General features: G+C 45.3%; 14 protein-coding genes and 1 long non-coding RNA gene across 32 annotated transcripts in view; 7 read left to right on the plus strand and 8 right to left on the minus strand.

Annotated features, from left to right (window-relative positions):
• The first annotated feature begins 11,943 nt into the window (after window positions 1-11,943).
• LOC142469859 (uncharacterized) lies at window positions 11,944-17,655 on the plus strand. The gene is made up of 3 exons (XR_012789111.1): window positions 11,944-13,213; window positions 14,823-14,973; window positions 15,798-17,655. It is a non-coding gene; the product is annotated as an uncharacterized LOC142469859 (long non-coding RNA).
• GINS3 (GINS complex subunit 3) lies at window positions 15,204-20,955 on the minus strand. The gene is made up of 3 exons (XM_075576557.1): window positions 20,732-20,955; window positions 19,254-19,487; window positions 15,204-15,991 (listed from the first exon to the last, which is right to left on the minus strand). The coding sequence occupies exons 1-3, from the start codon at window positions 20,897-20,899 to the stop codon at window positions 15,761-15,763; spliced, it is 633 nt and encodes a 210-aa protein (XP_075432672.1). The 5' UTR covers window positions 20,900-20,955; the 3' UTR covers window positions 15,204-15,760.
• On the plus strand, window positions 18,572-51,311 carry LOC142469856 (diacylglycerol O-acyltransferase 1-like). Of its 5 annotated transcripts, none has more exons than XM_075576553.1 (19): window positions 18,572-18,694; window positions 25,396-25,562; window positions 30,566-30,686; window positions 32,566-32,653; window positions 35,199-35,239; window positions 35,369-35,454; window positions 35,835-35,887; window positions 36,915-37,020; window positions 37,168-37,293; window positions 39,345-39,425; window positions 40,359-40,462; window positions 41,712-41,750; window positions 42,531-42,572; window positions 44,727-44,771; window positions 46,270-46,382; window positions 47,672-47,737; window positions 48,188-48,275; window positions 49,049-49,111; window positions 51,063-51,311. In XM_075576553.1, exons 2-19 carry the CDS (start codon window positions 25,490-25,492, stop codon window positions 51,222-51,224), a joined length of 1,497 nt encoding a protein of 498 aa, XP_075432668.1. In that variant the 5' UTR covers window positions 18,572-18,694; window positions 25,396-25,489; the 3' UTR covers window positions 51,225-51,311. The 5 variants fall into 5 exon arrangements, with proteins under 5 accessions (XP_075432668.1, XP_075432671.1, XP_075432670.1 ...); XM_075576552.1 differs by lacking the exon at window positions 18,572-18,694 and adding an exon at window positions 21,045-21,202; XM_075576554.1 differs by lacking the exon at window positions 18,572-18,694 and adding an exon at window positions 21,045-21,202 and having other exon boundaries at window positions 30,566-30,659.
• A 4,288-nt stretch (window positions 51,312-55,599) lies between these two features.
• PRSS54 (serine protease 54) lies at window positions 55,600-65,425 on the plus strand. Of its 2 annotated transcripts, none has more exons than XR_012789233.1 (6): window positions 55,600-55,727; window positions 57,280-57,338; window positions 59,990-60,161; window positions 61,417-61,679; window positions 63,786-63,914; window positions 64,967-65,088. XR_012789233.1 is itself a non-coding variant. In XM_075577184.1 (6 exons), the coding sequence occupies exons 1-6, from the start codon at window positions 55,705-55,707 to the stop codon at window positions 65,288-65,290; spliced, it is 966 nt and encodes a 321-aa protein (XP_075433299.1). In that variant the 5' UTR covers window positions 55,602-55,704; the 3' UTR covers window positions 65,291-65,425. The 2 variants fall into 2 exon arrangements, 1 of the variants encoding a protein (XP_075433299.1); XM_075577184.1 differs by having other exon boundaries at window positions 55,602-55,727; window positions 63,790-63,914; window positions 64,967-65,425.
• Window positions 65,426-66,642: 1,217 nt separating this feature from the next.
• On the minus strand, window positions 66,643-82,609 carry CFAP263 (cilia and flagella associated protein 263). Its single transcript, XM_075576558.1, has 9 exons — window positions 82,467-82,609; window positions 79,308-79,434; window positions 78,126-78,290; window positions 77,514-77,672; window positions 75,144-75,224; window positions 73,757-73,912; window positions 71,878-71,985; window positions 70,436-70,591; window positions 66,643-66,879 (listed from the first exon to the last, which is right to left on the minus strand). Exons 1-9 carry the CDS (start codon window positions 82,580-82,582, stop codon window positions 66,787-66,789), a joined length of 1,161 nt encoding a protein of 386 aa, XP_075432673.1. The 5' UTR covers window positions 82,583-82,609; the 3' UTR covers window positions 66,643-66,786.
• Window positions 82,610-90,909: 8,300 nt separating this feature from the next.
• On the plus strand, window positions 90,910-104,241 carry CSNK2A2 (casein kinase 2 alpha 2). 2 transcript variants are annotated; one of them, XM_075576560.1, is made up of 12 exons: window positions 90,910-91,186; window positions 94,565-94,676; window positions 95,456-95,557; window positions 98,953-99,003; window positions 99,482-99,538; window positions 99,629-99,712; window positions 100,036-100,146; window positions 100,437-100,538; window positions 101,414-101,514; window positions 102,381-102,529; window positions 102,942-103,031; window positions 103,583-104,241. In XM_075576560.1, exons 1-11 carry the CDS (start codon window positions 91,083-91,085, stop codon window positions 103,013-103,015), a joined length of 1,047 nt encoding a protein of 348 aa, XP_075432675.1. In that variant the 5' UTR covers window positions 90,910-91,082; the 3' UTR covers window positions 103,016-103,031; window positions 103,583-104,241. The 2 variants fall into 2 exon arrangements, with proteins under 2 accessions (XP_075432675.1, XP_075432674.1); XM_075576559.1 differs by having other exon boundaries at window positions 90,912-91,186; window positions 99,479-99,538.
• A 35,258-nt stretch (window positions 104,242-139,499) lies between these two features.
• MMP15 (matrix metallopeptidase 15) lies at window positions 139,500-163,760 on the minus strand. The gene is made up of 10 exons (XM_075576567.1): window positions 163,206-163,760; window positions 159,145-159,293; window positions 158,263-158,385; window positions 155,297-155,601; window positions 152,297-152,458; window positions 151,201-151,457; window positions 150,333-150,471; window positions 146,972-147,122; window positions 143,808-143,923; window positions 139,500-141,297 (listed from the first exon to the last, which is right to left on the minus strand). The coding sequence occupies exons 1-10, from the start codon at window positions 163,347-163,349 to the stop codon at window positions 140,861-140,863; spliced, it is 1,983 nt and encodes a 660-aa protein (XP_075432682.1). The 5' UTR covers window positions 163,350-163,760; the 3' UTR covers window positions 139,500-140,860.
• Window positions 163,761-167,252: 3,492 nt separating this feature from the next.
• CNOT1 (CCR4-NOT transcription complex subunit 1) lies at window positions 167,253-215,411 on the minus strand. 6 transcript variants are annotated; one of them, XM_075576562.1, is made up of 50 exons: window positions 215,096-215,411; window positions 212,332-212,423; window positions 209,122-209,380; window positions 207,955-208,062; window positions 207,197-207,295; window positions 207,042-207,110; window positions 206,911-206,965; window positions 205,988-206,191; window positions 205,429-205,597; window positions 202,692-202,818; window positions 202,483-202,593; window positions 201,656-201,826; window positions 201,375-201,502; window positions 200,102-200,342; window positions 199,511-199,630; window positions 198,522-198,644; window positions 198,168-198,319; window positions 197,681-197,831; window positions 195,644-195,845; window positions 195,018-195,146; window positions 192,998-193,122; window positions 190,975-191,261; window positions 189,723-189,801; window positions 188,665-188,898; window positions 188,002-188,142; window positions 187,324-187,503; window positions 185,364-185,480; window positions 183,137-183,247; window positions 182,964-183,041; window positions 182,355-182,604; window positions 181,607-181,737; window positions 180,380-180,676; window positions 179,691-179,831; window positions 179,181-179,285; window positions 178,688-178,807; window positions 178,328-178,522; window positions 177,617-177,759; window positions 177,052-177,175; window positions 176,425-176,594; window positions 175,671-175,926; window positions 174,649-174,897; window positions 174,354-174,517; window positions 174,051-174,168; window positions 173,867-173,968; window positions 173,168-173,341; window positions 172,471-172,620; window positions 172,113-172,293; window positions 171,700-171,832; window positions 170,218-170,352; window positions 167,253-168,661 (listed from the first exon to the last, which is right to left on the minus strand). In XM_075576562.1, the coding sequence occupies exons 3-50, from the start codon at window positions 209,221-209,223 to the stop codon at window positions 168,583-168,585; spliced, it is 7,230 nt and encodes a 2,409-aa protein (XP_075432677.1). In that variant the 5' UTR covers window positions 209,224-209,380; window positions 212,332-212,423; window positions 215,096-215,411; the 3' UTR covers window positions 167,253-168,582. The 6 variants fall into 6 exon arrangements, with proteins under 6 accessions (XP_075432677.1, XP_075432681.1, XP_075432679.1 ...); XM_075576566.1 differs by lacking the exon at window positions 212,332-212,423 and having other exon boundaries at window positions 175,671-175,902; window positions 177,067-177,175; window positions 215,096-215,410; XM_075576564.1 differs by lacking the exon at window positions 212,332-212,423 and having other exon boundaries at window positions 177,067-177,175; window positions 215,096-215,410.
• An 8,670-nt stretch (window positions 215,412-224,081) lies between these two features.
• On the minus strand, window positions 224,082-243,225 carry SLC38A7 (solute carrier family 38 member 7). 2 transcript variants are annotated; one of them, XM_075576568.1, is made up of 11 exons: window positions 243,147-243,225; window positions 238,497-238,813; window positions 237,794-237,992; window positions 235,527-235,668; window positions 235,058-235,156; window positions 233,474-233,531; window positions 232,601-232,715; window positions 231,961-232,108; window positions 228,932-229,131; window positions 227,991-228,045; window positions 224,082-227,063 (listed from the first exon to the last, which is right to left on the minus strand). In XM_075576568.1, the coding sequence occupies exons 2-11, from the start codon at window positions 238,734-238,736 to the stop codon at window positions 226,961-226,963; spliced, it is 1,359 nt and encodes a 452-aa protein (XP_075432683.1). In that variant the 5' UTR covers window positions 238,737-238,813; window positions 243,147-243,225; the 3' UTR covers window positions 224,082-226,960. The 2 variants fall into 2 exon arrangements, with proteins under 2 accessions (XP_075432683.1, XP_075432684.1); XM_075576569.1 differs by lacking the exon at window positions 243,147-243,225 and adding an exon at window positions 238,948-238,969.
• A 3,824-nt stretch (window positions 243,226-247,049) lies between these two features.
• On the minus strand, window positions 247,050-267,454 carry GOT2 (glutamic-oxaloacetic transaminase 2). The gene is made up of 10 exons (XM_075576570.1): window positions 267,276-267,454; window positions 261,972-262,128; window positions 259,065-259,193; window positions 257,441-257,500; window positions 256,262-256,423; window positions 254,017-254,121; window positions 252,116-252,266; window positions 251,390-251,555; window positions 248,743-248,893; window positions 247,050-247,834 (listed from the first exon to the last, which is right to left on the minus strand). The coding sequence occupies exons 1-10, from the start codon at window positions 267,353-267,355 to the stop codon at window positions 247,712-247,714; spliced, it is 1,284 nt and encodes a 427-aa protein (XP_075432685.1). The 5' UTR covers window positions 267,356-267,454; the 3' UTR covers window positions 247,050-247,711.
• A 1,386-nt stretch (window positions 267,455-268,840) lies between these two features.
• Window positions 268,841-338,531, plus strand: CMTR2 (cap methyltransferase 2). The gene is made up of 2 exons (XM_075576573.1): window positions 268,841-268,926; window positions 335,176-338,531. Exons 1-2 carry the CDS (start codon window positions 268,855-268,857, stop codon window positions 337,420-337,422), a joined length of 2,319 nt encoding a protein of 772 aa, XP_075432688.1. The 5' UTR covers window positions 268,841-268,854; the 3' UTR covers window positions 337,423-338,531.
• Window positions 274,285-300,276, minus strand: CALB2 (calbindin 2). Its single transcript, XM_075576574.1, has 11 exons — window positions 300,117-300,276; window positions 284,989-285,065; window positions 282,415-282,504; window positions 282,251-282,331; window positions 279,742-279,798; window positions 279,241-279,318; window positions 278,938-278,993; window positions 277,625-277,664; window positions 276,583-276,636; window positions 275,904-275,975; window positions 274,285-274,535 (listed from the first exon to the last, which is right to left on the minus strand). Exons 1-11 carry the CDS (start codon window positions 300,205-300,207, stop codon window positions 274,413-274,415), a joined length of 819 nt encoding a protein of 272 aa, XP_075432689.1. The 5' UTR covers window positions 300,208-300,276; the 3' UTR covers window positions 274,285-274,412.
• On the minus strand, window positions 306,863-319,685 carry LOC142469868 (purine nucleoside phosphorylase-like). The gene is made up of 6 exons (XM_075576571.1): window positions 319,308-319,685; window positions 315,588-315,757; window positions 313,983-314,086; window positions 311,878-312,053; window positions 309,673-309,863; window positions 306,863-307,507 (listed from the first exon to the last, which is right to left on the minus strand). Exons 1-6 carry the CDS (start codon window positions 319,328-319,330, stop codon window positions 307,293-307,295), a joined length of 879 nt encoding a protein of 292 aa, XP_075432686.1. The 5' UTR covers window positions 319,331-319,685; the 3' UTR covers window positions 306,863-307,292.
• A 26,534-nt stretch (window positions 338,532-365,065) lies between the features above and the next one.
• HYDIN (HYDIN axonemal central pair apparatus protein) lies at window positions 365,066-530,820 on the plus strand. 4 transcript variants are annotated; one of them, XM_075576577.1, is made up of 87 exons: window positions 365,127-365,185; window positions 365,301-365,429; window positions 380,793-380,950; window positions 385,265-385,390; window positions 387,539-387,658; window positions 390,113-390,247; window positions 402,278-402,477; window positions 403,662-403,786; window positions 408,004-408,205; window positions 412,226-412,409; window positions 415,196-415,295; window positions 415,622-415,740; window positions 418,579-418,802; window positions 419,775-419,842; window positions 420,445-420,680; window positions 421,906-422,006; window positions 422,885-423,020; window positions 425,603-425,767; window positions 426,586-426,738; window positions 433,642-433,880; window positions 437,278-437,518; window positions 437,839-437,982; window positions 438,724-438,861; window positions 439,922-440,238; window positions 440,608-440,718; window positions 441,571-441,685; window positions 442,068-442,190; window positions 442,681-442,890; window positions 443,395-443,526; window positions 444,119-444,296; window positions 444,878-445,008; window positions 445,237-445,355; window positions 448,048-448,184; window positions 448,403-448,530; window positions 448,743-448,934; window positions 450,730-450,879; window positions 451,337-451,576; window positions 452,038-452,200; window positions 452,858-453,022; window positions 453,377-453,550; window positions 455,167-455,343; window positions 458,324-458,547; window positions 458,823-458,960; window positions 460,087-460,270; window positions 461,161-461,302; window positions 462,260-462,428; window positions 463,541-464,200; window positions 465,582-465,806; window positions 467,597-467,808; window positions 468,847-469,029; window positions 469,457-469,576; window positions 472,436-472,595; window positions 474,199-474,371; window positions 475,390-475,588; window positions 477,430-477,529; window positions 478,039-478,138; window positions 478,919-479,087; window positions 486,669-486,910; window positions 487,527-487,647; window positions 488,335-488,539; window positions 490,604-490,839; window positions 491,808-491,959; window positions 493,519-493,708; window positions 494,136-494,250; window positions 495,446-495,700; window positions 496,715-496,857; window positions 498,110-498,328; window positions 499,521-499,681; window positions 499,781-499,890; window positions 501,309-501,519; window positions 503,260-503,484; window positions 503,867-504,005; window positions 505,013-505,178; window positions 506,136-506,283; window positions 507,438-507,645; window positions 509,480-509,701; window positions 513,176-513,345; window positions 513,799-513,997; window positions 514,409-514,567; window positions 515,519-515,799; window positions 515,966-516,185; window positions 520,956-521,168; window positions 522,141-522,304; window positions 523,270-523,420; window positions 523,940-524,170; window positions 525,653-525,877; window positions 528,761-530,820. In XM_075576577.1, exons 3-87 carry the CDS (start codon window positions 380,816-380,818, stop codon window positions 529,247-529,249), a joined length of 15,381 nt encoding a protein of 5,126 aa, XP_075432692.1. In that variant the 5' UTR covers window positions 365,127-365,185; window positions 365,301-365,429; window positions 380,793-380,815; the 3' UTR covers window positions 529,250-530,820. The 4 variants fall into 4 exon arrangements, with proteins under 4 accessions (XP_075432693.1, XP_075432692.1, XP_075432690.1 ...); XM_075576578.1 differs by lacking the exon at window positions 365,301-365,429 and having other exon boundaries at window positions 365,066-365,185; XM_075576575.1 differs by lacking the exons at window positions 365,127-365,185; window positions 365,301-365,429 and adding an exon at window positions 370,507-370,651.
• Window positions 530,821-532,798: 1,978 nt separating this feature from the next.
• Window positions 532,799-576,716, plus strand: part of VAC14 (VAC14 component of PIKFYVE complex) — a 76,163-nt gene continuing 32,245 nt past the window's right edge. For all 3 annotated transcript variants that reach the window (XM_075576579.1, XM_075576581.1, XM_075576580.1), the window contains exons 1-12: window positions 532,799-533,010; window positions 534,895-535,045; window positions 537,973-538,140; window positions 541,577-541,639; window positions 542,804-542,911; window positions 546,024-546,133; window positions 547,948-548,054; window positions 550,009-550,143; window positions 551,853-552,011; window positions 559,336-559,390; window positions 566,121-566,265; window positions 568,899-568,964. In XM_075576579.1, coding sequence (XP_075432694.1) covers window positions 532,907-533,010; window positions 534,895-535,045; window positions 537,973-538,140; window positions 541,577-541,639; window positions 542,804-542,911; window positions 546,024-546,133; window positions 547,948-548,054; window positions 550,009-550,143; window positions 551,853-552,011; window positions 559,336-559,390; window positions 566,121-566,265; window positions 568,899-568,964 — 1,371 coding nt within the window. In that variant the 5' untranslated portion in view covers window positions 532,799-532,906. The remainder of the gene's footprint in view (window positions 533,011-534,894; window positions 535,046-537,972; window positions 538,141-541,576; window positions 541,640-542,803; window positions 542,912-546,023; window positions 546,134-547,947; window positions 548,055-550,008; window positions 550,144-551,852; window positions 552,012-559,335; window positions 559,391-566,120; window positions 566,266-568,898; window positions 568,965-576,716) is intronic.

The following is a 576,716-nucleotide window of genomic DNA, read 5'->3' on the forward strand; positions in this document are numbered from 1 at the left end:
CAGAGTTCTCACACCTGTTATCCCCCTCCTCCCCCCCCTTTTTTGTTGTTGTTGTCTTTTGTTTTGTTTTGTGCTTGTTTACAAACAGATAACATGTTACAATTTTGTTAAGAATATTTTTTTATTCCACGTTTGAAAGTTCTAAATATGCAATGTTTTATTTGATATGAAAAATATTCAATAAAAATTTGAAGTTGGAAAAAATAAATGAATTGATTTTCTCTAAAATGTGGAGTGGCTGGAGGGGTCCTAGGTCCTAAAAAATGGTTTGCCAACTACGCTAGTGTAATGTTAACACTGAGACAGAACTTGCCCTATTATTAGTTGAAGCAATGTCCCTATTACAGAGGTACTGTAGGTGGTTAAATGTGATTTGAACCCAGCTGGGTTCAGTAATTAGTCTGATGTACCTCTCCTGTTAAACAAGCTTTGAACCAACTGGAGTGGAATGTGAGTGCTGCTGCCAATTAGCAACAACTGCGGAGATATATGGGGCCATGGAAGGGGGAATGGGATTCTAGCAAGAGGTCCCATGTCTGAAGCCTTAAAACACTACTTTAGATGTTAACACAGGAGGAATTCTAACACGGCTAGTATTAATTGGAGAAAAGTGCATAGGGAGCCCAACCAGTACAGTATGTAAAGATCATGACCCTCTTCAACTGGACTTTGAGGTTCACATAATGACTGGTGTGCACTTTGTCATATAATTACAATTCATTGGTTGGACAATTGCCACAGAAAGTGATGTGCTGGGACAAAAAGTGAGAGGACAAAGTCATAAGACAGAGGAAGAGTATTTTTCTTTGAAGAGCCCAAGAAAGATAAATGAGGGTTGTAGAGCTAAAACGAGAGAGAGAGAAGAGAGAGAAGAGAGAGAGAAGAGAGAGAGAAGAGAGAGAGAGGAGAGAGGAGAGAGAGAGGAGAGAGAGAGGAGAGAGAGAGGAGAGAGAGAGGAGAGAGAGAGAGAAGAGAGAGAGAGTAGAGAGTAGAGAGGAGAGAGAGAGAGGAGAAAAAGGGGAGAGAAAGGGGAGAGAAAGGGGAGAGAAAGGAGAGAGAAGACAGAGAAGAGAGGAGAGTCTATGTCATCTTCATTCTACCAGTATATGTAAACATGGACTTTCTTTGTAGAGTTGCTGGACTGCTTCATTTTTATCTTTGTCAATGTCATTACTTTTCAATAGCCCTGTATGCAGAGCATCAGCTTTGCTGCAGCTACTTCTGGCAATGAAGGTGTTAATTCCCTTCCATACTTTAATCTGTACTACATTCGTTTCAAAGGGGCCTCAGACCTGAATAGGATTTTGGAATAATCCATCAATTTTGCAAAGCACGCGCAAATAAATATAATATTTGTCTGTTATCCTAAAAGATTTTTCACAGCAACAAAGGAAAGGGATCTTTACAGTAAGGGCAGTTACAATGTGGAATTCATTACCCATGGAGACTGTGATGGAAGATACAATAGATTTGTTCAAAAAAGGTTTAACATCTTTTTAAAAAGGAAAGTTATACCAAATAAGTAAACATGGGAAGGATGTTGATCCAGGGAGTAATCCAATTGCCAATTCTTGGAGTCAGGAAGGAATTAATTTTTCCCCTTATGAGATATTATATAATATTTCACTGGGGTTTTTTGTTTGCCTTACTCTGGATCAATAAGTAAGTATAGATATAGGATAAAGTATCTGTTGTCTAAATTTAGCATAGGTTGAACTTGATGGATGTACGTATTTTTTCAACCTCATCTACTATGTAACTGTGATGATCTGACTTGGGATGCCATGGACAGTAATGGAAACACCTGATTAAAACACATCCATAGTTAAGGGTTGCATGCATTGCAGATGAAGGGTTAACAGGCTCTTTTCTTGGCAGAGAGAGCGGCAGCCGAGTAACTTTTTTCTGCAACAGAAAGCTGCTAATCTTGGCGCTGTGTGCAACGGTCCGTTACATTAATGAGGTGTTTGGCTCTTTTATTTCCTTGACGTTTTTTTGTTCTGCAGCCGTCACCTGTAACTTTCCGCAGCAAGAGGCAATTGTGGATGTGGAGGGGGCTGGTAATTTTGTCAAAGGCAACCATGAGCTGTTTTATTCTTTGGTATAATCAAGGAACATGACGTTCAGTGACAGAGCTGGTGAAGAATGCAAGACATCAAGTATTTACAGGGGATGGAAAACAAAGCATGAGGCCATTAGGGCTGGGTATATCAGGCACACACAGGCAAACAAGTCTAAGTGCCAAGTCATATATAGAATCTTAGCCCTAGACAAACAGAGCAGCATCTTTATGGCTAAACAGCCACAAAACAGAGGGACATGACAATGTACACAGCTCAGAGGCAAGGAGCAGACTAGTCAACATTGAAGTGACTACAGAAAACATGATGACCCATCCATGGACAGGCTCAATGGGTTGCCGACCTCTCTGGCAGCGAAGGGGTTAAACTCCGCCCAACTGCATTTTCCAGCACGTATTTACGCCTGGCATCCCGTTCATTGTTTTGCTGATAAGCAAAGTGCTGCACTTCTCTCCCCCTCCCCCCCCCCCCCAAACCCGCTCCCCCTCCCGTAGCCGCTGACAGAACAAGCGTTTGTGTTACGTGTTTAAATGATCCATAAATACATAGCAGGTCAGAGGGAAAAATATGTTGGGGTCATGGAAGATAACAATGTCAAGCAGGGCAGCCAGAATATTGGCGTGCAGGAGAAAATCCAGGGGCCGCCCTCCCTATACATAGCTTTAATATAGAAAGACCCTGGAGTATGGTGTCTACTACTAGTAGTGTGTGTGACTACTACTACTATTACTACTACGTGTTTGCGTAGTATATAGTATATTAACAGAAGATAGCCGGCACTTCGTAGAACAATATTTATTGTGACGTGGATCAACATTTCGGCCACCCTTGGGTAGTTTGTCAAGTTAGCTAGTGCAATATACCACATACCCTTATCTACCCTAAGTAAGCAACGGTGCCAGAAACAAAAATTGGCATCAAGCAGAAAACCAACCAGTCAATCTGGCAGTACTGCTTACTTTGAAACAAATGTAGTATATATCGCTATAAGAGTATGGCATGATATAAATATATCACAACGGTATCAGCACTATGTCAGTGGATACAGCAAGAAAAAAAACTATGACAAACAACTGTAACATATGAGAATACACAATATATGTCTGGTACAGGTATTTTAGACCTATATATATATAGCAACGCATGTTGAAGAAGAGTGGCACTTGCGCTGGTAGGTTCAACCATACTATGAAAGCTTAAACAATATTCTGGAGGCCAGGGTCATGTGTAAGATGATTAGCCCAGATAGTTTCAACTCGGTCCTCTTTTCAAAGCACAAGTTCTGTTTCTTTTCTTTACTTTACTTGGGAAAAGCAGCATAAAGACAGGCACTTGTGAAGAGATGTTGGTGTTTAGATAATGTCTCCCTGTGGGTGCTTTGTAGTTAAGGACAGGTGAAAAGGGTAATCCTGCCACTAGAGCAGTTACAGCAGGGTAGTCACTCAGCCGGTGGTGAAGGTGGAAAAGGAAATCCCAATGTATGCTGGGTAGCAAGATAGCCTGGGGACAGACCATCTGTGGGCAGAGCAGAGGGGGAGAAAGCAGACTTGCTCATTTGAGAGAAAGGCAGGGGCTGCTATAGCAACTCACTGAAATGTCTAAGGGAGCCACAACATGTAGCAATAATGTTGCATTTTCTCACACAGCAAGCTGCTGGGACAGGGGAAAATGACAGGCAACTGAACAAGGGAGAAATGAATCCCATAACTAAGGGGGAAGACAGAGGAATATGGAATCTAGTTCCAGGACAAACAATATACCTGGCTAAGGTGGGAAAGGAACTTGCCAACATGCAAGTAAGGTCTCACCCCCCCAAACATGCAAGTAAGGCTTCGACCTCCAAATATGGAAGACACCAAAAAGCATTGGCTCTCATCACCCAGAGGACACATTGTGTCCCTGACAGCGTTCAGGAAGAAGACTTGAAAAGATTAAATAGGATGAAGGCCTCGGCTCAAAAGGAGACACGTTTTATATTACAGAGGTACATAAAATTGAATAATAAGCGGAGTAGGCTTTATTGTTAATTATTAACAAGAGATGAAGTAACATAGTGGAGAATTAAAGCTCCTCTGAAAGAGCAGACAGAATTGTCATTTCAGTTGACAGAGATACAGGCTTCAAATAAATTGTATATGTCCCACCATCAAGTCACACAGACAATGAAGTGGAAGACTTCTACATGAAATCAACCAACTTAACAACAAAGGTCACTGTGGGAAATTCCAATGCAAGATTGGTGCCCAGCAGAAAGACAAAGCATCAGTCTGTAAGTATAGTTACGGCAACAGGAATGAATGTGGACACAGATTGGGAGGATTTGCAAAATATGAAAACTTCTACATCATGAATTATTTTTTCAAGAGGAATCCAAATAGAAAATGGACATGGAGTGGACCAAGTGAAATAAAGAATGAAGTTGACTATATCGTAGCACACAAGAAACACATGACTGAAGACTGCACAGTCCTTGCTCGTTTTGACAGGAGTGGTCACCGATTGGTTATAGATGTAGAGCGTGGTAAGAGTGCTCTAGTACAAGGCAATTATTAAACAATTAGATCCAGATTATTGGAAAAATGGGTGAATCTATAATGAAATTGGAAGTAGAATGAGTATATCCATGAAGTGCTTTCAATGACAGATAGTCCTTGAAAACATGGGACAAGTGAAAAAATCCCACATCTTCTATTTCATTGGGAATGTCCAATTTAAATGGAAAATATTGTACTCGCAATCACCCACTTCCTATACTGGAACAGACGTGCAGCTGCTGATGTGAAGTCTAGGAGTTGAAGAATAGGGAGTTGTGCACAGCCAAAAAAGCGAAGGAGAAGGATCCATATAATGCAAATATTGAATTTATTGGAATAACAAAAACATAGGGGGAAAGCCTCCTACGCGTTTCGTACCTTAAGTACTTTATCAAGGAGTTTAGAAATGAATTAAAAAACAAAAACAATCAACATCAGGAACCTCAAGAATAACGCAGAGAATTTCACCTAGAGGTGAAAAATTGCTTCAGCTTCCTCAAAATGCTTGGGGACACTTTAGCAAAAAATTATGAAGAACTTATGTACCACAAGATTGCTATAAAGCAGACGTGGTGTCTATATTTAAAAAGGGAGCTAGATCACTACCGGGGAATTACAGACCTGTAAGCCTGACATCAGTAGTGGGGAAGCTACTTGAAGGTTTAGTGTGGGATAATATTCAGGAATACCTACTGGAAAACAACATTAGTAGTAATAGTCAGCATGAATTTATGAAGGATAGGTCGTGCCAAACTAACCTTATTAGTTTCTTTGAGGAGGCAAGTAGGAATTTAGCGGGGTAATGCAGTTGATGTGGCCTACTTAGATTTTGCAAAGGCTTTTGATACGGTTCCACACAAGAGTTTGGTGTAAAAAATAAAGCAAATTAGACTTGGTAAAAATATTTGCACCTGAATTGAAAATTGGTTGAAGGATAGACAACCGAGAATTGTCATAAATTTAACTTTTTCAGGTTGGGCTAAAGTTATGAGTGGTGTACCTCATGGATCAGTACTGGGACCCCTCCCTATTAACTTGTTTATTAATGACCTTGAGGTTGGCTAAAGAGCAAAATCTCCATCTTTGCTGATGACACTAAATTGTGTAAGGTAGTAGAATCAGCGCAGGATGTTATGTCTCTCCAGAAGGACTTGAATAGACTGGAAATTTGGACATTACAATCATTGGACAAAGATGGTACTCAACTAGATTCCTAGGGATATCAAAACACCAAGAGGATGACCAAAAGTAAGATGGGAGGATGAGTTCATAAAATGTGTTTGGAGCAACCTGGTGAAGGAAAGCTTGCAACCTCAGCACTCGGAATATCATTGGGGAGGCCAACATAAACATTAAAAACACCAAGCTCTTGGAATCAAAGAATCAATCCACATTGATAGCTAAATTATATATTTGATTAACTACAAGGGAACGGTGGATGGTAATTGTGGAACACATGCGTAATAAGATTGCATGAGTATGTGAAGAGAAAATGACACAGCTTATTTAACTGAAACTACTGTATGAGTTATGGTCCATAATTTCAGTATCTGCAATTCAAAACTATCCTAGCTAGTATGTAAATCACAGCAAAGATTAAAAAATACTTTAAACCAACTATTTTCAGCTTAAGAGATCCCCACAGTGCACAGGAAGTTTACCAGTGAAGTAACCAATATTACTTTCTGGTTTTTTTTTTTAATGGGAATTCAAATGGATGTCCAATAGGGAGCCTGAGCCAATGATGTTGAGGCATCAAATCGGACAGAAATTTGGCAGCCATTTTGTTTCCCCTTGGAGGGAAATTTAAACCGGGTAACTTCACTGGAGGGTCCCGGGAGCTTAAAATAGCAAGGTCCAGCTCTGGATATCACCGAGTTCCCATCTTATAAAAAATAAATAAATAGATGGGGGGGGGGGGCAAAAAATGAGTAGGGGGTTTGCTGCTTTATGTACTCCCCCATAAAGCTTCTTTTTCCTGCTTGCCTTTATACAAAGACTAATCAGGCTTACAGGGGATAATGCTGTGGTCAACACATATGTACAGTAAATGGAGCAAACCAATTACACATTATTAGTACTGAATTGAAATACATGAACAACAAAATCTAATACTTAAGAAAATGTCCCGATAGGTGACAACAATTGGCGTGTTTTATCTTTATAGTAAATCAGATGATGTACATGGCTTCAAAGAGAAAGATAAACTGCAAAGTTAGTAAAGAAATTACCATTTGGAAATGCAAAGTATTTAACTTAAAGGCACATCACACATCTCTTTTAACCCCTTTGAAATATGTAGTTGTCTCACAATATTGTACTTGTACAATAGTATAACATGCAGAAAGAAATCCAGAAATCCAAGAGGACTGACTCGAGGCTATTTCCGTCATTTTTAGAAGGCTGACATGCATTGAGATTCATTGTTAATCCCTCTGGCGTCTGCTTCTTCTACAGAAGCACAAACCTGTCCAGTTTCCCCTTTTTTCCCCTAAAGCTGTAAGGAAATTGGCAGGCCTGTGCTGTTCAAGAAGCAGAACCCAGATAGCATGACCCTGTGCCACACACACAGGAAGATAAGTGCACCACGTGGGTATCTGAGATAAATATGTCAAGTCAAGTATGACCACATAAAAATTAAAAAAAATCAATCGATATTGATTTTAAAAAAAAGTCCAGTAATCCTCTGTATGTCTTAAAGTAGAGGTAATTAGTCCCAATGGAGCAGTGCAGCTTGATTGAAATTGTCCTTTCACCATATGAATTATCAACAGTCCTAAAAAATAATCTCTGAAGATGCATCCAATGGCATAGAATTCTTCAATGCACATCCAATACTGTAGCAAATACTGCCTGTCTTTCTCCCTCCCCCCCCCCCCCCCCCCCCCCCCGAGACAATGAAAGAGAGAAGCAGGAGGAATACAGCTCACATCGATCTGAGCAAGTTGCCCCTGCTCGCGTCACACAGCCGCCGCTTCTGAGATCCCGTGGCGACGAAGACGTCGGTAGGAGATTACAGGGTGCAGCCCACCTTGGTCAGAGATAGGAGTATGGAATGGAGGGAGGGGGGGGGGGTGTTAGACCGACAGCATTTGCTACAATGCCGGATGTGCTTGAGCAAGACTTAAGCCGAGCTTATAGTGGAGGAGTTGCGTGCGCGCTCGTCAAGCACACATCAGTAATTGGCTACAGCAGTTAGCCAAGTGCCTGCAGGCGAAGGCGTTGATGCGGTAGCGTTTTGAGGAGACAATACATTTTGTCTCCTCAGGCGGCTGCCGCGTGACCTCAGCGTCACGTGAGCTTGTTCAGCCAATGAGGGCAAACCAGTTTCGTGACGCCCCCAGCACTATGAGCAGGGATCGCTTCTGCTTCAATTGCGCAGCAAGGTAAGAGCTCGCACTCTCGCACGCAAGCGGAGTGTATGAGCTTAGCCTTACACGTGAGTATTTGAATCTTCAATGATTTCATACTTTTAATTATTAAAGCGGTGTTTTATGCCAGTGGAAGCACCATTTGTGCTTGTTTTTGAGGACTATTGACAATTGATTTTATATATATATATATATATATTTTTTTTTATATTAAAATCAATTGTCAATAGTCCTCAAAAACATATATATTCTGTATATATATATATATATATATATATATATTCAAGTTTTAAGTTTTTACCAAAGAAGTCTGGAAAAAGACCACTGACCAATCATCTTACACTTCCGGTTAAACCTATAAAATATATATCAAGGATCATTTCCAGATGAAAGCACTCGAATTACATGTAAAATTGACACAAAGTCCCTATAGGTCCAGAAAAATTGCACCGATAAACACCGAATTGAAATACATCCCATAATTTCCAATGATTAACACGGATAAACCTATTTTGTAAGGAAAACGTTGGGGGGAAAAGCAAACACTGAAAACTGGAATATCCATGTACGAATGTTATACAGATGTAATCATTTCCAACGAAAATTCATTTCAGTTAGAGAGAAGAATGTGAGAAAGGCCTTATAACTAATCACTAGGAGTTCAAAAATGCTTGGGGTAGACAGGTCGTTAGGAGATATCAAATTGGTTCTACGAGTATGAGACGAGTATATGTGCTAATTTGATGTAAATTGTGCAAGCGAAGAGCAAATCATAAACTCTGACACTCAAACACTCATCTAATCCAGTGGTGCTCAGCTTCAGTCCTCAAAGGCCACCAACAGGTCAGGTTTTCAGGATATCCCTGCTTCAACACAGGTGGCTCAATCAATGGCTCAGTGAAAGACTGAGTCACGTATTAAGTCACCTGTGCTGAAGCAGGGATATCCTGAAAACCTAACTTGTTTGGGGGGTCTTGAGGACTGGGGTTGAGCACCCCTGATCTAATCTACTATTTTTTTACATCTATACCAGTTTGAGCTTCTGAAACCAGGGCTTCGTCATACAAGTGCTTATATACCGTTTTAAACGCTGTCTTTCACTGACCCTGTGCTCTTGTAATACCTTTCAACACCATGATTGTTACAAAATTATCCTAAAAGCTTAAATGTACCATTCTGACAAAGGACAGAATTTCCTAGTATTGCATATCTTTAATTCTCACAAAGAGCAGCACCAGAGTACAATAGAATGTTTTATGCAGGTAAAAGTGCTGTCAAGAACATACTAAAACTACTAGCTACAAGATCCCAATCATCTATTACCAAACAGTTTGTTCTAGTTTGTACCGCAAAGCATATTCTGCTTTTCCTTGTACTGTCTATGTGTAGCTCGTGTGTGGGTGTTATCTTTTTATAGAACTAAATATGCTTAATTGCGCTGTCATGGCTTACCAAGAACTCTTAGCTTTGAAATGGCCTGATGCAATTGGAAATGCTCCAACTGGCTTGAAATGGTAATTGCCTTGTTCCCGAGCAAAGTTAATGTTAAATGCGCAATCATGTTACATATATATTACATAAATATGACTCTAACATAAATACAGTATATAGATACATAGCATATGCAAACACACACTATATATATTCAAAAAGGTCTCCAGCGTTAACGTACGCAATGGGACCGGAGCATGTATGTAAAGCGAAAATGTACTTAAAGTGAAGCACTGCCTTTTTTGCACTTATCGATGCATGTATTGTACTGCAATAGTCATATACGTGCATAACTGATGTAAATAACACATGTGTAACAGGCTCTATAGTCTCCCCGCTTGCGCACAGCTTCGGTACAGGTAGGGAGCCGGTATTGCTGTTCAGGACATGCTGACAGGCGCATGCGTGAGCTGCCGTTTGCCTATTGGGCGATATGTCCTTACTCGCGAGTGTATTTAAAGTGAGTGTCCTTAAACCGGGGTATGCCTGTATATCTTATACTATATTAGTGAAAGCACTGTATGCCTGTCTGGATGTCCGGTGTCCCTAGGGGAAATCTCATTGGTCCCTTGGGCCGCCTGACCCCGCACAGCAGCTTGCAGGGAAACCTGGGGGCGGCCAGAGCTGTGCACGGGCGCTCCGTGCTGCTGCTGCTTCTATGTCTGTGTCTTGCAGAGGGGGCGGGGCCAGAAGCTCCGTGCTGCTGCTTCTATGTCTGTGTCTTGCAGAGGGGGCGGGGCCAGAAGCTCCGTGCTGCTGCTTCTATGTCTGTGTCTTGCAGAGGGGGCGGGGCCAGAAGCTCCATGCTGCTGCTTCTATGTCTGTGTCTTGCAGAGGGGGCGGGGCCAGAAGATCCGTGCTGCTGCTTCTATGTCTGTGTCTTGCAGAGGGGGCGGGGCCAGAAGCTCCGTGCTGCTGCTTCTATGTCTGTGTCTTGCAGAGGGGGCGGGGCCAGAAGCTCCATGCTGCTGCTTCTATGTCTGTGTCTTGCAGAGGGGGCGGGGCCAGAAGCTCCGTGCTGCTGCTTCTGTCTGTGTCTTGCAGAGGGGGCGGGGCCAGAAGCTGCGTGCTGCTGCTTCTATGTCTGTGTCTTGCAGAGGGGGCGGGGCCAGAAGCTCCGTGCTGCTGCTTCTGTCTGTGTCTTGCAGAGGGGGCGGGGCCAGAAGCTGCGTGCTGCTGCTTCTATGTCTGTGTCTTGCAGAGGGGGCGGGGCCAGAAGCTCCGTGCTGCTGCTTCTATGTCTGTGTCTTGCAGAGGGGGCGGGGCCAGAAGCTCCGTGCTGCTGCTTCTATGTCTGTGTCTTGCAGAGGGGGCGGGGCCAGAAGATCCGTGCTGCTGCTTCTATGTCTGTGTCTTGCAGAGGGGGCGGGGCCAGAAGCTGCGTGCTGCTGCTTCTATGTCTGTGTCTTGCAGAGGGGGCGGGGCCAGAAGCTCCGTGCTGCTGCTTCTATGTCTGTGTCTTGCAGAGGGGGCGGGGCCAGAAGATCCGTGCTGCTGCTTCTGTCTGTGTCTTGCAGAGGGGGCGGGGCTTCTCTCTGCACACAGACAAGCCCTCCTCTTCCTGTCTGCTTCCCGTTTTCAGCAGCATGGGGGGTTGGGGGATCGGAGCATGTCGCCCCCCCAGGTGAAATTGTGGACTGATTAAGTGTGTGTGTGGTGGTGGTGGGGGAGTGATTGAGTGTGTGTGTGTGGGGGGATTGAGTGGGGGGGTGGGGGGGATTGAGTGTGTGTGTGGGGGGTGGGGGGATTGAGTGTGTGTGTGTGGGGGGGGGGATTGTGTGTGGGGGGGATTGTGTGTGTGGGGGGGGGATTGTGTGTGTGTGGGGGGGGGGGATTGTGTGTGTGTGTGTGGGGATTGTGTGTGTGTGTGGGGGGGGGGGATTGAGTCCCCCCCTCCCTGCCCTTTGCCCCCCCCTTCCACTCCATGCCACCTGCCCTTCCACGCCCAGGCAACGCCGGGTATATCAGCTAGTGTATATATATAGATATAGTGTTCGACAAACCTATACATTTGCTCGCCCCGGGCTAGTGGATTTAACCCCCGGGCGAGTAAATATTGGCCCAAGCAGCACACGTTTGGTACTAGGTGGCGAGTAGATTTTTTGATGATTTGTCAACCACTATATATATATATATATATATATATATATATATATATATATATATATATATATAGTGGTTGACAAATCACCAAAAAATCTACTCGCCACCTAGTACCAAACGTGTGCTGCTTGGGCCAATATTTACTCGCCCGGGGGTTAAATCCACTCGCCCGGGGCGAGCAAATGTATAGGTTTGTCGAACACTGTATATATATGTCTGTGAGGATCCCTAGAGAGCCAATATACCGGCACAGCACAAGAGATCACATAAGAGTTGTTTATTGGGTCAAAAATACACACATATGCGCCAATATGTGGGGTATGTGTGTGCATTCTGGACCCAATAAACCACTCTTATGTGATAATCTCTGGTGCTGTGCCGGTATATTGTCTCTCTAGGGATCTTCACAGACTAACACTATTAACCCTTAACAGTGCACGACTTGACTCTACTGAGGCTTTTTTTCAGTGTGTGCTGTCGCTGTCTCTCTCATTGCTAAGTTAAAGATCAATGTTTAATTTAATAGTTGATTATTGATTAATATGTGATCTTCTCATAAATATTGCACATGCGGCATAAGTAATACTTGTATATATTGATTGAATGATAACAATCATAAATGTGACAGTGGATCTTTACTAGTAATCAGTGATGAGTATAAAATTAGGCCAACTCAAAGGATATTGATGGAGACGTAGCCATGGTAACATTTAGGAAATAAGACTACGTCATCTTCTGTTGGACATACCCCTGAGGAAGAAGTAGCGGGTACAGTGGCCTGTACTCCAAAGAAAATTCACTTAAATGCACACTACCTAAATTTAAAATTTAACCTTTATATCAAATACTTAAAACATATATTACCAAAGTGACAATGTGATAACGTTTAAAAAATAAATTAAATAAAGTAACTCGTGCAAACAGGCAGTCTCTAATGTACAAATGCTCCAGTATATCATTAAAAACTGGAGAATAAGAGGCTGCTAGAGTGCAAACAGCCAAAGTGAGCAAAAAAGCCCACCACTTCACTGATTAGCCTAGTGAAATAATGAATATCGTAGGGGCTAGTGATATCATTTGTTGTAACTGGATACTGGCAGTATAACCTCCTAATCAGGTCTTAACCTACTCCAGGGATCCTTGCCTAGCCACTACCCTAATTTTTATATATTGGCTAATCTTGTGAACGGCTGACAAATACTGTATTAAAATAGCCCCATGAAGGGGGCTGACATCATCAACACGCGTCCCTGAGGAAGTCGCAGATTTGTGATGAAACGCGTCTGGATAATCTCGTCATCTTTTACCTGTCAACTCTGGCCCACCAGCCCTTCTCCATACGGGAAATCGAGAGTTGGCGTTTTGAGGCAGCGACGGGTTTATATCACTGGTGGCGCTGAGGAGGAAGCGGCGATTAAACCGTGTCCAGATATTCCAATTTTGCCCCCGGCCAAGCCATTTCTGGGAGAACTCTCTCCTTTTGTAATGATACTACGGAGCGGTACATTGTTCTATTCAGCGCCAATTGCTTCACATCTTGGCGGCTCTTTGGGACGTGACGGAGGACATCCAGGAGAGCTGGGCTTACAGCTGTGACTGTACATCCCCGTGACCCAAGGCGAGATCAAGTGTGGTAAGTTTTAGCAATATGTTCTAAAGAATGTTTGTGAGTGTATTTATGCGATATAAAATCATTGTTTTTATTATAAAATTGATCTGTGCTATGGAGCATACGCTTCTTTTTTCATGTGTATAAACACACACACACACACAAAATATATATGTATATATTAGAAAGTAATAACAGCCACCCCAGGACTTATGCAGTGTGTGTGTGTGTGTGTGTCTCCACCATGTATATACATTACTCAACCTTTCTGCAACCTTGTGATACTGTGGACCACACTTTTCTCCCTCACATTCTAACATACTCTTGGTATCCGTAACAGACTATCCTGGATTTCTTTCTACCTCTCTAATCGTACTTACAGTGTCTCGTTCGCCAACACCACCACCTGTCAATCTCTCTGTATGTGTACCTCAGGGGTCTGTCCTTGGACCTTACGGCTGCTATATAGACCAAAATCTCTGACTGGCCCTCCGCCAACTCAAACATGACAGACGGAGCTCCACATAAGGCTCCCAGGCCTTGTCCTACTGCCCCTATCTCCAATACTGCCGACAGAACCATCATACACCCAGAACCACAAGCACGTTGCCTAGGTATCACATTTGACTTATTCTTCACATTAACAATGTAGCTAAAACCTGTCGATTTTCCCCTTTCCTCTGTCGCTCTACTGTACTGTTAAAACTCTAAACACAGGCCTTCATTTTCTCCTGTCTGGACTATTGCCAACTTCCTGCCTCATGTCTCTCCCAACAATCTACCCTAAACACTGCTGCTAGAATCGCTTTGCTCTCTCCTAAATATGTCTCAGTGTCTCTCCTGTTGAAATCCCTCTCCTGGCTTCATATTAAATCACATATTACTTTCAAAATCCTAGCTCTCTCTTTTAAGGCAATACACTCATCTGGAGGGCGGCGAGAGACCAGCTGGGGGAAAGACAGATAAGGGTTAAAAAAAACAAAAAAAGAAAGATACTGGGGAAGGAAAAGGAGTGAAGGGGGGAGAAGAGAAATACATAAGGGGACAACAGAGCTACAAGAAGAAAATATGGAATTACAAGACGGGTGTGCGAGAGACAATATATGGGAGATGAGGGTAGGGGGAAATAATGACACATGACTGGGCAAAGTACACCTAAATATAATTGTCGTAACTGTTGACATGCAAAGAATGGGAACCACATGCTTCAAATTTGTCTTGAGCTCAAAAAAAAATGTTTTTTTGCAGTTACGACAGGATGAAATCTGAACAGACACTGTTCTAAAACACAGTTTTAAAATAAAGGAGCAGGAAAAAGGTGGAAACATATACCCTTTGTGCAGTATGTTGTAAGAAAACGTAGTGGGAACTACCTTAAAATCCCCTTTACTCAATAGACACTGTGTTAAAAGTAGCCCTATGGGTAAAAAAAAAAAAAAAAAAAAAAAGGTCCCTTACAAGATTTCAATATCAATGGCAGGTATAAAAAAATCATGTAGATCGAAACTATATTTAGGCTACTGAACATGCCACAGACACCATTTCCCCCAGAGTTGAGCATGCTTACCACGAAGCAGCAGTTTGGTCTGTTATTGGACAAAAAACCCTATGAAAATTATTGTGTCTTTTTCAGCCAAAAACTGCTCGAACTGCAGTTTTGGAGTATATCTATTTACCTCCTTAATCTCTGACGGGTACCTAAATAGCAGCACTTCTTATTGCCTGTCGGGAAGAGCAGAAGTTAGCCATCCTATGCTGGAATAGCAATCTCCGAAAAGACCCAGGTATGTAAGGTTAGGAGCGCTTTCCTAAATCAAAAATGAATATAAAAGCAGAGGATGATGATGCTTCATTGGATAATACTGTAACCCACAGAGAAGGCATTTGTAAAATCTCTAGTTCACAACACAAGCTTCCATGTCCCCTTTTTCAGAGGTGATTATAAATCGTTCTGGCATTACTGAGGTTAGGGAATATTCATTCTTATGTTAAAAAAAATATATATAAAAAAGGATGAAGATAGAAAATTGTTCAGTTTATAATGTACAAAAACAAAAATATACATAAAACAGAAACGCCAGGTACAATGCCAGTGCTTTCCATATGAGCCTTAGTGGTTATTCAGTATATTACATCAATACTGCTGAACTTTTGTCCCCAGGCTGAGTCTTTTGTACAGATATGTCTCCACTGAAGAGGCTTAAAGTAGGCATTTAAAAACTGGAAGCATTTTGGGTAATTAAAGCTGTGCAGCAAAAGGACAGGCTGCACCACATGGCAGCCTACGGCTTTCCCCCTGTGAACAGACGTACAATGCTCTCTCACAGAGCATGTGAACAGCAGAACTGCCGCTCGTGCAAAGTGTATCAGCAGGAGTATAGTTTAACTCAAAGATTAAGCAATTACACTACTGCAAACACGATGAGGCAGTAGTGTCAAAACCACCAATACAAGTTTGGCCCAAGTATTCCCAATCTTAAGAACGCTAGATGGATAAAATATGTCCATGTACCCTTTCAAACAAAGGCGAGGGGAAAGCCACTTATTCCCCACTGATAATTAGTCTGCTCCTCATACATCCGCCTCATTAAACTTCCTCTTCTTATAGTTCTGCACCAGGTTGGAGGCTTTGATCTGGGCTGCTTGCCCTCTTTCCCAACTCTGGAATGCATTCAGCCCTTTCTGGCCAGCCCGAAACAAACCACGTTCCAGTTCATCCAGACGCTCCACTAAACCCGAGGTGTCCTCATTGTAAGCATTTTGGGAAGAGTCCATAATGCGACGGAAACGCCCAACGAAGGTCTGAGGAAGAACACAATGTATTACTGGAGGATAAGTGATGTTTACACAAACAAAAACATTTAAAGCAAGAAATTATATTTAAAAATATATCGCAAGGCTCATTTTCAGTCTACATTATTTCCAAGAGTCACTTCCTTTACATAACTGGGGGATTTCATTTTTATCAGCGGAAACATTTTACAGATACAATATTTAGGAAACCAGACTCTAGAACCAAATGCAGCCTGGGAAAGCATTTAAGAGCTTGCTCTACCTCCACAGGAAAGCCCCCCCATACATCCATCTCAATGTTTAAAATATAGTGAACTCAGGAAGAGTCTCTGCAAATGATCTAGAGCAGTGCTGTACAAAGTGGGGGGCACAAGATTTTCTGGGGAGGGCGCAGCTGTTACAGAGGCCCCACGCTTCCCCGAAGGCATTTAATATAAATGCCGGGGAAGGCGTGAGGCCTCTAACTTTTTACTTACCTCGGTTCCAGCGACACATCTCCATGGCAACCGGCAGCAAATTACATCACGGGGTCATGTGACCCCACGGCGTCATTTGACGCCGGAGCCGTGCAGATGGGGGGGCGCGAGCCGGAGGGGAGAGAAGACAAGGGGCGCATTAAGGTAAGTTTGTGCGCCTCTGATCTAGAGGATATAGATCTATTAGAGCCACGTATTATACAAAAAACAATACAAAGAAATGCTTAACCCCAAAAAAGACAGCAGCACTGCAGAAAATGTGACCAAATAAATATGTTGTCCATAAAACAAAAACAAATGTTTTAGTCCACTATGGGACCTTCATCAGGGGGTAATTCAGAATACATGTCTTATCTTGCCCCAATTATAGGTGTTGTACATTCTTTTATTTCCCCACAACTACTGTATTGTATATGTTAAAATATAGATCTTTATTTCTGCCACAATTTATGTATTAAAAAAAAAACAAAAAAAACACAATGCTGCAAAGAATAAAAACTGCTCTTAAATTATCCATCTCTTTATTGAAACGACTGCCAGTGAGATTTGTAGAAACAACTTCAGATTAATGCCCAATAATATAGCAACTGTATTAGAGCTTCAGTAATATACCGATATTCCACACACATCTCCCATCTTGTAGTAAGGACCAAAATGAAAGGACTGTCCACTAACATTCATTTTGAGGATTAGGATACAGTTTACAATTCCATGTATTTCCTGGATCCTGCTTAAATATGCAGTGAAGCCGCCATCACTGTTACTTCTGGCCACGCAAAACGCTTGTTCTCGTGACTCGTTGGTACTCTAATTCTAAACCCCGATTGACTTCATCTCCATACCTTCCAAATGAATTTGTAGATTTAAAATCCCTAGGTAATTGTTGTACAGATGACATCTACATTGGTTCCGCCCGTATCATTTACCCAGCTATCACTGCATCTGCTGTAAAAGCTCAGGCATAGAGGCAGCAGAAGCTGGTGCCCTGCAAACACATTCCGATACTCCGTCCACTCTCAGGAATATAGGACGGGCATTGGGCAATATTGGCCCTGGCAGACTGAAGGCACAGCACCTCTCTCTGGAACAGACCCATACCAAGTCTATAAGATAAAACAGCTTCCTTCCGTGACACCATAAGGCCACGATTCTTACTCACTTGCTGCAACCTGTTGAATGTTTTTTGGTTGCTGGGAAAAAAAACAAAAAAAAAAAACTGCCTGAACAAACTCTCAAAACAAAATCTTGTATAAGTTGGTGCACTTACCACTGGGTATTTGCATATTTACCCACAGCCACAGACAATAACTGCAACTTTTCTGCAACTTTTATTGCATAAAGCTGTTGCAAAAGTGTTCATCATTGAAGTAATTGCTGTATAAGGTCGCGCTTATAGTGCCGGCGACCGCGGCAAAACAAATGCTTTGCCGCCGTCGCGTGCGCTTATTGTAAGCGCGGCATCTTGGTCGCGATCGCTGGAAGTCATCCCAATTTTATTTTTCCAGCAACTGCAGCCTGACGTCAGCGTCGCGTCGCCAGCACTATAAGCGTAGCCTTACACTTCACATTTTAGGAGGAACACAAGATCTCAGCACTCTTAAAGCAGCAAAAAAAAAAAAAAAAACACAGGGTTTTTCAATTTAATCAGTTCTGTAGTATTAGATAATACGGTCTGCGTTTTTTTTATTTTTATTGTATCCTTTGGTTGCTACAGCAAAGTCATATCCACTTCCTCTTTTGAAACAGGCTGACACCTTTTTGAGCCCTGCCCTTTGGAAACAAAGTATCACAAACAAATCTGTTGCTGTGTTCCAAACAGCAGACTGTCATTTGCTCTGAATTCTATAACAATAATGTGCTACACTTAGTAATATACAGTAATGTTACAGATCAGCTACTGCAGCACACAGTTAGAAGGCAGCCATATCGTTAGGCACACAACCAGGATTTTGACTGATTTATAACAGGAGCATCAAACGATTGCCAGCTTAGGTAAAAAAAATAAAACGTAGAATTATACATTTTCACATGCTTTATATATAAAAGAAAATTAAAAAAGGGGGTGGGGGGGTGTAGTATTTCTGCTTTAATTTGAGTCTGATCACATCTACAGAATCCAGCTTCTACCAATACCCTCTTCATACTCTATGCCAGCTATCCCGACGCACGATCACGCTGCAGACCGAGGCTCAGTGAATTTACCAAGATCTACCTTATTCAAAGTCTCAAAGTCCAGGTAACATATTGGTCAGCATTGCCTACTTTGAGGCTGTTTAAAGTGGGCGGTGAATAAAAACAGATGCTATTTTTATGAGCTTCTCTCATCAGCTTACTCTTAGTTTTAGGGTTTGTTTACATTTCGCATATTCTGGTAATGGCGGCCAGGGGTCCCATCTGCAAACTGGAAGACCCAAAACTGCTGCAGGGTGAGGGCTTATTCCAGCGGCTAACAGAAATACCTCAACATCATCAGGTGACATTGCAGCTTTCTATTGGTGACCATGTACACTAGTATGTGGTCAGGCAGCCATATTTGTAGTGTGTCAAAAACGGCACACAAAAACAAAAAACGCCAAATATTTCAGTACCACCGGTCACCTCGGGGAGAACCCCTGGCACAGAAAGGGTTGCAGTTAGAGATTTCTGCTTTAATTTTAATATGAAATACTGCAGCTCGGCTGAATGGAAGTAAAAGGGTTACACCACATGTTACCGTTTCAGGCCAAATCCAATGAGTTATCCAATCAGAAGTAGATTTGGGGCAAGAGAAGTCAATGCCAATGTGGTATGATTACCTGCAGTATGGACTTTGCAATCTCGGTGTTCTCTGGACTATCAAAGTTCAGAAGCTGGGAGCCAAACCCATAGTAATGCGGCCCCATCTTGTGCAGGTCCACCACATTGGCATCGGCGCTGAAAACGGTACGCCAGCCCTCCCGGTACATTTTCGGCAGCTCCACGGAGATGATTCGACGCTTGTTGTCATACAGACCTTTTACAAGCCAGAGGGGGAGCTCTAGCTTGCTGCCCTGAGAGAGAGAAATAATTAAAGTTATATTCTTATTTACAATTATTATTCCGACAAATTAGTTACAGAACATATTCCCACTTCAATCGCCTTATGTCCACCACAGCGCAATCTTATGTAACCTGCCAAAAAAACAAAAAAATGTCACAATCTAATTGGTTGTGTGGTTTTCATCGTGCCCCCATAGATAGTGGGGGAGAAGGGCACACACAAAAAAAACCCATTAAGTTTGAAAGAGAGAAAGCAGCTGAACATGTCACACTAACAAAATGTCACCAATTCAATGTTATGGGGGGATTGCAGCTCTAATGGGAATTCTGGTCTGTGGGGGGTGCCCTCCTAGTTCAATCCTACCGCATTATCATTACATATGCAGCGTACCATATACAAAACACCATCTTCCAATAAAACCAGTGGTCCCAGTGTGATTGTGCTGCGGGTGCATGCAGTGCCACTATCCGTGAAACCACAAAGTTGTGTAAATACAAGAGAAAAGAATAGCCGGCCAACTGAGGAGGGTTCCAGAGGGCCCGAAACGTGGAATAGAGCGTGTGTGTGTGTGTGTGTATATATATATATATATATATATATATATACACACACACATGTATACATATTCACACACATCTCCAGCCTGCACTTATAAATCAGACTGGGTAAAGTACAATAAACTAGGTGTATTTATTATACAGTAGTCAGTGTGATAAGAGTATCGCTCATTTTATTAAGATTATTCCCAGTTAGAGAAGTCATTGCTTTAGCAAGCCTCTTCAAAACGTCTGCTTTGCAAGCACAAATACTGTAGTAAATATGGTCTGAAAAGTTAACTGGGTGTTACATTTAGATTACTACCCATCCCCCCCCCCACCCCCCCCCCCCCCCACACACACACACACACACAAATCAGAGTACCACAACTTGTAAGTCACAGGTAATGAGGATTTCACTTCTCTCTGACATGAAGGGGCCGTGAGGGTTATTATTCTGACATGTTATTACCCCAGGGGGACACTATTAGATTACTACTTGTTATTGTTACCATACTTATTATCATTAGTTTAATTGCTAACATATCATTGTTGTGATTATTTTATTAGTATTATGATCCTTGTTAATAATATTATTAGTATTATAAATATCACCCTTGTATAGTTATCCGCATTTGTATTATAAGGACAGTAATATTGTCATTATATAATTGTAGTTATTATTGGCGGGGAGGATATCTCGGTGAGGGGGAGCCACCTCAGGGATGCTGTCGTTGTCTCCCCCTTTCTCCAAGAAGCCGAGTCGGGGGAGGCCGCTCTGTACACAGCAGGGCAGCTTCTCGTGGGACATGAGGAGATCCTCCAGGGACAGAAAATTCTCCTCCCGGCCCAAACCGGCCTGCACGGGCAGGTACGGCTCCCACATCCCGTCAGCGAGTCCAAAACAAAATGGTAGCTGCCTTCTGACTGGAATCTCCCGCGCTCCCGCCGCCCCGCCCACTCCAGAGCCAGCCGCTTGCGTTCCAAGCCTCGCTCTTGCCATCTGTTTTAAAGCGACGTCAGAGCGTTGCCATGGTGATCGTAAAAGGAGAGAGCAGTTGCCACGGTGATATGAGAGGGGAGAGGTTTCCATGGTGACGGTGTTTTTTGTTGTTGTTGTTTCCAAATGGACCATTAAGTGGTGCCCTCTACCGGAGACACTGGCTCCCCTGACAAAGACGCATACATGGCAAGTCTCACTGATTTATCCCATTGTATGTCTTTATTTATGTAGCGCTAAAAGTGTACTCAGCGCTTCACAAAGAATACAGCACAGGGAATTATAATAATACATTAAGCGCAGCGAAATCAGACAATAGGAAAGGAAATCCCTGCCCCGAAGAGCTTACAATCTAAGGCTCCGCTTATACTGCCGGCAACGGCGACCGATGACGTCACGCGTCGCCGTCGCGATAGTTGTGATGTAAGTTTAGGCGACGTCGCTGGCTACAAGGCCAGTGACGTCAGGAAGGGGGAGGGCAGAGGGACGGAGAAGCTCTCTGATTGGCCGCAAGGGGAGACCGTCGCTGAAAAAAAATCAAATAACAGTGACTACCAATTTTTTTGGTAGCGCTGTCGCGCCATCACGTGCACTATAAGCGCCGACGACGGCGACAATGCATTTGTTTTGACGCGCCGTCGCATCGTCGTCACTATAAGCGCAGCCTAAGGGTTAAGCACAACATTAAGTATCAGGTTGTGTTCTGACCTCATTTTATTTTTTTGGGGGGGGATTGGTGCGCTTAAGATGTTCAAGGAACATTATATGAATGTTGCCAAGGAGGGGGTGAATCTTATTGGAAACTAAGTGGGCATCACTGGGAACTTTGCCGAAATTGCATGACTGGTAGCTCAAGCGGTCGTGCGGTCGTGATCCCGGAAAGACTGACGGCACCTCTTTAAAGCACCTTTACCCTTGAAAAGAAATGTGTTCCCCCCGCTTGGTGGGAAGCAGTGTGTCTCCGGAGCTGCACGGCGTTGATTCCAGCTCTGAGGACCCCTTTCTCTGCCAAGATACATCAGAAGGTGATACCGTGTCTCACTGCAGTTTAAAGGTCCAGCTATCACACGAGCCAATAGGAAGCCGGAAGGGATGACGTTGCCACTTCCTATTAGCGACCTTCAAACAGACATTTTCTGTGCCAAGCTGGGGCTGCTACTGACATCACCGTCCGATGTAAGGCCGAGTACATAGAAGGACAGGCCGCGCTGAGCCCCTGCATCCTCAATGAGGATGCCTTGAGAGGGGGCTCACGCGAGCGTCCGCAGGCGTGCGGAGGCGCTGGATTTTTCAGCCGACAGCCAAGCTGTTTTTCAGCGCGCTGTCGGCTGAAAACATCCAATGAGGGTGGAGCAGCGTCAACGTCACGGCGCCGTGACGTCGACGTCGGTTCGTCGCGGCGATTTGCCCAGCGACGTCACTGCCCTGCCTCCCTCAGTCTCCCCCCGCTTCCGATCGCGCCCGCTGGCTCGCCTGCATGGGCATGACATCGCGCAGCTTTCAGCAGGCGAGCGTCAGCGCGGCTCGGAACTCCTCACCCCTCTATGGCCCCAGCCTAAGGCTGAGGACCCGCTGCGGGTGGCCGCGCGCATGGCTGTGTGTGCCCCCGGGCCACCAGCCCCTTACCTCATGTCTGACTGTCCCCGCTGTCTCCTTCCGACGAGGCTCACTACGCGCTGTTACGCGTCAGCCGCCAGGGGATGCAAGACGACTGCGAGTCCATAGGGACTTCAGCTGTTCGGAGGCGCGCGGAGGCTGAGGGAAAGCCGTCCGGGGGCGTGTCTGGGGGCGGGCCAGTGATGTCACGGAGCTGGTTCGCCCTCATTGGGTGAACCGCTCACGTGACCGACCCTCCGCTCCCCTCAGCGAGCAAATTTAAATCTGACTGTCTTCGCCTCCGCACACCTGCGGAAGCGTGCGCGAGCCCCTGCTAAAGCCGCTCTCATTGTGGCTGCAGGGGCTCACTGGTAAGCGTGAGCGCGGGTCAGCGGGTAAGTGCTGACCATGCCCTCGGCCTTAGGCCTGGGACATAGTCATTTAAAACAGTGCGGAGGCGCGCTGAGGCTCAGGGAAAGCGGTGCTTTCCCTGGCCTTACACAGCGCGCCGTCCTTGGGCGTGTCGGGGGCGGGCCAATGACGTCACGGAGCTGGTTCGCCCTCATTGGGCGAACCGCTCACGTGACCGGCCCTGCGCTCCGGCAAGCAGGAAAATCTTAAAACTTGGTGAGACACACGCTTCCGCAGGCGTGCGGAAGCGTGCGTGAGCCCCTGCTAAAGCTGCTCTCATTGCGGCTGCAGGGGCTCAGTGCCGTGTGTGAGTGCGGCTCAGCACGGCTCAGCCTTGCTCACACCACTATGTCCCAGGCCTAAGTCTCTTAACAACATACACATTCTGAATTGTCTATCCTTGTCTACTCAATGTATTGTAGGTCCAGCGATAGAACAACATATGACTGTATCTCGTTGTTGTTACTCCTGCAGGGTTGGACTATATTTGTTGCAACATTGAGACAGGGTGCAACTATGTTTCATAACAGTGCTATGCACCATGAAGTGTCTATCTTTGTCTATTAGGTTTGTTATAGTTTCAGAGACAACGTATTTATTCAACAATAGACCATGGGATCCATACATACCATACATCCCATACATCCCATACATCCCTCTATCACATACTGTACATTTCTGATGGTAGAGTTTCCTGATCTAGTATTTTTGTTTCTTTATTGTCAAAGCGTAGAAATAAAATCAATGAGTCAAGGGTTCAAAGTAACAACATGAGTTTATCTGTACCAAGGCACACTTGAGAGAAAAGAATTCCAACAAGGAACTCAGGCCTCTGCCAACACATTTGGATCACTCTGCTTGGATCACATTTTTATACATTTCAAAATGAGTAATACACCCCTTAAGGGGGCTGGCTTAGAGATAAATAATAATATGATGACATACAAAAAATACATATTGGTTGATACATAAATATGCTGCATACGCTATATTCTTATCGATAATTTACCATAATGTGGGCCTCTTAACCTTGTGACATAAGGGAGTTACTCTGTCCAGCCCTGTGTGTGTACTGTAGTTGTCAGATAACAGATCCTACGGTCAGCAGAAATATCTAATGCAGGAGAAATCGCTTACGAATGCTATTTCAATTTATTACATGTCTCGTAGGAATTACACAAGGGTGGGTTACAAGCGATACTCTGCAGAATCAAACATTCACAGTTCATTCATTCACGAATGAAACAAATAAACATTCATATAAGCAAACACTCAAAATGGTGGTTTAGGCCAAAATGGAGGTGATGATAGCCACACACATTATCTCAATCTTCACATTATATAATAAACTCTAGAGCAGGGGTGGCCAACTCCGGGTCCTCAAGGGCTACCAACAGGTCAGATGTTTCAGGATATCCCTGCTTCAGCACAGATGGCTTGATCAGTGGCTCAGTTAGAATGACTGAGCCACCCGTGCTGAAGCAGGGATATGCCTAATACCTGGCCTGTTGGTGGTTCTTGAGGACTGGAGTTGGCCACCCCACCCCTGCCCTAGACCATTGTTACAGTACGTGCAGTACATAGGATAAGGGGTCTGGAGTTATACAAAGTCAGTAGAGATTTGGAGTGGTACAGGCACACAGACTTACTGATTAGCAAGCCCCTGTGCCTGTCACACTCCAAATCTCTACTGCTGATTTCTCTGGGAACTCAGGATATCCTTCTGATATGGAGCATCGGCTGATTAGTATCATTTGATTTTCTACAGAGTGCCTGCATTACCCTTCTTATGGTTATACAAAGTCAGAACATATTTCTTACAGGATCCACTGAGTTCCAATTGTTTTAAAAAGGTTAGAAAACACTGATCTATAAAACCTTAACCCATTCAGAGCCACAGGGGCCAACAACACATTACGAAGGGGTTAAATCCTACTTTTTTTTTTTTTGCCTTTTTGCTCCCTATGTAATCAAATCTTTATTTTTTTATATGCTAACAGATAATTGGATTAGCCAACACGGAATATGGAACTTGATTCAGAACAACAGGAGTAAAAAGTAATTGATACAAAATAGTGTCAGATGTTATAAAAGGGCAGTCCTTTCGAGGGTCAAAGTGAGCTAAGGACTGTAGCATGGTATTGTACTGACACTGGTATTGTGTATCAGGGCCTGCGCCCAGGACTGTAAGCTCTGTAAGGACTGTAGCATGCTTAATAGGTTCATAGTAGAGTTGAGTTCTGGACGAGTCTCACATGGCAGTCTGAATGTGAATGGGGCTGTAGAGAGAGTCAGACTATTCTGCCACAAGTCATTTCTTTCACCCCACCCCCAGCATGGCAATCATTTATTTTATCCATCCTACTTTATTACAGGACTCACTATCGTCTGAACAGCTATTGTAGCTGTGTCCACACGGGGGGGGCCCTTGCATGATTTGTGATGGTGGAAGCACTTTATTAGATTCAAATGCAGCGACGTTCATATTCGCGCGATTGCCTCACCGAGACGGGGCATTTTCCACAGCAAGAACGGTCACCAGGTAATTCTCTTTGGCCTTTATTCAATATAGTGAATAGCAGGGTACCACACAGTAATGACGCATCATCTTCAATTCAAGTGAATAGGAATTGGTGTAATAATGACGGATGTATATGTTCGTAACACAGCAATCAATATAGTACAGATGCATATTCCCATGGCACACAATGCCCTTGGTAGTTAAAATTGCAATTTGGCTTCAGATAAAAAGGACAACTTAATTTGGTACAGTTAATAATAATAATAATAATAATAATAATGATAATAATTAATATTATGATGTAGTTCAAAGTTCTAGTAGTAGCCATATTGGTCCTGCAGAAATGTAGATTTATTATAGGTTCTGAGACATTGTATAGGACCAAAGTAAGCATTCTTCATAGAAGCCTTTGGGGATATGTATATATTTATATACTTCTGTAACCGCCTGTGTGGTGAGATCCACACACTCACACTGCCCCCTGGCAGGTTCCTCTCCAATGTCCTCTGGACATGTAACTAATAGGACATAAGAGCAATACTAACGGCTGTGGAAGAGGAGGGACTAAGAGGGAGAGGAGCCTTTAAAAAGGGGGGCGGTCATGTTGAGAGGAGATCAGCTTGGACCTGAGGGCTAGCAGGTTCTTCGAGGATTCCAGAGTGGGCCCGAGAACACGAGACGACAGGAGTAGCGGGTTACAATCCAGACGTGATAGAGAGATCCAGCGCTGTCGGAGTGGACCCTCAACGGCTATAACGCAAAGCGGTACTGAAGCACCCTTTTTGAAGTGCAGGTCTGCAACAGTTAGTACACAACGAGCTCCCATGGTGTGCGGCTCCATCACAAGCCAACATACCCAGGATTGGGTGGCTACACACCACTGACACCTATTTCACACCTCCGCAGCATCATTGGGGATTGTGTTAAAGTGCATATTGCCTGTAGTGCTCCTCGGCTCAGAATCACAGGTTACCGTAGTTATTAGTGGTTAAGTGTAATGCGTAGCTCACCACAAACGAAGCGCGACCGCGGTGCTGAGGTAGGGAATTGAGTAACGCCAACCCACAGCCACGCGGGCGCGCCTAGAATGTAGATTGGCCGTGCAAGCCAGGTCAGGAGTATAGATGTGAGAGTAGTAGAGGGTACTTGCTGGATCAGGATTGGAAAGTAGCGGATCGTCGGGGTGCGTAGCCAGGTTCAGGATTGGAGAGTAGCGGATCGTCGGGGTGCGTAGCCAGGTTCAGGATTGGAGAGTAGCGGATCGTCGGGGTGCGTAGCCAGGTTCAGGATTGGAGAGTAGCGGATCGTCGGGGTGCGTAGCCAGGTTCAGGATTGGAGAATAGCGGATCGTCGGGGTGCGTAGCCAGGTTCAGGATTGGAGAATAGCGGATCGTCGGGGTGCGTAGCCAGGTTCAGGAATGGAGAGTAGCGGATCGTCGGGGTGCGTAGCCAGGTTCAGGATTGGAGAGTAGCGGATCGTCGGGGTGCGTAGCCAGGTTCAGGAATGGAGAGTAGCGGATCGTCGGGGTGCGTAGCCAGGTTCAGGAATGGAGAGTAGCGGATCGTCGGGGTGCGTAGCCAGGTTCAGGATTGGAGAGTAGCGGATCGTCGGGGTGCGTAGCCAGGTTCAGGATTGGAGAGTAGCGGATCGTCGGGGTGCGTAGCCAGGTTCAGGAATGGAGAGTAGCGGATCGTCGGGGTGCGTAGCCAGGTTCAGGATAGGAGAGTATCGGATCGTCGGGGTGCGTAGCCAGGTTCAGGATTGGAGAGTAGCGGATCGTCGGGGTGCGTAGCCAGGTTCAGGATTGGAGAGTAGCGGATCGTCGGGGTGCGTAGCCAGGTTCAGGAATGGAGAGTAGCGGATCGTCGGGGTGCGTAGCCAGGTTCAGGATTGGAGAGTAGCGGATCGTCGGGGTGCGTAGCCAGGTTCAGGATAGGAGAGTAGCGGGTCGTCGGGGTGCGTAGCCAGGTTCAGGATAGGAGAGTAGCGGATCGTCGGGGCACGTAGCCAGGTTCAGGATTGAAGAGTAGCGGATCGTCGGGGTGCGTAGCCAGGTTCAGGATAGGAGAGTAGCGGATCGTCGGGGTGCGTAGCCAGGTTCAGGATAGGAGAGTAGCGGATCGTCGGGGTGCGTAGCCAGGTTCAGGAATGGAGAGTAGCGGATCGTCGGGGTGCGTAGCCAGGTTCAGGATTGGAGAGTAGCGGATCGTCGGGGTGCGTAGCCAGGTTCAGGATAGGAGAGTAGCGGATCGTCGGGGTGCGTAGCCAGGTTCAGGAATGGAGAGTAGCGGATCGTCGGGGTGCGTAGCCAGGTTCAGGATTGGAGAGTAGCGGATCGTCGGGGTGCGTAGCCAGGTTCAGGATAGGAGAGTAGCGGATCGTCGGGGTGCGTAGCCAGGTTCAGGATTGGAGAGTAGCGGATCGTCGGGGTGCGTAGCCAGGTTCAGGAATGGAGAGTAGCGGATCGTCGGGGTGCGTAGCCAGGTTCAGGAATGGAGAGTAGCGGATCGTCGGGGTGCGTAGCCAGGTTCAGGAATGGAGAGTAGCGGGTCGTCGGGGTACGTAGCCAGGTTCAGGAATGGAGAGTAGCGGGTCGTCGGGGTACGTAGCCAGGTTCAGGAATGGAGAGTAGTGGGTCGTCGGGGTACGTAGCCAGGTTCAGGAGTAGAGAGGTGCGGAGTCCAAGGTATGTAGCAGGGTCAGGCAGCGGCAGGATCAACAGACAAGGCAGGAGATGCAGGAACTGAATGCCGCAAGGCCCGGCGTCACACAACACTATGCTCAGCAATGAGTGTCTGGAGCAAGAGGTTATATAAAGGAAGATCCTCCAATGGGGAGCCGGGGCGGAACCAGAAAACCGAATCCTATAGGCTGCTGGTGCACACAGGTGTGTCCTATGATGCAGCCGAATCAGGACCGGAGGTGGGACCGAGCGCGCGCTGACCTGCGCGCGTCACAGAGGTCATGGGCCGAAGACTGGAGCGCACGTCACTCCCACGTCTGTCCTGTCCATCACCAGGGCGGGGGGACGGAGACTGGGGCGTGAGTCAGAGGGGAGGCTGGATGAGCGCACCCGTCACGCGCCGGAGCAGGAGGTGGAGATGGAGTCCGCGTGTGGGTAGACAGGCCGCGCAAGATCCGCGCGCGCGTAACGGGGCCATGAGACGGCGCCTGCTGAGTGTCCGTTACGACAGGAGCTTTGGAGTGAGGAGACGGTCTCCAGCCGCCAGGATGGCGAATCCTCACATTAAGCAAATCTGTTGTATCATCCGTATACGTGTCTTTATCATTCCCGCGATCTGAACGTAGGCAAGTAAGTTGTCAATAGGAACTGAGGCCCCCGCCTCAGCAATAGTCGTAAGTCTAAGAACTAAAAGTAGAGGTGGTCCACTTCCTTCTTGCCGTGCTGCCACAGTACACTCGAAAAAGAAACCCTATTAGGTTTGGAAAGCTCTACATTAATTTAATCTATGAAGAACTGTAATCTTGGTCCCTTGAAAGATGTCACAACCTACAACAAACCTTTATATTATGATGGAGGATTTAAAGGACATTTGCCTTCAAAGAAAAAAAAACCATCTCCTCTCTCAGATTTGAAGCAGAGGGTCTTCGGAGCTGAACCATGTACGTTTGAACTTCTGGGGCCCCCTAATCCCTGAGATATTTACATCGGAAGGTGATGTCAGTTTCTCACGCCTGTTTAAATATCCCGCGGCATGCGGGTCAATAGGAAGCCGCAAAAGATGATGTTGCAGCTTCCTATTTGTCCGTGAGACCTTAAAACGGCCATTTTCTGTGCCCAGTCGGGGTTGCTACCTTCCGCGTTAAGTATCTCAGGAAGCAGAGGGTCCCCGGAACGGAAATCAACACTTTTCAGATCCAGCTTCCCACCTAGTTAAACAAATACAAATAAATCCCCCCTCACCCAGAGGTTATAGCCACTAAAGGAGCTGGCAGAGGTTTTCATATTAATTTAAATGGTGGTTCCAAGGAAAGATTCAGCTGATTTAGGCTTTTACATGTTCCATCCTATAAAAGAAGTTCACTGACATTTCAATCTTGAACAAATAAAAAGATACTGTACTGTAGGGCTGTACACTTTCTAGTGTGGAAAAGTACACGTGATTCTGCAGTTATATTGTTGAGGACAAACATAACACTTCCCTTAGTCAGAATTAAATCAGTGTTTATCTTAATTGCTAACTCATATAGAGCATGGCAGTCTTGGGATTCATCTGTGATGCACCTTAGCAAATGCTGCATATTAACCTGTAATTAATTCATATCACTTGGAAGGAGAGTGGTACATAGATAGAAACATGAAGCAAGTGAAGGGCAGCCAAAGGGTGTGAGCCATTTGCTGCCGTTCGCTGATGTTCGGTGATGTTAAAGCTGCTCTATTACAATCTGAAACTCATAAGCCCTTTATCCCCTGTACCCAATTTTCCAACTCTCTATCTGTGCATGAAATGTCTGTGAATTCACTGTATAACCCTGTTCATTTAATGTAACCATGTATTTTTTTTATAACTCTGTGCCCAGGACATACTAGAAAACGAGAGGTAACTCTCAATGTATTACTTCCTGGTAACACATTTTATAAATAAATAAATATATATTTTTTAAAGTAATCTTCTAATGGGATCTGAATATGTACAACTCTGTGCCAGGTTTTTAAAACCCAGTTGAAATGGGCTAAATCTTCACTTTGCATATAGAGCTCCAATGGCATTTTCCAACTTTGACAACAACCACCCCAAATTTCAAATCCTAGCCTGGATTGGCAACTATGGGAGATCAGGAGCCAATGGGCAAATGTTATTAACCTTTTTGCTACCAGGGAGAACTCTAGGGCAAAAGGAGGCATTTTAATGTTGGATTTCAATTTGTGCCACATATATGAAATTTGGCTAACAAGCTAACAATCTCTGTCCCGTAGCATTGTTGTAGCAGGACTACTTTCCTTGCCATGATTATAGCCGAGTGTGAAAGTCAGTAATTAAACTGTCTGGCCATCCCACAGGGCGAAGGAAAAAGTCTCCACAAAGGAAGCAGCGGAGAGTCACCTACAACACAGGAACATCAGCGATCCCGACACCAGACAAGGAGCAAGAAAGGTGGCTCCATGATGCAGAGAAGCTTACGTACATGTTATTTTTTAAATCATATATGACATAATAACCTTAACATGCAAAACTTGGGAATTAAAGGGTTATACTATAGGTGGGAGGGTTTATCTATTAAAAATGTTATGTACCGCTCTGCCTACCATATATATATATTTTATATATATAAAATACAAACAAAAAGTAGCGCTAGGTCAGTGTAACTACTAACACTATGTGACAATATGAAATTAGATATAAATATAAACCATATTAATCAATTGCCAATTAGAGGCTAAATAAATACAATTAAAATGTAAATACAATTAGATAGTTACTTAAATCACAACAAACACAACCAGTTACCACAGAATAGTAATAAACAGAGAGGAAAGTCTGGTGTAATTAGTCCAAACAGCTGATCACTTGGAGCCGAAACTGCAGCTTCTTATGTGGTTTAGCCAACCACAAAAATACCTACAGAAAAAAAAAAGAAGCGCAAGCTCGATAGCATAAATCTGTGATATAATAGGGGATTTATTAAAAGGGAGAATGCCCAATCGATAGGACATGCACTTACAACACGGTTATAACATAAAGGCATGTAGAGTTAACACTGAGTGCTGGAGACGTTTACCACGGGAGCGGGAGGACTGGAGTCTTTGTAGCCGAATATCACCAGAATCGTGGGCTCTTGTCAGCGGTGTAGCAACCTCACTATGTGAAGCTGTTCCCTCAGCCTCGCGGCGCACAGCTTGCTGCAAATCAGCTGTATGCCTGCGATCAGCTTGGAGACATGTCGGAACACCTCCGTCGCCTTCCGTAGCTCCTCAGCTTAGTGACGTCACATCAGCAACTCATGTCCCAACGCGTTTCGTCACGATCACGTGACTTCATCGGGACCAACGTTTTTTTCCTGTATATATGTATAAATATTGTGGGACGCTGGGAAAGCCGCCAAGTTCCATTCCCATCACGTTCATAACTCACTGAGAGCTGCAAACGTCGTCTTCCCTAGAGAGCAAAATATTATGACATTAACTAAACATCTCAAGGGCCATCAGTAGCCAGGCCTTATGATGGCTAGTGGACCTTATTAGGGGACCCTAATTGCTAAACATTAATCATCTTGAGGACAGGTGTAATCTGTAGGTAACAGGCATTTATAAGCAGTGCCATCAAATATAGTTAGGTGCCCTGACCTCACAACCATGGATTGTGGTGATGTCACACTAGGCTTTCTGCCTTCCCATGCTTAAGTGATATACTATAAGCCAAGGGCAGATTAGGCAAAACACAGAGAGAGATGCTTTCAACAAAATGCCATCATCCCCAACATTCCCCAATGGCGAGATCCTTCAAAGTGACAAGGACAAGGCGTGTGCATCTCAGACATCTTGGAACCAGGTCCTTCACTGTCACCGTCTTATCTTTACATCAATTAAATCCAGCATGTCTGAGATGTAACTTCTGCACCTAAGAGACTGTTTTTGAATGCAAGATATTTGAAGCCCTCTTAAATTTGAAGCCAGTGAAAATTAATGCAATACACCATATCAGGTTGCAAGTGTCAGCTGTTTGATACATAGTGCCACATTTAATATGACTATTCCATAGGACACCTTCCGTGCCAGACGTAACTTGAATGAGTAGTAAAGTGCCATATTTACTATGCCATGCTGGAAGGAGTCTTATGTAATATAACTTCTTAGATATACCAAACAAATCTAATACTATCAATTTACCTGCAGAACGGAGGATACTGGAGCTTGATACGGTATATACAGTTGCACCCAGAACTACACAAGCTTACATTTCACAAACATTTTCAATGAAAGGCTTAATCACAATGCCTTTTTGTCAAAACATGTTCATGCCAGACACATTCTGTAATTAATCACCACCCCTTTATTTCCAGTTGCCATACGTTTAATGTATCTCTGTTCAGCTCCGATACTGGATTCGGCAACTATCAAGGTGTCTTCTGTTGGTCACTCATCATCTTGGTAAGTGAAAGGTGTTTAATTAATAGGTCAAAGCACTTCAACAAAGTTTGGTAGATACCATAATGCAGAGGTAATTATTAAGTGGAGCGAAACTTGGCTGAAGGTATTACAATGAGTTGTGTTAGTATATCTTCATGTCATTTTCATCTCCTCATTGACTCAGCATGTCAGCAGACATCTACTCTTTAAAGAACAAAGATTGATTTGCTAAAACATCACTACTAGCTCAAAAACATAAATAAATCTTCTTTATTTAATTAAACATGAAGTTATTCTGTGTTAACATATCAGAGAAAATGCAAGCCTACCCAATCTTCAACAACAAATGCTATCTTTAAATGAAATTAACCTGGACCACTCAGTATCTCAGTAGCAAGTATTTTAGAGAAAGAATCAAGGGACATTTCCTTTTTCCTGGCACTCTACTGTCTGTGTGTGTATGTATACGTATTGAGTATTTCAGTATTGGGTGATACATTTTTTGTTTGGACTAACAATTGATATTATAAGACAAGCTTTCGAGAGTTCTTTCTTCCTCAGATCACAAATACTGTTTTACAAAGAAAGATCAATAGATATATCTTTATCATCACCATCAAAGGGGCTCCTTTCCTGGCACTCTGTTGTTTACAGATATATAGATATAAATCGCTTTATACAGTATGTGTGTGTGTGTTTGGTAAAGACAGATAGCTAAGTCATCATTATCATCAGCCCCTGTTGATTCCCTGCTGGATGAAGCTTCCCCAATGGCCTTCCAGGTACTGCGGTTACAAGCCTCTCTCTCTTCTCCATGTTATTCCAATATATTTTCCGATTTCATCCTTTCATCTTACTTTTGGCTGTCTTCTTGGTCTTTTGTTATATGTTGGAATCCAGTTGAGTACTATCTTTGCCGAACGATGGTAAATACTTCTTGCGATATGTCTATTCCACTGCCATTTTATATTTCTTCACTCATGGGATGATGTCACAGACTTTTGTTTGCTTCTGAAACATTTAACGTATTTTTCCTGTCTTCTGTTAATGCTCAGCATATTCTGATTCATCTTTGCATTTAGGGTTCAAGTTTCACATTTGTACATGAGAACAAGTATGAAACACGGGTCGAACACTTTCCTTTTGAGGCGAAGGTTCCCTTAAAATATAGTTTTGTTTTCTTCCATATGTGCTCCAGCCCATCTTCATTCTCCTGTTGATTTAATTTGAAAGGTTCCCATCCATTGCTGGTCAAGGTACACAGAGTCTTCAATTTCTACCAGTCCAATTCCATTTATTTTGATCTTTGTAGAGCTGGCATATTTCTTGAACATCACTTTGGTCTTTCTGAGATTCATATTGAAGCCGGCCTTCTTACTTGCTTCGGCGAGTTCTCTGATTTGTCGCTGGAGATCTTCTGGACTTGTGACAAAAATAACAATGTCACCTGCAGACCGTAGGTGACTCAAGTATTTACTGTTTATTTTGATTCCTTTTACGTCCCAATTCAATGTCTTCAACAATTCTTCTGTGAAAAGCGTTGGGGCCATTTTGTCTCCTCCTTATCTTGCTTGTGTCTTCTAAGGGTTGATATGGCATTCTCGTAAATGCTCCTTATTATATCAATATACAGTTCAACATGTTGTCTTCTTAATGCATTTAAAATGGCTGAGGCATAGACAGAATCAAATTATTTTACATAATCTATGAATCCTAAAATGAGTGTTAGATAGAGATATGTGTGAGTGTTAATATATTTATATACATGTGTGTGTGTGTGCATGTATTTCAGATACTTATCATTCATCACATATACTGCACTACACAATTTGCTGATGAAATACACCACTGTGATGGGAGTTGTTAGACAGGAGTGTGTCAGGGAACTCTAGGTGCAGAATTGGACCTCAGTGGCCAGAACAGCAGGCAATAAGCAAAGGTGTAGTCGGGGTCACAGGCAGGGGTCCAGGGCAGGTGGCAATGTATTATAGTCGGGTCACGAGCAAGCAAACGGCAACGTACCATCGTCGAGGGTCACAGGTTGGGGTCAGCAAAAAGGAATCCACAGGCACAGAAACTGGACAAGCTGAATTACTGGCAAGGACATGTAATACATGAACTAGGGCTCAACACAAACAAAGAACAGGCACTATGGCAGAAACCGGCTATGGCAGGGTGAGTCTCAGAACATACAAAACAAAGGCAAAGGTAATCAGAAGACAGGAAAGTATAAGAGAACCAAGAGAAGACAGCAGAGGAAATCCCAGAGAAGACAGAGGAAGCAGCACACCAGATGGACCACAAGGGAACTGTGAGAGAGACAACTAGATATGTGTGTCAAAGATTTTCCTGGTAGATGGGCATTAAGTCCCTCTGTTTCACACAGTTACTATATGTTGGGAGGACTAGTATTTATTCATATCCTGAAATGGAAGCATATAATTGAAGGGCGATGGGTTAATCTCTGAATCACTGCGATACTATATATTATTGTATTACTGGGTCGTCAGATGTGTGGGGACTAGAAGCTTCTACTCACAGTGACGGTTATATTTTTTCCCTCTAGTTCCTTACTCATGTCCTTATGAACCTGGAGAACTTTACCAAGTAAGTGTTCCTCTGAATGAGAGAGTACTGCTGATATACACAAGGAAAGGATTAAGGAAACGGTTGGTTGGTTGCGTTTTCAGAAATGGAAGACCTGTAAACTTCTAACTCTTCTTGTTTCTCCCCCAGATATGGGCTACTTGTGGACCCTTTTCAAATTGTCTCTTACGTCCGGCAGGATCCATACAACTGGCCAGCTACTTATCTAATTTTAGGTATGTGATCACTTACCATGGATAGTTTCAGTGTGACTATGGAGGGGGATATTAGGTTTGCACGGCATCTATCCGTGCTTTACCTGATCTTTGTCTGATGGTAAGGTTTAGCAGAATGGCAAGGTGTGTGTGAAAATAAGATCTAGGCTTGCACTGGTGCTGCTTGCTGTCTTTATTGTAGGGTGATGTGAATGTGGGGGATAGGGGAGTCTTTAATTTCTGTGTGATGAAATTTCCACTAGTGCTGCATTATTTGTAAATGGAGCAAATTACAGGGCATAATGTATATGTGTGAGAGGATCCTGGCATTTAATCTACCAGAGCTCAGCCCTCTTGTTCTTTGAGGGTAATTACAAATCTCTCTCCTTTCTACTCCACAGTCTCTCATGTGATTGCTGCTCCTGCTGTGTTTCTTGAAAAATTCATGACCAAGGTAGGAGTTCATCCACTTTTACTGACGTTGTGCCCCATACCAACTTATCTCCTTCCTGTAATGAGACTAAAACAACCTAATGTTCATTGGAGTCACATTACAGGGAAGTGAGAGGCCGAACACCAATCTCAAGTAGAACCAACAAGAATGGTTTATTTTCTTAAGAAAAGAAATAGCAAAGAAAATACACATAAAGGATTAGTCTGGTAACTCGGGGAGGCCTATTACATCATAATCGCCTGACCCAGTAACAGGATTTGCACTCCTGGAGAGAGAGAAAGATTTCCTCTGTCAGTTCCTGTCTTGCCCGTTATAAAATAACATTTGAATACTTAATGTTGCTTGATTTCCTCGCTTACTAATTCAATTTGCATGTCGCATGAACTTTTTAACGCCAAATGAAATCGCTACCTACATATCACTTTACGCACGGTTTCAACGGGAGAGTTCTCGTTAATGAATATGGCAAAATGACTGAGCGATGTTACCATTTACTGCGCTTGAAAAGTCTATTTTTGCACTTTAATGAATAGCTGCCTTATTGTCAATTGCCATTTTTGGAGTTTGATAAACAAACATCGCGGGAAGGTGCATCAACTTAGTGAAAGTGCAAAATAGAAGTCCGCTTTGACGCTCGTGTCAAATGTAAGAGAGAGTTCGGTACTTTGTGATGCTAATTGTTACCCGGAAAAGCTTACCGCATTTCAGAGCTGGCGGATTTTTTAAAAACGCAATTACAAGATACAAAAAAAAGTGATGCAGGGAGATGCAGAGTTTTATACATCTCATTATAATCTGTGCATCATGTAACTGCTCCCTAACTTCTCCTATTGAGTCACCCTAAACTGATGCACAAGGCCCAAAATGCAAAGACCACCCATACATTCATGCAAAGTGACACAATTTGCATCAATGTTGCAACACGTTTGTCAATCAATAAAAATGCCTGCCTGTGTGTGTGTCAGTAGCGTGATCGGTTACTGCTCCTTCATGTGAGGTCTAATCACCTTTCACATTGTCTTTGTAGAGCCGCAATCATGAAATACTTGGCACGGTGCTTCAGTGCATTTATTTGCCTTCACTGATTGTGTTTCCAGCGCTGATGGTCTTCAGGCTCAAATCCATTACACCAGGTCAGATTGCCACTCTTCAACGTGTCTCTCCTTCTGTGTCTGTCCGATCAGGCAGAGAAAGGGTTAGTGGTTGAAGCATTACTGTAATGACAGGTCCAGTCTTAAACTCCTTCAGGGTTCTCACAAGTTGCACTTCTGTTTTCTCAGTGGGATCAATTCTGACTCTTCTGGTGTACACCATCTTGTGCCTAAAACTTTACTCCTACCATGATGTCAACCGGTGGTATCGTGAGAAACATCCCAAGAATGCCCGAGGTGGACTGAAAAGAATAGGTAGGGAACAGCTGCACGAGCGATGCCAAACGTCGCCATACACCACTCTTAGTGATCAGTGGTCTCAGTGTGATGCTGCTAGGATGTATGGAGAGCACTACTTCTTATATTTACAATCTTCCAATCCAATTTCATCTTGTGTTTAAAGAATAATGGATTTAGTCTAGGAATCTACTTTTACAGCTTTAACCTTTCTAAAATTCAGTCCAATGTGTCTTCCTTTAAATTTGGCACAGTACCACCAATGTAACCGCTGGGATCTATGTGATCATTGTATTCATATTTGGCCCCAGTACCCAACTGTACAGGAAACTGTGGCATATCTTTAGTATAAAACAAAAAAAAGAAGTTGCAAAACAACATTTTTAAATAAAGAATTGAAGCAGAGGGTCTCTGGAGCTGAACCCCGTTAATTTCAGCCCCAGTGACCCCTTACTTATGGAGATGCTTATCTCTGAAGTAGGTGCTCTGTCTCAGGAAGCAGTGCTTTCAGGTTTGAAGCTCTTGCATCACATGGAAGCCACATCGATGACGTCACGGCTTCCTATTGGCCCGCAGGCCGGGAAATATCTGAACAGCAGATATATTGTGAACCCTGCTTGCCGAGGAGAGCTGCTCCTGGCACCTAATTCGCAGGTTAGTATCTCTGGAAGCAGGGGGTCCCTGGATTGGAAATTAACGGGGGTTCAGCTCCGGTCACCCCCTGCTTCAACCCTATATAAAAAATGTAGTTCACAAAAAAAAATACGCCCCCCTTACATTACATTGCATCTAAATACAAATATATTAAGAAAATAAATATATATATAAAAAATATATATAAAATACAATATAATATACAAAATAGCAAACATGATGGTGCACAGACTGCAACAAAGTTAATCCTTGCACAAGGTATAGAAACATTAAATCTGAAGTTTAATATCATCTGATACAATAATATAATATCATCTGCATTATTCCACTGCAGCAAGGGATTCTGGGAAATGACATGCAAATGAGCACACAATGTCACTTTTTGCCTCAATAACCATTTTTAACATGGTTCCCTATAGGCTTAAGCTTGCTGCATGGTCACAGCTTTGAGCACAGCCAGGGTTAAGGTGCATACCCAGAAAACCACCCACAGACAGCTGTTTCGACCTTGATGGGTCTCATCAGTGTGGGGTTGATTTTACTGGGAATGCAAGAGAGGCTATGGGATAGGCTAAACCATAATACTGAGTTAAGTTATGGTGAGTAAAAAAAGTGACAAAAACCCTCCACAGGAAAGCAAATATGCAAATATAACTGTATGCTCATCTGCATGTCTTAGGCAGGTCTGCAACCCCGCCTTTCCCCATTATCACCCAGCATACAGCACTTCCACTGCAGCAAGGGATTCTGGGAAATGACATGCAAATGAGCACACAGTGTCACTTTTTGCCTCAATAACCATTTTTAACATGGTTCCCTATAGGCTTAAGCTTGCTGCATGGTCACAGCTTTGAGCACAGCCAGGGTTAAGGTGCATACCCAGAAAACCACCCACACACAGACAGCTGTTTCGACCTTGATGGGTCTCATCAGTGTGGGGTTGATTTTACTGGGAATGCAAGAGAGGCTATGGGATAGGCTAAACCATAATACTGAGTTAAGTTATGGTGAGTAAAAAAAGTGACAAAAACCCTCCACAGGAAAGCAAAAGTGACACTGTGTGCTCATTTGCATGTCATTTCCCAGAATCCCTTGCTGCAGTGGAAGTGCTGTATGCTGGGTGATAATGGGGAAAGGCGGGGTTGCAGACCTGCCTAAGACATGCAGATGAGCATACAGTTATATTTGCATATTTGCTTTCCTGTGGAGGGTTTTTGTCACTTTTTTTACTCACCATAACTTAACTCAGTATTATATATATATATATATATATATATATATATATATATATATATATATATATGTATAAAAAAATATATATATATATAAAAGCTATACATACATACAATAACAAATGAGTGTGAAAGAGTTAATGTTTCCTGCCACCTCCTCAAAACCTCTCTTTGAAATTTTAGCAAGGGCAGAAGAGGAGAAGAGGAGAAGAGAAAGAGGGAAAGACAAGATGGTCATGTATCCACTAAACCTCACACTACCAGGTAACATTACCCATTGAGCGTCCTGGGAAACCAGGGACAGGGGGCTCTTGCAGACAAATATATTAAGATCACAGAGATAACTTAGCTCGTTTTCAGTCTTCATTCGCTGCAGGGGGCGGCTTTGTGTTAATTCCTATGCTACAATCCTCTGCAATGCTTTACTGACCCCTATGATAGCAAAAGGGTTAAGCTTTAGTGTGTCCTCGATTCAGGACCTAACCATCGTGACGTCATCAATCACGACGGTGATGTCCTGAAGCGAGGCGCCGCCATCTTGGTGCAGCAGCGGACACCTAGAAGGCTTGTATCGCGGTTTTCTTTTGGCTCATTATACTTACCTATTGTAAGTGTTTCACAGAACACAAGTTGAGGACCGCTGGTCTACAAGATAGTGGGGAATGCATGACCGTAAAGAGTTTGTCAGGTCGGAGCTGAACCACGGCACACCAAGCCATGGGGAACCCCAGCTGACTGAATTCTGGCGGCCAATAGAAACTGGTGACAGCATTGAGAGATAACATTGCAGCTTTAAAAGCGATATTTATTTTTTCTTTGCTGGTACTGGCAAAAGTAAACAAATTAATAAGAAAATTAAATATCTGCCATCAGGGTGTCCTTGGGCCTTGAGTGCTGCATTTCAGCTTCGAAGGACCCCCTGGTTTATATAAGGCAAAAACAAAATCGTAATTTCGGGGAGATTGCTGCATGGAATCCCATTATTATAAATGTGTTGCTTAACTTCCAGCAAACCTCCACCCCCCACCTCCCAATTAATCCTCTTTAAATCACTTGCTGATACACATAGTGCAGAACTGGATCAAAGTACCTTGATACAATGACACTACGAGACACGAGACGAAAATGACGCTATTTGCAGTGATTTTGCTCTGTAATTACCCACATAAATCACCAACCGGGAATTGTTGTTCTCAGACTTGTTTTATTTCCTGCTTGCCCCAACTCTCTGCTACGAGCTGAACTTCCCCAGCACCCGAGAACTGCGCATCAAGTTCCTGCTTTGCAGACTTCTGGAGATGGTAAGTTCTTCTTTGCAAAAGAAATAAGGTCAATCTATCGTGCACCTCAAATATAATCTCAGTGTTGCCACTCTTACTCTATAATTCGAGGTGGCCAACTCCAGTCCTCAAGGGCCACCAACAAATCAGTGGCTCAGTCATAATGACTGAGCCACTCATCGAGCCACCTGTGCTGAAACAGGGATATCCTGAAAACCCCTGCACTATATCATTATGAAATTTCAAGCCAGTATTCTTCCCTGTTGTGACAGGGTGAATGAACGTCACCAGCCATATACCTGGCAAACATATGTCTAAGTTTGCAGTGCAGCAGTGACGAGGTTAACTTTCAGTGGAGAAGGGCTGCTTAATGAGTCTGACCCCAGCTGCATAATCAAGGTGTTTAAAAACCCCAGGCTACACACACATGTGAGCTAGCTGGTCAGGAGACAGGACTGAAAATACTGAAGAGATTACTGCTATGAGGTCTGTGTTGCAAAGTACATATGTTATGAACTGTCTGTGTCCTGCATGCAAAAGAGAAGCTGCCTTGTTTTCTAAGCTGAAGAGAAGCTATTTTGTTTTGTCTGCTAAAGAGAAGCTATTTTGTTTTGTCTGCTAAGAAGAAGCTATTTTCTTTTTGTCTGCTGACGAGAAGCTATTTTGTTTTTTGTGTGCTGTATGTTTTAAGGCTCAATAAATAAGCCTTATCAAGAGAACCCGCGTGTGTGGTTGCATGTACCCTGCAACACCAGTGCATTCCTTTTTCCTTTGGAAAAATTGAGTAACAGGAATAATGATAGTATTGAGGTAGGTTGGCAACACTGCAGTCCTAACTAGGGTTGCCAGTTGCCACTAAATTCTGATCACAGATAAACTGGGACCAAGGGGATGAGGTTTAAACAATTGAGTGCCAGAGGCGCTGCCAAGGGATTACCTTTTCAATGTGTTGATAGCTCCTCTGGCAATTGAGGGACTAATATGGATCCTATGCATGTAGGTGGTAAAAATAGTGATATTACATACAAGTTCATTAGATGGATTTAGGGCTGCGTTTGGCTTGTTATATCTAATAACACTGCACCTTCAATATGCCCAAAACACATGCTCCAGCCATACGGGGTTGAGAAGACTTTTCCTGGGTCTCTGCTTACCTATGTAACCACAGATCAGATGGGGTGACCAATGCAGAGGAGAAGCCTCATCACTTCCCACCCTAATTCTACCACCAATAACGCCTTCCTACTTGTCTTCTCCTCTTTGTTCTCAGGTCATCTTGTTTCAGCTCATGCTCGGAATCGTGCAGCAGGTACGTCGTATACAGAACCCATAGTACAAGATCGACTTCACGGTGACACTGACACATCTGAATGTGGCGTCAGGGGGGCTGTCCAATTTTGGATTCTAAGGCGGCGTCCATGCTGGCGAGGACAGCGCGGTGGTGTGGGCGCGGGGCGCGACCACATTGCATTAAGGCATTGATCGCGCCCATAGAGGTGTGCGCGTGTGGCGTGATCATATTGCCTTAAGGCACAATGCCAGCTAGCTGAGCCGGATCGTCCACTGGCACCCCCTATGGAGGTATCTATCTCCAATAGCAGGGGTCCCCAGAGCTGAAAATATTGGGGTTCAGCTCCTGAGACCCCCTGCTTCAATCATGTGTAAAAAAAAAATGTTAAAAAACAAAAAGAGCACTTGGATTGCCACTTTATGGATTGATTGAAGCTGAAGGCAGCTATTACGTGAACCTGGGGAAGCAGGATCTTTGCCGATCGATCACAGGATAACGAATCGATCGGTAATTAATTTTCATTAAAGGTAATCAAATGCTGCATATATTAAAACAAAAGTAAATAAATAAATGTGAGTTTAACTCCGTTGCTACTATGATTGATATCTAAGGACCCTCATGCTACTAATAGGGCTAAATTAAATATTGCTCAGATAAAATGGTCTCAGTGTAATTCACCATTCAAGTGACTGGGTTGAAAGGTGTCTTCTGGGACTGGAAGTTGTCTTATGGAATAGCACCGCTTAGTAAATATGGGCCACTATGTTTACCTACTGTATTCTGTGCTCTTTCCCATAGTGGATTGTGCCTGTCATCAAGACAACCATGAAGCCCATTTGTGTAAGTACCAGAGGCCCACACTGCCGGCACTTACAGTACTGCTGCCATGTGTGTAAGTACCAGAGGACCACACTGCCGGCACTTACAGTACTGCTGCCATGTGTGTAAGTACCAGAGGCCCACACTGCCGGCACTTACAGTACTGCTGCCATGTGTGTAAGTACCAGAGGCCCATACTGCCGGCACTTACAGTACTGCTGCCATGTGTGTAAGTACCAGAGGCCCACACTGCCGGCACTTACAGTACTGCTGCCATGTGTGTAAGTACCAGAGGCCCACACTGCCGGCACTTACAGTACTGCTGCCATGTGTGTAAGTACCAGAGGCCCACACTGCCGGCACTTACAGTACTGCTGCCATGTGTGTAAGTACCAGAGGCCCATACTGCCGGCACTTACAGTACTGCTGCCATGTGTGTAAGTACCAGAGGCCCATACTGCCGGCACTTACAGTACTGCTGCCATGTGTGTAAGTACCAGAGGCCCATACTGCCGGCACTTACAGTACTGCTGCCATGTGTGTAAGTACCAGAGGCCCACACTGCCGGCACTTACAGTACTGCTGCCATGTGTGTAAACGGTACTATGACATTACAATTTTGAGCACAGTGCCAACCGCATAAAACATGTGATGCCAATATGTAAACAGAAATACAGATGATTTCGCGGCATTCCCCTATTCGTATATGGAAATAATACCGTATTTATTAAACAAACATTTAGGATCTTAATTGTTTGTTTAATAAACACAGTATTATTTCTATACAAGACCAGTGGAGTGCCGCTCAATCCTTATTTCAGCCGTTTCTACCCCAGCACGTTGGGGCGACGTGCACCCCGTGGCAGGATACACGAGTCCGTGTTAGTGCTTCTTTCTTTGATACTTCTCAATATATACACAGAGAGCCAGAATGTATGGATGGTCTTGTATGTTTGTGTGTGTGGCTGCTTGTCTGTGTGCTGCCATTGAGCTTCAGGGCAGGTGATGGAAGACCAGTGTCCAGACTACACAACTCACACTTCTTGCATTGTTTCACATTACGTAGAGATGATTGCTCGCAATGAAAAGCAAACTTCCAAGATGGAAACTAGAGAGAGAGAGAGAGAGAGAGCGACTGTCTCCAGGGGGGGGGGGGTGATGTGTAAAGGCAAATTTGGAAGAAAATTGGCACAAATTGCATGATTTTCATTGTATGTCTGTTTGCATCACTGTATCAGTGTCCTTGGTCCAAATTTTGCATCATGTGTCAAATTACGATTTGGGACATGTCAATAGGGGGATTTACACGTTGCACAGATTATAATGAGATGTATCAAAGTCTGCGTCCACGCGCCTCACTTTTTTTTATCTTGTATTTGCGTCAGAGAAATCTGCCCGGTCTGCGGTGGCGTAAACATTTCTGGCCAACAGTTTGCATCAGTTGTAAGAAAGTCTTTCTTACATTTGACACAAAGGCAAACAGAAAAATGGAGCAACACATCAAAACAAACTTCTATTTGCACGTTTTTATGTTAATTTATCTTCCCCCACCTATCATGGTAAAAGTGGTGCACTTTTGGTGCACAAAAATGCTCCACCTCTACAGAGAAATAAAACCCCATACTGTACATCTGATGTATTTTTTTTTCTCCAAATTTGACATATATTCACTAACGTCTCCCACCTGCAAGCGAGTGCAGCAGCACAATATTTATAAAAGAAAATGGATCCCACTCAAAGCAGTTTTTAAGTTGATTAATTGGGTGCAATTAATTTGCTCTGGTTTTGCCAAATTTGCAGCCGGGACCCTTTAGCAAATAACCTCCATAGCACCCCATGGGGTTTATGCATAAAAATCAGCTGACTTAAATATTCGCGTAAAACTAGAGCAAAAACAGTGCAGGAGATTTATTACAGAAAAACACCCCACGGGATGCAATGTGATTTTTTTTTTGCCTTGATAAATATAGGGCAGTTCGCTCTTCCCCCCCCCCCCCCCCCAACCTCCCCATGCCAGATGATACCAACTTCAAGGTACAGTCTGCTTCTCATAAAGGAAATGGTTACTGGATACAAATTGGATATTGCCATATAAATGAGATATAAATCGAACAGCCAGCGATGAGTTTAGTGATACACCTGCCTGATCTCTGTCCTTTTGTCTCTTTTATGCAGGAAGTGCAAACAAATTCCATTGTTGAGCATATACTAAAGCTTGCGGTAAGACCAGGTGCACATCGTGTATGAGAGACAGAGAGAGCCAGAGAGAGACAGAGAGAGCGAGACAGAGAGAGCCAGAGAGAGACAGAGAGAGCGAGACAGAGAGAGAGAGAGAGAGAGAGAGAGAGCCAGAGAGAGAGAGCCAGAGAGAGAGAGAGCCATAGAGAGAAAGCCAGAGAGAGAGAGACAGAGAGAGAGAGAGAGAGAGCCAGAGAGAGAGCCAGAGAGAGAGAGCCAGAGATAGAGAGACATAGAGAGAGAGCCAGAGAGAGAGAGCCAGAGAGAGAAAGCCAGAGAGAGAGAGACAGAGAGAGAGAGAGAGCCAGAGAGAGAGCCAGAGAGAGAGAGCCAGAGATAGAGAGAGAGAGACAGAGAGAGAGAGAGAGAGAGAGAGAGAGAGACACAGAGAGTCACACAGAGAGAGAGAGAGAGAGAGAGAGAGACACAGAGAGTCACACAGAGAGAGAGAGAGAGAGAGAGAGAGAGAGAGACAGAGAGAGAGAGACACACAGAGAGACAGAGAGAGAGACACAGAGAGAGAGAGAGACACAGAGAGAGACACACAGAGAGACAGAGAGAGAGACACAGAGAGACACACACTCTTGTTAATTATAAAAAAAATCTTAAAAGAACCTCCGTTAAGAATACTTGTATCAAAATATCAAAATACTGCTTGAACACTAAAAATAGTCTGTCAGTAGCATACTGTAGCTAGACAAAATAGATGCCATGACCATGTGCCATGTGTATGTATATAGTATATATACCACAGAGCCGGAATCTGTTTTTTGACATCTCATTTTTTATTTTCCGTCACGGACACAGCCCCCGAAACAGACTCGACCCCCCCCCCTGCCGCGCGTGCAACAGCACATTTCTACATGGCCAGGAATCGCTCCAGCTTCATCAGCGCGTGACGTCACGGCGCTCGAACGCGCACGCATTCAGCATGGACGAGGCCTTACACAGACCTATAGACCTATTGGCCCACATGGGGGGATTTCAAAAGCCATCCAGAAGTACCGGTGCTAGCGTTATCAGTATGAATCTCGGGGCCCAGGTGTTCCCCGGAGATGGAATAACCGCGGTTCAGCTGTGGGGAGCCATTGCTTCCTATCTGTAAAAAAGAGGGAGCCTGGGGGGAGTAACAGCTGCTTTAGTATATAAAGGCCTCTCTGTGGCCCTTGGATTAGATTAGCTTTTCTTCCAGTGCCCTACAGATGTAGTCGGATTTACTGTTTTTGGCACCGGGGCAAGTTACGGTCCACGTAACCACGGTGGTCCTGGCACCAGAGCCACGTAACCACGGTGGTCCCGGCGCCAGAGGACTTTTTCTTTTTCAGCTGCATCTTCAGAGACAGTAAGTCTCGCTACATCTGCATATACATACCTTTGATGTCCACAAGTCCAGGAGTGCCACAATGTCTCTGTCATTGCTTTCTGCCTGGGTGATGATCGGTACTTTATGACCTGGATTTAATTATGTATTTCCCTGCAGATTCTTAACCATTTCGTCTGGATCTTCTTTTTTTATTTCTTCTTCCATTCGTGTCTCAATTTCACTGGAGAGCTGCTGGGCTTTGGAGACAGGGAGTTTTACCTGGACTGGTGGTGAGAAGCTGTGTGTGTGTTTCAAAAGATGCCATCCAGGGATTGAATACATACGCTGTACTGTAGAACACTGAAACACAAGCTTGTCCAGCAAATAAGGGCCTCTTGTCCCACATGAGCTTCCGATTTTTCTAACATTCTACAGTGAAGGATGCAGTGTGTACATACAGTATGCGTGTCTTTATTTATATAGCGCCATTAATGTACATAGCGCTTCACAGCATTAATACACACGACAATCATATACATAACAAATAATATAAATAACACATAATGGGAAGAAGTGCTTCAGACATAAAAGTAACATTTAGGAAAAGGAGTCCCTGCTCCGAAGAGCTTACAATCTAAGTGGTAGGTAGGAAGAACGTACAGTAGGAGGGCGTTCTGGTAAGTGCGACTGCAAGGTGCCAACCTTTATGTATCAGGTGTATAGTGTTAGCCACGGAGCTACTCATATGCTCCGTTAAGCAGGTGTGTTTTAAGGTGGGTCTTTAAGGTGGATAGAGAGGGTGGTAGTCGGGTATTGAGGGGAAGGGCATTCCAGAGGTGTGGGGCAGTCAGTGAGAAAGGTTTAAGGCGGGAGAGGGCTTTTGCTACAAATGGGGTAGAGAGAAAACATCCTTGAGCGGAACGTAAGAGTCGGGATGGTGCATGGTGAAAAGTCATGTTCTTTGCACGCAGTTGTTGGCAGATTAGTGCCTATTTGATGCAATATCACCTGGAAAGTCACAAGCCGTAATCTCGCCTCTCCAAGCTAAGCGAATGTGGGCATTTACTAGTGAGGAGAGAGGGAGAGAGACCAATTTAGAATTAGGCTCATTTTCTTATATACCATTTGAATCATTTTAAAATATTTTGTATTTGCTTTTTTTCCCAGGTATCATTTGTCTTACCATGTGGAGTATATATTAACTGGTTTGTCCATTTTCGCATTGACTAGCCATCGTCCCAGTTGATTAAATAGGTCGTATGTTATAGATACCACACACTATAACATGGGAGTGTGTATGTTTCTGAGTTCTCATACAATAACACACATGGCTCTGATTCACAATATTAAATGCCTATGATGTAGAAATTAAACACAACAACACATTGAGATCTATCAAACAATTAAACGCTCAAATACAGAAACACAAAGACCCTCGCCTCTGTTATACAATAACATACAGGACTTTGAAACTCAATGTCACATGGAACTGTGACGCACAGAGACACATGGCTCTGATTATACACAGTGACACAAGATTATGATACCTTTTTAAACAGTGGATATTTTGTGCTTTCAGGAACGCAGAATCCATTCCCCAGTTCTGGTCTTGGTGGAACCGACCAGCCCACAAGTGGCTAGTGAGGTAGGAGCAGAAACTGTATTATGATTCATGGGATGTACTGTACAGTACCACTGCCAATACCAGTAACACAATTGGAGGGGGGGCATTATTTATTGGAAGCCTTGAAAATATAGTTGTGCTAACACACTCCCTAAAGGTGTGCTTCAGTGCTGGACAGAGACCACGATTTGCTCTAAAACAGAGCAAAACATTTGCACTGGCACCAATTTGCACCAGTTTGCACCAGCCACATATGTATGAAGCGTGTTAATCTAGCTTCTTAAATTTAGCGCAGATCTCTCAGAAGCAGAGGTTAAAGCCATGTAAATATGTTGGATTTATTTGACATCGAGAGAAAAGAAGCCTACACCAATTATGTGCCCAAATTCTAATAACGAACCTCTGTGGATCTAGGCCTGTGTGTTTTCTGTCCTGACTGGGCCCTGCTCTCTGTATGTCTCCCATTCATAGGCACGTATATAAACCTTTGCGTCTTCATGGTTTTGAGAAGCTGCAAGCCCAGGTGGTCGTCTTCACGCTGTCATCACTCTTCTATGAGGTCAGTCAAGTTTGGAGCGAACCAAATAGCCACAACCCATTCAAATGTACCCAGAGATGTAACCTGGCTTATGTAACCCAGAGCCGCAGGAATAAATGTCCCACAGCTGCATGGAAGTTGAATCCACGGCTACTTCATTCTCTGTAGCGGGCATCTTTCCCCGCATCTGGAGATCTCCATGGTCGTTTTTTCCACCAGCTACAGGGAAAGTTACTGGGACAACATCTGTACAATGTCACTTAAGAATCCAATATTCCACGCATTAGAACACTTAATGGATTTGTAAGCACTCTTGGTATATCTGAACTCTAACTGGGTTCTTTTCATCTCCTGATATCACCTTTTCAAAGTATATTCTCTTATTTCCCAATATCATTTCCATTCAAACTTTAATGGGACATGCCCACATAAAGGGGAAAAAAAGTAATTGGCTTCCTTATAAATTTTCCTTCAGGTCCATTTAACTCTAACCTTATCAAGAAATTAATTACCTTGATCTCTTTGGTTATTGATTGTGACATGATTAGCCTAAACCAAATAACAAAGGGGGGAAAGTGTGGGTCAACAATACACTTGTTTTTACCACGGTGTACAAATAGATTAGATATTAGTTAAATATGGTAAAACACTCCGAAGCATTTCGTTAAAAAAAAAAACGTTTTATAACGTGTTCAGAAATCTCTTTCTTATTGCTGTGTTACAGTTCATAATTAAATCTTCAGGATAACTTCACATCATACTGAACAGGGTCTTTGTCTCTCATATTTTTGCAGTACCTCATCAGTGTCCCACTTAAAATGTTCCGCTTCTGGATATTTTTCTCCATGTTGGCTCAGGTATGTTCTAGGTCAGGGGGGTAGCCAACTCCAGTCCTCAAGAGCTACCAACAGGTCAGGTTTTCAGGATACCCGTGCTTCAGCACAGGTGGCTCAATCAATGGCTCAGTCTTTGACTGAGCCACTGATTGAGCCACCAGTGCTGATGCACGGGTATCCTGAAAACCTGACCTGTTGGTAGCTCTTGAGGACTGGAGTTGGCCACTCCTGTTCTAAGTGCTCCTACTTACCTCCAAAAATGTAGCCTACATTAACTCCGTCAGTGCCAGGGCGGCCATGCAACACATTCAACCTTACTTGTGCCTCCTATATTACAATGTTAGTCTCATCCACAATTAAAATGATAAAAGTATCTCTTACTTATTCCTAAGGTTTCCGTGCCAGTGATATTATGGAATGCGAATTACATTTGGTACTTTTATTCTATTTATATTTTACGGTTTTATATTCTTTAACACACATATTCTGGCAACTTGCTGAATGGACAGGACTCACTGCAGTTCCTTCCCCTCATACAGAGGTAACAGGAAGGGTTCACAGTTTTAGTGTTAGGACCTGCATTTTTGGTTTACCTTGACATTGGTATGCAGGCTTACGACGCTTTGGCCAAAGGGTTTAACTAAAAAAAACAAGTAATTACTATTATTATTCAAGTATTTAAACTTTATACTCATTACCATATATGTTTTGTCAAATTGATGTAGCATTGGGCACTCGTGTCTTCTGTTGTTTTATATTCTTGTAATGTTTTATTTATTCTTCCATCTCATCGCTCTCATCTCTTCTTCTTTAATCTTTAGCTCTTAAGTCAGTATTTGTTTCTTCATTGATTTTTCTAGGATGTCTTGCAGTCTATACTTTATTTTCCTATATTTTACACATTCAGTTTCAGACTCTGGTATTAAAAGTCCCCGGTGGGGAAACAGATCATGAGTGCTCCTACAGGGCATAATTGGTTTTGTACTTATGCGTGCGTACAGTACACAGACTCAGGCATTCATTAGTTTGTGCATATATATGTACATACATATATAGATGCATACAGTTGCAAACATTCATAGACACAGAGAAGACAGACTCTCCCTCATACATCGACTGCCATAGGAGTCTTCTGCTTCTACCCAAGATTCCATTAGTCTCCCATTCATTCCAGGAGGCTTGGCCAGATTGAACCTTGATGCTCCATTTGATGCCAGGGTCCCTCAAGGGATTTCCCCTGGTGCTATGTGATCCAGTCCAAGCCTGTAACACATTTGGGCCTATATTTACTAAGCTGTCTTCTACCATAAGGCACCTTTTGGGGCCGGAAGACTTGAATGAGCTGTGAGGTGTCTTCCAGTGCCGGAGAACGTCTTATGGCAGAAGATTGGCCCCATCTTCCGTTGTCATTTATAATTTACAATCAGTTTGATCTTTCTTTCTTGGAGAAGAGGTTGATGTAATCTTACATATTTAGTTTGAAAGTGTCTGGACATGAAAGGTTTCAGGCTACACCGAGTCCTTTTTCAAGCCTGAAACATGCAGATGCTTTTCAAATAAATATGTAAGATTCCATCGACCATTTCTCCAAGCGTTTTCGAAGCAAGAATTGCAAAATAGGAGTCTGGGAAACAGTGGTTTAACCGATACTCTGTAGCATCACATATTGCTTTCCCTGCTAAATACATATTCAGAAGATGGCCTAACCCATCTCCTGCTAGAAACCTGCAAGCTATAGTCTTCCTTTGAGATAGTCAACCAGTAGAATATAACTAGACACTGCAGAGCTAGAGGGATCCTACAGCACTGTCAGGTTAATAATTGCTCTAGAATTACATTGTATTGCTATGTAAGAAGGAATAAGGTTGCAACCTAAGGTTTAAAGTATGCTACTCCAATCTCCCCTTCCCCCTTTTCCATTTGTTTTCTCCATTTTCTGACCGCCCACTGTCCTACACATTTTCTCCCACAGATCCCTCTGTCATGGACCATTGACCGATTTTTCGGGGGGAAATATGGAAACGTCTTCATGTGGCTGAGTGTAATGCTGGGTACCCCTTTGATTGTGCTTTTCTATTTGCACGACTATTACGTGCAACACCAGTTTAGCAACTCACGCTGGGGCTTATTCTGACTCTGAAAGACTCTAGATTGACTATTCAATACTTGTTCCTCATGGGGGTTGGTACATTATGTTTGAATAAATCACTTATTAAAATCAGCGTATATAAATGACTACTTTCCAATCTGTGCTGAGATCTCTATTTATGAGAGCACCACAACACCAAAAGATGCTTAATGTTCTCTCAGGGAAGTGCCTTCAAAGTGGTATACATAGTCAGAGATGTTTTACTCATATTTGATCCTACTAAAGAAAGAAGGTCCAAGCAGAGGTTGTGGTTAGGATGCATACTCCATTGACTTCAAACGCATAAAGAATGACTACAAAGTTAGAGAAATGCCCCCAAAGCTCTGTCCTCTTAGGAGACACTATTGGGTTCTAAACGCAAATCAAGAACCCAGTGAGGAAGAATCCAGTGGCCAGAAAAGCACGAGGACAGAGGTGAAGAATGTGTTCAACATGTCTGGTATGGCCATAGTAATAGTTTTAGTAATGGTCATTGGAATTAGCATAAAAGATTTAGGGGCCTATTCTATATCTGCGGACGTGGCTGACGTGACTTCAATGGGCAATTTCAGCCCAAAATGGCACAATCTTTGGTGGACATAGAATAAGCCCAGTATGCAATTAAGCATCATTGTAAAGGATGCAGGCCTGCAAATATCTACATCTTTTTACTTGGCAGTCAGTGGGAGCTGTGTATAAAATCCATTTTTTGAGCAGAGAAAGTACAGTACGTGGTTTGATGCATTGCACTGTTTTATGGAGCACAGTTTTGCCACCTGTTGGAAGCCGTTTCTTACATCTGGTGCAGATTATTATAAGTAGAAAGGTATACGTGCACTCCCCAGAATGTAATCAGCTGCCGTCGCTGTGCAGCAATCAGCCCAATGCGGGGAGATGTTTATGGCTTATGCGTCCTCACACTCGAAGAAGGAACCAGCTTTCAAAGGGTCTTGCGACAAAAGTGTCATCTGAGCACAATATTGAACCCGTGACATTGAACAGAATATTCAATAGACAGGCAGAATCTAAGGCTGCGGCCATGGTCGGGGAGACGGCACGGAGGCATACGCGGCGCGATCACAATGCCTTAAGGCAATGATCAGAGCCATGAACCGCATGTGCGACAGTGCGAGGGGTCCGCGGTGCGCGAGGAATCAGTTCAATTTGATTTCACGGCACGACGGCCAGGTCACGTGAGCGGTTCGCCCAATGAGGGTGAACCAGCTCCATGACATCACGGCCACACACCCTGACACGCCCCCTGACATGCCTGCCCATCGTGTCTACCCAGGCCACAGATCGCTAGAGCTAAAAAGCGGGTGATGTCACGCGCACGCACGCAAGTGCGCGGTCACCATGGCCCCAGCCTTAGTCTAGTAAGTGAGGTTCAGTGCTCTAACATTGCGTACATAAATATTTCCAACTTTTGTAGCAAATTCCTTTCATCGTAGGAGACAGAGTTTGTTGCCTTATAAGTTACCACTTTTCAATCAAGCACTTCAATGACAGTTTGCTATTTTGGATACTGGCGGCCCAGTTAAAGGTTTCTTTACTTTAATTACATTATATTAGATATTTTAAGCACATAAGTTATTGGAACATAAACATGGTCGTCACCCGAGTATTTTATGCGTTAGCTTATATATTTGTCTAGATAATGATTTTCACAGTGTGTTAAATCCTGAATTGTATGCATTTATCCACGTCTGATAGTCTGGAGATGTTCAATCACTTGAATGTATGTATGCATATCTTTATATAGCGCCATTAATGTACATAGCACTTCACAGCAGAAACACATGTGACATAATAATATAAATAACAAATAATACAAATGGGAAGAAGCGCTTCAGATATAAAAGTAACATTTAGGAAAAGGAGTCCCTGCCACGAAGAACTTACAATCTAATTTTTTGTATATATTGAAAAATACATAATCTATGTATCTTTGCCATAGCACCAGGTTTGCACCAAGCTCACTGGTGGACCAGATGGAGAAGTCCTCCCATTGCCCCATTAATAAATTGGCATAGCTCAGCGCAAACCTGGTGCCCATGGTAGTACCCCTGGTCTGGAGGTCATGCTGACCCTCAAATAAGAAATAAGAAGAAGAATCCACCGCTTTTGAGAAAATATTCTGGGGCTTGACAACCTTGTTGGTGGTCGATAACGGTGTACAGGGATGACACATCGCTGATAACCATAATATATCCCTCCCTCCATATAATACTATGTAAAATGTTCAATACTTGTATGGTGTCCTGAGTGTATTATCTTAAGTTCTTAACATAACTTTGCAGAAACGTAGCCACATATTTGGAAATATTGGAGGTGAGGAAATTGATGCCAGAAATGATCAGGCGTCCCGGTGATTCCTTTAGATCTTTGTGAATTTGTGCATCAGGCTTAAATGAGACACAGGTGTAGCAGACTTCATTGTATCCTCTGGTGCATTAAAATGAGATATGTTGTGATATTCTGTCACTTAATCCTACGGAAAGTGCAATTCTGCGTTATAACAAAATGTAATACATTGTATTATCTGGGGGAGCAATGTCACGCATTACATCTGTAAAGGGCCATATCCAATAAGACACCTTCCCTGATAAAAGATACCTTACATCCCATTCACTTGAATAGGCCGTATCTTATGAAGTAGCACTGCGTAGTAAATATGGCCCAAAGTCTAATCTTGCTGAACTGCTTCTAATTACAACTAATTAGCATTGCTCCCTTCCAAGCAGTAAAGATTTTCTCCCTTAGATCTCCACTATGGATGAGCAGCTCGATTTGTTAGAGACGAGCAAACCTCTGAAGTCTGCTTCTAATACAAGTTAATAAGGTCAGCAGCTCATTCCTGTTATGTGATAAGAAGTCGCCTGAACACAGGATTTCTGGAAATGAGAAGACCAAAGTGAATATCCATATACATGCCAAACCCTTATATAAGATATTGACTCCATTAAAAGTGTAGTCCCTTAGGCAGTATGTGACCGGGGAAGGCATCCCTGCCGCTGGCTGTGTTTGACGTACAGATGTCGGTATGTACTAAAAAATAATGTTTCTGTGTGCCAAAAAAAAGGAGAAAGATGCGTGAAAATTGTCTACCTACTGTATGTAGTTCAACTTTGCATAAATTCTAAAAACACTGTTAATAGTGTTGCTATGTATCAGCTCAAGAATGGATTTGACACAGCTCAGATGTTTCATTAAGTTAACAAAATGTATTATTTTCACAGTATGGCTATGTAACAGGGACTTAACCCTATCTAAAGGAAGCTTCAATAGAAAGCATGTATTGGTCTGAGGAATCCAGCAGGAAGCTGGTTAATTGCAGCTGAAGACAATTAACCTGTCTCCACCTGGCTAATCAGACATGTAGAAAATCTCCTGCTGGAAACTGCAGTGAGATCTCTTGAGCACAGGGAACTGTGATGAATGAAAGAGACATTGTCTTGAGCACAGGACTGTGCTGCCCAAAAGACACCAGGACTCAGCCCCCTATTCCAGGACACAGTGGACCCTGGAGGCTGGCCCCTCAACGGACACCAACCCAGACCCAGAGACTGACACAAAGTACAGGTACCTCTTTAGACTTTGGGGTTATAGGTTGGTAAGAGGCTTATCCTCCCAGCCCTGCAGGTAGGGACTGGGAAAGTGAGTTAGCCCTTACACATGGGTAGGATGTTTATTTATGGTGTTTCCTGCCATGTTTAAAGTGACGGCTGAATAAAAGCAATGATTTAATTCGCCCAAATCTGTCTCCCTGGTTGCACCTCTGCACATGTCTCTTACAGGCTATTATAAATTATATGACACTAATAATTGATATCTACTAATACTAGTTAGACTGTAAATAAAATACACGCTTAATTCTGTTTTATTTTAAATTGTATGAATATGACGCAGTGCATCATAAATCATTGAAATCAACACATGATGTGCCATATATAGGAACAATACGCAAAGGCGTTTCGCCAGTTTCCGGAAGTGACGTCAGACACCGGGAGAAAGCCGGTCTCTCGGGGTCTGATCGGGGAGGCGGCCGATGCTGTTGCAGGACAGTCGCATTATTGGACAATGCTTCTTGAAAACTTGACAAATGTGAGTGAGATAACCTTGGAAATCATATGTAGGAAGTCTCCATACATCTGACGCAAATTCTATGGCGTTAATGGCTCATATTTACTAAGTGGTGTTATGCCGTAAAACACCTTCACTTGAATCACCTGTAAGGTGTCTTATGACATAACACTGTTTAGTAAATACGGGCCAATGCGTCTTTATCACAGAGAGCTCCCCAGTGCCACATGTATCCCTAGGCTATCAGGGTGGAGCAATGAAAGGCCATACTTGTTCTTACTGAGTAAATGCCCTTCATTCATAGACAAAGACTTCCATGACATCATGAAAACAGTGATGTCACAAAGAGCAGATGGGTGCACCGGATGGGGCAGGTAAATAGGACTGCACAGGATGGGACAGCATGAGATTGTTTCATCAGTTGAGGTGAGTGTGAGCTCAGAGACAGAAGCAATATGAATCGGAGGCACTGTAATGTATCAGTTGGATAGAGCAGACACCACACACCATTAAAAGAGATATGTGGGATACTGCAATACTCCATGGATAGACAAGCGAGTACAAATAGTAGAGAGAAGGGACTTATGATCAAGTCAAGGAAGTGAAGCTCTTCATGTGAAAGTAAAAAGTAAATATGGGATAGTGAATGTAAGCATGAAAGAGGGCTGGGATAATTCCCAATAATTAAATTATATAGGGCATACAGTATATAGTATAGTGAAGAATACAAAGTATACTGTGGCAACAACACAGGAATCTATGCTATACAGTATAAGGATGAGTATCATTTTCATCTTGATGGTGATACATTTTATTGGATCAGCAAAATAGTTATTTACAGGTGTGTTTGTACATCAGATTTCAAGACTGCACACAAGTCTCTTCTTCAGGTGTACTGTAGCCTTATATCATGTGGGTCTATTAAAGGCATCACAACCTACAGTCCAACTAACCACATTTGTACTGGACCGATATGGGTTATATAACTATATACTGTACTAAATAAAGCATGCTGGGTAGAAATTACCCTTATGCTGATTTTAACCACTAAGCATCTGAACAACCCAAATAATGTTTTTGTTTTTTAATTATTCTGGTGGTACTCAATGTAACAGGTAATGCAGATTCAAGGGAGTACATGCACTCTATATAACTCCCTAGGGGTATACAAGTGCTATGTACAACACTGCATACACTGGCAGAGCTAGGTAATCATGATTATTATTTTAAGGTTTGTATATGGCCATGTAGGTACACTGTAAATGTATAAGGTGGGTATGGGATGGCACAGGTACACTGTAAATGTATGAGGTGGTTATGGGATGGCACAGGTACACTGTAAATGTATAAGGCGGGTATAGGATGGCACAGGTACACTAAATGTATAAGGTGGGTATTGGATGTGACAAGTACACTGTAAATGTATATGGTGGATATAGGATGGCACAGGTACACTGTAAATGTATATGGTGGATATAGGATGACACAGGTACACTGTAAATGTATATGGTAGATATAGGATGGCACAGGTACACTGTAAATGTATAAGGTGGGTATAGGATGGCACAGGTACACTGTAAATGTATAAGGTGGGTATGGGATGGCACAGGTACACTGTAAATGTATAATGTGGTTATGGGATGGCACAGGTACACTGTAAATGTATAAGGTGGGTATGGGATGGCACAGGTACACTGTAAACATATACGGTGGGTATAGGATGGCACAGGTACACTCTAAAAGTATAAAGTGGGTATTGGATGGCACAGGTACACTGTAAAAGTATATGTGGGTATAGGATAGTGCAGACACAATATATACACTGTAAAAGTATATGTGGGTATAGGATAGTGCAGACACAATATATAAAAGCATAACATTGGGTAACTACAGAATGCAGTAGTGAAGATGAGTTACATAGAATGATCACTGTAAGAGTAAACTGGATGGGGTGAGCCTCTCTTGGTATATTTTTTAGGACCATTGTGATGTTCTGGTGCATCCTGCTCTTCATTCTCACCTCCCGCTGCTCTGCCAGTGAGTATCGTTCATTAGCAATGCATTATACAAACCTCAAGCACCCCTGTAATGCGTTGCAACAAACACCTGTCTCACGCAGCACTGAAAGCATGTATCATTTTGTTACAGTATGTGATAAAGTCAGTCACTCCTTTTAACCTCCATTTTGATTTCTGTCTCTCGGAAGTTTCTTAAATGTGATGTTAATAGACAGAATAGCAAATCGCTGATTTTGCTGCACATCCCAAGGGACCCTAATCTCTGAGTGGTCTGTGTCAAGGCAATTTTAATGCAAAATCAGGACATTTTCATTCTGCAACTATGTACTCTGTATCAAAGCATTTTTCTCCAATTTTGCTTCATCTGCCTCTGGCCTGCACCTTGGGGAGAGTCAGTAGGAGTGGGGGGAGTTACATTGTGCACAGATTATAATGAGATGTATCACATTCTGCGTCTCTGCCCCAGCCTGCACCTTGGGGAGAGTCAGTAGGAGTGGGGGGAGTTACATTGTGCACAGATTATAATGAGATGTATCACATTCTGCGTCTCTGCCCCAGCATGCACCTTGGGGAGAGTCAGTAGGAGGAGTTGGGGGAGAGTTCCATGGTGCACAGATTATAATGAGATGTATCACATTCTGCGTCTCTGCCCCAGCATGCACCTTGGGGAGAGTCAGTAGGAGGAGTTGGGGGGAGTTACATTGTGCACAGATTATAATGAGATGTATCACATTCTGCGTCTCTGTCCCAGCTTGCACCTTGGGGAGAGTCAGTAGGAGGAGTTGGGGGGAGTTCCATGGTGCACAGATTATAATGAGATGTATCACATTCTGCGTCTCTGCCCCATCATGCACCTTGGGGAGAGTCAGTAGGAGGAGTTGGGGGGAGTTCCATGGTGCACAGATTATAATGAGATGTATCACATTCTGCGTCTCTGTCCCAGCCTGCACCTTGGGGAGAGTCAGTAGGAGGAGTTGGGGGGAGTTACATTGTGCACAGATTATAATGAGATGTATCACATTCTGCGTCTCTGCCCCAGCATGCACCTTGGGGAGAGTCAGTAGGAGGAGTTGGGGGAGAGTTCCATGGTGCACAGATTATAATGAGATGTATCACATTCTGCGTCTCTGCCCCAGCATGCACCTTGGGGAGAGTCAGTAGGAGGAGTTGGGGGGAGTTACATTGTGCACAGATTATAATGAGATGTATCACATTCTGCGTCTCTGTCCCAGCTTGCACCTTGGGGAGAGTCAGTAGGAGGAGTTGGGGGGAGTTCCATGGTGCACAGATTATAATGAGATGTATCACATTCTGCGTCTCTGCCCCATCATGCACCTTGGGGAGAGTCAGTAGGAGGAGTTGGGGGGAGTTCCATGGTGCACAGATTATAATGAGATGTATCACATTCTGCGTCTCTGTCCCAGCTTGCACCTTGGGGAGAGTCAGTAGGAGGAGTTGGGGGGAGTTACATGGTGCACAGATTATAATGAGATGTATCACATTCTGTGTCTCTGTCCCAGCTTGCACCTTGGGGAGAGTCAGTAGGAGGAGTTGGGGGGGAGTTACATGGAGCACGGATTATAATGAGATGTATCACATTCTGCATCTCTGCCCCAGCTTGCACCTTGGGGAGAGTCAGTAGGAGGAGTTAGGGAGAGTTACATGGTGCACAGATTATAATGAGATGTATCCCATTCTGCGTCTCTGTCCCAGCTTGCACCTTGGGGAGAGTCAGTAGGAGGAGTTGGGCGGAGTTACATGGTGCACAGATTATAATGAGATGTATCACATTCTGCGTCTCTGCTCAGCTTGCACCTTGGGGAGAGTCAGTAGGAGGAGTTGGGAGGAGTTACATGGTGCACGGATTATAATGAGATGTATCACATTCTGCGTCTCTGCCCCAGTTTGCACCTTGGGGAGAGTCAGTAGGAGGAGTTAGGGGAGTTACATGGGGCACAGATTATAATGAGATGTATCACATTCTGCGTCTCTGCCCCAGCTTGCACATTGGTGAGAGTCAGTAGGAGGAGTTGGGGGGTGTTACATGGTGCACAGATTATAATGAGATGTATCACATTCTGCGTCTCTGCCCCAGCTTGCACCTTGGGGAGAGTCAGTAGGAGGAGTTGGGGGAGGAGTTACATGGTGCACAGATTATAATGAGATGTATCACATTCTGCGTCTCTGCCCCAGCTTGCACCTTGGGGAGAGTCAGTAGGAGGAGTTGGGGGGAGTTACATGGTGCACAGATTATAATGAAATATATCACAGTCTGCGTCTTTTTTCCCTGTTTTTATTTGACAAAAAAATCCTCTATTCAATTAAAAAAACCTGTTTAACATCGATGTTCCCGTGCCCGCGCTCTCCTACACCGTCAATGTTTTCTCACGTGTAAGTAAGCGATATTGTTTTTATTTGGTGATAATACACCATACTTATACAGGCGGTGCTTGTCTGTTTCCTTCTTTTCAAATCTATCAGAGAGCTTTGGGATGAGAGAACTTTTATTAGTGAGAAAGTAAAATCATTTTCAGGGATCCTACCTTATTAATAGGTAGAGTTGGCCAGAATACCCAGGTCATTTCCTCTTTGCCTCCACCGCCAGTCCACCCTATTTAAGTCCCTTTTGTGGGTCACAGCTGGATACTCTCTGTCATTTTTTTCTCCCAGGTTGTGGGACGTCTGAAGGCTTCGTAGCAGATGTTCTTAATACCAAGTTGGACGAAATCACTGAGTTCCCTTGGCTGGCTTCCGTGCAGGACGACAGTGGGTCCCATCTTGTTGTAGGAACCATCATCAGCGACTCATGGATAGTGACGGCTCCATCCGGCTTAAAGATCAGGTATGAGACTCCGGTCTATGCCTGTTGTTGAGAACTATTGTTTAGAGAGACTCCTTGTTCCAATAAGTACCTCTATATAACACGTGGAGATATACCTGGTAACACACCTGAAGTACCAGACTCGTTTGCATATGCAAAATATATATAAATATTAAAAATTGTAATAAAAAGCTATACAAACCTCCATTAAATGTGCATTAATATGTATGAATGCCATTATGTAGCTTCATCCATAGGGTGCCTAGTTCATAGTTTGAAATTAATTTTGACGCTTTGACTCATGTTGAATACCTGATTGTTACAATTGTAATTAAAACAGACTTCTGTGTATTTTATTTATAACTAGTCTACCTCAATTTTAATTATTAGAGTAATATTATTTAATGAAACATTGTGCATCAGATACATTTTTGGTTGATACATAGCAACCTAATTCTGCGCTAATAGTCTTTTTAGGGTTTTTATGCTAGGTTCAATTTTGACTCGCTGTCTCCTTTTTTTTTGGTTCACAGAAATATTTTTTTTAATACATGACATTTCCATCTGCGGTCTATTTGTGCGCCAAAAAAAAAGGAAAACATTTCTGACGGTGATGACGCAGATTAAACATTTTTACGGTATGTACCGTAGGTGCACACAAGGGCAGTTTAAAATTAGATTTTCCTATGCCAATTTTCAGGGCCGCCAACAGGGGGGGATGGCCGGTGTTGGCGTCCCGGGCCCCGTGAGTCATGGGGCCCGGCCGCCCTGCTCCTTTCATTTGTCCTGGGCGCCATGTTTTTTGTTGGCGGCCCTGCCAATTTTGCATCCAAAGAAAAACTGGCTACGCTTAGATTATAGACCCCGTAGACTTCCAAGCTGTTAAAATCATGGGAATCGAGGCATAAACTGGGAACAAGAGCTACTGGAGGCAGGGTGCAGTCACATAGGATTCGGAATGTAATTTAAGATAGGATTCATTACCAATTGTCCCAGCTCCTGCTTCTCCTAGAACAGCACATGTCTGTCCACATACACCTTCCTTCTGCATCTAGTATTTTACACGGCAGTTCAAAGGTCAAGGTTAGGTCTGTGCTGGAAGACCACTTAAAAAAAAGGTCAATTACAATTATTGTACACAGCAAAGTTTGGGGGGGCGGGGGGGATTTTATTCGACTGCTTTCTCTGATTTGAATTGGTGTCGTACTTTGCAGCCAATGACAATTCTCTGTCTCTTCCGTGCCCCACTCTTAACCCTTTAATTTGTCTCCCTTAGGAAAAATCTAGTAGGTGTGGTGGGCGTCACAGAGCTGGGAGCCCAGGAAGTGGCCAAGAATAAATACTATCCCATCCGCAAGGTGGTTGTCCACGAGAGGTTTGACGAGGTGCTGCTCGGGAATGATGTGATGCTGCTAATGACAGAGCACAAGATCACGTTCGGGCAGTGGGTGCAGCCAGTCTGTTTCCCTAAGCGGGATCCTGACAACTCTGCGTACAGCAACTGCCAGGTGTCCGGCTGGAGCGGCGCTGCTGCAGAAGGTTAGAGGAGATGAAACCAAGAGTAGGACCCTGGGGTAGAGGGGGATGAATATAGAAGCCAGAGGACCATATGTGTCAAGAGCTGCTCGCAAACCTTAGCGTCCATGTTTAGTGCTTGCGGGCGGAGGCGCGCTTACGCTCGGCACTGAGCCCCTACAGCCGCAATGAGAGCGGCTTTAGTAGGGGCTCGCCGACACTTCTGCAAGAGCGCGGAAGCGCAGGTCTTAGGCCTCGTTCAGGGTGCCGGAGGCAGGAGTTGGAGGGAGGGCGTTCGGGAGGGAGGGCGGCAGTCTGCTGGGCGATGTGTGTTCATCCCCAGCAGACGTTTTCAGGAGTTGAGGAGGGGGCGGGGAGGGGGCGGGGCTACAGAGGGGGAGGGGGAGGGTGCGGGGCTACAGAGGGGGAGGGGGCGGGGATCCAAGTTGCAGTCATGAAATCATTCTCAAGAATGATTTCATTGGCTGCCGAGGTCCCAGTGACGCTGCTGCAGCTTCAAAAAACGATTTTTTCGTTTATTGAAACTGTAGCCAGCGTCAACTCCGTACTTTGGAGACAGGGCAGCTGCTACCCTGACAACCAGTATTCAATTTGAATACTTTGTGTCCCACGGCAGCTCGCACGCAACACGCCTCCCTCCGAAGCCTGCACCCTGAACGAGGCCCTAGGAAAATTTTACATTTTCCCGCTTGCTGGAGCGCAGGGCCGGTCACATGAGCGGTTCGCCCAATGAGGGCGAACCAGCTCCGTGACGTCACTGGCCCGCCCGCCGACACGCCCCCGACACGCCCCCGGACGGCGCGCTGTCTAAGGCCAGGGAAAGGCCTCAGCGCGCCTCTGCCCGCAAGCAGTAGTATCCATGGACGAAGCCTTAAAATATCTCCAGAAAGCAACTGCAGGATTTTGACTCTGCATCACTTTGTGTTAATGCCTGAAGGTGTTTGCAGTGATTTTTCCTAATTGGGGGACCCCTATCCCACCCCAATGCAAAGTAGTTTAAAAAAAAAATTTTTTAAGTGTATCTTTTTTCTTTTACCTGTGCAGCCACAGTATGCTGGGGTTGTTTCTTTTATCTGGGGACTAATGGCAACCCAAAATTTCTTCCGATCACCCAGCAAAAGTCTATGGGGGATATTAATCAAGTGTAGAAATCTGTCGCAGTGCACGAAAAACAAGTGCAAATTGCACTGTTCTGAATATGCATCACTTTGCACCAATGGATTAAGATATTTTGCTCCGATTTTGCTCCACTTCCATCAGTAAGTGATTGGGGTTACAGGGAGATTTTCGGGGAGAAGAGAGCGCAATATTATAATGAGATATATCAAAATCAGTGCTTCAAACTGGTGCAGTTTTCCTTTTTTTTTTTTTGCTTCCAACAATTCCCCCTGGTGAGCTGGGCACGTTTGATGAGAAATCTGCATCAAATGTAAGATTCAAGAGTAACAAGCTTCAGACATCTACTGCTGTAGCAAAGTGACGCAGATCCGTTTGTTTGCACCATGTTTTGAAACAGATTGCACCATCCTGATACAAATCCTCCAATGCATGGTCGGAGGACACAACGAGAATTATACTCCACATATCCATGACATTTAACGCTGCAGACCAAGCAATATCCTACATGTGTGGGTTTGTTTTTAATAAATCCGTGCTGTACTATGAGAAAATACTTGTAGCATTTTTTTTTTTAAAAAACAACTCTGAATGACCTTTTTAATGTATTATAACCTAACAATAATTTTTTGTTTCTATAGCAACCATTTACAAAGTCACATCCCCTTCCTCTTCTGAAACAGGCTGTGGCCAAGGGCGTAGCTATAGCCCAGGGGGCCCGCGCTCTTGGCTCTCTAGTGTGAACAACGCATATTTTTGCTGCTGCGCACACTCTTTCGTGCTTGCCAACTGCGCGCGCGTGACATTTGTCCCGGTTTTTGCAGGACACACTAATAACGCCCAAGTGTTAAAAGTCAATGGAGGTTAAAGGTCAGCCAATTAGACAACTGAACAGCTGAGCTAAGCCTCGTGCCTGATAAAGAGGTGGCTGGTTATTAAGAAGAAGAATAAGACCATGTAAGGGGCGGATCTCAGTGGCTCTCTCTTGTTCAGACAGGAAGCAGTGGTTCGGAGGCCTGGCGCAGACTATCGGTGGAGAACATTGACACGTGTCCCCTGCAGCGGACCATGGCCACCGAGTGCTGCAGCCACCATGGGGCTGGCAACAGCTCCACCTCTATGGTGAGAAGGGAAGTGGGTGGGGGGTGGGGGGTGGCGGGGGGGGGGGGGGGAAGGGCTAAAAGAAGCAAGAGCCTTTTAATGCAGCCAATGCCACTATGTTTTCTAATGTCGGCCTTTGTCCTACATTCCACCGAGTGCTATGTGATGCATTCAAACTCCTATCCAAAGCAAGACTGGAAAATCCATTGGAGTCAATGGGGAATTTCGGCTGGAAATGACCCAACTGGCCGCTTCGGCTGATATAGCATAAGCCCCTTCAGAGGGCTATTCATTAAACTGAGAAAGTGCCAGTAGGGGGCGATATCCCATGGAATATTCTGTCGACTTGAATGGCAGTTCCTGTGTGACAGTGCCCTGATCGGCACTATTGCAGTTTAATGAATAACCACCCAAGGGTCTATTCATTAAAATGTGAGAATGGACGTCTCAAGTAAATAAATGGCTATATTTGCTCAAAAAGACGTCTCTGTGTTCTTCAAAAAGAACTCGCAAGTCTAATCCGCGGGGAAAAGTAGAGTTTGTTTGGCGTTTCAAAATCTATGCAATATGCAACTTTACTATGTAAATGAGGACATTTAGCAGAAGGAAATCAGCGATTTCATCTATAGTGTACAGAGCTTTAAAAATCTCAGAGGTCTCTTCTTGAAGTGTCAGACTTGTGAGTTTTAGAAAAAACTCCGAACTCTACAATTTCATCTATTAAGAACACTCATGTTGGCCCTGTAAAAAAAGGTATTACAGTCTGCAATGACCCTACATTACACTGAAGCCAATATGGCTGTTAGAGGTTTGAACTGGAGTAGATTAAGGGCCATATTTACTAAGCCATGCTACTCCATAACACGCCTTCGTAAATACGACCCTTTACAACCCATTCAAATGAATGTGCTGTAAAGTGTCTTCTATGATGAAAGGTGTCTTATGGAATTACACGCTTCGTAAATATGGCCCTCAATGTATATATTGTATACGTGTTTTCATGGTTATACGTGTATATGCGTTTATATTACAGGATGTATATATTGAATGTACGTTGCCTGTCTCCCCCTCAGGGTAAGGAAGGGAATCCCGTGTCATGTCTGGCAGGTGACAATAATCAGTGGATGCTGGCGGGGGTGCTGACCGGCGGCGGCATGATGTCATACGGCCCTTTCCTGTATACGCGCACGTCCTACTACAGTGACTGGGTTGCGGCTCGCACTGCTGAGGCGGGGGAGCTCTTCCAACCATCCATCATCCTTAACCCCGTCGTGTACTCCGCCTCGGAGGCACCTCCGGGTCACTTCCAAGTGAGAATGGCGCCCAGGGAAATGGATATTGAAATGCGATCCAAGGAGGAAGAGTCTCTTTTCTATGACTATTATAATGGGAACTAACCTCCGAAAACCCACGGACACAAAACGCAGCCTTTCGTTTCTGTGACCACCTGTGCGTTAACCCTTACCCTGCTTCACTGCTGAGCCAAACATGGCCCAAAACATATTGTGTCTGTTCAAGAAGTATTACAACCCACCGAGCATGATTCCGACCAGTGATTACCAACAGGGGGTTCGTGAGGTGCCTCCAAGGTTTTTGCCAAAAATAAATCTGTAATGGGAGATCCCAGGCAGTATAGCGGATTCCTGAGCTGGTGTGGGGACGTCGCACTTAGTAAGGCCCCGAACTGCACCTTCGAGTGGGTGGTATAGCTCACCGTCGCTTACAGCAGGAGCTTCCAAAGTTGCTCCCCACAATGCTTTGCATCTACAGCGGCAAGGCATTGTGTGGCGGGACTTTGGAAGCTCCCGCAGTGATTGACAGCTATACCACCCATGCTGTCTACACAAACAGGTGCAATGTGGGGCCTTATTAAGGGTGTGTACCCCCCACAAGCTCAGGACACTATCCTGCCTGGTATCAGTCACACAGTTTTGTTAGCGGCAGTCTGATGAGTAGGCAATAAGATTAATGATCGTGAATCTCTGAACTCTTTTGTGGTTAAAGTCAAATCAGTCAGTCCCATCCCTGGTAGTGACCAATCGTTTCTTTGCTCAAGCAAGGTGAAGATATTTGATTGACCACAGAATTTCTATAAAACATGTTTTTAAGGCAAGAAGCAACTCTGCCTGTTTAAAGTGCTGCAGAGAATGATCCTTTCCTGCAAGGGGAATTGGCAGTGCATTGCAAAGAAGTGAAGGGGTTAATCTTACCCTGCATGAAAAGGTTTTAAAGCTGCAGTTCAGTCTTTTTTTTTTTTTTTTACTTTAATAGTTTCATGTGGGCAATCTCTAATTACCTTAAGAACTGTATAGCTGCAGGTCAATTCGTTCTCCGTGTATTGATAGGCGAAATTTGGTGACATAATTAGAGCTGGCATATGTTTATATTCTGCCTCTGTCACTCAGTGGAAGCTCATGAATATTCATGAGCACTCCTGCACTGACATGTGCTAGAGGGAGGGCAGGGCTGACAAAGGGGTGTGCCAGGGCTTGTGACAGGACATGCAGGGGCGGTGCCTTAGCAAATGGCTGTTAAAATAGAATACAAGAAAATTGGTCTTTCATAGTTGTTTTTTTAAAAACAGAAAATGCTAAAAGTATTTTTTCTTACACCAGAACTGATTTATTAAAAAAAACACACATGCAGGATATTGACTGAACTGCAGCTTTAATTTGTGGTCAGATAACTGCTCACTCCACCTCTATCCCTGAATAGTGATGCATCCCACACAGTTCACAAGACAACCATCATGATAGGATTATGTCTTTTTATTGTCCTGTATTAGATTATTGTGCTTGTCTTCCCGGATAATGTGGGAGCGAAGGGGAAGGTGCATACATGTGACCGAAGCAGGAACCCGGATTCTCAGAAGTTTGAGGGGGCTTTCTGGCACTCACTGGGCCCCGTACAGCTGCCTGTAGGCCTGTGTCTTGGTCCTGACGGCCTTCAGCCGCTCCCACGCTTTGCGATAGGTCTTCAAGGAAAGCTGCAGAGAGAAGGGAAGAGGTGTAAAAGAAAAGCATACCTCTTATACGCAGGCATTTAAAGATACCGGACCAAATTTAACTTATGACAGCGAGATATTTTTGTAAAACCGTTGCATTACATCCCAAGCATAGTCTGTGGCATAACAGAGTAAAATATAGTAACCTATATACAGCATTCTTGTTAGGTTGAGGGGTGATGGGGAAGGGGGAGAGAGGGGAGGGAGTAGATCATAAGAATCCTGGCTGTGGCCTATTGCACCACTGTTAAGTGGTACCTAATAACCTATAAACATATATAGTATTGTATTAAAGTTTCTCTACATCATGGTCTTAGTTTATTGCGTAGCTGAGAGTAACATTCAATAACAGATATACATCGTTCTTGTCATGTTTAAGGGGCGAGGGGGGAAGGGAGAAAGGTGCAGGGAATAGGTGGGTGGGGAGGGGGGAGGTTTGGCCTCGTGATATTTCATTATATTTATGTAAATTAGAGCAGAGATACCCCAATGTAGGTCTACAATGCAAATTCTAGAGAATACAGTGATCCTCAAACATATATATTTTATAGAGCAGGTCAGGGCATCCCGATCAAATTCTATAACACGATTCTGGCTAAGGTATGGTCACATGTATACATCTTTTGTATCTTTCTTATTGAATTTGTGGGGTTATGGGGAAGGTAGGGAGAGAGGGTGGGAGACGGGGTAATAGAAAGGGGGGGGAGAAGGAATGGGGAAACAGCATACAGTGGCGACCAACTTTATTCTAACTCGGCTAGCTCCGCGAATTTCAGAATATCCCGGTGATGTGCGGTTTTGTATGGTTTTCGCCCGGAGTGTATTGCGTTATTTTCATCGGCACATTAAAAATTATTTAAAATACATTTTTATTCATAGTGTAGATGTGCAGGGGGTCTCCGGAGCTGAACCGCATTGGTTTCAGGTCCGGGGACCCCCTGCTTCCCGAGATACAGGCCCCTTTATGAGGTGCCGGTATCCCTCTGCATTTAAAGGTCCCGATCACGTGACCGCGGAATGTAAATAAAGCAGAGAGATACCGGCACCCCATAAAGGGGCCTGTATCTCGGGAAGCAGGGGGGTCCCCGGACCTGAAACCAATGCGGTTTACGTACACTGTTTACGTACAGTTTAAATACACTGTATATATACTGCATTACAATTCATGAATTTATGCCATCTGGCGGACACGCGAAGCATTGCAGCCTATTAAATCCTGAACCATTATCAATTAACACATCAACCGCACGTCAGCCGGGCATGACCCGTGGCTGGGAACGCGGCATGCTCCGGGTGAACAGCGTCGCATTCCAGGAACAAGCCAGGGACAAACCGGTGATTTGTTAGAATAAAGTCTGCCGCAGCAGTACATTAAAACTTACCGCTCTCTATTGATTAATATCTAGTAACTAGCAATTATGATCTAGAACTCTCAAAGATCTACTTCGCTTAGCAAATCTATATAATAACGTGGCGGGTATCAGTCAGTGTAACAGGCACAGTTCAGTATAGCAAACTTTAAAAGGGGGGGGGGGGGAATGCTCGACTTAACCTGTCAAACTTAGATTATACTGTTAAGCAAGACATTAAGGCTCTAGATCCCTGGAGTTTCTTTAGCCTCCTGGCCTCTGACAACCTAGAACTTAAGATACATTTTGTTCAACCTGATCAGCTGGGAGCCGAGAACAGAGCGGCTCCTCTCATCTGGACCACAAACCAGATAATAACACAGTCATCCTCTGGGCTATACTGAGGCGGCGGTATGTCCCGATCGGCCTGGCCTCGGACCGATGGGAAGAGGAAACTATATAGGGGAAGCTGCCCCAGAACCCCCCCCCCCCCAACGTTGGCGACGCCTGAGCGACGTCCCTCTGGGACAAACGACCTGCAAGGGGGGGGGGGGGAGGGAGGCGCCACATAAACAGTGGGAGGTGCCCCAGATCGACCAGCAACTCGAAAAAGGCCTTCCCGGGCCTGTGGACCATGCCAGATCTCGTCTTCCAAATTGAGGGACAGGCCCCTCCTCGCGTAGCCATCGGCAGGAAGGGGGAAAAACCGGACTCTGTATTCCCCGGGAGTGACCCCTGTATTCCCCGGGAGTGCCCCTGTAGAGAGAACAGTGCTTCGGGTAATAGCTTTCGTAGGATCGTCGTTGCTTGATCCTCAACAGCTGAGTAGCTTTCTCCACACCGTCTGTTGTCTGGGTTGATTGTTGAGCGGGGAGACATGGTCACAGATGGGCAGGTAAATGGTAAGACTTCTCTCTAGATTTTGATTCAAGTGATATATCGGACGATGGACAAGTTTACGGTAGGATGATCAATACTCTGGGGCATTCCTTATTCTCAGGTTCTGTCGACAAGCACTCCTAAACCATTCTCCATCAAAGATTCTCCTAATGTAACCCCATTTCATTTGTATGTTGCCTGTTTATTCGTTTCCCAAATGCATAACCTTACATTTATCTGTATTAAACCTCACCTGCCATTTACCAGCCTAAGTTTCCAGTCTCTCCAAGTCCAAGAAATTACATCCTGCTCTGATTTTACTACCTTACACAATTTAGTGTCATCAGCAAAGAGGGAGACTTTGCTCTCTATGCCAACCTCAAGGTCATTAATAAACAAGTTAAAAAGCAGGGGTCCCAGTACCGATCCCTGAGGTACTCCACTCACGACTTTAGCCCAACCTGAAAAAGTTCCATTTATGACAACCCTCTATTATCTATCCTTCAACCAGTTTTCAATCCAGATGCATATATTTTTACCGAGTACAATTTGCTTTATTTTGTACACTAACCTTGTGTGGAACCGTATCAAAAGCCTTTGCAAAATCCAAGTAGACCACATCAACTGCATTACCCTGGTCTAAATTCCTACTTACCTCAAAGAAACCAATAAGGTTAGTTTGGCACGACCGATCCTTCATAAATCCATGCTGACTATTACTAACAATTTTGTTTTCCATTAGGTATTCCTGAATATTATCCCGTACTAAACCTTCAAGTAGCTTCCTCACTACTGATGCCAGGCTTACTGTTACCTATCAAAACCCGTATGAGTGATTCCTGCTTTTTACTAGATGATCCCATTGATGTCTTGTGGGGGCGAATGATCATACTATTTATATATTTCTGGGTAAATGTTGTGTAAGAATGTGACACTATTTCATTTTTTTCAGATGTGTTCAAAAAGTTAAAGGGCCATATTTACTAAGAAATGTTACTACAAAAGACCCATTCTGTGCAGAAAGACACCTTGCATTTGAAGGACTTGAAAAGGGCCATGTTTACTAAGCCATGCTGGAATGTGTCTTATGCACTGCTTAGTTAATATGAGCCTAACTGTCCTAAAAAAGGAGAACCTGGGAGCTGTTTAGTGTATAAAACTTTATATGACGCCATAGTTACTCACCATATACTAAATATTTATTTACCCCTCAGTGATCCTTTCATCCCTGACATGTTTGTACCTCAGTGCCAATGTCCAATAGAGTGCAACTATTGCCCACTGGACTAGGTGGGATCCTTCTGTGTTACCTCTGCGATCTCCACTTTCCTCTCCCAGGTTTGGATGCTTTTCTCTAGTTCCTCTTGCTCCACCTTCTCATGAACATACTGCAGAACCTCGGGCACGCGGTAATCACTCAGCTGTTTTCTTAGCATCTTGTTCAGACTCTCGGCTTTCTCCCGCTCCTTTGCAAAATACAAAAACATTGCGATGGGGACGACGACTCACAAGTGTAAAAAGATAAACAGTACAGTAGTGACTATTACATAGTTCAGCATCAAAGGCCGTGCATTCTTCCGCACCGTTAATGTTGCTCAACTCTGCCACTACACATCAATCCAGCATTAACTAAGCTTCTGGTGTTCCAGTTCTCACCTCATATCAAATCCCTTGTATCCTTCTGACAGCCTCACACACACACCTCTCTGTTACAGACACTCAGGGCAATATTAAATGACCAAACAAACAGAAGATACCTCCTTGAATGCACTCAGAGTGGCTAAATTGGTGATGTGGTAATTATAGTTAAAAACCTTTTAATCACATAAGAAAGTTAAAACCTATTTGTATAGAGGGGTTTGGTAAAATAGTCCAGGACCAGCCCCTTATAAACAAACCAACAGAATCTTCAACATAAGTAGGAAGATAGTAACAGTACACCGCCCTAAAGTGGGCTTTATAAGGGGCTGGTCCTGGACTATTTTACCACACCCCTCTATACAAATAGGTTTTAACTTTCTTATGTGATTAAAAGGTTTTTAACTATAATTACCACATCACCAATTTAGCCACTCTGAGTGCATTCAACGAGGTATCTTCTGTTTGTTTGTTTATTAGTATCCCTATCCTCTTTTGCACCAGTAACTGGCACTATTCACTTATCACCACTATTGCAACTTTTGCTGATGCGGGAGCATCCCCCACCCATCTTTTCCCCCCCCCTTTTTGATATAGCCAATATTAAATGACATCAGCAGTACTAAACCATTCGAGTGAATAGACCAGCGGTGCGCAAACTAGGGAGACACGAGACTTTATTGGGGGATGCGCGGCGGTTATAGAGGCCCCACACTAAGAGCACGAGGCCTCTGTAAATGTACTCACCAGCTTCTTGTCCTCGCGACTCCATGGCAACGCGGCGTCAAATGATGCCCGTTGCCATGGAGACGTGAAGTCAAATGACGCCGCGGGTCACGTGGCGTGATGTCACATGACCCAGCAGCATCATTTGACGCTTCGTTGAAGGTAAGGGGGGGCGCAATCGAGCAGGCAGGGGGAGGCGCAGCGCAAGGTTTGCGCACCCCTGGGATAGACCCTACGGTAGCATGTGGCTTAGCCCCACTTAGTAAATATGGCTTTGATTGCCCCTCATATGTCATATTGTTATTACATATTGACTATAGCACATCCTGCTGTTCTGCCAATGAACCATACACAGCCAGCCCTGCTTCCTACACTCTCTCGCTGGTACCTGCTCCACCAGCTGTGTCTCAGCCTCGATTCTCTGCAGCATCTCGTGTCTTATGAAGATCTCCTTATCTAGACGAGTTGACTCAGTTGTTGTGTTCTGTAGCTTCTTCTGTTGTCCCAGGGGTCAAAGTAGGAAATGTGCATCATTATTCCCACTACAAACTGCTGTAACATCACTGATACTGCAAGCAATGTGAGATACTCTTGCGTTCTTCTCAAGGATGTCTTCTTTCTACCCCCTTTGTATCTAAAGCCCTCTCCCGCCTTAAACCTTTCTCACTGACTGCCCCACACCTCTGGAATGCCCTTCCCCGCAGTACCCGACTAGCACCCTCTCTATCCACCTTTAAGACCCACCTTAAGACACACTTGCTTAAAGAAGCATATGAATAGCACTGAGGATAATCATGGACACGATACATAAAGCTTGGCCGCCTGCAGACGCACGTACTAGAATTCCCTCGTACGTTCTCCCTACCTACCAATTAGATTGTAAGATCCTCGGAGCAGGGACTCCTCTTCCTTAATGTTACTTTTAAGTCTGAAGCACTTATTCCCATGTTCTGTTATTTATATTATTTGTTATTTATATGATATGTATTACTACTGTGAAGCGCTATGTACATTTATGGCGCTATATAAATAAAGACATACAATACAATTTTGCCCAAACATTGAGGCATCCTAAAAATGTGTCTGTTATCGTCACTGTATCAAGCAATTCTGGCTCTTGCTTGCACTGCTAATGTCACATTGCAATTTTGAGATGGATTATACTACTTGGCAGTAGTTTCTCAAACTTTCCTCAGGGTGGAAAATAGTTTTTCCAAGTGTGAGGTGGAAGTCACTTCTGAGGTTTACAGATCTGCATCAAATGCAATAACCACGATGAACAAGTTAATGCCGAAAATAACGTTGCATAGGCATCAAGGCAAACTTCTTGGATGCTTCATATAATTCCCTCCATACGCAAGGAGTGAGTGAGTATATGTACACCCACACACACTGTGGCATTTGCACAGGGCGGCAGGGGGCCGCTAAAGTGCCTGGCCAAGCGAGAGAAAAAAAAAAAAATGGGGCAAATCACATCATATCAGAATTATAAGGAATGTAACAAAAATTGCAAAAGGGCAATCAGATTAGCGAAAATGGAAAATGGAAAAAAAGGATTGCAATAGAAAGTAAGATCAACCCTAAAAAGTTTGTTTAAGTATCTTAATAACTAAAATAATGAGAAAAGAAAATATAGGACCCTTTCGGTGATAGATGGGTAGGCAGATTATTGGAGATAAGGAAAAAGCAGAGGTATTAAACACATTCTTTGCCTCTGTATTTACCAGGGAAGAATCAATTGCAATAGTAGCGCCACAGGAGGAAGCCACAACCTCTATACTAACAAACGATTGGATAACCGAGGAAAAAGTTCATAGGCGGCTTGATAAAATTAAAGTAAATATGGCCCCTGGCCCCGATGGCATACATCCAAGAGTTTAAGGGGTTAGGTTCAGTAATAGCCAAATCATTACATTTAATATTCAAGGACTATATTTAAAAAGGGAGCTTGATCACAACCGGGGAATTACAGACCTGTAAGCCTGACATCAGTAGCGGGGAAGCTACTTGACGGTTTAGTACGGGATAATATTCATGAATACATAATGGAAACAAAATTATTAATAATAGTCAGCATGGATTTATGAAGGATCGGTCGTGCCAAACTAACCTTATTAGTTTCTTTGAGGAGGTAAGTAGGAATTTAGACCGGGGTAATGCAGTTGATGTGGTCTACTTAGATTTTGCAAAGGGTTTTCATACGGTTCTACTCATGGACATGTTGCATTGTGTTAATATACACAATACCTCTATCTTTCTCCTCTCACCTTGTAGGAGTTTAAGACCTGAAGAGTGTCTCCCGTAGTCAGTTTTAGCTGTAACAGGTCCTGGTTCCGTTCATCAATTCGTTCCAAAAACTGTGCATTTTCGATCTTCAGTTGCTGGAAATCCACCTCATGTAGAACCTCTCCCATCTCCTCCTTCTGTATGTGCATTGGGTCAATATTCAGTGCATCATTTCTTTCCGGTATTAGATCTCATCTTTACCTCTCACTACTTCTTGTGTGATATAGAGCCTCTCAACCCTGCGTGTGCCCCGCTATACTGTATGTACTCTATCGTGCGTGTGCCCCGCTATACTGTATGTACTCTATCCTGCGTGTGCCCCGCTATACTGTATGTACTGTATCCTGCGTGTGCCCCGCTATACTGTATGTACTCTATCCTGCGTGTGCCCCGCTATACTGTATGTACTCTATCCTGCGTGTGCCCCGCTATACTGTATGTACTCTATCCTGCGTGTGCCCCGCTATACTGTATGTACTGTATCCTGCGTGTGACCCGCTATACTGTATGTACTCTATCGTGCGTGTGCCCCGCTATACTGTATGTACTCTATCCTGCGTGTGCCCCGCTATACTGTATGTACTCAATCGTGCGTGTGCCCCGCTATACTGTATGTACTGTATCCTGCGTGTGCCCCGCTATACTGTATGTACTGTATCCTGCGTGTGCCCCGCTATACTGTATGTACTCTATCCTGCGTGTGCCCCGCTATACTGTATGTACTCTATCCTGCGTGTGCCCCGCTATACTGTATGTACTCTATCCTGCGTGTGCCCCGCTATACTGTATGTACTCTATCCTGCGTGTGCCCCGCTATACTGTATGTACTCTATCCTGCGTGTGCCCCGCTATACTGTATGTACTCAATCGTGCGTGTGCCCCGCTATACTGTATGTACTCTATCCTGCGTGTGCCCCGCTATACTGTATGTACTCTATCCTGCGTGTGCCCCGCTATACTGTATGTACTCTATCCTGCGTGTGCCCCGCTAACTGTATGTACTCTATCCTGCGTGTGCCCCGCTAACTGTATGTACTCTATCCTGCGTGTGCCCCGCTATACTGTATGTACTGTATCCTGCGTATGCCCCGCTATACTGTATGTACTGTATCCTGCGTGTGCCCTGCTATACTGTATGTACTCTATCCTGCGTGTGCCCCGCTATACTGTATGTACTCTATCCTGCGTGTGCCCCGCTATACTGTATGTACTCTATCCTGCGTGTGCCCCGCTAACTGTATGTACTCTATCCTGCGTGTGCCCCGCTATAATGTATGTACTCTATCCTGCGTGTGCCCCGCTATACTGTATGTACTGTATCCTGCGTGTGCCCCGCTATACTGTATGTACTCTATTCTAAACACTAACCTGTTTTAGCTGCATCTGCATTTTTCTCTTCTGGACCTTTAAGGATGCGTTCCTCAGCCGGAGCTTGTCTGCCAAACTGTCCTGCCAAGCAAGGAATAAATAGTCACACGTCTTTCAGGGAGCTAAATGTCCATCTGTACAGCCTGTATATATGTGTGTACAAAGCCCAATATTTACATGTATATAGTACTTTCAGTGTACATGGTCCTGCAATTGCATTTATATAGTAATAGTGCGCACACACGTTTATACAGATACCCTTATGTATACATTTACAATCAATGCTCATAATTGCATATCATTTCTGCATGGTATTTTTCAATACTTTACAAGACTGTACATATTACCGCGCTCCTCCCTATAGAAGTTTGCTGCAGGTAAAAAGATCGGCCTTACATAGAGAGATACAAAAAGAACGATTCCTGCGCTCCTACCAATTTGGCCAAGATAAAATAGTGATCTCATGAATAAAGGTTATTTTGTTAAGCCCTTTGGCCAAAGTGTTATAAGCCTGCAAGTCACGTCAAGGCATAACCGAATGTTGCAGGTACCTACACTGAATATATGTAATTATTGTCCCATGAGCTAGTGAAAAATGTGAGAAAGCCCTGAAGGGGTTAAATAAAGTAACTTTTGTGAGTAGTGCACGTCATCACGTTTTGGAAGTCCGAGACTCCCCCTGCATGTCAGCAGCTGATCACGGATGCCGGGCTGCCCTATGCTTAGAGTTTGCTACAGGAAGGAGTGAGCCGTCCATACAGCCAACGAGCTGCTTGGAAGGCATATCAATCTAAGGCTGAAACTAACGGATGATACCAGCCAGTCTTCTGAAGTGCCCAGTTGTTGCGGTTTTGGATCGTGACTACCTCCGGGTGACGTACCTTCTGAGAGATTGTCTCTTTTATATTTCCAATCCCCACCTCCTTGTTGGACTCTCATACATACCCTGATGCCAGGATTTTCGATCATTGTCCCCCCTTATGGAGCGGTTTAAGCCCCAGATGAGTACTATCCTGTTGAGATGATACATCTCTAAATGGGCTAATTCTAGCTACACTTGTGAGTGCGCCTTTTTTTATAGATTCAATTTTTAAAATAAATGTCAACACAGATAAACGCTATGTGGCACGCGCTTCTTTCTTACAGTATATAAAGTGTGTGTCTGTGTGTGTACGCGTGTTTATATATATATATATATATATATATATATATATATATATCAAATGGAAATATTACTGTATGCTCATTTGCATGTCTTAGACAGGTCTGCAACCCTGCCTTTCACCATTATCACCCAGCACACAGCACTTCCACTGCAGCAAGGGATTCTGGGAAATGACATGCAAATGAGCACACAGTGCCACCTTTTGCTTCAAAACCATTTAACATGGTCCCCTATAAGCTTAAGCTTGCTGCATTTTACAGATTTGAGCACAGCCTGGGTTAAGATGCAAAGCCAGTAAACCCACCCACAGACAGCTGTTTTTCGACCTTAATGGGTCTCCTCAGTGTGGGGTTGGTTATACTGACTTTGCAAAATGAAACATGGGATAGATTTCACCACACAAAGTTATGGTGGGTAAAAAAAAAGTGACAAAAATCCTCCACAGTAAAGCATATAGAAAATGGAAATATTACTGTATGCTCATTTGCATGTCTTAGGCAGGTTGCAACCCTGTCTTTCACCATTATCACCCAGCACTTCCACTGCAGCAAGGGATTCTGGGAAATGACATGCAAATGGACACACAGTGCCACCCTTTGCTTCAAAACCATTTAAATATTATATATACACACACATATACACATATATATATAAATATATATATATATATATAGTGTGACGAAACGCGTAGGGCTGTGACGTCATCGCGTTCGTGTTGGTGTACTTGGAGTCCCTGGCTTCCCTGCGCTCCGGCTGGCGGCAAATTTGAGTGCTGGCAACCACCATATGAGGGAGAAAAGGACGCGCAGGCATCGGATGCCTCTCTACCTTGCTGCCAACTCGAGATAGGAGTTCGTGGTGATCCTGGGCTGTTTACATCCACCCTGCTAATCCGGGACTCCCCCCACCATCGCAGATGACCACAAGAGATTTCTCTCCCATGAATGGTTCTATTTTAAATCCTGTAAGTGCACATTCTTATGGGTTGCTGATTTTTTAAATAAATGTACCTTATTTTTTATTCAGTTACGTGCTATGGAGCTTGCGCTTTTGTTTGTTTTTTGTCTCATATATATATATATATATATATATATACACACACACACACACACACACACACACACACACACACACTTATGGCAATGTGCGTGCCGATTATAGTTATAGGCATATAGTCGTCCCAGTGCATGTTGCCCATGACTTACTCTGGCCCTGGTCTTCTCCTCCATGTAACGGATAACCTTCTCAGAGGTGACGGCTCCACCCTTCTTCCTGCCCGTCGCAGTGCTGCCAACGTCCCGCTCAAACTCATACTTGGCTTTCTTGATCTCCGTGCTGCGAATCTCTGCCTCCTCCATTGTGGCCTGGGTGGGCACAGATCATAGACCAATGGAAGCAGGTGCATGTGGGATTACCCATGCAATGCAATGCTGGTTTCTCTGGCACTCAAGGCGGTGGTCTCTCCTGCTGGAGAGACAAGGACACGCAAGAGCCAAAAAGCCAGAACATACATATTTACTAAGCAGTCTTATCTTTAATGGGCTGTAGGATGTCTTGCGTTACAAGACTACTTAGTAAATATGGCCCTCAATATCTACAAGAAAAACTATTGTTGGTATATTTGATTTGTATACAATCAATCCCTTATTTTCTTCCCCTTTCAAATCCATTTGTATAGGCGATGTGTCTGGCTGTATTTGGCAGAATGTGGAGGACACCAGCCATCTTGAAGGTTATTTTTTGTCCAGCTAAGTGGGCTTGCACCTTGAATTGCTTGAAGGAGAAGTTACAGGACCCCCTGTGAGTGGCTCTGTCACCTTGTAGCTCTGCAGGATTCGCTCCTTGTTCTCGTGATCTCGCTGCACTTCCTCCTTCATCACCTCCAACTCTCGCTGCACCAGCTCACATTTCTGCTCCAAGGTCAGACTCAGCAAACGCTCCAAGATCGCGCCGCGGGACTTAGACCTGCGCCGGCTCCGCATCTACAACAAGGGTTGACACGGGGAAAAATAAAAAAGTAAAAAAGGTGCGGCGAAAGTGACGGGACCCTAGTAAGAGCGGCGCTGTGAAAACAAAGCGCCAGTCTGTGCTCTTAATGAGCACTTCAAATAGTAATAGATTGTCTACTGCAGCGGCGGTCAAACCAAGTCCTCAAGCACCCCCACCAGGTCAGGTTTTAAGGATATCCCTGCTTCAGCACAGGTAGTGCGGGCAAAATCAGTGAGCCAGTGATTGAATCCCTGTGTTGTAGCCGCAATATCCTTAAAACCTGACCAGGCGGCTCTTGAGGCCCGAGTTTGGCGACCCCTGGTTTACTGCATGGTCTTAATGAACTATAACCCTATTTAAAAGGGTTATCTAAAAAACAAAGTGTCCAACAAGCTTTCATGCCTTTTTAAGGGTGCAGTTCGACATACTGTAGTACCAGAATGCAATAAAAGCAGGTCTTATGGTGATGAATACCTTCATATCAGACCTGGCACAGGGCAATGACAGGCTAACTATGGTCACCTGCAGGCTGCCACTGCTTACTGCACCATAGTGTATGTTAGCATTCATACAGCATTATTATACTCTTTCAACCTCATTGTAATGTGCTGTGGAATATCTGGGCACTTTATTAATAAATGATAATAATTATAATAATAGGACACTTTCCAGGCAGACCTTTCATCTGAATGGGAGAAGGACCGTAGTGACTACGCGGTGTTGGAAGTATGGAGTACCTCTGCTTAGTAAACATGACAGTGTTTTCTATTTTCACATTGCTAATAGGCTGCTGCAATTTTTGCAAGACCTGCATTATGATTCATTAGTCTACCACAGTATCCCTTAGAAGGGAAGTTCTTTGGAGCTTTTGTATATGTTCAGTTCCAGTACATGCCTTCTGCTCTTGCAATGTGTCAGCATTTCCCTGTATTTCATCTGCTAATGCAGCAAAGCAATGTGCTTTGAGCTACATCAAAATGAATTATTAATAACAGCACAAATATGAATACCTGGCTGAAGTCCAGGGCCGAAGCTCCCACTTCTGTAGCAGGCAAGGGTGCCAAGTCTTTGGGATCCAGGCGTTTATAGAATTTCTCAAACATTTCTGTTTCTGCTTTAAGTACAGAGACTGCATTGCTGCAAGAGACAGGATCAAGCATGGGCTCACGAGGTCAAAGGAGAGAGCTTCATCAGGACTAGTCCTCGTGAAGCGGTTTACAGTGAAACGTTGATGAATAAAAGTTATACTTAAGCTTTAACTCTATTACAGTCTGGTATGCCACTCTACACTTGTACCCAGGGCGTTTGCAGTTTCTGCATTTGAATGCAGCACCAAGCACTAATATTTCTTGCAGAAAGTTGTGCATCTCTCTACACCAGTGTTTTTCAACCAGGGTTTCTAAGAATTGTGCTAAAAAATGAAAAAAACTAAACATATACTAAGCGCTCAACCTATTACCAAATCTAAACTATACAATACAAAATAATGAATGAAAGTAAACGTGAACTGAATATATCTTAAATGAAAGGTATACCAGGTGTGCAAGGGATCCCACAAATGCCTAATAGTGAATGAGGGAGTGGCTGCCTAAGGATTAACAACAAACCTATCCATAAGGTTAGTACAAATGGTAACAGAAAAGAAAAAAAGTCCTTGGCGCACTATCAGGTATGGAAATCTGATACAATAAAAGTTCCCAATTCTCTGAATGTAATGTTTGAAACGCAGGACCTTACCTCCATATGCGCCGCTTTTCTATCCTCTCAAGCTAGCGGACGGCACATTGTATCCTGTCCATAGGGCTGGTCAGCATGTGAGTGTACTGCTGTGAGTCCTTATTGTTTTATTACATTTTATATGGTATCATACCATTGGTTTTTCTATTCTATTCCATTTTATGCATGTATTCGCTACTGTGTGGAGAGGGTTAATACCAGAGGGTTAATACCATCTGGTAATCCACTGATATCCAGCCTGCACACCGGAGCACAAGTTAAAGATACCTTGCAAGGCCCTTTATCTTCTACTTTTAAGTAAGTAGCTAGCAGCGGTGTGGGTGTGAACGAATAATCAGAGGTTACTGCGCAATGGTCGTTTTGTTTTGTGTAATTGCAGATTCAGAACTACCATCCAAGAGACTCTGAGATATCCAATTCCGGACCCACGAACTGCTCCTACATTCAGAGAATTGGGAACTTTTATTGTATCGGGTTTCCATACCTGCGCCAAGGACTTTTTTTCCTTTTCTTTTCTGTTAGGGTTTCTAAGAACACTGGGGTTCCCCAGACATCTCTGTAACCTGTATACTGTGTGTGGTGATCCTCGGCTGAGGATCACGAGGTATCAGAGTTTAGCAAGGTATAAGTAAACAAGTTGCACCCCCCCATACTTTGTCTGTATTCTTCCGGTCATCAGACCGTAGGCCACGTGTGGCCCAGTAAGCTATTGACAGGGACTCCATATCCCATGATGAAGATTTATATCTTTAATAAATTTTATGACATAACAAAAATATTAAATATTACAATAATAGAGACCATCAAAAATATTACATTGACAGTGGTCTATAGAAAAAAAAAAAAAAGTAGAGGAGTTTCAGGATATCGAATAAATTGCCCTTGCTAGTTCGTTCTTTATATTGATAGGTTTATCGTATATAAATTGAGATTTTTATTTGCCTATCAGCTTCTTGAAATATAATCATTGCAATGTTGTCCATCAAGGAAGAAATCGGCCTATGTTTTTAAAATATATATTTTTTTTTAACAATTTTTGTACTAATATTTGTAGTGCATAAATCTTAGTTTATTTTGTTGTTGTACAGATTTATGCTGGGGAGGTCGCCACTCGTCAGTTGCTTCACATATCCCGTCTTCATGATATAGTTGTTGGCTGAAAAACGATGTGGCGACGATTCCTCTGATATAGATTTAAATATACATATATGCATCTACATACATATTTCTATGATTCAGTACATTGTTTGATGTTGTTGATTTGTTGATGTAATGTGGATTCCCACCAGAGGGACCGCCACTCGACCTTCCACACACCAGAATGACCGTCAACCATGGCGGTTTTGGTGTGAGAGGAACAGCTTTGAGGAGCACGAGGGCGGACCTTCCAGTATGGATCCTTATTTAATGTGTTCACAGGTCAGAGATACCACGCTTTGACAAAGTGCACACATGCGCAAAACACATCAGAGGTTCTCTCTGCCTGCTCTCCTTACCTGATTTTATAATGTTGCGAGTAGACCAATAAATAACTTTTTAACTTTTTTTGAGCGATCCAGCCTCCATCTTTTAATCAATAGCAGTGCACCACTTTTTCTTCCACCACAGGATTGCACTTCCGATATGTCTCAAGTGTTGCAAACTGGACCATTGCTCCAAAAACAGACGCTAATTACGTCATTTTTACTCAATTTGCTTTGATGTATCAAGATGCTTTGCTCCCATTTTGCTCAGTGAGCATTTTGGGGAGTGGTTATAGAAGGAGTTGGGGGAGGAGAGAGTCAGCGCAATATTAAAAAATGCATCTATAACTGGTGCAGTTTTCCTTTTACGTTGCGTCTTTTTCATAGGCAGCGCCAGACTCTGCTCCTGAGACAAATACAAGAAACAAGCTTTCTACATCTGACGCAGATGAGAATTGTTGTTGTTTTGGAGGAAATTTCACCATGTTGATACATATCCCCCCAAATTTTTACATAGTGGATATTTTTAATCCAGTTTGTGTAAAATCTTAAAGGTTATTAATTATTACTTTGTTTTCACCCCATGCTTTTATGCAGAGTGACGGTAACCGTGACGGTAACCGTGACTTCAGGGTACGGTTGCTGGAAAAATCAAATTGAGATGACTTCCAGTGATCGCGACCAAGCCGTCGCGTCGCGCTTACTATAAGCGCACACGACGGTGGCAATGCATTTGTTTTGACGCGATGTTGCCGGCACTATAAGCGCAGCCTAAACGTCACAAGTGTGTCAGTAAAATCCCGGGTAATTATCATTGGGCAAGAAGGCTGCATATTGACATACACACGGTCACGTGACGTGTGTTGTCCAATCACCAGCCAGCTTCTCCAGGTACATTGCAGTTGTCGGTGCAATGAATGGGAGATACCGCAGCGGCGGTTTTTGGGTGGGGGGGCACCCGTGAAGTACCTGATATCCCCGATCACGGCTGCCAGCTGCTCGTTGTTGAATTCGGACAGCTGCTGTAACGGGTCCTCCCCGGCCTGGGACTCGGTCTTCACGCTCTCCGCGTCCGTATCCGCCATGGTTTCTAAGGTAAACACAAGGTGTGCGCGTCGCCCAGGGTATGACGTAGGTGCGAGCGCGGCAGCGTCACTGTCGCCATGGAAACGGCCTGGACACCGTTTTGGCCCACCAGTTTTAACCTCCTCGTTGCTGGAAAAATCTTACTCTGCAGCCCATTACTCTTTGCAGTCGAATAAATTCGTTTTTAGCCTCGAATTAATGGAGTTTAATCCTTTGACGTCAATAGTTTTTCATGAAAATGCAATTGTTGTGGTTCAGAGATCTCCAGCTCTCACTCATTGTGTGACCTAGCCTGAAACAACTGCCCCTCCCAAAGGGCATCAAGGCAAACACGGTGCCATTGTGTGACCTAGCCTGAAACAACTGCCCCTCCCAAGGGGCATCAAGGCAAACACGGTGCCATTGTGTGATCAAGCCTGAAACAACTGCCCCTCCCAAGGGGCACCAAGGCAAACACGGTGCCATTGTGTGATCAAGCCTGAAACAACTGCCCCTCCCAAGGGGCATCAAGGCAAACACGGTGCCATTGTGTGACCTAGCCTGAAACAACTGCCCCTCCCAAGGGGCATCAAGGCAAACACGGTGCCATTGTGTGACCTAGCCTGAAACAACTGCCCCTCCCAAGGGGCATCACGGCAAACACGGTGCCATTGTGTGTCCTAGCTTGAAACAACTGCCCCTCCCAAGGGGCATCAAGGCAAAAATGTGCCATTGTGTGACCTAGCCTGAAACAACTGCCCCGCCCAAGGGGCATCAAGGCAAACACGGTGCCATTGTGTGACCTAGCCTGAAACAACTGCCCCTCCCAAGGGGCATCAAGGCAAACAATGTGCCATTGTGTGTCCTAGCTTGAAACAACTGCCCCTCCCTTGGGGCATCAAGGCAAATACAGTGCCATTGTGAGGCAAAGCCAACTGCACCAGGCCTATCACAGAAACAATCCTACCGATTTCAATGGGATTTTTGTCATGGTTACATATAAAGCGGCTGTTTGCCTAGAATTGCATCACGGTCGCCTTGATACAAATGCCCATTTCCCCCGCTACTTTAGTGCAGGGTATAGGAGCTTCCCAGCAAGTGACAGGATTCACAGCAACACGTGATTTATTGTATGCAAATAAAATGTGTACTTTGGCCTTTATTTGTGTACAGTATACTTATATACACATACAACAGAAGTGGGGTGAAATCCCCCTAACTAGTTGATCATTATCGGTTCAGTCATCAGTCTGCCAGCTGTTTTTATTAGTTGAAGGTTCGGAGCTTCAACCCCTGGCAAATAGGTGCATCTGTTTTTAATAAGTACATGACAGATCAGGTACTGTCCCTGCTAAGAGAGAATGAAAGTTACACTGGGCGCTCTACACCCAATCAATGTGCTTTACAAATCAGTGCAAGAACCTACAGAGGTTTAAAGAACCTATAGCAGTGATAGGACTTTGCATTGGTGAAGAAATCCTAACGTGAAGAATAAAGTACATATGACAATTTTAGATAACACTTGTGCACATACACAAGAAATATAACATATACACACGTGATTAAAGTAAAAAATTAAAACGTGAATAAAGTGCTAATCGTCAATAAAACAACCGTTGATTGCAGCTCAACCCTTCGTGTGAATTGCTTTCTCTATACTGTCCCTGCTAAATAAGTACAGTTGCGTGATATGCTCTCACATGACAATAAATATAGTTAATCAGATGCTATAAAAACTGTTGTCCCTCTGCTGTTGTGCTCAGCCTGGAACTACGCCTTACATATTAACAGCCTCACGTACACAAGCGAGAAACTTCTTCTTGTCTACTAATTCCACTAATGGCCTCACACTCCCCCCCCCCCCCCCAGTCTGCAACTGTCCCTTAGGGCTGTTATATACTGTGTGCGGGCGTGAGCGCGCATGTGCCTGTGCAAAGGTGCGTGCACGTGCCGCACACGTTGTGTGTGTATACTGTGCGCGAGTGTATGACTGTATGTATGTGTATGTGTGTATATGTGTGTGTGTATGTATGTGTAATTTATTATTTATTTTAAAAAAAACACATTGGTAAAAATAAAATATTTATTAACATTGTGCAGACACACACATACATATACACACACACACACACACACACACACACATATACATGCATACATATATACACATACACACATATACATATACGTTTCAGCACCGGTAGCGGCGCAAAATCATTGTATTCCCTGTCTTCCCCGCTGTCGGCCGGATGCACGCTCACTGCCGTGCGCACGCGCGGCCCCTGTATAAAAGGGCTGACTAACCTCAGCCAATTATAAGTGCCGCGCGCGCACGGCCACTATATAACACGCCTGCCATACTCCAGACAGAAATTGCCCTTTTCTGATTGTTATACCGTACACACACACACACACACACACACACACACACACACACACACACACACACACACACACACACACACACACACACACACACACACACACACACACACACACACACACACACACACACGTTTCCAGGTGTAAAATATTGAAACAAACTGTCTTGTATTTGGACACTGTCCAGTAAAACATTAGAGGTAATACTGGACATGCCGGAAGCCGGGCCCAACTTCTGTGTCAGGATCCCCCGGGCGGGCTACCTTCAGCACCGTCACCACCCCACTGGTAGGGAAGAGGCCCCACACTCACAGTTTGCACAGAGCCCGGGATTTTGCAAGCTGGTCCTGCTTATATGCATATCAAAATATTGTTATTATATTGTTACTGTAACCTTATGTAACATATATCGAGGGGGGGGGGGGATTACGCTCAGTTATTCTTTGTCAGTGTTTTTCAACCAGAGTTCCTAGGAACCCTTGGGTCCCCCGGGCATCCCTAAAGGGTTTCCTGCAATATTCTGGTCATTTGAAAATTGCATCAAATAAGAAGAATGTACAATGCATCTGATCTCAGACGCGCTATTAGAGAGGGTCGGGGTTCCTTACAATGCATCTGATCTCAGACGCGCTATTAGAGAGGGTTGGGGTTCCTTACAATGCATCTGATCTCAGAAGTGCTATTAGAGAGGGTTGGGGTTCCTTACAATGCATCTGATCTCAGACGCACTATTAGAGAGGGTTGGGGTTCCTTACAATGCATCTGATCTCAGACGCGCTATTAGAGAGGGTTGGGGTTACTTACAATGCATCTGATCACAGACGCGCTTTTAGAGAGGGTTGGGGTTCCTTACAATGCATCTGATCTCAGACGCGCTATTAGAGAGGGTTGGGGTTCCTTACAATGCATCTGATCTCAGAAGCGCTATTAGAGAGGGTTGGGGTTCCTTACAATGCATCTGATCTCAGACGCGCTATTAGAGAGGGTTGGGGTTCCTTACAATGCATCTGATCTCAGAAGCGCTATTAGAGAGGGTTGGGTTCCTTACAATGCATCTGATCTCAGACGCGCTATTAGAGAGGGTTGGGGTTACTTACAATGCATCTGATCTCAGAAGCGCTATTAGAGAGGGTTGGGGTTCCTTACAATGCATCTGATCTCAGACGCGCTATTAGAGAGGGTTGGGTTAATTACAATGCATCTGATCTCAGACGCGCTATTAGAGAGGGTTGGGGTTCCTTACAATGCATCTGATCTCAGAAGCGCTATTAGAGAGGGTTGGGGTTCCTTACAATGCATCTGATCTCAGACGCACTATTAGAGAGGGTTGGGGTTCCTTACAATGCATCTGATCTCAGACGCGCTATTAGAGAGGGTTGGGGTTACTTACAATGCATCTGATCACAGACGCGCTTTTAGAGAGGGTTGGGGTTCCTTACAATGCATCTGATCTCAGACGCGCTATTAGAGAGGGTTGGGGTTCCTTACAATGCATCTGATCTCAGAAGCGCTATTAGAGAGGGTTGGGGTTCCTTACAATGCATCTGATCTCAGACGCGCTATTAGAGAGGGTTGGGGTTCCTTACAATGCATCTGATCTCAGAAGCGCTATTAGAGAGGGTTGGGTTCCTTACAATGCATCTGATCTCAGACGCGCTATTAGAGAGGGTTGGGGTTACTTACAATGCATCTGATCACAGACGCGCTTTTAGAGAGGGTTGGGGTTCCTTACAATGCATCTGATCTCAGACGCGCTATTAGAGAGGGTTGGGGTTCCTTACAATGCATCTGATCTCAGACGCGCTATTAGAGAGGGTTGGGGTTCCTTACAATGCATCTGATCTCAAAAGCGCTATTAGAGAGGGTTGGGGTTCCTTACAATGCATCTGATCTCAGAAGCGCTATTAGAGAGGGTTGGGGTTCCTTACAATGCATCTGATCTCAGACGCACTATTAGAGATGGTTGGGGTTCTTTACAATGCATCTGATCTCAGACGTGCTATTAGAGAGGGTTGGGGTTCCTTACAATGCATCTGATCTCAGACGCGCTATTAGAGAGGGTTGGGGTTCCTTACAATGCATCTGATCTCAGACGTGCTATTAGAGAGGGTTGGGGTTCCTTACAATGCATCTGATCTCAGAAATGCTATTAGAGAGGGTTGGGGTTCCTTACAATGCATCTGATCTCAGACACGTTATTAGAGAGGGTTGGGGTTCCTTACAATGCATCTGATCTCAGACGCGCTATTAGAGAGGGTTGGGGGTTCCTTACAATGCATCTGATCTCAGACGCGCTATTAGAGAGGGTTGGGGGTTCCTTACAATGCATCTGATCTCAGACGTGCTATTAGAGAGGGTTGGGGGTCCCTCAGAATTGCACTTAGGGCTCCTTAACCAAAAAAAAGTTGGAAACCACTGTTCTATGTAATAAAGTGAAAAAAGAGAATGTGAAAGGCACTAACAAATCTATTACTAAAGTGACTTAAATAGTGGGGTGGGAAATAGGTGAAAAAGCCTAAATTAGGTGTATTAGGATGTATACAATGAACACATCTTGCAAGATTTAAAGGATTTTAATCGCAACGGCAGAAGGAAGCGTGGAGGACCCACAACCAGCAATCAGCCTTACCCCGCATAAACACCAAGAGGCATGTTTGTGAGTGAGATAATCCTTCATTTCAATTATTTTAAATAAAAACAGTGGTAACCCCCTAAGTGATGCAAGAAACCCACTCACACTGCCCCGTCAGGTTCCTCTCCAGTGTCCAAAGGACATGTGACTTATGATGGACATAGGATCAGCGCTATGGCGTGCACTGCAGCGACAAGAACCCCTCAATGGGGCCGGGCCCACTACCAGGGCTGGCCACCGCGCTGCGCGGCCAGATTTTTCTGAAGGCTATAAAACTGTCTTCAGAACTGGCGATGGAGCGCTGGCCACGCCCCCCGGCGGTTCAGCCAAAGAGGACGAACCTGCCGGGTGACGTCATGGCCGTGCTCCCTACCACGTCCCCCCCCTTCCCCGCCTCCACCCCACAGTCTTTCCCCCTGCAACTCTGCACAGACCGGGGAACAGAGCTGCACGCGCCGCCAGCCTGGAAGGCGCACGTGCAGAGCAGACAGCGGGGCCGTAGCCTTAGGCTGCTGTGCGCTCAGTGCTTACCGCTTTTTCTTCTTGTACTTGTAATGTTGAGCGCGGTCAGCGCCAGCGGGGACGCAGCCTTAGGCTGTGGAGGAGGCAGGATTTATGGGAATGGAGCCTTTAAGAGGGGTTGGCTGGGCACCTGAGACCAGATCTGCAAGCAGGGCCGCTTTATAGGCTGGGGCCTACGATATTTCACTTGAAAAAATACCTAAACAAAAAAAATCACAAAGTAAGAGAAAACAGCAAATTTTAATTTAGAATGCCTTCGAAGTATCGATACCTTTAAATATCGAAACAAAAGTATCGATGCCAAATATCGCTAGTATCGAAAGAAACAAGCAAACGATGAAACTAGCATAAAAATGAGTAAAAATATCAGACACACAGGCCTCTAGAAATAAAAGTGCCTCGGGCCTACGAAGGTCTTAAAACGGCCCTGTCTGCAAGAGCCTGAATGAGATCAGGATTGATCGAGTGTGACCCAGGGTCAGTCTGTGTCCTGAGAGCGCGGACATTTACTGGAGGGCAGTGGCGGATTTACAATTTTGCCAACCTTAGGCCCATACCTTTTCAATGCCCCTAAATTTTTCGCCTCTCCTCAATACACCAAATGTAATCACCCCCCCTCCCTGTAGCACACACAGTGTAGTACCGCCTGCAGCAGACACAAAATGGAATCTCCCCGCCCGCACTGCACACACAATATAGCGCCCCCCCTCATGCAGCACACACAGACGACACCCCCCGCACAGCCCACACAAACATGGTTCCCCCCGCGCAGCTCTTCCCCCTTATCAGCGACCCTGCATGGCACTATCACACAGAAACCTCCATTAACCTGAATGGGAGTTTCCGTGCCATAGTGCCCTGATCTGCACTTTCGCTGTTTAATGGATAATCCCCACTCTTTTGTTGATGTTGTGTTGCTGTGTTAGTCTGGATTGTGATGTCATTGTAGTGTTTTTGTGCTGGTTTACAATGTGCAGTTGTGACTGTGTTGTCCTGTGTTAGTTCTGGTTGTGATTCTTTCCTGGCTCTGTTTGTGTATGTGATCATTGTCCTTTGGTGATTCAGCCTGTGATGTTGTCGTGTTGTGGTTGCATGATCCTGTGCTGGTTCTAAGTGTGTTGTTGAGGTTGTTATCCTGCATTGTTCTGACTGTGCTGGTTCACATTGTCTTGTGGTTGTGTTGCTAAACTAGTGTTTTGTTGCATTGTCTTGTACTGGTTTTGATTGTGTTGTTATAATATTCTGTCGTATTGTTAAGGTTGCTGCACATTGTGTTGTTTTATTGCACTGTGCTTGTCACATTGTGTTGTTGGTTTGCCTTAGTGACATTGTAATAATCTCTGCTGGCTCTGGCTATATTATTGTGTTATCCTGTTGTTTCGAACTGGTCACATTGTATTGTGGTGTACCCCTATGCTGCTTCACATTGTGTTGTTGTGGTGATGCTCAGGTCACATAGTGCTGTAGTTGTTGTGTTGCCCGGGTTACACTGTGTTGTCCTCTGCTGATATTGAACGTCACTGCGTTATCTCTTTGTGTTGCCTCGACCCATTGTGTAGTTGTTCCGTTACACTGGTGTGTTGTTATGTTTCTCTAGCCACATTCTGTACTTGGTGTGTTGCTCGGGTCAGTATGTAGTTGGAGTGTTGCTGTGGTCACATTATGTTTGTTGTGTTGCTCTAATCACATTGTGTTTGTTGTGTTGCTCTGGTCACATTGTGTTTGTGGCGTTACTGTGGTCACAGTATGTTGCAGTTGGTGTGTTGCTTTAGTCATATTATGCTGTTGTGTTGCAGTAGGGTTGCCAGACGTTCCATATATACGGGATTTCCCCCCTTATTTCATTGACTTGTCCCGTTGTGCCGGAATGGTCTGTCGGGACGCATAACTATCCCGTATTTTATCACCTTGAGTGAAATGCCTGAACTTCAAATTACTGTAATGAAATCAGTCATAAAAATGTAATATAGACGTCATCTTGAGTGACCTTTTCTGATAGATGTCGCCTTACTAAATATGTATAGTAGCACTGCTGTAGTAGATGTGTGTAGCTGTCACACTGTGTCAGTATCAGTACTGTGTAGTAGATGTGTGTAGCTGTCACACTGTATAGTATCAGTGCTGTGTAGTAGATGTGTGTAGCTGTCACACTGTATAGTAGCAGTGCTGTGTAGTAGATGTGTGTGGCTGTCACACTGTATCAGTGGATGTGTGTGTAGCTATCACACTCTATCAGTAGATGTGTGTAGCTGTCACACTGTATCAGTAGATGTGTGTAGCTGTCACACTGTATCAGTTGATGTGTGTAGCTGTCACACTGTATCAGTGCTGTAGTAGTAGATGTGTGTAGCTGTCACACTGTTGCAGTGCTGTGTAGTAGATGTGTGTAGCTGTCACACTGTAGCAGTACTGTGTAGTAGATGTGTGTAGCTGTCACACTGTATCAGTGCTGTGTAGTAGATGTGTGTAGCTGTCACACTGTATCAGTAGATGTGTGTAGCTGTCACACTGTATCAGTAGGTGTGTGTAGCTGTCACACTGTATCAGTAGATGTGTGTAGCTGTCACACTGTATCAGTGCTGTGTAGTAGATGTGTGTAGCTGTCGCACTGTATCAGTAGATGTGTGTAGCTGTCACACTGTATCAGTAGATGTGTGTAGCTGTCACACTGTATCAGTAGGTGTGTGTAGCTGTCACGCTGTAGCAGTGCTGTAGTTGCTGCGCTCCCCCGCCGGGCCGGCAGGTGGCGCTGTCCGTTTCTCCCTCACCTCCCTGCCCCTGCCTCTCTCTCAGTCCCGGCCGCCGCTGATCCGGAAGCCGCGCGGTCCGAGCGCCCGCCCCCCTTCCCCCGGCCCGGCCTGGCTGTGCTGTGTGCGGCCGCCCGCCCCCTTCTCCTGCGCGCGGCCTCCCGCCGCCTCCCAACCCCGGGGCTGCGGGGCCTACCCCCGGCCTCCCCACCGCTGCCGTCGTCCCCCCCGGGAGCCATGCCGGGCCCGCAGGCCGGGAGCAGAGCCCGGGTGTACGCCGACGTGAACAGCCTGAGGAGCCGCGAGTACTGGGACTACGAGGCGCACGTCCCCAACTGGGGGTGAGAGGGGGATGTCCGGGTTTAGTAAAGGGAGTAACATTACATGGGGGTAACATTACAGGGGGGTAACGGGCTGGGGGGGCAGTAAATGGGGGGGGGGGAAGGGAGGGGTGACAAAGGGTAGAGGGGGTATCACGGTGGGTGGGGGTACATTAAAAAAATGGGGTACAATGGTAGGGGGTATTTTGGGTGGCGTAGTAAAGAGGAAGGGGTTGTAAAGGGAGGATGGGGTCACGTGCTGGTATGGGCAGTAAATGGGGGGAAAAGGGAGGGGTGACAAAGGGTAGAGGAGGTATCACGGTGGGTGGGGTGGTACATTTTAAAAAATGGGGTACCATGGTGGGTGGTAAAAAAAAAGGGGGGGCAGGTATTTTGGGTGGCGTAGTAAAGAGGAAGGGATAAACATGGTTAGAGAGGTTGTAAAAGGAGGAAGGGGTCACGTGCTGGTATGGGCAGTAAAAGGGAGAGGACATCATGCTGGGTGAAGGGGGGTAAAATAGGGCAGTATAGGGAAGAGGGGTGGTAAAGGGGGTATGCTGGGAGCTGCAGCAAATGGAAGAGGGTTATCATAGTGGGTAGAGCGGTAAAAGGAAGGGGTAACATGGGTGAATAGGGTAGTAAAGGGGAGAGGTGGCCATCATAGTGGGGCATAAGGAGGGTGGTATAACTTTGTACAGGTGTCAGGCAGGGAGGAGGTAACAGTAATGATCATGAAGAGAATATAGGGAGTAAACGTGGTGATGGTTTGAAGAGAGAATGTTGGAGTGGCAAAAAGTGGAGTTGATAGGGTGGCAAGAGAAGACGTAACATTTTGGGCTTCCTAAGTCATGCCCCACAATGCCTTGCCGCTGTGGATGCAGCGCACTTTGGGCAGCCATGCTACCCACACAAGGTGCAAGGGGATAAGAATAGCAGCTTGTTATTTGAAGGCGTTGGCGAAGAAGTCATTGGGATTATGCACAGGTAATGTGCGGATGGAAATGATTCAATATACATCTAAAATACTTCACCCAAAACCAATAACAGAGTGACAGCCAATGGCTGCCGCTTTTGCTGCGACTTGGGTGTTATCTGAGGTAAAGGACCCGCCATTGCATTCAATTTAAATTTTTGGGCGAACCTCACAAACCCCCTGATGGAAATCACTGGTTTTCATCTCTCCACCTTCTCATGACTTCCTCTCACTCCCGCCTTCAAGACTTCTCCCATGCTGCACCCGCAAATCTGGAATTCTCTACCATGCACAAAAAAAATACAGCACAGTATGTGTGAGAAGGGGGATTTTTATATGTATGGTATGGCAGATTCTCCCCTACCATACATATACAAATCCCTCCTTTTACACATACAGACATACCCCGCTTTAAGGACACTCACTTTAAGTACACTCGCGAGTAAGTACATATCGCCCAATAGGCAAATGGCAGCTCACGCATGCTCCTGTCATCACGTCCTGAACAGCAATACCAGCTCCCTACCAGCTGTGCGCAAGCGGGGAGACTATTGATACTGTTTCAAATGCGTTATTTACATCAGTTATGCACAGACATTATGATTGCAGTACAGTACATGCATCGATAAGTGGGAAAAAGGGAGTGCTTCACTTTAAGTACATTTTCGCTTTACATACATGCTCCGGTCCCATTGCGAACGTTAATGCGGGGTATGCCTGTACTGCATTTTCTTTGTCTCCACTCCCCACATTTTTTGATTGTAAGCTCCATGGAGCAGGTACGTCCTGATTGTTTTTGTGTTAATGTGTACGTACACGTTATGTAATGTTCTTTCCCTCCCTCCCATATTGAATATTTGTTGGTGCCGTGCAAATAAAAGGTAACAAATGTATTCAGTAGTCCGCCATTGCTAAACATGCCAAATGCATCTTCATTTCGGTTTATAGCAAATGACCACATATTGTAATAAGTGGTCATTTGGTTAATTGCTATAAAGTAGCTTAAATCAGCAGCTCGCCCACCAGACCCCCTCCCTCTCCCCTTTTCCGTCACCGTGTTGGGGGTCTCGGGAGCTAAACCACGTTTTCTCTGAAGAACCTCTTTTTCGGATAGTTACCGATAAAGACACCACTGGTGCTTCCTGTTTTTTTTAAATCTCCCTCACACCACCACACGCATCACGCTGGCCAATAGGAAGAGACAACGGTGCCGTTGCGGCGTCCTGTTTGGCCTGCGTGACGCAGAAAATTTAAACCAGGGGGTCCCGGAGCAGAGGAGCAAATTTCAGCTCGGGGTACCCCCTGCTTCCCTTTCCTATCTTTTTTTTTTTTTAAGGGGGATATATTTTTTTTTTTAATGGAAACGGCTGCTTCATGAGTCATATGATGTGCGCAAGAGGCGGAGTCTAACATTAAAGGGGCAGCCTTACCTAGGAGAAAAGTAAATAAAGACCATGACTTGTTGAATCGGTTAAATGTAGCTTATTGATTCTTTGGAGAAGGGGGAACAGACATGTAAAAGTATTTCTGAATATTTGTTGTTTACACAGGGGTTTTACAATATCTGGCAGTCACCAAAATACGTTAGTTTGTAATCAGAATTGTTTGGTTGGCTCTGCCGCCTTCTTTGCATCATTAGTTAAGTAAATACAGTATACATAAGCAGCTGAATCCAGTCTCCCTAACAAAAACCTATACATACTTATCCATAGAAATAAGCAAGACCATTATTTTAAGGCACCATTTCCCTTTACCAGTCCCCTCCTACCCCCATTTAAAAAAAAATTATTACTATTATTGTTGTTTTCAACTCTGGGGAACCCCACTGTTCCCGAGATTCTTAGCAGCGATGGTACTGTAGATATACGTCCTAGTTTTTCAATCCTCTGCTTAACGCAGGCCTATATGATGCCTCAACGGATGACATTGTGGCTATCTCAAGGACAAGGGGGTCCCAGGTTCTAATAACACGTTTCAGCACTGGCGCACCCTCGCCCCCCCACCCCCCACCCTCTTGGATTTGCACCAAAGGGGTTAGAGAAAAAAGGAACAAGGGGAGCTGCTGCTTTAAGAGGTTAATTCTACTGAAGCCTATGCGGACAGCCAATAAGTATGAATATGATGATAATATTGGTCAAATCCTAAAAGTTAGGGTGAGTTGAATAAAAGAGGGGGGGTTTTATGAGGATCGTTTTAATGGGTGAAACGGCATAATAAGTGTATATTGAGGGGTCACATGGGGGGAAGCTGTGGTAAAACAGTAGTAAGTGCAAACTTTAAGATGAGAAAGTAAGGGCCTATGGTACAGAGAGAGGGGAGGAGGGGTCTTGTTGGGAATATTACCTGCTGGAAGTCCTGTGTGTTAATCAGAGTTGCGCAGGTGTAGTACGGGCTGATTCTCCATCTGCTTTTCCTCCCCCCCACAGAAATCAGGAAGACTATCAGTTGGTCAGGAAGCTGGGACGCGGCAAATACAGCGAGGTGTTCGAAGCCATAAACGTCACGAACAACGAGAGGGTCGTTGTCAAGATTCTCAAGGTCAGCTCCATACAGACAGTGGGGCCTTCCCATTAAAGGGCAACAGAAGGGTATCCGCCGAAAATATTTAATGTAATCTCCCAGTATTCATTAAACAGTATGTGTACGTCCAAACCGTGCAGTGAGGACTGTCTCTGCAGCCATTTCCTTTTTCTTCTGTAGCTCTGGCTGATCACACAGAGCCGTACATAGATTTTTTTTTTTTTATTGCATGCACATGGTATAGCTGCCCCATAGAGCTTACAGTCTAATCTTGATGGCTGGAACAGGGAGATAGGAGAGATGCAATGCGATTCGAATCTCGGTGTCACGGTAGTCAATACCAGTCGGGCTCCCCCTCCATCCTGTGCAACCTGCTGGTCTTTTTTTGATGGTTTGCCTTTATATAATAGGAGGACATTGCATGGAAGGGGTTAAAGGTGCAGTGCAATATATGAAGACAACACACCAGGGATTTGCTTATAGGTTCAAACTAGGTGAATGATCATATTAAGATGCTTTTTACCTTTTTTTTATTTTCTAAAGTAACACTTTGTTGTTATTAGTTAAACCATTATGAACTGTATGAAAAATCTGGTTGCGATTGGTGTCCGCATTTATTACCAGTTTATATCGCACAGTTTGCAACTACAAATGCGTGTATTAATGAATATGCTGCAGTGTCTCTTACAGAACTGACCCCCCCAGCCCCTCCTTCAGCTCTGAAAAGGTTTTACCCGTTACTTCCCCTCTCGCTGCCAGGGAAAGGGGGTTTAAGATTATATTTTTGCATTCTGCAGCCTGTGAAAAAGAAAAAGATAAAGCGAGAGGTGAAAATTCTGGAGAACCTTCGCGGTGGCACCAACGTTATCCGGCTGCTGGACACAATCAAGGACCCTGTGGTATGTACTGACCGGTCAGAGCCTTGGGTAACTTGAGTCCAGACTTGCACGGCCCCGGGAACTGTGCTAACCTGAGGGGCTAAGGGGGTGCCCCAAGGGGGATCCAATGACTGGAGGTTGCCCCAAGGACTAGGAGGGTTCCCCAAGAGGGATCCAAGGTCGGGGGGTGTCCCAATGGGGATCCTAGGGTTGGGGGGTGCCCCATGGGCTAGGAGGATGCCCCAAGGGGGATCCAAAGGCTGGGGGGGTACCCGAAGGGCTAGGAGGATGCTCAAGGGGGAACCAAGGTCTGGGGGATGGGTGCCCCAAGGGAGATCCAAGGGCTAGGGGGTTACTCCAAAGGGGATCCAAGGGCTAGGGGGCGCCTCATGCAGGATCCGAGTTGTTACTAAGCCACTGAGGTGCTCCCATTGTTAATTAGCGTCCCAAGCATTGCTGACCTTGCTGCGAGGGCCTATGGTCTCCCCCCTTGTAATTGAAGCATAGCCACATGCTCCCTTGTCACTGATGTGAGGAGCTGGCTGGGAGAAGCTGACCATTCTAATGCCAGCATCACATAATAATGTGACATTTAGGGTTTTAATTTGAATGGTATTGAGCAGTATTACTTTCAATCCTCAATCCTAAGATTTATTTATTTTTAAATATAAGATTTCAATAAGAGCTCTTTAACTGCTATATTAACATGAATATACCAAAAATATTGAACAAATTGCATTTGAAGATCATTATTCCATGATATTTTTAAAAAGGACCGTTACTTTTCCACCGCACTTTCAGGCTATGTATTATGCGCACTTTCACCATAATATGCTGAGAGGGATCCAGTAACATTGAAGGGATGAAATCTCAAAGTCCTGTGTGTGGGGTGTGTTGCTTTCCCCAAGACACCCCAGTAGCAACTTTACTCTTGGAAGTAATGGCGGGTCTTTGAATGACAGAAAATGCCCCTTTATCAGTCTCCTGTATCCATACACTCACAGGTGTAGAGGTGTACCTGTGAGATCCTGTCAAAGTGAACTTCTTTAACACAGACTGTTCTGAAAAGTTGTGCAATACGGCAGGCATAAGCTTAGAGGGGTCCGTGTTAAAATGGATAAGAAGTGACAGTGTGCTCATTTGCATATTATGACCCAGAATCCCTGGCTGCACTGGATGCTGTGTTTGCTAAGCGATGATGGGGAAAGACCGGGTTGCAGACCTGTCTGAGACGTGCAAATGCACCACAAGTGGGATTTTTATTTACTGTCAACGTTACCAAACAGACATTTTGACCCCATCTTTCTCTATGCGGTTATTCTTGTAATTTTGCTTTCTGCAAATAGTTTTCCTTCACGTAGCCTGGTTCGTACTGCTTTGTACTTGTGTGGATGCAAAGGGGCTTAGTCATTAAACTGCAAAAGTACCGGCTGCGGCACTATCTCACGGAAACGAGACGTGCAATACTAGTCCAGAACGGCACGATCGCAGTTTATGAATAACCCCATAATGTCAGTTCCTGAGATGAGCCTAAAATGAACATGGTGAAGATCCCACTATTGATGTTACAGGATACTGTAGTAACTTAATCATCGTGGGCTTTACAGGAGATGCCAAAAAGTAAATCTGGTGTGAGCGGCATATTGGTTCCCTGAGGACTCTCTGTCGGGGATGGTTCATAGGGACCATAAGGTTTAATGGAGGACCATCTTCCTCCTCATGAACTTTTCACAGAGGATGACAGAGGCCCTTCTTCCCTTTCCTCCCCCTTAGTTAAGTGGGGGAAGGGTTCATCGCTCCATGTAAAACCCCAAATATTCCAGAATATTTACATCCGACTCTTGATCTTGGTGGTTTGTGTGCCCCCAACACTAAACCAGAGGTGGGCAACTCCAGTCTTCAAAAGCCAACAACAGGTCTGTTTTTAAGGATATTCCTGCTTCAGCCCAGGTGGCTCAATCAGTAGCTCAGTCAAAGACTGACCCACCTGTGCTGACGCTGGAATAGCCTGAAAACCTGACCTGTTGGTGGCTCTGGAGGGCTGGAGTTGTCCACCCTTGCACTAAACAGAACAAAATATTTCCCAACTCCTACTCCCTGGACATCAATGAAATCAGATTCCACGCTCTGTGCTGGAGAGGGTAGCAGATCAGAGCCTCAAAGGGGCGGTAGGTTTTGTATTTATGGCTTTTCCTACTGCAATAATTCAAACCCCTTTCAGCTGTTGTAGTTCCTTTTGCGCTTCAGAATTCCCTAGAAGTTTCAATGAGCTAATTGTGCTGATGGAAGCAGCATCCGAATCCCACGGGTTCTACTTAAGAGCAATGTGTGCGCGCTGTTCTGGAAAGAACGTGCACCTGCGCTGGGGCGTTCAGGGGGCTCATTTAGCCGCCCACGGCTGTCATTCGTCTTCTTTATTTTCTGGCCAAAAAAAAAATGCCAGGTCTGAGGCCATTTGTCTAGGAAACAGATCTGCATCAAATACAAGGAACTTGATGAACAAGATGCATATGGTGTAAAAGAAAGAAAAGGGTTAATGTGTCCAGAATCACTTTTCAGAAGTTGTGTTAACATAACATATTAATATCGATCAAAAATAATAATCTATTTTGCTCTGTTTTGAGCACCTGTTCTTGCTGTCAATGCGTTCTTCCATAACACTGTTATCTGGCTTTGAGCCTCGTTCTCCATTAAACCATACGGTCCCAAGGAACCATCCCTGATAAAGGGGCCCCCAGGGAATCGAAATGCCGCTCACATCGGATTTACATTTTGTCATCTTCTGTAAAGCCCACGATGATGGAGTACTACAGTATCCTCTAATATCAGTAGTGGCGGTCTAGGATGTTTGGTCACGGCCGTTTCACCGCGGCCAAATGATCCCCGGCGTTTAACCGCAGGTCACCTCGCCACAGGGACTCTAAGGTAAGGTAAGTCCCTAACCTTAGCCCTTACCCTAAAAAAACCCTAATACTGACGCTACCCCCTACCCTAAAAATTAACCCGTTACCCTTAAACCTCTTGCCCTAACCACTTATACCCCCTAAGTTAACTCCCACCCTAACTGCTAAAACCCCTAAGACTTGCCTTATCGTAGAAGCGGGCGGCGGCTCCATGTCCAGCGGTGAAGGGTCAGTCGGCGGCCATGCTCCTGCGGAGACGTGGTCGCGGCGAGACGCCCGCATCCAAATGTCCCACTTCGCCATAGTGGGATCTTCACTGTGCTCATTTCAGGTCTTTCTCCCCATTTCTTTTTCCTTCCTTTTGCCCCATAGTTCACCCCTCTTCTACCCCTTCAATTACGTTACACTTTTTACGGTAATGTATATTTTATGCTTTTTGTAAAATAAGGTTGTTGTGTTAACCTTGTATTTCCAGTTAAAACCCCAAATCAATGTGTTGCTTCTCTCCCACAGTCCAAGACCCCAGCACTAGTGTTTGAATACATCAATAACACAGACTTTAAGGTATGTGAACACATTCTCGGCTGCTCATTGCCTTATTAAATAATGCATGTTTTGACCCGGCCTCTCTGTGCAGAGAGACTGCACAGTTCTCGATACACGGGAGTTTAACACAATGGGATTCTCGGTCGCAAAACGGCCACTTTGGAATGCACAGAATTTAACCCTTAAACGGACACCTCTGCGGCACTGTCTCCTTTCTTCCAATGTCTACTTTTATGTTTCACGCAAGTCTTACATTTTCACCAAAGGACTGCAGGCGTTTTTGTCCTATTTAGCCTTGATATTTACCTTCTTTATGCCACCTCTCTTATTACACTTCCTCTCTCATCACTTTAATCTCGCCTGTCTCCCATATTCTGTCCCTGTGTCTTTCATTCCACCCTGTCTGTCATATTCGCGCCTTCCCCCCGTCTCTCATTAGTAACCATTCTTTCATTTCTCCTCCTTTTTTTTTCCCCTTGTATCTCCCATGTAGCAGTTGTATCAGATCCTGACGGACTATGATATTCGCTTTTACATGTACGAGCTGCTGAAGGTGAGCGTCCGTGCCAGGGCTCGTTTCTAGGGTTCTTACTAGGCTTGTGTAATGTATGTATCTCTAAAATACCCCTCTCCCTTTTGATAGGCCCTTGATTACTGCCACAGCCAAGGGGTAATGCACAGAGACGTGAAACCACACAACGTCATGATTGATCACCAGCAGAAAAAGGTACGTGCTGGAGTGTGTGGGGATCCGCCGAACACTCTATCCTGCGTCGCACCTTCTCTCTCTACTCTCCTTTTTATCATCAATTCCTCTCTTGTTCTCACTATCCGGCCAGTTCTCACCCTCCACCTTGTCTTTCTCTCACCCTTGCTTCCCTATGTGGCTGTACACTGTTTTATTGCTGTCTTTCTTACTGTATTCTGCTCTCCTGGCTTTTTTGTTTCCCACTCACTTCCCCCCCCCCCCCCCCCTCCACACCCCGACTTGCTGATTATCTCCCTTCCATCCTTTCTCTATTTTCTCCTAACACCTTCTTTCTCTCTCAGCTCCGGTTGATAGACTGGGGTTTGGCAGAGTTTTATCACCCAGCACAGGAGTATAATGTGCGTGTAGCCTCACGATACTTCAAGGGCCCTGAGCTGCTGGTGGATTACCAGGTAAGTGATGGGTTCCATTGGGAACTGCATGGTACATCATTGGGCTAGCTGCCCTTCTAGGCTCAGTGATGGAATGGTCAAGGACAGAAATGAACGCCAGATTAAGTTGGCGTGCACCATGCAGCTCAAGGTTGTGATTGATCCTATTAGAACATGTGTGAAAAGAATTGAGTGGCTGTGAGCAGCACTGGGTGGAGAGGTGGAAAGTGGTTTGATACCCAGTGCGTGTGGCAGCGTTGAAAGTAGAGTTCTAAAGCACGAAGTTGGAGCTTGTCATCTTTATTCCACAGATGTATGATTACAGCCTGGACATGTGGAGCCTGGGCTGTATGTTGGCCAGTATGATCTTCAGGAAGGAGCCGTTTTTCCACGGTCAGGACAACTATGACCAGGTGACTACTTGTCTGTAAATGCAGTGATCGAAATATGATGATACCACTGCGCTTTTATTTACAGGTTGACAGTACCACTACTTTTTTGTTCCACTTTTTATTGCAAGAAAAAGGTGTGTTTCAGGAAGTCTCTTTCTGAAATATTACCCAGATTTTATTATTTTTTTCCAATGTAGAAAAAACGTACTTTATTAACTCTTTTACGCAATATGGGCCACAGTTTTTCTTTGGAGGGGGTGGGGGACGCGGCTGTACGTCTGTTGTGTGTAGGAAGAGGGAGGGCAGGGGATAATTGCGCATGAAGAGAAGGCAGAGACACTTGACATGGAGAGAGGTGACCAGGTTATGGAGAGTTGTGACCAGGTTATGGAGAGTTGTGACCAGGTTATGGAGAGTTGTGACCAGGTTATGGAGAGTTGTGACCAGTTTATGGAGAGTTGTGACCAGTTTATGGAGCGTTGTGACCAGGTTATGGAGAGTTGTGACCAGGTTATGGAGCGTTGTGACCAGTTTATGGAGAGTTGTGACCAGGTTATGGAGAGTTGTGACCAGGTTATGGAGAGTTGTGACCAGGTTATGGAGAGTTGTGACCAGGTTATGGAGAGTTGTGACCAGGTTATGGTGAAAGAGAGGGAAAAGGGATAGAGTAGAACGGCATGGGGAGAACATAGCCGAGCGCTCGGAGAGAGGGGGTTGGGAGTAACAGAACAGAGAGTAGCAGTGTGTGGGAAAAGGAAGGCAGAGGTTGTGTGGAAGAGCAGTACAGAAGAAAGTAGCATGACACAGATGAGGCAATGCTGGACACAAGGACTGTGAATGTACAATAGGTGTTGAACAAGCTTCACATTTCACCTTCTCCCTCCTCCTGGCTGCAGCTGGTCCGGATCGCTAAAGTTCTGGGCACCGATGAGCTGTTTGGATACCTAAAGAAATATCATATAGAGCTGGATCCTCACTTCAATGACATCCTAGGACAGTGAGTAATCATCTGACAAAACAGAGCCGCTTCCGGACTCTACAGCGTTGCCTCAGGGAGCCGCCTGCAAATACAAAAATAGCTGTGCCAGGCAAAGCTCAGATGAGAACATATATTTTACATTTCCTAAACTGCTCTAAATTCATATATACGTTCCATATTAAAGGAGTAGTTCTCCTTATTCTGTTTTTGAAGTGAAACTTCTTTGCACACAGTGGCACCTAAAAACATCTTATAGGGTAAAATAGCCTTGGTGGGGAGAGAACTTGAGACGGAAGAACCATACTGCGCATGTGTAGTATCAGGCTGTGCGTATGCGCTGAAATCTGTGACTGAAGTGCCGTCAGTGCCGGGTGTTAACGACGCGTGCGCAAAATTGTGGCCGTCTTACTGCGCATGCGCTGACTGGCCATTGCCAGGCGAATGCACGGCCGTCGCCTCGCAGACGCAGTCGTCATCGCGTGCATGCGCTGCCGTGCAGACGCGCCAGCTATTGTCCACGCATGCGCAGGGAACAGATTTACACGCATTCACAGAGAAGAAAGGAACTTTAATCATAGCCTGCGCATGCGTAGAGGTCACCGGCACATCCTGCACATTTTCAGAGCCGGCTAGTCCCGGATTTCAGCTCTGGGAACCCACTGCTTTTCGAGATAGTGGGGAGGAAGATACCGCCGGGGAAACAAAATGGAGGTTTAAAAATCTCCCGCGTGACACAGAGGATTTAAACCTCCACGAAGTACTCTGTGTCCAATCCAGGCATTGTTGATCTTTCCTAGTACTGCAAGTACCATTTGGGTAGTGGAATACCTACTGGAGAACCCCACTGCCGGCTTGTGCTGTGACCTCTGACCTTTTCCCCTTAGGCACTCGCGGAGGCGCTGGGAGAATTTTCTGCACAGTGAGAACAGGCATCTGGTGAGCGCTGAGGCTCTGGACATGCTGGATAAGCTGCTGCGCTACGACCATCAGCAGAGGCTGACGGCGCGCGAGGCCATGGAGCACCCCTACTTCTGTGAGTAGGAAGGGAGAGCAGCACCCCCCCTTTTTGGGAGTCTGGGGAGGAGCCGGGAGCCGCGTGACTAAATGTGAAGACTCCCTATTCCAGGGGTGACCAACTCCAGTCCTCAAGGGCCACCAACAGGTCAGGTTTTCAGGATATCCCTACTTCAGCACAGGTGATACAGTTGACGACTGAGCCACTGGTTGGTTGAGCCACCTGTGCTGAAGCAGGGATATCCTGAAAACCTGACCTGTTGGTGACCCTTGAGGACTGCAGTTAGCCAACACTGCCCTATTCTACGGCAGGGAACTTTCCCTTCTCATTCTAAAGAGAGTGGGATTCTACAACAGTTGTGAGGTAGACGTATGGGGCACACTTTTTTGGTTTTCTTCGGTCTGCTCACTGTCCTTTTGTCCCTCATCAGATCCTGTAGTGAAGGAGCAGCAGGCTCAGACAGACAGCACTCTGCTGCCCAGCAGCCTGTCAGCAGCACGATGAGGGCTGGGAATTGCGGGTAAGTGCACCTTCCTACTGGGGAAAATACTTCTTAAATACTGCGCTGGGACAGAGGCATGTCAGCACTGTCCCAAGTTCTCCTCACTTCTCCCCTCAACGCCCCTTCTTCCTTCCCCAACCCCTTCTTTTTTTCTTCCCCTCATTCCTTCTACCCCTTCTCATTTTTCCCTTGACCTTTTTCTCCATCTCACTGGTCCCCTCTCTCCTCACTCAGCATCCATTTGGTCTCTTTCCCCTTCACAATGATTTAAAAAATATATATATTAATAATATATTAACTTCCCTTTGCTTCTCACACTTGCCTCCAGTTATTTTCTGCCGTTGTTGTGGATTGCCTACTCTCTGATACGGTGTACCAGAGCTCACCCCGGCATTAGCTGCCATTCAAGTCACTGGCACTTAACACCGGCGTTCCCGTTTAGATACTATGTCCTGTGGAATCGGCTTAAATATCCATTGATCTATTTTCCATTGTATTAGTCTGTGCCCTTTTTTCCCCCTCTCACCCCACAGTCTTCCTCTGACCCCGTCTTCCTCTCTCCACCTCAGGACACCGCTGCTGATCTCACCACATTTCCGTGAGCAGAACCAGAGTACGCACTGGAGCAAATCCTGGTATCGGCCGCAGTGAGCGCGGGGACAGTTGAATCTGTTTTAGTCCCAGCGACACCGAAACCCAGAACCTCTCTCTTTACTAACCCAGACACCGCGACGGACAGACTGCCTCTGCCAGAAACCCCCCACAGGGGGAAGGACAGCAACCAACAGCACCCGCGCACTCACATTGGACTAAGGGGCCCAAAAACCCCAGACCTCCTCCCCCCCCCCCCTCCCCCCTTTACCTCCGAGGGCAGGAAGATTCTTAACCTGCTTATATATACCTTGGTTAACCCTTTGCCTTCTGGACAGAGCTTCCTTGTAGGGGTGTAAAGTATTTCCAAACAGGTCTCTAGCAAGGATGGGCTGATCCCCCTTTGAAGCTAAAAGGGGGGCAGAAATACATTGCAGAGGATTTAAGGGGAGCGAAATGATCGGTTCATTGGTTTTACGGTTAGCGGCTTGTATGAAACGGGGCTGTTTGTTACAGGGTAATGATGTGTGAAGCGGAAAAGCCATCTTCTCGGCCTCTTTTAAAGCAGCAAATTCCCCGATGCTATGTGTTTGTTTGTTTTTTTTTTCTCCCACTAATAAACAGGGAATGTCTGGATTATGAGGCTATGGTTCATTACTGTGGGAGCCCTCTGCTTCCAGTCTTGGTAATCTTCAATCTTTCCGGTGGGGGGGGGAACACATATAAAAATGGCAGTCGGCAAAAAGCCAGTGCGTGACGGTGATATTGCTACAAGGCGACTGACGTCACCATAGATGATTGGCTTAAAACGAGGGGCTCTCAGAGTAATGGCTGGTACTCTCATACGCCGAGACCACCCCCAATTCAGATAATGGTAAGGGAGATTGCCTATTTTAAGTGGTTGTATATGTGGCGCTATAGAAGGCCCACACGAGGGCTTAAAAGAATTCTGCTGGCGTCCCAACCCGACTGGTAGAACCTGGCTCTCTGAGCTCTTCCTGCTGGTAGTGGAGAGATGGTGACTTCAGCCCACACCTCACAGGATGGGGCTTTTCGGGGACAATGATTACCGTCCTGATTCAGGTGACTATGTCTTTGTCACTTATTTAAAGACGGGCACTGAATGTGCTTTTGTGCCTCCACACACACCTGTAGTGTTGCTTAACCCCTTCCCTGTACGCGCTAATCACCTTAACACCTCGCCGTGTCGCTAAAACTCACCTGCGTCACTGAACTCCTTCCTGGCTGGAAAACCTGTAGCTGCTTTTTAACCCCTTCCTTGCCGAGAGCCTGCACGACATCCCACAAACCCCCACGCAGGGTCGTCGCGTAAACCTTTCCTTGCTGGAGACCTGCAAGGACGTCATTTAACCCCTTTCCTCTCCATCACTGGGCTATTGAAGTGATGCCCCCTTAGGTGCTAGCGTTGACATCGCGCTTGTTACGAGCTAATCCGATAATGGGTGTGACATCACGGCTCCGCCCCCTGCTCTGTCGCTCTGACCCAGTTTGGTTTCACCCCATTCTCCCATCACACCGTTAACGTGTGTTCTAAAGCTACCTCGGTGACCAGGCTCTGGTGCAGGTTGGGATCCGCCGCCTGTGCAATGCATTCTGGGCTTCGTAGTCCAGGGCTGCAGCCATGTCATAGAATTCTTGGGGGGGGGGGAAGCAAGTTAATGTTAAAATGTTTTGTTTTTTATCTTGAGCGAGCCAATGGGGTCATTAAGTGTGCTGTGCTAGTGCTAAGCAGCTTTCTACTGCAAATCTAGAATTCATATGCACTGCGGTCTCCGTGCTGCTTTAACTGTACAATCTGGTGTCCCTTTTGCTGTCAATGGCCCCTCTGTCTCTGTAAATTGGGGAGATATTTTGCTGTAGAGACCTGCTCATCTTAAACCCAGTAAATGCTGGGGAGTCTTGCAAACCAGAATATTGCAGGTCGTTCCAGCACAGCTGGGCAAGCAGCGCTCCCCTGAGGTGTGAAAAAAAAAAAAGAGGGGCCTTGGTTTTCTAACCTTTACCCCTTCAGCTTTAGAGGGGCCTGCAATGCATCACTCGGCAAAGCAATGTGTCGCCAGCCTCTCTGGTGCTGAAGACTTTACATGGCCTCCCTAGTGTCTGTAAAGAAATGGGAATATCCCCCCCTAATATCTTCCCCTTGTGGTTGCACCTCAGTTGTAGCAGCTATTGTGGGTGGGTTTATTTTTGCCAGATCTCAGGTGGGTAGGGGGCCCTCCCCTCCAACTCCCCTGGATTCGCAGCACGTGGGGGCAATGAAGGACCCGCCTGTACAAGGTGTTAGTTGCAGACTGCCCCCTCGGCTGTAGGCCCCCCATCCCCCCACACACGGAATCCCATCTATAAATACCTCTGCTCAGCACCCCGGTCTCCGCACCTTCTTATGTGCGTATACATACGTCTGTGTATATATGCGCTGGTGTGTGTATGGTTGCCTGTGTGTATTTGTACGAAGGATGGGCAAGTTTGCAGGTTCGATACCCGCACTTCGCAATTAACGACCTTTGATTTGAATTCCGGGTCTAGCAGGTTGAGAATTGGTTAATGGAATACACCTTCCAATTCCAGCGAAAATGGAGAGCACAACCTCCCCCCCCCCCCCCCCCCAAAGGCTCATCCTCTATTTTTAATTTTAGACTGGTAGAAGATCTTTAAATAAAAACAAACAAAACTGCAACTGTTTCTTTCTTGCCCACCATTAAAAAAAACCTCTAAAAAATAAATAAAATCGTTTGGGCAAAACGTGAAAATGTTGTAAAACCAAAACATTTTTAGAAATAAAACCACTGAAAGTGCCCACCCTTAGCTGGTGTTCGTATATTAGGTATAGATTTGTGTGCTGTGTGCCTAGATAGATGTGCGTGTCTGGGTTGGTTCAGGGCACCCATTTATGATGGTTTAGAAGGCAGTCCCACATAGCAGTCAGCAATATATACATTTTCTGCATAGCGGTGGTATTGGATTCCACAGAAATCCCCCTTTAAAGTAACCGTCTTATTTGTATTTTGTGAAAATAAATGTTTTGCCTTTGGCCAGGAACACGGCATATGAGCATAATGGCTACTTCTGTTTGACCAATGATGGCATCATAATTACTGTTGCAGACAAAGTAAAGAAAAAAAGAGCCATTTACTTGTGGTGTTGAGGGCGGACCTCCTTATCACCAGAAGACGTTAGAAATTGTTACTGCCTTCCAAGGCCTTGAAAATATCAAAAGTTTAACATTTAAAAATACTTCTACGTTCCAATATGTGCCAACCTGTTTTATTTAAAACAGCGGTCTGTGCTGATGGGAAAAATGTTTTAAATTGACTTTTTATTATTTCAAAAGATCTTTTTGCCGTTTCCAAAGCTTCTTTTGTTTATATTTTACATTTTAATGGACCTTTTTGGGAGATATAAGCGGTTGAGTATATAAAGTGCCCGAGAGGTTAAAATGGAGCCCATCGAAGTAAAGGTTATCGTGCTCATCGCAGAAGCTAGAGATTATGAAAATCATGATTTTTAACACACACAAAAAAATAAATCTGGGAGCATGTCGTTAACTTTGAATTTAACCCAAATAGGGTTGGGGGGCGGGGGGAGAATAGCTGTTTTAGCCTATTAAACATGTCACAATCCTTTAACTTGTATCCTAAGAGCGACTTCCCCTTTCAAAATAAAACCCAAGCGTGTATCTGCACATGTACCACAAGCCCCCTAAACGGCACCATTTATGGTCACGTCTGACAGTGGTTAAAAAGCAGACAAGGATTCTGGGTAATGTCAAGCAAAAGAGCACACACTTGTGTCCAGCTGTACTGGAACATGCATGGCTGTTGAGATTAACCAGTATTTCAACACTGGCTCCTGCGCTTTACAGAACAGACAGAACCCGCAGACTTATTATACAATACAGGGTAAATGCACCAAACATACATGGTAAAATAAGGGGGGGGGGGAGATAATTGGTTTCCCAAAGAGCGTATGTATGTATAGTTTTATTTAAATAGTGCCAACCATGTACGTAGCAAAATGTACAATACATGGGCAATACTTTACAAATAACGGATAAGTGCAACAGGTAAATAACAGACGGCACAGGGAGACTGCCCCGAAAAACTGCATATAATCTTACTTTGAAAAATATGGGCGGTGTGTCTAGTGCAAAAACATAGCATAGAATATTATTAGATTGCTTTGAACTGCGTTTTGCAAACGTGATAAACCTTTTTGCTAGTGGTTACGGCATAACCCGTTAGTACGCATGCGTTGTTCAGAATTGGCACGTAAAAATACCACATTCACATCTCAGACAGGTCAACCAACCTGATTATTACCATTACCATTATCTATTAGAATACAATGCTTTACTGCAGCCAGGGATTCTGGGTAATGACATGCAACTGAGCACTGTGCCTCACTACTTATTCAGAGTACAGAGCCAGTAAACCTATTCGCAGCCAGCTAAGTTGTTAGTTTTTCTAAAAACCCGGGCAGTGAGGTGTCCCACTTTATTAAACCATGCTCGGGTCCATTATGTGGTACCAGCTGCACGCCACTTGTGACAGCCCTTTTCCGCAGACCAGTCCTTTATCTTTGTCTCTTCGGCCAGAAAGCCATGATGGTTCCTGACGTTACCGGTGACGTCTGCCTCCGAAGATTCAGATGTCCTCTTCCTGTTCCCTCCTTGGCCAGAAGGGCCTAAGTCCTGGTGGGGTTCAGCCCGCGTGCTTACTAAACCAAACGTGGTAATTTCTCTCGTGAGAGGGAGGGGCGACCACAGACCTGCCACATAGTCTTTCTCTGCAGAAAGGTGGGGGGACAATCCTACTGCCAAACAAACAAATCCATGGTGTGAGTGCTTCAGTGTGCCGTATGATGCACTGTAGAAGTGCTCTAAAAATGTGCATGAGTAAGTACCAAAATATCCCGCTACCTCCCAGCCAGAGAGGTGCCAGTGCGGGGAAACCTAACCGCCTGCAAAAATATTCCGTGCAGGTGCCGAGTGCTCTAGTGATGGAGACTAACATCCCAACCCGAAGGTGCAGCCCCGTGGGACCCCCAGGGTGCCGAGAGCTGGTGTGCTAGAGTAAAATGCCGGGCCTGTCTTGTATCCGCATTCTCAGCCAGGTCAGCGGATCAAGTGCATCCTGTGAAACCCGCCCTTCACAGGGCAGGTGCTGCACTTGATCTTGGCCAAACGTCCGAGAAGCAACAGCTGTTTTGGGTCTCATCGTTGTGTGGGGAGGGTTACTGGCTGCCCAATGCGAAGCTGCTAATGGCTCCAACCGGACACAAAGTCATTTATGGCAAGTAAAAAAAAAAAAAGATGTGGCAAAAAACCTTCACCGTGCAGCAAATAAGTAAATATGAAATCATGTCAATAGGAAATTCTACAGCAGGTGGAGCTGGTGTGTAAGAAGTGTGTGCCACGTGCTTTATGCGTGTCATTGTGAACGTGCATAGTGTCAGCCAGTACTAAGACAGCAGTGGGGCATGGCTATTTTTGTATAGGAACTGAGTTCCAACACATTGTTTTAGGATCAACCTTAGGCTGCGGCCATACTTAGCGCAAACCAAAGGCCGTGCCTCTAGGAGGCAGGCCACAGAGCGCGCGATCACGCGACAACGTTTTTTTGCTGAGCAGTATTGGGGTGCAGAGGCAGGACTGTGTAAGGAGGTTAGTATAGAAATAACGGGGTGCTGGACAGTATTGGGGTGCAGCGGCAGGGCTGTATAAGGAGGTTAGTATAGGAATAATGGGGTGCTGAGCAGTATTGGGGTGCAGCGGCAGGGCTGTATAAGGAGGTTAGTATAGGAATAACGGTGCTGAGCTGTATTGGGGTGCAGCGGCAGGGCTGTATAAGGAGGTTAGTATAGGAATAACGGGGTGCTGAGCAGTATCGGGGAGCAGCGGCAGGGCTGTATAAGGAGGTTAGTATAGGAATAACAGGGTGCTGGGCAGTATCGGGGTGCAGCGGCAGGGCTGTATAAGGAGGTTAGTATAGGAATAACGGGGTGCTGGGCAGTATAGGGGTGCAGCGGCAGGGCTGTATAAGGAGGTTAGTATAGGAATAACGGGGTGCTGAGCAGTATTGGGGTGCAGCGGCATGGCTGTATAGGGAGGTTAGTATGGGAATAACAGGGTGCTGAGCAGTATTGGGGAGCAGCGGCAGGGCTGTATAAGGAGGTTAGTGTAGGAATAACCGGGTGCTGAGCAGTATTGGGGTGCAGCGGCCGGGCTGTGTAAGGAGGTTAGAATAGGAATAACGGGGTGCTGAGCAGTATTGGGGTGCAGCGGCCGGGCTGTGTAAGGAGGTTAGTATAGGAATAACGGGGTGCTGAGCAGTATTGGGGTGCAGCGGCAGGGCTGTATAAGGAGGTTAGTATAGGAATAACGGGGTGCTGAGCAGTATTGGGGTGCAGCGGCATGGCTGTATAGGGAGGTTAGTATGGGAATAACAGGGTGCTGAGCAGTATTGGGGTGCAGCGGCATGGCTGTATAGGGAGGTTAGTATGGGAATAACAGGGTGCTGAGCAGTATTGGGGTGCAGCTGCATGGCTGTGTAAGGAGGTTAGTATAGGAATAACGGGGTGCTGAGCAGTATTGGGGTGCAGCGGCAGGGCTGTGTAAGGAGGTTAGTATAGGAATAACGGGGTGCTGGGCAGTATCGGGGTGCAGCGGCAGGGCTGTATAAGGAGGTTAGTATAGGAATAACGGGGTGCTGGGCAGTATCGGGGTGCAGCGGCAGGGCTGTATAAGGAGGTTAGTATAGGAATAACGGGGTGCTGGGCAGTATCGGGGTGCAGCGGCAGGGCTGTATAAGGAGGTTAGTATAGGAATAACGGGGTGCTGAGCAGTATCGGGGTGCAGCGGCAGGGCTGTATAAGGAGGTTAGTATAGGAATAACGGGGTGCTGAGCAGTATCGGGGTGCAGCGGCAGGGCTGTATAAGGAGGTTAGTATGGGAATAACGGGGTGCTGAGCAGTATTGGGGTGCAGCGGACGGGCTGTGTAAGGAGGTTAGTATGGGAATAACGGGGTGCTGGGCAGTATTGGGGTGCAGCGGCAGGGCTGTATAAGGAGGTTAGTATAGGAATAATGGGGTGCTGAGCAGTATTGGGGTGCAGCAGCATGGCTGTATAGGGAGGTTAGTATGGGAATAACAGGGTGCTGAGCAGTATTGGGGTGCAGCGGCAGGGCTGTATAAGGAGGTTAGTATAGGATTAACGGGGTGCTGGGCAGTATTGGGGTGCAGCGGCAGGGCTGTATAAGGAGGTTAGTATAGGAATAACGGGGTGCTGGGCAGTATTGGGGTGCAGCGGCCGGGCTGTATAAGGAGGTTAGTATAGGAATAACGGGCTGCTGGGCAGTATTGGGGTGCAGTGGCAGGGCTGTATAAGGAGGTTAATATAGGAATAACGGGGTGCAGCGGCAGGGCTGTATTGTGTGTGTGTGTGTGTGTGTGTGTGTGTGTGTGTGTGTGTGTGTGTGTGTGTGTGTGTGTGTGTGTGTGTGTGTGTGTGTGTGTGTGTGTGTGTGTGTGTGTGTGTGTGTGTGTGTGTGTGTGTGTGTGTGTGTGTGTGTGTGTGTCCCTTCTTGCCCACAGCTGCTGTCAGCAGAGGAGTGAAAAGTGATGAGTGCAACAGCTGCAAGAAACCCAGCCCCAGCCCGGCCCTGGGAAGAGAGCCGCAGCATAACCGCGAATCTGCAGCGCAGAGCATCGCTTAACCCCTTGTCAGCCGCAGACCCGCAGAGCGTCACTTCAGACCTGCAGGGCTATAAAAGGCTGCAGAATATGCTTTAATCCTTCTAGTGTCGCAATGACCCGCGGGTGGGGATTCTGCAGAGCGTTGCTTAAACCCCCTCACCGTTACGCCGACCACGCTTAACCCCAACACGCCTGGGTAGATCTCTGCTCCTGACCGCTACTTGATCCCGCCATTTTTAGAGCATTGCTAATCCACCGTCCCCTGCTTCAGAGACCAGCAGAGGCGACATTTAACCCTTTCCCTGCTGGAGGGACCTACATGTTATTATTAGCCGTGTTATCGCTCAGCATCATACATTTGCCGAGCGCGTCTGTTTTTAACCCTTTCCCGCGTTAAGAGAGAGCCCGCGGACTTGCATCGGTTAACCCCTTCTCCTCCAGAGATGATGTAACCCCCCCCATTCTTTTCTCCGCCGCCCCCCCTTGGCACACAAGTGCGCCCGCTGGTCTCGATCTGTTGCTGCGAAACTTAGCGTTGTCTCTTTAAAAGGCTTGGTGCCAGCTTGTAGACAGAGGCTCATTCAGGGGTATAACGGGGTCTGTGGGACCCTTTGATAAGATTCCCCCTCTGCCTGCAGGGAAGAAAAGATTTTTAGCATCTGTTTTGTGTGGGGAAATAATGCTCACTCTGTGTCTGAGAGAGAGAGGGAGACGAGAGAGAGAGAGAGAGAGAGAGAGAGGGGGGGGGGGGGAGAGAGAGAGACAGAGAGGGAGAGAGAGAGACAGAGAGAGAGAGGGAGGGAGGGTGAGAGAGGGAGGGTGAGAGACACACAGAGAGAGAGAGAGACAGAGAGAGAGACAGAGAGAGAGAGGGAGGGTGAGAGAGGGAGGGAGGGTGAGAGAGGGAGAGATAGGGAAGGGGGAGAGAGAGAGACAGAGGGGGAGAGAGGGGGGAGAGAGGGTGAGAGAGGGAGCGGGAAGAGTCCGCTGTCTGCGTCTGCAGGCAGAATTGTGCCCGGTAATATTGCATTTTAATCATATGCAAATTATTGAGTATTACATTAGTTATTTACAGCAGAATAATTATTTAAGAGGGAGGATTGGCTAAAATATGCACGGAATCGAGTTAATCCCTTTAACCAAATTCAGGCGTTTATCTTCTAACTACTTATTGATATCACCCGGTAAAATAGCATATGTTTATTTTCCTTTATATCTATAATGGCGTGTATAGAGGCAGGGCCCCCCAAATACAAAATGCTAAATAAATCTAGATTCTACCGGAGCCCCCCTCTCTTTCTCTTACACCTCCCCCACCCCCTCTCCCCCGTCACACACCTACTCACTCTTTCCTCACCCCTCTCTATTTCACTCCTCACATTTCTCCCCCTCTCTCACTCCCCCACCTCTCCACCCTCCCTCTTACACCCCCTCTCTCTCACTCAATGCCCTCCCTCTGTCTCTCCCCTCCTCACACGCAATCCCCTCTCACACTTATTCAATCCCCCCTCCCCCCCATCACAATCATTCCACCCACCCTCTCAGAATGTTACCTTGGGGTGGGGTGGGGTGGGGTGATGAAGAGGGCGGCTCCCGACGCCGCCAACCAGGTAGACCGGCAGAGGGGGGGAGACAGCACTGTTGGGGCCTCTGCTTCCTGCCAGACCGGCAGCCGGATGAGGGAGTCGCCGGCCGGGCCCCCCGCTCTCTCGGGCCGCCCATGAATTGGGGGATCCGGGGGAACGCATCTCCAAAAATACTGGACACAATGGTGAAAGGTGCGACACGCTTGAGACACACACAGCCCTCTCACCTCTCTCTGCTCCATGCTGTTTCCTCCTCTCCCTGGCTCCACCCCCAGGCTCCTAAAACTTCCTCCTGATTGGCTGATGCTGGGTTATGCAGTCAATCAGGATGGAGGAAGCTGCCCAGACCACTAGCAACAGCGCTGCTCTCTCCCTGCTCGGGGAAATCCCGCGGCCTCCCAAGCCGGTCAGGTCACTATGTCCAGAGAGGTGATACCGGTATACACATACATGTCCAGAGAGGTAACACCGGTATACACATACATGTCCAGAGAGGTAACACCGGTATACACATACACGCCCAGAGAGGTAATACCGGTATACACATACACGCCCAGAGAGGTAATACCGGTATACACATACACACCCAGAGAGGTAATACCGGTATACACATACACGCCCAGAGAGGTAATACCGGTATACACATACACGCCCAGAGAGGTAATACCGGTATACACATACACGCCCAGAGAGGTAATACCGGTATACACATACACGCCCAGAGAGGTAATACCGGTATACACATACATGTCCAGAGGTAATACCGGTATACACATACATGTCCAGAGGTAATACCGGTATACACATACACGCCCAGAGAGGTAATACCGGTATACACATACAGGTCCAGAGAGGTAATACCGGTATACACATACACGCCCAGAGAGGTAATACCGGTATACACAGACACGCCCAGAGAGGTAATACCGGTATACACATACACGCCCAGAGAGGTAATACCGGTATACACATACAGGTCCAGAGAGGTAATACCGGTATACACATACATGTCCAGAGAGGTAATACCGGTATACACATACATGTCCAGAGAGGTAACACCGGTATACATATACATGTCCAGAGAGGTAATACCGGTATACACATACACACCCAGAAAGGTAATACCGGTATACACATACACGCCCAGAGAGGTAATACCGGTATACACTTACACGCCCAGAGAGGTAATACCGGTATACACATACACGCCCAGAGAGGTAATACCGGTATACACATACACGCCCAGAGAGGTAATACCGGTATACACATACATGTCCAGTATTACCTCTAACGTTTTACTGGACAGTGTCCAAATACAGGACAGTCCGGTTCAATACTGGGAACCCTGAGTATAAATGCGTCTGGATGTATCTGTATATATTGTGTACGTGTATATCTATAAACAAGGGTCTGTATGGGGGACATATTTATTTATTTTTTACCCTTCAAATTGTTTATTACGTTTTGTAAAGAAACAGAAAAGCAAAGGAACAACATTAATGTAAAAATATTACGGGGAGATAAAGGCGAAGCCGGGGAGGGGGAAATTGACCAAAATTGAGCAATTACCTTAAAACTAATCACAGCATTATGTTCTCATTTACTTATCCAGGTTCATCTCTTCTTGTCTTTCAGGCCAGGGGGGCTCAGCTCCAGTCCTCAAGCCCCCGCCCAACAGGTTAGGTTTTCAGGATATCCCTGCTTCAGCGCAGGTGGCTCAATCAGTCGTGCTTCAGCACAGGTGGCTCAATCAGAGGCTCAGTCTTTGACTGAGCCTCTGATTGAGCCACCTGTGCTGCAGCACGACTGATGGAGCCCCCTGTCCTGAAGCAGGGATATCCTGAAAACCTTGACCTGTTGAGGCAGCTTGAGGACTGGAGCTGAGCCCCCTGGGTTGGGTCCCTCCAATGGGGATATAGTGGAACCTTCCTCCGCTTTGGATTCTTTTGGGACCTCCGTGGCTTTAAGGTCGTTCATACGTTCCCATCACCTATGGGTTACCCATGGATTTGTAACATTTCTGCCCAGTGTTCCTTAAGAACGATGTTATTCTTTCCACCCGCATCACCTCCTCGATTATATTGAAGGAGCCGTGGTCTCTTTCCACGGGGCTGCCACGGAGCATCTTGCTGCAGTTAAAACATGTGTAATTAGTTTATGGACGGCCAGGTTTAAATGCACACACGTGCCATATCCATGGGGGACATTTCTAACCATTTCCCGGCTGCTAAAATAGGGGCAGCACAAATGTATCAAGAAATAAAATATACATATATGTATTTTTGATGACAGTTTTGCATTGTGTATGGGACAGAAAGGGGCCCAGGGATCGGTATAATAAAGGATAAGCCCCCGGAGGCACGTCTGGCCACCAGATCCCGGAGCGACCTTGTTTTTAGGGGCCCCGGTAGCCCCTTGCATCCCATGTAAATCCCTTGAAAAAGAACGCTGCGATGTTCGAAATGCATTGGATGGGTCTTTTGCCACATTAAAGTGCCCTTTTAATCATTTTTTTGTCCTGGGTTCTTCCTGCTCCGTTTGTGCTGGTGCGCTTTTTGGTCTCCCTTTTCCCTGTATTGCATTGAGTAGCTGCACAGCCTGCCTGCCTGCCCTACCAGGATGTGAGTACTTGTATATTTTTCAGGGGAACCTGCCAATGAGACTGATGGTGAGTGGGTTGCACCACACACCACCTGTCTTCAGGAGGATAGTACCCATTATATGACACAATAGGTACTATATCAATTGTTAGTAGCCTGGTACAGTGGTTTGGCTTATTATCATTTTGAGATATACCTGCATTTGAGCGCTTCAGCTATTTTCCATATCCCATGTAAACTGTATTCTTTATTCCTGAGGTATATAAACTGTACTGAGTGTAAAACGGCACGATTTAAAGCAGAGCCGAGGTCTCTGGGCACGCGGGGCTGAGAAACCCTTTGTGCCGCCCGCATGTCCAGAGAAAATGGCTGGGGCTGGTGGGGGAGGGCAGGTGAAGGGACGAAGGAGAGAATGGGCGGGAGGGGGGGGGGGCGAAGATAGGGCCAGAGGACCATCTGCCCGAAAAGCAGCACATTTGGTTGCTTCCCCAGCCAGAGCGGCGCCAGCCTAGCAGGGGGATATCCTGCCAGCCGGGGAAGCCGTTGCCGAGCTCCTGCTGGTGGGCGCTGCTCCCATTGGTCCGTTTCTATTTCCCTCCAAAGCCCTTTAACTCTCTCAGCCCCGCCCCCAGCCCTGATTAGCCAATGGAGGTGAGCCCCCGTGTCCTGATTGGTTCCTGAGCAGCATCTGCACTGCGATTGGTCGCTGGCCCTTCTACCATGATTCCTATGGTAGCGGGGAATCTATTTAAGGAGAACCCGAATAGCGTTCCGGAGCTCGTTCTGATCCCGACGTGGAGGTGAGTTAAGCGGTGCGCTCCCAGGCTGTGTCGGAGACAACGAGGCTGTGAGCCTAACCACGCAGGAAATGTGAAAGTGCTGTTGCGTTACGGACTGTGTGTTGCCAGAGAAGTGGAGAGCAGGACTTTTAAGTTGGAGATTTGGAAGTGCTCCGCTGAGAAGAGCAGCAGAGAGGTCAGGATAGTCCCTACCCCCACAGGAGTGTGAAAGCAAACCCTTCGTAAACCTTCAATGTGGTGCTCAGCACCTAGCCAGCTAGGGTTCCCCCCGTATGCCCCTATTTTAGTGAGTATAGCTCTGATCTGTGTGTAACCCTCTTTATTTAACCTCAGATTATATGGCCTACCACTGAGGTGGGAGTCTGAGTCCTATGGGTTACTGTTTAATTCTTATAGTGTGTGGTACATGTTGTGTGAGACTGTAGTGACAAGACACAACACAGTGGTAATGAATTATAACAAGCTTTATGTACTCGTAGCTATAATTTGTTACGTTACATATCTCATATAAATCAGTACGGTGACTCTTAATCTCAGAATCACTCTACACACATATATACTTAAACAAACTATACCAACGGTGCGAACGCTGCGCAAACAAATAATAACTTTTATCTCTGTCCGGCCTCCCAATCATGGGGTACTGGCCTGTAGATCCTGGTGTGCTAGCACAATTGTTGCAGCTCATAAACTGGGTGTGTGTTGCAGGCCTGGTGCTTCACAAAGATCAAACTGTGATGGCAATATAACTGCAGTTTATATCCTTTGTGGGTTAGCTCACCCACTCTAACCTGGTAATTCCTGCACAGCTGGGCTCCCTAATCTCTCCCTGTAGTAGCCTCCATCTGCCTGCTTCCCTCTGCATTGTCAGGTACTGGTCTCTGCTGGGCCCTGCAGCATGTACTGGTCCAGTGGGGCAACTCTATCTCTCTCTCTGTGCAGTTCCCTCTCTCTTAGGGATCCTGCATGGACTCTCTGTGCAGGATGGGCCTGCACACCCTCGCTCCCTCAGCTCCCTTTCCAACTGTCACCAACTGTCATACCACTGGCTAAGCACAGTCACATGGTCCAGTGGAATGTAATTCTTAAAGGGGCCCTGCCCTGTGCTGATAGCAGACACACAGGGGGCTACATTTGTTTTTGTGCAGTGTTTGCTGGCTCCAGCTGGAATAAATACTCTTTATTGAACTGCTTTGTTGTGTCTGGTGCCTCTATCCCGGGGTTAAGTTTTGCTCTTCTGTGACAGACTTTATATCCATAAATGTGTCTCCATGGCACTTATTCAATAGGCTGTGAAGCCCCATCCCTGTGCCCGGGAGGATTTGAATCCTATTCATTTGAGTAGAGCTGAAATATTCTCCAGAACTGGGAAGTATCGTGTGTGTGTTTATATTTACTAAGCAGTGCTACTCTACAACTTCTGCCACCGTAAGACACTTTATGCTCCACTCAGGTGACATACATATATAGATATCAAGTACGTCCTCCTATTGTCCCACATAACGCCTCCTCAACCACTTACACACTAACGCAGCCAAGCTTGGCAGACCATGGCCCATATTTTCTAAGTGGTTCTATTCCCCAGGACCCCTCCCAGTGCCAGAAGTCACATTATGACTTATTCAAGGGAATGGGTCTTCTGCTGCAAGAAGGTGTCTTACGGAATAGCATTATTAACTAAATAAGGGCCAATATAGCTTGACATAGCCGCAGCTTCAAAAAGGGAGCAGGAAGCTCCACCAAATGAGCTAAAATGAAACATTCCCATTAAAGCCAATGGGACTGTTTTCCTGTAATAAATCCGACGCAGAATTTTTGCCCCCGTTTTGCAGACGAGAGACTTGTCAGTTGCCTTCAGTGGGATTCCTTTTGGTTTGTAAGTATGGTGCTGGTGTCGGCACTGGGTTTTGCAGCGATGTTAAGCTGGTATTCAGGACTCTCATCCAATGGCACAGTGGGGGAGAGGTGACCAATAAGGAGAGATAGAGAGACTACATAGCATAGATCAGTTATAGAGAGACTACATAGCATAGATCAGTTATAGAGAGACTACATAGCATAGATCAGTTATAGAGAGACTACATAGCATAGATCAGTTATAGAGAGACTACATAGCATAGATCAGTTACAGAGAGACTACATAGCATAGATCAGTTATAGAGACTACATAGCATAGATCAGTTACAGAGAGACTACATAGCATAGATCAGTTATAGAGAGACTACATAGCATAGATCAGTTATAGAGAGACTATAAAGCATAGATCAGTTATAGAGAGACTACATAGCATAAATCAGTTATAGAGAGACTACATAGCATAGATCAGTTATAGAGAGACTACATAGCATAGATCAGTTACAGAGAGACTACATAGCATAGATCAGTTATAGAGAGACTACATAGCATAGATCAGTTATAGAGAGACTACATAGCATAGATCAGTTATAGAGAGACTACATAGCATAGATCAGTTATAGAGAGACTACATAGCATAGATCAGTTATAGAGAGACTACATACTGTAGCATAGATCAGTTATAGAGAGACTACATAGCATAGATCAGTTATAGAGAGACTACATAGCATAGATCAGTTATAGAGAGACTACATAGCATAGATCAGTTATAGAGAGACTACATAGCATAGATCAGTTATAGAGAGACTACATAGCATAGATCAGTTATAGAGAGACTACATAGCATAGATCAGTTACAGAGAGACTACATAGCATAGATCAGTTATAGAGACTACATAGCATAGATCAGTTACAGAGAGACTACATAGCATAGATCAGTTATAGAGAGACTACATAGCATAGATCAGTTATAGAGAGACTATAAAGCATAGATCAGTTATAGAGAGACTACATAGCATAGATCAGTTATAGAGAGACTACATAGCATAGATCAGTTATAGAGAGACTACATAGCATAGATCAGTTACAGAGAGACTACATAGCATAGATCAGTTATAGAGAGACTACATAGCATAGATCAGTTATAGAGAGACTACATAGCATAGATCAGTTATAGAGAGACTACATAGCATAGATCAGTTATAGAGAGACTACATAGCATAGATCAGTTATAGAGAGACTACATACTGTAGCATAGATCAGTTATAGAGAGACTACATAGCATAGATCAGTTATAGAGAGACTACATAGCATAGATCAGTAATAGAGAGAATACATAGCATAGATCAGTTATAGAGAGACTACATAGCATAGATCAGTTATAGAGAGACTACATAGCATATATCAGTTATAGAGAGACTACATAGCATAGATCAGTTATAGAGAGACTACATAGCATAGATCAGTTATAGAGAGACTACATCGCATAGATCAGTTATAGAGAGACTACATAGCATAGATCAGTTATAGAGAGACTACATAGCATAGATCAGTTATAGAGAGACTACATAGCATAGATCAGTTATAGAGAGACTACATAGCATAGATCAGTTATAGAGAGACTACATAGCATAGATCAGTTATAGAGAGACTACATAGCATAGATCAGTTATAGAGAGACTACATAGCATAGATCAGTTACAGAGAGACTACATAGCATAGATCAGTTACAGAGAGACTACATAGCATAGATCAGTTACAGAGAGACTACATAGCATAGATCAGTTACAGAGAGACTACATAGCATAGATCAGTTACAGAGAGACTACATAGCATAGATCAGTTACAGAGAGACTACATAGCATAGATCAGTTACAGAGAGACTACATAGCATAGATCAGTTACAGAGAGACTACATAGCATAGATCAGTTACAGAGAGACTACATAGCATAGATCAGTTACAGAGAGACTACATAGCATAGATCAGTTACAGAGAGACTACATTGCATAGATCAGTTATAGAGAGACTACATTGCATAGATCAGTTATAGAGAGACTACATAGCATAGATCAGTTATAGAGAGACTACATAGCATAGATCAGTTATAGAGAGACTACATAGCATAGATCAGTTATAGAGAGACTACATAGCATAGATCAGTTATAGAGAGACTACATAGCATAGATCAGTTATAGAGAGACTACATAGCATAGATCAGTTATAGAGAGACTACATAGCATAGATCAGTTATAGAGAGACTACATAGCATAGATCAGTTACAGAGAGACTACATAGCATAGATCAGTTACAGAGAGACTACATAGCATAGATCAGTTATGTAAATGAAATTCTTTATGTATAAAATATAAAATGCACACTCACAATCGTGCATATAAAAAGAGCATGTATCACTCAATAGTGCATCACACAGTCACCGCGCCACGATGTCTCTCACCGCCTCTTTGAACCGGTGCCTCTAGCTGGCGATGGAGCCTTCTGCGCAGACTGTGTCTTTACTCCATCGCGTCCAGTAGCGCTGCTGACATCACCCTTGTTGTTACTCCCACAATGCGGGGCGGTCTGGTACGGATCGTCTGTGTGGCCAAACTTGACAGAGAATCCTCCACTCTACGCGTTTCGCCCATAATCAAAAATAACAATAATTGTTCATTAGGTTTTGTTAATTGATTATTAATTAGAGGGGGTATATATATGTGGCATGATGACAGCAACTCTACACTCCTGACGAAGCCGCAACAGTCTGACTGGGCGAAACGCGTAGAGTGGAGGATTCTCTGTCACGTTTGGCCACACAGACGGTCCGTACCAGATTGTGATATGTAGTCTATCTCTCCTTATTGGTCATCTGTCCTCCACTGTGCCATTGGATGAGAGTCCTGATCAACACATACCAGCTTAACATCATGGCAAATAGCCCCCTGTGCAAGTGCCTTTATATCTCTTGTATCCTGTGCGTAGGCTGCACATAGAGCCAAGATTAGGACCATGTATACTTCTACAGATGCCCCACACATCTGCACTTATACTGTTTGTGCTGTTTGTCTTTTTTTTTCCCCCATATGCTCCGCCTGGATTGTTTGAGAAAACGGGGGGAACCAGAACAGCACGAGATTAACACAAATACAAAATCCCCTTGTTTTAATGTGAGTTTCTTGTTTGATAAACGTGTAGCTCTCTTTGCTCCTGTGTTGTAACCAGGAGATTGCAATAGGACCCCGAACACCGAGATGGAGGGAGATGCCGGCAGAGTAGTGCTTGAGAGTACGTGCGTGAGAGGTAGCTGGCACTTGTTATGTGTGCCTTGGCGATATTCTTAGAGGTAATGCATGTGTGTGTATTGGCAGTAGTCCTAGAGGTGATAATGTGTGTGTTGGCAGCGGTCCTAGAGGTGACACCGGGTGCTCACAGCTGTTTCCGGAGCCTGTGAATTCTCTCTCGGAGTGCTTCCTGTCGGCCTCAGGAGGGGTCTTCATGCTGTGGGATATTATAGATCCCAGAGAAAGGGCGAGTGCGCGGGAGAGAGGGGCAGACACAGCGTAATGGGACAGAAATACAACCCACAATCAACAGGACACAGGGGCCGCTGCTCTTAGGGTAGAGGGGGAGCCACTGTCCTTAATCAGCAGAGCAGAGGAGCGGCACTTATCTAGTGGAACAGATAAGCAACTTCTATTGAATGAGGTAGAGAGGACCAAGCACTTATCTCTGAAGACACATATTGGGATTGTCATTATGTGTCAGTTTTTTTACCGCTAATAAGTAGTACAAACCGTTAATAAACAGTGCGTAGTATTTATGAAGGTCGTTGTGTGGCTTTATACATGACACACTTTGTTGTTTGAAATACATTTGTACGCATTGCGTCATGTTGAATACAGTTTCAATAAAAACAGAATATTGTAGTCTTTTTAAATTATTATTATTATTATAGCAACCCCGTTATAACGCTGTGCTTGGGGTCCAAAGAATCACATCGCTATAAGCGGATCGCGTTAGAAATAATGTACAATTGTATGCATTGTATAATAAAGTATTTAAGATACCAATAATCGTGTTGTAAAGAATTCATAACTACGAAAATTGGGAGCCACGCTTAACATCGCGTAATAAGCAGATTCGCGTTGTAACGGATCGCGTTATAACGGGGTTGAGCTGTATTAGTAAATATAAATGATTGGTGTCATATTATTTATAATAGCCGTATCGTGAAAATAATACATTCTGTTAACCTATATAATTAAACACCCGTGCTGCGTCTAATATATTTTTGGTTGATACATAGCAACCTGTACTTACAATGCGCAGACTTTTTAGGGTTTACGTCAACTTCAATTTGCCGGACGATTTTGTTGCAGGTTCTACTTTTTTTGGCACACAGAGACATTTTTTTTAAGTACACACTATTAACATCTGTGTGCCAAGCAATTTCCATTCCTCTGCGCCAAAATATTTGACCAAAAAAAACATTTTGGACGCTTAGGGCGCAAACTGAGAAAATAAGGTTAATACACAGGTACACACAAGTGCATGTTATGCCAAAAATGCAATTTGCCATGTCTAGTACGCAGGCTAATTCCCTATTTCCTGGACAGAGGGACAGCTAGGATTTAAACGAGATGTACACATAGGAATACAGTGAACTATAGGTTTTAAGTAATTTATATAGTAAAAAATAAAGCAGATTTGTACAAGTATTTTTAATGTATCCATAGTAACCAGTTGTTTTGCGTGGGGGTTTATGATCTTTACCTAATCTCTTTAGTAATAAGGCTGCATGTAGACTCTGATATACAGGCAAAGTGATAGTCCACATGTTTTTCTCCTCTGCTGTCATTGTTAGCCACAGAGATAAGGGAGGAACAATGATTATTAGTGTAAATTTGAATTACACAGACCAGAGGGAACTAGAAAGTACAGTAGTTTATTTTTTTGATGAAGCATATAAGTAAAACTGTTACTTTAAAGCAGCGGTCAAGCTGCTGTTTTTTTTATTTTTTCCATTTAATATTTGCATCAATACAATCCACACAATGAGAAGTAATTACCTAAGTTGTCGATCGATCCGTTCTCCTGTGATCGATCGGCGAAGATTCGGCTCAGGGGTTCACTAAATGGCTGTGAGTGCAGCAGAAGAGGACCAAAGATGCAAAGTTCTGTGGGGAAGATCATGTGACCAGGCGGTCGCTAGATACAATTGGTGCACTGCTAGAGAGGGGGCAGGGGTGTGCCCTCAAAAAGTGGTGTGCCAGAGCCTGTTTTAGAAGAGGAAGGGGATGTGACTTTGTAAATGGTTGCTATAGAAACAACAAATGTTATACATTATAATACATTAAAAATGTAATTCAGAGTTGTTTTTTTGGTTGTTTTTTTAATGCTACAAGTATTTTCTCATAGTACAGAACTGATCTATTAAAAAAAAATACACACATGTAGGATAATGCTTCGGCCGCAGCTTTAAGGGGGACTGAATCTTGTGAAAGGAACAATCCCTGTGTCTGATTATCAATTTTAATTAAAATCTGACAGCTATTTGTAATCATTATAAAATCATATTTTCAAGTTAGTTTGTAAACATCAAACTAAACCAAATTAAATATGACCAGCTCAAGACAGTGATGTGAACTATCCCAAGATAAAGAACAAAGCTGAACGTATTGCTGAATAAATAATGTATTGTTGATAGTATAATGAATTTTAAAATAAAATCGTTATATGTACAGTAGAGTCTCGGGCATAATACCGACTTTCGGTTAACCGACACTCCGTTTTATCCGACATCTTCGCCCCCCCCCCCCCCCCAATCTTCTCACCGGCGGCTGAAGAGGACTGAAGGCCATGGACGCGTAGCGGCACAGGAGGAAGACAGCTGGCGGCGGGAGAAGCGGACCATGTCAGCGGAGCAAAGGAGTTAAGACAGCGGGCGGCGGCAGGAGAAGACCGTGTGAGCGGAGCGGGAGAGCGGCCGGTGAGGAGTGCGCCGTAACAGCGCCAGACACCTGACTTCCGGTGTCTGCCGCCGTTACAGCACGTTCCTCCCCGGCCTTTCTCCCGCGCCGCTCTGCTCCTGCTCCACTCACGTGGTCTTCTGCTGCCTACGCCGCCTTCCCCCTGTGCTGCTCCGCTCCTGTGGTCTTCCGTCCTCCTCTCCTGACGCCACCGGTAAGTGAGAAGATGGTGGGGGGAAGGTCCGAAGATGTCAGATAATACTTTCCGTATTATCCCTAATGTTCGATTATCCGACACGGTATTTATTGGTCCCGGTTTAGGTCGGATAGCCGAGACTCCGCTCTATTTACTATTTGTTTTTAATATTGGATTAAAATGCCAGAAAGAAAGATAAGATTTTTTTTTTTTAATTGATAATTTTTTTTGATAAACCGAATCGAAATAACCCTAACTCTAGCGCTTAACCTATAATGTGTGATTACACGTGCAACAAATAAAACAATAATTGTGTAAACCAATTGTGATAACAAGAGGCCGGAGCTGCCAAAGGCTTCCCACAATGCAAATTATCTCCAACCTGCATACAGTAATACGATGAATGAAAAAAGGATACTGGCACTTTAAAATTACAATGGACACAATGTCATTTTAAAGCGCCAGGTATCCTTTTTTCATTCATCGATAATTGTTTTTGCTTTGTCTTATTTCTTTTTATACCCGTCTCTTTTTATCCTGGTGGCACTCATGTTGAGCTGATATTTGGGAGGGGTTTCGTTTCCTCTTGCTGCTCCCCTTTGTCTGATGTCACTGAATTAGACAAAGCCCCCTGTCCCCTTATCTTTAGTGTTCTCTGATAAGGACAGGGTGGGACAATGATAAAGAAAACACTTGATTGACAAACACTTCCCCATTCAGAGGCCCCTTAGAGATGTAATTTGTAATTCATTTCCTGGAGAAACAAAGATTTGCTTTTTGCATGGTTCTATTAGTTTAAGGAAGTGGCAACTTAGGTAGCTAACTTTTTTACAGCAAATACTATGCTTGTGAGCATAGTTACATGTCTGCTTCTCACCATTATCTCTTAGGCCCGGGCCATAGAGGTGTGGGGAGAGCGGAGGCGCGCTAACGCTGAGGCTCGCCTGCTTCAGTCAGCGCGATTGCACGGACTTGCAGACGAGCCAGCGTGCGCGGGGGGAGCCGGGGGGAGGTGGTTGGAGGCGGGGCAGTGACGTCGCTGGGCCAATCGCCCGCGACGCACTGACGTCAACTGACGTTGACGCTGCTGTGCTGTGATTGGAGGTTTTCAGCCGACTGCGCGCTGAAAAACAGCTTGCCGCTCGGCTGAAACCTCCAACTCCTCAGCACGCCTGCGGACGCTCGCGTGAGCCCCCTCTCAAGGCTTCCTCAGTGAGGATGCAGGGGCTCAGCGCGGAGCGTCCGCACGCCTCAGCACGGCTGGTCCATCTATGGACGCAGCCTTAGGCCTCGGGCATGGTCAGCACTTAGGCGCTGACCCGTGCTGAGGCGCGCTGCTGCTCGGCAGTGAGCCCCTGCAGCCGCAATGAGAGCGCTTTTAGCAGGGGCTCGCGCACGCTTCCGCAAGCGTGCGGAAGCGTGTGTCTTATTACATTTTTAGATTTGGCGCTCACGAGAGCGCAGGGCCTGTCACGTGAGCGGTTCGCCCAATGAGGGCGAACCAGCTCCGTGATGTCACTAACCCCCCCCCCCACCCCCGACACGCCCCCGGACGGCGCGCGGACCAAGGCCAGGGAAAGCACCCGCTTTCCCTCAGCCTGCGTAAGCACGGCTGCAGTCCTATGGACGCAGCCCCAGCATGCAATGCACTGCAGCCAGGGATTCTGGGAAATGACATGCAAATTAGCACTCAGTGTGTCACCTTTTACTTCGTTTACATTTTAACACAGACCCCCCCCTCGCCCCCCGCTGCATTACACAGATTTTCAGAACAGCCTGGGTTAAAGAAGTGCAGAGCCAGTAACCCTACCCACAGCCAGCTGTTTCAGCCTTTTGGATATCTGCAGTATGAGGCTGGTAATTTGTTTACAAATGGTTGTTTTTTGGTCGGCTACATGGGATTGTACCTTGAAGGAAGCTAGTTACATTAATAGGTTGTTTAAAAAAATAAATAAATAAACACCTCTCTTGGCCTGCAATGGGCAGGGGGGCGTCCAGTCAATGGTGCAGGGGATCAGGGCAGAGCTGCGAGGGAGAGGTGCAAGGGGTTTAGCCTATTTGAGGTACGCAGTGACCGCTGTGTGGTGTGAATGACTGCGGTGCAGCGCTACAGTATATGTCACTGCCTGCAACGATGCTGCGTGAGCTCGTGTTCATACAGTTCTGGTTTATGTCATCTTCTGCATCCTGGTCCCTGACCAGTGCAGCCTGGGAAATGAGTGACGAGATCGCAGGCTTTGTGCGTGTGATTGGGGCGGCTGGTTCATAGCTTCCTCCTCTCACAGTGGGAAATTGGCTACAAAATCCTGGGTGTCTAGGGATTTTTCCTCTGCATTTTCTTTCTTTGATAAATCCTGTTTCTCTCTCCCCTTCCCCACCCACCAACCCCAACCCCCCCCCCCCCTTCCCTAGTTCTGTGGCTGGGAGACTTCTCCTGACTTTGAAATGCCAAATTCTTTACAAGTCCTGTAGAATTAACCACAAGGAGGGAAAGGGGACCACGTCCTCCATTTATTTTACACTTTGATGCTCAATAATGAGTGCAGCTGTAAGCAGCTTCCGGCTGTAATACGGGGTTAAAGGTGCAAGTTCTGCGTTTCATTTTCTCCGTGCTTTCTACGTCAATAAAAACGCCCGTCCGCAGTGACGGAGACACCGGCGTAACATGTAAGAACGCGGGCTCGTACATTTGCCGTGGCCACTAATCAATAGGCGCGTGTGACAGAAAGGTTTTGGCTTGAAGCGTAGCGATAATAGATTCATATACAGCACCATTTACTCTCTCCCAACCTGGCTCTGCTCACACCTCTGCTGCTCTAAGGAACCCAGTCACTGAACCCCCCATACCGACAATGGGAAATCGCCTGAAAATGACATATCCCTCTCTCCCCTCTCTCATTCCTCGCCTTGTGCGGCATGCTTTCTCTCTCCCATATCTCTCTTTTTAAGTCCCGTTCTGCTCCTCTCTCTCCCCCTCCCTGCCTCTGTTTTATTTTCATTAATGAATGAGTCACATTCACTGATGGACCATTAAGCTGATGAACTCCAGGAGGAGGGAGGAGGGTAATTTAATTAACTAGAGAGTATTTTTCTCTCTCTCTCCACTCCAAACCCCCCGACTTGTACATTTTCTAGAGCTGGCCTTTGTATGGTACACACACATATCGCAAAAAAAAAAAAAAAAACCTTCCACTGCAATTGAAAGGCAGACACATTAAGGCCTTTCACAGCTAATGCAGTGGGGGGTTTCTGCCATTCGTTACCCATCATGACCTTACTCTGTCTGGTTTCCAGCCTGATTCCTGATTCACCGAAAAGAATCAATGGTACAAGGTCAGGCACCAAGGTCACCAACAGTTGTACTCAACCTTCTGTTCGTATGATGCACTGGTACTGTATCAATAAGGTTTATTAATAGTCCAGTCCATTAAACGTCCTATAAAATGCCTCGTGGAAAACCCTTGGCCAATAGACAAGGAGGGCTGTTGGGATATTACTGTTCTCCTGCAGTGATGCATTTTGGAGGCCACACTCCATAGCCGCATTATTGGGAAGTGTGGGGTGTCTTGGGAGTCTGGCTACGGGACCAGTGCCTGTCCCTGGACGGGCTCCTACCAGGGCTACTGTTGTATTTTGGAACACTTGCCGATTGCGTTGACCGTTGCTGGAAAACGGCAGCAATGGAAAGCTCTTGCACGGGCGCCAAAGTGGTAGAGACGGGTGTAACCCCGACACAAGTCCGCCAAGTTGGCGACTTCTGGACATTCGCGGCTAGCAAAAAAATTGCGCAGAGATATTAAACTTTCCCGGACGTTTACAAATATCAGCACCCGGATAGCAACCTTGGTGAAAACGATTGGCGAATATGCTGCAAATTGTGGTGCATATTGTGAATTTTACAATTAGTATAAATAAAGTGTGAAGTTCAAACAGACACCTGCAACCATACATAAAGCTCCTTATCTAATGTGTGTGTGTGTGTGTGTGTGTGTGTGTGTGTGTGTGTGTGTGTGTGTGTGTGTGTGTGTGTGTGTGTGTGTGTGTGTGTGTGTGTGTGTGTGTTGGGGTTCTGTGCGTTTGTTAATATATTTTCAGCTGTCTCCGCGGTTGGAGGTTGGTGGCTCCTCCTTCCCAGGTTTTAATCCCGCCCCTCCCCACTTCCCAAGTGAGTAGGTCCTTTTCATTTTACTGGATATAGACCCAATGTTGGTCTTTCTCCCTCCTAATAGAGGTAAATTAGAATTTTAATCCTAATAGAGGTATATTAGTATTTTATCTGGTAAACCTGTGAACATGGTCTGCCTCGTCATGGCTCACAGGCTTACAACGCTTTGGCCAAAGGGTTAGACTAAATGACCCCTTTTTCAAGACAATATATAAGTATTTTACTGTGTATTTTTGTCATATTGGATGTATCATTGGGCTTCTCTGTCGCTTGTTGCAATTATTTATATTACTAGCATTAGCCAAACAGCCAAATTATCAGCGATGATTAGCCAAGCAGTCACAACTGTAGAAAACTGAGGCCAGGATTCACCAAGAAGCACATTCAATCCAACGTTAACGGTCCTTGACTTGAAGGGCAGTTAACGCCGATCACCATTCGCCTTGAGAAAGCCTCTCGCGAAACGCGCGCGTCGGCTCCTTCCATACACGTGCACGCGCAGATCAGTCACTGCCTCCGCATGATTTACTAACACCGCGAGTTGATGCGGCAGTCTGTTCGTGCAGATATACATAGGATATAAGTGCCCCGATGGTCACTCCTAGCCTCGTTTAGCAGTGTATACAGGGACAGTGCTCCGATATGATTATGTCCTGAGGAACCTCACTTGCAGCAATACTGTAGCTGCCTTGCTGTGTTTGTCACTCTGCACAGCATCAATTAGGTTTATCATTCAGTTTTTGCCAGTATCTAGCCCTCTGATATAAGCTCATGGTATAAGTCTGTCTCCCATTATTAGTGTCTCCCTCACTGGGACCTCATCGACCCCCCCAGGTTATATAGTCAGGATACCTACCTCTGACAAGCATAACGCAGGTTACTATAGGTCAACACACCCCTGGACATTACACTCAGTGGGTTACCTAAGGTCATCCTGACACTTATATGGGTATACAGACCTACACAGGGGAGCTTAACTGATTGAATTTATTACAACTGATGTACATAGTTTATTTGCTCTTTATGTATGTTAGTTGCTATAAGTCACATATACTATTACCTACAAGGATATAGATACCAGCGTTGTGACTTATAGTCTCAGCACATACCCGGACACACCTGGAGTATTCACTCACTACACAGGTCCACATCAGGAATTCTGTGCTAATATGTTACCAGCAGTTTATTAAAACCCTCTGGTACACTTATGAGTCTGATCCGGAGCCAACACGGCTATTTTATTCAGGATCTACCTACCTTCAGTACATTGTTCTATCAACCATTTTTTAATATATACTGTTATTAATAAAGATTATGTTTTAAACCATTCACTTATCTTCAGAGAGTGAACCTGAGTGCTAAATTAGGTTCTTTCTCTCACCTATCTACTATAACTCTTATGTAGCCTAGTGCCCCTGACTGTACCCTTTTCTTTGGCCTTAACATTATAAGCCCTGATAGGAACAGGCAGTGTTGGGGTTAAACTCCTGCACAGAGGCCTAGCACATGAGCTGCAGACTGGATAGGGGATACAATGTTATTATATTCAGGTGCAGGCCTAATGGCAGTTAGGAGTGTCATGCTTGAAAGGGTACTGATTGGTTCACATGCAAGTGGTGTGATGCCTGTCAGTACCTGGACCTGCCCTGTTATGGGGCAGGGTTACAAACCCCTCCCCAGGTATAAAAGCAGGCACTCCACTAAATTGTATAGGTTCTGTCCCCTCTCTCTGTGGAGTGGGAGCTATTCCACCTTGGCCCCATCAGGGGGCAAGAGGGATAAGGATGGGCTCTTGGGCCCTCAAGCCCCTTGGGTCTGATCCAGGGAAGAGGGATAGGTTGGAGTATGATGTACTGCTTCAATAAACACCAGTTGTACCATCATCTGTCTACCTGTGTCTATGGACGAGGAGGGCTTGTGTGGAGAACTTCTGTCCCTGGCAGAAGCCCTACAAGATGTGGGCGCTTCACCGCGACACCTGAGCTGAGAACCTGCCCTGTTGATACTCCCTACTACCATCTGTGGAGCACTCAGTCTGCCATGAGCCTGCAGGTATGCACCAACACACCGGTAGCATGAGGCACTTATCCTGGAAGAGCAGATCTCCCTGGGGGAGAGGGGAGGGAGAGAGGGGTGGATAAGGGTGCTACACTTAAATTGACCGGAATTTCTGCTTATCCGGCACCTCATGTCCGGCACATGTCAGATAACACCGATTTCACTGTCCCATTCTAATATTTCTTTTTTAAACGAGGTCATTTGTTTTTACGTGTCCCGGTTTCTACTTTTCAAAATCTGGTCACCTTAATTAAAGGGAAGTACAGAAGCACCTAGGAACCAGCACTCACCCACCCCTTCCCGAGTAGTACCAATAGAATCAGCGCGTCCTGCTGCTTAGGTCCCATACATTCCGTGCTACGGTACACAAATAATCTACAAATGTCCCAAATGGACCGGCACGCAGAGAAATAAGTTGGGAAAATAGCTCACCTGTTTCTTCCATGTGGTTTTCCCAAATCGTCTGTTTTAAAGCAAAATATTGTTCTATACATGAAAGAAGGGTTGGTTAGACACATACAGGCAGTCCTCGGTTATCCACCGGAATCCGTTCTGGAAGTGGCGTTGGATAGTGAAACCGTTGTAAAGTGAGTCCCATGTTAATCAGTGGCGGTGAGCGCTGGATAACGCATTCCGGTGTCGAAAAACGGCCCGTAGGGTTGCGTTGTAAAGCGTTGGACATGCCATTCGTTGTAAAGTGAAACGTTGGATAACGAGGACTGCCATATCGAAGCCTGAGGAAGGGTCCCTGAAACGTTGCTTGGCTTTTTACACTTTGGCAGTATGTGTCTAATCACCCCATCTCTGTATGCTAGAATATTTTGCATTAAAACAGACAGTGTGGAAAACCACTTGGCAGGATCACAAGACCCTTTTTCCCCGCTGCATTTCTTGGGGTGCTGGCTCATTTTGGACATTTGTGCATTACGTGGCCTTGTTCATCACGCTAGTTTTTCACTCAAAAGACTAACTCGGCTCCGCCTTTAGTTTCATTGCTGCATGAAACATGACAGTAAGAAGTAAAGTAATGGGCGCCTTCCATTACAATATGAGCATCATGTAGCATGGTCAGGCAGAGCAAGCACTTTGCAGGCACCATTATGGCACCCTACATCATTTCTAGCTGCTGACCCGCTAATGCTGACCCGCTAATGCTGACCCGCTAACGCTAATGCCCCTTTACCCTGCTGCACTAATTTACAATAATACACTGACACACACACACACACACACACACACACACACATACAGATTTTTGTTTAATATGGGTGCTACACCCCAGTCCACAAATGTAAGCCTTGGAAGGTGAGTATATGGAGAGGACAGTTAACCCTGGCGCTGCCAGAAAGAGGACTCAACCCTGCTAGAAATGTATATGCTGAATGTAAGTTGCCGCTTCCCACACCCCCGGCCCTCCATGATAATGGCAGGTGAAAGTGCCCTAGTACTTGTTGGCCATAATGATAATGTGTCCGTGGGGAGGACCTTGTCCATGTAACTCCAACCTTTGCATTGTTGCGTGTAATCACTCCCCACATACTGTAGCTTGCTGATGCATTCAAAGCATTGATACACGGATGTGTGCAGATGCTCAATTACATTAGATGCACAAACAGCATTTTCCTGCGGTAATTGTGGGGGCAGCCTAGGCTAAATTAGAGGAGACAATAGTATTTAGTGATATTTGGTGACTCTGCCTCTTTCCCCCTCTTGGAGTGACAGGGTTACACGCCCCAGACACTGCCCCTTTAAAAAGGTCTTCAGCTGAAGGTCAAAAGAAGCAGCAGCTTGAAGGGATGTGACCCCAGAGCATCCTGGGAGACTGAGCCCTCCTCCACCCCCCCCGCCCCCCCTACCTTATATAATGGGAAAAGGAAATGGATGAGGTCAGATTGAGGGAAAGGATGTCAGATTAACCCCTTTACTTCCAGGGAGACACAGCATCACCTAAGCCTTTACATCCCAAGGAGTCCGACCTACCCCTTCCCAGCTCAGGAAACTTACAGATCATCACTTATCCCAAGCAGAGACCTGCAGAACATCACTTATCCCTAGCAGAGACCTGCAGAACATCACTTATCCCTAGCAGAGACCTGCAGAACATCACTTATCCCTAGCAGAGACCTGCAGAACATCACTTATCCCTAGCAGAGACATGCAGAACATCACTTATCCCTAGCAGAGACCTGCAGAACATCACTTATCCCTAGCAGAGACCCGCAGATCATCACTTATCCCTAGCAGAGACCCGCAGATCATCACTTATCCCTAGCAGAGACCCGCAGAACATCACTTATCCCTAGCAGAGACCCGCAGATCATCACTTATCCCTAGCAGAGACCCGCAGATCATCACTTATCCCTAGCAGAGACCCGCAGAACATCACTTATCCCTAGCAGAGACCCGCAGATCATCACTTATCCCTAGCAGAGACCTGCAGAACATCACTTATCCCTAGCAGAGACCTGCAGAACATCAATTAACCCTTTCATTCTTAGTGCATCACCTAAAGGAGCAATCCATGCAATATCCTACGTGTGCGTTTTTTTTCAATAAATCAGTTCGGCAGCATTAGATAATACTTACTACATTTTATTAAACTCTTAATGCCATTTTTTAATGAGTTTTAATATAGAGCAAACTTTGCTTTCTATAGCCGCTTTTAGCAGGCCTCCCCAGCAGGGCAAGATCTTTGCAACACTTTCCTGTTTATGATCATTTGTTGCCAATGATCCCAGCAGTTTGAGCTGCAAACTGTAATAATAGATAATGTTACTTTTGGATACATTGTAGTTGCTGAGTTACACTGACTGAAGGATTTATTGAAACGGAAAGGCGGCCATTTAGTGATCCCCGGGAAGCAGGACTTGTTTACCCTATAAATATTATTAAATAATTTTTAAAGTTAATTTGTAAACATGGTGAGCGGAGATTTGGGAAGAGGTTTGATGTCCTCTAGCTGCTCCCTTTAGTCTCATGTCACGATGTGTACAACGACTTTGCACAGGCAAAACCACCTCCCCTTATCGTTATTGCCTCTCTGATAAGAACAGGGTGGAATAAGGGTAAAGAGACACTACCCTCCCCCCACCCATTCTGAGGCTCTGAAGAAATGTCATTTGAAATCAGTTTCCTGATAAGCTAAATATTTGCTTTTAGCACGGTTAGGTGTTTGAAGAAGCTAATTAAACCGTTAAATTAGTTACGAAAAGTTGATCTTTTGCGAGGGGTTCCTGCAAAGCCTTAACCCTCCTGGCCAAGGGGACAAGGAACCAGAGGTTAGGGTTACCACGGTTTAGCCGGGACAGTCCCGGATTTTCATTATAAGTCCCCGATCCCCCGGCAATTTTCTCAAAATTGCTCAAATGTCCCGGGGTTGTAGCTTTTCTGTTTGGACTCACTTAAAAAAACTCTTAAAACCGTAAAAAAAAATAGACACTGCATGTTTTTTGCGAGATCGATCATATCGAAGATAAAACATTTTAAATATATTGGTAAAATCTACTTAAACGATTTATTATTATAAACCAACCCGTCATTTTGCTACACAAGTTTGTGTCATGTTCAGAAATGGAAATAAATCAATAATACAGCATAAATGGGGACGCTATTAGGGCAAATACCATTATATTTATTTTTAAGTGATGTCATTAGTTTTATAAATAAAAGGTTTTAATATGCCCCGGTTTCTACCTTTGAAAATATGGTCACCCTACTAAAAAAGCGCACCTTTCTAAATGTCAGGATGGGTTACAGAGTTTCTGCGTTTACATCTGTGCGTCTGGCCCATGTGACTCCTATTGTCGCTATAAGTTATTTCCACTTAAAGAGCTAAATATAGCGGATAGCAGCTAAGAGAGGAGATTTCCTGTTAACTCTTTCAATTAAGAGTTATTGAAGTTAGTAAGTGAAGAGGCTATGAAGTGAAATCCAGCTGTAACTAGCGATAGATAGATCGTTACATAGTTACATAGTAGGTGAGGGTGAAAAAAGACATACGCCCATCAAGTTCAACCTTTGCTACATTTAGATGGCAGATACTCTTATATCCGTACTTACTTATTGATCCAGAGGAAGGCAAACACAAACCCCAGAGTCATATCATCCAATGATATCTCAAGGGGAAAAATAAATTCCTTCCTGGCTCCAAGAATTGGCAATCAGATTACTCCCTGGATCAACGTCCTTCCCATGTTTACTTATTAGGTATATCCCTGTATACCTTTCCTTTCTAAAAATATATCTATTGTATCTGCTATCACAGTCTCCATGGGTAATGAATTCCACATTGTAACTGCCCTTACTGTAAAGAACCCTTTCCTTTGTTGCAGGTGAAATCTCCTTTCCTCCAACCTTAAGGGATGGCCCCTGTGTCCTTTGTATTGCCCTTGAATAGTTATTTTGAAAGCTCCTTGTATTGTCCCCGAATATATTTGTATATACAGTAGTTATCATATCCCCTCTTAGACGCCTCTTTTTCAATGTAAACAAATCTAATTTAGCTAGCCTCTCCTCATAAATCAGATTATCCATCCCCTTTATTAATTTGGTGGCTCTTCTCTGCACTCTCTCTAGTTCCATAACGTCTTTTCTAAGGAGTGTTGCCCAAAATTGTACTCCATATTGAAGGTGTAGTATTACTAATGCTTTATAAAGGGGGATACTTATGTTTACTTCCCTTCCATCCATTGCTCATTTAATGCAAGATACGATCTTGTTTGCCTTTGCAGCTACTGCATGACATTGAGCACTATTGCTACGCCTGCTGCCTACAAGCACTCCTAAATCCTTCTCTATCAAGGATTCTCCTAATGTATCCCCATTTAATTTGTAAGTCGCCGGTTTATTCTTGTTTCCCAAATGCATAACCTTGCGTTTATCTGTATTAAACCTCATCTGCCATTTACCTGCCTAAGTTTCCAGTCTATTGAAGCCCTTCTGGAAAGAAATTACATCCTGCTCGGATTCTATTACCTTACACAATTTAGTGTCATCAGCAAAGATGGAGACTTTGCTCTCGATCCCAACCCCAAGGTCATTAATAAACAAGTTAAAATGCAGGGGTCCCAGTACCAATCCCTGAGGTACTCCACTCACAACTTTAGCCCAACCTGAAAAAGTTCCATTTATAATAATTCTCTGTCTATTCATCAACCAGTTTTGAATCCAGGTGCAAATATTTTTACCAAGCCCAATTTTCTTTATTTTGTACCCTAACCTCGTGTGGAACCGTAAGCAGACCACATCAACTGCATTACCCTGGTCTAAATTGCTATTTACAGAACCTCCTCAAAGAAACTAATAAGATGAGTTTGGCTTGATCTATCCTTCATAAATTATTAATCATTTTGTTTTCCATTAGGTATTCCTGAATATTATCTTGTATTAAACCTTCAAGAAGTTTCCCTACTATTGAGGTCAGGCTTACAGGTCTGTAATTCCCCGGTTGTGATCTAGCTCCCTTTTTTAAATATAGGCACCACGTCTGCTTTACGGCAATCTTGTGGTACTGAGCCTGTGGAAATGGAGTCCTTAAATATTAAATGTAATGAGTTGGCTATTACTGAGCTTAACTCCTTGAGAACTCTTGAATGTATGCCATTGGGGCCAGGTGCCTTTAATTTTATCAAGCCGCCTATGAACTTCTTCCTCAGTTAACAATTGTTCATTAACATGGAGGTTGTGGCTTCCTCCTGCGGCACTACTAATGAACTTGATTCTTCCCTGGTAAACACAGAGGCAAAGAATTTGTTTAATACCTCTGCTTTTTCCTGTAACAGAGACTGCATGAGAACAGCCACTTCCTACCCTTTTAATACTGAGACTCTCTTACACTTGTTAGATACCCCCGCTACAGCTTGTGGTGAAGGGAATGGTGCTTTGAGGGGCAAAATAGTGGTAATACTGAAGACGAACAGAACCCCTATATAGCACTCTCTTCCTGTGTGAGATGGTGGATGAGTTAAAATATATTTATTCAAAAAACTTCGTTAAAACAATGGGGTTTAAAACATTTATTAAATAGTACCAAGTGTTTTATAGACTCTTGGGGTAGGTTACTCCAGAGGAGTGTCAATTGGATAGTAAGGTCCAGTGTTGGTGAACTCACTGGCCCTAGTAACCCTCATATAGAGTGATTAACTAGAGATTGGTGTTGTATAGGAACGATAGTATTGACCATATATGTAATGCCACAGTAATTGAGAACTAATTGGTGCACCGACACACAGAACCTATTACTGTGCTGCTACATGCTGCAGCCAGTTATGCAGATATGATTGTGTTATGTACAATTCTAGGTAGTTGTGCACCAAATGATGTTCACTAACGCCAATTAGGATTTGGCTCAGAGAGTGAGGAGCCTGAGAAACTGTAACCCTGAGGAGCTCAGAGAGTGGGGAGCCTGAGAGACTGTAACCCTGAGGAGCTCAGAGAGTGAGGAGCCTGAGAGACTGTAACCCTGAGGAGCTCAGAGAGTGGGGAGCCTGAGAGACTGTAACCCTGAGGAGCTCAGAGAGTGGGGAGCCTGAGAGACTAACCCTGAGCAGCTCAGAGAGTGAGGAGCCTGAGAAACTGTAACCCTGAGGAGCTCAGAGAGTGAGGAGCCTGAGAGACTGTAACCCTGAGGAGCTCAGAGAGTGAGGAGCCTGAGAGACTGTAACCCTGAGGAGCTCAGAGAGTGAGGAGCCTGAGAGACTGTAACCCTGAGGAGCTCAGAGAGTGAGGAGCCTGAGAGACTGTAACACTGAGGAGCTCAGAGAGTGGGGAGCCTGAGATACTAATCCTGAGGAGCTCAGAGAGTGAGGAGCCTGAGAGACTAACCCTGAGGAGCTCAGAGAGTGAGGAGCCTGAGAGACTGTAACCCTGAGGAGCTCAGAGAGTGGGGAGACTGGGAGACTAACCCTGAGGAGCTCAGAGAGTGGGGAGCCTGAGAGACTGTAACCCTGAGGAGCTCAGAGAGTGAGGAGCCTGAGAGACTGTAACACTGAGGAGCTCGGAGAGTGAGGCGCCTGAGAGACTGTAACCTTGAGGAGCTCAGAGAGTGGGGAGACTGGGAGACTAACACTGAGGAGCTCAGAGAGTGAGGAGCCTGAGAGACTGTAACCCTGAGGAGCTCAGAGAGTGGGGAGCCTGGGAGACTAACCCTGAGGAGCTCAGAGAGTGAGGAGCCTGAGAGACTGTAACCCTGAGGAGCTCAGAGAGTGAGGAGCCTGAGAGACTAATCCTGAGGAGCTCAGAGAGTGAGGAGCCTGAGAAACTGTAACCCTGAGGAGTTCAGAGAGTGAGGAGCCTAAGAGACTAACCCTGAGGAGCTCAGAGTGAGGAGCCTGAGAGACTGTTACCCTGAGGAGCTCAGAGAGTGAGGAGCCTGAGAGACTGTAACACTGAGGAGCTCAGAGAGTGGGGAGCCTGAGAGACTAACCCTGAGGAGCTCAGAGAGTGGGGAGACTGGGAGACTAACACTGAGGAGCTCAGAGAGTGGGGAGTCTGAGAGACTGTAACCCTGAGGAGCTCAGAGAGTGAGGAGCCTGAGAGACTAACCCTGAGGAGCTCGGAGAGTGAGGAGCCTGAGAGACTGTAACCTTGAGGAGCTCAGAGAGTGGGGAGACTGGGAGACTAACACTGAGGAGCTCAGAGAGTGAGGAGCCTGAGAGACTAACCCTGAGGAGCTCAGAGAGTGGGGAGCCTGGGAGACTAACCCTGAGGAGCTCAGAGAGTGAGGAGCCTGAGAGACTGTAACCCTGAGGAGCTCAGAGAGTGAGGAGCCTGAGAGACTAACCCTGAGGAGCTCAGAGAGTGTGGAGACTGGGAGACTAACACTGAGGAGCTCAGAGAGTGGGGAGCCTGAGAGACTGTAACCCTGAGGAGCTCAGAGAGTGAGGAGCCTGAGAGACTAACCCTGAGGAGCTCAGAGAGTGAGGAGCCTGAGAGACTGTAACATTGAGGAGCTCAGAGAGTGAGGAGCCTGAGAGACTAACCCTGAGGAGCTCAGAGAGTGAGGAGCCTAAGAGACTGTTACCCTGAGGAGCTCAGAGAGTGAGGAGCCTGAGAGACTGTAACCCTGAGCCGCTCAGAGAGTGAGGAGCCTGAGAGACTGTAACCCTGAGCAGCTCAGAGAGTGAGGAGCCTGGGAGACTAACCCTGAGGAGCTCAGAGAGTGAGGAGCCTGAGAGACTGTAACCCTGAGGAGCTCAGAGAGTGGGGAGCCTGAGAGACTAACTCTGAGGAGCTCAGAGAGTGAGGAGCCTGAGAGACTAACCCTGAGCAGCTCAGAGAGTGAGGAGCCTGAGAGACTAACCCTGAGGAGCTCAGAGAGTGAGGAGCCTGAGAGACTAACCCTGAGGAGCTCAGAGAGTGAGTAGCCTGAGAGACTGTAACCCTGAGGAGCTCAGAGAGTGAGGAGCCAGAGAGACTAACCCTGAGGAGCTCAGAGAGTGAGGAGCCTGAGAGACTAATCCTGAGGAGCTCAGAGAGTGAGTAGCCTGAGAGACTGTTACCCTGGGGAGCTCAGAGAGTGAGGAGCCTGAGAGACTGTTACCGTGAGGAGCTCAGAGAGTGAGGAGCCTGAGAGACTGTAACCCTGAGGAGCTCAGAGAGTGAGGAGCCTGAGAGACTAACCCTGAGGAGCTCAGAGAGTGAGGAGCCTGAGAGACTGTAACCCTGAGGAGCTCAGAGAGTGAGGAGCCTGAGAGACTGTAACCCTGAGGAGCTCAGAGAGTGAGGAGCCTGAGAGACTAACCCTGAGGAGCTCAGAGAGTGAGTAGCCTGAGAGACTGTAACCCTGAGGAGCTCAGAGATTTGTGTTGGCGAGGGAGGAACAACTGAGACTATAGCACAGGGGTACTATAAATTATTAAGGAGTTACTGAAGCTCTAAAACAGGGGATTTGTAGTCATTCGGTGGCATATAGCTAGCAGGGTATCTACCTTTGCATGGAATCAAGTCAAGCAAGACACTGTTAAAAAAAATCTTTAATAAAAACAAACAAGTTCTTAAACATCTGGGTGAACTTAAATCGTACAGAGACTTGTGAAACTCGGACCTATCTCCATAGACTTTCCCGGGCACAGCCCTCTAATGAACTGTAACAGAGACTGCATGAGAACAGCCCCTTCCTACCCTTTTAATACTGAGATTCCACAGGAACAACTCCCCACCTAACACTCTTACAGACACCACAAGGGAACAGACCCTGGTCCTGATTCTCAGAGAGAGACTCTGGGCACTGAACTCCCTCCAACCAGCTCCTATGCAGCCCTTCCAGGCATGCCACCCATATCTGCCCTGTATCGCAGTAAGACACTTTGAGCATGGCACCTTGGGTACAACATCCCACTTCAACCACCATTATTGGGACATCCCAACAGTGAGGCCCCTTTAATACCTTTCTTACAAGTGAGCAGTGCGAGTACAGGCACAGCCCACATTCATCTCACTGGGTATAGTTTCCATTGACCAAGTGGGTCTGTGTCATCCTTATTTTTATCATCTCCTCCCGCCTCCATGATATCTCCAGTGCAAAATGCATGGCATAAATATTCAACATTCTCCTTGCCAGAGAAACATTCACCTGTATCCTCACAGTGCCGGGGCTACAGATTAATTAAAACTATCCAGGGCATCCGATTCCTGAAAACTGCCTCCCCCATATTCCCGTAATAAGCAAAGGGACGGCAGGCTGTCGCACTGATCACCAGAGGCAATGTACCCTGGCAACCGACCACAGGAATATACACCTCCAGTATACATAGGCCCAGATGCACAAAAGGGGGGCTAAGCTTTAGCAAGCCTTTACACTCGTTCAAATGAATGGGAGCAAAGGCGTGCTAGTGCTTAGCCCCCTTTTGTGAATCTGGGCCATAGTGAACACATTTCATGACTGCAGAGTACAACCTGCAATACACAGAGCATCCAGAGGGTGTCGCCCTGTTACACCCAAAGGGTATATACCCCTGCAATACCCATACCGACCACAGGGTGTCAGCATCATTCATAAACTGAATGGGGAACATGATCCCTGCAATATACAGGTGGACCACATGGTTTCAGGTGAACATCCACCAAACATGAAGCTCCCTTTCAAAAAAAAAAGTCATAAAATGCAGTATTCATTCTTTTTGTGCCCCCCAGTGCTGCAGCAAACAGTGGAATGGACGAGGGAGAGAGGGTTGGACAGAGAACATTCAATGTCTCATCTCCCCCATGTTAGCACCACGAAAAAATGGGCCGTGAATAACAAAAAAAAAATAATTAAAAGTTAGGTTGGAAAAACAAAACAAAATGGTGGGAGGGGGGAGGTAAGACGGAGGAGAAATCAAACCCACTCCTGCAGGGAGCGCTTGCAGTATGTTAAGGCTTTGGGGGGCCCTTTCCTGTGCATCTGAACGATGACATAGACCAATCCCAGAATGCACAAGAGCAGGAGCAGCGGTACTATCACCATGGCGATGCTGACGGCTCGGGTGTACTCGTCAATATGGACCACGACATCCACATCGCGCCCAGTGTCCGGGTCTTCCCGCCCCTCACTTCCCGCCCCTCCGTCCGTGTCCGTATCAACCAGTTCCACGTCGGGGTTAAACGGGGGGCGTTCCACGTCTGGCCACCGAGGGGCAGCATCTGGGTCCTTGAAGACCTCCTCCTGGCATCCCATGAAGTCTCTCAGTATGGACTTGGGGTATCCCGCCTCAGTCTTTAGACGCTGGTTATCAAACTTCCAGTACTTGGTACCCTTGTAGAAGTATGTGTAAGCTGAGCGGGGGAGACACAGAAACCAACCAATGAAATCACAGCTCTCACGTGACAACATTTAAAAAGGGAAGAATGTATGTGTTTGTAGGTGTGTGTGTGTATATACACACACAGTATCACGCTATGGGCCGCGCTTATATATATATATATATATATATACACATATATACATACAACCAAGTACAGGCATACCCCGCATTAACGTACGCAATGGGACCGGAGCATGTATGTAAAGCGAAAATGTACTTAACGTGAAGCACTACCTTTCCCCCACTTATCGATGCATGTATTGTACTGCAATCGTTATATACGTGCATAACTGATGTAAATAAGGCATGTGTAACAGGCTCTATAGTCTCCCCGCTTGCGCACAGCTTCGGTACAGGTAGGGAGCCGGTATTGCTGTTCAGGACGTGCCGACAGGCGCATGCGTGAGCTGCCGCTTGCCTATTGGGCGATATGTCCTTACTCGCGAGAGTACTTAAAGTGAGTGTCCTTAAACCGGGGTATGCCTGTATACATATACATACACACACACACACACACACACACACACACACACACCAACTTAAAAATATACAACATTCTTATATCTACTTATTCCAATTGTGTTTGGGGACCCTACAAAAATCAGTATTTCACAAGCCTAAATGATCATATTCAATGCATGTCATTGGCAACAAACGGGTTAAAATGGTAGTAAAACGTACTGTAGAATAAAACCGCATAACCTGATAGTTCATGTTGTGTTTATCTATTTCTGCTGTTTGATTTCCGCCCCCAAACGTTTATTATTTCACTGGCATCCGCTGTTACCATGGCAACCTCTATTGTGTGAATGGCGGTGGCCATTTTAATCTCCCAGGGAGGCAAATTTTCATCAAATGATACCTCCAGAACTCAACAGAATTTAAAAATGGCGGGATTACTAAAAACAGTGTACCAATAGCAGAAAAGGGTACGAGGGGGTACTCCTCACAGCCTGTGCAAAAGGAATGACCATCCATCACCAAACAGCCCAAAGAACTTAGTGTAGATCAAAATGGTTCCTCAGCAAAAAGTGCTGAGGAACCATTTTGTGCTTGTGTACCAATGTCATTGACATGTTTAGGGGGTCCGTCCATCCTAGGACCACAGTGAATGAAGTGGGGACCTTTGCCTGATTGATGCCTTTTACCAAAATCTGAAACTTTTCTGTTGTTGTTGTTATTGTATAGGATTTGGTTAAAAGGGCATCCATCATCCATATGTAACCCCTTAAACATGCCACACCATTCACTTTGCTTCTAGCAGGCATTGCCTCTTTAAAATGAGGCTGGATTGAAACAAGACGAATAATAACCACAGCTGAGAAGCTGCTGGGATCTTCCGAGGGATAAGATCCAGGAATGCATCTGACTTAGAACGATTAATGATTATCATCACGAAGGATACGCATTCATTAGCTCCATACAGGAAACAGGCAGGAGCACAGATTAAGGGAACACATTAGATGTGATTTTAACTAGCAATGCCTTTTAATGGCTTTGGATATAATGCCACGAGGGAGGATGTTGTAATGATGGAGATAAGGCCAGGTTTTACATGGAAATGCCCTCACAGGTGTGCAGAAAAGGCTGGTTCTTAATGGAGATTCATTTATCATACACCAGTGGGCAATGATACGTGTAATAATGAAGCGCTGATGGAACTGGCTCAGATTGGCCTGTTGTTGTGAATGGAAATCTCAAAATGTTCAGAATGGCTGAGAATATAAATCTAGAAAGCGTGCAGATTAACAAGGGAGGTGTATGTAAATGTATAATTATACAGCTATAGCCAGGACAATGCGAAGACCTTCCCAGGGCTATACACAAGGTTACCCATTGAGATTAAAGGCATGCGGTGTGACGCCTGCTGCAAAAGAAAAAAGGTGGCGGCATACGTGGCTCAGTCAGAATGACTGAGCCACCTGTGCTGAAGCAGCGATATCCTGAAAAACCAGACCTGTTGGTGGCCCTTGAGGACTGGAATATCCACAATATTTCAACCACAATACTTGTAGCACCTCGGGGTCGATTTATCAAAGCAATTTTTGGGGCAAAGAGGCACTTTCATGTTGCCCCTTTTTTTTGACAATGAAAGTACGTTACTCCAGGTTTGCCCCATGTGTATCTGAGACTATTAATAGGAGAATTGTGGGTCATGCAGTAATATTATGATGCAGAAAGTTCTCCCTCCTTTACTTTAAATCGGAATATCTGTAGTTTGAATGCGGTGTGATGTATTAGGCTGCGCTTATGGTGCTGTCGCCGTCGCTGTCACTATAAGCACGGCCGTACAGACTTTAATAGGAGACAATCAGAGCACAGAATAGACACTTGCATATATAGGGGCTCTTAGGTAAACAAGAAAAGCATGCCTTTCAGGTCCCCAGGCAGGAAAGGGTTAATACACGGATACATGACATTTACATGGAGTGCGCTTATTTGTTTTCTGCATTTTGTGGGACTCACAGAAGCCGTACTCACATGTGTCTGAGCTGAGGAAGGCTCCTTTTGGGGTGTCGGGGATTCCAGCCCAGACTGTGATGGGTTTGGGGTAACCATAATCCACAGAACGGGACTCCTCACTGAAACGCCAGTATCTAAGAGAGAGTGGGAGAGGGAGTGGTGAAAAGTGTGCGCTGGAGGAGGAGGTGCTGGAGAGGTACTATAGGGAGATAGAGAGAGGATAAGAGGGACTATAGGGGAAAAAAGAGGACAAGATGCAGTATGGGTGCAAGGCAGATTGTGGCAGAGAGAGACGGGGCGAGAGGGACTGTGGCGGAGAGAGACGGGGCGAGAGGGACTGTGGCGGAGAGAGACGGGGCGAGAGGGACTATGGCAGAAAGGGATGGGGCAAGAGGGACTGTGGCAGAAAGGGATGGGGCAAGAGGGACTATGGCTGAGAGAGGGTAAGAGGGACTATGGCGGAGAGAGGGTAAGAGGGGCTATGGTGGAGAGAGGGTAAGAGGGACTATGGGTGAGAGAGGGTAAGAGGGACTATGGGTGAGAGAGGATAAGAGGGACTATGGGTGAGAGCGGGTAAGAGGGACTATGGCGGAGAGAGGGAGGAAAGAAACACAAAGGTGAAAGGAAGACTGTAAAGAGTGGAAGGGGGGGAGTAACAAATAGTGGAGAGTATTGGAGTAGGGACAGTACAGAGAGGCCGAGTTTATCCCTTCGGCCCAATCACAGTGTTACTGTTACCCACTTTAGGGCAGGTGCTGTACTGTACATACATGAGTCTGGGGGCGATACATGTGTTACTGGTAAACATGTCGTTCTTGTATACACAAACTGCCAGCCTCAGCCACTTACACAGCGAGTGATGACAGGCAAATGACTGTAGCGGGTACCCATTGTGTACCTACGCCTAGCTGTATTCAGGAAATAATGGTACAATGTTCTAATAGCCGTACTGGTTCTGGGGGAAATCAGATTCATTGTAGTCTGTGATACATTTTAGCAACATTAGAGTTCTTCATAGATTAAATAATAGTACACAAAGCTTTCCAAACCTCAGAGGTTTCTTCTTCATCACAGTTAGAAGGAAATACATATATATTAGGGTGCTCAGACGTCCCGTTTTGGGGGGATTGTGTCCCGACGACTTTTTCACAATGTCCCGGTTTTTCGCGGCAATTGCGAATGTGCTGCCAGCAAGAGCCGATCGCGCGTGCTCCGGCTGCCAAGAGCTGATCCAACGCGTGGGTGATCCGCTCATCAGCCGCGCATGCGTGATCGGTGTGGCTCAATTGCCCATGCGCGGTCGGCTCTGGCCGCCAGCGCATGTGCGGAAATTGTCCCGTTTTTTTAACTGGGGAAAAAGGGTCGCCCTAATATACAAGGATTCTCTATTCCAGTGTTTTTCAAGAGGGGTTCCCCGGGCGTCCCTAAAAGGGGTTCCATGCAAATTTCAGGTCATTTGAAAATGTTACCAAATACTGAAGACGTTACAATGCATCTCCGGCCTCTGTATCTTCTTCAGTGGGACACCAGGTTACTGTGGGAACTCCGATGGCGCCACGGAGAGGTCCTCAACACGGCGTCTGACGCTAGCAGGCAACGCATACTTCCGTATAGTATGTGTTTGGGGGGAGGGGCTAAGCACAGCGCGGCACGCTGACGCAGCTGTAGGAGCCAAACCAATGAAAAGAGCCCTACGCGTTTCATCGCAATAGTAGCAACTTCCTCAGGGGAATATGAGGTTGAGCGAAGGTCTTCTGGACCCAGGGCTTCACTGGAGTGACGTGTCATCTCTTCCCCCGGCTGTGCTTCGGGACTCCCCCTAAGCAGCTGACCCCACGCCTGTGATCAGGTTTTTTTTTTTATACACTGCGATTTTACTACATACATGTCTGAGTGTGCAATCGTAAGGTTACTCCGACCCAGCATTAGTAATAAACTGTACTACGCTATGGGGCAAGCGCTTCTGTTCTTTTAGATCCATTTGGAATTTGGTTTATTCGCCAGAAGCAGCTCAAACCCCCAAAGACTTCATCTGGGCCATCTCCCATGTTTGTATTTCTGGCAATATTATTGTTACATCATTTTTTATCTATTGAATATCTTTTAGCGCTGGATTATTTTTATATATATATATAAATATATGAATAATCCAGCGCTAAAAGATCTTCAACAGATAAATAATATATAATAAATCAAAATGGGGTCTTCCTCCCAGCCCTTGCGTGACCTCGGACACACACGTTATCTCCCCTCCGGAGGGCTGTGTGAGATGGGGGAACCTTCCTGTCACTGCGCTGGTTTTATCTATTCACACACTTTTCCTGTTTTCCCTACTCGTTTATCTAAACATCCCCCGGCATCTGTGTGTCTGTCACTGCATGAGTCTGTTTGTGGCATGTCACAGTATGTGTGCGTGTTCCAGTACATGTGTGTGTGATTTATGTTTGCGTTTGCCATTGTATGTGTCTACGTGTGTCAGTAGGATTTATGTCTGCGTTTGTTAGTGTGTGACTTAGTATTTGTATGTATGTGTGTGTCATTGGAGAGTATTTTTGTGTTTGTCAGTGTAGATCTCTCAGTATTTGCGTGTCAGTGTGATTTATACCCGTGTATTTGTTGGTGTATGCGAGTTCCTCAGTGTGTATCTCTTTGCGACACTCCGTATCTATGCGTATGATTTTTTGTGTATCTCATTGAGGTACACACATACACAAAGACACACATACACATACAGTGATAGACAAACACACACAGACATGTCCTAGGGTTGGGTTCTCAGTGTATCTGTCGCTGGGAGGTATCTCACTGCGATCCTGCGTTAAGACTATTGCCTTGAATAACATTCATTAACACAAGTGAGTGAATCTATCCCCATGTGTCTGTCCCTTAGTATCTGTGTGTATGATACGCAATGTGTCTGCTGTGAGACGGATCAGAGACGGAGTAGTCAGTTAGTCCCCTAAGCTGTTGAAATGCTTATTTTGAGAGGTGGGTTTCTATGTAAGACTTGGGGAGACAGAGGGATTTTGGAAGAGAGATGCAACTGTAGGGGGAGGCAAGTGAAAATATTTTAACCAATGAGACAACAGTAGAGAGAAGCAGTGTAGAAAGGAGACAGCCCAGAGCAGAGCTAAGGAGTGTCATGGGAATTTAAAGGCTTGGCCTACGTGCTCCTTTCTTACCTGTCTCCACGGAAGAGGTATGTGTGCCCTGTAGGTTCCCACCATATGGCTGTGTCAATTCTGTCATAGGGAATGCCATGCCCGAAGCTGGTCAGCTGCTGAGGGTAACCGCTCTCCAGGTTAGCCTCTCGGAACACCCAATACTTCTCCCCTGCCAATCAACCAGCAATATATGATCAATCACCAATACATGGCTGATCACAAGCACATGATTAATCAGTTACAGGTGGAGGAAGACTGAGCCATGCCAGAGGGGGGTGGGTGAGATGGACCGTCAGGCACTTAAGTGGGTACCACAATCTGACGGTTACTCAACTAAGTGCCTGACGGCCCCTCTGGGGGACAGCTTCTAAAATATATCCTAGAAAAGCGACTGACTTTGCTCAGATACAAGAAAAAGTGTCACGTGCCCCGTGTGAGAATATCCCCCTCCCCGTTCACATCCCTAAACAGAATAATCTCAGAGCAGTTCCCAAACCCCCTCCTCAGCGCCCTGAACCAGAACCGGGTTTTGAGTCAGCCAACCAATATCGTATTCATTTGCAAATCAGGTGCAGAACTCATAAAACTTTAGTGTCCTCTAGATCAGGGGGGCGCAAAATGGGGGGTCGCGAGTTTTTTTTTGGGGGGGGGGCATGGTGGTTACAGAGGCCCCGCACTCTTCAGCGCCAGTCCTCTGTAAACTCACTTACCAGGCTTCGGTCCACGCATCTCCATGGCGACGGGCATCAAATGACCCCGTGGCAACATTTGATGCCCGTCGCCATGGCAACGCAGCGGGGGTCACATTACCCCGCGGCGTCATTTGACGCCGCATTAAAAGGTTAGGGGGGAGGGGCGGCCTCAACCCAGGGGAAGAGCAGGCAGGGGGCGCAGTGCTGGATGTTTGCGCACCCCTGCTCCAGATTGTAAGTTCTCACGAGCAGGGCCCTCGTGGCCTCTTTGTATCGGTTTGTGCTTGTCCTCACGTGTATAACGGTTTATGTTTTTGCAATATACAGAACTCTGCACCCCCCATTGTACCACGCTGCGGAGTACGTTAGCGCTTCACAAATAAATGATATTATTATTATTATCATTATCATCTTGTTCCCTGAGCATGTCCTGCACTTTTTTTTTGGGTGTGTGTGTGTTAAAATCATGATTTTCTTCATCTCTTGCTTTGGAGGTTAGACTGGTCTTTGGGGAGAGCTCCATTTTATCCTCCCGGACACATAATAACGCTTACTTTTCCTGCACAGAGCATCAAATTCAATTTTTTTTTTAAACAGCTTTGTTAAGGGCAAGAGCTGATGTCTTCAATTATGTTAAATAGATAAAGTGCAAAAAAATAAAAAATAAAAACGGCAATTTAAAGTGGATAACCAAGCAAAAAGTGACACTGTGTTTGCCCATTTGCATGTCATTACCCAGAATGCTTGGCTGCATACTGGGTGATTATGGGATAAGGAAGGTTTGGAGACCGGTCTGAGTTTACATGCCTCCAACTTTTTCTGACTTCTCATTAGTAGCTGGCGGCATTATGTCCTCTGCGTGACCTCTAACCCCTCACTCACAGCATGACCTCTGACCTTATGCAAAACCATTTACTAGCTTCTGACCTTTCACCCCTTTCCTAAACGTTGACCCCCGTCCCTCCCTGAAAATCCTTTTCCCTCTTTAACCTTCGGCACCCGAGCCGCAGGTTAGAGAATCCCATTCAGACAGATGTTGGGCTGATCCTGAATTGTCCAATCACTTGAAGGAGCAATGTGACTAATGATAATGACGATGATAACCGTTTGTAAATAATTTAACAGTCTTAATTGGCTTCCCTGAACTAAATCTAACCATGCTAAAAGCAAACTATATGGCTGCTTTCATTTCTGGGAAATGTATTACAAATTGCCCATCTTAGGGGCCTCTGAATCTGAAAGCGTTGGCCAATCAAGTGTTTTCATTCCCCTTATCCCACTCTGATAAGGACAGAGAGCCAATAAAGAGAAGAGAAGGGGATGGGGCTCTGCCTGTGCAAACTCTTGATGAACACACCAGGACATCAGACAAAAAGGGAAGCCGCCAAATGAAATCAAACCCAGCTCAGCATGTGGGCAAACTCACTTTAAAGAAGGATTTAAAAATATTAAAATTTCACTTTGGTCCTAGTAGGGACGGCCTCTTTTTAACATGGAAGACCGCTCATGGCAGCTTAAGCCAGTGTAAGGCCGTGTCCATGGATAGTGCTTGCTGGCGGAGGCGCGCTTCCGCTCGGCACTGAGCCCCTACAGCCGCAATGAGAGCGGCTTTAGTAGGGGCTCGCCTACACTTCCGGAAGCGCGCGGAAGCGTAGGTCTTAGGAAAATTTTTCATTTTCCCGCTTGCCGGAGCGCAGGGCCGGTCACGTGAGCGGTTCACCCAATGAGGGCGAACCAGCTCCGTGACGTCACTGGCCCGCCCGCTGACACGCCCACGGAGCAATAACCATGGCTGAGGCCTAAGGCTGCGTCCATAGACACTGCAGCCGGGTGGAGGCGCGCGGAGGCTGAGGGAAAGCGGGTGCTTTCCCTGGCCTTAGTACGTGCCCCTTCCGGGGGCGTCTATGGGCGGGCCAGTGACGTCACGGAGCTGGTTCGCCCTCATTGGGCAAACTGCTCATGTGACCGCCCTATCGCACGAGAAATCAGTTTTGACCGATTTCACGCACATCGCGTGCACGCGCCCCCTCGCTGTATAGACGCGATCACTGCCTTTAGGCAGTCTGACCGCTCAGCGTGCGGACGCGTCCACGCGGTCTGCCCCTGTATGGACGCAGCCTTTGGCTTCACGTCTACCATTCCCATGTAAAAATATCACATTAAATCTTTTCATCGTGATAGAAAGTCGTGTTGGAAAAATTGAAATCTGGTGCCTGGGACGCGTGTAACATTTGTGCCAATCTGATGGACGTATCTTTATTTGTACAGCGCCATCCATGTACACGGTGCTGTACAGCAGTAACGCGCGTGACTTAGGAATAACCGCTTCATAAATAAAACACACTAAGAAAAGGGCGTTCCTGCCAGTTACCGGCAGACGCCCCCCAGCCTTTCAGTTGTAATTTGGTAACATTATCACGTTATCTTTATTTGCAAAGCACGTTGGAGAAGTGTTATATACAGCTTCCTATTTGTGATTTGCAGCCGAACAATGTACAATATTTTTGTTGTCTCCTTGAATAAAAAAAAAAATTCACAGCCGAAGATTTGAGGTGCAGTTAAATGGGGAAAGGGAGGTAAAAGTACTACTAGTATTAATTGCAGTATTGGGAGTACTTGTAACACTACTAGACAACCTGTTGTAGACCAATGTGTCACTAGGAACGGAGGTCACAGCGATCCCTCACCTTTAAAGAAGACAAATTTCCCATCGTGCCTCTCGTAGGCCGCGGTTATGTTGGGCGGGAGCCCGCGCCAGAAGTGACCGATCGGCATGGGGTAGTTATCCAGGACGCGGTTATGTCGCACCCTCCAGAACCAGGCACCCTATCAAGGAGAACAGGTAGAGTTATGGACAAAAAAAATCCTTCATTGCTAGAGAGAGATGCAGAATCCCAGAAGCGTGGACAGGCAGAGCAGGGCTTTCCTGGGGCCTAGGAATAGAGTGTAAACCAGGGCCCTGGCTTGTTAAACAGGGGAGTGGTGAGAGGGAGGGGGTCCGCTTCCTCCCCTAACCCGTCAATGGCCCAGCTATTCCTCCCTCATCTCTCGTAAATTGCCCTCCCCCCCATCTCTCACACTTTCCCCCCTCACCTCTCCCTCCTCCTTCTCTCTGCCACCTTCCCCACTTCCCTCTCGCTGCCCGCTTATCTCCCTCTCTCACCCTGTTGTCACTCTCCCTCTTCTGCCACCTCCAACAGGTGCAGGCCCTGTACCACCCAGCAGCTGAAAACAGTAGGAAGGCCCAACTCCTGAGTTTGGACCACCAGGATGGGCCCCCCTCCGCCAGGACAGATGTCTCTGTGTTGCACCCCCCCGCCCCCCCATTGGCAGCCTTAAGGCAGAGCATCACTTAACCCCATCCCTGTCACAAAAATCTGCAGAGCATCACTCAACCCCACATCCTTTCCAGAGACCTGCAGAGCATCATTTAACCCCATTCCTCCCAGAGAAACCTGCAGAGCATCACTCAATCCCATCCCTCCCAGAGACCTGCAGAGCATCACTTAACCCCTTTCCTGCTAGAGACCTGCGGAGAATGTGCCAATTTCTCACCTTGAACACAAACATCTCTCCCCGCAGGACACTGACAGCATCAAAGTTGCCCTCACAGATGTTGGGTCCGTACTGGTCAGGATTACGGGGTGGTGGGGGGTTACGTGGAGGTGGGGGGTTACGTGGAGGTGGGGGGTTACCAGGCTGCTCTGGTTTGCTCCTGGGAGGTGGTTTTGGAGGCCTCTTCTCAGGGGTGTCAGGTTCAGCTGGGGTTGGGACAGGAAAGGGGGTGCTGGGGGCCCGATCCTCAGGAGAACCTGGGGGAGAGACAGACATACGGTCAGGAGCGTGACTCTCTGTATTGATCCCATTCCTTAAGCAGCAGAGGATGCTGGGAGCTGTAGTTGATCGTCTGATATAACCTTATATGTATGTACTTTATATAATTATAACCTTATACAATGCAGTGTTTCCCAACACGCTCTTTTCATGGAGTAGTTGGTCCTGGAGAAATGTATATTCGTTGTAGGTTGTGATATATTTTAGGGGACCAACGTTAGCGGCTTTCATATATAAAATGATAGTGTACAGATCTCTCCAAACCTAATAGACTTCTTCTTTCTTCAAGTACAACTGAAGAAGAAACCTATGAGGGTGGAAGGCTCTCTACTCATGGAAACAGAATTTGACCTCTTATAAGAACCAATTGGCCCAGCTAGTCCGACCATTCTCCTACCTGTTGCAAACCCTCAGACCTATTAGATGCTTGGGTTTCATTAATATAGTATTTAGGATACGTCTATACTCAAGCAGTTTTGAACTCCCTTACTGTACTAGCCTCTAGCACTTCTGTTGGGAGGCTTTCCAATGAATCCACCACCCTTTCCATTAAGTAGCACCTCCTCACATTACCCCTGAAACTCCCGCGCTCCACCACGAGACCTCTACAACCTCATTTATGGAGAACTCTGATTGTTGGTCCCTTACGTTTTCACAACCTATAATGGAAAACCAGCCGTTAACACATTAAGATTTAAGATAAGTGTATACAGTAATTATTTGATTATCCTTCCAAATCTGTAGTGGTTTGGACATAGTTGACAGTGGGCATGGAATGAGCATGGCTGGTAATGCGAGGGGGTATGCAGGTCCTCACCATACAGCTGCTGTATCCCACGTCTGTCATCCTCAGGAAGCTGGAAGCCCTCAGTGTCCATCCACTGGTAGAATGGAGCCATGATGGCTGAAGGATTGTTGGAATGCTCCAGCCCCAGAGAGTGTCCCAACTCATGTACGGCCACCAAGAACAGGTGATTCCCTGTGTGACAGGGAAGCAGGTTACTCCCTAATGCTACTGTGCAACAGCAATGACATCCATACGCCCTACTTGATTATTAACCCCTACGCTGCTTCCCCTTCCTCATCCTTATCACACACGTCATTGTGGATATCTCCAGCTGTTGCCAACGAATGTTAAGACGGAGCAGTGATGTGTGGGATACGCCGACAACGAGTCTTCAACAAAGTAAAAACATTCTTTCTATTGATAACCTTGACAAAGTGATTACGCTCGAAATGCGTAGGTGCGGTTTCACCTGTTATCCATTACGAGCTTCACAATAAATCTATTTGTATAGCGTTGCCCTGGATATTCAACTTATTCCATCATTTTGTCACCCTTGGATCCTGGCTTTGCTCTGGTTCTACCGCACATCTCTTTGATCTACTATTCAACGGATTGCACGCCCTGGAGTTGCTGGATTGTCCTGGCAGTAAGCTTACAGGTAATGGGCCTCGGCCCTGTATCGGATTACCTCCCTTTAGCATTTATTAATACATTCTATGCCATATCGAGGAAAGTATTGTGTACCATTTATTGTGGTTGTCAGGTGGACATCACTAGGCACCCATCTTTCTTGGGAATAAATATATATACGGACAAATATACAGCACACAGATACCCAGCAAGCTCTGAAAACCCCCAACACATACATACATACATACATACATACATACATACATACATACATACATACATATATAGTCAAAAGGAGTGCTTCTGGGCGTGGCTAAATGTATACAAGAAAAAACAAAGAAGCCCAAAGCCGCATCTAATATGACAAAAATACACAGTGAAATACCTATATATTCTCTTGAAAAAGGGTCATTTAGTTTAACCCTTTGGCCAAAGCGTTTTAAGCCTACAAGCCACATCAAGGCATGACCCGAGTTAAAATTTTTATTTACCTCTATAATTAGAGGAAGAATGATCAACATTGGATCTGTCACAACCCAGCAAAATGAAACGGACCTAACAATATGTGTATATATATATATTTTAACTCGGGTAGTGTTAGGACCTGCTAACGGTCATGTCTTGATGTGGCAGAAGGCTTAAAACGCTTTGGCCAAAGGGTTAAACTAAATGACCCCTTTTCAAGAGAATATATAGGTATTTCACTGTGTATTTTTCTCATATTGGATGTAGCTTTGGGCTTCTTTGTTTTTTTGTTGTATACAAATATACAGCACCCTGGAAACTTATGGACTTATAAAAATTTTTTTTGGATAGAGTATACATGTGATTTTGAGCACCATTTCTCACCCAACTATACCATAGTTGGGTGATATGATGAGGTCTGTTGAAATAATTGGTTATGGCAGCTGTCACTGATTTCGAGCCCATCTGTGATTCTGTTTGCCGTCTCAGACTTGGGTGAAGTCTGACCGATGTCACTAATGTTGGTATTGTTGTCATCCCCGGTAGGGTGATGGATGGGCAAAGCCCATTCCAGCGTCGGACCGGAAAACTGAAGCCTGCACCGAGTGCGATTACAGTGCCACGAAGTACATAAAATACAAGATTATAAATCACCCAGCAATGTACTGTAATGACCTTCCCTGGACAAAGATAATCATCTGTAAAGCAACAAGGTCACAAGGTCGTGTTTCGAGCGCTCCCTGCCCCTAATAAAGTCAAAAGGAATAAGGCGAGTGGGAATTTGCCCACACACCGTGATATCGCACACAAGGGAGCAACCGGATGGAATCAAATCCTCTCCCAAATCTCTGCTTTCCTTGATTACAAAATATCAAATTATTATTTACAAAAAAACAAAGTGGTTTTTGTAAAAATAAATAAAAAATCTTTAAAAAAAAAAAAAGTAGCAATCACCTTAAGTCGGTCTCTGCGAGGGGAGTCAGACAGGGTGAATATTTTCTAAGCGCACATGTAATAGTGTCCGCTGCCATTTATAACTGCTGACCCCCTAATTCCAGCTCCTGACCCAGGGTCTTTAAGTCGTTAACAAATTCCCTATTGAACACTGGTACACATACACAATGTCCCCACTCTCCTCCTATCCACATTCCATCTCTCCTTCCCTCCCCTGTGCCTAAACACTGCAACACTATTTACAAACATCTTCTACACCCCTCAATAAAAAGCACCCCCACAAATCATCGTCACCTCCTCTCTCGCTCTCCTCCTGCCGATGGGGATATCTCTCCGAATCCTGGACCCAGATTTGTTCACACCTGCTCTCACCCCACGCCTGACTCCTCCCTCCCTGCTAATGGTGCCAACCCATCTAATTTAATACCGACCAACCTTTAAACTCACCTCGTAAAAGAAGCATCCCAATAGCCTGCGCTCATGGCTACTGCCCCCCACCGTCACTCCTACCAATCATTGTGGCCAAGCACTGCCATCTACTGCACGTGTTCCCTCACCTGCTGCCTCTGTACATCTCCCATCAACCACTAAGATTGTAAGCTCTCCGGGAGAGGGATTTCCTTTCCTATTGTCTGACTTTGCTGCGCTTATTGTATTATAATTCCCTGTACTATATGGTCTTTGTAAAGCACAGAGTACACTGTCTGTGCTGTATATATATATATATATATATATATATATATATATATATATATATATATATACATACATACATACATACATACATACATACATACATACATACATACATACATACATACATACATACATACATACATACTGCAGCTGAATGCACAGCGCTGATGCTCTGCGAGCCTGGGCTTTGTTGCTTATATTGGTGCTATGCCCATGGCTGCCATTAGTTAATAACGGCCTCTGTGGATACATCCTGCTGATCCCTGCAGTGCGTTGACGTCTCACCTGAGACTTCCATGTTTTCTACAGTCCAGGGCTCTTCTGAGTCAAAATGCGCATCGCCCCCCATCCCCGGCCCGGGGAAATACGCGTGGGCCAGGAAGCCACCGGGGCCGTCGAAGGGAGAGCTGTCGCCATGGAAAGCGGAGGCAAAGAGGATGAGGATGTCGGCATTGGAGTGGCGCTGACGGATGGCCTCGTAGGGCACTTCCTGGAAGGTCAGAGGGGTTGCGCTTGACCACACCGCGAAGGCCTGACGGATGGCGGTCACGGAATTGTCCAGGCCCAGCTTGTCCGTGTAGTTCTGGATACTGTGGGGCGAAGAAATGAAGGAATATATGGCTACAGTTTATGAGATCCACACACCCTTTGGTTGTCCCGCTCGGTAACCCCCATGCTGAATTTTTACAATGTTAGAAGTCCCAAGTGCCAAAGAGCTTCCAGGATAGCAGACAAGTCATTGCGTGTGTAGCAATCACATGGCACGGACGTGTCCCCTGACGCACATGGAAAAGGAAGGCCCTCCTCTTCCGGGAACGGACATTTCCTGGGCGCCTAAAATATTGTCCCTAGCGTCTGTGTTTTGCGGCACTGAGAGGTCTGTCAGGCACTGCCACAACCAGTCACAGTGCGCCCGACCCGGTGTTAATAGCGCAACACGAAAGCAGGATTGGGCGGCAGCGGTGACTAACACGTCCATCACAGCTGCGTCGCTTAATGTGGAGTACAGGGGGGAGGGAGAGAGGTGAGGAGGGATGCTGGTGGAGGGAGAGAGGTGGGGAGGGATGCTGGTGGAGGGAGAGGTGGGGAGGGATGCTGGTGGAGGGAGAGGTGGGGAGGGATGCTGGTGGAGGGAGAGGTGGGGAGGGATGCTGGTGGAGGGAGAGAGGTGGGGAGGGATGCTGGTGGAGGGAGAGAGGTGGGGAGCTCCAACACTGTGCCCACCACTGCTCTCCATGAGGTTAGTGTCTGGGGAGAAGTGCCAGTGGGGAGAGTGTGTGAGAGAGAGAGTGTGAGAGAGTGTGTGTGAGAGAGAGAGAGAGTGTGAAAGAGAGAGAGAGAGTCAGTGAGAGAGAGAGAGTCAGTGAGAGAGAGAGAGTCAGTGAGAGAGAGAGTCAGTGAGAGAGAGAGTCAGTGAGAGAGAGAGTCAGTGAGAGAGAGAGTCAGTGAGAGAGAGGGTCAGTGGGAGAGAGAGTCAGCGGGAGAGAGAGTCAGTGGGAGAGAGAGTCAGTGAGAGAGAGAGTCAGTGGGAGAGAGAGTCAGTGGGAGAGAGAGTCAGTGGGAGAGAGAGTCAGTGGGAGAGAGAGTCAGTGGGAGAGAGAGAGTCAGTGAGAGAGAGAGAGTCAGTGAGAGAGAGAGTCAGTGAGAGAGAGAGTCAGTGAAAGAGAGAGTCAGTGAGAGAGAGAGTCCGTGGGAGAGAGTCAGTGGGAGAGAGAGTCAGTGGGAGAGAGAGTCAGTGGGAGAGAGAGTCAGTGGGAGAGAGAGTCAGTGGGAGAGAGAGAGTCAGTGGGAGAGAGAGAGTCAGTGGGAGAGAGAGAGTCAGTGAGAGAGAGAGAGTCAGTGGGAGAGAGAGAGAGAGTCAGAGAGAGAGAGAGTCAGTGGGAGAGAGAGTCAGTGGGAGAGAGAGTCAGTGGGAGAGAGAGTCAGTGGGAGAGAGAGTCAGTGGGAGAGAGAGTCAGTGGGAGAGAGAGTCAGTGGGAGAGAGAGTCAGTGGGAGAGAGAGTCAGTGGGAGAGAGAGTCAGTGGGAGAGAGAGTCAGTGGGAGAGAGAGTCAGTGGGAGAGAGAGTCAGTGGGAGAGAGAGAGTCAGTGAGAGAGAGAGAGTCAGTGAGAGAGAGAGAGTCAGTGAGAGAGAGAGTCAGTGAGAGAGAGAGTCAGTGAAAGAGAGAGTCAGTGAGAGAGAGAGTCAGTGAGAGAGAGAGAGTCAGTGAGAGAGAGAGTCAGTGAGAGAGAGAGTCAGTGAGAGAGAGAGAATCAGTGAGAGAGAGAGAGTCAGTGAGAGAGAGAGAGTCAGTGGGAGAGAGTGTGTGTCAGTATGAGAGAGTGTCAGTATGAGAGAGTGTCAGTATGAGAGAGTGTCAGTATGAGAGAGTGTCAGTATGAGAGAGTGTCAGTGTGAGAGAGTGTGTCACTGTGAGAGAGTGTGTGTCAGTATGAGAGAGTGTGTGTCAGTATGAGAGAGAATATCAGTATGAGAGAGAGAGTGTCAGTATGAGAGAGAATATCAGTATGAGAGAGAGTGTCAGTATGAGAGAGTGTCAGTGTGAGAGAGTGTGTGTTTGTTCGTGTCACAGATACATACACACACTGACACACAGAGTCGCTAACAAGGGGAGGAAGGGGGATAATTTAGGAGCCAAACTTGGGGGGCTGGGGTTGTGGCCGAACAGGAACAGCCATGTGCTGTACGACCCTGCCATCTTTAATTAGAGGAAATTTAACTTTTGATCCAGGGAGTAATCCGATTGCCAATTCTTGGAGTCGGGAAGGAATTTATTTTTCTCCTTATGAGATATCATTGGGTGATATGACTCTCGGGGTTTTTGTTTGCCTTCCTCTGGATCAATAAGTATGGATATAGGATAAAGTATCTGTTGTCTAAATTTAGCATAGGTTGAACTTGATGGACGTACGTCTTTTTTCAACCTCATCTACTATGTAACTGTGTAACTGTGTAACTAGCAACAAAGCTTTAAAAGAAAGCCAGTGGAAATGGGATATTTACCACCATGGAGACTGATGATAAATACCGTAGATACATTTGAATGTTGGACATCTTCATAGAAAATAACACTATATACAGGGATATGCCAAACAAGTTTAAATTTGGATTCCCCCCCCCCAAGAAAATCTCATGCCCCCCCCCCCCGTTTGCGCACCCCTGAGATACAGTATAGTAGCGACATTCTACAGGTGCCAAGCTCACTGTCCTTGCGGTCCACTGATCTTAGGAGGTTCAGTATCTCAGCGCACCTGAATGTAAGATGTCGCTGGTTCCACTTCCTTCCTGTGTGCGCGTAACGTTTCCTCCGCATATTTGATTTGACCCGAGCCCCAAACTGATCGGGGACCCCACAACGAGGCCTCTGCATCCACCTGTGAAGAGAGAGAGCGGTGTCAGAGTGCTGGGTGTGCGAGACGCGGCGTTTGAGCATTGTCCGAGAGGTTTAGCGGTATGAGAACGGTTGGCCGAGGGAGCGCGGTGTAACGGGGGTAAATGGCTTCAAACTCACAACGAGGCATCAAGAGAGCTGTTAATTAATTGGAAGTAGTGACAGAACTGGGCGCAAGATGTCAGGACACTAATTGCAGGTGAAAGCTCAACTGGTCAGGGAGCATATCAGCAGAAATGTCAACCTCCAAGGAGCCCATTTAGCGAGATCTGGGTGTTCTGGACCCCAAAAATGACATTTTAATAGTAAAGTTCTCATTTTTACTATTCAAACTTCACTGAATTTAATGAGACGCTGATGCTAAAAATCAGCGAGACTGACGGCAATTCAGTGAGAGTTGACAGGTCTGCGTCAGTTTGCGGGCCGGTGGTTGGAGGGGGCAGCATGCAAGGGATCAGGCTGTTGTAGCCGACAGAACATGAATCATCAACACACAAGTCTGGGTGACAAGGTGTGACGTAGCAAGGTAACATGGGGGGGAGGTAGACTTGACCAGGTCATCTGCACGGGTCGATTCCCTTTTGGCTTATTTATTTAACTCAAAAGGTGTTTTGGGAATTTGTTGACATTTCATTCTCCTTAGAAACAAGAGCCATTCAAAATCAGACCCCGATCAACCAGTTCAGAAGACCTGGGACAAGCTGTGCGTCCCTAGGCGAGTGGGCGGGAGGGGACACTTTACTCTCTGGTCCGTCGGTCCATTTCTCCAGTCACCGTGATCCCATAGAATCGCTGCATCTCAGAGATGGCGGAGGACAGAATCTGTGCCGACCTCAGGGTGGACATCTGGCGATTGGCCTGAGGAAGGTACCCGTAAAGCCGCAGCCAGGCCTGCAACAAGGAGAAAAGTCACTGACCACTCGCCCTACGACCACTCGCCCTGCTCCCTATTCTGCTAGTCGGGGCACAGTAACAGAGCAGCCCCACAGAATAAATAAATACTTAGCGGTAAATTCCATATACTCCGAAGAGGCATTCAATGACTTCAATGGAGATTTCCAGGTGGAAACTGCCCTACAGATGGAATTTATCTCTTAACGACTTACCAGTGCAATTAACTTTCTAATGTAATCATCCTTAAATCGCTTTGCTGCCAGCGACTCTGGCAAGGGTTCAGCAGACATCAAGGCGTACATTCAAAATAGACGGTCATTTTAAACATCTGTCATTATATAATGTTATTTTCCACACCATATCCAATATTTTTCACGGACCCTGAAAATATTCAATTGTGATCACAAATGCTGGTGGTAATATGTATTGATACAGTGTAGACAATACATCGGTGCAATTCTGGAGCTAAACTGAAACAAAGAAACATTTTCATTCCTTAGACCAGGGGTGCGCGAGATTGTTTTTGGGGGGCGCGGGCGGCTGCAGAGGCTCCGCGCTCTTCCCCAAGGCATTTAAAATTAAATGCCGGGGGACCGCGCGAGGCCTCTGCAACTCTACATACCGTGATTCAGTCGGCTTCAGCGACGTGTCGCCGAGGCAACACGGCGTCAAATAACACCGCGGGGTCAAGTGCCGTGACGTCCCATGGCAATGCAGCATCATTTCATGCTTCAGACCAGGTAAGGGGGGAGCGAGCGGGGAGGGGGGGGGGAGAGCCAGCAGGGGGGGCGCAACGCAAAAAGTTTGCACATTCCTGCCTTGCACGGCCAACTCCACGGAGCAGTGCTTTATTATTAAGTGATAATAATAAAAATAATAATCTTGTGCCATTTAGCAACATTGTAACGAGGCACTTATTCTAGATTCCCCCGGAATACCTGTAGCTTGTGATATAGGAAATGTTTACAGCAGTGTTTTTCAACAGGGGTTCCTAAGAACACTTTGGTCCCCCAGGCATTATGTAACAGGTTTCCTGCAATTTTCAGATAATTTGAAAATTGTACCAAACACAGAAGAATTTACAACACATCTGATCTCAGACGCGCTATTAGAGAGGGTTGGGGTTCCTTACAATGCATCTGATCTCAGACGCGCTATTAGAGAGGGTTGGGGTTCCTTACAATGCATCTGATCTCAGACGCGCTATTAGAGAGGGTTGGGGTTCCTTACAATGCATCTGATCTCAGACGCGCTATTAGAGAGGGTTGGGGTTCCTTACAATGCATCTGATCTCAGACGCGCAATTAGAGAGGGTTGGGTTTATCAGAATTTTACAATATAATTATAGGGTTCCTTAACTAAAAAAAAAAGTTTGAAAACCACTGATCTACAGGATGAGTTTGCGGAAAGTTCGACGATTGCTACAATAAATAGAATATATAGGAGTTACATAAATATAATTATAATAGTTCATCTACATCTCCCTTATTATTATACTTCCTTGTTCATAGGCAAAAAAAAAAAAATGTAATAAACTTGATCAACATGGTTGATAGTCGACACAATCATTACATTGTGCGGGAAATCAAAAGAAACATTTCTATACGTGGGTACACAGACCACAATATATTGATGTGTTTTACGGAGAGTCCACCTGTTACTTAACCATTGTGCTGCGGGGCTGGATCAGCGAGTGGGTGATAGAGGGAGATGAATTGTTGGGGAAGCAAAGCGGTGTGAAATTGATAACAGGTTTCAACATTAGTGACTGTTGCAACTTAGGGCCAAAGTACAACTCCGGCACTGTGTTTGTGGATGGGGGAGGTAAGTGTAGGAATGCAGGGGGTGTCGTTTAGCCCAGAGGATGGAGGAGAGGGGACGGAACTGAGTCACTTCAAATCGGGTGCTGGGGCCTGAAATAGAAACGGTTTGTTAACCCGCGTCTCTGATAACAACTTATTAACAATCCAAGGACACAGCGAAAAGGTAAACAGCGCGTGATCTCGCCCTGCCCACCGATATTACAGTGGGGATAAAGTGAAAGCGCTCAGCCTTATAGAACCTTCTCTGCTGGATTCTGTGCCAAATGGGCAAATAAACGGAGCTGAAGGCTTCTCCAGACTCACAGCATATTGATCAGGGACCACAGTGTCTCTATGTTTGGAAGTGTTTCGATTGACTGGCTCCAGTTAGTGCAGGCCCGGTGCAGACCGCGTTCGTTTTTTGAATTCTTATTCCTTAAACCGGTCAATGTAGTTGCCCCTCTAGGGAAAAAGTACTAACCAATGCAGCGGACATAGGGCACGCGGCACGAACAAATGCATGTAAGTGCACCAGTCCGGCCATGCTCCCCGCTATGCGAAGCGGGCGGCAGGATTTTGAGCAGACATTTTTTTTTTTGATTCTTCGTGCGGCGGCCGCTTCATGGACGCGTTTCCACCATCGAGGGCGGACCAGCCTGGTGATGTCACGGCCACGCCTCCCCGTCGCGTGAGTGAACCGGGTCCACAAATGGCTCAGGCGACAGGCGCGCACGCCTACTTACGCTCTGTCGAGCGCGCACTAGGGCCACAGCCTATGCGATATAAAGCAAGGGCGTAAATCCCCTTCTCCATGGTGGTCACTCCAGAAAATCTGTTACTGGCCATCATCTAGTGTCCATCATGGTTAATTAAAGCAGCACTATGTGAACTCAAAGATCATCATCATCATCATCATCATCATCCCAATGGACAAAACTATTACGCCATTGTGTTCCACCCGGAGGATATGTTCAATGATCCAGTATGAATAACCATTTTGGCTGGACCATTTCAAATATAAAAAGTGGACAGAAAGTCTACATATTTCACAAAGAAGCAAGCTGCGGCCCAGCAATCAGACGGACGTGTGCTGTGTGATCCACTAAGTTGGGAATTAGTGGAGACACTTATTGATTACAGTACGAGTTTTGACGATGTTACAGGCTGGACAGCAGAAAGTAATATGTAAGAGGCCAGGTCTCCTCAGTCATGTTTTGCTAATTTTTTTAACTCTGTATGTGAATGAGCACACAATGATCCTTTCGTTTAGGTGCAAACCATCACATCCACCAACATGTCAACTGTCCCTAATTTTTAGCATCAGTCTCAAAGACTTCAATGCCATTCTTGGTACAGAACCCATGACCCTCACTGATTTTTGAGGTAGATATCCTACCCTGTGCATCATGGAATTTATAGCGCCCTCATGCATTCGCATTAGTGGCACTAGTGTGGTGTCAACTCTGAGATACAGTGACCACAAGGCCCCGTCTTAGTTATGGCCAGTGATTTGTCTCTCATACCAACAGGTCTTCCATAGGAAATTCTGCATTGAGGTATTCAGAGAACTGATAAACCTGTCCCCAGTAACATGGGTCTGTTTGGAATAGGTGAAGTTTGGGCATAATCAAAGTGAGTCAGCCCAGAGCCCGACCATGCTCATGCAGCCCCTATTTCCACTGCCACTACGGATATGATTCCAATTAAATGCAATAGGTGTATAGCACAAAACCAATTGCCCATAATAATAATAATAATAGCACAGGCTTTAATGGTAACTGAACTCCTAGAGTGAGAAAATGCTTTTAAATATTATGGGTAAATGAAGAGACCATTCTAACCAAGTAACCGGAACCCAAAGCAAAGCAGGTGCATGTGGGGTGAGCAGGAAAGGGTTAATAAGAGGGTTTGGGGGGTTGAGTTAGGATGGGGATATGGGAAAGGGGTATGTCATGCGGATAGCCCAGGTCCTATTGCCCCTCCCTGTCAGCCTGCTCTTGTCCCTGGGGAGGGGTATATGCATGCTCCGATCAGGAGGCTGCATTGGAAAGTCATGCATGTAAATTCATATATATATAAATGCATAGCCACAATGTATAACATGTACCTCTGCTTGCGAATCCCCATCACTAGTTGCCTTGTATCCCTGACAGCAGATGAGAATCAGGATCCATCCCAGCAGCAGCTTCTCAGTCCCTCCCTGATCAGCCCGGCGAGGTCTCCCCCAGCACAAACGACCACCATCTGCCATCTTTTGGGGGCTCAGTTTCTCCCCCCTTTTGTTTTTCCCCTTCGCCCCGTCTTGAGATTGCCGATTGTGTGACGCTCCCTAGCAGATCTCCCTGGCTGCGTTCCAAAGCCTCGCCTCCTAAGCACACCTCCGCTAAAGGACAGCACCCGGCCAGGCACCGTCTGCAAATTTCCAACCCTTTCAATCCCCTTGTAAAAGGCGCAACCAAGGCTTCTCATCCATCAAAGACACTGGCAAATCCAGGCCCAATAATAGTGAGAGCTGGCAAACACAGGCCATGTAAGAGTTATTATAATCCCAGAGGAGAAGCCTCTCCCTTATCTTAGATCCTCAGAGAAGAGAAGGCTGTGTCTGCCCATGCTTTTTCATGCAGGAACACTGCAGCAGCTCAGCTCACTCCCCCCACAGTACCTGATTCCCTCCTCCCTTCCATCATCCACTATGTCTCCTCCTTCCCCTCCACTCCCTGCACTGGAATAGAAAGTGATTGAGACAACATCATCTGCACTCCCTTCTCTAGTCTATAAATGCTCACTGTAATAGGCCCCCCAGGAGTAAAGAACCCATCTCCTAATGTTACCCATGTGCCTTCACATAGGGCCTGCTCATTGCAGTAATAGCAAAGTAACTATACAGCAAGTCATTAAAAAAAAATGCATGTTTCCAGAATTGCCCCACTGCTTTGCCTGCACAGAAACTTGAAGCTGGCATTAGATTTCTTTAACCCCATTTCGCACAAGTGTGTAACAATAATCTTCTGCCAAAAGCATTATAGCTGAAACAAGGACTTTTGCTTCCAATGGAGAATTCAGTTCTCTTTGTTTATGAACAAGAGATCCAACATTTAACCGCAGTTTCTTCTTTTTTTTTTCTTTCTTGCGGGGCAGGGGAAATCTACATAATTAGATTGTATGTATTGTATGTCTTTATTTATATAGCGCTATTAATGTACACAGCGCTTCACAGTAGTAATACACGTGACAATCAGAGAAATGCAAACAGGAGTAGAGCAACAGTATTGGTTATGTTTTAATTGGACTGAATGTCTCACGTGCAGTACCTGCTGTGCAAATGAGTTTTAATAAATTAAAACGAGGGGTTGTCGTTAGAGTGGAGGGTTCAATGGATTCAGTCTGGTTCATGAGTATTTCATCCAAAAACAAAAACCACTGCCGCTATATGAAGGCACGCTAATGTAATTAATATTGTGCTATTTCCGCAGTGGAAAAGCAGCTGGTTTCTACATTTTGGAATCCATTAAGCAGATCTAAAAGAAGCCCTGAACGTCACAGGAGAATGACAAACTACGTTGATTCAATAACATGGCTACACCTGTAACATTAAGCAATGACCAGAATTCATTTTAATACAGCCTGCAGTATATGGAATTAAGGCATTTTATGAAGTATTTACTCAATCATGACCAACTTTAATGCACAAAAACTTTGTATCCATCCTGTCATTCCTAATGGATTGATGGTCCTCCCTTTTGAAAGCCCATTATAAATTACTGTAGGTCATACAATATGCTGGTCCCCATAGTTTACCCCTCCCCCTCCTCCCCAATAATTATTGCTGTTGCTCTCAAGCCAAAAAAAAAACCCCCACTAATGAAGGCGTTGGAGTGGAAAGGGTATTTCCAACTAACATTTACTTGCTGCACCCGGTTTTATTTTCAACGTTAAAAAACCCTCGTACGTATGCTACATTAAAAATCTAATTCTTTACGTAGGACTACGAAATAGTTTGCCTATATCAATTTAACCGGAGGGCACATGTCCCTTTAAAAGCATGACATCTGATGTAAATATAGATTGATTTATGCAGCTTTGCATTGATGTAGTCTTCTCAGAATGCAGAATCCCTTTACAGGATGGGATCTCATTTTATGAATAACCCGTTACCTCCAGGCAGTAGTGAGTATGCAGATGCAATAAAAAATATATATTTTTTTTTTGGGGGGGTGGGGGGGTGGGAGGGGGCATTAATGTTACAACTATCAGTGACCAGCAAGGGTGATCGAAAATTTAAACCATCAAATAAAACCCCTAGAGATGAGCACATGGCTACATCGCATCTCAAATTGCAGTGATCTGCAATACGGTGCAATCAAAGATTCATTTAATCTCTTCAACCACAAATTGCAAGAAAGCACATCTGAAGCAGAATACAGAACATACTATGTCTGATGCAAGTTTTTGCCACCATATTGAAATCTCTCAGGTTTTGCAAAGAGAATATTTAATTTATTCAAAAACACCAGAATCTTTTCACAGACAGCAAGGGTTTTGGTAGCCGATTAGATGCACGTCTCATATATTTTTTTTCAATTTTATTCAGTTTACGTTGCTTGTTTCAAATTAACACTCGAGGAATATTTCAGCACTACTAGTGCCAGTGTCAACCTTGGGACTTCACACCGGTCACCCCAGGACAAAAGGGGGAATTAAATGAGAAGCTGGGGAAAAGTCTCCATCATTTGATATGGTTAGCTCCCTGCTAATCATTTAAAGTGAAACATTGAGAACCCGCCAGCACCAGTTCATGAAAGGGAGCAGCTGGTTCAATGGCAGATCTGCAGTGTGTGGTCTTGTTAGTGTTCAATAACCCTTTCAAAGGGCAGTATCATAGAAACTGAACTCCAGCAAGGCACGTAGCCTGCCCTCTTCTGGTCACCTAGTAAATTACAAGTGTCCAATTTCACAGCTTCCCACACGTATGAGAATGGTTCACAAGCTTTAGGACAGGCTGTTTATATTGAGCTGAATAACGTGGTAAAAACAATTCCGCTTTCATTTTGAGGTAGAAATGAAACAATTAACCCATTAAAGCAGAAGTTTCACAATAGACTTCCCTAGTGACCACTACACCCCATATACTAAACTCAAGTTGCATCAAAGAATATTTACCGTTTGCGGCCTCAAAGGTCCTGTTTCTGAAATTCTAGCACGAACCCAGTTCACTTAGTCTCAATAGTGTAGGATTTCCCTTATGGAAACGCCTGCAGATACCTGCTCCTAGAGTAACGTGGCAGCAGCATCCCTTACACTGTGTATGAGGTGATGGTAACGTAACTACAGTTGTACAAACTGTTTATACACCAGAGAGGGAAAGAAAATAAATGTGACATTAAACAGACTAAGTCAGTGTAAAGAAAGGGCTATATTTCACGTAGCCCCCAACAGCACTTTATATGTTGTGTGGTGCTACTATTGCCATCTAACCCCTTAAGTGTCAGAGGGGCATGGGCACTCAATGGGTTACGAGCCAACAAATATAAAACCATACATTCCCAAAAGCAGTAAGTGCACGGGCCTTGTGCTGCCAACTGCGGCTAGTTGAAAACTGCAATATTTGGGGGATCTCAATTAACCAAGTTACTTAAAGCTAGATGTGTTTGTTCTGTATGGACTACCATCTCCGTGTTTGTTCTGTATGGACTACCATCTCCGTGTTTGTTCTGTATGGACTACCATCTCTGTAAAGATAACAGCACTGCATGTCTATTCCCAACATAGGTGCACAAGAAGCGCAAATTCCTGCATCATCATGAGTGCTGAAGATCAAACATACATGCAGGGAGATATACCAGCTGGATGCATGAGCAATGTGGGGGTAGCTAGCTGAGCTCCTGCAAGTGCAGAAAAGTCCAATGATTTCAGATTGGATCAGGCGCTTTAAATAAAAATATATGTAAAAAAATATATAACCCCTTACATTCAGGCCGACTCCCACTTTGGAAACAGAGACTGGACCTCATCTGGAGCCAGGTGATAGTCCAGGAGGCTCGAATTTAGCACATGCATATAAATGACCCCTTAATATAAGTGTTAGCCATTCTTAAAACTGCCTTGATTTTCTAGACTGAAAGACAGACTGCTGGAAAATAAGACATAGCTGGCATTTGCTGCAGGTCATGACTTTAATGTGTAACTACAGAATGCATACATACAAGTGGGAGAACTAAAAGCCCAGAGAAGAACTAGAAAGCCTACAAAATACAACACAGGACCAATACATTTACAAAACATTCAAAATTCTTACAAAATGGCCTGTATTGGTCCGTTTCTTTTTACAAACTCAGACTGTGGCTGGAGAGAGGGGGAGCAGTTCATAACTCCTTCTTAAACTCTTCCCTGGATAAATCATTTACAAGTGTCAAAAAAAAAATAATAATGTTTGGTTCTTTTTACAAGTCTTATTACAATTGTCAAACTGCTGAGAATTCCCCAGATCTCCAGTGGAACATTCCTTGCATAAGGAGGCAGAGAGCTTCGCATGTTGCAACACCCCAATATCAAAATGTTCGATTCAGACAGGCAGTTCTGTTCTCAAATGAGTGGCAAGGAATATGAACTGTACACCATCTCCCCATCAATAAAAACACTGTATATACTCTGCTAGAGGAACCGATGACTGTGGCAGCTTCTTACTTCCAGATCAGACAGACTACAAAGCTTGTAAACAAATGAAACAGGGAGAAAGAGCAGACATTAAGAATATTTAAAGATCACTGCAGTCAGAAGAACCTGGCTGTAGGCACTGCTAAGCAACGTGGCAGAACGTTCAGAGCTGCATTACACCGTGACCTTTAAATAAGCTCCGAGTTATGACCCCAGCTGTTCTGTCCCCCGCCCCATATCCACACAAGTGCTTGGTATCCAGCAGTATTCTTGCCAACAGTCCTAATCCACTGTCAAAGTTAATCTGCTGTTAAAGAACCAGCCACACAAGCCTCTGGCACTGAAGTGGTTAATAACCTTCACTAAACGCGCACCTGTTACGTTCAAATTGCAGTTCCCTCTTCAAGTCCCACACCCTTGAAAAGACGAGAAGTCCAGACTTAAAAAGTATTTTTTTCCTTTTTTTTTTTTTGGAGTTGCATTTTAGGTCAGTATTTACAAGAGAAAGAAAAAAAAATATATTCACAGCATCTTCTCTGTTTTGGCCAAATGTAGAGTTGGGGCAGAAGAAAAATAAACAAAAACCTATAGATTTCCAAACTTGAAAAAGCATTCCCCCTTCCAACCAAACACACAGAAGATATGTCAGACAGTCACACTCCCAGCTGGAAAATTGTGCCGTGAGAGTGATACAGCTGTTGGGCGGAAAAAAATAATAATAAAATAATGTACAGTCCAAGAGGGATTCTTCACATTGCAAACATTGGTTCCTCAGGCTCGTTTCACGAGTGATGTCAAACGCAGATAAGGCAACTGCTCTCCTGCTGTCTTTAGCTGGCGCTTGTGCCTTCCATGACCTGCTGGGCCTGCTTCTGCCCCATGCAGCACTGGGCCACTGACTGGAACAACCTGGTTACAGAAGGATTGGAAAGAACAGAATTCAGTCACAGGCTGAACAGTTATTCAGACTTCTGCAGCATTAAAATATCAAGTGCATTCATTTGGTTAAGTTCAAGATACTGTAAATTCTAAAAAATAATAATTTGCATAACTGGGAAGGAGTGCTTCTAACAGCAGTGTTTGGCAACATTCAAACCATGAAAAATGAATACAGCTCCATATTTGTTTTACAGATGCATTTTTGGTTCAAGGAAGTAGTTTACATTAGTAGTCAATGCTTATCATTAAGAAGACATTGGGGAAGGATTATAGTGCATTAGAGAAGCAACCCTAAAGAGAAAAACAGTGACAACACGGAAACCCTCAAATATACACAAAGGGATCATAGCGGCTTTTCAAACCCTTCTTTACAAAACATTTTTCTGTAAAATGAGATTGCATGTTCCTGTCTTTAATACTCAACGCTAAATATGAATAATGGACGTGACTCAGTTTTATACACCATGCAAGAATTAAATATATATTTGTAATCATTTTGTTTACAACGTTTGGCAATTTGTATACAAAAGGTTTAAGTCTTTTAAAAAATGTAAATGTAATAACATTCTAAATTTAAAAGAAAAACATGGCAATAGCATTTACACATAAGTACTCCTTTTCTGGCAGAGTATATTTACATAAAGCTTTGTAAAAGTTAGTTAAGAGCTGTAATTTTTTTTAGACGAGGCATTCGTTTTTATGGCATTTTGACTACTGCCCATGGCAGATGTACAAAGCACTAACTAATTAGATGGCCAAAACCTTGTACCATCTATTAGATTAGAAACTAATAAGGGGCTTATTCAAGCTGGATAACTCGTTAAAAGGCTATTAGTAAACAGCAGTACACACGAGATCAAGTGCAAACGTCTTTTATTGGGCACGGTGAATCCAGGCTTAGTGTTTATACTGTGGTATTTAGCGCCTGTAAAAATGCAATACATCTGCAGAAGACTCACCGGGTTACAAAATAAGTAAGCTCCCTGCATATCAAAGTCCTGGAAATTAACAAACTGGGTGTGAATTCTAGGAATGCCTGACCCTTCAGCTGTTCGAAGCCACGGTTCATTACTGTACTTTCCATGAAGGAATATACTGTTTATGTTGCGATCTGTATATACTTCCAGCCCCTAAACGCTTTCATACAGTTGCCAGCATTGCAGGCCCCTCAGACAGCAAAAAGGGTTAATATATGCAGTGCCACTAGTTGTGGATAAATCACTGGGCCCTCTTTACTTTGTTTGCAGATGAGTTGCAGGTATATGGGTCAATAACAGGAAAACATTGGCACCTGCCATTTATTTTTAACTTTGATTCAGTGGAAAAGTGCAAATAAGACCCACAAAAATAAGACTCCTGGCATGCAGAAATTACATTCTGTATTAATGTATTATCGCCTCTTGCATTTTCCCCCCAGTGCCATGAGCGTCTAAGCTATTAGAAAACCATACTCCTGCTTTAGGGGACATGGTAAATTAGGGATAGCTGGGGGGCTTTAAAGAAAGGTTTTATAAAATGAGACTCACTTCTCAATTTCCGGCGCACAATGAACAAACTCGTGGTTCCAGAATTTGAAGGCAGGGTTTTTAATCAGCTCAATGAAGGTAATGAGGAGACCCCAAGGGTGTGGTCTGTTCACAATCAATCGTTCCAATAGAACCCTAAAAAACAAACAAACGTGTGAGTAACACTGCAATGACACATCAGGAACAATATGCATGTTACATACACTAGGCTTGGAACCTTCTCAAACAGGGGATGTTGTGATGGAAACGGGTACCTAAACTTAATGAAATAAATGATGCAGACTGTCATTCCATTGTTAGATTACATGCCTCATCTTACACTGTAGAGCATTAGAGGGGTGGGGATGGGTTTGGGAAGAGATGTCCACAGAGTTCAACATATGTTTTAATCATCCTTAACACGTTTCATATATCCAGAGATCTCATTTAAAGTAGTGCTGGTGAACAAGAATAAAGCGAAGATTAAACTAAAACACAATAACGACTGCAAGCTCTAGTATGCGTTAAACGTAAAGTATTTCCAACACGATACTAAATACATTCTCGGAAAGCAGTATACAGGGTAAGCCGTTCGTAAATATACAAGTGGCATGCGCCTCAGTCTTAGATGGTACTCTGTAGAGCCTAGGCCACAAAAAGGAAAGAGGAAATGCTCTAACAAAAAGGTAAAAACAAAACCCTAATACTTGTGACCACATCTAGACAAACCTTTCGTTTGAACACTTAAGTGAGTGTTGTAGAGCAGAAAAGACCTCAGGAATAAGTGCACATTAACATGTAGTCTAACTTTGCATTCACTTCAATGTAACGTTTGTTCCATAAAACAAAATCATAAATATTTTGAAGCTTTTAAAAACGGGCTCAAAAAAAACAAAAAAACACAATCCTCATATATACAAATACACAAGGCTTGTTTGTGGATCATACTTATAGGATGTAATGCCACAGCCATTATAAAAGTAAGTGATATGGGGAGCATATAGTTCGTTTACACCCAACTGAAGTGCAGTAAAAATAGTGCAACGTTAATTATTTTTTAGAAATCTATTAAAGACTGGCAAAAGCTCTTTGCACCACATTTTAGGACTTACAAGATTTGTGTTTAGAAAGCAGAAAAAAGGAAGAATTCTCCAAAAAAATAAAAATAACTTTACAATAAAAATTGGATTAAGTGTGCAACCAAGTTGCTGTGCTGTGGCCATGTGTTGCCCCAAACGCATCACATTTCGACCACTGACATACATTTACACGAAACAAATATCTAAACAAACTAATTATGGAGTCTTCTGGTCAAGGAATAGGTTTTCATGTCTTCATTGAGCAATAATTGACCGTGAGAATCTTACCAACCCGTGATCCAAGACCGTTTCCAGATACCCAACATGGAAGCAACATTATGGGCCACAGAAAACCATACAAGGGAACTGATTTTCATTGCTGTATAACGTTCATGTTCCAGTAACCACCCCATTACCCCCTCACCTAGTTATCTGCTCCTGTATTGCTTCTGTGTTTGCCTCAGCAAAGAGGTAAAGCATTGTGCAGCTGAAGTAGTGCGTGTGGCTGTTGGGGTACCGTAGCTGATTGGCAATAGCATTCAGGAAGAGGTAGCGACCTGTTGGGGTAAAGAACCAATCAGTACACAGACATTGCCAAATAACTAGTTGTAGTTTGTAGAGGCTCACAAACCCCACAATGCAAAGTAAACTCTGTTCTGGTTTGAGGGGTCTCCTACAAATGCAGGTTTTCCTGCAGTTTAAATAGATTGGTTTACTGCCCCACACAAACATTGAGAATTTCCCTCCAATTGAAATGCTAGTCTCTGGAGCCACAGTAAGTGTGGACCGTTTGTGGAAGAGGTTATATTACAAATACACAGCACTTTTAGTTCTCACCTTCGGTGTCCAGGTCCACAGCCAGGTTCTGGAAGATGTCCATGTGCGCAGAGTGAGTGATGGTGCTCATGGAGGGTGTGCTACCCTTGTTGTGGATATGCGCAATAGCCTGAGTCCCCACATACAGGACCAAAGCATTTATCAGCTGGATGTTGTAACGATTGCCAGGCTCATTTGATACCTGAGGATCAAGCAAATATTACGATTAGCACACATGGATGGCAAAAATGTTATTACAATGCTAGTACGTCCTCAAGCATCTGCCCTTTGATTAACTAATGCAATGATCAATCCAGACAGCTTGCTGAAAGAAAGTTACCTCCCTCACATTAACTGCATATATACTAGGCCAACTCACCTGCAAGTTGCTGCGTAGCTCAGAGAGGAAGGTGACAGGTGAGCGTGTCTTTAGATAGGAATCCAAATCCTTCTTGAACTGGGGAGGCATCACTCCAGTGAAGTTAGTGAGGATTCGAGGAGCAATGTTAATCTCACTCAACATGTCCACCTGTAACAGGAAGTAGAAGTTGGGTCATAATTGTTTGCATTTGACCAAGATGGGTCTGAAGGTAGAATCACTGTTCTGGTCACCTTATTACATGGTTAACCACTTCACTGACTTCTGCTAAATAAAAGTCAAGTAGACCAAAGTATTACAGGATAGGGTAAGAGTTCTCTTTAGCGCTCAATGAAGCCGGCCTCATGAGAACATGACATTTAAATTGGCCCACGCGATGCTAGATACGGATCTTGGCAAATACAGGTCTTTCTGCAGCACCACAGCATAAAACTTTTTTTTAGTTAGTTTTCGAAAGTTCCAAAAATACGGTGTTCTATGCGGTCACTGTTTCAATATACATCAGTCTGTATGAGGGATAGGTTCTGAGATATTCTTGAGTTAAGAGATTTCAGTAGCTCGATTCCAAATATTTCCAAATATTTCCGTATCGCCCCACAATTATGGAACCTGCTATACCTGGCTCTGAGACGAGGATTGATTAAACAATAATTTTTTATCTGCTCTATTTCTTGGTGCATTGAGATCATGGAGGTACCTTGAGGTTGGGTGTGAAAGGGTCCGGGAGTCTCATGTTACGTGGGAAGGCACTCAGAATCAGATTCCTCAGCTGGATGCAGTTAGGTGGGATCACATCACAGAACCCATAGTGATAATCACAAAGGAACTCTGGGAAGTCATGAAGCAGCACAAGCAGCACACGAAGAGTGCCCTGCATGAAACAAACGTAGCATAACATGTAGTCACCAATAACCATTTGCACTCACCTTACCATGTGTATTAAAGTTTCTTCCAAGAATAAAACAAAGTAGGTTCTCTCAAGCCAATGCGTAAACTATATAGAAGTTTCTAAATCTGAAACCATTTAAGACCATTACGTTTTCCGAACCCATGTACTACATCTATATTTAAATAGCCGAGATTCTGCAACAATGCACCTTTGCAACCAAAAAGCCCACTACAATGCAGCACCCACTACAATGCAGCACCCACTACAATGCAGCACCCACTACAATGCAGCACCCACTACAATGCAGCACCCACTACAATGCAGCACCCACTACAATGCAGCACCCACTACAATGCTGCCAAGTAGACGAATCTAAACAGGCAAGTAAAGAGTTGGAGGGGGGGGGAGGGGTGAGGTTACTCACTCATTCTGGTTGAGTTACAGAACAAAGTAATTTTTATTCAGATAAGATGAAATCTACTCCAAGACCGTTGGAAAGTGACATACCTTGTAAAGAATTTGCATAGGTTTGGTGAGTTCCACATTCCTCAAGAATGGAGCCAGATACTTGAAGAGATCAATCAGCAGCTGAGCGTACATGGGCCAGCCCTGCATACAGAGGAAAGGATTTTAGAGTCACATGAAGTCCCCACACAGTGTGGATGCACACCAATAATCTGTTTTTACTCGCCTTCTGCTGGGGGGTATGGGCCAACATTCGGGCAATGAATATCCGGTGGGAAATAAGTTCTAGCCAGGCATACACAAAGCCGGCTGCCTTGGTTGGCCGGAGGATGTGGAAGGTATTGCTAGAAAAAAAAGAAGCAAAGTTAGATTGAGGATGGGCTTTGCCATCTGTTTATTCTATATACCCATCAGCTACATAGGACAGTTTTATAAAATGACAAAGAATTTCAATAAAATCCCATAGCCCATAATGATTCAAGTCAATAGGCTACATAAAAGCAACCAGAGTTTGAAACGTTTGACTTACCAGAAAGCAGTCAGCGTCTGAAAGTTTATGGTTTCCAATACATGTTCTGGGGCGTTGAGCTCCAGCAACAACATGATGAAGATGCGATGATACGGCAACTGCTGAAACTCGCTCTGCCGCACCTCATGATCCTGTAGGAGCACCCCCACAACAATACCAAGGACCTGTTGGGGCACACAGGACATGGATAAGCATAATAGATCAGAGATCCTCAGGGCATGTGACAAGCATGCTCACTCTGCAGAAGGCATATTACATCTAGCACAGACAAGACATTGCTACCGACTGAGCTCACCTTGTTCAGAAGGTTTATTTTTGTGACTGTATTTGTGGCTTCCCCGGAGTGTTTGACCAGCAGAGCAATCAGCCTGACAAAGGCATCCAGGTTGTGGTAGCACTTGGCTCGGATCATGGTAGGGTTGGCAGCTGGGTTGTGCTGCTGCTCGGCTTGTGCCCGGTAACTGATCTCAACGCACATCTCGGTGCACAAGCGGAAGAAGCGAGTTATGAGGTCGTCTGTCTTCAGGATCCCTTGCTGATGCATCTGAGTGGCAAGCAGAGACCAATTTAGTGAGAGCAACTAATGACACGCTAGCAGCACTAAACCAGCAGAGCAATACCTGGCACGGCCATTTACTTCAACTTTACTATTTCTGCAACAAGTCCATGTAAATTTTAATTAGTGAACTCTTATAATTGCCTAGAAATAAATGTCCAGCATACTTGCTTAATCTCATCTTAGACTAGCATCAAAATGCCCATAGATGCGATTGTCACAAAAGGCAAGGATCCGGAAAAACAAAAAGTGAAGGACGACAATTCAACTGTTCCCTGCTCCCAAATCACACCGCTTATCTGATTGGCAGATGTAAATCTTGGAAGCAAGGGTGTTACTGTAGCACCACAGCGTAACCTCTGCCTACGTCAAGACACAGGTTTAAAAGATGGTGCAAGGAGGAATGAAACCTCAATAGTAGATACATTTTTGCCCGCTATAAGAGATTGCTGCTTTAATGCAAAGCTCAACTGTATTATAGGTATGGTCACTTAATACACAATTGCTATGGAATGAGCCAAAACCCTATCCCATATTAATTTGCCAGCCCTTAAGGGCAGGTAAATGGTCATTTTGAGAATATATGTATAGGTTTGTTTATATAGCACCAACAATGTATGCAGTGCTTTACAAAATTACAATACAGGGTAAATAAAGTAGAAACAATGGGTATAACTGCAATCGGTAACTGGCAACAAAGCAGAGGGAGAGCCTACCCTGAAGAGCTTACAATCTAAAGTATTAACTCTGCAAAAGCTTACCTGCCCAACAAATGCAGAGAAAGCTTTGGTGCTGTCACGTCCAGCAACTGCAGAGTGATAAAGATTGACCCACTCCCTCAGTAGGTACTCTGCCTTCTCCCGCAGCCCAGGCGGGTCATCGTACTCCGAAGCTTGGGAGATACCAGAGTGCATCATGAAGTTTGGCCCTCCATGAGCCCGTTCAATCATAGCCTCAAAGTTGGAGCGTAGAACATCCATCAGCTGGGGGAGCCTGGATATGGGATGTGAAAGGAAACTGTATGAAAGGATTGGAAAACAAAGTAAATGTTCTATGAATCACGAAGAAATGGGCTGTTAATTGAGCAACATTTGCAGCAATATTTAATGGATGTAAAACAAACAAAATCTGAGAGCCAGCAATATAAGGGAACAATTGAATTTTGCTAATCTAGATAATTTAAATCGCAGATTAACTGCGCAACTGTCCATGGGGTTAAGTTTGACGACAACGTTTAGGACATCACAAGTAGCCAATGTCCACAAGGAACATGAACATAGACAAAAATATACTACTGTTCATGAAATGGACTGATCTAGAACAGGGGGAGCAGAGAAATTACTGTTGGGCTACATTTAAGTCCCCTTCAGCTGAAAACAGAGTTATCTGATGATCTATTAATTTACTCCCCTCAAATACAGGATTTAACTAGCTTATATTGCAGCTCTGCAGTAGAATACATAGTGGATAAGACGCGCTAACCCATACGGGAAGTGGTGCAGTTCAGCAACTCACCCTTCAGGGGCATTGCCTCTCGAGTGTGCATTAATACGCATGAGCGTCTCAATGGTGTGGAAAAATTCTGCCTCTGCCACATGGTTTACGCTGCGTTCGTCCACCAGCAGGATCTTTACCAGCTGCATGGCAAAGGCCACAGCCATGTAGTTCAGGCCATTCTCCATGGACTGCACAAAAAACACAAGGCAAGAAGAGATCAGCATCACATGCAGATGAACCCAAGCAATTAAATACCAAGATGCTTTAGGCCGAGGTCAGAAGATTAAACAGTTTAATACATTTACTATCAGAGGGGATAGCAACATATTCAGCAGTGTTGGGGGAGGGGAAAATAGTGTTGCAAAGAGCTGCCAATATACATTGAAAGACGAGCATCAGCAGTAAACACTAAATACTAACACAGAGGCTCTGACTATGCAAATGAAACAGTGGGATCAGTTTAGGCCACAGGAACAATCCCTCCCAAATCTAAGCTCACTAAATTTACAAACTTCAGAAACACTTCTAGGCATCAGATTAGGTAATAAAAATAAAAATACAACACCAGCCCAAACTTTTAGTCACATCGCCCCCATTAGTACACTTTGGTCCTAAGAGGATTAGCGCTTTAAGACAACTGCATACCTTTGGTTGTATTACCTGAGCCAGATGGAGGTCATATTGCGGCATATTAACCAGGTGATTCCGGATTAGAAGCTCTACAGCCTCCACGTTATACTTGTACTCATCACGGCACTCAATCAAGCACCTGCAGGAGACAAGGAATTAAAGGAAGTTTGCATGAGATGCTGATACAGCTGGCTATTGCAAAATGCGCATGATAACCAACGGATGTAAAGAAGCAATCTCTTGGAGTGCTTTTTTTTCTAAATGGTTTAATTGCCAAGATTGTCATTACAGTTTTAGATTACTGTAGTTAATTTTCTTAAATTGGCTCAAATGCTGCCAATATTTCAAACACATTTTCTTAAAAGGTCTTATGCTGATGTGGTATGAATGTATCTTATGCAGTGTGACCAGTGCAAGCAAGAGGAACATTTGTGGATTGCAATATGAGGCAGAGTTCTCCGTTTAGTACTGTATAGAGTAAGGTGAACGTTGTGCCACAACACTAACAAATGATCTGTGTGTTTGGATTGAAGAGCCCAGTCCTTGTTTCATCCCTCTACCACATTTCTGTCTTACGAACCTGGTGATCCGTTTGTTGCACCAGGGAGAGCCATAGGCCCGTCCATCCTGCAGAGCCTTCAGAACCAGGAGGTGACATTCCCGATAACGGAGCAGGAGGTCTGCATCTGCACCGCTAGTGGCATCTAGCAGTCCTTCCACAGCCTGCAATGGGGAGGAGAGCAAGCATTGTACAGTAATATAGGTAAACCTTTACCAAGTGTAAAGGCTTCAATAACCGTTCTATTAAGGAGGTCGCACCACCTTGCCAATAGGAAACATGCATTCCGCCCATTTTTATCCAAATAGGTCAACTGTCGGGATCTTCAAGATGAGCTTCCCCACTTCCTACTGGTTTAACCCTTTGAGTGCCAGAAGGGTTGCGGTGCTAGAGTGCCACCGCCAGCACAGTGAGGTCATGCGATCACGTCCTGCAGTCCATAGGGGAGGGGAGAAGGAAACAGACTTGGCATAACAACCACTATGCCATGGGGCCACTAGAGTGCCAGACCCATGATCTAGTGACATCTTGGGCCATCAAAGGGTTAATACGCAGATTCTAGGTTTAGCCACTAGGGGGAAAAAAAAAAACAAAAAAAAAAAAAAAACACAAAAATACGTAGTTTCCAGCAACGATTAACAAGGATTAACAAGGATTATTTTTTTTTTGCTAAACAAAACCGTCAAATACTGCCCCATCTCAGCAGCAGTGCGTGGGGTTCAACATTCTCACCTTTTGCAGGAGCCCAAGGGCAGCAATAGCGTCCCGGGAGTTCCGAGCAAGCGCAACAGCCTCCAATAGGCTGCGCAGGGCTTGTGACTGTGGGTTCATTGCCAGCGTGGGGGGGATTGCATGGAGATGCTGCTCCAATTCTGTTATGCATTTATCATAGATTTGTGCAACGTCATCAGTGGCCCAGGCCTGCTGCTGAAAACGGGAAAGGCAACAGCATAAACCTACTTGAAATAGCACAATGACAATGCATGCATCACTTAGACTGCAGCTGCATTGCATGAATGTTATTCCATTTACAAACAGAAGTAGGGAGGATAAGGAGCGGTGTAGATCTATTCTCAGTAGTGTTGCTAGTACCTTCATAGGCTGTGCCAGGAACCCTGTGGGCTGAGTCAGGTCATTGGTGGGGAGAAATCCAGGAACATTGCGTGCAAACTCCTCATAAACAGCCAGCTGTTTGGGATCCACACCTCCAACCTGAGGGGATATAAAGGACATGTTAACATTTCCTAGAATGCAGGTACCCTTCCCCATGGGTTCTCTTTAAGCTTAGAGACCTTATATCTTCTAAACAAGGTTACACTATTCCAAGTTTTACTTCACTCCAGACAAAGTTGCTGGGACACTTAAACAGTACAGTATTCAAGCAAAGAACACTACCAAAATGTTCATTTTACTTTTGCATGCGGCTTCCTACTAGGATACTGCCGCATTCAAATCATGTAGTAGCTGCAGCTTCTATTCACTATATCACTACTGGATTGTGATCTGGTTAAAAGAACAGTGCTACTAAAAAAGACTTTCCTTGACGGAGTGACCACTCAACCGTTCAGATTTAAATGCTTCTCACCTTCAACCGAATTTGCTCCGGCATGCGCTCAGCCTGGTAAGTCAAAACCACAGGGTCACAGTAACGTCGACCTTCCTGTCTGGCGTGCTTCCGCAGCTCAAATTCCTGCACAGACAAACGCATTCATTTAGAAGTGAACAGTAATGTCGTCGGGGCATCAACTTCAGCTGGTAATGTGTCATTTGTTTAGAGTTTAACTTCATCGTAAAAGGCGTCAACAAAACAATGCTAGTGCGTCAAATCACTGCACAACGTTACCACTCAAAGCATTCCTACTTTGGAGCCCCATAAACAGTTATGAGAAGCAGCAGCCCGAACAAGCGTTATTCTGCACATAAAACCCTTTACAGTTAGTGTGAGACTGTAGTGTCTTTCTGGAGAAACAGATTGCTGTAGACACCAACACTATTTAACAGCGCCAAATAACGGTTTTGCAGAGAAAGAGGGACAGCAGATTTAACTTGCACAATTCCTTCTTCAGGAGTTCAGTTACAAAAACTAGGAACTTACAGTTGCTAATCTCTTGTCCATTTCAGGCCCAGCCTTTTCCACAGCAGTCTTCTGAATAAAGCAGCATGCCAGCTCACAGTTGTCTTGCGCAAGCTGTGCAGCTGCCTGTTCCATCATCTCCCGCTGCTGCGGGGAAGCCGCCTGGAAACAGAGAGAAACAGACTCAGTACCAAGAAGCTTTTAAAATGGCAACAGGCATGGTTAAAAAAAAAAAAGAGCTACAAATTATGCAGGGCAAGTAAGGACACGTCAATATACAGGAGTGAAGAGTTTTGTGAAGGTCCTAAATCATGGATAAAGCATTCAAAGCCAAAAATATAGAGCTGTTCATTACAACAAGCAATGTGTTAATGGGGGGTGGGAAGTTGCATACTGTTCTGCATGGGTCAAGTCCAGAACCTTGAGGTCTTCAGATTAAATCTGCTCCGGTCTTAAATATTTACAAAGCATATGTAAGAGTAGCTCAAGTACATTTAAAAGGAGGGAAAAAAAAAAAAAAAGGGTTTACAAAACCAACCTGTGCCAGGTGTTACATCAAATATACTTGTATTCCAGAAAGTGGCAACACATGCAAAGTAGTAATATGAATGATTCTCTCACTTTAAAGCAAAGTAGGTAGTTAGGGGGATTTACCATAACTGGTTTTAAGTTGTGATAAATGTAGAAGTTTTGCGTGTCGCTAGTCTTACCCGCATGGCGGTAGCGAAGCTGTTTTTCAGGTTGGTGGCAATGCTCATGAGTAGTGGCTCGCGGCAGGTGATCATGGCCATGCCAGCGGTCAGGTTGCGCATCATGTGGTGAGCAGCCACACGCATGCGCGACTCCTCAGAGTCCAGTGCAAAGTCCTTGCGCACAATCTGCTCACAGGTTGTCATGGCAATCTTGATGGATCGATCCACCACAGGGTGAACCAGCTCCTGTACAGCTCGCTCAATGGCCTGGCGCACACACTGCTTTAGCTGGGGGTGAGCTTGAAACAGAGGAATCTGTGGGAATAAGGCAAAAGATTTAAGATGCAGTAAAGAGGGAATCCACACACAGACACTTCTATTTCATGTAGCATTTTTCTCCCAATGGAGCTCAAAGCGCTTCACAATTACAGTATAGTGCGCGGTACGCAGCACATAGGGATTTTTACAGTCCCTGTCGGGGGGGGGGAGGGGGTTTACAATCTATGATTTTGGTGCCTGCAGTACAGGGAGATAAAGTGACTTGCTCAAGGTCACAAGGAGCAGACACTGGGAATTGAACCAGGTTCAATCGGTCATTCTTCAGTCTGTCTTTACTCACTGCAATTCCTCTTAATCTCTTCTGAATTCACCAAATAAAAAGGAATCAAACTAAATGTGCAGTATTACATACGACCAGTAAACTAATGGCAGATTTGTCCAATTAAAAAAAAAAATTAAAAATAACTTTTAGAAGACAAAATTTGAAAGTGGCCTTGGGAAGATCTGAACATTTTTGACATGGAGTTTCAAAAGTTGGTTTTAAATTCTATTCAGTTTGTTTTGCTGCAGGTTAAGTATTATCTTACTGGTCACACTATGGAAGTGGTATGCGTCTAAACAACTTGACACCAAGCAGATTTATGTCAAGGTAGCACAGGAAATTAAACTTTCTAAATAAAACGTGTTTTAAGGCATCACTGATAATTAACCCATTAAACAACCAACAAACTACCAGTTTGCAAATGCGATAGCATTTGTAATTCATTCAAGTCTATATAGACTTCTAAAAACAAAAAAACACAAGTTACCACATGCACACAGCATCTGGGCAGCAGAATAAAGGGATTACGCTAGGACTGACACCATTCTCCAAGTTCATTTCTAGGCAACACATCTCTGCATCTCCAATCCATGAGGAGTTATCCAGGTCAAAGAAAAATGGGATTCTGGGGTCAGAATACTCACCGTAGGATTGAGTGTGATGTGAGGAGCAAGTCCAGCCAGTGAATAGACATGGATATCATGGTAGCTGTACTGAGGCTGTGGGGGAACGGTTGCTGTACACGTTGCGCTGGGAGGTGGAGCAGTAGCTGTTGCTGAACAGAAGTAGTGACAGGACATGAGTGGATACCACACTAATTTAAACACAAGATTCCCTTCAAATTAACCACAATACGGAATCTATATCATTTAGCCAATATTCCCATCTGTATGAAGACATGTTAGCTACAGATCAATTTCTTGCTATCTTTCTTATTTTTTTTGCTGCCTCTTTTGAAACAATTCAAGCTAAAAAAAAATATATATAAAAGTCAGAAGGTTGATTTATATTAATAGTGAGTGAAATGAATTAGCCCAGTGTTAAGAATTTGTCCCTGGATACAGCTTTATTGCAGGGTTTCAGACTAGCCTGGGCAAGGTTGATATTCATGAATATGAAGAAAACCACAAATGAAAATACCACTTGTGAACACATTAAAGTTTGACTGGTCCGCAACCCTCCTTTCACCATTATGTCTTGGCATACAGTGCTTCCACTGTAGCCAGGGATTCTGGGAAATGACATGCAAATAAGTAGTGTCACATTTTGCCTGAAAAATAAAACCTAAATTGCAATTACTAAATGCAGGGTAATTGCAAAAGCAGCCTGCAACTTACAGAATACATGTCTAGGTCAATGGAAACACTACTGGACAGCCAGACTGCCACTTACCTGTGAAAACTGCATCAGACTCCTGCTTTTCCACAGAGGCCCAGAGTTTGCCAGCAGTACGGATTGCATACTCGCTACTGGTCATGGGAGGCAACTCCTCAGGCTGTTTCATATCCTTTTTTGGGGCAGAAAGCTGCTCATCCAGGCTCTTCAGACGGTCCTTGTCCTTGAACAGGGTGCCAGGCTTTAAGTCATTGATGTCCACGGCCAGATTCTTACACAGCACCTCAATCTCAAATTTGAGATTCAGCTGTGAATGAAGATCAAAGTGCCCTCATTAATGTCAGTTTACTGCAAACACCCCCCTTCAGATACCATTTAAGAAAGCAATGCTTGCTACAAAGCACTGACGTTCCATTATTATATCCACCACAATATTTATGTTTTACACATCTTCAGCTAAGGCAGAGCATTCATTTGTAGTTGGCTGCCTAAGGAACGCCCAACTGTCAAGATTATGCAATGTAACCTGGTAATTCACCATTATGATACCATCTGCTCAACACTAAGGTCATTAAAGGAATCCTGACAATGCTTTATAGAATACATTAGAGAGGGATCCAATGAAGATTGCAGAGGGCATGAAACGTGTATGTCGTGTCAAGATACCTTCAAGTCGTGTTCTTGATGCAGCTCGGCCAACACATTCATAATGGCCATTGTCCACGGGTTGGGAGGTCGGAAAACCTGAAGGAAATTAAAGAGCACGTCAGTTGGCTGACCCCTGAAAGGACTGCATATTACATTCTGGAAAGGTGGATCACAAGTTGGTAGGCCCTTACCACACTCCTGACACTGGATTCCAAGACTTTGGCAACAAAAGGCACCACGTAGAGAAGCTCCTGCTGTCCCTTCACGTAGGCTTCTAGTAGCAAGGATTTCACATCCAGGTCCTGGGAACAAATAATGGCCAGAATATTTTAACAAACCAGATACTGCAAAGCAGTGCACACTAAAGATACACATACATAGTTTCAGGGTACTACACACAAAATCTGTTTCTATCTTTTGTGATTTCTAAAGTAGAATAAGTGTATTTTACAATATACACAGTGGTGGGCAGAAGTATTCACCCCTGCACATTTTTCACATTGTGTTGGCACCCGAGTGTATGCTATGACACTTTTACGTTAGCCTTTACATGTAGAATCTACAAAAACTACTCCAAAGTAATAAAGTTAGAAAACAGCATATAAAGTAGTAAGATTTACAGGAGGGGAAGAAAAAAAAATATATATAATCTGTTGCAAAAGTATTCAACCCCTTTGCTACTGCAGCCATAAAAATCAGCTCAGGTGCAAATTGTTTTGAAAGGGCACAAAAAAAATAGTGAAATGGTTTCCATCAAAGTAGTTTAACTGGTAGATCATTTCCCTCAGGTATATAAAGACTTAAGCTGCAACTCGGTGTTCCAAGAAAGCAAACATGAAGACCAAGGAGCTTCTGAAACAAGTGGGAGAGGGGCACAGAGCAGAAGGGCACAAGAAAATTGCAAGAGGTGCAGATTATCCCTCAGCACAGCGCAGTGAAAGCCATCATTAAGTGGAAGATACATCATATCACACAGATCAGTGTCGCCCTAATAAACAGCGCAAGCAAGCAGGCAACTGGTTTGGGATGTCAATGAAGCCAACAAAGACCATGGAGAGTTCTGTGTCGGAGATTGGAGTCAGTGTTCAACAATAAGCCGATCCCTACACAACATTGGCCTGTATGGACAGCTGACAAGAAAGCCATTACTCAGACTGCTCTTAAATCACAGAATTTGCGAAAAAGCCTATAGATACTACAGACATGTGGAGAGTGGCGTTTGTGGCGAGACGAAACAAATTTTTATCTTTTTTGCTCTAAATTCCATGTGTTATGTCTGGTGCAAGCCAAACACTGCAAATCACTGAGTCAACACCATCCCAACTGTCAGGCATGGTGAAGGCAACATGTTATGGGGAGGCTTCTCTTCAGCGAGGACTGGGAAGAGTGTCAGGATAGAGGGGACAATGAACGGTGCAAAGTACAGGCGAATCCTTGAGGGAAAACCTGCTTGAGTAAGCAGACTGTCCTGCTGAAATGTGAATTTCCACCCAAGTTTCAATGATCCAAAGCACAAAGCAACACTAGAAGGGTTGAACAAGACGATAATGTTCTTGAGAGGCCCAGTCCTGACTTAATCCAATTGAACATTTATGGCGAGACTTAGAGATTGCAGTCCATCGACAATCCCCAACAAGCTCTTCAGAACTGGATTAATTTCCCCGTGAAGCATGGCCAAAAATGTCACCATTCTGCTGTGGAAAGCTAGTATATAGACCCATCCAAAAAGTCAGCAGTAATTGCTGCAAAGAGTGCTTCTATCCAGTATGGACTTAAGGGGCTGAATTCTTATGCAAACAGTACATTTCATTTTGTACCTTTCCTTTGCTGACATTTAATCAAATCCTTATAACAGTGTTCCGTTTAACCACTACAGATTAACTTTAAAATGTACTTTTTTTTCTAAATGTACTTTTATTCCTTCAACAAAATGTGACATTGGTAGGGTGGTGAATACTCCTACAAACCACAGTAGGTATACATCTGCTTTGGGGAAAAAGCACACTGGGCATCATTAACATTGATAGGTATGCATATCAGAATTTGCACTCATTCAGACTCCATACTGGGTATATGGCAAGCATATTGGTTACAACAAAACCAAGGCAGTAAAACAAGCAAATGTTGCTTAAGTTGGACTACCATAGTTTGTTGGCCACCAGGTTATACCCCATCTGATAGGAAATTCAGGGCTCACTTGTAATCCGACCACTAAGGTAAGACCTCCCCCAAAAAATAAATGCAAACCGCATAAATGCAGACCACATACATACATAAAAAAAGTGTAGCACAACATCTGATTAAGATGGCGTTTCAAATTATCCTGAAAAAAAAAACAATTTACAATACATAACCAGCCCCAATATAACATCTATTTTAAACAAGAGAAAATGGTTTAAGCATTGTGTAAATACTGACTGTGTGAAGGATGGGTTTGTTCTTTGCCAGAGTGACCATTCCAAGCCAGTGGCCCAAGTTCTTCAGCAGAGAGCGGTCGGAGAAGTTAGCTGCAGCTTTGTCAGATGTCAACAGCACCTGAATGAGTGAAAGATTAACAACGAAGGAAAATGAGTAGTTGGTCACAGAAGATTTAGAGCATGCTTTTGCTATATTTGAATTGAGATCAACCTTTGTGTCTGCAGGTTTTGTAAAACACTAAAAATGCAATAGAAAGTTACATAAAATATGATGGTACACTGTCGCCACGGGCAAATACTTTAGGCAGACAGCAGATACAAACAATGGCAGTAATCTTCCTTGGCAGAAGGGCCTTTAAAATATGTAAATTAATGCATAAAGTAATTTTAGGATTATAGGTGTAGGCTCAATCTAAAGCACCTTTAGCTTTCCAAACTCCTTAGAAACAATGTCTCCAGTTTTTAATTAAACATTCTATGGAGGGAGAGCAATGTTTCTGGACAAAAAGCTTCACATGAAGTCTGCAAGAAAAATCACTGTAGAACGTATAAAAAGGGCAACAAGTTTTAAAAATAAATTAAAAAAAAAAAAGTTTAGAACGGCGGATGCTGCAGCTTTAAACAATCGCCACCCTACCAACCTACTTTCTTAAAGCCAAACAGGAACGGTAAAATATTTTTCGCTTTAGTAACCCCCGGTGGTACCAGATTTGACTTCCTTGACAGAAATATATCCATGTGGGATCTCATCCGTCATTTTGTTTCCCCTAAAGGGGACTGAAATGCCAGTACCTTCACCGGTAAGTGTCTCGGGAGCCACAGGGATCTGGCACCCTGTCATTATTGCTGCTTTAAGCAGCTTATTAGTCCCATTAGACCACATTTTGATATAGGTTTTATTTGGTCTGCTATGCAACTAGAAAAGTGACCAACCACATGTTTTAGGAATAACCAATTCATTTTTCATTTCTGTATAGAGCAATTGGCTGCAGGATTCACCAGAGCAGGAAGTGTGACGGAGGAGTTCTATTTTAGCAAGAAATCAGTCTAACTATTGCAGAAGTAGTTTCTCAAGTTGAGATAAGCAGTGCACAGCAATTGGAAAACAATGTTGGAGCTCAGCACATTTAATTAATTCGTTTTTAAAGTATTTTGAAGGGTGACAGATATGGTAGGCAGTAGTAACCGACGCGTTTCGCGCGTGTTGGGGCACCCCAACAGGCGTGAAACTTGTCAGAGTTACTACTGCCTACCATATCCCTGATGTCACCCTTCAACATACTTTAAAAACGAATTAATTAAATGTGCTGTGCACCGCTTCTCTCAACTTGAGAAAAACGACTTCATATTCGCCTTGCTGGAAGCACGCCAAAAAAAGGAGTCAAGGATATCACTGTGAGTACTACCCAGGCTTGGGGTTGTGTACTTAGCCCTGTGTATGCATTTTTCACTCCAAGTGGTTACTCTTATGTGGGGTGGAGAATAGGTCACATTAGTTTCAAAGGCTTTAGTTGTCCCTGGTATCCTTAAAATCCCTGCTAGGAGAGAAAACATTATGTTATCCACTATGCCATGTGTCTAAAGGATGAAATGGAATTAAGAAAATTTTCAACTCCACAGATATTACATTTGACTCATAGGACTTTATATATACACATTTATACCATATATTCTTCATACCCTGTAGCACCAGGTCCAGGATTTTTAGTCTATTTTGTTCTCCTATTGCAGAAGTTGGCCATATTTACTATAACAGTGGCACGGTGTAAGGAACAACTTCATAAACATGGTCATTGGTAGTGATTTTTCTACACAGTTTTATAACCAAGTACCTTCAATTAATACATGGTCCTGAAAGTTTAGCAACTATGATATATTAGAGGTAGAAAAGGTCCGACAAAAAAGGTAACAGATTGCTTTCTAGAAGACCAAGCAGCATGGGAAGAACGCCCAACACATACCTTGATGTTTCTGTAGGTCTCTGCAAGTACCATCTTGTTAAATTCCAGGTTTTTCAACGCATCCATGAAGTTTGAATACAGGCTGTGGAAGTTGAGCTCAATGCTGACTCGCTTCATCACCAAATACTGTGACACCCAAGGCATGAACTCATCTTTTACAGTCTCCTTCAGCTCTTCAACCTGTAGAGAACATCACAACTTTAACCATAAAAGCAACCACTTTTCATGTGATGGACTCAACAAGTATCATTGGATTTATAGTAGGGGCATGGGGGGGGGGGAGGGGGGAGGAGTCTGAGAGGACCATTGTTTGCAAAAAAAAAAAAAAAAAATCTAAAAAAGTGCCATATCCCATTTAGACTTATTGACTGCTTATTTCTTAAGCCTGCTGCTCTTTCACCCTTAATGAAGATATTCACTGCGAAACTGATGACAAAAATTAGACTAACAAGGCAAAGAAACACCCAATGCTCCAAGGACAGTAAAATTTATACAGATTACGTGCAATTACAAAGATACTCTGATATAGTGCTGAAATAAGGCAAGAGTATTTTTGCTCATCTAGGTGCGACATCTGTAATACAAAGTACAGAATACGGAACTTATTCCCATCTATAGATTCAGGAACGGAGTTTCTCATCTGGCAAGAGGAGAAAGAAAAGTTAATGTGAAACCCACCTTCTGCGTCATGTTGGATTGGGACAGGTTGTTAAAGATGAAAGCGATCTTCTCCTGAACATTTTCAGGCGGCTCCACAGTACGCTCTGTCTGATCTGTAGCCACCAGCAGTGTGTCTATGTTGGTAGTGTTGATGGATGGCTGAGAGTACAAATTGCAGAGAATGCGTTTAAAAGGGAAATTTACACAGCAGGTGTGATCATACAGGTCTCGTCATCTAAACAGTACAAAAATCAAAGCTGCCATAAACACTAGTGCATTGAAGGGCGACTTCTCCCAACAATAATTTTCTTCTCTGCAGTGAAGAAATTGCATAGTAGAAGCACTTGAACAGTAAGCCTGCGATTTCTTTTGGGATATTAGAAATATGTAGTCTTTGCTACAAGTACCTTTCTGTTGCAGGATTTTACTAAACTTTTTTTCAACTTCAACTCGCATAGCACGAAAGATACCTTCAATGTTATTACAAGCATCAAAAGTAGCTCAAAATACATGGAAAAAACAAAGACAAACTACAAGCAGCATCTACATACAAATAAGTTTTATTTCAAATGGGTCAATGCTAATAAATGTATAGACCCTTTTAGGTGTGGTCTCCTTCCCCCCCATCACAATGCCCCATTCCATATGCTTCAGCCAAAACAGAATACAAGCCTCACTTACCGGCACATCCTTCTTGAAGCTGACACCAGTGGGCCTGGTTATGGTGATTGTTTTTGCAGAGGTGGTGGTAGCAGTAGAGGTGGTGACAATTGTGCTAACCTGACAAGCCAAGGGAGCTTTAACCGGGGCCTGGGCTTGGGCCTGTGCCTGGGCAAGTGCAATGCTTCCTGGGGTGGTGATGGAACCCTGCATCTTTACAGGGGGATCCCGGGACTGCTGGCCGTACTCTATATACTGCACGGGGAGAGAAAGCAGCGTCAACATTTTCCACCCAAAATAAATAAATAAAAATGAATATAATACACATGGTTTAGAGGGGGGGGGGGGGGGGGGGGTCATATTGTGCAAAAACTTCATTTTAAGTATTAAAGGAATGCACTGTCCATGTAACGTTTGTTTCAAGTGAAATCACTTGGAACCATCAATATCAAGTAAATATAAGTGGTTCACCCACTTTAAACAGTGATACAGGTTTTACTTTATTTGTAAATATTTTAAAATTAGGAGTGATGTGCAATTAAGTGATTTCTTTGCAAAAGTATCTCATGCCCTTAATCTTTGTAATTCACAGAATCGCACCCCTTTGCCAGGTCTAATTTAAGTATAGGACCATTAGTTGATCAACATCTTGTTTAGTTTTCTCTTATAAACTGTTAACTTACAGTGATTACCAACTTGTCCTCAAGTACCCCCAACAGGTCAAGTGAAGGATATCCCTGCTTCATTACAGGTGACAATCAAAAATGACTGAGCAACCTGTGCTGAAGCAGAGCTATCCTTAAAATGACCTGTCGGGGTTACTGGAGGACTTTATTTGGAAACCACTGCTCTAAATAGCATACATACAATTGTGCATTTTCATGAGAATTGAGAGAGAAATTAAAAACAATAAAAGGAGTTTTTTTTCCTGAACACTACGTATTCAAAACTAAACATGTACAGCAATGTAGAATTGGCGCCTGCTGTGAGGTTCCAGTTCTAGAAAGCTGGGATAAGCAACACTAATGCATAACTCATAACATAAAACCTGTTTGTACAGTTTAGATAGAAGAACTCACCTCCTGCAGGTGATGAGGGAATTGGATAAAGTGACTGATAGAAGCCAAGTGCTGACAGTACTGGGGATAGTCCTTTAATCTTTAAATAAAAAGGAAACAAGTTGGTTACACACCACTCTACTCCAAAACTGATCAGGATAAATGGCAGCTGTGTAAGACTTCCAAACGACAAATCCCCACATCTTGCATACAGGTGGACCCTGTATGAGAGTCAGATTACTCTGCAGATACCGGCGCTTTCTTCTCCTCTTTCACCAAGTTCTACAACTTGTATCACACTATTCTGTCATTTCCATCTATGCTTCTGGCAGTGCAACTAAATACCCGTCATCCACAGGTTGAATCTCATCACAAAGGTTATAGTCCAGGACTCTTCAACTGGTGGACCCCAGGCTGCAGTGATGAAGCCTTTGGATAACCTGTCCTGCTAATTTCACTCTAAAGTTTCACACAAACTCACTCTTTAGTTAGGAAGATGTATATGGTACAGATGTTAGAAATGCTTGCAAAACCAAATCCATAGAAGCTTCAGGTGCATCTACAAGATGTTTGTGACAAATTCTACTTCAAACTGTTTTATGGTCTGGACGCTTTGGAGGTCTAGGTGAAGAACCCAGTTATAGTCTATTGCAGTGTGGGATAAAGGACATGCTATTCTGAACATTGATCAACCAGCAGTTTCCAAACTTGTCCATGGTATTGACTGATACTCGAGTTTCAAACGCGTCTAGATGCATATCCCTTTACAACAAGTCCACAAAACATTGGACAGCACTCAGCTTTTTTCACAACTAAGGATGTATTAATCCCAATGTACTGCACATGCAACCAAACTTCAGTATTTCAGATAAATATTGAAATCCAAAACATAATAGTTCTTATTTGGAGCACATGCATTTTTTCATATGAATTTACTTTTTTTTCATAACCTGTCAATTGAACAGATTTTGATTGTAGTGAAACCTAGTTTGCAGATTTGCATGCCACTAACCAGAATGCTTGCCTGCACCTTCAAATGTAACAATAGAAGGAATGAAGCAGGTTTGAGGACCCGTGGACGACCAGAGAAAGATTCACCAATTTATATCTGCATATGGCAGGCTTTGTGTTTGCAGCCAGAGTGGCTTTAACTTCTAACAATTCATTTCAGACCAGACATTAGCGCTAGATAAAAAACAGCCAAGATGGATCTATCAATATTACACTGGAAAGCAAAGCCATTTGTAATGTGACAGGAATGCAGTATACTCACCTATTTTTAAACCTATCTAGTGCAGCTATGCCAAAGCAATACATTTTGGATGCGTAAGGTTTGCGCAGGGCTTCCAGTACATAGCGCAGTGCCAGGCCCAGAGCCATGTATGTAACCAGTCCTTTTTCTATGATCCCACCAAACAGGCAGGCTGTTATGTGCAGTTCTTTGTCCGGGTACTGAGGGAAGAAGCGGTATTCCTCAAACAAGTTCCTCAGCATGCAGTTGAACACCTCACGTTCCCGTTTTATGTTAGAGTCCTTAAACCTCTGCAGCATTTCCAACACCTGCAGAAAAACAGCAGTCAGCATTCTATTCCCAACAAGTAGGAACACCGAAGGAAGCTGGAACACAAACAGTAATACCTTCCCCATCCCCTTTTCTTATTTTTATATGTAAAGCACGTGAATGTATAATTCACATTCTAACCTAAACTGGCAGCAATTGTTTTCATGTTACAAGTGTCAAAATCCAGATTGTGTGCTTAACATAGGGGTGCGCAAAATTCAGGGGGGGGGGGGCCGGCACTTAGAGGCCCTACGCTCTTCCCAAAGCATTTAAATTAAATATCGAGGGATCGCACGCAAGGCCTCTGTAAGGTCCCTTGCCTAGTCTCCGGTGGCTTCAGCAATATCACGTGACGTCACGTTGCCATAGCAATGTGATGTCACATGATGCGAGAACGCCAGTGACAAGGTAAGGAGGGGGCGAATGGGCAGGTGGAAGTTTGCAAACCCCATGCCTAACAAATTCCTCCTTTCAGGTTCATTCAATCCTTCAGCGAGTAAGGCTGCGGCCAGGGTGGGGAGACGCACGCTCACGTAGCGTGACGTCAGCGTCTGCCCGAGCAGGAGCGATTCGCTGTCCTGCTCACTGCGTGCTCAAGTGCCAGACGGGAGTGGCGCGTGATGTTGCTTTCTCAGCGCCATCTCATTGGTTGTTGACTGCTGTGCTCTCATTGGCTCTTACCTGGTCACACCACAGCGCCTGGAAAACAAGTTTAACCGTCTCTCCGAGAACCGCTCCGAGCGCACCAAGCGGCACTTTGGACGCTTGCATCAATTAAAAGATATTTAAACGTGGCGAGCGCGCACGCCTCACACTGGACGCAGCCTAACTCAGCAGCTACAATGTATCCTTATAAAAAGGTATTATCTATTGTTACAGTTTATAGCTCAAACTCCTGGAACATTGGCAACAAATTATCAAATAAAGGAAAGTGTTGCAAAGATCTTTCACTGCTTGGGAGGTGGGCTAAACAGGCTCTAGGAATCAAAGGACGCTCAAAAAAACAAAAAAAAAAAAACATAAAGAAATGGTATTAAGAGTTATGGGGTGGGGGAGGGAAGAAATCACTAATACTACAGCACTTTTTTTTAAACATACGATCTTGCATGTAGAAATGGGATTATTCAGGCACAACTGTTTTGTACCGTTGATGACACTATTTCACACGTGGACTAGTCTACATCAAGTATGTCAATTGAATTAGATCTCTTGTAGCAACCCAGCCCCACACAGCATACAGAGGACAGACATTCAGAAAGTGTCACTGTCAACACAAGTTTATTTTATTTATTTTTTAATGAATTCTAAACACTGATTTTACAAAAAATAAACCCTGTATCTCAACCACCACCGTTCACCATTTTCTTTAAAGACCACAGATTTTTAATCTAGACTTTCCAGAAAGTAAGTGTGCAGCACAGCGGAGCAGAGGTCGTTGTCGCTAGGGAGAAGGCCTTTCATGTCAATCTGATTCTGACAATGAGCAAACTTCTCCTGAAAATTCCTACACCGTAAAGTTTATTTATCCCAGGTTTATTTTTTTTTAATGACTTCTGGTTTATAAAAACTTAACTTTATAACCTGAATATCGAATGAAACTCAAGGCTCGCTGGTGACAATATATTAGTCTCAACTTGTGTTAACAGCGATTATTTCTGTGATTGACTAACTTGTGGAGCGCTATCATTTGAATATCAACCAAACAGACTACGGCGTATAACAGCAGGACCCTTACCTCATCCACAGACATGGTAGGGTGCGGAGGCTGGTTGTAAATGCGCTGGAAGTAGCTGTTTGCTTCGTCGTCAATTTCTTTACTAAAGTGCTGATTCGCTTCTGGCCACACCTGGGACAAATCCGCTAGAAAAGGAAAAAGCAGGCAAGAATAAAATACTGTTCTATAAAGCGAAGACTTACAGTCGGGTGTGTAATGCAATCTGCATTAATTGCAGAGTATTTAAGAGAAGCTACAGGGACATAAATCTTTAAGATTGAAGGCCGCAATTCATACTGCTCGTGTTTTTTTATTTTATTTTTTTTAGTGTACCTGAACCAGGCATCCCCAGAGCTACTTCATGGTCCCCCCTAGGTATAGAAAATCCCCATTTCCTGTAAGTTGGCTCAAATATCTCCCCCCTCACCCCATCCGTGGGATCAGGGCTCACTCTTGTGGCCAATAGAAAGCCAGTGTCAGGCGATGACATGGCTTTTATGCAACCACGTGGGAAAGGTTTTAAGATAGTTTTTGCCGTCAATTGGGAACATGGCATGTCCATGGATATCAGAAAAACTATGAAGGAGCAAGTTTAAAAATGTATAAATCCATATACACTGGAAGGGGTTTGCGGTTGTGAAAGCAAAACTCTCGTGGGCTTGCTTTATACACAACTTGAATTTCTAAAATACATGAATTCCAATTCTGGATGGTATAGTTTCCAGTGCATATAGCCTATTTGTCAGTCTAGCCTGCACAGAACATCTAAACTGATAGGCGTTTGGCCAAGTGATGCAATATTTAAAAAGATAAAAAAAATAAAAAATTGGGGGCCAGAGTTACTTCACCCACCAGTCCATACATTAGTTACCAGACAAAACAAACAGTACCGATTTCAGTAAAACTCATAGGAAACATGCAGTTGAAGATAGAAATGTAACAAAGAAAAAGCTGTTGCAAATAAATGTAGTATGGTTAACAATACAGTGCCATTTCCTATAAATTGGTTCCATAAGCCAAGCAATATAAAAAATAAATAAATTTAAAAAAAAGTCCTTAATTTAAAGTTTAGCTATGGAACCAACATGTAAGGCCACGATTATAGTAAGCACGACGTGAAAAATTCAGGACCGCTTTGAGACCGCCCATGGTGCGCGCAACTGATGAGCGACCGTGCGGCAGAATGTTGAAATTACATTTTGTATTTCTGCATGACGGCCCCGTCACGTGAGCAGTTCAGGCAGTGAGGGTGAACCCGCCTTGTGACGTCACGGCCACGCTGGATCACAGTGCAGGGATCGCTAGAGCGACAGGCGCGTGCCTACTATAAACGCAGCGTAATGCTGCAGGGAGTAAGACCCAAACAGGTCCGCCTTTTTAAAATCAAGGCAAAGCTATGTGAGAGTTGCAAAATGGTTGCTCACTTTAGTCCCAATAAATATGCGGCACCGGACAGTATGTTAGAAGACCACATGCAGACAGCCACAGTACTTCCAAAGGCCACATACAGCAGTCTATCAAAAAGTTTTAAGCCATAGATGGCAAGCCTGTTGTAATGCATGAAGTTATAGGATCCGCAAGATCTACCACTAAGCATGTAGCAGTCTTGTAAGATCGAAGACTTACTACCATTCCTAGAGTGTTGCGCTTTCAAAAACAAAAATCAGACATCACAGAAATGCAATTCAGTCTACTGATGTGAGAAGACATCTTCACTGCGAGAGCACGTTATTTACACAAATTTACATGTTTACTACAAATTATATATAGTCTAATGGTGTGGAGCTTTAATTCTGACTTAATGCTGCAGCTTGTTTCGAGCTATGCATTGTCACAATTTAAAATGTTTTAGGGCATGCAGTTTGTTGTTGCTGCTAATGCATTAATACGGTCTAGATTAGGAGTCACAAATAGAGGAGAAACTTGCCAAACAAGCAGCCTAAAGGGAAAGTGTGCCCACATAAGGGCACTTAGCAGGTCAATTACCAGAAAAATAACTGCAGCTCTGTAGGTACCAATGACAGACAAGTTGCTAACTTACTCTGCTGGAATGTAGGCTGGTTGAGTCCAGATGTGCTCAGTTTCCTTTGGCCGAAGGGATCACTGTTCACAGCAGGTAGCCCGAGGCCTCCTGTACCCATTCCAGTTAAGCTGCCTGTGCCAAGTACTCCTGTGTGAAAAAGGAAGGAGAGTTAGAAGGTAAGCTATGTTGAACTGTTACCAAGCACCATTCCCACAGACAAAAACGTTAAACCCCTAGTTATAGGACCTACAGGGTGGGCTATCCAAACTAGTTATGGTACTTTCATTCAATATCAGTACCAAGTGCAAATGTACCTTCAGGGTATCTACGGGAATTGCATGACCTCTGAGCTTTAAGAGGGGGCCTTCATATTTCACATGACTAAACCAAACTTTGTTTTATACAGTATAGACTCATGATTAATACATATAAACTATATTTTGAAATGCAAACAGGTCTAATTAAAATGTTCATATGGCAAGTCGTCATTTCATATGGGCCATAGAAAACAGAAATGGTTAATGGCTTCAGCACCATGTCACCAAACGTACATGTTTAGGATTAGTGGTTTGTAGAATGGACTTCACATATTATGGGGCTGTTTGGAGAGGAGTCGCTCCCCACAAATAGATGAGCTGGATTACCTGGAAGCTGAGATGACAGTCCTCCAATTCCACTGAAAGCAGTGGATGGGTTGGGAGTGGTAAGTGGTGGGAATGCCTTTGCTGGTGATTGAGGGGTGCTAAAAGCAGACCCCAGGTTGGGAGGGAAAGCCGGCATGCTCTGCGTGTGAGGAGCTGAGGAACCGCCAATGCTGAGAGAGGCCATTGCCGCAAGTGGGTCAATCTAGGGAAGGAAAGCGGAGGTAACGACCGGTTGTAACATTCACATATTTTTTCCCAGCATAGGCATGGCATTTTTTGGATCTTAATCCATTACTTTGAGTGAGCGAATACATACATACATACATACAATTAGGAAGTCTTACGGGGGAGGGAAAAAAAAAAAAATATATATCATTTTGCTACCAGTAGTTTGATGCTTTCCTAGGCATCAAATCAACAGCACTCTGCTTTAACTGGAGAAAATCTCAGGATTCTGTACATAGAACTGGACGTTCGCAAAAACTCTTTCTAAATCTGTCTCAGCTTCTCCCCTGCTGAAATCCCTCTCCTGGCTTCCAATCAAATCTCGCATCTCACACCCAATTCTCCTCCTCACTTTTAAAGCTTTACACTCTTCTACCCCTCCTTACATCTCAGCCCTAATTTCTCACTATGCAGCAACCAAACTCGTGTTCTGCTCAAGGATGTTTTCTCTCTACCCCCATTCTATCTAAAGCCCTCTCCCGCCTTAAACCTCTCACCGACTGCCTCACACCTCCGGAATGCCCTTCCCCTCAATACCCAACTAGCACCCTCTCTATCCACCTTTAAGACCCACTTACTTAAAGCAGCATGAGTAGCAGCTAGGCTAACACTATACACGATACATCAAGCTTGGCCCGCTGCAGACGCACTTACCAGAATGCCCTCCTGTCTCTGTACCTTCTTCCTACCAACCAATTAGATTGTAAGCTCCTCGGAGCAGGTACTATTCCTAAATGTTACTTTTATGTCTGAAGCACTTATTTCCATGATCTGTTATTTGTATTTGTTATTTATATGATTGACATGTATTACGGTAAAGCACCATGTACATTAATGGCACTATACAAGACATACATGCATACTAGTAGTATCAAATGTTAACAGTTGGTCTAAAAAAAAAAAATTTAAGCTAAATATTTATTTATTTTAATCGCGACATGCATACACGTCGTATGGGATATCTAGATCTGACACGTTTCCTTCAGAGCTGGCATGGAGAAAGGCTATAATCTAGTGTCAGGTAGACCAAGATTTGCCATTCTGAAAACCAGTTTGCCACAGCATATGATGCTCATTTACAGTCAACTAAAAACAAAAAGATACAAAGTATTTAAATAGGGCTTAAAGCTGCAGTTCAGGCAATATCCTGCATGTGTGTTTTTTTTAATAAATCAGTTCTGTAGTAAGAAAAAATACTTTTAGCATTTTCTGTTTTTAAAAAAACAACTTTGAAATACCAATTTTCTTGTATTCTATTTTAACAGCCATTTGCTAAGGCACTGCCCCTTCATGTCCTGTCACAAGCCCTGGCACACTCCTTTGTCAGCCCTGCCCTCCCTCTAGCACATGTCAGTGCAGGAGTGCTCATGAATATTCATGAGCTTCCACTGAGTGACAGAAACAGAGGAAATACATTCCCCATATTTAAAGATGTCGCCAAACTTATCCGATCAATAGACAGAGAACGAATTGACCAGCAGCTATACAGTTCTTTAGGTAAGTAGAGATTGCCCACATGAAACTAAGAAAAAAAAAAAAAAAAAAACCTATATTTTTTTTAAAAAAAGCCTGAACTGCAGCTTTAAAAACTCTGTAGTCATCATGATGTTCCCAACAGTGCCAGGGGGGTGCCCTGGTACCGCAGCCCTTCGATCACATGACCATGTAATCATGGAGATCAGAAGAAGATTTCCCTACAAAAAACAGGCAATAAGGCCATGACGTAGTTACTAAGCCATTGGGCCCCTGGAGTGCAAGGGATGTAGAAGTCATGTCTAAGAACACGAGGGGTTAAAGAAAGGCACACGTTACCTGTACAGGAGAAATTGCATCCAAGCTGCTAGTGCTGGGAGGACGGCCTTTCGGCATTACCCCAGGAGGTGGCTGTCTTGCTTTGTTCATCACATTACTGCAGTTGGCAACCATGGTAAGGATGGTCTCCGACAACTCCTGAGAAACACTCCTTTAAATAAATAAAATAATTAATTTAAAAAAAAAAGTTAAACAGCAGCATCTGCAACTATAAAAGCAAACAAACCCCTTGTGTTCAGTGGTACAAAATCACATCTTTACAGTCACTTGTGGATTTAGAACAATTTGTTAAATATGCCTCGTCCAACTTTTCTTTGATGGCTCATAACCATTGCCAGAAGTGACCGATACTTCTCTCCATAGTAGTCATTTATGTAGTAAAATGCCATTACTTTGCTTGGTTGGCAAAATGCCAAGTATAACAATGAAAGTTCAAATACTAAGATCTAAAATGAGGATCGTATTGGTTATAGACTCATTGACCTACCCAGCACAGGCCTGAAGACATGCAAGCATGGTCGCCAGAGTCTCTGGTGGCAGCTGAGCACTTTTAGGCTGGTCTTTTTCTGGTGCAAGGCCACCCAGTATGGAAGGACACCGTCTTTTTAAGAAGGTCATGCAAGCCTGGATAAAGGGCTCCTGAAAGACAGCGAGAGAAAGTTGAGCCCAAGGCTCTGCCTCAAAGTGGATGTAGTAAGAATGAAATGGGAGGTATTGCTGTTTAAGAGCCCATATGAACATTCTGCCAGTTTTAAAATGATTAAAAGCATAAAAAAGGTAAACAGGAACAAAAAACTTAAAGCCAATACAATGAAAAAACAAAAAGGAGAATCTGCTTTACCCCATGCTCCCGAATTTTATCTGTGAGCCATTTGTCAAGTTTGAGGTATTCCCGTCGTGAGGCAAGTGCAGCAAGGTCAATAACAAAGGCAAATGGAGTACCATTTAGCAGCATTGACAAGGCCTACAGAAAGAAAATTAAAACACCCAGTTAAATCAAATGTTACTGCCCGATCCGTTTTGCCTGACATTAGGATAACGGCAAACTGAAAGATATCCCACATTTTGTAAATTTAATATAAATTATGAAATTCTATAGGGATCTTTCAGAAATGTATTAGTATAAAATAAGACTGCTGCTTTCTCATGTGAAATTATTGTGCCGCCTAAAATTAAACATAGCAAATTTGAAAATATAGGTTTACTTTGATGTGCAGTTCTGAAGTATCTTGGGTACTGCATCTTTACGTTTAATGCCACAGGTGTAGCCACTTGTATACACAAATCTTTATGCATTACAGAAAGATTGCTAGAAAACATTTATAATGCAACATGCGGGGCTCATATTGCAAGCTTAGCATCTCTGCAGCATTTTTTAACTGCTAGCTACTACAGAATATACGACATATTGGTTAATTTGCTTTACCCACTACCCGGAACAGTTGGCAAGAAATTGTAATCATGGGTTTTTAAAAAAACATCACCATTCTGCCTCACAACTAAAAATGCAGATTATATTCCACTTTGCTCCCCTCACCACTTTGAGGGCTGCAACACAGTCAAACTGAAGGAAAACCTGGCCGTAGAGACCCACGTAAACATTAACCTCTGAAAAGAGGACTCCTAGACTAACGGGCTCACCGTACCAATATTTTAGATGTGTACAAAGACGATACAAAAAAGGAAGAAAAAAAAAACAGAAGACCAAAAAACAAAAAAAAGTTAAGATGCAAAGAAGCTGCACAGAAATGGAGGAGATGGTTCGTAGAGGATGCGGTCTGAACGGACAACAAATACACAAAATGTGGAGAAATAAGCAGAGAGACTGACCTTCAAGTCCTGGGCAACATCAAGAATACGCGAGAGCCTTGCCTGATCATACTGTTCACCACGCATGTACCACTCGGCCATGGCATGCATGATGAGCTGACGGATGGAGGGAGACTGGCCCTAATAAAGAGAATAACACAAGTCAGACTGAAAGTAAACCAAGGAACAAAATGCCAACCCTTAAATCTTGTTGCCAAATCAGTGAGTGCCACCAACATAGTAACCCCTCAATCATTAATAGTTCAGCCCTCACTCAAGTGCACCGACTCCAGGTTGTCCAGAATGAATGCATGGTGTCCAACCTGCGCAATGCAATGCATATTGTCACATTACTGATGGCAGCGAAAGTCAGTCATTTTTCTATTTATAGTGTTGAAGGGCAACTATGGTAACCAGTTATGTATGTGCATCTTTGATATGGGCACATGCTACAGGTTTAACACATTATGGGTTCTGCATGTTCAGTTTTTAGTAGTTGGAAATGGAGCGAAGGCATAAACAGCTCTTACTCCGCATAATCTAGGGATTAGGATGCTTTACCTCTGGGGAAAAAAAAAAGAAGAAAAAAAAATAATCGATAGATTCACTCACCTGACCATGCCACGCATAGTGCAAAATGATGGCAGAGTTGGGGTGGTTACCAAGGAATATTGGCATCAGTGTAGAGATGAGCTCTTGGCGCAAGGTGTGCCAAGAAGTGTTAATCTGTAGTAAAGCCAACACCAGCATATCGGGGCAGTGCTTGATGGGATAGCCGAAGAGTTGTTTAACTTGCTCATACTGTCCCACCTCAGCCAGCCGAAGCAGGGACTCGATCAGATCCAAACTTTTCCTAAGAAACAAGGGAATGCTTTATGAGGACAACATTACAGCTTCTGTAGGTTTAAATAAAAATTAAAATTTGCAGCAAAAAGCTGATAATGTATGGCTTTTACAGAGAATGTTTACCAAGCATGGACTAGGAGTGGCCAACGCCAGTCCTTAAGGGCCACCTGAAGCTGGGATATTCTGAAAACCTGACCTGTTGGTGGCCTTTGAGGACCCGAGTAGGCCATGCATGATCTAGACATTGAAGGATTAAAACTATACAAATTAAAAAAAAAAAAAAAAATTGTAAGATGCAAACTGACCATGTATCTTATGGGTGGCATGGTCAAACAGTCTTGCCAAGTCATTTGACATGAATTACTGTGACCATATTATAATTCATGTATCTATCTTGAGTGCCTTAATGCAGCGGTGTGCAAACTGGGGGGCGCGCGCTTTACAGAGGCCCCGCGTGTTTCACGAAGGCACTTAAATTAAGTGCCGGGGGAGCTGCAGGGCATCTAAACCTTTACTTACCTTGGCTCCACATGCGTTGCCATGCCAACGCAGCATCAAATGACACCGAAGTTGACGCAAGTGGGGGTGAGGTGACAACTGACAGGGGGCGCAGGGAGAAAAAAAATATTTTGCGCCCCCCTGCCTTAATGAATCAGTTATTGTTAACTAGGGGTGCACAAACTTTGCCTGCTCTTCTCCCCGCCCGCACTTATCTCAGGCGTTTGACGTCATGTGACGTCACATTGCCATGTCAATTTTATTGCCGCTTTGCAATGGAGACAAGCCAGAAACAACGTAAGGGACACAGGCCCAAAGCCCTCTCCCAGCATTTAATTTAAATGTGGTGGGGAAGAGTGTTGGGCCTTTAAGTGCTGCCTCCCACCCCCTCAACAAGGAAATCAAAATACTCCTTCTTTGTAAAAAAGCAGCAATAAATCAAGTTGTGTACTATGAGACAAATCGAAGTGGCTTATTGAATGTTGGAAATTAGCAATGTACAAAACCAGGTCATAAAAGAGTTTATACAAGAAGTGATTACCATGTTGCAATTTCCCGATTGTCATCCTCTGGTGGTGCCTTTAATATGTCTGTGGTCACTGCATGGCAGGGATAGTCCGCAAAGCAGAAGATGTCAGGGTTCATTAGGGAATGCTGAATGAAGGAGAGCTGTGAAAGGAGTGCAAGAAAGGTGAGAATCAGTTTCAACTCAAAGACGCCAGCTTTTAACCTAACCGTACTTCATTCGTAAAGACAAGGAGTAGGAGAAAAGAATAAATAGGCAGTAAAAATCCTGTTGCTGCAAGTCCAATACATACATACCTGGCCCTCTGCATGTTTCCAAGGCCTGTAGATAAGGTCCACCGGAAAGACTTCCATGCCAAGGCCTCGCTGGATGCCATATACCACCGTCTGAAGACCTTTGTTGTCACGGATTAGAAATCCTGGATGATCTAGCTCGTATGTTACTTCTTTAAAGTTCAGACTGGGATTCTGCAAGTATCAAAAAAATAAATCATGTTTCTTCTTTTAAGACGTCAAATTTCAAGCATCGAACTCAAATACACCCATTAAGCAGCTCAATTGTGACCCTGAAAGTGTTCCAAGCCAAAGGTTGGTTTCAATCAATTGAATATGAAGAAAGTCTTTTTTTTTACTTCATCTTATAGGTTCATGGGGTATGTTGTGTCAAGGTATTGTCTTAGTGTACACCTAGAGACCACTAACATGTGCATTAGCAAGATGTATTTTAAGGTCACTAGTTTTCTTAGTAGTAACCACAAAGCAGAGTTACTCAGGGGTTTTTTTTTTTTTTCTTTTTTTTTTTTAAACTATCAAGCCTAGAACCACCTTCAGTAAGGTTTGTTCACGCACAAACAAGTTTCATGGCCTAACTAAACCCACAAATTAACTGGGTAAACCATCAGCGAACATTAAAACGTCACAGATGACAGCCGACCTTTAGTGTTCCTATGATATAACAAGATACTACACCAGTTGCCAGTCTAACACGTAGACATTTCACAGGAAAACGGAGCAATAAACGAACTGAACAGGGCCCTCTTCTAAGTCACCATGGACACTTTGCAACCATGTTATCAAGTTCCATAAAGGAGAGGGGGGGGGGAAGCAATCAATTTGATAGTTACCAGCTCTTTGGCTACATCTATTAGGACTTCAACATTCCAGGTGTGAGCCTGCACACCATCGTTTTTATCCTTTCCATCGCTCCAGATCCCACTGCCAGGTGCAGAAATTGACTGCAAACAAAGATTGGATACAGTATATTAATCTGAGGCCCAAGATTTAGATTTTCACCCACAACAAAATTATACACTGTACAATATGACTTCCTCACCTGTAAGGGAATGCCATCAGTCAGGCCTGTGTGTGTTCGGGCCATCATGCCAAGGACTCTAGCAACCTGTACAGCAGTGACTTCCCGAACACCAAACTGAACGATGATATTGCGGCATTCTTCCACGCTGAAATGTGCAAGAGGAGCCAAATGTATTTTAGGCAGACTGGTTAAAATCCGCATTGGTTAGATACTTGGACCATAAAATACAAGATTAGTCTGTCAACCTGCAGTTTAAAGAACCAATTGCAAACGTTAAGCCTACAAGTCGCGGTGTACTACACTATTTGGGAAAGCCCCGCCCGCTTGGTGTGGCAGAGCACTTCCGTTGCACTGTATGAAGAGCATCAAGTTGGGTATAATACTGGCAGTTACTGATGGCCTCAGAGGGAGTAAATTGTGCTTCGTAGTAATTGATTTTGTCAACAGGTTATATGGTCGCCCACAATAGTAGGAAAGCAATTATAATCAACACATTTGTGCTTTGTAAAAACATTGTTAGTTTGAATTTAAAGCAAGACACTTTGACCTTTGTAAAAAAAATAAGTTGTTTAACACTGTGGGACTGCCCCTTCAACTCAATATTTTTGTAATCTTTGCTTTCCATATAAATGTATTTCAGTGGAAAAAAAACCCACTTATGAGCACACGTCTCAGACAGGTCTGCAAATCTGTCTTTGCCCACTACCTCTGCATATAAGGCTTTCCACTGCAGCCAGAGATTCTGGCTCAAGACATGTAAATGAGCATGCAGTAATTTTTTGGAAGTTATTTATAATACAAAAAAAATAAATAAAAAAAAAACCACACCGCTGCCGGACTGCAAACATGGTCACAGAAACACCAATAGAAAGCTGCAGTGTCATGGCTTTCTATTGGCTGCTGGGGCAAGGCCCGACCCAGCTGCCAATGTGTCTGGCAGGTAATTTCTGTCCAGAGTGGGGGAAGCCAGGATTGAAGAAAACAGCTTGGGATGCAGCTTTAAAACCTCCCAAGTCATTACTATAAACGCATGTCATGCAGAGCTCCCATAACCAGCAGACATACCTCTTCCCAACTCTCCTCCTGTCTCCTTGTCTGCTGTCACAGAGGACGTGTATCTAATGATCTTCTCCCCTCTACCATTTGCCCTCAAACCTCTTGTTCCTACTCTAATCCCGACACATTTTCAACTTCTCCTCTACTCTGGTACCTTCTCTTCAAAACATGCAACATGTAACCTTTGCTCAAAAACAAGCTTGAACCCTACCTGTTTCTATTATATAGCCCTGTCTCCCTACTGCCTCAAAACTCCTTGAACGTCATGTGTTCTCTCACCAACTGATCCTCTACAATATGGTTTCCATACTGTTCACTCCACTGAAACAGCCCTCACTAAAATAACTAATGACCTCCATGCTGTAAAAGACAAACGTCATTGCACTGGTCATATTACTTGACCTCTGCAGCCTTTGATACTGTGGATCACTTCACATTCTCCATACTCATGGTATACGTAAGAGCTCTATCCTGGATTTCCTCTCCCATCGTACTTTCAGTGTCTTGTTTGCAAACACCTCCTGTAGATTTGAGAGTGAACCCCACACGGGTGTGTCCTGAGACCTCCTCACAACTATGCCAATGACAAATTTACCTTTTAACCTGACCTTACACCTGCTGCAAATTCCAAAGTCTGAATGTCTCTCCGCAGACTCAAACTTAACAAAAAAGACAGAGCTCCTCATACTTCCCCTCAAACCTGGCCCTACTGTCCCATTTTACATTACTGTTGTCAGTACAATCATACACCCAGTATCACAAGCACGCTGCCTAGGTATCACATTTAACTACTTCACAATATAGCTAAAATGTGTCTTTTTTTAGCTCTGTAGCAAAGAAACTTTTTCCTATGTCCCTCTGCTAAAACTCCAACACAGGTCTTCAGTCTATTGTAAACTTCTACTGTCCAGCCTTCCTGCCTCACCCATCTGACAATCTATACTAAATGCTGCTGCTAGAATCACTTTACTCTCTCCTAAAATCTGTCTCGGCGTCGCCTGCTGAAATCCCTAACCTGGCTTCCAATTAAACGATCACTTTTAGGGCCATCCATTCTTCTGCCACTCCTTACATCTCTGCCCCAATTTCTCACTACACACCTGTCTGTCTACCCTTTTGTAACCAACCCCCTCCATCACTGCTCCACACCTCTGGAATGCCCTTCACCCCAATATCCAACTGGCACCCTCTACACCTTTAAGACTTCTTTTAAAAACCACCTCTAAAAGCATATGGGTAGCTCTGCTGGCTGATACAGCTTATATGCACGAACCTTGACCCCTTGCTGACACAACATCCTCCTACTGTCTCCAAGTTCTCCCCACTTTCATTGTAAGCTCTTTGGGACAGGGACTACTTTTTCTAATGTTACTTATGTGTAAAGCACTTATTCCCACTATGTTATGTCACCTGTATTTATGCTGTGAAGTGCCATGTTCCCGAATAGTGCAATATAAAATAGACTCGACACAGGACCATAACCCGAAAAGTTGTCTTCTCAGGCAAGTGTGTCAGCTATGCAAGTTCTTTTAATTTTTGTATACAGCGTGTCTATCAATTGCCACTTTGTGTATATACACTGAAATACAAATACTTTGACAGGTGTCCTCCCTTTCTTTGAATATAGATTTAGTGCTTTTGCCCCCTGCACCTTCTCGTGGCTATACAAATAAAAGACAGACATACTCTGGATACTAACCTTGCACAGAAGCCATAGCCCACCTCCTGCATGAAGTCTGCCAGAGAGCTGTCCATCATGGTTTTAGCTATCCCCCCAGAATCAGACAAGATCCGATCCATTAGGATGTCCCGTTTTTCAGGATAAAGCAGTGGTGCAAGCACCACCGGGCAGCGTTCCTGGGGGAAATCTGATCAAAGTCATACGTTTATTATACATTATGTATTCTAACAAATTAATAAATAAAACCCACAAACACTGACTGGCAAATGCCAACCATACCCATATGTACAGTTATAAAACATACTGCTATTGTGCTAGATTAAGCAGTTTTTACTGTTGCCCACGGTGCTACCTGTAAGTAAGAGTCTTACTGTGGTACTTCCATCAGTGGACTTGCTCCTAATTTCTTTGGTATTTGGGGGATGTAGTTTTAGAAAAATACATTGTAATAGTATGAAAATGTTTCCCCCATGTCAATGTGGTATCTGATTGGAAGCAATCAACTCCTGTCATCTACGGTTTTAGAAGTAATCAGCAAGTGCCACATACTCCCTTTCACCATTACTCGACCCCTTACCTCTGCGTAGGGTCTTGAGAAACGCAACAATCTGCTCCTGTCCAACTCCGAAGGCTCCCTTCTGGCCAAAAAGGAGGTTGGAGAGGAGGAGGTGCAGGACCTCTATGGCAATGTCTTGGAAGCCACCTTCTTGGCTGCCACCAACGTCCACGTCGACGTAGGAGCGCAGAAGGTCAGGGAGCTTCTGCTTGACAGATTGAGCAGCTGAAAAGAAAGCGAGTTCTGTGACTACATTGAGCTCATGCATATGATGCCAAGTAGGAGTAAATTGCTTTTAGAGCATTGACAAAATGTGATCAGGCCAGTACTGCAACAGCATGCTATCCCCATGGTATTTATATGTATTGTAACAAACCAACAATCTGATTAGTCTCAAAATTAAGTTAAAAAAATCAGCAACTATAACTACTTGTGCATTTTGCCATAAGGGATACTTCCCATCAACTGAGCAAAACCGGGTATCAACAGCAACCAGGAGTGTCCTGCTGGAGACGAAGATCAGCAATGTACCCGCCCCTTTCATGGAGCCAAAGGGAAAGCAGAAGAACTTCGCCGTGGAGAAGGCCTTCATTCCCACTGCCCAGAACGGATGCACAACACCAACCCACATAAATACAAGTTTGTCATTTTAAAAGCAGGTGCTTTTGCAGCAGGTGCACACGTCACTGTCAGCTCCACAGAAAGAGGAAGGCTTTTTGATTTACCTGGCACAACGGCTGCCCCAGCATTAAAGCAAATGTCACTTATTGTTAATACCGTTAATATAATTCATTTTTGAAACATACACCAATTGTAACCTGTATGGAAACCACACACAAATCACATAGTTTTAGAACCCAAAGCTATTTTTTTTAAAACAGCAACTAAACCAATTTGCGTGACTTGCGTTATAAAAAAAAAATTTTTTTAAAATTCAAACTTACCAAATCCCCGTAAATCACAGTTGGAAGAGTTCAGAAGAGCAAGGCCAAAGATAACCTGAAAAAGAAAACAGGTTATTGCAGAGGTTTTTACACAACAGAAATATAAGTATGTCTACCCGTCAGATGCTCACCTCTTGAACCTTGCTCAGCTTCAAAACTTTACTCAGCTGGGCAAATAAGTGGGTAGAAGGCTTCAGGCTCTAAAATAGAACACAAACAGATCAGCACAAGTCATTTTCAAAACAAGTTTGCAAAATGCCGTTAGAAGAAAAGTTAGAATACCTACCTTCTGATAGTGCAATGGATTGTCAATGGCGTATGAGAGCGTAGAGATGAAATTGGGCTTGGTTATTAGAGATGCACACTCCTGAATCAGAAACTGTGTCTGAGAGAAAAGAAGCGTTTTACGTGATGAACAAAAATCAGAGATTAACTTGTACCCTATACAGGCTAAAACTATATGCATTTATAAAAGAGGATATAGAGGAGAGCCATAATAATTGGCTTTAACAGCAAGAAAGTTAAATAAGGAATATTCCAGGCCTTTAGCCCAACTACTCCAATGCTGCAACAAGTAGTCCTTTTGCCTCAGGTTCTATTGCAAGATTAAATATTCAGCCAACACACCCAGTCTGTTCAATGACTAAAAGATCAGTTTGTGAGCATGTGAAATACAGGCATACCCCGCTTTAAGGACACTCACTTTAAGTACACTCGCGAGTAAGTACATGTCGCCCAATAGGCAAACGGCAGCTCGCGCATGCGCCTGTCAGCACGTCCTGAATAGCAATACCGGCTCCCTACCTGTACCGAAGCTGTGCGCAAGCGAGGAGACTATAGAGCATGTTACACATGCGTTATTTACATCAGTTATGCACGTATATGACGATTGCAGTACAGTACATGCATCGATAAGTGGGGAAAAAGGTAATGTTTCACTTTAAGTACATTTTCGCTTTACATACATGCTCCGGTCCCATTGCGTATGTTAATGCGGGGTATGCCTGTACATTGTTCCTATTGCGGACCCAAAGCAATTCTTACCTGATGAAAGTCTTTGCCACTGCTTTTACCATCGCCACTGAAATCCACATGTGAGAATAGACAGCGTAGTAAGTGCCTGTCTGCCTCAGGGCCGTGCCGATTCACAATCTGGCAAATAAAAATAAAGTACCTTAATTTTTGGCCATTTGAGTTGGAAACAATGGTCGGCCCTTTCATTTTTAAGTACAATTAAATCAAAGACTCAAGTAGCAACTTGGAAAGCTTTAAAACCTCCCCTAAAAAACAAACAAGGTAGGAGTAATACATTACTCTTAACTAGATGTTTAGACGCAAAAAAAAAATAATAATAAGTTAATTAGCAACTGCTTCTTCCAATGCCATAAGCAATATTAAAGATGGCTGCCTGTTTACAAGAGTTTAGTAATGATAATCATATCAGAATGTATAGCGCGCTGCTTACCCAAGCATCTAAAGCAACAATCCCACACAAATGCAAATTGTATTTCCTTTTCCACCACAGCATTGGAACCAGGAGTCTCCAGACTACCAGAGAGACTTACAGGTGTCAATGCTCCCTCCAGGAGAAAACAAAATGGCCATCAAATCTCAAAGGCCAATAGGAACCACATCAGTGTTTGCAGCTTCCTATTAAACAGTATTTATTTATTTTTTAAACCGATATAAAATGTTTGAGAGCTACAAAGTGCCAGCCACAGACTAATGGGACTGAACGCATTTGTTTGATCCATAAACTTGCAGCCATTCAGGTAATGCTATTCTGAAAGCCCCAATACGCCTCATCCCTTCTGCAGCATAATGGCTATTAAATACACACTCATCTACAATATTTTGCAACTCCCTTTGCAGCCAGGAACAGAACTCTTCATGGTTGTGTTCCAAAAAATTAAGTAGATTTGAAAAAAAAAAAAAAAAAGTCCAAGCCTTTTTCAAAGCACTCCATATCTCGATGGTGTAGACAACTATGGTGACTTGCATTACTTTCTACATGTAGCCCATCCAGGAGATACTGAAGACACTGGAAAAGCCAAATACTGTACACGACTTTGACAGCAGAAGAACAACTCAATTAGGAAAAACAGAGCAGTCACCAAGATGTGCCAAGAGACAGCCAGTTGCTGACATTCAAGAATCACATGCACCCAAAACTTGTACTTCAGATCAGCTCAATGCCACCTTCTAACTTACGTGTTGTATTTCCAGCTGGCTGGCTCGGTAGTTTTTCTTAGTCAAATTGTCCACAAGGTAGCTGATTTGAGACAAGGCCAGCGAGAGCGAGTCAAGATTCATTGCTGGTCGGGGCGGAAGCAGGCGGCCGGGCCCGGCGCAAAATCACCATTATTCCCCTTTAGTCACTTCAGAAATAGGCTAGTTAAAAGAAATTAACCTATTTCTGAAGTGTGTGTAGCGTATCCTCAATTCTTCTCACGGTCTAAAAACATGGCACCTGGAAAAGAATGAAAGCAAACTTTTAGATGGCGTTATATACTTCCCAATAAGAATCACATCTTTTATTTTAGAAGTTATCAGCTTTCTGTGATATTAAACCATTCACTCCCAGAGGTGCAGGCCCTACGGCAACAAAGCAGTTAGGCGAGCCGTTGTACGTTTGGTGCTGGAGAGGTGTGAACATAGGAGTCACACTAATATGCATCATATGCCTTAGAAAATGCAATTAAATATTTGATACTACAACTACATTGACTTGCAATTGTACCTTAGAGGATAAGAAGGCAATGTTCTCTTGTTTGTTATAACATGAACAAGCAGGTGGAGCACCTTTGCTGAATTAACAAGCATGGGAAGTATACATTTCACAAAATGTATTCTCCCCCACCCCCCCCCCGCCCCCCCCCAATATATTAGGGCACTTCTGGGTAAACCAATTTTAACTGCACTGTAGTTCATACATAGCACTTCTTGATTTTAACCCCTTAGGCACTGCAAAAATGTCACATTCCATGCTGTTGGCTACATTATTGTGTTTCCTCTTCTCTATGCACTGGAAGAGATACACAAGGTAGTATAGGACCTGTTGATAGGGGGGTTACCTTGACGTGGTTACAGGCTTGAGGTTTTGGCCAAAGATTTTTTTAACTAAAATGACCCATACGTCTGAGAACAGAAAAATAAAAATATATCTTAATGAACTAAATATAATGTCATACTAAATGTAGCATTGGGGCTGCTTTTTCTATTGGTGTTTACCAAAGATCTCATTAAAAGTAAGGTGCAGTGATTCATGAGGCAAGTGTCAAACTACTAACGTGGAAAAAAAAAAACAAGCGCACAATTTAAACAACTGATTAACAAGCAATGTATAAAAAGAAGCATTTATTCTTCCAGGTAACCCATATCAGGAACAAGCAGTGCTAAGAAAATGTGTTTCATGCTAAAAAAAAAAAAAAAAAAAAAATTAAAAAACTGCTCGTCATGGAACAAACCATGTTCTCCATAAACTATAGAACCTGTGCTGGAAAGGTCCTTCAACCACACAACAGAAAGGGAGTTAAAGCAGAATATCATGTTTACTACCAAAAAAACTAGTAAAATCAGTATATAACAAAGAACATCAACACAAGCACTAATTAGTCTGAATGCAAGGGAGGCTGCATGAAAGATTATAGGAATATTCATATGTACAGCTGCTGGCTTCATCAATTTCCTCCTGATGGGATAGAGACTACAGATGGGGTAGAACAAGCCAGCAAAGCAAACCATTGGTGATGACAAATCCTGTTACATAATATGGGAAATCCCATGTCAGAAAGGGTGATGGCAAAATAAGAAGTTTGTTCTTCAGAGTTCAATATACGATCTAGAACCGAAAGAACGCTGGAGAAACCAATTTACTGCAAAGAAGAGGAGAACAGGTGGGTTTCTATGTGGCATTATTACTTATTTAGCAACTGTTACGGTAGGTATGCAAAGCAGGCAAACGGAGCAGCTGCATTAATGAAACAAGCTGGTCAGGCAGTAAGGGGAAAGAGCGCAGCCACTTTACTTTTGAGATGCAATACAAACAAATCTTTAAAAAAAAAAAAAAAAAAAGGAAGACGCAGTGATGCCGTCCTTTTAAGAGTTTTTTAATTATGTAATTCCTGTTTGTACAAATATGAATTTATGAATTACTTGTGCTCGAATACAAAAATGCAACAAAATTATACAGGTCTACAATTTGTTAAATTTGGGATTTAATATGTAGAAGGACACAGCTTTAATGCCATCTGTATTTTTAAAATATTTTTTTTAACACTGTTCGTGTTTGCTACAAACTATGTTAAAGCAGCCAAGCATAAACCCCAAATTATTATTTTTTAGCACTGTCTGAACAAGTTGGTTTTGGCCTACCACTGGGAAATCCTGGTTCATGATAAGTTTCAACATACAATTTTCCAGAGTTTCAATCGAACAGAAAGCCTTCCAGCAAGCCAATGCGTAACTGACCTATGATGTCACGATTACGGATTGGTTCATACACAGGAAAATTTCGAACACAAGTTGGGCTTCTGTGCAAGGAATAAAAAAAATATATATATAAATAAATATTCAAAAGTACATTACCAACTATCTTGGCTCTGTGGTATGTAGTATATAACAACTTGTCACCGTATTTATATTAAAAATAAATAAGGCACCTGGTTTCACACAATCATTCCCTAAAACTCAACTCTAACAAGCCAGCAGCTAATTGCACAATTAGGGGGGGGGGGGGGGGTGTACACTACTGCAGAAGATGAAGCATGGACCAAGAAAAATAAGGTAAAAAAATTAATTAAAAAAAAGTTTAAAAATATTACTGGAGTCAATATGTGAAGAAAATTGAAAAGTATATGTGGGGGGGGGGGGGGAGGAGTTGGCAGGCTTAAACACCAGAAAGAAACTTTAAAAAAAAAAAAAAAAAAAAAAAAAACTTTAGTGATCCAAGGCCATAAACACTGCAGAACAATGCAACACAAGCCAAGCTAGTACTGAGAGTTAAAGCATGTTACTATTAAAGTCACACCCACAAACATGACTGGTCTCAACACTACTTAAGTAGTCATGGCCAAAATGTATATTTCATAGTTACTATTTTGGAAGAGGTTTGCCACACCTAGAAAAAGTAAATAGACTTCATTTCAAACATCTATGTAAACATCTTACATGCATTTGTTTTTACCACAGGCACGTCTATGGTATTAGGTAAAGATCTGTAATTTTTTAAAAGTTAATATTTTCGTTACAGAAATTACAATAATGAGCCCTCTTTGCAAAATAAGGTTGCCCTCCTGGCACACAGAGAAAAAAAAGCAGCACATATCACCACTTTATTATGGAATAGTGAGTTTGCCCTCTTCCAAAATGGCAACTGTACAGATTCCTGCATACCCAGCCATCTTGGACTAAAGGACTTACTGGCTGGCAATTACAGCTGCATCGTGGTGACCATTTTAAAATCCCTCAAAGGCCAGCATGTCCGGCGATTGTAGTAATCCTTAACCAGGTATCTTTAATATAAGAAAATAAAAATAAACCACTACCAGACCATTTTTTTTTTACTAGACTTGTGAATATTTGTCTCGGACTGGCTCAGTGAGTGAAGACACTGACTGGCACACAGAGTTTGTAGCAGGAGAACCTGGTTCAATTCCCCCTTGTGACCTTGGGCAAGTCACTATCTCCGTGCCTCAGGGACTAAAACAGATTGTAAGCTCATCTGGGCAGGGACCTGTGCCTGCAAAATGTCTCTAAAGCGCTGTGTAAAACTAGCAGCGCTATACAAGAACATGCTATTATTAGGCAATGGTTGCTAAATAAAGCAACAGAAAGGACTATGCCAACAATGAATAAACACATGAAGGCAAATTTCAGGGGTATAAAATAAAGGGGAAAAAAAGTCTAAGCCATGACACTAGTAAGAAGCAGTGTGCGCTCCTATTTCTACATAATGGAGCTTCTGACAATCTCAGATAATGACTGACAATGACAGAACAAGTGGAGCCATGACAAGCCAATGTCTGCATTTGGCTTCAATAGTCCCATAATTAAATGTTTTGTATGGTGGACACTACTGAAGCCCCAATAAATCGGTATTTCAACAGTAGGAGTACAAACATTGCAAATAATGCCTTCCATAACGGAATGTGCCATTAAAAAAAAAACACTTGGTCACTGAAAATGGTGACTGTGAGAAGGCCTCCAGCACAGATGGTGGGGTAAAAACAATAAAATAACTATACTGGTCCCACAGTTTCAGAGAATGTTTTACGGGTTGTTTGCATGCCCACAACTAGAATCAGAATATTTGCAGTTTAAACAATTCTGTTTTAGATTATAGGTTTGGGAAACCATTGAAATGTGAAAGCGTTGCAGTATTTATTTTACCAATACATTTTAAAGACATGGGCATGTTGGTCACAGGCTGTGCCGCCCTTTGACAGCTTATCTCAATTACTTGTGTACAAAGCTTTTAAAACCTCGTATGCCAAGAGGAACAAGGGGTCTTTCCCATTCTAGGTTTCAGCATGGGGGTTGGGGGGGGCCAAAATAATCAATGGATTTAATTAAAATTGGCCCTTAAATGCAGAGGTACAAAAGCAGACCAAGATTAGAAAAAATAATAAGGGTTCAGAAAGTGTCAGTAGACAACATTTTTCCATTATGATTTGCCATACTTCATTGAGATAGTCTTGGTATGTTTATCCAAGAAATGCAAGCTAGCAGTTTTTACTAAGTTCTCCAATGCAAAACTCAGTTATTAGGAAATGCTATACAACCACAGTCCAACATTGATGCATTTCACAATATAGCATATAAAGGTAAATACTGATGGTTTTCCTACAACTCCCGGGATAGGTTATTAGACACCAATACTCACCCGTTTTTCCAACAAATCAAACATGGTAGTCCTAGCAAAGGCCTCTGCTACCTATTCAATTACTAGTTATAACTAACTTCCAAATGTATATTCAATTATGAAACAGGAATCAAAAACAGCACAACCTACTACACTTTAATAGCAATTCCATTATAGATTGGCAAGTGGAAATGCATGTCAAATGTGAACATGCCACAGCCCGAGTTATCAAAAGGGGTTTAATGCCATCTTCTTGGCTTGACCAGATTAACTCTTGCTAGAGTAGCCAGCAAAAAATTGTTTACTTGTGAAGCGCCAACATATTCTGTAGCGCAATACAATGGGGCAAAGTTCATATTACATCAACAGTTACATACAAGAAAAAACATGCAGATACAAAGCAGTAAGGGTCCTGCTCCTGAGTTTACATTGCCCCATCACTAGTAAATTGGTCACTGCATTACGCATGGGGTCCAAAATCTTATTTTCTAACAAATCACTTCTATTCTCACGTGGAGGACCATCACTCTTGCTTGGCTCTAGTCAGAGTTGGACGTTCTGGCACTGGGTGCAAAAGGCACATAAAAAGTGTCTGCTCGCTGTCCCTTTTGTGAATTTGTTCACCCCAAGTACCACCATAGGCCTCAACAAGCCACCAGTGGCCATGACTGAGGACCATAATACCTATATAAAATGCAACCCAACAGCTGAACACAGATTACACCAATTTCTTCTGATTTTATTTAAATTGCAAATAATGCACTATAAGCTCTTCAGGACAGGGGTCCTATTGTCTGAATTGGTTTCCTGCACTACAATCTCCAGTATTGTAAAGTCTTTTGTTGAGTACTGCATACACAACTAGCACTCTGTAAATAAAAAAAAATATACATATAATAGTACGCAAGGGTCAATAATGAAGTTAGAGGCTCTGTACTGGAGGAAGGAGAGGAGGAGGGGGAGAGAAAGAGAAAAGAAAGAGGGGGGAGAGAAAGAGAAAAGAAAGAGGGGGGAGAGAAAGAGAGGAAAGAGAGAGGGGGGAGAGAAAGAGAGGAAAGAGAGAGGGGGGAGAGAAAGAGGGGGGAGAGAAAGAGAGGAAAGAAAGAGGGGGGAGAGAAAGAGAACATATAAAAAGAGTGTGAACTGCACCCAGGAGGGGGCGGTGGGGAGAGAAGTTATTACAACCGGAGAATGCCACGAGCAGCTGCGACACGAGAGGAGAGGCACGGGAGCAGAGGCAAGCAGGGGGAGAGCAGAGGCAGGGGGAGAGCAGGTTGACAGGCCCCATACTAACCGCTGATAACCCCCCGCTGCTGCTCTCACCTCAGGCGGCTCTGTGATGTCCCAGCTCGCCCTTCTTCCCACTTTCACGCGGCGCCCCCCGTCCTGCTCCGTCTCTTCGCTGAGTCTCTTCCCCTCTCTCTCAACCTTTTACTGGTTTATATCCGCTTAGCTTCTCCACAAAATGGCGCCGGAGGTCGCGCGCTCACGTCGCGGCCTTCTCGCTTCCCCCCGCCGCCCCGCCCACTGGCCTCGCGCATGCGCTTGCGGCGGCCCAATGGGGCTTGCCGGTTTGAGGCCCCGTCTTCCTGGACGTCGCGAGACGGGCGCGCTCTGGCGCGAGGATCGACGGGGACGTCCAAGGAGGAGGGGCCAGAGGTTGGAGGCTCGCGCTCTCCAAACTCATCTATGCCCCGTGCTGGCGTCAGAGGTTGCACGCCCCACCTCCTTACTGTTTTAACCAATCGCATCGCAGCAGCTGTCCAATCACAACGTTGGGCTTCTTTGTTCTCTCCACATACCCCCCAGCCCCCCACCTGTCCGGCGAGGCTCAACAACTGGAATGAACCATCAGTTGGTAAAACAGGAGGGGAGCATGAATACAAACACCTTTCACCTACTCAAACAAACTGCAGAAGTCAATGAGAGAATAGTGAATTTCACGAAAATAATTCCCATAAACCGTGTATGCAAAAGGCGTTCCGTTAACGCCTTTAATTATATGAAAACTGAATAGCAGAGATGCCGACACCCCCCTAAACAGAATGGTATGGCCTGTTGCTGGGCTGGGGAGAACGATTAGGGATGGTATGATCTGTTCTTCCCTCCCTGACATCACCTGTTTTTGGGGGTGACATGGTACAGTCTGTTGCAAGGCTTGGCAGCAGCGCATTGTTCTACAGAGCTGTGTGATTGGGTTATATTGTGCCACGTGACCCGTGCTCTAACCAATCGCATCGCATTTTCACTATTGCAGACTCCAGCATTATTAACCACTTTATTTGAACAATAACAGCTTTATTGATAACAGAAAGTGTGTGTGTGTGTGTGTGTGGCTAACGAAATGCTATTATTTGTGCGAGCTTTCGAGATTCACTGATCTCTTCTTCCGGCGATGTTACAATGAATAAAGCAAGCAAAGGGTATACTTTAAAACAGTGTCTCGTGGAATGTTATCTGTGCCTATCCCTCCCCCGTGTGTAGATGCGATTTATGACTAGGTGTTAAATAGTCCCTGAATGTTAGTGATGTAAGAGTGTGTATGTAAATATAAACGAATGAATGAAGAGCCCACAGTGTATACAGCGCTATACAAAAGTTGTGTGTGGAGTGTATATAAATGGTGTGGGTAGGTGTGGAAATGTGAGAGAATTTTGCATTACTGAAACTGTGTGCAGATACTATGTGGTCCCTATTGGTGTATAGGGATGGAATTACATAGAGTATATGTATGTGTAAGAGATAGCTGTGTGTGCATACATATAGCGCAGTATGTATAGACATGGCCTTTAGCACTTATGGGAAGAGTTCTCTTGTGTCAGTAATGACTCATAAAACTTAGGTCTTTGTGAGATTTATGAGTCATTACTGACACGAGAGAACTCATCCCATGAGTGCTAAAGGCCATGTCTGTACATACTGCGCTATATGTATGCACACACAGCTATCTCTTACACATACATATACTCTATGTAATTCCATCCCTACATATCAATAGGGACCACATAGTATCTGCACACACTTTTTGTAATGCCACAAACACTCTCACATTTCCACACCTACCCACACCATATACACTCCCACTCCACACACACCTTTTGTAAAGCGCTGTATACACTATTGGCTCTTCATTCATTTATGTTTACATACATACACACACACACACTCTTACATCACTAACATTCAGGGACTATTTAACACCTAGTCATAAATCGCATCTCACACACGGGGAGGGATAAGCACAGATAACATTCCAAGAGACACTGTTTTTATGTAAACCCTTGCTTGCTTTATTCATTGTAACACAGTCGGAAGAAGAGATCAGTGTATTTCGAAAGCTCGCACAAGTAAAAGCATTTCGTTAGCCACAGAACGGTATCGTCTATTCATTTTTGATTATTAAGCTCGGCTAACACGGTACAGATACCTCTACATATACATATACTTATATATATATATTTGAGATATGTATATATATCTGATTGATATATTGATATATATCACAAACAACTATTGTGTGGAGAACCTCACAATTTATGTATCATTTTATTTATATAGCGCCAGCAGTGTTCACAGCGCTTTTCTAAATTACAATATAGGGAAAATAAAGTACATACAGCGAGATACGAGCAGTTAGTTAACGACAACATAAGACAAAGATCTTACAATCTAAGTTGTAATATAGAACAAGAGGGGCAAATACAGAAGTCAACCACAACAAAGAGAATACAAGAGAACAAACATATATCTTCTTCTTATAATAAAATCGAAAGGTTGGTACTAGCTGCGGTGAATCTGATTGGTCCTCAGCCTCTGGCCAATCAGATTGGTGGCTCTATGACGTCACCCGGCTCTATGACGTCACCCAACTCTCTCTCCCTCTCTCTCTCCCTCTCCCCCACCGGCTCCCGGACGGAGGGGAAGCGCGGCGCGGCCCTCCTGCCCCAGCCACCAACGCTCACTTCCCTCCCCGGCAGGGGGACAGGCAGTTGGCAGGCAGCCTCCGGAAGGACCCCCTTCCCCCTGCAGCTGCCCCCGGTAAGATGGCATCGCACAGCGGACAGGCGGGGGGTGGTATTCAGTCAGGAGAGGGGGGGGAGTTAGTCAGGAGAGAGGTGGAGAGAGGGAGTCAGGAGAGGGGGGGAGAGAGGGGGGGAAAAAGGGAGTCAGGAGAGAGAGGGGGGGAGGGAGTCAGGAGAGAAGGGGGGGGAAGCCTGAACAGCTGTGAAGAGGGGGGAAGAGAGTTGAGAGGGAGGATGGGGGAGGCAGAACATTACATCACGGGCAACGCCGGGTATATATGCTAGTATATATATATATATATATATAAGTTATTGGGTGCTCAAGATTAAAGGCCTCCCTCACACTCCTGAGGAAGTCGCCAGAGAGAGCAACGAAACGCGTAGAGTGTTCCAGTCCAACAGCCACGAGAAGGGGGACACGAGAATTCCACTGTAACCATCTGATCCGGAAGTCCTCGGCGCACCGGAAGTGACGCAGCGGGAGCCTGGGAGGCTCTCGGCGTGCCGGAAGTGAAGGGACGAAAGCTCCGGTGTGGATCAAAGTGTTTCCAGAGAGAGCGGAGGTGACCGACTACCCAGAGGAATCGCGAGCCCCAGGGATATCCGTCAACCGCTACCCAAGAGTGCCCACATCGACCGTATGAAGTGTAAGCCTTGAATCATGTTTTGACATTACAATTGTTTTACCTCTACACTATATGGTCTCTCTTTTTTCTCCTTTGGAGGTTGTGATTGGTGGCTGCTGTTTACACATAGGGGGCATCCACCCCTTAAGTTGGATGACTGTCTAATTTGATTACTTAAAATGTGAGTAGTCATTTTGGATGAATTTTCACTTTTTTCACTGTTCAAACATTTTTGCACTATGATATGTTTTTCTATTCTATGACTTCGAGACGAACTCCCCTGACGCTTTGAAAAATATATATATATAAGTTATTGGGTGCTCAAGATTAAAGGCCTCCCTCACATACCCAACTGTCTTAAATTCGCCCTACGTATCAATTAGATTGTTAGCTCTTCAGGGCAGAGACTCCTTTTCCTAATATTACTTTTATAATCTGAAGAGCTTATTCCCATTGTGTTATATTATTGTCACGCGTAGTACTGCTGTGAAGTGCATGGATGGCGCAATATAAATAAAGATATAAATCTTCCAAAAAAAACATAAAATTAATCAGATAGCATATCAAAAGTCCAAAATATATATTTTTAAAAACAAACATTTATTAAAGATACAAAAAAGGGATGCAGGCGTTTCAGTCCCAAGGGGCCTTCCGCAGGGCCAATTTTTATATTTTGAACTTTTGGGGTGCGAACTGATTTATTTGGATTTTTTTTTTGCCTGCTACAATTATGCAGTATGAGATCTTCTTGTACAAAATGGCACATTACCTTGGAGTTGATCTATACCTTAGGAACGGATCGACTCTGGATTTGCATGGCCCCATAGGTGGGGGGAACACATAACCTGGAACAACCTACCAGAGACTCTCACATCCACCACCAGTTTAAGTTCTTTCAAATCTAAGGCTGTCTCACACTTTAATCTGGTCTGTAACTGTTTCATACGCCCATAATATATATTATCTGTAACTGTGCATGCGATGTCTTGTATATAATGTATACCCTGTTCATTTATGTAACTGTATTTGTAACCATGTATTATTTGTCTTAACTCTGTGCCCAGGACATACTTGAAAACGAGAGGTAACTCTCAATGTATTACTTCCTGGTAAAATATTTTATAAATAAATAAATTATAGAGTCAGGTTATGGTACCCATTAACACAACGCTCTGCAACAAAGCTGGCACAGTAATTCATGGAAATGTTGACATCTCAGTGGGTCGTTAATGCACCCACTTATTTGATAATATTGATACGTTAACGTGGGAAATAACGGCTACATGATGCATTCAGTATTGCATACATATACTCAGACGTTGGACACAGACTGAGATACACACATAAAATGAAATGATGATGGACTTTACATAAGTAAATAAATACAGACCTCCACGTAAGGAGGCATCACAATACTTTACAGTCAGTATGAGAACAACTACAATTATATACAATTATTTTGCTACCCAAGAGACAGACAGGAAAATCCAGAGTTATTATAATACATGGTTGCATTAAATGAACAAAGGTTATAATTTGCAGGCATTTCATGGACCTGTTAGAGATATGATTATGGGCATAAGTAACATTTACAGACAGGATAACAATTGTGTTAGAAGAGGTAGGATAGGCCTGCAATGTCTTCTTAAAAGAGACCCGGCCTCAAGGAGCTTGCAATCTATAGGCAGGGTAAATTGTACCATTGGATACAGGGGGTGAGAGGGTTGGCGAGTTTAAGAATGCAATAAAGCAGCTGTAACATTATCAAACATTAGCAAACGGCAATACCCTTCGGCTACCACCAGAGGCGGACGTCTTTGAGGTGACTCGGGTGTTACGTCTCAGAGATTCTTTTGTAGAAAAAAACAAAAAAACAGCATAGCAGCACACAGTGCTAAATGTTAAATGTTTAAATAGTCCTGGGTGACCACTACTCACTAAACTACAGAATGCTCCTATACATGCTAACCAATGCACTCACATTTACGGTTTCTGTTGGTCTAATATACTGATTAGATGACAAGCTCTTTGGATCAGGAATTTCTTTCTTCCGATGTTCCATTTATGTCCTGATGCACCCATCCCATCTCTATTATTACATTCCCTGCATTGTAATGTCCGTAAAAACGGGGACGCGCCGCGTAATAGGTTTGCGCTATAGAAATATACATACACTGATGGGCGAGAGACAAACGGACTCTCCCAGCAGCTGCACTCACATCAGCTGCCATAGGGCATCCGGTCAGTCGTCCAAGTCTACCCAAGATTTCGAGAGTCCTCTGATCCTCCTGGGTGACATGACCAAAATAGCTAAAAATTCTGAGCTTCAACAAAAAGGTACAAAAGAAAGACAGTGAATTTCTCCTTCGCTCTCACAAACTGGCAGATATGTACACGACCCACCCATCTATTATTTTTCTTATATATTGCAACAGTGTCTGGGATTCTGCAGGCACAAGGAGTCCATAAGCATACCATCTACTCTTGGTGCCCACAGTCCAGAGAGAGAAAGCGACAGACCTGGAGATATAAACTGTGTTCACCCGCTTCAAAGGCAATGTTCTTAACACTCAGGACCATATTCACTAAATGGTGCTCTATGCTTTAGCACTCCCTCACTCCCATTAATTTGAATAGGGATGCATGCTAAATCTTCACACCCGTAGTGAATCCCGGCCGTCATCTCACTGATTTAAGCTTCAGAAGTCTCAGACTTCAGTGTAATCCTAATGATAAAAGACAGTGTTTTTGCATTGAAATACCACGGTTGGTCCACACCACTGAAATCTCACTTGCCTGGTTTCAAGGAGCTGTCGACTCTGCTGATCTCTTTCCTCTAGTTTCTTTATTTGAATTGTTTTTGATTCAACAAATATATATATATATTATTTTTTTTTACATTCCCAAATTACAAAATCAGTTTAAAGTCAATACAACCGAACAGAAGTGGCCAACGCCAGTCTTCAAGGGCCACCAACAGGTCAGGTTTTCAGGATATCCCTGTTTCAGCACAGCTGGCTCAATGACTTTATTTGAAGGAACAGCTTAGTGGGAAGAATGCCACCTTTGAAAAGGATGACCCGGTTCAAATTCCAGTGGCCGCTTCTGCAGTATTGGACAAGTCACGGAAGGTCATATTTACTACGGAGAACCATTGATGCAGAAAGACACCCGGTGTCCCCAGTCAAGTGAATGGGCCATTTACTAAGCCGCGTTACCCAACGAGACACCTTCCAGGCCGGAACATTCCTTACAGCCCATTTACTTGGATAGGCCGTAACGAGGTTGATCCAAAAGAAGGATCAGAAAGGTTCTCTCACACTCAATATGCGGGATACAGTGAGTAGACTAATAATGGTCTAACAGATAAATGCTGTTGCTAGACTCATTTGATCTATCATAACCGGATTAGCCAGGAAAAACAATAAAGTTTTATTCAAATATATTGATTAAAAACACATAAATCACATTCAAACATTAAAATAACCCCATAATGAAGTGGCAAGATAAGCACAAAACAACAATGGGTGTCTTGATACTAATAGCTGATATAATGCTATCAGTGAACGTCTTGTAATTCAAAATCTAATATCCAGGTCAGCAGGTACGTATCACTCCCAGCCTAGGCAGATATTATGAGACAGGCAGGTATCCTTCATAACATAATTATTCACAGGTACACTATTATTATAGTAAATAAACCGTAGTGAACCAATTGTTCAATATAGTACTGTTCCCACCAGGGAGGAATGGTACAAGGTAGGTATTGCTGTATCCTATGCGCCAAATACACCTCTGTGGTCTTAGCTCTATATGTCTGGCTGTTGCGTCGTAGGTAGGATATAGCTACCACAATAGGACGTATCTCAATATACCCTGCTGTTTTATCGTGGGTATAATGTCACCACTACGATAGGGCATGTAGCCGTTGCAGGTAGACGTGACGTCATCAGAAGTGGCAGCGTCTGAGCATAGTAACAGCAGGAAACTCTCCAGCCAGGCTTGTATCAGCGACAGAGTATATAGCGGTTTAACAGCTGTGATTCTATTTACCATTGTGCTATTGTGCCTTTTACTTATTGTGGTCTGTACCTTGGTGTGTTCTACCTGTGCACCTGTGAATAATTATGTTATGAAGGATACCTGCCTGTCTCATAATATCTACCTAGGCTGGAAGTGATACGTACCTGCTGACCTGGATATTAGATTCTGAATTACAAGACGTTCACTGATAGCATTATATCAGATATTAGTATTAAGACACCCATTGTTGTTTTGTGCTTATCTTGCCACTTCATTGTGGGGTTATTTTAATGTTTGAATGTGATTTATGTGTTTTTAATCAATATATTTGAATAAAACGTTATTGTTTTTCCTGGCTAATCCGGTTATGATAGATCAAATGAGTCTAGCAACAGCATTTATCTGTTAGACCATTATTAGTCTACTCACTGTATCCCCCATATAGAGTGCTCTACTGTGAGGGAACCTTTCTGATCCTTCTTTTGGATCAACCCAGATATACTAGTTATATAACCCTCACAGCACCTATGGCTATACCATAAGATTATATACTACATATATGGATGAGCGGTTGTTTTTCCTTTATAGATAGGCCGTAACAAACAATTTTTTTTCCGAAGCCATGCTGGAAGGTTTCCTATGGCTTAGGCTACGTTCCCGCTGGCGCTGACCACGCTCATGCTTGACAGCGGTGACGTCACCAACTTTCTACGCATGAGAGCCGGGTGTCCTGTCGATTGAGGGAGTGGGGGGGGGGGGGGTAGGGATTTGGGGTCATGTTGAGCGCGATTCAAACTCACTTTTTTGTTTTGTCTCAAGCGCCAAGCTTGGGAGAGCGTGTGTGCACCGCGCATGAGCGTGCGCACACCGCATGAGCGGGGACGTAGCCTTAGAATGTGGCCCTTTATCTAGCACTAAGATTTACATTGTATGCTCCATTATGGCATTGGTGTCCTATTTGATCTGTCTTATGGACGTCTGAGAGGGGGGCACAAGCTACTGGTACCTATAGATTGTTAAGCTTGTCTCAAGGTGTTCCTAGCCATTTGAGTTTTGACTTCACTGCAACATCACTAAACGGGGTAAAGAGACACTTCTCTTTGATTACCAATAGGAAAGACACAAGGGGTTTATACACTTTTACCATGGTTTGTTGGCCGGTAACCGCTACATACATTCATGTATTGGTAGTAAGTCATGTAGGGTCATACGTAATTTATCGTTTAACAAGATAGGTCCCAAAGGGGACCTGAAAAGATCCTATATAAAAGCACTCTCTGTGGAATAGAGTGCGTGAACTAATAGTCCATAAGATAACAGATATCTCCACAAGGAGGTCAAATGACAAGCGGCTGACCATATATTGACAGAGTAGGGGGTCAGCCCTAAAAAAACAGCTGTGATACTTTATTCAGGAGAACCCCCCTCTCCCCCCCCCCCCCCCACCACAGTTTTGAGGGTTTACAAAGTATTTTAGGCTGTCTGCCGCTGATCCTATTTGCGCTTCCCTGTGTAAACCAGGACTGGCCCAGTAAAACCAGGACTGGCCCAGTAAAACCAGGACACATGGTACCATTAACCTGCCTTGTTATTCGCAAATCCTTACTTAACCCAGAGAATTACAGCACAGCAGGTAGGCGGAGACACCAGATTCCCTTTATTAATGGAGAAATCAAAACATTGCACAGACATTTCACGGTTAAAAAAATAAATAAGAAATAAGAGTATAAAAAAAACGCACTTATAGCACCGAGTTCCCGCTTGCATCTCACTGCGGCCAGGATTTATCAAAGCGCCATGCGGCGGATCGGACCCGTTCTGCTGGCAACTGCCATTGACATGAATGGCGGTTAACGGGAGAACCAGAGCGCTACCGTGCACGTTTCATAAATCCCCGCGTACAGGGGGCCAACAGCACAACCCCCAGCTGTCAATGCCACGTTACAAATGAAATATGGGGTAGGAGGCTAAAAGGGGGCACTGTGTGCAAAGTGGAAGAGTTATTTGAGGTAAACACAGATACAATTGCCCCACTGCTTTTTGACCGTGATTTGTGGCTACAGATATGAAGAAGCCGGACGTCACCTCAACCAGACTCCCAGCATGCTCTTGGGTAAAGCTCGCCCCCAAACCCACCGAACTTCCTTACGCCAACACGTAGCAGCATCATCACATCCCTAAGACTACGACCCCAGTGGTCACGCTGAGCGCACGCCGGAGCAGTTGGCAGTGCATGTACCCGGGACGTCACGCAGCCGATTCGCCCTCATTGGCTGAACCCGCCGCCGTGACGTGGCCAATGCTCGGCTGCCGCGCCAAAAATCTTCTCTTTTGGCCAAGGCGGTCGCGCATCGCGGCTTGTGCGCCCACGCATACACGCAGACTGGGGCCTGCCCCATAGAGGGCTGTGCCTTGTGTGTGTGGCGCGCACGCTGTAGTGAGCGCCGCAGCGGCCACTGGGGACCTAGCCTAAGGTGTGATGCAGAACAGTCAACATTCAGTGAGTGAGTGTCACTCTCTTACATGGAGCCGTACTCATTTTGGAGTATCAATCAGACATTAAATCTCACTCACATCATATTCAGCATCAGCGGTTTCTTACAACCTTCATGGACACTCCGCCATTGAACAACTTGCCACTAAAAGTGCAGTTCCACCTACTCGGGTTAAAAAAAAAAAAGTATTTTCTTTTCTTATTGCAAAGTCCTTTTGTTGCGATCTTCAGTAGTTCCGACCTTCCTTACATTCTGCAATCCAGTCAAAAATATGTCTCCCTGGGAGGAACCGGGGAGGCCAGAGCTGAAATCAATATATACCAGAACTCTATGCTTATTTTCATCCAGTAGAACTGTATGACATATTTCTGTGCATTTAAGAAACACTTCTAAACAAAACATTACAAATGATAAATAATTAAAAACCCTATAAAAGGTAAATGCCACTGAAATCCCTTTGAGCTCCATATATATATATATATATAAAAAAAAAAAAAAAGATTTTATCCTAAATGTTTCCCAGAAAAATCACATTCTGCTAATTTATAAACAGCTAGTTTTCCAGCAGCGGTCTACACTGATCAGGATTTAGTTTCGGATATTTTGTATTTTTTTTTATTTAATTGAACCAGGGGTCGCCCTCGGTGGTCTTCCGACCTCTGCGGATCCCCCAGATCTCGCGGAGCTCTTGCCTGGTGGACACAAAATAGCCACGGGGGGGGGGGGGGGGGGGTCAGGGGTCAGGCTTGCTCCAGTGACCAATAGAAAGCTGTGACATCATCGTTAAATAATGTCGCAACTTTCTATCACTGCCACCTGCAGCTATATCTGGGTGTGTCAAACACTGGCACAAAAAAATATCAATATCTCTGGGACCAAGGGGGCTCCCCGATGAGGACCCCCCAGTTTAGGTGGGGGGCTATGTAATGGAGGCAATACGGTTGCTATCTCCTCTCCCCAAATCCCTTGCTGGTCTCATCCTCACTGTTTATTGGCTCTCCCACCCAGGTGAGGGCAGTGACATCATCAGACTGGAATGCAAGCGTCAGCTGAGTCTGCCATATTGCAAATCCCAGGGAGTTTCAGACTGACGTCTCAGAGAGGCATGCAGCATGGCAAAGGGAACTCTTACGAGGTAGAGGGGACTGCACCCTTAAAAACATTGGAGCCTGGACTTCATTAAAACCAACACTGTTCAATGACCATACACTTGTTTAAAATATCCCATCCTTCTTCGTGCCTGTTTTTATGTGTCTTGCCTTGATGTCATGGCAACAGCAGGATGACATCACCAACATTAAAATCCTTGCACAGAAAACATGCAGCCCTGGTAATTAAGAGTCATGGCAATAACATAGCTAAATGGAAATAAAATCACTGTAAAAAGGGGGAAGTAATAAGAAATATCTAATGATGCTGCTGTTTAGATTATTAATGATCTGCAGAGCATCATTTAACCCCTTTCAAGCTAAACACTTGCATGGCTTGATTTAACATATCTTCCAATACGGACCCGCAGAACATCTGTGGGGCTCCATATAAAAAATGATATCCCTTTTTAACAAACTGTTATGTTGTCTGCAGTGATGCTTAGTTTTACTTGTGCTGTAGCAGGCCCAAGACACCTGCTCTGGCATAGTACAAATGGGCACTGTTTCCTGTAACCTTTGCTACTGGAGAAGGCTGGCAAGCTTACAGTAGCAAATAGGTTAAAAAGGACATACTGGCCGTGTTGCCTAAATGGTTATTTGCGTATTCATTGATTTTCAAGAAAAAGTATAAATAGGATGTAACACTTGTATAAACGTGTTGATTATTTCTGTTTTAACTAGAAAGTTTTTTTGTTTTAGCCTTCACCTGGCGTTGTGCTAGATATGAGCGGGATTGAACAATGCTTTGCAGGATGCTTAGCAGGGGAAGGATTCGAGAGATTGTCTGTGGGTAGGAATGGTGCGAGGATAGGTCTGCGATAATCAAGTAATGCCTTGTAGTGACTTTTGTTCAAAGGTCAGAGTTCATGGGTCACCCCATCAGGTCCACAAAGATGGCCTTGGTAGTGGTTTGTCCAAAGATGAAAGCTCCAAGAGTAACCATCGCCACTCCATAACTGAGAAGCGCCCACCAACTGCAAGATAAGAGACACAGGGTAAGGAAACAGTCTACAGCAGTGTTTTTCAACCTTTTTGGTTAAGGAACCTTATAATTATATTGTGAAATTCTGCGGTACCCCAGCCCTCTCTAATAGCGCGTCTGAGATCAGATGCATTGTGAGGCACCCCAGCCCTCTCTAATAGCGCGCCTGAGATCAGAAGCATTGTAAGGAACCCCAACGCTCTCTAATAGCGCGTCTGAGATCAGATGCATTGTAAGGAACTCGACCCTCTCTAATAGCGCGTCTGAGATCAGATGCATTGTAAGGAACTCGACCCTCTCTAATAGCGCGTCTCTAGATGTTTTGTAATTTCTTCTGTATTTGGTACAATTTTCAAATGACCTAAAACTTGCAGGGAACCCTTTAGGGATGCCCGGGGAACCAAAGAGCTCCTAAGAACCCCTGTTGAAAAACACTGGTCTACACTTTGCTGGCAGAGTGAAATGTAGATGCTCAATGAAAAGAGGGCCCCGCAGGCTTGATATATATGGGTGGCAGAGGGAATTGTTGGATTGAGGTACAGTGGCCGAGATGGGTGTATTGGGGCAGTTATCACTACCGTCTTAGGTGCAACTGCAAAGGGGTGAGCTAACCATATATATGTGGCGGTTGGTACAAGATCGGATAGACCGCAGTAGCAAAATTGCGTGTGGGGAGGGAAAAAGCTGTCTTGTAACTGGAGGAACCATGGGTCAAATCCCATCAGCTCTCCTTGTGGCCTTGGGCAAGTCACTTTGTCTCCCTGTGCCACGGGCACCAAAATTAGACTACAGGATCATCAGGACAGGGCATGCTTGTGCCTGCAAAAGTCCACATACAGCACCCCATATTAACATCAACTATACCTAAAAGGGGATGGTACATGCGCGCATTGGTCGTTTTGAGCGGTGGTTACTGTACCTTCTGCTCTTCTGCTCCTGGATTTCGGACAGTTTCAGGTGTATGAGACAGAGTCCTGCACAAGACAAACAGAAACATTGGAAGTGGAAGAATTCCAGATCCTTCTCACGCTTTCCCTACGGACACGGTGATCTAGCTGCTCCCCTCTCCCATCACAGTGTGTACCCCTAACCTACACACGCCCTGCCCCCTCTATCTCCTGCCTTCCATTAACCTCTAGAGCACCGTTAATGAATTATAAAAAATAAATAAAATAAAAAAACTTTGACATGTTTCTTTATTTTTAAGAACGGTGTCCCAGTTCAGCTACATTTAACCTATTAAACATCTCACTGTCCCTTAGATCACATTTGTCCACGGCAGGAATTTAGCTCTGTCACAGCTGGAATCATTGCCACCGACACCCTGGAGACGCGAACGGGGGGGGGGGGGGAGCACCACGTCTGTTCCGATAGCGTTCAGCGCTTCGTTTGGTCGCGGTGAATGCAACCTCTCCCTAGGAAACAAGGAACAGTCTGCCGTACTCTGTACATCAGGGGGGGGCAACTCCAGTCCTCAAGGTCCACCAACTGGCCAGGTATTAGGGACATCCCTGCTTCAGCACAGGTGGCTCAATCCGTGGCTCAGTGTGCTGAAGCAGGGATATCCCTAATACCTGGCGTGTTGGTGGCCCTCGAGCACTGGAGTTGGCCACCCCTTGATGTACATCATACGGGTCCCTGGCGTGCCAGTCCTCAGGACGTACAGGAAATGCCACAAGGGCAAAACTGACGTACTACTCAACCAGACGTGTGCATATATGTGTTTGATCAGTCATCGTCTGCCCCTAAAATCTGGTCCTGCTGGGATTTCTTGGGAGGTTAAGAAAAATGGCTTCACTTTTCTCAACACACTCTCCCTGTTCCCCCTCCTTTCTGTTTGGCTGCTCTCAGCTGCCTGACCTGGGAATATGAATATGAAGCATGCAGCGAGGCCCCCGATCAGCGATATAACCCTCCCGATGTCTGGAATGAAGAGTGCGAGGAGCAGCGTGAGCAGGAACCACGCCACCGTCTGCACGACTCTGCGCCGTCTCTCCCGGCTGGGGTCCTCGCCTGGCTCCTGTGCCGTGACGCGCAGGCAGAATCCCTCCAGCACCGCCCTGCGAGGGAAGGACGCCGGGCACGGGCGTGAATGCACCTCCATGGCCATCACACAGCAAGGTATACACACACACACACATATATATATATATACACATACACACACACACACATATATATATACACATACATACATACAAAACAAGAATGTTCAGGGCACTCAAATTGGTAAAAATAGGTCAAATCACGTTTCTTATCTTAGTAACTTATCTTATCTTAGTATCTTACAGTGGTGCTTGCAGTGTAACCAGAATCCCCATCAGCAACAAAAATAGATAAAACAACAATCCAAAAGTTCCACAGCTCTCACTGGTTAGTATCCAAAGTAGAACACTTTCATTTATATCACAAGCATCGGGGGTACATACAAGACAGCGACGTTTCGGACTTCCCGGTCCTTTGTCAAGCTCAGGACCAAATCAACATCAAGAACAACGGCAGAGAATTTCAACTGGAGCTTCAGCCGTACCAGCAGATAAAGTATCATTGGTAAAGTATTGGCTGGCACGAAACGCGTAGGAAAGCGGTATACCTCCTTTTAATATCTTTTTCAATCACTAGATTGTTTTATTATTCCTGACCCCCGACTCCCTTTGGCTGTGCCCCGTTATCTTCTCTCACTGCACAAGACTTCACCCGATAAGTGAAGGTGTTTTTTGTACGTTGGTCACCGATTCACTATTTATTTTGTGTGTGTTTCTTTTATCCAACATCGTTATGTGTGATTATCAATATTATTTTAGTGATCTGTTACAAGTTAATTTAAGTCTCCGACACTGTTCCTTTACATTAGGCCTGAGTGCCCACAACTGAGATTTAGTTTTCTTTGTTCGTTATATTATCCAGCAGAGAAAGAGCAATAAGAAACCACCAATGATATACCATGCGTCATTCCAGAAGTGATTGAAATTACAATTGAAAACTTGGAAGAAGCTGGGGAACCAGAGAAAATCCTTGCAAAACGTTATATGCTGCATGAAGAACAGGACCATTTCAGAACAATGTCATAGTTATCTTCATCCACAAGAAAGGAGACAAAGACCTCAAGAACTACAGAGCAATCCCTCTACTTCCAAGATGATAACGAAGATACTTACTAATCGGCTGCCACAGACCCTGCCAAGTCTAGAAAACAAGCAGGATTTCTCAGTGGATACAACACAATGGGTCACGTCGAAGTCTTACAAGACATGATTTCCCAAAGCAGTGAATGAAATCGACCACGCAGTATAGGAGTTGAGAATTGTGAAAAAGCATTTGATTCTGTCTACACCTCACCGGTTTTCAAGGCACGAACAAGGTGAAGGGTTGAAGAGGCGTACATTGATATTAAAAGGAATATTTATAAGAATACCACATCACCCATTAGGTTATACAGCTAGGCCCCACTTTTCGGCGATCCGCCGATACCGAAAAGGGGGCCGCCATTTCTGCGCATGCGTAGAACGGGCCGGTCCGGGATTGCGCATGCGCAGAATGGGTTTTTTTTTTTTTGCCGATGTTGCGCATGCGCACATAATGAAAATCGCCGGTTCCGCTTTCCGGCGATTTTCGCTTTGCGGCGGGTCCTTAGAACGGAACCCGCCGCATGACTGGGGTCCCTGCTGTACAAAAGATACGAGCAAGATAAGGACCTGCCGCGTGTCACAAAACCTTTTCACAGAAACACTTGAATAATTGTCCAGGGCATTCAATGAAGAAAAAAAAAAACAATAAAAATCCCTGGTGAATACTTGCATCCCCTATGATTTACAGATGACATTGTTACTTTGGCCACGAGTACAGAAGACCTCCAGCAACAAATCAGAGAACTAGCCGAAGTAAGCAAGAAGATGGGCTTCCATATGAACCTCTGCCAAACTGATGTCCAACTAATGTGTCAACTCGGCAAAGATCGAAATAGATGGAACAGAACTAGAGCCGATGAAGTCTATGTCTACCATGGCCGGAAAGTAACAATGGGTGGGAATCTTCTGAATAAAGTTGGTAGGAAAATGAAGATGGGATGGAGCACATTTGGAAGAAACAAAACAATCTTCCAAGGGAACCTTCCACTGTGCCTCAAGAGGAAAGTTTTCGGCCAGTCTATTCTGCCCGTGCTCACGTACGGATATGAAATGTGGACCCTAAATGCGTAGATAATTCAGAAGTGTCAGACAACTCCGAAGTATGTCTGCAATTACCCAAAGAGACAGGAAAAGGTATGTGACATAATCAGGAGGGTGAAGAAATTGAAACGGCAGTAGACCGGATATATCGCAAGAAGAAATGACCATAGTTGGACAAAGACGGTACTTGACTGGATTCCAAGGGAAATTAAAAGCCCAAGGCGACGACCAAAAGTAAGATGGGAGAATTAATTAAATTAGAAAAATTGTTGGAGCAACGTAGAAAAGAGGCTTGCAAACACAGTACCTAAAAGACCATTAGGAAGGTCTTCATCCAGCAGCGGATCAACAAGGGCTGAAGATAATGATAGTAGATATACGTGTCACACACACACTCCTAAAAGTTAGGCTGACCTTAACTCTCTCAAATTCGCTGATACACATTGATACACTGATACACTATATAGAGATTAACATGCCGATACACATCATCTAACCACAAACACACCGATACACACAACATACACAGGCTTGGGATGGAGATTATCTCAATTTCTAGGGTGGCTTATGAACCTGCACCCTTTTACAAATATACACACAGACCTGAACATGCTTATATGTACTGTCGGCCTGGGCTTTTTTGCTTATGTGGGTTTTACGCTCATGGTGAGACAGAGTAACAACCCAACTGACCCCGGGATAAGCCCAATGCTAACTCACCGGCCACAATAGTGCAGGATGGGGTACGAGGTCAGCACGCACACGATGATGAAAGCTCGAGCTACAGCGACCGGAACATCATCTGATGGGAAGGAGAGGAGGACATCCTGATCCACACCAGACCCGAACAGCAGGAACCCGCAGATACCTACAAAGACAGACAGGGATCCTATTGGGCCTTACCAACAGAGAAGTACCGCTGGTACCTGCACGCTCCACTTAGAGAAGACTGTATGTGCCACGGAATCCTAAAGGACTGGTGGAATATGTGCTCCCCATTAAAGAGAGTGTGTACATGTCTTCTACACAGAGACACAAAGGAAGAGACTTATTTTAAGAGATAGAGCCAGGTTCTACTAGAAGACAGGTGGGGCAGCTTCAGGATCCACCCAGAACAGACTGTAGGAGTTTATATCACGCCAAGTGGAAGGGAGATGGAGAGAGATACTACAAGGGGACACTCGGGTAAATACAATGATCCAACACACACTATTAGAGAGAAAAATGAAAGGAACACACAATGTGCTCATAGAAATAAAGGCTGCAGGCACCCACATACAGAGAAAGACACGGAGAATGTGCCCATCCCATTAGAGAGAGTCAGAGAGACATCCGGGTGCCCCTCAGTGCTGTTTCTGACCTGTCCCGGTGTAGACACAGAGAGCGATAAACATGGCAGCGGTCACTATCCATCCCCATCGCTTGATATCCTGCTGCTGCATGCTGCCATACACGGGGACGCTGCTCACGTGGCACTACCAGAGAAACAGAGAGAGGCTGTTTCACAGGGAGAACCATTAGGGAACATGAGAGGCGAGTGAAGGAAGAGAACTGGGAAGGGAGAACATGTCAGCAGCAAGAAAAGGAGAAGAAATGGCAGAGACAGGACGAGACCCATCTTAAAAAACACCTCTAACGAAGCACATGGGTAGCTCCGCGGCCGATACTATACACCTCATGGATTGGCCCCCTGCAGACGCACCAGAACGCCCTCCTCCTGTCTCCACGTTCTCCCTACTTACCACTTAGATTGTAAGCTCTTGGGGGCAGGGACTCCTTTATGTTACTTTAATGTCTCCAAACGTTTATTCCCATTACGTGTGCTATTATTGTGTCACGCGTATTACTGCCGGGAAGCGCTGTGTACATGGGTGGCGCTATATAAAGAACTACATAAATACATAAAGAACAGGTGATACAAAGGAGCAAGGGGGGGAAAAAGAGAGAGAGTGTGAGTAAGAGAAGAGAACAAGCTGGGAAGATAGAAAGAACGAGGGGAAAAGTAAGTGGAGAGAAAGGGGAGAAGCAAGAGAAGCAAGAAAAGAAAGGTGAGAAACAAAAATAGCAGTGAAAGACATTGTGATGCAAGATTGTAAGCTCTTCGGGGCAGGGATTTCCTTTCCTATTGCCTGATTTTGCTTATTGTATTATTATAATTCCCTGTGCTGTATTCTTTGTGAAGCGCCGAGCACACTTTTGGCGCGATATAAATAAAGACATACAGTACAATTACCTGAAATCCAAAGCAGATTGTGGGCACAGCATTAAATGCGGCAATCCAGGAGGAGGGACTGGGGAAATAAGAGGGGGGCGGGAGAGTCAGGAGGGCGTTTTCGGGTCCTGTACCCAGCATACTCTCTACCGCACACTGAGAAAAACATGATCTCCCAGCAACTGCAAATAATGTACCCCGTCAATGCTCCCGTTCACAGAACGTTACTATGCAGGGGTGCAACCATGTCATGGATTATCTGCTGGAAGGGGGCAACTGGACAGCAAACTGGTGCTGACTTAAACAAGTGCTTGTTAAGAGGATTGCTGATCAATGCTGCGCTACTAGTGGCAGCAAAACAGGACCCCATGTACACTGCCGCATACTTTAACATAGGAGTGCAATATGGTATGGGGTTGACCACATGACCTTCAAATTGCTTTATTGCCCAAGCGGTCTCAGGTGCATCACTTGTCTTGTATAATGAACGGCACGTTACTCGCTATGTAAATCCCAGCAGATGTTCCCCATTCACAACCAATACTTTTCACGTGAATAATGATTGCTTCCCAAAGGGGACATACACAACTCATATGGACTAGCCCAGATATCTAATGAGGCCCTGAAACGTGGTTGCTGATCTCCTCCTATACTGCTCCCAGTTCACTACCATGTTATGACTGTAGGGTCTGGTACAGACAGTAACAGCAGCTTAGGTGCTAGCACAGCTCCCCCTAAAATGTGTTTATTCCAATAATACAAGCGTTGGAGACATGTGTTGCCTATATTTATACTAAACCCTTTTGCGGCCAGAATGTCCATGTCACGGACACGCTGACTCCATGGACACGAGCCTACGTTAGTAAAGATCTCACATGGTTCTAACCCGATTCCTGACCTAAGGAACGGAGGAGGAAGTCCCTTATTGCATTCAGATTTCTGAGAGCTGAAGCAGTGATCAGTTCTGGACGCGAGTAAATTCCTTGTCACATTCAGGAAGTCACAAGGTCACGCGAGCCTCCGTTCTCGTGATGCTCTCCGACTGTCAGAAGGGCGTCATAAACTCTATGAGATTAGGGATGCGGATATACAAACGAAAGGCTAATTAGGATCTAAGGTTTCAAGGTAGGTAGGAGAATGTGCACTTAACATGGGTAACGGTTGGGAGATTTATTGGCTAGGTTTTGCAAGTGCTAAGTGGAACTCATCCAAGTTAAATCCTGACCGTTAATGTGCATAAAAGCCTGCAATACAAGGGCAGCCTTCAACATCTTGTACATGAAGTCTTCTGACTGTTGGGTGAGCTTTATAGAACCAGCAGTTATGGCTAATCCAAGTACTAAAATCCTTCCCGCTGAGCCTGGATTGCCAATATGAGTAACGGGAGCATAGGAGGAAGGAAGGGGGCGAGGATGAGAGAAGACATACAGCAGTGAATTATGGAACACACACACCCGCCCCCTCCCCCCCTTAGGCTACCGAAAGGACTGAGTATTCACAGTCAAAGCACCTGGGCACAGGTAGTAAAACACAAACACAGCACCAAGCTGCAGGAAGCAAAAAAGACCACAACACCCTGACCACAAAGAGCCCAGGACTTGGTACCTGGACGGAATTTCATTAGGCGGTATCTCCTTGTCTGGCCAGATACATCGGACGATGACGATGGTGGTCACATAACATGTGCCGAGCACACTGAGAGAGCTGCGGAAGAGACGGAGTGAGAAACACAGAGGCAAACAGATAATGGGATAGCACGAGAGACAGAAAGATCAGACATTTAGCAAAAAGACAGGAAATGAAACAGACAGCAAATGAGACAGAGACACAGAGAGAGAGAGAGAGAGGGACAGAGACAGACAGGCAATAAGAGAGACACATGGAGAGTTCTATTCACAAAGCCGGCTGGAACACACTGTAGGTCTGTTAAAGTGAATTATCTTATGCTACAGCTACGTGGCTCTGTGAAGAAGCCCCAATAAAGGGAGGGAGCAGAATGAGACAGGACGGGGAAACAGACAGTGAGATCTCCCGGGACTATACGTCACTCCGCCCTCTTCTGCGTGCTCCTCACCTGGCATATTTCTGGACGCTGATCTCCCGGGGGAGGGACAGTGGCAGGATGAAGAGCAAACCAGTGACGCTGATGGTGAACTTCCTGTCTGCGTACCATGGGATACTGCTTCCTGCGGTGCTGTGCATCATAGCGCTGAGAACTACCCCCGTGAATAGGGACATCCCAGGAGTTGAAGGGAGGAGAAAAGGAGAGACATGGGGGGGGAGGGAGTGGGAGGGGGGTGCAGAGAGACAGACAGATTGGGATATAGTCAATTTTATGTGAGAGGTGAAGTTGTGAGAAGGGAAAAAGAAATCCACGCATTAATTACACAAGAAATGAACATGTCTTAATTAAAATAAAAACTACGGGGTTGGTGCGTAGGCGAGAGCAGTTTATGTGGGGTTATCAGTAGGATGGGATGAGAGAGCAGTTTATGTGGGGTTATCAGTAGGATGGGATGAGAGAGCAGTTTATGTGGGGTTGTCAGTAGGATGGGATGAGAGAGCAGTGTATGTGGGGTTTATCAATAGGATGGGATGAGAGAGCAGTTTATGTGGGGTTATCAGTAGGATGGGATGAGAGAGCAGTGTATGTGGGTTTATCAGCAGGATGGGATGAGAGAGCAGTGTATGTGGGTTTATCAGCAGGATGGGATGAGAGAGCCGTTTATGTGGTTTTATCAGTAGGATGGGATGAGAGAGCAGTTTATGTGGGGTTGTCAGTAGGATGGGATGAGAGAGCAGTGTATGTGGGGTTTATCAATAGGATGGGATGAGAGAGCAGTTTATGTGGGGTTGTCAGTAGGATGGGATGAGAGAGCAGTGTATGTGGGGTTTATCAATAGGATGGGATGAGAGAGCAGTTTATGTGGGGTTATCAGTAGGATGGGATGAGAGAGCAGTGTATGTGGGTTTATCAGCAGGATGGGATGAGAGAGCAGTGTATGTGGGGTTATCAGCAGGATGGGATGAGAGAGCCGTTTATGTGGTTTTATCAGTAGGATGGGATGAGAGAGCAGTTTATGTGGGGTTATCAGTAGGATGGGAGAGCAGTTTATGTGGGGTTGTCAGTAGGATGGGATGAGAGTGCAGTATATGTGGGGTTATCAGTAGGATGGGATGAGAGAGCAGTTTATGTGGGGTTATCAGTAGGATGGGATGAGAGAGCAGTGTATGTGGGGTTATCAGTAGGATGGGATGAGAGAGCCGTTTATGTGGTTTTATCAGTAGGATGGGATGAGAGAGCAGTTTATGTGGGGCTATCAGTAGGTTGGGAGAGCAGTTTATGTGGGGTTATCAGTAGGATGGGATGAGAGAACAGTTTATGTGGGGTTATCAGTAGGATGGGATGAGAGAGCAGTGTATGTGGGGTTATCAGTAGGATGGGATGAGAGAGCAGTTTATGTGGGGTTATCAGTAGGATGGGATGAGAGAGCAGTGTATGTGGGGTTATCAGTAGGATGGGATGAGAGAGCCGTTTATGTGGTTTTATCAGTAGGATGGGATGAGAGAGCAGTTTATGTGGTTTTATCAGTAGGATGGGATGAGAGAGCAGTGTATGTGGGGTTATCAGTAGGATGGGATGAGAGAGCAGTTTATGTGGGGTTATCAGTAGGATGGGATGAGAGAGCAGTTTATGTGGGGTTATCAGTAGGATGGGAGAGCAGTGTATGTGGGGTTATCAGTAGGATGGGATGAGAGAGCAGTGTATGTTAGGTTACACTTTGTAAAAAGTTCCAACCTTTTGGGACACAGAAGTTTTGGATTGAACACTTTGGCCCATGTTTACCAAGCAGTGCAACACACAAGACACCTCCCAGTGCCAGCAGTTGAATAGGGAGTAGTGTTAATGAAATGGGATTTACAGTTTGTTGGTGCCAGGTGTCCCATGAAACAGCACCACTTAGGAAATATGGCCCAATATGTTCACTATATGGGGGTGTTACAGGGGTCAGAGTGTGATGGTGCTGGGGCAGGGAGGGCCACTACATTTCCATGTACAATTCCCACAGTACTGCTACTTTTTATTGAGAGACTGTAATCACATGCATAGTACTTTATTGTAGGAATCCACTCTCTCTCTTGTTGCTTTGTAAGCATAAATATTGCATACATCTTCCTAAAATCAGAAGAGCTGTCCCTCAATAATTAATACATGTAGAATTATTTTAAGCCAGGCACAGTGTCACTACTTTTTAAAGCCCCTTGGGGTATTATCACTGAGATTATCGTACCGGCCCCCCCTCCCCCTCCCAGACACTTTCAGCCCACGGTTTCACTCACGCTTGTCCAGCTGGTCCCCAATAATGATCAGGAAAGCGATGCACGTGCCGAAAGTGTACACGGCGATGAGCAGTTCGCACAGCAGCCCGGCCGTGCGCCCGCACACGCCGCGCACCACCTCCTGATAAGTGCGCTCGCTGCAAGCGTCGGCGCAGTGTGCCAGGATCACCAGCCCGCTGATGACAAACACCAGCAAGACCTGCAGAGAAAACCCAGCACATTAACTCCTCGTCTCCTCCGCAGCCGTCCGACTGGCCACCCGCCGGGCAAATGTGGCCCCTCAAACTGCCTTCCTGTGGCCCTTGGGACTTTCTGCTCCTGCTAATTTCATACAAGTAGCTTAGTGCAATTCCTCGCTCCGAAACGGTCATGAAAATGTCTATAGGGCAGATGTTATGAACACTTGCAAAATGTGGACTACAGAATCATTTCTTTCATTGCATAAAAAATGAAATGACAATAAATAATCTTGTGGCCCTTCAACTTTTTTCTGAACTGGCTCCTTTGAGAAGCCCTACTTTACAGCAAAGAAACCCCACATAATGCTCTGGACAATTGTACTGTGCTCTTACATCCATTGGAAAAAAACACCCGGTTAATTTGCAGCCTAAACCCTTTTGTTGACAGGTACCTGCGACGCATTGAGGAGCAGTGACCGGGTAGAGGTAACCCAACTCCTGAGTGCTCTGTGCATCGCGCTCACCAGTTGCAATGAGATCCCTGCGGTGACTCCTCCGGCCGCACTGAACGCCGCGGGGAAGTTAAGCAGTCCGGCTCCCAGCGCGGCGTTCACCACTATAAAAACGGCTCCGGCGGGGGACGTTCCTCCGGACCCCCGGCGCCCCTCAGGGGCAGTCCCCACGCTGGGGCTCTGCAGGAGGCGTGCGCGCTCCCCCGCGTCACACGCATAGTCCGTGTTGATAGCCACATTCCCGAGGGACATTTTTAGTTTTTGGGGGCCGAAGGGTGAGGTCACAGCATCAGTATGATGTCACGACGCGTCTCCCCCGTAGTCTGCGTCTGAAAGTGCAACAGAGGCGTCATCAATAAAGTGTGAGCATTTGAATTGAAAGAAGTGTTGCTTCTTGGTATTTTTATTTATTTTTTAATAAGTGGGAAGCAGGGGGTCTCCGGAGCGAAACAGAGATACATACATCAGAAGGTGCTGCTGGTAGCAGCTCTGGCTGGGCACCCAAAATGGCGGTCTAATGCAGCAAAAAAACGTAAAAAGTTTTTTTTAAACAACTCTAAATTACATTTTTATGTATTATAATGTTACAAGCATTTTTTGTTTCTATAGCAACCATTTACAAAGTCACACCCCCTTCCTCTTCTGAAACAGGCTCTGGCACACCCCTTGTTGAGCCCTGCCCTCTCTCTAGCAGTGCACCAATTGTATCTAGTGACTGCCTGGTCACATGATCATCCCCACAGAGCTTTGTATCTTTGGTCCTCTTCTGCTGCACTGACAGCCATTTAGTGAACCCCCGAGCTGATCTTCGCCGATCGATTACAGGAGAACGGGTTGATCAGCAACTTAGTTAATTACTTATCATTGTGTGGATTGTATTGATGCAAATATTAAAGGGGGGGGGGGGGGGAATACAATAATAATAAAAAAAACACAGTCATAGAATAAGGACCTATAAGTTTACCTATGAACAGCTCTAATCTTGGTCTCCTAAAAGGTATCACAACTTTCAATTAAATCTACATTTCTTAAGGACCAACAGGGCTGCTAGAACTTTGAACGACTTATTTATTGCAACAAGCAGTAAAAATAAGCCTCATCAGCATGCGTGCACGAGAGTTCCTCGTCATACAGGAGCAGCGATCCCCCAACAGGAAACCAAAAACCCCTTCCAGCTGGAAACTGCTGACAGGGCCCGTTCCGCAATGTAACCGGGTGAGCCACTACATTCCGGGGAGAATTGCAAGCCAAGCAACCACAATACTGCAGTATTCCGTGAGGCTGTCCTCCCTGTGCTGGAGAGGGAGGTCAGCTCCATTTAAAATCAATGGGACTAAAATGTTCTGCAGCGCAGGGAAGAGGCTTCGAAGCATATTGAATAAGAGCCAATGTTATGGCAACACTTTTTTATAGTGTTGAGTTGTGAAATATGGATGTATACCCTGCATTCCCCCTATATAATGCAATCAGGGATCGAAGTCTACTACAGTGTACAGAGTACCACTACTACTTTTTATTACACACAGTTCCTCTTCCTTTCCAAAGAGAAAATTTAGTTTTTTTTTTTACATTGTATACGGCTGTCACGTATGGCACACCTGTGAGCATATGACCTGCATATGGGACCAGGGAGCGCTCTAGCTAGCCCACTTTTCACCTACCGCAAAGGTCCCTCAAATGGACAATATCTCCCCAATATACCATCTGTCACAAACAGAATACAAGTGGGCACGTGACTTAGATATGCAACCAGGGTTAAAACACACGGCTACTCTAGCCAACTCGCCTTTCTCCTGCGCAAGGTACTTTCAAGGAGTTAATATTTACCCCTTACTTGATTTAAATCATATCTATACGCTTCCACCACCCAATAAATATGCATACAAAATATGTAATTATATATCTGCCAGGGTCTAAGGTACCTGTTTATTAATAGAAGAAAAAATAAAATAAAAAATTATATTTTATATATATATATCTATCTCACATATCGCCTGTGTTCTACTCAATCATGGGTTTAGACCTTGTACCTTCCTCCTTAAGGGGCTGCAACCCCCACATTTAGCACTTGTCTCTACCATTGAGAGACAGGTGTCACACAGGATTGCCTGCGCACTGGCCTTCCTTGTTCCTCTTCCCCTTGGGGGACAGTGAGTGATCACCATTCCCCTGTCCCTGCTAGAGGGGCAGGGAAGAGTAAGGACTGCTTTGGGTGCCCTTGGCCCAGAGTGGAGGTCCAGGGACCAACCAGAAGTTGGAGATCTGCAGTTAACTGTATAGGGCAGAGAAGCCTGTGATACTGTGTCAGCAGAGGATCAATAAATCGGTTATCTATACCTCCTGCCTGGTGTGTAATCTTACAGGGGCGAGGAGGAGGAGTACGGTTCTTCTGTGGGAGATTGCCTCCATACATCTGGAGTCTGCAGTAGATGGAGGCGCTGTGTACCCAGAGATAAACAACGGTAATGTACCCCAGAAGCCTGACCAGACGTCCCCCTCAACATTGGCGGACCACTCAGCATCCTGTGAGCCAACAGGTAGCATGCACCAAACCCCATGTAATGGCAGAATCTCCCAGGGGTTGGGGGAAACACACACACACACACACTATATTATATATATTGTGAGTACGCTGCAGTGGCTCCGGATACCTCTACCTTTTTCCAATTACTCACCATTAGATCCCGGACGCCCGCAAGGAGAGAGAGAGTTATCGGGACAGACCCTGCGATTGCTGGAGTGCCGGGACCTATTGCGTGGACCGGAGAACGGACACAAACACTTGGACTTTTCTCTGCCCAGATCAGAAGATAGGCTACAGAGGTAAGGACTTTACAATACACCTCTTAGCCATGATCATTAAATTAGAGGCAGTCTCCCGCACTCATATCTCCGCTAAGACGACATACAGCGTAACAGCATATTACCAAAGACAGCAATGAAGACTGCCATTATAGTCAGGAAGGAATTTGTTTCCCCTTATGAGATATCATTGGATATTTCACTGGCATTTTTTGTTTGGCTTCCTCTGGATCAAAATACTGTAAATACAAATATAGGATAAAGTATCTGTTTAAATTTAGCACGGGTTGAACTTGATGGACATATGTCTTTTTTCCAATCTCATCTACTACGCAACTATAACCTCTGCTACGTTCATTTTAGAGATCCACCATTAAGAATGTAATTTTCGAAGGACTGTGTAAGTGGCCCAACTGGTAACGAATAATAATAATAACGAATAACGAAGAGGTTAATTACTAGGTTTAAGGTACTGGTCCCCAAATAAGTGAGATTTGGGGGTTTAGGTTAAAAACATTTTTAATATATTGATGGAGAGAGAGACTTCGCAAGTGTGTATTATACAGCTTACATGCAGACAGATATTAAATACAGCACAGATGATGTTATATGGGAAAGACTTCCCTTTAATGCACGTTCAGTATACATTAAGTGGTACCAATGGTTTTAAACCACCGGGTAATTAGATCTTAATAGCCCAGCACATGGAAATGCTATCATAGCCATTTACAGATGTCGCAGACGTTATTACCGCTGTTAACGCAAGAAATTAAGCCAAAAATATTGCTTGCGTGAAAGGAAACTCATGTGTTACCATTGTTTGTAATGGAGTCACGGTAGCGTCAACATATTGCATTGCGTTAATGGATGCTATGACATCTGCTACGTGTGTGTGTGCCGGATATGTATCCATACCATTGTTGTTGAGAAAAACAAAAGGTTTATTTGCCCCTAAATTTAATCCATTGTAAGAAATTAAACAAGAGGGATCTACCGCAGTCTGGGCTCACACTCAGCCATGGGCTGCGACTAACCAAATAGGGTTAGAGCCTGGTGATGGGTTCAGACGTCTGAGAAATGGGATTAGTACCCTGCAACGTTGCATGTATATGTACCAGCTACAATAATACAGAGTAAGCGGGTTTGACTATGTGCCTCCTTTTCCCTTTTTGATTTTCATGGGACACTAGAACCAAGATAGGACTGATAAAGCCATGCAGGGTCTGATCAGGGACCTTAAAACCCAGGACGCAACAAAGCGTGGCCAGTCTGACCAGACACGTCTCCATCCCCTTTAGCAGAGTAACTGATCCATGCCCTTTAAATCCACAAAGGGGGTGAAAATGACCAGGGAGTGTAAAACCCCCATACAGTGGCAAAAATCCATCAGGGGACCGTTCAACCCACACAGGGGCAGCAAGTGAGCAGGACCTTTAAAATCAAGGACTTGGACCTTTAACCCTTCACTGCCAGAGCGGGCATGGAGCGCATTGTAGGGAACAAAGGGTCCAAAGGCAACCAGTGACCTTTAAACCCGCCCGGGGCGCTGACCGTGACCTTTACATTCACACAAACAAATGGTATTTATTTATTTATAAAATGTGTTACCAGGAAGAATACATTGAGAGTTACCTCTCGTTTTCATGTATATCCTGGGCACAGAGGTATAGCAACCAAGGACCTTTAGCCTGCCCAGCAGCACTGAAACTGACCAGGGACCTTTAGCCTGCCCAGCAGCACTGAAACTGACCAGGGACCTTTACATCTCACTAAAGCCCCTCATATCCACCTTACTCACAGTTCAGATGTGGTATAAATCCCCTCCCAGCTGTGATTTATTTATTGGGCTCCCCCTCTTACCTGCTCAGCTGCAGCTCATTCTCATCTGATCACCCAAACACCACGTGACGGGCCGCTCCTGCCACGTGACTCGCCTCGCACAGCCCTCTGGGAGGTGTAGTTTTCTCTGGAGCCTTTGCTGACTCTATTTCCTGCTTCTGTTTCCCGCCCTCCTCTTGCTGTGAAGCAGCCCCCCTTTTCAATGGCACCTCGTTCCTTCCTAATGCAATGCTATGTATAGCAATGCTGTTTGACTGCAGTCTCTGGCAATATGATGCTGTGAGTTTGCATGCATGTGTGGATTTAGATCCACAGGATTCCTTTAAATCAGGTCTTACATTGTGTCTAGCTAGAACCAAAAACCAGTGAGATGTGAGGGGTTCTGCACCAATAATAATGACATTTTAATGCAAAAGTGCTGACTTGTGTCACAGTGATAGTGATACAAATCTAATACAGACTCCAAAACAATGAGCAACACAGAACATTTAGGAAGAGTTGACAGGTGTGTGTAGTATATCATAAATATACTGGCACTCCGTGAGGAGGGTGCCAGAATGCTTCGAGCCCTGGTGGGCAACAAATATTTTTGGTGTGATCCTGAAATATGAATATGTAGATAGGTGTCCTTTACATCTACTGATACCATCCAATCTCCTGGATCTACTGCAGCAATCAGTAAGCTCAGTGATTCCATCCGGAACGTCTGAACTCTGAGAAACCTTTTGACCCTTTTTAGGTCCAACACTGCTCTAAAGGTGCCGTGTTTCTTTTGGACCAGGATTATTAAATACATTCCAAGTCCTCTCTGATGCCAAGGCACCATTCTTATAGCAGCCTTTAACAGATCGCTTACACTTTGCCTGAGGGCTCGAGCTGCTGCTATATTTTTCTTAATCTTTGAAGTGTGAAAACTGCTTTTCTCTAGGTGTTCCCTGAATGAGGAAAGAACCTGTGTTGATAATACAGGGGACCTAACCATCTGTGATTGATTGAGCCCATGTTTCCCAAAAATATTGCAGTCTTCCTCCCACGATTGTTGGATGGGCTCCCCTTTAGTTCATTTGGACCTACAGTACGCGAGGATCCACGTCCCTTTGAAGCACGAAAGAAAAAAAAAAACTGTCCATGCCGGTGATATTGGAAAAGTTCTTCGCAGCGCTGAAGTCTCTGAAGCCATTCTTTCATTTTGCCCAGATGGTCCCGCAAATCGTCTTACTTTTCTTTCTTGTGGAAGAACAAATACTTTTGCCCCCCAGGGGCTCTCGATTACCGTATCTAGCTTCTGCCTGAAGAGTAGATTACCTTAAAAAGAAAATCAGAGATCGATTCCTCAAAGACCAACCAGGGTCATAGCCACAAGGCTTTTCTTTCTGATACTGATAAGGCCATGGATCTGGCCGTCAGCCTTACGGAATCCAGCAATGAAACCTGTAACTACCCTTCTCTGCCAGCGCGTTAAATGATCGATGCTCGCTTAATGCATTTCTCCAGAGCTTCAATGCTGCTAATCCACAATTTTATTGCTCTTGAAAGAGCGGTGATTGTTGTCGTCTGTCTGCAGGCACCTTCTGCTGCCACAAATGACGTTCTCGCTGCACTCTCCATGCATCTATTCATTGGATCGCGAAATGATGCTGCATCGTCTACCAGCAACATCATTCTCCTGGCGAATCTGCCAATAGCTGGGTGGGATTCAACATTTTTAGCAACAGGTTCTCTCTCACGGGGGGGGGGGGGGGGAGGGAGAGAAAGCCTGGGGGGAGGGGGAGATCGTACCGCCCTTTTATAGTGAAAACTGAAAAATAACAATATTTGATTGAAATTGAAATAAATTATTTATTTGCCTTTCGGAAAATATTTACATATTGCTACTTGATTGTCTACCGTTTCTTTTGTCCAGGGCAGAGACAGACCAGGGAGGGTAGAGAGAATCCTTCTCACACCTCCCCCAGTCCCTCATCTCTCGCCCATACAAACGTAGAAGAGTACTTTTACTCTACGTCTCGGGCACTTAGCCCGTTCCCACATAAACGTGGTACTTCCCTTCAAGAGGCAAAAACAGTCCCGTATCTACAATGCGACATATTCATACTTAATCTGTAAGAAGAATCCAAAGACCATCTCATCAGCTGCTAGCTACTCTGCATCGCCAGTGTCCAGCATGTAAGAGTGTCTCTAGATTTATTCTCTCCTCTTTAAACTGCTTTCTGTTTGACCTGAATTGGTGTCATCGCTGCTGGATACACACACCACAATAGCAAATTAAGTGTCATTGGTTAGGTCCAAAATGCACACATAGGCCTGACGTCTCAGTGCCCACGGGGACCTTCTTCAGGGGTTCCCTATTCCCTGTAATCCTCCACTCTTACACCATACGGTATAATTCGCTCCTCTCATGCATTTCCACTACTTTCATACGCGCACAAACACACCATACTTGTATGATCCACTCATGCATACACTATACAGGTAGAATTCACCACTTTTAGATACAGGGTGCTGGTGTGTAAAACACAACTCGTTTTTTGTTCAACTTCACCAAATATCACTCATTTCACCAATTGGATCTTAACTATGGTATGGACCAGTGGTTTGCAACTTTTTTTGGTTAAGGAACCCTATATAGTGAAATTCTGGAGAACCCCATACTCTCTCTCTAATAGCGATCAGATGCATTGTAAGTAACCCCAACCCTCTCTAATAGTGCAAAAAGAAAAAAAAAAAGTTAGAAGCGCAGTCAAAATGGGGCAGTGGTCAAACTAAACACCTTTATTAAAAATCGTGTCCCAGGGATCACCCTATAGGACAACAAAAAATGATAAACAATGTATTAACAATAATGTTGGAAATAAAACTGTGCAGATGAAGCTGTTGTGCAATTGCACTCAATGGGTCTCCAAGGGGTTAAAAACGGGAGAATCCCGGTGGAAAGTCAGAGTCCTGCAAGCTGTGCGCTGCCCGGGCAGATGTTGATATAGAGGGGTACCCCAGGGCTGAGCCAATGCTCGATATGCTCACCCTGTATCCACTGCTGGTCCGTGGGGGTCCGATGGCTTTCTCCAATCACGCTGCACAGGTACACGATAACACGCAGCCCTCCGGGTGTCCGGGTCTGATGTCACTTCCGGCTGTGACGCACAGAGACCCTTCCCGGTAGTCTCTGGGCTGCGTCCGTCAACTCTGATCCTCCTCCACAGTGGTGGTGGCCGATGAACAGGCAAACAAGCCTGAAACAGGTGCTGCTGGCTGGAGCCCAATGTGTGATGTTGCTTACTCCGCTCCGCTGCACTGAATGAGAGCAAAAACCCTATGATCCTCCTCCTACGCGTTTCACCATTAGATGGCTTCGTCAGGGATATCACAGCACCAGTCCCATACTAATTTATAGTCTTGCTGATTGCAATAGATCAATTGATCCACATTAAACTTTAATTTGATTTTTAATAAAGGTGTTTAGTTTGACCACTACCCCATTTTGACTGCGCTTCTAACTTTTTTTTTCTTTTTGCTGTAACGTTCTCATTATGGACTGGGGTTCCCTATATTAAGAAGCTGCGTCATTTATTGGGTTGTGGCTCTCTTATACATCTATTCCTGTTAGCAAGACACTATACGCGCCGGACTGGTTCATGTCACATGTTTTTTTGTTTCATTATTTATAGCCTCTATTCATAGTTACATCTTATTTGGCGCATTTTACTTTTTTTTTTTTTTTTTTTTTAAATTGTTTGCTCTCTAATAGTGCGCCTGAGATCAGATGCATTGTAAAACCACGTATTCTAGGATTGGCCACCTGTGCTTAAGCAGGGATATCCTTAAAACGTGACCTGTTGGTGGCCCTTGAGGACTGGAGTTGGCTACCCCTGATCTATTGTATCATGTTAAAAGATTTACACTGTAAATATAGACGAAACGCAGCAGTTACCCTCATGAACTTTATTGAGACCTAATACATTACATTTTCTACACGATTCAGATGTTTCTCTCCCCCTCCCCCCACCCAGAGACGGTCAGCATTGATAGGTCAAGGTGAGGGCTGGACCCAGGAGCTTAACCCTTTAGCTGCCAGAGGGGCCTGCAATGCGTTACGAAAGGGAAAGAGCAAACGTTCAGGTTTCAAATCCAGTCCAGGTTTTTCCAGTCGCCCATTTAGTCACTGCTGAGAGTGTCACAGCGAATCACCAGGCCACTTTAGCTCCAGATCCGCTCTTGGTGTATGATGAGCTCAGGTCAAGAGTGCAATAGTGAGGACCCTTGAAAAATATATATTCTTAACCCCTTTTAGTGCTGGAGTGTCTCTTCAGCGCTGAAAGGGTCTAATTTCCGTGAGAAATCATAAAAAATTTAAAAAAGGTGTTACGTAGACATACTGAATTCTTCATGGAAGGATTAAAAATGAACCGGTGTTGACCACACTGGAGCATTGGGGGGGAGGGGGGGGGGGAATATCTGTAACCGTTCCAATAGAGGCTGCAAACAAGCATGGGTTTAAAGGTGAAAGTGCTAAAGGGTTAAGCGATCATCATGTCAGTCTGGGTGCTGGAGAGAGAGGGAGGACGCCCATCACAGACCAATTCTCTCCTTCACTTGGTGATCTGGTGGATGGCGTGGGCGAGGTACCCGACATTGCCCGAAGTTACTCCCGCGACGGAAATACGACCATCCTTGGTCATGTAGATGGAGAATTCCTTGATGATGGATTCCACCTTCGAGAGAGGAGGGACAAAAGATTACAAAATGGAGACGAAGAGCTCAGGAAAAAGTGCTCCGTTATGGCAAAACGTTGCAATTGTTCAGCTACTTAAAGAGAGTGGAGAGGCAGTGGTCCGATGGTAGAGACTATTTCCTTTGATACGCGGAAGAGCATCATTTTTCAACTCCAGGGACCACTGGTTCCCGAGATACATACCTGTAAAAGGTAACGCTGGTACCATCCCCACCAGGGGAAACAAAATGGAGGATATCATCCATTGCTGCATCCAATCAGCCCACAAAAGCAGGTTTTTTTTTTTTTTTAAATACGCTGCAGTACCAGTGCTACCTTTCCCAGTACGGGTCTCGGTAACCAGGGGTTGGACTGCTCCATTACACAGGAGAATTTTATTAGTTTCCCACTGCCTGCTCCTTGTGAAAGCCCCTTCAGTTTTTGGTGCCTGAAGCATAGTTATATATCATTACTCTGCCGAGCAGGATTTCATGGGGTCTGTATACTGTTTAAGGTGCAGCATTCTCAGCACTATAGAAGAATAAAGTTATTATTACTACTTAAATAGTTTGGTCCATAGCAACCTTTATCAAGCCCATTGTAGACAATAAAGTATATAGTGTTTCATGGAGTACGACAGGTGACAATGGGTTCAGTTTGGGTGACAAAAAAGGGACATAAGGTGTGGTTACAAAGGGACAGTGACACGGGGAATCCGTTGTCAGTGGGACATGGGGTAGATGGAATTGGGTCAGGAGATTGCCAGATTGGCATTGGGTGTGATGTCAGAAAGCAGCATCTGGCGTGGTAATAATAGGCTAACAGGGTACAGGGGCCTTAACTCCGCCTGCATGGCACAGCCATTTAGGTACAATCAGGGCAACAGTCCCTCCCTCCTCGCCCCCTGACCTGCTCTGGACGCAGGCCTGTGAAGCAGAACATGCCGATCTGGTCACTAATATGCTGCCAGTTGTGGATGGAGCCTTCCTTCTTCAGGTTGGACACCAGCTGCTCTCTCATGCTGATGATACGGTTGGCCATGCCCTTCACCTCCTGCAGCCTGCGGGGACACCATTAAGCACACATCACCATTCATCTTATACTATATTAGTGAAAGCACTGTATGTTTGCCTGCCTGCCTGGATGTCCGGTGTCCCTAGGGGAAATCTCATTGGTCCCTTGGCCCGCCCGCCCGCCCCCGCACACCTCTCATTGGCCTGAGGCGGAGTGACGGGCCAAAGGACACACAGGGAGCACACACACACACAGGGAACACAGGGACACACACACACACAGGGAACACAGGGACACACACACACAGGGGGGGACACACACACACAGGGACACACACACACAGGGACACACACACACACACACACACACAGGGACACACACACACACACACACACAGGGACACACACACACACAGTGACACACACACACACACACACACTGTTACATACATTAGCGGGGCTCACAGTGTTAGCAGCACCCGCGCGCACCTCCTCCTCTCCCCGTGTCTTCACCCCGACCCCCCCCTCCCCCGGCGCCGCTACAGTCAGCGGGACACACACACTATTATTACCCCTTCAGCGCCCCCCCCCCCACCCACCCACTCAGTGTCAGCGGCCGTGCGAGACCCCCCCCTCTATATCTACCACCTCTCCCCCCCCCCACACATATACATGCCCCCCCTCCCCGGCGCTACAACTCACCCCTCCCCGGCGGGGGAACAGCCAGTGGCCAGGCAGGCTGCCTCGCGGCGCCGAGTGCCCAAGATGGCGGCGCCCGGGACACAGCGGGGGAGCGGCCGCCTCAGATCCACGTGGGACCTGCCGGATGGGTGAGTGAGCGGCCTTCACCTCCCCTCCACCCCCCTTTCACCTCCCCTCCTCCCCCCCCCCTCCCCTCCAGTGTCAGTGTCTCCCCGATACACCCCCCCCCCCCCCCGGCGCCGCTACAGTCAGCGGGGGAGCGAGCGAGCGCCCGGGACACAGCGGGAGAGCGGCCACAACACGCTGCCTCCCGCCTCAGATCCACGTGGGACCTGCCGGACGGGTGACTGAGCGGCCTTCACCTCCCCTCACCCCCCATCACCTCCCCTCACCCCCTTTCACCTCCCCTCACTCCACTTCTCCCTTTCACCTCCCCATTTACCTCCCCCCCTCCACCCCCCCTTCACCTCCCCTCCACCCCCCCCTTCACCTCCCTTCCACCCCCCCCTTCACCTCCCTTCCACCCCCCCCCTTCACCTCCCTTCCACCCCCCCCCTTCACCTCCCTTCCACCCCCCCTCCACACCCCCCCCTTCACCTCCCCTTCACCTCCCCTCCACCCCCCCCTTCACCTCCCCTCCACCCCCCCAGCTAGTAATATATACAAGTTTGGATCATCAGATACCCAGCAGGAATTCAAGTCTCGGCACAGAAGATATTTTTTGAAGAGTTCAGAATTTATGCTGTATCGTGCGAGACGGTACAAATAAGACTCGGGAACATAATAGAACGCATCATGTGGGGTCATCATCCACATAATTCAGTTACTTAATACCCACTGCTTTATGCAAACTCTACTTTAAAATTGTGTGTAGATGTGTGTATAAACAGGTATGGTTTATTTTAGTGTCTTCATCATTACGATTGGAAGCCAACGACAAGCCTGACAAACTCATCAATTCTTTTTCCTGTATCTTCAGGTAAACACTGATCATGGTTATCTTGATGAAGGCCTCCCCCAATGATCTTCCACGTACTACTGTTTGCTGCCCCTCTTCTCCACGTTGCCCCAACAAATTTTCTGATTTCATCCTCCCATCTTACTTTTGGGTATCTATTGTCTTTAAAATCTCCCTCAGAATCCAGTGAAGCACCATCTTTGTCGAACGATGGCAATGTCTTCTTGCAATTAGGTCTGGCCCACTGCCATTTAAATTTCTCAACCCATGTGACGACACAGGGTTGCTTGGTTTCTAACCCATTCTTCAACTCTACTTTTGTTACGCGCACACCGCCTTTTATTGTTGATCCAGCATGTACCTGGAATCATTGGGATGGCCTTCATTCAGCAGTGGATGGACAATGGCTGAAGGTGTGTGTAAATATATATATATATATATATATTTATTTATATTTACCCACCATAACCTTAATAATTGTGGTGAATACCTAGTCTAGTCTCAAACCTGTATAGACAGCAACCAACCTCACACTGATGATACCCATCAAGGTTGAAACATGTCTGTGAGTGGGTTTACTGGCTTTGCATCTCATCCCAGCCTCTGTCTAAAAGCTGTGTTTAAAACAGTATGCATTGGCTTGAGGATTGGCTTGTGTAATACGAGCTTGAGACAAAAGGTGGCACTGTGTGCTCATTTGCATGTCATTTCCCAGAATCCCTTGCTGCAGTGGAAACGCTGTGTGCTGGGCGATAATGGGGAAAGATAGGGTTGCAGACCTGTCTAAGACATGCAAATGAACATACAGTAATATTTACAGTTGACACACACACACACACACGCTCTTCCAATATGGGGCTGTATAAACATATCTGTTTCTCACCACTCGGTGCGCAGGTCAGGCTGGGTCAGTATAGATGCTGCTATCCGTGCCCCATTGAGAGGAGGGTTGGAATACATGGGACGGATAAGAATTTTTAACTGGGACTCCACTCTCTTGGCTTCTTCAACGTCGCTGCAGACCACTGTGAAGGCCCCAACACGTTCACCTAAAGAGAGAAGGACGCAGTCCAATGATCGGCCAGGACACAAGTGGGACACCACTACAAGACAACACAATCTGTAGAAACCAAGAGGGGCCTGCGACACCAACTGTACTCTACAGCGTCTCCAAAAATAGAGGTTTCATGCAAAGCTTCCCCCGAAACAGTGTCATCTAAACATCAGGGACACATCGCATGTGGACTTCAGAGCTGCAGGGGAAGGGGGCTGGCTTCCCAAAAACAGAGACGGGGGGGGAAAAGAAAAGGAAGAGCAAAGAAAATAAAAAATAGAAATAAGTTAAGAAAAAGAAAACTGAAAGAAAAATTAAGAAGGAACGAGATGGAGAGAAGAGATTACAAGGTGGGAGTGGGGAATATAGCCAATAATCCCCCTCCCCAAAAGGAGCAGCGAATTTGATTCCCTAAGCTCCAATACAGACTGCCGCACCGCGCTGTTGACTAATGCAGTTTACACAGGATCACGGTGCATTTTCCCCATATCGGAGCGAACGATTCTCCTTCATAGGTTGATTATTTTGGTTTCTGCGTCCCGGAGCGCTCCTCACCGTACATCCCCATGTTCTTGGCGTAGGACTGGGACACGAAGACGTTCAGCCCCTGCTGGATGAAGTAGCGCACGGCCCAGGCGTCCCGGTCGGTGTCTCCGCTGGCGAACCCTTGATAAGCCATGTCAAAGAACGGGAAGAGGCTGCGACTCTGGTGCAAAGAGGCAGCGGCATCAGTGGTGAATGGTGGGGAAAAAAAATCAACTCATGTCAGATCACATCAACTACACCATGTACAGAACACACACATCCCATGTGTACACACACACACAATTATATGTATACTGTGAGAGTCACTATATAAGCCAGATAAAGATGCAGTGTGTGCGTGCTTTCCAGCATGTAGGAGGTTAAACTCCTCTGGAGAAGCTAGCTGCAGCTAATTACCGAAGACAGAACTACTGACTGAAAAGAGGTTTAAAAGGCAGTCAGTCAGCTGCCAGCTGAGAGAGACTTTGCACAAGCAGGAAGGACACTGGTTGGAACGGCTCCCCAGTCCTGCTGGACCCGCACCCAGGAAGAGAGACTCCCCTGAAACTGAACGAGCCTGCTGGGTGCGGGGCTTGTCTTGGGACAGACAAGACACAGATAAAGACCATTTATTATTTTATGTTGTATGCTTGTTCCAGACCGGAGTGTATTGTTTAAAAAGGGAAACTGTCTTAGCCAGCAAGTGTTAGTCAAACACTGTTGTGTAGTTAAGTCTCCAAAAGCAGAGTAGGTTTTTATTTTATGATTGGGTTTGCCTTAAAAAAAAATAAAAAAAAAATAAAGGTACAGTGTGCCTATTTGTTAATGATGTGGAAAATAAAGCACTGAAGGTTAATGCCTAAAACATACAGTGTGTGGACGCTTGCTGACCCTACCGTGAGGGCGTCCTGCCACAATACACACACAATGTATTTATTGTACACAAATCCAAACCTATTATATACACATTCAATAGAGGAACAAAGTTCATCAATAGTGCTCAAAATGACTATAGAGAAATGGTTATAATAATGTCCATATAGACTTTCTTGATTGAAGATGGAGTAATGCAGGCGTCTGGTATAAATGTGAGTAATGGGTATATAGGTGAGCGTTGTGTATAAGACATATATATTGAAGTCCTAGGGGTGCTGTGAATGGAGAATGATTAGCTCCACCACATCACTCCTAATGAGGACAATGTCACACACGCTTGCAACCACCTTAGTAGTATACCTTCCAATATAAAATAAAGCGTAAAACTCACATGAAAAAAGCCTGTCTTCTTCTTGTTGGCGGCGTGCATACGTGATAGCAGTAGATAGATGAGTATTCTGCAGGTGGCAGTGTGTCAGGGCACAGCCATGAATGATCAGGATGACAGCTTGTGGTTAAAAAGTATTCTTTATTAGGACACCATGGTGCAGACAAAAAAAATTGAGGGTAGCTCTTACGCGTTTCACGCCTAATTGAGATTCTCTGACGAAGCGCCAATTAGGCGTAAAACGCGTAAGAGCTACCCCCCATTTTTTTGTCTGCACCATGGTGTCCGAATAAAGAATACTTTTTAACCACAAGCTGTCATCCTGATCATTCATGGCTGTGCCCTGACACACTGCCCCCTGCAGAATACTCATCTATTATATAGACACACACACACACACACACACACTTTAAGGGAGGTGGGGGGGTGGACACAAACACCAGGTGCACACATTACAGAAGCTACTATATGCACACCCCTAGTACCCCAATACATCTGTATAAAAGTAATGTTGTACAATATGCACGGTGCGCACACTTACAATTGGCTTACTTGCATAGTACCTTAAAGCAATGAGGCACTCTGGAAGTTGAGCAAACAATAGCGCATGTAGTTATATTACCCCAAACTTGGTCTCTCTCTGGTCTGTTCACACAAGATTTCCTACCTTGACCAGGGCTGCCAGTTCCTTCCACTGCTCTTGTTTGGGGTCCACACCTGTGGGGTTGTGAGCGCAGGCGTGGAACAGAATAATGCTCTGCTCCGGGATTTTCTAAGCAGGAGAGAAGACAAAGGCCCAGATTAATCGCGCCATGCCATAAAACGCCTCCATGTGCGACAAAGTGGTTAAAAAAAATGCTCTGAAAATCCTTGGAGACAGGGAGAAGATTACGCACGGCTTTGCAAACCCTGTATGCAGGGAGAGAGCACGTCACGCACGGCTCTGCAAACCCTGTATGCAGGGAGAAAGCGCGTTACACACTGCTCTGCAAACCCTGTATGCAGGGAGAGAGCGCGTTACACACCGTTACGCAAACCCTGTATGCAGGGAGAGAGCGCGTTACACACTGCTCTGCAAACCCTGTATGCAGGGAGAGAGCACGTCACGCACGGCTCTGCAAACCCTGTATGCAGGGAGAGAGCGCGTTAGACACTGCTCTGCAAACCCTGTATGCAGGGAGAGAGCGCGTTACACACTGCTCTGCAAACCCTGTATGCAGGGAGAGAGCGCGTTACACACTGCTCTGCAAACCCTGTATGCAGGGAGAGAGCGTGTTACACACGGCTCTGCAAACCCTGTATGCAGGGAGAGAGCGCGTTACACACTGCTCTGCAAACCCTGTATGCAGGGAGAGAGCGCGCTACACACCGTTCCGCAAACCCTGTATGCAGGGAGAGAGCGCGTACACTGCTCTGCAAACCCTGTATGCAGGGAGAGAGCGCGTTACACACTGCTCTGCAAACCCTGTGTGCAGGGAGAGAGCGCGTTACACACGGCTCTGCAAACCCTGTATGCAGGGAGAGAGCGCGTTACACACTGTTCTGCAAACCCTGTATGCAGGGAGAGAGCGCGTTACACACTGCTCTGCAAACCCTGTGTGCAGGGAGAGAGCGCGTTACACACTGTTCTGCAAACCCTGTATGCAGGGAGAGAGCGCGTTACACACTGCTCTGCAAACCCTGTATGCAGGGAGAGAGCGTGTTACACACTGTTCCGCAAACCCTGTATGCAGGGAGAGAGCGCGTTACACACGGCTCTGCAAACCCTGTATGCAGGGAGAGAGCGCGTTACACACCGTTCCGCAAACCCTGTATGCAGGGATAGAGCGCGTTACACACTGTTCCGCAAACCCTGTATGCAGGGAGAGAGCGCGTTACACACGGCTCTGCAAACCCTGTATGCAGGGAGAGAGCGCGTTACACACCGTTCCGCAAACCCTGTATGCAGGGAGAGAGCGCGTTACACACTGCTCTGCAAACCCTGTATGCAGGGAGAGAGCGCGTTACACACTGTTCCGCAAACCCTGTATGCAGGGAGAGAGCGCGTTACACACTGTTCCGCAAACCCTGTATGCAGGGAGAGAGCGCGTTACACACTGCTCTGCAAACCCTGTATGCAGGGAGCGCGTTACACACTGCTCTGCAAACCCTGTATGCAGGGAGAGAGCGCTTTACACACTGCTCTGCAAACCCTGTATGCAGGGAGAGAGCGCATTACACACTGTTCCACAAACCCTGTATGCAGGGAGAGAGCGCGTTACACACTGCTCTGCAAACCCTGTATGCAGGGAGAGAGCGCGTTACACACTGCTCTGCAAACCCTGTATGCAGGGAGAGAGCGTGTTACACACTGTTCCGCAAACCCTGTATGCAGGGAGAGAGCGCGTACACTGCTCTGCAAACCCTGTATGCAGGGAGAGAGCGCGTTACACACTGTTCCGCAAACCCTGTATGCAGGGAGAGCGCATTACACACTGTTCTGCAAACCCTGTATGCAGGGAGAGAGCGCGTTACACACGGTTCTGCAAACCCTGTAATAAACCTTTTCATATGGTGCTTTTCTCCCAACGGGACTCAGAGCGCTTCACAATTACAGTATAGCACGCTGTACGCAGCATATAGGATTGTTACAGACAGTCCCTGCCCAGCTGAGTTTACAATCTATGTTTTTTGGTGTCTGAGGCACAGGGAGATAAAGTGACGTGCCCAAGGTCACAAAGACCAGGCTCCCCTGCTTCAAACTCTGTGTCGCTGCTATCAGACTCTGTGTCATTACTCACTGAGCCGCTCCTCCACCCTACACACGGCTGTGCACTAATTCCTGTAGACGTGGAGAGCATTACACACTACTGTGCTAGTGTCTGCAGGAGGCTAAGGGTTAGGATGGCTCTCTCTAAGGAGGAGTGTCTTACAGAGATATCATCCAGGGCTCCAGCAAAATCAAATCCACACGTTTTTGGATCGTAATACCGATAACCCTTCAGCTCCATTCCGGCGTCACGGAATATTGGGGTGTGGTTACCCCAGGATGGTTTGGGCAGGTAAACATCGCGACTGTTCTTGTGGAATCTTTGCTGCAATGAAAAGCATCATACAGAAGGATCAATTAAATCGCCAGTACACAGACTGACCACACGGGGTCACCGTCACTCTGATTTCTATTCTGTGGGAATAAAGGGGAGATATTTATACACTTTTATTAAAGGGGCAGAAGACACGTCATGTGTATACTGTATTTACACTTTTCTGAAGAGTTCAAAGTACAGTCTATTTTTTTAGCTCTAGTTTCAACTGTATTTTGTGGCTGCTAATCCCCTCTCACTTAATCCAAGAGTTTTAATAGAGAAGAGGAGACCTTTCTGATAGCACCCTTTGTAGCCTCCATGCAATAACAGGTCTGTGCTGCCTGGTGGAGTTGCTAAAGTGACCAAAAACAGCAGGAGTGGCCATGTGAACACACTACTGCAGGCATCGGGCCTTTTAAAATAAAAATGTAAAAAAATAGCTACAAATAAATAAAATAGGTTGGTAACTTGCTTTATAAAGGGGTGACATAGGGTGCCAACTTCTATTGAAGGCTAACCAGGAGATACACTTTTTTTACATTTAGATTTTTCTTATATATTTATTTCTCTTACCTTCGGCTGCAAATCCCGTCAGCATGACGCCCTTTGCCATGACAACGAGACGCTCCGTTACATCACATTGGCATGACAAGGGGACGCCTTATAGCGTCGAGGTGTCACGTGACGCCACGGCAACATGAAGCTACGGAGCGTCTTGTCACAGCGTCCCGTGACGCCGGTTTCCCCGACATCACGTAGCGTCCTGTTCTCATGGCAACGCGGCGCCATGACGTAGTGCGGCGATATTGGACTTTATTTGCAGTGGGAGATGCCGGGAGAATGCCGACGCCACCGGGAGATTTACGAGTTAAACCCGGAAATACGCGGTGACCCCAATACCATACAAGTAGTTTATGCACCTCAAAAACCAGAAGCCCCTCCCCCAAAAAAACAAACATTTTAGTGAGGCAATCAACCAAACTATAATAACCCCAATGCAGGCGTTGGCGTATGTCCGTAACGTACCAGGAAGCTGGCTCCAACACGTAGAGATCCGGTCCCCGAGATGGTCTGCACGGTGATATACTGCGGGCAGAGAGATTGGTCAGGACTCTAACTCAGAACCTGCGGCCTAGAAGGAATGACTTGGATGTAGATCTCGCCGCGCTGCGCAGGAGCTGGGCCGCCACCAAGAGATAGCCCATTGTATCAACTGGTGGCAATTACCGCTATCCAGCTGCAGCACGCCGCAATAAAACAACGCCAGCAATCCCTGCGAGGGTCACAGAGCACCAATGACGTGCTGATGTGGTCAGTTACTCCTAGGACCGCAATGTATTAATGGCAATGATATGTTTATGGGGACGGATGCCAACATCTGACACCTGGAAGTATTTCAAGTTAGTTTGTAAACATGGTGAGCTTGAGACTTGTCATGCAAGAGTCTCAAGAGTTTGCACAGGCAACGCCTCCTCTCTCCCCCTCCCCTTATTGGCTTTTTGATAAGGACAGGAGGCAATAAAGGAAAATAAAAATACTGTTCCAAATCTTTGCTATTAGCACATTTATACGTGTTTAAAGGAAGCCAATTAGACCATTGCATTCTTTACAGAAGGTTGTTTTGTGGCCAGTTACGTGGAATTGCACCTTTTCGATACAGGGGTGCGCAAACTGGGGGGCGCGGCGGTTGCAGGGGGGGGGGGGCGCGGCGGTTGCAGAGGCGGGGGGGCGCGGCGGCTGGAGAGGGGCACGGCGGTTGCAGAGGCCCCGCACTCTTCCCCCAAGGCATTTAAATTCAAGCCAGGGGATCGCGTGAGGCCTCTGCAACTTCCCTTACCTTGTTTTTGGTGACGCGTCACCATGGCAACGTGGCTTCATTTGACGCCGAGAGCCGGAGACAATATAAGGGGGCCACAAGCAGGGAGGGGGCGCAGCATGGAAAGATTGCACACCCCTGCTTTAGAAGACGTGAGGCAGAGGGAAGACTACATGTATACAGTGTCTTAGGCCGCGCTTATAGTGCCGGCGACGTCACGCTGCGGTCGCTGGAAAAATCAAATTGAGATGACTTCCAGCGATTGCGACCAAGCTGTCGCGCCGCTCCTAATATAAGCGCACGCGGCGGCGGCAATGCATTTGTTTTGATACGACGTCGCGTGGCTGTCGCCGGCACTATAAGTGCGGCCTTCAGGCGATTGCTGGGTCACGTAGAGCGAGAGAAGTTGCGTTGCTGCCAACTAATATCCCCACCTTTGCCCAAAGGATATTGAGAACACGGAAGCAGCTTCAAACAAATGTGTCCCTTTGTAAGAGCGTACACGCCCCCTCTCTTTATAAGAGCAATTCCTCCTAGGGCCAAGGTGATCTAGTGACATGTTTAAGAGGTGTCACCTGGGTGATTATGTACTAAAATCTGACATGTATTTGTCATTTATTAAAGTGAGACTTGGGAGGAGTTTGATTTCCTCTGGCTGCTCCCTTCTGTGTGATGTCACAGTGACATCACTGAACCAGAGTCCCACCTCCCCTTATCGGGTCCCTGATAAGGACGGAGTGGATAAGGGGGAAAAAACAAAAAAAAACACACTTTAATGACAAACACTTCAGTTCCGACTATGTGGGATTGAACCTCGAAGCCCCATATTCTCACCCGTCCACTCTGAATAATCTCACTGTTCTCGCCAAGTGCCAGCTGAGCCGATGCCCGGGTGAATTCTGCCAGGCCACCGATGGGGAGGTATTCCTTGTCCAGGTGTTTGGCTGCCATTTGGGCCTCAGCCTGAGGAGAGAGAGGTAGTGTGAGTGCACAAGAGGGGCAGCAGGGAGGTGTTACTAGCACAGTTGGTGTTCCTGAGCTTATTGATGTTCTACAACATACGTGGCCAACTCCAGTCCTGCAGGGCCAGCAACAGACCAGGTTTTAATGATCTCTCTGCTTCAGCACAGGTGGCTCAATTAGTGGCTCACGCAATGACTGCGCAACCTGTGCTGAAGCAGGGATAGCCTTAAAACCTGACCTGTTGGGGGCCCTGGTGGGCTGGCGTTGACCTTACCTGCTCTACAATCTACAGGTTCTGTCAGCGCCCTCGGTCTGGGATCGGCTGAGCAAGCCTCGGCAGGTCTTTAGCATGGAAAGAGTTCAGCCAAATTATCTCCCTCTGCCACCAGCAATGACGCAATGCTCTGCAGGTCGACCCAGCGGGGCGAGCGGAAGCGGTGATAAGTTGTCAGCAAATCTGCTGCAGATATTTGATCCAAAGCTTAAACAAACACCTTTATTGGGAAATAATAAAAAAACGTTTCAAGGGGCAGTCCCAAATAACCCCATTCCCCAGTGTCACCTGTTAAATCATTTGCTAAATAGCAGACAGACAGGACAGACAGGACAGACAGGACAGACAGGACAATCTCCAATGCCACCAAACCCATTACACAAACCCCTCTCACAGACAGGTAAACCCATTTATGCATATGTGGATTTTAGACCAAACACCCTATATCTGTGTTTCCCAACTGCAGTCCTCAGGGAACCCCAACAGGTCAGGTCTTAAGGATATCCCTGCTCCAGCACAGGTCAATCAGCGGCTCAGTCATTTTGACTGAGCTACCTGTGCTGGAGCAGGGATATCCTTAAGACCTGACCTGTTGGGGTTCCCTGAGGACTGCAGTTGGGAAACACTGTGATAAGTTAATATGGCACATGGCACCCCACACATCTTATTAGGTTTTAGATATTAAACTTGTATTGTTCCAACAAAATGTCTTGCTGGACCCCTTGGTAGAGATAGGGTTAAAAAGCAACTGAACCAATTAGCCCAGCAGTGGCCCAACTCCAGCCCTCAAGGGCCACCAACAGGCCAGGTTTTAAGGATATCCCTGCTTCAGCACAGGTGGCTCAGTCAACTGCATTATCCCTGCATTAGCCCATCTCCCTCAAAATCACCGCGACTTGAATTCATTTAAAGCTAGGAGGACCCTGCAGGGCATTTCTGAGCCTTAAAAACGGTTTACGTCAATATTTATCCAACGTGGGTAACAGGAGATTGTACCGTGAGCGTGCGAGGAGCATTAGAAATGGGACCATGTTCTCTCTTTGCAAAGCCTCCGGGAGACTAGTGGTTAAAGGTTTCATCAGCAACATGGCACTGCCGGCTGCCCCTCCCATAAACCCGGCCAATCACTTGCATTTTCAGAATTGCAATAGGAGCACTGTTTCACAGGTCAGACAAGGTAATGACAGAGGCATGATCCACACACGTGACAGAGGCATGACCCACACACGTGACAGAGGCATGATCCACACACATCCCATGACAGAGCGTGTAAAGCGCATTCACACTTATTGGGGCCAAAAAGATCCATTTTTTTGTGCAATGTTATTGATAACAACTTTACTGGCGAAGACCCATTACATATAGTTACATAGTAGATGAGGGTGAAAAAAAAAAGACACGTCCATCAAATTCAGCCTGCGATAAATTTAGACAGATACTTTATCCTATATCCGTACTTCTAGTATATTGATCCAGAGGAAGGCAAACAAAAAACTCCAGTGACATAACATCTAATGATATCTCCTGCGGTGCATCTCATTCATAGGTATGCGTTCACATGCCAGAAAAAATAAACAGGTTGTGAAATGAACTTGTTATTACATGTTTGGGGAATTTTGCCATTTCATGATAGATGAAGAGAGACGAAATTTCAAAAGCAAACATTTGCGGAAATATTTATATATATTTTTTCTTGTCGCCGATTTCTCGTCTCTTCAAATTAGGTTTGCGGAAAACGGGATGTCATTTATTTACCGGGAATTTAGCTTTTATGGTTTTGGGAGTTGGGTTGTGTGTGCCGAAAGCTGAACAAATGTATTGAAAATCCAGAATTATATAATAAAAAAATTAAAAAAAATAAATAAAAAAGTGTGTTGAACAAAAAAGTGTATTTGGCATATGTTGCACGAGTCCCTAAAAGCTGTTCCACCCCGTTATAATTACCAGAGTTAAATTCGCCGACAAAGATTGTGGGTAATGTTATGCACATTTTACGATTCCATTTTAAAACATGGATGCCTCCCTGGAGCATTTTACCTGTTGAATTATACAGCTTCAATGTTAAAAATCCAGTTTATCCCCCATTACATTGCCAAGTTTGCACTTTTTTGTACCTCTGATAAAGGAACAGAAATATACAATCTAAATAACACTGGTATAACCTCATTGTTGAACAAACCGGTCCTAAAAAAATAAGGGGGACGGGGAACCATGCTATTTGTATCTGTGAACTGCACCCAGTTCGCTAGATACTAACCAGTTTAGTTTCCTGTGTACACCTTTCTGGATTTTCAAAGATGGCGCCTACGGCCAAACCAATAGAAAGCCACATCACACCTCCCACCCCCACAAGACACACCCTCAATGACTTTGCAGATTCCTATTGGCCCAAAGGACCAGAAGGCTTTTCAGCCATTTTGATTTCCCGCACCCCTAAAAAACAAGAGGAGATTGCTGCTTTTGCTCCCTGAACACGAACTGAAGCTGTATCCGCTCGGCCTCACCTTGCGCACGCTGCTGAGCACAAAGGGCTTCCCTTTGTCGTCCCGATACGCCCCTACGCCCAGGTTCATCTTCTTTGGGTTAGTGTCGCGCTTGTAAGCCTCTGTCACTCCCAGGATGGGGTCAGGAGGTCCCATCTCCACATGGGACCACCAGGAGCTGAGAGACAGACGGGGATATAGGAAAGAGAGTTACAACATGAAAGAGCAAAGAAAACGATTATCAGAGGTGGCGATGCTCTGCACATGGCTGTGATATTCTGCAGAACTGTAGACATTTAGGGTTACACAGGGTTACCCGCCACGGCCCTTAGTTAATATGCTATGAAGCTGCTTTTCGGTGTTAGAGAAGATTTATGGGATTACGCATTAAACTGAGATACTGTCCATCAGGGCACTATCGCATAGAAACTTCCAGTGGCCTCAGTGGGAGTGTCCGTGCACTTGTGCCCTGTTTGGCACCATCACATTTTAATGGGTAAGGCCCCATTATTTAATCCCACTCTTCTTAATGGAGCAAAACTCTTCTCCGCTCATTAAATAGGGAACACCTTAAAGCTATTAAGGCGTCCAAAAGGGAGCGTTTACCCTACCGTTGCAATGCGCTGCAGCAGGTGTGTGTCAGACACACGGGTCTCCCAGCACAGGGCGCGTAATGTCAGGGACACGGGTCTCCCAGCACAGGGCGTGTAATGTCAGGGACACGCGTCTCCCAGCACAGGGCGTGTAATGTCAGGGACACGCGTCTCCCAGCACAGGGCGTGTAATGTCAGGGACACGCGTCTCCCAGCACAGGGCGTGTAATGTCAGGGACACGCGTCTCCCAGCACAGGGCGTGTAATGTCAGGGACACGCGTCTCCCAGCACAGGGCGTGTAATGTCAGGGACACGCGTCTCCCAGCACAGCGCGTGTAATGTCAGGGACACGCGTCTCCCAGCACAGGGCGCGTAATGTCAGGGACACGCGTCTCCCAGCACAGGGCGTGTAATGTCAGGGACACGCGTCTCCCAGCACAGGGCGTGTAATGTCAGGGACACGCGTCTCCCAGCACAGGGCGCGTAATGTCAGGGACACGCGTCTCCCAGCACAGGGCGCGTAATGTCAGGGACACACAAGGTGGACTATAAATAGGAGCTATCAGTAACCCACGGCCTAAAATAGTCTCATCCCCAGACTGCACAAGGGGGCCATGAACACAATGCCATGAAAAACACAGGGGGTTACAGAGGATTTCTTAAAGGACCAATTTAAAGATTGCTTTGTGATGTGGGGTCAAGAACACGCATGCACACGCTCCGGACGCATGCACACGCTCCGGACGCATGCACACGCTCCGGACGCATGCACACGCTCCGGCTGGGTTAGCTGGAGTTCACATAATGGCGGTGTTCAAAACTCTCGCTCCCTGTGGACCAATAGGAAGCCGTGACGACATCCCTTACAGCTTCCTATTGGCCAGCGTAACCGGGAGCTTTAAACAACGCGGATATACCAGCGCCCCCGTCGGTAGTCTGTATCTCGGGAAGCAGGGGATCCCGGCAGCTGAAATTAATGGGGTTCAGCTCCAGAGACCCCCTGCTTCAATCCTATGTAAAATAATCGAAATAATTTTTTTTAATTAAAAAGCAGCACTTGGATTGCTTCTGTAATACAAGAAGTGTGCGCTGGTTTATACTTTAACTACAGGTATCTACCAGCCAAACTGGGTGCTCCTCAATTCTGACCTGGTTTTGGAGTGCAATACTTATGTTGAGAAGTGTCCGTGTCGCTGTCCGTGTGTGTGTGTGTGAGTGAATGCAGCCTTGAGGGTTCGCAACTTCACACACAGGTGTGCAACACGTACATGCAAATAGAAGGTATTATCCCTCGGTGCAGGGAAAACAATATACGGTAGTGTATGTTGGACCAGATGCATCAAACTCACATTTTACTCTTTAAAATAGGAGCACATCCCATCTATGTCCCGAGGATCTTCCTAGAGATCTTGTGCAGATCCCTCTCTCAGCAGCTGTCTGCAAACAGATAGGCTTACCATACCCCTAACGTTACCAGCGCAAGTCTCATCCTCCTTTTCTTTATTAAAAAAAAAAAAAAAGATGTACACTATTTTTTGCCAATCCTGTATTTTGAGGTAATATCCCTGGGACGATCAAGAAGGTCCCTTGGGCATAGATGGGATAGAAAATATGCTCCTATAAAGAGAGTTAAATGGAAGTGTAACCCCTAATAACGGATACATCTGGTCAAACATACGGTATACAGTTCTCTCCGATTCCTGCGCTGAGAGACACTGGGACACACACGAGCACACGCCTGCTTACAATGGGAACTAGTTATTTCCACAGGTGGTGATGCGCGGGCAGCACAGTTATCAACACACTGACATTATGGGGAGCAGGGGGTGGGAAAGAAGCTACAATCCACACCAGCAACATCTTCAGTGCGGGACCAATGATGTTGCGGCTTCCTATTGGCCTGCGGTATTTGGCCGCCATTTTGATTTCCCAAATAAGCAGCAACTAAAACTATATGTGCTAAAAAAAAATCCTGATTTTCTTAATCTCCAGCTTCTGAGGTTACCACAATAACCTTAAGACTGCGTCGGGCTCCGGGGAGAGCTGCATTTTATCCACCCGGACCGTTTATATTTTCAACAACTTCCACCTACTAAGCGGAGCATCAGACTGTAAAAATAAAAACCACGCCGGGACAGGCAAGGGGAGATCTCTTGAAGGAAGTACAGATGCTCTGGCACCTCACTGCGCACCCGCCACGGGGACTAGGTGAGCGGTTTAAAATAAAGAAATATCTACATTTATTAAAGCGCGTCAAGTCTCTTTGGACTAAAATTTAAGATAAGAGATATAGAGAACTTTAAAAATAAAAATGGTGTCAAAAATCCCCATTTCTTTTGAAGTAGAAAGTTGGAAAACTTTAAAAAGCAGCAGCACTTTAGGCAGGTAAAATAAAACAGGATAAGTTGTACTCTGCCCCGCATAGCACCATCACAGCGCGACCGTTACCCGACGCACACACGCAGATCTGCACATGCAAACAGCACTCGTGTGTACAAAGATACACGTAGACCCACACTATCTTATTGTTAGATTGTAAGCCCTATAGTCTCAGCTCGTCTTAAAAAACAACAGGCAATGCCCCTTAAATACTAGTTTTGGAGTCCCTGGAACAAAAACGCGTTGATTTCAGCTCCGGGGTACCCCCCAACTCCCCCTCGTAAGGCGATACCGGTAGCAGCGCCGGCTGGGTACAAAAAAAATGTCTGCTTATAGCTCTTGTGGGCCAACAGGGAGCTGTGACATCATCCCCTGCAGCTTCCTATTGGCCCACGTGACGCGGGACCTTTAAACAGCAGTGAGATACCGGCATCACCTTCCCGATGGAAATCTCTACGGAAGCAGGGGGTCCTTGGGGGTGAAATCATCACGGTTAAGCTCTGTAGACCCCCTGGCTTCCCACCTAGGGAGTGGGGGTTATTTTTAGGCAATGATCCTTTAAAATCTATTTACTCTTTTAGTTGTACAATGTTATTTTGCTTCCGCTGTCACGTTGTACTTCGCTGCGGAATACGTTGGTGCCATGCAAAAGACTTTGTTTGCATGGGTGCTACACAGCTGCAGGATTTTGCATCCCCCACCCTGAGTGTTTATAAAGTAATCTTGTTACTGATCACCAAGATTGGCTCTTACACGTGAAAAAATAAATCCATTAGCACGAGATCACTAGACTGAAGCCAATATAGGAGCATTAACGAAGCACCCCGTGCAGTTCGAATCCACTCCTGATTTTGTAGCTCCCTTCCCCGGCCTATTTACGATTTAAAGTAACTGGGAACCCCCCCCCTCCAAAACTAGAGGCGCTATCGGGTCCCTCAGAAAAGCCCGGCCTGAAGCATGAAAAGGGGTTTACTGGGATCAATGAGTGACTTCACTAGTGTCCAGCCCGCTGCACCGCTAGGACAGATTGCTACAGACTTAACCCCTTTGCTGCTGGTGGTCTATGAAATGCATTGCTGAGGTCAGGAATTGATTAACCCCTTCAGTGTCAGATTGGGGGGCGGCTGAGCAATGCGTTGCGGGCACTCAAAGGGTTAAGTCACGGTACAGGGATGGCAATCTGGACCAGGTTGTGTTTATACCCACTAACAGGTTATGGGTGCCCGTGCAATTAAAACCGGCACCCTCTGTCACCTTCAAATGCCCTTGTGAACACCATGAAATGGATCAGACCCCACTGCCATTACAGGGTTAAACACCAACATGACACCTTGCTAGACCATGGGTTATCCTTTTTTGGGGCGAGAGCAGATTTAGGAGGTCATATAACCCTTAAAGTGCCGGCACCCTTCCACCCCAATGTATAAAGGTCAATAATAAGACACTTCAGTAACCTTTGGATCAGGGGTGGGCAACTCCAGTCTTCAAGTGCCACCAACAGGTTAGGTTTTCTGGATATCCCTGCTTCAGCACAGGTTGCTCAGTCCCTGCTTCAGCACAGGTGTCTCAGTCTTCAACTGAACCTCCGATTGAGCTACCTGTGCAGAAGCTGGAATATCCTGAAAACCTGACCTGTTGGTAGCCCTTGAGGACTGGAGCTGCCCACCCCTGGTTTTGATGCTAGTGGACACCTTTACGGACTTCTCATATTGCCGTGTTAAGAGGTAGCTCCGCAACGCATTGCTGGCCCATCTGGCCGTGACAGGGTTAATAACCTCACACAGAGGTACATGAGGGGTTAGGCTACCTCCAGCACTCTGCTTCACTGCAACACACTCACTCTAACCCCTTCCCATTGCTATTAAATAGCTGAAGGTCAAAGCAGCGTCACAATGACCCAGTCCTGGTTTCGCGTTCCCGCTTGGCTGCAGACTCTGCTGGCACTGAAGGGGTTACATTTAGGCACAGTCACCCTCCTCCCCCCAAGAGTCCCCTTAACCCCTCCTTAGCCAGCGTATTGCTTTGGCCGGTTCCATAACCAGAGCATCGTTTTAACCCCTTCCCTGCCAGCAACTTGCTGGCAGCTGAGGGGGTTAAGGTTACAACCCCAGAACATGCTGCCGTCGTCACCCACCCAAGGAGGCAGGAAGGGGTTAAACACACACGTCCCCATGGTTACTGGTCTCTGTTAACCCCTGCAGTGCTGGGCATGCATGGTTCTTCCTGGCAGCAAAGGGGGGGTCAACGTATCGACAGCAACCCAACTCCTGCAGTGCACAAGTGGGCCCTAAAATAGATCAGCGGTGTCAGCCCAGCATACAAGGGGTTAACCACCACCCCCCATGCACGTACCTGGCTCTGCCTTGCAGGGCCACCATGCAGGGCTGGTAGCGAGCCACTCCGGCCAGCAGCCTGGACTTCAGCAGGGCCATGTTAGCAGGAGGGGAGAGAGGCGCAGGAGTGACACCCGGGGGGGAACAGACAGTATGAGACGGTGACACCGCCGCACACACCCCCTGCCCTTCACCCAGCCATAGAAGGCGAGACACCCAGCGCTGCGCGCACAGCGCCACCGTGCGGCTTGGAGGAATGCCTGCAGCTCACCGATCGGTGCAATCCCACGTGGGCAGAATTCACACTTTTTTTTTTTTGTTTGTGTGTGTGGTCAATAATTGGTGTCACTAAACAATGCTAACCGTGTTCATAGCAAAGATTTGGCATCTTTCTTTTTTTTTGGTGGGGACGTTAATCACAGATTGAATTTGACACCTGCATGGGGAAGTGTTTGTCTATCAATCGTCTGGCTGCGCTTATAGTGCCGGCGACAGGGACGTCGGGTCAAAACAAATGCATTGCCGCCGTCGTGTGCGCTTATAGTATGACGCACAGATTATAACGCGATGTAGCGAATGCTGCGTCACTTTTATCTACTATTTGCATCCCAAAAAATCAGCCAAGTCTGAGTTGGCGTAAAGTTTTCTGGGCATCAATTGCGTCAGGTGTAAGGCATCGCGTCCAAACAAACTTCTTTTTGCATTTTGTTTCCGTTCATACATCTGCCCCATAGTCTCTGTGTGTTTGCACTGTACTCAGATGCAAGGATAGTTAGCCATGAATAAGCACAATATAATGAATACTAAATCCCTATGGATGTATATATGTGAAACCTAGAAGCACACAAACAGGACCTGGTTTCTTATAGAAATGGGCGTTGGAAACGGTTTAGAATCCAATGATCATAAAAGCATATTTTATTGTTATACAACCTGAAAATAATACCACTATAGCAAAATTGCAGCGTTCTGCATATGGGAGTCATAAAAACCATATTTTTTTTACAGCGACTAAATGTACGTATTAAAGGTGCAATCCAAACCTTTTATAAACCATGAAACAATCTAATTGGCTTCCTAAAAACCAATCTAACCGTGCTGAATGCAAATATGTGACGTCTTTTGTCTCTCTGATAATTCATTACAAATGTCATTTCTCAGGGTCTTCCTAAGGGGGTAAATAAATTCCTTCCTGACTCCAAATAATCAGATTACGTCCTGGATCACCATCCGTCCCATGTTTACTTATTGGGTATATCCCTGTATAGCTTTTCTTTCTAAAAAGATGTCCAACCTTTTTTTTTTAAACGTATGTTAACATCTTTACAAAAAGGTTTGTTTTCCTGTATTTGGACACACTGTCCAGTAAAATATGAGAGGTAATACTGGACATGTATGTGTATACAGGGCCGCCGACAGGTGGGGACAGCCGGTATTGCTGTCCCGGGCCCACCCAGTCGAGGCCCAGACTCCCTGTCGGCAACACTACAGTTTCCACTCTGTGCAGACAAGCCAGGCCCTCCCCTTTCCCGGCGGCCGCCCCCTCCCTTTTCTCCTGCAGGACTGCTGGGCCCTCCCCTTCACTTGGCTCCGACCCTATGTCCCTCCCTCCGCTGGTCTCTGCCTTGTGCTGGCCATCTGGCTCCAGCAGGCCCATCCACTGGGCCCAGGTAAGCCCACATGCCTCAGGCCCCCCTTATACCACCCTCCCAGGGACCTTACCCACCCCATGGGGGAGAGGGCTTATTTGTATATGTGTTTGGGGAGGGGGGCTTTTTGTATGTGTCACTGTGTGTGTGTGTGTTGCACTGTGAGTGTCACTGTGTGTGTCAATTTGTGTGTCACTGTGTGTGTGTCACTGTGTGTGTCACTGTGTGTCACTGTCACTGTGGGTGTGGCTGTGTGTCACTGTCACTGTATGTCTGGCTGTGTGTCCCTGTATCACTGTGTGTTGCTTTGTCACTGTGTGTGTGTGTCACTGTGTGTGGCTGTGTGTCACTGTGTGTGGCTGTGTGTCACTGTGTGTCACTGTGTGTGTGTGTCACTGTGTGGCTGTGTGTCACTGACACTGTGGGTGTGGCTGTGTGTCACAGTCACTGTCACTGTGGGTGTGGCTGTGTGTCACTGTGTGTGTGTCCCTGTATCACTGTGTGTTGCTTTGTCACTGTGTGTGTGTGTGTGTTGCTGTGTGTGTGTATATTGGGGAGTTAGGTTGAGTGTGGGGAGAAAAAGACATGGGGGTGGGGTGTAAGAGGGAGAGGGGACGGAAGAATGGGTGATGGGAGAGTGTAAGAGGGGGGTGAGAGGGAGGTGTGAGAAGGGGGGAGGGTTCGCAAGGCTGCCGAAACGTGGGTGGGGGGCCCCGGTGGAAACGTTATCCTGGGCCCCGGGAAAGCTGCCTGCGGCCCTGTGTGTATACCGGTATTACCTCTCTGGGCGTGTATGTGTATACCGCTATTACCTCTCTGGACATGTATATGTATACCGGTGTTACCTCTCTGGACATGTACAGTATGTGTATACCGGTATTACCTCTCTGGGTGTGTATGTGTATACCGGTATTACCTCTCTGGACGTGTATGTGTATACCGGTATTACTTCTCTGGGCGTGTATGTGTATACCGCTATTACCTCTCTGGGCGTGTATGTGTATACCGGTATTACCTCTCTGGGCATGTATGTGTATACCGCTATTACCTCTCTGGGCGTGTATGTGTATACCGGTATTACCTCTGTTGGCGTGTATGTGTATACCGGTATTACCTCTCTGGGCGTGTATGTGTATACCGGTATTACCTCTCTGGGCGTGTATGTGTATACCGGTATTACCTCTCTGGGCGTGTATGTGTATAACGGTATTACCTCTCTGGGCGTGTATGTGTATACCGGTATTACCTCTCTGGGCGTGTATGTGTATACCGGTATTACCTCTCTGGGCGTGTATGTGTATACCGGTATTACCTCTCTGGGCGTGTATGTGTATACCGGTATTACCTCTCTGGGCGTGTATGTGTATACCGGTATTACCTCTCTGGGCGTGTATGTGTATACCGGTATTACTTCTCTGGGCGTGTATGTGTATACCGGTATTACCTCTCTGGGCGTGTATGTGTATACCGGTATTACCTCTCTGGGCGTGTATGTGTATTCCGGTATTACCTCTCTGGGCGTGTATGTGTATACCGGTATTACTTCTCTGGGTGTGTATGTGTATACCGGTATTACCTCTCTGGGTGTGTATGTGTATACCGGTATTACCTCTCTGGACATGTATGTGTATACCGGTATTACCTGTCTGGGCGTGTATGTGTATACCGGTATTACCTCTCTGGACATGTATGTGTATACCGGTATTACCTCTCTGTACATGTATGTGTATACCGGTATTACCTCTCTGGGCGTGTATGTGTATACCGGTATTACCTTTCTGGGTGTGTATGTGTATACAGGTATTACCTCTCTGGGCGTGTATGTGTACACTGGTATTACCTCTCTGGGCGTGTATGTGTATACCGGTATTACCTCTCTGGGCGTGTATGTGTATACCGGTATTACCTCTCTGGGCGTGTATGTGTATACCGGTATTACCTCTCTGGGCGTGTATGTGTATACCGGTATTACTTCTCTGGGCGTGTATGTGTATACCGGTATTACCTCTCTGGGCGTGTATGTGTATACCGGTATTACTTCTCTGGGCGTGTATGTGTATACCGGTATTACCTCTCTGGGCGTGTATGTGTATACCGGTATTACCTCTCTGGGCGTGTATGTGTATTCCGGTATTACCTCTCTGGGCGTGTATGTGTATACCGGTATTACCTCTCTGGGTGTGTATGTGTATACCGGTATTACCTCTCTGGGTGTGTATGTGTATACCGGTATTACCTCTCTGGACATGTATGTGTATACCGGTATTACCTGTCTGGGCGTGTATGTGTATACCGGTATTACCTCTCTGGACATGTATGTGTATACCGGTATTACCTCTCTGTACATGTATGTGTATACCGGTATTACCTCTCTGGGCGTGTATGTGTATACCGGTATTACCTTTCTGGGTGTGTATGTGTATACAGGTATTACCTCTCTGGGCGTGTATGTGTATACCGGTATTACCTCTCTGGGCGTGTATATGTATACCGGTATTACCTCTCTGGGCGTGTATGTGTATACCGGTGTTACCTCTCTGGGTGTGTATGTGTATACCGGTATTACCTCTCTGGGCGTGTATGTGTATACCGGTATTACCTCTCTGGGCGTGTATGTGTATACCGGTATTACCTCTCTGGGCGTGTATGTGTATACCGGTATTACCTCTCTGGGCGTGTATGTGTATACCGGTATTACCTCTCTGGGCGTGTGTGTGTATACCGGTATTACCTCTCTGGGCGTGTGTGTGTATACCGGTATTACCTCTCTGGGCGTGTGTGTGTATACCGGTATTACCTCTCTGGGCGTGTGTGTGTATACCGGTATTACCTCTCTGGACATAGTGACCTGACCGGCTTGGGGCCGCGGGATTTCCCAGAGCAGCGAGAGAACAGGGCTGGGGCTAGGTGGCTGGGCAGCTTCCTCCATCCTGATTGGCTGCTGCTGGGTAATGGAGCCAATCAAGAGGAGGTGTCAGGAGCCTGAGGGTGGGGCCAAGGAGAGGAGGAAACAGCATGAAGCAGAGAGCGGTGTGTGTCTCTCCAGCATATGTGTGTGTGTCGCGAGCGAGTCGCACCTTTCACCACTTTGTCCAGTATTTTTGGAGTAACCGCCTGCAACCCTACCTTACATGGGATGGGAACTTTAAATGATCTGGGATTATAGTGCGGGGAGCGGCGGATGACGCTTAATATACATAGGACTCAGAAAGACACTGCGCGGGGTCTGTTCATTTTATTCATTCTTTGGTAAACAAGTAAAGCAGACCAGCAAAAAAAAACAGAAATGAAATAAAACAGGATTCACTCTGTGGAAACCCCCAAATAGATTAATGAGGGGGCACAAAACTCCCCCTTCCTAAATCCAGGGCAGCAGGTATCTAGGTGAGAGAGGCAGAGAGAGAGAGAGACAGACAGGGGAGGAGACAGTCAGTGAGAGGAGGAGTGGGGGACAGAGAGGGACCCATTAGAGAGGTTAATATTTTGTTGTTCTTGCGCTCTCTCTTACATTCTTTCTATCAGTCTCATTCATGCATTTAAGCTGTTTCCCCACGCAGGCGAGATCAGCTCCATGCTAATGGATGGGCCTACGGTATCCTCCAGCATGGGGAAGCTTCTTCATAGCATACTGATCTCTCGCTTCCGTTTCTTTTCCCCCCTTCAATCATTCTCTCTCACACTTTATTCTCTCTCTCTCTCACACACACTTTATTCTCTCTCTCACACACTTTATTCACACACACACACACACACACACACACACACACACACACACACACACACACACACACACACACACACACACACACACACACACACACACACACACACACACACACACACACACACACACGCACACACTTTATTCTCTCTCTCTTTATTCTCTCTCTCACACACCTTATTCTCTCTCTCACACACACTTTATTCTCTCTCACACACACTTTATTCTCTCTCTCACACACACTTTATTCTCTCTCTCTCTCTCACACACTTTATTCTCTCTCTCTCCTTATTCAACATGATGTGAAGCCGCTTCTCTGTGCTGGAGAAGATTTTAATCCTTTTCATTTAAATGCTGCACTCTCCCCCCCTGTATATATCTCACACATGCTGCACTCTCTCTGTATATATCTCACACATGCTGCACTCTCTCTGTATATATCTCACACATGCTGCACTCTCCCCCCCTGTATATATCTCACACATGCTGCACTCTCTCTGTATATATCTCACACATGCTGCACTCTCTCTGTATATATCTCACACATGCTGCACTCTCTCTGTATATATTTCACACATGCTGCACTCTCTCTGTATATATCTCACACATGCTGCACTCTCTCTGTATATATCTCACACATGCTGCACTCTCTCCCCCCCTGTATATATCTCACACATGCTGCACTCTCTCTGTATATATCTCACACATGCTGCACTCTCTCTGTATATATCTCACACATGCTGCACTCTCTCTGTATATATCTCACACATGCTGCACTCTCTCTGTATATATCTCACACATGCTGCACTCTCTCTGTATATATCTCACACATGCTGCACTCTCTCTGTATATATCTCACACATGCTGCACTCTCTCTGTATATATCTCACACATGCTGCACTCTCTCTGTATATATCTCACACATGCTGCACTCTCTCTGTATATATTTCACACATGCTGCACTCTCTCTGTATATATCTCACACATGCTGCACTCTCTCTGTATATATTTCACACATGCTGCACTCTCTCTGTATATATCTCACACATGCTGCACTCTCTCAATATATATCTCACACATGCTGCACTCTCTCTGAATTTCTCACACATGCTGCACTCTCTCTGTATATATCTCACACATGCTGCTCTCTCTCCCCCTCTCTCTATATATCTCACACATGCTGCTCTCTCTCCCCCTCTCTCTATATATCTCACACATGCTGAACTCTCTCCCACCCTCTCTTTATCTCACACATGCTGCACTCTCTCCCCCCTCTCTCTATATCTCACACATGCTGCACTCTCTCCCCCTCTCTCTATAGCTCACACATGCTGCTCTCTCTCCCCCCTCTCTCTCTCTCTCTCTCTCTCTATATATATATATATATATATATAGCTCACACATGCTGCTCTCTGTCCCTCCTCTCTATATATCTCACACATGCTGCACTCTCTCCCCCTCTCTCTATATCTCACACATGGTGCACTCCCCCCCCCCTCTCTATATCTCACACATGGTGCACTCTCCCCCCACCCCTCTCTCTATATCTCACACATGGTGCACTCTCCCCCCCCTCTCTCTATATCTCACACATGGTGCACTCTCCCCCCCCCCCCCCCATCTCTCTATATCTCACACATGGTGCACTCTCCCCCCCCCCCCCCCTCTCTCTATATCTCACACATGGTGCACTCTCCCCCCCCCTCTCTCTCTGTCCCTCAGTGGTGGGGTGGGGCAGGTAATAGGGGCGCAGTGCTGATTGTGTAGGGGGCTGGGGTGGCCCAGGCTACTTGAGGGAGGGGGGATCATTGCACAGTACGATCTCCAGCTCCTTGCGGTACAGGCGGCCCCCGTCACACAGAGACATGATGCTCTGACGGTAGCCGGTCAGGCTCTGAATATTCACATCCTGCAATGAGAAACACAAAGTCAGCGGTGGGGCTGGAATCGGACAAGAAGTATCACCGCCAAGATACAGGGCCCGGCATCACGTAATCAGCCGGTACTGTGCACAAGGTCACACAGAGTCAGTGGCAGAACCTGGCCATCATACTCACTCTGTACAAGGTCACAGAGAGTCAGTGGCAGAACCTGGCCATCATACTCACTCTGTACAAGGTCACAGAGAGTCAGTGGCAGAACATGGCCATCATACTCACTCTGTACAAGGTCACAGAGAGTCAGTGGCAGAACCTGGCCATCATACTCACTCTGTACAAGGTCACAGAGAGTCAGTGGCAGAACCTGGCCATCATACTCACTCTGTACAAGGTCACAGAGAGTCAGTGGCAGAACCTGGCCATCATACTCACTCTGTACAAGGTCACAGAGAGTCAGTGGCAGAACCTGGCCATCATACTCACTCTGTACAAGGTCACAGAGAGTCAGTGGCAGAACCTGGCCATCATACTCACTCTGTACAAGGTCACAGAGAGTCAATGGCAGAACCTGGCCATCATACTCACTCTGTACAAGGTCACAGAGAGTCAGTGGCAGAACCTGGCCATCATACTCACTCTGTACAAGGTCACAGAGAGTCAGTGGCAGAACCTGGCCATCATACTCACTCTGTACAAGGTCACAGAGAGTCAGTGGCAGAGCTGGACATCATCATCACTCTGCCACTGACACTTTGTGACTTGTACAGAGTGAGGTTGATGTCCAGCTCTGCCACTGACACTCACTGTGACCTTGTACAGAGTGAGGATGATGTCCAGCTCTGCCACTGACACTCACTGTGACCTTGTACAGAGTGAGGATGATGTCCAGCTCTGCCACTGACGCTCTATGTGACCTTGTACAGAGCTGGACATCATCCTCACTCTGTAAAAGGTCACCTTGAGTCAGCGACAGAATTGGACATCATCTTCACTCTGTAGAAGGTCAAATAGAGAGTAAGTGGCAGAACCGGACATCATCCTCACTGTACAAGTTCACAGAGCGTGTCAGTGGTAGAGTCAAAATGTCACACTCTGCATAGGGTCAAATAGAAAGTCAGTGGCAGAGCCAACATGTCACACTCTGCATAAGGTCACATAAGAAGTCAGTGGCAGAGCTGAGATTTATGAAACCCTCATTTAGATTACCCCCAGCAAGACCATGACCAGGAATCATGTCTATAATATTCCCCTCCAGTGTTTGCGATTAGCGGCCGGCCAGGGGTACCACTGACCTTTCCGAGGTTACCCCTTCCTAATCCGGGCAGTGAGAAGTCCAGCCCTGCAAGTCTCTCTGACAGAGGCGGGTTAATGGCGTTTAGCGGCGGTTTGTCACCCACCTTTTTGTTTTTCTCAAAGAAGTCTTTCAGTAACGCGTCCAGCTCGTTCTCATCAATGTAACCGTTCCCGTCCTGAGGGACAGAGCAGAGTTACGCGGTCCATCTATATTACATCCCCACCAGCTGAAGGCCTCCCCAAGGACTTTGCTCTGCGTAACCCATCAAATATAGAACTCATATCAAAGCGTTGATGTAGACTGGCCCTGCTCTTCTCTCTCACCGGGCCCCAGTGCAATGATAGGGAGAACGTGTGCCGGTGCATTGGATGGAGCGGACACCCCTCCTGAGCAAGTGGAAGATTGCTTGGCTGCCTATTGAATAGGAGCCATCCTGATCAGCAATGGCTATCACGTTCTCGGTCCCTCCTGCTTTATATAAGATGCATAGCGACTGGTCGCTCTGCTCAGAATGATGCACAGCCCCCTCCCCATGTGGGATGTTGGTGGTTACTGGACCAAAAATGGACTTTCTAATGGGATAACGCGCCAAAGGACCAGACCTTACCGAAGTCTATGGGGTCTTGCAACAATGTGTTCCTGGCCGCTCTAGCAGCAAAAGGGTTAATCCTGATGAGCGAGATTGCTATCTGATAACAGACTCACAGAGCTGACCTAAGTGCAATAAGGCACTTCTGAGTTGGTGATATACAGAATACGTTCCTCTGGCATATTGATGTTACCTTATCATAAAAATTGAAAATGGCGTTAAACTCGTCACAGCTCAGCTTCATCCCCTGCAGGTAAAGGAATCCATAAATAATCAGCGAATGAAGAGACAACCCCATCAGCAACCTCAGGACACACACACACGGGCCCTGCACCCTCAGGACACACACACACAGGCCCTGCACCCTCAGGACACACACACAGACCCTGCACCCTCAGGACACACACACACAGGCCCTGCACCCTCAGGACACACACACAGGCCCTGCACCCTCAGGACACACACACAGACCCTGCACCCTCAGGACACACACACACAGGCCCTGCACCCTCAGGACACACACACAGGCCCTGCACCCTCAGGATACACACACCGGCCCTGTACCCTCAGGACACACACACACCGGCCATGCACCCTCAGGACACACACAGGCCCTGCACCCTCAGGACACACACACACCGGCCCTGCACCCTCAGGACACACAGATACCGACCCTGCACCCTCAGGACACACACACACCGGCCCTGTACCCTCAGGAAACACACACAGGCCATGCACCCTCAGGACACACACACAGGCCATGCACCCTCAGGAAACACACACAGGCCATGCACCTTCAGGACACACACACACAGAGGCCATGTACCTTCAGGGGACACACAGGCCCTGCACCCTCAGGACACACACACAGGCCCTGCACCTTCAGGACACACACACACACAGGCCCTGCACCCTCAGGACACACACACACAGGCCCTGTACCCTCAGGAAACACACACAGGCCATGCACCCTCAGGAAACACACACAGGCCCTGCACCCTCAGGCCACACACACAGGCCCCGTACCCTCAGGACACACACACAGGCCCTGCACCCTCAGGAAACACACACAGGCCATGCACCCTCAGGAAACACACACAGGCCATGCACCCTCAGGACACACACCCTGTACCCTCAGGACACACATACCATGCACCCTCAGGACACGCACACACAGATCCTGTGCCCTAAGGACACAGACTGCTCACACACGGTATTATAAATGACACATTTACCTGGAATTTGAGCAGGAAGTTCTCCTGCACAGGGAGCAGTCTGTAAAAAGAAACATATATCAAGACTTCCAGCTCCGCTAGTGCAGTGGTAAGTAACATTCGGACTCCCCTCACCCCGTGTATTCAGTGCACAATGCAACATTTATATACGAGGCCCCTACAAATCACTAAGAGAACATTTAGGGTTTCAGTTAGTGGAATAATTGCGTTATTGATGCAGGAACATGGCCTTCTCTCTCTTTATCCCGCTCACGTTTCCCAGTCTGTACATCCCTCCTGTCACTCTGAACTCCCCTTTTAAGTTGCCCAAGTCCCCTGAGTGTATTTCGTAGCCCTCGAACGGTGACTGTTTGTATATGGGAAAAAATAGCCATAAAGGGACGCACATTCACATTGAAGCCCAATGTTGCCAGCATTGTTGGCACTGATATGGTTAAATATTTCTCCCGCATGCAAGGTACCTTTCTGCACTTTATCTTGTCATAGCCAATGGCGAGTGTGATCTGCTGACCTGCTGTCAGACTGGCACTGTGCACTCAGCTCGGATTAAACTGTAGGAGGTACTGGCCCCTACGCCCGTTTGTATGGGCATTACACCCATTGATGCCTTTTGTGGGTAACAGACCAGACAGATGGGTAACCTCTACTTTATCAGAAGTGGGGGTTACCCACGAAAGGCGTCAGGCAGAGTGACACCGGCCTGCTTTTGATTAAACAATAACCTGCAAAACACAGGAAAAACTTAAAAGGAAAACGTATGCTCAGCAATAAATATGGATACGATGCAGAGGGATGTGCACAAAAGGCAGACGCCGCACAGAGTTACAGAAGGAGCCTTCCTCAGGAGTGGGGCGTTTTCTGCACCTGAAGAAGGTTCATTCTGAAACTTTGTGCACATCCCTCTGCATCATATAAACATTTATTGCTGAGCACACGTTCTCCTTTACGTTTTCCCTGAGTGGGGCAGGTTATTGCTGTGTGTATGTAATTGTTTGGATTTACAGATTACCCTTTTTAGCACCAGTATATATAGGTTCTCAATATCAGAGTGCCCATCACTACCCTCTTTATGCAGACACCCATATTTTTGGTAAGGGTGTGGGCGTCCTACTCAGTAGAGCGTGAGTAACTCTGGTATTCGCTGCCCATAGGCTTTTTTCGCCATGTTTTCACCATTTGGTTGCTGCGCCGGTGTGAGTCATATCGAGCAGCGAAACGCTGTGTTTTCCCCGTTCTGATAACACTGGGATTAATGGCCTAAAGGAGACGACTCGGGGATTCGGCGGCCGTAAGGAATGGCTCTGCTTCTTTACCTTGACATCTCGGACAAACATAGCTTTCCATCTCCATTGAGGTCAAACATGCGAAGCTGAAGGACAGACAGACAGAGGGTGGTTACGGAGGACACAAAGGAGGGAAGCCCCCCGTCCCCCGCCCCTCCCCTGAACCTCTGCATCATAACTCAAATTACCTACAAAATATTGTTTTCGTTGACTATACAACCTTTGGGCCAGATCCACAAAAGGGGGCTAAGCTTTAGCACGCCTTTTGTGAATGTGGGCCTTTGTGCGCCATCTATAACCTCTCCATGTCCTACACAATTGTTGTATACTCACAATAGTCTGTGTGTACTCGTGAAGCTTCTTCTCATCAAAGGGGCGGTTTGCTTTTTTTAGGAGATCTGACAGGAACCCCTTGAATTACAACGACCCGATATGAATTAAGTAGAAATAGCCGTGTTAGTCCAGTAGCGATAGTGCAGAGTAAGTACTTCAGTATTAGGTGATTTTTTTTTATTTGGACTAACAATAGATATTATAAGACAAGCGTTTGAGAGTTCTCCTCTCTTCCTTCAATCAGCGATACTGATTTACAGAAAACCCATGAGCTTAGCACACGCGTAAAACCAGAAAAACACGATCGCCATCTAAGGCTGATGATGCAGAGAAAGAATAAGCAGACAGGGCAATAAATGGAGGCAATGACCCCATACAATTACTGACCACTACAAATCAATTAGACCAGCCATGTAGCAGCGGCATGCACAGACACATGCACTTTTACACACACGCAGGCTGCACGCATGCGCACAAACCATGGAGCTTGTGAATAGTTACCTTCAGCTCATTGGCTTCTATGTAACCACTTCTGTCTGTGTCATATTTCCTCCAGGCCTGCAACACCAGGTATTAATTACACTGTAAGTACTAGCCCGTCACATTTCCAGTGCAATGTAGAATGCATGTGCAGTGTGCAGTGCAGGAGCGCAGTTCTGTGTGTAGATGTAGTGTAATATTTACATGGAATGGAGGCGTTTTGAGACACTGCAAAGCTTTCACTGAGTGAATTCTGGGTATTGAATGTGCAGTGTCTAGTTTGTGCAGTGTCTAGGTGCAGCGGTTTTCCAGTGCTAAAGTACAGTGAATAAACATTGCACCTCCTCCCTCCTCCACTGCTCTTCATGCAAGTCTCTACAGTGGTTACCCAGATCATCTAGAGTCTAGACTATGTTTCTACAAAGCTTTCCATGACCCAGTCTGGCCCTACATATCAGATACAATGCGTGGAGAGGAGCAGTGTTGGGGTGGTGGGTCTCTGCAGTGTTGGGGTGATGTGCATTGTTCAGTTGGTGTATACGGTTCATGTGTAGTACTAATGTGCTTTCGCTGTGCAGTTTTGGGCTGATTGGTCTATGCAGTGTTGGGATGATGCAGCTTTGCAGTGTTGGGGTGGTGAGTCTCTGCAGTGTTGGGGTGGTGAGTCTCTGCAGTGTTGGGGTGATGGGTCTCTGCAGTGTTGGGGTGATGGGTCTCTGCAGTGTTGGGGTGGTGGGTCTCTGCAGTGTTGGGATGAGGGGTCTCTGCAGTGTTGGGATGGTGGGTCTCTGCAGTGTTGGGGTGATGGGTCTCTGCAGTGTTGGGGTGATGGGTCTCTGCAGTGTTGGGGTGGTGGGTCTCTGCAGTGTTGGGATGGTGGGTCTCTGCAGTGTTGGGGTGGTGGGTCTCTGCAGTGTTGGGATGATGGGTCTCTGCAGTGTTGGGATGATGGGTCTCTGCAGTGTTGGGATGATGGGTCTCTGCAGTGTTGGGGTGGTGGGTCTCTGCAGTGTTGGGGTGGTGGGTCTCTGCAGTGTTGGGGTGGTGGGTCTCTGCAGTGTTGGGGTGGTGGGTCTCTGCAGTGTTGGGATGGTGGGTCTCTGCAGTGTTGGGGTGGTGGGTCTCTGCAGTGTTGGGGTGGTGGGTCTCTGCAGTGTTGGGGTGGTGGGTCTCTGCAGTGTTGGGATGGTGGGTCTCTGCAGTGTTGGGGTGGTGGGTCTCTGCAGTGTTGGGGTGGTGGGTCTCTGCAGTGTTGGGATGGTGGGTCTCTGCAGTGTTGGGATGATGGGTCTCTGCAGTGTTGGGATGATGGGTCTCTGCAGTGTTGGGGTGGTGGGTCTCTGCAGTGTTGGGGTGGTGGGTCTCTGCAGTGTTGGGATGATGCAGCTTTGCAGTGTTGGGGTGGTGGGTCTCTGCAGTGTTGGGGTGGTGGGTCTCTGCAGTGTTGGGCTGGTGGGTCTCTGCAGTGTTGGGGTGATGGGTCTCTGCAGTGTTGGGATGATGGGTCTCTGCAGTGTTGGGGTGGTGGGTCTCTGCAGTGTTGGGATGGTGGGTCTCTGCAGTGTTGGGATGATGGGTCTCTGCAGTGTTGGGGTGGTGGGTCTCTGCAGTGTTGGGGTGGTGGGTCTCTGCAGTGTTGGGGTGGTGGGTCTCTGCAGTGTTGGGGTGGTGGGTCTCTGCAGTGTTGGGATGGTGGGTCTCTGCAGTGTTGGGATGGTGGGTCTCTGCAGTGTTGGGGTGGTGGGTCTCTGCAGTGTTGGGATGGTGGATCTCTGCAGTGTTGGGGTGATGGGTCTCTGCAGTGTTGGGGTGGTGGGTCTCTGCAGTGTTGGGGTGGTGGGTCTCTGCAGTGTTGGGGTGGTGGGTCTCTGCAGTGTTGGGGTGGTGGGTCTCTGCAGTGTTGGGATGGTGGGTCTCTGCAGTGTTGGGATGGTGGATCTCTGCAGTGTTGGGGTGATGGGTCTCTGCAGTGTTGGGATGGTGGGTCTCTGCAGTGTTGGGATGGTGGATCTCTGCAGTGTTGGGGTGATGGGTCTCTGCAGTGTTGGGATGGTGGGTCTCTGCAGTGTTGGGATGATGGGTCTCTGCAGTGTTGGGATGGTGGGTCTCTGCAGTGTTGGGATGGTGGATCTCTGCAGTGTTGGGGTGATGGGTCTCTGCAGTGTTGGGGTGGTGGGTCTCTGCAGTGTTGGGGTGGTGGGTCTCTGCAGTGTTGGGGTGGTGGGTCTCTGCAGTGTTGGGGTGGTGGGTCTCTGCAGTGTTGGGGTGATGGGTCTCTGCAGTGTTGGGGTGATGGGTCTCTGCAGTGTTGGGGTGGTGGGTCTCTGCAGTGTTGGGGTGATGGGTCTCTGCAGTGTTGGGGTGGTGGGTCTCTGCAGTGTTGGGGTGATGGGTCTCTGCAGTGTTGGGGTGGTGGGTCTCTGCAGTGTTGGGGTGATGGGTCTCTGCAGTGTTGGGGTGGTGGGTCTCTGCAGTGTTGGGGTGGTGGGTCTCTGCAGTGTTAGGGGTAGAATGCTACTGTGAATCTCACCTCCATGAACTCAATGCTAGAGCCAGCGTGTTGCCTGAAGCAGAGCAGGAAGTTTTCCTCGGTCGGAAGGATCTGAGCCAGCTGTGAGGAGAGGATACAGATCTTTACTCTGTCCCCAGCATGGACACGGCACGGAGATCACTTGTCACTATACACTCACTCACCTCCGCCATCTCAATGCGCCCGTCCGCGTTCTTGTCATACTTCTGCATAAACTCTTTCATTTTCTCTCCAAAGTTAACACTGGATCCTTCCTATTCACACAAAGAGAGGGATGGTCAGGAAGGGCCTCTGGGACAGGATGGGGTTAAGTGATGTTCTGCAGCTCTGAAGCAGAATGTGGCTTAAAGGTGCAATCCCACATAGCTGGACATAAAGCAGCATTTTGTAAAGAATTTAACAATTTAATTGGTTTCCGTAAACAAAATCTGTTTCAGGAAAGTCTCTAACACCTTCCTGACATCCTAAAAGCAAGTATTTAACTATTTCTGTTTATTTGGGAATCAAATACAGCTTGTATTTCCTAGAGGAAATTTGTCCAGCCAATGTTTTCTTTACTCTTAGTCCACCCTGCCCTTATCAGAAGGCCATTAATGATAAGGGGAGGGGAGAGGGGATTTTGCCTGTGCAATCTCTTGTTGAACACAGTGATATCAGATAAAAGGGAGCAGCCAGAGGAAATCAAACCCTCCCCAAGTCACCGCTCACCATGGCTCAGATCCACAACACGGTGCTAAACTTTAGCACGCCTCAGCTCAGCTCCCATTCATGTGAACGGGAGTAAAGGTGTGCTCAAGCTTAGCACCGTTTTGTGGATCTGGGCCCCTGTGTACAAACTTTGTGTACACTGCAGTCTCAGAGGGGGATATTCCCTTCGAAGGTCTCCAGTTTGGGGGGGGGGGGGGGTTACATGAAGCCCTGCATTTTTCTGACAGGGATTAGGCTAAATTAAACTTTGCATTTGGCAGGCAATCATAGAGTTACATTATGTTTGTGACCTAATAATGAGGGTTAACTGTCGCATGTGAATGAAAAACTCTTGGTGTCTCCAGAGCTCATCCCACATAAAGTAGAATCAAAGCATTTAGCTCAAGTATTCTCTTTCCCCACGAATCACTAATCTCTAATAAGGGATATCGGCGCTTGATCAGGTGTTAACTGCTATTGATTTGCATTGCAATCAGATCAAACTCCGATACCCTTTATCAGTGCTTAGCGAATCCTTATTAATAAATCAGACCATGTTATGCACTTTGCTTGTGATTTGGGTAGGGCTCTATAGGAGAAGTTAGGAAGCAGTATTAGGACACACATCTGATAGTAAGCTGATACATTCTCAGTGCAGATCAGCATCTAATATAACCAAGTTAATTTGACACTTAGGAACTTAATTTGTTTTAAGGTGCCGTATCAAAGCATTGGAATACTTAACCCCAACAGCTACAAAATATTCCATATAATACAGAAACGTCAGTCTGCAAGAAACAACATTAGTGAGATTGGTGGGTTGTAGAAAACAATTTGGCAATGTGCCCATTGTTGTCAGTAAGGATTCATTTAAGTCTATGGAGACACTGATGCTAAACATCAGTGGGAGTCGACTGACTCTAAAACAGTGAGACATAGAAATTGGCATGTTTGCCATTACTGTAATGGTTTGTTGCCAGATGAATAAGACCTGTATTCTGCACAGTGACCACAAGATGACAGTGCTGCCCCACTCAAGTCATAAGAGGAGACACCTGCAGCTTCAAGCACAGTACAGTACATAGAATAACAGCATGATGTCCAGGCATGGTAACTTGGTATGCAGGGCAGGAGGTAAGTGCACTGGTTGAACTTTAATTTACAATGATTTCACTGTCCTTGCATGCAGTAGAGTACCAATCTTTTTAGCACTGGGATAAAACTCGTGCAGCTAAGGTAAGGGAGGGGTTAATCCCTCTGGGGAGGCCTAAACACCCACCCCAGGGCAACTATGAAGGTGGTATTTGGCCTGTGGTGGGTGTTTAGGCCGACCGGGTGGGTAGTGGGAGGAGTTAACCCACTCTACCACCAACAAACCGGGCACTGATACTTAACCCCTTAATTACCTTAGCCACGAAGGTAATGAAGCTGGCTGTAAATGTATTTTTATTACCGAGTGAAGTTGTTTCCTAGAAGTAGCAGTACTGTGTCCAATGTGACATTGGTTAAACACAGGGGAAACGGTTTGGGCTGTTTTAGAAAGATTTGAGCAATATCGGGGAGAAATGTTTTCTAAAACAAATCCCTTTTTTCTTTAGAAAAATGTGGAATTGTAAATTAACAAAAAAAGTAGTGGTACTCCATACCTATCTAGCACGTCACACTCTGATCTCTGTGTGTTGTATGCACTTTGTGTCATACCTGACAACTAACTCCCAAGTCAGCTGCCGTGGAAGTGGGTTAGCCCGGTTTGAACCCCCCAGTGCCCGCTTTCCAAGTCACCTTGGGCGAGTCTCTGTATCGCCCTGTGCCTCAGGCACCGAAATTAGATTGTAAGCCCTCATTGTGCCTGCAAAATTCACGGGTACAGCGCAGCGTAAACGGTCAGCGCTACACGAAAAGGAATATATGGAAGGGAGCAGTGTGATAATGATCCAGGCTGACTAGCAAACCCTAGATGGTTATCACACGGATGATCTGGAGTTAGCTGGGAGGAATGTCCCATGTGTGTCCCTGCCTCGCTCCTCGGCTCTGCCCTCGGCGTCTCTTACCACTCCAGATCCTCTCCTCGTGGCTTCCAGCTCTCGGAAAAAGTTCTCCAGCTCCTTCCCTTCAATGTAGCCATTTCCTGAAGGAGAGAAAGGAGAGAGGTCGTCATTAGTAGATGCGCCCAACCACCCAATAAACCACAGCCCGTTGTCTCCTACTCATTCACAAGCTGACCCTTGTCATTAGGTCTGGCACCCAAGGGCCTTATGAGGTAGCTACAGATGTAGCAAGACTCACTGTCCCCTGCACCGTGGTAAAAGAAGCGAAAGTCTGCAGCGCCGGGGACAGTGTCTGCTGCTATGGAGCTACCGAGGACACTTAGCCACTGCACCGATCCTCGCAATTACAGACGCCCTGCGCGCTCCCTGACAACATTTAAACGTATTGCCGGGGGAGAGAGCTGTAAGCTCCAGTTGATGCTCTATAAAAGCAGGAATGTTACTGGGACGCGTGTTCTGCATTTGGAATCAGTATTGGCCGTATATTCATTTTTATTTTCCTTTGGTAGGTGTTTATCTATAATATTGATGGGATATTACTGTGAAAATGTGTCAACACCTGATTTATATTATGTTCACTTGTAATAAAGGTGTGTGTGTGTGTGTGTGTGTGTGTGTGTGTGTGTGTGTGTGTGTGTCGTTCGTACACTTTGACCCTAGAAGAGATTACCCCTTTAACAGGCACATCGAGTAACTGTCCTGAAGAGCTTACAATCTCATTTTGTGCCTGAGTACCGCTGAGCATAGGTGATTTCCCACACGCTCTATGCTGCCTATATGGTATTTCTGCTGTGGCAACATGTGTGTGTGTGTGTGTGTGTGTGTGTGTAATACAAATAACACAAAGGGAATAAGTGCTTTAGACATAAAAGTGACATTTAGGAAAAGGAGTCCCTGCCCCGAAGAGCTTACAATCTAATTGGTAGGTAGGGAGAACGTACAGAGACAGTAGGAGGGCGTGTTTTTTTTAAAAATAAATCGGGTTTGTACTATGAGAAAATACTTGTAGTATATTTCTTTTAAAAACAACTCTCAATTACATTTTTAATGTCTTCTAAGGCTGTGCTTATAGTGCCTGGCGACGCGACGTCGCTCCGAAACAAATACATGGACTCCGTCGCAAGCGCTTATAGTAAGCGCGACCACGACGAAGCGACGTCGCAACCAAAAATTTGGAAGCCGGGAAAATTTGATTTCTTAGAGACAGTCACCACATGTGACTGTTTCTAAACCAATCAAATTGCGCGGCCCGCCACCTTTTAGCGACGTCCCTGGCCTTGTCGCCAGCAACGTCGCCAAAAATTAAATTACAACTTTCGCCGTGGCGACGGGTGACGTCATCGGTCGCGTCGCCGTTGCCAGCACTATAAGCGCGGCCTAATGTAACAAGCATCTTTTGTTTCTATAGCAACCATTTACAAAGTCACATCCCCTGCCTCTTCTGAAACAGGCTTAGGTACACCCCTTTTTGAGCCCTGCCCTCTCTCTAGCAGTGCACCAATTGTAGCTAGGTGACTGCCTGGTCACATGATCTTCCCCTCAGGAATATTTGGTCCTCTTCTGCTGCACTGACAGCCATTTAGTGAACCCCCGAGCCGAATCTTCGCCGATCGATTACAGGAGAACGGATCGATCAGCAACTTAGCTAATTACTTATCATTGTGTGGATTGCATTGATGCAAATGCACTGGTGCCGGAAGGGGAGGAGTTCTTCTGGGTCCCTGAAGTACCAGACCCCATGATGCAGTACTGTACCTACGTCTAACGGGGCACCCATGGGGTTAATGCACCATCTACCATGCAGCACCCTATGCCGTAACTCCTGCCTTGCAGACATCGGCTGAAGTGGCTTCAAAAAGTAGTGGTACTGGTTTAAACACTGGTGGGTCAAGGCTGTCTGGACCATATTTTAGAAAGACGTAAGCAATAGTTACGTTGACGGAGCAGGAAGGGAGAGGGGCGCCTGTAAACGAAATCCACTTTTATTGAAAGAAAAACAGAACGGCGAGTGTGTAACAAAAGTAAGTGGTGGTCCTGTGGATCTGTAACTAGAAGTATAGTGGTACCGTGGATTTATTAATAGAAACGTCGTGGCACTGTGGACCTGTGAATTAAAAAAAGTAGTGGGACGGTGGACCTGTATGGAAAAAAAATAGTGCCACTGTGTGTCTGTAAATACAAGAAAGTAGTGGTCCTATACATTTGTAATAAAAATAAATGGTGAAATAAAAAGCAGTGGGACTGTAAAGTGAGGAGTAGTGGAGCTGCGAACCCCCTCTCGCCGTGGTACTATCTCACTTTGACCACTGACGTACTGTAGGGCCGTCCGGGTATGAACAGGGTGAATCCCTTTTCTGCAAGAGACCTATAGAGCATCACTTCTGTTCCCAGTTATTGGCAGCTGCAGAGCAGAGACGGGACACTTTGGGGAAGGGGAGGGACGGAGCTGAACTGATGCAACCTGTAAGTGACGGGGGGCACAGCTGTGCTGTAGTGTTGTTTTCACATGCAATGTCCTAAGGAACAAAAGGCAGAGCTCCCCTGGCAGCCGAACGTGTCCCGTGTGCCTGTGTTTTAGCCCTGGGGCTCGGTCGGCCTTTTCACCAGCCAACTCACTAAAGTAAACAGCGGGGCTGTGATCAAAAACACAGCAGCACCATTAGCACAGAGGTGAGGGCAGCACTGCAGGGCGCGGGCAGAACCGTATGTCAGGGGTGGGCAGTCTTTCTGCGCTGCGCCCCGTCTGCCTGTAATATGTGACACCCGGTGTAATGTGTGACACCCGATGTAATGTGTGACACCCGGTGTAATGTGTGACACCCGATGTAATGTGTGACACCCGATGTAATGTGTGACACCCGGTGTAATGTGTGACACCCGATGTAATGTGTGACACCCGATGTAATGAGTGACACCCGGTGTAATGTGTGACACCCGATGTAATGTGTGACACCCGATGTAATGTGTGACACCCGATGTAATGTGTGACACCCGATGTAATGTGTGACACCCGATGTAATGTGTGACACCCGGTGTAATGTGTGACACCCGGTGTAATGTGTGACACCCGATGTAATGTGTGACACCCGATGTAATGTGTGACACCCGATGTAATGTGTGACACCCGGTGTAATGTGTGACACCCGGTGTAATGTGTGACACCCGATGTAATGTGTGACACCCGATGTAATGTGTGACACCCGATGTAATGTGTGACACCCGATGTAATGTGTGACACCCGGTGTAATGTGTGACACCCGATGTAATGTGTGACACCCGATGTAATGTGTGACACCCGATGTAATGTGTGACACCCGGTGTAATGTGTGACACCCGATGTAATGTGTGACACCCGGTGTAATGTGTGACACCCGATGTAATGTGTGACACCCGGTGTAATGTGTGACACCCGATGTAATGTGTGACACCCGATGTAATGTGTGACACCCGATGTAATGTGTGACACCCGGTGTAATGTGTGACACCCGGTGTAATGTGTGACACCCGATGTAATGTGTGACACCCGATGTAATGTGTGACACCCGATGTAATGTGTGACACCCGGTGTAATGTGTGACACCCGATGTAATGTGTGATGATGTCATGTGTAACACCCGATGTCATGTGTGATGATGTCATGTGTGATGATGTCATGTGTAACACCCGATGTAATGTGTGATGATGTACAGTAATATGTGATGATGTACAGTAATATGTGACACCCGATGTAATGTGTGACACCCGATGTAATGTGTGATGATGTAATGTGACACCCGATGTAATGTGTGACACCCGATGTAATGTGTGATGATGTAATGTGACACCCGATGTAATGTGTGACACCCGATGTAATGTGTGATGATGTAATGTGACACCTGATGTAATGTGTGACACCCAATGTAATGTGTGATGATGTAATGTGACACCCGATGTAATGTGTGACACCCGATGTAATGTGTGATGATGTAATGTGACACCCGATGTAATGTGTGACACCCGATGTAATGTGTGATGATGTAATGTGACACCCGATGTAATGTGTGACACCCGATGTAATGTGTGACACCCGATGTAATGTGTGATGATGTAATGTGACACCTGATGTAACTCATGGAACCCAATAGGCAGCCAAATTACTAACACTAATGTGCAAAGTAACAGATTGACCAATGAACTCACAAAAATACTGATGCTGTTACCAAAACAGAGAGCAACATATAGATACATAAAACAATTAAACAATGACAACCTACATGTACTGTATATCGCTTCCCGAGGACGCGATATACAGCGAAACATGTGGAGTCCGGCTATCTGGTGAAGCAGCGACATCCAGAGTGGAGCCCGGGAGGATTAGTGCTGGGAGAAGCGCCACTGACGTCACCCGCGTGACCGCATCGGGATACCGGATCTTGGAACCCGGCAGTGACGAGAGCGGAAGCAGCAGAGGCCTGGAGTTGGTGAGAGCGCGACTCACCGGCTCGCGGGAGTCACGGCGGCGTCTTTATTTACCGTAACGGGGTTTTAAATGAGTACCTTAATGTGAGCCTGCATTGTAAGGGGGGGGGAGGGGAGCGGGGGGCTGTGCTGACAAATGTATACCTTCCAGTAGCGTCAAATGACGCTCCGGGGTCACGTGACGTCACATGCTGCGTTGTCATGGAGACGCGTCTGAATCCCTCCTGTGATCCCCTGGCATTAATTACATGCCTTGAGGAGGAGCGCGGGACCTCAGCAACCGCCCCCCCCGCCCCCCCAGACAAATCTCCCGTCCCCGTTGGGGCCGCGCCCCCCAGTTTGCACAACGCTGTGTTAGATAGTGATGGGGGGATAGAGTGAGAGAAATACACAGTGGACTATGGAGCGGGAGGCGTGCCTGAAACGTTATATTTTTGTCTGCTTGAGCAGGAAATAAAACTACGGCACATTTTTGCAACTACACCTGTGTGCCGCCATCTTTTTTGTTGCTCTCACATCCTATTAATATGCAAAAAAAAATATATAGTGCATTCACCTGGATGCAAGTGCATTGGTTATTCCCAGGTGTGGCCCTTGGACTGATCTAACTAACCAATGATCAGTGAAATGCCGATACACGGACTTAACCACAACAATTTATTTAGCCAAAATGCCAACGTTTCGGCAGGGTTACCCTGCCTTGGTCAAGGGAAGGGCTGATCTAACCCACTTTTTTATTTTTTAGAGGAGGGGTCCTTCTGAGTTTGACCTCACTATTTTCAGCTCCTTGTTCCGAAACGCGTACCGGTGAAGATACCGGTATGTCGCCGTCCAATAGGAAGCCGCAAACCGATGACACTGTGGCTTCCTACTGGCCCGAGATTAAACCCGGGTAAATTCAGCGGGAAGTATCTCGGGGACGGGGTTGTCCCAGAAGCTGAAAATAGCCCCGTTCAGCTCCGAAACCCCCCAAGCTCCAATCCTGTGCATGGGGAGGGGGTAAAAAGAAGAGTGAGAGGGCAGGGGGGCTGCTTTAAAGTTCCTCCAGCAGCATGGAGTCAGAAAGTTAACACGAGGCCATTGGGATGAGCGAAGATTAAGTAATGGGTGGGATAATCTCCCATCATGCTTTTCATTCATGTAATAGGGGCTTTCTATGTGTCGATGCTGCTCCCTTAAAAGCGCAGCGATAGGGGGCTCCCATTGGTTGGGATGTGGCTGTTTCCACCAATTAGAGCACAATCCATTCTGATCCTGTATCAATATAAATACATTTTAGTGACTCGTGTACAGAAATTGTGAGCTGTACTATCGTAATATATCATAATACATCATGTGAGCAGCTGTACTATCGTAATACATCATGTGAGCAGCTGTACTATCGTAATATATCATAATACATCATGTGAGCAGCTGTACTATCATAATACATCATGTGAGCAGCTGTACTATCGTAATATATCATAATACATCATGTGAGCAGCTGTACTATCGTAATACATCATGTGAGCAGCTGTACTATCGTAATATATCATAATACATCATGTGAGCTGCTGTACTATCGTAATATATCATAATATATCATGTGAGCAGCTGTACTATCGTAATATATCATAATATATCATGTGAGCAGCCGTACTATCGTAATATATCATAATACATCATGTGAGCAGCCGTACTATCGTAATATATCATAATACGTCATGTGAGCAGCTGTACTATCGTAATATATCATAATACTTCATGTGAGCAGCTGTACTATCGTAATATATCATAATACGTCATGTGAGCAGCTGTACTATCGTAATATATCATAATACGTCATGTGAGCAGCTGTACTATCGTAATATATCATAATACTTCATGTGAGCAGCTGTACTATCGTAATATATCATAATACGTCATGTGAGCAGCTGTACTATCGTAATATATCATAATACGTCATGTGAGCCGCTCTACTATCGTTATATATCATAATACGTCATGTGAGCAGCTGTACTATCGTAATATATCATAATATATCATGTGAGCAGCTGTACTATCGTAATATATAATAATATATCATGTGAGCAGCTGTACTATCGTAATATATCATGTGAGCCGCTTAACTATCGTAATATATCATGTGAGCCGCTCTACTATCGTTATATATCATAATACGTCATGTGAGCAGCTGTACTATCGTAATATATCATAATATATCATGTGAGCAGCTGTACTATCGTAATATATAATAATATATCATGTGAGCAGCTGTACTATCGTAATATATAATAATATACCATGTGAGCAGCTGTACTATCGTAATATATAATAATATATCATGTGAGCAGCTGTACTATCGTAATATATCATAATATATCATGTGAGCCGCTTAACTATCGTAATATATCATAATATATCATGTGAGCAGCTCTACTATCATAATATATCATGAGCAGCTGTACTATCATAAAATATCATGTGAGCAGCTGTACTATTGTAATATATCATAATATATCATATGAGCAGCAGTACTATCGTAATAGAGTTTCCATCTGTGGATGTTTTCTATATCTTTAATCATGGATGCACACTGAAAATCTGGACTAACGTTCTGATTCATTTCTTCACACAGGTATGTCTCTCAGTTGAATTTTTCTATCAATTTAACCCGAGTTGCAACATAACTTATATCTAATTAACATCTCCTTGGTATGTCTGTCTGAGTTGATTAGTCAAACCCCTGCCTTAATTATTAGTCAAGTGTAGAGTGTTTAAGTGAGTCTATCTTGGCTGTGTAACATCTTAGGTGTTACATATGAAGTGTCTGTGGAGTTAATCTTGGGGTTAGAATTGGAGGTGAAGACTACAGGAAGATCTGGACTCTGCACTTCAACAACAACTCTGCAGCTGTGAGCACGAAATACTCTGATCATTTGTTCTCTTCATATCCTCCAGTACCTGGGACGTCTCTCCTCCCGCATCTCACTATGCCCTCCCTGTTGCTTTTTCTATGTGCTGTTTCCTCACTCCTTTGTAAACGTTTCTTCCCCACTCCTCACCTCCCTGCCACCTCTTCCCACACTCACCTCCCTGCCACCTGCTCTCACCCACACCTCCCTGCCACCTCTTCCCACACTCACCTCCCTGCCACCTGCTCTCACCCACACCTCCCTGCCACCTCTTCCCACCCTCACCTCCCTGCCACCTCTTCCCACCCTCACCTCCCTGCCACCTCTTCCCACACTCACCTCCCTGCCACCTGCTCTCACCCACACCTCCCTGCCACCTCTTCCCACCCTCACCTCCCTGCCACCTCTTCCCACCCTCACCTCCCTTCCACCTGCTCTCACTCTCACCTCCCTGCCACCTCTTCCCACCCCCTGCTCCCTGACACCTCTTCCCCTGCTAATGGTGTTAACCTATCTAATGTACTATTGATTAAACTTAAAACTCACCTCACAAATTAAGCATCTCAATAGCTTGCAGTCATGGCTATTGTCCGACAGTCACTCCTACCTCCCATTGTGGCCAAGCACTGCCATCTACAGCACTTATTCCCTCACCTGCTGTCTCTGTAAGTCTCCCATCATACCATTTAGACTGTAAGCTCTTCGGGGCAGGGATTTCCTTTCCGATTGTCTGATTTTGCTGCACTTATTGTATTATAATTACCCGTACTGTAGTGTCTTTGCGCTGAGTACACTTTTGGCGTGATATAAATAAAGATATACATACATAGATCATGTAAACTCAGAGAGGTATATGGTATATCACATATGTAGAGTACAGGAGAGTACAGTTGTGTGAAAAAGAAAGTACACCCTCTTTGAATTCTATGGTTTTACATATCAGGACATAATAACAATCCTCTGTTCCTTAGCAGAGTCTTAAAATGAGGTAAATACAACATCAGATGAACAACAAAACATGACATACTACACAGTGTCGTGATTTATTTAACAAAAATAAAGCCAAAATGGAGAAGCCAAGTGTGAAAAACTAAGTACAGCCTTACTGCTTCCATAGGAATTAAGATGCTAAGTAGCAGACAGGTGCTGCTAATCAAATGCCCTTGATTAATTGATCATCAGCAAGTGTGACCACCTCTATAAAAGCTGAAGTTTTAGCAGTTTGCTGGTCTGGAGCATTCATGTGTGTGTTAACACAATGCCAAGGAGGAAAGACATCAGCAATGATCTTAGAGAAGCAATTGTTGCTGCCCATCAATCTGGGAAGGGTTATCAGGACATTTCCAAACAATTTAAAGTCCATCATTCTACAGTGAGAAAGATTATTCAAAAGTGGAAAACATTCAAGACAATTGCCAAACTTCCCAGGAGTGGACGTCCCAGCAAATTCACCCCAAGGTGTACATCTCAGACTCTACAGGCCTCAGTTAGTATGTTAAATGTTAAAGTTCATGACAGTACAATTAGAAAAAGACTGAACAAGTATGGTTTGTTTGGAAGGGTTGCCTCTTCTCTCTAAAAAGAACATGGCAGCACGGCTTAGGTTTGCAAAGTTGCACCTGAACAAACCACAAGACTTCTGGAACAATGTCCTTTGGACAGACGAGACCAAAGTGGAGATGTTTGGCCATAATGCACAGCGCCACGTTTGGCAAAAACCAAACACAGCATATCAGCACAAACACTTCATACCAACTGTCAAGCACGGTGGTGGAGGGGTGATGATTTGGGCTTGTTTTGCAGCCACAGGACCTGGGAATCTTGCAGTCATTCAGACGACCATGAACTCCTCTGTATACCAAAGTATTCTAGAGTCAAATGTGAGGCCATCTGTCCGACAGCTAAAGCTTGGCCGAAATTGGGTCATGCAACAGGACAATGATCCCAAGCACACCAGCAAATCTACAACAGAATGGCTGAAAAAGAAAAGAATCAAGGTGTTGCAATGGCCTAGTCAAAGTCCAGACCTCAACCCGATTGAAATGCTGTGGCTGGACCTTAAGAGAGCTGTGCATAAACAAATGCCCGCAAACCTCAATGAACTGAAGCAACGTTGTAAAGAAGAGTGGGCCAAAATTCCTCCACAACGATGTGAGAGACTGATAAAGTCATACAGAAAACTGATTACTTCAAGTTATTGCTGCTAAAGGTGGTTCTACAAGCTATTGAATCATACGGTTCACTTAGTTTTTCACACATAGCTTCTCCATTTTGGCTTTATTATTGTTAAATAAACCATGACACAATGTAATACGTTGTGTGTGTGTGGGAGTAACTACATGTGTGTGTGTGAGTAACTACATGTGTGTGTGTGTGAGTAACTACGTGTGTGTGTGTGTGAGTAACTACGTGTGTGTGTGTGTGTGTGTGTGAGTAACTACATGTGTGTGTGTGTGAGTAACTATATGTGTGTGTGTGTGTGTGTGTGTGTGTGTGTGTGTGTGTGTGTGTGTGTGTGTGTGTGTGTGTGTGTGTAACTACATGTGTGTGTGTGTGAGTAACTACATGTGTTGTTGTTCATCTGAGGTTGTATTTACCTAATTTTAAGATCTGCTTAGGAACAGAGGATTGTTATTATGTCCTGATCTGTAAGACCATGGAATTCAAAGAGGGTGCACTTTTTTTTTCACACAACTGTATATACGGGCTGACAGATAGCTGTGTGTGTTATAGTGATACAGGAGCAGGGTGACAGATAGCTGTGCGTGTTATAGTGATACAGGAGCAGGGTGACAGATAGCTGTGTGTGTGTTATAGTGATACAGGAGCAGGGTGACAGATAGCTGTGTGTGTTATAGTGATACAGGAGCAGGGTGACAGATAGCTGTGTGTGTTATAGTGATACAGGAGCAGGGTGACAGATAGCTGTGCATGTTATAGTGATACAGGAGCAGGGTGACAGGTAGCTGTGAGTGTTATAGTGAGAGAGGAGCAGGGTGACAGATAGCTGTGTGTGTTATAGTGAGAGAGGAGAAGGGTGACAGATAGCTGTGTGTGTTATAGTGATTCAGGAGCAGGGTGACAGATAGCTGTGTGTGTTACAGTGAGAGAGGAGCAGGGTGACAGATAGCTGTGTGTGTGTTATAGTGATACAGGAGCAGGGTGACAGATAGCTGTGCGTGTTGTAGTGAGAGAGGAGCAGGGTGACAGATAGCTGTGCGTGTTATAGTGACACAGGAGCAGGGTGACAGATAGCTGTGCGTGTTATAGTGAGAGAGGAGCAGGGTGACAGATAGCTGTGCGTGTTATAGTGACACAGGAGCAGGGTGACAGATAGCTGTGCGTGTTGTAGTGAGAGAGGAGCAGGGTGACAGATAGCTGTGCGTGTTATAGTGACACAGGAGCAGGGTGACAGATAGCTGTGCGTGTTATAGTGACACAGGAGCAGGGTGACAGATAGCTGTGCGTGTTATAGTGAGAGAGGAGCAGGGTGACAGATAGCTGTGTGTGTTATAGTGACACAGGAGCAGGGTGACAGATAGCTGTGCGTGTTACAGTGATACAGGAGCAGGGTGACAGATAGCTGTGCGTGTTATAGTGATACAGGAGCAGGGTGACAGATAGCTGTGTGTGTTATAGTGATACAGGAGCAGGGTGACAGATAGCTGTGTGTGTTATAGTGATACAGGAGCAGGGTGACAGATAGCTGTGTGTGTTATAGTGATTCAGGAGCAGGGTGACAGATAGCTGTGCATGTTATAGTGAGAGATGAGCAGGGTGACAGATAGCTGTGTGTGTTATAGTGATACAGGAGCAGGGTGACAGATAGCTGTGTGTGTTATAGTGATTCAGGAGCAGGGTGACAGATAGCTGTGCATGTTATAGTGAGAGATGAGCAGGGTGACAGATAGCTGTGTGTGTTATAGTGAGAGAGGAGCAGGGTGACAGATAGCTGTGTGTGTTATAGTGAGAGAGGAGCAGGGTGACAGATAGCTGTGTGTGTTATAGTGAGAGAGGAGCAGGGTGACAGATAGCTGTGTGTGTTATAGTGAGAGAGGAGCAGGGTGACAGATAGCTGTGTGTGTTATAGTGATACAGGAGCAGGGTGACAGATAGCTGTGCGTGTTATAGTGATACAGGAGCAGGGTGACAGATAGCTGTGTGTGTTATACTGAGAGAGGAGCAGGGTGACAGATAGCTGTGTGTGTTATAGTGATACAGGAGCAGGGTGACAGATAGCTGTGCATGTTATAGTGATACAGGAGCAGGGTGACAGATAGCTGTGTGTGTTATAGTGAGAGAGGAGCAGGGTGACAGATAGCTGTGTGTGTTATAGTGATTCAGGAGCAGGGTGACAGATAGCTGTGCATGTTATAGTGAGAGATGAGCAGGGTGACAGCTGTGTGTGTTATAGTGATACAGGAGCAGGGTGACAGATAGCTGTGCGTGTTATAGTGAGAGAGGAGCAGGGTGACAGATAGCTGTGCATGTTATAGTGAGAGATGAGCAGGGTGACAGATAGCTGTGCGTGTTATAGTGATACAGGAGCAGGGTGACAGATAGCTGTGCATGTTATAGTGAGAGAGGAGCAGGGTAACAGATAGCTGTGCGTGTTATAGTGATACAGGAGCAGGGTGACAGATAGCTGTGCATGTTATAGTGAGAGAGGAGCAGGGTAACAGATAGCTGTGCGTGTTATAGTGATACAGGAGCAGGGTGACAGATAGCTGTGCGTGTTATAGTGATACAGGAGCAGGGTGACAGATAGCGCTGTGTGTTATAGTGAGAGAGGAGCAGGGTGACAGATAGCTGTGCGTGTTACAGGGATACAGGAGCAGGGTGACAGATAGCTGTGCGTGTTATAGTGATACAGGAGCAGGGTGACAGATAGCTGTGCGTGTTATAGTGATACAGGAGCAGGGTGACAGATAGCTGTGCGTGTTATAGTGATACAGGAGCAGGGTGACAGATAGCTGTGCGTGTTATAGTGATACAGGAGCAGGGTGACAGATAGCTGTGCGTGTTATAGTGATACAGGAGCAGGGTGACAGATAGCTGTGTGTGTTATAGTGATACAGGAGCAGGGTGACAGATAGCTGTGCGTGTTATAGTGAGAGAGGAGCAGGGTGACAGATAGCTGTGCGTGTTATAGTGAGAGAGGAGCAGGGTGACAGATAGCTGTGCGTGTTATAGTGATACAGGAGCAGGGTGACAGATAGCTGTGTGTGTTATAGTGAGAGAGGAGCAGGGGGACAGATAGCTGTGTGTGTTATAGTGATACAGGAGCAGGGTGACAGATAGCTGTGCGTGTTATAGTGAGAGAGGAGCAGGGGGACAGATAGCTGTGCGTGTTATAGTGAGAGAGGAGCAGGGTGACAGATAGCTGTGTGTGTTATAGTGATACAGGAGCAGGGTGACAGATAGCTGTGCGTGTTATAGTGATACAGGAGCAGGGTGACAGATAGCTGTGTGTGTTATAGTGATACAGGAGCAGGGTGACAGATAGCTGTGTGTGTTATAGTGATACAGGAGCAGGGTGACAGATAGCTGTGCGTGTTATAGTGAGAGAGGAGCAGGGTGACAGATAGCTGTGCGTGTTATAGTGAGAGAGGAGCAGGGTGACAGATAGCTGTGCGTGTTATAGTGATACAGGAGCAGGGTGACAGATAGCTGTGTGTGTTATAGTGAGAGAGGAGCAGGGGGACAGATAGCTGTGTGTGTTATAGTGATTCAGGAGCAGGGTGACAGATAGCGCTGTGTGTTATAGTGATACAGGAGCAGGGTGACAGATAGCTGTGCATGTTATAGTGAGAGATGAGCAGGGTGACAGCTGTGTGTGTTATAGTGATACAGGAGCAGGGTGACAGATAGCTGTGCGTGTTATAGTGAGAGAGGAGCAGGGTGACAGATAGCTGTGCATGTTATAGTGAGAGATGAGCAGGGTGACAGATAGCTGTGCGTGTTATAGTGATACAGGAGCAGGGTGACAGATAGCTGTGCATGTTATAGTGAGAGAGGAGCAGGGTAACAGATAGCTGTGCGTGTTATAGTGATACAGGAGCAGGGTGACAGATAGCTGTGCATGTTATAGTGAGAGAGGAGCAGGGTGACAGATAGCTGTGCGTGTTATAGTGATACAGGAGCAGGGTGACAGATAGCGCTGTGTGTTATAGTGAGAGAGGAGCAGGGTGACAGATAGCTGTGCGTGTTACAGGGATACAGGAGCAGGGTGACAGATAGCTGTGCGTGTTATAGTGATACAGGAGCAGGGTGACAGATAGCTGTGCGTGTTATAGTGATACAGGAGCAGGGTGACAGATAGCTGTGCGTGTTATAGTGATACAGGAGCAGGGTGACAGATAGCTGTGCGTGTTATAGTGATACAGGAGCAGGGTGACAGATAGCTGTGCGTGTTATAGTGATACAGGAGCAGGGTGACAGATAGCTGTGTGTGTTATAGTGATACAGGAGCAGGGTGACAGATAGCTGTGCGTGTTATAGTGAGAGAGGAGCAGGGTGACAGATAGCTGTGCGTGTTATAGTGAGAGAGGAGCAGGGTGACAGATAGCTGTGCGTGTTATAGTGATACAGGAGCAGGGTGACAGATAGCTGTGTGTGTTATAGTGAGAGAGGAGCAGGGGGACAGATAGCTGTGTGTGTTATAGTGATACAGGAGCAGGGTGACAGATAGCTGTGCGTGTTATAGTGAGAGAGGAGCAGGGGGACAGATAGCTGTGCGTGTTATAGTGAGAGAGGAGCAGGGTGACAGATAGCTGTGTGTGTTATAGTGATACAGGAGCAGGGTGACAGATAGCTGTGCGTGTTATAGTGATACAGGAGCAGGGTGACAGATAGCTGTGCGTGTTATAGTGATACAGGAGCAGGGTGACAGATAGCTGTGCGTGTTATAGTGAGAGAGGAGCAGGGTGACAGATAGCTGTGTGTGTTATAGTGAGAGAGGAGCAGGGTGACAGATAGTTGTATAACACACAGACCCCCCGCATTGCTTGGGATTGGGGGTTAGGCGGGCGCGGGCAGCCTGACAGGTGGGAGACTATGGGGGAGGATGGGAGACTATGGGGGAGGGTGGGAGACTATGGGAGAGGATGGGAGACTATGGGGGAGTATGGGAGACTATGGGGGAGGGTGGGAGACTATGGGGGAGGGTGGGAGACTATGGGGGAGGGTGGGAGACTATGGGGGAGGGTGGGAGACTATAGGGGAGGGTGGGAGACTATGGGGGAGGGTGGAAGACTATGGGGGAGGGTGGAAGACTATGGGGGAGGATGGGAGGGGATGGGAGACTATGGAAGAGGATGGGAGACTATGGGAGACTATGGGGAAGGATTGGAGACTATGGGGGAGGGTGTGAGACTATGGGGGAGGATGGGAGACTATGGGAGAGGATGGGAGACTATGGAAGAGGATGGGAGACTATGGGGGAGGGTGGGAAACTATGGGGGAGGGTGGGAGACTATGGGGGAGGATGGGAGAGGATGGGAGACTATGGAAGAGGATGGGAGACTATGGGGGAGGGTGGGAGACTATGGAAGAGGATGGGAGACTATGGGAGAGGATGGGAGACTATGGAAGAGGATGGGAGACTATGGGGGAGGATGGGAGACTATGGGAGAGGATGGGAGACTATGGGAGAGGATGGGAGACTATGGGGGAGGATGGGAGACTATGGGGAAGGATGGGAGACTATGGAAGAGGATGGGAGAGTATTGAGGTACAATGGGCGGCGTTGGGGAAGTTGGATGTTCCCTCCTTTCTTACCATCGGAGTCGTAATGTTTCCATATATCCAGGAACTGGGAGGCGGTGAGCTCGGCGAGGTGCAGGTACAGCGGCTGCTGCTTCAGTGCCATGCTTAATCCCCACTGAGCAAGTGACTGTGTCTCTCTCCCGCTCTCTGCAGTGATCCCGGCTCCGCTCTGCGCTCTGCCCTTTTATACCAGCTCCCCAGAGCCTGCAGTACCCGCCTGGTACCCCCGGAGAGCAGCAGGGAGCTAAACTGCACCCAAGCAGCCCCGACCGACACAACGTGTAACCCATCACTCATTTATCCATCAAATGTGTTACCGGGAAAACAGAGTAACTGCGCGCCACCTCTCGTTGTCAAGTGTGTCCCGGGCAGCTGAGAGTCACCCTCCCGTTGTTAACGTGCAGTGGTGGGAGTGTAATTAACCTCTTCAGTGCAACATATTCTGAAGCTGCAGTACGAGTTAATAATAATAGCATGTTCTTGTGCAGCGCTGCTAGTTTTACAGAGACATTTTGCAGGCACAGGTCCCTGCCCCGTGGAGCTTACAATCTATGTTGTTGGTGCCTGAGGCACAGGGAGATAAAGTGACTTGCCCAAGGAGCCGACACCGGGAAATGAGCCAGGCCCCCCTGCTTCACACTCAGTGCCAGTCAGTGTCGTTACTCACCGAGATCCTTCTCTCTTCTGATTAAATCTTCTCTGCTAACTGGGTTACAAGCGCAGTGATCCTGCTCACCTTCGCAGTACAGCGGGGCCCGTTTCCCGCAGAGCTCCGTGTAACACGGTTGGTGCTGCAGGTGAAAGCTTCGTGCTGAATGGAAGCTAAATGTATTTAAAAAAAAACACATTCATTTTCCCCGTAAAACAAAATGAGACGTTTCGGTTTGTTACGGTCACTCGGTACCCCTGAAAACTGGCAAATACGCGGCATTCTTTCGTTCTCCGGGCCACGCGCCGAGCGCTTTATAATACAAGCGTTAGACCGGCAGCACCTTTGGGCAACGAAGTGTTTAACCCTTTGAGTGCCGGGCGGTGTCGTAGTGCCCGAGAGCCACGGCTCGTCAGGCTCAGTGCGGTCACGACCACGGCGGCCATTTTCTGGGAATCGGAGGCGGTGCCCTCTGCGGCGTTTCCTCAGAGGGCAGTTCGCGGCCAGAGGAACACAGGGCGAGATCCAACCGGGAAATAACAGCGCCTTTGTGGGTGGTGCAGCAGCTATGTCCTGGGCAGGGGCGGGCAACCCCAGTCATCAAGAGCCACCAACAGGTCAGGTTTTCAGGGTATTCCTGCTTCAGCACAGGTGGCTCAATAAGTGGCTCAGACGAAGATGGGGTGTTTAAATAAAATATATGCACATATTCATATGTATGCACATGACGCTCACCGTACAATGAATAAGAACACGGAAATGTATTTATTTATAAAGTGTTGTACCAGGAAGTAATACATTTAACTCTCGATGTACCAGCATGAATGAGGCTGGCATAACATATGCCGCTAATGGTTTTACATGAGAAGTTTTCTAACATAACGGTCTACTTCAATTTTGTTTCCTTTTTAAACTATGGTTTATACACAGCCCTCTAATATAAATAAAATTCTTCCTTTAACCCTTTGAGCGCCCCAAGTCATAGCTACTCTGTCATTGGCTGTGGCGCTCGGGAGGCCCTATGATGTTGTAGCTTCGTCCACAAATGCTGCTGGTCCTTCTCGGGCAGGTGGAGTCCTGCCGCCTTTCCTACGGAGCGCAGGACGCGCGACATGAGCTGGCGGGGAACGGGTCGTGGGATGACTCCTCCTCCTCTTCCGTTCATCGGGGGTTCCCGGGCGAGGACGTGGCACTCCGCCACGCATAGGGTTAAAGGGTTGGAAGAGGAACTCCAGGATGCGTGTGATATAAACGCACAGCTCTGCAGCGGAAACTAGGACTACAATAATATAAAGCAACATGGGACTTGGAACATGGGGCGGGATAGACGGGCCCTGAGGTTCTTACAGGCCGGCGGTCTTTATCATTATATGGACTGAATTCATGAAAGTACAAATGGAACCTGAATCTACCCTAACTAGGAGAAAACAACACATTGAACAGGGGCCTATGCCTCTCTGTAGACATTTGTATGATATACATAGAGTCACTTTATCTCCCTGTGCCTCAGGCACCAAAAACATAGATTGTAAGCTCCACGGGGCAGGGAACGGTGCCTGCAAAATGTCTCTGTAATGAGCTACATAAAACTAGCGGCGCTATACAAGAACATGCAATTATAATGATTATTGCTGTGCCGATTGGAGACTGCGCTGCACAACACATCGCGGGTACTTAGCAATGGGCCTGGAATTTCTAATTAAATGAAATAAAGACTGATGTTGTTATTCTGCTGTAGTTCCCCGGTTGCTTAGTGCAATTAATCTCCGAGCAGACTGAGAGCACTCAGCTGGAATCCAAGGAAGGGATGTCTATTTACCTGCAGCATCAGAAAGGTGCAGCCATCCCGGGGGCGGCTGCACACATAATTCTGCTCTATAATGATAAATTATTTTACTGTAAATGCACATTATTATTATTTAATAGTATAATTTGAAGACGATTCTATAAGTAAAGCATTGTGAGGACGCAGTCGGGCCCCGTGTCGAATACTTTGCCAGTCTTCCATCTTCCACCAGCGGTTATTGCAGGAAGGATGGAAGTGACAGCCGGGTGTAGAAGTGGGTTAGAGAGGCACTCCAGAATGAGCTGGCTTATTTGTGTGGGGGATGTCAGGGCAACTGAGTTCCAGCACCTGTTTTTTTTTTAGGATCAGCAAGAAACTCCATAGAGTGATTATGAAATGATTTGTATTGGGGCTGAAATACTGACAGTTAGGGGAGGTGTTTTTTTCACTTTTCTTTATGTCAAGTTACATCATTGATAAATGATTTTGTTGAGATAGCAATAACTGTTCCTATGCTCAGAGTTCTCCCACCTTTCCCCCTACAAATACTCCGCTGAGCATTTCTAAAGACTTTTACAGTGCTTCATATACCATACTGGCACAAGCAACTGGAGTATCTGACCGGAAGAGCTTACAATTTAATTGTGTTGTACCTGAAGCATGGGGACACAAGGTAAGCTCCAAAGGCCACAAGGTTTGGACACTTCAGAGTCCAGGCCTTTAACCGTGAATACTGGTGTAGTTAACAGCAAAGCATTGCACAGAAATGATATAATGGTCCATCCAGGTTTGGGGTGGGGTGGGGGGGGGAGGCTATAGACCCCATAGTTCTAATGGACCCAATACATTTTTTTCCCCCAATTTTTTTTAACATTTTTTATAAGATATAACATGGGAAGGGATACAAAATTTAAAAAGGGGGAGGGGGGGGGGTAGACGTGTGTGTGTGTGTGTGTGTGGTAAAACAAAGTGACAGGCATAACATTTAATCAATACGCAATAAATAATAATATAATTAAGATATCAGTTCTGTCAGTAGGTCCGACCTTCTAGGGCTTAACGTAAATCAGGTGTAAATACTTAGTACAGAAACAGCGGTGGTCAGACCCTGAAGGAAACTATGCAAAATCCAATTCTCCCTCCACTCCTAGACCCCCTAACTGTTGTTCGGAGGGGTAACCCTCAGAAAATGCTGTTGTGCATGGAATTTAGGGTGCATGGAATTTAGGGTGCATGGAATTTAGGGTGCATGGAATTTAGGGTGCATGGAATTATTGAGGATTGCCGTCTCCATCTCCCTATCTCACTTTATCCTTAAAGCCTAGGAGTGGGGCCGGCGCAGTTTGTTTCCACTCACATGCTACAGAAGAGCGGGATGCTGTCAGCATGTGGTCAATCCGCTTATTTGTCCTACGGGGGACATCTGGGACAGGCTGGCCGAATATTACTATCAGGAGATCCCTTGGGACATGGATCTTGACAAGCTGCATAACCTGTTCCCTGATATTGTCTCCGAAAGGTGCACATGTCCGAAAAATATGAAACAAGAGTGCCTTTATGTCCACACCCTCTCCAGCGCCGGAAACCTGTTCCTGTGTAAATGTATGCTAGTCTACCTAGCATCAAGTACCATCTCATAAGGATGTTATATCTATTCTCCTTCATTGTGGTGCAAGTCGATGCTCGAGCAGCAGCCCCCCAAGTATCCCCCCAATCCTCCTTATCTCTGATCCAATAACCCTTTCCCACAGTGTCATATACTGTAGCTATGTCGCCTTCCCAGGGAGTTTAGGATAGGACCTAAAGACTTTTTAAAAGCAGACCGGTCTATAATCTCTGGAACCCTTTCATCAACCTCTTTGCTGCCAAAGAGGACAAAAATGTATACTTTGCAATGCCCTTCAGGAAATGTCAAGGTTACAGCAATGGCGGTCACCAGGGCATTATTAAGGGCTGCGGGACAATTCTGGTGGAGGAAATATAACAAGGGCTGAAAGTGTCATCACAACGTTGGCATGGTGATGTAACCAATGTGGCATCTGATGTCATCAGCGATAGCTAAAGCCACTTCTGCGCAGGATTGGAGGGTTCAATGGCGCATGCTGACCTGTGCACCTTGTAGTGAGAGAGGCTCAGAGGTGAGGGTCCAGCATAGAGTGGGAGGTATCCAGTAATAGAGTGTTGTGTTTTGCAGTGAGAGACAGCTGTGCACCTTGTAGTGAGAGAGGCTCAGAGGTGAGGGTCCAGCATAGAGTGGGAGGAATCCAGTAATAGAGTGTTGTGTTTTGCAGTGAGAGACAGCTGTGCATCTTGTAGGACACGGCTCTTCAACTGGTGGCCCCGTGGACTGTGCTCCCGCAGTTTCATAGTAGCTTCTTAGGTTTCGCTTATAGTGCCGGCGCGTCAAAACGCATGCATTTCCGCCATCGCGTGCGCTTATAGTAAGGACGGAGCGACGGCTTGGTCGCGATCGCTGGAAGTCATCTCTATTTGATTTTTCCAGCGACCGCAGCCTGACGTCACCGGCACTATAAGCGCAGCCTGACGTCACCGGCACTATAAGCGCAGCCTGACGTCACCGGCACTATAAGCGCAGCCTGACGTCACCGGCACTATAAGCGTAGCCTGACGTCACTGGCACTATAAGCGCAGCCTGACGTCACCGGCACTATAAGCACAGCCTGACGTCACCGGCACTATAAGCGCAGCCTGACGTCACCGGCACTATAAGCGCAGCCTGACGTCACCGGCACTATAAGCGCAGCCTGACGTCGCCGGTACTATAAGCGCAGCCTGACGTCACCGGCACTATAAGCGCAGCCTGACGTCACCGGCACTATAAGCGCAGCCTGACGTCGCCGTCGCGTCACCGGCACTATAAGCGCAGCCTGACGTCGCGTCACCGGCACTATAAGCGCAGCCTGACGTCACCGGCACTATAAGCGCAGCCTGACATAGCCGTCGCGTCGCCGGCAGTATAAGCGCAGCCTGACATCGCCGTCGCGTCGCCGGCACTATAAGCGCAGCCTGATGTCGCCGTCGCGTCGCCGGCACTATAAGCGTAGCCCTAGGCAGCTAAGTGCTGTTACTCACACTGAAACTCATTTGTAAGGTAAGGCGCAAAATGGGGGACGTGGAATTTTATAAGGGGGGCACCGTGCGTACAGAGGCCCCCGCGCTCTTCCCCACAACGTTTAAATTGATGTCCGACAACGTGACGTCACAGCTAGAGATGCCGGAGAGCATGGTGGGCGCGAGCAGGGGGTAGAGCAGGCGGGGGACGGGGGACTTAAAAACGCTGAAGTATTATCTCTTTGACAAAGTTCCCATCAGAACGAAACGCGTCGGCGTACGCTTTCAATGTGTATACCCGTTTTTGATCATTAAATATAGCATTTTTCAGTCACTGCGTTTGGATGACTTTTCGCCTCGCAGCGTTTGTTCTACTTTCACTTAGGCTGCGGTCCCAGTAATGTCTGTGACATGCGCGCCCGGCGGGGAGGGGGCGGCGCGTGCACAGCGCTAACCGCGATCTGCGGTCTGTGAGGAGAGGAGAATCATGCGACAGGAGGGGGCGTGGTCTGGGATTTGCGGGGGCGTGGCCATTACGTCACGCGCCTGGTTCGCCCTCATTGGGTGAACCGCCGGTGGGGCGTGGCCACGCCTCCGTCGCTAGGAGTAAACCCCTTTTTGATTGAGTTGGGAAAAACCCTGCAGCGCGGCGCTGCTGCACCTTCAGCGTCACGGTGCGTACTGGGCCCAGCCCCATTGAGGGGCGGTGCTTACACGCACAGTGCGCACAGGCCGCGCCGTGCGCACAGGCTGTTACTGGGACCGCAGCCTTACCCACCTGGACCTGGAACGTACTTCCTTTTAGGTGCCCGCCCAGAAACTTCCGCCCTGTGCAACTGCGCCTGGTTCCTGCTAGGACCAAAGTGTGCTAATGGCAGGGACGTCCAATGCTAAATTTAAATTGATTGAAACTAAGGGACCTCCTGAGCGGACCGCTTCATTCCCAGTTCCGGGGAGCCCCCAGTTGCTAAGAAATACAGTTTTCGGTGTCGGTGCGCTTACTGGTTTTTTTTATTGGCGGCGCCCACTGTCATCCAATAGAAAGCCACAATATCACCTGTTGCGGCTTCCTATTGGCCTGCGGTTTATATCGCCGAGGTGGGCGTTGAATACCGGCACCTTTAACCAATAAGTATCTCGGGACCCGAGGGTTCCCAGAGCTATAAATAGAATGGCTCCAATCTGGGTGATTGGTGTCTTATTTTAACCCATATCTTTTTTTAATATAATAAGTACTTTTTTAAATATAATAATTTTTTATTAGTTCATTCAGTGCAAATGACATACAGTAAAAAGAGACATTTTGTTAGTCCAAGCAACGCAGAGCAATAATAATATTAATAATATCCTATCATATTATAAAATATTGCACAAGCATCAGCAAGATAGCGAGTGCAGTAATGGGTGCTGCTACAGACAAAAGAAAAGAACGTGCGACTTAGCACATCCGGCCCTGAAGTTGTCTATGGGCGGCAATTAGATTGCTAAATTCTTTACAAAATCTAATTTATTTTGGTCAGCTCCCAGGGATTGCACCTTTTAATGCTTCTGGTCTGTAGCAGGGGAAGGGTAAAATGATGCTCTACTGCTCTTTAGAAGAGATTAGTAATGCTCTGAGAGACGGGTATGCGAGAGGTATTTACTAGAGGCAGCAGTGTATGTATTTCTCTTTTGGGATGACTTAGTCCTTGGGATTTTCATTCATCTTGCCAATGAAACTGGTGACCAATGCGCCGAGGGCAGCTGCTCGCTCCTGCGATGTCTGCAGCACCTCCTCGTGGTGAGCATAAGCCGCACTCTCGTACGAAGTCACCACCATGTTCGTGATCACAGATATCCCGAAAACCCGCAGTCCGCAGTGACGAGCGGTGACCACCTCTGGAACGGTGCTCATGCCTGGCAAGGGGGCGAGGAGTGAGAGAAGCGAGAGTGAGGGAGCGTTCCAGCACCAGGCGTAAAGGGAGAGCAATCAAGAGAGCGAGATAAGAGGGGATGGAAGGGAACAGAAGGAACGATAGCAGAGACAAGGAGAAGACGTAAGAAGGAAAAGGGACGTGTGTGGGGCAGCAAGGAGGAGGCCTAAGAAAGAGAAGTGAAACGGAGCACAGACAAGGTACAGGACAGGCAGGGGCCGCACAAGCCACTGCCCATTGAAACTGTTATTCCAACTCATTTATACATAGCATAGGCATGGGAAGATTCTCTACGGTCCACTGCCCGGAAACCTCTAGATCAGGGGTGGCCAACTCCAGCCCTCAAGGGCCACCACCAGCTCAGGTGTTCAGGATATCTCCGCTTCAGCACAGGTGGCTCAATCAGATGGTCAGTCGTTGACTGGCCAACTCCAGTCCTCAAGGGCCACCACCAGGTCAGGTGTTATGGATATCCCAGCTTCAGCACAGGTGGCTCAATCAGTGACTGAGCCACCTGCGCTGAAGCAGGGATAGCCATAAACCGTGACCTGGTGGTGGTCCTTGAGGACTGGAGTTGGCCGCCCCTGCTCCAGATTGTAAACTCTCACCAGCAGGAACCTCATTAGTTGTTCGGTGTCCGTCCATTTGTCCTTATTTGTGTGTCATTCTAGTTGATATAACTCCTGTTACCCCGATAGTACCATGCGGCGGAATATGCTGACGCGTTATAAATAAACAGCAATAATAATACGCCCGATCCAGTGTTAACGGCCATTTAAATGGCAGCCAGTGCCGGATCAGGTGCATTAACCTGCAAACAATCTTACCGAATCTTCCCATCTTGTGGTCTTCTCAAGGATGTCTTCTTTCTACCCCCTTTGTATCTAAAGCCCTCTCCCGCCGTAAACCTTTCTCACTGACTGCCCCACACCTCTGGAATGCCCTTCCCCTCAGTACCCGACTAGCACCCTCTCTATCCACCTTTAAGACCCATCTTAAGACACATTTGCTTAAAGAAGCATATGAATAGCACTATGGATATTCTGAACACATGATACATAAAGCTTGGCCCCCTGCAGATGCACTTACTAGAATTCCCTCCTACTGTCTCTATACGTTCCCCTACCTACCAATTAGACTGTAAGCTCCTCGGGGCAGGGACTCCTCTTCCTTAATGTTACTTTTATGTCTGAAGCACTTATTCCCATGACCTGTTATTTATATTATTTGTTATTTATATGATATGTATTACTACTGTGAAGCGCTATGTATGCTTATGGTGCTATATAAATAAAGACATACAATACAATACAATTAGTACACAGGCATCATCAGTGCAAATCTCTCCCTACAGCCCCACATTATATAAATACTCACTGCTTCTGCACAGCCTCCATTTGTACAGAGAACCAGTATACCGTGGGCCGCAAAGGTACATGGACAATATGCGTGGTTTCCAATTGCACAGGAACTACTGGCTGCAGTTTAAGAAGTAACCGACAGTCTACGTCTTTTTAAAGTTGAGAAATACTAAAGCCTGAGTTGACCAAGGTTTCCCTTTTAACATTTTCAGCAAGTTATGCTGTTAAATCGGCAGCCACGATATTAAACCCTGGACTGGCTGGTCATGGGAAGTAAAATCTAGACAGCTGGCAATCAAAAGGACTTCTGGTTTATCTAAATCCCTTTATTGTCGAGTCCCACTGGGCAACGTGATCTCTTTATTCTGATTGCCGAGGTCCTGCTTGGTTCACACATTCCCACCCCAAATGGTTTTCCATACTGGTAACGTTGCTGCGCTCTATATGGCAAGAAAACTGGGAAATAGAACAGGATGGTGATTTTGGACAAGTAGGACAAGTCAACTCCCTGAGTGCTCTTGTCCTGTTCCAAGAACACCACCAGGGCTGGCGCACCAGGGCTGGCACACCAGGGCTGGCATACCAGGGCTGGCGCACCAGGGCTGGCACATCAGGGCTGGCGCACCAGTGGCTCTTATAATGTTCAAAATTGTTCAAACTGAAGCCAAATCGTACATGTACCTGAACTTATCTACCTAGTAGTAAGAAGAATGTGTCCACCATCACCATGGCCAAAGAGAACTCTATGCTACATTGTATTTACGTCAAGTTAGGAAGAGATCCTTACCCACTGCATCAGCTCCCAGCAGCTGCAGCATGCGGCACTCGGCGATGGTCTCGTAGGCTGGACCCCCTACCATGCAGTAGACTCCTTCCCTTGTGAAGTCTAGAAAGCCCAGCTCCTTGGCACAATCCATTGCCAGGGAACGTAGGCCTCGGTCGTAAGCATCGGACATGCATGGGAAACGTACGCCAAACCTACAATGACAGGCACCGCTTACCTAAAGGTGTGGGGAGTCCAATTCCCACTTAACTGCTTAGCAATTCTAAAGGGCCCGTGTTGGCATCCATGCTCCCATGTTGAAACCAAACACCTTTTAACCCCTTTGCTGCCATTGCTGGTCCCTTTGGCTGCAAAGGAGTTAACCTTAATTATACATCACATCTTGGATTGCACGCTCTTTGATACAGGCACTTATGTTGGTGCCTTATAGCTGAGGTTGATGATGATGGTCCTCGTTGACAGCACAGAGATTAAGACATGTTTTACACCTCTCCTATGCAGTATTGCATGTAATGGGATGATACATGATCAATGACCCAGTGTCCTGAAGAGTTTAGTACCTAGGCCATAATGACTGAGCCACTGATTCAGCCACCTGTGCTGAAGCAGGGATATGCTGTTGGTGGCCCTTGAGGACTGGAGTTGGCCACCCCTAACCTTGGCAAAGGGATATAAAGTAACTTGCCCACAGTCAACTCGAGCTGCTATTGGAGGTTGATATAGAGCCTCCGACATCCTGGGCCAAGGCCTAAACCATAAGACCAGTATTACTAACCTAGTTCCATGTTATCGTGGCCGTTAACTCCAGCTGTGGTTCTCCTGGTCTCCATTTTAAAGGAGCAAACCAAGCAGGCAAATGTTTGACATTTTTATATAAGATTGAAGCAGGGGCTAATTAATTTAATTAATTTCCACTTCGGGGGACCCCCTGCTTCCGGAGTTACGTCCCTCCGAAGTAGGTGCCGGTAGCTGCTCCGGCTGAGCAAGCAGGACTTTAACGTTTAAAGCTCCCGCGTCACATGGGCCAATAGGAAGCCGCACCGATGACATCACAGCTTCCTATTGGCCCGCAGGACGGGACAATCCTTGGACAGCGGCCATTACAGGATCCCCGGCAGCCAAGGAGAGCGGCTAATTTGGAGGGAAGTATCTCCGGAAGCAGGGGGTCCCTGGAGATTAAATGAACGGGGTTCTGCTCCAAAGACCCCCCCTGTTTCAATCCTAATATGTCTCTTTAAATACACCTGCAGAACTATGACACCCAGGATACACTGAGTTTATTTATTAAAAAACAAACAAAGACTGGAGAAAAAAAATATTCTAATGACACTGAATCAGGCTGGCAAGTGAGGTGGTCTTCCCACTCCAGATGCGTAGTAACAATGACGATGCTGTGATATTATATCTGCAGGGCATTGCCACTTGTTTGCACCGTTGCTAAGTAACAGTGTTACATAGTATGATAATAATAGAGTAATATGATATTGTGATTACATAGATACGCAGTCACATAGCAACAATGTTGAAAAGAATCATCATTAAAGACGAATAAACAATTATCGAAGTGTAGTTCAAATTCTGCAATCTAACCGTGTTCCAAAAAAATATAATGTTTGGCACAAAGAATCAATTAGCAGGAAAAGCCCCCCGCTAAAATAAGGGTACACAATGCCAGGATGCGTTCCGTAGGAGTTTAAAATGCAGAACTGGTTCGCAAATTTAGAGTTGATGGCAAATGTATGATACTTCAATAAAACAGAGGGTATCACCCAAAAAAACTGAATTATCATCATTATTTATTTATATCGTTTATGAATATAAATAGAAATCGCCACCAGAGGCAAAACAGTATGGAAAAACAGATGCTGCAGATGCCCCAAAAGAAAGAATCTCAACCGGAGAGATAGATTACCATAGGAAACATATGTATATTTATATATAAAATATATCAAATCAGATAGCCATCATTTCTTAGTTAAAGTGGTTGCATATTGATCTATAATGGTTCTTCTCTGTGCCCAAATCTAATCCATACCCTCACTCTCTCCCATTTTAATGATTGCAACATTTTGTTATCCAGACTTTGTGTCTCATAGCTCTCTACAATAGACGTTCTCTGTATAAAGCATATACTGCCTATATATATATATATATATATTATATATATATATAAATATATATATATCCACGTAAACAAAAGATTCTCACCTGTCCTCATTAGGTCCTCGTAATGGGTTCTGCCCAGCGAAGCCCGGCATATTAATATGGTCTTTTATGAACATTATATCTCCCACTGAATATTCACTGTTGAGTCCGCCGGCTGCATTGGTCACAATGAGAGTCTCCACTCCCAGCAGAGAGAACACCCGGATTGGAAATGCTACCTGTGAACACCACAAAACGGTCCGAATCGTCAGGAGCCCATGGAATTAGTTCTTTTAACCTCAGAAAATGGCTTAGACCCTGTCCTGCCACATAAACTCAAGGCCCCTTCCCTGCAAAGCTTCACTTAAAGCTGCAGTTCAGTCAATATCCTGCATGTGTGGGTTTTTTAATAAATCAGTTCTGTAGTAAGAAAAAATACTTTTAGCATTTTCTGTTTTAAAAAAAACAACTTTGAAAGACCAATTTTCTTGTATTCTATTTTAACAGCCATTTGCTAAGGCACTGCCCCTTCATGTCCTGTCACAAGCCCTGGCACACCCCTTTGTCAGCCCTGCCCTCCCTCTAGCACATGTCAGTGCAGGAGTGCTCATGAATATTCATGAGCTTCCACTGCCAGTCAAGCAGAAGAAAAACAGATCCCAGCTTTTAATATGTCACCAAATTTCGACCTATCAATACATGGAAAACGAATTGAGCTGCAGCTATACAGTTCTTTAGCTAATTAGAGATTGCCCACATGAAACTATTGAAGTAAAAAAATAAATGTTAAAAAAAAAAAAAGACTGAACTGCAGCTTTAACCCTTTTCTTTTGAACACATATATGGTGAACAATGGTTTGGAAGGTCAACAACATTGTTAGTGTAGCTCTTCTCCTTTGTTTACAAAGGAATTCTGAATTCGTAATTATAAAGAGAAACATATGTAGGTGATGTGCTTGAATCTGGTGTTCCCGACAAGAAACAATATTCATATTCATCGTTTCACAAGATAGAAATAAGTCAGACAGTTATGTAAAGCAGCAGTAACTGCTCATTTTGGGATGGGGGGGGTGGGGGAGGGGATAGAATGGGGTATTTTGATAAGCAGTGCCAAACTCCGAAAAAAACCAAAATTCTTGCATGGTGGATATAATATGGCTGTGAGGTCCAATAGAAAACTTCAATGTCATCGGCAGATGTGTGACCATGCACAAATAAAACTCAAATATCTCCGGTACTGGTACTGGCCCATATTTACTAAGCATTGTTATTCCAAAGAGGCTCTTTCCTGCACTGAAAGACAACTTAGAACCCATACAAGCTAATGGGCCGGAAGGGGACTGCCGGTGCTGGACGGTGTCTCACGCAATAGCGCAGCTCAGTAAATATATGGATACTTATGCCATTGAAAGTACCGTTTTGGTGCCTCTTGCTTTCACATGCTTGGAAAGATTGCAAACCCATTTAAAGCAGCATTATAACAAACACATAACAAACACATAACAGGTATGACGCAGAGGGTCTCCGGAGCAGAATCAGGTTCATTTCAGCTCCCTGCTTCCCGAGGGGGAGTTACCTGCAAAGGTGCTGCTGGTTCCTTATGCAAGTTTAAAGCTCCCGGGCCAATAGGAAGCCGCCACGGATGACACTGCAGCTTGCTATTGGCTCCAGTGCAACTAGGGTTGCCAGGTGTCCAGTATTGAACCGGATTGTCCTATATTTGGATATACTGTCCAGTAAAAAATGAGAAGTACTGTAACACTGGACATGTATGTGTCCGGTATTACCTCCCTGGACATAGCGACCTCACGCACCTTTCACCACTGAGTCCAGTATTTTTGGAGAAGTCACCTGGCAACCCTACGTGCAGCGGGGCATTTAAACCTCTATATTCATCAGCCCACCCGGGGCTGCTACCGGCATGAGCTACCGAGGCAATAATCTTGGGAAGCAGGGGTCCCCCGAGCGATTCAGCTTCATAGCCCCCCCCCTGCTTCATATCTAGACAGACAACAACCCAAAAACACCCTAGGCGAAGCCACTTAAAGGAATGGAGCTTCAAGCAAGGGGAAGGCGGCTTCAAAGGAGACGCCTAAATCAAAGGATTCCCTTCTTAAGACCCTTTCAGTGATCGCTCTTGCAGGGGGCTTTGTAAGCTGCGCACATACCGAGAGGATGGAGTGTCCCTCGTACAGGTGAAATCGTCCCTGCATACACACACAAGACTTCCCATTCAGCGCCCCAAACACCAGCCTCCCCGCGTGTCCCGTCACTGCAAGATGAAAAGAAAAGCCCAAATGAATGAATAAGGAATAAGTGGCCCACAATACTGCAGTGTTGGCATCTACGCAAAAAAATGCTGTTTAACCCCTCTGCTGCCGGAGGCGCCAGCAACATGTAGCTCTGTTATTATATTTCTCTGCAACGTGTTGCGGGCCCTACAGCAGCAAAGGTGTTAAAAACTGACATAAATATGCAGCCCCTTTAAAACAATTCTTCCTTTCACATATTGCCTTCATCTTCTCTTTTGTAAATCCCACTCCCCCCCCCTTTATTAGCTATTTGCACTCATTGTGAATTCCTCGTTTGTGTGGGTCAGTGTGACAGTGTGTAACAGTGTGGGGTCGTGACCTTGTGTGTGTGTGACAGTGTGTGTGACAGTGTGTGTGTGTCAGTCTGTGTGTGTGTGACTGTGTCTGTGTGTCAGTGTGTGTGTGACTGTGTGTGTGTCAGTCTGTGTGTGACTGTGTGTGTGTGTCAGTGTGTGTGTGACTGTGTGTGTGTCAGTCTGTGTGTGTGTGTCTGTGTCTGTGTGTCAGTGTGTGTGACTGTGTGTGTGTGTCAGTCTGTGTGTGTGTGACTGTGTGTGTGTGTGTGTCACGCGGTCACACCGCTCACATGGCTCTCGCTCCCTGTCCCTTCCGTTCAGCCCTTCACATAGGTAACTGTTTTATTTAATTTAGTGATTGCCCGCTGTTCTCAAATTCCCTTATATCTGTTAAAGTTTCGTTCAATTTACAATCGATATCATTTTTGTATTTTCTGAATTTATTTTTTCTTTTACAACTTTAGTTATTGTTATGTTCTAAAAATAAAAATAGAGCAGCATTAATGGCTTATTTGTAATATACCTCAATCTGAAAATATAAATTAAAATGTTAAAAACAACTTGTAAATAAAAGAACGAGAAGCCTGTTTTCCATAAAAAAAGTGTTGTAATATTTAAAAAAAAAAAACGTTTTCCCGTATGATACCATAGTTTGTTTTAAAACATTACAAGATTATGAGGAAAGGCCCCCAAAGTCTTGGTGCCTACGGGTCCCAGATGGTCTTAATTGCCGCTGCTCATGTGACAACCCTTAAAGCAGCCGAACGTGTGGTTTTTAATAGGTGTGATGCAGGGGGTCTCAGGAGTTGAACCCTGTCAGTTTCAGCTCAGGGGACCCCTTGTTTCCTGAGATACTTACCTCCATGGGGGGGGGGTGCTGGTAGCCGCTCAGGGTCACGCGAGCCAATAGGAAGCCGCAAGCGATGACGTCACGGCTTCCTATTGGCCTGCGTGACGCAGGAGCTTTAAAGCTGCCATTTCGATAACCCCACACAGCCCAGCCAGAGCTGCTACCAGCACCCCCTACGGAGGTATGTATCTCGGGAAACAGGGGGTACCCAAAAAAAAAAGGAGGTATCCAAACTTACTACAAATAGCTAATGCTAAACGCTGTTGATGTATGATGGAGACTCTGGGGTTTGCATTTCATGCTCATGATATTCACCTGTGCTTCGGGGAAAATTAGGGATGTCTTCATATGCAAACCCAATCTTATCTTCTAGTGTGTCTGCAAGTGCTCCCAGGCCCGATCCACAAATCACTGCGACCGTGGGCCGCTTATCAGTGTGGGCCAGTAGCCAGTCAGCTGCTTCTTTGTATAACTCCAACTGATTGCTGAGGGGAGTGAGAAAAACAACATGCGTGTGTGTCTCTGTGTGCTTAGCAGGGAAAACATATATAGGGGCGGCCAGCTCCAGTTGTCAAGGGCCACCAACAGGGCAGGTATTAGGGATAAAGAAAAAAGAGAAAGCACACAAAACGCCCAAAGAGAAGTACAGATTTAATAAAAAATATATAAAAAAACCACACATGGTTTTGCTCTCGCACGATAATAACAGCATAACCTGGTGTATGTGCGCTGTGCTCACTGCAGTCCTGCCTCCTGTCTGAGCCTTGCCTGTCTTGTTCTGTGTTGCCTGACCTTGCTTGTTCTTTGGATTCCTCACTTCTCCGCCCCTGACCCCGGCTTACCAATGACGACCCGTACCTCTCTGCTCCTGACCCCCGCTTACCCACTACGATCCGCACCTCTCCAATCCCGACCTTGGTTGAAGTACCTGCAACGGTCCGTACCTGTCCAACCCAGACCTCGGCAAGTATCACTGACCACCCTGACCTCTCCTACCCCAACCCGGCTACCTCGGCCAATCTACACACCAGACGCGCCCTTCGCAGTTGTGGGTTGGCGTTGATCAAATCCCCAGCTCGGCCTCGCGGTCACGCCTCGTTTGTAGTGAGGGCATCGTTACAGATGGTAAAGCAGCCCGAGAAATCCTAAATGACTTAACCTTATCTGGTGGTCGCCACAATCATACTTGGCTTAAAATATCAGAACTGAAAAGCAGCTTCTATGAACGACACATATTTGTAATATGAACGAGAAAGCACCGTGCTGTGACTGGTGCGCCAAAAATCTAGCTTTCTTTGAAATATACCATTTTCATTTTAGAAAAAGACCCATGGAAAAAGAATGCCACCTTTTCATTTGCTACGGAAGTGGCTTAAAGACGGGGATTTTGTATATTTGCCCTACAATTCGTTGATTTTTTGGGTTGCTCTGGGTAGGAGAATGCATTTTAAGCATGAAAATAAATGCATTCCCGATTGTCCACGTGACACTGTGTAGGAGCCAATATTCGAAAAGGAAAGCGTTTTTTAACGTAACAATGAACAGAAAGAGACACCGGAGCCCTCTCCTGTTACTGAATCTTTTCAGAACTTGTTTATTAAATGCCTTTGTTGAACATTGTGCAACATTAAGTACCCACAATCCCTTTCCATGTGAGCGAAGGTAAGGACACTGCAGCTCAACCCCCTTTTAACGCTGTGCTTGGGGTCCAAAGAATCACATCGCGCTATAACCGGATCGGGTTAGAAATAATGTACAATTGTATGCATTGTACAATAAAGTGTTTAAGACACCAACAATCGTGTTGTCAAGTATTCACAAATACAAACATTGGGAGCCACGCTTCACATCGCGTTATAAGCGGATCCGCGTTGTAACGGATCGCGTTATAACGAGGTTGAGCTGTATTTAGAAAGAATCTTGCAGTGGGACTGTAGAGAGACCCCAACCAGCCTGAAATACCCATTCTGATCTTTCTTTAGCGCCCTTTTCTTTTTGTTCTATGCCTAACCCAGAGGAGGCCAACTCCAGCCCTCAAGGACCACCAACAGGTCAGGTTTTCGGGATATCCCTGCCTCAGCACAGGTGACTCAATCAGAGGCTCAGTCTTCGACTTAAATATCCTGAAAACGTGACCTATTGGGGGGGAGAACAGGCAGGCGCTTGAGGACTGGAGTTACCCCCCCCCCCTCTCTAACCTATTCCTCATCTGTGCCCTTGTATTCCCCCCCCCCCCCTTTAAACGAGCCATTCTTTATGCACCTGTCTCCTTTTCCATATAGATCTCCAATCTGCCTTTCGGTTTCTGAACATCTACCTGTCTAACTCCCTTTCACTCTCCGCCTGGCCCGATTATTTCCTCTTCCTTTACTTCCTCTGCTTGTTACTGTTTACGTATGACACTCCCTCTATTTAATTCTGAAAGGCTTGAATTTCTCTTTCTCCCTTATTGTTTGGCACGGCATAACTGTCTGGCTGATATAACATAGCAAATCCTTATATAAATACACTGTAGCTCCAATAGTGCGGTAGAACATGTTTCCAGTAACTGACGATGTATAAGATTGTTCGCCGACGTATTTACCTTTTGCATTTTTGCTGCACAAGTATCCACAGAACATTCAGGCCCGGATTTACAAGCAGTGCCGGAAAACATCTTATGGGCCATTAAATGTCTTCCGGGGGGCAGGAAGGTGTCTTATTTAATAGCACGGCTTAGGGAATATGGCTCTGTACAGTATGTATTACATTATGTTTCCATCTCTTTTTCTACCTGATTCACATTTAGTAAATAAACATTGTGCAGTGTCAAGAAATATTGTCAACATATTTTTTTCATACAGGCTGCAACCTAATATTTACTTATAATAATTCCATTTTAATAGTCAGGTGATAAAACACTCTGTCCTATGACAATCCATTAGCAAGCCTAGTAAAAAATGCATGGTGGTTAGCAGAATATTACTCCAGAACACTGTACATGTCACAATGTGAGCTAAAGAAAATTGCATCTAATGTATTATTAAGGCAGAACTGTCTTAACCCTCAGTGAAGTAGATGAAAGCCTATCACACAGCCCATTGAAACAGGAATTAAAATGTACAGTGAACCAGGAAAGAATCGGGTTGTCTTTATTGTGAGATAATTATTTGCAGGAGTCAGATTCCATGCCTTCATCCCCCTTGTGATAGCTGGTGTTAGTGAGCTCGTCGTGGCGCTGGACACAGCTGGAACCTTAGGACCTTCTCACTGTGACATCAGTCTGCTCCCTGTGACTCCGTGAATGAACTGCTGATGTTTCCTTGGCTGGCTGGAGCTGAGGCCTACTGACACTAGATATTCACTCACACTGGAAGCAAAATACCCAACCCTGTCTATATCTCACCCGCTTTACAAAACCATAATAATACGGGCTTTAGGTTTGTGACCAGAAATGTGCCTGATACATTCCTGCGTGCAGAAGCCTACTTACTGATGATAAAAATAATAGGATAAATAAATAATCATAAAGCTCAAAATGGGAATTATTTCCCAGAGCTGATGTTGGGGCTTTAGTGTGTACAGTCAGGGGTATCTGAACCTGACTTTCTCCACATCTCCTTAAACGGGTTTAATCCATTCACCACTGGAGGCCCCAACAATGCATCACATTATTATGATACACTTTGATGTATTATGATGTATTGCTGCACCATCAAAGAATTTAATGTAACTTTCATTGAAGATACATTTTGGCTTAAAAATAAATTGAACCCCCCCCCCCCCAAAAAAAAAATATACCACTGCTATAACAGATAAAGAAAGCATTTTCCACCTGCAGTATCCTTGCCCAAGGTCACCCTGTGTTGTTCCAGACGATATCCCTTTTACGCTTTAAATATAACGTGTGTATGCTGTTGCATTGAAACTGTGCTTTATTATGCAGATACGTACAATAAAAGGAGGATGAGGCTCGCTTACACTGTTGCAGCCTTTGTCTCGTCAGGGAAGCAGTGTAGTGGCTTAGGATGCAGGACTCCTCTTTGCAAATCTTACCTGCACTCCATACGACTGCACATCGCTGCTGTTTGCTTGGCAGCTGAGCAGGTTGTTTTACTTTGAGACAAGCTGCTGCGGGAGTTGGTGTAGGAGAAAGCCAGTTAGCAGCTTCTCCTGCTTCGTGTAGCTTTCCACTGCTCAAAGAATCACTCTCACTCTCCGTCACTCCCCCTTCCTCCTCTCTCACACACAATCAACCTCTCTCTCCATTCCTCTATTGTCATTCCCATTATTTCTCTTGTTTCCTTATTCTCGTCTCTTTATCCCGCTCGCCCGTTGGTTTTAATCACCTCCTCCAATTCTATTGACTCTTTCCACCTTCTTTCGCTTCAGACTTTTGTCACTACATTTATTTCGTCCGCTTACGCGCTTAATGCCGTACCTCCCTTTCTCGCCCCTATCTCTCTCCTGGTATGTTCCTGGATTACCGCCAGACCCTTTGAATACCGCTTTCCAAATGCTTTCTCCTCTCCACAATCTGGGGTTTATCCTTCTGCTGTCTCAAAAAAAACAACAACAATAGAACGGGATAGAACAAAATGAAGGTGTTTGCATAAAAAGTGCTGCTTTTAATCAACCGTGATGTTTTCAGCCACTCAATTAACAGAGTAGCTAATCCGTGCAATGTTTGCCCAGCCTCTCCTGCGGTGAAAGGGTTAAAGGGATTAGGGAAAGCAGCCAAGCTTATAATAGCATTAGTTCTAAAACACGGACACGTAGATGAAAAGGAAACATTTTACTGCCGTTTTGCACTTGGGCAGAGACAGTTTTACCAATATTAGGTTGTATTTGTACCAGGGGCTGGCTTGATGGCGGCCCCAGCGGTGCGACTGCGCCAGGCCCCAGCGGTGCGATTGCACCAGGCCCCGGCGGTGCGACTGCGCCAGGCCCCGGCGGTGCGACTGCACCAGGCCCCGGCGGTGCGACTGCACCAGGCCCCTGCGGTGCGACCTGCACCAGGCCCCAGCGGTGCGACTGCGCCAGGCCCCCAGCGGTGCGACTGCATCAGGCCCCGGCGGTGCGACTGCACCGGGCCCCGTGCTTGCAGAGGCCCGGCGCTCCTCCTCCGGCCCCATTTCTGTCATCACAGCTTAAATGTAGCGATGGTTAAAACATTTAAACTGTGATTACGGAAATTGGGCCGGGGAAGGAGAGCTCAGGACCTCTGCAAGCACGGGGCCCCGGTGCAGTCTTGTAGACTAAGGCCGAGTCCATAGACGACAGGCCGTGCTGAGGCGTGCGGGACGCTCCGCGCTGAGCCCCTGCATCCTCAATGAGGATGCCTTGAGAGGGGGCTCACGCGAGCGTCCGCAGGCGTGCTGACGAGATGGAGGTTTCAGCCGAGCGCCAAGCTGTTTTTTCAGCGCGCTGTCGGCTGAAAACCTCCAATCAGCACAGCAGCGTCAACGTCACGGCGCCGTGACATTGACGTCAGTGCGTCGCGGGCGACTGGCCCAGCGACGTCACTGCCCCGCCTCCAACCACCTCCCCCCGGCTCCCTTCGCACACGCTGGCTCGTCTGCAATGTCCGTGCAATCGCGTTAGCGCGCCTCCGCTCTCCCCACCCCTCTATGGCCCGGACCTACAGACACCTATAAGCATCGTATACTGTAACTTGGATTTTACTGCCTTTTTTTTTAACTATGTCGCTGTGACTTCATCTTCTTCCATCAATAAAAAAATAAAAAGTATAATAATCATACAAGGTATAAATACTCTGTAGGCATTAGCCCGTACTAGGGTTACCCTGGAAACCAAATGCCGTAGAAGGTTTTCAGTTTTCACAATGTTTATATCATTCTCCCTCAATTTTTTGTTTGTTTGTAAATTCATTATGAAGCCATCATTACCAGATAAGAGATAGATAGAGAACCAAGTAAAAAAACTAATATTTGAAAGGTTTATTGATTTTTTCAGAGGAAGTTGATTGCTTGTTTAATTAGTTCCCACTACTGCCCATGAACGATCTTGCAGCAGTAATCTTTCATTGTCCTTCCCTCTTATGCTTATCTCGTAATGTTATGCATTTTTTTTAGCTTTTAACCCCCCCGCCCAGTTAATAATACTTTAAAATTGATACCTAGTGATATCTAAGGATAACTAAAACATGAATTATGAGTGCTTTGCATTCCAGTATTCTTAAAAACGTAAATATGTGTAGGGTTTGGTATATAGGTACATATGCTACCATTATATATCAGAGTTGCAATTCCAGCACCCGTACCACATACTGATGCTATTGGTTTATGTGTCAAGGGATCTTTTTGGTTTCATTGCTAGCACATGTGACCGGACAGTCTAGGTAGGGGAAGGGCACATTTTTGCCCGAACCCCCTTGGTCTTTATTCCTGCATTTGATTACCATCTCACGGTCTAACTAACATAGTGTGTAGCATTGTGTCTTTGTATCAACTTAGATCCCACCAGTATAGTGTTTATAGAGGGCCTGTTTTTTTACTCTGACTGCCAGGGACTGTTTTAATTTATGTTTTCATAGACGTTGTTTAATACATTTGATACTTATTATACTTGAGTGCTTCAGAGGGATTCTTTCTAAGGCTGCATCCATAGAGTGGGGAGGAGTGCTGAACCGCGCTAACGCTGAGGCCTGCTAAAGCCTGTGCGATTTCATGCACATGCAGGCGAGCCAGAGTGCGCGATCTGGAGTCGGGGGGAGGCGGGGCAGTGACGTCGCTGGGCCAATAGCCCGCGATGCACCGACGTCAATGTCACGGCGCCATGACGTTGACGCTGCTGTGCTGTGATTGGAGGTTTTCAGCCGACACCGCGCTGAAAAACAGCATTGGCTGTCTGGTGAAAAATCCAACTCCTCAGCACGCCTGCGGACGCTCACGTGAGCCCCCTCTAAAGACATCCTCATTGAGGATGCCGGGGCTCAGCGCGGAGCGTCCGCACGGCTCAGCACTGCCTGTCCTTCTATGGACGCAGCCTAAGGCATGTAATATAGTACGCAGCGCACGCGTCAATTATAATTGGCTGTGTTAGCCAGACGTCTATATACTAGGGGCGTGCGCATGGCCGTGAGCGATGGCGCGGCAGACCAGGGAAATGACAATAAAATTGTATTTTCGTGCTGCTGCCACGCCGCGAACCAATCACAGCGCGGCCTAACGCTGTGACGTCAGAGTCACGACACCTATACGCACGCGCGTCACCGCTTGCAGCCCACAAACTAAACGCGCACGCCACGTGCAACTCCGGTTGCTCGCCCGCACGCGTAGCAGCAAGAACTATAAAACAGGCCTTACAGTAGCTATATATTTCCCTTAGCACCATCAGGGGCGGTATTGTCAGCCTTACTTTTAATCGGACTATAGAATATCTTGATTCAATTAGTCTGTTGCACGTACGCCTGTGTGTGTGTGTATATATATATATATTGTGTAAATGGAACTTTCTGCATTTATTTAAATTGCTGGCGAGTGCCTATTTACCAAGGATATTCCCATTATTTTGACTTCACACCAAGGCCAAGTCAACAAGTGTTTTGGGAGTGCGGTCCTCTTCTACTTCAGTATATATTATTTATTGTTATTGTAATTACTATTTATTGATAGATGGTGGAGTATAGACAATGCAATGATCTTGCTGATACTATCATTTGTACAAGGTTTTAATATAATATATATATATATATTACTATTGTTAAATATAACTGCATCACTCCCAATCTTATGAGGCCCAAGGCTGGTGTTGCCATGGAGACGGAGAGGCGAATATGAGGGCGCCTAGTAAATTAGGAATAGCAGCGCCACTCCCCCTGGCACGTGACGAGTACGGGAGACGTTACGCCACGCCGTTTGCTTTCGGGTTTGCACGGCGGCTCTCACTCTACAGGTAAAAGAGAGCGCGGGAACGAGGAGGTGTGATATGAGAAGGGAGGATAAGGGGTTAAAGGGAAGAAGGTCCTGAAGGGAGACCGGGGGCCAGGGAAGGAGAGAGAGACAGGCGAAGGGGAGAGAGAGAGGGAGAAGGGGATAGAGAGAGGGAGAAGGGGGAGAGAGAAGCAGAGCGAGAAGGAGAGAGAGGAGGTGGAGAGAGAAGGGAGGAGAGAGAGAAGGGGAGAGAGAAGGGGGGGAAGGGGGGGGAGGGGGAGAGAGAAGGGGGGGGAGGGGGAGAGAGAAGGGGGGGGAGGGGGAGAGAGAAGGGGGGGGAGGGGGGGAGAGAGAAGGGGGGGGAGGGGGAGAGAGAAGGGGGGGGAGGGGGAGAGAGAAGGGGGGGGAGGGGGAGAGAGAGAAGGGGGAGGAGGGAGAGAGAGAAGGGGGAGGAGGGAGAGAGAGAAGGGGGAGGAGGGAGAGAGAGAAGGGGGGGAGGGAGAGAGAGAAGGGGGGGGGAGGGAGAGAGAGAAGGGGGGGGAGGGAGAGAGAAAAGGGGGGGGGAGGGAGAGAGAGAAGGGGGGGGGAGGGAGAGAAGGGAGGGAGAGAGAGAAGGGGGGGAGGGAGAGAGAGAAGGGGGGGGAGGGAGAGAGAGAAGGGGGGGGAGGGAGAGAGAGAAGGGGGGGAGGGAGAGAGAGAAGGGAGGGGGGAGGGAGAGCGAGAAGAGGGGGGAGGGAGAGAGAGAAGAGGGGGGGAGGGAGAGAGAGAAGAGGGGGGGAGGGAGAGAGAGAAGAGGGGGGGAGGGAGAGAGAAGAGGGGGGAGGGAGAGAGAAGAGGGGGGGAGGGAGAGAGAAGAGGGGGGGAGGGAGAGAGAAGAGGGGGGGAGGGAGAGATGGGGAGGGGGAGAGAGAAGGGGGGGAGGGGGAGAGAGAAGGGGGGGAGGGGGAGAGAGAAGGGGGGGAGGGAGAGAGAGAAGGGGGGAGGGGAGAGAGAAGATGGGGAGGGGAGAGAGAAGGGGGGAGGGGGGGAGAGAGAAGGGGGGAGGGGGAGAGAGAGAAGGGGGGGAGGGAGAGAGAGAGGGGAGAAGGGGGGGAGGGAGAGAGATGGGGAGGGGGAGAGAGAAGGGAGGGAGGGAGAGAGAGAAGGGGGGGAGGGAGAGAGAGAAGGGGGGGAGGAGAGAGAGAAGGGGGGGAGGGAGAGAGAGAAGGGGGGGAGGAGAGAGAGAAGTGGGGGAGGGGAGAGAGAAGATGGGGGAGGGGGAGAGAGAGAAGGGGGGAGGGGGGGAGAGAGAGGGGGGGAGGGGGGGAGAGGGAGGGGGGGAGAGAGAGGGGGGGAGGGGGGGGGGGAGAGGGGGGGAGGGGGGAGAGAGAAGGGGGGGGAGGGGGAGAGAGAGAAGGGGGGGAGGGGGAGAGAGAAGGGGGGGGAGGGGGAGAGAGAGAAGGGGGGGAGGGGGTGAGAGAGAGAAGGGGGGGTGAGAGAGAGAAGGGGGGGGAGAGAGAAGGGGGGGAGGGGGAGAGAGAGAAGGGGGGAGGGGGAGAGAGAGAAGGGGGGGAGGGGAGAGAGAGAAGGGGGGAGGGGAGAGAAGGGGGGGGAGGGAGAGAGAGAAGGGGGGAGGGGGAGAGAGAGAAGGGGGGGGAGGGGAGAGAGAGAAGGGGGGGAGGGGAGAGAGAGAAGGGGGGGGAGGGGAGAGAAGGGGGGGGAGGGGAGAGAGAGAAGGGGGGGGGAGGGGGTGAGAGAGAAGGGGGGGGGAGAGAGAGAAGGGGGGGGAGGGGGTGAGAGAGAGAAGGGGGGGAGAGAGAGAGAAGGGGGGGAGGGGGAGAGAGAGAAGGGGGGGGAGGGGAGAGAGAGAAGGGGGGGGAGGGGAGAGAGAGAAGGGGGGGAGGGGGAGAGAGAGAAGGGGGAGAGAGAGAAGGGGGGGGGGAGGAGAGAAGGGGGGGAGGGGAGAGAGAGAAGGGGGGAGGGGAGAGAGAGAAGGGGGGAGGGGAGAGAGAGAAGGGGGGAGGGGAGAGAGAAGGGGGGAGGAGAGAGAGAAGGGGGGAGGGGAGAGAGAAGGGGGAGGGGAGAGAGAGAAGGGGAGGGGAGAGAGAAGGGGGGAGAGAGAGAAGGGGGGAGGGAGAAGGGGGGGAGAGAGAGAAGGGGGGGAGGGGAGAGAGAGAAGGGGGAGGGGAGAGAGAGAAGGGGGGGAGGGAGAGAGAGAAGGGGGGAGAGAGAGAAGGGGGGAGAGAGAGGGGGAGAGAGAGAAGGGGGGGAGGGGGAGAGAGAGAAGGGGGGGAGGGGGAGAGAGAGAAGGGGGGGAGGGGGAGAGAGAGAAGGGGGGAGGGGGAGAGAGAGAAGGGGGGAGGGGAGAGAAGGGGGGGGAGAGAGAGAAGGGGGGGGGAGGGGAGAGAGAAGGGGGGAGGGGAGAGAGAGAAGGGGGGAGGGGAGAGAGAAGGGGGGGAGGAGAGAGAGAAGGGGGGAGGGGGAGAGGGAGAGAGAGAAGGGGGGGAGGGGGAGAGAGAAGGGGGGGAGGGGGAGAGAGAAGGGGGGGAGAGAGAGATGGGGAGGGGGAGAGAGAGAAGGGGGGGGGGAGAGAGAGAGAAGGGGGGGAGGGGAGAGAGAGAGAAGGGGGGGAGGGGAGAGAGAGAGAAGGGGGGGGAGGGAGAGAGAGAAGGGGGGGGAGGGGGAGAGAGAAGGGGGGGAGGGGGAGAGAGAGGGGGGAGAGGGAGAGAGAGAAGGGGGGAGAGGGAGAGAGAGAAGGGGGGGAGGGGGAGAGAGAAGGGGGGGAGAGAGAGATGGGGAGGGGGAGAGAGAGAAGGGGGGGGGAGAGAGAGAGAAGGGGGGGAGGGAGAGAGAGAGAAGGGGGGAGGGGGAGAGAGAGAAGGGGGGAGGGGGAGAGAGAGAAGGGGGGGGAGGGGAGAGAGAAGGGGGGGGGGAGGGGAGAGAGAAGGGGGGAGGGGAGAGAGAGAAGGGGGGGAGGGGAGAGAGAAGGGGGGGGGGAGGGGAGAGAGAAGGGGGGAGGGGAGAGAGAGAAGGGGGGGAGGGGAGAGAGAAGGGGGGGAGGAGAGAGAGAAGGGGGGAGGGGGAGAGGGAGAGAGAGAAGGGGGGAGGGGGAGAGAGAAGGGGGGAGGGGGAGAGAGAAGGGGGGGAGAGAGAGATGGGGAGGGGGAGAGAGAGAAGGGGGGGGAGAGAGAGAGAAGGGGGGGAGGGAGAGAGAGAGAAGGGGGGGAGGGGAGAGAGAGAGAAGGGGGGGGGGAGGGAGAGAGAGAAGGGGGGGGAGGGGGAGAGAGAAGGGGGGGAGGGGGAGAGAGAGGGGGGAGAGGGAGAGAGAGAAGGGGGGAGAGGGAGAGAGAGAAGGGGGGGAGGGGGAGAGAGAAGGGGGGGGGAGAGAGAGATGGGGAGGGGGAGAGAGAGAAGGGGGGGGAGAGAGAGAGAAGGGGGGGAGGGGAGAGAGAGAGAAGGGGGGGAGGGGAGAGAGAGAGAAGGGGGGGGGAGGGGGAGAGAGAAGGGGGGGGGAGGGGAGAAGAGAAAAAGGAGAGGAGGAGGGGGAGAGAGAAGGGGGGGGGAGGGGGAGAGAGAGGGGGGAGGGGGAGAGAGAAAGGGGGGGGAGGGGGAGAGAGAAGGGGGGGGAGGGGAGAGAGAGAAGGGGGGGAGGGGAGAGAGAGAAGGGGGGGAGGGGGAGAGAGAGAAGGGGGGGAGGGGGAGAGAGAGAAGGGGGGGAGGGGGAGAGAGAGAAGGGGGGGAGGGGGAGAGAGAGAAGGGGGGGAGGGGTGAGAGAGAAGGGGGGGAGGGGGAGAGAGAGAAGGGGGAGGGAGAGAGAGAAGGGGGAGGGGGAGAGAGAGAAGGGGGGAGGGAGAGAGAAGGGGGAAGGGGGAGAGGGAGAGAGAGAAGGGGGAGGGGGAGAGAGAAGGGGGGGAGAGAGAGATGGGGAGGGGGAGAGAGAGAAGGGGGGGGGAGAGAGAGAGAAGGGGGGGAGGGAGAGAGAGAAGGGGGGAGGGGAGAGAGAAGAGGGGGGAGGGAGAGAGAAGAGGGGGGAGGAGAGAGAAGAGGGGGGGAGGGAGAGAGAAGAGGGGGGGGAGGGAGAGAGAAGAAGGGGGGGAGGGAGAGAGAAGAGGGGGGGAGGGAGAGAGAAGAGGGGGAGGGAGAGAGAGAAGAGGGGGGAGGAGAGAGAAAAAGAGGGGGGAGGGAGAGAGAAAAGAGGGGGGGAGGGAGAGAGAAAAGAGGGGGGAGGAGAGAGAAAAGAGGGGGGGAGGGAGAGAGAAAAGAGGGGGGGAGGGAGAGAGAAAAGAGGGGGGGAGGGAGAGAGAAAAGAGGGGGGGAGGGAGAGAGAAAAGAGGGGGGGAGGGAGAGAGAGAAGAGGGGGGAGGAGAGAGAGAAGAGGGGGGGAGGGAGAGAGAAGAGGGGGGAGGGAGAGAGAAGGGGGGGAGGAGAGAGAAGGGGGGGAGGGGGAGAGAGAATGGGGGGAGGGGGAGAAGAGAGAAGGGGGGAGGGAGGGAGAGAGAAGAGGGGAGAAGGGGGGGAGGGAGAGAGATGGGGAGGGGAGAGAGAAGGGGGGGGAGGGGGAGAGAGAAGGGAGGGAGGGAGAGAGAGAAGGGGGGAGGGAGAGAGAGAAGGGGGGGAGGGAGAGAGAGAAGGGGGGAGGGAGAGAGAGAAGGGGGGAGGGAGAGAGAGAAGGGGGGAGGAGAGAGAGAAGGGGGGGAGGGAGAGAGAGAAGGGGGGGAGGGAGAGAGAGAAGGGGGGGAGGAGAGAGAGAAGTGGGGGAGGGGAGAGAGAGAAGGGGGAGGGGGAGAGAGAGGTGGGGAGGGAGGGAGAGAGAAGGGGGGGGGGAGAGAGAGGGGGGGAGGGAGGGAGAGAGAAGGGGGGGGAGAGAGAAGGGGGGGAGGGGGAGAGAGAAGGGGGGGAGGGGGAGAGAGAAAGGGGGGGAGGGGGAGAGAGAAGGGGGGGAGGGGGAGAGAGAAGGGGGGGAGGGGAGAGAGAAGGGGGGGAGGGGGAGAGAGAGAAGGGGGGAGGGAGGGAGAGAGAAGAGGGGAGAAGGGGGGGAGGGGAGAGATGGGGAGGGGGAGAGAGAGAAGGGGGGAGAAGGGGGGGGAGGGGAGAGAAGGGGGGGGAGGGGAGAGAGAGAAGGGGGGGAGGGGAGAGAAGGGGGGGGAGGGGAGAGAGAGAAGGGGGGGGGAGGGGGTGAGAGAGAGAAGGGGGGGGGAGGGGGTGAGAGAGAGAAGGGGGGGGAGGGGGTGAGAGAGAGAGAGAAGGGGGGGAGGGGGAGAGAGAGAAGGGGGGGAGGGGGAGAGAGAGAAGGGGGGAGGGGGAGAGAGAGAAGGGGGGGAGGGGAGAGAGAGAAGGGGGGAGGGGGAGAGAGAGGTGGGGAGGGAGGGAGGGAGAGAGAAGGGGAGGGGGAGAGAGAGGGGGGGAGGGAGGGAGAGAGAAGGGGGGGGAGAGAGAAGGGGGGGAGGGGGAGAGAGAAGGGGGGAGGGGGAGAGAGAAGGGGGGGAGGGGGAGAGAGAAGGGGGGGAGGGGAGAGAGAAGGGGGGGAGGGGGAGAGAGAGAAGGGGGGAGGGAGGGAGAGAGAAGAGGGGAGAAGGGGGGGAGGGAGAGAGATGGGGAGGGGGAGAGAGAGAAGGGGGGGGAGGGGAGAGAGAGAAGGGGGGGAGGGGAGAGAAGGGGGGGGAGGGGAGAGAGAGAAGGGGGGGGGAGGGGGTGAGAGAGAGAAGGGGGGGGGGAGGGGGTGAGAGAGAGAAGGGGGGGGAGGGGGTGAGAGAGAGAGAGAAGGGGGTGAGAGAGAGAGAAGGGGGGGGGGGAGAGAGAGAAGGGGGGGAGGGGAGAGAGAGAAGGGGGGAGGGGGAGAGAGAGAAGGGGGGAGGGGAGAGAGAGAAGGGGGGGAGGGGAGAGAGAGAAAGGGGGAGGGGAGAGAGAGAAGGGGGGGAGGGGAGAGAGAGAAGGGGGGAGGGGAGAGAGAGAAGGGGGGGAGGGGGAGAGAGAGAAGGGGGGAGGGGAGAGAGAGAAGGGGGGAGGGGGAGAGAGAGAAGGGGGGGAGGGGGAGAGAGAGAAGGGGGGAGGGGGAGAGAGAGAAGGGGGGAGGGGGAGAGAGAGAAGGGGGGAGAGAGAGAAGGGGGGGAGAGAGAGAAGGGGGGGAGGGAGAGAAGGGGGGGGAGAGAGAGAGAAGGGGGGGGAGAGAGAGATGGGGGGGAGGGAGAGAGAAGGGGGGGAGAGAGAGAAGGGGGGAGGGGAGAGAAGGGGGGAGGGGGAGAGAGAGAAGGGGGGGAGGGGGAGAGAGAGAAGGGGGGAGGGGAGAGAGAGAAGGGGGGAGGGGGAGAGAGAGAAGGGGGGAGGGGGAGAGAGAGAAGGGGGGGAGGGGGAGAGAGAGAAGGGGGGGAGGGGGAGAGAGAGAAGGGGGGGAGGGGAGAGAGAGAAGGGGGGAGGGGAGAGAGAGAAGGGGAGGGGGAGAGAGAGAAGGGGGAGAGAGAGGGGGGGAGAGAGAGAAGGGGGGGAGGGGGAGAGAGAGAAGGGGGGGAGGGGGAGAGAGAAGGGGGAGGGGAGAGAGAGAAGGGGGGGAGGGGAGAGAGAGAAGGGGGGAGGGGGAGAGAGAGAAGGGGGGAGGGGGAGAGAGAGAAGGGGGGAGGGGAGAGAGAGAAGGGGGGAGGGGAGAGAGAGAAGGGGGGAGGGGGAGAGAGAGAAGGGGGGGAGGGGAGAGAGAGAAGGGGGGAGGGGGAGAAAGAGAAGGGGGGGAGGGGAGAGAGAAGGGGGGGAGGGGGTAGAGAGAAGGGGGGGAGGGGGAGAGAGAGAAGGGGGAGGGGGAGAGAGAGAAGGGGGGAGGGGGAGAGGGAGAGAAGGTGGGAGGGGGAGAGGGAGAGAAGGTGGGAGGGGGAGAGAGAAGGGGGGGGAGGGGGAGAGAGAAGGGGGGGAGAGAGAGATGGGGAGGGGGAGAGAGAGAAGGGGGGAGGGAGAGAAGGGGGGGAGAGAGAGAGAGAAGGGGGGGAGGGGAGAGAGAGAGAAGGGGGGAGGGGAGAGAGAGAGAAGGGGGGAGGGGAGAGAGAGAGAAGGGGGGGAGGGGAGAGAGAGAGAAGGGGGGGAGGGGAGAGAGAGAGAAGGGGGGGAGGGAGAGAGAGAGAAGGGGGGGGAGGGAGAGAGAGAGAAGGGGGGGGAGGGGGAGAGAGAAGGGGGGGAGGGGGAGAGAGAGAGAGAAGGGGGGGAGGGGGAGAGAGAGGAGGGGGAGAGAGAGAAGGGGGGGGAGGGGGAGAGAGAGAAGGGGGGGGAGGGGGAGAGAGAGAAGGGGGGGAGGGGGAGAGAGAGAAGGGGGGGAGGGGAGAGATGAGAAGGGGGGGAGGGGAGAGAGAGAAGGGGGGAGGGGAGAGAGAGAAGGGGGGAGGGGGAGAGAGAGAAAGAGAAGGGGGAGGGGGAGAGGGAGAGAGAGAAGGGGGGGAGGGGGAGAGAGAAGGGGGGGAGGGGGGAGAGAGAAGGGGGGGAGGGGAGAGAGAGAAGGGGGGAGGGGGAGAGAGAGAAGGGGGGAGGGGGAGAGGGAGAGAAGGTGGGAGGGGGAGAGAGAAGGGGGGGAGGGGGAGAGAGTGGGGAGGGGGAGAGAGAGAGAAGGGGGGAGGGAGAGAAGGGGGGGGGAGAGAGAGAGAAGGGGGGGAGGGGAGAGAGAGAGAAGGGGGGAGGGGAGAGAGAGAGAAGGGGGGAGGGGAGAGAGAGAGAAGGGGGGGAGGGGAGAGAGAGAGAAGGGGGGGAGGGGAGAGAGAGAGAAGGGGGGGGAGGGAGAGAGAGAGAAGGGGGGGGGAGGGAGAGGAGAGAAGGGGGGGGGAGGGGGAGAGAGAAGGGGGGGAGGGGGAGAGAGAAGGGGGGGAGGGGGAGAGAGAGAAGGGGGGGAGGGGGAGAGAGAGAAGGGGGGGGAGGGGGGAGAGAGAGAAGGGGGGGAGGGGGAGAGAGAGAAGGGGGGGAGGGGAGAGAGAGAAGGGGGGGAGGGGAGAGAGAGAAGGGGGGGAGGGGAGAGAGAGAAGGGGGGAGGGGGAGAGAGAGAAAGAGAAGGGGGAGGGGGAGAGGGAGAGAGAGAAGGGGGGGAGGGGGAGAGAGAAGGGGGGGAGGGGGAGAGAGAGAAGGGGGAGGGAGAGAAGGGGGGAGGGAGGGAGAGAGAGAAGGGGGGGAGGGGGAGAGAGAGAAGGGGGGGAGGGGGAGAGAGAGAAGGGGGGGAGGGGGAGAGAGAGAAGGGGGGGAGGGGGAGAGAGAGAAGGGGGGGAGGGGGAGAGAGAGAAGGGGGGAGGGAGAGAGAGAAGGGGGGGAGGGAGAGAGAGAAGGGGGGGAGGGAGAGAGAGAAGGGGGAGGGGAGAGAGAGAAGGGGGGAGGGGGAGAGAGAGAAGGGGGGAGGGAGAGAGAGGAGGGGGGAGGGAGGGAGAGAGAGGAGGGGGGGAGGGGAGAGAGAGAAGGGGGGGAGGGGAGAGAGAGAAGGGGGGGAGGGGAGAGAGAGAAGGGGGGGAGGGGAGAGAGAGAAGGGGGAGGGGGAGAGAGAGAAGGGGGGAGGGGAGAGTGAGAAGGGGGGAGGGGAGAGAGAGAAGGGGGGAGGGGAGAGAGAGAAGGGGAGGGGGAGAGAGAGAGAAGGGGGGAGGGGGGAGAGAGAGAAGGGGGGAGGGGGGGAGAGAAAGAAGGAGGGGGGGAGAGAGGGGAGGGGGGAGAGAGAGAAGGGGGGGAGAGAGGGGAGGGGGGAGAGAGAGAAGGGGGGGAGAGAGAGAAGGGGGGAGGGGGAGAGAGAAGGGGGGGAGGGGGGAGAGAGAGAAGGGGGGGAGAGAGAGAAGGGGGGGAGGGGGGAGAGAGAGAAGGGGGGGAGAGAGAGAAGGGGGGGAGGGGGGAGAGAGAGGAGCGGGGGAGAGAGAAGGGGGGGAGGGGGGAGAGAGAGAAGGGGGGAGGGGGGGGAGAGAGAGAAGGGGGGGGAGGGGGGGAGAGAGAGAAGGGGGGGAGGGAGGGGATGAGAGGGAGAGAGAAGCGCGCTCAAATTGGTAAAGAGAGGGTGTGTGATGGAAGGAAGCCAATGGTCCCAACTTGGGCTAGGGGGGAGTCAGCAGTAATGCATTTCTAGGGAGTAATACAGCATTAGAGAGGAGCAGGCACAGAGGGGAGAGAGCCCCTGGGATGATAGGTGGGGGAAGTCTCTCCCAATGCAGACTGGACACCTCGGCTACTAACTAGGCTTTCGGGGCAGCTTGATATTCTAATAATTATTCAAGAAATAAAGCCAAACCAGTCTTGAATATTTTGCACGTCTTTCACCTCCTTATAAAAGCCCGGACTTCCCCCTGTCTCCAATTTGTAGGTGTTTCACGGACTCCCCTTTTTACACCACCACCATTTGCTGGAACCTATAACTATTCTCAGTCCTTTCAACATAGCAGTTTACTGCAGATCATTTTTACCCTTGCGCTGCCAGCGGAGATTGCAGTGTGCAGGCCTCTCTGTCAGTGAAAGGGTTGTGTTCTCACAACCCAGGGGGAGCATGAAGGAAAAAAACAGAAAAAACACAAACTAAGTGTAGACTGTATAATTCAGTGTGACAATATGTGAAAAGCTTGGCTCTCGTGTGCAGCCTACTCACAGGATAGCAGTAGGGTACGGGCAAATACAGGATCTATGGAGTCTGTGACGTCTTCTAGATGTAGACAGGATACCTCTCACATTCACAAATCAAATGGATGAGAACATGGAAAAATAGAAAGAAATCTCCATGGTGCAGATCAATGGTAAAAAAGGATAACTTTATAATGTAGCTAAAAAATGCGCACTTACAATGTAAAAATTAAACATAAGCATTTATCACTGTAACAAGTGACTCAGGAGTGATAGGGATATGGCCACCGCTCACCGCACCGACGTTGCTTCTCTGCTGTTCGCCGTGATGCTGTCAGGAACACCTCCAGTGCTTTCCCCGATGCGATACGTCACTTCCGTATTACCGAGTTACTCCTGACGAAGCCTGTTGTCCTATTGGGCGAAACACGTAGAGTGGACCCGCCCAGGAAGTGCAAGGATTGGTCCTGCTAGCCGTCCATCACGAACAGCACCGGAAGTGACGCGACGGAGCTCAGTGCGCTAACCGGAAGTGACGTATCGCATCGGGGAAAGCACTGGAGGTGATCCTGACAGCATCACGGCGAACAGCAGAGAAGCAACGTCAGTGCGGTGAGCGGTGGCCATATCCCTATCACTCCTGAGTCACTTGTTACAGTGATAAATGCTTATGTTTAATTTTTACATTGTAAGTGCGCATTTTTTAGCTACATTATAAAGTTATACTTTTTTACCATTGATCTGCACCATGGAGATTTCTTTCTATTTTTCCATGTTCTCATCCATTTGATTTATGAATGTGAGAGGTATCCTGTCTACATCTAGAAGACGTCACAGACTCCATAGATCCTGTATTTGCCCATACCCTACTGCTATCCTGTGAGTAGGCTGCACACGAGAGCCACGTTTTTCACACATTTTCACACTGAATTATACAGTCTGCACTTAGTTTGTGTTTTTTCTGCTGTTTTTTCCTTCATGTTCCCCCTGGGTTGTGAGAACATATATCGATCATCTGGGACCAGTGAAGACAGTCCCTTCCAGAGGGTTTGAGCAGGGGTTACAACTTCTTATATACACTTGATTCATTGCACTATTATTAGTCACTTATATTCACGCACTTTATTATAAGTTTAAAAAGTCATTTATTCACTAAAGTATTTGTGATCACTAGTATTGTTTCAGCGCCTGTTTTTACACTATCACCTTGTCACAAGTGAAAGGGTTAAGAACAATTCTTTTTCTTCTACTTTCCCTCCTTAAGATTTTGGGTTTTGTAATTTTGTGTTGGTGTGTTTTAAAAAAATAAAAAAGTACTGTACTACAAATTCCATCAAATCTGAGATATAGGCGAAAACAAGGATCATCAGAAGGGATGTATGTATAACTTTATTTATGTAGTGCCCACCATGTACTCGGCCCTTTACAAAGACCATACAGTACAGGGAATTATAATACAATAAGTGTAACAAAATGAGATAATAGGAAAGGAAATCCCTGCCCCGGAGAGCTTACAATCTAAGTGGTGTACAGATGTCGTAACGGACTTGGTTTCCCCAGATACTACAACATATCCTGTCATAACGAAGAATATCACAGAGTTTCCATAGGGTTCAATGGCATTGTAGGTGCAGACCTATCACATGTCCCACCCTAAGGCCGTGTCCATAGTGGATCCGACGGCGTGAGCACCAATTACAAACAACTGGAGGCCATTGCTCATGTCCATAGATCGTGAGCGCCAAGGCGGCCGATGTGTGGCAAACTTGGTTGAATTTGCCACGCGATGACCGGTCACGTGCGTGGTTCAGCCAATGAGGGCGAACGTTATGTCGCACCCTCACCACGCCCCCACCCTCCCCATCGCGCAACCCTGCAGGCCATGGATCTCTTTAAGTACAGGTGCGTGTGATGTCACTCGGTCCCGAGCGCCTACTATGGACGCGGCCTAACGCTTTAGAGGCGACCATGACCACTACATCTGTAAAAGTTCAACACCTGTCATATGGGTTTGAAGTGCTAAATGAGCACGATCAAATAAATGTATGTTGCACTGGGCCTTTCTGTTTCTGTTTTTGTAAATACCATAATAGTATTTCATGTTCAGAAAGAAAAAAAACTCTTCAATATGTAATGATACAGCGTATCTCTATACTCTTCCAGATTCTTCTTCCCAATCCACTGTTCCTGTTTGTTGATTTTATGTTGCATGTTTCCTGCTGCTACTGTATACAAGTCAAAGTAATAAGACGTGAGAGCCCTGCTTGCTGTTCTCATTTTTAATTTGGGCCTAATAGGTTGTTACTATAAGGAATTGTATCGATTTTTTTTTTTAAAGGTGTTCAATAACATTTTTTTGTGGTTCTTTATTTAATTTAAAGACCCTTTAAGTATTGGAAAATATGTAGTCATTCTCAGCATTAATCATACTCCGTATTATTACTAAGTGCATGTTGAAATATTTTCCACTTACTCAATTAAGCTAATATGTCTCCCATGTTTTATAGCAACGTTTGTGCCTTCACTCAAGAGTGAGCACAAGCCCTACAAAACGGCAGAAGGTCAACTCCACCATGATCAGATGTGATGTAGCAACTGAAATCCAAAGTCTTTTCAATAAACGATATCAATACAACAAGGCACCAGACTCAGAGTGGCATCTTCCCAATGTTTCCGAAGCCTTTAGTTCTGAGCATGAAGAATTCGATCAACTTCTATCCTTGAAAGACTCTCTGAACAATGTAAAGAACCTTCTGAGTGATAAGAAGTTGGATGACTGGCATCGCCACACCTCCTTCACCAACAAGGCTGGGAGGATTATCCCAGAGGTGCGAAGAGCTACTAATGCAGAGCTGTGCACCCAGGCCTGGTGCAAATTCCACGAGATTGTGTGCAGCTTTCCACTTCTGCCCACTGAAGCTCTTTGGAACCATGAGATAAACACAATTCATCTCTGTGAGGCTCCAGGGGCTTTCATAGCCAGTCTAAACCATTACCTAAAAACCCAAGATGTGCACTGTGACTGGAACTGGGTGGGCAACACTCTAAACCCTTACCATGAGGCTAATGATGGACTGATGATGATTGCGGATGATCGCTTGATAGCTAACACATTACACTTGTGGTTTTTTGGTCCAGACAACACGGGGGACATCATGATTCCAAAGTATCTGACAGGTTTAGAGCAGTTCACCAGCAACATGTCCGTACATCTAGTCACAGCGGATGGGAGTTTTGACTGCCAAGGCAATCCAGGTGAGCAGGAATCTCTTGTAGCTCCCCTACATTATTGCGAAGTGATCACCTGTCTACTCACGCTCAACCTGGGAGGGTCTTTCGTCTTGAAAATGTTCACCCTTTTCCAGCATTCTTCAGTCAACCTCATGTATCTCCTGAACTGCAGCTTCCAGCAGGTGGATGTCATTAAACCGGGGACCAGCAAAGCAGGGAACTCTGAAGTCTATGTGGTATGTCTAGGTTACTTGGGCAGAGTGGCTATCCAAGAACTACTGACAAAGATGATTCAGAACTTTGGGACAGAGATTGTGAACAAGTCCCTTTTCCCTCAGAGATTCCTACCCGAGTCATTTTTGAAGTGCCACCTGGAATGTTGTGCATTCTTCTACAAACATCAAACAGAGACAATTCTTGACAATCTGCGCCTCTTTGAACATATGGGAGAGGAAGAGAAAGTCAAGTTAAATAACATGCGGGAATATGCAGTTTCATACTATCTCCAGCAATTCCAAGTGAGACGTATCCCCAGAAAGCACTGGCTGGTAAAAAAGTTGCAAGCTGGTTGCAGCTTGAATACGCGTTGGGTGGGAATCCGTAACCGCCGCACCGACACCTACAATGAGAGAAAGCAGCTGGAAGCCCTAACATGGGCAGAGAAAGTGGCACATGGTTATTTCAGCCCCTGGTTGAAACCGCATGTTGAAAGCAACATGGGAACTGGCTGCTTCCTGGAAGAGTCCAACTGCAATCTAAAAGACGAAGAGTGGTACCCCCTGGAGGGAAAACGGCTGACGAGAATCCAGAGCTCATCCTTCTGTGACAGTGAACTGTTGAAGAGCCTAAATGAAACTATTGAGGGGTGTTTTAAGGGAGCAGCAATCAACCTTCATGCATTACCAACTTGCCCATCGTGCTGCATTCTTACTGAAGAAGCTATTGCCTCTGAATTATCAGGTCAGACAGAGAGCCACCAGCATATCCTGGTTGCTGGTGCTCAATCTTTGTTTGAGTTTCTGAATCAAAGGCAGGTAGCCTCCCGTTTTCTCGAGACTGCACTATCGTACAACGGCTGTTCTCTCCTTCATGACGGAGATCCAATCTATCAGCAGCAGTTTCTTGACTGGGTTCTTTGTTCCTTGCCGCAGCTGCAGACGGGTGATTCATTGGTGCTTCCAGTCCTCTCTTGCTTCACCCGTTTCACAGCAGGTATTATCTACATATTGCACCAATGCTTCCAGCTCATCACCTTCGCCTGCCCCACTACCAACCTGACTCCAGGAACAGACGCTGTGCTACTCTGCTGCAGATTCCAGTCCCTCCCCAGCGCTGCTATCCCTCACTTTCAGGACCTTCAGAAGCTCACAGGCTCTTTAATAAGTTCGGGTTCACCCCACCAAGTGTTGGAGTCTGTGCCTATAGAGGCTCTGCTGAAAGGACCTTTTCTAGAGTTTTTATGGGACCTAAACTCTGCCATTATCACGTACAGGCTGCATGTGATTGGACAATGTGAAAAGTAAAAGTAATTGGCTTGTACAATGGGATTATCTGATAGTCCCTCGAATCCAGACATTCCCACACCAAGCAATTTAGATGTGAAGTTCACAGAATGTTTGATCCATATTTGCTAAATGGTTCTATTCCAGAAGACCTCTTATGGCCTATTATCTTTGAATAGATTGTTAGGTGTCTCTTGGCACGGGGGAATGTGTGTCGTGTAAGAGAACAGTCAGAGAGGAGTACATGCACACTGCAATATGGTGTTTGAGGGGGGTACTTATCTGCCGGTGCACTGGGTCCAGGGAGGTCCAGACATCCCAGGGGAATACAGAGTAGAGAAGAGAAGCAGGCACACGGGCTTATGCAAAAGGTATTTAATGTGCCACAAAGAAATCCAACGTTTCGGCAGAATCTCGCTCTCCTTAATAAAGGCAGTGCGATTCTGCCGACACGTTGGATTTCTTTGTGGCACATTAAATATCTTTTGGATAATCCCGTGTGCCTGCTTCTTGTGTAAGAGCACCACAGAGTGAAACATGGGCCTGTGTGTATTGTGTTGTATCAACTGGATGTGTGTGTATATATCTACACATACACACGTGTGTGTGTGTGTGTGTGTGTGTGTGTGTGTGTGTGTGTGTGTGTGTGTGTGTGTGTGTATAATATATATATAATTCACATTTTCTTTTTAATTTTCTCAGTGGGTAATCACTGATTTACAATTCACTGAAGTGCTTCTATAGCCCTGCGGGGCTCTAAAGCCAAAATCTTCAGACAGAAATGTTCCATCGTGAAGCACAAAGCATTTTCCTTTAGCAGCTGCTTATTTTTGTTTCTTCATTTCATTTCTATGTTCCATTGAGGGGAAACATGTGCTTGGCTCTCCCTGCAGGTCATTTCCGCTGTCCTTTGTTTATGCCAGTTACCTCTGACAGAATGATGTCGCTTTTGTTGAGCTGCAGTCAAGTCTATTGCAAAAGGTCTTGAGTAACGTGTGGAGAATGGCGGTGTCCATGTAGCTTTAAGCGTTTAAGGCTCTAGAAGGATGTTGCTGGAATCTGACCAAATCATGTGACAACCTTTTAATTCCACAGCCGCTTACACATTAAAGCGCCAGCCTCTTTCTGGATCCCATACATATGTATTTGTTTTTATGCAAGTTGGCTCGAGAGTTATGTTCATCATTAATTAAAAAATTATGTTAAAATAATGTGTGGCTCACTAAGAATGACCACTTCCGTGAATTCTCATAATTTGCTTGGTTCCCAATGGATGCAACGGCGCCACCACCGTACCACTCCGTGATATGTTCATACACTCGGAAAACAGAAGCATGATCGTTCAAAGCAGGGGTGCGCAAACTGGGGGGGGGGTGAGATGTTCTGGAGGGGGGTGTTCAGAGTTTATTGAGGCCCCGCGCTCTTCCCCACAACATTTTAAATTAAATGCCGGGGGAGGCGAGAGGCCTCTAACGTTCTCATACCTGCTCTAAGCCAGCTTTTCGGCGATGCGTCGCCATGGCAACACATGATGCCGGCTATGCCAGAGATCCAGTAAGGAGGGGGGCGCAAGCAGGGGGGGGGAGAGCAGACAGGGGGGCGCAAACATAAAAGTTTGCGCTCCCTGGTTCAAAGTATTTGCCTTCGAGCTATTTGTAGAGTGGATTTCCAGCTTACATTTCAAAGCTGTTCTATAATCTGTATATTTTATTATTTGCTTTACATTGTACGGTGGGGGTTTTTTTTGTCACTTTTTTTAATTTTATTTTTTATACCCACCGTAACATTATTTTAATGTCTGGTTAAACCAGGCCTGCACAACTCCAGTCCTCGAGGGCCGCAAACAGGCCAGGTTTTCAGGATATCCACACTTCAGCACAGCTGGCTCAGTATGACTCAGCCACTAATCAAGCCAGCTGTGCTGAAGTAGGGATATCCTGAAAACCTGGCCTGTTTGCGGCCCTTGAGGACTGGAGTTGTGCAGGCCTCGGTTAAACCCACTCACCAGCTTCATGTTGCATAGCCAGCAACATTGTACTGATGAGACCCAAAAGGTCGAAACATCTGTCTCCATGTTGGTTTACGGGCTCTGCACTTCTTTAACCCAGGCCGTGCTGAAAAGCTGTGTAATGCGGCAGGCATGTGCTTATAGGGGATCCATGTTAAATGGATAAAAGGTAAGCGTGACACGCTGTGCTCATTTGCATGTCATTACCCAGAATCCCTGGCTGCTGTGGTAGCACTGTTTGCTATGCGATCATTGGGAAAGACCGGTTTGCAGAACTGTGTGAGACATGCAAATGTTCCCACAAGTGGTATTTGCATATGTTTGTATGTCGGGGTGTTGCCAACTGGACAGGATTTCCGTATTCATTCTTTGCAAACCTTAAAGAGGCGTCTGCTCCGCGAATATCTTATGCTGTGATACAAATATTACCAACAGCATTTCTGACCAGTTATTACTTGGCTTAAGCCAGGGGTGCGCGAACTTCTCGCTGCGGCCAGCCTGCCGGCAGCGTTCGCGACCCCCCTCCTAAGATTCGGCGTCAAATGACGTCACGGTCATGTCACCCCGCTGCGTCATTTGACGCGCGTTACCATGGCGATGCGTCACAAGACCCCGCGACCCTAGAGATTCTCGCGCCCCCCCCCCCCTGCCGGGAGCCGCAGCTTCGCACACCCCCCTCTCCTAAGATTCTGCGTCAAATGATGTCGCGGGTCATGTCACCCCGCTGTATCATTTGACGTGCGTTACCATGGCGACGCGTCACAAGACCCAGTGTCCCTAGAGATTCTCGCGCACCCCGCTGGCTTGAGCAATTCCACTTCAAGGTGCAGCACATATTCGATTGAAACTAAATAATGACATATTAGGCTGATATAGGAGATAGATGTCCTTTGTTTAGTCAGACAAGTATAATATCAGGGTGGCTTTTACTGCCCCTATTTCCCCTTATCTGAGCCTTGTCATTGTTACATTTTTGTAATTCATAAATGGAGGAGGGAATGAATCTGATTCTCACAATGTTGGAGTGGAGCAAGAAGATTAGCAGGTAATCAATCCTCTATTCAAACTACTCGCTAGAAGTCAAAACGAAGAAACATGTTCAGACTCCCAGCAATGATTTTTACACATTTACACTTAAAAATAAAAACAATAAAATCACATTAAATCAGCAGTCATCCCTGATTGCAATTTTTTGGGCATACTTTTTTTTATTTTTTTTAAACTTTATTCCCCTTCTAACACTGTTTTTATTGTTTTAAATCTGGCACTCGATTTAGGAGACTTTAAATGTTTGAAAAACATTTGAACTATACACTACGGACCGGTTAAATTCGTGATTTTTAACACTATACATTTTTATTTTTAAAGCAAAACATGCTCAGGGGCCAAGATACTAACATTGAGTTAAACGCCTCTGTTCTCATTTGCATGTCACTACCCAGAATCCCTGGCTGCACTGGATGCAGTGTTTGCTAAGCGATGATGGGGAAAGACCGGGTTGCAGACCTGTCTGAGATGTACAAATGCACCACAAGTGGAGTTTTTATGTGCAGGTTTCTGAGGGAATTGCTGCTTTAAACCTACTGTATCACTACCATTTGCTCAATCGTATCATTAGTGGGACTGTGTACCTTTTCAATCTGACTTCGGTAAGTGAGACTGGCACTTTGAGCCTTCTATAGCAGAGGAGTAACTGAGAACAAGCAGTGAGACAGCAGCCAGAGAGGAGCACACAGGACATGGAGACTTCTAGCACTGTATCTGAGCAATGGAGAGAGTCACATCACAGAACTATGGGGCTCATCTCTGAGTGGTTAAAGGGGCACTCTTAGTATGGGGTCTCCAGAGCCCAACCGCATTAATTATAGCTGCGGGTGCTTCTTGAGATACATACTGGGACAGGTGCCGTCAGTAGTTCTTGTTTTAATCCTGCGCATCCCGCGAGCCAATAGGAAGCCATGACAGATGACGTTGAAGCTTCATTTTGGCCCACGTGGCGCATGGATTTAAACCTCCAATTTTTTTCCCCTGGAAGGGAGCAGCTGGCGGCACCTTTCCCCAGTGAGTATATCTGTAACGGGGTTGAAATTAATGCAGTTCAGCTCCAGAGACCCCCGTACTAACCACCCAATTAAAAAAAAACGGGGTGTTAAAAACCAAACCACAAATATTTTGTTGAGCGAACAGCTCCTTTTACTGTCACAAACCTGATACAAAGTGGCATGGAATGACGCCAGTGCCGTAAAATATAAATATATATTTTATAAAAACAGGACAAGGGATCCTTCAATGAGTTGTACCTTTTGTGGGTGTGTTGTGTTTATTTACCATTCCTGAGTGTGTGTAATGTACATTTCTCTCTCGTTTTTCTAGGTTGAACTGAAACGTTGACCCTCTAATAAAACCCTTAAAAATTGTTTTTCTAAGTTCTATGACTTATCGTTTTCATGCGCACCCAGACAGCATAACCTTATAGTGGTAGCAGGTCTCATCTCGTTTCTGTATATAAATCTAAAGTCTAAAGAGGGCAAATCACATAAGCAGATATCAAATATCAAACAATAAATGTAAATACAAGAATATTGTGAAAGACACAGAACATATGCAGATATCAGATGTCAATCAGTGAACAAGTATAAGCAAACCCTCTCTCCTATATAATAAAAATGAAAGCACTGTATGCCTGTCTGCATCTTCCTGTGTCCCTAGGGGAAATCTCATTGGTCCCTTGCTCCGCTCAGCTCCCCCCCGGTGCTCCGCTCAGCTCCCCCCCATGCTCCACTCACCTGGCCCCCCCGATGCTCCACTCACCTCCCCCCCCGATGCTCCACTCACCTCCCTCCCCCCGATGCTCCACTCACCTCCCCACCCCCGATGCTCCACTCACCTCCCCCCCGATGCTCCACTCACCTCCCCCCCGATGCTCCACTCACCTCCCCCCCCGATGCTCCACTCACCTCCCCCCCGCCCGATGCTCCACTCACCTCCCCCCCTGTCCGATGCTCCACTCACCTCCCCCCCCCGCCCGATGCTCCACTCACCTCCCCCCCGCCCGATGCTCCACTCACCTCCCCCCCGCCCGATGCTCCACTCACCTCCCCCCCCGCCCGATGCTCCACTCACCTCCCCCCCCCGCCCGATGCTCCACTCACCTCCCCCCCCGCCCGATGCTCCACTCACCTCCCCCCGCCCGATGCTCCACTCACTTCCCCCCCCCGCCCGATGCTCCACTCACCTCCCCCCCCGCCTGATGCTCCACTCACCTCCCCCCCCGCCCGATGCTCCACTCACCTCCCCCCCGCCCGATGCTCCACTCACCTCCCACCCCGCCCGATGCTCCACTCACCTCCCCCCCACCCGATGCTCCACTCACCTCCCCCCCCGCCCGATGCTCCACTCACCTCCCACCCCGCCCGATGCTCCACTCACCTCCCCCCCGCCCGATGCTCCAGCTAACACGCGCACCTAAGATGGCGGCGGCCGGAAGGACCCCCTTCCTCCCTCGCGGAGTAACTAAGATGGCGGCGGCCGGAACGAGAGGTGACGTGTGTGTGTGTGTGTGTCACTGTGTGTGTGTGTGACACTGTGTGTGTGTGTGTGTGTGTGTGTGTGTGTGTGTGTGTGTGTGTGTGTGTGACACTGTGTGTGGGACACTGTGTGTGTGTGAGACACTGTGTGTGTGTGTGTGTGTGTGTGTGTGTGTGTGTGTGTGTGTGTGTGTGTTTGACACTGTGTGTGTGTGTGGGACACTGTGTGTGTGTGTGTGTGTGTGTGTGTGTGTGTGTGTGTGTGTGGGACACTGTGTGTGTGTGGGACACTGTGTGTGTGTGTGGGACACTGTGTGTGTGTGGGACACTGTGTGTGTGTGGGACACTGTGTGTGTGTGTGACACTGTGTGTGTGGGACACTGTGTGTGGGGGACACTGTGTGTGTGTCAGGCACTGTAGGGTGGGGACCGGAGCTACGGGGAGGGGGGTCAGGAGCGTAGAGAGGGGGGAGCCGAGAAACATACAGGGGGAGTGGAGAGGAGGGACCCAGAAATTTTAAGCAACCCACCCCCCCTCCTGTCCACTGCACCCCCTCCTGTCGACTGTCCCCCCCCTCCTGTCCACTGTCACCCCCCCTCCTGTCCACTTTCACCCCCCCTCCTGTCCACTGTCACCCCCCCTCCTGTCCACTGTCACCCCCCCTCCTGTCCACTGTCACCCCCCCTCCTGTCCACTGTCACCCCCCCTCCTGTCCACTGTCACCCCCCTCCTGTCCACTGTCACCCCCCTCCTGTCCACTGTCACCCCCCCTCCTGTCCACTGTCACCACCCCCTCCTGTCCACTGTCCCGTCCCCCTCCTGTCCACTGTCCCGTCCCCCTCCTGTCCACTGTCTATCCCCCTCCTGTCCACTGTCGTTCCGTCCCCTCCTGTCCACTGTCGTCCCGTCCCCTCCTGTCCACTGTCCCCTCCCCCTCCTGTCCACTGTCACCCCCCTCCTGTCCACTGACACCCCCCCTCCTGTCCACTGTCACCCCCCTCCTGTCCACTGTCACCCCCCTCCTGTCCACTGTCACCCCCCCTCCTGTCCACTGTCACCCCCCTCCTGTCCACTTTCACCCCCCCTCCTGTCCACTGTCCCCTCCCCCTCCTGTCCACTGTCACCCCCCTCCTGTCCACTGTCACCCCCCCTCCTGTCCACTGTCACCCCCCTCCTGTCCACTGTCCCCCCCTCCTGTCCACTGTCACCCCCCCTCCTGTCCACTGTCACCCCCCTCCTGTCCACTGTCACCCCCCTCCTGTCCACTGTCACCCCCCTCCTGTCCACTGTCACCCCCCTCCTGTCCACTGTCACCCCCCTCCTGTCCACTGTCACCCCCCTCCTGTCCACTGTCCCCCCCCTCCTGTCCACTGTCACCCCCCCCTCCTGTCCACTTTCACCCCCCCTCCTGTCCACTGTCACCCCCCCTCCTGTCCACTGTCACCCCCCCTCCTGTCCACTGTCACCCCCCCTCCTGTCCACTGTCACCCCCCCTCCTGTCCACTGTCACCCCCCCTCCTGTCCACTGTCACCCCCCCTCCTGTCCACTGTCACCCCCCTCCTGTCCACTGTCACCCCCCCTCCTGTCCACTGTCACCCCCCCTCCTGTCCACTGTCACCACCCCCTCCTGTCCACTGTCCCGTCCCCCTCCTGTCCACTGTCCCGTCCCCCTCCTGTCCACTGTCTATCCCCCTCCTGTCCACTGTCGTTCCGTCCCCTCCTGTCCACTGTCGTCCCGTCCCCTCCTGTCCACTGTCCCCTCCCCCTCCTGTCCACTGTCACCCCCCTCCTGTCCACTGACACCCCCCCCTCCTGTCCACTGTCACCCCCCTCCTGTCCACTGTCACCCCCCTCCTGTCCACTGTCACCCCCCCTCCTGTCCACTGTCACCCCCCTCCTGTCCACTTTCACCCCCCCTCCTGTCCACTGTCCCCTCCCCCTCCTGTCCACTGTCACCCCCCTCCTGTCCACTGTCACCCCCCCTCCTGTCCACTGTCACCCCCCTCCTGTCCACTGTCCCCCCCCTCCTGTCCACTGTCCCCCCCCCTCCTGTCCACTGTCACCCCCCTCCTGTCCACTGTCACCCCCCTCCTGTCCACTGTCACCCCCCTCCTGTCCACTGTCACCCCCCTCCTGTCCACTGTCACCCCCCTCCTGTCCACTGTCACCCCCCTCCTGTCCACTGTCACCCCCCTCCTGTCCACTGTCACCCCCCCTCCTGTCCACTGTCACCACCCCCTCCTGTCCACTGTCCCGTCCCCCTCCTGTCCACTGTCCCGTCCCCCTCCTGTCCACTGTCCCGTCCCCCTCCTGTCCACTGTCCCATCCCCCTCCTGTCCACTGTCGTCCCGTCCCCTCCTGTCCACTGTCGTCCCGTCCCCTCCTGTCCACTGTCCCCTCCCCCTCCTGTCCACTGTCACCCCCCTCCTGTCCACTGACACCCCCCCTCCTGTCCACTGTCACCCCCCCTCCTGTCCACTGTCACCCCCCTCCTGTCCACTGTCACCCCCCTCCTGTCCACTGTCACCCCCCTCCTGTCCACTGTGACCACCACCTCCTGTCCACTGTCCCGTCCCCCTCCTGTCCACTGTCTCGTCCCCCTCCTGTCCACTGTCCCGTCCCCCTCCTGTCCACTGTCCCGTCCCCCTCCTGTCCACTGTCCCGTCCCCCTCCTGTCCACTGTCCCGTCCCCCTCCTGTCCACTGTCCCGTCCCCCTCCTGTCCACTGTCCCGTCCCCCTCCTGTCCACTGTCCCGTCCCCCTCCTGTCCACTGTCCCGTCCCCCTCCTGTCCACTGTCCCGTCCCCCTCCTGTCCACTGTCCCGTCCCCTCCTGTCCACTGTCCCGTCCCCTCCTGTCCACTGTCTCCCCCACCTCCTGTCCACTGTCTCCCCCCCCCTCCTGTCCACTGCCCCCCCACCCTCCTGTCCACTGTCCCCCCCCTCCACTGTTCCCCCCTCCTGTCCACTGTCACCCCCCTCCTGTCCACTGTCACCCCCCTCCTGTCCACTGTGACCACCACCTCCTGTCCACTGTCCCGTCCCCCTCCTGTCCACTGTCTCGTCCCCCTCCTGTCCACTGTCCCGTCCCCCTCCTGTCCACTGTCCCGTCCCCCTCCTGTCCACTGTCCCGTCCCCCTCCTGTCCACTGTCCCGTCCCCCTCCTGTCCACTGTCCCGTCCCCCTCCTGTCCACTGTCCCGTCCCCCTCCTGTCCACTGTCCCGTCCCCCTCCTGTCCACTGTCCCGTCCCCCTCCTGTCCACTGTCCCGTCCCCTCCTGTCCACTGTCCCGTCCCCTCCTGTCCACTGTCTCCCCCACCTCCTGTCCACTGTCTCCCCCCCCCCTCCTGTCCACTGCCCCCCCACCCTCCTGTCCACTGTCCCCCCCCTCCACTGTCCCCCCCCCTCCTCCTGTCCACTGTCCCCCACCCTTTTCCCCACCTCTCCCCACCCCCCTTTCCTAGCGGGAAATTTAACTCACGGGCAACGCCGGGTCTCTCAGCTAGTATATATATATATCTGAACTTGCCAGCTTTGTGAAGATAAATGGTTTATATGTAGCAGCAGTCTCCCTATTCTGTTTAAAAATACATTTTCATTGTAACGAGCTTTCTCTGTGTTTAGCGGGCTCAGATGTCTCTTGTTGGACCCTGTGAAAGCGTTTCATAGATGTTGTGGTGTAAGGAGATGTTTCTCATCTTATTCCACGTTTAAATAAGAGGCTTTGTGAAGCTCATGTACTGGATACCCACGATGAGCGCTCACGTTGATCCAGTAAAAAGGTTTAGCAACCTGCAAGGCCTCTACTGTTCTCAAGTGCCCATCAATCCATATCCTTTCCTTCACTAGAAGTACTGAAGTATAAAAGAGATTTGTTGGAGTAAGGGCTTATTTAATGGTATCTATGGTGAATTGAAAAGTACATGCAGAATGTTAAATACGTGTAAGTTTGATTTGATTTTCTAGAACCAGCGTGAGAACATTGAAAGCAGCATTTACATTGAAGGTGGAGGTTTCCAAGGGATGTCTTCCCAGTAGTGGGAGCCCAGTTACAGAGATTCACCTCTGACATAACAGCAGCATTTCTGGGATCTTAAAATGGCTGCTGTCAGGAAGCTTCCTGCAAGCTAATCAGTAACTATATCTGTTCTTATTGGTCATGCCAAAGTAAGAAGAGGGAGTGAGAACATTGTGTCCTGGGGGGCAGGGATGTAGCCCTGTCTGTGTGAGAAGACTGGGTGATAGGTTTGTGTCAGTGTATGGGGGGGGAGGGGGGTAGGGAGGGATGCAGTATCTGTCCCTGCTGCCTATTAGGAGGCAGTAAGGCGTACAGTATGTGTCCCTAATGTCTCGGTGAAAGGGATCTGTGTGGATCAGTCAGCGACGATTGTCAAAATTGTAATTAAAATAAGAAATATCCCAATAGCAAAGTGCTTAACGTTTTAGCTACAGAACTGTTGCATTTGTGAATGCGTTATTAACTAATGTATTTCCCTTCTGCATGTGCTCCCTTCCACCCCCTGCTTCTGTTCCAGCAGGATTAACAAGAATGGGATAAGCAGCAAAACTGCATCTGCTGCACTGAAATACACCAATAATGTCCTCTCTTCCTAATCTGAACGTGTAAAATGATTACCTCCTAAACGGAGGGGCAGATTTACGGTGGGGAGATGGGAGCATTGCTGAAAGGTCATGGAAAAACTGCCTGGGATTGTTTCATTATATTTGTTAGATGTCTGTGTTAAATAGTACGCGAAGGAATATGAATCAATGCTAATAACACGACTGAGAAATATTCATTATCAGCACAGGGGTACTGAATGAATTAGTCTGCAGATCTTCCTAAATTCACTATTTTCTGGCTGAAACTAGTGCCATAGTGTGTTAAGTGCTTTTAAAACATTACAATTATTTTATGAGCTTATATTACCCAGAGAATATAATGAAGCAGTAAATGAAAGAAGTTCTTTAAATTTGATTTGTTTGTTCAAGTGATCTCTTTGTATGAATGTTGGTGTTGACCACTGAGCCACATACTGGACATATAGTCCTATACAAAGTGTGACTAAGGGATCCGTCAGATAAAGCAGTGGGGGCTTTCCAAATTCTCTATGTATAAATGATATATTTTTGATGGTGCCGTAAAAGATACATTTGTATTGGGTTTCTGCACTGTTTCCATACACCGGCAGGCCAAACTATTACGCTGGCAAGCGCATTCATTTATAATTGAATGTCCTGAAAAGAATGTTAATAAATCGGATGCTCACGTTGCAAATTGGATGTAAATGATATTTTGAGCTTCAACGTTTACCTAATTTACATTTGACGATGATTTCTAATTTTTCTTTTCAAATTGGAGTGCTTGTAAATAAATCACAATCAGAGACATTCCCTGCTGTTCTGTTGTCATTGATTTGGGTATGTGCTGGGATGGCCCACGGCCCATTAGTGGATTGGTTTCTCAGCGTCGCCCCTTAAAATGCTAAGCCTATAAAATTGTCAGTGTCCATTTTTCATTTTTATTGCGGGTCAATTTTAGTACTTTTTGTGTCATGTAGAATATCTGTAATTTAAACGAAAACAGAATGATGTGCATTTTCTATGTATAACTAGTTAGTAAATGTAAATGATTGGTGTAGTGTAATATCTACAGTAGCCAAATTGAAAATAATACCTATTGTTAACCTAAAAAATACAAATTTGTGCTTCGTCAAATACATTTTTGGTTGATACATACAGTAGCCACGTAAAGCCGATGTCCTCATTCTCTCACGATCCATCGGCAAAAGATCCTGCTTCCTGGGGTTCACTAAATGGCTCCCTATCAGTTTCGGTCAATCCTTCATTCAGTGTAACTCAGCTTCTACAATATATTCTTATATTACTACGGTAACACTATCTATTGTTACAGTTTGCAGCTCAAACTGCTGGGATTCTTGGCAACACATTATCACCATCAGGAAAGTGTGACAGATATTTTGCACTGCTGGGGAGGTTGGCTAAAACCTGCTACAGAAATCAAAGAATGCTCTGTATATTAAGAATAATAAAAAATGTAATTGAGTTGAATTTTAAAAAATGTAGTAGGTAATCAAATGCAGGGGAGCGCAAACGTCTTGAGCTGCGGCCCCTTCCCGTGAGCCACCGCGTTCGCGCCCCCCTTTCCCAATGGCTGGGCGTCAAATGACGTTGCGGGTCATGTGACGTCACGTTACCCCATCGCACCATTTGACGCGCATTGCCTTGGCAACGCGTGACGTCATTTGACGCCATGGCGACGTGTCGCCGGAGACCCAGCTGGCAGCAGGTAAGTGAGTTTCAGAGGCGTCACGCCTCCCCCGGCATTTAATTGAAATGCCGCGGGCAAGAGCGCGGGGCCTCTGTAATCGCCGTACCCCCCTAGACATTCTCCCGCCCCCCCCCCCCATTTTGCGCACCGCTGATCCAATGCTACCGCACAGATTTATCTATATAAAAAAAACACACGTAGGATATTGCATGTATTGCTTTAAATGAACAAATTGGTCCAGTAGTATTGTATGTACGTCTTTATTTATATAGCGCCATTAATGCACACAGCGCTTCACAGCAGTAATACACGTGACAATCATATAAATAACAAGTAATATAAATAACAGATCATGGGAATAAGTGCTTCAGACATAAAAGTAACATTAAGGAAGAGTCCCTGCTCTGAGGAGCTTACAATCTAATTGATTGTATGATACCAAAGATAGCTTACAGTAAACACACGTCCTAACCCACCCAGAAGAAGAACCCTGTGAGGTGCGACAGCTTGTACTGTGCACTGCAAAGTATCGATGGTCCAAAAAAAGTATCATACTACCTATTTTATTTACATTAATTAGGAAACGGCACAGTTCCCCTCAGGGAGAGAACCCCCTTTCCCCTGCGTTAGGCTGCGCTTATAGTGTCAGCGACGTCACGCTGCGGTCGATTTGGAAAAAATCAAATTGACTTGTCTTCCAGCGATTGCAACCAAGCCGTCGCGCCTCTTCTACTATAAGCGCATGCAACGGCGGCAATACATTTGTTTTGCCGCGACGTCGCGTCGCCGGCACTATAACCGCCGCCTTAGCAGACACTGTGTCGATCGTTTATGACCATTAACAAATCTAATATGTAGAGCAGGGGAGCGCACACTTTTGGAACTGCACCCCCCTGCCTGGTTTGGCAGCGCCAAATGACGCCGCGGGTTCACGTTTCCATAGAGACTGACGTGCGACGTCACTCCGCATGACGCGTCACCGCACTGCGTCTGAACCACGGTAAGTGAGTTGCAGAGGCCTCACGTGACCCCCCGACATTTAATTTAAATGCCTTTGGGAACAGCGCAGGGTCTCTGCAACCGCTCGCGCCCCCCCAAAAAAATCCCGCGCCCCCCCCACTTTGCACACCCCTGATGTAGAGCATTGCTCGGTATTTTAGTGACGCTCATCTGTTTTCTGCTCATTACAGATCCCAGCGCATCGATAAACGTGCCACAATATGCATATTCTCAGTCTGGCAAACCCACACCTGCCGCCCTCCCCTGATCAACACAAACAATGAAAGGGAGAACCATGGGCTGGCATTTCCAACAGCATTAGCAAATACTCAATGGCTATTGGTCAGGGTGGTTTTCTGCCAGCTGGCAGATTAACCCCTTCCCTGTTGGACCCAATGGTTGTTTTTTTGCAATGCAGCATGTTATGCAATGCGCTCACATCTCTTCTAATAAAGAGAGACAGCTAGCCTGAGGTCCCTATCGGAGATACAAGGCTTCTGCATTTATCTGTGGAATGGGAAAGCAGACCTGAAGGGCTACATCCATCTCCTTAACTATGTAGAAATAGTATGCAGCATACATTAAGGCAGGGGTTCTCCACTCCAGTCCTCAAGAACCCCCCACCCCCAACAGGTCAGATTTTCAGGATATCCCTGCATCAGCACACGTGGTTCAATCACTCCCTGCTTCAGCACAGGTGGCTCAATCACTCCCAGCTTCAGTACAGGTGGCTCAATCAGTCTTAGTATCAGCACAGGTGGCTCAATCAGTCCCTGCTTCAGCACAGGTGGCTCAATGAGTCCCAGCTTCAGAATAGTTGTCTCAATCAGAGGCTCAGTCTAAGCAGGGATATCCTGAAAACCTAACATGTTGGGGGGTCTTGAGCACTGGAGTTGAAAACCCCTGCATTAAGAGGTCCTGAAATATTGTTTTTAATTTAAAATCATTTGTTTCCCCAGGAAGGATGCCTGCTGGGAGACCTACCGTGTTTTCGGTATGCTCTGGAGATATTACAGAGACAAACATTGCCGGAAATAACTAATATTCCACAAATGGACAGCTAGGAGGTTTTAATAATCTGTGGTTCCATTTGCATGTTAATAGTTAGGGTGGTGCAAAAGATTATTATTTTAGTAGAATTCACGTTCTGTACTTTTCTTTCAGAGTTTAGGTTTAACCAATGTTTCTTGGTAGGGATCGCAATGAATTTTGTGCAGATTATTTTAGTAGGAAACTGATTAACTATTAACTGATCATCCTTCAAGGACTGAAATCATGAGCTTGGACAAGATTATTTCTGGACAGTAATAATAATAATAAAAAAATGTATAGCAAATAAGCAGATAGATCCAGCACACTTGGACTTTAGTTAATTGAATTTATTAGACTGTGATCGAAGTTTCGGTCACTGTTGGGACCTTTCTCTAGGACCAAAACGTAGATCATCATATAATGATATCAATTTATTAAGTCCAAGTGTGCTGGACCTACGGTATCTGTTTATTTGCTGTACATACCTCCACATCCGTGACATTTTGTGTGACATCTTGTCATTGTATATTACAGGAGTGCCTTACTTCACTGATGCGCGTGTATATATATATGTGTGTAATATATATATATATATATATATATATATATATGTATGTATTAACCCATTCACTGCATCTATGAGACCAATGATGCTGAAGATCAATCGCACTGAAAAGATAGTGATGCTTTGCAGGCCTCTTGCATATCAGTCTATATATGCGTCGCCCCAAAGGCGGGACGCCTGATGGGGTTCCCCAAGAGCTGCTCCCCTCTACACAGATTTAAAACCAGAGACAGAACATGAAACACAGACAGAGCTCAGTGCACATCCAATGAAACTTATACACGGTACAGTGCCTAAATATATATGTATAGATATCTTTTGAATAAAATGGTCTTTTAGTTTAACATTTTGGCCAAAGTGTTGTAAGCCCCTGAGCCATATTATAAATCATTCTTCCTGGTAATGCACAGGTTATTAAGAATTTATATTAGTGTTAGGGACCCTTGAGATGTGGTCTGCCGTGTAGTGGCTCAGGGGCTTACAACACTTTGGCCAAAATGTTAAACTAAAAGACCATTTTATTCAAAAGATATCTATACATATATATTTAGGCACTGTACCGTGTATAAGTTTCATTGGATGTGCACTGAGCTCTGTCTGTGTTTCATGTTCTGTCTCTGATTTTAAATATATTGCCATGCTCAGTAGCACGCCTCTGTGACACTTATATGCTTATATATATGTTGTGGTTATTTTGGGGGTTCAATATGAGCTTGTAGGTGTCCTGTATGTTTTACCCCTCTACACAGAACCAGTGTGCTAAGGGTTAATCTCTGCATTTGCTTACTGCTGTGTTTCGTCAGCCCCGCCCACCCACAGAATGTTAATACCCCTGGAGGACAAAGGACTCTGAAACCACAACTGCATTCAATCTGAACCCCTCAGTCTACATCTGCGTTGCCCCAAAGGCGGACAGCCTTTGACGGAGGCGAAGGGCAGCTAAAGGGTGTGAGACATTTGCGGATGTTAAAGCTTCTCTATTTCAATCTGAAACTCACCAGCCCTTTTGTCTCCTGTACCCAATTTTCCAACTATCTGTCCATGAAATGTCTGGGGGGGTGGGAGATTTTCCTGGGGGGTGGGAGATTTTCTTGGGGGGGCGGGAGATTTTCCTGAGGGGCGGGGGCAGTTGTAGAGGCACTGCGCTCTTCCCCAAGGCATTTAAATTAAATGCCGGGGGATTGCGAGAGGCCTCTGTAACTCACTTACCAGGATTCAGATGCATGGTGTGATACGTCGCCGTGGCAACGCGGTGTCAAATGACGCCGCGGGACCATATGACATCACATGACCCGTCGCTATGTGGCAACACGGCATCACACGACGTGACATCACATGACCTGCGGCGTCATTTGACACTGGAAAACGAGATACGGTAGGAGCGAGCATTGGAGGGGAGCAAGCAGGGGGGGGGGGGGGCGGCAGCGCCAATAGCTTGCGCACCCCTGGCCCATGACATACTTGAAAACGAGAGGTAACTCTCAATGTATTACTTCCTGGTAAAATATTTTATAAATATATAATATAAGGGGTTAAGTGTATAGCAGGGAGAGAGGCTAAGCAATAATGAGAGTTTCTCTTTAGCACTGAGTTAACGCTCTTTTTGGAAACGGAGTTACCCAAAAACATTATCAGATATGTGGGGGTTTCATTCCTTCACCAGGTCTCCCCCAGCAGGAAAATGCGCAGGAGCACACAACCGCCCGCCTGTGTCTCCTTCCAACAAGCAGATTACCGCTCGGCGCTGGGAGGAACACATTAGTGTTTGCAGTCAGATGCCCCTTCCTTTCGGGTGAGGGGGAGGAGAAACAGCCTCATCCTTTTTTTTTAGTGTTTAAATAGTGGTTTATATTCACTGACCTTAATTTACCTAACAGCTGTGAGCTAAGGATGGAAAGAGCTGTTCAAGCGTTACAATACGGGAAGCAAAATATAAAGTCATGGGGCTTGATTCTATATTGCCTGAAGCAGCCGTTTGGGCTGTTTTCAGATGAAAATCCTCATTTTCAGTTGAAAACGCCTTGAACGTCCACTTCGGACTATGTAGAATTACTCATTTAAAAGGGCAGCGTGCATAGATTTTCACACGTGTACACATAATTCACTGAATCTTCAGGATAGTTATAAATATATTTCTATTTCCAACGCACACACCTATATGTGCATCCACATACACTTTGAAGTTGCTATCACCACATCAACATATGAAGGGTGCTCATACTGTAGGTAGCTCTCCCGTATATAAACAGACTTAGGCCTATAGTACCGTCCATGGCGACATGACGGGTGACGTCACCCGTCGCCGTCGCCACCGGTGAAAGTTATATTTCGCTGGGCGGCGGCGGCGCGTGTTTCCGGCAATTTGATTGGTTCAAGGGCTGTCACGTGACGCGACAGCCCTTGAAAAATCAAATTTTGCCGGCTACCAGTTTTCGCGACGGCTGCGTCGCTTTGTTGCCATCGCGCGCACTATAAGCGCACGCGGCGGCAATGCGTTTGTTTTTGAGCGACGTCGCGTCGCCGTCACCGGCACTATAAGCACGGCCTAAGCAGCTGCATGGTGCCCCCACTGGCTCAGGGAGCCCCAATTTCTCCCCTATTCCAATTGTAGGGTGCAAATAGCCGCCGGTTATCAACCTGTTGCCATCTGACAAACCCGCCTCCTTCCTGCAGAGCAGGGTTTGGTCGTTCTGATCTCTATAAATTAGACAGGACCAGTCAGTGAATCCCCTGCAGCAGTCTCTCTTCCATTCAGCACTGCAAGACCTGGACAGCTCCCATGGAGCCTCAGTTAATAGAGAGATCGTCTGTCAGCTTGTCTGTGGATGTCTATGTACTGTCTATATCAGTCCACAAAATATAAAAAGTGAACGTGAAAAAAGAGAAAAAAATGTGTGACTAGCGTTAATGAGCAAACTAAAAATATAGTGTGATCTTATACACTAATGGTGAGACCATACAACTAATACATAAAAGTGAGGCTGCCTAGATAAAAATATAGTTAACCCAAATGGATTGACTATAACACAAATGCAAAAAACAAATAACACATGGTGCCAGATTATTTGTTTTTTCCACAAAATATTAGCAGCAAAAGCTGCATCAAAAAGGTGTAAGGGGAAATATTAACTCATTTGAAGTACCTTGCTGAGGGGAAAGGTAAATTGGCTAGATTAGCCGTGTGTATTAACCCTGGTTGCATATATAAGTTATATGCACACAAGTTTGCTGTCCGTGACAGATGGTATATTGGGACGAATTGAGGGTAGATATTCATTTAAGGGACCTTGCGAGGTGTAGATTGAATCTGTATATTAACCTTATTTATTTATTTATAAAATATTTTACCAGGAAGTAATACATTGAGAGTTACCTCTCGTTTTCAAGTATGTCCTGGGCACAGAGTAAAACAAATAATACATGGTTACAAATACAGTTACATAAATGAACAGTGTATTCATTATATACAAGACATTGCGTGCACAGTTAAAGAAAATATATATTATGAGCGTATGAAACAGTTACAGACCAGGTTAAAATGTGAGACAGTCGCATAAGGGTAGAGTTGCTCCGCGCTAACGTGGATATTGAAAGAAATCCCTCTTGCAGCCTGTAGTCTGAAGGGGCTTCCACACGTCCCCTATAAGAGTGAGCTCCCACAAGGGGGGCTCACAAACAGAAAAAACAATAGGCAGACAGGCGCACTGAAGGGTATGATTGGTTTATTAATCTAAAACAGTGGACAAAGTATCCACTGATGCAAGGAATAAAAATAACAATAAAGCAAATTATTACAAAATTGCGGCAAGATTATAACAAATAGGGGTTAAAAACGGGACTGGATAATACACTAGTATATTCGGTAGGGGCAGGGGGTAACCACAGGGTCTAGCTACGCACTACAGAATGGATTCGGACCAATCCGAGTACTTACCCAGCTAGAGACAAGGGGACCCGCTCCCACCGGCTGCAAAGAACTCCACAGGAACTGCCACCACGTGACCTCTACGCGTTTCGCACGTAGTGCTTCGTCAGGAGGTCACGTCATAGCGTTGTCCCTGGAGCTTAAGTAGAGAGCGGCAGCCAATGGATCTAGTGTAATTAGAGCAAGTAGGAACACATGTAATACAAAGCAGAGGCAAATAAAGTTCCCTGCAGCATGTGGGGAGGATTAAAAGCACATATTAGATAGGAGCAATGTTAAACAGGTCCCAATTTAGCTTTAAATAAATCCAAAATCATACCAGCATAACTGTAGTGAATGTAAACCAGTATATACTGATATGGACAATTTTAAGGTAAACATGTATTAAAAATCTGTTTAAAACATATATAGTTATTAAATACTAAAACATGTTATCTAAAAATACAAAAAATGCTTGGAAACCGTGTAAACACCTAATAATTAATTCATTAGAATTCGTTCTTTTAAGAATTCATTCTTTTAAGAAAGGGACCAATTCTATGTAATCATTTAAACCATGAGGAAACCTCGTTCGCATGGTATAGATCCAGAATTGCTCCCTTCTACTTAGGCGTAAATCTCTATTGCCTAGGCGTTGATTGGCGGTAATTACTTCAATGCCCATGAAGGAAATGCCACTCGGGTCACACTGATGGCAATCATGAAAGTGTTTTAAAAGGTGGGTTAGGGGCATGTGTTTATCAATTAATTTTTGCACATTTTTGATGTTCCTCATGTGTTCCATTACCCTCACTTTCATGCATCGTTTAGTTTTACCGATGTACTGTAACCCACATTGGCACTGTAAAATGTACACTACATATGTTGTGGAACAATTGATAAAGTGATTAACTTTAAAACTACGTTTTGTGGTAAAGGAAACAACCTCTTTTTTATTCATTAGGTTGGTACATATTTTACATTTACTACATTTGTAGTTGCCCTTCAGATCTAAATAGGATCTTAGTGTGCCCTTTTGACAAGAAACAGACTTCAATTGGCTAGGGGCTATTAATCCTTTCAGATTTGGAGCTTTTTTGTATACAATCTTTGGTTTCAACGACATCTCGGCACTCAACACAGGGTCTAGAGATAAAACCCTCCAGTGCTTAGCAATGGCCGATTGTATGGCCTTGTATTTATCATTAAATTGTGTGATAAACACTGGGAATTTATTGCTTTGTTTTGGGTCATCTTGACTTACCCTCCCTGTTAGTGCAAGCTCAGTCGTGACCACTGGATTTAGATTGATAGACCCTTTTCTAAAGTCAAGTCTTTTATCTCTTTTTTTCTTATTTTTTAATAAATTCGTCCTTTTAACGAGATTGACTTTGTCAATGGCACGTTCAATCAGGTGTTTATCATAACCTTTCTGGATAAATCTTTCCTTCAGAAAGAGTACCTGATCCTGAAAATGTTCATCATTAGTGCAATTTCTTTTAAGACGTGCAAATTGATTAAAAGGGATATTAACAATCCAGGGTTTAAAATGGCAACTAGACGGATGAATGTAAGAATTCACATTAGTATCCTTGAAATATGTTTTGGTACAGATTAGCTCTGATTCGATGGTAATTTCAAGGTCCAAATAATGTACTGATATTTCACTATTTTCCCCACTAAAACAGAGGTTACATGTATTTGTGTTTAATTGTGCAAGAAACTCTAAAAGAGAGGCTTCTGTAAAATTTGAGACAGCCTTAGATTTGAAAGAACTTAAACTGGTGGTGGATGTGAGAGTCTCTGGTAGGTTGTTCCAGTTTTGGGGTGCACGGAAGGAGAAGGAGGAACGTCCGGATACTTTGTTGAGCCTTGGGACCATGAATAGTCTTTTGGAGTCTGATCTCAGGTGATAAGTGTTGCAAGTGGTAGGGGTGAGAAGCTTGTTCAGGTAGCTGGGTAGCTTGCCCATGAAGAATTTAAAGGCAAGACAGGAAAGGTGAACTTTGCGCCTAGACTCTAGTGTTGACCCATAGACAGGTCACATGCTCACAGGTGTGTCGTACATAACAAATTACATTTGACATGTACGACACACCTGTGAGCACGAGACCTGTATATGGGGCAAGGGTTAATACACACAGATTCAATCTTCACTTCGCAAGGTCCCTCAAATGAATAATATCTCACCTCAATCCGTCCCAATATACTGTGTCACAAACAGCACACTTGTGAGCATGTAACTTATATATTGTTGATTTAACATTGTTGAAATGAACATACTGTAGAAATGGATGACATATGGAGGAAATGGACTGGGGGGGGGGTGGTGGTCTTTGGAAATGAGGTTGTTGGTGGTGTGCAGAATCCATTTCGTCTCCATTTTGTCTGTCTTTGTAAGTCTCTGTCTTGTGTTTCCTGCTGTGTTCCTGCAATCATTCGCGCGTGAAAGAATGTGTCTGTTGCAAGTGTATCATTTTGGCTACCAGGAGACTCAAGGACAAATTCGGCCTGTGGCTCAATGCCCAGAAATGAGGGGGAAGCACGTATTCTGCAGTTATTCAAACTTAGAGATAAAAATGTATCCTAACAAGTCTTGTTCATTGTATTAAGAATGTTTTAACCCAGTTTTTACTCATCTTAGTGACCTTTATAATGATTGGTTTAGAATAGGAAGTAGATATTGTATTCTACCTAGCAACTTGCTTTAGACAAAGAAACTCATATGTGTATGAAAAGGCAGCACGGCCCTCCCCTTGCAGAGTCTATGGCTGACCCGCCTGTGTGATCATTCAGTTTATTACAATAAACTCTCGTTATCTATGACCTGTTTTTGCTCTTATCTTCGTGCGTTTGCAAACAACGACAATATGCAACGAGGGTTAATACACACGGCTAAACTACTCACCCTTTTCCCGTGCAAGGTATTTCCCATTTAATATTTACCCTTGTAATATATTTACAAATACTATGTGACCATCAAACCCCCTGAAGAAGAATGTAAAGGGGATACTCTGGTTAGTGAGGGACCCTCAAAAGGGATTTGGGAGTCTGAATAGTATCACCTGCTCATGAAGGAGTTAATTGAGTATCTTTACCCCACTGGTGGAGACATATGAATTCTCTGTCAATCAGCCAATTACAGTATGTATATGATCCTCTCTCTGCTCAACATGGGACTTTAATCTACATATCAGTTTGTGCCTGCTTATTGTGTAATGCATTGCTCCTTTAATAATAGTAAGTAACTAATGTCATGTTTTTATTGATGCCCCACTTAAACTCCAGACAAACTGCAATCAGTAATCAAGCAACAAGGAAGACCTGTTGTAAAGCGAGATAATCAGTGAATGCTCAATATATGGCACATGAAGGTGCGTACAAAGGGTTATTCCAGAGGAGTCTGTGCCAAGAGGTTCTGTATAACGGGTGCAACTGTGCAGAACTCATAAGTGGAGATTTACTGAGCGTGGGGATATCCCACTGTAATCCCCCAGTAACGGCGCTGTTAAAAGTGGTTTCACAGTGTGATACCCGGCACTGCTGCTTAGTGAATCTTGGCGATAGTATATGAAGCTGAGTGCTGTGAAACTGTATTTGTCTGGTGCTCTGTAACCTATCTCATGGGGTGTATTACTGACCTGTGGAGGCACTCTGTTTGGCTTTGTATGAAGAGGGATTAAAGTGAGTATTTAAATGATTACTATAGAAATAAAACAGCTGCCAGTTGCCAAATTGGGTTGAAAGTGTGCTACATAAAAATCTACAGTCTTTCTAAGTGCAGAATTAGACTGATTCAGGGGGGAAATGTGGGATGTCATTTAATCACATCTATGGGAAAATCTATCATGAAAAACACAAGAAATGAATAAACTTTGTAATGATTACTGAACAGTTATATTTCTGTCCTTATCCATAAACCAGTAACGAAGTTACAGCTGATACATGCTGACTTGTGTGGGCGTTGTGGCAGGGACCCTGAGCTTTCCCTCTCAGAACCGCGCTGTGATAAAACATGTCATCTCATTTGCTAAATTATGCAATGCCCCAAAGAGCTGCAGTGCTGGGCCCGCTGCTGGCTATGTGTCCAGTTGTATTGCCACTGACATGTTACAGGAGCTTAGTGGTGTTAGAGGGGTAAATTGATGATTGCGTTAGGTTCCTAGGAGTCCTTGGGTTCCCCGGGCGTCCCTAAAGGGTTCCCTGCAATTTTCTGGTCATTTGAAAATTGTATCAAATACAGAAGAATTTGCAAAGCATCTGATCTCAGACGCGCTATTAGAGAGGGTTGGGGTTCCTTACAATGCATCTGATCTCAGACGCACTATTAGAGAGGGTTGGGGTTCCTTACAATGCATCTGATCTCAGACACGCTATTAGAGAGGGTTGGGGTTCCGTACAATGCATCTGATCTCAGATGCTGTTAGAGAGGGTTGGGGTTCCTTACAATGCATCTGATCTCAGACGTGCTATTAGAGAGGGTTGGGGTTCCTTACAATGCATCTGATCTGAGACACTATTTAAGAGGGTTGGGGTTCCTTACAATGCATCTGATCTCAGACGCGCTATTAGAGAGGGTCGGGGTTCCTTACAATACATCTGATCTCAGACGTGCTATTAGAGAGGGTTGGGGTTCCTTACAATGCATCTGATCTGAGACACTCTATTTAAGAGGGTTGGGGTTCCTTACAATGCATCTGATCTCAGACGCGCTATTAGAGAGAGTCGGGGTTCCTTACAATGCATCTGATTACAGAGTTGCTATTAGAGAGGGTTGGGGGTTCCTCAGAATTTCTCTTAGGGTTCCTTAACCAAAAAAAGGTTGGAAACAACTGGCTTATTGGTTTGCAGCCCGGAGCACAACGACCCACAGCCAGGGTGCACAGCAAATGTCTTTAGACTAAAAGTTGTTTTTTAAAATGCAAATAAACAAAAGGAAAAAAGTAAGTAAAGATCAATCTTAAAAATGCTAAGCTAAGGACTAAAGGCGTAGCCCCATGGATAAAATGTGGGCCTCAATATATATGGGAAACCCAAATTTGATACTGAGGGGGCTATTTTCCAAGTCTTTTAGCTTTGAAACTTGGGTATTGCTGGTGCAAAAAAAAATTGCATCGGATATCATAGAAAATGTTCCCATTGCTTTAATTAGTTATGGTCCTTTGGTAAATTTGGTGTTGTGTAACCCACCACATACTGCTTTTGACTTTGGCAAGTCACTCTATCTTCTTGGGATTTCAATACAAAACAAATTAAATTGTATACTCTAAGGGCAGGAGACACACAATCTATGCCCCTGTGTACACTGACACTGCTATTATTATGATCACGGTGTAACAAAACTGTTACTTGGGTTCCAGTTGTAGATTCCACTATCAAGACAGGTGATGAACCCCTGTTTTAAATGAATACATGAGGCCCTAGTGAAGCCGTAACTGTCCTCCCTCATTGCCAAACCGACAGACTCTGTAAAATGCTTTGGCATATCCTAATCCCACCTCCTAATCCAGGCCACAGGCAAGAAAATGCTGCAAAGAGCTATGAATAGCTTCCTGTGATTTCTAAAAGCTTTTGTTCTGTTCAGTTCTTCTGGTCTCCCCATGTGTCTGAACCTCTCCACATACACAGCGACCGAGCACAGGAATCAGGTGACTTGGTGCCTGCTGGCCTCGTATTCTGTCTGGAAGGATAAAAAAAAGAAGTCACCGTTATTGTATTGATCTTTTTGTGTGCAGAATAAAAGCGCTGAGATAGTGGAGTATCAAATAATGAGCACATTCTATAGAATGAGTCTCTACCCTTCTTAACTCCTTAACTGCTTGTGGCACCACAATTATGAGCGACACAATGACATACTTCCAATCTGTCTTCTATTGTGTGTCTTGGCTTTATCAGATGGGTTGGTGCACAACATGTGGTTTAGGGGTTGCATACAGCACCATTTTAATGGCCAGTATCTATCAACATATACTCCAAAGGTTGGTCCCCTTCCTGTCATTGTCACTCACTAGGAGACAGATACTGGCTACATTTATTCTCACAGCATCTAGACGGCATATTTCCGATGCACTGCTCATGACCCCAGTAGCCCCAGGTTCATGGAAATATACATTTCCAAAAACTGCACCTTCAACCTATTTGTTGATAAATCTGTCAAAAATGGCCAACACCGACACATTTTGCTGACTTTGCTGTTAGTGACTGGCTGGCTAACAGCAAACGCGCCCATTATTATTTCTGTCATAAGGGCAAATAAATCAAAGTGTAATATCTCCAAAGTTAGCAGTATGGACCATGGTTGTGTAGTTTCCAACAGGGGACATATGGTCACTTGTAAATATTGATGATGTCCATTGTAGAACAGACTCTTCTCCTCATAACACACTTCTCTTTGTGTGTTGTTAATGTGTTTCTGTATCAACAAGATACAGAATTTCAAACCATTTAAGTATGACTCAAAGAGTGAGTAACATCACGTCTTGATCTTACTGACCACTCGCGTGTATATTATTTAAAGTGCATCATGCTTAATTGCATTATGTCCCATGAGATATTAACGAATAGATAGGTATGCATGAAAGATAATAAAGAACAGTATTTGACTTCCAACGTCTTCGTTTCAAAGGTGGCTCATCGATATCAATGGTGGAAAAGCAAAACAAATGAAGTGTCTCCCCTAATAAATGTAATTCATTGTCATGTATCAAAGGATTGTTAAGATTATATTGGCCAGTATTTTGTATAATTCCTCAAAACTTCCCTTTTTATATTTAGTTCACTTTACCCTAGTATCTCATAAACACTTATGTCCTCAATGCCCTTTGTGTCCAAGCCTCTTCCCTTTTGGGTAAAGGCGTTAAACTTAAAGCATATTGAGTATGTCTTAAATACAATAATCTGGGATTAGTAAAAACACGCATACTCTGGTGAGTGGGAGTCACCAAAAAAAGTGCACTGTGCATATATGCTGCTAGAAGGCACTCATTGGTAAATATATGGAGCTGGACGTCAGTGACCACAGGAAGCTGGAAAGCCACCAGAAAGCACAATCCAGGACAAGGGTGGCCAAGTCCAATCCTCAATGGCCACCATCAGGTCAGGTTTTAATGTTATCCCTGCTTCAGCTCAGGTGGCTCCTGTGTTGAAGCAGGGATATCTTTAAAACCTTACCTGTTGGTGGCCCTTGAGAACTGGACTTGGCAAGGCCTGATCTAGGAACTGGGAGGAAGAAATTTCCCGCACCCAAGGGGTTAAGTTAAAGCCATACAATCAGAGAATTGGGAGCAAGAAACCTGTGCACACAGTGAGCTGAGAATCTCAAAGCAATGCTTACAGTGATCCGGAATCTACAAAGCTGAGCACACTGGGGTTTAAAGCTATTTTTCAGTCCATTGACTAACAAGTGTTTCAGCAGTTTCCTCATTATTGCTGTGCCTGTTGCTACTTTCTGACCCCTGGGTCACTTTTTAATGATGAATCCAATGCTTCCCTATTTTTTTATACCAGTGTTTGTTGCGCCACTTGAGTTTGGCAAACTCATTTAACCCTTCCTAGTGCGCTGTAAAGAGAACCAGGAAGTTGTAAAATAAAGTCATGCTTTATTGGTTGATTTGTTTACCTTTATCACGGTTAACGGGCCTGCCAGTCCACTGATTTTCTGTGAGTGGCATTTATTTGGAGTCAGGTCTGTCTGATTTTTTTTATCATGAGTCTAAAAGACTTCAATGGACTCTCAACCAAGGGGAGTGAGTCCTTTAGCGTCCATTAAAACCCTACCTATCGGGCCTGGAAACCCTACATCTCACAGATTTGGGTCCCTGGAGGTTGACATCTGTGGGTTAACCATATTTTATATTGATGTGGTATCTCACTATTACTATTATTATTAAGGATGCTTCCGTGGGCTGATAAGCCCATTTCACAGGCCCTCTAACCCCTCACACTAATAGGATGTGCAGGCTTGGTTGACTGGCAATGCCTCAGTGCACACTGGACCTTGTTAGAGGACAAAGTGACTTGGAAGCCAAGGGTCTGTGAAGTGTTATTGAAAGAGGCAGACAGAGACTTTATTGGTCATCGGCTTGTCTAATGGCATTTAGTCATTTAATAAAGAAATACACTCACATAACTGAGTTCTGTCTGTTTAAGCACAGAAATTGTGTTGAGATACACTTTATTTTTTTTAATAATTATTTTTATTCTCAATTCTGTAATTTTACAGTTGGTTACAGAGGCCTCGCGCGGTCCCCCGGCATTTAAATTGTATTGTATGTCTTTATTTATATAGCGCCATAAATGTACATAGCGCTTCACAGTAGTAATAAATGGTTAATCATATAAATAACAAATAATATAAATAACAGGTCAGTCAGTGCTTCAGACATAAAAGTAACATTAAGGAAGAGGAGTCCCTGCTCCGAGGAGCTTACAATCTAATTGGTAGGTAGGGGAACGTATAGAGACAGTAGGAGGGAATTCTGGTAAGTGCGTCTGCAGGGGGCTAAGCTTTATGTATCATGTTTCCAGTATTATCTACAGTGCTATTCATATGCTTCTTTAAGCAAATGTGTCTTAAGGTGGGTCTTAAAGGTGGATAGCGAGGGTGCTCCTTGGGGGAGAGCACGAGACCTCTACAACCGCCGTGCCCCCTATAAAAATATTCAGCCAGTTTGTGTACCCCCTGATATAGGATTTTGCATGAAATTCCGCTCTAAAGCTGCAGACCAAGCAATATCCTACATGTGTGTTTTTAAATAAATCAGTCCTGTACTATGAGAAAATACTTGCAGCATTAAAAAAAAAAAAACACCAACTCTGAATGACATTTGTAATGTATTATAAATGTAACAAGCCTTTGTTTCTAGAGCAACCATTTACAAAGGCACAGATACTGAGTCAATACTCCTCTGCAGCCATTTAGTGAGCCCCAAAGCCGAATCCTCGCCAATGGATCACAGGAGAACAGATCGATCGGCAATTTAGCAAATTACTTATCATTGTGTGGATTATATTGATGCACATATTAAAGGGGAAACATTAAATTAAAAATAACAACAGCTTGGAGTGCGGCTTTAACAGTCTGACTTATTTTAATATCACTCAGTTGGTTGGGCCTTTTTCTGGGCTAGTAAACCAGGTGGTTGGCTGCAGAAGTTTCTTTTATTAGAGAACACTTTATTAGAGGAACAGTATAAACATTGCAGCCGGAATACAGGTCTGCATGCGTGAAGTAAGCGAATAGTGTGCACTGCAGTGTTGGGAGCCATTACTGTGACCTCACTCAGTCACCTCAGGCTCAGAGGAGAGGGGAAATGGGCGGGAAACTGCTGCGGTTACCATGGAGCCCTGGGAAGCGCAGGAAACCAATCACAGCGCGGTTTGTAGGGAGGTCTGGAGACGCGCTGCCATGGTAACCAGACTAACTACAACGGGCCGAGTCAGCGGGTAAATAAACCGGTAGGTATTTAGAGTATACAGCAGGAGACATGTATTTCACGCAGTATAAATGACTATATGTGCTGCTCACACCGGTGTGTGTTAATGCTTTACTCACGCACGGGGGATATTTCAGACGTGACACCTGTCAGTGTGACCCGTGTATAACGAGGGGCACCGGGGGAGCGCGCGGCGGGGACCAGGGGAGCGCGCGGCCGGACCGGGGTCTGGACACCGTGCAGAGGAAGGACTGGACAGCAGCTCTGTAAGTAGCAGAGGCTTTGAGAATAACGGGCAGGTACCGAGATTGACATAGGATCCCATACAGTGGGAGGATGTTAGTATGGGGTTATTTAAAGGGGATACAGGTGTCAGTGTGGGGTTATATAAAGGGGATACAGGTGTCAGTGTGGGGTTATATAAAGGGGATACGGGTGTTAGTGTGGGGTTATATAAAGGGGATACAGGTGTTAGTGTGGGGTTATGTAAAGGGGATACAGGTGTTAGTGTGGGGTTATGTAAAGGGGATACAGGTGTCAGTGTGGGGTTGTATAAAGGGGATACAGGTGTTAGTGTGGGGTTATATAAAGGGGATACAGGTGTTAGTGTGGGGTTATGTAAAGGGGATACATGTGTTAGTGTGGGGTTATGTAAAGGGGATACAGGTGTCAGTATATATTTATATAAAAGGGATACAGGTGTTAGTATGTGGTTATATAAATAGTGGTGCATGTTCTGGTATGGAATTATATAACTGGGGGTTCAGGTGTTTGTTTGGGATATAGAAAGGGGTGCACGTGTTAGTATGGAGTTATACAAGGGGAGGTGCAGGTTCTGGTATGGAATTATATAAATGGGGATGCAGGTGTTTGTCTGGGAACATATAAAGGAGGATACATGTGTTAGTATGGGATTATATAAAGAGGGATGCAGGTGTTGGTACATGATTTAATAAATGGGAATGCAGCATGCAGGTGTTGGTTTAGGATTAAATAATGGAGAATGCATGTGTTGGTATTGGGTTATATAAGGGGGAATGCATGTGTTGGTATGGAATTATATAAATGTGGATGGATGCAGGTGTTGGTATCGGCAAGGTTAAATAAATGGGGATGCAGGTTCAGGACAGGTGCAAATTTTATGGGATTAAATACACGGGGATACGAGTGTTGTCATATAGTTATATAAAAGGGGTGCAGGTGTTGATATGGGATTATATAAATGGGGGTGCAGGCGCTGTCATTGGATTAACTGATTGGGCAGAAACAGCAGGGGGATTGTGTTTAAAATGGAAGGTAGTTTGTGGAATCTTTCTTTGTTTTTAGGGGGAGGGGGAGTGAGTGATGGGAAGATATTCCTGCTTCTATTGTATGTGCATATCAGTGTATACAAATAAATCCAGAAATACAAGTGTTTTATGATCTTTGCATTTAATAAATGACATGTGTTACGGGGCCTTCAGAGGACATGCTCACTTGTTTGTAAATTCCTGAATCCCACGGTGACAGAGGAATAAAGAGGACCTATTTTCATGTGCCCAATGTTGGAGGGTCTGCTTTCGGATAGAGTAAGGGCAGGTGTATATACCAGGGATCTAATGGGAAAATGGAGGGCAGATGAAGGAGATTTGTGTAGTGTGTAGGCATTTTTATTTTTTTTAGGAGAGAGAGAGCGAGCAGATGAACAGTCAGTTCCAGATGCTGGGATCTTTTGAGGAAAAGAGCAGTTGATGGGGTCAGGGGCATGTGCTGGCATATTGTCTCAAACTGGGTTTAGCTGTAAGTGTCTTGAGGAAACAGAGGCTACTGTATGTGAGAGGGGCAGGTGCTTGCACCCTGAGAGAATTTGGGGGTCAGGTAAATGCAAGCATCATTTGTGGAAATATGGATGAGAGTTGTGGGAGGCAGCAGGTGCTGATAGAATACCTTATGGGCAAATAAAGAGAAACTTGCCCCTCACATATATAGGACTTTATGTTATGTCAGTTAAAGCAGCACAACTTGATTTTAAAAAAATTAATAAATCAGTTCTGTAGTATTTGATAATAGTGACTGTTTTGTTTTTATTAAACTCTACAATTTGTAATGAATTTTAAAGCATCATTTGATTTCTATAGCAGGTTTTAGCACACCTCCCAACCAGTGCAAGATATCTGCAACATGTTTGGCAAATTTTACCAGCAGTTTGAGCTGTGAACTGTAACAATTGGTAATCTTACAGTACCTTAGTACTATAAGGATACATTGCAGCTGCTGAGTTACACTGACTGAAGCAGCCATTATGTTAGGCACACAATTATGATTTTGACAGATTTATAACAGGAACACCAAACAATTAGGTAACCATTAGGTAAGAATGTACAATTAAACATTCACATGCTTTACATATAAAAATAATTTTAAATAGTAAGAAAAAAAAGTTGGAAAGTAGTATTGCTGCTTTAAGTTATAGACCATTGTACTGTATATCTATATATCTATCTATGCTATGAATGGGTCAGGAAGTAGAACATTGTTTTAAAGCAATAAGGTACCAAGTAGGACCTTCATGGTCCTGGAATAAGCCAGACGCCCTTTGATGGGCTAGCACAAGAGTTCTTCATTCAGAGATGTAGTGTGTACATGAGATTTTCAGGCCTTTCAAGTTGCTATAAGGTAATATCCCCATCAGGCTCTATGTTTCCACTCCTTGGCCCGAGGGAGACGACAGTAAATCAGGACATAACATTGTTGGCTTAAAATGAAGACATTAATATTTATTTGGCCCTATACATGATGTTAGCATAATTAAATGCATGGCTTTTTCTGTGAAGTGCTTTGGGGGGGAAATGGATATCTTAATTCCTCATTATTATTGGTTATTTTATGAAAAGCCTTATCCTCATGTACTGTAGGTCACAAAGCACTCTACATATTAAAATATGCATTTAGTTATGGGCAGTTATTTTAAATGGGCATTTACGTTTACAAATATATGATCTTATATTACTCAGAACCATAATCATGTAATTATTATTTTTTTGTTAACTTAATGTTACAACATCTCAATTTTTAGGAGGGCTGTTACAGGTTTTTAAATGTTTCTGCACCATTACACGACTAGGTAATACTTAGATTGTATTAAAGGTTAAAAATATGATGCAGCTCCACTTTGGTCCTATTTTTTTTAGTTGAGATCTGATTGGCATCACCATGCAGTTATTGGTACACCCCCTCCCCCTTTTAAAATAGTAATTAAAAAAAATCAATATCCACATTCTTTTCATGTTTTACCGTAACAAACACGTCCGTATGCATTCCGAACGCAGCTTTTAGAAAAACATTTTTTTTTTTTAGAATAGAAAGTGGACGCACTTTAAGTTTAAGGGACAGGCATAATATTTTCATGAGGCAGGGAAGTGTGAGAAATAGAAGATGAGCGATGTCTAAATATTTTAATCCTCAGCATCTTCCCCGAAGCGTTATTAAATATGCAGAAACACTCCAGAGAATTTGTGTAGAGTTCAGAGCAGTGTTTCCTTACGGGAAAGCGAACCTATCCAAAATACAAGTTTCTAATTGTGTAACAATGTATTAGCAACATGACTACTTAGTGACTCATTATAAAATGTGTTGGGAACTTACTCTATTTGCCATGGTACCTTATGGTCATAAAAATAGTTTCAATATAATTATCGTTTATTTGTAAAGCGCCAACATATTCTGTAGCGCAGTACAGTGTGACATCAATGACATAAACAGAGTGACGTACAAATACATATAAGGGCAAAGAAGCGCAAACAGATACAGAAGGTAATGGGGATCCTGCTCATGGGAACTAAAATCATCACAATTCGCTTAGAATAACGCCTGCACACAGCTGTAAGATTTGCAATGCCATAGCAGCTCAGTTTCTTTTTGTTACTTTTTATTTAACATTTTCAAGACAGATTCACAAGATATTTAACATATATCACATAACGAATTTTACAGAACAAGAAATGGGGGTTAAATAATATTGGGGAAGGAAAAGAGGGCGGGTTGTAAGACAAGTACAAGACATACAATGCTACTATTAACATTTATATATATATATATTCTTTTTGCATTAGGACTCCAGTAGGTTCGTATAACACCTAGAATCTTATTTGCTTATGAAAGTATGTAAACCAGGGCCCCCAAGTATAAATTAATCTAATGGTGGAGTCATGAAGATAAGCTGACAATCTCTTGAGATATGCCACATCCCATATTTTATTGCAAACGCACTGGAAAGGGGGCAGGTTTTTATGTTTCCAGAAGCGACCAATGTAGCATCCTGTTGCATTAAAGATATGAGTGATTAATTTAGACTCCAGGTTGCTTAAATTGGGAATCGGCGCCCCCAGAATCACAAAGAGGGAGTTTCTAGGAATACAAAAGCCAGACAGCTCTTCTGCCAATTGGAGATTCTTGTCCCATAGAGGTTTAATTTTAGTACATTCCCACCAGATATGTAGGATGGAGCCCTGGTTACCACATGCTCTCAAACACATACAGTAGGTGAAACATTTGGAGAAATGTTTTACCGGGGTGTACTACCAACGATATAGAATTGTATATACATTTTCCTTACTCACTACACAGGCGGAGTTTTTACCTGCTGCCTCCCAAATATCTCGCAAAGTTCCTATATCTCTAGTTATGCTAATATCCCTCTCCCATGCCAATATATACAGTAATTGTCTGTTTTAGGGTCACTAGGGATGTTACGGATTGCATGGCAAAGGACAGAGGTGATTTCCTTGGTTAAAGATTGTTACACCAGGTTTCAAATTGGGTAATTTTTAGTGGTACTTTTTCTTGGTATTTAGATTAGATAAGGTGTCTAAGCTGTAGATATCTATAAAATTCGGTATTTGGGATGTTACATTTTGATTGTATTGTAGGGAAGGTCTAAATAGTATGTACATCCATCACATCCTTCATGGTAAGAGCTTACTTAACATGGAGGTAAAGGTCTAAACATATGTTCTCTTTAAAATAGGTTGTTCTTCATGTTTAGTTAGCTCTATAAGTGCTTGCCCCATGTCTATTCTCTTGGGCTGCACACACCTTCTGCCTTGGCAATCAGCTAAATACAAATGTTACACTGCAAGTGTATCAAACATTCAATGGGGATTTGAAAATGGCCCCAAAGGCCAATTTGGAGAATGTAGAATGTATTCCTTAACATGACGTTGGCATTAACCTGACTTCAACATGGCTTTTCAACTGAAAATCCATTTTGGAATATATACTGTACGTAGATTTTATAAAAAAACGTTTTCTTGGATTAAAGTGTAATAAGACCTACTGTATTATACCCACAATACATAAGCACTGCAGACCTTAAATATATTTTTGTTATATGGAAATTTACCGATCCAAAAACAACATTGAAACTGTATCTGAAAATATTCCAAAAAAGAAATGAATTCTCTGGACATTGATGTGGCTGCACACTGGAAGATATTTGTGGTGAAGCTGTGTGAGTACCTATTGCTTTATTATTGCTTTTATGGAGGGGCCATCCCAACGAGGAGAGGAGGGGGGTCATTTGTATCCTACGCCTTGCCTTCAGGGAATTTGTGCCCCCAGCAACAGCATTGGTTTCTCTGGATAACAGGATGATTATTTATGGACACCACAAATTATTCTCCGTTCATTTTGCATAAAGAAGATTATATCTATGCACAGACCTAGCTCTTGAGCACCATCCACTCTCTTCACGTATCTTGTACCTGAAAATATACCTGATTCTTTTCCTGCCTCCCACGTCCCCATTATGTTTTTAAATTCATGCTAACGAGAATGAACCTCTTAATTAGATATCTTCCAAATGGATTTCCTCCAGCAAATTGTTCTGACAATAGACAAAAGATATTACTATGTATCAAATTACTGGGTAATTGAAAGAAGCTTAACTTAATATTCCCGTTTTTCAAAAATTGCCTGAGATTTTGTCAAGAAAGTATGCAAATAAAAATACCACTTGTGAGCTCATTCACGTCTCAGACTGGTCTGCAGCCCTGCTATTCATCATTACCTCTTAGCATACAGTGCTTCCACTGCAGCCAGGGATTCTAGAACATGATGTGCAAATAAGGACACAATGTCACAGCATTTTCCATTTCATGTCCCTTCTGTTAAAACTGAGAACGTTCACAAGTGTAACGTTTGTCATTGCAGATCTCCATTTGCACAGAAACAGTCAAAATATATTTGCTAACTTGTTGTGTCACAGTTGATTGGTGAACCAGAATAAGTCAGACTGAACTATTGAAAAGTCATCATAGATAAGAAGTTGAAAAGATTTTTTTTCTCCTTATAACGCAGAAAACACTTCAGTTGCTAGAGGTTATTCAAGTATTCTAGCCTTGACCAATTTCATCTGCATTGAAATGATCTTCATGACAGCCTGGCTTCTTTTTTTTAAATGTAGCCTTTATATTTTGTTTTAAAAAAATACCTATGTACACGTTAGGATTTATACAAAATAAAGTTTACAAACCAATGGTTGAGGTGAGCGAGTTTTCTCTTTAGGAGTCAGGACGAGGCAGCCATTTTTCATTTATGACTCTGGAAGACTGGAATGTATTGAGATTTGTGACTAATAAGTCTGACTGTGGCTCCTTCTTAAACAGCACAAACCTGCCCTGTTTCACTCTACTGCAGTTTAAAACATCAGTGAGATGCATTTTATTACCCCACATTTTTTGTTGTATGTTAATGTTAATAGCGTATATACCTATCAGTGTGTGTACAGTACATGTATGTTTTTGTGGGGTAATATTCATGCATGTGTGGCGGCTCTCGGAATATTTTGGAGAAAGACTTTTTTTTATAAAATGGCTCTTCTTCCTTGAGAGGTTGCAGACCCCTGACCTAGTTCATTTGATTGGAACTAGTTTCTCGTACAGCAGAGAAAAGACAACTTCACAGCATACATGCTGGGAGTTCAGAGATTACAATATACCATGTGATTTCGATTTTCATAACCCTCTCCATATTCTGACTGTCAGGGCATTGCTGAAAGCTCTGGTAAATACTAATCTGCCCTTCGGCGCTCTTCTGCAGCCCGGTTTGTAATCTGTTTGCTAAGAATGGATTATTGCTGGTTCTGTGCTCAGAACAATCCATGTCACAGAAATGGATAATATCAAATGGGAAATACAAGGCTCTATAGATATCAAAAGCTGCTCGATGGTCTCTGTCTAACATGCCACTTGTCTACGTCTGAGTACCATGCAAACTGTTTTCCATTTCGGGAGATTATTCACTGAGGTCAGTTGCGAGTCAACATACCTTTTGCGATGTTAGCTGCCATTCAAGTCAATGCTCGTTAACGCCAGATCGGGTCCGATTTCCAAGGGGAGCGCAAACTTTTTGCCCTGCACCATCTGCCTGCTTTCCCCCACTGCTTGCGCCCACCTTACCTTGTCTCAAGCGTCAAATAACGCCACGGGGTCATGTGACGTCACGTGACCCCCACGGCGGCAATTGGCGCCATGGCGACGTGTCGCCCAAATCTGTCTGAGTCAAGGTAAGGGAATGTACAAAGTCCTTGCGCGGTCCCCCGGCATTTAATTTAAATGCCTTGGGGAAGAGCGCGAGGCCTCTGTAAGCGCCACGCCCCTCCCAAAAGATCTTGTGCCCCTCAGTTTGCACACCCATGCGATAACCCACGACAGACCTTAGTGGAAAAAAACCTGAGACAAAAATGAACTGTTGGTGTTAATATGTTTCATAGGGTGATTAACGTCTTTCTGTTAAAGGCATCAATAACAAAATCACACATGTTAAAGTATTTTTTATGTCAAGCAAATAATTTATGAGAAGACTATTTGTGGGACCCAGCATTAATAGGCAAAATGTTACTTCTCACTTCTTGTTTCTGTTCCTCTTGGAAAGTAGTTATGGTGCTACCATTACCCATACAGTGAAAACATAGAACATTTTCTGATCGAAGACCCAAAATACATCAATAAAGAACAGCAGAAGTAGGCACTACATAAAATAAACAGAGAAGACCTTTTTGGTCTGTGTGTTGGAGCTACTTTAAGTTTTAATTACTTTAAGGATAGACATAAGCCAGTATTCAATATTCTGTGAAGCCTCTTCACTACGTGGGGAAATATTTTAGTCCCATTTATTTAAATAGAACTTATTTCTTCTCCAGCACTGGGGATACTGCTCCACGGCATCTTGAATTATGGCCGTAGTTGTGGAGGTTGGAAGTATTGGGGGATACTCAGTGGCGCATTTCCCATTAGACCCGCTAGGCCCGGGTCTCCCCCTCCCCCCCCCCCGCCCCAACCCGATATACAGAGGCACCATGTGATTCCCCATTGATTGCCGGGGGAGAGAGCGCGGGGCCTCTTATATAGTTCTTACCTTCTCCTTCGCTCCGCCCTCCTCCTTCTTCAGCGTTATGGCGTCACGTGACATCAATGTGTCATTTGACGCCACAACGCTGAAGAAGGAGGACGGTGCCACAGGAAGAGGCGGCCCAGGCGGCACCAAGGTAAGTGCCTATGGGCGGCAGATATTTAAATCTGCCACTGGGTACCCTCATTTATCATTATACTGTGAAGCATTTTAGATTTCTTTCTTCCCTTCTAGCATGAGATTTGCTTTAAACAACTGGCTGCAAGCAGCAGCTTTTGCAGAGATCTACCATCAAAGAAAGGATTAGCAGGTCATTTAGATCACACAAAGAATACAGTGCTTGGGCTCCCTTACTCGGATAAAAAAGGAACCTGCTGCATTATTTCATCCCTTCCACAAATAACTAATTACTTTATTATTGTTTACATTCGTGGTCGTTGTTTCTCAGATATTTGTTTTGCAAGAGGCTTTACGCCCTGGGATTATTGCTCTGGGTGCTCTCGGGAGACTCCTGCCTCGAGGAAAGGGCCTAATACCTTGCTTACAGTATATTTTTTCATATGAGCTCAACACACCTGAGACTCTTTCTCCTGACTGCAGTGCTGTAAGCTACATACAGTTCTGTCCATTTATTGCCCTTTGTGCTTAGGGACCTACAGGGTGTGTACTAAGGATTGCAAATATCTATTTTGCCAGTAAATGCATTTGAATGGAAGGTAATGCATTAATAACCCCTTTGCTGCCAGGGGACTGCCACGCTATGCAGAGCAATGTGTTGCAGGCCTTCTTTGACAGTGAAAGGGTTTACGATGCACTACCCCTCTTTCCAGAATATTATTTATTATTTATTTATTATTATTTATTATTTATAAAATATTTTACCAGGAAGTAATACATTGAGAGTTACCTCTCGTTTTCAAGTATGTCCTGGGCACAGAGTAAAACAAATAATACATGGTTACAAGTACAGTTACATAAATGAACAAGGTATACATTATATACAAGACATTGCGTGCACAGTTAAAGAAAATATATATTATGAGCGTATGAAACAGTTACAGACCAGATTAAAGTGTGAGACAGCCTTAGATTTGAAAGAACTTAAGCTGGTGGTGGATATGAGAGTCTCTGGTAGGTTGTTCCAGTTTTGGGGTGCACGGAAGGAGAAGGAGGAACGTCCGGATACTTTGTTGAGCCTTGGGACCATGAACAGTCTTTTGGAGTCTGATCTCAGGTGATAGGTGCTGTATGTGGTAGGGGTGAGGAGCTTGTTGAGGTAGCTGGGTAGCTTGCCCAGAAAGTATTTGAGGGTGAGACAGGAAAGGTGAACTTTGCGCCTAGACTCTAGTGATGACCAATCTAGTTCTTTGAGCATTTCGCAGTGATGTGTGTTGTAGTTGCATTGGAGAACAAAACGACAAATTGAATTGTAGAGGGTGTCAAGTTTGCTAAGGTGGGTTTGAGGAGCCGAGCCATATACTGTGTCTCCATAGTCAATAATTGGCATTAGCATCTGCTGTGCAATACGCTTTCTGACCAGGAGACTTAGGGAGGATTTGTTCCTGTAAAGTACCCCTAGTTTAGCATAGGTCTTGGTTGTCAGGGTATCAATGTGCATCCCGAATGTTAAGTGGGAGTCAAACCATAAGCCCAGGTATTTAAAACTAGTGACAGGTGTTAGGGTGGTGTTAGTGTTGGTTCTAATCAGGAGCTCAGTCACTGGAAGCTTTACAAATTTAGTTTTGGTCCCAAATACCATTGTTACAGTCTTGTCAGTGTTTAAAAACAGTTTGTTTTGGGAAATCCAGTTTTCGAGTCTCAAAAAGTCAGACTGAAGTATGTGTTGAAGGTCAGAGAGGCTATGGCTGTGTGCATATAGGATTGTGTCATCTGCATACATGTGTATTGAGGCTTCCTTACAAGCTGTCGGAAGATCATTAATGAACACTGAGAAGAGTAGGGGCCCCAGAACAGAGCCTTGCGGGACACCACAGGTGATATCCAGGGGGTTGGAGTTAGAGCCTGAGATGGACACATGTTGGGATCTTCCTGATAGGTAGGACTGAAACCAGTTTAAAGCATGTTTCCCTATTCCAGAGCTCTGGAGTTTGTTAAGCAGGATAACATGATCAACTGTGTCAAAAGCCTTTGCAAAATCTAGGAATACTGCACCAGTGAGTTGTCCCCGTTCCATTCCACACTGGATTTCATTGCAAACTTTTAGCAGGGTAGTTACGGTGGAGTGTTTGGGACGAAACCCAGACTGGAATTGGCTAGGGAAATTTGTCTTGGTGTAGAAATCGCTTAATTGGGAGTGGACACATTTTTCCATTACTTTGGATAGAATTGGGAGAAGTGAGATTGGCCTGTAGTTTGAGACAGTGTTTTTGTCCCCACTTTTGAAGATTGGGACAACTCTGGCAGTTTTCCAGGTCTTAGGGATATGGCCTGCAGACAGGATAGAGTTGACTATGGACGCAATTGGTTTGGCAATGGCTGGGGCACCAAGTCGTAGGAACCTAGATTGTAGTAAGTCGGGTCCACATTGGCTGCTTAGTTTTAGTTTGAGGAGCGCTTGTGTAATCTCCTCTTCAGATACTGGGCTAAATTGAAAATTGTGGGCAGTGTTGGGAGGGGGTGGGACTGTAGGGATACTCCCAGGATGAAATTCATGTTTGGGGTTTGTGCTGCGTTTCGCTAATAAGTTAGTGGCACACCCCACAAAGTAATCATTGAATGCATTTGCAATGTCAGTGGGGTTTGTCAGAGTAATATCCCCCTTAGTGATATTACTTGGTTGTTGATGGTTAGGAGGCTGGAATATATTGTTGATAACCTTCCAGAAGTTAGCTGGGTTTGATGTATTTTGGTGGAGATTGTCAGAGTAATATTGTGCTTTTGCGTGCCTTGTTTGCCTTGTGCACATGTTCCGCATGCATCTGTAGTGATTGAGATCCTTGGTAGTGCCAGTTAATTTGTAGCTTTTCCACAAGGCATCCCTGAACTGGTAGAGTGCTATAAGGTCAGGTGTAACCCATGGAAGGTGGGCCCCCCGTACCCTTATTTTGCGTAGTGGAGCATGGGTATCGCAGAGTTTTAAGAACTCGGATTGGAAATAGTCGAGCGCAGAATCGGGGTCGGGAATTAAATCGATTCTGTGCCATGGGCAGTTGGTAAGGTCATCCAGAAACTGTTGTGGGTTAAAGTTTTTAAATGTTCTAGTGAGGAGAACTTTAGGGCTTGAATGGGGCGGTTTAATTTTCCTTACGGTTAATTTCATGTTACTTCTTAGTATTGATGTATTAAGGTACACTTCTAAGACTTGGCAGTAAGTGTGCCATTCATCCAGTTCTTGAGACTGGTATAGACAAGGAGTCACTTGTCTCAGCAATAGTATGTATCCTGTAGGCCAGGGGTGCTCAACTCCAGTCTTCAAGACCCCCCAACAGGTCAGGATATCACTGCTTCAGTACAGGTGGCTCAGTCTTTGTCAAATGTAAGAAATGATATCAGAAACGTTCTTACTTTAAAGTACTGTACTTCATTTCTTAAATAATCAGTATTATATAAACAAGCAACCTTCTTATGTACACCGCATATCTCAACAGATCAACATTCAATAGCCTCTCACTAATGTCAGTTATTTCTTATTCAATGTCTCTTGTAATGCAGTTTTAGTATACTACAGATGCAGCAGACATCATGGCACCCGATATTACCCAAAATCGCGTTACCGCTTCAGCGATGTATGTCACGCGATTTACCGTGTCTCCATGAAGCCGGTAACAACATTGTGCGATTGTGCAAACTAATCAATGTAGCGCAGTAACGAGTGCAACAATGTCTGCTACATCTTTATATTGCTAATGGAAAAAGCATTGATGAATAAAAAGTTGATGACTAATGAGGACCATTTGGTATGCTTAGTCTGTCCAGCTGCCACCGTACTTACTTTAAAGCAGCAATACTCCCTTACTATATATTTTTTAATGTTTTATTTTTTTCAGAACCAGAGGAATCTCTAAGTGGAACAGCGCTGTTATCTTTAGAAACCCCCTCCCCCTGGTTCTCAAAATATTTACCCTTTGTATGTGGCAGCGTTTCTGGTAGCTTTTGAGACATCAATATGGCTGCTATCCAAGCCCCACTCCCAGAGGATGAGGTTGCGGCTTCCTATTGGATGACCCTGACAGCCATCTTTAATTTTACTTTCAATTTACTGGCACCTACAAATGTATATATCTCGGGAACGGGGAGAGAGGGAGCTTCCCCTGGAGCTAAGAATAGCACTGTCCAGCTCCAAGTCAACCCCCAGGTTCCAAATGTGCAAAAAAAGAAGCTCCAGATCTGGAAATATTGCTGCTTTTAAATCTTTTGTCTCTACTTGATCTATAGTGTTTATGCCGTATTTATTAACATAGCTTCTGTGCATACAGTGATATCCTCTAATTTCCAAAAGTGAAAATTATCTATTGGTGTTACTGGCATTTGATCACTAAAATCCCTTCACAAGGTATCTCCACCAGTATTTAAATCCCACGGTCACGTAACGTGGACGATTTACAAATGGTGGCGATACTGGCACCCGATGCCCAGTACTGGGGCCTGTAACTCGGGAAGCAGGGGGTCCCTGAGGCAGAAATAAAAGCGGTTCAGCTCAGGTGAACCCCTGCTCATGCACACTATTAATAAAATGTACAATAAAGCAGCTTCATTACCTTAGCGCAGCGGTGCGCAAACTGTGGGGCGTGACCCCCAGGGGGGGCGCGACACTGCCGACGGGGGGCGCGGGGTTTACAGAGGCCCCGCGCGCTTCCCGAAGGCACTTAAATTAAGTGCCGGGGGAGCTGCAGGGCCTCTGTAAACCTAACTTACCGTGGCTCCGGCGGCTTCCTCCCTGCGGCGCCATGGCAACGCGGCGTCAAAATGACGCTGCGAGGTCATGTGACGTCACGTTGCTATGGCAACGTGACGTCATTACGCCGGAGCGCGGGTAAGTTGGAGTTGGGGGGGGGGCGCGGGAGTGAGGGGACAGCCGTCAGGGGGGCGCAGGGAAAAAAGTTTGCGCCCCCCTGCCTTAGCGGATAGCCGTTAAATACGTGAGTGAGACCGCAGTCACCATATGTATTTATTGTATCTATAGTAAATGACAGGTGCTGCAAAGGGTATAAGCACAGTAATATCAGTGTTGATCAAAGGTTTGATCAGAAAGAAACCCCTTATCGTTAGCACTCAAATGTCACACATATTATAATAATGGACACAGTGGTCCCGCAGTGATATACTGCTTGTCTGTCAGGTACTCCCGAATCACAGAGGATATCAAAAAATAATAACATTTTATTAATTCTACATAGAAGGTTAAAAACACAGATACATTGTTAAAAATCCCTATAATCATGTGGCTGATATGTACAGGTCAAGTAAGGTAAGTACAATTGACTGTTCAATATACTGACATATCTTGACATCCGATTGACACAGCTGTTGTAAAATATTTGGTAATTAGTGGATTGTATATAGTATAATGTATATAATCAATCACAGGGCAGGTTGGCTAGAATATTATTCATGCATCAAATATCCTTGCTGTAGTCTTCCTTAGATTTGTATATCCAAGAGCTAGGTAGTGGTATACACTATGGTATTATTTCTGTTGTAAAAATAGCTGTATGGGCAACTCTGAGGTTATTCATTAAATGTAATTGTCTCTATATGTCACATGAGACCAAAGGGGTAAATGCCTTTGAAATACATTCGCCGCTTATACCCAAAGTTATCCAAACAGAGGTTTAGATAGTACAATGCATCACAGTAAATATCACCTTTGTACTGTGGTGTATATATATCTGAATTGTTCCCAATTCGTCACTACCACTGTTGCAGTATAGCCTAGTGTGTCATAGTTATACCATTCTGATGTAACTCTAGCATAAATAGCCCGGTATCCAAAGTAAGAAAACGCAGCCGTCACTTGTACCTAGCTCTTGGATATACAAATCTAAGGAAGATTACAGCAAGGATATTTGATGCATGAATAATATTCTAGCCAATCTGCCCTGTGATTGATTATATACATTATACTATATACAATCCACTAATTACCAAATATTTTACAACAGCTGTGTCGATCGGATGTCAAGATGTCAGTATATTGAACAGTCAATTGTACTTACCTTACTTGACCTGTACATATCAGCCACATGATTATAGGGATTTTTAACAATGTATCTGTGTTTTTAACCTTCTATGTAGAATTAATAAAATTTTATTATTTTTTGATATCCTTGGTGATTCGGGAGTACCTGACAGACAAGCAGTATATCACTGCGGGACCACTGTGTGCATTATTATAATATGTGTGACATTTGAGTGCTAACGATAAGGGGTTTCTTTCTGATCAAACCTTTGATCAACACGGATAGCCGTTAAGCCACAATAGCAGGTTTATTCGGGGCAATTGCCCCAATAAGCATTGCAATATGTACTAGCCACCAATAAACAACCCACCCCACCCACCCCCTGTGGCCCCCAACAACCCCCATACCCCCCTAACACACACACAAGCAATTTTTTTTTTATGCACAGTAATGATACCAGAGGCCGGCGGGGGCCCTCGGGTGGTTCCCGTGGGTGTCTGGGGGCACTCAGGTGGTTCCAGTGGGTGTCCGGGGGTCCTCCGGTGGTTCCCGTAGGTGTCTGGGGGTCCTCGGATGGTTCCTGCGGGTGTCTGGGGGTCACCCGAGGACCCCTGGACACCCGTGGGAACCACCCGGAGACACCCGCCGGCCTCTGGTATTAATGCTGTGCAGGAAAAAAAAACATGCTTTTATGCATGTCTCCATCTCTTTTGCGCCAGCCTTTAGCTGGTGAAAAAAGATGGCGAGCTTTAAAAGTTATCACTGCTTTGTTAATAGTAGTTACTGGCAAAAAATGGCGGGTTTGCTATCGGACGACTTTTTTTTCACTGACTGTTTATGGGTGATAAGAAGCCATTATAGCGCAATACTGCACTGTTATCACTGACTGGTTATGGGTGAATAGCACAGCAGGCAGTATCGCCCTATAAGGGCAATTATCGACCTTAAAACCACATATCGCTGTTTTGTGAATCGGCCCCAAAGTGAGCTATTTGCGCTTGAACATCATTTCATAATTTATGTTATTCTTCATAAATGCTCATATTTTTCACTTTTGATGCTCATCATTCAGAAATGTATTTGTTTTCCTCCCAACTGCAGATGAACTAAAAAAACAACCAGCCATGCCGAGCGGCAAACTCCAGGGGCCTCTGAGCTCTATTCAGGAGCTGCCCTTTAAACTGCCCAGTGGATTCCAGAGCAAAGTGGGGGCACTACGCCACCCAAAGTTGACCAGAGATGAAGGGGCTGCCCTGACGGTAAGAATTGCAGAATAAATTGGGTCGATTTGGTTTCCCCCCCCCATGAGAGGGAAGCTTAGGCAGACAGATGTTGGAGTCTGAAATTGAGGATTATCCAAGCCAGAAACAAATCAAGCTAGACAGATGTTCAGACAAAATACTTCCACTTCACTCAAACTAAGACAGGGGGGCAGAGAATGGGACTCCCACTGGCAGATGTGCTATTGCAACATACTGCACATTGTGGCTATGAAGTAGTACTTCTTGAAGAAGCTACGAAGGGATTTGCGTGTATCTCCAGCAGACTAAAGATGATATGCCATGTACCATATCATCCTGTGCTAGCAGGTCTCTCTATTTAGAAATCACGTGTTATAATCCCTGATGATGGAATTGAACTGTTCATGCTATTAGCAGAGAGTCAATGCAAACGGATTTGAAAAAAGTTATTAAATGTTCAGGTACTGTATACTAAAAAAATCGACTTTATATTTTGTTAGGTTTATGTCCACTTGTAAGTAACTGCCCTTTGAAATGCACTCTTCAGGGTTTTTTTTTTTTTTTAAAGGGATAAACACTTACTAGAATTGATAGTATAAATGGGTACTTAGTGCTAGGATACTCCATCCATTGATGTGTATTAACCCTTTGGAACAATGTAATTTCCTTGTCTAAGTATATAAATCTTGTTTTTATATTCATTTGTCTTTTCTCCCAGTGTACAGCCAATTATGCTTTTATTTAAAAAAAAAAAAAAAGTAGAATAATTTCATAACACAGGGTACAATAAAAGTATTATTCTGTATATATTCCTGTAGTAGCGAGATAGTCTTAGTTGTACAATCAGGGCAGAACTATTAATGTATGTATGCATACTTTTATTTATATAGCGCCAATGGTGCTTTATAAGAAAGACAATGCAAAACATGGAAATATACTGTAATACAATACAGTAAGTGCAATAAATATAAAACCAGATAATAGGAAAGGAATTCCCTGTCCCAGAGAGCTTACATTCTAAGTAGTAAGTTAGGAAACTTACAGAGACAACAGGCGAAGGAGTAAGTGGAATAGATGGCAGTGGTTGGCCACAATGATTGGTAAGTATGACTGTGGTGTACCAGCCATAAACCTAGGTCAGGTGTCAGCAACCTGCGGCTGTTTCCATATTTAAAATGTTAAATACTGTGTGTTACCTCCTTGACTATTCTTTTCATAAGTGCTACTGTTAAATAGCACCCCAGCGTTAACAGGAGTGGTGATGTCTGCTACACATGTATGGATGAGAGTGGGGACTAGGATAGGGGCAAGAGTTCTGATAAGGTGTGAGGGAATAGAATTAAGAGGGCAATTGGTAGAGGAAGAAGAGGAGAGCAGCTGTAAAACTTTCAACTCTATAACACGAGAGAAAGTGTCAACAGTGGAAGAAGAAGGTTTTGGTAGAATCATCTACGAAGGGACATAGGGGATCTCACTGTGGATAGCATCCATCTTGCCTTTAAAGTGGTCAGCAAAAGGCTTTAGAAGAAGGTGAGAGGTGAGAGTCAAATACCGATTAAAGACGGCGTGGATTGAATTTCTGAGTGTTGATTAGTGAGGAGAGGTACGGTAGTGTTGTTTGGCCTCAGAAGAGTTAAAACATCAGAAGATAAATTTATAGTTTAAAAAATTTGCATTAGTGTGAGATTTTTTCCCAGAGGCGTGCAGAGGAGGAAGTGCACGTGTGAAGGAAAGGTGTGTGTAAATGTAACTAAAGCCACAGGCTAGAGGGACAGAAGAGAAGGAACATATAGATTAAGGATAGAGTTGTATGATTTAACAAGATTGTTAGGCTCAGAGGAAGTGGAGACAGAAGAGAGGTTAGAGTTGAGGGTCGATGCCAGAGTAGAACGGTCAATAGAGCGAAGTTCTTGAGTATAGAAAGAACATGAGACTGATGGTGAATGATATGAGATACCAGTCAGAGAGCAGAAGGGGGGTGATAGAGAAATCAGAAAAAGGGAAGGGATTATTGTGACGGGAGCTTTGTGACAGGCTATGAATAATACACCACCAAGAATATAACTGGGTTAAACCGGACGAGGCTTAGATATGATAAAATATAATTTATTCCTTGAAAAAGGTGAACACACGAGATTATACAAATAACAGACAAAATATGGACACTCACTTAAGAATGAAATGATGGAAATAATCAGAAATCGTGACTAGCAGTTCATGCAGCAATCTTGAAAATCACAAAAGACACGAAAGACATGAAGGACAATAGCCATAGGCTGAGCCTGGTTCTTATACAATTATTTCCCATTGAACACAACCTAAACCCAGCCCCTCTCATAAATCAGTGGTGAGGTTGACAGTTTTCCTCAGAGTAAAACTCCTCCCACCCAAGGACGTTTAAAAACTGCTTTTCCTATCTAAATAACTTCATAACTTCAGTTCAGTAGTACTTACTGGCACGCGAGACATATTAATACATTCCGGCACGCATGACGCTCCCAATAAGACTAAATATTACAGTGTAATACTAAAATTAAGAGAGATATTAATATCTGTCTCTTAGTACCGGCGAGACATCATGTGTCTGTAATCATTATTTGCGGCTCGGTCCCACGAATACACATATGTAGCTTTTAGCACATTCAGCTGAGGACATCTCATAATATTCTTATATTTAATAAGGTCACTCATTCTGAGATCTCCTTGCGTAACCGCACCCCTGGCCCCCATCAAGAAATCCTTTGAAGCGGGGCTGTGTGTAGTGAACATTTGTCACCGGTGCTATATTTCACACCCATTGCCCCAGCCTGGGTCCTAGCTGTCTCTACCAGACAGATGTGTTAACATACACCAAACCCCCTCTGTACTTTTCACACCCAACTTCAATCAAGCCTTTTGAAGCCCAGAGATTTCTGAAAAGACACCACGCATCCTAATGTATTTTCCTAAACTGCAGCTCATTAACCCCTTAAGCCCCAGTGTGTGTGTGGTGCAGACACTGGCCCAGAAACAATACATTTATACAGGGGAATAAACAGTTGGATGGCTGAAGCAAGGCAAAAACACATTACTGGACCCCAGTCCAGTTAACCCCTTGCTTCCCAGGTGAGAGTAGAGGGTGGCCAAATGGGGTGTAACCCCTTTAATCCCGGGCCAAATCCCCTCTCTCTTGACAATTATACTAAAGACAAGGTCGAAATATGGGTGCTGGAATTGGCCCATTGGTAGAGGCCAATGGATGAGGTTAGAGAGAAGGCAAGATGCCCAAGAGACTGAGGCATCATCAGTGTGACAGTTGACGTCCACAAGTACAAAAATGGGACAGTCAAAGGAGAGAGAGGAGTAAAGTCAGTATTTAAAGATTGAGAGGAATGTGAAGGTAGAGGATGTACAGGTATGAGGCCAGTAGATGACAGCTACATATGTATTGAAAAACGGTAGAAAAGTTGGACAGCATGAACCTCAAAGGAAGAGAATGAAACGGATGGCGGTACAGTATAGAGATGAGCTGACATTGGCAGCAGGCAGAGAGGAGAAATACCCCACCACCCCTGCCACCGGGGGGCATGAGTGAAAGACAAGCTACTGTACCGTAGGAGACAGCAGACTCCACAGCTTACATATTATATAAACAATATATAATATATGAATATATATATATATATATATATATATATATTTTTTTTTTATTTCTAACATTGCTGTAAACATTTTCTTATTAGCATCCATTTAATTTTTCTTGAAACTGGGTTAATATTAATCAGTCTGTTAGAGTAGTTTCAGGATTCTTATCTCGGATGTCGGCCTCTCACTAGCACTTACAAAAATGAAATGTATTCTATATTCTGATGTATGGTTTTTTTGTAGCGTTTACAGTTAGGCCTTTGGACCTACATTTGCTAACCTCTTAATCAAATCTTCTATTATGAAACCATTATTTCAGAAGGTAGAGAAGATGTCACATGGCTGACTGCGCGCTTTCATTTTATTTTAACTCCAATAAATGTTACTAAGCGAGACTCCTCCTTTAACCCTTCTTTGCTGGGAAGATTTACAATGCATTGTTTGATTGCAATGCACTGGTTTTTCAACAGAGAACCGTTTAGTAGTTAATACTGTAATACGTTGCAGTTAAAGTTGGAGATGGTCACCTTCCCAAAGATGACGTTGGATGGCTGGTAAAGATCAGTGGTAATAAACAGCTGCAAAGCTGAGTGTCATCAACTTACAAGCATGCATAGTGGTTGATGTAACAGTGAGTGGACAAAGCAAAGCAGAAGACCAGGCAAAGACATTTTAATGACAGCCTTTTTTTCCTCCCCCTAATTATAGTTGACTCCCTCAGCATTTCTAAGGGAAATGTCTCTGACCACAGAGCAGAAGTTGGCTAACACTCGAGAGATGCACCCTCCACAGATCATTAAGCTGCTTGATATGAGTGAAACCACTCATCAGAAGGTACACATTGTCCTGTATTTTCTCCTAATCACATTACTGCTTTCAACAGTGCTATGCCTTGGAAATGTATTGTAAAAAACATATGAACGTGAAGAAAGTCCAGTTTCCATTGCCCGATACAACAAGCAACTAGCGAGAAAACACTGACAGTCAAAAAATGAACCTGTTGCCTTGATAAGATCAATGTCTAGACTGACACTTGGCCTTACCATGGCCCAGATCCACAAAGCTTTGTTAACACTTTGGGTGCCAAAAGACGTAGTCACAACGTCATGGGGTCTGGCATTCTAAGGGGGGCTTTTGTTTTCAGCTTAAATCACGTCCCGCACTCTGATGGAGCGCCGAACGTGATCAGCTGTGAAGGGAAGTAGAAGAAGACGACCCCTCTTCCGTTTCCAGGTTAAGGACTGCCGCGGTCATGTGGCTGCTTGCTTGCAAGAGCGGTCACATGATCGCGTTTTGCCAGAGGGGTCCTGGCACTCTGATTCTGCGGCCCCTCCGGAACTCAAAGGGTTAAATAGGGCCTCATAATGGAACATTGCTTAAAACAGGAAAGGACATCATTGTCCCCAGTGGTAAACGTGTATTCTCAAAGCTAATTCTGTGCAATAACACAGGCCGTTCCATATCTGATTAGCATAGGCTTAGCGTCCCGTTGCTGCAACATAACGCTGCATTATCTGCCAATAACGTGCTGGGGCTTTTACTCCAATCCAGTCTCTGAAATAAGTGTTTAACTCAAGTTGAGAAAGAAAGGAGAGAAGAGGGAAACAATGCTGGAAATAACGCTGCTGTATCTTATATAGCTCATGGGGCATTTCTCCTTGCCCAATTTTTGTTGTTCTTATTTTAATGCTGCAGTCCCTTGCCTTTAAGGAAATGCAATTATCTAAGATGCCGATCGATTAGTGAAGATCCTGCTTCCCAGGGCACGCAATATGGCTGCCTATTTCAAAAGAGGTGTAGCTTCCTAAATAGTTGCTATAGTAACCCAAGGACGTGTAATGCATTACAAATCATTATAAAGGGCATAAAGAGTGAACATTGTTTTTCAGCACAATATCTGATTAATTTGCACATCACCTTGATTTATTTGTTCCACTCAAAGCACAGTATTGCACAGTATTAGAGAGTTTAGTAGCACTCTTACACCTTTTTGGTTTTAATACTACTTAATGGTCAATTATTTGCATAGAATGAGAATGGCATATAAGTGGAAGTAACTTAGTATGGGCACAGCATTATGGAAATAACAGCTGGACTGGCTCCATATGTCAGATGCATCGTTATAATCACATTGTATAAAAGGGGCCAGTCAAAGATAGCTGTACAGCCACAATGCAAAATGGGATAAAAATGTAGTGCTGGGCATAGTTGAATAATAACATGTAACTGAGACTATGGGAGCTACTGTATGTATTAAGGTACACTTACACTGGGATTAATTAAGCTCCGATATGGACTATTACACAGCAATCTCGTATTAATTGCTATTGGCTTAGTAATTAGTGCTGCATCGCTGTGCAATAACTCATATCAGAGTGTAATGATCTCCCCATTAGAGAGCTATTCTAAACATGCCTTCTAAGGGGGAGATTCAGGAAGCTCCGATAATGAGTATCGAAGCTCGATACCCCGTTAACTGCCATTCGAGTCAATGGCAGGTGACGCGATCGAGCACCGATACCCTTTATCAGAGCTTCATGAATCCCGCCCATTGTATCAAACTAATTGCCACGCCTTTGCACAGCCTGTGTCAGCCTGAAGAAGTGGGTATACGAGGATTTACAAGGCACACATATTTAAATGAGATGCAGAAAATTCTGTGTTCCGTCATTTATTTATTTATCATTTCATATGAGTCAAAATTCTCTGCGAAGTCTGACTTGGTGTAAATTCCTCTAATTTAAGACCTTTGTTTAAGTAGTTTCTTATATTTGGTGCAAACACAGGCAAAAAATATTTGTACGTTCTGTCTCGTTGCTCTTTTCAATTCTTTTATATAGAGCCTGTGTTGGGTCCGAAAAGTTGAAATCGTCCTCATTAGCCACAATGACGATGTATTGTAGCTAAGGCGGCTTGCAGCTCTCTTCTCTACTTGCAGACTTCAAGTGATTCATTTGTTTGGTGATCTCTGTTTCATTTCAGTTCTCCATGTTGGATGTGGACCAAGTCCTGTTCCAACCTTTCCCTTCAGAGATAGTTTTTCAGAACTACATACCCTGTGAGACCTACGAAGTACCACTGGTCCTCAGGAACAATGATAAGGTAAGATGCGCTTTTCTCTTAATTGGTCACTGCAATGTATATGGCAGAAGATACTGGGTATTTTAATCAATCTGGTACTTCAGGGGTTAATGTTGGTTACAAATTGTCAAAAAATACAAGAATTTTTATGGCCTGTCAAGCCAGGTCTGTGTTGTATAGAACTGAGGTTATCGAGTCAACATCTTAGTCGCCATAAATGGGATTAAAATATGGTTTAGCCTGGGGGTTATCACTGATGGCCCACTAAAAGTGAAATATGTATAGCTTGAGAGGCTGTCAGCCTCAAAGAAAACCTTACATTCTTGAAATATCCCCTGTGCATCATAGAGGGGTGATGAACAGTTTGAGGGCTATATTAAATATAAGATATCATTGGCCTAACACCTATTTGCAAGAATTACAAATACATTTTTGTAACCGTTGCAATGAGATGAATCAAATGATGCCAAATATTTCATGATTATGAGGTGCCAAAGACGGATATGAGAGAGGCGAACATCACATCGCCGGCTCCTCCACAGTTTGGGGCATTTTGCTATCGCAGGTATTCAAGGCTTTCTGATACCATGATAGCAACGCTCAAAAAACTGGGTGGATGAAGGGGGTAGTAGTCCCAGGATGGGTGGTTAGGCCAAGAAACAAAAATACACACATCAACCCTACTACCCACCTCCTCTACCACTAACAACCCCCTCCCCCCCAACACATACAGTACAGTAATGGGCCAAATTACTATTATCCCGATATGGATAATAGTGCATTTGCCCATTCTGAAATCAAACATTAGCCAGCCAGCATAAATAAAGTAAATAAAACTTTCTACTTACCCCTGCCATCATGAAGGGCGTCCTCGTCAGCATACTCCTGTTCCATGTCCTCAGTTGTCAGCAAGAGTACATGAAAAAATACAATCTAATGGCCCCTAACCCCTTAAACACCTTAGCGGTTAATAACCGCTATAGTAATTATATAACTGCTACTAGAATTGCACGAGTTTCAAAAACTGCCGATAAGTGGCTTATCGCTGCTCACCCGGCGATGTGTTTTGGACGCCAGAAAATATTGTCGATTCATGCCTTTATCGCCCACTTATCGAGGCTTACTGAATAGCAGTAGGCATTTTGTCCGAAAATGCCTCGATAAGTGGGTTATCGAGGCTTATAGAATAGGCTCCTATAATATTATATGTGAACACTCATATTGGTCCTTTCAAATGTATCACAACCTAGAGTACAAACAATCTACATCACTCCAGGACCAATATGGCAGCTAGATCTTTGAACCACATCTTGGATTTTTTAGCAAGAAATATTTTGGTGCATAAAACATTAACCTTACTGACGGTAAATTTGCATTTGTTCACCGATGTCAAGTTTTCTCCAATTCCTTTTTCTTATATGACACTATCTGGGAACATGGTGGTAATTAGAACTGAGAATAAGCTCTGCGCAGTGTATTATATTGCTATTGTTTTTATATTCAGATTAATCTTGACTTCTTCATATGCTCAATATACTTGACTGGAGGCAAGTGAGAAAGCAGATGTCAGGCGAGAACATCTGCTATTGCCAAGGCAATGCCTTGATTACTTTGGGGCCAGGTTCCTTAACTCCTAAAGTGCCAAAGGGGTGCACCCTGTAGCACTGAAGGGGTTAAAATGTTAAGTATAATAAAACCAAGGTACAAATGAAGATTGTAGGACTGTGTATAAAGTAAGTGTTATATACAGGAATAATTTACTGTATAAAAGTTTAGGATATGTTAGCAAGAATAAATGTACAGAGAAACTGTCAAATGAACAGCATGCAATTAAGTTATTAGAAAGAGAAGCTATCATTAATTGGATAGCAAACTGATACTGCTTGTGTGTTCTATTGTACTTCATGTTTTTACATTTGACAGAATCTATCCTATTTCTTTTCTCTGCAGCATTTCATGTGATTTCTCTCTCCCTCTCGTCTTTTTTTAAATGATTTCTTTCTCAGTATCTCACCTGCCTACTCGCCTTCAATAAACAAGCAATTAACTTAAGGGCCATATCTAAAACTCAAGCTACATGATAGAAAAGATGCTAGATGAGTCACCCAGAGTTTGTAGGGTCAAAGGACTATATATAGATACTGTGGGGGCTATGTATTAAGCTGTAAGTTTCAAGAAAATGGTGTTTTGCAGTAAGAAAATAAAGCTGGCATGTTCATCAAATGTAAGAAACGTAAATGAAAAGTATCTTCAGTTTGATGTAGATCATTATTTAGAGGAGTGTACACCATCTGAGACATGGTTTTTTTTTATAATAGGGAGATGAAAAAACAAAAGAGCTAAATACATAACTTTATACATCCACACATGCGTTTTTGCCCCAATTTTTTTTTCTCTGTCCATCTCTCTTTCAGTTTGAGTGTCTCTCCTTCAGTGTTTCAGTAGTACACTTAGTGTTTTATGTATTCTTGCCAGGTGCCGCGGCTGGTGAAAGTCATTCAGGAGAGCTCGCCCTACTTCCAAATCATCAGCCCCGTCGAAGTGTGTAATAAAGTGGCTCCAGGGATGCCGTCTGCATTCCGCATCCTCTTCACCCCTGACCAGAACAAGGTACTCGTAATTATGCAATCGCACCCAGCCAGTCTGCCCTTCCCCATACAGTCTATCTGTCTGCAGTGATGCTGCACGGAATGCTAATGTCCCACTCTCCATCTGCTGGTCCATTCCCAATGGCCGTGGTTATAAATAACCCTTCTTGTGCATTAATGCAATATTGTGGGTGAAAAAGATCATTCCTCAATCTGGCAGCTTCTCCTGATAATTATCAGAATTGCAGGGGGGGGGGGGGGCGAAATAAAATCACAAGCGCACTATTCTTTTCCTCATGTTTAAATTTCCAGTCTTAGTGTCTATTTTCGATGTGTTAAAATAACCATATTTTTTTAGTTTTATGTTAAAATGTCATTTCTGAAGATTTTTAAAAGATTACTGCCTTTCGATTGGAGATTGCTGGGGTGATGTTTTGGATAGTTTAGATATTAAGGCCCTGTGACATAGCAGCCTCCTAGGTAGGGTCAGCAAGGAATTTCACACATCAACTTCTGTTATAGATCATTCTTTATTTCCCAGACAGGGGAAAAGTAGGTTGCAATACACTTATATCATCAGTGCAATACAACCAAACAAAAATAGCATAACTCTGCCAAACAAATGAAACGTCCTCAGCTTTGGTGCAGGGTGGAAGTCCCAGCTGTTCCCCAGATAAGCCCTATGGGAACCTGCTCTCTTACAGATTGTAAATCCCTCTGCCCAATCAGGAGTTGATTGGGAGCAATCCTTGCATTCTAGGCAGAACCTGAGACTCTGGTGTGTTTTCCTGGGCCTCACAAAGTGAAGGGGATTAACCCTTCCACCATCTATTCGCCTATGTGCTCTGTACACTCCTTCACAGTCCCGTATTTACAATTGGCTCTACTCCATAAAACAGCTTCCTCATGGGAAGACACCTTACAATCCATGAAAGTGAATGGGCTATAAGGTGTCTTCCGATATCCGGGAAGTGGCTCATGAAATAGCATCACTTAGTAAAGACGGGCCTAAATGCTTAGAAATAAAAATCTACACAAGATTGTTAATTGTGAGTACTTCTATTTATTTGGATAGAGGGATCAACACAAAGATGTTTGGATTTTGTGCTTGCAACTGTAAGAAATGTAAGAAAGGCATTTGACGCAGACATGGGGAGTTTGCGCCACCTTAGACCTGGAGGATTGTATTGGCACTTTTCAACCACGCACTATATAAGTTATAGTGACAAAAGCCCTCCGCCATACAGTGCGCTGCAAATAAACAATATCACTTGCGAGCACATTCACATATCTCCGATTGGCTCACTTACACAATTTGATACATCCCATTGCAATATTTACCTCATTTATGTCATCCCTAACGCGTCTTTTTCAAATTGCTCAAATCATAAGCCACGACACATTGCAAAATTAGATTAAAGTTCTTTGATACATTGACAAAAAGAGATACAATATGATATTGAAGCAATCTGCATCAATGTTGCTCTTTGAATGATATACTGTACTCTATTGCTCTCAGAATGCTGCATTTGATTGTTAGAGGTGCGTGGCTCATTCTTTTTCAGACAACTGATACACTGCTGGTCGCCTAACCCTTTGAGTGCCGGAGGAGCTGCACCAGAGTTCTACAGCAGGGCTGGCCAACTCCAGTCCTCAAGGGCAACCAACAGGTCAGGTTTTAAGAATAACCCTGCTTCAGCACAGGTGGCTCAATTAGTGGCTCAGTCATTGACTGATATACAGATGGAGCCACCTGTGCTGAATCAGGGATATCTTTAAAACCTGACCTGTTGGTTGCCCTTGAGGACTGGAGTTGCCCCCTCCTGCTCTACAGCCTCTAACGCACATCGCAATCAAGTGATCACTCCTCGGAGCGATCGTGTGATTGCGGCATCACTTAGGACGTTGACAGAAATTGAGTCCTTTTCTTCCATGCCCCTGCCTGCTAGACCAGGGGTGTGCAAACTGGGGGGGGGGGAACAAGATTTTTCAGAGGAGGCGCAGCCATTGCAGAGGCCCCACACTTTTCCCCCAAGGCATTTAAATTAATGCCGTGGGATCGCGTAACGCCTCTGCAAGTCCCTTACCTTGTCTTCGGCAAGCTGCGGGGTCAACATGACGTCACGCGACCCCCGCGGTGTCATTTGACCCCAGAGACAAGGTAAGGAGGCAGAGCAGGCAGGTGGGCGCTGCGGTGAAAGTATGCCAAACTAGGTGCACTTTATAAGAACAAATCCTCCCTAAGCCCGCTGGTCAGAAATCTTATCGCACAGCAGATGCTAGTGGCAATTATACACTATGGGAACATAGAATATGATACAACACCCCAAACTCACCTTAGCAAACTAGAAACCCTCTACAACTCAATATGCTACTTTGTCCTAGAATGTAATTACAACACACGTCAATGCTAAATGCTCCAAGAACTACATTGAATATCACTTGAGTCCAGGCACAAAGTACATGTCTTATCTACAAATACCCACGATACACCTGGAAAATATGCTAATGTAGTTATTCGGCTATACTTTGCACATGCAGATAAGTATATTCCCCAGATATCTTAGGTGTTTTCGGGTTTGTTCACAGGCTTCTCCACCATTAATTGTCATCTCCAGCAAACTCCATATTTCAGGGTCTGGATGGGAGTGACACCACATTTAGGAATGACCTGATTAGCATAATGTTAATTCTGTGCGTTAGCCCCAACGGTATTTAGTGAATATGCAAAGTTAAGGGGAACACCTGTTTTTCATAGCATTAGCACGAACAGCCGTAAAAATTAAATAGCAAAACTATATTATGTTATATTATTCTCTTTCATGGATAAGCCATACTATTAACGTGACGTTCATTTAGTTTAATGGCACATTAAATAGCCTAAATGAGTTTAGTGACTCTGGGCCTCAGAATTCTTTAGAACAGCAGATTAAGGCTGTGTCCCCGCTAGCGCTGAGCGGGCGGCGCTTGCAGCGGTTACTTGCATATATAGATATATGTAAGTCCCTGCTCACGCGGTTTGCGCAGCGCTCTTGCGTGGGCACACATGCTCACCCGCGATTGCCGCTTAGGTAAACAAAAACCCTATACTTACCGGCGCGCTCAACTACCCGCAATGCTCCCCTCCCTCCACCGCGAGCTCGTACAAGCAGAACACCCGGCGCTCATGCTTGGAGCGCTCTCCAAGCATGAGCGCGCTCAGCGCCAGTGGGGACTTAGCCTTAGTTAGCATAAATGAACTCAATGTGTTTGGTAGAGGATTTAGATCATGTTAGTTGGGGATCTGTGTACCTCCTAGGCAAAACAAGGGTTGATTTGACTTACAGCACCATTTTGTTCTCGCTGTTGCATCAAATGTAAGAAGTTTCTTGCATCTGGAGCAGATTGTTATCCCGAGAGGTTCACTCTGCCTCAGACCTGCAGATGTTTTGAGGAAACATGATGCACAGAGATGCAGAATTTGATGCATCACATTATAAATAGGGATTCCGACTGATCAATCTGTGCTTTTGGTTAAATGCGATTAAAAACGGAAATGATGCATCCTTGAATTCTACCTCTCACAGCAGCCAAGTCACAGGTAAGAGACGAAGGCATCACTGGGGAGTATATTGGTAGAAGCTATTTTTAAAAAATGCACCAATAAAATCCTAATTCAAAGGTATGCAATTTTTTTCCATTTTTAACACTGATAAACACTTAAATATTTTTTTTTAAATTAAAACACCAGAAAAACTGAAAAATGAACACCAATTTTACACAAAATAAAACAGCGAAAATCGGAATCCCTTATTATAATAGTCGTGTCATGCAACCGCACTCCTCAAAACACAAGATGACATAAGGGGCACAATTAATACATTGAAGAAAAACAATTTGGTTGCATAATTGCCTTGATAAAAATACACTGTGGAACTCTTTCTGCCTTCTGTGTAGTGCTGTTCCTACTGCCTTTGCCTTCTCCTATACGCCTTTTATGACTATGAGGAGTCAGATAATTTAGCCCATCTATCTATATATTTTTCAAAACGTTGTATGTCTGTCCCAAAGGCCAATCTGATAAGGCCAATCTGATTGGTCAGTTGGTCTGTCACTCACCCTCTGGCCATCAGATTGGTCTGTGGACCAGACCCGCCCCGCACGCCTCATTGGTCACACTCAGCCACGCTGCCCGCTCCTCGGTGCCGCCGCCACCGCCTCACCTCTCCTCTCCCCACATTCCCCCCCACACCCACAGCAAACCCCAGCCTCTGCACCGCTACCCACGGCCAGCGGCGCACGCTCCTCGGCGCCACAGCCTCATCTCTCCCCACATTCCCCCCCCTCCCACACCCACAGCAAACCCCAGCCTCTGCACCGTGGGGCCAGCGGTGCATGCTCCTCGGCGCCACAGCCTGACCTCAAACGCCCCCCCTCCTCCACCTCACCTCTCGACACGCCGCCTCCCGCCGAGTAACCGACACCGCCGCCTCTCACACGTTGCCAGGTACCTCATCATCCCCCCTCTCCTCCCCCCTCCCCCGCGGCCGGGACGGGATGCCGGGTAGCGCCAGCAGCTATCACCACCCCACAACCACCCCCCCCCCACCCGCGGCAGCGCCAGCAGGTATCGACCCCCCCGGCCAGGCCGGGAAGCTGGGAGCAGGTATCAACAACCACCCCACACCCCCCCTTCGCGACAGGGCAGAGGAAAAAGCAGAGGGGTGGGGGGGAAGGGGGACAACACACAACAAACTTACTGACACACGAACTGCAACACGAACTGCCTGTCTGAAATACACACACACACACACACACACACACACACTGACTGACGCACACACACAAACACACACACTGACGCGCACACACAGACTGGCGCGCACACACACCCACTGACGGACACACACACTGACTGACACACACACACACACACACACACACTGACTGACGCGCACACACACACACACACACTGACTGACGCACACACACGCACACAGACTGGCGCACACACACACACTGACTGATGCGCACACACACACACCCACTGACGCGCACACAGACTGGCGCGCACACACACACCCACCGACTGACGCACACACCCACCCACCGACTGACGCACACATACACCCACCGACTGACGCACACACACACACACACACCGACTGACGCACACACATCCACCGACTTCCGCACACACACACACACCGACTTCCGCACACACACACCGACTTCCGCACACACACACACCGACTGCCGCACACACACACACCGACTGCCGCACACTGACGCACACACACTGACACACACACACACACTGACGCACACACACACACACACTGACGCACACCCACGCACACACACACACACACCGACTTCCGCACACACACACACAAACTGACGCACACACACACACTGACGCACACACACACTGACTGACGCACACACACACACTGACTGACGCGCGCGCACACACACACTGACTGACGCGCGCTCGCACACACACACACTGACGCGCGCTCGCACACACACACACACACACTGACGCGCGCTCGCACACACTGACTGATGCGCACACACACACACACACACACACTGACTGGCGCGCGCACACACACACACACTGACTGACGCGCGCCACACACACACACACAGACTGACGCGCGCCACACACACACACACTGACTGACGCGCGCACACACACACTGACTGACGCGCACACACACCCACTGACTGACGCGCACACACACACACACACACACACACACACACACACACACACACACACACACACACACACACACACACACTGACGCCACACACAGACTGGCGTGCGCACACACACACACATACACTGACTGACGCACACACACTGACTGCACGCACACACACCCACTGACTGACGCACGCGCACACACACACACACACACACACACACACACACACACACACTGACGCCACACACAGACTGGCGTGCACACACACACACACACTGACTGACGCGCACACACACACACACTGACTGACGCGCACACACACACACAAAATGACTGGCGCGCGCGCGCGCACACACACTGACTGACGCACGTACACACACACACACACACTGACGCCACACACAGACTGGCGCGCGCGCAGACACACACCCACTGACTGACACACACACACTGACTGACGCGCGCACACACACACTGACTGACGCGCACAGACGCGCCACACACATACACACACCTACTGACTGACGCGCACACACACACAACCACTGACTGACACGCATACACACATACACTGACTGACGCACACACACATACACTGACTGACGCACACACACACACTGACTAACGCGCGCACACACACACACACACACTGACTGACACACACAGACGCACACACACACACTGACTGACGCACACACACACACTGACTAACGCGCGCACACACACACACACACACTGACTGACGCACACACACACACACTGACTGACGCGCACAGACACACACACACACACACACAGACTGACGCGCACACACACACACTGACGCGCGCACACACACACACTGCATGAAGCTGTAAAGGAGGGGGGAACGGAGCTGGAAAGGGGTCGGGGGACCGGACTGGTAAATGGGGGGGGGGAGGGACTGGACCTGTAAAGGGGGGGGGGAGCTGGATTGATGGGAACGGGGGACAAACAGAGGGGGGAGACAGGGGAAGAGAGAGGGGGTAGACGGGAAGAGAGAGAGAGAGAGAGAGGGGGGGGGGGAAGAGAGAGAGAGAGAGGGGGGAGAGAGAGAGAGAGAGAGAGAGGGGGGGGAGACAGGGGAAGAGAGGGGGGGGAGACGGGAAGAGAGAGGGGAGACAGGGAAAAAGAGAGAGAGGAGAGCAGGAACATTACATCCCGGCAACGCCGGGTCTCTCAGCTAGTTGTTACTAAAAGCAAACCCCATTGTACTTATTTGGTGTTTTGTCTTCCACCCATGTTCCTAAAAGCACAATGAGGAGTTTATTTTAATTGATTGTTGTATAGCTTTTGATGGGATCACTGCGACTGTAGCGGTTTGTTCTTGGCAGAAAATGCACTGTACAGTTGTTATGTGAAAATGGCCTCATTATGCCTGATTTGATATTCATGCAAGATGCAATTAACCCCTTTGCTGCCAGAGGGGCCAACAAATACATTGCAAAGTGTTAACTGCTTACTGCACAGATAATATCCATGCAGCATTATTCAGGGATATTTAACTCTTTGGTGCTTACATACTAACACCATATTAAAAAAAAAAATCTGCGTACTTTTTTGTGTGCTAAACCTTAATAAACGGCATCATATAAATGAAGGTTACATAGTTACATAGTTACATAGTTACATAGTTACATAGTAGATGAGGGTGAAAAAAGACATACGTCCATCAAGTTCAACCTATGCTAAATTTAGACGACGGATACTTTTATTCTATATCCGTACATACAGTATATTGATTCAGAGGAAGACAAACACCGGTGACACATCATCCAATGATATCTCATAAGGGGAAAAATAAATTCCTTCCTTCCTCCAAATATTGGCAATCAGATTTCTCCCAGGATCACCATCCTTTCCATGTTTACTTGTATGGTATATCCTTGTATACCTTTCCTTACTAAAAAGATGTCCAACCTTTTTTTGAAGATATCTATTATATCTGCCATCACAGTCTCCATGGGTAGTGAGCTCCACATTGTAACTGCCCTTACTGTAAAGAACCCTTTACTTTGTTGCTGGTGAAATCTCCTTTCCTCCAACCTTAAGGGATGACCCAGTGTCCTTTCTACTGCCCTTGGGAGAGTTATCATATCCCTTCTTAGATGCCTTTTTCCAAATGTAAACAAATCTAATTTAGTTAGCCTCTCCTCGTAAATCAGATTGTCCATCCCCTTTATTCATTTGGTGTCTCTTCTCTGCACTTTCTCTAGTTCCATAATGTATTTTCTAAGGAGTGGTGGCCAAAATTGTACTCCATATTCAAGGTGTGGCCTTACTAATGCTTTATAAAGGTGCATAATTATGTTTACTTCCCTTCCATTCATTGCCCATTTAATGCAAGATAAGGTCTTGTTTGCCTTTGCAGCTACTGCATGACTTTGAGCACTATTGCTAAGCCTGCTGTCTGCACGCACTCCTAAATCCTTCTCCATCAAGGATTCTCCTAATTTATCCCCATTTAATTTGTAAATTGCCTGTTTATTCTTGTTTCCCAAATGCATAACCTTACATTTATCTGTATTAAACCTCATCTACCATTTACCTGTCCAAGTTTCCAGTCTATCCGAGTCCTTTTGGAGAGAAAGTACATCCTGCTATGGTACTACTACCTTACACAATTTAGTGTCATCAGCAAAGATGGAGACTTTGCTCTCTATGTAGCCAACTGCATGAGCGAATGGTGAGCGCTGACTGTTCATGCTTGTCTGGCAAGTGCCGATCAGTGTTTGCGGCTGCTTATGCACCCTCGCGATCAGCATTTGCTGTTCGCTCGTGCGCACTCGCGATCGGAGCTGGCCGGCCGCTCAAACGCATGCACGGCCGGCAAATGCTGATCACACATGCGCTCGAGCGGCCGGCATACACGTTCGGCAAGTGCCAATAGCGCATGCGCACAAGCGGCTGGCAAGCGCCAATCGCGCCGATAAAAACCAGGACAGTGTCCAAAAAAGTTGAAACCTGGGACAAACGGCTAAAAACTGTGACGTCTGGTCACCCTATCTCTATGCCAACCTGAAGTCATTAATAAACAAGTTAAAAAGCAGGAGTCCCAGTCCCAATCCTTCAGGTACTCCACTCACAACTTTAGCCCAATCTGTTAAAGCACTGTTTATTGCAACTCTCTGTTGTAATAGCCAGTTTTCAATCCAGGTGCAAATATTTTTACAGAGTCTAATTTGCTTTATTTTGTACAGTAACCTCTTGTGTGGAACCGTATCAAAAGCCTTTGCAAAATAGTACACCACATCCAGCGACGGATTTGAAAATCCGCCATCCCATGGCACTCAGCTGTTGCTGCCACCCCCTCCTCCTGAACCGCAGGGTCCATACGTCCATACGACATACGTCCATACGACATACGTCCATACGACATACGTCCATCAAATCCAACCGATGCTAAATATAGACGACTGATACTGTATCCTATATGTGTACTTACAGTATATTGATCTATTATGTCTACGGGACAAAACCATGGCTATTAAATGAGACAAACCATCTTTCCGACTGACATAGTCATGACAATGAAATGTAGATTTGCCATGTAAATGGGTTTTCAGACTCTGGGCTACAATGACTAACTAGTGCTGTGTTTATAAGACACATTTCAGTGCTGGGCGGCACCTTACCTAAGGAATCTAATAGCATTGGAAGGTGTACTACGGCTCAGCACCACTTAGTAGATATGGGCCCATGTGTTTTTCCCCACACATCCATTACTTAATAACTTATAACGATGAACCATGCAAGTGACAAGATTGCGTTAACTTTTGTTTCCAAAAAGTCTGAGGCAAATGTAAGAAACAAGATTCATCTGCAGCAGGTTCAAGTTTATGCAGATGAAACATTTTGTTCCGTGGTCTGTGGAAAATTGCGCTATCTTGATACATACTATATCATCATTTGTGTTTTTTATATGGATTAGTGAGTCTTTTACTAATGATGAAACGCACAATAACTTGACCAAGACATGCTTTGTAACACTCATTTTGCTTTAACGATGAAGAACACTTGTGAGCACATTCCAATGTCTGACAGGTGTACGGTACGAACACGCGTTGCTGCATAATCACACAGCGCGCAGCGCCCCAACTGCAGCCAGGAATCCAACGGTAACTCACATTCACTTGAATGGCAGTTAACAGGAATTTGAGCCCTGATACCCCTTATCAGAGCTCTGCGAATTTCCCTCTAAACGTTCACTCTTCTCTAATTAAAAGGGTTTTGGAGAGCTAGAAATGTATGAAGTATAAGTATTTATTGTACAGTGCTGCACATTCACTTTAAGAGGAGAGAAAAACGTTCCCTTTTCTGAACATGAAATGCTGCTTTAAAGCCCTTTCTACACATCGAATCTTCCTGCACGGCAGGGAATATGTTAAAGGCCTCTGATCACTGCTGCTTTTGATACAGAACGCTTCTTTCCACATAGCATCTTCCTTCTTTAAAGCCTTTTAAATGACGGGCTCTGCCTGCGGCTGCGATGGGCGCAAGCTGCAGCTTGTCGGGTTCAGAGAGTTTGTGGTCTTATTATAGTCAAGCTCAGCAGGGGGTGCATGTGCTGCTGAAAACACGCTCTCGTTTTCTGGGCTGTGCTACGCATAGATACCCAGCAGTTGATGCAGGACAGATTCTTGCCTATCGCAGAAGGCTTTGGTGTCTTGCCCGTTCCTTACAGCAGGGGGACTCAACCCCAGTCCTCAAGCCCCCCCAACAGGGCACGGTTTCAGGATATCCCAGCTTCAGCACAGATGGCTCAATCAGAGCCTCTGATTGAGCCACTAGTGCTGATGCTGGGACTGATTGAGCCACCTGTGCTGAAGCTTTGACATCCTTAAAAACTGACCTGGGGGGGGAGGGAGGCTTGAGGACTGGAGTTGAGCACCCCTGCCTTACGGAATAACTGATCTTGTGCCATAGGCCAGCGGTGCGCAAACTGGGAGGCGCGAGACTGCCGGCAGGGGGGCGCGGGGTTTACAGAGGCCCCGCGCGCTTCCCGAAGGCACTTAAATTAAGTGCCGGGAGAGCTGCAGGGCCTCTGTAAACCTTTACTTACTTAGGCTCCGGCGGCTTCCTTCCTGCATCGCCATGGCAACGCAGCGTCAAAATGACGCCGCGAGGTCATGTGACGTCACGTTGCTATGGCAACGTGACGTCATGACGCCGGAGCGCAGGTAAGTGGGGGTTAGGGGGGGTGCGGGAGTGAGGGGACTGCCGGCAGGGGGGCGCAAGGAAAAAAGTTTGCGCTCCCCTGCCTTAGACAGTCATGTTAAGTAATCGCCTTAAACATGAACCTGCTGCAATAAAAAGAAGTATAATACAACACGTGCTTCCAACGTTCCGGAAATAGAATTTGGAGAGTGTGGATCTAACGAATGTTACTGAAGATTCCTCAATAATTACATATACAGACAGTTAATGCTGCCCCTAATGCCCTCTTATTTTCTCTAAAAACTAATCACTGCAACGCCTTTGTTTTGGGGTATTTCAGTGCCTTAATGATTCATGTTTTTATTTTTGCAATGAGGACACACTGCAGGGTGACATAGTGGGGTTGAGAGGCTTTGACATGTAAAGTGTACCCCAGAGTATGCATAGTGTGCAGTGTAGTCCACGTGAGGAGACCCGGGTTCAACCCTCCGTGCCAGTGCTCCCTTTTACCGTCGTTTATAAATATTACATTGGAAGCTCCTTTGAGCAGCCTGTTATTGTGCCTTTGTTATTTTGTGCATCTCTACACACATTTCTTAATGGATTCTTCTTAGTGTGATTGTTTAGTCACTAGCTTTTTCCTACTACGGTGTGCATTGCATTGACTAGGGAGACCCAGTATTAGCCCCGGCCTTCTTCAGTACTAGCAACTTTATGTATATGTAATGGTCCTAGTTTAATGTTAATTTGATGCCACTGCTGCCAGGATAGTAGATCACCTATTGCGATTTATTCATGACCATGTGATGTATATGCGAGGTCTTCAAGAATCCCAACCAGGAAGCAGCCACATTGGCTCTATAAGTACAAGTGTTGTAGTCTCTTATTGTTTGAAATATTACATATATCCTGAAGGAAGCAGCATTAAGCCCTTGACTAGCTTTCATTGTATTGATTTGCAGACGCCTTTAGGACTGAATGAGTTCTTAAATGAAAATAAACACCCTTTTTCCTATAGCTCCAGTGGAATTTCTATACCTTTCCAATTTTTCTTAGGTGTTTCTTGTAACCATTAATACAGTAACATAGGTCCCAGCAGATTTCCCACGACTTTTAAACTCCGGGTTTTATGAAAATCATCCTGTCCGTGACCTCATCTGCAAACTATTGTCTCCCTGTAGGACTATTTCCATGAATTGGTTTGCATCACGGAAAGAGAGAAGTTTGCAGTGCCCGTCCGGGCAGTCGGCCCACGCGCCCTGCTGGACTTTCCAGACCAATTAAGCTTCCTGATCTGCCCCGTCAAGTACAACTCCCAGAAAACACTCCTGGTACGAAACATCGGGAACCGCGAGGCGCACTTCCAACTCCTAACTCAACGGTACAGTATTAGAGAGACAGAAGCAAGAAAAACAATACCTAATTCACCAGGTCGCCTTCAAGCATATTTTACCAGTGCATCTTTGAGCCCCTCATTTTGCTGGATGGCCCCAACAAGATGCGATTCTAATCAATTAACAGTAGCAATTTGGACACTGATATAATTAGCTTTATGCATTTGAGAGCATAAGTTGCAAAATTTAATTTGCTGTAGTTTTTTATTCCTCTTTAGCTTTGTATTTGGCAATACGCCACTTTACATTAACACATGGCAGCTTGAAATTAATGTTGATGTCAGCTGTTATGCTGTATTTACATTGCATGAAAATAAACTCAAGCAGCATTGGATTTCCGGATGCAGGAACACTTCACATTTACACTGAATTGAAAGAGCCTCAATTGAGATCAAAAATCTGATATACTAAAAAATACAATCACGTATGCTCAAATACTGCTCAAATAAACTTAAAGTGTATTAGTACAAAAAAGATGACATTTCAGGGGCCACTTCATCAAAAACCTTTTGTACCTTTTGTAACTGTTTTGGAAATCACATCCTCTAATACACTTCAAGCTGCTTGGAACCGTATTTGAAAGTGTGTTATTGTATATATGTTTTTGCATGTCAGATTTTAAAAGTTCTGCTGGCATAACATGAGATGTACTGGTGAATATAGTAGCACCGTCACCAAATAGAAGTACTTCTCGCACAAGTGCATTTATTATGGATTATTCTAAATTAAATTAAGTGCTGATCCATTTGAATATATTTTGAGTTTCAGTGGAATTTTTTCATTGATTTCATGCATTATTTTAAACCTGTAAATTATGTCATGCAGAAAGAAGGCGAGTAAAATTCATCTTGTGTTCATGAATAAAATACAGATCCTAGACTTTAGGAATCCCAAATGCAAAAGGCTGGTTGAAGCCAGAATGAAAATAATATCCAAGGTGGAACAATTCCTTTGTGCCACAGGTTTCTCTTTGGTGTTTCACAAAATGCTTTTTCATTCATCTCATTGTATTGTATGTCTTTATTTATATAGCGCCATTAATGTACATAGCGCTTCACAGTAGTAATACATGTGGTAATCAAATAAATAACAGATAATATAAATAACAGGTCATGGGAATAAGTGCTTCAGACATAAACGTAACATCATTTACTCCTCTTTACTCTTCCAGCCCTTTCTCAGTGGATCCAGTGTTGGGGACTTTGGGGATAGGTGAAAGCATGCAAGTTATGGTGGAGTTTCATCCTCAGGAGGTGGGAGATCATGCACGTGATATGATAATCCACTATGACACAGGTACATAACATGTCTGTTGGCAGTACACAAATGGGGTTATAAGTGTATACACTAAGTATATAAATATACTTTTTTGGGGAACCCATAGCTATTGCAATAAGAGTTTACTGGCCAAGCCAGTCGGGCATTGGCCTGGTCAAGCAGGTGCAACTAGACTGTTTCTGGCAAAACTTAGATTTTTACCTCTCTCTCAATTGTCCAAAGAATCCCAGCTCTGCCTCTTTTCTCCTCCATCACACCTCTCTCCTTTCCTGTTATAATTTCAGTCTTCCTGCTTTGCATTTAGCTTGCCGCTCCCTTATGCCCGCGTCTCTTTCTCAGATTTCTCTGTTTTGACACAAACTGTAAAACTTTGAACAATAATATTTTGCTAATTACCAGTAAACTCCACAAAATAAACAACTTCTAGCAACTGAAATGCTTTAAAAGAAATTGCTCTCTGCTTAAATGCTGGAGACCAATATTTTGTATAACAATTAGGTCAACTCTTGGCACCGAATTTCGTAGAGAATATTTGCTAGAAGAACAGAAAAGAAAACAATTATTCTTTAAAAACAAACAAAACTACATTTAAACGAAGGGTTTATAAATTAAAAAGCAGTTGTAATCAGTACAAGAGGATATCATTACACTCATTGAGAGATTGTAAGAGAGATTAGGCATCATGTTGCTCTCTAATATCTTGGTTCTGTGCCCTAACCACCAGGCCATTGCAAGCTGCAAGATCTAGTATGAGGAGGGGTTGATGTAATCTTTCCAATTAGCACCTTGTAAACCGATCAGTGAACTAAACCTTTTACAAACAGTTACAGCTGACAATTGGCCTCATCTCTGCAAACAAGCTGTCACAGAAACATTACAGCCATCCAATTGCTAACAACAAGGGGAGAAATAGTTTAACCATTTCATTTCTAGAGGGCTCTTAAACATTTTTAGCAGCATGGGCCCCAAATGTTGATTATTATTTTTCCATCGCTGCTCTTACTGTGAATTAGGCTGAGGTGTGTGATTTTGTTCTCTTTTTTGTATGTATATACAGGTATGTATGTATGTATGTATGTATGTATGTCTTTATTTATATACTGTAGCGCCATTAATGTTCATAGCGGTTCACAGCAGTAATACACGTGACAATAATATAATATACATTTATAATACATATAACAAATAATACAAATAACACATAATGGGAGAAGTACTTCGTGTAGATACCAAAGGGGAAATGTAAACATAGGGAGCATTATAATTGCATAATAATCAAATGATAGATCAGTGTAATCACTTAGAGAAGTTTGGGGAGCTTTACTGGGGAGTACATGTCGGGTACCACCTGACTCCAGATGATTAAGAGTCTCACACAGTTTGGGCTTTTAACCTAATAGAAATGAACTACCAGTGGGGTTAGACTGGTGCTAAATATTACTTTAAATTAGTGTGAGATACTGAAAACCAGTTAAACGAGTACAAGGATTTGCCAGTAGTGGCCTCATAGTTGGCTTCTGCTCTTGTAGCCAATGAAGATTGTATATGCAGAAAGAACTATGCAACACTTTTGTTGTGCAGAATAATACACAATGGGCATTTTTAAAGCAGCCACTTATTACTGTACATTAAATCCCAGCCAAAGGGGATTCATTTTAAACAGTTATTTTTTTTAGATTTTTACAAATAAAGCAGAAGATACTGTAAGAGAGTAGAAAAGAATAAGGTAATACAAAAAAAAGAGGAAAGGAGGTCAATTGATCTACTGATTACAACAGTATTTTTAATTTCTAAAAATAATTCAACAAAGGATTCAAGATGTCGTGATATTTCTGATTTGTATTCCTAAGAAGACTTGTCAATTTTCCATAGTGCTAGCTTCCCAAATAGATAGAGATAGCCTCCATCTGTTGTATTGATGGGGGATTCAGGGATTTCCAGTATTTGGCTATGACGCATCTAGTGGCAAGGAAAGCAATTTCCTTTATATAAGTTTCCAAAGGAATTTGTTAAAAAGATCCCAAAATATCTTATCAGGGTTCAAATGAAAAGAAGAAATGAGAGAAAGCACTCGTGGACTTTTTGCTGGTGATTTAACAAAGCATGGTTGACATTTTGGTCTGACCCAGGACCTTACTCAAGATGGGTAGGACCTAAACATCGTCCATGCTAAATCACCAGCAAAGGTCTACCCAAGTGCTTTCTCTCTCTTCTTCATATGCAGCTTGGATTTGTTTTCAGTCCTGGCCTCAGTTGGCACTAGTGGTAGTCTCATTAAGTTTACATGAGTGCGCCATGGTCTCTTTGTTTCAAATGAAAATAAATATTTATTTGTAACAATTTCCCGTTTCTGGGCGTCCAACCGATGTTTAAGGCTTCCGATTTAAAGTGTTCATTTTGATTTCTGAATATTGGCCGTAACGTTATATCTGTCACAAAGTTAGGTAAGCATATCATTGGTTTAGGATTTTATTTTGGATGCTAGACATCTAATATAGGTAAATATGAGTTGACTTTATTGTGGCCAGTGGTTTGGCACTGCTTGCAATTGCACAGTAGTAAGTCAATGTAATAATACTGTCGCACTGTGGAACTCAGAACAGGGTGACTGCAAGCACCAGGTTTTGCACTGCTCTCCCTCTACTATACATACTCATCCTGCTCGCATTCAAAGGCATCCTACTATAAACTCGCTTTCTAAAGGAAGCTCACTTGGCATCCTTACCGTAGATGATGAGGATCCTTGTAACCTCTCTTCTCCTTTCCCAATTCTTCCCTTTAAATACTAGCCCTTTACTCTAAATTATCTCTTTACCTCCATTTTTGTATCAGTTTGCCATACATTGCTCTTAGAAATACTTGGGGCCATACAGTATTTATTGACACCTGGTGCCACAAAACACTTTACATGACTTAGTTACTTAACTTGAATGGGCCATAAGGTGTCTTCTGGTTCAGTAATGTGTCGTATGGAGTAGCGCCATTTAGTACAAATGAGCCTTGACATCTGTATGTTCCTTTGTTTCTGTCACGCCTGTATGCCCGCAGACCTGGCAAGACCCCAGTACTGAGGTGGGAACGGTATTACACCACACCCACACAGCAGTGGGAGCAAGCCCGGAGTGTGGTATAGCGTTGCTTGGCCTGTACAGAGAGTGGTTAACGATACTTGCAACATCTGTTGGTGTAAGCGTAAGAATGGTCGTATCCGTGTGCCAATGTCCAGGGGTCCAGAGAGTAGAGTCGTCGGGGTACAAAGCCAGGTACAAGGATTCCAGAGGTCAGCAAGGTAGAGTTCGTAGCAAGGTTCAAGGGGTACAGAGAGCAGGGTAGTCCAGGACAAGCAGGGGTCAAAGCCAGGGAAATCCAAAGTAAACACAGGAGCAGGATACAGCAGGGACACAGAGGGTGCACAGCATAGGTCAGCACACACAGGGAAACAGGAACTATGCAGAGCGAGGAAGAAGAGGACAGACAGGGATTATAAAGGGAGACACACCAATAGGAGAGAGGGGAGGAGCAGATAGAGAAGTGGGAGACAACAGGGATAGGTCAGGGAGAGAAGAGGAGGAGACAGAAGGGGCAGTCAGGGGAATGGCCTGTAGGGACTGGGAGGAGGAGTCAGGAACGTGGCAGGCCCGATAAGAGAAGTGTGTGCGCGCGCCCTCTGTAAGCTGAGGGTGCGCGCGCACAGGCTGCGACAGGGAGATGGCACGCAGGCACCGGGAGGAGGAACCGGAAGGATGACAGGACCCAGACGAGGAGCGTGTGTGCGCGCCCTCCGCAAGCTGAGGGAGCGCGCGCACAGGCCGCGTTACCAGGCGCGTGGAGCGCCGCGGGTACCCCGATGGAGGAAGGCAGAGGAGCGGACGGAGCCGCCAGGGAAGGTGAGGCACTGGCCGCGGGCATAGCGGGCATAGCTGGTGTCTGGGAGCGTCACTGCAGGGGCTCGGGGACCGCGTGGGCGCGCGAGACCTGCGGGGCATGCGCTGAGGCAGTGGGGTAGACGGAATGGGACAGGAGTGGGAAAGGGTAGAGGGATTGGAAGGAAATGGGACAGAGGGAGAGAAAGAAGGGGAAGGAATCCCCTGAACCGTCACAGTTTCATGTTCTATGTACCATATCATTTGGTCACTTGTAAATAATATTAATAATGGGGAGGGTTAATACAGAAAGGAGTTAGTTTACTGGCAGGACCCTAATAAACAGAGATTGTTTTGCTTATGTATTCTTAGGAGAAGATATTCACATAAGTTTGTATGGAGCTGCCACAGACATCAATGTCCGGCTGGACAAAAACTCCCTGATAATAGAGAAAACCTTTCTATCACTGGCCAATCAGAGGACAGTCACCATCAACAACCGCAGTGACATTATCACTCACTTCCAGTGGAAGGCATTTGCTAGTGAAGAGGAAGATGAGCAACAAAAGTTGAGGTGAGAGGACATAGACAGAAGTAGTCATCAGATGCATAAAAAATGGCATCTATGGAATCCTGGGCAATCTTCAACCTGTTATAGAGTCTACATTTTTCTCCTTCCCCACGAATGGTATTTAAGGATCAACTACATCAAGGGCCAACAGGTCAGGTTTCAAGGATATGCCTGCTTCAGCACAGGTGGCTCAATCAGTGGCTCCGTCGTTTACCACTCCTGGACTACATCTTCATCTCTCAAGAAGTTTAATTTATTATCATCCAAAATAGGGTTAGATTAAGGGTTATCCATTCCTTTAGGGCGAGAAATTGGTTTGGGGGTTATGGGGTTAGGAACAGAATTAGCATTATGGCTGGAAATAGCTTTACCCCTAGAATTAGGTTTATGGTTTTTAGTAGGAATATGAATTTGTGTTGGGATAGGGTTAATATTTGTAATTACGTTTCGGTTAAGTTTTTGTGGTGAGGTACTTGTCACCATAGGGGGGTTGGGCCAGTCTTTTACAGGATCGCAAAGCACCAAGCAGAACGAGAGAGTAAAATAAACAAAGGTTTTTTTCTGGCCAGAGCCAACAGGAAGCAATACAGTACAAGGACATGGCAACAACTCGCCAGAACATGGAGTACAGTGGACTTCTAGCTCTCTTGGTGCAGGGCACTGATGAAGCTAGTTTACCCTGGATGTCGTTTTGATCCATCCATTTCTTGATCCAAGTAACTTGACCATTGTTACTGGCCCAAGCATACAATGAGTCACGCAAAAATACATAGCAATCACAGATACACACTAACACAAGGTATACATATACAGTACCTAACTGTATCTGTTAGGTATCTGTTTATACAGATAGCTAATGCAGCTTAACTTGGGTCTGTGACTGGCAGCCATTGTGCCGCCCTGAGATGGCCATTTAACCCTATAGGTAGGGTCACCATCTTGACTGGTAGGGGAACATGCAAGCTTAACCTTTATTATACCATGCCACACTGCCCCTGCTGTCACAGCACTGTAGGTTTTATTTTAGTGTAGGGATAGGGTTAGTATTTTGGGTGTACTTTATGTAAATGTTTGAATGTAGGGCTAGAATAAATGTTTAGAGTAAATATTGTTGAGTAGGGTTATGGTTTTTGTTGAGATTAATGTTTTTTGGAAAGGGTTAAGTTAGAGCTAATATTTTGGGGAGGTGGGTTAATGATATAGGGGAGTGTAGACGGACGTTCACAGAGGTACACAATTGGAGACTTTATAAGGTGGAATTATAACGAGGCTTTATTGTGCCTTTTCCTTAACATTAGGAAACAATCCAAACAAGGGGGAAACAAAGCTTCTATTCACTTGTGAGTGGTTCTAGTGAAATACTATGCAATTCACAACTCCCTTAGTTAAGCATGTCTCCCAGCCCCAAACACATAGCATGAAATGAACAGATATAAAAAGTCTTGTAATAAAAGTCTTATCTGTTCCTTGTGGTTTGGAGGGAAAATCTTCTCTGTCCCTGGTTGCTACCTTTTCTTCAGGGTTTGTCAGCATTCAGGTTTAGAAGTTTCCCCTGTGTCTTGGAAGCAGCTCTGCTGTGTCTTCTGGCAGAGCTCAAGACATGGTCAGCTCCAGAGATCTGTGTTCTCTTTGTCAGTCTCTCCTGGGAGACTCAAGAACCTCTGCTCTGTCTGCAAAGTTCAGCTCACACGTGAGCTAAGGAGTCACTTCCTGTCTCAAAGGCAGGCTTTTTCTACCACCTGTAATCAGGCAGGTGGTGTTAGTTAATTTGCTACCAGCAGTTAACCACCACACTGCTGGATTAGATGCACATTTGTGAACAGGGATAAATCCCCTGTTACAGGTAGGGTAATGGATTGTGTTTTGTGGTAGGGCTTTGTTTGTGTATTTGTTTAGCATTAATGGTTTTATGTTCACCTTTGTTTAGGGTTTTTAGATCTGATTAAGATTAATAGGGATAATTCTATATGTGCTGGAGTGGCCGTTTTGCGGCCACATTTTCCCATCGAAGTCAGTGGGGAATTTTGGACAAAAACTGCACTATTGGCCCCAAAGTTAGGAATAAGTTTAGGACTATGGTTTGTTTTATAGATCAGATTTGAGTTTATGGCAGCATTTCAGTTTTTGGATAATGATCAAATGGGAAGTTAGGATTTGGCATGATCACTTTTTCTTATAATGTAGTTTTTCTTCCATTTACTGTACCTACTACAAATGACACCCTCAGCACAGTTTATTACATACACTCTCAGCACAGTAAGTTATATATACCCTCAGCACAGTAAGTTATATGCATTCTCAGCACGGTAAGTTATATGCACCCTCAGCACAGTAAGTTACATGCACCCTCAGCACAGTAAGTTACATGCACCCTCAGCACAGTAAGTTACATGCACCCTCAGCACAGTAAGTTACATGCACCCTCAGCACTGGAAGGGTAAATGCCATGTAGAGCAGAGCCTGTGTGTGAGGAGGCTTCCTGCTTCACCTCCTTCTGGTATGTTTTTCTTAATCTGAGGTGGCAATTCTGCAACGATTGCTCTTTGTATCCTGTTTAATATTTAAAGTCTTGGTACAGCTGTGTGGACCAGTACTGTAATCCCTGCAAAAGGGAGGGGTTGTTAGGCAGATAATCCATAGCTGATATTTAAATACAGAGAACGGATCTCTTTTTTAGGCTACATTGACTCTTTAACTGCCAGCGGATAGTAATGATTAGCAAATCCCTGCTGCAGTAAACGGGTTAAAGTTAGCCGAGAAGTCCCTTAATTGGGCCAGTGCTTGCCTCCAAGGGGCACAGCTGAGAGAGTTTTCCACTCTTCTCAATTTTTAATTACATTAGGTAAAGATGAATGATCTGGTGCTGAAGAAAGCACTTTAACTTACTAAGAGCAAACTCATAGCAGGGGGAGAAAAGCTTCTTGTGTCCGTTTTATATGTCCTTTTGTCACTTAGTGGGAATAATATTTGTCACCTGGTTTCAGAGGACATACTGTAGGAACAAGTCCAGCCATTCCAAATGTTTAAATTAGGCGAAAGTGTTTAAAAACTAAAGTAGACAAGGTGCCCCTTTTATTACAGAGAATTATTCTCTTATGACTGTTGTTATTATTTTATTAAAATGCACTAACACACTTCGCAGTTCAGTCTGCTTGCACTCAATTCGGTGTCAAAGCTGGAACTGAAATAGTAACAGATTCTGATAGTGTGAGCTGTGCTCATCTGATCTCCTTCTGTTTACCTAACGTAGTAGTTCTATGGGGAGCATCCACTGAGGCTGCATATTTTGTATGTTTCTGGATATAAATGCAGAGTTGGTTCTTAAATGTTTACTTATTTTGGTTCAATGATAACAATCGGTAGGAGGAGCAACACAATTCCTCTCTATGAGGAACATACTTAATTCAGTAGGACAATGCACTTTTGTGTTTTACTATATAATTCCAAAATACTTGACTGGTATCTAAAAAGCAGCCTTCAAAATTGCTTTGCTGGTAGTGATATAAAAGACACTGACTGCAGGAGGCACATTTTGAAGGTTTCTGGCGTCCACAGGTGGTCCAGGGTCCAAAGTTTTAAAACCACGGCTTAAGTGGTTATGTGAGTATACTTCTGCCTTCCATTTTTTCCCTTGTTGCTTGCTTTATTACATAGTTATTTTGACAGTGTTATTATTTACCAATATTACTTGAAATAAAGCTGCCGTACATTTGAAGATGAGACTTTTGAGGTCTTAAAACCGTACATACAACTGTGTAAAGAGCTTTCATAGTGTCCACTGAAAGATATCACAACCTGTAACAAGCCTACACTTCTCCAAAACCAATACAGCTACTAGACCTAAGACTACCCTAAATATGAAAGAAAGCCAAAGATCAAATAGAGTCTACGTTTTTACAACAGATAGAGAAACCAGCAGAATAGGTGGGCCGTTTCTTATCAGCTGTCAGGTTCTATGTTTCTACTAGAGCTCTGCGCTGCACTGATAAGTGTTTCCCTAAATATTACTCCTTCTGATCTCAGGTTCTGCTCCGATCTGCAAATTGAGCAGGAGGAGGAGACGGACCAGTTCCTGGTAGAGTGCAGCGCCGATCCTTCACTGCGTGAGCGCCTCTCGCTTCTCAGCCGCACCTTCCACAACCGCCGCAGGATGGCTCAGGGAGATGCCTTGCTCTTCACAGATGACATCTTTGTTGTTGAACCCGTGGTAAAGTTAAATTCAGAGGCATACTAGTCACTCGCTTAAGCTTTTGACGGCACATTGTGGTCACATTCAGTATGGCTGCAAACTGTTTCCTGGCTAGAGATCCTTTTACTCTGAGGTCAGAGGCTAAACAAAATATTTGTGCTCTTTAACACCTAATGATCTTTACCGGCCCTGTGAATCTCTCGCCAAAAACATGGAAAAGTCCACAGTGTAGAGAAAAACGCAACTGTTAGTTAAGGCTGCGTCCATGCTGCCGCTGACCGTGCTTGGCGCTTGGCATGGGCAGCACAATCAATTTAAGTCTGTCCGGCCACACTCACGCGCGTCCATGAGCGTGCATGTACACTCACAGGCGCTGGGGGCATGCCGAGACAAATTATATTGACTATGAGGCGTGCTGAGGGGTCACATGACCTCCTCAGCCAATCAACGCCAGTCCCTGTTTAGGCCATGCCCCCCTGCTCTCGCTTACAGGAAAAGTTGCAGGACAGTCCAACACTCATGCATGGAGAGATGGTGACGTCCCCACTCTCAAGCATGAGCGCGGTCCGCGGCACGGGGACGAAGCCTAATAATGGGGTGACATTTCCGGGGGGGGCAGGCACAAAGAAATCATTTAAGGCATAGGTTGAACTTGATGGATTTATGTCTTTTTTTCAACCTCATTTACTATGTATTTAAGGTATAGCGATGATCTGCAGATTTTGGTGAATTTCAAGGCAAAGGTGGTGCAATTCTTGGGCAAACACATCTCCACCAAATAAAAAATCCCATTGAAAGCAATATGGTTTTTTTTCTTTTTAAACGTCGGGAGATAATTGTTGCACCTTTGCCATCATTTGTACATATTGGTTTTATCTCCAAAAACAAGGAGTGTAGGAAGATGTCGCTTTCATCATTTAGTGCATCATGTTCATTTTAAAGGGAGATGAGAATGTAAACTCTTCACTGCCAAAATAAGCTAATATGACACGCCTTGCAATTCATTTCACTCCGCTCCGCCAGCAATGGGGCTAAAAGATGTATACCTTGCCATTAAAGCCTCTGTGATGCACCGCACCAACCTTATCTCTCTGGCAGGAATTATGTTAATACTTATTTGGCATCCTAGATTGTCAGTTTGTTGGTGTGCTCTGTTTTTGATCTCTTTTTACTTTGTGATACCTGCACTATTATCCGTGCAGTTCGTCCTTCTGCCGTCTGCTCAGAGCTGCAACAAAGGAGGCTCTTCAGGTACCTAGGATACTCTTTCTAATGTTGTCTGGGAGAGACAAAGGTTGCCTGTTGAATGAGGCTGGGTTACTGGTCTCATTGTGTCAGTGAGCCCCTTATTATTTGCAAGCCTTGCGTTTCCCTCCCTTTGCGGAAATAAGGCACAGAGAGCAGATGGTAATCACATGTTTGCGTTAATTACACATGCTTTTACCCTTTGTATAAAATTCCATAATGATACCCATAGCAGCATTCTGATGAGCATAATATTTAGAAGCCATTCTCTTTAGGGCTTCATGTCTCAATGAATAGGGAAGAGTGTGGAGCCGTCACTTCTTATACCTGCAGGACCTATAAAATAAGTGATATATTCAGTGTCTGTCCTTTCTAGAGCTAGATGTTTAGAGAAACGCTAAAGGTATAAACATGCTTTAACTTCTAGAACTAAACAGTTCATGCAATAGATGCTGTATACAAAACCTTTCCTCAATAGCTTTAGATAGCTATAGTAATAGGGGGCAGTCACCAAATCCTGCCATCTCTAGGACTGTACAGTACAGGGAAAAGTTTTAACATATAGTTCCCCACTGCCCAACACTAGGACTAAACTGAAATAAATGTTATTGCAACCTTTGGATGCTCTCACGGCTAGCACTGGAGGCTATGTGAATAGCTTCTCTATACAGAGCCTTTTACCTCTATCTAGATCCTGGAATACGGTAAGTGCTCTATACAGAGCCTGAAACCTCTAGAGATAGATGCTCAGGGAAATGGCATGGGGCTGGTCAGGGAAAAAAAATAAGAATAAAACAAACAGTTACTGATTTTTTTTGTTTTTTTTGCGTATTAAAGATTTCACCTTTAAAGGGGCAGGTAAATGTAATTGGCATCCTTAGAAAGATCTAATCGCCCTCAAAGCAAAAATGAATATATTGTTATTTACTATGACTGCTGTAAAATTCTATATCTGTCAGATACCTGCTGCCATCACTTTTAACAGTACAGCTAGCGGTGGTATCATAATTGCTTTCCAGGAACTACAAAGTAAAAAAATTGGGGCTAGACTATTTTCCTGTAGATACAAGGTTCAACAAAGAGGCTTATCAAAGAAGCGATTAAAGAGTGTTAAAATCTTTTAGAGGATTTGATTACCATGGAAACATTAAAACATTAAATAAGTAAAAATATATATTCTTGCATAAAAAAGTCACCTGTCCCCTACATTTAACTAATTAAACATATCACTACCATTAGTTCACTTTGGTCCTAGGTGTACAAGGCAGTGCAAAAGCAAAGTATTGTCTGTTCTTGTAGGGGTTAAAGGATCTCTTGTCACTCATTTCAGTCATACTATATTTAGCTTGTCTGCAAGTGCAAGTGGCTTGAGTAAAATAATTGGGAATGACACTGAAATATGGTCTGTGAGTTTTTTTGTCATTGCCTAATGTAAGTGTAATGTTACATTGCAAACAACAGATGTTCTGCCATGGAGTTAAAGAGCTATGCAATGTTTGACGTTGTATTTTACAAACTACATGCATTGATTTCCACATATCTGATGAATCTGATTATAGGAAGGTGATGTTTGGCCCAACTCAACTGTGGAAGTGAATGTTGTTTTCAAACCTCAAGACGCCAAGCTATACCAACGTACTATCTACTGTGATCTAACAGGTACCCAAGATAAAACGTGCAGCCATGTTACAGACAAAACTCAGAGCAGCTCTTCCATCAATGACCCACACTTCTTTCCAGCTCCTCCCACATCTGTTCATCTCTCTATTCACACACTGTACATCTCACTCTAAGCTAGATCACTAACTTTCTCTCTTTATACTTCCCAGTTGCTCTGGGTCAAGCTATAAACATTCTGTATTGTGCCCATGGCTATATTGCATGTCTGTATACTGACATATGGAGTATTTGTGTGTACAGTAATGAGAGCAATGAGTTACACGTAGAAATTCTTCCCAAACTCGCTTTCGTTCCAATTCTCTCAGGGCGGGAAACCCGACTCCCACTGCGGATCAGAGGTGAAGGCGTTGGGCCCAAGTTCCTCTTTAACTTTGACCAGTTGGACATCGGCAAGATCTTTGTGGGCTCCCCACACAGCTATGAGGTGACCAGAGTGGGGGGATTGTTTTTTCTTTTAGAGAAATATTATGGGGTATGTGGTGACCCTGCCTCAGGTGTCACAGTTGGAGCAAATTTGACTCAATCACACAATTTTTACTCTGCATCACTCCTGACTCAATGTATCAAGGTTCTTTGCGTCAGTTGTGCTCAACTAGCATCAGCGATTTGGAGAGTGGTTTTGGAGACGTTAAGGGAGGAGTTGCTAGTATAAAGAGATATATCAAGGTTTGTGTGACTAATGGAGCAGAGTTGCGTAAATGCAAACGGCCAGGTCTTCGGTGGCGCTAATTTCTTTTGTTGAAACAAAACTTCTGCTCTGTCAAGATGAAACAAATTAATATGCAAAAGAGGCATATCCATAACAACAGATATCTGCAGAAAGTTAAAGCAGGGATTTAACCTGACATTAGCGCTGTCAGAAATATGCTAATATGAATCATTTGAATATACTTTGCATATTAAAAATAGCATATATCCCAGGTATTTCCAGTGTTTTCAGTTTTGGGGAGGTATATAAGTCACTTGGGACTCTAGTAACATAGGACTCTCTCTCTCTCTCATTGAGATGTTGGCAGTGACAGTAGAAGGCGGAAGGGAAGAGTTACTTGCTGCACATAGATGGGATGTATCAAATTGTTTCTGTGTAAAAAATTTCTCCAAACCTGAGCGGTGGAAACTTGGTTGTTAACTCTGCACCAGGAACGTGGTTAAGAACGTGATGGAGCACAAATGTGTGTGGTGCATCGAAACAACGTTTTCTGTGAGTTGATTGACTCCTTTAAGATCATGTATACAGTACCTGTATATGTGGTACTTTGTTTATTCCAAGGTATGTATAACCATACTACAAGTGAAGCAAAACAATGATCTAACTCAGGGGTGCACAAACTGGGGGCGCAAGATTTTTTTTGGATGGGCGCAGCGGTTGCAGAGGCCCCGCGCTGTTCCCCAAGACATTTAATTTAAATGCCGGGGAACCGCGCGAGGCCTCCGCAACTTCACTTACCGCGACTCGGTCGGCTTCGGCAATGCGGCGTCGGGGGCACGTGACGGCACATGACCCTGCGGCGTCATTTGACGCTTCAGACTAGGTAAGTGGGGCGCGAGCAGTGAGGGAGAGCAGGCAGGGGGCGCAAGGCAAAAAGTTTACGCACCCCATATCTAACTGAATGCTTTCTCTCACGTGCCTTTATTCAATACACTGGGAAGCTGCTTCCCCATGCAAGAGAAGAGATCAGTTCCATTGAATGGGACTCAATTTTTCTCCAGGCTGGAGAAATCTGTTTGCTATTCAGAGTACTGATTTATTATGCATGTACATTTTACTGTATAAAACTCTACTCACACTATCCAGCAAAGCCCGTAATCTCTGTTTAAGGTAGCAGTCTAATGCCTATGTTTTTGCTTTTTCCAAACTGGTCTCCTGGTGAATAACCACACCAGTCACTCTTCTGAGGGATGCCTGCTTTCGCAAACAGTTTACCTGTTAAAGATGGGGATCTGCTTGCAACCTCCTTGCTGGCTAGGGAATCAGTAGTGGTGATGTCATTGGACACCGGGTTTTGTAGGTGTGTGCCAATATTTTTGCCACTGCTGATGAGCTCACCAGCAGTTTTCTTGCCAGTAGCTGGGACTTTCACAATCTTGGGGGGAAAGTAAAAGGAATGAACTGGGGAAGTGGTTTGTGATGTCGAACACATGAGAGAGATTACTGTAAGTGCTCAGACTGTCTGTAACTGGGAATGTCCTTCGTCTACTCTCTATGTACTGTATATGTGTGGGATGGAGGCAGTCACTCTTTAGATCTGTTAGGCGCTGCGATAGTGTTGGTCAGGAGTCTGCTGAGTATAGTCAACAATGGAGAAGCTCTGCCTCACACAAATCACAGCTACGGAGGTTAAACTGCCTTTTTTTTGGGTATTTTATTGGGCAGAATCAAGGGAAAGCACCATGTTTCAGAGTAACGTGATGAAGGGGTTTCCCTCCATTCTGCACAATAAAATACTGGTAATGTCAGCCTGTGCTCCATAATTGGGATTTGAATGCGGTGGAGCATCTCCATTGTTAATTTGCTTCTTCCATTACAGAGCAGTTTAACACAGCGAGTCAAACGAAACATTTTTTTTTATACAACAACTCAATGTGGTTGGTTTCATTGGAAAGATTTAATCATCTTTAAAATAACTGTTTTTTGATTATTCGTATTTTGTGAAAAATGAACATGTTTTGTATTTTTCGGGGAGAGGACTGATACAAGCATATCCACTACTTGTATTTATCTGCTTGAGTGATTATGACATCGTAATTACTTTGCAAACCAAGGTCAGAGCCAAACTAACAATTTACCATTTGCTTTGAGGACTGGCGAATAGCCTTTTCAGCAAAAAAAAACAATAGATGATGTTGTAAAATCTCTTCAAATCTCTTCAAAGCACCTGTTTACCATGAAAATTTTGAAAATTAAAAAAAAAATGATAAAAAAATGTGTACAATTCAGCTACATTTACTGTACCTCTTTGCTGCCAAAGACCATGCAATGCAATTTAGGATGTTCTGGCAGCAAAGAAGTTAACCTATGCTACGGTCCTTAGTTCACTTTCAACCTAGAGGGGCCGCCCCGTTTTTGTGAGACTCAATGTTCTAACAAAGGTTTTTGTAACAAATGTGTGAAACTGAATGTTCTTGAGAATGAAAGCCCTGAGTAATTATACTTTTCCTTGCTAGTGATCCGTAAAGGATCTGCAGGAGGTCACTCAACTCCTTCTTGCAGTATTCCGACAGTATATTATTTCCCCTTATCCCTTTCTTTCCCGTCTGCAAGGTCATCCTGACGAACCAAGGCGCGATCGATGGCATTTTCACCCTCACAGCTCCCTCCACTGCAGTGGGCTCTTGCTTCACATTCGACCCCAGTGAAGGGATCATCCTTCCTGACGGGCATCAGGCCATCCAGATCTCGGTTTGCTGCAGCATGTTGGGAGAATTCACACAGGAATTTCACTTCAGTGTGGATGGCTCACCAGAGGGCATCACCTTAACCATCCGGTAAGGCAGAGACAGAGCGTGTTATGTATCAAGTCTCCCGTCTGCAAAACGGGGGCAAAACAAATTGCAGGTTTATCAAAGAATAAGGTCCCCTAGGATTCAATGGGATTTTCTGATGTGACAAATATGGTGCCATATTTTTTTGCTCCAGTGCTCCCTATTGGGAACATGTTGTATGTAAAAACAGCAGATTCTTTTTCATCTCACTGATTTTCTTGATAATTCACTTTACAGTATTTACACACAGATTATCTATCTATCTATCTATCTATCTATCTATCTATCTATCTATCTATCTATCTATCTATCTAGATATCTAGATATCTAGATATCTATCTATCTAGATATTCTGTGTGTAAATACTGTAAAGTGAATTATCAAGAAAATCAGTGAAATGAAAAAGAATCTGCATTTTTTACATACAACATGTTCCGAATAGGTGTGTGTGTGTGCACGTACGTACACACACACACACACACACACACACACACACACACACACACACACACACACACACACGGTATTTCATATGCAAGCCCCATTCCTAACAGTTCTATACATACATACCACATAGAGTTTCATGCTGACCAAAGCAATTACATATATACAGATGTAGCAAAACTAAAGATTTCTGTCGTCTGAGAATTAATGCTGTGGGGGTCCGATCCAGAAGCATGGACCCCCCTACCACTGCACGACCACGGCAGGCACTTTCTCTGGCGTCACAAACTTTTGCTTTATCTGCCGCGGATCCGGAGACAGTAAGCCTTGCTACATCTGTATAGCACCATGTATTTTAATTTGACTTTTTGGTTTTATAGTGATCCATTACATACACGGCTGCTTTTGTAACCCCCCAATAATAATAACAGAAAATAGGAAGCATTTTTATTGTTTATGGAACAGCCATTCACTTTGTAAAAACTTTAGGATCAGATTGGTCAGTGCACTGGAATATCTTCCTCTCTCCAGGGGCTGTATCATTGGACCCACGTTTCACTTCAGTTTACCGTCCCTACATTTTGGCGATGTTTCTTTTGGTGAGTATATTGAGTCTGCCACTTCCCCTGTCACCACGGCTTGTCCTGAAGCTTAGTGCATGCTACATCCTAAGAGTATTGGCTTCAAATTTTCAAAAATATGTATTCTGTTGATATTGGTGTAACGGGCAGGTTAGAAACTTCAGGAAAGCTACAAGGCAGAATTGAGGCGCAGTGACAAAACGGCATGTGTGGGCAGTGCACAAATGACAGGGAGAAGCATGACCTGATTGAGGAGTAGTGACAGTTGTGTATAACTGGAATAGCAGACGATGCTCTAGGACAGAGCTGATGCGCTTTGACAGATAAATCTGTACGTGAACAGTACTTTATGAACCAGTTGAACCATGATGACAATAATGCTACTAACAAAATGGAAAGGTGGATACTGGCCGGACTCCTGTGAGAACTAAGTGTAGGGAGTCGGCAGTGGAACAGCAATGAAAGCTGCAGGGCAGTGATATTCACATTTCTAAGTAGATGTCCAATAAATGCCAAGCAGTGTACCGTTTTAGTTAATTAAGTTCTGAGCACACAGAACCGAGATGTTTCCCTTTACTCATGCTTACTAAATCCTCATTACATTTGATGCCTCCTTTCAGGGTTTCCACACACGTTAACCTGTTCCCTCAATAACACATCCTTGGTGCCCATGACCTTTAACTTGCGCGTCCCAGGAGACGGTAGCGGAGAACCGAGCATTACGAGTTCTAATCAGATTTGGGACAGCAGGAGGTCGTCCTGGAGAAAAGGAGCTTATGGAGGCATAAGACCTCGAGAGTTCACCATCACTCCCTGCCAAGGCACTATCCGTTCCCAGGGACTCTTAGACATCGAGGTACCAGTACATGCTGTGTAGATTAGGGTGCTTATTGTTGCAGCTCTGCATGATATATAACTATTGCTCAACATGCTGCATTCACTATAAGATACTGAGCTGAAACTGTTTCTTATAACACACTAAACTAACTTGCATGCTTTGGCCCAGATCCACACAAGGGTGCTAAGCTTTAGCATGCTTTTATTTCCATATAAATAATTGGGAGTAAAGGCGTGCTAAAGCTTAGCACACTGTTGTGCATCTGGGCCTTTGTTTCTTATTGCAATACAGTATATACATCTGTCTGTCAACCTCATTCTCTCTCTGTGTTGTGCACAGTCTTATAGATCTGTAGAGCACTATATGATTTATGTACTTGTGCAGAGACCTGCAAAGCATTCTACATAATAAATACATGCAAATAAGTCTAAAATGTGCAGAGTGCATAGGGGGTTCAAGGTCATGTAGTTCATATAATTAAAATATGGTAATTATTATTATTATTTTATTTTTTCTAAACACGTTATTAACAGTATGTTATCCTTGCCCTAATAACAATGTTGAAAATGCAAAGCCAGAAGACATGTTACTTTTGATGTACTGTAAGTGAATAGGCTGTAAAAGCATCTTCCGGTGCCAGGGGATATCTTGTGGAATAATACAATATAGTGAATATGGCCCATAAAACAGAACCAGCAGTTGCAGACTTGGTTAAAGTACTGTAGGACTCCGGGGGGCCGCAGCTTAACTGAACCATGGTACAATGTAGGGTTGACCGTTGCTGGTTCATTTTCTATTTTCGTTCATACTTAAACTGACAAGTCCTCTCTACATCCAGCCAGGGGGCCATGATTTCCCTTACATGAGCTCATACAGTATGTTTAGACAGCTTTTATATCTTCCCAACCAATTCACAGAGTGATTAGATCATTACTATCATTACATGGCTTTTCACTCACACCGTACCTTCTGGGCATGTGTATTACTGATTCGGGTGGCTCCCTTCTCATTCATTTCTCTGTGCATCTCGAATCCACTAAACAAAGTAAAACATACAGGAAGGTGATCTGTTTCCAAATTCAGGACTTTTGTGGTTCCATCCAAATTTAGGTAGGACTTTCCCTACAGATTTGGAGAGCCTTGGTCCTCACTATTGCAGTAAAAGAGGTGCTTTAAATAAAGATGTAGAAGTTGTCACAGTTCTCAATAAAAATGGTGAAATAACCCATTATATGAATTGCAGGTTACCTTTTGTTCAAACCACGTGAAGAAGTATGAGCTGGCACTTGTGGTCGACGTGGAGGGTATTGGAGAGGAAGTTTTGGCTTTGCCCATTACTGCAAGGTAACTATTTATTTATTTATTACATGCTTGCAGCCTCTTATCTGTTAATTTCCATGTGAAGGAGCTCTGCACGTAAGTTCTATTATCAGAGATCTGCAGTTAAGTGCTGTATCCATGTAATGTCCAGTGCTCTGTTTATCTATAATTCGTGCCGCCACCAGAATTCCCGGGCCCATGAATAGATTTTCGACCGGGGCCCCCCATGTCAGCAGCCTTGCAACCCCCCCTTCCTTTCACACATCCTCATTGTCCCCTTCCTCTATTCCACCTCTCCTATCCCCATGTATTTCTCTCCACCCCCTCTGTCTCTCACTCTTCCCCCTCCTCCTCTCCCTCCCCCACCTCCCCTCTCTGTCTCACTCACTCCCTCTCTTACACCCCCTCTCTTCATTCCCCCTCTCCGCTATCACTCAATTACCCCCTCTCACTCACTCCCGCTCCCTCAATCCCCCCCCTCTTCCTCATAATATTCCCCCCCCCACACACACAGACACAATTCCCCCCACACACACATACACACAATCCCACCCAAAACTTTTACAATTCCCCCCCACCATACCCACACAATCCCCCTACAATTATTATCCGCCCACAACACCCCCCAAATACAAACACCCCACTCCAACTACAAACACCCCCCCAAATACAAACACCCTCTTCAAATACAAACACCCTCCCCAAATACAAACAAACCCCCCTAAAATACAAACACAGTGTACAACAGCCACCATGACCATGACACTTGTCCTGGCTCTTCCCCCCTGTCGGCGGCCTTGTCTATGATACTCACAACTATGCAGCAATATTATAATCACGATAGTGCCTCTGAAGCAAGATATACCAGCGGCAGCATTGCATAATATTTGTCTTGTGAGTAGGTGTGAGGTGCCTTCCCTGCGCTTGGAGGATTCTGTGCTGAAGTTCCACCGTTGCTTCCTTCAGTACCCGTACCAGAGGACAATGATGCTCGTGAATGCCCACGACCTTCCTGCCTGCTTTTGTCTGCTTCCCCAGGTAACCACATTGGGCCCTATTTACTAAGAAGTCCTACTCCCTAAAATGATGAATTAAAAAGCTGACAGTTCAAAAACAGTACTTTTTTTTAAAAGTACTTTGACAGTGGGAATATGATATACCCATTTGCTAGAGATTAAGGAGATAAGGATTGGCCTAAAACGGCAAAGTGTAAGAAGCTAAAGCTGTACATGAACCAACCAACTTTTGTATTCAACCATAGGTGCATCCCTCAAATGTATCCCAAGTGTTCCAAGAGCTCGTTTGTCACTGTTACAATTCTAGATTTCATATTTTAAAAGAAAAAAACATAACCAGGGAGATGTCAACATAAAGAGAGTGCAAATTGTTACCCAGAAAACTTTCCGCCACCTTCGTCCTCGCATTTTTTCCCCTTTTTTTTTACAAAAACACAAAATATAAAAGTGACACATGGAGATGCAAAGTTTAATACATCTCATTATAATCTGTGCGTCATGTACCGCCTCCCTAACTCCTCCTATTGAGACTCTCCAAATCGCAAGCTGACTCATGACGCAAAACTTGGAACAAAGACCTTGATTCTTTGACGCAAAGAGACGGAAGATGAAAATGATGCAATTTGCATCAAATTTGCTCCAAATTTACCTTTATATATCACCCCATACAATTAAACAGGTATAACACCTCAATACAATACTTAGCTTGTAAGCTCTTCTGGGCAGGGTCTCTCCCTTTGCCTTGTTGTCATTTCCCTGTTGCACTTATCCCCATTGTTTGTACTTTATTTACCTGGTATTCAGTGGTGGATTTCCCATTAGGACTGGGCCTATATTTAGGGGCCGCAAAAATGTCCGCCCCCATATACTTTTGCCAAGCTCTCGGTCCTATCGGGTCTGATGGGAAGTCTTTTAGCTGTGCGGCTGGCTCCTTATCTGCCGCCCTGCTTCTCCTTCTGAACCGCAGCATCAAATGACGGCACGGGCGTCACCAACATGACGTCACACGGCATCTCGTTGCCATGGCTACATGACATCGCAGCGTCAAATTACGTCATGGCATCTCGTTACCATGGCAACGTGACATGGTAACGTCCGCAGCGTCATTTGCGTGTCGTGAACAGTGTGACTGGTTGATTTCAAGTGCTGGTTGTATTAAGTGTGCAGTTAGAACCAGAAGGGAAGTGCTGTGTATACTAGTGTATAATAGCAGGGATGGCTGAATTTGGGGAGTGTGCTGTGGGTTAATTTATTTTCATTGAGGTTTTTTGTTTGCATTCCTTTGGATCAATAAGTAAGTATAGATTTAGGACAAAGTATCTGTTGTCTAAATTTAGCATAGGTTGAACTTGATGGACGCATGTCGTTTTTCAACCTCATCTACTACATAACTACGTAACTGTGTAATTTGACGCTGCAGTTCAGAAGGAGGAGGTGGCGGCAGCAAGAAGGCGGCCACCACAGCTGTGCCTAAGGGCGGCGGATTTTGAAATCCGCCGCTGCTGGTATTGCAATTTTGTAAAGCGCCGTGTACATTGTTGGTGCTATAGAAATAAAGTTATATATACAGTACCATACTGTACAATACAAAAGAAACAACAACATTGTTACTGTTACTGTATGTACTAAAGGTTCCCTATTCCAAAACTACAGCAAAAACAATGGCCAGTAGATTGGCTAAAAAAAACGTTTGTACACCTATATTATTTTTACATTATTTACAACGAAGTCTTCACTGCTACTGCTACTGCTGCTGCACCTGCTTCTTCTGAGTAACTGTATTTTCTCTTATCTTGGGTAACACCAAGACAGGCTCAGGAATATAATGATAGGTTTTAGGGAGCGCTTGGTTGAACGCGTCAACCCGCATGCAGCATTTGAACCATAAATTGTTCACCACTGTTCTATATACTGTAGGTCAGTGTTTCTCAACCAGGTTGCGGGGAACCCTGGTGTGCTGCGACCCTCTGCCAAGGGTGCTGTGGCCCCAGGGGAAAAACCCAGCTGGCTGCCCAGTGGGTACCTCCCGCGCTGCCTGGAGGGGTGGTGTCTGCGATCCGCCTCTCTTCTCTCAGCCCGACACAGAGGAGAGAGAGGAGCCTCTCCATCTCCAGACAGTGCAGGACTCACCCGCTGAGCAGCTGACATGTTTGTGCTGTGTGGGAAGGTGGAAGGGAATGAGAGAGGGGGTGAGGGCTTTGTGTGAGAAGGGGGAGTTAGGTTAGTGCTTGTTTTGTTTGGGTGAGGGAAGGTGTATGTTGTAAGTAAGAGAATGGAGGAGGGTGAATGTGGTGTTTTTGGTTAAAAAAGAGGGTGAGTCCTGTGAGAAGGGAGGATAATGGTGGCGTATGTGTTGAGTAAAAGGGTGAATATGATGTGTGAATGTGGAGTGTGTAAGAAGAGGGTGGGTGAGTGTGTTGGGCGTGTTCTTACTGTATGAAAAGTAGGGTAAGTGTCTATGCGTGTAAGTGAAGTCTAAAGAGCAGGGGTGCCCCGATTATGGGGGGAAAAAAAAAAAAAAATTTCAGATGTGCCCCTAATCAAAAAATGTTGAGAACCACTGATGATGGGCAATATATAACTATCTATGCTGTTTCTCTCTAGGAGCAGGACACCACGTCCACTATGCTGTATTGCAGTTCCAGCCCTCGTGGTATTATAGAGCCACACAGCAGTGTGGAGGTGCCCATCGTAGTGGAAGCTCAAGTGACTGGTGAACAGACCATCAAGGCTCATATTGCAGTGTTTGGGAGCAAAGAGCCTGCACTGGTAAGGAGAATGTTAAAATTATTTCTTGAGTAAATAGTGTTCAAGGTGCACACTGCAGTTTTATTGATAAATAGGACAACACAAAGGAGATGCAAAAGTGAGAGGGAATCCCTGCCTTGAAGAATTGGGAGTCAGAAATGTGGCTCATACTGTAGGGAGAAGTTACAGGATACACGTAGTGTCCCTGAGATGGGTCTCTCTCTACATCTCAGAGTCCTGTGCTTATGAGTGATGCTGCCTGAATTGTGCCTGTCATTGATAGACAGAAGTATCATTCTTTGCATCATGTTACCATGAGACAAAGTTGAAAGTTCATGCCACCTGTTCATAATGCGCTATGAAATTACTTAAAGATTAACTGGCTCTGAGTCCTTGCATGCTAAGCCTCTAAATAATGTATAGAGTAGCATTCTCTACTAAATTACTTAAGTCATCAAGTCATCAAGTCACAGAGATGACAGGGTCTGTGGTCCTCTGAGATAACTTGTCCTCTTTTATTCTGCATCCAGTTTTTGAGCCATACCTGTGGCAACTGTTTGTAGAGACGACAAGCACATGGTCCCAGTCTTCTAACTATATAGACATCTACCATAAAATGTGACAGGTTGTGTGCCCCTGTATCCTATCAACTGCATCATGTAATCACTATATGGCTAAGTCTCAGTACGATTCCCAGAGGCGTGCAGCCCCAAAGTTGTGCTACTCCCTGTCTTGTACCTGTAACACCTAGTGATGGAGGCCATGTAACAAGTCCTATGATCCTGTATCATGATCTTGTGCCACCATAACACTGTTTGTGTTTGGTCTCTTTTTGAAAGGAGGTGCTCCTGATTTGCACTGGAGAAGGGCCTGTTGTTCACGTGTATCCCAGTGAGGTGGACTTAGGTAATATCCAGGTTCTGACTGATGTGTCAAGGACTCTACTCCTGTGTAACCAGTCTCCGATCCCAGCACGCTTCCAGGCTCATATGGTAAGTCCAACTGCACAATATGAGATTAGGTAGATGCTGCACACCAAGCGAAATGAAAGCAAGGGAGAAGGAGCGGCTCACAGAATAAGGACACTGACTGGCACTGAGTTTGATGCAGGGGAACCTGGTTCAATTCCCGATTCTGCCTTCCTTGTGTATATGGGAGGTAACTATATGCAGTATAGAGGTATATGGAGTCATTTTATGAAGTGAGTGTAGTTGAGAAAGATGACACTTGATACACATTTTGTAGCCTTTTACATATCTTTTGTTCTTTGCACCGATTGCTATAATCTGTCATTTTTGTGTACCAAGCAGACTGATAGTTCTGGTCTCATACACGTCTGAGACTAAAAGATTTATGTTATGGATATGAGACTTGATAAACAAATGTTGTACATTTGATACAGCTTACTTAATTACATCAGGATATTAAATTACTGACATGCTGTATGTCATTAATATGATCAGCTTAATACACAGCCACTTTGACTTTTCACCACAACATTTTTATTAATTAAAATAATATTGGTATGATTTATTTACTCCCTTTACTGCTGGACGGTCCAATAATGCATTATAATAGAAGGACTTACTAACAGTGATGGCATGAAAGCAGCAACTCTTAAAAATGTGGAAAGTAGCAGGAAGTTTGCATACTCTTACATTACAAGGACCATTCATCTTTCAGCAATTTTCTTTACTTGTATTGGCATTGTATTTTTAAAAACTACAGACCCAAGGTAGGGTTAATCTCGCCAGTCTGAGATGCTTGCTTTAAGGCGGGCCTGTCCAACTCCAGTCCTCAAGGGCCGCAAACAGGCCAGTTTTTCAGGATATCCCTACTTCAGCGCAGCTGGCTCAATTAGTTGCTTAGTCATACTGAGCCACTAATTGAGCCAGCTGCGCTGAAGTAGGGATATCCTGAAAACCTGGCCTGTTTGCGGCCCTCGAGGACTGGAGTTGGACATGCCTGCTTTAAGGGTATCTTAAAATAAATAATATATGACATTTGATGCCAACAAAGGAGGAGAGACAATGAAACCATTTTTGGTTTATGTGGCATTACTGCAGTTTGACCGGGCTTCTTGATACATAGGTCCCTATTGACTAAGCAGTGCTGTTTTATAAGACACCTTCTGATTCACCTTACGGTTGATACAAGTGAATAGACTGTAATATGTCTTCTGGCTCCAGAAAGCACAACTTAGTCAATATAAGCCCTAACCCCATAGAGTGTACCATCAGTATCACGCAGCTGAAGTTCTTGCAGCAGGAGATCTTATAAAGCTACACAATGCTCCCCCAGTGCGGGTTCCTATGGATACGTTTCCAGACTCCGATTCTCTTCACTTCCCTGCTAATTACATGCCAACCCCAAAATACAGTATTCCAGAAGCGTCTCAACCTGCCCTGACGAGCACTAATTATTAGAGCACAAAGATAAACCAGCAGTTATGAATAATAGAGAAAGTTAAAAGATGGTTTGTTATTAGCAATCATCTGGTCCTGGATGCTTGATTCTATCCGACTGTAATTAGACCCAGCAGCAGCCTTTTCAAACAAACTGTCATGGCCCCTCCATTCTATTCTATGTAAGCAAGGGGAGAAGAACTGACCTTCCATGAACCCAACTCACCTTGGTCTCCAGGAAAAGGAGTATATCACTATTTGGGTGCAGCCTGTGTCTTTTTTTTTTTTTAAAGTACACTTTCTCTCTTCTTTGCAAAGATGTGTATTCTTATTGAGAGGGGCTGGTCTCTGCTGCTCTGTAACAGAAGTGTGTCTGTGTGATTTTGGGTGAGGATCTTTCTGTCACTTATTTGTCTTTCAGTCATTTTGCAAAAGGGACTCGGGCCAAAATGCTAATACTAAGCAATGTTACACCAAAAGACAGGTCCCATGCTGGAAAACATCTTACCACCCCATACAATTGAAATGGCCATGAAGAGCCAAATTGACTAAGCAGTGTTACTCCATAAGATACCTTCCATGTCAGTAGACACCTTACAGCACATTTCCTTAAATGGGCAGTAAAGGGCCATTTTTACTAAAGCCATGCTGTGGGGTGTCCTATGGAGTAGCACTGCTTAGTAAAAATGTCCCTGTATGTTTGTGGGAATGGGGTGTTCTCTGTCCCACTGTAGGATTGATTTGTCTCTAACACGTTCTGGGGGGGATCTGTCCTTTGTCGTCCTCTGTCTGGGGTTTGTTTTTAATGCTCTCTGGGTAGTATCGCTTTCCCTCTTCTTGAGATACTACCCTTCTTGCCACCTGTTTAAATTTTTGTTCTTTTCTTTTTTTTAAGGGGAGTGGCAGAATAGTGTAGGGTCTATTAATTAGGGGGCAGTTACTAATTATTGTGGTAAGTCAATACAATCTCAACATTGTCAACACTGACAAGACTGTAACAATGGTATTTGGGACTAATGCTACATTTCTAAAGCTTCCAATGACTGAGCTCCAGATCAGAACCAACGCTAACTCCACCCTAACTCCTGTTACTAGTTTTAAATACTTGGGCATATGGTTTGACTCCCATTTAACATTCGGGATGCACATTGATACCCTAACATCCAAAACCTATGCCAAACTAGATGTACTTTACAGTTTACAGGAACAAATCCTCCCTAAGTCTGCTGGTCAGAAAGCGTATAGCACAGCATATGCTAATGCCAATTATTGACTATTGGGACATAGTATATGGCTCGGCACCCCAAACCCACCGTAGCAAAGTTGACGTTTTGTTCTCCAATGCAACTACAACACACATCACTGCGAAATGCTCAAAGAACTAGATTAGTCATCACTTGAGTCTAGGCGCAAAGTTCATCTTTCTTGTCTTGCCTTCAAATACTTTCTGGGCAAGCTACCCGTCTATCTGAACAAGCTCCTCACCCCTACCACATGCAGCACTTATCATCTGAGATCTGACTCCAAAAGACTGTTCATGGTCCCAAGGCTCAACAAAGTATCCGGCCGCTCCTCCTTCTCTTACCGTGCACCCCAAAACTGGAACAATCTACCGGAGGCTCTCACATCCGCCACCAGTCTAAGTTCTGTCAAAACTAAAACAGTCTCACATTTTAATCTTACAGTGGAGAGAAATGGTGCTCAAGCACCTGACCTCACATTAATAATGAAAGGACAAGAGGGCACTGGGAATTGCAATTAAGTGGTATAAACCTATGAAGAGGGCTCCAATTACCCTGAAGGCAGGGGGTAAATGCACAAAAACACCCCCCCTTACCTCATTGGGATGGCCCCAGGCAAACGTACTCACACTAGTACCTCCAGTCCCTCTCTCCTTGGGCGTGCTGCTGAATCCAGTGAGGAAAGATCCAATGTAGTGAAGCGTGCAGCGCACAGCCAAAAAGGCAAGAGTGGTCTGGCAAAAAATCTTTTATTAAATTAAGAGATCATAAAACAGAGGGTTGTGAAACCTTCGACGCGTTTCGTGCAACAACAATGCACTTTATCAATACTTCTTGATAAAGTGCATTGTTGTTGCACGAAACGCGTCGAAGGTTTCACAACCCTCTGTTTTATGATCTCTTAATTTAATAAAAGATTTTTTGCCAGACCACTCTTGCCTTTTTGGCTGTGCGCTGCACGCTTCACTACATTGGATCTTTCCTCACATTTTAATCTTGTCTGTAACTGTCACATGCGCCTGTAATATATATTATCTCTAACTGTGCATGCTATGTCTTGTATATAATGTATACCCTGTTCACTTATGTAACTGTATTTGTTTGTAACCATATATTATTTGTCATCTTAACTCTGTTCCCAGGACATACTTGAAAATGAGAGGTAACTCTCAATGTATTACTGCCTGGTAACACATTTTATAAATAAATAAATAACATTAAAAATGGAGAGTGCGGTATACAGCGTAAAATAGCCCAAACTTTATGTTAAATGGCCTAAGGACCTATGGCAATGTTCTATTAGTCCTTTATATTCTTTGGCAGGAGCTTTTCCTGACACTAAAGATTCATATATTAGGGGTGGAACAACTAAGAATTAATATATTACTATGCTGCAGGTTTACCAAATGTAACCTTCATCAGGATTCATACAGACTTAACAGAGGATTATTGAGGTAGAGTCCCTCAATTACTAGTGCTACAAAGCATATGACCCACTTATGAAAATAAATACTGCATCCGGATCACTTGTTGTATAGAAATGCTGTGTGGAGCTATATGAATTAACCCCTAGTTGGAACACGATCTGGCAAGGATAAAAAGGGATGTCTGGGGGAAGTCCTAGGACCCACCCAGACCCCTTATATATAAATCCAGCAACTATATGATCCAGTGAACCTGGGGAAGCTCCCACTTTCAAAAGTAAACGTGGTGTACTCACATAAGTCCATTTTCTCATCCGGATCTGTGTGCTCCTTGCTGTGTGTAGATACAAACGAAAATCACCCTTGCCGAGGCGGAAGGATGGATCAGCAGGCACAAAACTGTGCAGGAAAGAGTTGCAAACGGCTGGACTGGGCTGAAAAATGCTTTATTTAAAAATGGATTTAAAAACCAAGAGGAGGGGAACAGACCCCTGCACCTCTAACGCGTTTCACCCATTTGTGGGTGAAACGCGTTAGAGGTGCAGGGGTCTGTTCCCCTCCTTTTGGTTTTTAAATCCATGTTTAAATAAAGCATTTTTCAGCCCAGTCCAGCCGTTTGCAACTCTTTCCTGCACAGTTGTGCTTGCTGATCCATCCTTCCCCCTCGGCAAGGGTGATTTTCGTTCATACAGACTTAGCAGGTTTCGTAGTTGTGTCTGGTGGGATATAGAGTGATATTCTGCACCATCGCTGCTATTAAATCCTATAAAAACGCTGTGATGTTCTGTAGTATAACAGGATATGTTGTGTTATCAAATTGCACATTTATCAGGGTAAATAATTATTTATCGTACGGTGCCATATGGCACTGAAATGGCCTGTAGGGTTCAGGTACTAAAGTAGGTGCACACAGTATGAACCACATTGTATTGTATTGTATTGTATTGTATTGTATGTCTTTATTGATATAGCGCCATTAATGTACATAGCGCTTCACAGTAGTAATACACGTGGTAATCAAATAAATAACAGATAATATAAATAACAGATCATGGGAATAAGTGCTTTAGACATAAAAGTAACATTAAGGAAGAGGAGTCCCTGCCCCGAGGAGCTTACAGTCTAATTGGTAGGTAGGGAGAACGTACAGAGACAGTAGGAGGGAGTTCTGGTAAGTGCATCTGCAGGGGGCCAAGCTTTATGTATCATGTGTTCAGAATATCCACAGTGCTATTCATATGCTTCTTTAAGCAAGTGTGTCTTAAGTTGTGTCTTAAAGGTGGGATAGAGAGGGTGCTAGTCGGGTACTGAGGGGAAGGGCATTCCAGAGGTGTGGGGCAGTCAGTGAAAAAGGTTTAAGGCGGGAGAGGTCGATAGATACAAAGGGAGTAGAAAGAAGACATCTTTGAGAAGAACGCAAGAGTCTGGATGGTGCATAACGAGAAATTAGGGCTGAGATGTAAGGAGGGGCAGAAGAGTGTAAAGCTTTAAAAGTGAAGAGGAGAATAGAGTGTGAGATGCGGGATTTGATCGGAAGCCAGGAGAGGGATTTCATGAGGGGAGATGCTGAGACAGATCTAGGAAAGAGTAGAGTGATTCTGGCAGCAGCGTTAAGGATAGATTGTAGGGGAGACAGGTGAGAGGCAGGAAGGCCGGACAGCAGGAGGTTACAGTAATCAAGACGGGAGAGAATGAGGGCCAATGGCATAAAACATGTTGCCATTAAATGAATGAAAAGAAAGTTATTTTAATATTAGTCTACGGGCCTATTCTAGTAGCTGTGAAGTTGTCATTGCCAAACCACACGGTTTGCCATATTCAAAAGTAACAGAATTAAATGTGAAAAAAACCCTATTCTCTATTGCAAATCGCATTCTCTAAACCGCGTCTATAAAAAAAAAGTGACAACCCGCCCGGTTAAACAGCCAAAACACCCGGATTGTGCCTGCTTTAGAAGCAGAATGACCTGATGTGATGCTAACTCCGTCCACAGTCTGACAAATGGGTTTTGCTCTCTCAGCCAAACGCATATTTCCAGCTCTGGATGTAACTTGCAATACCAATGTCGAAACACTTTTGAGGTGGCATAAAAAAAATAGGCGTTTTTAGAAGTGATTTGAAAAACGGAGCTACGAGAATTGCATTTTGTTGTAAAAGAAAAATGCATGTTTGAGGCTTTTTTGACAAACTGATCGGATTGCCAGCAACTGAGTTGAAACTGCTTCTAAAAAAATCCTTTTCCACAGGGTTTGTACATGTGATAAGGACTTACAGAATAGCAAAGCATGCTAACCCACTCGGAAAGCACTCTTTAGGGGCGGATTGACACACTTCGGAACTACGAGAATAGGCCCCAATGTCCCTTATTTATTCACCTGTGATAATGCTGATCGCAAGAAGATTGCTGGAAAACTGCTATTGAAGTCAATCATCGTGCAGCATTGCAGCTTAATGAGCCCAATGTATCAAGTTGCTTTGTGTTGGTTACAACTTGGGGAGTTATTAGTAGAGCAGATAGGGAGCTTGTTCCATGAAGCTTGCTCATAGCATAATGAAATGTATTGAGTTTGGTGGCTATGTCTCATTTATTGCCCCTTCGCATCAAAAACTCTGCCACCACTGAGGTGTCGTAAACCTTTCTGACAAGTTATGTGCATCAAATGTAAGAGGCTCGGTTCACAAGTTTAAGTTCCTGGACATCAGTACTCAGTTTAGCAGAGTGCTGTTATCTTCTTCAGGAACACTCGGACATAAGCGTTATTTTTTTAATGTTTGGTTTGTGCTATGGTTTGAAAATGTGCCTCTGTACTTGTTCCCATTGGCAGATGCGTAAACGCTCTCAGTGGTGCATTGAGCCCAGCGCTGGCGAGGTCCCCCCTGAGGGGGAGGTGCATTTGACTCTTGTGGCTCATCTGGATGATACAGGGAGATTCAAAGACAAGGTCCATCTTGCCATTGGAAACAGCAACACTTACATCATCCCCCTGCAGGCAATGGGCATTGGGACTACCATCGTCACAGACAGAACATTTGCCCCAGTCCTGCACTTGGGAGCTCACTTCAGGTAGGACACTTTCACATGCAGGTGACTAATATTTCAGGGCTTAGATAAAGAGGCAGGACATCATGGAAATAGAGAGCTATTGTGAACTTCCGCCCAGTTTCCATGCGCACAATGAGTGGGAAAGTTATGTTTCATTTATTGCTAGTTCTTCTATAGTTTTGATCATAAAAGAAGCCTGCAATACTTTGATGAGCACCAAACTCACTACTATAGGTAGCATATATCTACTTTTTACAAGTTAGTACTTGTATGAAAAAAATAAGCATTTGAAGATGGAATGTCTGTTTGATTGCCTGGGTGACAGGTAAGCCCCATTCAGGTAAGAGTACACACTGAACATATTCTGCAACCTCTTCTTTATAGATATGATTTTAAGTTTACAGCGTCCCACAATCTTTAATAATCTTTTAGCAAATTCCCTACTGCAGGAGGGGTCAACTCCAGTCCTCAAGGGCCACCAAGTCAGATTTTAAGGCTCTCCCTGCTTCAACACAGGTGGCTCAATCAGTGGCGCAGTCATTATGACTTAGCCACCTGTGCTGAAGCAGGGATATCCTGAAAATCTGACCTGTTGGTTGCCCTTGAGGAGTGGAGTTGCCCACCCCTGCCCTTCTGCATAGTATTCTGTTTCCTGTTGCTTGACTGTATGAACCAAAATATATTGTCCAAATATGAGAGCAGCCCAACTTTCAACAGTATTCAACTCGGTGCTATAAATGTGGGAGTCTCTTCTCTGCGAAGTGCTGTTGCTGCCACTTTCCTGTTGCGTTCTGGGTTCCTTTCCCCCATTATCCATTTATCCCATGTTGCAGTCAAATCCCTTCCAGTGCAAAATCCTTTATGTGCTGCTCTCTGTGTATGAAGGTTCCCTGTGGCACTGCAGCTGGGCACTTGGAATGCTAGGCACAAGTAATGAGTGTGCTCAGGGTTAGATAATTAATACCTTAACACCCTGCAATCGAAATATCCTCCCTGCACCTGCTGGATAACCTCTCTCCCCTTCCCCCCAATCAAGCTATATGATATGTCTTATACACTTGAGCACAGATGTCTGCACATGCGGGTGACTCCTAGTAAAACCCAAAGAGGCCAGGTGCCAACAAACTGAAATTGTCATGAAAGGTGTCGGAGGAGACAGATGGAAGCACAAGCGAGCCAGAGACCGAACGCCATCTCTGCTTGCATGCAGGTGGCCCTAGTTGCAGTTTAGGCACGTTAGTGTAATAGTGAATGTAAGTTGTGCACAAGTTGTTGTTGAGCTTACACTTATCCGTGCAGGATGAACATCACCACTACTTTCCCTGTGCTTATTAGAAACAATGAGTGTTTTCCCAACAGTGTGTGGTATGAAGGGTGGATTCTCAGTGCGCATACTGCACCTGTCTCGAGTGTAAATGGACAATTTAAGAGGAAATTAGTTTGGAGGGGAGGGGAGAGGACGTTAGCCCTACCACTGACAGATAAGTGAGTACTGTAGAAGGGTTCAGGTTCCAGATCTCCTTTTCTAATTGTTTTGTTTGGGGGATTCATTTGACACCGGGCCCATTGTGTGTTTTATCAAAGCATTATACAGTGCATGGCAACATGATGCCTTTATAAGCTGCCACATGCCACCTTAACCCCTTTGTCTCTTTGGAATCCCCAAAAATGCCAAGCAGGGAAAAGGTTCTGCAGGACACTGCTGGTAGACAAATAGTTAAGGATGAGATCTGATCACTGTGCGCTCATTTTGCCCGCTTTGCAAACACATGGCTTTGTATCCCCCACTTGTGTTTTGTCCCAGGACCCATTGCTGTCAGCGTCTTTGTTACGTACCTTGCAAAGGATAATAGACAGCAGTGGAAGATAACACCACTGTAATTTCATCTGTGCTTCTGCTGTAATACCAGAAGCCGGGACAGAGGGAGGAAGTAACCCAAGAATGTCATGACCCCTATTCTTTTTACTATAATTTCTTAAAGGTCACCAAGCCCTGTTGCTCTGACTTCCCACTGCTGTTATGCAACTTACAGTAGGTTTCTTCTCGAACCATTATAAGACCACGTCATTATCATAAAACTGTTTTACTTGTGAGATACACTGACAGTAAAGACAGCATTGTACAAAAGATAAGAAAGGAGTGTAGACAGCAAGAAGTTGGCTTGAAAAGTCAAATTCCTTGTTTCCTGTGGAACACATTTCACTCTTTTCATCAAAGAAGAGGAAAAAGTTTATTTGTAATGTTAATGCTTTAGCGACACCTATGTCTTGTATCATGAAAGGGAACTTCAGCAAACAAAAGATTAAAGAAACAAAATTAACCTTTGGGTTAGAAGAGGGGCCAGCATCGCATTGCAGGTTCCTTTATGAGCGAAAAGGTTAAGAAATCCCTGCTTAGGTGAGTCAGAATCACAAGGTGAGTCTGGTAAAGGATTCAGTCATGTGTTGGTGATCACTCTGATCCAGATCTTTCTGTTTTGTCTTTATTTTAACATTTACATTATGAACCGTAGCACTGCAACTATAATTAATAGATTCTGGGTGATGAACTCCTGCAAACAAAATGGATAATGTTATTCATGTTACAGCAGTTAGAAGTGAGATGAGTCTTAAGGAGTCTCTGGTCAGTACCTGGGAGCCGGTGACCCTTAACTTAATTGGTAAATAATAGTACACTGGATATCTGGAAATACAGAGAATTTGAGAGTCTAACTCTATTGAATTATTTTTAACCTATGGTTTAACTCCTTCGGTGCCGGAGGTCAGATGGCACCAGAGTGCCACCAGACTTTCAGGATCCTGACCACGTGATCATTTGGGATAGCAATGATATGTTTGCGACCATCCTCTGGATGACACAAACACAAGCGGAACATCCTCGACTTCCGATGTGCTCCTCTAGAGTGGTGAACGCGATCAGCCATAGACAACAAGCCAACATCTCATGATGTTGCCTGAAGGTCATAAGTGTCCTTTGGGTGCCAGAACTTGTGACATTCAGGAACATAATAAGGGCAGTGAATAAGTTAAAAAGAACTGTTTGAGAATCATATGTAAGACACCCTTGCATTTTTGTTGAATGGATCATTTTAAAGACCTGGTTTCCAGGTTGGTGAAATGAAAGACTGCGCGTATCCATAACAACGAAATGACCAAATGATTTTGTAATCCCTAGGACATAGGCTTTGAAGCAATTGTTGAGGGGCATATAATGTGTCATGCAGGGTGGTTAATGTGACAAACTTGATTTCTAATTTGTTCCATAGTTGGTGAATATTGCACAGTTACTGTTATCTCCTTTACTGCAAGTAGACTTATTGAATGTTTAAGTGAAGGCTTTATTGCAGAAACATTACAACATAGTACACTCCAATCAATGTGTAGATGCTTAGCTAAAATGAAGGTCGTCTCCTTTCAGTGCTGGACCCTGTCGCTACCACTTTACAATGAGCAACCATGGGCGGCGTACCCACCAGCTCTACTGGATGACAGAGGGTTTCCCTCAATTCCGCAAGCGCCCCCAGCTTCCCAGCATTAAACCATTGTCCATAAGCACCGAGCCTCCCTGTCCAGTCTTCAAGCTGTACCCGTCTCGCATGGAGCTAAATCCAGGAGAGAGCATTGAGGTTCTGCTCGAAGGATCATTTGACACTCCAAAGGTGAACAAGATCAATCCAGGAGCCAGGATTTAAGGGACATAAATATCTCCATCCATTCCACATAGACGACATATCTCTTAAGCTTTTCTCATCAAAATAGAGAAAAAATGTGTTCCACCTTTGGTTGATGTGGGGAGAAGTGGGAAGTGTTTCTGCTCTCTTTCTAAAACAAATATTTTATACAGCAATGTTTGTTTGTTGAGGAACTAATATAGACACCTGTTTTGTTAATAAAGGAGGGTTTAACAAAGCACTTTGTGGATATGATGTCTCTTGTGTGTTGTTTATACTGTCTGCTGTTTTCATTGCGTTATTTACAGGTGGTGAAGGAGAGGCTGGTGGGATATGCCATTATTGGGAAGCAGTCTGGGAAGGAAAAGATCATGACTGTGGATGTAATATGTGAATTCGTTGCTCCTGTTGTGTACCTCTCTGCTAAGCAACTTCACTTCTATATGGAGAAGGTGAGTTTTATCAAAGTGCAATACTGACAGCAGGCAAAGGTTAAATCACAACACAAACACACTGAGATAAGCACCACAGCGAGAATGCCAAAATGAGAGAGACCCCCATGCCACATCACAGCACCCAATACCAAACTAGCTATTCTATTTATGCACCTTGACCTCGAGTCACCAGGGGTGACTCCTGCCAGTGCAGGTTTTAAATGCATAAAGCGATATTTGCACCTATAACAAAAAATCCACAACTATAAGAAATATCTCTATCGAATAATCTTTAGCAGTTTATGCAAGGGGTGTCCTCTTCACAGAAACATGTATAAACCCATGGTATTCCTGCTACTACATTGAGATCTCTGAATCCTAATCTGTGCACCAAACTACACGAGATCATCCTTCACGTACAGCAAGGCATGTGAGCACCGATGGAAGATTGTCCTATAGTAAGGATCTGAACACCAGGAGTTTTCTTTACAAAATGGGCCATATTTACTAAGCCATGCTACTCAATAAGACAACTTCCAGCACAGATTAGTAAATATGGTCATACAGTCCATTCAAGTGGATGGGCTGTAAGGTCTCTTCCGGCACAGAAGGTGTCTTTTATAAAGCAACATTTCTTAGTAAATATGACGCTATATCTTACTTTCGCCCTAATTTTATATTCCCGTATCACTGCATGAATTACCCTTAAGATCTCTATCATGTGATATATCGGTCACACCTGTTCCTATTTTTTTTCAGCTCCCGGATGAGGTTCTGACTCCGCAGTACGAATCTGTGATACTGAAAAACATCTCTTCTCTGCCACTCACCATTTCCCTGTCCCTGAGCCAACCATTCTCCATCTGCAATGAGACACATCCGGAAGGGGACACTCCGGTATTGTAGCTGCCAAAAAGGAGGGGAGTCAGGGTCATGGAATACGGTCTTGGCCCTTATTTACAAAGCAGTTCTAAGCTTAAAGACACCTCGTGGCGCTGATAGACTCCCTGCGGCCCATTCTATGCAGAGCTGGAAGACTTATAAGACGTCTGGAGTGAGAAGGAATCTGGGGAAAGAGATAGCGAAGGGAAAATACATAATATCATTGGTAGAAACAAGCAGAGAAGTAAAATAATGAGACATAGAGGCATATTCTAGTAGCTGCAAGTTTGTCGTTGTAGAACCGAACGGTTTGACATGATCATAATTAGATCAGTTATCTGTACTACAAATTGCATCGTTTAAACCGTGTCTATAAAAGGGACAAACCGCAAGGTTTAACAGGCAAGTCGCCTGGATTGCACTTTGCTTTGAAGCAGAATGACCTGAAGGTGGCGCTAACTCCCTCCAGAGCCTGAAAGCTTTCAGCATTCAGTTTAGTTCAGTGCTAGGGCTGCTGCCCAGAATAGCAGAGGTTGTGGGTTCTGATCCTGTTGGGCCTCACAGTACTCCCTTCATCACAAGGGGCCTTCAACTTGTCAGTATGGGTCTTATGGAAATATTTCATGAGGACAGTGATGAAACTCCTTTAAATATAGTTTGCATATCTCGCTATATCCCCTAGAATTCAGCTAGTTTGTCAAAAAAATATGCGAGTTTTAGTCTTTTTGGTCATTCCACCCGAATTTGCACGGCCGGACTGTAGCTGCTTCTAAAAAAAATAAATTTCCGCATGATTTGGGGATGCGAAAAGGATTCATAAAATACCAAAACCTGAAATCCAACCAGAAAGGGCTCTTTCCGCAAAGGATTTGCACAACTCACAGCTACTACAATATGCCCCATAGAATCTTAGGCAGTACCTGAAATTCAGAATTATAAGGGCCTTCGTGGTATAAAGTAATTATATGTCATGGGTTTGGGTCATGACCAAATATATTCATGGATTGTATGTGCCGTAATGATGCAGATTACGTATGACCTGGCTCTGTGTACTCTTCTACACCTTTCCTTCTAGCAGCCCCTGTTCCTGGAGGTTGGGGATGAGAAGGAACTCTCCATAAGATTTGACCCGACCTACATCCAGGATTTCAGGAGCCGAGTGGCAGAGGAGGTTCTGACGATCAGATACGCAGAGCACCCTCACACTGACTACGTGTCCCTGCGAGGGGAGGTGCACTTCCCAAACCTTCACTTTCCTTGCACACACATCCACTTTAGTTGCATCCTGAACGACACTGAGACTGTACGTGAGCTGGAGGTCACAAATGATAGCCCGCTGACAGTTCACTACCGCTGGTCCTTCCTGACCGATAACTGGGAGAGCCATATCAGGTAATACTGGAGCATGGGGTCAGCTGTGGGGATCTGTAACTGAGAAAAGGGTTTCAGAAAACCGTGAGATATTTGAATTCCTTTACTGATGGACAGCACACCTCTAATGATTGCATTTACTTATTTGACTACTACTGGATCAGTACTGTAGGCAGTTTGTAAGGTCTATGTATTAGGATCATCAGCAGTGAAATAGTAAGAAGTGCTGAAAGCGAGATTAAGGTTCTGTGGCAGTGACAGAAATATATCGGCTTTTACTGCACATCAGACTTTAATACAGTAGCTCAGTTCTGTAGTAGATATTCTTTGTACTTAGTTGACAATGGCTGGAATATCGAAAGGTTATAACAGTTTCTTGATATTTTCCAGGTTCAGTGCCAGTGTGCAGAAAGAAGCGGTTGTGTCTGTTGTGTCGGACTCAATGGTCAGCAACATAACCCAAGTACAAAGTGTAGAAGCTGAGGCAAGCAGTGCTGATAGGTGAGTAAATGCTTGGTGTGCATAAAGTGTATTGTTGAAGATATACAAACAGTTCAAAAAAGAAAGTACTAGAAAACACTCATAGTCAGAGGGAATCCTGAGTTGATAGATTGAAGTGTGGGGAGAAATTATAAGATGTTGGGCATAGGAGATATTGTGATATGCAAATAGTGATAGGGAGGAGTGGCTCAGTGAGTAAGGACACTGAGTTTTAATCAGGAGACCCTGGTTCAATTCCCAGTGTCACTTCCTCGTGACCTTGGGCAAGTCACTTTATCTCCCTGTGCCTCAGGCACCAAAAACATAGATTGTAAGCTCATCTGGGCAGGGAGTGTGTCTGTAAAAATTCCTATGTGCTGCGTACCACGCAGTATACTGTAATTGTGTCACAATTGGGAGAAAAGTGCTATATTAAATAAAGTTATTATGTAGGTCAGTAGCACTGTGGGAAGCAACGGTAGCAATATATAGGCCCATATTTTTTAAGCAGTGCTATTTTATAACACACTTCTGTATCGGGAATACACTTTACAGAGCGTGAATGGGCCATAAGGTGTCTTATAGAATAGAACTGCTTAGTAATGGCTCAAAGTATCTATAAAGATCAGTACACAGACAGGCATAAGTAATTAATTACACCTATCATTTGGGAGTTAGTTACACAGTTTACAGTGGATAGAGGACTGAGACAAATAATGGGGGAACAGGCATTAATACGGTTTGAATGGTATGGGGAATTATTAATTGCAGCAGTAAATTAGTTAAATGAAACTGATGCAAGTTCCCAAACTAGTCGGTGTGAGAGGAGTAGATGTATGGCTTCTTCTCGTACGTTTATACGTAATTTCCCAGGGAAACTGATCCCCAAGAGCCAGGAACAGGGGAGTGCGTCTGGGCAGGAGACGGTGTGACAGAAACCAGTGATGACTCTCAGTGCCAAGACCATCCCAAGGACTCTGACCCTAAGGTGAAGGGTCTTGTCTTTGACCTCTCTGTGTTCAGAACTGCCCCATCTCTACCAAGTTATCTTTTACTTTCTTCACTCCCCCTTACACTGTACCTCTTTTACCTGTCTCTTCCACTCCACTTTTGTCAACTAATATTTTCTTGGAGCTCTCTCAACTGACCTTTCCTCTATTGCTCCTTGAACTCTTTCTCCCCCCCCCCCCCAGCTCTCATAACCATTACTTCCCAATCAAGCTCTCTGATCTGTCTCTTTCAAATTAACCTTTCTGAACTGTTTCTTTCCAATCAAGCTCTCTGAATTGTCTCTTTTGCTCCAGCAGTCAGAACCATCCTATTTACACAGACTCTTTTTACAATCTCATATTGCGTTCTCTTCTGTCCAGGATTTGATGCCAGACACTGGGAAAGAGGTGCTCACCCAGAGTCCTGAATTACCAGTCATCCCAACCCTGGCAGATTCTCTTTCACCAGAGGAAGAAGACCATGTGCTGACAGGAGTGGAGGAGGTGAGATTCTCTTTGCATTGCTCCTCTGGAACTCTCCTGTACATGACCAGGTCAATCTTAACTACCGGATCTCACGCAGCTCTCACATACTGTACATCCTGCTTTACCATAGGTCGCTCAGCATCCGTCATTCAGTCACTGTTTGTATACAAGATAAAAGCAGCATTTCATGTCCTGAATGAACATTCTGCACTATAGACTATTGCTCAGCATGACTATAGTACATGCTTTAACTAGCTAAAGAAAACCTAATTGGATCCTGATAACAATCACGGCTGGTCGCCACCCACCACAAATAATAAATATTAATATTGTTTCTTGTCTAGCACTAACAAATAATTTTTGCTTACAATCTAAGATTGGTGTCTAAGGCACAGGGAGCTGTAGTTAAGGACACAAGTGAGTCAGGCCCATTTCACCTGCTACTAAGGCAGTGTTTTTACCACTGAGCTACTCCTTTAACCTGATTTGATGTTGCGTCTCTTGCCAGGTATTTGATATCCTGCCTTTGTTCGGAACACTGCAGCCTGGGGAGAGTCAAACAGTATGCTTCACTTTCTATGGGCACGCTGGCATCAGTGCACAGGCAAAGGCTCTGTGTGAGGTGCATGGAGGTCCAACCTACGAGGTCAACCTGCAGGGAGAGGCCTCACTTGTCAGTTACACCCTGAGCACAAGGGATATAGAGTATGGACTGCAGGTAACTTGGCTGAATGCTGTTCAGTGTGCAGACAGAGCCAGAATAGAGATGGAGTATGAACATCTCAAACTGGCACACTCGGAGAGTTTAAGCAGTTTACATAGGATTCATTACATAGCCTCAGAGAAGGCGCCTGTGCAGCATACAATCTTATAGTCTGAGAGTACCAAGCAGTCGCAAGGTAGTGCACACATGAATCATTGCACCACCTTAGAGCAGAAGAGCTTTGCAACTGGTGATCAGAGCTTAAGAGCCGCACTCACTAGGTCCTTGGGCATCCCACTACCCTACAGTAGTACACACAGGAAATCTGAGAAGCATGTGGTCACATGGAGCATAACACTACCTTAGAGCAGAATACACAGAGAACTGAAAGTCACACATAACCTCAGAGAAATGCACATTATAAACGTGAAGATCCCACATACTGTACTTAGTGTGATATGCATGCAGTTATCCTCCTCAGTGCTGACTAACTCCTCTATATAATCTTTGTCTGTGCAGCTTTTTGATCAGGTGGCTGAGGCTGACATCTTACTCAGGAACACAGGGAGGGTCAGCTTCCCCTTCAATGTGCTTAATCCCAATACGGAGAGCATTCCCAGGCCTGGGGAGCCACTTATACAGCCTATTAGTGTAAGTACCTACACCCTTCTTACCGTTTCCACCATGGGTATGCTTCATCCTGTTGCCAACATTGTTCCTCATCCAAGGATCCGTAACTATCCTTCCTCTCTGTGTACTTGTACCTCTATTTCCTCTTGAGGATGCCTATTATACTGCCCCATGGCTGATACCTAGCTCCTCCATCAATGTCAACTCTTCTACATGGGTTTCTATTTGTTCTATTGTAGATATCCTTCCTTTCTTGAGGATGCATACCTGCCTTACGCTACTGATTATAATGCCCACTCTATACAATACACTAACCTTTTCATTTATAATACATACCACCCTCCTTTATCAATAATATCTAACTCCACTTTGCCAAACTGACTACCTCATCCTGTGTTGGCTGTCTGTATACGCCCATACTTATAAAGAAGACACCTTATGGCTCATTATAGAGCCATACACTGTCATCAGGAGCTGTAAGGTGTCTTATGGCATAGCACTTCTCAATGAATATTCGCTTCTCTCACAAAGTTTAACACTTCCACAAGGCATCCTTTATTCTCTCATCATTTTAAGAGCACAGTACTGATGATAGATTCCTGTCTGGTTTTAGGGTCACATTGCTGCAGGTGGGGAGCAGATCCTGAAGGTATCTTACTTCCCGGGTGTTCCAGAATCCTTCCATCGAACCATCCAGCTGCAGGTAGCCCACCTAGAGCCTGAAAGCATCACTCTGCGAGGGGAAGGACTGTTCCCGAGGATATGCTTGGACCTACCTCGCAACATTAGTGGTACATACCTTCTATATCACCTCATCCTGCCTGCTTCCTTGCCAGCTCTCCCACATTGTTTGTGTTCCTCCCACCTCCCACTCAGTACATATGCTGCACCTTCAATCCCAGCAGACAGTGGTAGTGGTGTGTCCTGTCATTACCAGCACTGTCCCCTCACATTCACTTGTACTGCTTACCCTCTTACTGTTTGACAATATCACTGCCACATTCTCTCCATTACCTATCATTGATATTGCCTTGATTCCTTTCATTGGTAGTGACTTTGCAGTTCACCCTATCTTGCCCTAAACATTGCTATTTTGTCACTTCTCCTGCTCTCTGAAAATCTTTTGCCTGTGTCCTCTCAGTTCACTAACACTGCTGTGTTTGTGCATTGTATGTACTGTACTCCCATTATTTTCCTCTCCCCAATGACACCGGATACTGTCTGTACTTCACTTTCTCCCGTTCCCTGCAGTGTATGACCTCCTCTCGATGGCTCTGCTGCCCTCATTGTCAGTGCTTGCACTGCTACTCTTGATCTTCTCCCTGATTGCCCCCGGCACCCTCTGGCCCTGACTGATAATGTATCTTTTCAGAGGATGAGACGTTCCATCCCTACCTGAGTGTGGCACGTGAGAAATTGAGAGAGAGAAAGCACTTGGCCTGCAGCTCAGCGTGCGCACCAGAACCAAACTCAGAATCTCCTCAAGACCGGTCTGAAGCCACTGTAAGAAAATAAACAGCAAACAAATTTATCCCGCCATACTCACTACTGTGTACTCACTTTGACTCCTATATAATTACCTTGCACTCACACTTTGGCTCCATGTTCTCTTGCATGCACTCACAAACTCCATTTGGTTCACTAGTGCACACTAACACCAGCCGGCTCGTTGTCTGGTTGTTGCATGTGTGAAGGTTTACTGGATTGTTCACCCATGATGTGTCTGCATAGATGGACACACTGCTGCTGATGGAGATGGAGCGCTTACTAATGAAGGAACATGCGGTAGAGCAGCTGGCACTAGGTGTACAGGGAGACAGCAGCCACAGGACCCGGCGCAGACTTCTCAAGTGGGCATTTTCTCTCTACATTGGCTGCATTTTTCCTACTATATCCGTTCAAATGGTCCCATTCATCTTTCATCCATAGACTATTCCATCCCCAGCATGTGATTTCCTTCTTCTCGATTACACAACCTTTTGTTTCTCATATTCTGCCCCCCAAATGGCCTCCTTCTCATTCCTTGTCTATCAATTAAAAAGGGAGTGCAGTAACTCAATACTATTCAGTCTGGAATACATGGTTGAAGACAGTCATCAGACTAAAAATTTACCAGCGCAGAAATAGGAGATGTTATTTGTTGTATTAGTCCACATTGTAGTGTTCTGTGCTCTTCTGGGGCAACCTATCTCCTTGAACCAAGAAATAAGTGTTTCTCATAGAACAACAGCCAGGGCTCTGTCATCAAAGAACAACATTTTGGGGAGGGGAATGAAACAGAAAACGAACTAAATAGAATAGATGAGGAAACAAGAGGTTATGGAAGTAGAATAGGGGCAAGTGCAAGTTGGACAAGCAGTGAGACACCCATATTAAATACAGATAATACTAGAAAACTTCTAAAGTTGAAACCAAATTGGCGCAGAAAGGAAGGAGCAGATAAGATAATAGTACAGGATGAAAAAAACTTAAATGCATGCTAATGCAAGAAGCCTGAATGATAAAATGGGGGAGCATGAATTAATTGCTGCGAGAGAGCAGTATGATACCATAGGCATTACTGAAACATGGTGGGATAAAACTCATGACTGGGCAGTTAATTTAGAGGGTTATTCCCTTTTTCGGAAGGATCGAGCAAATAGAAGAGTGTGTTTATCTGTTAAACCGGATCTAAAACCTATTATAAGGGAAGAAGTTTATGAAGGGAATGATGAAAATGTAGAGACCTTGTGGATAGAAATTAGCAGTGGAGGTAAAAGTACAAAGAAAATGTTTGTAGGGATATGCAATAAACCTCCAAATGTGTGTGAGATTGAGGAAGCTAAAATACGTTTGCAAATGGAGAAGGCATCAAAACTAAGTCATGTTTGCATAATGGGTGATTTTAATTATCCAGCCATAGACTGGAGAATGAGATTAGCATTTCAACAAAAGGATAGGGTTTTTGGGGGTGCTTAAAGACAATTATATGACCCAAATTATTGAGGAACCAACCAGGAGAGGGGTAATACTGGATTTGGTAATATCAAACAATGTAGAAGTAATAGCAAATATTCAAGTCCTGCAACATTTGGGTAACAGTGATCATAACATGGTCTCATTTTAAATAAATTATCAAAAAACAGATTACTTGGGTTCAACAAAGACCTTAAACTTTAGAAAGGCAGATTTTAATCAACTGAGGACTAATCTACAAGTAATAAACTGTGATGATGTGTTTGCAGGGAAAATGTAGAAGATAAATGGGCAGTCTTTAAAACATTGTTAGAAAAGCACAGTTATCAGTGTATACCCTTGGGTAATAAGTATAAAAGAAATAAGTCAAAACCAATGTGGCTAAATAAACAGGTAGGGGAGGAAATGGAAAAGAAGAGGAAGGTGTTTAGATTCTTTAAGTCAGAAGGGACAGAGGAATCGTATCAGAATTATAAGGAATGTAACAAAAATTGCAAAAGGGCTATCAAGTTAGCAAAAATGGATAATATAGAAATGTACTGGACACCTAACAAGCTCCTATTTACTTAATAGATATTTATACATATATATTTAGGCACTGTACATTGTATGAGTTTCACTGGATGTGCTAAAACTGAGCCTTGTCTGTGTTTTATGTTCTGTCTCTGGTTTTAAAAATAATATAGAAATGTACAATAGAAAGTCACAGTATAGGAAGAGAATGTGTGGTGCTCTAAAAAACAGGTTCAACAGCTTATATAAAAAGGGAAAAGACTAGCGCACAGCCAAGAGTGGGTCCCAGACCAATCTTTCTTTATTGATCCATCTTAAAAGTGGAGGTAAACACCCTCCTACGCGTTTTGTGTAGAGTACACTTTATCAAGGAGATAGATAGATAGATGTTAGAATGTAGAGGACTACTTACACCAGAGAGCATATGAATTGAATTCCAAGAGAGTGCGTACCCATAAAAATAAGACTTTAATGGATCATCTAAAAACAGCTACATCACAGGGCAAAAAAAAACCACCAACGCGTTTCGAAAGTAAGCTCTTCTTCAAGGTTCCCTTGAAGAAGAGCTTACGCTCGAAACGCGTTGGTGGCGGTTTTTGCACACCGCTGCCATATAGGATTACATTTTTATATATTTAATAAAAAAATGTTTTCTATATTAAAGAGCGCTGAGTTCAGTTCTATAAGATATAATTATTTCCGGTGAGTTATTGGAACAATCAGAGGTTTGCCACCCTTCTGCTTGCCCACCTCTTGTGCAACTTCTTTCCTCATTCTTTTTACTTCTATTCTGTCCTCCACGTTGTATCTCCGACTCCTCCGACATGTCCTGCATGGTCTCTGTCCACCTTACTCCATCCACTACGTATTCTATCTCTGTCCTTCTCTGTCCTTTACTGTCAAATGCTCTTTTGCAGATACTGTATATTGTGGTTAAAAATAATATTGCCATTTCTCCCATATTCTTTGTGGCTTTTCTTCCCTGTTGACTGAAAAGCGTCTTCCCTAAACTTCACCTGATGTGTATAGTAACTGAACACATGATGCCCTCTGAGTAGTGTGTTGACATTTCAGGGCCTCACTGCCTGAATACCTCTTGGATTTTGGTTTTGTCATTCTGGGAGATATCCGCACGCACGTCGTCAAAATCACCAACACTGGACTCTTCCCAGTGTCTTTCCAGGCAGACCGGCATGCTTTAACTGGCACAGGTAACTTCAATAGACTGACTGGCACATACAACTTCAAATGACTGACTGGTACAGGTGACCTCAAAAGACTGGCTGGCCCAGATATTGCTCCAGAGACTGACTGGCCCAGAGGTGTGTTAGGCAGACGGTGCTGTCACTGTGAAGAGGACTTGCAGGGTGTTTTTCTTATGGAAAAGTGTGTGACATTACTATTTCTTAGCTCTGCTTTGTACACACAGGGTTCATTATAGAATTGGACCGTGTGAAGAACCTACCATACTGTCAGACAGAGACTTTCCAGGTCAAGTTTGATCCTCGTGGTTCAAACCTTGACATTGGACTTGTGGAGGTGGTGATGCCAATTCAGGTACAGTGAAAATGTGTGTTAGTATCATAAATTGTGTTATTGGATATGGCTTTCCATCTACATTTGCTAACTGCATTAACTCTGCATTAACAATAACCGGCTCCACCTCAGCTCCAGGTCCTCACAAATGTTCTGGTACACTCACACCGACATAATTCTTTGATATACCGTAATTGTTTGTCTTTCAGTATAGTGCTCTGTCTACTTCCCAGGTGTCTGGAGGTCCTATGTTCCCAATACGCCTTAGGGCATCGGTGACTATGCCATCTCTATGCGTGTCAATTGACAAGGTGGTGTTCAGTCATGTGCAGTGTGGGCAATGCCAGATCAGATCGGTACAGCTCTACAACCAACTGCCTGTTCTGTGTGAATGGAAAATAAACAAACCGGAAAATGAAATCAAGGTACCTACATGGGACAACGTAGTCTTTCTTCCTGCCAGCAGGATCTTAACTCAAAGTTCTCATTCTTGTCTTCCTTGTCCTTCCTTCTTCCACTCATCTTCCTTCCACCTCACTTCTCCGTGATCTGCTGTCTGTATGCCCTCTGTTGTCTGTGATCTGTTGTCTGTATGCCCTCTGTTGTCCGTGATCTGCTGTCTGTATGCCCTCTGTTATCCGTGATCTGCTGTCTGTCTGTATGTCCTCTTGTATTTTCCTTTCTACATCGATGACTTTTCACTCCCCAAAAATCTATGACTTTTTTTCCCCGATAACATATATACAATTGCTGTGGGCCAACAGGATTCACTTTCTCAAAAGCCCTGAATGATACCATAAAAATCTATATACGAATGAAATGAAACTTTTAATAAAATATGTTAAAAGGACAATAACAAATGTGGTCAAAGAGTAGCAGCTGCTGACAATTTGTATCAGTAACAATAAAGATTCGAAGTTGGTCTGAGTGTTTATTGCATCTATTGCACATGCCTAGTGCTCAGTCCTGTCCTTTGCAATGAAAGCACAGCTGCCTGAGATGTATCAAGCTTCGTTGTTGCGGAGCTCTTTACACCCATTCTCCTACCCAATGTAATAAGTTATCTTCTTTCTTTACAACCTATTACCTTAAAAGTTGCATTTTATTCATATGTAGAGTTTTACAGTATAATTAGGAGTGTACCAGCAAGTGAATACTGCTGACCTATACTCGCCACATATTGTATATATATTTCAATGGTATTCACTATGGCGCGTCCACCTTAATGATTCACTACTTCAAGATTGCATTGACGAGGGTGGTCTTTTGGGCAGTCCTTCTATTACCTGTGTAGTTTTTTTGATAACCCATCAAATTAAAGACATGTTTTGTAAATAGTGGTAAGTGGTAAGAAGGAATTGGGCACTCATGAAGTTGAAGTTGAAGAAAATGTTTCTTTATTGAACATACATATTCCTTCTACGCGTTTCGGTCCCAGCTGGGAACAAAACGCGTAGGAGGAATCTGTAAATTCAATAAAGAAACCTTTTCTTTAACTTCATGCGTGCCCGCTGCCTTCTTAGCATTGAATTCAGTTACACAATGGGATCTACCATGGGATCAGATCCCTGACAGCATATAGTTCACCACAATTCTTTTGTTCCGGTACACTGACTACAAAAAGTCTCTAAAGTCTTTAAAAAAAACTGTTTTCTGTGTGAATAGATGGATGTGAATAGATGGAAACATGTCTTTTTCTGTACTAGTGAATACCCATTACCACTCAGTAGGTGTTTGTTCTGCTTAGTGATAGACCTCAGTGGTTATAAGGAATGGATGGAGATTAGTGCATCAAACAGGTATCTAGTTTTTTCAGCACAATGGTTGTTGGGCTGTGAAAGAGTTTACATGTTTGCATTAGGGGTCTTTGTATATCTGGCTGTAAATTAATAATTCATTAAACACGTGTTTTTTTTGGTTTGTGGCTGGATGTTTTGAAGGTTTGTGCTATGATATTTGAATGGGATCTAGTTGTTGCTGTGCTGACTGTGATTTGGTGATCTGTACTGCGATTGGGAGGTGAAATGAGCATGGGTGACTGACCTGTGGATTGGTGACAGGGCTATGAAAGTGTTTTATATTGGCCTGTGGTTGTATATATACATGAGCTGTCTTTGAGTTGTTCATTTGTATATGATTTGTTGTTTCAGTAGATTGTTCCTGTTTTTCCCTGTTGATCAGCACTCCCAAGTAACTCACTTTGTGCTTTGTGTGTTGCAGATAGATAAACACATCCCAATGCACCTGCGCAGGAAACTGCGACAGGACGTGAAGCCCAAAGCAGCCATCTTTGAGATGCTTCCACCTGCTGGGGTCCTGCTTCCTGGGCAGATCATGAATGTGCAAATTAAGTTCCTGCCCAAAGAGGAGGTAAGAGATTCGGACCTTGAAAAGAAACTCAAGAGAGAATGTGAAAGAGAGCAAAGGTGAACCACGGCTAAGGTGGGGTTAGGAAACCTCTGTCAATCAAAGACAGAAAGAGGCACTTTTATTGAGGGAGGTTACATTAGGATGATGTGGAATCTAGGTCAGAGACAGCAAGACAATCAAAGAAAAGAAATACGCAACCAAATAGACAGCTCGATAAAGGGGGGAAACCCCCATCCAAAAAAAGAGATTGATAAACATCAGCCAGAGAAAACATTAAGGACATCTGATACAGTAGCTGCCAGGGAGCAGGGATGACACAACCAAAATAAGAGACCCAAAGTGAATGAAAGCAAAATATATTCTGTTTCCTTGTCCAGACTCACAATCTTTTTTCCCTTGTCTTTCTCTCTCATTATCACATTCCCTTTCTCTTGCCACTCTCCACTTTGTTTCTCAGAAGCTGTATAGTCAGTGCTTGGTGCTGAAGGTGGCTCAGAGCAGTCAGCGTGTGATGGTGCTAGTGCAGGGACAGGGCTTGGAGCCACATCTGGACTTTATTCCATCCGTGCTGGAAATGGGCCCCATCCTTCCATTTAGCCCCGGGGACGAGGCAGAGGTTCTGGTGAGGAACCCCTGCAGATTTCCTATAGAGTTCTATTCCCTAGAGATGGACAAGCAACACTTGGAAGACGAGAAGGTAAGAAGTCATTCTACGGCTACACATGTCAGAACACAGACCCTTGCACAACTAGAGCTCGATAGGCAGGGATTCGGCATGGCATGGGCATGTAGTTTGTCACATCTGGTAATAGTAAGGAGATATAATTCTAACATTGGAAGGCATGGGGAGTGAATGTAAATCTTTACATTTCTGTGGATGAATATCTATGGGAGGGATTCAAGAAATGAACAGAGTTGGGAGCCTAACCACTGAGCATGACACTTGTCATATGTCAGGATAAAGTTTTGGGTATAGAGAATTTGGGTTCAAGTACACTATAATTTTGTAGGGCTGAATGACATGAGAGATTTGTGCAAGGGCACACACCTTAACAACCTTCGGTATAAACTGCATAAGATTGGGAGAGCCAATATGCAGAACCTTGCACCACAGAGACTAGGGCGATGTAGCAGTAATATCTCCGTTCTTCGATTCAGATGTTACGAATGCTCAAGAGTTATGACTCGCATAACATCTTGCTGCTACCTCCACGATTGCCAGGCGAAAAGTTGCCCAATGAAATACTGGAATACTGTGAGGAGCAGAAGCGACTGCTGGAGGAAGTTGGGCGAGCCCGCAGGACTGAAAGTCGTGAGAGCGGTAAGAATCTGACAGTGAAAACTGCTGATCAGATCACTTAACTTATTCAGGGTCCAATTACTGAGACCTGTGTATAATTAGTTGGAACCAGTGTACAATTACTAGAACATGTGTCCGTTCCCTGCCTACAACATGTGTCATTCACTATAATCTGGCTTTATCTGCTCTGGATTTGGTGTGTCAAGCTTAACTATTAAGTTTAAGCTGTATACCTTCATTTAAAACGTGTAAGGAATATACCACTGCACTAAAACATACTGCATACATTCACTGTAAGCTGTGCCCATTCAATTTGACATGCGCCCATTAACCTGTTCAGTTTATCTGCTTCCCTTTCTATCATTCCCTGTTTAATTCTCCACTGTCTTATGTGGTCTCTCTTCTCTGCTATCTCTTCTTTTCTTTTTCTTCTTTCTCTCTTATCTCTGTCATTGACATAGCTTCATTCCTCTTCTCTTCTTTTTGTCTGCTTTTCTACTGTCTCTTCATTTTCCTACATTCTCCCCTTTATGGTATCTGTACTTTTGCAACTTTATCTGTATCCCACTCATGACTGATTTTTCTGCTGTGTACCTTTCCTCTTTCTTTGTCTGTCCCTTCCTCAGCATCTCTCTTGTTTCATCTACCTTCTATGGCATCATGTGTGATGTTTTCCAGGTGCGGCAGAGGAGGTTGAAGACGATCCTCTGTCTGACATGGGAGAGAAGCCCCTCGGGGTACAGCGCATCCCCTCCACCAACAGCTATGAGGGGAGCCATTCATCCCGGACTGAAGCCAAACCCGAGGAGGCCGAGGAGGAGCTGGATAAGGGAGGGGCGACAGGTGAGAAGATCCCCCCCACCTCCTCACATTGGTGGAGTTTGTGTATTTTGGATATTAAATTCCCAATAAAGATGTGAATCAATTAGTGCAAAGCAGCAATCCTCCAATGAAGAATGATTGATAGATTTAGTCATTATCAGGGTTATTAGGGAATTTGTTGTGTGGGGTTAGATAGCATCAATTGCTGGCATTAGACCCAGTAACTATCAATGGCAGTGGACACCATTAAAACTCAAATTTGTGTAAACAAAAATATTTGCCCTGTCGGACTCCCCTGATTGTAAGACACCAACGTTTGAAAACATCACTATCAAGACAACTCTAACCTCTTGGTTCGCTCTCATTTTGATGTAGGGGAAAAAGTTTTCGGTATTGATTGTGGCACCAGCAAGGCTGTGGGGGAGTTGGAGCATAACCCGGTGTCCCTGGCTCTTGCTAGGCACCTGGGTATTGACACCAGCAGTGAGGGCGGAGCAGCACGTAACCGCAGAGGCATTACCATCATAGTGCATGGAGCGCCTCTTACTGGTAAGTAGCATAGGTAATGGTCTGCAAGTCTTTATGGCGCAAAGAAGGTGATATTCAGCTGGTCTCTACCATAATTAGATGCAGGAAAGGTTTAAACCATGCCCTGTGTTTCACTAGTAGAAAAGAGGCTAGCAGTGCTTTCCTACATTTCAGTAGCATATATGATGCTCAGCCTGTCTCTCTAATGTACACATATTTGTGCCTGTTTGCCAAGACAGGGATTATGTGATGCTCTGTGGGTCTCTGAACCAAGGAATAGGTCTAGTAATGCTCAGAAGGACTATGGCTCATACAGCTCAACCTCGTTATTACACGATCCGCTACAACGCGAATCCGCTTATAACGCGGTCTGAGCGTGGCTCCCGAGATTTGAAAACCTCCATTTTGCGAGAACTTACCGGCATCTATATCTCTCTTCTCTTTGCTGTCAGCTCTCTCCTCACTTGAGAGGGCAGTGTCCACGTGCTCTCCTTTCTACAGCTGTCAGCTGCACGGCGTCACATAACACAACACACATTTTTTTAAAACATTCAATTCAATGCTTTATTGCTAATGGACACATACACACACATACACCATGTGGGAAATACAAACATGATCCCGGTTATAACGCGGTCTCATTCTGTGGACCCAAAGGACCGCGTTATAACGGGGTTCAGCTGTATTTACTAAGAGGTGCAATTATTTAAACACCTTCCAGCACCAGAAAACAATATGCAGCCAATTCCCTTCGTCTTCGTAAGATGCCTTTTTCCGCTGAATATTTACTATATGGTAAATATGGGCTGTCACGTATGGTGCACGTGACATAGATATGCAAACAGGATTAATACACAGCTACTCTAGCCAACCCAGCTTTCTCCTGCACAAGGTACTTTCAATTAGTTAATATTTACCCCTTACTCAATTGCAATCATATCTATATGCTGCCACCACCCAGGAAATATAAAATATGACATTTACAGTCAGAGGTCCCTGTTTATTAAAGATGAACTAACTTAACACACAAAAATCTGTTGTAACAAAATGTGTCAGAAAATGTGACTCTCTACAAAGCGTGCATCAGTTCATTCAGATCCCAAATCACCACTTATTAAAGATTGTTTTAATATATATTGTTTTATATATAGATGCTTTGTTTCATGAAAGTTTTTTGGCTGAATCAATTGTAACATCGCCCGAAGAAGAGATCATTGTATCTCGAAAGCTCGCACAAATAAAAGCATTTTGTTAGCAACAGAACGGTATTGATTATCTTTTTTGATTATACTGTATATATATATTGATTATACTGTATATATATATATATATATATATATATATATATATATATATATATATTATATGTTACAGAAAACAATAATTACCAGAACATACAGTTACAATAAATGCAGAACAGTTTCTTAAAATAGAAGGAGTTAAGCGATGTTTTGCAAGGTCTGTATTTCCATAAAGTAGTTGAACTGAGTACTCCAGGTCTTTACTTCCAGGGAAGTGGTTAGGTAAAGCTGTAAGTTTTTCAACCAGGGCAGGGGTCATGTGATGCTCTGAGCTTGTATTGTTGTAGTGTCTCCATGATGTGTCATTTACACCATTCTCCCCTCTTTGTGGTTTAGGGAAGACCTCAGCTGCCGTGGCTTTGGCCCAGTATTATAGCGCAGCCTGCCTGTCTATTGACTCTGTGGTTCTGGAAGCCATTTCTGCCGGAAACAGCCCCGCTGGGCTGCAAGCAAGAAAACTCTGTGCCAAAGCCGCATTCGATCAGTCCCTGCGAGAGGCCGAGGAGGCGGCGGGTGAGTGGAATCTAAATGACAAGGATCACATACAGAGGCAGAAAAAAAATACGACACTTCCACTAATTATATTTTTGATTAACATTTCCATTTTCGCAATTGACATTATTATGGTGGGTACAAAAAGTGACAATAATCCTATACCGTAATAGTTACAGCAAAGAGAAGAACCCCATAGGTTCCTTGATTTTCCTTTACCTGTGCAGTAAAAGACAAACAAATATTGGTTCCTTGGAAGGTTTCTGTCACTTAGTGTTAAACAACATTATTCTACAGTATTTGGGCCTGATTGCAACTATTTCCAGCTTCACAAAGGAGTAACCACACTTAGGGTGAGTCCCCAGTCAACACTGTGGCACGCACGACCGGCGGGGGCTAGGGGAAAGGGCGGCGCGTGCACAGCGCCACACCGCGATCTGCGGTCAGAGGGGAGAGGGAACGTTTGCGACGGGAGGGGGCGTGGCGGTTGATTTGCGGGGGCGTGGCCATGGCGTCCCGCTGCTGGTTCGCCCTCATCTGCTCCGTCGCAAACTTTGAGTTCAAATTTCACAGCCTGCCTGAAAACCTGTCGCGCACCGCAGGGGAAAGGTGCGTGACAGGGTACCAACTAGGACCGGCCTGACTGGGGGAGCAGAGGTTGAACGCACAGCGCACGCCGAGGCGTGCGCTGTAGCAGTCACTGGGACCGCAGCCTAATAAGTCAAGGACAAAAGAGCTGTCTTTTAGTGGGATGTCAGAGTTTGTACTTTCCTATTCCAGGATTTGTTGCACATGCGGTGTGGTAAATCAGGCAAACGCTCTAGGGTAGTACTTCTCAATCTGAGTGTTAGGAGACCCGGGTTTAGAGATTAGCACACAAAAAAGCAATTTGCGTGGTTTACAAACTCTGTGCAAAAGTTTTGCAAGGAGTTTGTAAACCACGCAAATTGCTTTTTTGTGTGCTAATTTGCAAAATTGTCTAAAATTGATACAATTTGTTAATACTGAGACTATAAATAGGGCATGCACCCCATGTGCTTGTGCTCAGGGTGGGTGAGGGGGTGTTATACTCTAAGTAGATAGTGATCTGATTACACTTAGTAAAACAATGATGTCTAGTTATATTGGTAAAAGAAGGTGGCGTGGTGGTAATCATGACCATGACGAGTGAAGACCAGCGCCAAGGAGGACTCTCTTTTTGTGCAACGAGTGAAGACCAGCGCCAAGGAGGACTCTCTTTTTCTACAACGAGTGAAGACCAGCGCCAAGGAGGACTCTCTTTTTCTACAACGAGTGAAGACCAGCGCCAAGGAGGACTCTCTTTTTCTACAACGAGTGAAGACCAGCACCAAGGAGGACTCTCTTTTTCTACAACGAGTGACGACCAGCGCCAAGGAGGACTCTCTTTTTCTACAACGAGTGAAGACCAGCGCCAAGGAGGACTCTCTCTTTTTCTATAACGAGTGAAGACCAGCGCCAAGGAGGACTCTCTTTCTACAATGAGTGAAGACCAGCGCCAAGGAGGTCTCTCTTTTTCTATAACAAGTGAAGACCAGCGCCAAGGAGGTCTCTCTTTTTCTACAACGAGTGAAGACCAGCGCCAAGGAGGACTCTCTTTTTCTATAACGAGTGAAGACCAGCGCCAAGGAGGACTCTCTTTTTATACAAGGCAAGTGAAGCCCAGCGCCAAGGAGGACTCTCTTTTTATACAAGGCGAGTGAAGACCTGCGCCAAGGAGGACTCTCTTTTTCTACAATGACCATGGTGGCGATTACAGCAGCCAGAAATACTTATTAATGTGTGGGATCCTAGAGAAAACAGCAGTGGTTGGTCCTATGAAAACAACGGCAGTAGTTTGAAACCTTCTAGTATGAAAATAAATAAAACAGAAAGGCAGGTTTTTCCAACACCATCATCTGCCTCATCCGGTCAGGAGGACAAACTCACCACCACCAGGATGGAAAGGTTGTCCAGAGAAATAATAGATGTTTTGGCAAGATTAGAAGTGGCTTACAGAGAGTAGCCATCCATGGCAAACTAAGAACACATCGTGTTAATACTAATGTGAGTGAGATGGAGACAGCTGAGGAAGAGGAGGGCTTTAATGAATGTGGATAGGCCTCAACATCTGGGTGTTCAATACAACCAGCAGAACTACCTGTGAGGGAAAGGTCAGGTACTGAGGCAGGCTGATACTGTACATCCTATTCCTAAGTATGCATGGCCCTGGTACTGGTAGTGGTACTGGGGGGATATGCAAGAAAATAGTTTCAGCCTCAAACAGCAGCACATAATGTTACACAACAGAAAACTGTTGAGGTGGAGGATGATGATGATGATGATGATGAATATGTTAGTGGTGGCATCACTGGTGGTACTAGCTGAGATAGGAGGAGAGGGATGGCTTCTTCAAGAATGTTATTTAAGCCAGCAGCAGCAGCAGCAGCAGCAGCAAGCCTATCTAGATATTTAAGCCAGGGCAGCTGGTCTTACTCTGTTTCTTCAATTACTCTAAAATCCAGAGTTTGGAGTGTTTTTACCATGGAGGTGTGGGGTAAAGGTGCAGATGCATGTTGTTTGTGCTGTGCCATTGTGAGAGGGAAAGTGAAAACTCATCTGGGTACCTCTGCACTTATAGAGGCACATGATCCAATATCATAGGTCTAAAATGAGAAGGGCACAAGCAGTAGCACAGTTGTGTGGAGGGATGACTCAATTCCTGGTAGGGGAGCATGCAACTCAGAGGGATTTGGCGGTGGTGAAGGACAACATCGTGAAAAGGTACTTGGTGATAATAGTGATGATGATAAGTAGGAAGCTGTTGGCTGCTGCGCTCGAGCTGTTACTAGAAGTGGGCAACATAGGTCTGAATTCATTCATGGATTTGATTTATTTGCTGTAACGTTTCTTACATGAAATTGAATGTTTCGGTCATTTCAGAAAATCTGTTGCCAGACATTGTGCACGCACTGCATTTTATCATTTCAATCGTCTCTCCTAGCCTTACAGGCTGCAGAGGTCTTGTGTGGTCAGACTGGACTCAGTGTGGAAGCAGTCGCCAAGCACACAGCTGAAGTAGGACAAGGAACGGACGCCAAAACAGCTCCTCATTCCACCGTCTCCCGAGCCAACCGAAGTAGTCTAGTGGCTGGAAAGGGCAAGTCTGAGATCCATATAATGCAGGGAGCCAAGCAGCATCACATGTTAGAATCTGCAGGATCACAGGTAATTAGGATCACTATGGGTTATTAAACTGAGGTCTGTGAAAGACGTGGTATTCTGAAAGTGTACTAAATGGCTTTCTCTTCCATTCCTCTGCCTCCCAAGGTTTCTCACATTCTCAGACTCCGTTTTCGCTGTCACCCCTTTACACCCTACCATATTTTTTCTCTCCCAACTTTTCACTCGCACTTATCTCCTTGCGTTATTCTACATGCTTTCTTCTCTGTCACTCTCCTTTCTCTCTGTGTCTAGCTCACAGTTTGTTTTTTATCTCACAGGCTGGAACCACTCCTCTCCCAAGGGGTCCTGTACCAAGGCGTCTGAGTGTGAGTGCTAGTGTGGCAGGTGAGATGGGTCTGATGAGCTGCATGCTGCCTAAGGACCTGCTGCAAGAGATCCTGAGTGAGAGGCTGCAGGTATAGATACCGCCTGACATATTCTGCTCTCACAATGCGACTCTTCTTAGCCCTGAGATGAGAGACTGGATATTTGTTTGTCATCCTCTATGCTTGACTTTCATTTCTTTATCGGTCTCCCCATTTATGTTGTGCTGTCTGTTTATCTCTTTGAGCACCTGGCACTTTCTAAGTCAATCTGTCTGTCTGTCTGTCTTACACTGTCTCCTACAGTGTTTTCATCTGTCTTTTATTGTTTCCCTTCTCTTTCATGCATTTTCGTTTCCTTTCTCTCTGTCTGTCGTGAATCCTCTCTCCAATTCTCTCTATCTGTCTTGTATTCCCTCTTCCAATCTCTCATATTTTCTGTACTCTGTTAGTCTCTCCGTTTCACTTTTACTCTCTGTGTTTCCCTCTTTCCATCTTGCAGTATTTCTCCCTATATCTGTCTCCTTGTTTGTCTTGTAATCCCTTTGTGTCTTATTCTCTATCACATATTCTGTCTCTCGCCTCATATCTTGCTGTCTGTTTTTCTACATACAATAATATCTAACATTATCCACCCTGTATTTTATTCTTTTTCATCCACTGTGTTCCTTGCTCTCCTCCCTCGTTTTGTAACCTTGAGCTTCACATCCCCATTCACCTCCAAGTCCAGTACATTCACTTTCCAACACACCCCTGTCTAGTTAGGCCTTGACCCCTCTGCATACTACAGCGTCCGCTGCACAGACGAGAGGCCTCCCCTCAATGGCGTCGGGACCACTGCGAGGGGGGGCCGCAGCGCTGGGGCGAGAGCTGCTCCTGCTCTCAATAGAATTGAGAGCAGGACTCGCGTCGAGCGATACGGCACGCCCCCGGCGGTTCAGCCAATGAGGGCGAACCTGCCGGGTGACGTCATGGCCGCGCCCCCGTCACTCCCCCGCCACGCCCCCCCCCAGTCTCCCTTCCTGCAGTGAGCTGCAGACCGGGTAATCGGCTGCACGCGCCGCCAATCTCGCGGGCGTGCGTTGCAGCGGAGATACCGGGGCCTTAGCCTAAGTGTGTCTTTCATTGTCTCAGCTCTCTTCCCCAGGTTTACCAGATTGGTCTATTAACATCTTCCCTTTTCCCCTCCTGTCCCTTGTGTCCTTTCTCCCTGATTTAGCTGAATGACTGTTTCCGTGGGGTTGTATTTGATGGCTTGGAGACCCTGTTTGCAAGCAGCGCCCCCTCTTTGCTTCGGATTCTTCTGAAAGCTCTGGATAATCGTCGCCACACATACTTCATCAACCTGCACCAGGATTATGTTGTCATGAAGGCACATCAGAAAGCCCATAGCGAGCAGGAAGGTAAGAGTGGTGGGAGGATGAGAGATGTAATGCTGTCTCTTTAAGGAGGGGGTGGGGTGGGGTCACATACCCATTTCTTAATCTGATTTCTCATCTGCCTTTTACTTGTCTGTGACTCCTTCACATGTCTCTGTGAGACACTCTTCGCTCTGTCCGGCTTTTGTTTTAGCTTACTATATTCCTCCTTTGGCCCCTATTCAATGTTATGTGAAGCTGTTAGGGAGTTACATAGGACACATACATAATGGGATATAAAAATGTCCACCTGTAGGTCTACAATTGTATTTATTTTTGTTTGCAACAGAAAATTCTGGGGTAGTGTAAACCTGTCTGAGTCGCATGTAAAACATTTGATTAACAAGTTTCTTACATCGGACGCAGATCTGAGTAATATTGTCCCCCCCCTGCATATAAACTCAGTTTTAGGAAGTCTGATACATAGGGGGTTTCTCATTAAAGTGTGATAATGCCGATCAGGCATTTCTCCCATTCAAGTCAACCGGCGTTTCCGTGCAGTAAGTACCCGATCGGCAAGTGCCCTCTGGTAAGAAGTACCCCACTTATTGAATAACCGCTACAGGCAAAGGTCTACAAAAGGGTGCAAAGCGGTAGCACTCTTTTACTATTATTCGTGCGAACCGGAGTAAAGGTGTGCTAAAGCTCAACACGCTTTAGTGGATGTGGGCCTTAGTGTTCTATGTTGCCATGATTTCAATTACGCTAAGCATTTCCTTTACATATACCATTATCATTTCTGTGTCTGCCCCGAGCCCACTCCTCACTCTTCTGATTAATTTTTTTCAAGCAGGAAGACATGGGTTTCTATGTAAATCCATTACGCACTATTTCTCTCTTTCTCTTATTCTCTCTCTCTTTCTCTCTGATAACAGAGCAGGCGCGATTGCAGGCAGAGGCCCTGGAGAAAACCCACATGGAAGAGATGGATGAGGAAGAGTATGATAATCTACCTGATGAAGAGCGAGCTCGTATCGACGGACTGCGCCTTAAAGCTCTTCGGGAACGCAGGAAAAGGTTGGACCATAGTATTTCTCTTTGTGGCCAAGAGCAGTTAGCAGGAGGGGGGTATGAATGTATACATGCCTGCATAGGTGTGTGTCCTATCCTGGTATCACTATGATTACATATTAGCCTTTTTCATAAAGAAGTCTGAGGTCTGTGCTTGTACCTCATGCTTCCTTGTTGCCCTTTAAATGCATCTGTAAATATCCTGACTCTGCTCAGGGCGGCCAACAGGTTTCCCAGGGCCCAGGGTGAGTTTTGACCAATCCCCTCCCCCCCCCCCTCTTTGAGCCCCCTTCTCGGTGGCTTTGTGAGCCGACCCCCCCCCCCCCCATGTATTTCTCTCCCCCCTGTCTCTCACTTTTACTCCCCTCTCTTCCTCACTCATTCTCCCTCCCATCAACCCTCTCTCTCTTCCTCACTCCCTCTCTTAAACCTCCCTCTCACTCTCACCCCCCTCCATTATCACTTAATTACTCAATGTCAATCCCGCTCCATCAATCCCCCCTCCTAACACTCATTTCCACCCCCCCTCCCCCCCGGCCACACACTCACACACACAATACCACCCCAATTGCATACAATTCCCCCCACATAATCACCCCACAATACTGCCCGCCACCAATACACACAATAATACCCCCACAAAATACATACAACACTACCCTCCCCCCGAATACATACCTACAGCGAATCTTCCATTTCTTCAGGGTCAATATGGCTTCTAGAAATGTAGGTTACGACATGGAACTGTGTGTGTGTGTGTGTGTGTGTGTGTTAACTGTTCATTTACCAGAATTCATGGAGTTGGTGTTTGTTCATGTGGTCATTTGTTGTACTTATACAGATGTGAATGGAGGAAGAGGTGTTTGTCTGTATTCCGTCTATGTGCTGCCATATGCTGTATCTAACAGGGTGTGTATTATGTGACCATATAACCATGCATGCTGACCCTCTCTGTGCTTGCAGGGAGCAGGAGGAGCGCCTGGCTCGGGAGGAGCAAGAGCGGAAGCTGCAGGTGGAGCTGGAAAAGCAGCGAGAGGAAGATGACCTAAAGAGAAAGGCTCGCAGAAGAAAGAGTCGGGACTCGGCCAGAGAGGACACCACGGCAAAGAAAAGCCAGATACCAGGCAAACAGGTACTGACTCCAAGCCGCCATGCTGCAGCTGTGACTCTTACTTTATTGTGGGCCTTGAAATATCAGCACACAAATAGCTTTTATACAGTGAATTTGATGGTCCCCACTGCAGTATTTCTTCATTATAAAACGACATTATTGTATCTAGTGTGGTACGCTACATGTAGAGACTTAGCCAGGTCCATTGTTCTGTTTGGTGTAATAGGTGAGAATACAGTATATATTACAGTAGACTGCATCAGCATTGCTATTGAATCGTATGAAATCTCTGTGATATTGTGAGTTATACTGTCACATGTTGTGTTATCACTAGGATAATTATGCTGGCTACATCAATTTTTGTTCAATCGCATTATTACTGAAATGTGGTACATTTTTTAACATTTTTTTTTATTCAAGTGCAAATAAACCTCTGCGCAGGTGTTTATATATATATTAGATACATACAGTATATATACAGTATATATAGATGTAAAGGTATCTGTACCGTGTTAGCCGAGCTTAATAATCAAAAATAAATAGACAATACCATTCTGTGGCTAACAAAATGCTTTTATTTTTTCATTTGAGTGCGGTACAATGTGGTATGTTCCATATTTTGATATAGAGATAAACAAAAGCATTTAGTTAGCCACAGAACGGTATAGTCTATTTATTATATATATATATATATATATATATATATATATATATATATATATATATATATATATATATATATATATATATATTTTTTTTTTATTATTATTATTTTTTTTACATTTATTATAATTTTTTTTAAACAAATTACAGAACGACACTAGAAAATAGGAGTATATAGTTATATATAATAATTCTGTGTTTTGGTTAAAAAAAATGATAATGTGATAAATGACAATTTTATGGAGGCACCTTATCATTTACGGCATCTTCTACCTACTGTACTGATACCTAACTGATTCCTACTTATACAGGCAGGTATTCTCTCACCTTTCTCTCTTGCTGCACTTTTCTCTCTCGTGTATCTTGTTCATGCTTTCTTTCTCAATTTTATTTCCCCTCTGATGTACTGTTCCAATGAATATTTTCCCATTCCCTGTGTCTCTTGTCTCGTGTCCTCATTCTGCTCTCAGACAGCCAACGTTCCTGCTGTAAAGTCAGAACAGCGATTGGAGTCCGGGTTAGAGAGGAAAATTTCCATAAAGGATTCAGCGCAAATTGATACCGATGAATCCAGCAAGAATAAGAAGAGCAAAGAGCTGCGGGGAGGTGCTGGAGAGAACTCCCAGAAAGCGAGTGTGCAGGACGATCCCCAGAGTGAGAGTGAGAAGCAGCTAATACAGAGATTCAAAAACTATGAATCCTGCCAGAAAGAGCTGCTGAACATCTTGGCTTTCTGGGACCGGCAGCAAGGGGTCGTGCTGCGGCCTCCCGCCATGGACGACAGTCCACACGAAGGGGAAGATCAGGCTCCTGAACGCCAGGCGCCCTCCGGTAAGAAGTACCGTAAGGACCGGGAGCGAGAGCGTCAGGAGCGTCTGGAACGGGAGAAGGCAGAGAGGGAGCGACTGGAGAGAGAGAGGGCAGAGAAGGAGCGGTTGGATAAGCTGAGAGCAATGGAAGATGGTGAAGGATCAGGCACTGTGCCGGAGAAGCAGGGGGGAGATAAAAGTGAGAAACAGGAGACAAAGATGGAGGTGGGAGTGCCACACTTTAGCTTCCAATTATCCGGACCTGAGGAGCCTAGTGGAAAGAAGGTCATGCAGAGCGGAAAGTTACCATCTGTGGAGGAGGTGAGGAGAGCACTGTGAGACTCAAGAACATACACTTAAAAGTTTATATATATATATATATACTTATATATTATATGTATGGATATATTACATAGTTACATAGTAGATGAGGTTGAAAAAAGACATGGGTCCATCAAGTTCAACCTATGCTAAATTTAGACAGCAGATACTTTATCCTTTATCTATACCTACTTATTGATCCAGAGGAAGACAAACAAAAAAAACCAAGTGAAATATCATCCAATGATATCTCATAAGGGGAAAATAAATTCCTTCCTGACTGCAATTGGCAATCAGATTTCTTCCTGGATCAACATTCTTCCCATGTTTACTTATTAGGTATATCCCTGTATACCCTTCCTTTCTAAAAAGATGTCCAACCTTTTTTTGAACAAATCTATTGTATCTGCCATCATAGTCTCCATGGGTAATGAAGCCCACATTTTAACTGGCCTTACTGTAAAGATCCCTTTCCTTTGTTGCTGGTGAAATCTCCTTTCCTCCAACCACAAGAGATGGCCCAGAGTCCTTTGTACTGCCCTTGGGATGAATAGTTCTTTTGACAGCTCCTTGTACTGTCCTCGAATATATTTGTATATAGTTATCAAATCCCCTCTTAGACGCCTCTTTTCTAATGTAAATAAATCTAATTTAGCTAGCCTCTCTTCGTAAGTTAGATTGTCCATCCTCTTTATTAATGTGGTGGCTCTTCTCTGCACTCTCTCTAGTTCTATAATGTATTTTCTAAGAAATGGTGCTCAAAACTGTACTTCGTATTCAAGCTGTGGTCTTACTAATGCTTTATGAAAGAGTTCTTTACAGTAAGGGCAGTTAAAATGTGGAATTCATTACCCTTTATGAGATATTATTGGATGATATTTTACTGGGGGTTTGTGTTTGCCTTCCTCTGGATCAATATACTGTAAGTACGGATATAGGATAAAGTATCTGTCGTCTAAATTTAGCATAGGTTGAACTTGATGGACGCATGTCTTTTTTTCCAACCTCATCCACTATGTAACTATGTAATCTAAGACGGTGGGATGTTTGGGTTAATGCTATTGCCCAAACCTTTCCTCTAAAGGAGCTCAAGAAAACATGAAACTTTTTTTGTACTAGCTTACATTTTTTTATTTGTTTCATTCTCTAAATCTTTTGTTCCCTTTTTCACCCAAAAAGTTAAAACCAGTACAGATGTGTACACATAGAATATATAGTTATCTACACAGTACAGGCCATAGGGAGACCTGCTAGAAGGGTATGTATGGACAGAATATAGATGTATACATAACTCTTGTGACACAGACAAGGATAGTCTGAATAGAATTGTGTGTGTACTGTATGTTGAGGTTTGACATGATTCCTTCTGTCACAAACCTAGATCCTAGATGGCCTTGGATTGGGCCGTTCCGGACCCCCAATCCCACCGCCCAGTTTGTTCTCTGTAGTCCCCTTCCCAGAGAGGAGGACTCTATCTAGGGACCAGGAGACCCTTGGCCACTTTATCTTCATTGCTGCATCACCGGATGACCCCAACGTGATTGTGGAAGAGAAGAAGGAACCTGAGCCTGAATTGGAGCCTGCACTCACTATCCCCATGCTTAAGGTAATGGACTGGACAGAGGCGACACCTATCTGTCTGCTGAACCTGAAACTGCTCATTCCAGAGATATACTACTACTTAGACTTAAAGTTTCAGTTAAATGAAAATGGGCATACTGTACATCAAGAATATTGCTGCACTGAAACCGTACCTGTAGCATTCACATATTCTTATTTTTTTAATTGTTGCATAATTACATGAGTAATGTTTTTAAATCTGGGCCCTGATCCTTAATATGATTTCCATGATAACTAAATTGTTGATTAATTGTTGTAGCTTACTGTAGTTTAATTGTGGTACAGCTTAAAGAGGCAATCCAAGCCGTTTTTCCCCCTCTTAATTTATTTAATACAGTATTGACATAGGGGAGCTGAACCCCATTTATTTCAGCTCCGGAGATCCCTTGTGTACGGAGATACTTACTTCGGTAGTTGGTGCCGGTAGCCACTCCAGGGTTCACATTATGACTCCCAATAGAAAGCCATGACGTCATCCGGTGCGGCTTCCTATTGGCCGATGTGACCAGGGGGTTTAAAACGGCAGGAAACTGCAGGAGATACAGGAACCCCCTTCGGAGCGAAGGATCTTCGGAAGCAGAGGGTCCCTGGAGATGAAATGAATGGGGTTCAGCTCCGGAGAAAAATTAAAAATAAATAATAATTTTTAAAAAAAACCAGCTTTGATTGCCCATTTAATCAAAGTGAGTGACTATGCCTATCTGATCTCCAGTAGGGCTCAATCCATGCCAACTGAACTTTTGATAGAACAGTGATAGCAGTGATAAAAGGCAGACAGCAGGGAATGGGAAATGCTAAACTTGTATGTAACAGTTTGTTCTATGTGACCATATTTCTCTTGGCAATTAGATGGTGCCAGTCACGGGAGACCAGGACTAACACAGCAGGGATCAATTCCCCAGACAGAGCATCAGGGTTAATTAAAGTGAATTTATTGGAAAATAAGATCCATAACGGTCACAGACATAAGACACATACACTCCTAACAGGGGAATACCCTGCAGGTCTAGGTGCAGGGACCTCCGTGAGGAGATTTTCCCTGTTCTTCTCTCACACACAGCGCCTACAAGACCTGGTCTTGGAACTCACCAGACTGGACCGTACGCCTGGAACCGGCACTTCAACTGGAACTCCTGCCAGAACTTTGAACTAACGAACAGGGGCCTCCCTCCCCACCTTTTATACCCCATAGCACATCATGGATACATTTAAAGGAGGGTTAAGGCCAGGTGCCTTCATATATGACCCAGCCCCTGATTGGTGGGTTAACATGCAACATTAGTTTGGTTACATAAAAAGTTATATGGAATGGTCACATGAAACTTTGCAACATTGTGACAATATCACAGTAACATTTCTTTATACCATTTTTGTAATTTACTTTATTTTTCTCATTTGAGTGCTTGGTAAACCCCCCCCCCCCCCCTCCCACCCCCTTTCCCCATCGCCATTTCTTGTTCTATATTGTCCTTTGGGAGGAAATAGGGACCATCTAGGTTCCCATGCACCACAATCTTATTTTACTCCCCTACATTCTTAGAGTGCTGTTTAAACCATATACTTTCGATATATATGCCATTGATCTAAGGAAAAATGAGTTCAATTAGGTTAACACATTCACTGAAAAAACAGTAATTCACAGAACTGTATCCATGCATCCATACTGAGTTGTTCTCTTGTAATCACAGTACACACTTCATATCTCTGTAACTATTCACTGACATGTAGAACCTTGCAGTAACAGTCTCAGTATGTCTGCCTCTTTTGTGGTCACAGGAGGAGCAACAAACACCCACTAAAAGTCGAAGCAAGAAGGAAAAGATAACTGACCCCGGACGCGAGAGCATACGAGAGAAACGCCGCACTTATTCTCTCCGCAAGAGCCAGCTCGTGGAAAGCCGCTCGCCACCACCTGGGGTTACTATCCCCCTCTTAGATGTGGACCAAAGTAGCATCACAGGAGAAGTCCCACAGGAGAAGTTGCTTCGGTGAGAACAGTGGTTCCATCTAAAGAGGTTGCTGACGTCTGTGCACTGACCAAGTAATAAAGGCCCAGCTCATTCACTCAAATCCTTTGCATGTTGCTACCAGCTGTGCACATTCTATGTAACATCTATTTATTAAGACCCTTTGGAGAAAGCTCTCTCATGTATGCCATGACCCCTATGTTGTCCAAGCACCTGAAAAAGGAGTTTGAGACACCCAAAATGTTGTTTTTCTGACCAATACCTATTAGGACTAAATAAATGCATGTATTTATTTTTACTAACAATTGAGTGTAGAGCTTCCATACATTGTATAAATTAATGCAATTGAGTCAAATATATTCCATATAAGGTTCAGTTTTCCGAGAACCATTGATGGTTCCTTGGATGTAAACCATTATTGAATTGATTAAAGATCTCCGTATGAAGGTCTCAGATAAATATTATATATCATGTACTGTATTTGCATCCCCCACAATTCTTTATTGGTCCATCATGTGTTCAGAACAGTATATCAAGCTGTTTCTCATTTCAACTACAGTATATAGTAGACAATCGTTCACAAGTTTAGTACAGCAACTAAATTAGTTTCCAATGCAAAATAAATTAACAACGTTTCAGGCCATAACACTCTTCATTAAGCATCTCTCTGGAGACTATTGTTGGGCCTTCTTCATAATGGTTACAGTTGTGAGGCAACGCTGACTCCATACACTAATATTTACAAATATTACACTTTAACCTATAAAAGTATTTACCCAACCCTATTATTTACCTTGTGTACTTTGTTATCATTTTTGAGCACTAAGATAAGGCCTATGGCCAGTTGTGACTGATTAACCCTATATATGTAAATCTTTACTAGACAAGGGACACATTAAATACCTCTTTAATTATCAGTAGGAGTTAGTATGTCCACTGGTTATAGAACCTAATCAAACCTTATTCAGCTGTCCTGGTATCATGTCAATAGTCTTCTTTAGTGGAGTTAGGGAGGTTTATGCTCATGCTACTCAAATTCTCCCATTTGGTCCCCCTCAGGTTGGGTATCTTCCGCTGGATCGTTCCTGCAGGGGGTGAAGTGCCGCTAAGAATTCATTTTGCATCAACCAATGCTGGAAACTTTGACCAGACTCTGAACTTTGAGCTGCTGGGGACCCATCGTAGATACCAACTGTACTGTCGGGGAGTGTGCTCCTTTCCCACTATCAGCCAGGACCCCAAGTAAGCTTCCACATATAATAGACTATGCCACGGAACCTGTGCTGACTCTGTGGCATGATGATGCCGGTATATTCTTCAATTTATATGACATATCATGATACACTGAGCAGTTATTATCATTGTGCAGTATTGAATACCAGTGAGGTACTGCGATATTTGGAAATATATTGTGATAATATATATAGATAACTCCTAGTAACTATGCAAATGTAATGTGGGTTCATGACAACACTTTACAATAAATAGTCAAAGTCTTGAAATTGATTTTGTTTTCTTATGAAAGTGCAATTGAGCTCTTTCTGCATTGAGAATCCAGAACACATTCCAGCAGGAAATCAGAATCAACAGAGTTATCATTCATTGAAAAGCTACAATAATGGGGAATGTAAGTTAAAAATATATTAAGACATCAGTGTTTTGATTTTAGGGTTGTTTTCCCCCATCGCAAGGAGGAGGCAAAACCAGATGAAATTATCCAGAAGAAGTTCCTATTAAGCAGTAGAACCTTTGACTTTGGGCCTCTTCTGTGTGGTAAAACTAGGGAGAAGTAAGTGCTTCAGTATGTCTCCCACATGTTAGGTACCAACCTCTCCAAGGATCTAGCTAATGTCTTCTTGGCTGCAGAGGGGTAGTGTGATATGTGGCATGGGTTTACATGTTGGGGTTTACATGTTGGGGTTTACATGTTGGCAAGTGATTGCTTGTTAGTGAGTATATGTTTTATTTCTGATGCGGGTAAGTGTTGCATTGTATTGACAATACTGGATTTGGTAATATCAAACAATGTAGAAGTAATAACAAATATTCATGTCCGGGAACATTTGGGTAACAGTGATCATAACATGGTCTCATTTGAAATTAATAATCAAAAAACATAGGGCTGGGGGAGTCAGGGACGCGTTTAATAACCCATTCCCCTGCGTTTACTGACCTTGCACACGGCCACGCTCCTCTTCCTACGCGTGCCAGCCGCCCTCCTCCTCCACCTCGGGCTCCTCAGTGGAGAGGCTGAGACGCTCCGGTGAGGAGGTGCTGTGCCTTTCGCGGGGAGAGGCGGAGACAACCGGAGGAGCGGCCTGTGTGAGGGGAGAGCCGCAGAGAGCGTGCTCTGTGTGTGTGGGTGGGGGGGGGGGATTAGCGGGGGAGAGGGGGGTGAGCGGGCGGGTGGGGGGGGGGGGTGAGCGGGTGGGGGGTGAGGGAGAGCGCCGGGTGAGGGAGTGGCCTATGGGTGGTGAGAGCCGTGGGGAGCGCTCTCGGGGATGGTCAGCTGGGGGAGCGGCCTATGTGAGGGGAGAGCCGCAGAGAGCGTGGGGGTGGGGGGTGTGGTGTGTGTGTGTGTGTGTGTGTCTCTCTCTCTCCGTCGGCCCGTCACTCCGCCTCAGGCCAATGAGAGGTGTGCGGGGGCGGGCGGGCCAAGGGAGCAATCTCATTGGCCTGGCCCAAGGTCCAATGGGATTGCCGCTAGGGACACAGGGAGGGACACAGGGAGACACATACAGACACGGAAACATATGACGCTTTCAGAAATATATAGTAAAGATTAAGTCTAAACCAATGTGGCTAAATAAACGGGCAGAGGAGGAAATGGAAAAGAAGAGGTAGGCGTTTAGATTCTTTAAGTCAGAAGGGACAGAGGCATCATATCAGAATGATAAGAAATGTAACAGAATCTAACAAGAATTGCAAATGGCAATCAAATTAGCAAAAATGGATAATGAAAAAAGGATTGCAATAGAAAGTTAGATCAACCCTAAAAAATTCTTTAAGTATCTTAATAACAAAAAAATTAGAAAAGGAAATATAGGACCCTTTCAGTATGAGATGGGTAGGCAGATTATTGGAGATAAGGAAAAAGCAGAGTTATTAAACAAATTATTTGCCTTTGTATTTACCAGGGAAGAATCAATTTCAATACTAGTGCTTCAGTAGGAAGCCACAACCTTTATATTAACAAACAATTGGTTAACTGAGGAATAAGTTCATAGGCGGCTGGATAAAATTAAAGTAAATAAGGCACCTAACCCCGATGGCATACATCCAAGAGTTCTCAAGGAGTTAAGTTCAGTAATAGCCAAACCATTACATTTAATATTCAAGGATTCCATTTACACAGGCTCAGTATCACAAGATAGGCCTAAAGCAGACCTTGCGTCTATTTTTATAAAGGGAGCTAGATCACAACCGGGGAATTATAGACCCGTAAGCCTGACATCAATAGCGGGGAAGCTACTTGAAGGTTTAGTACGGGATAACATTCAGGAATACCTAATGGAAAACAAAATTATTAGTAATAGTCAGCATGGATTTATGAAGGATCGCTCGTGCCAAACTAGGGCGGTGCACTGCTAACAGGAAAGTATTGGAAATGTGTTTCTTGCTTACACCCCACTCACCAATTTCACACTTAGAATATGGTGCGCTTCACCCGGCTTTTTACAAGCAGTAGCGGGTGAACGTGCACCGCGGGAGGGGGGGTGGGGCGGCACAAATTCCCTGTGGGCAGCCAGCGGACTGCCCATGGAGCGTCCCTGGAGAGCGGGTCGGAACCGGAGATGTTATCTGTAATACAGACAGCACAAGGAGATAATATAAAAAGTTACAGAAGTGTGTTAAACAAAATGAGATATGGAATCAATGCCTTACAAAGCTTACATTTTAAATGCAATAATGAGAGCCTTACAGAATACAATAGGAACAAGTGCAGGACAGAGCACAATTGAGGGGGCAAGTACAACAGCAATGCGAGGAGGAGCCTCAGGGGTTAAGGAAGGGGTTAGTGTATCAACGATTGTGAATAGCAGCCTCTGCCCAGCACACCAGCCATCTGGATCTAAAACAGGACATCAGTTACAAGATAGCTTAGTTATAAGCATGTGTACGGTGAGTGCACTGAATGCTTATTTGCATTTACTTTGTATAAATAAACACCAGAGTAGTCCTCCTGGTGTGCTCTTCTGTTTTGTTTTTTTATTGTGAATATATGTTTGGCTTGTGTTGACATGGGAGAGTTATTAGATTTTGTTGGCATGATGCTAGATCCAATTGAATTCGGTAATATATTTTAGAGCATAACAGCTTGACTTGTGTTGACAGAGCTGGGCTATTAACAGATATTTCAAGAGTGTTTAAATACGGTAATAGAAAATTATTGGCCTCTATTGATTAAAAATGATTGTGGGATTAAGATGCCTGCGTTGTGTTGACATGAAGTCAGTGGCATGGAGGGGAGATTCCTGCCATTTGTTTACACAAAATAATCTACAAGGGTCTTAGCCTTAATCATTGGGTGATAGGTGCAGAAGGTACAGTACAATTGTGCTGATCACAGAAGTGAAGGGATCAATGTGATATAGTGGGAGGATGGAGGCAGATGTTTGATCTGTATATGTGTATGGGTTCTCTACAGGTACAAAGCAGGTCAATTTCCAGAAAACACGGAGAAAATAACAATCTGCAATGTGTCCCCCATGGATTCAGAGATCACTTTCTGCTTCCAACACGATATCAAAGCAGTTACCTTCATTCTGGACCCACCAGCCATGAACCTCAAACCCAATGAGAAGCAGGTAAAGATATGGCAAAGAGCCATTGTGTGTAAGGTTAGATTTAACAGTTAGTTTTTCACCTGTTGGTTTATTGTTGTATCATATTGTCTTTTATGTGTCTCGATCTCCGTCGGCTCTGCTGCATCTCGGTCTCTCTCTCCATTGGTAACATCTGATCCGTTGAAGAGTAGGACACATCTTGGCAGTTGTGCAAGAATTGGGGGAAATAGATCTTGTAGAAGAAAAATAATTTTTTTTTTTTTTTTTTTTTTTTGAAAAACAAAAGTTTTTTTGCCCTCTTCTGCAGTGAAGATGACAACATACTGTTTATACTGGTATAAGAAGATTCAATATAGTGCCATTTTGGTAATTTGTGGTCTAATTTTTAAACTTCCGCTTGCTGTTTAACTTTCTCTATCAACTCTAATATAGACTAGTTTTATGTTATGGCAGCATATTTTCCAGAGACTATAATGAAAAGGTGCACATAGACATATCATTTCTGAATTAGCCGAAATCCAGGATTATGCAATACATTTCTGTTCGTTAGGTTATAATCACAATTTTATATTACAATCCTATTTAAGCCAATGGGAGTTTCCATGCAATAGTTCCCTGATCAGCACTATTGCACTTTAATGAATAACCCAAAATGTCGTAAAAAGTACATGCACTATCACAGTGGTGGCCAACTCCAGTCCTCAAGGGCCACCAACAGGTCAGGTTTTAAGGATATCCCTGCTTCAGCACAGGTGGCTCAATCAGTGGTCCAGTCAAGAACTGGCACCTTTAAACAAGTGTCTTACAGTGTATAAAAGTGGTTTGGGGCACTAATCCCCATGTGTTGATAATTACACTATAATTCATGAGCATGGTACATTTTTAATTACTAGGAAATACACCATATACCCTAGAATACAGGGGAGTTTTTCCTATGTGCATTACACACACAGTATGCTCTAATTGCCTTAAACAGCACGTATCCATGGGGTAAGCAAAGGATACAGACCAGTGAATAAGCAAACCAACCACACACTTGGACACTACAACCAATAGATGGCAGTGTTCTCATTCTTGAACTAACTGCACTGACTTAATGACCCTGCACTCACCACAGAGGATTTTAAACACACTACTGTATTGTAAATACATCACAGCAACTTTATTATACACTTTGTAAATATATTATAGCAACTGCATATTTGTTGAATAAATACTTTATTGTTTTTGATTTTAAGAGTACATTAAGAGTTATACTACCATTTGGTAGTTCGAGTTACAGCTCAGAGATTTAATTAATTCTCTACACCCTCTTGTATCCCATCTGAATTAGTGCATATATATGGGAATCTTGTGTGTCTCCCTAACAAGGGAAACATTTGTGTTAAATGTCTATTCATATCCCACTTGCACCTCAGCAATACTACATCCTTTTAGATTAGATTTAGACGATTACTAGTTTGAGCGGTAGGACATTTGTCTGTCATTTAATTCTAACCCAATTGGGGGCGGTTTTAGGTCCCACAATGATGGATTTTCAAATGTTTGTGATCTGTGCAGGTTTATAGTTGCAGTAAGTTACAGCATTTTGATATTCTTGTCATGTATTGATTTTCCACCTCAGGAGCTTTCCATATGGGCATATCCCACCTCTCCTGGTTTATTTGAGGATAACATTGTATGCTGCATTAAAGACAACCCTGAGCCTGTCATATTCCATATCTGCTGCCGGGGAGTGCGTCCAGAGCTGGAACTAGATCGCAAGCAAGTGCACTTTGACAAACTACTTCTGCACAGGTAAGTTCTGAACCATTGTGAGAGTTACAGAGCAAAGGCAACGGGTGGTTAAGAAATAATGGGTCCTGCAGATATCAAAGAGAAAGGCCACTGCATTTCACAGGAATGGGTAGTGCAGGGGTGGCCAACTCCAGTCCTAAAGGGCCACCAACAGGCCAGGTATTAGGGATATCTCTGCTTCAGCAAAAGTGACTCAATCAGTGGCCCAGTCATTCTGACTGAGCCACTGATTGGGCCACTTGTGCTTAAGCAGGGATATCCTTAAAACCTGACCTGTTGGTGGCCCTTGAGGACTGGAGTGGACGACCTCTGAGGTAGTGTGTGAAAGAACTTGTCATGGAGCTCAACAGGATTCACAAATAGAAAGGTTTTTGAAATAGCCTTTGCCATCCCCTATAACAGAGATGTGACACATACCATTGGTTGCTATATTATTACGTGATTTCATATATTTAAAAAAAACGGTGTAAGCATTATTTTTAAATACTCCATGTTCCCCGCGCCACTGATCATAGTGCGGCAGCATTAAAGCACAAAGCCCATTTCTATTACAGTACGTACATTATGCACAGGGACTCTTTGACTTGTAAGAACATGGCTGTGTTTTCTTGTGCGGTCAGGGATTCTCTTTTACAGCGGAGACTTTAAGGCTCCCACGAGTGGGAACATACAAGAAAGATAGACAGGTAGCCAAACCAGAGGAGCATACAGCAATTTAAATCAAATCAACGTGAAGCGCTGGAATATCTGACATATGTTGTGTAATAGTTCAGTATTTTAGAACACTACTGATGCAAATGGAGCAGTAAATGCTCTTTGCTTTGACATTGAGGGTCATATTTACTAAACCGTACTACCCCAAGATACCTCCCTGCATCCCTTATTAAATAGGTCAACTTACATCCTATGCAAGCGACTGGGCTGGACGGTGTCTTCTGGCCTAGAAGGTGGGTTATGGAGTAAGGTATGTAGTAAAACTACTTGGTGAATCTGGCCCTAAATTGTTTTCTGCCTGCAGGAAGGAAACCAAGACACTCTTCCTTAGAAACAGCACCCTCTTGTCTGCCGCCTGGCGTGTGACGGGACTGGAGAATCTGGGTGATGATTTCTCAGTCACACAGGATCAGGGGATCATTGGACCTCGCTCAGAGTTTGGCTTACAGCTTCACTTCAAGGCACCCAGAGCCACCAATGTCAAGAAGTTCATTCGCCTAGAGGTACAATGTCCATGAATAAGATCTGCGACAGTCAGTCATGGTCAGACACAACGGCTGTAAGCTACTCAGTAATCAAGAGATTGTCCGTTTATTTGTAAAGCACCCACATATTCCGCAGCGCAGTACAATGGGGTACAGAGTAATGTATATAACAAAAAAACTGTTACATACGAGTAAGGGCGAACATGCACAAACAGATACAAAGGATTAGTGAGGGCCCTGCCCGTGAGAGCTTACAAACTGGAGGGAATGAGGGACATTGTTGAAACAAGAAGGTAAGGTGGCTGCTCATTGTGGGATGGAGGGTTCATTCTTATTTTCGTTGTCTTCTCCTCCCCATATCAGTCCTAAACTCTGTCTGTCAGGGCACCCAGCCTGAACAATCTGGGAATACTGTTCTGCAAGTAATTAAATTGGCTGCTTTATATATTTAGCCCAGTTACATCAGGTTACTGATATATACCTAAATGGCCGCAGAGCTGGTGGAGCAGGAAGTTTAGAGATGTAGAAGAGAAGAGAATGAAAAACAAGCTGTGGGGTACAGGAAGGAAGAAAACGTTGCCCTTTTTACTTTGTTTCTGTTAATATGATGGGCTTTTAATTTATACCTGAGTGCTGTGGACCTCCTATTTTGCTACAAATATATTCTTGTGGGGGGCTGCTAGTCCGTCCATGCGCACCTCTTCGAGATAAACTGTTTCATTACTCTTTTACTTTGTTTGCTTTTTGAGTGCCCCAGATAGCCTTTCTTTGGTATAGATATCCCCAATATTTTTTTTTTACAAAATAGAATATGAAATGGTGCAAATTGGTTCAAATTGGTGCAAATTGGTGCATACCTGGAGGGAAATTTAGAAAAAATGACGTAACGGTTAGATCATTTATAAATAACATACCCGCAGTCATACTCTCACCCCCTACCTTCCCCTCATCCTCTGTCACCACCCCCTCATCCTCTCAGCCCCCTCACCTCATCATCTCTCACCCCCATCCCCTCCCTGACATTCTCACCCCTTCTATCCCTCTCATTTTCTCTCTCCCCCCATCCCTCCCATTTTCTCTCCCTGCATCCCTCCCATTTTCTCCCCCCCATCCCTCCCATTTTCTCCTCCCCATCCCTCCCATTTTCTCCTCCCATTTTCTCCCCCCATTTTCTCCCCCCCATCCCTCCCATTTTCTCCTCCCATTTTCTCCCCCCCCATCCCTCCCATTTTCTCCTCCCATTTTCTCTCCCCCATCCTCTCCCTCCCATCCCACTCATTTTCACCCCCCCATCCCTCCCATTTTCACCCCCCATCCCTCCCATTTCCCCCCTCCCATCCTTCCCATTCCTCCCCCCCATCCCTCCCATTTTCACCCCCCCCATCCCTCCCATTTTCACCCCCCCCATCCCTCCCATTTTCACCCCCCCCATCCCTCCCATTTTCATCCCCCCCCATCCCTCCCATTTTCACCCCCCCCCCATCCCTCCCATTTTCACCCCCCCCCCCCATCCCTCCCATTTTCTCTCTCTCCCCCCCCCCCTCCCATTTTTATACATATTGATATTTATTCTTAAGGAATATATGATCACTTGGGAAATGGGAGGTAACACACACAGGGCCAAATGTACTATACATTGCTCAACCAGTTATTCCATTTAGCAAATCTGGTCTGTGGCCAGTAATCCACAAATGTGTGTGTGTGTCCCTGACATACTGTATAATATTAGGTACCAATGTAACAGCAAATCTGTGTGCAAAGCTTTGCCTCTATCTTAAAGCAGCAATCCAGACTGCTGGGCTTTTTTGTAAAAAGGGGTGAACGCTTGCTGCTTTAAGCATGATATCTGTCTTCCCCAGGTTTCTGATGTTGAAAATATTCTGGGGATTGTTCAGCTAGAAAACATTCAAATCTTTGCTGAGGCTTATGATGTGGCATTGGATATCAGCTTCCCCAAAGGTACAACTGTGAATTCTTACATTTAGATAGAGGTGCTTGCCGCATTGCTCTTAAAGGTACAAGAAGTCCCGTTAATAAGGCCTCCTGCACAGACCCTTTGCTCAAAACATGCACCATTACAAAACCAGGCAACACTCTGATCCTTGCAAGAGAAGAAAGAGCATGTACTCTATTCACAAGTCAAAAGAGGGAAAAACCGCAAGAGTCAGGCCAATGTAAGCAAAATTCAAAGGGCAATGCATATTGGAGCCAAGTATAATATGTAATAACATATAAGATATCCCCACATCTGCTGTATATACAGAAAGAAGCTATCCACTCATGTACATACAATTAACTTCAGTTCCTAGTACAGTACAGATAGAATCGTTCTCTATGTACAGATATGTATGAGGTGCTTTGGTGTCAATTACAAGGAAGTGGTCTTTGATCTATTATACACAAATATAGGCTGTTTTCTAAGCTTTCGCAATCATATTTAAGAGCCCCCACTATCTCACTTCCTGCAGGTACAGACGGCGGCTTAGACTTCGGGGTGGTGAAGGTGACTGATGAAGTTAAACACACCCTTTCACTAAAGAACAAAGGGAAATACGAGATTGGCTTCAGGTATCTATTGACTGATTGATGGATACAAAATAGAATTGTCAGCACAACCTACACAGTATATTTTAATTAGGGAAAGAAAATTAATTAATATTACCAGGAGGAACACAAAATGATATTGGAGCAGTGAATTCTGTTATATAGCATTATTAATTCTAGTTATAACTGTGTGTTTCTCCATACAGCCAAAAAGATCTCTTCAGCTCATATACAAAAATAGAAAATACCCCCTCGTATCCTATACACAAGAAGTCACATAATAGCCCTTCACATAAAGTCGGGGAATAACATACTGTAGATTAAATCTATGTACATGTCATTCGTGTCATTAGCAATCACTGAAGCAGTATAATGTTAAATACTGTACATGCTTTTACACTTAACACTCAGAATTACTGTGCCATGTTTGTTCGATTCTAACAGCCTCTAGCATATTTATAAAGAGGAGATGTTGGCCCATATTTGCTAACTGGCGCTGTTCCATAACATACCTTCCGTAATGTAATAGCACCTCTTAGTAAATATGGGCCACTGCTGGTGCTTTTCTTTTCTTACATTGTTCAATTGTTTAATGTCCCGTTTCCCCGTTTCGGATAGAAGGACCTTCAGTGCATTTCTTGGCAATGGGTTTCTGTCCCCTCCTGCAGCAATGGAGTAACAATTGGAATTAAACACAAACCAAGATAGCAAGGGGAGCAAAACACAAACCCCAGGGTTTCTTGCTGCTATGCAGTTCTAGTTTCCAATAGATTTACCGTGTATTTTCCTCTTTCCGCTTGCCAGTTTCTCCATGCAAGCCACAGGTCCTGGGATGCCAGATCTGAACTCCATCTTCTCTATCCTGCCCCAGAAAGGGGCTCTGGCCCCCAATGACCGTGCCACCCAAGTACAGGTCCTTTTTCAATCCAAGAGGGAAGTGGAGATTGCTGACAAACCCATTTTGCGATGCCAGGTGAGGGACTTGTGTAAGGGGATTTCCACCTCATGGTCTAATGCTGCACAGTACATACTGTATGATGGAGGTCGTACACCTTTGTATGTTATGTCATTTATGTTTATTCATACAAAGCAAAATGAATGTACCGAGCAACCAATTAGTTTAGTAATGCATTATATATTATTCTCTCTCTCTCTCTCTCTCTCTCTCTCTCTCTCTCTCTCTCTCTCTCTCTCTCTCTCTCTCTCTCTCTCTCGTATAATAAGGGGTAGGGTACAATGGTTACACAGTACATGAATTATAGGGGGTAGGGTATAATGATTGCACGGTACATAGGTAACAGTTACACACAGGGATGTGGGGGTTTGTGGTCGTCTCTCAGCCTGTGGCAGGTGCTGATATAGTGTGCAGCTAGTTCTGCTGTGGTTTCATCTTCTCCCAGGAGGATCGCTATTTTTTAGTTCTCTTCTATATTGTTAAAGTTCTGGATAAGAGCTGTGACTTTCTCCAGGTGGGCGCTCCTCACTTCAGAGTATTGAGTGCAATGCAACAGGAAGTGTGTTTCATCTTCTACCTCTCCTAGCTCACATCTTTGGCACAGTCATCTCCCGGGGCTACCAGTTCTGTCTGTGTCTGACTGTATCTCTCACACACCTCTCCTAGCTCACATCGCTGGCAGTCTCATCTCCCGGGGCTTCCAGTTCTGTCTGTGTCTGCCTGTGTCTCTCACACACCTCTCCTAGCTCACATCGCTGGCACAGTCTCTTATCCCGGGGCTTCCAGTTCTGTCTGTGTCTGCCTGTGTCTCTCACACACCTCTCCTAGCTCACATCGCTGGCACAGTCTCATCTCCCAGGGCTTCCAGTTCTGTCTGTGTCTACCGGTTTCTCTCACACACCTCTCCTAGCTCACATCGCTGGCACAGTCTCTTATCCCGGGGCTTCCAGTTCTGTCTGTGTCTGCCTGTTTCTATTTCCATGCTGTGGGCGCCCATTCTGACTGACCCAAGGCCTGTCTCTGCTTAGGGTCTCTCTCTCTCTCTCTCTCTCTCTCTCTCTCAATATAATATTTTGTCTACTCCAATTTCACCTCTACTGAACTTGCAGTACATGGGAGCAGTCATTTAATGGAATTTTGGAGGTTGTCTTTTTACAAAGCAAACCAATTAAGTCTGAGCACTGTAGAGTTGTAGGATTAAACGACTCTTGGTTACAAAAGAGCTTGAAGGGGGAGGGGAGTGTTGGGCTTAGTGCTGTACTTTTATGACGATCTTTATGTGACCCCAATTATCTACAGTTTTGGGGGACAGAGTGAGGACAATTGAGCTTATACCCTTGTAGTTGCTTCCGTGTCACTACTATCTCTGGATGCATATTCAATAGGCTGATTGTTCTTCTGTATTTTTTAATTTATAAAGAAAATGGCTGGGAAAATATCAGAATGACGAAAAAAGCAAAGCAGCCTCAAATTATGGTGTATATTTTCCTGCTATTAAGTGTTGAAGAACGAAAATGGGAATTCAAATTGAGCACCTTTTTTATTTGGATTTGATATATAACTGCATCTAATCTCTGTGTCACTGTATGTATATTGGTAGGTTGCTAACCATATACACATGGCTCTACTGTATATAGACACTAAATAAGATAATACAGGGGAAAGTAAACATTGGTAGAAGGCTTGCCATGCCAAAAAGCTAACAATGGAAGTACAGCACTGGGAGACTTACGGAGATTGCAGGAGTGTACATGTACTGTAAGTACACCGGTGCAAAGAGAATGAGGAATGAACACATCTCTAAACAGTATCATAGTTGTGTTTTTCAGTTAATTAAATGTTTCATTAGAATGTGAGCTTTCAGGTGGCTGCTGATAGGGATAGGGAGAAAAGCGTATGGCACGCATTATGATTACTGTTTTTTGTAGTGGCGACAGTTTATTCTGCAGTGCATTGTATTGGGAAATGACAGACCGTAACGTACAGTTCCCGTACCAATAACCTAGATTTATAGCATAGTTAGAGGTTACTGACTACATACATGTAACGTACGTGCTTGCCACAAGCTGGTACCGTACCGCGGGGCTGAGGTGGGGATGTATAGGCACCGACCTTAGGCCACGGAGTCAGGTCCGGAGTGCGGATTCCATAGTCAGACATAGCCAGGTCAGGATTGGAGAAAGTAGGGTTAACGTTATCCAGGCAGGGGTCAAGGCAGGCGGCATAGGAGAGGTGGTCGGGGAAACAAGCCGAGGTCATCAACAGGAAATCTTGGGTGAAGGTACTTCAACATAAGAGGCTAGAACCTTGAAAGAAGCCACTGCAGCGGAGATGCTTCAGCGAAGGTGCTGCAGTGCGTCAGGAAAAGGCCAGGAGTAAACTCCACTTGGAGGAAGCAGGAACCAGAAGTGCAGACACGCCACAGGAAACGCTGGGGAAACCAGCGTAGCCGCTTCAGCGCGGCGAAGTCTGCCAGGAACAAGGAAGCAGCGCCGAGGCTACTATGCAAGAAGCCCTAGGCAGCAAGGGACTAGGCACAGGATACAAGGCACAAGGAGGCAAAGCAGGCCAAACAGAGAGTCTGTGACAAGCACAGTTACTTACAACTTGGATTGCAAAGTCTATGTCCAGCAACTTCCTGCGGCCGGGGCAGTCACTAAATAGCACAGGAGGCCAATCAGGCCAGAGCTGCACAGGAGGCAGCAAGAGGCAGGTGATTGCAGAAACAGGGAATAGTTTGTCTGGAACCTTCAAAGCTCCGGATGGATGGGCTCCAGCCAAACCCAGGAGCGGATTCCTGACAATACATTAGTGACTGCTTAAATCTTGGTCTGTGTTTCTGTGCAAGTTATATCACATTTCTGCACCTCCCATGTATCCATGCATGGATTTCCCTGAGAAACCGCATCTGATAATTGATGATTGTTGTTTGAGCTGACATGGGTCAGACGAGATAAAAGCTTTTCCTGATAATGGCATTTTTCTTACTAGATTTAAAGCGCCTGGCTTCTGCCAGCATTTTTGCGTCTCCCCGAGGCATCAAAGGCTGATTTGCATTCATTTTTTTTAAGCTTCTACACCACTTTACAGGAAGAATGATGTTCTGAAGTGTAACTTTATTAACAGAGGCAATTAGATGTTTAATATATTAGTGTGTGTGTCTATCATTTATTTCTAATTCCATGTATGCCCATAAGCAACATTTCTTGTGTTTTCATAATATGGTTGAGGTTCAACTTTTCAAGCCCCTATTTATTCCTCCTATAATGGGCAGTTTGACAAGGTGCACTGTAGTCCAGTCACATTGATTGCTAGTCAGGTTTGGCCTTCATAGATGGCACTTTTGGAAAGGGCATGTGTTCAATCTTTTTATTTCAAGCTAGTCATATGACTTGTGACATTTGCTTGCTGTATAAGAGGTTAGGCTATGTACTGAATAGGGGGCACTCACGATACTGACGTCCTGCCACTGGTGCTCATGAATCAAGTATCCAGACGGAACATGGATCAGGACACTTCAGCAACTGAATATCGATAGATGGCAGACTAACCTCTTAACTATGAGAAAAAGTACCCAGGCACGCCAGTGGTCTTGGTGAAGGAAAATAAATATTTATTTGAACAGGGTCAACATTTCGGTGCAACCTTGGTCCGAGGTTGCATCGAAATATTGAACCTGTATGGTGGAGGGATTTTGTCACTTTTATACTCACCATAATTTACTTTGTGTGGTTGTGGCCGCTACCAGCTTCCCTTTGCACAGCCAATAACCAACCTCACACTGATGAGACCCAAAAAGGTCGAAACAGCTGTCTGTCTCGCTTCTCGGCCTTTTGGCTAAGATCAAGTGTAGTGTCTATCCTACCTGTGGCAGGAGTAGGATGGACAGTGGCACACATTTGGACCTATGGCCTGGTCAAGAGGTGGGATGAGCCCAAGATTTTTTTGGGTCCCTGCATTTTTTATTAGTATTTTAGAAAAACATAGAAGGGATACAGAAAATAGAAAGGGGGGGAGGTAGCAAAGTTTCGACAAAAATATCATAATATATATTATCAAACAGTAACACCAACAACGTACACTACACACAATAATCAAATCTCTGAAAGGGAATGCATCTCTCCACCCGTATATTGGCAAGTAGCTCGTGCAACTCATTGGATCTTTTCCTTCTTTGGGTATAACTATCAAATTTGCTTCAGACATTTGTATAGGAATCTGGGTACCCTTTCATAAACTACTGAACAGGTCTAGAAGGTGTGGAGCTAAAATCTTAAATTATTTTTTAGAATAAATATTGGAGCGCCCGTCGGGCCTGGGGCTTTTGAGGGTTTCCAACCCTTGATAACTTCTCCTAATTCTAATATATTTATCTTAGCATTAAGACCCTTCAGATCTTCCGTGGACACATTTGGAAGATCACAATAATGTAAATAACTATCTATTTGTTCTATGGATGTTTTATAGAGATTAGGGTCTGATGAATCTAGATTATACAATTTATTATAATATTCAGAAATCTCCTCAGCAGTTTGAAAAGGGTTACAGGTTACCTCCCCATTACTCCGTCTTATCGCTGAGACTTGCGTTTTAGTCCTAAGGCTAAGGCCCCACTCCCTCCGTCAGCGCGCCAGCTCTGCATACAGGCAGGGCGCTGACAGACACAGACCACGATATGCGGTCTGTAGGGAGCCGGGGAGGGGCGTGGTTTAAGCAGAGGGGGGCGTGGTTTAAGCGGAGGGACACGCTACCCCCCCCCCTCCACGGGCTGAGGCTCGGGCTCCCGGGCTGCAGGACGGAGCTGCTGCGGGCTGCCCTACTCACACGCTGACACTCAGGCACACACACACTCGGGCACACACAGACAGGCACTCAGGCACACACATACACACACACAGATAGGCACTCATGCACACACACGCACTTAGGCACACACATACACACACACAGATAGGCACATATACACACACATATACACACACAGACAGGCACTCAGACACACACATACACACACACTGACAGGCACTCACGCTGCTTTCCCCCCACACTCTCCTCCCCTCCTCCTGAAGCCACCCCTCCTCATTGGCTCACAGCCACACCACGTGACGCATCGACGCTTGGGATTACAATTCTCTTGAATCCCCTGGCGGCTGACGCGTCACAGCGTGTAGTGAGCTGTGCCGTGAGGGGGGACTGGGACCGGCTCCGCAGGATTCCCCTGTTGGTTGGGAACGCTCGTGCGGCCGCCTGCGCCGCCGGGCGCAGCGGGTCCCAGGCCTAACCCCTCTTACTTTATTTATGAGTATCTTATCTGCTTTATTACCTGTATCATAGTAGATATGATGGGTCCACTTTAGTGCCTTTTCTGTATCTTCCATTCTTAATCTATGTAATTCATCTCTGGTCTGGCGTAGAAGTTTATAAATGTTCCTGCATGGGTGCTTTTTATGCTCCTGTTCTAACTCCATTCTTTTTGTTGTTAACGTTCCCTGGTTGAGATTTTTTATTTTTTTCCTATATGAGGCTACTAGCTGATATACCCGGCGTTGCCCGGAGGCAGGGGGGGGGGCGTGAAAGGCAGGGGGGGGTGGCGTGAAAGGCAGGGGGGGGTGGCGTGAAAGGCAGGGGGGGGGGGCGTGAAAGGCAGGGGGGGCGTGAAAGGCAGGGGGGGGTGGCGTGAAAGGCGGGGGGTGGCGTGAAAGGCAGGGGGGGTGGCGTGAAAGGCAGGGGGGGTGGCGTGAAAGGCAGGGGGGGTGGCGTGAAAGGCAGGGGGGGTGTGGCGTTAAAGGCAGGGGGGGTGTGGCGTGAAAGGCAGGGGGGGTGGCGTGAAAGGCGGGGGGGCGTGAAAGGCAGGGGGGGGCGTGAAAGGCAGGGGGGGGCGTGAAAGGCGGGGGGGGGCGTGAAAGGCAGGGGGGGGCGTGAAAGGCAGGGGGGGGCGTGAAAGGCAGGAGGGGGCGTGAAAGGCAGGGGGGGGGCGTGAAAGGCAGGGGGGGGGGCGACACACACAGTGTCACACACACACACAGTGTCACACACACAGTGAGACACACACACGGCAGCCAGAGGGTTAAAAGTCATCCGAGGCTCCGCCCCGTGACGTAACCTAATGACGTTCCACGCCCCGGGGTCCTCCTGACGTAACCGCCTTTCGGTGTGTGTGTGAACCGAGCGCGGCAACACCCGGCGAGCGGCGTCAGGAGGGGGAAAGGCCGGAGAGGGGACCGCGCGGGGAGAGCGTGCCTGTACGTGCCGTGCGTCAGGCGGCGCGTGCGCGCGCAGGGGGTATTAGAGGGAGGGAGGGGGGAGCCGGGCACCGGGAGAGAGTGGAGCTGCGCGCAGGTGAGACCGGGGGTCAGGGAGGCTGTGACACCTACCTCTACTTCCGGCCGCCGCCATCTTCTCACTCGGCGCCGCGAGGGAGGAAGGGGGTCCTTCCGGGCGCCGCCATCTTAGGCGCCGCGAGGTAGCCTGCCTGGCCACTGCCTGTTCCCCTGCCGGGGATGGACGGAGCGCCGGGAGGGAGAGGTGAGCGGAGGGAGGGAGAGGTGAGCGGAGGGAGAGGTGAGCGGAGGGAGGGAGAGGTGAGCGGAGGGAGGGGAGAGATGAGCGGTGTGTGTGTGTGTGTGTGTGTGTGTGACACTATGTGTGTGTGTGACACTATGTGTGTGTGTGACACTGTGTGTGTGTGTGACACTGTGTGTGTGTGTGTGTGTGTGGCGCGCCGAGGGGGAAGAGAGTGGCAGTTGGGTGACGTCAGACCCACCAATCTGATTGGCCAGAGGCTGAGGACCAATCGGATTCACCGCAGCAAGTACCAACCTTTCGATTTTATATATTAAGATAGGGAAAAAAATAGTTTTTTGGCTTTATGGGCTTCCCATAGGGCAGTCGGGGGTCTCAACTGAACCTTTATTTATCTTGAAATAATCTACCAGTGAGTTCCCTATATCCTTCTCGATCTCAATCTGATTCAAAAGCGAGTCATTTAAAATGCCACTGGAAAACCTTGGGTCTAATAAAGTGGGGTTTCCGAACCATTTCTACCGGGGCATGGTCCGACCATGTTATAGGACCTATATTTGTCTGAGTGACTCGATCCAAAAGATTCACAGAGACAAAGATATAATACATTCTTGTATAGATATCATGAGGGGGAGAATAAAATGTATAATCTCTTTGGTTTTTATTTTTAATGTGCCAAGCGTCTTCGAATCTGAATTCTTTTGTCAGCTTCCTAAAACTTTTTGATTTGTTGAGTACTTCATTAGCTAACTTTTAATTTAGTGACGAGGACTTTTCTAGGTTGGGGTTCTGGGTCATATCTGGGAAATAGGGGACCTCTCTTAGCTGTGTTTAGGTGGAGGAGGTTTGTATGTAGATGAGATCTCTTCTATCTACAAGTAAGAGGGTAAGGGACAAATATCTGTGTTTAGGACATAAGATGTACTGATCTATACACAAATGAGAGAACATGAGGGGGTCTCGTTTGCTCGATTTGAACTTTTATTTAAAATAATCCGTAATAGCATATTGTCAAGTAGAACATTGAAGGAAATTTTTATTGGAACAGCATAACTCTTAATCTCTGTCTTGCTCCAGGTAATTGAGCCCAACCAGAGTGAGGGAGGTGAGACAATTGCAACTATCCCAATACGAGTGTCAGTGCACTCCATTTTCTCTAAGTATCGTCTCTGCCCATCTTCGGACATTAATTTTGGTGCCTTGGTGCTGGGAAGTCGCAAGCTGTGCTCTCTCACACTGGAGAACCTCAGCCCGCTGGAGTTGCGCTACAATGTCGGCAAGCTGTTGGGAGAGGTGATGATCCAGCCTGTCAAGAAGGGGTAAGGAGGAGCTTGGTGTCACATAAGCATAAACACTAACACTGAAAATGCCTATTTGGGCAAGTTCACCAAGTGGCTGCTGTTTCTGTACCTGTAAGTGTGTATCTCTCAGAGCTGCTCCCATTGTGATCTATATTTACTAAACAGTGCTATTTCATGAGACACATTTGGGTTCCGGTAGACACCTCACAGTCCATTCAAGTGAATAAGCATCGCTTAGGAAATATAGCTTTGTATGTCTCTCTTAGGACTGCCCATGATACATGGCTGCCTAAAGTGTGTGTATCACTTGGTTCTGTTCATAGAGAATATCGCTGTCTAGGGTGCTCTCGTTGTATAAACCTCGCTGTCTCAGAGCTTATTGCATTGTTTCTCTGTCAGTTGTATTTACACTGGTATTTCTAGATTCTCTCTCTTTGTCAGGGACGTTCCACCTTATAGATTTCTCTGGTTTAAAGTGTCTCACTCAGACTAGCTCTCCATCGCTTTCTGAGCCAAGCTAACTCAGTGTCACAGCTATGTATTATATCAGGTCATCTTGTACATTTTGGGGTGTTTGAGAAATCTCTTCTATGTCTGCTCCTATGTCTGCTCACTATTTCTCTCTCTTTGTTAGGGTTGGTCATGGTTTCAAGAGAACTCGCTCCCGGGAAGGTTCTGGATCCAGCAGATCCATAGGCATAGGCAAAAACAAGCGTACTGACTCCCAAGTGAAAGAAATTAACGTTTCTGGCCAGGTACTGTATGTGAGAGGACACACTATTAGTTTTTTGCAGTATGTCAAAATAAGGCACTGCTTATGCCTCAATATCCAAAAATAGTTGTTTTGCATTAGTTTGATGTTGAGTGTCGTTTTAACATTCCACAGTACACACTGCATATTGTTGCCAGTTCCAAGTGTCCGGAGTACAGTATACTGCATGACACAATGACCCTTATTCAATAATGTACGTTATTTTCTCAGGCAAGCTTGAGCCCCCATTCAAATAAATAAGCCTTAAACTTTCACTGGCAATGAGAAAAAAGCTTCACGTTAGATTAAATAGAGGCCAGGGAGAGATGGGTTGCAAAATGCAGAGGAAAACAGAAAGGGTTAAGGGTAGGGCCATGTAAGCTAGGGATGAGAGAAATCTAGAGAGACTTAAAAGCTTCATATGTAGGTTGAAGCAGACATAAAAGAGAGATATGAATGAGAGTCTTTATGAGCAGTGCCTGATTTAGGGGAAGGGGAAAGCTACAGCTGAGGAAGACGAAGAGATGGGAGGAGACAGAGGAGAAAAAGAGGTCGTTTGAAGGTCCACAGAAATAAGACATGAGGCGAAAGATGAGGAACAGAACAGGCAGAGTGAGCAGAGCGCCTATCCTAGTATAATCTGATGTGGCTATATACAGTAAGACGAAACTTTGTGCTTATCCCCTCCCAGACACGCTTCTCGCTGGGTATGTTCACTCTGTTTCCTGGTTTCGGAGCCGTTCCACCTGGAGGGCACCAGACAATCAACGTGGAGTGTTATGCTGACCAACTGGGGAAAAGTGAAGAATTCCTGGCCATAGATATCTCTGATCGAGACCCCAAGGATCATCCTAACGGGATACCTTTTCGACTTGTGACTGATGTCTGCACCCCAGGTACTCCTTATCCCTACCCCCAAAACCATTACTACTTTTGGGTTCCACTTACATTCTAAACATTATTGACCCACTTCTTGTATGAACTCCGTTCACTGATTTTATTCAGAAATGGTTTATGTAGCAAAGCCATAGTTTTTAGGCCTTAACATTGTTAATATAGACACAATGATGTAAACAGTTTACTATTCCCTTTACAGATCTATTAGATTTATTAAGAAGTGTTTACAACATAAGACATCTTCATGCTGGAAGACAACTTACAGTCTATTCACTTGAATGGACCATGAAGATGTCTTCTGGAGTAGCACTGCTTAACATATATGGCCCGTTATGACTAAGATAATATAAAGTTGACGTCCAGTAACCCTCTGTGCCCGGCTATTAGGGAGTTTACATCCGTGTCTCCAATATTGGTTACTCAGGATGCGTTACCTTGCTCAGGGTGCATGCTTCGAGCAGGCTGGGCGTTAACAAGCAAGGATGGGCACCAGGAACTTCAAATAATTCATCCTCCCTCCTCTCCAATTGGGTAGGACATGTCCTGTGCCCATGTAGCTAAATCCTTTAGGATCTGATTCATGGAAAATCATAAAGCGTCTTGACACATTAGGTGTCATCAATTTTCTCCTGATATTTCCCAAATGTTCCAGGATTCTTACTTTCAGGGGGGGTGCGGTTTCCCCCCCCCCCCCCATATTGGAGTGCCCAACAGGCAAACCACACAGTCGGTTCTACAATTTATATGTGTTGCCACTTTGAATTCGTATCCTGAGAAATTAGATTGAAAAGAATCCCCATTTTTTGAACTGAACTTACACGCTTTACATGTTCTCCAATTGAAAAAACCTTTGGGAAGTTTTAACCAGCTAGTTTTGGGCTTTTCCATCTTTTTTTAAGGTACTAGGTGCCAGTTAGTTTTTTTTTTTTTAATATTCAGGGCTTTAAAAAAAAATTACAATTTTTCAGGATATGCCAATGTTTGTTTAGATTACCTCTAATATTGCTAGCTTCTCTATTGTATAACAAACGACACTTTACACATTCTAGTATTACCTGGATTTTGTTTGCTCTTTCTAGTCTTTCGAAATTATCTTCTATCCAAGGCTATAGTTTTATTGAATGCTTCATCTATTTTTTTATCTTTTGTAGTCACGTTCAATTAATTTTTTGGTTAGGGGTTATGATTATTGTAGAAAAACATCCCCATCGGTGGAATTGCTTTTAAGTCTTCTATATTGCGCAAAAGGGATGTTGTCGATCCATTTAGGATAGTGGCAGTTGGATTATAGAATAAAGTTATTGCTGTCTACCTTTTTAAAAGGTTTTTGTTTTAGTTGATTGTTTCCTACATAAATGTTGAGGTCCAAGAAGTCAATTTTTACATCACTCACTTTAGAAGTGAATATAAGATTTGAATTATTATTATTGATATAGTTAAGAAAATTATTTAAAAGGAAGAAAGAAGTAGCATTAATCACTAACCTAATAATATTAAATTAATACAATATAGTGTTTATGCAAAATAAATATAAATTGAAGAAGGTATAGAGTCCAAAATGGTATACTTAAATCCAGCTGCCAGAGTCCAGGAGAGAGTTCCACGTCTATCCAAAATGTGAGCAAGAAAGAAAGATGTCCTCCAGCGCATTTACTCAAGTGCAGATGTTAAGCGTAGAATAGATAAATACAAAAAGGGGACAACGGTGTATTAATAAAGGTTGTTAACCTATTTAGACACTCAAAGTTAAACTTATACACTTACAGATTAGTGTAGTTTGCAATCTATAAATTCATTTCCACATGGAGTTTCAGAGGTTAATCGGATAGGTGAGGCTAGATCTTCAGCTTATTCTGGCGGATGTATATAGGTGACATAGTAATAATATGGCGGGGTAGCCAGGATCTTTTAGATGCCTTCTTTGGTGAAATTAACCACAACCAATACAACTTACAATTACGCATGTGTCAAACAAAACTGAGCCACCTTTTAGAATGAGTCTCCTTGTTCAGTCTTCCGCATTAACTCAGCTTTGCTCTCTCTGTTGGGTCCTATCCATGCAGGTTTTGTGACAGATGACATTGGAAGTATATTTGAGGAGCACCGTATTGTGGGGGATGCCAGGATTGTGCAGTACTTGCCCTCTCTGCAGACAGGAGGGGTGTACCTGCAGGAGGAGAACCGCTTCTTGTTCTGTAATGTGCTTGTAGGACAGCCATCCACAGCTCGCTTCAAGATCCTGAACACTGGCAAGGTTCCCTGCGACGTTATGCTGACCGTCAAGCCCATTTCTACAAAGGTATAGAAGGTGGCACAAGTACAGTACCATCTAGGTCATGTGTGCGCAAACTTTTTACGTCGCGCCCCCCCCATTGCCCTCTTACCTGCTCTTTCCGGAATCTCCTCATCTCTGCGGCGTCATGTGATGTCGGGTTGTCGTGGCAACGCATTGCCATTTGACATCAAAAGATGCAGGAGGAGAAGCCGGAGAGAAGGTAAGAGGCAGTTACAGAGGCCCCGTGCTCACCCCCGGCAATCATTTAAAATGTTGGACGGAAGAGTGCTTGGCCTCTTAAAGTGCGGGGCTCGGTTCGGTGCCCCCCTTAGAAAATTTAGTGCAAACCCCTGATCTAGGTCAATTGATTCCCTTCCCATTAGTCCTGCATTGCCCTTTCTTACTTAGCAGCTTGCTCTGAAATATGCCTTTTTTTGGAAGTGAGGTATAGGAAGTTACGAAGTGTCAGATCTCTGCACTGACCTCCTTATGTACTTCCTCTCACACCTCATATTCCTTAGATTTCTCTATCTTTTTCTTCTTCCCTTAGTGTTCCCTTGTGACTTCTTTCTTTCCCTCTCCTGCATTTCTTGCTACACCTCTTCTATTCTCTCTCCCTTGGCCTGACTCATCTGTCCATTTTTCTCCCTTAATATTTGCCTACTCAACCCCTACCTCTTCTTTTCTTTCTTATCATATTCCTTTCTGATTTGTTTTTAATCACTGCCCTTATGTTGTTATCTTTATTACTTAATATTGTATCTCGTACGCATACTTTCACTACTGTAACGTTGTTCCTCTATCCTATTTTTATTTCCTGATTCTGGGATGCTGTCACGTCACATGTCACAACTAAAGGGCTTTGGGCTGGGAAATTAACATAGGTATAGGTGCAGATATCTTTTGGTTCACAAAATATATGTGGAGCAGATGCAAGGCGTGTATTAGTGGGCTTTATAGTATTGATTATTCTTTTTATCCCCCAATTCCAGTTTGCAGCTCGGATCAATGATATCTTTGAGGTAGACCCACCTCACATGAGCATCCTCGGCCACAGCCACTGCTTTGCCAGCGTGACCTTCACCCCACAGAGCATGCAGATGTACCAGTGCATCTTCGAGGCTTCCGTGGAGGGGATGGGAAGGTAAGATAGGGACAGGGGAATTATCCCCAAGTAAACCCACAGCCAGGACCATTACAAGATGGAGGTACATGCTGCTTTTGTACACCCTTCATTCATGATGACAAACACACACATCTTGAAACCGGCACACTCAGAGGAATTTGGGTGATGGATAAAAACTATCCATCCACATAGCCATGTTTAAATCGTGCACATCAACCACATGGAGCCAAGACTTATTCTACACCAGCCGAGGTCAACAGGGAAAATGACCCAATCAAGTGCTGTAGAATAAGCCCTTAGAGCAGGAGGGGCCAACTCCAGTCCTCAAAAGCCACCAACAGATCAGGTTTTAAGGATATCTCTGCTTCAGCACAGGTAACTCAATCAGTGTCTCAGTCAGAATGACTGTGCCGAAGCAGGGATATCCAATACCTGGCCTGTTGGTGGCCCCAGAAGACTGCAGCTGGCCACCTCTGCCCTACAGTTAAAACACAGAACATTTGAATATCTCGTTCAGATACCCATAGTTCGTTTAATAAAAATGCAGCAGGGGATGAAGCGTTAAGCGAAACGAGCGTCAGGACGTTGTACTGTGTGTGAGTTTTATCCCTGTTGTGTTTTATTAGACTAACTAAGGGTATCCGAACCTGCTAATTCGGGTATTTTAATAAAAGAGATTAAATGGTGCTACAGTATATATTAACGCTTTCTTCACGTGGTTGATGCCACACATCTGAACACTGCTGCCCAACATTAATGAGTTTAACACAACACCCCACAATTGTGTATTAATCGTGTTTCTGAGGACATACTTTGAAACTCTCAATGTATTTTTTTCTGGTAAAACATTTTATAAATAAAATATAGGCCGTCTATCCAGAGTTCTTCACAAGTAAAAACGTTATACATTTTTGGTCCTAAATTATCTTTGGTACTCATTTTATCTACACAGGACAATATATGCAGAGGTGCAAACTGTGATGAGATTAAAGTCCTCTTTTGATCTGTGCTTCTACCAGTGCAATTCCTTATACTGTATGTCAAGAAGGACTTACTGGTTCAATATATAACACGTATCCAACAACTTAACTCATTCAGTAGAATGTGTTATGCTAGTGTAAGAATTTTGGAAGTCCTGTATGTAATAGAAGTGATATTTACCAGTTACCTGGTATTTACCTGATTGATAAGCAGTCTTAAAGTGCCGGGGTATGTGTGATGGTTCAGTAATCGAATAGTAGAAGGCACTCAAATGATATAACAAAATACTGCAGATGTTGAAGGACGAGGTTGAAGTGTAGTGGCCAAACTGCATAAGTTAAACAGCACTGAAATAGCAGAAGGTGCTGAAGGACATGGTTACACATCAGTGGCTGTGTCATGGGTGTTCAACGCAGGGTAAGCAGGAGGAGCATCAGTGCAGGATTCAGAAGCTGTCAGAACTGTAGTGAATGAGTAAGTTCTGTAATGGCAGCACAAATTAGTAGACATGGCAGAGCTGTTCAATAACTTACTGTTCCTTGCATGTTTTTATCTTAACATATTAAATATCTGTTTTGTCCCATCTGCCCCATTAGTGCGCACTCAAAGACCCGAATTTTGACCTTCGACATCAGCGGTGAAGGGAACCTTCCTCGCGTCGCCATCTTACGCCCTGTGCTGCGCAACAAGCGTGGAAACCCCCTTTTAGTTTTCCAAAGGCTTCTGCTGGGCCAGTGCCAACAGCTTCCTCTAGTTCTGAAGAATGAAGGGTCCATCCCTGCACAGGTGAAATAGTTGCTGCTTAGCACAATGTCAAAGCCTGCCTTTATCTATAGCTAGTACAGTGTCGAGGGATAATAAAGCATATTTAAGTCAATAGTCTGTATGGTGTCTACCAGTGCCCGGATGGTGTCTTATGGCAGAAGTTTGCTTACTAAATATGGGCCTTTAAATAATAATTAAAAGAGATCCTACAATATTTATAATATCTGTTCTCTAAACAGAAGAGACTTCAGATGGCTGGTTTTGTGTTGTCATTTTCAATATTAAAAACATAATAAAATGATGTTCATTTTCACACGGCAAGAGTGTCGTTGTATATTGTTCACATTAATACGCTATGTACTTTAGGGGGTAGGGTGAGATTTGGGGCATGACAGAAGGGTGACATTCTCCTCTACGTGTTATAACCATACAATTTCCCTCCCCTCAGCTAAACATCGACATGCCACACGATCAAGGTGTCTTCACTTTAAAGCCTAAACCCAACACCCACTGCATCTACCCTATTTGGAGTTCAGAGGGGGAGTCGGAGCCACCCAGCAAAGGTATTGCCAGCCCAAAATATTCCTGCTTAGAACGCCTAAAAAGCTGGCAGCACCACTGCTTACTGTCAGCTCTTTCACTTTCTCTAGTCTCAGATATCGCTGCCAAGGTCTAAAGTCCGTCTGCATCAAATGTAAGAAATGTGATTCAGAAACGTATTACATTTGATGTAGCTACCAGCAGAAAAATATAAAAAAGAAACTGTCGTGCTCCAAATAACACACTTCTGTGCCGTGATATCATATTCTCACACATTCATTTGGCAGATATCTCCTGTATTTTACTCTCTCTGTTTGAAATTGACACTGTCTGGTATTAATATCATAGGGGTTTGTGTGTAAGGGCAAAAGCAGTGCAGTTCTGGGGCAAAATCTTGCAAAATCTTACACAAGATTTATCAAAGAAAAAAAATCCCATTAAAATAAATATTAATTTGGTAACCCCTTGGCTGCCAGACATCATAATATTGCGCATTCTCCTCCCCTAACGCCTATAACCACTCCCCAAAACACTCACTGGCGCAAGTGGAGCAAAGCATTTTGATCAAAATGACACATTTTGCACCTGTTTGTGGAGTAATAGTTCAGCTGGGACACATGATGCATACTGTATGCCCCACAGATTTTGTGTGCATGTTTGTTCATTCATAAACGCAGAGATCTCTATTTATCAAAGTCTCCTGGCTTCACAACTGGAGCAAAACCGAAAAAAAAAAAAATTATCAAAGGGAAAAATCAGAATGCTTCCACTGCACTTCATTGCCAGAGACAAAAACGACCCCAGAGAGGTCTACGCATCAATACAACAACATAAATAACACATATTACTTTATATAACGAATAGTTAGGAGCACAACTTTCTAAGCTGCTGTAATTATAGATTAGTTATGGTATCATGCAGATCTCATAGAATTGGGCATTTCTTTAAAAAGACACAACGTTGAAGTGTTTTTACTGCATAACTTATTCATAAAAGAAAATCTAATGGCTGAGTAGACTATAGAGAGTATATGATCAGCATGGAGAAGGTGCAGCAATGGCAATTTACACAGTTTTGGAGGACACACTACACACACTACACACACATAAACGCCACTCTTTCCAAGATAAACACATACAGCTGATTTCACACGCAAACACTATGCTTTCTCGCTGGGCGTCCCCTCCTTACGAGGTCTTTTTCCCTTCATCTTCTAAGAGCTCCGGGCTCACACAGCATCCCTGATCCTGCACCCTGGGGATACAGCAGAGTTTGACGTTGTCTTCCGTCCTGCCTCTGCCCAGCGCAGTGAGGCCGTTCTGCGCATGTCCGTGCTGGACAATCAGTATGACCAAACCTGTGTGCAGCTGGTGGGTGAGGGATATCAGGATGAACTGACCCTCGACAACATCCACAGCCCAGGAGAGGAGGCAATTACTCCCGAAGGACCACTGGAGGAGGACGTTGTGGAAGGTGAGGATACCGGAAGTGCTATTATTATATTCATGTTATATATTTAATTTATAAGATGACAAATATAGTAGCCCAGCGCAATGGGAGATGACAAACATTTGCACAAAAATAAGTACATAACAGTAATAAAAAATAAAAATATAAAGTAATCTATTCTGGAAAATAAACACACTAAAATAATGGCATCCCTGCCTGTGGGAAGGAAGATAAAAGGGGGAACACAAAGACCTACAGTATATTGGGCATGATGTGAATCTACCTTCCCCTTTGTAGAAAAGATTTCAAAGGAAATACGACTTTACAGCATATTGAGTAGGAATCAAAGTGAGAAATAAGAGAAAAACTTAAAGGATGAGATGTCTAGTAGTCTGATAGTTATGAGACTGGGGTTTCCATATAAAATATAAAGCCTATATTTTCAGTGGCCTGTCCCCTTAAGACTTTGGCCTGTAAGACACCACCAGCACTGAAAGACACCTTACAGATGTAGGCAACATTATTGCAACCAGTGGTGTTCTGCAGTGGGACATACACAACACGTCAACGAGACAAGTGACCAATGTTTTGGATCAGCCATTTCACACATGGGAGCACGCTACAGGTTGCACTAATACAGAGGTGGCCAACTCCAGTCCTCAAGGGCCACCAACAGGTCAGCTTTTAATAATATCCATGCTTCAGCACAGGTTGCTCAATCACTGGCTCAGTCATTAACTGAGCCACTGATTGAGCCACCTGTGCTGGAGCAGGGTTATACTTAAAACCTGACTTGTTGGTGGCCCTTGAGGACTGATGTTAGCCAACCCTGCACTAATCATCTACATTTGTATGGCCCATTCAAATGGATTGGCTGTAAGGTTTCTTATGGCAAAGCAACACATAGTAATATGCACCTTTTGTGCAACTCGTCCACTATGTGTAACGATGGTAGTATAGATGTATATATGATGGGCAATTCTAGTACGTGCTGTCTGCAATGTGTATAAATATAATGTTCTCTCTCTACCCACACAGCTACTCGTACTGATCACGTCCACTTTGGGGACTGTCACATTGGTCAGGAATACCAGGTGACCTTCACCATGACCAATCGCAGCAAAGTGGATGCCATGAGGTTTGAGTGGCCTCTAGGGAGCCACCTGCACTTCTCTCCTCAGGTATAACATCATGTTGTGTCTCATCTCATCATGCAAGGCAGAAAAGCACTCCTGATGGTAACATACAGTATGACTGGATCCCATTGAAAGAGGGTTAGCTGATGAGCAGATAAAATATTTTATCACCTTGACCTGAGCGTTTGTTATACGTTGTTTCTCCCCCCCCCCCCCCCCTTCCCTTTATCTTTCTTTTTCCCCCCCACGGTTGTTGTTCCCTTTGTATTTCCTCCATCTTTCTCCCTCTCCAGACTTGTTACTTATTGTTTAGCCCTTGTTTACATGTAAAAGTTTTTTCCTAGCCCCTAATAGGGTTGGCTGATAAAATGCCATTTTCTTGAATACATCATTGTTATTTTCTTATTGATGCCTTCATCTGATTTTTTTCATACTGAATGCTGGGAACCCCTACATCTAATAAATATCAAGTCTGTCTAAGATCAGAGTGATGCAACAATTGGGTTAAAAACAAAATCTGCCATTTTCTCGAGATCGAGGCATTATTGGCTAAAGAACAAATAAATGTGTGTTGGTAACACACATGGTATACTATTAAAAAGGCTACATCAGAATTGAATCTAGTGCTGAATTTAAGTTATATTTCCCTTATTCCCTCTATCTCGGGAAGATTCATAGTTTTACCGGTTAGCCACAGAAAAGACAAGAAGCATCCCGGAGGAAGTAAATCTAAGAAGTAATCCATCACCCAATTGCAACAACAATGTTTATTATTATTACATACCACCATATGGCGCCAGTGTAAAGCGAGAAATACTTCATAATTATTACTTCCCCTCCCCTCTTCTATCCCCCTTCCCTCCCTTTCCTTTTTGCTGAAGAGGTCACACTTGACCTTCCCTCATATCACTTAGTTTTTCACACATGGCTTCTCCATTTTGGCTTTATTTTTGTTAAATAAATCACGACACGGTGTAATATGTCATGTGTTGTTGTTCATCTGAGGTAGTATTTACCTAATTTTTAGACCTGCTAAGGAAGAGATTATTGTTATTATGCCCTGATATGTAAAACCATGAAATTCAAAGAGGGTGTACTTTCTTTTTCACATGACTGTACATCAGATTTCTAACGAGAAATTAAGAATCTATTTATTAATGTACATCAGTTTAAAAAAAAAAAAGATGGTTATTCTAAAAACCTTTGTAGGGATTTTCTCTTTACATGGGGACAGAGTACCCCTATTGCACTAATGTTGCATGTGCCTTCCATTGACTTGGCCTCATCTCCTATGCAGATTGGACACATCCATGCCGGTTGCGCCAAGGATGTGACAGTGACGCTGAAGTCAGATGTAGCGGTGGCCATGAGAAGGTCACCAGTGAAGTGCAAGGTGGCACGGATCTCATTCCAGCTGCCCCGTGACCAAGTGGCCGACTGGGACGATCGGTTCAAAACAGTGCGCTGGGTGGATGCCAGCAAAGACCTCTCCAGCCAGCGCCCTACCAAGAAAAAGGTGTGTGTGGTGCTTAACAGTACCAAAGCTGAATGTGGATCACATGCCCATGGGTTAATTGTGTATGTGTTCATAGTGTGCAAAGTATCCAAAGTTTGGATTTTTATTTGAGGATGAGAGCTTAGCCTTCCTTCCATGTCTGGAGATTTAGGGCCTAGAGAATGAGGGCCCAGATGAAAGAAGTGAAGGAGGCAGTTACAGGGTGTGCAATGACACATGGGCAGTGAAAAGCAAGCCGCATATTCTTGCCCTGCAAACATTCAGTAGTCCTAACACACAGACCCGTTTTAGGTTTTCTGCGTTAATTAAGTTTAGAACCAACACCCACTAAACTGTAGCTCTATGCATGATTTACTCAGTCAGTGGGGTTTTCTTTATAGGTTTTTGGGGAGATGAATGGTAGTGGTTGTCAGTAGCTAGAGTTATTGGTGGAATGCAGCGATGTTTTAGGGGTATGACGATTAGAAGTCTGGAAATGAATAGCCATAGTTATTATAACTAAATATCAATGTGTATATTTGAGAAGAGAATTCTGAAAATGAAGTGTTAATATGCGTACTCCCCTAAAAATGTAAATTCTGCAGTACAAAACAAGCAATACTGACTATGTCTGAGCAATTTCATACTTGTTATAGGGGTTTCCACCATGAAAACAGTGACATCAATATTGGTTATTGTAACAGGGACTTATCCCTGTTTAAATAAAAGCCTCTAGTATTCAGAAATCCAGCAGGGAGCTGGTTAATTGCAGCCAGTCAATTAACCAGTCTCCACCTGGTAATCAGACAGGTTGAAAAGCCTCCTGTGAAAGAAGCCTAGGGAGGACTCCATAGTACAACACAGCAATTGTGCTGACACAGGAGAGCAGAGAAGCCTGCACACAGATACTGTCTTGAGCACAAAGGCTGTGCTGAGATCAAGACAGCCAGACACCCAGACACTTATATTCCTGGACACAGAGGACCCAGGAACCCAGACGTAACTCTAGTCCTGGGCCCGTGAAATCTGTCTGCGGCCCTGGGTGTTGGGAAAATTCAAGGGAATTCTACTTTCAGTTGCACTTACTTTAAGGAGAATGGATTTTAGCATCCTGGAAATTGCAACATACTTATCAAACATGAAATGGTACTTATGCAGCATGAGCGCCTCAGTAGTCCACTGTGTTTGAGGAATGACAGCCTTCTGTTTGCAGGTGATTGAGACGGACCCGGAGCCAACCCATCTGGTGCTGGATGAAGGCTCCCATGAGCTGGAGCTGTTGGTCAGCACCACAGTGGATCACGCACAGTATACAGCAAAGTCTGACAAAGTGCAGTTCAAAGATACTCTTCTCTACCAAACCCGAGTTTACAAGTGAGTATGAGGAGAAGAGGAATAGGAGGGAGCAAAGAGGTGGGGAGGGATCTGGTTAATGAGTCCTGGATCTCATTCCTGCTCCTCGAATCCCTGCAGGTACCAGATGCAGAATATTGGCACTGTGCGGTTGCAGTTCTCCTGGCATCTTCAAATGGAGGGACATAGCAAATCTGTCAGCTTCCTCCCAGGACTTCCCAATACGGAGGGTAAGGATGTGTGGGAAGTTGGGCTAAAAGAAGAAGGCAGGGTGTTGTGTGTATGAAGCTAGACCAGGGCCGTGCGTCTGCTGAATGTAGAGTGGGTTTTTATTTGTAGGATGTGTGTTCATTTAGACTGCTAGTGAATATAATAATAATAATAATAATTGTATATTCTTGTGTAGCGCTGCTGGTTTTACATAGCGCTTTACAGAGACATTTTGCAGGCACTGTCCCTGCACTCCAGGTGAAGGGTTAACACCTGCACATACCCAACCTGTGTATGCACAGTAGCCCATTCTTTCACTCTGTGAGAGCTGCAAACAGTGTACAAGATATCTCTTTAAGGGATCTGTGTTTCCACTGCTCTCCTACCTCTTCCCTCTTACCCAGCCATATATACTACAAGCACAGAAATATAAAGATTGACTATCCTTACCACCACTTACACCAACATATCTCTCATTTTTGTAGCATGCTCTAAACAAAGAAGCTCCGTAGTACTACTTTTTTCACCCACTTTTTTTTTTTTACTGCTATATACCATCAGTTAGACTTCATTGGTTTCATTGACAAAATATGTTCATATGATTTTTCCTTGGAGGCAAATATTTAGTGATCATCTGCATTGGGTTCTGTCTGCAACACCTAGGGGGTTTACAAAGAGGATTTAATAGTCTTCATTGTTCCCCCAGGAAGGAAGTACAGGCTCACCACAGACATCACTAATATTGCAGACATTTTAAATGGTTATATTTTATATATGCATGCAAATGTATGTACGTAAGGGGTGCTTTTCAGAGTAACAAGCGCCTGTTCTTTTAGAAGCTTAGTATAAGATGAATGTTTTATTTTTAATTTAATATTCATTTTTGTGTTGGTGTAATTTTTTGCACCCAGCTGGGATAATTGTTTTATCAAGTTTTTGTTTTGTTTTATTTTATTAAATTATTGTTTGTACCACACACATCTAGAGTGAGACCTCATTTGGAATCCCTTGGCCTCTGAGACATTAAGTTCTCTCCTTAAATTGATCCCATGCGCTGAAATATATTTTCCTGTCATCTATTCTTTATATACGTATGGGAATTGAAGACTCCCTTCCAATATACCTCAGCAGCAGTCGTCATTCCTTTTGTATAGTGATAATAATACCATTACTTACATTGTTGCAAGATCATTTAGCGCCATCTTTTTATTTTCCACAGTCCCCGCCCTGGCAGTTTCCCCGGCTTCAAACTCTGTGCCAGTCAGTGTCTTTACTCACTGAGCCACGCCTTCTCCCTATACAGTGTGCCTAGGTTATATGTTTTCCTAAGTGTGTGTGTGTGTGTGTGTGTGTGTGTGTATATTTACCTGTGTGTGTTTGGTTGTAGAGTGCCATTATATTGCCTCTGTATGTTTAGAAGTTGTACTGTCCACTACAGAGCCCCCTGGCAGTGCACACCTTTCCTCTATCCAAAGTCGACCAGCCAGTGACCTGGAGAGTGTGTCATCACTGTTATCTCTCGGACCAGAGCCACAGCCCTACTCTGTGCAGCCAAGCAGCGGTATCATCCATGCTGGAGGTGCCCAGGAATTTCTTATCAAGTTTTCACCTCTGGAGGTTGGAGAGTTTGAAGGACGCCTGAATTGCATGTAAGTGCTCCTGTCTAAGATATTGGCAAAAGAGCATGATGGAGCTCAGGATGGAGTCTTGAACAGGGTGTCATGTAAACTGCCTGAGGGGCTCAGAATGATTGACCACGACATAGAGCATAACAGAAATGGCCATAGGGTGTGATAGCAATAGAAACAGGGTGTGAGTAATTAAGTCACAATGCGTGATGGGTCCAGGTGAAGTGTAATGACGTAATTGCTCAAAGGTGAGTGCAAAGGAGCTGGTCACAGGAATGTGATAGAGATATGAAGGAGTGGGATACTGGAACAACATAGCAGAACGTAGTGAGCGTTGGCATGTTTTAACTGTGTGGCACTGTAAATGTGCATAGAATTCAGGAGCTGGAAGGCACCGCCTAGCGCGGCATATCTCAGGTACGGCACCGCCTAGCGCGGCATATCTCAGGTACGGCACCGCCTAGCGCGGCATATCTCAGGTACGGCACTGCCTAGCGCGGCATATCTCAGGTACGGCACCGCCTAGCGCGGCATATCTCAGGTACGGCACCGCCTAGCGCGGCATATCTCAGGTACGGCACCGCCTAGCGCGGCATATCTCCGGTACGGCACAGCCTAGCGCGGCATATCTCCGGTACGGCACCGCCTAGCGCGGCATATCTCAGGTACGGCACCGCCTAGCGCGGCATATCTCAGGTACGGCACCGCCTAGCGCGGCATATCTCAGGTACGGCACCGCCTAGCGCGGCATATCTCCGGTACGGCACCACCTAGCGCGGCATATCTCAGGTACGGCACCGCCTAGCGCGGCATATCTCCGGTACGGCACCGCCTAGCGCGGCATATCTCAGGTACGGCACCGCCTAGCGCGGCATATCTCAGGTACGGCACCGCCTAGCGCGGCATATCTCAGGTACGGCACCGCCTAGCGCGGCATATCTCCGGTACGGCACCGCCTAGCGCGGCATATCTCAGGTACGGCACCGCCTAGCGCGGCATATCTCCGGTACGGCACCGCCTAGCGCGGCATGTCTTGGTGGCGGCCACTCCTGGCGACACTATTTTTTAATAGATGGGAAGCAGGGAGTTTCCGGAGCAGAACCACATTGATTTTAGCTCCGGGACCCCTTGCTCCCTGAGGTACATACCTCCGTAGGGGGTACCGGTATCTCCTTCATGTTTAAATGTCCTGCATCACGTGGGCCAATAGGAAGCCATTAGGGATGATGTTATGGCTTCCTATTGGCCCGCAGGAGGCGGGAGCTTTAAACAGCAGAGATACCATCACCCCCTGCTTGAAACCTAGGGGAGCCTTGATAAAGTGTGTGGGCACAAAACATGTTGGCTCCTATTTCTGCCTGTTACCTGATTCAATGAGAGAATAAAGTTGCATTTTTTTTTAAGTTACCCTCTCTCAGTCAGTTTTTGCTACGATGGTGCGTCGTGTTCTTTCCACTTCTACTTGAAACCTAGGGGGGAGGGAAAATGGTGGCCTAAGGGCGGCTCAAAAACTAGGTATGGGCTTGCCAATAGGTGATGCTTTATAGCAGAAGACTGCTTAGTAAATAAGGACCAAAGTGTTTGTGTAACTATGAATGCTGGAGCACATAGAAATATTGAAATAGGAGTGATGGAGACATGTGGTGATGGAGACAATCATGGGTAATGAAGGAATGATAAGCAGTAGAATGTTGAACTGGCAGAAAAATACAAATAAATGTTTGTGTCCACTCTTACGTGTCCCATGTTTCGTGCCTCTAGCATCCCCAACCTGCAGGGGGAACAGCAAGGGCCTGTTCTTGCAATAAAAGGACGCAGCCTCCTGCCATTCTGCCACTTCCAGTTGGAGGATTCTGACTACATCAGCCATGGCAGACACAACCCAGAGCTACGGGGTCCTCGAGGAGCCCCTTCTGGAACCACACTGGACCCCAACACCCGAGTCATTGAGTTCACTTCTCTGGGGGTGGGGACTAAGAACACCAGGTGAGTTCAAACCCAGTGAGCAGAGGGAAACAGAGTATACTGATATGGTTATCACATTACCCTGTCTTGTACTAAATTCTGCCTCCTTCTGAGGGACCTGGCAAGACCTGCATGGCATCATTTATTACCTTGGAGCACAAGCAAAAGCCAGAGAGATTAGTACATTTTGTTTAATCTAATACAGTTACTTCTAGTGTCATAAACGATATATTTAATCAAAGATAACTGCTCCATGAGGAAACTAAAGATATCTCAAGAATTGTATTTTACATTTATTTTTGAATAGTTCAGTGGAAAAGATTGTCGTTTTTTTTATAGCGACAACAGAGGGGGGATTTATACGTATTCTTCATACTTGCTACCTTGTCCTTTCCCTCTTCAGGAAATTTAGTGTTGTCAATCCCACCAACAACCCTTACTCCTTCCTGTGGAACTGCGAAGACCCTCCACATTTTCTGACCGTCCCGGCCTTCCGCTGTGTGAGTGATAGTGGTGCTATCCACCCTGAAAAGAAGGCGGAGGTGAGAAATCAAATCATGTCTACCAGGGTTCTTTAAAGAAATAGTTGTACAGCAGACAATAAGACATTTACCATTCTGTGCAGGGTTGCATAATATCACAGTTATAAGCAGACAAGACCAGTGGTTATTTGACACTATAGAGTAAATTATAACAGATATACTGTATGTGATGCATCTGATCTGCCTTACGCTATGCAAATAGATGAACGTTATAAGTTACCAGGGCTGTTCTTCCTACTGCATGGTGATGTACAGAAAAAAAACACAAGGAAGAGTAGAGGCTCCACGGATTCTGCGAAATTCTAATATTTATTTATCCAAAATGTTCCAATGTTTCGGCCGTCAAAGCAGCGTTTGTCAAGGAGTGGCATACATTTGGTCCATGTGGACCCAGTCCTATTGTGTGAACTACCTAATGTCCCAGGTGAATTCTATTGCGCTATGGCAATGCGCTTGCGCAGTGTTCCGACCTTAATCCTCAGTTTCTGTAAAGTCATCCCGCGCATGCTTTCCTTGCTCCATTTCTGTGATGTCACCTCGAGCACTTGGAACGCGGCGGGTCCTCTCTTACTAAGACGAGAGCATCAGTATAAGTATCCGTTTATATATATTTTTATTTCTGGTTGTGGGTATACAGAAACAAGCAGAAAAAGCCTATGATGTATGACAAGGGTTGGCCAACTCGAGTCCTCAAGGGCCACCAGCAGGGCAGGTTTTAAGGATATCCCTGCTCCAGCACAGGTGGCTCAATCAGTGGCTCAGTCAATGACTGAGGCATCTGTGCTGAAGCAGGGATATCCTTGAAATCTGACCTGTTGTTGGCCCTTGAAGACTGGAGTTGGCCTGCCGTGGTCTATGAAGTATCTTCCTTCGACTGCCTGATGACATAAGGAAAAGACAGGGACAGAAAGTATCTGATTACTTTTCATAGGTTGTGTACTGTAGAAATGGAGCACCTTTTAATATGTAAGCAATATCTGTCAATCCTCAATGTGAAACCTCCTCAGGTCACCTTTGAGTTTGTCGCTCAAGCTCTGGATATCACAGAGTCGTTCTGGTCCTTCACCATCCCTGAGCAGAAAATCTCAGTCCCATTCCTCCTTGTCGGTAAAACCAGCGAACCCTGTGTGTCCCTGGACAGATCTCACCTTAACTTCCGATCCCTCTTGGTTGGTATGTATCATAATAATACTCTGAGGGCGAGAGAAGTTGTTACTTATTATTATTAACTTTATTTCATATTTCATATAGCGCTTTTCTCCCAATGGGACTCAAAGGGCCTCACAATTACATTATAGTAATCCTATGCAGCACATAGGATTTTTACAGTCACCGTCCCTGTCCAGATGAGTTTATAATCTATGTTTTTGGTGCCTGAGCCACAGGGAGATAAAGTGACTTGCCCAAGGTAGCAAGGTACTGACACCGGGAATTTAACAAGTGTCTTTACTTACTCAGCCACTCCTCCTACCTCCTTAAGCTTTAACTTCCTATGGGATCTCTTGAAGTTATGTTTGATATTTCTGTCTAAACATACATGTCATTCATACTCCAATAGTCCACATTGTCACTGCAAACTGTACACAATAAAACAAGAAATTCTTATTGAACCCTCCATGTGTGAACTACATGCAAACCTACCAAGGAAATATGTAGGCCCTTTTATCTATAGGTGACAGGCCACCTTGGGCTTTCTCAAATAAATGGGCCATAAGGAGGTATATGGCTTAACACTGACAAGTAAACAAGGCCCATAATGGCTTGGGGAAATGGTGCATCTCCCCTGAAGCATTTATGATGAGAGTTACTTCATCTGATGAAGACGAAATCCTGAAGAACTGACTCATCAGATGGGGAAGATATTTGGATGAAGTGATTCTTTTCATAAAAAGCATCAGGGTCACAACATGTCACTTTTCCCACATCTTGTTTGAGCTTGGTTACAGTTAAAATATTTTTAAGAATATCTAATTAAACATTCCCATACAGCTTTCTTCAGCAATGTTGGCTATTATAGTATGGTCTTCAAGGGAGCGTTTTGCCTGCTGGCCCTTCAGGTGGGGTTGTTGCTATGGATCATTAAGTATAGTCCTCATAGCGTTATGCTGTGTTACTTTGTCTTGCTGGCAGGTCAGGAAGCTCAGGAGACAGTCTATCTAATTAATAATGAAGACAAAGCATTCACCTTCACCATCCGTGAAAGCTCCCGCTTCTCTGGGGGATACAGCCACAGTTTGCTGGTGAAACCCATGGAAGGAACCATATCTCCTCAGTCCAGGTAATATAAGTGTGGAAAACAAAGGTAGGAACATGTGGCTCACCCCTAGCCATATTCCCTGTTTACTGTAAATATAAAATATTCAAAAGTGTATCTAGATGTCCCGCTCTGATTTGCCAAGCTTGCTCCAGGATCTACAGTAAGAATTTGGCTTACATAAGATAACCTTGAGAGGCACTCGGCACTCAATAAATTGTCCTGCAGTTGAGTAAAATAAGCGACCATATTCACTCAGGGGTTGGGTTACCATTAGGTAGCATCACTTAAAATGTCTTTGGCAACCAGAAAGCTGGCTCATCATGCACTCAGGAGTTCAGTTAAGTGAGCACAATAATTCAGTAGTTTGGATCTTCTCAGGTAACACATATACAGGTATCACTTAGATGGAGCTTGTGGATCCCTGACATTGTGATCGTCGGTCGGTGTAACTCTAACTCGGGATTGCGAGGAGTTTGCTTTTATCTACTATCCATGTGAGCCAGTAATGTATGTTTGTGTGTTTTAAATACACTTATTTGCCATTGATTCTGGTGCGCTGTGCATATATATATATATATATATATATATATATATATATATATATATATATATATATATATATATATATATATATATATATATATATATATATAAAGCAGAAAATAGCCGTGTTAGTCCAGTTACGATAGTGCAGAATAAATGAGTTCTTCAGTATTAGGTGATACCTTTTTTATTGGACTAACAATTTATGTCATAGGACAAGCTTTCGAGAGTATGTATATATATATTTTTTTTTTGCTACAATTTTGAATTTTGGACCTTGGATTGTGTTTAAAAATACAGATATCTGGCACATGCAAAAGGGGATTTTAGCTTTCCCATCTGTACAGGACTGGGGTGCTTAGAAGCAAGGGATTTCCAACTCTACCTGTCCATAAAATGTCTGTGAATTGACTGTATAACTGTGTTCTTTTAATGTAACCATGTATTGTTATAACCCTGTGCCCAGGACATACTTGAAAATGAGAGGTATCTCTCAATGTATTACTTCCTGGTGAAACATTTTGATAACTAAATAAGATCAATACATTAAGGTAACTAAATGTCTAAGTTCTGCAGGTCTAAAAAGTGATCCCAAGGCATCCTCTTAGCAATGTCTACCTCTGCTATTCCAGGATCCCGATTTGTATCCTTATCCAGCCATCCCAGGAAGGGGAGCTAAACTTCAACCTGATCTGTGATATCAAGACAAAGACTGAGCCTCTGTGCCTGAATGTGAAGGCAGAGGGACACACAACAGATGCACGCGTACAATGGCAGGACAGCACAGGCACTGTCACCTCCCTGAACTCTCAGGAACCCAACGAAATTGACCTGGGACAGGTGAGAAGCAAAGTACAACAATAAACACTCATTATCACTATCACGTGCGGCACATCTGTGAGCACGCGACCTGAATATGGAACAAGGGACACTCATTATCACTATCACGTGCGGCACATCTGTGAGCACGCGACCTGAATATGGAACAAGGGTTAATACACCACTCACAAGCTGGCACACTTTTCACCTTCGCAAAAGTCCCTCAAATGAGTAATATCTCCCCTCAATTCTGCCGCATATGCCATCTGTCACGAACCGCACACAAGTGAGCATGTGACTTAGATATGCAACCAGGGTTAAGACACATGGCAACTCTAGCCAACTCATCTTCCTCCTCCCCAAGGTACTTTCAATGAGTTAACTCCTTACTCAATTGCAATCATATCTATTCGCTGTCGCCACCCGAGAAATATGCAAAATATGACATTAATATATTTCTGCCAGGGTCTCAGGTCCCTGTTTATTTTACAAAAAACTATGCACTTAACACACCAAAAATGTGTTGTAGCAAAATGTGTCCAAAAATGTAAATTATTCCCTACAGAGCATGCAACAGTTAATTCAGTTCGCCCTCATTGGCTGAACCGCGCACATGACCTGGCCGTCGCACGACAAAATCAAATTATTTTGTCTGCTCGCCGTTCGCACTTCATCACGCGCTCTATGGCCTGCCTCATAGAGGTACGGACTTTTGTTTGTGCGTCGCGCTATGTAGGGACGCGGCCTAAATTTGACTGTCTTCCGCCTAAATCTGAGTGACAAATGGACATCTGTGCTTGGCAATTCTTACACATGTAGTGTGTGGTTTTACTGCATGCGTCAGCTTGCGACGATTACAGATACCTGAACGTTATACTTTAAGATAGAGGTTATCATCGGATATCCTCGTTTTTAATAAATTCAGTCTTGTGTGGAATACTTTCATAGCCACACCCCTGAACCTTGCAGAACCCTCCAGAGAATGCTTTTGAAAGTACCTCTAAAAGTGTCCTCTTTACTTGGATGTCAGAGGGGTCATAAATTAATTATCTCTCTGGCAAAACGGATGCCCTTATGTCCAGATTCTATCAGTCCTAAATCTAAGCCTGGCCAAGGGTTTAACAGGCCATACAATATTTATTTGTATTTTTAAAACTAACGGTAACCACATTAACCCCTGTGGCAGTAGCTTGATTAAAATACATAATATCTTATGATATCATGACAATCACTGATTATGTTAAATACCTAGAGGGATTAGAAATACATTGCAGAAAGAAAAGTAAATGCTTCCAACGCTGAAGGAGTTGAACACTGCCGCTCAATATGAGGTCATGCTTTGGTCAACTCACTCATGCCTTATGGACAGCAATCTTTGTTAGTAAGGAGAGAGAACCCATACACTCTGCATTAATAAGTGACTAGCACTTATCTTGAATCTGATAAGTAAATAAGCAGAATATTCCAGAGTGGATCAACTTGACAGCCGTAGGCTGAGCTTATAGTGACGTCGCGTCAAAACAAATGCATTGCCGCCGCCGTCGTGTGCGCTTATAGTTAGCGCAACGCGACAGAGCGACGGCTTGGTCACGATCGCTGGAAATCATCTCAATTTGATTTTTTCAGCGACCGCAGCCAGATGTCACCGTCGCTGTCGCCGGCACTATAAGCGCGGCCTTATACACACCTCGTAGAATTTCATGTGTGCCTCACCCTCACTAGCACCCTTTTAATCTATCCGGAATTCTATCTCTGCACCCTGTTTTCTGCCAATGTCCCATGCGTTTTTGTCATCTCCCTTTCTTTCCCATCCCCTGCCCCCCTCTTTCTCTCTCCCCTTGCTCTCCTTATAAAGGTGGACGTTAACGACTGCACCACTCTCCAGTTTCACGTGATGAACAATGGCCGGTTCCCCTTCAGTTTTTCCTGCGTTCTGTCTGCCCCCCGGGATGTGCAGCGCTATTTGAGCATTTCCGCAGATAGTGGCTGCGTGGGGCCCGGGCAACAAGCACAGACCTCCTTCACCTTTCAGCCTACCAAGAAATGTGTCCTGAAGGACACCCAGCTGAGGATAAAGGTTAGCATCATTACATTCTTCAGACCGTATATATTACAGGATATGGGTTAATTAAATCAAAGCTTTTAGTAGCTCCAGCTTCTAAACCAGGGGTGCTCAACTCCAGTTCTTAAGACCGCCCAACAGGTCAGGTTTTAAGGATATCCCTGCTTCAGCACAGGTGACTCAATCAGTCTTCGACTGAGCCACTCATTGAGCCACCTGTGCTGAAGCTGGGATACCCTTAAAACCAGACCCATTGGCTGGTCTTTAGGACTGGAGCCGAGCGCCTCTGCTCTCAACAACTCTACTTCTAATCTCATTCCAGACAAAGAAAAGCGGATGCAGGTCAAGTTTCTTTAAGAAAAACACAAAGGGCTATATTTACTAAGCAATGCTACCCCACAAGGCGTCTTCTAGAACGGCTTAGCCAACATGGCTTTTTACAGTCCCTTAAAATGAATGGTCTTCTTGCACCGAAAATGTAATGGTTTTAGTTTACACTGTTGAGTAAATACGGCCCTTCGTGGCTCAATCACTTGATTGGCTCATACAGTGTCTTCCAACAAGAAAGGTGCCTCATGGAGTAGCACTACTTAGTAAATATTGCCCAACATGTGTAGCAAACCTAGTGTCATAGGATAAGCACTGTAAGTACTTTAGCATGTTAACAAAGGGAAGAAACATATTGCGTGCGGTATGTAGACAAAGGAAAATGAGCTGTGAGATACTGCACTGTTTTTTGATCACCGTTGAGTCAAATGTAATAAAAAAGTGTTAATCAAATGTCTTATCTCCGGGGAAGATTCGTTCACATGACTTGAGACCTGGTGAATGTTGTTAATACAAGAAAATGTGAGACAGAATTTGGTACAATATCTGTGTTATGGAAATCTTTCCTGTCTCTTTATTGACATTCTCCAAATCGTTAAGCTGCTTCACACAGAGCAAAATTGGAGCAATGTGCTTTAATTCACTGACTCGGAGACTTATTGTGAAGATGTCATTTTGTGGTGGTTATTTATCTAAGTCTCCCAGCCGCAAAACTGGTGCAACAACAAGGTGTCAGATTCATCCAACAGCAAAACCCCATTGGTTTCAATTGGGATGCTTTTCTTTGCGCTGGTATTTCATTCAGGAACTGTTGCTAAAGGAGCGCCTCCGTGTCAGTTTTTCTCCAGCAAATACATTGATCTATCTCCAGTTACTGAGGCTCCCATGTACCAAACCACTAGCGATTATACAACAAATGTTTAATAGTTAAACGCTGAAAGATATACTTGTTGTTATTGCAGGGTACAGGTATGTCAGAAAGACAAGCAAAGGTATTCACCTAACTTTAATTTCCACTCGCAAATAGCCCAGTAGCTCTGCAGCTTCTTCCCATCTGCATGATTTTGAGCAATGACACGAGACCTGTCCTGCTTGCTGTAACATAAGCACTCTAGCTGAAATAATGACTTGCATAATGTAGTATATTTGGGCCTTTATACTGTATACAGGCATACCCCGCTTTAAGGACACTCACTTTAAGTACACTCGCGAGTAAGGACATATCGCCCAATAGGCAAACGGCAGCTCGCGCATGCGCCTGTCAGCACGTCCTGAACAGCAATACCGGCTCCCTACCTGTACCGAAGCTGTGCGCAAGCGGGAGACTATAGAGCCTGTTACAAATGCGTTATTTACATCAGTTATGCACGTATATGACGATTGCAGTACAGTACATGCATCGATAAGTGGGAAAAAGGCAGTGCTTCACTTTAAGTACATTTTCGCTTTACATACATGCTCCTGTCACATTGCGTACGTTAATGCGGGGTATGCCTGTATACATTTTGACTTTTTAAATGTATGTATCTATAATTTTATTTATATAGCGCTAACGCTTTGCAACATTACAATAGGCGATGATAAATACATTACAAACAATGGGAATAAGTGCAACAGGCAAATGACAACACAAGGCTAAAGGAGACCCTGCCCCAAAGAGCTTGCAATCTAAGTGTTGTAGATAAAGAAAAAATAGACAAGAATACCAGCAAACAATGCTCACTTACATATAGGATGTAATGCTCAATCATTTAAGGAGGGGTGGTATGGAGGTAGTGATTCGGAAGACGCTATCCACGCTGTCCTTATGTATAAGTGGGAAAAGTTCCATTATATGGCAGTTTTTTAGATATTTGGGTCCGACTCACAGGTGACCCTTAGCGCCAACGTGTACACTGCTCCCGTCCTACTTCTCCACACGCACTTCCGCATTCGGCGTTTGCCGGGGCGTCTCCACTGACATCACTGTGCTCTCTTGAGAAACACTGCCACCTACGCGTTTCACTAGTGTTAGCTTTGTCAATCTAAGTGTTACGTTGGGAGGCTTACTGGCACATTAGGAGTTACAGTGCAGACGGGAGATTTGGATATGTTCTTATCTTCCTACTGCATAGACATAGCAATTTTATAAGTGTTTTGTGATTGTTTATCAAAGCTTCTCAGTTGCCAAACTGGGATAAAGGGAATCGCCAAAGAAAATAATCCTATAACTTTCAACTGGTCTTTTTTTTTTTTTATAAGTTTGGTGCTGTTTTGTACGGACTTTGCTGCAGTTTTACACCTAGGTTACGTGTACTAATATCCCCGATGGGTTCCAAACTATAGTAAATACAGGAAGCTTGACAATTGTTCAATATTTCTTCCACTAGCACCTGTGTCAAATCTAAAATGTTTTTTAACATTAAAATAAAAGTGATGTCAAGAAATTAATAAACTATCACATGGCATTAACGTATGGATGGTACTAGCTTAATGTGGAGGCTAAGTGGCTACTGTATATTGTATGCAAGGCCTTCACAATCATTTATTAAAGTAGCAATACAGATTTCAGTTTTTTTTTATTAGTGTTGAAGCATGGGTCTCCGGAGCGGAACTCTGTTCATTTCAGCTTCCAGGACTCTTTGCTTCCAGAGATACTTACCTCCCTAGGGTTGCCAGTATCGCTCTGGTGTTTAAAGGTCCTGGTCACGTGGGCCAATAGGAAGCCGTACCAAATGTCACAGCCTCCTAAATGCCCGCGTGACGGGGGACATTTAAACTCTGCTATTTCATTATGCACAGAAGTTCCCTGGCTGCAGAGATACCGGCAACCTCTACGGATGTATCTCAGGAAGCAGGGGGTCCCCAGAGCTCAAATTTACACAGTTCAGCTCCGGAGACCCCCTTCTTCAATCCGGTAATAAAAAAACTAAATGATACCTGTATTGCTGCTTTAATCATATTATCATGGATTAGCGGGTGCTCCAGTGCAAACAGAGGAGTGCACATGTTTTTGACTATGCCTGTAACGCACTTATGCATGCGAATGACACTTGCTGTAGGAGTAGCTATGGTGTCGCTTCAGCAGACCTAGTTGGGTGATTTTGTGTCGGACTTTGCAGGCTAGTCTTTAATGGCAGGACTATGTTCATGTGATTCTGAAAGTATGCTGTAACCTCACAGATAGAGAACGGGCCGGAGCTGCGGTGTTGCTTTCGCGCGATAGCTGTGCGGCCCGGAGTGCACTTCTCCTTCACGCAGCACGACTTCGGAAACTGCTTTATCTACCACGCTGGGATGCACCCTGTTCGGAAAACCCTTATCATCAACAACAAGGATAACAGGGGTGTGAGGTGAGTAAGTCAGATGACACCAGTGAAATGGGGTGAGGGAGTATGATAACGGTAAGCATGGAGACAAGGGCATGATTAGATTTATTGTCATCAGTCTACTTTTATGGAATGATGGATGGATTTATAAATGAATAGATGGAGGGGTGGATAGACACATGTAGTGATATATAGCAGGCTTTATTGTTTTCTCTGGTGCAGTACATTGGAATATATTGTGATGCATGCAATGAATCCTATGGAAACGCTCTGATATTCTGAGTTTTATATAGGGGATGGTGTGTTATCTGAGGGAGCAGTGTCACTTACCACATCTGTATATAGAGACGTAAAGTAGACTTTTTAGTAACCTTATATCATCCTTCCTCTTGTCATGTTTTTAACTTGATCTCCTCATTAACTATATCCTTCTATTTCTTCCTTTTCACTCTACCCTTTACATCTGTCCCTTCGCAGCCTGGATTGTCTGTACAGCAACACTGCCCAACTCGAGGTTGACTTCCAGTCAGACATGCTGCCTCCTGGAGCCAAGTTTGAGATCCCCATCACTTTCTATCCCCGCGCAGCCTTTCATTACCAAGAAACTGTGATCTTCCAGATGAACGGTCACTCCCAGCAGCCCATCAGTCTCCAAGGGAAGGGCATCGAGATGAAGGTAAGAGCTGCACAGCAAGGTTGTAAAGCCTTTTCCATCTGGGTTCCAGCCCAATTCACATAGCCTTTGATATAATCAAGAAATAACAATATACAGTATATGCTTTTAAACTCAGTTTCTCAGAGCATCTGCATTTCATGTACTTTTTTTTATTAACTGTATTTCCATTTCAGGGCCCTATTACATTGCCTAAAATCAGACAGAACTTGCAATATATGTTGACCCGAAGTCTGCTGTTTCTGTTGCCAGTGTTTTGACCTCAAGGGTCACTTCTTCTATTCATCTATTTCATTTTCTTTCTCCTCCTGTTCCTGCCACTCCTACTTTTCCTCCTGCTAACCCTCTTCGCGTAATCTCACTCTCGTCTCACTCCCTATCTCATACACAGTCTCTCCCTTGGGCCCTTTGCAGGTTGAAGTTGCTGATCCCAAACACAAAGTGATCAATTTCGGAGCCGTGAGTGTGGGGAAAACTGTGAAAAAAAGTATCCCCATCGTAAATAATAGTGTGTGTCCCATCACGTGTGCCCTGATAATCACCCCGAGTGTCCCAGCACTGCAGGATCCCAAGGTACACCTGCAGAAACTCATATGCTGGTCTGTTCTGTGTCTATACATATATACTGTATGTCTATGTCTGTGTTCATTAGAAATGAATTCAAAGAATAAACAAGCCTATGAATTCATCATTATATGTCATGATGTTAAGTACACCCATTTGTGATATGAAAGCCAGTATAAGCATTCTCGCACTGATGAGACCGAAAAGGTCAAAACAGCTGTCTGTGAGTAGGTTTACTGACCATGCACTTCTTTAACCCAGGCTGTGCTGAAAAGCTGTGTAATACGGCAGGCATATGCTTATAAGGGTTCATGTTAAAAATGGATTTGAAGCGAAAGGTGACAGTGTGTGCTTATTTGCATATCATTTCCCAGAATCCCTGGCTGCTGTGGAAGCAAAGTATGCTAATAGATAATGGGGAAGGGCAGGGCTGCAGACCTGGCTGAGACGTGTGAATGTGCTCACAAGTGATATTTTTATTTGATATGATCTGTAATTTCAAGAAAATCAAAAGAGGGTGAAGTTCTGGATTGGAGATCCATCGCTTTGCATCCCAAACTTACGTCATATGTGAGTAAGCTCATAAAATGCCATAAACATACAGTACAATGTTGAATGATAACTTATGGCACGGGAGCAACCCATACTGAAATACTGTGCAAGATGTATTATTATTTTTATGTTTTGGGTGCTTTGGTCATAAAAAAAATGTAATAGTTTCTAATATTGTCTTTGTAGAACTTACCAGAACTTGTCCAATGTGCAATTTTCATACCTACATCTTGTCACACTATTTTTCCATATTTAAAAATGCAGAAAAGTACACATTTATGGAAAAGCAATGTTTGGTAAATATGGTCCCAAACGTACCCACTCCTCATATGTCCATGTAGTATTTGACACCTTGGTGTATGTAAAATGATCCCTGGGTTACTGTACAATTGCGTGTCTGCCCTGCAGGTGTTCAGCTTGTCACCCAGCTCAGAGGTGACGATCCCTCCCCGCGGCGGGGTTTGTAAGGTGGAGCTGCAGTTCTCCCCGCAGGGCAGGATTTCCCCATTTGCAGATGAGGTGATGCTGGAGTTTGCGGGGGTGACACGGTCACTTTTTGTACTGCGCGGCTGCAGCCAGGGCCTGGAGCTGAGCCTGGACCAGGAGTATATCTCATTCGGAGCTGTGGTGCTGCAGAGTCAGGCTACACGCAGGATAATCCTGAGCAACACTGGGGATCTGGGAGCCAGGTACTCACTTTTAGAACATCATACTGTAGGTACTGAGATAGTAACTTGTAGAGAAAAGATTCAGAGAATTGGCACTGCTAAGACTGATGCTGGTATTTGTCACATTCGGGATTATCCTTGGTAGATATACCTGTTGTCTCTGGCTGTGATTTTTTTCTCTTTCCAGGTTTAATTGGGACATAAAAAGGTTTCAGCCAGACTTCTCCATGTCCCCAGCCTCTGGTTACATCACTGCTGGTACAGAGGTCACCTTTGATGTGAGCTTTCACCCCTATGAGGTTAACGCCGACATTCACTATGAGAACCTGGCCTGCTTCATTGAAGGGAGCAAAACCTTGAAGCTGACTCTGTCTGGATCCTGTGTTGGGCTGCCCTCCACAAAGGAGGTAACAGAGAGATAACAGGACTTCCAGAATCCCCTATAAGGGTGTGATTCTGTGCACTCTGAGGCAGTGTACAGCAAATCCCATGTAGGACTAGGAGCTATAGTAATGCATCTTTATTTACACTGGAATGTTTATATATATACATATACATGTGTGTGTGTGTGTGTGTGTGTGTGTGTGTGTGTGTGTGTGTGTGTGTGTGTATATATATATATACACAAAAACACAGAAAAAACAGGCGCACTCATAGCGTAAAATTGTATAACAATAATATTTATGGAATGAAGGATTTTAAAAATGCACACTCACAAACACAGCTGAATAAAAGGCATGTTTGAGTGAAACTCAGCCAGTCAGACGCAGGAACCCGAAATGGAAGACTTCAGTGTGATGTCCGGTGTACGTCTACTGCAGTAGCCCCTCTTGTGTGCTTTCGGAGACCGGAGAGCACGAGGGACGCCGCCTTCCTCTTGCTCCGGCGTCACACAGTGAGTTCTCTGATCCAAGACTCGCGAGAACTCGGTGACGTCAGTGAGTTTCAACCGGAGAGAGTTCACAATAGAAAACGGGCTGAGCGGCTGAGCGGCTGGCACCAATGCTACCAGCACAGCATCAATAAGCTGTAGCACATCAGGGAGTGAAATGGAAATAAAAACTGGACAGTAACCTCCACAGCACTCTCTACGCGTTTCGTCTCAGAAGAGACTTCATCAGGAGATGATAGTATAGGTGTAGAACGCAGTAATATAGTACGTAAGACCAAATCAGAACACAGAAACTAAATAATTGCTAATAAGATACATGTGATCAATGTAAGGGTAACATTAACCCCTATGTGTTCCGAAACACATATAAAATGAGCCAATAATGTTGAAAGAAATGACCAAGCATATCAATGCATATACTAACATACACTTTAACAAGTAGAATAAAAAGTAAAATACATTTGAGTACTATTAAAGAAAAAAATATACATATATAAATATAACATAATATAACACAATAAAATAATAAGATATCATTGGCAGATGACTTACATAATATAATATTATATATAAAACTGATGCTAGTGAAAAGATAGCATTATCCTAGATATAAAGGAATAGATGAATTTTCACTAAATGTATATGGAGACAATGTTGAGACGAAACGCGTAGAGAGGGCTGTGGAGGTTACTGTCCAGTTTTTATTTCCATTTCACTCCCTGATGTGCTACAGCTTATTGATGCTGTGCTGGTAGCATTGGTGCCAGCCGCTCAGCCGCTCAGCCGCTCAGGCCGTTTTCTATTGTGAACTCTCTCCGGTTGAAACTCACTGACGTCACCGAGTTCTCGCGAGTCTTGGATCAGAGAACTCACAGTGTGACGCCGGAGCAAGAGGAAGGCGGCGTCCCTCGTGCTCTCCGGTCTCCGAAAGCACACAAGAGGGGCTACTGCAGTAGACGTACACCGGACATCACACTGAAGTCTTCCATATCGGGTTCCTGCGTCTGACTGGCTGAGTTTCACTCAAAAATGCCTTTTATTCAGCTGTGTTTGTGAGTGTGCATTTTTTAAATCCTTCATTCCATAAATATTATTGTTATACAATTTTACGCTATGAGTGCGCCTGTTTTTTCTGTGTTTTTGTAGATATCTTCAAGGAAGTGGTGTTCCCTTCATTCGGGCTGCAGAGACTCTTTTGGATAGCAATTGGAGTATTTTTTAGGATTTGTATTTTTTATTATATATTTTTCTGGACATTTTCTTTTGTTATTTTATTTTACAATTTTTCATATAGTTTTATTGTATTAGTTATATATTTTTATCTGTTCCACTGTGCATAGTATAGGTTTTACATATATTGTTTAGAGAGTATATATATAGTGTCTTAGGTTGGCGCCAATTTTTTCTTTTGTTGTGTTATATATATATATATACAGTGGTTGACAAATCACCAAAACATCTAAACATCTACTCGCCACACAAAAAAAATCTACTCGCCACCTAGTACCAAACGTATGCTACTTGGGCCAATAGGAGCTCGCCACAATGTTAAATCCACTCGCCCGGGGCGAGCAAATGTATAGGTTTGTCGAACACTATATATATATATATATATATATATATATATATATATATATATATATATATATATATATATATATATATATATATATATATATATATATTTATATATATATATATATATATATATATATATATACACACACACACACACACACACACACACACACACACACACATACAGTGTTCGACAAATCACCCAAAAATCTACTCGCCCAACCAAAAAATCTACTCGCCAGTGACTGACTGACCGGGGCAGGGGTGACTGACTGACCGGGGCAGGTGACTGATGGGGGGGGGGGGTACCTCTGGTGTCACACACATACTCCCATACACACATACACATTCTCCCATATATATATATATATATATAAATATATACATACATAAATAAAGACATACAATACAATACAATATATACACACACACATATATACACACATACACATTCTCCCATATATATATATATATATATACACACACACACTCCCATATATACACACACACACACACACACACACTCCCATATATACACACACACACACTCCCATATATACACACACTCCCATATATACACACACTCCCATATATACACACACTTCCATATATACACACACTTCCATATATACACACACTTCCATATATACACACACTCCCACATATATACACACACTCCCACATATATACACACACTCCCACATATATACACACACTCCCACATATATACACACACTCCCACATATATACACACACTCCCACATATATATATATACACACAGTCCCACATATATATATATACACACAGTCCCACATATATACACACACTCCCACATATACACACACGAATACACATACACACACATACACACACACACACACACACACATGCATACACACACAGAGAGGAAAGGCAGCGGGACCGAGCACCACCACTGCCCCGCTCGCCACCCAACCAATCCCCCCCTCCCCAATGACCATCTCCAGCCCGGAGATGCCGGGACAGGGCGAGAAGGGGAACACCCCCACTGCAATCAGCGGGACGCGGGGACGTCCCGCGGGGACAGGGCGAGAAGGGGGAACCCCCACTGCAATCAGCGGGACGCGGGGACGTCCCGCGGGGACAGGGCGAGAAGGGGGAACCCCCACTGCAAGCAGCGGGACGCGGGGACGTCCCGCGGGGACAGGGCGAGAAGGGGAACACCCACTGCAATCAGCAGGACGCGGGGACGTCCCGTGGGGACAGGGCGAGAAGGGGAACACCCACTGCAATCAGCGGGACGCGGGGACGTCCCGCGGGGACAGGGCGAGAAGGGGAACACCCCCACTGCAATCAGCGGGACGCGGGGACGTCCCGCGGGGACAGGGCGAGAAGGGGAACACCCACTGCAATCAGCGGGACGGGGGGACATCCCGTGGGGACAGGGCGAGAAGGGGAACACCCCCACTGCAATCAGCGGGACGCGGGGACGTCCCGCGGGGACAGGGCGAGAAGGGGAACACCCCCACTGCAATCAGCGGGACGCGGGACAGGGCGAGAAGGGGGAACACCTGCCTCGCGCGGGGAGTAAGGGGGCTTGCAGGGAAGGCGTAAGGGGGCTTGCAGGGAAGGAGCAGAGGGGCCGCAAGACGGAGGATTGGAGAGTACTTACTTACTCTCCAACAGATCTCCGGCCAGAAAGAATGGCCGCTCATTGGGGCGGGCTCATATAGAGCCTGGCCGCGCGCCCACAAAGCCTGGGAGCGCGCACCAATCAGCTGTCAGGTAGGGAGTTTGTTTTTTTTTTCAGCCAGCACGAGCAGGGAAATTTCAGCGCGAGCGGGGGGGGGGGGGGGGGGGGGAGGGAGGGAGGGCGGGGGGAGGGGGCGGGGGGGAATGTAAAAAAAACGCACGTGGCGCTGCTTGGGCCAATATTTACTCGCCTGGGGGTTAAATCCACCCGCCCCGGGCGTGTAAATGTATAGGATTGTCGAACACTGTATATATATATATATATATATATATATATATATATATATATATATATATATATATATCTCTATATATATTAACAAAGGAAAAACATTCACATCCTTGCGTAAGCAGAAAGGAAATGTTTTGCAGAGAAGGACTGAATTAGTGGCAGTGGCACAATGTTGGAATTGGAATGAACTGGATGACATCCAGCGTCGGCTTTGTGACCCTGAGCAATTCAGTTCATTTTTTCTGTGCCTTATGTATTTAGAATACTTTGTAACAGAGATACAGGATGCCTTATATCTTTGCAACTAGTAGCATTCAATCTGTCATCATATATAATGTAACATATTTCAGTCTTGTGACACCAACACATCCAATAGCAAAGCAATCCCATGTGTATAACAGAAATACCCTCGGCTAGTGAACAGTGAGTAGTTACTGTACATCAAAATCACACATCAGCAATTATACAAATACACCTGCTAATGCCTACAGATAATATAATACAGTAGGCAAATCGATTGTTATAAAATGGAATCCCTAATCTTAGTTCAGCAGAAGAAACTCTCATTATTATCTGATAAATAAATACCGCCCCACACTTTGACACTGTTTTACGTTGTCATATTATGCCTGAGAGCGCTGCTTTGCTTTTTCTCTGTTTTCTCCTTGTTCTCTGATATTCCCCAGATGTTCTTTCTCTGTCTAATTCCTGTGACATGTCCCTGCCCCTCTACTGTGCTGCAGGTTGTGAATTTTCTGTGCCAGGTGAGAAGTAAGCAAACACATACCATCCTTCTGACCAATAAGACAAACTGTGCCTGGAATCTGCAGCCGATCATTGACGGTGAGCATTGGAAGGGACCAGACATCGTCATGGTGGAGGCTCATCAGCAGAACAAGCCCTATGAGATTACCTACCGACCCCTGATCATGAGCCCTGAGGGGAGGAAGCATCAGGTAACAAACAGCTTGTGTCCATAGTTACATGTAGCACATACCATTGTTCCTATGGATAACACAACATATCTGCAAAATATCACAATGTTTCCATAGTATTCAATGTCAGTATTGGTTCAAACGATCAGTACATATCCTACCTTAACCAGAGGGGTTAATGAAGTCCACTGCATCTGTATAGCACCCTCAGGTGCTGCACTTCATTCCCCGAGAGCAATGCTGCTCAAGTTCAGTCCACCAGGCCAGCTTTACCAGGCAATACTTTCCTAAGCAGGGTGTCTTAGTTATGATTGTAACCCCTCCTTGCCCGGCTCAGGAGTGTCACATCAAAGTGTATGTTGCATATACAGGTGGTGCTCAGCGTCTTTGGTTACCTTTCTCAGGGTGCTGGCATACTGTACATGCAGGCTGGTGTTGTAAGCGGTGGTATTAATGAGGGGCGCCAGGAACTTTTCTCTCACAAACAGGTTATTTATTTATCGTAGATACTTCTTCTCTGGGTGCTCTGGTAGCATCCCAGAGAGGAACATGGCTTGTCACCTTTTACATCCAGGGATATCGGCAATCCCTTGTGTAGTAGAGGGGGCTTTCCCACATCCCATCGGGACCCTTGGCAGAGGTGCACTCTGATTCAAGGATCCACATCTTGACACCGTGTGCAGAACCCTCCTAGTCCCTTGCATGCAGGTGTGCTTTTGGGACCTGTAATTTGAGCTGCTCCATTGTGATTTTAGTGACAATTAAGGCCAGGTTTATTACTTAAATGTTAATTAGAGAAATCTGGAAAACCTGGAGAAATGTAGAATACACATTTAGAAAATACTGCCAGTAAGTGGCCACCATCTCATGTCTTCCTCCTCCCAGTCTTTGTCAGCCCCACCCTCAGTCTGAAACTCTTCCATGTCTCATGATAACAACTCTATAGTGTTCACTGCCTTTAATTCTGCTGTTATAAGTGTCCTGTGTTCTCAGGGCTCCATCTTCTTCCCACTGCCGGATGGAACAGGATTATTGTACATGTTGCATGGCACTGCCGAGCACCCCAAATCTTCTGCCAATATCATTCGCGAAGTACCGTGCAAGACCTCGTATACCGAGCTGCTCGCTGTCAACAACTGGCTGAACAAAGCACAGAGGTGAGGGGGAATGGGAGAGCGAGAGAGAGAAGCGAGTGGGTAACGATCACAAGTCAGATTATCTCCCTGTGCTTCTAATACAACCAGTAAGTCTCACTGGTCATTGTCCTATGGAGGATACACGTGTATACTGTGTTTGTATCACTATTGGCTACTAAATAATATTATTGTATTTGCTCCACATTGTCCTAGATCTTTGGTTCCTGGTAGATGTATAATAGACGCCTATGGCCATATTTACTAAGCTGAGCTATTCCATAAGACACCTCTTGGCACTGCACGATACCTTAGAGCCTATTCAAGTGAATGGCGCCAGAAAGTGCCCTATGGCATAACACTACAGTACTTCGTTAGTATGGACCATAGTGGAATGTGGGTTAGATACACTATAGGGCATGGGGTGCGCAAATTATTGGCGCTGCGGCTCCCCTGAATGCTCTCCCCGGTGCTCCTGCCCTCTTACCTCGTTTTCCAGCATCAAATGACACCGCGGGGTCATGTCACGTTGTGACCCCGCAGCATCATTTGACGCCACATTGCCATGGCGATGGGTCGTGTGATGTCACGTTGCCATGGCGACGCGTCACACCATGCATCTGAATCCCGTTAAGTGCGTTACAGAGGCCTCACGCGATCCCCCGGCATTTAATTGAAATGCCTTGAGGAAGAGGACGGGGCCTCTGCAATCGTCCGAGCCCCCCACCCGTAGGAAAATCTCACGCATCCCTGCTATAGGGAATGGAGAATAGGCACAGGAGGGAGAGAGAGTGGGACACACTCAGAAATAAAGAGAAAGACGTATGTAAAAGTTAAAGTTCAGTTACTATATGTGGGAAGGAATGTTTAGTTAAAGCTGAGACGTCTTACATTGAGAATGTGCAGTAAATGGGAAATTGTGTCTGTTAGTCCCGTATCTTCCCTGACCCGCTTCTGTCTTTTCACATTCTCACCTTCTGTACACCCAGGTTTCGTGCCATTGTGGACATGGTGAAGCCAGATCGCCTGGACAGTGCCACCAGCATTAAGGGCCTGGACTATTTGGATGTGCCTGCGGCTGCCAGGAGAGACTACAAACTGACTTTCCACTCTCACAAAGAGGGCACCTTCGCTACTAAGGTGAGCGACAGTCAGGCTACTGTCTCTGTATGCTTTTAAATTGGCTGTCTTTTATCCAGGAGAAAATAGAAGTGCCTCATCCATCAGAACAAGAATCAAGTTGGTATAAGCAAAGAGAGAGAGAATCAGAATCATGTTATTATCATCTGAGCGAGAATGAATTCAGTGTTGCACTCTCCAGGGAGACAGACGCGTATTGCCCCAAGAACGAAAGAGACATACTATAGAGAATTATAGGCTTATAGGAACAGCCCTCTGTAGAGACCAGGTTGGTCCACAGTTATCTGCAGATTGTGAAACCCACAGTATTACTGCCCTAAAAAGTGAGAATCCGGTCAGAATCCCCTACAGGGGGGCGGAATAAGTTCAGTGTTATAACAGTCACAAAAAGAAGGCTCGGTTTGCAGTATTTTTGTGTCTCGGAGAATGCATCTTACCTTTCACAATTTGAATTCCTACAATAGATGTGAATTAGGCAGATCCCTTGATTCCTGATCATCTCTTCTCTTCTGGTTGCAGGTGACCTTCCGTAATGAGACAACCCAAGAATATCTGTTCTACTTTGTTACTTTCAAAGCGACACCTTCAGGCATCATCAGCACCATAGAGATGGTAACACCAGTGCGGCAAAGCTCTGCAGCAACTGTGAAGGTGGAGAACCCCCTATCTGTGCCTGTCACCTTCATCGCTGACTGTCGGGTACCAGAGGTTAACTTGCCCCCACAGCTTACTGTCCCTGCTCAGTGTGAGGTATGAAGGCCTGTTTAAAGGATGTGGAAACCAATTAGTGGGGCTTTTCCATAAGGTATATTTTGGTGTGGGGAGACTCCTCGTGGCACATTGAAGTTATGGTTGTAAGGTATCCTCGGATGCCAGAAAGTGTGTTAGAGAGTAGCTCTGCTTAGAAAATATGGCCCTGAATTACCCTATGACCAGAATGAAGAGGCTGAATATGTGCACAGAATTATCAAGCTAAAACGTTTGCTCGTGGGAGCACGGATGACTCCTCCTGCACAGTATACATCTACACTCCCACCCCCATTCCATACGAGTAGCACTCTTCCTTGGAAATGCCAGCTTTACATTTGTTCATAAGCAGGAATAAGTAGAGTTGAAAACTCCAGATAAGGCTCATTATCGGATCCAATTGTATTACTCTTCTCACTTGCACACTCGCATTCACTCACGTGAGTTCACCACATCCATGTAGCTTAGAATTGTGAAAGGAGAAATCTGTTGCTGCGCCTGCCTTGCTAGTTTAGTTTCCGGGGAAATGGCCATGCACTTCTTTACATTGGCTTGTGTCTGCCCTACGATTTCCTTCCAAAGCTCTCCCTCCACCTTCAAGCAAACTAGTTCAGCATATAGCCATCTGTGTTGCCTCCGCTCTTTCACCTGATATCTGCCTGGGTATTTCTCCCCATCTATCTTCCCTTCGTTCCTGAATCTAATCTCTATACCCCTGATGTCAACACAGATTCTCTACTTCTGGTTCTGTCATCAGGGTTGGAGGCAAAAGATCTTTCTATGTTGTAAGACTCTCATTAATCTACTGATGATGCCACAACATGTTTGAATGGGCAAAGGGCCTGTTCTCCAAGTAATGAAAGATACAGAACAAACAGTGGTATGTGCACTTGCTGACAGGTTTACCTAAACAAGGAGGTTAGTGAGAACTTAAAATTGTACAGCCCTGTGTACCCGGCTGGCGCTATAAAAATATACGTACTGCAGTTTTATAAGGAAAGGGGCAGATGCATTGGCATATAAAAGAAGTAGATAGGAAACAGGCCGAATAACCAAAACAGTAGATAGTGATAAAGAGGATACAAGATGTTGTACTGTACTTTGGGATTTTAGGAATTAATATGTGATATTAATAGTGTGATATTGTTCCCCCAGATAACACGAAATATCCAGTTATAATGCAGAATATCACAGTTTCCATAGGATTTAATGGCAATGTTTGCGCAGAATATCACAACATATCCCATCAAGATGGAACAATGAAGCCTGTTATATCTGTATTTCAGAGTCAATTAAGTGTAATGTTTGCAAATATATTGTTTCTGATTGTTCCTGTCTGCCCCGTGTCCTTCTGCAAACCTCTTCCCTGGTACTCCCAGCACTCCTCAATTTGCATTTGGAGGAATTCTGCCTAGAGTGAATTATTTTAACGTTGTTTAGTATATTCCTGCCCTCTGTCACCCTCTTCCTCTCTGTCTGTTCCAGGGTAGCCTGATGTTTGAGTACCAGCCACTTAAGTGTGGCGAGTCGGTGGGCCGCCTGACTCTGCAGAGCAGTGAGTTAGGCTTGTATCAATATGAGCTGCTTCTGAAAGCCATGCCTGCTTTGTCCGAAAAACCCCTCTACTTTAACACCATGCTGGGGTCCAACCAGGCACTCAGTGCCAAATTCATTAACTATACTCGCCAGAGGACAGAGTATAGCTGCAAGGTGAGTGCTGCCAAAAGGAGCAACAACAACAGTCATAATACACAAGTAAGATGGAACTAGAGAGTGCAGAGAAGAGCCACCAAATTAATAAAGGGATGGTGTAACGGTGTTCCCCCCAATCGCAGATAGGGGCCATTACAGGGTGTGTGGTGCATAAATGCAGGTAACAAGAGGGCTGAGTCGTCCACGATGACTTTGGGACACCGGAACAGGCTTCTGGGGTCCATACCCCACATAATACATAGCAGTGCAGCGCCTCCATCTGCCGTAGGCTCCAGGAATATGGAGGCGATCTCCCACGGTAGAACTTGCACTCTCCCCTCAGTTAGATCACACACCAGGCCAGAGGTATATTGCAAACAGGAACGGTTTATTTCTACAGTCTTTGCAGTAATATACAGCTACTCAGCAGTCTTCTGCCTGTTACAGTCTCTTTACTCGCAGCTATCACTGGAGATGGTCCCTGGACCATCACTACAAGCCAAGGGCAGCCGTCCTAGCTCTTCCCCACCTCCCTAGCGGAGGCAGAGGTATAATCACACTCACTCTTCCCCGCAGGGAAGAGCACATGGGTTAGGCCCCAATCTCAGGCTCCCTGTCGTGTGACCTTCTTCCTCGGGGGGAAGGAACAACCTCCAAATTTAGGGCAGTTCTGCACTTAAGTACAGCCAGAAGGTGGGCACCCCGTTGTCCCAGCTACCACAGGATGTGCCACCCTCTGCTGTCACTCAAGTGCAGTACCAAAAGGTGAAGGGGAAAACCCCATACCAACTACTGGCAAGCCTGTAAATACCAGGGTTTACTGGCAGCCCATTGGGTAGAATAGTAGCCAGGGGATACCCCGCTACAATGGACAATCTGATTTTTAAGGAGAGGCTAGCTAAATTATTTATTTTTACATTAGAAAAGAGGCGTCTAAGAGGGGCTATGATCACTTAATACAAATATATTCAGGACATTACAAGGAGCTTTCAAAAGAACTATTCATCCCACGGGCAGTACAAAGGACACAGGGCCATCCCTTAAGGTTGGAGGAAAGGAGATTTCACCAGTAACAAAGGAAAGGGATCTTTACAGTAAGGGCAGTTATAATGTGGAATTCATTACCCATGGAGCCTGTGATGGCAGATACAATAGATATGTTCAAAAAAAGGTTGGACATCTTTTTAGAAAGGAAAGGTATACAGGGATACACCAAATAAGTAAACATGGGAAGGATGTTGATCCAGGGAGTAATCTGATTGTCAATATGTGGAGTCAGGAAGGAATTTATTTTTCCCCTTATGATATATAATTGGATGATATTTCACTGGGGGTTTTGTTTGCCTTCCTCTGGATCAATATACTGTAAATACAGATATAGGATAAAGTATCTTTCGTCTAAACTTAGCATAGGTTGAACTTGATGAACATACAGTATGTCTTTTTTCAGCCTCATCTACTATGTAACTATGTACTATGTAAGATCAATCCCTTGGAGGGTGTTCATTAAACTGCAATATACGTTGGGGATCAATTAACAGCCATTCAGAAAAAATGCCATTAAAGACTTTGATACACAGCCTCCTATCATCTTATTATTATCACATGCTCAAGTCGAATAGTAGTGTGTGTGTGTGTGTGTGTGTGTGTGTGTGTGCTGCATACGTTAGACCAGCGGTGCGCAAACAGGGGGGCTGGGGGTGCGGGATTTTTGTGGTGGGGTGCGGGCAGTTGCAGAGGCCCCGCGCTGCCAGGGGATCGCACGAGGTCTTTGCAACCTGTACTTACCAGGATTCAGCCGGCTTCTGCTCGCGTCACCATGACAACGCAGTGTCAAATAACGCCGCGAGGCCATGTGACGTGACCCCGCAGCGTCATTTGACGACGCAGCATGTCACATGACACTGGGAGGGGGGGCGCGAGCACAGGGACTGAGACACAGGGTGAAAAACTTTGCGCATCCCCTGCATTAGGCCTCGGCCATCTTTACCGCTTGCTGGCGGAAGCATGCTGAGGCGCGCTCCCGCTCAGCACTGAGCCCCTACAGCCGCAATTAGAGCGGCTTTAGTAGGGGCTCACCTGCGCTTCTGCGCGCTTGCGGAAGCGCAGGTCTTAGGGGAATTTAAAATTCCCCCGCTTGCCGGCGCGACAGGCCGGTCACGTGAGCGGTACGCCCCAATGAGGGCGAACCAGCTCGTGACGTCACTGGCCCGCCCCCGGCCAGTGACGCGCCCGCCCCCTGACAGCGCGTACGGTAAGCAACCGCAAGGCCAGGGAAAGCACCCGCTTTCCCTGCGCCTCAGCGCGCCTCAGCAGGCCAGCAGGGAGCATGGCCGATCTGTGTGTAGCACTGGGCTCTGTAATAACATTTCATTCATAAATTCTTCTCTCTGTGTTCCCTTTCATTTGTGTTATACCCAGAAGTGGCATAAGCAAACCAAGCCAATATTTTTTTCTTTTAATCATAAGATTGGATTTTTTTGGTTGTTATTTTCAGCCAAAGCACTGTGTTCATTTAAAATAAATATAAATTAATTGTAGGCTGTGATAACCTTTTATGAGACCAGCATAAGGGTTCTTCAAAGATGAAATCGCTGAATGATTTCATATATGTTGGTTCCCTAAAAGGTATCACAAACTACAGTACAACAAATCACCACTTCTCCAGGAACAATATGCTATTCGACCTCAGGATTACTTTAAAATAATATAATAATTAAATTAGAATAATGATTCCAACTCACATTTTTGTATTTTACCTTTTGCGTTTTATATTTATGTGTTGCATTGAAGTCAAGGATTTTCGGGAATTGGTAAAGGATGTAAGCCACTCCATATATTTGTTTCATTATATGTGATTATCTCTCCTAACAAGCTTCTCTGTCTGTCCTTTTCTCTCAGATTGATAACGCTGATTTCCACGTAGAGAAGGTAGTGATGGCTGCTCCAGGTTCGCAGGGCGGCTCTGAGGTCAGCGTAGAGGTGACCTATGAACCTATCCAGCTAGGGGAGTCACGTGCCGTCCTGCTCATCACCTCCCTGCTGGGTGGAGAATACAACATCCCACTTTTCGGCTCCGCACTGGCCCCCAAACCCCAGGGCCCCATCCAAATCCGTGCCGGCTCCAGCGTCTCTATCCCTTTCAAGAATATCTTCCTGCAGCCCACAACCTTCACCTTTCAGACGGACCCCCCGGCGTTCACAGTGAAGCCTTGCGAACCCGTCCGCCCCAAGAAAACCTACAACATATCAGTGTCATACGAAGCCCCTCCGGGTGGGAGCAAAGTCCATGTGACGGGCAAGCTTGTCATCTCCTGTCCCCGCGCCACTGGCATCGCCCAAGGAATCTACTGGGTGTATTACCTGAAGGGCGTGATACCCGAGAAGTGACATTGCCTCATATTATCCCTCCTTTATTGTACACATCCCCTATTCTGTTCATAGTTATTTGCCTCATTCGTAACCCACATTCCCACTCTCTGCCTTCACCCATCTACTTTACACTGTATACCAGTTTTTGGAGATGGCCTGAAGTGGCTTTTAAAGCCCAGATCCACAAAAGACAGCTATGCTTTAGCATTACTTTACTCCCCTTCATATAAATGGCACTAAGCTTCGCCTTCCTTTGTGGATCTGAGCCTATGAGTGCAGATGTTAAAAGGGCATTGCGTGTTGTAGGCTAACATTCTCCCTTCTCTCACCAAACACTTCCACCTGAAAATGAACGTGGCGCATTGTATAATAGTGGCGCAGATCTCTATATACTTCTAACCTTCTCCTTAGGAAAAAAAACCTGAATTAAAACATAGACAAGTTGCCAAACAAATGGTGGTTTTGTAACTAACCCGCCCTCTCTAACCTACACAAATAACTAGGAGAGTCCATATCCGCATTAAATGTTTTCCATAGGTTTCTAATTGGTGGTTAGAGGAAGGAATAAAGTCAGACTGGTTAGAGATGTGCAGTCATCCTCAGTATTGCTATTTGACAGCGGGTGAGGGGATTAGGACCACCTGTGTCCCAGTTCCTGTCTCTTTTTTAACCCCTTATTACAGGCCTCTAAATGTTTACCTGAGGTTCAAAATCGTTGCTGTATTACTTTGTCTCTCTGCCCAGACCGCGTGTGCGGGTTAGGGCAGACAGTGCATGTCACAACCTATACGCTTCACCTTTTTCCCTTTACAACACCATTTAACTTCCTAAATGAGGGTTTGTTACTGGATGCCTTATAAACAACTGTAAACCTCTCACTCTCTCTTTATTTAAGCAGCAGTGCCACTTATTTAGGAAATGTTTGTTACATTGCACAGATTGATGCGTTACTTTACTGAAATTCATGCAACTCACCAAATTTCAACCAGCAAAACTAGATTGAAAGCAACCAGCAGTCGTAACGAAATGCGGGAAACAACCAGTATGGTGCTTCCTGATCACCCCTGTTGGTAATTCATTTAATGGTGGACTAAATAACATTTTACAGCATCATTTTCAACATCCATAGCACCGTGCTATTAGCACGAGATACCAGCGAAGGCATTTAAAGACAGTCCTTCATGCGCTGCAACGTACTGAAATGTGGTCAGTTAAAACGGCAGTACCGCCTCTCCTAAGTGGCTGAATATATAGTGATCGTCTCTAGACTCTAGAGTTTACTGTTAGGCTGTCAGATATAGAGGCTTTAGAAATCTTTTGCACGTGGCACTAATCATTCTGGCCACATTCTACTACGAGCAGCGCATGGAACATATTTTAAAGCTAAAAGTTTCTGAGTGGGTGAAAGTGACACGGCTTTATTACCAGGCTGGGTATATTGTAATATTAGAACAGTCCAACAGGTTGTAAGTCCATTTATTCTTGTTTTCTTTTCTTTTTTATCAACCTACCTCTGTCATCAGGGCCAAGCTTTGTAACATCTTTGCCTTCTAAAGATATATAAAATTATATTTTGAAATAAAATGTTCCTGCAAAATAGTTGTCATGTGTGTCTGCTATAGGGTTATCTTGGGCTCCTGTTCAATATGCTGCAAAGCCATTATGACCATATTGATAAAGCATTATGATGATAAAGGATGTTGACCCAGGGGGTAATCTGATTGCCAATTCTTTCTTTCCCCGCTTATGAGATATCGTTGGATGATATGTCACTGGGGTTTTGTGTTTGCCTTCCTCTGGATCAATATACTGTAAGTACAGATATAGGATAAAGTATCTGTCTTCTAAATTTAGCATAGGTTGAACTTGATGGACGTATGTCTTTTTTTCAACCTCATCTACTATGTAACTATGTAACATTAAACACCATTCATTTTAATTGGTCTGAACACTGTGCCAAGAAGGGAGGCATGTATCAAGATGGCGGAATTTATTTCTTTGTTCATGTGCTTCAGCAGCAAATGTATCAAGCTTGTTAAAGGGGCATTTCCTCCTGCCCTATTTTTTCTTTTAATAAATGTAGCAGTTCCTGGACATTTCGGCAATGCAATTATCTAAGACAGTGGTTTTTCAACCGGGGTTCCGCGGCCGCAAGGGGGGGAAAGCTGGGGCAACTCTCCCAGCTGTCCCAGGCGCGGTGGCACCTCACGTAGCAGTGACCCGGCGGCTCCCGAGCTCAGCAGCCCGGTCACTGCTATCCTTCCTGTCCCTGCCGGCGCCGGAAGTCGCGTCAACTTCCAGCTGACAGGAGGGAGAGGAAGGATCGGGTAACATTGCGCTATCAGCTTTCTTAAAGTGTGTGTGTGTGTGTGTGTCTTATCGCCATTAAAGTGTGTGTGTGTGTGTCTTATCGCCATTAAAGTGTGTGTGTGTGTGTGTGTGTGTGTGTGTGTGTGTGTGTGTGTGTGTGTGTCTTATCGCCATTAAAGTGTGTGTGTCTTATCGCCATTAAAGTGTGTGTGTGTGTGTGTGTGTGTGTGTGTCTTATCGCCATTAAAGTGTGTGTGTGTGTGTGTGTGTGTGTCTTATCGCCATTAAAGTGTGTGTGTGTGTGTGTGTGTGCGCTACCTTAAAGTTAATGTGAGAGGGGGAGAGTAAGGCCGCGTTTATAGTCCCAGTGAAGTTGCGTCGTGTCAAAACAAGTTGATTTAATCCATCGCGTGCGCCTATAGTGGGCGCGACACAGCGACCAAAATCGCTGAAGTAAATGGAAATTGATTTTTTCGGCAACCCCCACATTATATACAAGACATTGCATGCACATAAATGTTATAGGTGTATGTAACAGATATGTAAGAGATAATAAATGTTATAGGCGTATGTAGAAGATATGGAAGAGGTAATAAATGTTATAGGCGTATGTAGAAGATATGGAAGAGGTAATAAATGTTATAGGCGTATGTAGAAGATATGGAAGAGGTAATAAATGTTATACAGTAGGCGTAGGTAATGTGAGGGTTTCCAGGCAAGCGTTTCCTCCCTTCCTATATAAGCCTGACATATGTACATTAAGGGTATATTTTTTGTTGGAAAGGCATATATATTTTTTAGTACATGTCTGTTATTCATTGTTCTGAGCACCACACCGTTTCTGGACTGTATCATTATCACAATGCTGACCTGGAGGTGGCCGATATGCATCATGGCCAATGTTTACTAACTTCCATATCACACCCTCTGGCACTGTAACACACCTTATGGCCCAATCAAGGTGTCTTATGTCATTGCACTACTTTGGGTAGCTTAAATAACAATAGTGCTATGAGTATGTGCATCTTGTAACTATTACACGAAGTTACAAGCAGGTGCACATGAAGTACAGTCCCCTGTGTCTCACTGGCCCAGAAACACAAAACATTACACTTACTACCATTCCACCAGTTTGGCTCCAAAAATATCCTTTGAGATCTGTATCAATATGACAACCATGTGCTGCTATTAACTGGAGGACTACAAGTCCCGTGATGCCTGGCGGCTCACGGAGTCACGTGACGAGGTGACGGCAGGGGATAGGGCACGTGACTTTCAGACCTGACATGGCTGCTACCTTGTGACAGGGACCGGGAGTTGGACGGGGAAGTGTCAGCATCTGAGGAGTCCGGCAGCAGGAGAAGGATGAATGCGGAGCGGGACCTCTCCCCTCTCACCCCCAACATCGTGCGGGCGCTGAACGACAAGATGTACGAGAAGAGGAAGGTGGCGGCTCTGGAAATAGAGAAGTGAGGAGCGCTGCGGGGTGGAGGGATGAGGTGTGGGGAATGGAGGGATGAGGTGCGGGGCAGTGGGATGAGCTGTAGGATGGGGCTGTGTGATGGGGTGCGGGGCTGTGGGATGGGGTGCGGGGCTGAGGGATGAGGTGATGGGGTGCGGGGATGGAGGGATAAGGAGCGGGGCTGTGGGATGAGGTGCGGGGCCGTGGGATGGGGTGCGGGGCTGTGGGATGAGGTGCGGGGCTGTGGGATGGAGGGATGGGGTGCGGGGCTGTGGGATGGGGTGCGGGGCTGTGGGATGGGGTGCAGGGCTGTGGGATTGTGGGATGAGGTGCCGGGCTGAGGGATGAGGTGCGGGGCTGTGGGATGGAGGGATGGGGTGCGGGGCTGTGGGATGGAGAGATGGGGTGCGGGGCTGTGGGATGAGGTGCGGGGCTGTGGGATGGAGAGATGGGGTGCGGGGCTGTGGGATGAGGTGCGGGGCTGTGGGATGGAGGGATGAGGTGCTGGGCTGTGGGATGGGGTGCGGGGCTGAGGGATGGGGTGCGGGGCTGAGGGATGGGGTGCGGGGCTGTGGGATGGGGTGCAGGGCTGTGGGATTGTGGGATGAGGTGCCGGGCTGTGGGATGAGGTGCCGGGCTGTGGGATGAGGTGCCGGGCTGTGGGATGAGGTGCCGGGCTGTGGGATAAGGTGCCGGGCTGTGGGATGAGGTGCCGGGCTGTGGGATGGGGTGATGAGGTGCCGGGCTGTGGGATGAGGTGCCGGGCTGTGGGATGAGGTTCCGGGCTGTGGGATAAGGTGCCGGGCTGTGGGATGAGGTGCCGGGCTGTGGGATGGGGTGATGAGGTGCCGGGCTGTGGGATGAGGTGCCGGGCTGTGGGATGAGGTGCCGGGCTGTGGGATGAAAGGGATGCTGTGCAAAACTGAGATGAGCACAGGGATACACTGCAGGTCTGGAATGACATTTGGTTCTGAATTCTTTGTAGGGTCTTTGACAGGAAAGGTCTATGTTGCCGTGCAACTGCATAATGTATTAAAGGTGTCACTTCCCTGTAGGACCAAAGTGAGCTAATAGCAAAGTCAATGTTATAACTGCAAGAAAAGCATAGAAATATACGTATTCGTATTCATTTCTTTAAAATGTATTCTGGAAGTGTTTTATAAAGATTGTTACCTGCGCTTTAGGGTGGCTTTTACATCTCCATAGCATTTCTTTATATCTCCATTATCCTGTCAGACCACCTGGTTTGTTTATTGATGAGGCATGAAGAGCTAGAACGTAATTCTACCTTTCCTGGAGGCTGTATTTTTAAAGATGTCTGTTTCCTAGCTTTAACTGATTGAACATGCACCCATTTGTTAAGGCTGCGGACATAGTGTGTGTGTGCGCGCGCGCGAAAGTGCTTTGGAGGCGTGCGCGCCTGTCGCCTGAGCGTTCTGTGTCCACACGTTGGCGTGGCCGTGAGGTGACCAGGCTGGTTCGCCCACATTGGCTCAAACACTCACGTGACGCGGAAAATCAAATGGATTTGTCTCCTCCAAATACAGCGCTTCCATGCGTGCCACATTGCACGCAGTATGGCCGGAAGGCTTCACATAATGTTTTTGTTCGTGCCGCGAGCGATTGTTGCGCACACTATGCCTGCCGCCTAAGTGGGATACTATATGGGACCCCAATTTAATCCTTTTGTGGCCAGCTTGCAGGCTCCCTTGGCTATGAAAGGGTTAAGGGTTCTGGGCTGAGGGATATACTGCAGAGCTTCCTGGCTAGGAAAAGCAGGCGTGGGGCTCTGCAGGTCACAGAGAAGGGCTGTTTTGGAGAAAGGGTTGCCATTTCTTTTCTTTGCCTGAAAAGCACTGTGTCCCGTTGATATTCTGTCTCCGCTCTGCAGGCTGGTGCGGGAGTTTGTTGCCCAGAACAATGCTGCTCAGATAAAGCACGTGATCCTGATCCTGTCCCAGGAGTTTGCTCTGTCTCAGCACCCCCACAGCAGGAAGGGGGGGCTCATCGGGCTGGCAGCCTGCTCCATCGCTCTGGGCAAAGTAAGAAGCAGGGTTTGCACACGTGGGGGAAAGCAGTGTGTATTCTAAAGCGGGGGAGCCATCGCCGACTTATGTATGCAGCAAAACGTATCACTGAGCACAGCATTATCATTTTGGTTATTTGAAGATTGTTCACCATCTTAATACACTCGTCTTTAACGAAGCATATGGGCTGATACTATACATCTCCTATGCACTGACCTTGGCTCCATGCAGACGCACTTACCAGAAAACCTTCCTCCTGTGTCTGTAAGTTCTCCCTACTTACCACTTAGATTGTAAGCTCTTCGGGGCAGGGACTCCCTTTCCTAATGTTACTTTTATGTCTGAAGCGCTTCTTCTCATTCTTCCATTTTGTTGTTTATTCACTAAAATCCATAACAATCAGGACTGGCTTAATAAACCCCTATGAACCTACCATTGCTAAAAATGAGTACGTTTACAATACAGTTAAATGAAACTTTACAGACATGGGGCCTTCCAAACCCATTTACCCCTTCGCCAACCTGAGTGCCCTGATCTTACAGTATGTTGTGGTTACATCTGGAGCCATGTGTTTAAGGTAAACGCTTGGTGTGGTATTTGGGCCAGGCTGTCATGGCCCTGTGGTCTTGATAGGTATGTTTTGCACGCACATGTATGTACTATTAACCCAGCCTTTTTTTAGATCGCTCACTTGCACTGTTATACCATCTGCATTTGATATCCTACTGTAACTCTATCTCCCAATATCCTACTTAGATTGTATCCGCCCTGGGGAAGGGATTCCCTCACCATTTGCAATTATTTCCCTAGCCTCACCCTTGGTTTTGACCTTGTACTGTCTTGTTCAGTCAAGGTAGATGTCTTTGTGTACAGCACCAAGTACATATTGAGCGCTGTATAAGAATAAAGAAAATATGAATGCCCGGGAATTGAGTTGATGGCGTTTGGCAATGCCTGGGAGTATGGTTTGCCCGGTCTTTTCATGCTTCATTACTAAAGCTGGCATTTCTCCACCAAAATTCTGTTACTGGCCTCTGACCAGCATAAAAACTCTCCCCGTGAGAAAACAAGTCATTGTCATTTTAATGCGTTTTTGATGAAAAATTTGTATTGCATTTAAAATAACAGAAAAATATGTATTTACACATTCTACCTTTTTATAATAACACTATCACAGTGAATAGCAGTAATTGTTTTTTGTTTTTTTCTCATCTGTTTTTAGCAATTTTTCATTAACTTAAAAACTGACATCCCGAAGGGACACTTCTGCGATGGGATTATATCACCTGGATTTCCTTGTGGAAAAAGAGGCAGAGAAACACTTTGTACAGTGTAATGAATATTGACGTTGCCAGTCCCCATGTAATAGCAGATTGGGAACCACGATATTAATAGGTTTCACTTTTACTAAAAGAACAGTTAACATGGGCACAGTAGATCACGCTACATTGCTTTAGATTTAATAGGCTTTAATTAAAAGAGTTGGTAGGATGATTCAATATTGCGTTAAAAACAAAGAAACTATTTTGAAAGTTGCATTCTAATCTACAATCATAAGACTGGCAGGAAGTACATGATTAAAATGTAATGACATCCACGTTCTGCAAACCAACAATACTCACTACCACTATTTGTTGTATTCTGACTTTGATCATTAGTATTTAATAACTTCAATAATAACTTTATTTCATATAACGCTTTTCTCCCAATGGGACTCAAAGCGCGTCACCATTACAGCGCAGTGCGCAGCACATGGGAATGTCACAGATACAGCCCCAGCCGCTTACAATCTCTCTGGTGCCCGAGGCACAGGGAGATACAGCCCCTGCCGCTTACAATCTCTCTGGTGCCCGAGACACAGCCCCTGCCGCTTACAATCTCTCTGGTGCCCGAGACACAGCCCCTGCCGCTTACAATCTCTCTGGTGCCCGAGACACAGCCCCTGCCGCTTACAATCTCTCTCTGGTGCCCGAGGCACAGGGAGATACAGCCCCTGCCGCTTACAATCTCTCTTTGGTGCCCGAGGCACAGGGAGATACAGCCCCTGCCGCTTACAATCTCTCTGGTGCCCGAGACACAGCCCCTGCCGCTTACAATCTCTCTCTGGTGCCCGAGGCACAGGGAGATACAGCCCCTGCCGCTTACAATCGCTCTCTGGTGCCCGAGGCACAGGGAGATACAGCCCCTGCCGCTTACAATCTCTCTCTGGTGCCCGAGGCACAGGGAGACACAGCCCCTGCCGCTTACAATCTCTCTCTGGTGCCCGAGACACAGCCCCTGCCGCTTACAATCTCTCTCTGGTGCCCGAGACACAGCCCCTGCCGCTTACAATCGCTCTCTGGTGCCCGAGGCACAGGGAGATACAGCCCCTGCCGCTTACAATCTCTCTCTGGTGCCCGAGGCACAGGGAGACACAGCCCCTGCCGCTTACAATCTCTCTCTGGTGCCCGAGACACAGCCCCTGCCGCTTACAATCTCTCTGGTGCCCGAGACACAGCCCCTGCCGCTTACAATCTCTCTGGTGCCTGAGACACAGCCCCTGCCGCTTACAATCGCTCTCTGGTGCCCGAGGCACAGGGAGATACAGCCCCTGCCGCTTACAATCTCTCTCTGGTGCCCGAGGCACAGGGAGATACAGCCCCTGCCGCTTACAATCTCTCTCTGGTGCCCGAGGCACAGGGAGATGGCTCCTTGTGACCCTGGACAAGTTACTAATACCGGGATTTGAACCAAGTTCCCCATTGTTTACACAGTCTGTGTCTTTACTCACTGAGCCGCTCCTCCTTCCTTAATTAGGATTGAACCTTTAAATAGCAGGTGTACTAACAAATAGGCATTGATTAAGAATTGATTCTTCTTTATTTATTTTTTTTAACGGATAAAGTAATGATGGTAACATAATACTGAATAAGCGAGATCCTCGCTGCTGTGTCTACCTGCAGGACTCGGGCCAGTACCTGAAGGAGCTCATCGAGCCTGTGCTCACCTGCTTCAACGATGCCGACAGCCGCCTGCGTTACTATGCCTGTGAAGCTCTGTACAACATTGTGAAGGTCGCCCGGGGCTCTGTTCTTCCCCATTTCAACGTGCTGTTTGACGGACTCAGTAAGGTAAGACCCCACTCCTGCAGCCACCTTTGGGGTGGAATGTGATACAATGTATGTAGCTGTAGCTTTTATTTTCTTTAAGACAGAATCCACGCCCAGTAATAATAATAATAATAATAATAGTAATAATAATAATAATATGATGCACACAAAAATGAAAAATATAAATGTATCGCATTAAAAATAACTACATGAAAGGTCCAACGCATTTCACACTATATACTGTGATTTATCAAGAACGCTGTGTATACAGCTCAATCCCAAAATGTGTATATATACTGATCAGCTTCCAGCCTCTAGACGAAGGTGATCGGTATAAAATGCAAGCTTTATTACAAATGACATTAACACATAAAGCAGGAGAACAACAAACAGAAAAACAAGATAATTTAGAGAGAAACAAAATGGGTTCAAATCTATCCCCCCCGTCCCGCTCAGTATGCAAACCTAAAGGAACCCTACTTTTTAACCTGAATATCAAGATTATCACCCTTGGCCCCGCCATGAAAACCAAGTGGGACTTGATCAATGGTCTGGAGTTGCAGCATACAGGAACTATGAAATGTCTTGGATGTGTTTCACTTTTCTCAACAAATCTAATGTCCTCTGAAAGACATGTTTCCATGTTGTCTGATCATTGTGCCTACATATTGCTTGTTGCAGCATGTAAACGACATGATCAGACTGGCTGTCAGTATAAGATATGATCTTGTAGCTCTTGTTGTTTACTGTGCTACTCGCGTCATAACCTGGTCTTGTATATTTACAAAACCTGCAGCGCCCACAGGGAAAACTACCCAAACAAAGGCACATTCTAGAAGAGATTTGCCAATAATAGGTGCTCTCCTGTATGGAAATGCAGGTCCTTTCGTAAGCACATCTTTAAGATCCTTTATGAAGTGTCAGTATATTTCAATGCTTGGGTGTAACGACCTCTACATCCTTGGCGTGCCTACTTTAAGTGGAGATAAACCATACCTCATTATCTGCCATCCAGGTTTCCTTTACTAATAAGTAACTATTGCTACTTTAACGGTGATTAAATCCTTTTTAAGGAAGCCCATTACATCACCTTTTTTTGACCTGTCATATGTTGCTGCCTCTTTTAAAGTGATTTGGCCAAGCTTGTTACTGGATATATATCTTCCTTGGTATCCAGTCAATGGCCCTGCCCTTCACCCATTGACATTGTGTCCTTTCAGTTATATTAGTGGCCCACACTGGGCCTTAATATTGATGCACTTGGGTGTGTCAGACTTAAAGTATCTTTGCACAGGGCTGGACAACACTCATTTGCTTATCACGGACAAGTGCATTTTCCCACCAAGCTGGTGGAAATTCTCCTCTGTCTGTCTTGTGCTTGTCAGCCACGCTTCACCTGCCTCTGTTCAGGCTGCAACCCACAATCCTCCTCGTCCTTCTAACCACTCATCAAGATTCAGGACTTCAAGGCATACAGTAAATACAAATACCCTTTGTGAGCACATTCACAGGTCTGCTACCCTGCTTGTCCCCATTATCTCTTGGCACACAGTGCTTCCACCGTAGCCAGGGATTCTGGGAAATGACATGCAAATGAGCACACAGCGTGCCACTCTTCACTTCGAATCCATTTTAAGTCGGGCCCCTATAAGCCTATGCCTGCCGTATCGCACAGCTTGGAGGGAAAGAGGAAGTTCAGTGGGTGGCGAACCTTGACGCGCGATTTCTTACACTAGTTACACATATGGGCAGTTCTCAGTGATGTAAATGTTGATGAAGATATAAAGACAATTGGGACCGATATACGGGATATTTAGATGGGTTTGGGAAAACATTATTTTATTAGTAGTGCAGACTTCTTGGAGAGATTTTGGTACTGGAGAAACACAGGATTGTTGCAGGTTATGATAGAATTTCACGATCATTCTTCACCCGGTGGAATTGTATATAAGCTTTTTTAACATTTATTTTTAACTCTCTAGTCTTTTCCGGTACGTTTCATTACAAAGCATAGTATTTGTGAAGGAGAGGTCCTAAAAGCTTGTGTACACGTGTGCCAATTAAACCTACATGATTGTGGCTAGTAGTGAAATATCAATGTATCTTTCTAATCCTTCATTTGTAAAATTACCTAATGTTAACTTTTTTTGACCAATATTTGTGTTAACTAAAGAAGTTACTATATATATATATGTATGTGTACGTATATGTCAAAGTATGTTTGTGGGTTTGTGGTCAAGCTCCCCCATTGGCTGACTGTGGGGTGACGTCACAGTCGGCACCCGCACCCGCCGTCCAACTGCCGAACCAACTGTCCTGCACACCGCCGACCACAGTGAGTGCACCCAGTAACCTCCACTTCCGCCACCCCCAATGAGCGGAAAGCCGGGAACCAGCCCCCCCCGCAATGCACCACCACCAGTGAGCCGGGAGCCGGGAACCAGCCCCCCCCCGCCCGAACGGGCCGGAGCTGTGCAGGTGGTGGAACGGAGCTGTGAACGGGGGGGGGGAGGGGGAAGAGACCGGAGCTGACAACGGGGGGAACAGATTCATGTCAAGGGGGGGAACAGATTCATGTGAACGGGGGAGAGAGAGAGGGGGGAATGGGGAGCGGAGAGCGAAGGGGGAGCGGGAAAATTAAATCCCGGGCAACGCCGGGTAGATCAGCTAGTATTAAATGCTTATTAAAGATTAGTCTAACAGTCTAAAGTAAAGCCTAACTATATGTATAACCATAATGTGCATAATCTGACCATTACTGTCTGTTTATATGAAATCCCTTCTAGATTATACACAGACTTTAACCCTTTGGGGCACATAAGTATTTAGAGCTTACCTAAAAGACGTCAAAAGGGGGTTGGGGGGCAGTAGATGCCTGACAGGTGTGATGGTTAAATGGCACAGATTCAGTCTCGTACCACATGCCTGTAAAGTACCTTTTCTTATAGCAAAGTTCCACATTGGTTCTCTTTAGAGGGGGTTCTCCGGCGCTGAGTCTTACTGCTCCAGTTCCCAGAAAGAACAGCTTGTCTGGGCACAAGTGCTCCCTCACCACCATCGAGGAATACCGCGTCACTTAATTTGCTACATAGCTGTGTATATGTGTATGTGTATGTGTGTATGTATGTATGTGTGTATGTATGTATATTTCTTTCTTGCTGGGAATCCATATGTATATCTTTATATAGCGCCCACCTGGCGCTTTACAAAAGAGAGTACAGTACAGGGAATTATACAATAAGTGCAACAAACTTCATCAGACAATAGAAAAGGAAACCCCTGCCCCGGAGAGCTTACAATCTATGTGCTATGTTGGGAGACTTGGAGACAGCAGGTGGGGGAATAAGTGCCGTGGATCATTCAGTCTCATTTGTTCTCACTTGTTTGTTTCCATGCAAGTGAGTTCTGATATGATGATTTTGGTCCGTGCCATGAATCTGTTCTCTATCTCTCACAGCTCGCCGCTGATCCCGACCCAAACGTCAAGAGCGGCTCGGAGCTACTGGACCGCCTGCTGAAGGTACTTGTTTGCATTGATTCCTCCTCTCTAAGTTGTCGGCACTTTTCATTATTCTCCCATTTTTTTTCTGATCGCTAATGAAAGTAGCTAATCTTAAAGTAAAGATTTTTTTCACATTTGAATGTTTAATTCGTGTTCTTTTAATTCAATGGAAAAGCATTTTTATCCAGCAGTGCCACGTCTTCATGTAAAGAAGTAAATATGGCCACGTGCTGTACGATGTCCCCCGGCACTGAAAGTTGTAATGCAGTAACACTTCTTAAATATGGCCTAAAGCAGGAGTGGCCAATTCCAGTCCTCAAGGGCCACCAACAGTTCAGGATATCCCTGCTTCAGCACAGGGGGCTCAGTCCCCCTGTGCTGAAGCAGGGATATCCTGAACTGTTGGTGGCCCTTGAGGACTGGAGTTGGCCACCCCTGGCCTACTGTGTACTACTTCTGTGCAGCCGCTACTCCTGTGGTTCACAAACCTCCTCTCCAGGACTATCAGCCACACCAGGTTTTAGGAATAACCAATGCACTGGCGCACAGGGGCATGCATCTGATTTCCTTGTGAACACAATGTTGGGTGGTTGCTTTAGGGGCCGGATCTGGCTCAGGGACCTTAGAGGAGATTTAAGAATCAGTTATGTACTCCTTTAAAGAAAAAGGAGATTTTCAGCTTGGAGTCCAAATGCAATGACAGAAGTGTCGATATCAACGAGCTCCTGAAAATAGCTCAGCTACGTGAGCTGACCTCTGCATTACTGTCACAATGACTTTGCACACGTGTTTGTGCTGCTCTGTAAGACATCTTCCAAGCTGGGCGACACCTTGCGGTTCATTCAAGTGAATGTGCTACATTTACCGAGCAGTGTTACCCACTAATTGGACTCATTGCGTGCTGGAAGACGCCATACAGCTTATGCACTTGAATGGGGGCGTTAAGGGCCAAATTTACTAAGCCGTGCGCATACATCGTGCACGGACTGCCAGGGGGTGCAAAATCTTCCTGGAACAAAGAAGTTTAAATCTCACAAATATCTAAAGATGAGTAGCCCCTTGTGGGCCAGAGTCGCCAGCAATGCTTTGAGTTGCTGCCGACCCTCCTGGCACTCAAGGAGTTAATGCTATCGTAGTTTGTTATCTCTGCTGATTATTATTTTTTGTGCCTGGACATTTCAGGACATTGTGACGGAAAGTAACAAGTTTGACCTGGTCAGTTTTGTGCCTCTTCTACGTGAGAGAATTTATTCAAACAACCAGTATGCCCGGCAGTTCATTATCTCTTGGGTAAGTGGCTGAAAGGTTTAAGTGATGTTCACCAGGCCACTAGTAAATAGAGTTAATGTTCAGTATCTGTCAGGAAATGGTAAACATTGCCCCGCTGGCCTCTCGTTGCCCCGCTGGCCTCTCATTGCCCCGCTGGCCTCTCATTGCTCCGCTGGCCTCTCATTGCCCCGCTGGCCTCTCATTGCCCCGCTGGCCTCTCATTGCCCCGCTGGCCTCTCATTGCCCCGCTGGCCTCTCATTGCCCCGCTGGCCTCTCATTGCCCCGCTGGCCTCTCATTGCCCCGCTGGCCTCTCATTGCCTCGCTATTGTCGTGGAAAAACTCTGTTCTCCACTTTATTCCTTCTTGGTAAGCAATTTGAGTAGAGACTTTTATTGCAACAGCCGTTAGCAAGAGTGCATTTAATATAGCAGTTCAAGTAATACCCTACATGTGTGTTTTTTTTTAAAATAAATCAGTTCTGTACTAGGAGAAAATATTTGTAGCATTTAAAAAAAAAAAAAAAAAAAAAAGAATGTTTTAAAGACATTTTTAATGTTTCTAATGTAGGAAGCATTTTCAAAGTAACAGCCCCCTTCCCCTTCTGATAGGCTCTGGGTCTTGAGCCCCGCCCTCTCTCTAGCAGTGAACCAATTGTATCTAGTAACTGCCAAGTCAATCATATTCCAGGACTACATTGCCCACAATGCTGTGCAAGAAGTGAATTAAATAACCCTGAGCAAGCGATTGATTACAGGAGAACAGATCGATCTGCAGTTTAGCTAATCACTTGTCAGTGTGCAGATTGTATTCATGCACATATTGAACCGGAGGAAAAAAAAATATATATATATTTCTGCAGTCCTCTAGCATCAGAGGCTAGGTCAGTGTTTCCGAACCCAGAGGGCTGCGCCCTTTAGGGTGACTAGACGATTTAAAAGGGGGTCTCAGTGTGTGACCGTGGGGACAAGTGTGAAGGGGGAGCAAGGATGACAAAAGGGCAGATAAAGTGACAAAGTGAGTTTCTGATGCAGGGAAACTTCTTCTTTCTCCTATTAATATATTCCACTAAGTGAAATCCTTATTGTTTAAATCGTGGTCCTCAAGGGCCCCCAGGGGTCAGATTGTAATGATATCTCTCCTTTAGCACAAGTAGCCCAGTCATTGTGACTGAGCCACCTGTGCTGAAGCAGGGATATCCTAAAAACCTGACCTGTTGGTGGCCCTTGGGAACTGAGTTGGGGCACCACCGGGTTAAATTTAACGAAGACTCTAGAGCAGGGTTTCCCAAACTTTTTTTTCCGTGACCCGGTTATTTTTGAACTTCTCCTTCGTGACCCACTAAAAATGTTATCGCCTATAGGGCCTGCACAGACACACACACAGCCACTGATACACACACACACACACACACACACACACAGCCACTGATACACACACACACACACGCAGCCACTGATACACACACACACACACACACACAGACACTGATACACACACACAGACACTGATACACACACACAGACACTGATACACACACACAGACACTGATACACACACACAGACACTGATACACACACACAGACACTGATACACACACACAGACACTGATACACACACACAGACACTGATACACACACACAGACACAGACACTGATACACACACACACACAGACACTGATACACACACACAGACACTGATACACACACACACACTGATACACACACACACACACTGATACACACACACACAGACACTGATACACACACACACACTGATACTGATACACACACACACTGATACTGATACACACACACACTGATACTGATACACACACACACTGATACTGATACACACACACTGATACTGATACACACACACTGATACTGATACACACACACACACACACACACACACACACATACAGATACACACACACTCGCTTTCCCCTATACGCACACAGACACAAACAGTGAATTACAGGCAATGACGGAGGTTAGGAGGGGGCCAGGGACTTTATGAGGGGGCCAGGGACTGGGTTGGGAGGAGGGGACCAGGGACTGGGTGGGTGGGTGGGAGGAGGGGGCCTGGGTTTTTGGGTGGGAGGAGGGGGCCAGGGACTTGGGAGGAGGGGGCCAGGGACTTGGTAGGAGGGAGCCAGGGACTGGGTAGGAGGGGGCCAGGGACTGGGTGGGTGGGTGGGTGGTTGGGAGGAGGGGGCCAGGGACACTTTAGGAGGGGGCCCGGGACACTTGGGTGGGTGGGTGGGTGGGAGGAGGGTGCCAGGGACACTTGGGTTGGAGGGGGCCAGGGACACTTGGGTGGGTGGGTGGGTGTTAGGAGGGGGCCAGGGACACTTGGCTGTGGAGGGGGCCAGGGACACTTGGGTTTGTAGGGGGCCAGGGACACTTGGGTGGGTGACAGTGACTGGGTGGGAGAGAGTCACTGGGTGACAGTGACTGGGTGGGGTGACTTACCTTGCCGCCGGATGCTTTCCCCTGCTGCCCCCGATATCCACTGCTGCCCAGGACGGGAGGTGGGCTTGGGGGCACGGGAGATGGGCTCGGGAAGCTGGCCGCGGGGGGAAGCAGGCCACAGTAGGAGCTTGTACTTCCCCCTCCGTCCCACATAACGTGCGGGCCGCAGAGGAGCTGGTACTTCCTCCTCCATCCCACGTTGGGAGCGGGGGGGAGGAAGGGAGCTTGCCCTGCGCATGCGCGCGGGACCGCGGGGGGAATCGCCGCCATTTTTTTAACTTGAGCGGGGGGGTGGACGGGAGACACTGCGCGGCCAGCCTCACTGCGACCCGGCAATTTTGGTGCCGGGGGACGGGAGACGGCCAGCCTCGCTGCGACCCGGCAATTTTGGTGCCGTGGCGCAGTGCTGGGTCGCGACCCACCATTTGGGAAACGCTGCTCTAGAGGACAAATACCCAAATTGTGTCCCAAAGGAAAACCAATGGGGGTAATCTGTTGATCTGTAGCAGGTAGAGGTTTTAATGAATGCTCTAGAATAGTTAAGCGCTGCTCTGTAATACTGAAGCAACAGAGGTTTATAAATGCTCAGAAGTATATTTCTAGCGTGGATGTTGTTCCGGTAATAACCGTTCTGCGTGTTGCGCTGCGTCTCCCAGATCCTGGTGCTGGAATCTGTTCCTGACATTAATCTGCTGGATTACCTGCCTGAGATCCTGGACGGCCTCTTCCAGATCCTTGGGGATAACAGCAAAGAGATTAGGAAAATGTGAGTACGCAGGAGTAGGAAGAGTCCAGCGGGGGGAGCTCTGTGCCTGAGGCGGCAGGGTATCAAGTACTGCTCAATACCTGTCACTGATACTCGGAGGAACGTATTTATCATTGAAGAGCACAGTATAGAAAATTCATTGGTTTTATGGAAACCTCAGATTACTTTCCCATTCCTGTCCCCAGAAATAAAAACAATTTGAAGTATTTTTTTATACTTTTTAATACTCTGAAATGCTACTTTCTTAAATATATTGAAAATATACCCACAGCACTCTAAAGAAGTAACTTTAGCACGTGTGCTGTGAAAAATAGTCTCTATATGCAAGTAACATGAAAACGCACTCAGACAACATATTATAAACAAACAATACTTCTGGTGATGCTGAGAAAACAGTGTCCCACCGACCCCACTCTTGTCTAAGCCAAACCAGGGGGGAATAGGAACAGGGAACAGTAAAAGATGCAACGTCGTCACCAGCAGACGCACTGTTACAAACATAAATGCCAGTACATAACCAATCATATGGGGAAACAATGTCCAATAAAGGGGGGCTATGTTTCGGGCACTAAGGCAATCAAGCCTGTTCCAACCCCTCTGTGGTACATCCAACCCCCAGAGTTCTCTGACTCATCCAAAAGTGATTGACAAATTCTTAGTCCCAGCAAACCAAAGCGTCACTTACCAGGAACACTGGACCCAGACAGACGCTCGTGGTGATGGCTGCAGATTGGGTTTCAGATGCAGGGAATTCCTTACTCCAATAATGTGAGCTGCTGGGAAGGGGAATTTATCTATCGCTTTTGCATGAGCCAAATGACTCTTGTGAGGGAAGTAGCACTGAGAGGTGGATCGGGCTTGATGAAGGGCCTTGGTGCCTGAACCTTAACCCCCTCCTAATTGGGCTTTTGTTTCCCCACGTGATTTGGATATGTTCTGGCATTTATGTTTGTAGCAGTATTTCGGCTAGTGACTTTCAGTAGATTTCATATTTTAGTGTTCCCTGTTCCTATTTTCAACTGGGTTGGCTAAGAGACGAGAGTGGAGTCGGTGGGACACTCTCTTTTTCTTAGAATCACCAGAAGTATTGTTTGTTTTTAATACGTTGTCTTACACATTGCTTGCAAATAGAGATATAGAGATTATTTTTCTTAATACACTTGTGTGAAAGTTATTTGTGTAGAGTGCTGCGGGTACCTTTTAATTCTGAATATGTCGGTGAGAATTAGGGGAAATTCTGTTGCCCCCAAGCACCTTTTCTAGTATAGTGTTGGTGTTTTTTTGTAGTGCTGTCTGATCCTAGACATTGTCGCTACTTTCTTAAATATACCGGTGCAGTTCCAAGAAAGTAGCTGCAAATATTTATTGAGAGCGCACGATCTCCCTGCCTTTATTGTGTGATCATTCATGGTCTGGTCAGGGATGGAGTTAAATCCGATACCGGCCGGGATGTTTATCTCTGGCGTGTGTCTCTTGCTCTGCGCTCTCTCTCTCTCTCTCTCTCTCTCTGTTTTTCTCTGGCGTGTGTCTCTTGCTCTGTGCTCTCTCTCGGTTTATCTCTGGCGTGTGTCTCTTGCTCTGTGCTCTCTCTCTCGGTTTATCTCTGGCGTGTGTCTCTTGCTGCGCTCTCTCAGTTTATCTCTGACGTGTGTCTCTTGCTCCGCGCGCTCTCGGTTTATCTCTGGCATGTGTCTCTTGCTCTGCGCTCTCTCTCTCGGTTTATCTCTGGCGTGTGTCTCTTGCTGCGCTCTCTCAGTTTATCTCTGGCGTGTGTCTCTTGCTGCGCTCTCTGCTGACGTCCCGTGTCCCTGCAGGTGTGAGGTGTCACTTGGAGAGTTCCTGAAGGAGATCAAGAAGTTACCAGCGAGTGTTAAGTTTGCTGAAATGGCGAATATCCTGGTGATCCACTGTCAGTCATCGGGTGAGTTACCTCGGGAGAGGGCGAGTACCATGTGTACATTGTGTGCTCCTATTAGCTGCAGTAACATACTGCAATAAGGGCCGTGGCTGGCATGGATCCCATGAATATGAAGCGTCTCTTAGGCCCGGGCCATAGAGGGGTGAGGAGTTCCGAGCCGCGCTGACTCTGAGGCTCGCCTGCTGAAATCTGCACGATTTCATGCCCATGCAGGCGAGCCAGTGGGCGCGATCGGAGGCGGGGGGAGACTGAGGGAGGCAGGGCAGTGACGTCGCTGGGCCAATCGCCCGCGACGCACTGACGTCGACGTCACGGCACCGTGACGTTGACGCAGCTCCGCGCTGATTGGATGTTTTCAGCCGACAGCGCGCTGAAAAACAGCTTGGCGCTCGGCTGAAAACGCCAGCGCCTCAGGACGCCTGCGGACGCTCGCGTGAGCCCCCTCTCAAGGCATCCTCATTGAGGATGCAGGGGCTCAGCGCGGCCTGTCCTCCTATGGACTCGGCCATACTCTTCCTGATCGGCTTTGCCGTGTTCCACCCTACAATCTATTCCAATGCCGCTGCTAGAATAGTCGTCCTGTGGGAGGGGTTAATTAAGGTGCGTTACGGGTGGTACTTCATCGCAATCCCGCGTTACCACTCAAAATCAATGGCAGCTAAGGCTACGCTTATAGTGCCGGCTACGGTCGCTGGAAAAATCAAATTGAGATGACTTCCAGCGATCGCGACCAAGCCGTCGCGCTTACTATAAGCGCACGCGACGGCGGCAATGCATTTGTTTTGACGCGCCGTCGCCGGCACTATATGCGCAGCCTGACTTGGAATTGACCTCCGATAAACCGATATATTCTTATATTACTACGGAAACATTATCTATTGTTACAGTTTGCAGCTCAAACTGCTGGGAACATTGGCAACAACTTATCACAAACAGGAAAGTGTTGCAAAGATCTTGCACTGCTGGGAAAGGGGGCTAAAGCCTGCTATAGAAATCACAGGATGCTCAGTGTATTAAAACTCATTAAAAATGGCATTAAGCATTGAATTAAAAAAAAAAAAAAAGGTATTCTCAAATACTACAGAACTGATTTTATTTATTTATCACATGTAGGATATTGCCTGGATTGCTCCTTTAATATATAACCTCCTAAGGCCGTGCGTATAGTGCCGGCGACGTCGCCCAAAACAAATACATTGCCGCCGCGTGCGCTTCTAGTAAGCGCGACGGAGCGTCGCCAAATTTAGAAGCTGCCAATATTTCATTTTTCATTGGCTGTCGCCTCGTGACAGCCCCTAACCAATCAAATGCCAGTTTATATTTCGCTTTTGTGACGTCGCCCGTCGCGGGCACTATATGCGCAGCCTAAGGCTGCGAACCCGCTGCGGCCGGCGGGGCGCGCGGCCGCGGACCACCAGACCCTTGCCCGAATGGTCCCTGCCCCCGCTGCCTCCTTCTGGCAGTGGCGACTACGTACTGTGACGCGTCAGCCGGCCGATGCTGCAAGATCCTAGTGATTTTCGGCGCTGACGCGTCACGTGGTACGCGAGTCAGCCAATGGGGAGGAGGGGAGGGAAGGAGCTAGATGGGGAGGCGCCTTGGGCTGGGAGCAGGGAAGGAGCTGCGGGTTAAAGTGTGTGTGTGTGTGTGTGTGTGTGTGTGTGTGTGTGTGTGTGTGTGGGGTGGACGGCACCACGATCAGATCCTCTCTCTCCCACTCCCGCCCCGCTCCGGCTCCCTACAGACCGCATATCGTGGTCTGCGTCTGTCAGCGCCCCGCCTGTCTGCAGTGCGGGCGCGCTGACTGAGGGAGCGGGGCCTTAGCCTTAGAGTCCTCACAAGAGCTTTGAAAAAAAAATCAACTTAAAATTAAAAATGTAGGATTCCCCAAGCCACGACATGACGATGCACACGGATGTCGGAGTGATGCCCCCAATGCCTCTCCTCTGTCCCACAGAAGACCTGATTCAGCTGACCGCCATGTCCTGGATGAGAGAGTTCCTGCAGCTGGCCGGCAGAGTGATGCTCCCCTACTCCTCAGGCATTCTTACTGCCGTGCTGCCCTGTCTGTCCTATGATGACCGCAAGAAGAGTATCCTTCTTCGCGTGCGTGTCTATATCTGTGCGCACACACGTTCGCTATATACTGCACCAGTGCGGATCATCAAAAGAAGTTTCTCTTCAGGAGTGGTTTTTTATTTTATGTTTTTTAAACATTCTTTTAGTACAGGAGAGGCCAGCTCCAGTCCTCAAGGGCCACCAGCAGCTTAGGTTAAGGATGTAAGAATATCCCTGCTTCAGCACAGGTGGTTAAGTTCACTGAGATGTCTGTTCTGAAGCAGGGATATCCTTGAGCTGCAACTTGAGTTGGCCACACCTGCTCTAGTACATAAGCAGACACATCTGTTTTTTATACCTATATCTTGAGGGGTTGAACCTGGGCATCTGTGATCTGGAAAAACAGAAACACTTAATTCTCTCCTACTGTACAAACAAGCTCTGAAACCCACTGTATCCAGATGCAGGCTGGGGCCCAGGAAGTCCCCTGTTTGCATGCACTCAGACTCTTACATCGTACAGTAGTATTAGCATTATTGTAAAAGGGTGAAAGTAAATAGTTGTCTGTTCTCTCCTACTGTCGTTAGAGGCTGCGTCCATAGAAGCACCGACAGCGCTTCTCCGCGCTGACGCTAAGGCTCACCTGCTTAATCAGGAGCGGTTACATGGACCTGCAGGCGAGCCAGCGTGCGCGATCGGAGGCGGGGCACTGACGTCACTGGGCCAATAGCCCGCAAAGCGTTAACGTCACGGCACCGACGTCGTCACGCTGCTTCACTCCGATTGGGTGTTTCAGCCGACAACGCGCTCGGGAACAATTTCAGCTGTCGGCTGAAAATCCCAGCGCTTCAGCGCACATGCGGACGCTGGCGGGAGCCCCTTCTGAAGACATCCTCATTAAGGATGACGGGGCTCATCGCGGAGCGTCCGCACGGCTCTGCGCTGTCGGTGCTTCTATGGACGCAGCCTAATGATGTCACTCTGCGGTGGCTGGGATAAACGCCACAGATTGTGTATATGCCTGCGTGTGTTTAACTGCGTTATCTGGACTATCTCTCGTTCCAGCCCATATCTCTGTGCATTGCTGGACAGGCTTTCCCATTCAGGCATAGATGCCAACTTGTACATCTCTGGGCTGTCGATCTTTTAAGGAGCTAGATGTGGGCTACGTTTAATAAGCGGTACTATTCCATCAGATGCTCCCCGGTGCCGGGAGACACGTCTATTAACTTGAAGGGGTGACCTTCTTTGAGTAGCTGTTCAGACCTAAACATAAAGGTCTCAGTACCGCTGTAGCAGCTCGGTCCTAATCCCAGCAGAGTCTGTCTCTCTTCAGATTCCGAGTTGATGGACTTTGTATACCATCATCACTTCCTGCTATGTATACCATCATCACTTCCTGCTATGTATACCATCATCACTTCCTGCTATGTATACCATCATCACTTCCTGCTATGTATACCATCATCTCTTCCTGCTATGTATACCATCATCACTTCCTGCTATGTATACCATCATCTCTTCCTGCTATGTATACCATCATCACTTCCTGCTATGTATACCATCATCTCTTCCTGCTATGTATACCATCATCTCTTCCTGCTATGTATACCATCATCTCTTCCTGCTATGTATACCATCATCACTTCCTGCTATGTATACCATCATCTCTTCCTGCTATGTATACCATCATCTCTTCCTGCTGTCCCGTCTTGTATGCTCTTTACATGGCAACATCCCCAGGTATCAAAGAAGTGGCGAATGTGTGTAACCAAAGCCTGATGAAGCTGGTAACCCCTGAGGATGACGAAACGGATGAGATGAGGCAGAGTCCGGCACTGCAGTCGGACGAGGACCTCCCATCACACCAGGACCATGTCGCACAGGAAACGACCAATAGCCGTGAGTACCACCGGCAACTTTCTTCTTCACACCCCGGGCAGCTGCGTCCATAATATTTCAAAGCAACAGCACGTGGTCAAATGATGCTTCTACTGCAGGGGCTGGCCAACTCCAGTCCTCAAGGGCCACCAACAGGTCAGGTATTGAGGATATCCCTGCTTCAGCACAAGTGGCTGAGTCAATAACGGAGCTACCTGTGCTGTAGCAGGGATATCCCTAATACCCGACCTGTTGGCCACCCCTGCTCTGCTGTCTGTACCACCATTTCCAGCTATGATTAGTCCCTAAAATAAGGAACATTATGGTCCATATTTACCATCTGGTGCTACTCCATATGACCCTTTCTTGCACCAGAAGACGTTCACTTGACTAGGACGTGAGCTGTTGCCTGGCACTGGAAAGTGTTTTATGAAATAGCACTGCTTAGTAAATATGGCCCTACGTGTGTATTTTTTTTTATCCTCTGCCCGGTCACTTACTGTAACCATGTATTTGGCATCATAACTCTGTGCCCAGGACATACGTGAAAACGAGCGGTAACTCTCACTGTATTACTTCCTGGTGACACATTTTATAAATAAATAACCCCTCTGCCCCAGGTGGGGCATCGCTATGCTGTGTGTTGGAAACTGATTTGAAACAATTGTGTACTACATTCATAACTGGATTCACATTTTGTATCCTCTATAATAACTAAAGTCCTACAGGGCCATAATGCACAAAGGGGTTAAGGATGCATGTTTGCAGGTCCTTTCAGGCTTGGCACAAAGATAATATGTTGGCGAATTAGTCATTCGAACCCAGGGCTCCCCGGAAGCTTAACCGCTCCATTTTATTTCTTCGCTCCAGAAACCCCTGGGTTCCCGAGATGCTAACTGGTTTTGCAGCCGGTGTTGCTTCCTGTATATTTAAACAATCACCCAATAGGAAGCTGATATCTCATAAGGGGAGAAATAAATTCCCTTCGTCTGAATAAAATTCTCATTCATATTCTGCCGAGGGATTTTTTGGTAAAGCGACAGCCCCACTCTGCAAACAAAAATATAAAAAATATGTTTGTAGTGAAATTAACTTTCTTAACCCTTTAAGTACATTGGAGGCTGCTACGGCACTGGGGGAAAAGAAAAAAAGTTTTGTTCCCAGTGTAAAATTCTCTTCAAGTGGAACAGTGTAATTCCTCATAGTTATCAGTCACTTATTGTCCTCAAACCATATCTCTTTGACTTGCGCAATAAAGATCCTAAAATCCTACCAAAGCTGTATTTGAAAAAAATTAAAATCACTTACCTGAATTTTTTTAACTTTTTTTCTTTAAATGGGTGAACGTGAGCCGTTCAAAGCATCACTGCCTTAAATTCCCTTTAGTGCTAGGTAGGGCTGCGAATTTAAATGCCTTCTCTGTGTCTGAGCCCCTGCCTACTCTGCTGATGTGGCATGGATTCAAATATAGCTCTAATACATCATACCTCTCTCTCCCGCGAATGAGACAGCTGTTTGCAGTAGACCTCACAGCTGTAGCATTGGTGGTTCAGTGGTAGAATTCTCGCCTGCCACGCGGGAGGCCCGGGTTCGATTCCCGGCCAATGCATAGGCAATATTTTTTTATTTATTTTTTTAACATGGGGTTTTTATGGCATTAGTGTAGTTTAGATATACAGCATGTTCTGATCTTTTCAGGCCTTCAATATATTATTTTTAAATAGCAAAATGTGGTCTCTGCACTCATCGCGCCTCCCCACGCTCACATGCACGCGCGCGCAGTATGGACGCTACAATCGAGTTGAATTATTTTAATCGCGTGGACGAGGCCTTAAGGCGGATGCCTATGTGGTGACACTTGGTGTGTAATCTCATACACAGGTCATGTTACCAGTTAAGATACCAGTTAACAGATCTGAAATAATTTATTTCCCGAAAGGCTGCAGGTAACTTCTTGAAAGCATCACTTCCTTTAGTTCACTTTAGTCCCAGGTAGGGCTGTCTTTTTAACTGTCCTTTTTGTTTCCGTGTCCCTGTATACTGTCCACCCAGGAATGAGGCAGCTGTGTCCAGCGACAGAAACAGCTGTAGCATTGGTGGTTCAGTGGTAGAATTCTCGCCTGCCACGCGGGAGGCCCGGGTTCGATTCCCGGCCAATGCATAGGCATTGTTTTTTTTTTATAATGTAATTTGTGCCAATTAGATGATCAAAGTATTTCACAACCAAAAATTATACAGACCCGCTTCCCCTGCACTTGCACGCGCTCCTCTGAACACTTATGCGTCTCGCATATACATTTTACATAGAAGCGTAAGAGAAGACAAAAAGTAAGATTGTTATTATTTTATGTATTATTTAAGGATTTTCAGTCCCTTTTGGTGCCAGATGTGTCTGCAGCTCTGTTTCAGTTGGATATACTGTATTACCAAGATGAGGGAGGCAACTTGCAGTGCAAGGATTACATAAGGCAACCAAGAGATCAGACTAGGGCCCGCGAGCAAGTTAAAAATGTTGTACTATGACTTTAATTGTTGTTTTGTTTGCATAGATCCCATATTGCACGGGTGCGCAAAGTGGGGGGCGCAAGATTTTCTTGGGGAAAGGCGCAGTGGTTACAGAGGCCCCGCGCTGTTCCCCAAGGCACTTAAATGAAATGCCGGGGGATGGCGCGAGGCCTCTGTAAATCTCTTTTACCTGGTCTGAGCTGCCTCTTCGGCGATGCGTCACCATGACAAAGAGGGGTCAAATGGCAACGCGTTGCCATGCCAACGTGACGTTATGGCGTCACATGACGCCGCAAAGCTCTGAGCCGGTAAGGGAAGGGGGCCGCGAGCAGAGAGGAGAGCTGACGGGGGGCGCACACAGAAAGGTTTGCGCACTCAATCTATACAAGGGTCCATGCCGAGTACTCCTGAAATGGTTCTTTACAGTCTCTGCTAATGTGTCCGTAGCTGAGATATCTCCTTCCTGCACTAAACACGCGCACTGAGGTTTTGTTATTGGGCCCGCAAGATTTGTCGACCATATTGAATTTAAAAAAAGGGAAGGATAACACGGGCAGCTAAACCAACGAGTATCTGGGGTGCAGCTCCAGCGGCCCCAAAATATGTCTTTAAAAATCTGAGAGATTTGAAATGTTTTTTTTTGTTTTTTTTTTTGTTTTTTTAAAGTTGCACATAACCCATTCAAAGCATCGTTGCCTTTAGTTCAGTTTAGTCCTAGGTAGGACTTCATCTTCAATTGCCTTTTCTGTGCCTACTCTGCTGATTACACATCACACTCATTTACACTGTCGCACAATAATGTATCAGCTGCATGCAAATTAAAGAGCAGCTGTAGCATTGGTGGTTCAGTGGTAGAATTCTCGCCTGCCACGCGGGAGGCCCGGGTTCGATTCCCGGCCAATGCATAGGCACATTTTTCTTGTTGGTGAAATTGCAATGTAAAGTATACCTAACACGTATCTGTCTGGGTATTTATATAGTAGGGAGAGAAACTTTCCTGCTCCAGATTATACATATTAACCAGAGGAACTCACTGTAATACATTTTTGGTTACTTTTGCAATTATCGAAAGATTAAAGCAGCGGTCCAACCTGCCTTTCCCCCCCTCCCCTTTTAATACGCGCATCAATACAATCCACACAATGATAAGTAATTAGCTAAGTTGCCGATAGATCCGTTTTCCTGTGATCAATCGGCGAAGATTTGTCTCGGGCGCTCACTAAATAGCTGCAGGGGAGTATTGACTCAGTATCTGGGACTTTGTAAATTGTTCCTATAGAAACAAAAAAAGGCTTGTTACATTATAATGCATTCAAAATATCATTCAGAGTTGTGGGTTTTTTTTGTTTTTTTTAAAATGCATGCTACAAGTATTTTCTCGTGGTACAGAACAGATTAATTTAAAAAAAATAACACGTAGGATATTGCTTGGTCTGCAGCTTTAATAACTACCGTTTTACTAGTTGGGATTTGATAAAGATGGTAAAATCTTTCCAAAACTTCCAGGTATTCTTTTATTATTTATTATTATTAATAAAGGATGCACTAAACTTGTTTGGAGCATTACGACTGTTATAGTTAACTTTTTAGTTGTGGGTAGGGTTTCCTATTTAAATGCTGTGTCTCTGAGCAGGGCTGCCGAAAGCTTTCCTGGGGCCCAGGTCCCTTATTCAGGTATTGACACACAGACCATGCTTTAGTTAATTTAATTTAACTTTGTTGCCAGATATTTATTTCGTACACAAAATATGTTCACTGTAAATATGCAAATATACACACTCTGATGCACATACACAAACCAAGTCTCCCTGTTATGTGCATGTGTGTTTTCCTATGTAGGACAGTCACTGTCATAATCTTGCTTACGTCTCTAATTATTCTCAGTACTCCTTGCCTTTCTCTGGCTGCTGCCTATCCTGCTCTTGTGGTACTGTAGGGCTCAAATATCTCACTGACATATGCGAGCACATTTACTTTGTGTATGAGGTTTGAGACAGGCGGTTGCAACTGGCTGCTGCTTTTCTCGGTCTGAGTTATGCTGATGTGGCATAATGAGTTTCAGATAGTTCATTGAAACCATACACGTTTTTCCCTATGAGACAGCAGGCTGCAGCTTTACAGTCAGCTGTAGCATTGGTGGTTCAGTGGTAGAATTCTCGCCTGCCACGCGGGAGGCCCGGGTTCGATTCCCGGCCAATGCATAGGCATTGTTTTTTCTTATTTGTTTCTTATTTCTTATGATTATATAATGGAATTAATAATAATTTTTAAAGTGACAAACTAGGAGAAAATTATTTATGCATTCTCTCGCCCATCTCTCACGCCCACTTCTCTCTCCCGCGCACTCACTCGCCCCTCTTACATTCCGCTAACTCCTCCAAAGCGCGCACACAGCTCTCCTCCTCTCCTCCCCTCCCCCCCAAGACACACATCAGTGACATTTGCGTTAATGGTTTTTTTGTTCCGCCATTCAGCGGTAGTACTGATAATATCTGATTGGCTTGTATAGTGATATCATATATTTCTGCTCTTTCTATTTTGGGGAGCAGGTTCTCAACTGTGAACATGTCAACCCGGGAGTAAGGTGTGTGTGTGTGTGTGTGTGTGTGTGTGTGTGTGTGTGTGTGTGTGTGTGTGTGTCTCTAAAATGTGTAGTCCTGCTCTTTGAGGTGGACTTCTCTCCATGTCTGCCAGCTGAAGGTCATTCATGACACTGGGCAAGGGTTTGGTCTCTGTCTGGATTCATGACCATATTAAAATCACTTCCCAGTACAAGGATGCCTTTTTTTATGGATTGTAGTTGAGCACTAACTTTGTTGAAGAATGGGCTTGTAGAGGAGTTGGGGGCATATATATTGGCCATGGTTACCCTTCTAGGTATCTACCAGAAATAGATATCTTCTCTCCTTAATCTTTCTGTGCCTGTATGTTGGCTTTAACAATATGGCCGCCTCTCGGGGGGGATAAATACACCTGGGTGTAATGTTTATGACGGTAAGAAGGGGTTGATCTTGTGCTTTGTGTTTCCTGTAGGTAAATGTCTGTTGCTTCCTGTAATTAGAAAGTGCTAATCTCCGTGTATTTTGGGACCGTTGAACCCCTTAAAGTTATGGGAGATACGTTTCAGGCAAGACATTGATATTATCAGGTGTGCGAGGTCAGTAGCGGGGATGTAGCCCGACTTCTCGCGAGCCTGTGTAGGGCTGGGAGAGGAGGAGACCAATTGTATGGGCCGACAGGGACAACATGGGGGTTGGGGTTACGTGGAGGCCTTGGGGGAAACAGTGGGTGAAGCGGAGGCCGGAGGGGAAAGAGTGGGTGATGCGGGGGAAGTGGGGTGCACACTGAGCCGCGATGTTGCAGCTGAAGATTGGAGCTTCTGTCGTCTTCTCCGGTCAGCGGCATTCTGTTAAATACTAAGAACTAATATTTAGTGCAGGAGAGGAGTGGTCAGTGTTTGTCACTGTCATAAACCAGTTAATCTAAGGGAGCAGCAAGAACCCCTGCCGTGAGGCGGTTACGTACCTGCTCCCTCTGCATCAGGTAGAGAAGAGGAGAGCTGGATGCTGCGCTCGGACCAGAGGATGACTTGATGCTCAATGCTCTTGTATTGGCTGTGAATTGAACCCTGAACCCCCGAGAAGTCTACCACTGAACCCACCAATGCCGCAGATGTGACAAATGTTAAAGAAATCATTGTCATACACACATATACACACACATATACACACACATATACACATACACACATACACACACACACACACACACACACACACACACACACACACACACACACACACACACACACACACACATACATATACACACACATACACAATACGTTTGAGATCATTGATTAGACAGGTCTTTACAGTGAGCTGTGTTGCTGTAGCATTGGGGGTTCAGTGGTAGAATTCCCGCCTGCCACTCACCTGAATCTTTAATAAAAAAATCTTTAAATGGGTGCACGTGAGCCATTCAAAGCATCACTGCCTTAAATTCCCTTTAGTGCTAGGTAGGGCTGCGTCTTTAAATGCCTTCTCTGTGTCTGAGCCCCTGCATACTCTGCTGATGTGGCATGGGCTCAACTGTAGCTCTGGCACATCATACGTGTGAACATAGTCTCTCCCGAGAATGAGGCAGCTGTTTGTAGTACGTGTAACAGCTGTAGCATTGGTGGTTCAGTGGTAGAATTCTCGCCTGCCACGCGGGAGGCCCGGGTTCGATTCCCGGCCAATGCATAGGCAATATTTTTTTCGTTTACATGGGGTTTTTATGGCATTAGTGTAGTTTAGATATACAGCCTGTTCTGATCTTTTCAGGCTTTCAATATATTCTTTTTAAATAGCATTAATGCTTATGTTGAAATATCCTCCCTAGATGAACATGAATATGAATCCTGATATGGCGTATATTTATGCATACTGTATGCGTTCCACACATCGGAAGTGGCGCCGATCGATTCCGGAATTGCGTCTGCACAAGTACTTTATTAAAAAAGTGCATCATTTTTTTTTTTTAAAGTAACTTTTTAAATCAGAAATACATATTGAATATTAATATTCACAACTTGACTTCCTACTGTTATAGTCATTACATTAAAAGGCTGTGTAGTTATAGCCAAGAGGCTTGTTTTATTGCTGTGGTTCCATTGTTCAGACGTTTTAATTAGAATTTAAATGCATATAGGAGTTATTGAGGCGTTTGCGCTCCTGCAGTGTCATTCCGGTAACATGCCTATCCAAGCACGGTGTTACTTTGCCTGATTATGCCTTTCTACGCTGTAGGTGTCAGCCGTTTCTCACCCCACTAACCTGAATGTTCCCTCTCTCTGCAGGAATGCTGGATACAGACTCCTGCTTTGACAACACCAGTGTCTTTGCTCCTGCCAGGTGAGACAGGTTGTTAAGTTTTATTACCAATTTCAGGTGGGCAGAGGGAAGATACTACTGCTGATGTGGCAGAGCCAGAATGAATGTTATTTAACCACAAAGGGTTAAAGTCCCACGAAGTAAAAGCACGGTAAAGTTTACACCGGGTTTCCCCTAAAAGCAATATGATAAATAATTAAGAACATGCATATTAACAAACATTGGCATCCAGCATGCAATGAAGAGTGTCACTTTAACAATTCGCACCATGTCCAAAGCCGTGCAAGATCATACAATAGATCATGAGTGGCCAACTCCAGTCCTCAAGGGCCACCAACAGGTCAGGTTTTCAGGGTATCCCTGCTTCAGCACAGGTGGCTCCATATGCATCTCAGCAAGACCAAAGGGATGCTCAACAAACGTGCCAAGTCTGCGAAGATTGGAATAAATGGAATGAAACTACATGTCGAAAACGGTCTACCTTCTCCAGCAAATAGCACTGGATGGGAACATTTTGGAATTTAAAACAATAGGAGAATGAAGATGGGATGGAGACATTTGAAAGAAACAAGGCAATATTTCAAGGGAACCGTCACTGTGCCTAAAAGAAGAAAGCCTTCGACCCGTGTATTCTGCCCTTGCTCACTTATGGATGTGAAACTTGGACCCTGATTGTGAAGTATGGAGAGACACCATTTAAGTAGCCATGCTTTTAGAATTCAAAATCGTGCATTGAGGAAGAAACCGTCATTTAACTCCTTTCGTCAATGAATAGAGATGAATTGTGAAAGCCGAGTGCGCCTTGGATTTGGGGGATAGGATGATTAAGGTTATGTGTGAACAACTAACCAAAATGATCATGTCCATTAGGGACAATGTCAATTATGCATGTGTACTCTTGAACAAAGTCCTCTTTCGCTGTGCGCACAATTTTTGATCAAGTACATGATCCAACAATAAATGGGGCCCAGTGAGAGAAGAATTTCTTGGCATCCAGTACATTTTAGAGCAAGAACTTGTTCAAAAATGATGATGCCAAGTTTGCTGTCACGCCACCCAAAGTGTGTGCTGCAGTGTGTCTCCGATCTCTGAACAGTTCCCTGGTATTTTTGGGGTCACGACTTTGAATCCTCGCAACGAGATCCGTCGTTGGGCCCAACTTGTATTTGCTGAATATTTTTGTTTTCAGAGCTGGGAGTCTTTCTGAGAAATACCACAGGCGAGCTTCTAACAGAGGCACGTGTGGTAACCATGCACAAGCCGTTCCTTAGCTCCACAGCCCTAAAGAACGGTTGACATGTGCTGAGAAAGTGCTGGGCGCAGAATGCTGCGGGGACCACGAGTCCTTACATGGAAGAACTTATTTATTCTTATTTTTGGCGCCCGGTGCATAGGAAGATAAAGCGACAAGTTCACAAGAGGTGCTGGCACCGGGAGTACAAGTCGGGTACACTCGCTTCAAATGTAATGTTCTTAATACTAAGCCCGCAATGTCCTTTCTAATATGATCCATGGCAGGATCTGCATTACTGCAAACGGAGTAAATATATTTTCTGTGCATCCCTTTTCCAGGAAGTACCAATGATTCAGGAGGGGCGAGGGGGTTGGAGAAGGGGTGAGAGGTGGGGAGGGGGAGAAAGAGACTCCTTTCTGCTTTTGTGCCTAAAGTTAAAGGTATTGTAGTTGTGAGTCTCGCTCATTTGTATGTATGTGTGAATGTATATCATTATATAGTGCCCACAGTGTACTCCGCGCTTTACAAACGAGACCATAGAATACAGGGAATGATACTACAATAAGTGCAGCACACAAAATCTGACAATAGGAAAGGAGTAAGGCCTCGGCCATGGTTAATCCTGGTGCGTGTCGGCGGGCGGGCCAGTGACGTCACGGAGCTGGTTCGCCCTCATTGGGCGAACCGCTCACGTGACCGGCCCTGCGCTCCGGCAAGCGCGAAGATTTAAAATTTCCCTAAGACCTGCGCTTCCGCGCGCTTGCGGAAGCGTAGGCGAGCCCCTACTAAAGCCGCTCTCATTGCGGCTGTAGGGGCTCAGTGCCGAGCGGAAGCGCGCCTCCGCCCGCAAGCACTAAACATGGACGCGGCCTTCGTCTCGCTGATTTGAAACTGAGTCGTTTTTCATTATTGGCACCATGATTCTCACTCCGTTTGATCGAAGTTGTTTCATCGATGTAATTTTTGGCCTGGCAAGGACCCTCCTATCTTACATATTTGGTTCCTCTGCTCTTTATGGATATCTGGGGGGGGGGGCACACTGCAGTATCTTGCACTCGACACACGGTGGCAGTGCTGTGCCGTCCCATGTGGACTACCCTACAACAATCACGCATACAAAAGCACTTTGTGTATAGTAGCATGCCTGACCTGTTCATTTACTCTCGCCTGCATTTTGACAGTTATAGTATAACATCCTTTTATTTAAGAATCTTTCCTGACATGGTGTGCAGATCCTGTATTCCTCTTGAGCTGAAAAAAGGGAGGGGGGACATTTCAGGCTCTGGGCTGCAAAGAATATGTTGTACATTATCATTATAATGATATAATGATATATAATGATATAATGATAGAGTATATTTAGGATACTTGATATGTTGTTCTGCAGCAGGAATGCGCAAACTGGGGGGGCACAGGATTTTGTTTAAGGGGGGCGCCGGGAGAGGAACTTGGCAGTGGATGGCGGGAGAAGAGGACAGAGGGCCGCCAGAGTGGGAGCAGGGCGGCAGAGGGTTGGGCGGCGGGAGTGAAGCGGAGCCGGTGCAAAGCGGGATGACCGGGGGGGAGGAGCGCACCCCAGGGGTCCGACCCGGACATCTTCACTGACATCCGGTGTCTGCCGCTGCTACTGTGTGCTCCTCCCCGGCTGTCGTCCTCCTCGGCTGCCCGGCTCCGCGCTGGCAGTGCTCCGTCCAATTCTCCCGCCACCACCCATCTCCTGTCCCAATGGTCCTCCTTTCCCACGGTCCTCCTCCACCACGATCCTCCTCCACCGAAGCCAGGTAGGCGCTGGTAAGGGGGAGAGAGGAGAGAGGTGAGGGAGGAGATGATGAAGGGAATATGGGGGGGGAGAAAGGGGATGCATTGGGCATAGAAATAATTTAAAATAATATTATAGTCCGTAATATCTTAGCATCTTATACCACTACACTGATTTTGTCATGTTTTGCTGTTATAAAAATTTTGAGATGCAAGTATTGTTACATATTTGTATTCACATTTATTTTGTATACTGATTTAATAAAGGTTTTTTTTTTTTCTTGTGATTTGGATTACATCAGACTGAAGGGGACCCAACTAATATCCCGAATGAAAAAGGGGTGGGGGTTGGGGGTTCCCCGTAAAAAGTTGGCTCACCCCTGCTCTACAACACAACTTGACTCGTGATCAGAAGATTTTGATCCAGTCCTTTCTTTGTAACGGATCCCAATGCATTGTAATTCATAGTATTAAATTCCTGCTTAGTAGGCTATGTGGGGTGTGGGGCGCTCGCTCATTTTAAAGGGGGGCCTGCAATGCATCTTTATCACAGCGAAATGGATTGGTCTTTTTAACGTTGGCTTTATATGGTTGGTAATGTGTTCATACTCTGTGTTCTCGGGGGCATGACTTGTTGTGTCTGTTTGCGCTGGCTTGTCTTTATTTGGTATGTTATACTGTTTGTCAGGGGTGTCAAACTCGGTCCTCAAGGGCCAGCAACAGGCCAGGTTTTATGGATATCCTTCAGCACAGGTAGCTCAATCTGTGGTCAGAAGGAGCAGACACCGGCATTTAAACCAGGTTCCCCTGCTTCAGTCCGTGCCTTGACTCACTGAGCCACTCCCCATAACGTAGTAGCTACATCCTAGGGCACTCAAAGGGTTAAACGTCTGATTTTCCAAAATTCTACCACGGTGTGTTTCCGAAACCGGGGCAACGGCAAATCTACCCGGGGGGACACAGCGTAAGCCCAAAATAATGGCACGAAGGACAATTCAGTCAAATGTCTCCATGTGTTTTTGTCATCAGGCCAGGAGAAACTCCCAACTCTCCCTTCTTCCCTTGGGATATTTTATGTATGTTGCATTTTTGCCCATGCAGAAGCCATATTTATATCCTCCTGTATGTACTGTATATATTTCTGTTTGGAAGCCGCCTTGTCCTTCATACATTCACAGCACAGATCAGAGAAAGCTCTCGCTGCTCAATGGCAATCAGTGGGAAACAAAGCGGTATCATACTAGGCACTTAATTATTGAATCCCTATTCCTTTGAATGGAGCTGAACTCTCCCTGAGCGAGGGGAAGACTGCTTCACAGCATATTGAAGAGAAGCGTTACATACATGTTGCGTGGGATTGGCGCTTTTAAGTGACAGAGAAAGCATCCATATTCACCAACTAATAGTAATCACGTCAAGTACAGAAACCTAAAAAGAGCAATATTCGCACTGTGACAATAAGAATGTAATTCTGGTTTGTGCTCCAAAAGAAGAGCAATTCTCAGTGCCCATGAAGTGAATTTATTTTTTTAATTAATATTTTCACAGCTTCAATATATATATATATATAATTTTCCCTTTTTCTCGCACACATATGCTGATTAGCGTGGGATCTGGGCCATTGCCAGGTTTGCAGCTCTGCTGTCGCTTGATGTTACATAGAACTAGAGCAATGCAGCATAACGCATAGCTCGCTATCTGTCCACGTGGGGTCCGGCACACATGCTGTCTGGGTTCTGATACCAGCTCAGAATGCAGCCGCACTTCTGGAACATTCATTGCAGCATCATCCATTACCATGTCAGGAAGCCAGCATTTGCATAGCCATGGCCCGCTTAGCATGATAATACACGGATTAAATGCTACCCTGTTGTTGCCTCTTCCGGTTAAGAAATGCCCAATTAAACACATTAGCCCCTCTGCGGCTGTGAGGCTGTACACATGCGGCTATTTCTGCGTTATTTCATTCTTGCGCTGAGTGTGTCATCGGGCAATACAGGAAATGTTTGTAAGGCACAAAAGTAATTATTGGGAGAAATGAATTCCGGATCTGACGAGCTGGGGTTAATGTAATCTGATCGTTATGGTGCGAGTCGGATGCAAGGGGAATAAGTGTAGGTTAATTAGATGCCTTCAATGTATATGTATCAATGTGTCGTTTGGAGTGTAGCGGGAGGGAGAGTATTGTGTGTGTGTGTGTGTGTGTGTGTGTGTGTGTGTATGTATATATATATATTAAACTTTCAAGTAGTGTACCCCCTGAAGAAGGTCCCCCTGGGGGACTGAAACGTCGGGCATATGTGTGCTTTTTGGACCCAATAAACCACCTTTTGTTATTATCTCTTGAGCTGTGCCGGTATATTGGATCTCTAGGGATCCTTATAGACTGTGTGTGTGTGTGTGTGTAATCTACTCCAGCAGGAGCAGACACAAGACAGCACTCAAAGGTAAATAAGAAAACTTGTATTCAAAAATAAACATAGCACAAACATGACCAACGTTTCGGTCCTCGTGGGACCTTCCTCAGGGTGATGCGGAGGACCGAAACGTTGGTCATGTTTGTGCTATGTTTATTTTTGAATACAAGTTTTCTTACTTACCTTTGAGTGCTGTCTTGTGTCTGCTCCTGCTGGAGTGGATTACTTTTCTCTTACTATTGGTATAGGACATGCACCGCAAACTATTTATGGTATTGGGAGTGCCGGCTGCCCCATTTTGTTTTTTATATATATATATATATATATATATATATATATATATATATATATATATATATATATATATATATATATATATATATATATATACATACACACACACACACACACACACACACACACACACACACACACACACACACACACACACACACACACACACACACACACACACACACTACTTGAAGGTTTAGTATGGGATAATATGCAGGAACGCCTAATGAATAACAAAATCATTAGTAATAGTCAGCATGGATTTATGAAGGATAAGTCGTGCCAAAGTAACCTTATTAGTATCTTTGTGGAGGTAACTCAGAATTTAGACCAGGGTAATGCAGTTGATTTGGACTAAATTTAGTAAAGGCTTTTGATATGGTTCCTCACAAGCTTATTATGCAAAATATAAGAAATTATTCTATGTAAAAATATTGGATTGAAAACTGGTTGAAGGATAGATAACAGAGGGTTGTGTCATAAATGGAACCTTTCCAGGTTGGGTAAAGTTGTGAGCGGAGTACCTCAGGGATTGGTACTGGGACACTGCTTTTAAACGTGTTTATTAATGACCTTGAGGTTGGCAGAGAGAGCAAAGTCTCCATCTTTGCTGATGACACTAAATTGTGTAAGGTAGTAAAATCAGAGCAGGATGTAATTTCTCTCCAGAAGGACTTGGATAGACTGAAAACTTGGGCAGATAAATGGCAGGTGAGCTTTAATACAAATGTATGTATGTATATCTTTATTTATATAGGGCCATCCATGTACATAGCGCTTCACAGCAGTAATACACGAAACATAATAATGGATGAAAATACTATAAATACACATATAGAATAAGTATCTGTTGTCTAAATTTAACATAGGTTGAACTTGATGGACGTACGTCTTTTTTTTTCTTTTCTTCTACCCCCTAAAATATGTAACTACTGTATGTAACTGTAACTATATTGAACTTCACCTTTCCTTTTTCTTGGCTCATGGTCTCTGCTTATGTTGCTAAGTTCCCATATCTCGTGTATATCTCACCATGCCCTCCTTCCAGCCCACAGCCAGGCGCCGTGACCCTGAATCTGGATGGAATTGTCCAAGTGTTGGATCGCCACCTTCACGACTCCTCAACTGGGATGATGACGAGAATCTGCGTGCTGAAATGGCTCTACCACCTCTACATCAAGACACCCCGCAAGGTGGCTTTGTTATTCTTCATATTAATTTGTGGTATTGTACGAGAATCCAACGTGCATTCAATACACGTCCCTCACTTCAGAAGGTAGAAGATTAGGCACTGGAAGTGCGGCAGGACATCAGGTGGTCACACAGCTCAGAAGGTAGAAGGTTAGGCACTGGAAGTGCGGCAGGACATCAGGTGGTCACACAGCTCAGAAGGTAGAAGGTTAGGCACTGGAAGTGCGGCAGGACATCAGGTGGTCACACAGCTCAGAAAGTAGAAGGTTAGGCACTGGAAGTGCGGCAGGACATCAGGTGGTCACACAGCTCAGAAGGTAGAAGGTTAGGCACTGGAAGTGCGGCAGGACATCAGGTGGTCACACAGCTCAGAAGGTAGAAGGTTCGGCACTGGAAGTGCGGCAGGACATCAGGTGGTCACACAGCTCAGAAGGTAGAAGGTTAGGCACTGGAAGTGCGGCAGGACATCAGGTGGTCACACAGCTCAGAAGGTAGAAGGTTAGACACAGGAAGTGCGGCAGGACATCAGATGGTCACACAGCTCAGAAGGTAGAAGGTTAGGCACTGGAAGTGCGGCAGGACATCAGGTGGTCACACAGCTCAGAAGGTAGAAGGTTAGGCACTGGAAGTGCGGCAGGACATCAGGTGGTCACACAGCTCAGAAGGTAGAAGGTTAGGCACTGGAAGTGCGGCAGGACATCAGGTGGTCACACAGCTCAGAAGGTAGAAGGTTAGGCACTGGAAGTGCGGCAGGACATCAGGTGGTCACACAGCTCAGAAGGTTAGGCACTGGAAGTGTGGCAGGACATCAGGTGGTCACACAGCTCAGAAGGTAGAAGGTTAGGCACTGGAAGTGTGGCAGGACATCAGGTGGTCACACAGCTCAGAAGGTTAGGCACTGGAAGTGTGGCAGGACATCAGGTGGTCACACAGCTCAGAAGGTAGAAGGTTAGGCACTGGAAGTGCGGCAGGACATCAGGTGGTCACACAGCTCAGAAGGTAGAAGGTTAGGCACTGGAAGTGCGGCAGGACATCAGGTGGTCACACAGCTCAGAAGGTAGAAGGTTAGGCACTGGAAGTGCGGCAGGACATCAGATGGTCACACAGCTCAGAAGGTAGAAGGTTAGGCACTGGAAGTGCGGCAGGACATCAGGTGGTCACACAGCTCAGAAGGTAGAAGGTTAGGCACTGGAAGTGCGGCAGGACATCAGGTGGTCACACAGCTCAGAAGGTAGAAGGTTAGGCACTGGAAGTGAGGCAGGACATCAGGTGGTCACACAGCTCAGAAGCAGGTCACATGTGCCTTTGAAGTTTTGTATATGAAGTTTTGAATGTTTGATTCTTAAAGAGACATTTGTAAATCTCAGAAGTTAGCCGCATGTACGATTTGAGGCGGACTGGGTAGGCGTGGGCAACTCCTCCTTTCCTCAAAGGTCAGGTTTTCAGGATAACCCTGCTTCAGCACAGGTGGCTCACAAGCCACAGATTGAACCACCTGTGCTGAAGCAGGGATATCCGGAAAACCTGACCTCGGTGGCCCTTGAGGACTGGACCTGCCCACCCCTGATGTAGGGTGAAGTTACATGATGCTCCTATGATAACGGCATGTATACAATTCTGCACCTCCATGTCCCTGGTTTCTTAGTAATATAACTCGGCCAGGTCGCTAGCGAAGGACCTGCATCGAGTGTAGGACACTTCAAAGGAAATGTCAAATAACTGATGCGCAACAGAGCTAACTTCATTCTCCTTCATATGTAGGACCTACTCCAAGAATGTGTATCTCAAACTGCCCATGTAAAGGATGTGTGTTCGAATACAGCACACCTGGCAATAATGCACACAGATTCTTTTATTTATAATGGTTCTAACTTATAATTTACCATGCACCTATATGTATATATAATAATTATATTAGAATAATAATTATATTAGAATAATAATTATATTAGAATAATAATTGTATTAGAATAATAATTGTTCCTAAATAGTGCTGCTAGTTTTAACATAGCGCTTATTAGAGACATTTTGCAGGCACAGTCCCTGCCCCCGTGGATCTATGTTTTTGGTGCCTGAGGCACAGGGAGATAAAGTGACTGGCCAAGGTCACGAGTAGCCGACACCAGGAATTGAACCAGATTCCCCTGATTAAAACTCTGTGCCAGTCAGTGTCTTTACTCACTGATTTTTTTTTTTTTTTTTGGTGCTTTTTTTATGGTATTTTCTGGAAGTTTATATTTATTACGGCATTCGTTTTACCGGCCGCCACCAATCGCACGAGATGAAGCGGTTTGTGGAAGTGATCTCCATCTGTTTACCTTTCTGTCCGGTGCTGCTGCTCCTGTATTCTTCCAGTATCCCACTGTATATCACATTGTATGTTTATGCTTCAAAGAGCCGAGTACAAAGTTTGAGCCCTATATATAACCGAGAATTAAGATGAACTTGGATGGCCATATATTATTGTACGTGGCACTTTTTAATGTGAAGACATCCAGTCTCCGGAACAGTTCAGGACTGATAATCCGGGGATAAGAGCACTTAACATTAACCTAAGAAGTGGTTAGTGGGAAATGTACAAAGACAGGTGATTGGAGTTAGCTTGGTATTTGTAACCCACTTTGTCCCGTTTTAGGTGTTCTGTCACACCGACAGCCTGTTCCCCATCTTGCTAAAGACACTGTCTGATGAGTCTGACGAGGTGAGAACTTTTTGCTTATCACTCTACTCTGCCCAAAGTGGTCTCTCGCTGAACGGTGCACTGCTATAATTTTATCGCTCACATATACACAACTATCTCTCACATTGCTGCTGTCTTAATGTATACACAAAAACAGAACCAGGTCCAGCAAATTGGGATGCCCCCTCATAGGGTCTAAAGGCTTAAAAGGAAACAACGGTTGCGTGCTCAGACACAAAAACTGAGGACAGGAGATAGGATAACATGAACAAGGTAGTCAAGCGCACCAAAAAGGTGATTTAATGACTAAAAAGAGTAATAACCGCATCCAGCGTTTCGGTGCAACATGCACCTTCATCAGGGATGTCTTTATCACCTCTCTTATGTTAGACTGTGTCTAGCTCTGCTCTTCTTTCTGCATGACAAGACCCAAGACGGGGTTATTTAAAGGCTGTAGATACAGTAAGACGATTATGACCATATGGAATCTGCCATCAGCCGATCACATGCCCCCCCAAGAGTTCAACCTTCTCTGTCCCAAACATCTCCACAGTCTTCATTATAAGAACTTGCTGCTCTACAAGAGAGAACATGGCCACAGTGTAAATATATTCCTGGGTATATACGTAAGTGACACAGGGGTATTCTGTCATGCTTCGCATTTTGTGGTGAGAATGACTTTCACTACAATATGTGCCCCTTACCGATACTATAATGCCGTGGGTCCCAACTCCAGTCCTAAAGAACCCCCCCAACCGGTCAGGTGTTAAAGATATCCTTGCTTCGACACGGGTGGCTTGACCAGTGGCTCAGTCGTTTGGATTGTATTGAAGCATGGATACCCTTAGAACCTGACCTGGTGGGGTTTCTTGAGGACTATAGTTGGGAGCCACTGCTGTAATGTGTCATGGTGCAATGCATCAATCTGTGTCCAAAATTAGACTTCTTCATCGAGGAAATGTATCATTTACCAAGCTTTCCAAGCATATATTTTTGAGTGTAATATAAAAGGTTTGGAAAGCTCTTTGCACTTTGATTTCGTCTGTCAAAAACTCTGATGTTCTCTTAAAAGATATCACAACCTGGAACAGCTAGAACGTCATCAATATATTGGTGCTAAAAGGACAACATCTGTTTTTCTCTGCTAGAAACAATTGTACAAGAAAAAACAATGGTTACATTTTAAAATATTCATATTTTGGTAAATCCACAACCCCACCTAATGTTCCCACTCCCCCCTCCCCCCCAGTATGATCTTTCTTTCAACAGAAATCTAATTAGGAGGGGCCTCCTCACTATTTTTAGCTCTGGAGATCCCCCAGGTTCCCAAGATAACCGTTTTGTTACAGGTGTTTCTGCTCCCTCTAAGGAAATCGAAATGGCTTCCGTATCTGGCAGGTTTCGGGGGCTAATAGGAAGTTGCAACGTCCTCGTGGGACGACGTCGCGGCTTCCTATTGGATGGCAGTGATGGCCAAATTTATATATCCATGAAGAACACTGGCAACTCAACCGGTAAGTGTCTTGGGAACCAGGGAGGTCTCCAGAACCCCCTGGATAAGATCCTGTAAAAAGAACCATATGAAAAGTAGGCAAGAGTGCTGCTTTAGATTTGTAGTAATCATTTAGACTGCCCTAAAGATGTCCTCGGCACGCCGGGTGCCCTAAAGATGTCCTCGGCACGCCGGGTGCCCTAAAGATGTCCTCGGCACGCCGGGTGCCCTAATGATGTCCTCGGCACGCCGGGTGCCCTAATGATGTCCTCGGCACGCCGGGTGCCATAATGATGATGTACTCTGCACGCCAGGTGCCCCCATGACGTACCCGGCACGCCAAGTGCCATAATGATGTCCTCGGCACGCCGGGTGCCCTAAAGATGTCCTCGGCACGCCGGGTGCCCTAAAGATTTCCTCGGCACGCCGGGTGCCCTAATGATGTCCTCGGCACGCCGGGTGCCCTAATGATGTCCTCGGCACGCCGGGTGCCCTAATGATGATGTACTCTGCACGCCGGGTGCCCTAATGATGTCCTCGGCACGCCGGGTGCCCTAATGATGTCCTCGGCACGCCGGGTGCCCTAATGATGTCCTCGGCACGCCGGGTGCCCTAATGATGATGTACTCTGCACGCCGGGTGCCCTAATGATGATGTACTCTGCACGCCGGGTGCCCTAATGAGGTACTCGGCACGCCAGTTGCCCTAATTACGTACTCTGCCTGCCAGGTGCCCTTATGATGTACCAGGTACGTCATTGGCACTTCGACCGAGCATCCAGCGAATCTAAACAAATGTGGCATTCCTTCCACCTCGGTTTTCTGCACCCCGGACCTGCTCACCGTATGCTATTTTTGCTCCTGTTGGTTGTTTAATGGTTAACAAGTCACTAACATTTCTCGCAGAATTGGACAAAAAAAACATAAACAATATGAATTTAAAAAAAAATGTTTTTATAACATTTCCTGTTTTTTACCCAAGAAACATTGATTTTCATATAACTCTGCAGTGTTATCAACCTTCATAGATTTCATGTGGGTCTCGTGTATTTGGATTCAGCCTTTTGGCTTTTTAGCACTTTATTCATATAGACTTCAGTGGAGTCTCATGGATAGTCATGTTCAATTAAACTGCTATTTTTTGGGTCCAAAACCCACAAATCTCTGATTTAGGTCACTGGATTTTGACACGTCTGCCTCTATAGCTATTCGAGCAATATCTCTGCAGTGTTACAATGGAAGCAATGTGCTAGTCGCTGGCATGGAAGAGTTTGACTGCTTGTCTATTAATTGGGAAAGAGTTTCATGATGCCCTGACAATCCCTGGCTGTTTCTTGGCAGGGGCGGAGTTAAGTTACGCTCTGCTCGTCTCCACCGGTGAGTGGTTAACCCCTTCGCAAGACCTTGTAGCCCCATCTGGCAGTGAAGGGGTCAACCCGTTCTTTGCAACCGCAGGTCTCTTTCAGGGGAAGATAGCAGACGGTTAAGCAATGCTCTGCAGGCCTCCAGCAGGGGAAGGGGGCTAAGCAATGCTCTGCAGGCCTCCAGCAGGGGAAGGGGACTAAGCAATGCTCTGCAGGCCTCCAGCAGGGGAAGGGGGCTAAGCAATGCTCTGCAGGCCTCCAGCAGGGGAAGGGGACTAAGCAATGCTCTGCAGGTCTTTTTGCAGAAAAAGGGCTCAGCAATGTATGTGTGTGTGTGTGTGTGTATATATATATATATATATATATATATATATATATATATATATATATTTATATTTATATATATATATATATATATATATACCCTTTGTGACTAACTGCACTGCTCAGGAACGAAAGAGTTAACATAACTCCGCCACACACAGTCTGCCTCGCCCCCCCCCCCCCCACACTTTCCGCTGCTAGAGCCGCGGGATTGCAGGTCTTGTTTCCATGGTGACAGTGAAGGCCGGGGCTCTACTGCAGAGCAGTACACAGAGCGCGGGGACACTGCCTCCTGCATGCTAATGTGCGGCCATTGTTCTCCCTCAGTCATTCCCAAACACAGGGAAGGGGGTAGGGTGACACTTCCTCTTCAGCTCCCTCTTACAATAGGGCACCGCTCCCAATGTCATACAGTCTGCTAAGGCTGGTGGGTACCCGACTACTAGTATGTGTTAGAGCAGCGGCGTCCTGTGTAACTGATTGTATGCCAAGAATGTGCTACCCCTCCAGTGTAAGAAGATGCACGGTCTGGCACAGGTGCATGAATAGGATGCTACACTGTGTGAGCACGCCTGCAGTTACACCGGGCAGGAAATGCTTACCTTGCAGGGTTTATGCCCTTAATGAGTTGCATCCCTCCACTGGGAATGATTAGAACTGTGCAATGTTCTGCAGATCTCCATATCAAGGGTGTAAGTGATGCCCTGGAGATATTTTGTTGTTGTATGAAAGGGGTAACATTGCACACGCTGCATGTCTTTGGCATGGAAGCGGTTAATTGCACTCTGCAGGTCTCTTGCATGGAAGGGGTTAATTGCTCTCTGCAGGTCTCTTGCATGGAAGGGGTTAAGTGTGCGCTCTGCAGCTCTGTCGCGTGAACATAGTTTGTAATTGCAGTCTGTGCCTCCCTGTCGTGTTGCCAATCCGACTTAAAGTATTAACCAATATAATTAAACAATGGGACGCAACGCGACCATCTCCCTAGCGTGTCGAAGACTGGCCCGCTCCACCTTCTTCTCCTGGCGTGTGGGACTCAGGATGAATCTTCCGTGATAAAGAATGCAGCGTGTTCCTTGCTGGTGAGGGAGGGGTTAATATGCTGTAATTGGCATGTTTATGGCAGGCGGATTGTTTTTACGGACTCCGGGATCCCTTGTGACACACACACACGTTTTCATCTTTTCCTGCCCTCCCTTAATCTAGCATCAGCCCTACACCCCCTTCTCCCTCACACTGACATGTTCTAGCAGCATTTTATGAATGAGGGGAGCATACCCAGATGGCACAGAATACCCCCAAAGCCATTGAACCATTGCCTGGTTCAGCTGTTGGTTTTGCATGCAGTTCCCATCACCCAGTAACAGTGATATCAGAAAATATGCTTCCCCACACTGGTGCTTGGAGATGTCAGTGGTCGGCAGGTAGTTCTACGAGGCTCCAATCATTTGTTTTGGGTGTCTGTCCTCTAGGCAGGTCTGTGGTCAGAGTTATGGTTGCTGTATATTGCTGCAAAGTCATGTTATGCCCAAATAACTGCTTTTTGGTGCGCTGTCTATCAAGTAATTTTAGTCTGTAAATATATCCTCGCATTGTCTTGTTATCCCAAGAGGATCGGCATCTGGCCGCCTTCTGCGTGGTTCGCTGGAGGGATGTCTGACGGATGCCTGATGTAATAACAGTGGAAGATTATTAACAATGTCCGTCTGTGTTAAACTGACAACATGGTCTTTTTAAATCGTCTGTTACAATCACAACCTCTGCTCTCTACCCTTGGAAAGTGTTGCATTCAACTGAGGCAATCGGGAGCTGGTAAACTCTTCCCCACATCACCTAACTCATCCCCTGCTATTTACCTGCAAAGCTCTGCTTAATAGGCTGGACTCATCCGTAACCTGCAGAATATTGCTCATCTCCAAAACCCCTGCAGAATATTGCTCCCCTTCCTGCCTGGTATAAAAATCTGTAGAACGTTCCTTAACGTCGTCCCTAACAGAGCATCGCTCAGCCCTTTTTCTCAGCGAGAGAGAACTGGAGAGCGTCCCTTTTAAAGTAATCCTTGTCACATAGACTTTTACTGCAGCCCTGGATCAATAATAGTGTAGCAATGTGCTTATTACTCTTTGCAGGTATAGCGTGCCCATCATATTCTGACACCTCCGCTTCTCTTATAATATACAATGTATTGGTATGTCCTTGTATCCTGCAGTTGAAGGAGTAATGGTAGAACTTGTCACTGACATTCTTGTTGCGATATCTTAAGGTACAGTATGATATATGGAGTAATCGTTATCATCCTAAAGGATCTCCGCACATAAAAATGAATGGCAGATGAAGCGTTACTGTATAGAGATATATAGATAAATGTAGATATATAATGTCTAACTCGAAGCGCACGCTCCATACAGTAGTGTGATGCAATAAAAACAAAATTAAATGTATGTAAGTGTAAAGAGAATTGCTAACTCACAAGTTTAATAAAAATCAATCAGGCAATGATATAAGATATCAGGTAAAGATACCGGACATAGGTCTCCTCGATGGTATGAGAAGATCCCAGTTGAAGTGTGGGTGGAGGTGACTCCAGTAAGTAGACTGGTCACAAATCAGATTGGACAGCCAGTACTCGGAATAGACTTGAAAGGTATATAGTACAGGAGGGATGTGTGATGATTCCGCCATGTTCCAAATCCTGTGTCCATAAAACCTCTCGCATGGCCAACCCAGATCTAGTTGGTTGTACCAGGTACAGGTGTACCAAAGAGGAATCACCTTTTTGAGACATTGCGTGCGTTACGTGAGCTACGTCGGCTCTCTTCACGTCTCCAAGTCCCTCCCTCAACATACAGAGGTCGAGTTGGCAGCACAGCAGAAAGCATTGGCACGGTTTGGAACCTGGACCAACATCCATAAAGAGGATTGTTTGCTGCTGGCACCTACTCCGGTACCTCTTTGGTCCACCTGTTGTCCCCCAACTGCAACTAGATCTGGGTTGGCCTTGCGAGAGGTTTTACGGACACAGGATTTGGAACGGTGGCAGAATTCGTCACACATCCCTCCTGTTCTATCCCTTTCAAGTCTATTCCGAAGACTTGCTATCCACTTCGATTTGTGACCAGTCTACTTATGGGTGTCACCTCCACCCAAACTTCAACTGGGATCTTCTCATACCATCGAGGAGACGGAATTCCGGTATCTTTACCTGATATGCTCGATCGTTGCCTGATTGGTTTTTTTGACCTTGTGAGTTTGCATTTGTCTTTGCACTTACGTTATATTTGTTATTTTTATTGGATCACACTACTTCGATTGGATGTGGTCCATGTTTGAAGAAGCAGCTCTAGACTCCAGCACTAGGTGCAAACTCTTCACACTAGAAAGACTTTTCTCTTTTGGACACACATCCTTTTTTTCATTGCACATTCTACCCATTCTCACATTGTGTATTTATTGGGTTTTTATTCACCAAATAGAGATCATGTTGTTGTCACTATTTAGTATCACTGATACAACTAATTTACAGCATAATTAGATTGTAAGCTCCTTGGAGCAGGGACTCCTCTTCCTAAATGTTACGTTTATGTCTGAAGCACTTAGTCCCATGACCTGTTATTTTTATTATTTGTTATTTATATGATTGTCACGTGTATTACTGCTGTGAAGCGCCATGTACATTAATGGCGCTATATAAATAGACATACAATATTACTGGATTTATATTACAGTGGTTTTCTAAAGCCTCTCTCGCTCTGTCTCTCTCGCTCTGTCTCTCGCTGTGTCTCTCTCGCTCTGTCTCTCTCGCTCTGTCTCTCGCTGTGTCTCTCTCGCTCTGTCTCTCTCGCTCTGTGTCTCTCTCGCTCTGTGTCTCTCTCGCTCCGTCTCTCTCTCGCTCCGTCTCTCTCTCGCTCCGTCTCTCTCTCGCTCCGTCTCTCTCTCGCTCCGTCTCTCTCTCGCTCCGTCTCTCTCTCTCGCTCCGTCTCTCTCTCTCGCTCCGTCTCTCTCTCTCGCTCCGTCTCTCTCTCTCGCTCCGTCTCTCTCTCTCGCTCCGTCTCTCTCTCTCGCTCCGTCTCTCTCTCTCGCTCCGTCTCTCTCTCGCTCCGTCTCTCTCTCGCTCCGTCTCTCTCTCGCTCCGTCTCTCTCTCGCTCCGTCTCTCTCTCGCTCCGTCTCTCTCTCGCCCCGTATTCCTTCTGTAAAAAAGGGATCCCATGTTGTACTTGGTTGATATCCTTGATGTACCGCCCCCTCCCTCCTGGCTTCCAGTAGTGTACATGTTCTGGTCCTTTAATCTTATCATCACAACGTTTCTTATGCAAATCCCTAGCAATTTGAATTGCTCTTTTTACATCACTTCTACCTTCATGTCATTGTGAAAATATGGCCTTCCAAACGGCAAACTATTCCTTAGGGGTCTTACTAATTATTTACATCTCCTGCCTACTTCTCATATATAAAGGTTTAAGGTGCAGCGCGTAGGCTCTTGTATAGCATTTGACCTTCTAAAACCCTCCGTGACACAGACGAGTCCAACACAAAGCTTTACTGGACCATTTTACATAAGTCTACAAAAGGTCTGTGTTAGACCTGAAACGTTTCACT

Source organism: Ascaphus truei, chromosome 19, assembly GCF_040206685.1.
Source record: "Ascaphus truei isolate aAscTru1 chromosome 19, aAscTru1.hap1, whole genome shotgun sequence".
Taxonomy (NCBI): domain Eukaryota; kingdom Metazoa; phylum Chordata; class Amphibia; order Anura; family Ascaphidae; genus Ascaphus; species Ascaphus truei.

What these genes read in the sequence shown, in the direction of transcription:
- GINS3 (XM_075576557.1), bottom strand. Translation starts at nt 20,899, where the DNA reads ATGTGGGAGCCGTACCTGCCCGTGCAGGCCGGTTTGGGCCGGGAGGAG. An exon ending in ACAACGACAGCATCCCTGAG is followed by an intron (nt 19,488 to 20,731) that starts GTGGCTCCCCCT and finishes TCTCTCTCTCAG; the next exon opens with GGCAGCAAGCTAGAGCTCCC. An exon ending in TTGCAAAGTCCATACTGCAG is followed by an intron (nt 15,992 to 19,253) that starts GTAATCATACCA and finishes GTTCTTCCTCAG; the next exon opens with ACCTTCGTTGGGCGTTTCCG.
- LOC142469856 (XM_075576553.1), top strand. Translation starts at nt 25,490, where the DNA reads ATGCAGCGACGTTCATATTCGCGCGATTGCCTCACCGAGACGGGGCAT. An exon ending in TGTCATCACTCTTCTATGAG is followed by an intron (nt 48,276 to 49,048) that starts GTCAGTCAAGTT and finishes ATATTTTTGCAG; the next exon opens with TACCTCATCAGTGTCCCACT. An exon ending in TTTTCTCCATGTTGGCTCAG is followed by an intron (nt 49,112 to 51,062) that starts GTATGTTCTAGG and finishes TTTCTCCCACAG; the next exon opens with ATCCCTCTGTCATGGACCAT.
- PRSS54 (XM_075577184.1), top strand. Translation starts at nt 55,705, where the DNA reads ATGAGATTGTTTCATCAGTTGAG. An exon ending in CACCTCCCGCTGCTCTGCCA is followed by an intron (nt 57,339 to 59,989) that starts GTGAGTATCGTT and finishes TTTTTCTCCCAG; the next exon opens with GTTGTGGGACGTCTGAAGGC. An exon ending in CCATCCGGCTTAAAGATCAG is followed by an intron (nt 60,162 to 61,416) that starts GTATGAGACTCC and finishes TGTCTCCCTTAG; the next exon opens with GAAAAATCTAGTAGGTGTGG.
- CFAP263 (XM_075576558.1), bottom strand. Translation starts at nt 82,582, where the DNA reads ATGGCGGATACGGACGCGGAGAGCGTGAAGACCGAGTCCCAGGCCGGG. An exon ending in CGGCCCTGGACTTCAGCCAG is followed by an intron (nt 78,291 to 79,307) that starts GTATTCATATTT and finishes CCCTTGTTGTAG; the next exon opens with ATGCGGAGCCGGCGCAGGTC. An exon ending in GGAAAGTGGAGATCGCAGAG is followed by an intron (nt 66,880 to 70,435) that starts GTAACACAGAAG and finishes TTCTCTCTGCAG; the next exon opens with CTTTCCTTGAAGACCTATCG.
- CSNK2A2 (XM_075576559.1), top strand. Translation starts at nt 91,083, where the DNA reads ATGCCGGGCCCGCAGGCCGGGAGCAGAGCCCGGGTGTACGCCGACGTG. An exon ending in GTCAGGACAACTATGACCAG is followed by an intron (nt 100,539 to 101,413) that starts GTGACTACTTGT and finishes TCCTGGCTGCAG; the next exon opens with CTGGTCCGGATCGCTAAAGT. An exon ending in CATGGAGCACCCCTACTTCT is followed by an intron (nt 102,530 to 102,941) that starts GTGAGTAGGAAG and finishes GTCCCTCATCAG; the next exon opens with ATCCTGTAGTGAAGGAGCAG.
- MMP15 (XM_075576567.1), bottom strand. Translation starts at nt 163,349, where the DNA reads ATGGCAGATGGTGGTCGTTTGTGCTGGGGGAGACCTCGCCGGGCTGAT. An exon ending in ATGGACCGACGGACCAGAGA is followed by an intron (nt 158,386 to 159,144) that starts GTAAAGTGTCCC and finishes CTCTCTTCACAG; the next exon opens with GTGGATGCAGAGGCCTCGTT. An exon ending in TGGGATACAGCAGCTGTATG is followed by an intron (nt 151,458 to 152,296) that starts GTGAGGACCTGC and finishes TCTCTCCCCCAG; the next exon opens with GTTCTCCTGAGGATCGGGCC.
- CNOT1 (XM_075576562.1), bottom strand. Translation starts at nt 209,223, where the DNA reads ATGAATCTTGACTCGCTCTCGCTGGCCTTGTCTCAAATCAGCTACCTT. An exon ending in CTACCATGTCTGTGGATGAG is followed by an intron (nt 191,262 to 192,997) that starts GTAAGGGTCCTG and finishes GTTTTTCTGCAG; the next exon opens with GTGTTGGAAATGCTGCAGAG. An exon ending in CCCATACCCCCCAGCAGAAG is followed by an intron (nt 173,969 to 174,050) that starts GCGAGTAAAAAC and finishes CTCTGTATGCAG; the next exon opens with GGCTGGCCCATGTACGCTCA.
- SLC38A7 (XM_075576568.1), bottom strand. Translation starts at nt 238,736, where the DNA reads ATGTCCCTCGGGAATGTGGCTATCAACACGGACTATGCGTGTGACGCG. An exon ending in CCTAATGAAATTCCGTCCAG is followed by an intron (nt 233,532 to 235,057) that starts GTACCAAGTCCT and finishes TTATTTCCCCAG; the next exon opens with TCCCTCCTCCTGGATTGCCG. An exon ending in CAATCTGCTTTGGATTTCAG is followed by an intron (nt 232,716 to 233,473) that starts GTAATTGTACTG and finishes TTTCTCTGGTAG; the next exon opens with TGCCACGTGAGCAGCGTCCC.
- GOT2 (XM_075576570.1), bottom strand. Translation starts at nt 267,355, where the DNA reads ATGGCCCTGCTGAAGTCCAGGCTGCTGGCCGGAGTGGCTCGCTACCAG. An exon ending in AGATTATTCAGAGTGGACGG is followed by an intron (nt 257,501 to 259,064) that starts GTGAGAATATGG and finishes CTCTGCCCGCAG; the next exon opens with TATATCACCGTGCAGACCAT. An exon ending in AACTGGCAGCCCTGGTCAAG is followed by an intron (nt 252,267 to 254,016) that starts GTAGGAAATCTT and finishes TCTTTGCACCAG; the next exon opens with AGTCGCAGCCTCTTCCCGTT.
- CMTR2 (XM_075576573.1), top strand. Translation starts at nt 268,855, where the DNA reads ATGTCCCTCCCTCCGCTGGTCTCTGCCTTGTGCTGGCCATCTGGCTCC. An exon ending in GGCCCATCCACTGGGCCCAG is followed by an intron (nt 268,927 to 335,175) that starts GTAAGCCCACAT and finishes CATGTTTTATAG; the next exon opens with CAACGTTTGTGCCTTCACTC.
- CALB2 (XM_075576574.1), bottom strand. Translation starts at nt 300,207, where the DNA reads ATGGCACTGAAGCAGCAGCCGCTGTACCTGCACCTCGCCGAGCTCACC. An exon ending in CGAGGAGAGGATCTGGAGTG is followed by an intron (nt 282,505 to 284,988) that starts GTAAGAGACGCC and finishes TTGTGTGAATAG; the next exon opens with GAAGGATCCAGTGTTAACTT. An exon ending in TGTTTGTCCGAGATGTCAAG is followed by an intron (nt 277,665 to 278,937) that starts GTAAAGAAGCAG and finishes TTCTTTTTACAG; the next exon opens with ACTGCTCCCTGTGCAGGAGA.
- LOC142469868 (XM_075576571.1), bottom strand. Translation starts at nt 319,330, where the DNA reads ATGTGCAGTCGTATGGAGTGCAG. An exon ending in TAATTTTCCCCGAAGCACAG is followed by an intron (nt 314,087 to 315,587) that starts GTGAATATCATG and finishes TTCATCTTGCAG; the next exon opens with TGACGGGACACGCGGGGAGG. An exon ending in GCTGGGAGCTGATGCAGTGG is followed by an intron (nt 307,508 to 309,672) that starts GTAAGGATCTCT and finishes CCCCCTTGCCAG; the next exon opens with GCATGAGCACCGTTCCAGAG.
- HYDIN (XM_075576575.1), top strand. Translation starts at nt 370,594, where the DNA reads ATGAATTCTCTGGACATTGATGTGGCTGCACACTGGAAGATATTTGTG. An exon ending in AAGACCGGTCTGAAGCCACT is followed by an intron (nt 445,009 to 445,236) that starts GTAAGAAAATAA and finishes GTGTCTGCATAG; the next exon opens with ATGGACACACTGCTGCTGAT. An exon ending in AACCGGAAAATGAAATCAAG is followed by an intron (nt 448,935 to 450,729) that starts GTACCTACATGG and finishes TGTGTGTTGCAG; the next exon opens with ATAGATAAACACATCCCAAT.